General features: G+C 39.7%; 3 protein-coding genes and 5 non-coding genes across 19 annotated transcripts; 2 read left to right on the top strand and 6 right to left on the bottom strand.

Annotated features, from left to right (window-relative positions):
* Positions 1-16524: 16524 nt before the first annotated feature.
* On the bottom strand, positions 16525-16627 carry LOC112446084 (U6 spliceosomal RNA). The gene has a single exon (XR_003034160.1). It is a non-coding gene; the product is annotated as a U6 spliceosomal RNA (small nuclear RNA).
* Positions 16628-84292: 67665 nt separating this feature from the next.
* TRNAW-CCA (transfer RNA tryptophan (anticodon CCA)) lies at positions 84293-84364 on the bottom strand. Its single transcript has one exon. It is a non-coding gene; the product is annotated as a tRNA-Trp (tRNA).
* Positions 84365-95434: 11070 nt separating this feature from the next.
* On the top strand, positions 95435-257486 carry OSBPL9 (oxysterol binding protein like 9). 12 transcript variants are annotated; one of them, XM_024987415.2, is made up of 25 exons: positions 95435-95564; positions 123758-123808; positions 149787-149865; positions 183035-183111; positions 210691-210759; positions 215517-215612; positions 216422-216469; positions 217451-217480; positions 218488-218538; positions 229082-229120; positions 232846-232936; positions 234080-234184; positions 236923-237082; positions 242251-242363; positions 242495-242613; positions 247935-248020; positions 250019-250190; positions 251330-251414; positions 252168-252278; positions 252524-252587; positions 252707-252847; positions 254344-254422; positions 255222-255313; positions 256450-256585; positions 256805-257486. In XM_024987415.2, exons 1-25 carry the CDS (start codon positions 95454-95456, stop codon positions 256877-256879), a joined length of 2280 nt encoding a protein of 759 aa, XP_024843183.1. In that variant the 5' UTR covers positions 95435-95453; the 3' UTR covers positions 256880-257486. The 12 variants fall into 12 exon arrangements, with proteins under 12 accessions (XP_024843183.1, XP_024843188.1, NP_001068973.1 ...); XM_024987420.2 differs by lacking the exon at positions 210691-210759; NM_001075505.2 differs by lacking the exon at positions 229082-229120.
* MIR11991 (microRNA mir-11991) lies at positions 249740-249797 on the top strand. Its single transcript, NR_162300.1, has one exon. It is a non-coding gene; the product is annotated as a microRNA mir-11991 (primary transcript).
* A 221-nt stretch (positions 257487-257707) lies between the features above and the next one.
* Positions 257708-360556, bottom strand: NRDC (nardilysin convertase). Its single transcript, NM_001206991.1, has 33 exons — positions 360051-360556; positions 339474-339798; positions 336750-336883; positions 335744-335813; positions 335506-335587; positions 334528-334681; positions 314009-314082; positions 308595-308690; positions 307556-307678; positions 304950-305007; positions 302970-303043; positions 301513-301582; positions 299904-299981; positions 298490-298610; positions 298350-298408; positions 297790-297844; positions 278166-278270; positions 273810-273933; positions 273172-273258; positions 271387-271506; positions 270215-270266; positions 269037-269187; positions 265862-265989; positions 264188-264350; positions 263402-263433; positions 263024-263162; positions 261759-261806; positions 261413-261465; positions 260897-260980; positions 260285-260375; positions 259673-259789; positions 258577-258666; positions 257708-258424 (listed from the first exon to the last, which is right to left on the bottom strand). Exons 1-33 carry the CDS (start codon positions 360389-360391, stop codon positions 258227-258229), a joined length of 3696 nt encoding a protein of 1231 aa, NP_001193920.1. The 5' UTR covers positions 360392-360556; the 3' UTR covers positions 257708-258226.
* TRNAY-GUA (transfer RNA tyrosine (anticodon GUA)) lies at positions 321710-321781 on the bottom strand. The gene has a single exon. It is a non-coding gene; the product is annotated as a tRNA-Tyr (tRNA).
* Positions 335710-335785, bottom strand: MIR761 (microRNA mir-761). Its single transcript, NR_031377.1, has one exon. It is a non-coding gene; the product is annotated as a microRNA mir-761 (primary transcript).
* Positions 360557-396045: 35489 nt separating the features above from the next.
* On the bottom strand, positions 396046-463988 carry RAB3B (RAB3B, member RAS oncogene family). Its single transcript, NM_174447.4, has 5 exons — positions 463902-463988; positions 451409-451636; positions 417222-417340; positions 414272-414396; positions 396046-396631 (listed from the first exon to the last, which is right to left on the bottom strand). The coding sequence occupies exons 2-5, from the start codon at positions 451634-451636 to the stop codon at positions 396444-396446; spliced, it is 660 nt and encodes a 219-aa protein (NP_776872.1). The 5' UTR covers positions 463902-463988; the 3' UTR covers positions 396046-396443.
* Positions 463989-464554: the final 566 nt, after the last annotated feature.

Below are 464554 nucleotides of genomic sequence, written 5' to 3'. Positions count from 1 at the left end.
TATTGTATGTTAGTCGCTCAGTTGTGTCTGACTCTTTGCAACCCCATGGATTGGGGCCCACCAGGCCCCAATTGTCCTGCAGTCATTGATCTCTCCTAAGAAGACTTCATAAAATGGAGCTTTTGACATGAAAAGCTGAAGATGAGGCTCTGAGTTTAGGAAGATCATCCTAAACTCAGATGATCTTGAAGAGGAGAATTTAGATCATAAACATCTTTGTCATTAGCTTACCTTTCCATCTTTCTATCCAAATTCCCACTCCTCTTCCCCAAACCACCTGGAAGAGAAATTACAGCTACTTTTATTTCTTTGTTTTCCAACTTTGGGAGGTGACTGTCATATCAGCTCTTCATGAACACTGCACATCTGTTATGTCAGCTTTTAGAAATCCAGGATGATTGATCGAAATTATGGGAGAAGAAAAAAAAAACCTGTGAAGGGCTCTCTGAATATACAATAAACCAGATTATTGGCATGAGACTTTGAGAAAGCCCTTCTATATAAATGGTGCTAAGCTACCAAAAAAGAAAAAAATTAAACTACAATTGTAATGGTAATCTGAAGCTCATGCTTCCAAGCTGCTGGTTTCATAAATATAGTCCATTATTGTTCATGTTTGCCCAGGGCAGAAAAAATATGTGAGGCTGCACAATAATAACAATTGTGTTGTACAAATAACTGTCTCTGTGCCAGGGACTGAAAAGAACAAGCAGTAAGAGATTTTTAAATGCCACACACACCCAGGGTGTGATGCGACAGTTCAAAATTGCCATTGCTAATTTTTCAGGGGAACGTTGAATTTAGAACTGGGAAGACCCAACTTGGTTCAACTTCTTAATTTTGTGACCTTGGACAAGTCAAAGAACCATACCAAGCCACAGTTTCCTCTCCTTTAAACTGAAGGTAACAATAGCACCTATCTGATAGTGCTATGATAATGATTAGACAAGGTTTCATGTGAAAGCATTTAGTATGATACCTGGCATACAACAGACACTAGATAAATATTAGCTCCTTTTGCTTCCTCCTGGAGAATAGGGTTTAAGGAGTCAGAAACAAAATAGAAATCATTTTTGAAGATCTTCAATGGGGGTCATTAAAGGGAATGGAACATTGTAAAAAAAGTCTGCCTTAAAATTTTTTTCAGATTACTACATTTGTGACCCCGAAGTTCCACTGTCTTCTAGCAAGCAAGCAAGTACAGTTTTACACTTGCCCTATTTCCTTTTTTTCCTTTCTTTCTTTTTTTGTTCCTTTCCTTATCAAGGGTCCTGCAAGCTATAAGAAACGAAACGAACACCATAGGAAAGAAAATATTTGCACTCAAGGCTGCAGGTCCTTTCATCTGCAGATTTCAAAGCATTGTCTCCATCACTAATTACAAGTCCTGCTTAACATGTGGGAATGCTGAGACACCATCAAATTAAGAAGCTTGCCCTAAATCACAAGGCAAGTCTGCAGATGGACTACAGACAGAACAAAGCTGTCCTGTTTGCCAGCCTTGGGCTCTAAAGTAGGGCACATGAGAGTCAACAGAGGCTTCAATTAATGAGGAGAAAAGTTTGGGGAATTCTGATTCTGTAACTTTGAATTATTGCAGTGACATAAGCATGGGCTTTTAGTAAAATTTGACTTCAAATCTCAGCTCAGCCCCTTACTAAATATGCACCCTCAGTGAAATCATAAATTGTCTTAGTTTCCTTCTCTGTAAAATAGGGATATTAACTCCTACTTCCAAGGATTTGTGGAAACTTTTATGACAACTTTTGCGACAGACCTAGCACAGAATCCTGCACTTCGAAGGTTCATGTATTAATACATGAAGAAAGCTAAGATATCCCAAATGCACACATGAGGATAGACAGACAACTCTTTCAGTCAAAGATGTTCTAAGCCACAATCACAGTTGTGTCTCAGTGTAAAACGATGACTGTGTATTGAACATCTCATAACACAAATAGAAGATGCCTTGTTCAGGCCTTCATCGCTTTTCATCCTTGATTCTGTGCTTTCTTTCATAACCCAAGTCCAAACTATCAGCAAGTTTCGCTGGCTCAACCCTCAGTATATATCTGAAATTCCAATTCTATTTTCAAAATTCCATATCTGACCATTTCTCCCTGTCTTCACTGGGTGTGTCTTCACTTCACCTTTTCCTGGACCACTGCTAAATCTCCTTAATCGCTCCAATTTCATGTTTGCACCTACATCTGTTATCCTTACAGGCAGAGTGATCTTTTTAAAATGTACATTAGATCTTATCATTTCCCTGTTTAAAAATCTCCGGGGACTTCTCATCAAACTCCTGACCATTGGCCGAGAACAAGGCCAGGTTATTCCAGGTGAAAAGTATGTGGCAACAAACACAGAAGAACAAGTATGTTCTGGGTATGTGGAGATGTTTGGTAGGCTGGAGCATGGTGGGAATGGAAGAGGGGGGAACTCGCAGATGAAAATGGAGAAAAGGATGTTAGGAAATACTTGGAGGGAATCATGGCTAGACCAGAATTGGAGTAATGTGTCTGTCTGGAGATTCCCAGAGATGCAAAATCACCAGTGGAAGCAAATGGGACAGTCATTGTTGGGTTTGTTTTTTTTTTTTTTAAGTCTGTATTGAATTTGTTACAATATTGGTTCTTTTTATTATGATTTGGTTTTTTGACTTCCAGGCATGTGGAATCTTAACTCCCCGACTAGAGGTCAAACCTGTACCTCCTGCATTGGGAGGCAAAGTTAATCGCTGTACTGCCAAAGAAGTCTTGACAACTACTGTTTTGTGTTGATCAATATTTTCAAATCTGGTGGCCTTGATTTTTTAAAAACACAATCAGAAACTTATTATATCCTTCCAGAAGGAAGTCAGGTTTATAGGCCAGGAACCCTGACATCAGGCCAGTGGTTAAGAGGATGGACTTTGGAATCAGACAAATTTGAGACTGAATCAAGGTCCTCTGCTAAAATTATAACATCATGGACAAGTTATTTAAAGTCTTCAAGTCTCAGTTTTATGCAAACTGTATTAAGGAAATTAAATAGTTGATGCTTATAAAGCATTTTTCAGTGTCTGGTACATGGACTCTTGTCTGGAAAATCCCATGGGCAGAGGTGCCTGATAGGCTGCAGTCCATGGGGTTGCTGAGTCAGACACGACTGAGCGACTTCATTTTTACTTTTCACTTTCATGCACTAGAGAAGGAAATGGCAATCCACTCCAGTGTTCTTGCCTGAAGAATCCCAAGGGACGGGGGAGGCTGGTGGGCTGTGGTCTATGGAGTCTCACAGAGTCGGACACGACTGAAGTGACTTAGCAGCAGCAGCAGCAGCAGTACATGGGAATGGGAATAAGTGCCTAACAAATGGGAACAATCACATTATGGTTATGATAATGATGATTAAGGATTTGGTTATCTTTATAAGAGTCCCATGTTCATCCCTGACAGAGATCTAAAGCAAGTCTGTCAAATTTTAAAAATCTGAGGAAACTGTCTCAAACCACAGCAATAGTTGGTATTAAAAGATACCAAAAAAGGCACATACTTACACTGGAGACACTATCCACTCTGTCCCCCAGTCCAGAAAATCAAAGTATGTAAATAGAAGGGTAGCATCACGTTTGCATTTAACTGTATATAAACGTAATTATACACTCTCAGTGCTCAATGGGGGTTTTGTTATTTTCAATATTGTCTCTATATTGCAAGCCAAAGATTTCAGCTGATATTCAACCAAAGAAGAAGTATAAGACTTATAATTGAAAACTACAAAACCTCATTGAAAGAAATTAAAGAAAACCTAAATAAATGGAAACACTACTCACATTCACAGATTAGGAAACCTAAGATGGCAATACTCCCCAAACTGATCTATAGATTCAAGGTAATTCCTACCAGAATCCCACCTAACATTTTTGAAGAAACTAACAATTTCTATGGAATAAAATTTCTATGGAATTTCAAGGAAAATTTCAATTTCAATCTTGAAAATGAAGAAAAGAGTTGGAAGGCTCACTTTCTGATTTCAAACTTACAACAAAAGTACAATAATCAAGTTAATGTGGTACTGGCATAAGGAGAGACATATATTGGACTAGAATTGGGACTTCAAAAATAAGCTCATGTATTTATGATCCATTGAATTTTCCACAAGAGTGCCAAGACAATTCAAATAGGGGGAAGAATAATCTTTTCAACAAATGGTACTGGGACAACTGGATGCTAAGTCACTTCAGTCGTGTCCGACTCTGTGCAGCCCCATAGATGGCAGCCCACCAGGCTCCGCCGTCCCTGGGATTCTCCAGGCAAGAACACTGGAGTGGGTTGCCATTTCCTTCTCCAATGCATGCAAGTGAAAAGTGAAAGGGAAGTTGCTCAGCCATGTCCGACTCTTAGCGACCCCATGGACTGCAGCCTACCCGGCTCCTCCATCCATGGGATTTTCCAGGCAAGAGTACTGGAGTAGGGTGCCATTGCCTTCTCCGGGGGCAGCTGGATAGCCACATGCAAAAGAATGAAATACTGATACATGCTGTAACATGGATGAACCTTGAAGACATTACACTTAGTGAAAGAAGCCAGATACAAAAGAACACATAGGACTCCATTTATTTGAAATATCGAGAAAAGGCAAAGCCATGGAGACAGAAAGCATATTAGCAGTTGCCAGGAGCTTGGGGAAGGGGAAAAGGACAGTGACTGCTAATGGATACAGGATTTCTTCCTAGGGTGATGAAAATGTGCTGTAATTAGATAATGGTGATACTTTGGCCACCAAATGCGAAGAACCAACTCATTGGAAAAGACCCTGATGCTGGAAAAGATTGAAGGAGGGAGGAGAAGGGGACAACAGAGGATGAGATGGTTGGATGGCATCACCGATGTAATGGACATGAGTTTGAGTAGGCTCCGGGAGTTGGTGATGGACAGGGAAGCCGGATATGCTGCAGTTCATGGGGTCGCAAAGAGTTGGACATGACTGAGCGACTGAACTGATGGTTGTGCAACTCTATGAGTAGAGTAAAAAACCGTTTAACTGTACACACACACACACACTAAGAAAAGTCACTCTGGCTCTGTGTAAAGGATAGAGCAGTTAGGGTTGGGGGTCATGAAAGCTTTAGAGATCCTGGTAAGAGTTTTTGGAGAGAGGCAGAGGCAGCAGTGATAGACTTAAGAAGATTGATTATAAGGACATAGAGAAGGCAGTTTACCACAGTGGTTAAAGCTGTGGGCTTTATTTATTTATTTATTTGACTGGCCTTACTACATGGTTTGCAGGATCTTAGTGCCCTGACCAGGGATTGAACTTGTGTGGTTGGCAGTGAAAGTACAGAATCCTAACCACTGGTACAGCAGGGAGTTCCCAAGTTATAGTCTTTAAAGGAAAGTGTACCTTAATTTCAACCTCATCTCTGCCACTTCTGAGTTGTATCATTTAAATTAGTCTATCTGAGCCCCAGTTGCCTCATTCATAAAATGGAGGGGATAAAAATAGATCTATCTTGTAGGAATTATCATGATAATTCCTTGATAATCTACCTTGTAGGATTATCATGAGGGTTTGTTCATTTATTTTAAAAAGAGTTATTGAGCCTACTATGTGCTAGGCACTGTTGTAGGTGCTGAGGACCCAACAGTAAACAAAACAGACCAAACTCTGCCTTCATGTAGCTTATATTTCAGTGGGGAAAGAGTGAAAATTATATAAACTATAAATAAAATTATACACAAATAAAAAATACATATTCATAAATTCTAAATCTTTTACAACTAAGACTATAATAAATATAAGGATCTAAAATAGCAGAGTAGAAGGATGTGTGCTCATCTTCTCCTGCATGAACACCAAAATCGCACTAGTTGCTGAACAACCATCAACAGTACAATATTGAATCACACCAAAAGAAGATACCCCCTATCTAAGAGCAAAGGAGTACCTCCAACAAGATGGTACGAGGGGTGCTGTTACATTTAAAGTCAAATCTCAGACCCATCAGAGATGTTCAGAGGGTACAAAAAAAATATTGTGTGCCCCAGAACCCAGGGAAAGAAGCAGTGACTTCCACAAGAGACCGAGCCAGACCTGCCTTTGAGTATTTGAGTGTCTCCTACGGAAGTATGGGACAGCAGTGACCTGCCGCGGGGATAGGGGCTCTGGCTGCAGTAGTAGGCTTCAACAGTACCTGAACTGAGAACTCCCAGATGTTCAAGCTGGATTTAGAAAAGTCAGGGAACCAGAGATCAAACTGCCAACCTCCTCTAGATCATAGAAATAGCAAGAGAATTCCAGAAAAACATCTACTTCTACTTCATTGACTATGCTAAAGTCTTTGACTGTGTGGTTTACAACAAACTATGGAAAATACTTAAAGAGATGGTAATATCAGACCACCTTACCTGCCTCCTGAGAAACCTGTATGCAGGTCAAGAAGCAACAGTTGGAACCGGACATGGAACAGCAGACTGGTTCAAAATTGGGAAAGGAGTATGTCAAGACTGTATATTGTCACCCTGCTTATTTAACACATATGCCAAGTACATTGTGTGAAATGCCAGGCTGGATGAAACACAAGCTGGAATCAAGATTGCCAGGGGAAATATCAATAACCTCAGATATGCAGATGACACCACCCTTATGGCAGAAAGTGAAGAGGAACTAAAAAGCCTCTTGATGAAAGACAAGAGTGAAAAAGCTGCCTTAAAACTCAACATTCAAAAAACTAAGATCATGGCATCCGGTCCCATCATTTCATGGCGAATAGAGGAGGAAACAATGGAAACAGTGACTGACTTTATTTTCTTGGGCTCCAAAATCACTGCAGATGATGACTGCAGCCATGAAATTAAAAGACACTTGCTCCTTGGAAGAAAAGCTATGACAAATCTAGACAGCACATTATAAAGCAGAGACATTACCTTTCCGACAAGGTCCAGCTAGTCATAGCTATGGTTTTAGTAGTCCTGTATGGATGTGAGGGTTGGACCATAAAGAAAGCTGAGCGCCAAAGAATTGATGCTTTTGAACTGTGGTGTTGGAAGCGACTTTTGAGAGTCCCTCGGACCACAAGGAGATCAAACCAGTCAATCCTGAAAGAAATCAACCTGAATATTCATTGGAAGGCCTGAGGCTGAAGCTGAAGCTCCAGTACTTTGGCCACCTGATGCAAAGAGCCAATTCATTAAAAAAGACCTTGATGCTGGGAAAGATTGAAGGCAGGAGGAGATCAGGATGACAGAGGACAAGATGGTTGGATGGCATCACCAACTCAATGGACATGAGTTTGAGCAGGCTCTGGGAGATGGTGAAGGACAGGGAAGCCTGGTGTGCTGCAATCCATGGGGTCGCAAAGAGTTGGACACTACTGAGGTACTGAACAGCAACAACATATAATAAATATAATAAATACTCATATTTATAATAATACATATAATTATAAGTAACAGTGTCTAATTATATATATTCTAAGTATATTAGGGAAAATATATTTATAATTCATAAATCATATATTTTTCTCCTTATCTACTTATGATTATATACTTATATACATATATACAATCACATATATGTATACATTGTATCATATATATGTATACACATGATTATATAAATTTATACCTATATAATCATATGTAGATAAGGAGAAAAATATATTAGGGAAGGAAGAACAACAGATGGGAGTCTATATGAGAAGGGGGAGAGGTTGAGAGTCTAAGGGTGGTCAGAAAAATCCTCACAAATAAGTAAACATTTGAGAAAAGACTTAAAGTTAAGAGAGTGACCAAGAGTATATCTAGAATTGGTAGCAATCAAGGTAAAAAAAAAAAAACCAGCAGATACAAGGCAGGGGTATGCCTGATGGTTTGAGAAACATCAAGGAAGGCAATGTAGCTGGAGTAGAGCAACAGAGGAAGTCCGAGAGGTTACGGTGTCCCGTATCAAGTAGGATATGGTCATTTTAAAGACTTTGCCTTTTACTCTGAATGAGATGGAGAATTTTGAGCAGAGGAAGAATGTGATATAGCTTAGGTTTAAAAAAGATTATTTGGACTACTGTGGGAAACAGTTCATGGATAAACAAGAGAGAAATTGGTTAAAAAAAATGTGAGATTGTTGCAATAATCCAGGTGATGATTGGGGCAGGGTAGTAGCACTGGGGAAAGAGATGGTACGTAGTCAGATATGTATATATTTTGAAGGTAGAAAGTAAAAGTGAAACTCGCATCTGACTCCTTGCGACCCCATGGACTATACAGTCCGTGGAATTCTCCAGGCCAGAATACTGGAGTGGATAGCCTTTCCCTTCTCCAGGGGATCTTCCCAACCCAAGTCTCCCAGGTGTCCCGCATTGCAGGCAGACTCTTTACCAGCTGAGCCACAAGGGAAGCCTGAGAATACTGGAGTGGGTAGCCTATTCCTTCTCCAGTGGATCTTCCCGACCGAGGAATCGAACCAGGGTCTCCTGCATTGTAGGGGGATTCTTTACCAGCTGAACTACATGGGAAGCCCATGAAGGTAGGCCTCACTGGATTTGCTAAAGAATTAACTGTGAGGTATGAGAAGAAGAAAAGAGTCAAAGATGATGTCAGGTTTTTGCCTGAGCATCTGGAGCAAAGGAATTGCCTTTTACTGAGATAGGGAAGATGGTGGAAGAAACCAATTTGGGGAAAACATAAGGAATTTGGTCTTGGAATTGGTTTAAGATACCTTCTAGACATACAAGTTGAAATGTCAAAGATGAAATTGGATTAAGAGTCTGGAGTTCAGGGGAGAAGTCTGAGTTAGAGATATAAATTTGGATGTCATTAGCATGCTGCTGTTGTTCAGTCACACAAGTCATGTCTGACTCTTTGCAACCCCATGGACTTCAGCATGCCAGGCCTCCCCGTCCTTTACCATCTCCTGGAGTCTGCCCAATTTCATGTTCATTGCATCAGTGATGCTGTCCAGCCATCTCATCCTCTGACACCCTCTTCTGCCCTCGATCTTTCCAAGCATCAGGGACTTTTCCAATGAGTTGTCTGTTCACATGAGATAACCAAAATACTGGAGCTTCAGCTTCAGCATCAGTCCTTCCAGTGAATATTCCTTAGCATACAGTGGCATTTAAAGACATGAGATTGAGTGAGACTATCTGTACAATAAATGTCTACAAATTCACAAAGTGCAACTACTGAACCCTGGGTCACTCCAGTGTTACAGAGCAGGAAAGTGAAGAATTAGCAAAGGAGACTGAAAAGGAGCAGCAGTGTGCTTAGAGCAAAACCAGGCGAGTATGGTGTCTACACTGGAGCCAAATCAAGAAAAGTGTTTTATGAAGAAATGAGGAAGGAAAGAGTGACCAGATGTGTCAAACCGGATTCTAGAGCTAGTTAGATGAGGCTCCAGATTAACCTCCAGATTTATCAACACAGAGGTCTTTGGTGCCCTTGGTAAGAAGAGTTCCAGTTAAGGAAAGGGATAAAGCCTGATTAAAGAGGGTTCAAGAGAGAATGAAAGGAGAGGATTTGGTGTCAAGGAATACTAATAATCCTTTAGAGAAGTTTAGTTGAAATGGAGAGCAGAGAAATAGTGTGGTAGCTAGAAGGGGATATGAAGTTAAGAGAGACTTCTTAAAGTGAGACATAACACTTTTTTAAGCTGATGGGTTGATCCTTTGGAAAGTGAAGTATTGGTTATATAGGTAAGAGACAGGGTTGCAAGAACATAGGGGAAAGGATTGGCATTTCGAGTACTGAAGGGAGGACGGAGTATGTGGGCATAGATGCAGGTGGGTGAGCTATTTGGTTAGAGGGAAAAGAAAGAGGAAGGTGTCAAAGTTTGTGGAGAGAAAATGTATGAAATAATCTTTAGAGAAAGTGGATGAACTTTTATTTATTTAATTGAAGAAAAATTGCTTTGCAATATTATGTTGGTTTCTGCCATACATCAATATGAATCAGCCATAAGTATACATACATCGCCTCCCTCTTAAACCTCCCTCCCACCTCCTGCCCCATCATGGAGCACTGTTGTCACAGAGCACCTGTTTGAGCTCTGAGTCATACAGCAAATTCCCACTGCCTATCTTACATATGACAGGATGTATGTTTCCACGCTACTCGCTCCACTTGTCCCACCCTCTCCTTCCCGCCCTGTGTCTGCAAGTCTGTTCTCTATGTCTGCATCTCCACTGCTGCCCTGCAATCGGTTCAAATCTTTCTAGATTCCATATAGATGTGTTAATATACGATACTTGTTTTTCTCTTTCTGACTTACTTCACTCTGTATAATAGGCTCTAGGTTCATCCATCTCATTAGAACTGACTCAAATGTGTTCCTTTTAATGGCTGAGTAATATTCCGTTGTATATATATACCAGCTTCTTTATCCATCTATGTCAGTCAATGGACATCTAGGTTGCTTCCATGTCCTAGCTATTGTAAATACTGATGAATGAACACTAGGGTACTTTTATCTTTTTCAGTTATGGTTTCCTCAGGACATATGCCCAGTAGTGGGATTACTGGGTCATATGGTAGTTTTATTCTTAGTTTTTTAAGGTATCTCCATACTGTTCTCCATAGTGGCTGTATCAGTTTATGTTCCCACCAACAGTGCGAGGGTTCTCTTTTCTCCCCACACCCTCTCCAGCATTTATTGTTTGTATATTTTTGATGATGTCCATTCTGACTGGTGTGAGGTGATATCTCATTATAGTTTTGATTTGCATTTCTCTGGTAATGAGCATCTTTTCATGTGTTTATTAGCCATCTGTATGTCTTCTTTGAAGAAATGTCTGTTTAGGTCTTCTGCCCACTTTTTGATTGGGTTATTTGTTTTTCTGGTATTGAGTTTCACGAGCTGCTTGTATATTTTGGAGATTAATCCTTTGTCAGTTGTTTCATTTGCTATTATTTTCTCCCATTCTGAGGATTGTGGTCTCACCTTGTTTATAGTTTGCTGTGTGAAAGTTTGTAAGTTTAATTAGGTCCCACTTGATTATTTTTGTTTCTATTTGCATTACTCTAGGAGGTGGGTCCGGAGAAGGCAATGGCACCCTCCTCCCGTACTCTTGCCTGGAAAATCCCATGGATGGAGGAGCCTGGTGGGCTGAAGTCCATGGGGTCGTGAAGAGTCGGACACAACTGAGCGACTTCACTTTCACTTTTCACTTTGATGCATTGGAGAAGGAAATGGCAACCCACTCCAGTGTTCTTGTCTGGAGAATCCCAGGGATGGGGGAGCCTGGTGGGCTGCCGTCTATGGGGTTGCACAGAGTCGGACACGACTGAAGTGACTTAGCAGCAGCAGCAGCAGCAGGAGGTGAGTCATAGAGGATCTTGCTGTGATTTACGTCATGTGGATTGACTTTTAAAATAAAATGATTCCCAGGTAGCACTAGCGGCCCACTTGAGGTTAGTGTAAATGAATTTTAAAAGTCTAATTGATGTAGTTGTAAGTTTTTCTTCATCCACTTTCCCAAAGGTGGAGAGTAAGTGAAGAGTTAGATTGTCCAGGATAGGAATTTTATAAGGCAAAATAACAAAGTAAGAGGAGACGGGAGGTACTCAGACATATCAAGGGAGTGATAATAACATTGGGCCTTGCAATTGAAGTGGATAAAAAGAGAACTGAGAGGACATGAAATAGGTAAGAAATGGTGAATAGGTGTTAGAATCATTGGATTGTAGGGCCAAGGTGGGGATCCAAAAATCTGTTGGAGTGAGTGAGTTGGAAAGACTGGAGAGGTACAAGGATAAGAAAGATTATTGGTAGATTATTAATAAATAGAAACAATCCCCGAAATAATAGTACAGTAAGACATCAAAGTGCTCACTATGAAGTGGGGAAGACAAGGCAGAATGAAATGAATGCTAACGACAGTTGCATTCAATAGCTGTAGCCAAAAAGAATTTCAAGTAAGTGTGAGGGTCAGATAAAGGAATGCATGCAAAGAAAAGTGTCATTTGAGATGAGCCTCAAAATTGAGCAAGTGCAGAGCGTAGCCTAATACATCATAGCAGTTGTACCACTGCAGCAAGTGTTCAGGAAACTGGTTGGAGCATGACATGAGAGCTATGGCAAAATATAAGACTGGGGCCAGTTTAGGAGATCTTTGAAATGGCAAGCTAATGCCTGAATGTTTTCTGTAGGTAAATGTGAGCTTAGGGGCCCTTCTATGTAGTTGAGTCCACTTATAGCATGGTATGAAGTCATATTGGTTTCTGTATATTGATCAGTCTAAAGTCTTTCTTCACCATTATATACACAGGTCATATTTAGAGTTTTTACATTTCACCAGGATTTTCTGTTTGTCCTTTTAAGATCACTTCCCCTCAACTGCATTGATACTGCTGTTTCTACCCAAACAATGTACTGCCACATGCCCATTCACTTTCTTTTGAAGAGCCTTCAAATCCACCCCTCAGTGTTAGTAGGAAGGCCTAACGTGATTGCTTATAGGTCTGAAATGGGCTTAATATGATCAGAATTATGCTGTCCAGAGCATTAGGACTGGTTGCAGCTGATAAAGGGCCTTCCCTGGTGGCTCAGACAGTAAAGAATCTGCCTACTATGCGGGATACCTGGGTTAGATCCCTGAGTCTGGAAGATCCCCTGGAGAAGGAAATAGCTACCCACTCCAGTAATCTTACCTAGGAATTCCATGGACAGAGGAGCCTGGTAAGCAACAGTCCACGGGGTCACAAAGAGGTGGACATGACTAAGCAACTAACACTTTTCAGTAGAGTGGAAGGTTAAGTAATCATATTTTCCCAAGTTTAGGAAGATGAAAGGGGCACAACCTCGAAACTGAAGTGTCAGAATATTTTTAGGAGCTCAGTGTCAGTACCAACAATGGGGGTCAGTCTCTTTGCAAACTATATTTATGATATGATTTGAAGAAAACCACAATTTCTGTCTTCACAGACTAACCAGTTAAGTGTTGAAACTATTACCTTCTCTATCTGTCATTGTAACTTTGGCCAAGTCCCTCCTCTCTTCTGGACCCAAGGCGCTGTCTTTAAAAAGGAGGTTGCAGTCAGCCTTCTCTAGGGTCCCTTCCATCTCTGACATGCTCCGATTTTTCTGTTATCATTTATTCACTATTAAACTTATGTGGCAGGCATTTTTCCAAGCATGGGATCCTCTCACCCCTTTGCTCTGCCTGCCAAGCTACTGTTATGAATTGTGTAGTGTTTTTCTTCATGTAACACATTTGAGAGAAAATCATGTAAAAGGCTTTGTTTTGTTCCAGCAGCTGAAAACAATAAAAACCACCAGAATGACACGCAGCATCATTTTGTACTGCCCTCCAGTGGTGGCCCAAATGCCTTTTCCTGGTTGAAGTTTAAGCAATAAAATGAATTTTCAGAGGAGCTCACATTATCTAAAGGTAGGGGAGTCTTAGAGGGCCTAAGGAAAGGATCTAATCAGATCTCTCCTCTTAAAAAGGAGAAGCTGAGGCCCATCATTGTTCTCATCATCATGCAAACCTATTCTAGTTTCTCCTGTCTTAGAAGAGATATTTTAAAACCCTGACTCTCTAGGTCTATTTCTCTACTCCCCTTTACAGCCAAATTTCTCAAAAGAGTTATCTATATACTTTTTCTACTTAATCATCTCCAACTTATTTTTAAACTTTTCACTCGAAAGTAATTCCAAACGTTCAGAAGAGCTGAAAAGAATTCGCATATACTTTTCATCCAGGGACGCCAAGAGTTAGTCTTTTGCCAGTCTCTTTATCTGTCTGTGTGTTTATGTGTACACATGCACACATAACTATATAGAATACGTTCTATATATAGAGGGGGGAGTTCTGAACCATTTTAATTGTAGCCTTCATACCTAACATTCTAAATACTTTAGTGTGTATTTTCGAAGAACAAGGTCATTATCTCACATACCTACATACCTTTCTCCCTACTCCCAACCCCAGTATGATGGTTAAATTCAGGAAATTTAACACTGATATAATCCTTATTTATAGTTCACATTCAAAGTTAACTTACTGGCCCAGTAATATCCTATCTAGCAGTCATCCCTCCAATACAGGTTCTGATCCAGTCTTGATCCCTAATCATGTACTGTGTTTAACTCTCATGAGTCTTTAGTTTCTTTTAACCTAAAATAGATTGCTATTCATGATACTGACTTTTTTTTTAAGTATAGGCCACTCTTTTGTAGAATTTCCCTCTCTCTGGGTTTGTGTCCTATTTCCTTATGATGAGATTTATATTTTTCTTCTTTTTGGAGTGGGCAGGAATGCTGCTTGTAGGATGCTGTGTGCTTAGTGTGTCACATGAGGAGAAATATGGTGCTACCTCATCCCATTATTGATGATATTCATTTTGATCAGTGGTATCTGCTAGGTCTTCACTGTAAAGTTAGCAATTTTTTTCCTACATAAATAATGAGTAATCTGTGGAGAGGTACTCTGAGACTAAGATCATGGCATCTGGTCCCATCACTTCATAGTAAATAAATGGGAAAAAAGTGGAAACTGTGGCAGCTTTTATTTTCTTGGGCTTTAAAATCACTGCAGATGGTGACTGCAGTCACAAAATTAAAAGATGCTTGCTCCTAGGGGGAAAAGCTATGACAAGCCTAAATAGCGTATTAAAAAAGCAGAGACATCATTTTGCCGACAAAGATCCCTGTAGTCAAAGCTATGGTTTTTCCGGTACTCAAGTTGGATGTGAGAGCGGGACCATAAAGAAGGCTGTCGACGAATTGATGCTTTCAAATTGTGGTGCTGGAGAAAACCCTTGAGAGTCCCTTGGACTGCAGGGAGATCAAACCAGTCAATCCTAAAGGAAATCAACCCTGAATATTCATTGGAAGGATTGATGCTGAAGCTAAAGCTCCAGTACTTTGGCCACCTGATGTGAAGACCCAACTCATTGGAAAAGACCCTAATGCTGGGAAAGATAGAAGGCAGGAGGAGAAGTGGGTGATAGAGGATGAGATGGTTGGATGGCATCACTAACTCAATGGACATGAGTTTAAGCAAACTCCGGGAGATAGTGAAGGACAGGGAAGGCTGGCATGGGGTTGAAAATAGTCGAACACAACTAAGTGACTGAACAACATCTCTGAGACTGTGTAAATATCTTGTTCCTCTTCAAAACTTGTGCCAGAGGTTTCAACACTCACTGATAATTCTTGCCTGAATCAATTACTGTGATAGTTGCAAAATGGTGATTCTAGGGAATTCCCTGGTGGTCCAGTGGTAAGAACTACATGCTTTCATTGTCCTGGGCCAGGGAACTAAGATCCACAAACTACTCAGCAAAAAAAAAAAAAAAAGATTCTATAACTCCATTAGTTCATCTTCATTTTTTCAGTTAGCATTCTACTGTAAGCAAGATCTTTCCCTTATCTCTTATTTATTTATATATTATGATTAGTTAAAAAAAAACTTCATCAATTCTTATTTTATTTAATAAGTTATTGTTATTTTATTTAATCCATTATTGTCATTGTTCATTTTATTGTTCAACTTGTCCTAGATTTGGCTGTTGAGACCCCCTTTAAGCTAGCTTCTGTGTCTTTTTGACACATGCTCATTTTTTTGCTTTTTAGCTTTTCCTGCAATGGCACCCCACTCCAGTACTCTTGACTGGAAAATCCCATGGATGGAGGAGCCTGGTAGGCTTCAGTCCATGGGGTCGCTGAGGGTCAGACACGACTGAGTGACTTCACTTTCACTTTTCACTTTCATGCATTGGAGAAGGAAATGGCAACCCACTCCAGTGTTCTTGCCTGGAGAATCCCAGGGGCTGGGGAGCCTGGTGGGCTGCTGTCTATGGGGTCGCACAGAGTCAGACACGACTGAAGCAACTTAGCAGCAGCAGCAGCTTTCTGGTATAATACAGTACAGTGTTCCACATTCATCTTGTATTTTCCCTGTCTAGCCTTGGAAATCATCCCTCTCTCTGAAAGAGCACTGCTTTTAGTGGGGAATGGTATTTAGAAGCCAAGACCTGGGCACCAGATGTATCCATTGCTACTGGGGAGTAATTTCTTCTAGGCCCTCTAAGTTAACAGAGCCAAGGAGGAAAGGCAACCTAAAATAGTTCAACTATTTTGAATCATGAATTCAGTACTGGGTACCTCTAACTCCAGTTCAACACCACAGGGTTCTTTCTCCCATTCCTAATTGCACCTCCCTTTTCCCACAGTTAAGAACTCTGGCTCTCAACAGCACTGATGTCTTTTTTTTCATTTGTTCAGTGTTATGATACACACCAATAGTTTCAGAATTGTTATATTTGTTCCACTAAAGAAAAAACCCCAACAATCTATTAAATATGGCTCAATATTTGTCTGCAGTTTTGTTTTTGTACTAAAGGAATATAGTCAAAATACTGTGTTCAAAAGTTATCTGGATTCGTTTTTTATTTTCCCTCGGAGTGGTTATTTTACTTATTTAAATATAGTTAAGTTTATTTCTATCTGTTTATGTTCAGTTTTAGGATCCCTTTCATCCTTGTGGATTCAATTTTCTTTTTTGAATATGTGAAAGCTGACATTGTCCAAAAGTCAAATCCAAACACAGAACACTTCACGAATTTGTGTGTCATCTGAATGTAGGAGTTATACTAATTTTCTCTGTATTGTTCCAGTCTTACTATACATGCTATCAAAGCAGGAACACCTCCAATTTATTTTTCAACCTATTTGATGCTATTGAAGTGTGACCCCCTTCACCCACACACACATCCTTCACTGAAACTGCTCTCGTCAAAGTCATCAGTGACTAATATTTTTCTGTTCTCATCTTAGTGGACGTTCCACACTCTAAGTAAACCTCTCCAATATTCTTGAAACAGTCTCTTCTCTTGGTTTTTGTTATCCTACTCTTCTGGCTTTCCTTTCATTCCATAAGCCTCTCCTCATTCCCGTTGTCTATTCAACCACCCTAAATAAAATGTGTTACCCTTCAGTCCTCTTGGCTCCCTTCACTTCCCTCTGTGTTCTCTCTCCCTAGCTGATCTCAGTCGTTACTAAACCTTCAAATGCTGATTATGCTAATGACTTCTAAATTCATATTTTCATCCCAGACCTCTCTCCTGGTCTCCAAGCTTATAACCAACTGCCTAATTGACACCTACTTGGATATCTCACTGACATCTTCAGTTTAACAAGTCTAAAATAGAACTCCTCATTTCCTGGCCAAACCTGCTTCCCCCAGGCTCCTCCCTTTCAGCAGATATCACTTCCATCTGTTGGCTGCTCTAGCCAGAAACTTAGGAGTCATTCTGATTTCTTTATTTTCCTCAACCACAGTGTCCAAGCTATCTACAATATATGAAAATTTTACCTCCAAAAATATGTTGAATTCGTCCATTTTTCTTTCTGTACTTCAACCACTTCACTCATCTCTCACTCGGACTCTTCAACTATCTCATAATTGGCCTCTCTTTTGTCCCCCACACATTCATTCTCCATTTAGTAGCTGCTGCTGCTGCTAAGTCACTTCAGTCATGTCTGACTCTGTGTGACCCCATAGACGGCAGCCTACCAGGCTCCCCCATCCCTGGGATTCTCCAGGCAAGAACACTGGAGTGGGTTGCCATTTCCTTCTCCAATGCATGAAAGTTAAAAATGAAAGAGAAATTGCTTAGTCGTGTCTGACTCTTCGAGAGCCCATGGACTGCAGCCTACCAGGCTCCTCTGTCCATGGGATTCTCCAGGCAAGAGTACTGGAGTAGGGTGCCATTGCCTTCTCCGATTTAGTAGCTACCATGATATTTTTCAACCAGTATGAAAAGGCAAAATGATAGGATACTGAAAGAGAAACTCCCCAGGTCAGTAGGTGCCCAATATGCTATTGGAGATCAGTGGAGAAATAACTCCAGAATGAAGGGAGGGAGCCAAAGCAAAAAGAATACCCAGCTGTGGATGTGACTGGTGATAGAAGCAAGGTCTGATGCTGTAAAGAGCATTATTGCATAGGAACCTGGAATGTCAAGTCCATGAATCAAGGCAAATTGAAAGTGGTCAAACAAGAGATGGGAAGAGTGAATGTCGACATTCTAGGAATCAGCGAACTGAAATGGACTGGAATGGGTGAATTTAACTCAGATGACCATTATATCTACTGGAGATCAGCCCTGGGATTTCTTTGGAAGGAATGATGCTAAAGCTGAAACTCCAGTACTTTGGTCACCTCATGTGAAGAGTTGACTCATTGGAAAAGACTCTGATGCTGGGAGGGATTGGGGGCAAGAGGAGAAGGGGACGACAGAGGATGAGATGGCTGGATGGCATCACTGACTTGATGGACGTGAGTCTCAGTGAACTCTGGGAGTTGGTGATGGACAGGGAGGCCTGGCATGCTGCGATTCATGGGGTCGCAAAGAGTCGGACACGACTGAGCGACTGATCTGATCTGATCTGATGATGTTTTTCACAACCCAGATAATCATGATGGTGTAATCACTCACCTAGAGCCAGACATCCTGGAATGTGAAGTCAAGTGGGCCTTAGAAAGCATCACTACGAACAAAGCTGGTGGAGGTGATGAAATTGCAGTTGAGCTATTTCAAATCCTGAAAGATGATGCTGTGAAAGTGCTGCACTCAATATGCCAGAACATTTGGAAAACTCAGCAGTGGCTGCAGGACTGGAAAAGGTCAGTTTTCATTCCAATCCCAAAGAAAGGCAATGCCGAGGAATGCTCAAACTACCACACAATTGCACTCATCTCACACACTAGTAAAGTAATGCTCAAAATTCTCCAAGCCAGGCTTCAGCAATACATGAACCGTGAACTTCCAAATGTTCAAGCTGGTTTTAGAAAAGGAGGAACCAGAGATCAAATTGCCAACATCCACTGGATCATTGAAAAGGCAAGAGAGTTCCAGAAAAACATCTATTTCTGCTTTCTTGACTATGCCAAAGCCTTTGACTGTGTGGATCACAACAAACCGTGGAAAATTCTTTAAGAGATGGGAATACCAGACCACCTGACCTGCATCTTGAGAAACCTATTTGCAAGCCAGGAAGCAACAGTTAGAACTGGACATGGAACAACAGACTGGTTCCAAATAGGAAAAGGAGTACGTCAAGGCTGTATATTGTCATCCTGCTTATTTAACTTATATGCAGAGTACATCATGAGAAACGCTGGGCTGGAAGAAGCACAAGCTGGAATCAAGATTGCCGGGAGAAATATCAATAACCTCAGATATGCAGATGACACCACCCTTATGGCAGAAAGTGAAGAGGAACTAAAAAGCTTCTTGATGAAAGTGAAAGAGGAGAGTGAAAAAGTTGGCTTAATGCTCAACATTCAGAAAACTAAGATCATGGCATCTGGTCCCATCACTTCATGGTAGATAGATGGGGAAACAGTGGAAACAGTGTCAGACTTTATTTTGGGGGGCTCCAAAATCATTGCAGATGGTGATTGCATCCATGAAATTAAAAGACACTTACTCCTTGGAAGAAAAGTTATGACCAACCTAGACAGCATATTCAAAAGCAGAGACATTACTTTGCCAACAAAGGTCTGTCTAGTCAAGGCTATGGTTTTCCCAGTGGTCATGTATGGATGTGAGAGTTGGACTGTGAAGAAAGCTGAGCGCCAAAGAATTGATGCTTTTGAACCATGGTGTTGGAGAAGACTCTTGAGATTCCCTTGGACTGCAAGGAGATCCAACCAGTCCATCCTAAAGGAGATCAGTCCTGGGTGTTCATTGGAAGGACTGATGCTGAAGTGAAACTCCAATACTTTGGCCACCTTATGTGAAGAGTTGACTCACTGGAAAAGACCCTGATACTGGGAGAGACTGGGGGCAGGAGGAGAGGGGGACGGTGGAGGATGTGATGGCTGGATGACATCACCGACTCAATGGACTTGAGTCTGGGTAAACTCCAGGAGTTGGTGATGGACAGGGAGGCCTGGCGTGCTGCGATTCATGGGGTTGCAAAGAGTCAGACACGACTGAGTGACTGAACTGAACTGAACTGATGACGTTTTTGAAAAGAAAATAATAGTACAAGCTTACATTTATTAGGTGTTTCTTAAGTGCCAGGAAGTGCTGTAAACACTTTATATATGTTTAGTCCTTACAACCACTCTATAAGATAAGAACCGATTTACCTCAGAACCGATTTACCTCAATTCCATAGGAAAGGAAACTGGAGCCCAGAGAGGTTAATTGCCCAAGGTCACACAGCTGGTAAATGGTAGAACTTAGGCTTGGACTCCGGAGAAGGCAATAGCACCCCACTCCAGTACTCTTGCCTGGAAAATCCCATGGACAGAGGAGCCTGGTAAGCTACAGTCCATGGGGTTGCTAAGAGTCGGGCACGACTGAACGACTTCACTTTCACTTTTCACTTTCATGCACTGGAGAAGGAAATGGCAACCCACTCCAGTGTTCTTGCCTGGAGAATCCCAGGGGCGGGGAAGCCTGGTGGGCTGCCGTCTCTGGGGTCACACAGAGTTGGACATGACTGAAGCGACTTAGCAGCAGCAGCAGCAGCAGGCTTGGACTCAGACTGAATCTCCGGCCTTCATGCTTATCTACCACATTATACTGGATCATGTTACTACCCAGCCTCAAATACTTTCATGGCTTCTCTCTACACAGGGACTAAATACCCAACTCCATTCCAAGGTCCGCTGATCCTGTGCCATGCTTCCTGCTTACCCCTCCAAACTCATCTCAGGCTGCTTCCCTTTCCTTCACTTCCCTCCAGCAACCTGACTTGTTTTGTTGTTTTCCAGCTTCCTTGATCGTAAGCCCTTTCTTACCGACAGGCATTACACATCCTCTGCCTCAAACACTCTTCTCTCTGGCTCCTTCTCATTCTACAGACCTCACTTGAATGATCTGTCCTGAGAGAATTTCCCTCACCATGATATTTCTTAAACAGCTCCTTTCCTGGTATGTTCTATTGAAGCCCCATTCTTGTTTTCTTTTAGCCCTTAAAACAATTTGTAATTAATTATTTATTTGTAAATAAACAAGTTTTGTTTTATTTTGTAAAACAAATTTTGTTTTATTTTGTTTTCTCTCTCTTCCCTACTAAAATTAAGTGCTGTGAAGGCAGAGGCTGTGTCTGGTTGGTAAAAAATTGCTTTTTACCTCACTTTTGTGTACTCAGAACTTACACAGTGCCTAGTTCATAGAAGGAACTCTAGAAAGATTTGTTGAATAGACATACCTTTTTCAACTTCATAGCTTCTGTTTACTTGTATTTTCTGCTTCCTCATCACTTTAGTTTGTCACAGCCAAGGCTCCATTTTCTCCTACACTTACCCTTAACCTCATGACCTCTCTCTTTAGTTATAATTTTTATTGCTGTTAATGGCCTCAATCACTTCATGTTTTCCAACTTGAATCCCTGAGAGAGAAATATTGATTTGTCCAACTCATTTTTTAGAAGCCAGGCAACATTTACAGGCTGTTGGTTGCTTGCCTTTGGGTCAGATTCCCAGTCCTGGTCCAAACAGCTGTGTTGGGCAGGGTGTGGGTGGTCTGCACTGTGCTGCTCCATTTCCTTTCTGGGACTCTTATCTTGAATCATAGCCCAGAAAATTGTCAGGCCAAAGTTTGACTGCCCAGTGAAGTGTTCTAAAGGAGTTTGATGATGATTCAGATTTCCCCTAAGGCAGTACTGTGGGTGAGCTCTATGGGCTCTGGGTTCCCAGGGCACTTACCAAGCAGTGCCTAAAGACTTATGGAGCACTTAGCATGTGCCAGGCACTCCGCTTTACATGTACTCTCTCGTTTCAACCTCACAACATTCAGGTGAGGTCAATAGTATTATAATCTCCCCTTTACAGGTGAGGAAACTGAGATTCAAAGAATTTAGTCCCTGGACCAAAGATCAAGATGTAGTAAATGGCAATTCCCAGATTCTAATTTAGATTTGTCTGACTCCATAGCCCATCCTCCTTACACTACCCTAGACTATTTACCTTCTTATCAACCGTGTCACCTTGGTCAGGTTACCTAATGTATGTGACCTTCTATTTCCTTATCAGCAAAATGAGGATATTAGTACTTAATTCATGGGATTATTATACATTTATAAGCAATAATAATCTATTCCAATAAACATAACAGCCACATTAATATATCCCAGCTTAGTCTGAATCTAAATTTTCATATGTGAAAAGCAGAATTATCAACTTCAGTTGTCCATAAAGAACAGGATCTCCTGTGAGCCTTTATCCTGCTGGCAAGTATTCCTGGTCCAAATTATGAAGACATAGGGCTTTGAGAGAGAAAACAGTCACTCTCTAAGGAAATAGAGCAATTCATTGTACTTTGGAGATGACAAAGTACCTACACTCAACCTAGTCATAATGTAGCAGAGTGGAAATGAGTCAAGTGTTCAATATAGAGATTTGAATCTGTATCTGACAAGGATAAGACTTTCTCCAAGGCCAGAGCATTTTACATTTTGAGTTGGCAAAAAAGTTCACTTGTGTTTTTCTATAGCATCTTACAGAAAAACCCAAACTAACTTTTTGGCCAACCCAACATTATCTTATTTAATCCAACCACAACTTTAAGAGGTTTTCCAGTGGTTAAGTATCTGCCTTGCAATGCAGGGGACTTGGGTTCAATCCCTGGTCAGGGAATGTCCTATATTCTGCAGGACAATCAAGCCCACACACTGCAACTAGAGAGTCCATGCAGACCAACTTAAGATTCTGCATAACACAACAAAGACTCAACATACTGCAACTAAGACCCAATGCAGCCAATAAAAAAAAAAAACTAAATTATAAGATGAGACATCATGAAACTTCTAGAAAAAAACATAGGCAAAACATTCTCTGACATAAATAGTAGCAATATTTTTTATATCAGTCTCTCAAAAGCAATAGAAATGAAAGCAAAAATAAGCCAATGGGATCTAATCAAACTTATAAGCTTTTGCACGGCCAAGGAAACCATTTAAAAAAAGATAAACTACAGCATGGGAGAAAATATTTGCAAACAATGTGATTGACAAGGGCTTAATTTTCAAAATATGCAAACAGCTCATATAACTCAATAACAGAAAAACAACCCAATCAAAAAATGGGCAGAGGACTTAAATAGACATTTCTGCTAAGAAGACACGCTGTGCTATGCTTAGTTCCTCAGTTGTGTCCGACTCTGCGACCCCATGGACTGTAGCATGCCAGGCTTCCCTGTCCATGGGGATTCTCTAGGCAAGAATAATGAAGTGGGTTACCATGCCCTTCTCCAGGGGACCTTCCCTATCCAGGGATCAAACCCAGGTATCCTGTATTGCAGGCAGATTCTTTACCATCTGAGCCACAGAGAAGACCAAAGAGGACATACAGATGGCCAATAAGCACATGAAAAAATGCTCAACATCGTTAATTATTAGAGAAGTACAAATCAAAACCATTTCACATTGTTCAGAATGGCCATCATCAAAAAGTCTACAAATAGTAAATGCTAAAGAGGGTGTGGAGAAAAGGGAACCATCATACACTGTTGGTGGGAATATATATTGGTGAACCAACTATGGAGACAGTATGGAGGTTCCTTAAAAAATTAAAAATAGAGTTACCATGGGAGCCAGCAATCCCACTCCTGGGGAAAACTCTAATTAAAAAAGACACATGCACCCCAGTGTTCACAGAAGCACAACTTACAATATGGAAGCAACCTAAATGTCTATCAACAGATAACTAGGTAATGAAGATGTTATATAATACATATATATGTGTATATATAATACACATATATAAATAATGAAATACTACTCAGCCATAAAAGAGAATGAACTAACGCCATTTGTAGCACCGTGGATGTACTTAGGGATTACCATACTAAGTGAAGAAAGTCAGACAGAGAAAGACAAGTATCATATGATATCATCTATATGTGAAATTCAAAATATGATAAAAATGAACCTATTTACAAAACAGAAATGGACTAACAAACATAGATAAAAAACTTCTGGTTACCAAAGGGGATAGCAGGGGGAGCCATAAATTAGGAGTTTGGGATTAGCAGATACAAAATACTATAATACAAAATAGATAAACAACAAAGTCCTACTTTATAGCACAGGGAACTATATTCAATATCTTATAATAAATTGTAATAAAATGAATATAAAAAATTATATATGTATAATTGAATCACTTTGCTGTATACCAGAAACTAACACGACATTGTAAATTAACTATACTTCAAAAATAAACAAAAACAGAAGTGGAAGTTAAAGATGAAAATGAGTGAATAGCACATTGATGGTAGGAGTGACTGAATATGTAGCAATTACTTTACATGAAAACAAATTAATCTCACTAACTGGATTTTTAAAAATTATATCTAACAATAAATTGGTTATCAGAGACACACACACTTAAAACATAAAGAGATGGAAAGACTAAAAATAAAAAGATCAAAAAATATACACCGGGGAAATATGAACTGGGTTGTGGCTGTAGTATCTGTCAAAGAGGGATTTTAGTTTCAAAAGAGAACAAGTGATGAAGTTATTACATACTCATAGAAGAAACAGTAGGCAAAATGCAATAGGTAAAACACATAGATGCACCTAACTTTACAGTCTTAAAATATGCAAAACTGCAGGGAGGAATATTATAGATAAATGCATAATTGTAGCAGAAGGTTTTAAGATTCCCCTCAGAAATTGATATATCAAGGCTTAAAGTATAACTACCATATTTCATCAATTCTACATTTTATACAAGACTGGCTTGAAGATGGTTAAAGACATAATAAATCTAAAAAGTAAAATTATAAAAGAAAAACATAGACGTCTGTTATAGTTTGTGACTGAGAAGAATGGAAAAGCAAAACCTAAAAAGCGCAAACTGTAAGATAATAATATTAATGAATAATAAAGATTTATATTCACTGAAAGACACTGTAGACAAAGTAACTAGATAAGAGAATGAGAAAAGATATTTGAAATTTTTAATATACAAAATTCCTGCAAATAAATAACAGGGCAGCAACCCCTAGAAAAAAAAATAAGCAAAAAACAAGAACAGAGAGGAAACCCAAAAGTCAAAAGGCTTATAAAGAGATGCTCAAAAAATCAGTGAAATGTTAATTAAAACAGAAATGTACTGTACTTTTACATCTATTAAACTATAAAAAATTGATAATGCCCGCCAGTTGGGTTGTGGGGATGCTGAAACCCTTATCCATGGTGGTGGAAGTATGGACTAGTATAGCCACTGTGGAAAGCAATCTGACACAAATTATGCAAATTAAGAACTCATATTCTATGAGCCTACAGTGGCACTCCTGGGATATATCCCAAAGAAGTTCTTATGCAGACACAGAAACATATTCATTGCCATATTATTTATGATGGTGGTGACTTGATAACCTGGCTGTCTGTCACTGGGAGAGTAGACAGCTAAAATGTGATAAATGTTATATCATGAAATATTATGTAGTAATCATCAGAAATAAATTAGATATGCACACAACCACATGAATGCATTTTATCTTTACAGTGGTGCTAATGGTAAAAAACCCACCTTCCAATGCAGGAGACATATGAGACTTGGGTACAGACCCTGGGCTGGGAAGATCCCCTGGAGAAGGGAATGGCAACACATTACAGTATTCTTGCCTGGAAAATTCCACGAACAGAGGTGCCTGACAGGCTATAGTCCTGCATGTGGCCATGGGGTTGCAGAGTCAGACACAACTGAGTACACAGCACACATACCTGATATACAATATTATAATATTTTCAGTTGTACAACACAGTGATTCAATATTATACTATATTTAAACTTATTACAAAATAAAGGCTACTTATCACCCCTTCTTATCCATTCAATTGTTGATGGACACTTAGATTATTTCCATGTCTTGGCTATTGTAAATAATCCTGCTGTGAACATTGGGGTGCATGTATCTTTTTGAGGTAGTTTTCATTTTCTTCACGTATATACTCAGGAATGGAATTGATGAACCATACAGAGCTCTCTTTTTAGTTTTTGAGAACCCTCCACACTGTTTTCCATAGTGGCTGCACCAATTTTATTCCCACAACATACTACAAAATACTAGAGTTCCCTTTTCTCCACATCCTCACCAACATTTATTATGTGTTCTTTTTGATGATAGTCATTCTGACCAGTGTGAGGTGATTATCACATTGTGGTTTTGATTTGCATTTTTCTTTTTTTTTTGGGGGGGGGGGAGTTAAATAACTGAAATATTTATTTAGCACTGGAGAAGTAAATTCATAGTTGCCCATGGGTGGCCATGTACAACAGAGGATAGCTGACAAAGTCTGCTTAATAAAATATACAACATATTTTTTCTTATGCAAAATCAGCAACAATCTGGGATAATTCAGATTTATTATGGGGTAACTGTCAAAAGTTTTTATCTGTGACAATAACGATGAAAATCAACCCAGAGTCCATTCAGCTTTATCTGGCAGATGGAAGGTACAATCCTAGGGCAACAGAATTTTCAAAAACAGTACAGCTGACAAAGTGTAAAAAGGTTCTAATTACTTAGTGACAACATGAAGTGTTCCATGGAGAACTGTGTCTCCTAAATCTCACATTCTTAATACCTATCACCTTTACCTTTCTAGGTGTCTTTCAGTCTAACACATATCTACCTGCTGATCCTTCAGATACAAAGTGTCTTTACATCCCAAATGTTATCAGTGCTTCCCCGCCACACCCTCCCCCCTGCATTTTTCTAATAATTAGCGATGTTGAACATCTTTTCATGTGTCTGCTGGACATCTAAATCTCTCTGGGAAAATGTCTTTCTTCCCATTTTTTTTCCTTCCCATTTCTTAATCAAGTTGTTTATCTTTTGATATTGAGTTATATAAGAAGTTTATACATTTTGGACATTAATCCCTTATCAGTTATATCATTTGCAAATATTTTCTCCCATTCAATAGGCTGTCTTCCGTTTTGTCATTAGTTTCCTTTGCTATGCAAAAGCTTTTAAGTTTATTTGTTTATTTTTCACTTTGTTTCTTTTGCCTTAGGAGATAGAGCCAAAAAATATTGCTGTGCATGGAACTCTACTCAATGTTATGTGCCAGCCTAGATGGGAGGGGGATGTGGGGGAGAATGGATACCTGTATATGAATGGCTGAGTCCCTTTGTTGTCCACCTAAAACTATCACAACATTGTTAATTGGCTATACTACAATAAAAATTAAAAGTTAAAAAAAAAAGAATAGGCTTCTTGTCTTGTTCCTGATCTTAAGAGGAAATGCTTTCAGTTTTTTACCCTTAAGATGGTATTATCTGTGGGTTTATCATATATGGCCTATATTATGTTGATATATGTTCCCTCAGAGCCACTTGATGAAGATGAAAAGAAGAGTGAAAAAACTGTTTTAAAACTCAGCATTCAAAAAACTAAGAGCATGGCATCTGGTCTTATCACTTAATGGCAAATAGAAGGGGAAAAGTGGAAGCAGTGACAGATTTTATTTTCTTGGTCTCCAAAATCACTGCTGGTCATAACTACAGCCATGAAATTAAAAGATGCTTTCTCCTAGGAAGGAAAGCTATCACCAACCTAGACAGCATATTAAAAAGCGAAAGCATCACTATGCCAATAAAGGTCCATATAGTCAAAGCTATGGTTTTTCCAAATTAGAGATACCAAGGGAACATTTCATGCAAAGATGGGCACAATAAATGACAGAAATGGTATGGACCTAACAGAAGCAGAAGATATTAAGAGGTACCAAGAATACACAGCAGGACTATACAAAAAAGATCTTCATGACCCAGATAACCACAATGGTATGATCACTCACGTAGAGCCAGACATCCTGGAATGTGAAGTCAAGTGGGCCTTAGGAAGCATCACTATGAACAAAGCTGGTGGAGGTGATGGAATTCCAGTTGAGCTATTTCAAATCCTGAAAGATGATGCTGTGAAAGTGCTGCACTCACTATGCCATCAAATTTGGAAAACTCAGCAGTGGCCACAGGACTGGAAAAGGTCAGTTTTCATTCCAATCCCAAAAAAAAGGCAAGGACAAAGAATGTTCAAACTACCACACATTTGCACTCATCTCACATGCTAGCAAAGTAATGCTCAAAATTCTCCAAGCCAGGCTTCAACAGTACATGAATGGTAAACTTCCTGATGTTCAAGCTGGTTTTAGAAAAGGCAGAGGAACCAGAGATCAAATTGCCAACATCTGTTGGATCATGGAAAAAGCGAGAGTTCCAGAAAAATATCTACTTTAGCTTTATTGACTACACCAAAGCCTTTGACTGTGTGGATCACAACAAACTGTGGAAAATTCTTAAAGAGATGGGCATACCAGACCACCTGACCTGCCTCCTGAGAAATCTGTATGCAGGTCAAGAAGCAACATTTAGAACTGGACATGGAACAACAGACTCGTTCCAAATCGGGAAAGGAGTACATCAAGGCTGCATATTGTCACCCTGCTTATTTAACTTATATGCAGAGTACATCATGCGAAATGCTGGGCTGGATGAAGCACAAGCTGGAATCAAGATTGCCAGGAGAAATATCAATAACCTACATAATCGATATGTAGATGACACCACCCTTATGGCAGAAAGTGAAGAAGAACTAAAGAGGCTCTTGATGAAAGTGAAAGAGGAGAGTGAAAAAGTTGGCTTAAAACTCAACATTCAGAAAACTAAGATCATGGCATCTGGTCCCATCACTTCATGGGAAATAGATGGGAAAACAGTGGAAACAGCAACAGACTTTATTATTTTCTGGCTCCAAAATCACTGTAGATAGTCACTGCAGCCATGAAGTAAAAAGACACTTGCTCCTTGGAAGAAAAGCTATGACCAATCTAGACTCCTATTAAAAAGCAGAGACATTACTTTGCCAACAGAGGTCTGTCTAGTCAAAGCTTTTTTTTGTTTTTTCCAGCAGTCATGTATGGATGTGAGAGTTGAACTATAAAGAAAACTGAGCGCCAAAGAATTGATGCTTCTGAACTGTGGTGTTGGAGAAGGCTCTTGAGAGTCCCTTGGACTGCAAGGAGATCCAACCAGTCCATTCTAAAGAAATCAGTCCTGGGTGTTCATTGGAAGGACTGATGCTGAAGGTGAAGCTCCAATACTTTGGCCACCTGATGTGAAGAACTGACTCCTTGGAAAAGACCCTGATGCTGGGAAAGATTGAAGGCAGGAGGAGAAGGGGATGACAGAGGATGAGATGGTTGGATGGCATTACGGACTGGATGGACATGAGTTTGAGTAAGCTCCAGGAGTTGGTGATGGACAGGGAAGCCTGGTGTGCTGCAGTCTATGGGGTTGCAAAGAGTTGGACATGAGTGAATGACTGAACTGAACTGACTGATGGTTTTTCCAGTAGTCACGTATGGATGTGAGAGTTGGGCCATAAAGAAGGCCAAGTGTCGACAAATTGATGCTTTCAAGTTGTGTTGCTGGAGAAGACTCTTGAGAATCCCTTGGACAGCAAGGAGATCAAACCAGTCAATCCTAAAGGAAATCAACACTGAATATTCACTGGAAGCTGAAGCTCCAATCCTTTGGCCACCTGATGCAAAGAGCCAACTCATTGGAAAAGACCCTGAGGCTGGGAAAGATTGAAGGCAGGACAGGAAGCGGGCAGCAGAAGATGAGATGGTTAGATAGCATCACTGACTGAATGGACATGAGTTTGAGCAAACTCCAGGAGACACTGAAGGACACGGAAGCCGGGAGTGCTGCAGTCCAAGGGGTTGCAAACACTCAGACATGACTTAGCAACTGAACAACAAAAACAAATACCAATTTGATGGTAGTTTTTTATCATGAATAGATGTTGAATTCTGTCAAATGTTTTTTCTGTGTTTATTGAGATGATCATATGATTTTTATCTTTCCTTTTGTTAATGAAGTATATCACATTGATTGACATTGAACTATCTTTGCATCCTGGGAATAATCCCACTTGATCACAGTGTATGGTCCTTTTATATATCATTGGATCTGGTTCTCTAATATTTTGTCAAGAATCTTTGCATCCATATTCATCAGAGATGTTGGCTTGTAACTTTCTCTTTCTGTAGTGTCTGTGTCTGGTTTAGGTATCAGGGTAATTGTGGCCTTTTAGAATAAATTTGGGAGTGTTCCAACCCCTTAAGTTTTTTGAAATAGTTTGAGAAGGATAGGTATTAACTCTTCCTTATATGTTTAGTAGAACTCCATATAAAGTTGTCTGGTCCAGGACTTCTTTTTGTCTTCTGGCTGCCCTAGGTCTTCATTTCAGTGCATGGACTTTCTCTAGTTGCACAGCATGGGCTCTAGTGTAAGAGGCTCGGTATTGTGACTTCAGACTTAGTTGCTCCACAGCACGTGAGATCCTAGTTCCCTGACCAGAGATTGAACCCCTGTTCCCTGCATTGAAACATGGATTCTTAACTACCAGACTACCGTGGAAGTCCTCCAGCCCTGGACTTTTTTTTTGCTGGAAGGTTGTTTTTCTTTTTTTTTTTTAATTACAAATTCAATTTCACTGTTAATGATTGGTCTTTTCAAACTCTCTATTTCTAACATTAATGCATTTTATTTATTAGACTGGCAACCCTAAAGCATAGATTCCGTACACCAGCCCCGCAGCCCCGAGACAGTATTCAGACTCAGCACCTGAAGCCTTGCTCTTTTTCATCATGAGAAGACTCTTATGATACAGAAACAGGTGTAAAGATGAAAAGTGCCAGGATATGCTACCCCAAAATATGCCACTTTGGCATAAGGGTTATTTTGAGCTAAAGGGACTTGAAAAACAGAAGATACAAAAGGGACACTTTGATCTCCCCTTTCCTCCTGAACACATGAGATAAAACTCCCACATAGGAGCTGCCCTTCACATACCAGGAGAAAAGAAACAGTCTTATCAAACTGAGACCAAGAGAATTCTACCCAAACTGACATTGTTAAAATAATTCTTATCTTCCTTCAGCCTCCCTGTACATTTTAGTTACTTCTCCACAATTGACTCTCTTTGTTTAACCTGTATTAAAGCATTTAGGTTTTGCCAGTTCTTTGGGTCTTCATTTCCTTATGAGGGCTCCCTTGTCCCATAAAACTTAAATTGAATAAATTTGTATGTTTTTCTCTTGTTCATCTGTCCTTTTATCTTTACCTTGCCCCACCCCACCATCCCCACTCCATGCCTGCAATATCACATGTAATTTCAGTCCATGAAATAGAAGACTCACTTTAGTACAAACTCTATTTCCAAAAAGCTTCTGATATCCTTTGGGGCCACATGTATTTAAACAATTCATACTTATTTGGATTTTAGAAAGATAGCTCTAAATTGATGCTTTTGAACTGTGGTGTTGGAGAAGACTCTTGAGAGCTCCCTTGGACTGCAAGGAGATCAAACCAATCAATCCTAAAGGAAATCAGTCCTGAATATTCACTGGAAGGACTGATACTGAAGCTGAAGCTCCAATACTTTGGCCACCTCGTGCAAAGAACTGACTCATTAGAAAAGACCTGGATGCTGGGCAAGATTGAAGGCAGGAGGAGAAGGGGATGACAGAAGTTGAGATGGTTAGATAGCATCACCAACTCGATGGACAGGAGTTTGAGAAAGCTCTAGGAGTTGGTGATGGACATGGACGGGGAAGCCTGGCATGCTGCAGTCCTGGGGTCAAAAAGAGTTGGACACGACTGAGTGGCTGAACTGAACTGAAGATAGCTCAGCACTTTTCTTTATATACTACAAATAACCCAGCAGGATCTAGAGTATGATCCCATAAGCAATATAGCAGAGGAGTAAGATGTGGAGATCATCTTCCTCCCCACAAATACATTTGCATGTGGAACAACTCCTACTGAAGACCTCAGACTTCATCTGTCTTACATTACATTCTCAGGCTCAGCTGAAGACCCTGAGAGGGAAGAGGTAAAGTTTTGCCTCCCCTGCAAAGACACGTTTCCCAAACCAGAATATTCCAAAGATTCTAAGGCCCAGAAGCTACAGCAGACTCCAACCTACAGGAAAGAAGGAAGAAGTTGTTGCTGCTCCTCTGCGACTTCACCACCCCATTCCTATCATCCAGGTGCCGTGCTTTTTGACACTGAAATTTGATTCATGCGTATCTTTCTCTGGGCTTCCTTGGTGGCTCAGATGGTAAAGAATTTGCCTGCAGTGCAGACAAACCAGGTTCAATCCTTGGGTCAGGAAGATCTAGAGAAGGGAAAGGCTACCCACTCTAGTATTCTTGCCTGGGAAATCCCATGGACAGAGGAGCCTGGCGGGCTATAGTCCATGGGGTTGCAAAGAATTGTACATGACTGAGTGACTAATATTACTGTGTTCCAGACCCAAATGGGTAGCCCTGTGCTATCATATGATAATTGTGTCTGGGCTTGATGCTCCAGCTAGACTAGGATTGGTCATCAGTGTAGTCCTAGTTAAATGAAGGAAGGAGTCAGCATTAATTCTCACAGCTGAGTATGCAAATGTGAAAAATGAGGCCCAGAAAAGTTAGATTACTTGTCCAAGTTACAACAGTTGGTAAGTAAGTAGGGCCAGGAATCAACGATGGTGACCTTGAGTACCTGGCAACCACATTAGTTAGCTTCTTAATATGAAGAGGTTGTCACATGTCACTCAACTGCTTGTTGGTATATTTTTTGAGAAAATTTTTAAAAGAGGAAAATTACCTTAGGATTATTTTCATTAAAAGGGTATTTTTTTCCAATGTGGGCCTTGTCTACTATCTGTATTCAATAGTAATACTCACTCATTCAACAGTCTAATGCAATGGAAGGATAATCTTTGGAACCAGACAAACTTGAATTCAGATACTCGCCCCGTCCCTCACAGGCTGACCTGAGCAAGTGACTTCCCTGCTCTTAGCAATTCCTGTATCTGTAAAAAGGAGATAATAATGGTATCCTCTACAATGGCTTCTCTGAGGGTTAAATGAGCACATTGCAGGAGCTGCTCAAATTGATAGGAAAGTGCTTTGTGATCTGTAAAGAGCTATGTGAATGCGTATAATGATGCTGTGTGCCAGTGGTATAGAAAAGGTAAACATAAAACCAGCAAACCTGCAAACAAGTAGTAATTAATTAAAAAATTAGGGCCTCAAACAGCAGAGAAGCAAAAGGAGTTTCACAAAATATTACTGTTTAAGAGGAAGTCCGATTTTGCTTTTAAGTGCTTGATACACCTGCAAGAAGAACACATCAAATAGCATTGCCCACAAATACAACTATCAGAACTGCTCAGTAAATACCAAATAATATAGACATTAAAATAAAATAAAATCATTGGATATACTGGAATAAATTGAGAGTGAGGCTTGAGTTTATATAGAAGGTCTTTTACTGTCAATTAATTTTATAAATACCATGAAAATGATAGTAGTAATAGCTACTACTGGTTGACTGAATATTTATATCAGGCACTTTATGCTGCTGCTTCTGCTGCTAAGTCACTTCAGTCGTGTCTGACTCTGTGCGACCCCATAGACGGCAGCCCACTAGGCTCCCCCGTCCCTGGGATTCTCCAGGCAAGAACACTGGAGTGGGTTGCCATTTCCTTCTCCAATGCATGAAAGTGAAAAGTGTAAGTGAAGTCACTCAATCGTATCTGACCCTCAGCGACCCCATGGCCTGCAGCCTTCCAGGCTCCTCCGTCCATGGGATTTTCCAGGCAAGAGTACTGGAGTGGGGAGGCACTTTATAGACATCACTAATTTAATCCTTAAAACAACCTCATGAAACAGGAATTATCACTCCCTTTCCATTGACAAGAAAATAGAAGCCCCCAAAGGTGGTGGGACATTCCCAAAGACATATAGAGCAAAGACGATGGGATAGAAATACAAATTCAATGTCATTCAAAAAGAGCAAGTAATTTTGCTTCCTAGATTTTACCAAAACTCCTGAACATTCTTCCTTCTAAGCAGTATCATTTGCCTCTGAGTGGGGACCACCTTTTACCCAGTTATAGTTCATCCTTCTGGTCAACACGGACTTCTACATTTTCACCCAGAAATGCTCTTTCATCATCATCTTCCTTCAGCTGCCTGTCATTTCCTGGTTCCTCAGCAGAATCTTCTTCACTTCCCTCTTCTTCAGTTCCCCAAATGTCATATTCCCTTTCCTCTTTCTTCTTGGCCTCTTCTTCCCATTTTCTTTTTTCCATTTCTTCATACAGTTCTCTCCATTGCTTCTCTACATCTTGTTTAGAGTATGGAATTTCAAAATAGTAATTTACAGATGCTATAAACAAAGTTAAGTCACTTTGGAAACATCTGGCATCTCCCCACACACTTAAAGATTTGTGGTGTGGTGTTTATTTACATACAAATTTTTAGTATGTGTGGAGTGGAAAGAAGTATGTGTGGAGTGGAAAGAAGTATGTGTGTGTGTATAATTTGTTCGTAAATAAAATTGGTTCAGATTCAACAAACATTTACTGAATGCCTACAGCACTGCCAAGCATGGTGTGAGACAATATACACATGCTTTCTATTCCTTACAACAATGTACAAGGTCCCATTTTCTAAGACTATGAGGTTCAGATTGATTAAATGACTTGCCCAAGCTATACAGTTAGTGAGTTGTAGAACTAGAATTAGAAATCAGGTTTTCTGGTTCTGAGTTTGACCCTCTTTCTGCTATATCACTGTAAAACAGTTTTTATGAAGCTCTTTGAATTTGCTTTTGAACTGTAGCAAGTACAAACTTGCAGTCAGAAGTAGAATGTCTGTGATCTCTAATGGGTCATCCAGGTTCTAGAACTTCATCCTTAGAACCATTATAAATTTTACTGCTCGAGGGCCCTTAAAGAAAGGACAGAGTTGGAACTCCTCCAGGTCTTTAATCCTCAACACAGAGAATCTGGGCCAAATAGTCTTTTAGCCAGTCCTGGGAGACAAAGCTAGATTGAGAAACGGCATGCCCTATAGGCTGGGGCCCTTGACGATCCTACTGGGAGGAAATGCTTGACATCTTGTTGTGTTTGCCTCATTATTGTGTTGCGGGGGCATACTCTCTCTTTCAGTCAAGCCTTCTTTTTCTTGTGCCTGGAAAGCACTGGCCACAGTTAACGTCTCTATTTCTTTACTTCCCTCTTACTGCTCTATTCACTGATCTGTTTCTACCCTCCATTCTTTACCAAAGCAGATCTTGCCAAAGGTAACCAAACTCTACCAACTCCTTAAGCCCGCCTGGACCTATAACAAGCCATTGAACCATTTCCTTTTCATTGGACCTCATCCAACTCATACCTTCACTATCCTCCTTTCTGTATTTTTATGTGATTACTCTCTTGCAAACATCCTCAACTTCCTTGCCCTTCCCTCCCTTAGTTGGAAAGTGAAAGTGAAGTCGCTCAGTCGTGTCCGACTCTTTGCGACCCCATGGACTGTAGCCTACCAGGCTTCTCTGTCCATGGGATTCTCCAGGCAAGAATACTGGAGTGGGTTACCATTTCCTTCTCCAGGGGATCTTCCCGACCCAGGGATCGAACCCAGGTCTCCTGCATTGGAGGCAGACGCTTTAACCTCTGAGCCACAGGTCCTCAAATCTGATTAATTCCAGTTTGCCATGCCTCCACCTAAGCAGAGAGAATGACTAGAGAAAATAATGAAAACAAACCGATTCTCCTCATTTTAAATTCATTAAAACTGAACTCAAGTGAGACCTTAGTGCTAACTGGTGAGCCTACCATAGTTCTGTGTTTGATTCATTCTCCTTTTCCCCTGGAGCCATGTCGGGCTAGCAAGGTTTTCTCGGGGCTGCGCTGCATTTGGCTATAATTCCTACCCAACCCTCCTTTCCCTTTCCCCTTTCAGAAGTGCCTATTCCTACACCCTCTAAATTCATGTTACTAAATTCAGTGGTCCATTCTAAGTCCTCATCTTCATCTTCCCCAGGCATTACCTGCAATAAGTCACCTACATTTCTAACACCATCTTGGTGTCTGTCTGCTTCCCAGAGAATCCAACTACATGGACTGTCACCACCATGTCTACCCACCTGCCTGTATTTTTAACACGGTCATTCCTTTTTTCCTGTCATTATGGATGAAATAGCTGTACTCCTATGGGAAGCCAGTGCACCTTGAGCACTAGATCTCATCCACTCTCATAGTCTCAAGTATAGTGCTCTAGCAATTCTCCTCTTTTTCTCCAATATTGTTTTTCTCTTTATTGCATCATTCCCATTAACACAAAAGCAGGCAGATTGGTCAAAAAATCTTGACCAACATTTCCTTTTACCTGCCACCCTGTTCTCTCTACCCTTTTTTTTTTTTTTTTACCACAAAACTCCTCAAAACACTAGTTTATACTTATGTCTCTGGTTCTTCTTTCATTCTTTTTCAAACCCATTTTTTTCCCTGTACCACTTCACTGAAACTGCTCTTGTCAGAGTCACTAATGAACTCCATGTTATTAAATTCAGTGGTCCATTCTAAGTCCTCATCTTCATTGACCATCCAATACAATTGATCCCTCCTTTTCCCCTTAAAATGCTTTCTTCACTTGGTCTACAGAATAGTCTTCTGGTTCTCTTCCTACCTCATTGGCTACTTTTTCTGTCTTCTTAGCTGGTTCCACTTTCTCTTCCTGATCTCTAAATACTGGGGTGCTCCAAAACTCATCGGGATTCCCAGATGGCTCAGGTGGTAAAGAGTCTGCCTGCAATATGGGAGACCCGGGTTTGATCCCCGGGTAGGGAAGATCCTCTGGAGAAGGAAATGGCAACCCACTCCAGTATTCTTGCCTGGAAAATTCCATGGATTTAGAAGCCTGGCGGGCTACAGTCCATGGGGTCGCAGAGTTAGACAAGACTGGGTGACTTCACTTTCTTTCCAAAGCTCATCCTTGAATCTTCCTTCTATACATACCCTCTCCATAGGGGATTTCATCCAGAGTCATGGGTCTTCAAGTATTACCTGTAGGATGATGACTCCCAAATATACTATTATATCTCTTATTCAGGTTGTATCCAGTTGCCTCATTAACATTTAGATTTCTAATCATCATATCTGACTTAACATTTAATAATATGTTATTTGTTTCTGTCCCCACTCCTACACCAAATATGCTCCTTCCTGTTCTTCCCTATCTCAATAACTCCACCCTTCTAATCACTGGAGTCAAAAACTTTGGAGCCATCCCTCTTTACTCCCGCTCATATTTTGTATCTAATCCATCATTCCTGTGAATTTTGCCTTCAAAATGAATCTAGAATCTGAACATTTCTCTGCCTTCGCCACCACCACTCACTTCTGCCTTTATTCTTAGAGTCTTTTGCAACACAGCAGCCAGAGTAACATATTCATCTATGAGCCAGTTCATATTACTCCTTTGCTAAAAATGGCTCCCCATTTTATTCAGAGAAGTGGCGGCAACTACTCTCTTGCACTCAGCTCTAGTTACATTGTCCTTCTTACTCTTTCTTGGACAAGCAAGTTATGCTTCTATTTCAGGGATTTTGCATTTGCTGTTCTCTCTACCAGAAGGCTTTTCTTCCCAAATATCTGTGTGGTTTGCTCCTTATTCCTCCAAGTTACTTAAATGTTGCTTACTCAACAAAGCCTCTCCTGACTGAAGAGCAAAATCCCCATGATGACAGGCCTCTCTCTTGCTTTCTTGTCCTCTGTAGTTTATCTCACCATCTCATCATATATATTTACTTCTTTGTATGTTTCTTATTGGTCTCCCTTGAATGTAAGCCCCATGAGGGTGGAAACTTTTCTGTTTTATTTCACTGGCATATCCCCAACAAATACAATAGTACTTTGAACAGGTACTCAAAATATTTGCCAAGTGAATATACAGGTTAATAATAATAAGTACCATTTATTGAGCAATTACTATATGCCTGTCATCATGGGGATTTTGCTCTTTGGTCAAGAGAGGCTTTGTTGAGTAAGCAACATTTAGAGGCTTCCCTGGTGGCTCAGACGGTAAAGTGTCTGCCTGCAATGCGGGAGACCTGGGTTTGATCCCTGGGTCAGGAAGATCCCCTGGAGAAGGAAATGGCAACCCATTCCAGTACTCTTGCCTGAAAAATTCCACGGACAGAGGAGCCTTGTAGGCTACAGTCCATGGGGTCGGAAAGGGTCAGACACAACTGAGCAATTTCACTTTACTATATGCCAGGGACTTATAAGATAATTGCTGTCGTATTCACAATTCATAGATGAGGAGACTGAAGAGGTTAAATAACTTGCCTAAGATCCTACAGCTAACAAGTAATAGAGCCTGGATTTGAACCTAAGCAATCTAGCACTAAAACTCATGTTCTTAACCAATATGTAATATTACTTCAATAAAACAATGTTAGATGATAACCTCAAAATTAAAAAAAAAACAGACTAAAAAGCGTTAAAATGTCTAACTTTTATTTTTTCTATGGTGACTCTATCACTGCCTCTTTGAAAAGTTTAATTACTAAAGTTCTCTCAAAAATCTCTCTTTGATGCCTGTGCTTTGCTACTGCTCTAAGTATGGGCCTAGTCTCCTTTAGGGCAATCAGGCATTGGTCACAAACCTGCTTCAGTGGCCCTTCCTGCAGAACCAGGAGGTCTGGATGAAGGGCGGCTCCGTTAAGAAGCCATTGTCCCAAGTATCACTCCACCCATAAAATAGTTCTAGGAGACCAGGGAAGCTGGTAGACAGCACAAACCTTGCTTCCTTCTCCAAATCGTCCATCAGAAATGGCTTCGGTGGCTCCCTTCAAGGTCACTATACTGTGAGCAGGGAATGTGACACAGAAGGTGTGTGCATTCTGACTCAACAAGTTAAAGGTTGTGTGTGACCTTGCACAGTTTATATATACTCTCTGAATCTCAATTCCTACATTTGAAAAGTGGGAATAAAAATACCTGCCTTGTGACACATACACTATTGATACTAGGTATGAAACACACAACTAATAAGAATACACGGCAGTAGTATAGAAAACTCTAATGAACTGTGGTGACCTAAATCAGAAGGAAATCTGAAAAGAGGGATATATGTATATGTATCAGTTTGGTTCAGTTGCTCAGTCCTGTCCGACTCTTTGCGACCCTATGGACTATGAGTAGTTGATTAATTCTGCTGTACGGTAGAAACTAACACAACATTATAAAGCAATGCTACTCCCATAAAAATTAAAAACAAACGAACAAACTCTAATGTCTTGCTGGGTTGTTTTAAGGGCTAAGTGGGGAGACTTTTGGAAATGTTCATAGAGTTAGGTACAAGGTTTTAGGTGTCCAGTGAATACAAATTCTTTACCCTGCCTCTCAGGGCCATGTAACCAGCAAATGAGACAATGACTACGAGACTGATTTTTTAAATGCAGAGAACAGTGCACAGCTGAGGAGTCAGACATCTGGAAATCCATATGAGTGAATATCTTACTTTTCTTGTTCCCCAGGTCATATTTCCAACCTCCTCTGCAAACTCTTCATCATTTGTAGGAAGGAAATTGTCAAAGATGCTGCCTGATTTCACCTGATGAAATGGAAATGATAGGATTATTAGAACTAAGTCGACCAGCTTAAAAAATATCAACGGGAAGCTTTGCAAAATGCATATTCCCAGGCCAGGAGCCCAGAGATTTTAATCAATAACTGAGGTGGAGTGAGGGAATACAACAGTGATTAAGAATAGAAAAGCTCCAGAATGCTGTACCACCTTAGCTGATCTGCTCTAGAAATAAGTTACGTTACTGTTTCTCAAGATGCTATGTCCCCCAAGCCTCTGACAACTCTTTCAGAGGGTTGTGAAGAAATCTCCGTCACTCTGTCAGGCTCCAAATTGCTGCCCAGTGGCTCTCGCCCCAGTTCAGATTGACAGCATCTACCTCTGCTATCACTTATACATGCCTTTTTAAGGTTCTCTCCTCAATATAGTCAGAAAAACTAAAAGAATACAAGGAAAAGAAAAGGTTTGACAAGAAGTGTGAGCACAGTTCTCTACCATATTTCTCTATTTTCTTAAAATAATATACTTAATATTTACAATTACAGAAAAAGATGAATTAGTCAATGGTGTATAATAATTTCAGTGTTCATTGGACTTCCCTGGTGGTCCAGTGGTTAAGAACCCAAAATTCCATTGCAGGAGGCACTGGTTTGATCCCTAGTCAGGGAACTAAGATCCCACATGTCATAAGGAGTAGCTGAAAAAAGTACTTTCAGCATTTATCAATGATAAAGAAATAGAATAGAAAGAGCAGAGGTCATGGAGTCAGACCAGCTCAACCACATACTATCTGTGTGACTTTGGGGATGTTACTCAACTCCTCTGAGCCTATTCCCTCATAGTTCAGTTCAGCTGTTTAGTCGTGTCCAACTCTTTGCAACCCCATGGACCGCAGCATGCCAGGCTGTAGTCCCTGTCCATCACCGACTCCTGGAACTTACTCAAACTCATGTCCATCGAGTCAGTGATGCCATCCAACCGTCTCATCCTCTGTCATCCCCTTCTCCTGCCTTCAATCTTGCCCAGCATCAGGGTCTTTTCCAAGAAGTCAGTTCTTCACATCAGGTGGCCAAAGTATTGGAGCTTCAGCTTCAGCATCAGTCCTTCCAATGAGTATTCAGGACTGATTTCCTTTAGAATGGATTGGTTGGATCTCCTTGCAGTCCAAGGGACTCTCAAGAGTCTTCTCCAACACCACACTTCAAAAGCATCAATTCTTTGCTGCTCAACTTTCTTTATGGTCCAACTCTCATAATCGTATATGACTACTGGAAAAACCATAGCTTTGACTAGACAGACCTTTATCAACAAAGTATGTCTCTGCTTTTTAATATGCTGCCTAGCTTTGTCATAGCTTTTCTTCCAAGGAGTAAGCGTCTTTTAATTTCATGGCTGCAGTCACCATCTGCAGTGATTTTAGAGCCCAAGAAAATAAAGTCTGTCACTGTTTCCATTGTTTCCCCATCTATTTATTCCCTCACAAGTGAAGTATTAAAAATAACTCCCTTGCAGTGTTGTCATGAGCATTAGAAATAATACAGTGTTTATAAGTCATAAAACACAGTGTTTATAATAGTCATTTGATAAATTGTAAGTTATTATCATAATTTTTCAGTATCTGCATATGTTTCAAAAGAAACACAGGGGGGTCATTCTGGATTTTTAAACTTCAGCACTATGTTAAATAAATCAGCAAATTAATTGTGTGAGAGCAGTTGTGTGACCAGGAGAAAGTTTGCAGCATGTGTTATCCCCATAGCCTCCCTCTGAAGGTTTGAAAAAGTTTTGTTTTGCTTTTTTAAATAAGAAAGAAGTTTATTTGGCTTACATCATCTCACCAAACCTGCCTTCAGCAGAAAAATAAATGACAAAATAGCCACTTTGGATCAATCAGATCAGATTTGGATAGAGATTGTTAATTTCCTCTGAGCAATTTGAAAAATCTGTTTTAATAATTTTTTATGAAACTTTACAATTTTTTTCTTTGGGATTGTTTTTTTCTTTTTTGAGTTGGATGTTTTGTTTTTCTTTTTTGAGTTGTTAGAGTTGTTTGAGTTGGTTAGAGAACTGCTCATTTTTTGGCTCTTCCATTTTTCCTACTCCACAAGAAATGTTTCCAATCTCCCCTGTTCTCTTTGGTGCTCCTTTTCCTCCAGCCCCCTTACACTAAACTCTGCCTCCAGCTGAGAATCAGGACATGACGGCCAGTCCTGCTGGATAAACCTCACTACTGGAGGGACCTCAGTCTACTCTATCCTCTCTGTGTCTCCATGTTTTTATCTGGACAATGAAAGAAAATATAACTTCCATGTTTCCTTCACACACTTCTCAGGAGAGAACTTGTGAGAAAGACTTTCGTGAGACTATAAAGCCTAAAAAATTAATTCACTGAAAGTTACCTAGTTTCCTTGGTGTCCCACTTGAATCATAAAATGGAAAAAGTATAGATTTAGCCACTTACTAGCTATGAGATCTTGACAAGTCATATCACCTCTCTAAGGCCTCCACTTCTTGGTCGATAAAATGAAGATGATAAACCCTACCTTCAAGCCCTATAGGGCTGTGACACAGACCATATGACCTAAGGAATGTCAACGTGCTCTTCATTATGACTGCTAGGCTGTACTCCTTCAAAGATCATAAGGAGTCCCAAAACTAAGAGAAAGTGTTTTCTTTGTTCACTACCATCTCCTCGAGCCTCTGTCCCAGTGAAAGATGGCAGTATCTTCCGCCTAAGAGGAAAGAAAAGGAATTTTGTATGGAAGAGAGCAGGCTGGGTCGGGAACTAAGCAGAAAGGTTAAGAAAGTTACTAGGCTAGGACCTGATGCAGAGGGTGATGGGTTCACAGAGCATTTGGAAACCCAGGCTGGAGTAGAGCCAGTGAGCGAATCCCGCCCATTTCCACGCTGAGAGTCACTAGGCTTTCCAGTGAGATGCAGGGACCCTGTGGTGAGCTGGATGTGCTGGGTTGGCTAAGTGAGTAGGGTGGAGTAGGACTTGGGAGTGCCAGACCCAACTGGAAGTTAACAGGATGCCTGCAAGGGTGATGTCAGCATTGTGCAGAACTGTGTTACAAGAGGAAAAATAGATAAAGAGATCTTGCTGGAGTTTCAGAAATGTTGTCTCTCAAGATTCATCCCAGACCTGCTGGATCAGAATCTGCACTTTATTAAGATCTGAATGATTCATATGCATATGACAGTTTGAGAAACACTCCTTCAGCACGGTTTAAATTCTCAAATAGGAAGTTTTGCCTATTGGGGGAGGAAGATAGAACTCAGAGCAATTACTGCCAAATAATTTTAAAATTTTGTAGATGAACAAAGATACTGTTTAGTGTGTGCCTTAATGTTTTCTATGGGAAAAAAACCCAACACATTTTAAGGAAACAATCAGATTAGGCATGTTAACATGACCACATATTTTTACAAGATGTAGAAAGTTCCTATTATTAAAAAGGGACAACTGAAAAAAAAGAGGTAATGGGAACTTGTAGAGAGTGTATCCATATTCTTCAGATAAGAAAGCAAAGAAAGAAGAACATATGTCCCTCTGCTCTTTCTTCTTTCCGTCTCTCCTGAACCCCTACTGTGTACCTGGTAATTTACCTACCTCATCTCCTTACACTTGTATGCTGACGTCACTGAATCAGGAAACCAATAAAGTTGAAATAAATAATCCAAGAAAACGTCAAATAGTGGGTGTCTGTTCAAGAGACCTTTAGCAGCCCTGAAGTGTAGAAATCACTGGTCGGAGACAGAGATTTCCCTGGCCCTGAAACATTCCAGAATACACCCAATAACCAGTGGCTTCACTTTCTAGAGGCTCCATTGTACACTGGATGTAGTCAGTAAAGGACTTAGGCTGACAGGTATTTGAATCCTGTCTCTCCCATACACTACCTGTGTGCTCTTGGGCACATCACGTGACACTTCTGATTCTTAATTCCCTCAAATATAACATGGGGTAATAATAAGCCGATAGTAATATTTACTTTTCCTTCCTCTCCAAAGGAATTCCAATACTACATAGATTGTAGTTTCCAAGAGGTCTCCTGGGCTAAAGTTTTCCCTCTGGGGCATGCATTTGAGGTACTGTGTTTCTCTCGAGCTGGGGAAGAATCATAACAGGTCTCGTTGGAAGAAAACAACAATCCGACAGCCTGAGTTTCTGAGCCCCCCTCTTTCCCTTCCAGTCAGAGCCAGGAAGGGGGAGGTGAGGTCAGGATTTGTCATCATGGCTGGGACAATCAGCCCCAACATCTCTCTGCGGATTTTAGCATTTCAGAGTTTTACCACATCTCTGATTCCCTTTTATCTCCAGAACAACCCCCCAAGATTTATATAGGACCAGACTAGCAATGCAAACTATTAGAACACTGAATCTAGCCTCAGAAAGGCCTGTACTCAAATCCCAGCTTCTCTGCTTACCAGATGTGTCTTCGGGCAAATTAGCTAACTTTTCTGAATGTCAGTTTCCACATTTAGGTACAGGGGATTTCATAGTGAGAATTAAATGGCATTTGCAGAGTCCCTGAAATAGAGCTTGGTATAGGGTAGAGACTCAGTAAATTTTAGCCATTATAATTATCAGGATAAATATAACTAGCCCCATTTTAAAGATGAACAGTTTGAAATTTAGAAAGAATAAGACTCATTCAGTTCTTGTAATTTCCAGACTGGAGTTCTCTTCACTTTGTGCAAACTTCAGAGGGACTGTTGTTCAATGGCTCTGAGCCCAGAGAGCTTTACCTGCCAAAGGTCCAGGCCAAGGACACTGATGTTGTAATAGTGGCAAATGTTGGGGTCAGGCTTATATTCAGGATTGTCTATTTCTGGATGAATCCACTCCCCCTGGTACTTGGAATTGTCAATGATCCGAGGTTTCCATTTCCCCTAAGCAAAGAACCAAAGAGTGAACGTGGCATTAGTATTTTTCCATTCTTCTCATGCAATTAGAAAGACTAATCAGTTTAGAAAGACTAATCAGTTTATAAAGACAATTGTGGATTAGGCATAAGGATTCAGAGCAGGCTTCCTGGAGCTTCTTTCCTTTTCTTTGAGCTAACTCACAAGACCCTTCCAGGTTCCCCTTTCTCCCCAGAGGGATCTGAACAAGGTGGCAGAGACCCATTATGAGCCTGGTCCCAGCTCTCTGTGCAAGTTTGATTATGGGGTTAAGAAACGTAGCTTCATAGGGAACACCATCTACGGACTCTGGACTTGGGGCCATTCTCTTCGTGGTGTGCAGCACAGGAAACTGGGGCCAAATAAAACAATACTTACTTCAGTCAGTCCTATCTCTGGACCATTTGATAGTTGATTCCTTTAGTTCCGGACTTGGCCCTTAAAAAGAAGCCCCCCTACCCCAGCATGTTTGGCTATTCATGTCCTACTCTTCCCCTTTCTGGACCACTTCTGAGACTTCTGGTCCCTGACCCCAGACCCATTTCCTGTTTTGATCATGTTCCTTTGGCTGTTATCCACCACTTGGGACAAACTCCTTGCTTAGGGCTCCCTGGACCTCTGCTTCCCAGCATCGACCTTGACCAGCCCGCCTGCTCCCAGCCAGACACAGCCGTGAGTACAGGGCCCAGATGAAGCTACAAACTCATGGAGGGAAACAGGGCAGGGGGCAATGGGGAAGCAGGAAGATGATCACAGCATCTTAGTGTTTCTGTTCTGTAAATTAAAGTTTACACCATCTCTTCTGTCTTATTTCTCACACTGATTGGAAGGAGAGACCCCCTCCCTTCCCCCCACACTGCCGCTCACCTTATACTTCACGTTTGGTATCAGGGGCCCTTCCCACTCCCCATCCATTGCCTCATTCCAGTCGTCTGGCTTCTCGGCTTCTGGGTCAGGGATGTATTCAAAGTCTTCCCAGTCCTAAAATAAAACGTTCCTCCATGAAGACAGATGGGTGGGCCAGAATGAAACTGGGGTCCTGAGTACGTCAAGTGGACCTGGTGCCTTGCACCTGCTGCTCTCCTGTCCTCATCCCTATGAAAGCCCAGCTCAAGACTCTGCAAACAAATCCAATACATGCGGCAGAGAAAAAGCCTTTAAGCAATCCAGCCTCTCCTCAGATTCTCCATCCTTCTGACCCTGACAACTTTAAGCTCAAAGAAGCTGGGAGTTTTCCTTATCCTGGCCCTCTCCCTTCCACAGTCATATGCCCCATCATTAGAACAAATCTTCTAGCCTGGGTCCCTCTTCGTAAAGACCTGTTTTAGTGACCTGGCACTTGGAAGGTCATGCTCTCAGATCTGTATCAGTCCTCCTTTGTACCCCAGGTCCCTTCTATTTCCTAAGACAACTCCAAGTTACAGCTTGTCCTAACTTTCATATTTCTTCTGCTCTGGAGCCTCTAAAGTTCTGCTCTATCTACCTGGCAGTTCACCTTGGTACTGACCATTTCTCAGACTTAAATGCTTTGATGCTAACTGCACTAGGCTCACAGTCTTTCACCAGCATAAAGTTCCCTGGTTCCTGGGCTCTCTCAGCTGCTTTGTGGTTCTGAAATATTAACAGTCAGCATCTCATCCTGGGGTCTATAGACTTGATATATCCAGCCTACCTAAGTAGTGGCTACCTTCTCTAGGTCCACTCAAACAGGGAGCATAGAGGCCTGAGTCTCTTCCCTCTACCCCAGGCCTAGATCCATCCCTGACTACATCAGGTGTGTGGTCCACACCAGGAGGAAGGGTCTATGGTTAGTCTTGCTGCTTTGACCCTGCCTGCTGGGTCTGGAACTAACCCAGCCCCTAATTTTCCCAGGGTACTGAAGGTCTAGACACTGCTTGATCATCTGCCTTAATTACCTGACCATACCTCCTTCCTCCTAGATTTGGAGCCCATTGAGTCTCCTTACACACGGCTGGGGCTTGCCCACTTCTCTAGGCCTCTCCTTAGGGAATGAATTCCAGTTGCTGGGTGCCATGCTGCTCCTCACTTAACCCTGAGCATCTCGTCCTCATGAAGCTGAATCTGCTCTGCCCTAAGGAGCAGCAGCCCAGCAGGTGAGGCCCTCTATGACCTGGCTCCAACAGACCGTTCCAACTCATCTCCCACTTAATCACCACCTTGAACTTTATCTTCCCAAAATACTAAACTACAGCTTTCAGTTCTTCGCATAACCATGTCACTTTCTGCTTAACTGATGTGTCTTCGTACCTGCTGTGGGTCTGGAATATCTTCCCTTCAACTCAATTTTCCTTGCTCTAGTGAATTTGCTCTTTGAAATTCAGTACATGATTAATATATAAATGCCATGTATTAAGGACTTATTATGTACCAGGCACTAAATTATGTATATTAGCTCATTTAATCTTTACAACAGCTTTCACATATAGATATTATAAAAACCCTATTTGTGAAATTTCACAGCAGGTAAGTTCCTTGCCCAAAGTCTGTTTATAGGTGGGATGTTATAGTTAGTAAATGGTGGTACTCCGATACAAACCCATATCTGTCTGACCCCAGAGTCCCAACATCACCTACACCCCAACTCAACCTGAATTAGGAACCTACTCATGGCTCCCACAGGATTTGGCTTCCCTGACTCTCACCATTAATTACACAGTGTGACCTGCATCTGTGTACCTGCCTGCATCCCTCACTAGATTCTGAAACCCAAGAGGATTCACAGTCCCTGAATTGTTCTATTCATTCCTGTATCCAGTATGGCTTTCCAGTGACTAATAATGAATCAGTCCGTATATTCCACACATTTCCCATTTCAGTAACTTTGGTATGAAAGATATCCAGATTCAAATGTTGGTTCTAATGTATGTGAGCTTGGGCAAGTCACTTCATTTTTAAGTGTCAGTTTCCTTATCCTCATTGAGGCTGCTAGCAGGATCAATAGATCCTGAACAAATGTGAGGTGCTTTCCTCTTCCCTCCATGCTTCTTTGGATACCAGTATTTAGCTGGAAACCTCCTTGAGGGACTGTTGTCTCTGGTTTGTGCTCCATTGTTTCCAGCCTCCTTTGCCCATCCCCACAGCTAAGATCCCCTGTTGCTTCCTAGGAAACACCTTCTGACCTCAGGTTTCTTATCTTCACCATCTTCTATTTGCAGCTGTTCATCCCATTTTCTTGGTTTCTGGGCATAGGGGTTTTTTATCTTCTGGGAGGCAAGAAGGTCCAGTCGTCCTCCAATTCCCCAGCTTCTACTTGCTTATTGTCGATTTTGACTTCATAAGTAGCACTGGGGTGAATAATGAGAGTGTACGGGTGAGTGTCTTTATTGATCTAGAAAGGGAAAGAGGAATATTTCAGTCCCCTGTTGGACCTCAAGCATTAAATGCACCATCTAAAACAGACCCTCAGTTCCTGAATGCCACCTCCCACATAGTCACAAACACACTTTATCATATTCCTCATCCTATTTCTCTGGTTAACCCAAAAGAGTCTTTGGGTCTCATTCTCCTAAGTACACACTCCTCTGGTCTCCCTTAGTTCCCATCCTTCCCTTCATCATAACTCTGGTCATCCTTTTTTCTTTTCTGGTTTTCTGTCTGTCCCACTAGACTCTAATCTTCTCAATAGCAAGGATCGGGTCTGACTCATCTGCTATATCTACATGTTTCAGAACAAGGCCTACCCTGAGCAGGATCCCAGGGAGTCCCTGTATGTACAGCTCCTGTACCGTCCTGGTAGGGAAGGACTTTGCCCTGAAAACAAGTTTTCCAAAGGCCCAGGTTCTAGGGGCTGCTCTGGACTCGGTCTCTGCCTCTCCCCTGTGCTCTGGTTGGGCTGAACTTCTTCAGTGCTACTCTTTCTCAAGCCTCCTTAACTTTTCTCATATGATTACCTCTTCTAGTAGCTCAATCCTTCCAAAAATTGTCACCTTCCTTTACAAGGCCCATTCGTGCTCATCATTCAAAGTTCAGCACAGGGGAAACCTTTTCTAAGAAGCATTTCCGAAGACACCAGGTCAGGTGGGGGGGGGTCTCCTCCATGCTCTCATAGACCCCTATTACACGAAATAGTCATTCTCCTTTGTTTGACTCTTACCTTTACTAGACTCTGAGTTCTGTGAGAACAGAGGTCACACCTGACTCACTCTATCCCCAGTCCAAGGCCTAATACAGAGTTGACATTCAGTGACTTCCTGTTGAGTTGCTGATGAAATCCAGCTCTTACCCACCAGCCAACCTAGATCTCTCTAGCCAAGATGTTCCTAAGGTAAACTCACCACCTATTTCTAAGTTCAGCACTCCCCACATCCCCCATCTCTTCCAGTATCTAGCAGTGGGGAATGGGAACTTGCTGACCCTTGTTCCAAGGTACAACTTTATATGACTTCTTGTCTTTCAGATCAGTTTCTTCTGTGTGAACTCCTATAATTTATACCACTTTCTATTTTCTAATCTGCAAAATGGAGATGATAATACTTAATTCAGAGGGGTGTTATAAACATTAAATCAGATAACATATTCAAAATGCTTGCCCTTCTCCCAAGGCTAATGACCAGCCCACACACTCACCCTGCACTTGATGGTCTTGTTGTTCTCATGATATTTCCCTTGATAATGAAGGATGACTTGTACTTTGTTGTTGCCAAAGCCACAGATGTCAGGGCCTGGAAATTAAATCCCAATACATGATTTTACATCACTTTTAGGCAGTTTGCCTGTTCTGTGGCCAAAACAGACATGGTCTGTGTAATCATCAGGGTCCCAGCAGGAAATAGATAGCACACACAAATTTAGGATTATTTCAGAAGAACTTAATAAAGGGACTATGGAGAAAATATAAGGAATGATGCTATATTCCAGGCTAGCAACAGTAGGGCTATTCCCATCCCTAGGCTTGAAGTGGGGAGGAGAAGAGGTGGTTCTCAGAGCCCAGGAAAAAAAAAAAAAAAGAGTTCAGTAGAGAGGGCAGCCTGGAGAGAAGCTGTGACTTTCAATCAAGGGACACAACTCTCTTCCCTCCCTGTGATCTTCTGCCAGGGCTCCCACTGACCAAACCCAACTGGACGCCCCTCCTGTGCCAGGCACGTCATAGCATGTCATTTCATTCTCACAAGTAGGTATTACTATTGCAACTTTTAGTTGGGAAAATTGTGGCCCATAAAAGTTAAGCAACTTGCACAAGGTCAAACAGCAAATAAGTAGCATTGCCAAGATTTAAACCCAAGCTTAACTAGAAACAGAGCCTGGGGCTCTTCCTGCTTTGTGAAAACTTTAGAGGAAACTGTTGGTTGGTGGTTCTGAGCCCATAAAACTTGGACAAAGGTCCAAGAATAGGTTTTAATCTAGTTTTTCAACCTAATTTCTCATGATATTGCTCTCTGACTATCCTAAGCATGTGTCTGCATACACAACAGACACACACACACCTCCCCCCACACACACACAGAGGGTGCTCTAGCCACACTGTTGTTGTTCAGTCGCTCAGTTATGTTTGGCTCTTTGCAACACCATGGACTGCAGCATGCCAGGCTTCTCTGTCCTTCACCATCTCCTGGAGCTTGTTCAAACTCATGTCCATCGAGTTGGTAATGCCATCCAACTATCTTGTCCTCTGTTGTCCCCTTCTCCTCCTACCTTCAATCTTGCCCAGCATCAGGGTCTTTTCTAATGAGTTGGCTCTTTGCATCAGGTGGCCAAAGTATTGGAGCTTCAGCTTCAGGATCAGTCCTTCCAATGAATATTCAGGATTGGTTTCAAGATTGACTGGTCTGATCTCCTTGGAGTCCAAGGGACTCTCAAGAGTCTTCTCCAACACTGCAGTTCAAAAGCATTGGTCTTATTGTTTTTCTGCTTGCATTTGCAATTTCATGCCCCTGAGCTTTTGTATACACAGTTTCCTACGGCTGAATTACATGTCCTCTATTTTCTTTTCTGCTTATTAAAATCTAACCCATTCTTCAAAGAGTAATTAATATCTTCTCCCAAAAGCCCCCCGTTGGACAGAGTCATGCCATCTTTTGCAATTTCATGGCACCTCATCAACAGCTTTTTAAAAGTATGTCTTTCATTCTGTCTTTTAAAACATGACTCATATGCCTGTGTCCCCACCAAACAGAATACAAAAGGGTAGAGTAGGAAAAAGCCCAGACTTTACAGCCAGACAAATTGGGTTCAAAATCTGACTTTCCACTTATTTACCTTGGGCAAATTTCTTGCCTTTATTTTCCCATTTATAAAATGGAGATGATGATAGCCCAAAAAAACTTGTTGGGTTTTTTGAGCATCAAATAAATAATATTAATTTGAAAAAAATCACCTTAAAAGAAACCTATTTCCAATTTCCCTACTACAACCACCATGTACATCTTCAAATATAAGTTCCTTGTGAGAAGGGGGGATTCTGGAAAAAGTAGAGGTGGAAGACACACACTTTAGAGCTCCAGAATGCTGTATTGGTGTACCTAAGAAAAGGATTAAAAAATAAGAAAGACATTGAAATATAAGAAAGAAGGAGAGTAGTGCTTGCTTCGGTAGCACATATACTAAAGAAAAAAGGAGAGTTGAGGAGGAAGTGATGCAGAGAGGAAGCAGCTGAAGAAGAGGATTTGGGCCCTTGCCAGAGAGAGAGATGGAGTTCGTTGGGAATAGAAAAAAATAACTAGAGAGAATTTTAAGGAAATGGTGATGTATGATGTGTAGTTTAACATTTTCCTCTGAATTTGTGCAAAAACATTCAGTAAAATCCACATTCTTCATCAGTGATTTAGGAGTGGGATTAGTTGCTCTCATTTCTTTATTTTTAAATATCAACAACATTGAAACTGGTCTAAGGGTAGGAGCTAAGTAAGAGCTGGACTGCCCCAAAGAGGCCCAGTATACTGAAGTTGCTTACTGGATGCACCACAGATGTTGGATAAAGGCAATTTCCCTGACCTTCTGTGTCTTTCTCAATCTCCTTCAGACCACAAAGCCTTATTGTATTACATATGTACATTTGAGGGTGTCTACATAGTTTCTTGTCCCTTTCTCCTATTCTTAGACCTGGAGAATGTCTCATTGTACTATAGACTTATTAATACCATGTGACTCTCCACCTCTTTGATCTGTTTATATTACCATTTAGGTTTAGAGTTGCTTTTCTCAGGTCTTTGAAGAGTCTTACCGCAGAGAGAGGTGGAGCTATCACATTAGAAACTTCCTGCTTCAAAGAATGTGAAAAAGAATGTGTGTGTGTATAACTGGATATTTTATACATATATATATATATATGTATATATATATCTGATTCATTTTGCTATAAACAGAAATTAAGACAACACTGTAGATTAACTATACTTCAATATAATAGATTTTAAAAAAGAAACTTCCTGTTCCAGGTCCATCTGAGCCTTTTCTAGAACTACAGTAGCTGTCATTAAGATCTCATAGGACTAGGACTTCCCGGGTGGTCCAGTGTCTAAGATTCTGGGCTCCCAATGCAGGGGGACCAGGGTTTGATGCCTGATCAGGGGACCATGCTGCAACTAAAGATTGTGCATGCCACAACTGAAAAAGAAAAAAAAAGATGGATGATGTACAAGCTGGAATCAAGATTGCCAGGAGAAATATCAATAACCTCAGATATGCAGATGACACCACCCTTATGGCAGAAAGCAAAGAGGAACTGAAGAGCCCCTTGATGAAAGTGAAAGAGGAGAGTGAAAAGTTGGCTTAAAACTCAACATTCAAAAAACTAAGATCATGGCATCCGGTCCCATCACCTCGTGGCAAATAGATGGGGAAACAATGGAAACAGTGACAGACTATTTTCTTGGGCTCCAAAAATCACTGCAGATGGTGACTGCAGCCATGAAATTAAAGACGCTTGCTCCTTGGAAGAAAGGCTATGACCAACCCAGACAGTGTATTAAAAAGCAGAGACATTACTTTGCCAACAAAGGTCTGTCTAGTCAAAGCTACGATTTTTCCAGTAGTCATGTATGGATGTGAGAGTTGGACTATAAAGAAAGCCGTGCACCGAAGAATTGATGCTTTTGAACTGTGGTGTTGGAGAAGACTCTTGAGAGTCCCTTGGACTGCAAGGAGATCCAACCAGTCCATTATAAAGGAAATCAGTCCTGAATATTCATTGGAAGGACTGATGCTGAAGCTGAAGCTCCAAAACTTTGACCACCTGGTGTGAAGAACTGACTTCTTGGAAAAGACCCTGATGCTAGGCAAGATTGAAGGCAGGAGGAGAAGGGGATGACAAAGGATGAGATGGTTGGATGGCATCACCGACTGGATGGACATGAGTTTGAGTGAACCCCAGGAGTTGGTGATGTGTGACAGGGAAGCCTGACGTGCTGCAGCCCATGGGGTGAAAAAGAGTCAGACACGACTGAGCGACTGAACTGAACTGAATGCCATGCATGCAACAACTAAAAGAACCTGCGTCTCAAAACAAAGATTGTGCCACAAGTAAGACCAGGCACAGCTGAAAAAAAAAAAAGAGGACCCCACGTAGCTGACAGTGACTGCTATCAGAGCGCTTACCAAACATGATGTAATACTCCAATTCTGAATGCATATCCTCCTGGTTCATGGTGTCAGGAAAGAGTTTCATATACCCACCACCACAGTCAACACCTTGCTTATGTTTCACGGAAAACTGAACCACCAAGGTCTCGTTCTCATTGCTGAATGGCTTAAATCTGGTTGAGAGGGCATAAAACTTGGCATCTTCACTGCTCTGGAGACCTAAGAGCAGAGAGCACAGAATCTTTAGACTTCAATACCCTAAGAGCAGCCACAGAAACCACGCACTTGGTCTTACCAATTTCTGGTACTTTCTTACACACCTGCTGCATGCCAAGTACAGTCGTGGATGCTTTACACACATTATTTTATTCAAGCCTCAGAGCACTTCTGCAAAACAGGTACTATCTTCACTTTTACAAATTAGGAGTCTGAGTCATGGGAAGGTGAAGTGAGCTGCCTAGGACCAGATAGCGAGTAAGGAACTAAACTGGGATTTTTAAGCCATGTTTGACTGATTCATTCTTTCTCATACCATACTGCCTCTGATTTACAAGAGATACTTAAATACTGTTCTGAAGTTTTACAAAACATGGGGTTTCTACAGAGACCCCATGGGTGGCCAGAATCAGGCTTTGCCGTGCACAACTGCTGTGGTAAAAAGAGGCCCAACGTGGCCTCTTAGAGTAAATAGTAATCATTGCTAACACCTATTGAACACTTCCTCATTACTATGCAGTATGTTTCATTCATGTGTGTTACCACTCATAATCCTCACAAAAACTCTATGAGGTGGGCCTTACTAATATCTCTACCTTATTATGAAATCACTGAAGCTATTTTATTTATCCAAAATCATACAATCAGTCTACTTAATTTCAGAGCCCCTAACCCAAGACTTTATCTCCCCTTCCAGACAATACTGGAGCTGTAAGGGGTATTAGAGCCTTGGTAGTCTAACTACATTGCTTTATAGATGAGAAAGCCAAGCACCAGAGAGGGAAAGTTCCTAATCTAAGATCATATAGTCACAAGTAACATACACATAAGCCAATATCCAGACCTCCAAGCTAGAGGTCTTTTCATTATTCCAAGCTGCTGCTCAGCTTTCTGGTTATGACTCTGTCTCTTTAACTTTCTGAGCTTCAGCTTCCTCATCAGCAAAATGTGGATAATTAATCATACTCCAGAGGGTTCTCTTGAAAGTCAAATGGGTAAGAGAAGAAAGAAGCACTTTGTAAATTATCAATGTAAAATGCAAGGGACTATCATTATTCGTGCCTGATGAGGGTCCTTCCTTTATGATCCCACAACTCTTGATATCTCCCTGGATCACATTATGTTGCAGTTAAGCTTATTTCAGTCTCTTTGAATAATTTTTAAGCTCCTGAATTGCAGAGGCCTCTTTAACATAAAGATCTAGGACAAGGTCCGGCATAGAGGAAATGCTCAATAAATAATGGGTTAAATTGCACAGAAGGATCACAGGTCCTGATTCAGGTGTCTCTTGAGCATTTGTACACTAGGCTCTGTGCTAAGCACTTTCATGTCTGATATTGCATTGCTGCTGCTAAGTTGCTTCAGTCGTGTCTGACTCTGTGTGACCCCATAGACACCAACCCACCAGGCTCCCCTGACCCTGGGATTCTCCAGGCAAGAACACTGGAGTGGGTTGCCATTCCTTTCTCCAATGCATGAAAGTGAAAAGTGAAAGTGAAGTCACTCAGTCGTGTCCAACACTTAGCAACCCCATGGACTGCAGCCTACCAGGCTCCTCCACTCATGGGATTTTCCAGGCAAGAGTACTGGAGTGGGTTGCCATTGCCTTCTCCGGATATTGCATTAGGAGCTGTCTATATTTTAAAGCATATGCTTATACTTAAGACTTCACCTGTGGTCCAGTAATTAAGAATCCACACCCCCCTTCCAAAAGAAGAATCTGCCTCCCAATGCAGGGGTCACAGGTTCAATCCCTGGTCTTGGAACTAAGATCCCACATGCTGCAGGGCAACTAGGCCTGTGTGCCACAACTGGAGAGCCCTCATCCTGCAACAAGAGAAACAACTAGAGAAATGTATGCCGCAACCAGAGAAAGCCCACCAGCCGCAATGAAGAGCCTGCATGCTGTAACAAAAACCCAACGCAGCCAAAAAAAAAGTGAAGTGTATGCTTATTTCCCCAAAGACCTCAGGAAGGCCAGAGTAGACAGAGAAGGCTTCATGGAGGAGGCATGGGCACAAAGGAAAGAATACTAAACCCATGGGCAGAAGACCAAGCCTTGAATCTGCACTCTACCCAATGTAGCTGTGTAGCCATGTGATTTCCCCCAACTCCAAGCCTCGTTTGTATCCAGAACCCTTTTAGACAACCAGGGGGCACCTAATGAACCTGAATAGGATGAGATATGGGGCAACAACCAAGAAATCAAGCTGAGAGAAGGTGGGTGGCTGTGCTCACTGCCTCAAGAGCCCCTCGGAGAGTCTCTCGGTTCTCTCTCTGGAAACAATTTTCCAGAGTGGATTTAAATTAGATTTTAAAATGTACAAGCCAATTCGTAATTCTCTCCTTTAATAAACATGAAAATGAGATTCATAGTAGTATCCAGGAGAGAGAAGATGGGAAATCACTCCAGAGGACAATCAATGGATTCTATTTATAGGACAAAAGCTTTCTCAGACACATACAAAAAAAGACTTTGCCTAGTGTCCCCCTTCCCTCATAATGTTATTTGGTTCTTACAGCAGCCCTGCCTAATGAACATGGTAGATGATGATTAGTATCTCCATCTAATATCAAAGCTCAGAGAAGTGAAAAGACTTGCCCAAATTATGCAGCCAGCAAGTCATGGCCCTAGGTCTGTCTGCTTAGTTCTCCATCGTAGCAAGCAGCTCTGGGGAAGAGCAGTATTGGGGGCTTATATAGTGCTGTCCCCTGTTTCAAGTGCAAAGTGTTAAATTTAAAAAAGCTTAGGATTGCGGAAAGCAGTATAGTCCTGGGTAATGAACAGAGTCTGGTGTCAGATTTAGAATCAAGTCTCAGCTTCACCTCTTGCCAGCTGTGAATATAGCCTTGGGCAAATTGCTCAACCTCTCTGAGGGCCTCTGCAAAACTGGGAACCTAACAATAACCTTCTCAATTGAGTTGTTAGGAAGATTACTGGGGTAATGTGTCTAACGACTTAGTTTTAAATAAGTTATTCAATAAATACAACATTATTTTTGTAGAGACTTTTCTCCACCTACTACTTCTTTTTATACTAAGAAAAAGAAGTAAGTTGATAATCATGAATAAAAACAGTTGTATAAAAGTCAGAACTTTCCCAATGAATTAGTATATTTCTGGATTCTTGTAATTACCTTTATCCTTTTCTTTGTCTCCATAAAACTTTCCTCCAGTGAGCTGAAATTTGCCATAATTGACCCATGTTTAGATACCACCCATCGTTTTTTCCATCCATCTATGGGATTAAAGAAGAAAAAAAGCAGCATATAGAAATGGTTTGTGTATTTTAAAGACAATGAAATGCAGCCAAAGTTGATCAAGTCTTATGAAGACAGTAAGGGGATATCAGAAGGTAACTCCAATATTCCTGTAAACCCCCTCACTATCTGATGCCTGAACCCACTATTCATGTACTATTATGTAGTTAGTGCTCCATTAATTCTCTAGCCCACCCTCCCCTATGAAAGTTAAATTCTGAAAATCATTACGGGAATGTTTGGTAAAGTGCCTTTATGGTTGAGGGACTGAGTGCTTATACATATTTATGTCTAGTAAAATAATAAAATTAGCTTACCAAGTAAAGAGATTAGCAATGTCATTTTATACTTCTTGAATTAGTAATGATGATATTGAACAATCAATTTCCCTTTACCTTTTTTATTGCTTAAACTTTTTAGACTCTCCTCTGCAGTTTCAAAGAGATGCTGATAAATTTGTTTTGCTTTGGCATAGATGGCATACAGACAAAGAAGCATTCTTTTGGGACCCGGCACTCCTTCCAAACATTCAGTGCCTGTCTGATTTTATGCCTCAGAATTGCTGACTCCCACTTCTTGGACCCACCACGGTCTCAGAGTCATGGGGCAATTTGGCAGCTTAAGATGAAAGAGGCCTTGAGGGTAGCTTTCATTTCATCTCCTTCCTGCAGCTGAGTCAGTCTTTCTCAGATACCACTACCTGATATCCAGGATTATTGCCTTAGCTCTGCCCATGAAAACCCCATTTCAACATACATCCAATAATACCACCACCCTGAGTGGCTCTTTTGGCTCCTATTACTCAAATCTAAAAACAAACTGCCTCAGTAGTAAGGAATCCGTCTGCCAATGCAGAAGTTGCACTGAGACATGGGTTCAATTCCTGGGTCAGGAAGGTCCCCTGAAGGAGGACATGGCAACCCATTCCAGTATTGTTGCCTGGAGAATCCCATGGACAGGGGAGCCTGGCGGGATACAGTCCATGGGGTGGCTCAGAGTTGGACATGACTGAGCACATACACAGCAACGTCCCTTCTTGAGGCCTAGGGGCTTGCTTTCTCTCCTGTCTTCCCTTGTTGCTCCTAAGATCTCAGTGTTAGGCCAGAAAATGTCAGTGACCACCTCACCCATCAATCCAAGGAAGGGACTCCCGAAGATTCTTTCTGCCTCAAGTTGCTGTGGCTTGAAAGAAGCAGGTCCTGCTTCCTTGACCATGGTTGACCCAATGAAGGATTAGAATTGATGTCAAAGTCAAAAGATTTGTTATTATGTGTTAGACCTTTACGTGGCTCACTAAAAATTTCTCCTCATATACTCCCATGGATGATATTTTAAGATACATATTATTAGTTCCTTTTTGCATTTAGTAAGTAGTGGACCTGAGATTTGAACCTAAATCTGTCTGATTTCAAACCTCTCCTCTTTTCTAGAAGGAGAGGGAGATGTAGGGAAAAGTGCTATGAAGAGAAAAAACTTGTATAATCATAATAATAGCTACTGTTTAGTAACTACATGTCAAGCATTGTACAGAGGGCCTTACATGCATTATCTCATTGTAGTCTCATAACTGGGGCTTCCCTGGTGGCTCAGATGGTAAAGAATCCACCTGCAATGCAGGAGACACAAGTTCAAGATGTGAGTTCAATCCTTGGGTGGGGAAGATCCCATGGAGAAGGAAATGGCAACCCACTCCAGTCTTCTTGCCTGGAAAATCCCACAGACAGAGGACACTGGTGGGCTACAGCCCATGGGATCACAAGAGTCAGGCACAACTTAGTGACTAAATCACCACCACAGTCTCATAATAGCTCTGTGACAAATGTTCTATTTTTTCCCCAATTCAAAAGATGAAAAGAGTGAAGCTCAGAAATTTGTCCAAGAACCAAGTCTGTAAGTTAAGTGTGGTAAGCAGGGTTTGACCCAGGCCTTTGTAACATCAAAATCTGTACTTTTTGGACTTCCCTGGTGGTCCAGTGACCAAGGCTCTGTGCTCCCAATGCAGGGGCCCTGGGTTCCATCCTTGATCAAGGAACTAGATCCCACATATTGTGACTAAGAGTTCACATGCCACAACTAAAGATCCTGCATGCTGCAATAAAGATCAAAGATCCAGGGTGCCACAACTAAGAGCTGGTGTCACCAAATAAATAAAAATTTTTTAATTGGTACTTTTAATTGCTATACTCTATGACTTTCATGAGCTCATGTATATGAAAAGCCTTCTACAACCTAAAGAGTATGCAGAAAATATGAGTCAATCATAGTACTCTACAGTTCCTAAGTAATAAAGCTATTTGTGTATAATTTGAATATTGTCTATCTTGTCCACTGGACTGATAAGTTTCATAATAATTTTACAAACTCTTGTGTCCCAGTATCTAGCACAGAGTAATTACCAAAAACATTTTTTTGAATGACTGAATGGATGCATGGTCCTGCCTTTTGCCTATGCCATGACATTCTCAGCCTTACAATTGGATTGATCCATTTACTAATCCATTTGACAAATGTTAAGTGAGCCTGGCATTCATTCATGTTGAAACAGTTCACAGCTTTGACCTTGAACTTCATAATTGAAGCGGTGAGAACAGAACTCAGGACTTTTTATCACTGATTATTTTTCTGGATAAACAATACTGATATAAATCAAACTTGCTACAGTTTAGGATGTCATCAAATAAGGAGTCTTTCTTGTTAGAAAAATAATGTCATAGGGTCAATTAAGATCCCATTTTAATGTTTTATTAAATTTAATTAAATATTAAATTTAATATTTTATTTAATTTCCTCTTAGCATCATAACATCTTAACATCATAAAAGGCTCAAGCCAGAATGATCCTTGGTGGTCATTTAATCTGACCTCCTCATATTGTGTATAGGGAAAGTGAAGCCCAGAGAAGGAATGACCTGCTCATGGACCCAGTTGCCAGTTACAGAGCTGAGACTAAAGCCCAGTTTTCTGTGCTCTCGTCGCAGATTCATTATTCTTTCATTCAACAAATATTCCTCAAGCATCCATTTTGTGCAAGGCACCAGCGGTACAAACTTGAGTCTTACAAAGTTCCTCCAGGGACCTATGAGCTTCAGGGAGCTTATAGTCTGAAGAAACAGACAAGTAAACAATTACAATGCAGTGCGGGAAGGGCAGTGATAGAGGGAAGCACAGGACCATGAAATTCAGAAAAGCACTGACTGCTCCCCAGAGTCAGGTAGATTTCAGAGAAGCCATGACTGAAGAAGAACTGAAAAGGCAGAAAAGAGGAAGAGCAAGTGTTCCAAACAGAATGACTTGCACGTGTAAAGAAAGGCCTTGAGGCATGAAACAGCACCATATTTCACGGGAAATGCAAGCAGTACTGTATGGTTCTGCAGGCCAGAGGAGCCGGATCAAGGAGAAATCATTAACTGAGAACAGAAGAACAGTGTATTTACCAAGGTTGGATGTTCCCATCTGGTTTCCTTGCCAAATCTTTCATTCAAATTGTTCAAATATCTGTACGTACCCGGAAATCCATCCAACGAAAAATAACAGGTGTTTGGGAGCAGGCACATCAAGCTGATAAATGCACATAATCACAGCCAAGTCTGTAGAGATGCAGAACCAAGGAGGCCAAATAACTATGATTCTTCTACCAAATGAACTTATTTCCTTAATGCACTCCCCCCCAGGGTGCCTGGCTTGCAAGGTAGTTCAATTCAAAAGACTGGACTTGGCATTTGCCTGGTGGTCCAGTGGTTAAGAATAGCCATGCAAAGCAGGGGACCCTGGTTCAATCCCTGATCAGGGAATTAAGATCCCACATGTGCAGAACAACTAAGCCCACTCGCTACAGCTAGAGAGCCCGAGCTCTGCGACTACTGAAGCCAGTGCTTTCTGGGACCTGTGTGCTGTAACCAAAGAGTCCATGAGCCACAAAGAAAGATCCCACATGATGCAATGAAGATCCCACATGCTGCAACTAAGAGTCAATGCAACCAAATAAATAAATACATAAAAATTTAGAAAAGACTGAGCTAGAGACTCATTTCAGCAGTATCTTTACCTCTTTGAGATTCAGTTTATTCAGCTACAGAAAGGGTTTACCTAACTCATAGTTTCTGGGAGAATTAAATGAAATAGCATGCAACACAGCATTAGGCACATCGTAAATGCTCAGTAAATACTACTTGAAACAGTATCTGTATATATGTGTATGTGTTTACAAAGATATACATATCAAAGGTAGAGAGAGAAATATTTTCAGCCTTGAGAATAAAAGTTGTACCCTCCCCAGCACCTAATCCTAAGCCTGGAACAATAGGCCCTTCAGAAAATGCTTGCATAATTAGATAAAAATACACATTTGCTGCATTTATTCAACATTGTGAGATTATATTTTGCAGAAGAGAATTTGCTAGATGAACTAAAGAATATCTCTTCAGGGGCCAAAATTTTTTCTACCACTTTCAATGGAAAAGTTTTATAGACATTTGTAAAAGACTCTGATCCCTTATGTAGAGAATCCTAAACAAAACTTGAAGTTTCTTGAAGACTCATGCTCTGTACGAAACTGTAATGTGCAGTGGAAGTATGGGTTTGTTTTGAAAATTTTCTGTCTCCACTGTTCCTATTTAGCACTTCTCCCTGAGGTCAGTGTGTTTGCGTCTAGCAATCAATCTACCCAGCTGTTATGAAACCAGTGGACCTACGTCCCACTTACTTGCCTGCCATCTTACCTGTTCAATTCCTTTCTTTTCTTTCTGTCTGCCAGTCTATCTGCATGTCTGCCAAATAGACCATAGTCACAGATATTTATCAACTAGTAAAAAGCCTTATAGGGTGGTAAGTAGCACTGGATAAGAATCTTGGGTCCGTCATTTTTCTGAATCTGTGTATATTTAAATTCTTTAAGGAAAGAAACACTGTGCACATAGTAGGTGTTCAATGAAAGTTTGCTGAACGGTAGACCGGCATGAGGACCAGGTAGCACAGTGCTAAAGTGTCTGCCTGCCAATGCAGGAGACACAAGAGACATGGGTTCAATCCCTGGGTTGGGAAGATCTCCTGAGTAGGAAATGGCAACCCACTCCAGTATTCTTGCCTGCAAAATTCCATGGACTGAGAAGCCTGGTGAGCTACAGTCCATGGGGTTGCAAAAAGTCAGACACGACTGAGCGTGCACACACACACACACACTAATTATTATTAACTAATATCATGATTATGATTAGTAAAACCATTAAAATTATTATTTTTGCTGTCATTGAATGGGTTCTTGTAGTGGGTCCCTCATTTATTTTGTAGGTTTCCATTTCTAATCAAGTATACCCTAAGAAGCACATAGTCAAGTTTGACAAGAAAGTGAGCATTAAACAATAGCCTATACATTTGAAGTAGGATAGAATACAAGCCCTTCATTTAAATATTTGCAGGGAACCAATACTGTGCCAGTGTGAGTGCTAGACGCCAGGCTACAAACAAGACGTAATCCCTCAAAGAGCTCAGGGTCTAATTAGAAAGACAAGAAAATAAAGCATCTGCTTTTCTTATTTTATTGTTCTTGAATTTTCAAAGTAAATACTGTAGAAATTGTAGAAAACCCAGAGGAAGCAAATAAGCAGTAAAAACTGCATCTATGATCTACCTCCCAAAGATGACCACTGTCCAGATTTTTATATATTTCCCTCCAGCCTATTTTTTCCTGTATGTGAACAATGACTCCTGCTCTCGCTTCCACATCCCTGCTGCCCCTGGAGAGATCCTTGCCATCAGTTTGTACTTGAGACCTGGAAAGGCCAGCTGGATCAGGCCTCTTGGGTTTGGGCATCTGTCCAGAGCGATTCTTCCTCAGGCCCAGCATGTCTAAGTATCCACGATCTACAGATGGTCCCAGTAGCTTACCAAGCAGAGGCCTGAGCAGCAGGCTGTTCCTCAGCCCTGCTGGGCTGTTCTCAGAAAGTCTGAGCCAGCTGGACACAGAGGTCCTTTGTCTCAGGATGTCTTTCCAGCCAAGTTTTCATGGTCAAGTCTGAGAGCTGATAGAATTAACATTCACTTGTCGTGCACACACACACACACACACACACACACACACACACACACACACACATCTCTTGTGACTTCTGCACCATTCAGTGACTTCTGTACCTCATGTGAATTCCAGTTTCTTTCTGTCTGATTTTGTACTTTGACAATGGCCATTGCTGTTACCATTAGCCCTCTTGTCACCTGTCACATCTGTTTGTATCACTAATTCAATGATTCCCCAATTCAATCAACCACAATTCCTGCACATTTTAATGTGTCCCTTTTTAACGCAAAGCCTGAGATTTCAAAAGTTTGTGTGGTCCCTGGGGCCACTGGTATTATTACCTGCTGACCTACTGACACTTGACCCCCTGCAGCAAGGGCCAGTACGTCCTTTATGCAGGCAAGAGACCTCGGTTCAAAAAACATCTCTGCCACTGACTCACTGTGTGACTTTGGGAAAACTACTTCTTTTCTCTGGGTCTCAGTTTCCCTATCTGTAGAATGAGAGGGTTGAATTCTAAATGCCCTTTACTTGATGAGGCCTGGAATAGTCTGGAGAAAGAGCAGAAAGAAAGGAGCATGAGTCAAACTTTGCCATAGTTCATAACTGGCCCTGGCATGTTATATCCTCTCTCTGGACCTCAGTTTTCCCATCTGTCAATGAGAAACAGGAAACCGTTTGGAGCTAGATGAGTATTCAGGGCCCTTTCAGTTCAGACATTCAAAGGATCTAAGCTTTACTTTCCTGGGGTTGCTATGCACTACTTAAAATGTGAGCTAGAAGACCTTCCACTTACTAGGTTCATGGGAGGCAGTGGGGTGGGGAATAGGAGTAACACAAGAATAATCAGTTTTGATATCACACAATCCAAGTTCAAATCCTGACTTTGCCACTTACTAGCTGTGTGACCTCAGACAAATTATGCAACTTTTCTGAGCTTCAGTTATATCATCTGTAGACTGGGAAAATAAAAACTACTTTACAAGTGGAGGTGAGAGTTGGAGTGTGTAAACTATCATGCCTAGTGAGTAAAATCGGGCTTAATAAAGGTTACTTAAGGCATCAGATACTATTAGCTATAAAAACAAGAGTTCAAAAGGTGGAAATTCAGTTCCATAAAGAAATGAAAAGACAGAACAATTCTCTTAATTTTTAATAGTTTTTAATTAAAAGAGTAACACAAGTCATTATAGAAAGTAAAAAAAATTAAAGTCATCTGAAATTCCATTATTTACCATTTATATTTTTGGTGTATTTTTGTCTAATCCTTTCTTCTGTGCATGAATATATTTTACACAGTGACCACATACGCCTTATATGTAATTGTGTACTTTTACAACTAAGCTTAGATCTTAAACATTTCCCATGACATTAAAAACTTTCCAAACATTCTATGAATGTAGCATATTTCACTTCATTGTGCCCCTACTGTTGGATATTTAGGTTTCTTCAAATGTTTCCAATTGTTAATAACACACCCTGTCTCCACTGACCTTCACATCCATTCTTTAGCCATCTGCCCCTACATTCACATCTTGGACCTTATTGTGACCAGAAACTACTCCATCTCTGAGCTCTCAAGCCCAGACTCCCCGCTCTGTGACTGCGGCTTCCTATCCTCCAATTCTCACATTCTGTTACTTAAAGTACACCTGTTCTTTGATCCCCTGCATTTTTTTTTCAGTCAACTGGCTCCTTCCTAATTCTCATGATCCATCCTTCCTCCCTCCCTCCTCCCTTCTTTTATGAGCCAGGCACTGTACCAAGTGCAGGGGTTGTAAAGTTGTAGGTGTGAATCCATCAACTTGCCGACTCCCTTGCCCATTGCCTTTCTGCAAAAGCTCCATCTGTGTGGTACAAACCTTTCACCGTCACTTTCACTTTGCATCCCAAATTACCTTCTTGAGCCTTACACAACTTCCTCTCTCAGCCACAGCTCTCCAAAACATAGCTCATGACTGTCCTTTTCATTTCCCAGGTCTTCATCCACCCCTCAACCTACCATAGCAGCCTTCCACCCCCAGCACTCCTCTAAGTCATGAAATTGGTCTCCAAACTACAAAATACAATGAATGCTTTCCAGAGTTTGCCTTATTTGGCCTCCAAACCACTTTTGACACTAACTGTGTAACCTTGGGAGAGTCACTCAACCTCTTTGAACTTCAGTTTCCTCACTAGTGAAACAGAGATAATAGCATCTTTCTGATTGAACTGTTGAGAGAGTCAATAAAATAAGACATAAAGAAAAAAAAAAATCCACTGCTATACAGTAGACATCAAACAAAAATTAAGTTCTGACATAGCGTTGTCTCCTTGGTCCCTGACAATCAGAAAAGGTTTGTCTTGGCTAGTATAAGCATTCTCTTCTCTTGAAAAGGATAATTTCCCTGTACAATTCATTCACTCATTCAAAAAAAAATTTTTTGAGCACCTGCTATGTGCTTGTTCTAGGGGTTACAGATACAGCAATGAACGTAACAGAGAAGCACTGTGTGTTCTCAGGAAGCAAATCTAATGGTGAGGAGAGGAAGAGAGACAATGAATAAACACATAAACAAGAAATGAAGCAACACTGAAAAGTATTATAAAACATTCAGCATGCAAAAGTTCATGACGGAACCTTTAGGGGTGATGAAAATATTCTATGTATTAATTGTGGTGGTGGTCACAGAGGTGTATATATATATTTCAAAATCCAATGAATAATACAATTCAGATGAGTATTTTATGTGTATAAATGATACCTCAAAAAGGTTGATTAAAAAAAAAAAAAAGGTTGATTTAAAAAATTAAATCAGGACTTCCTTGGCAGTACAGAGCTTAAGACCCTGCCCTCCCGCTGTAGGGGAACTAAGATCCCACATGCCATGTGGCATGGCCAAAAAAAAAAAAAAAAATTAAATCAAATCATACAAAAGGATAGATATATATGTGTGTGTGTGTGTGTGTGTGTTTAAGTTCAGTTCGACCATTCAATAATTCTTTAGTAGGCACTTGTCTAAGTCAGGCACTGATTTTGACACTGGAAACAGAGGAGAATCAGGTAAATAGACAACCATAGTCTGTTTACTGACTAACACAAAGGAAGCGCAGAGGTTAAGGGACTTAGTGGAGGCCAAGGCAAGGCTTCCTGGAGAAGGTGACAGCAGGCAGAGCAGACTTTTCTACAGATAAGGTATTGAATTTTATTCATGATTAACTGTCTTAGGGTTTGAGACTTGGAGCCCCTTTTTCTTTGATTCCAAGGATTATTTCAGCTGACTCATTGGAAAAGACCCTGATGCTGGGAAAGATTGAGGGCAGGAAGAGAAGAGGACAACAAAGGAAGAGATGGCTGGATGCCATCACCGACTCAATGGACATGAGTTTGATTAAGCTCCAGGAGATGGTGAAGGACAGGGAAGCCTGGTGTGCAGCAGTCCATGGGGTCGCAAAGAGTTAGACATGACTGAGCGACTGAATAACATTTCAGAAATATCTGTTGATAACATCCTTCAGGATTTTACTCTTGCCACACAGGGCAAGGAGAGTTCAGTCCTTGGGGAGGTGACTGCCCATCTGGGCATATTCTCCATTTCCAACACGAGAAATTGTGGTATGGGTAAAGCCATCCCAGGCAGGCAGGGTGGGGATGGGGGAGATTAACAGTCAGAAGCTCAGCCTCTCAGGATATCTACAACAAAGGATAGCTGAGGTCAGTCAGAAAATGGGGGACCACCAACCTGCACTTGGAAGGGGCTTATGCCTTGTCAAAAGGTGCCCCCCACAGCACGTCAGTGAAGCTGAGGGTTTCATGCAGCTCATCCTTCAGCCAACTCCTAAACATATCTCCTGTATGCCCCTTCCCCTATCTCTCCATGACCCTCTCCGCAAAGCAGGCCTCTCCACTTTTCACCAAGATAACTATAGCCTCCCAGATGGCTCTGTTTTTACTTTGTTTTGGGAGTATTTTTGTCTCCAATCTCAACTTTGGTCAGTTTCATAGTACATTCTCCACATTTTTTGCTGAAGTGCTCTTTCTAATACCAGGGCCAGATCTTGCTTCTCCCTTTTGTGTTCTTCTCTGGCTCCCCCTGCTTACAGCCAAAGGCCAGGTTCCTTAGTCCCTGCCTGCTTCCCAGCCTCCCTTTAACCACTCTCCCCTTCACACTTTCCAGTTTCCTGAAGATGCCACTGCTGACTGTGTCATAATTGGGAACCTGTGTTGTAGTTGTTCTTGCCTCGAACACCCTTCTCTCCATCCCCACCCATCTGATAAATTCTTGAAAACCCTACTTCGGTTTTACCTTCTCCCTGATCCTTTCCTGTCCAGTCTGCTTGTCTGGGCTTATTCATTCTTTCCTCTGCACCATCTCTGCGGCTTATTCTCAATACAACGTTACTTGTATCACATATTAGGGAATTGAATATTAGAAAGAGGAAAGGGCTTATGAACGCTTTCAAGGTGGAATGTAGTATTCAAATCCTGATTCCCAGATGAGAGCCCTATCCACTGCACCCTCAAAGAATTAATCATATTTTACACACGCGCACACACACACAGAATACTTTGTGGACTAAAAACAGTACCATTGGACATCTATCCTTAGGTAAATAAGCTCTGCCATGATTCTCTGATGTTCCTGAGACATTCCAGGGAGGAGAAGGAGAACTCCCAGATCCTCTGAGCTCTGTTATTCCATGAAACACACAAAATTTTACTATCACAATTAGTGCTCACATTTTCCCTCCTGAGTTCACTAGTGTTTTTAGGATGACAGGAAGGGAACAAGCATTTATTGCATATCTTCTATATACAAGGGGCAATGCTTTACTTGCGTTATCTCACTGAATTCTCAGAACAATTTTTGCAAGATGTCTTTTGCTGTCCTCATTTCATAGGCAAGGAAATTAATTTGTAGACAGAGTGAACTACTAACCCAGGGTCACAGAGCCAAGGGAGGAAGGAGCTGAGATTTGAACTGTTCAAGGCTGGGGCAGGTGATTGAGGTCTACCTTCACCCCCTGCCCCCACGCCTTCCCACTCGGTGGAGCCTCTTACCCTGGTCTAGGAGCGCCTCGCACAGGTAGATCTGGCGTTGCACCCGCGCCCCCTGCACGCAGGTGGCCAGCAGCAGTGGCCTCTTGACAGCCCTTTCATCTTGCAGAGGTTGGTGTCCTCATGCCCAGACTTGGAGAGCTGCAGTCCTACCCAGGTATTCTGTGCTGTTACAGCCTCTTCCTGGGCCCTGGGGCGATGGCTGAGATCACCTGCACCCCGCACCTGACTTGTCTCTCGTTTGCGGCCTTGGGGATGATAGTGACCGCAGCCAATGGTTAGGGACCACGCACTGTGAGTGCTGGAGGACGGACATGCGGGGAGGCGACTAAGTGTTGAGGGAGCTAGAAGGCAGGGTCCCTAAGGAGTGGGGGCATGGAGGAGCAGCTGAGGCTGGCCTCTGGGACCCCGAGAGCCTGCTCACTGTTGGTGCAGCCGGTTTCAAAGTGCTCTCACACGTCCTTCCATCACCCTTCTGACGGTCCATCCTTCTACCCCCTTTCCCTTTATTCATGTATCCTTCCTCCCGTCTACCCATCTATCCACTGGGCTTATGCCGGAACAATAACAGTATGATATATGTCTAACAGAAACACCCAGGGAGGAAGGGTGCCCAGAAGAAGCTATAAATCGGCATGAGATCTTAAGGAAGGCTTTCTGAAATGCGTGACAAGGTGAGCCAGGGAGGAAGAAATGGGGAGAGAGGAGCAAAAGGAATACTATGTGCAAAGGCCCAGAAGAGAGAGAGACTTGTCACTTAATATCACTTCTATCATAACCCAATACCATGTAATCGGTGTCATTTCACTTGTTGTGAGGCTAGTGAAGCTCAAAGAGGGGAAAAAAGCACCAATATTAGTTGATCATCCTATTGTGTGCTAAGCACTGTGCCAAGAACTTACCACGTATTATACCATCTGATCCTCATACTAAATGTATAAGGTGGGTGTTATCTTGTGAGACTTACTTTGTGGACTCTGAGAAACAAAGTGACTTTCCAAGGTTACAGAGATGGGACAAGGACTAGAACTTAAGCCTTCTCATTCCAGTGCCTTCTCTGCACCTTTATTCAACTATTCAGCTAGTCAGTATCTATTTTTTTTTAATGTATTTATTTTAATTGGAGGCTAGTTACTTTACAATATTGTATTGGTTTTGCCATACATCTATTTTTTAAGGTCCTACTATGTTCCAGGCACTGGGCTAGGTGCTGAAGATACAGTGGAGAATAAGGCTGACAATTCTCCTGCTCTCCTGGGGCTCACTTTCTAGTTGGGGAGACAAAATCATTAAGGAAGCAAACAAATATCAATAATGATAGGTATTTGAAAAAGTAACACAAGGTTATGACTTAGAGAGTTGGAGAGAGATGGCAGGAGGCTGATAGGATGGGAGAGGGGAGGGAAGTCCTCCTCAAGAGGCGTTACTGGTTGAGATATGAATGAAAAGCCTTGTACTAATTTGGAGACAAGTGTTCCAGGCAGAAACAATGTCAAAGGTAATGGCTCAGCGAAGGGGAATGAGGGTGTCTTATTGCAACATTGGAAAGACAACCAATGTGGCTTGAGCAGAGTGAGCAAAGGGGACAATGTCAGGAGATGAGAAATCAAGGCTTGTAGGTCATGGGAAGAATTTATAAATGGTGCAATGGGAAACCCTTAAAGGGAGTGACATTACTGGATTTATATTTTCAAAAGGTCACTTTGGTTGCTGTGGGCTAAGTTGAAGATGTCAACATGAAATCAATTAAGGTTATCGAGTTCTCAGTTAAAATTTCTAAATCTGGAGTTCATAGAAGAGATCCTAGCTATAAATATAAGTTTGGGGGTCATATAAGTGGCATTTTAGCCCATGTAGATAGATGAGTTTTTTTTCTAAGACGGAGAGGAGATTGGCCAAGAATCATGCAAGTACCCCAGGCCTGGAGAATTGCAACTCTGAGAGGTGGGCAGAGAAAGTGGAGGCAGAACAGTGGAAATTTGCTGTGTGACACAGGGAGCACAGTCTAGTGCTCTGTGATGACCTGGAGGGGTAGGATGGGGTGGCAAATTGGAGGGAGGTTCACGAGGGACGGGACATACACGTACCCATGGCTGATTTATGTTGATGTATGGCAGAAACCAACAACACTGTAAAGCAATTATCTTCCAACTAAAAAGTAAAAAAAAATTTTTTTTTAATCAAAGCATTAATCAGAATAGCAACTTGCACAGATTTAGGGTATTTGTTGGCTAAAAAAAAAAAAAAGAAAGAAGGTGGAGGCAGCAAAGGAAACAATGACTGGCTCTTAAAGAGCTTCAAAGAGATTCCCTTAGAATTCTAGGTTTGTTACCCATTGGCAGGGCAGTCTTCTCTTAAAGGTAGTGCCATAAATGCAATTCAGCTAACATTTCCTGATTATCTACTGTGGACAGGATGCTGTGCCAAGTTTTGGCGAGACAAAGCCAGCTAGGACCTAATTCCTGGCCTCCAGGAATTGTTGAGCCACCTGGAGAGACAGATCTTTAGACAAATAACTTGGGAACTTGGAGGCCCGAATTTGGTTCCCTAAAAAAGACAAGAATGGGAATTTCCTGACAGTACAGTGGTTAGGACTTCATGCCCTCACTGCTAGGGATCTTGGGTTTAATCCCTGGTCAGGGAACTAAGATCCCATAAGCCATGTACAGTGGCCACACACACACACAAAACCAAAACAACAACAAAACAAAAAACGAAAAAAAATGAGACGAGAGCAGCAGGAGCACAGAGTCATAAAGATGTGACAAACAGTGTCCAGTGGCTTCACTTACATCATCTTATGCCATCCTTGTAATCTCCACTTCACAGAAGGAACTGAATCTTAAGGATAGTGGTAACTTGCCCAAGGATACACAGTTGACTGATTCTAAAGCCAGGTCTGTCTCACTTTAGAGCCCAGTGCTTAATCATTCTTTAAAATTCTGCGACTCTCTGATAGGGCTGGAGCATTCCTGGGAAGATGGAGGGCCCAGAGAACAAGGTACAAGGAGATAAAATGAAAAGGTGGGAAGGGCCAAATTCAAGGTCCAGGCCTTGAATGCCAGCAGGAATTTGGATTTGGTTCTTCTGGCCAGGGTTTTTCAACCTCAATGCTGTTGACATTTGAGGCCAGATAATTCTTTTTCGTATTGGGGAAGGGGGGTTATCTCCTTTGTGTTGTAGGATATTTAGCAGTTTTTAGTCATTAGATACTGCATAATGACAACCCACTCCAGTACTCTTGCCTGGAAAATCCCATGAACAGAGGACTCTGGTGGGCTGCAGTCCATGGGGTCACTAAGAGTCGGACATGACTGAGGGACATCACTTTCACTTTTCACTTTCATGCATTGGAGAAGGAAATGCAACCCACTCCAGTGTTCTTGCCTGGAGAATCCCAGGGACGGGGGAGCCTGGTGGGCTGCCGTCCGTGGGGTCGCACAGAGTCAGACACAAGTGAAGCGACTTAGCAGCAGCAGCAGCACTTTTTTCTCCCTCCCCTACAGATGTGACAATTTAAAATATCTCCGTGCATGCTTAATTGTGTCTGACTCTGCAACCCATGGACTGTAGCCCACTAGGCTCCTCTGTCCAGGGGATTCCCCAGGCAAGAATATTGGAGTGAGTAGCCATTCCCTTCTCCAGGGGATCTTCCTGACCCAAGGATCGAACCTGCAACTCCTTCATTGCAGGCAGATTCTTTACCATCTGAGCTAGCAGACATTGCCATATGTCCCTGTGGGGATTGTATGCAGAACTGGTCTCCAGTTGAGAATTGCTGCTCTAGGCACTGGTGGGGTTCAGAGTTTTGAAAGGAATGTGAGATGATAATTACTAGGAGTGCACCCTTAATGCTAATAACCTATACCATTATTATACTCAAAATCAATACCATTATTATACTTCCCTGGTCCAGGAAGCTCCCACATGTGAGAAATTATATTATGTTTCACTTCTGATAAATTGGAACCATCTGTATTACTTTGGTAACATTCCTGCAAACTCTGTTCTTTTTTTGTGAAACAAGTAGATTAAGTTAAACATGTGTTTCTCAAAGGCACTGTGCCTTCTTTGTTTGTATATTCTCAGTGCCTAACAGACTGAATGTTAAATGAATGGATGTATTTTAAATTTTTATTATTTACATAATTGCATTTATCTTTAGGACATCATGCTGACATCAGAGATTTGGCAGAGGTCTGATATACCCAGTATAAGATAAGCATCTTTGCAAGGAAAGAAAAATGTCTTTTAATCTTTGACCCTAAAATTCTACAAATTGATAAAATTCATAGACTTCGTTTACAGGTTTATTTTCCAGATGAGTAGGCCCACATGATTTTTCTGTGGCATTCACAGAGTTTTCTTCAATCTATAAGAATCTGGGACTTCCCTGGTGGTGCAGTGGTTAAGAACCCGCCTGCCAGTGTGGGGGACACGGGTTCCATCCCTGGTCCAGGAAGATCCCACACACCGTGGGGCAACTAAGCCTGTGCCACAACTACTGAGCCTGTGCTGTAGAGCCCATGAGTCACAACCACTGAGCCTGTGTGCCACAACTGCTGAAGTCCATGCACCCTAGAGCCTGTGCCCCACAAGAGAAGCCACCTCAGTGAGAAGCCTGTGCACTGCAACAAGAGAGTAGTTCCAGCTTCCTGCAACTACAGAAAGCCAGGGCACAGCGACAGAGACCCAGCACGGCCAAAAAAAATAAATACATAAAAAATCTGTAAGAATATGCTGTTCATTGTTCACTGTATAAAGCAATTTGGGGTGACAATATAATTTAATTCAACATTTACTGAGCTATCCCTAGGAATTAGATACCAGGAGAGGAATGAAGGCACAGTTTCTGCCCTCCAGATGCACCTAATCAAACGGGATGTCAGGCTCACCAGGGCCTGCCTGACCTTGTTCTGTCCCTTACCTGCAGTATGACCTTGGGCCAGTCAGGGCCATATTAAGACTTTTGTAGGCCCTAGGCACTTACACCTTCATGGGCCCCAACCTCCATTAAAAAAAAAAAGTATTTAAATATATATTTTTCTCTGCATGGCATAAAGACAAATGTAATTTAGGCTGGATTCATTATTATATACTCATTTTAAAATTCTGATTTAAAAAGAAATTAATGTTAAAACATTTTCTTGGGCCCTAAACACTGTCTGCTGTGCCTAATGTATAAGTTGGCTCTGGGGCCAATTACTGACCTCACCTAGTTCTCATTACCTTCACTTTAAAATTTTAATTTTGAAGGGTTGTTATAAGGTTTACTTGAGATACTTAGAAGCTGCATGAGGGCAGGAACCAAGTCTTATTTGTTCTCCACTGCATACCTAGAGCACTTAACGAAGAGTAAGCGTTCAGTAATATGAACAGGAAATTATCCTCAAAGTGCCAGAATACAGTAAACACTTGACAATTATCAGATTTCTTCCAACAGATGTCCTAGAAAACAGTTCAGAGCATATATAATAAGTATCAGAAAGCTGGAATCTATGGTACAAACTCTGTAACAGAAATTTGGATCAAGAAGGATGGTATGGGACCATCAGTTCACATACTTTTTAATCTTTTATTTGTCAGTTTAGACATGTCCTGGGTCCACTTAATTGCCCTCATAACACAATCTGTCATTAGCTACATAGATAGGGGAGTGTTGAAAACCATCAATTTTCCTCTTAAGGAGTTGCACCAGTACTGCTGTGCTTATCTCCAAATCCTCTGCAGATTTAATTACAAAGCTACAAAGTGAATGCATAAATTATGCACCAAGGCCCATGTTTTGGAAATCACTGTGTAGCCTTGGGAATTAGATAGGAGGTTATATCTTTGTAATTGATATGCTTCCACTCAAGGGCTGGAATGCTGTGGACCTGTGAGAACTTTTTTCTAAAGACAGTGTGTCTGCAATTCTGCAATGCTAGCTGGATGTTTAAACTCTAAACAATAGATATCAGAAGGAAAAGAACTTTAAACAATATTTAATCTGGCCCAGGTCTCCCTGTCTAGCCTCATCTCCCACCATGGGTTCACTGGTTTTTTACCTTACCCTACCCCATCTGGAAGGATGAACCATTCCCCAAATGTGCATAGTCTCAAAACACTGTCTTTACTATACTGTTCTCTTTGCTTGGAATATTCTTCCTCTCTTCATTCTGGAGTAGGAGATGACAACCCACCCAGTATTCCTGCCTGGAGAATCTCATGGACAGAGGAACCTGGCAGGCTACAGTCCATGGAGTTGCAAAGAGCCAGACACGACTGAGCAACTAACACTGGATTCTGGGAAACCCCAGAGAGACTGCCTTATTCCTAGTAGCTACTCTACTGTGTTAGTTTCTCCTCCCTGAGCAAGAAAGCAAAGTTTTCACGTTGGTAAATTTGGCTCAAATGCTATTTCTTGTGGAAGCCTTTGCTACCAACCTTAGAAAGAAAGGATAAAAAGGAGGGCACCTGGGCATTAGACACCAGTTATATATTTATTATCTTATTTAATCCTCAGGGTAATTTTGTGTGGGAGGTATTCTTATTCTCAGTTCCCAGCTCAATAATCTGAGGTCTAAAGTTTAAGTATCTTGGCCAGAGTTCCATGCCAGTCAAGGGCGGAGGTGGCACTGGAATTCAGTTCAGTCACTGTCTTTCTCAGGCAAATAATTTCATAATTGGAGATTTCAAAGCCTTCCATCATACCCCTCACCTGACACTTTTCATTGTATGATAATTCATTTATATACCATCAAAATCTATCTCCTTCGCTAAACTCTTAAATGAGGGACTAAATCTTACTTCTCTCTGTACCCTGAATGGGTGGCACAATGACTGGCATACAGTGGGTGCTCAAAACATATTGATGAAATGAGGTGAACAATAACAAAACACTCTGCAAACCATTTTCAAAAATATGAATTCATTTAACTATAAATAAGCATAATATAAAGCCCTTGTCCTTGGAAGCTAGCAATATAAATGAGAAAAGTCATATGCAGGTGAAAAAGATAATGAACAAAACAATATTAAGAATAACAACATTGCATGACGATATGAAAAATAAGTCAGCTGAGGCTAAGGAGAATGAGAACTCGGAAAGCGATTTTGGACTTGGAGAGAAAACCATCTTAGAGCTCCATTTGGGGTTCTTGCTGAAACATTTTAAGTACCTTGTCTTATTTCATCTTCACAAAAACCCAGTGAAGTAATACTGCCTCTATTTCCCAGAAAGAGAACAAAGTCTCTTTGTCTGAGAGGTTACATGTTTTGTTCAAGGTCACACAGCTGGTTTATAGCAGAGGCTATTCTATTATGGTCCTGTCTCTGAGTCCTCTTCTTTTTTATTTTCTTTTTTTTTTCCCTGTTATGATAGCTGGATTATTCTGTCAATATTTTAGGGGATACCACTAATTTCTATGTTACTTTTACAGGTAACAGAAACATATTACTAAAGGTCTACTTACTATCTTGGTGTAGTGGAATGTTTAGTTGTGGTAGTATGTTTCTTGGTTTCAGTTGGAATGCAAGTAACTTATTTAGGATGTGATGTCTGGAAACTGGGGTGGGAGTAGGGCGGTGAGACAGGAGGGCGAACGAAGCCAAAAATGTATACAGTATCAAGCTAGTTACCATGGTAGCCAACTGGAGCTCAGTTATGCTGGGGAACTCTGGGAGCCAATGTATAGGACACATTCAGGGTGTCTCAGTGGAGGGGTGAGGAGCCTGGGCTATTATCTACCAACTCACCATCCATACTGAGTTCAGGCAGCTTCTTGTGACATTAAACCTCTGAAATGTTTAGCTTGCTTTGCCCACAGGCCAAGTATGTTCTCTGGACAGGGAGAAAAAAAATTAAAGCCTTCAGGCAAAGAACTGTAAGTATTCCCTGTAAGTGGCTTCAGTGTACAGAAGTGAATGCCAATAAAAAAAAATGGACAGCAAGCCATTAGCATCTACTACAGAATGTAATGGGATACAAATCTTGCCTCCACCACTTCATTCTACATTCAAAAGAAATTCATTAAGTCTATCACACGTTAGGTCAGGGATCAGCAAACTATGGTTCAAAGGCAAATCTATCCCACTACTTATTTTATAAGTATTGTTGTAACACAGCCATGTCCATTCATTTATGGTTTTACCGTACAATGGCAGGGTTAAGTAGTTGTGATAGAGAAGTCTGCAAAGCCTGAAATATTTAGTATCTGGCACTTTACAGAAAGTGTTTGCCAACTCCTGGGCTAGGTACTTGGGATACTAAGATGAACACAAATTTTAAATCTGCCTTTAGAGAGTTTATAATCTAATGAAAAAGACAGATGTGTAAATCAAAGGTTACAAGTGCTATAGTAGGCATTCAAATGAGGGAATGTTAATCTAACTAGTTGGAGGGAGAAATCAAGAAAATCATAGATGGAGGGAGTGGGGCAGTCTAAAAAAAAACAAAAAGAAAATTTTCATGAAAGACACGACAAACATTCAAGTAGAACCCCTAAAGACGAGTGGTATTTTTTATACAAACATAGAGGAGGAAAGACATTTGACACAGAGGTGGGAGAAGTAGCAAAGATGTAACATAGATCAACAATGAAATGAATTTAGGAAACTAGTGTCATATTTGGATATGGGGAAAGGAGTGACACAAAAAGGAAGACTGAAAAGTAAGGAATTAAATTTTATCTTTTCTTTAGAAATATGAATGGCTCCCATAGTCACTGTGGAGGCCCAGGCTGAAGGGAGCAATAGTGGAACTGATAGCTCCAAGCTATGATAGAAGCCCAAGCATGAAATGTGCCGGCTTGAGTCAAAGTGCTAGTGTGGATATGAAAAGGAGAGAAAGGCTATTTTTAGTGCAGAAGGATACCCTCCACCCCTTCAATAGACTGGCTTAGGTGCCTTCCCTGTGCTCCCTTAGCAGCCTTCTTTACCACTGGTGTAGCACGGATTGTCCTGGTGGCAATGTATTGCATTCCTTGATGACAGGAACCATCCATGACTGATTTTTGTCCTCAGTGCTTGGTCCAGGGCTTGACACAGAACTGCTGCTAGTGAGGGCTACTTCCTGAAAACAGTAAATGAATGTACTGCAAAATTTTGGCTGCAGTAACTTGTCTCCAAGTTTGCAAAGTGGACTTGCAGTGTCAGCTCACATGGAGACCTAGACAAATACAGAATGAGGAACAAGGCATAGGAAATCTGCAGGGTTCCTGACTGGGGCAGACGTCTGTTCTGGCAGGATCTGATAAGCTATCTATGCTTGAACTGTGATGCTGGCTTATCCCAGTTCCTTAAGTAGGCAGGCATGTTATGATTATAGATGACAAATACCTGGAAAATTCTGAGCTGGCGTAGTTACCTTGTGGTGTTTTTCTACTGTATTCTTTTTTTAAATTCCTTCACAAATGGCATTTTTTTTCTTATTATAAATACAATGTCTGTTACTTGTCAACATTTGGAAAAGACTGAAGAATTATAAAGAAAAAAGTAAAATCAACCACAATCCCACAAATGGACTACAGATGTTTTTCTACATAGCTTTATAGTCTTCTGGGAAGATGTGCACATTTTTAATAAAATTAGAATCATACTACATATGTAATTTTTAGCCATTTCATATGTATGTATAATTTTATATTATACTTTTTTTCATTTATCATTATGTCTCAAACCATCTTCAGTGACTTCACCTCAGTCCATCATACAGATCTACTACAACATATTTAACCTTTTCCATTTTGCTGGGGTTATAGGTTGTTTCCAGGGTTTCAGTACTACAAACAAGATCCTGGCACATAAATCTCTAATTATTTCCTTACTGACCAATTCTCAGAAGTTCCTGATGCTATTTTGTTGCAGCAACTGGAGAAACTCCATCCTGGTCCTGTGAAGGGATATCATATTGATAGATAACTGATATCCACAAATAATTTCTAAACTCAACTTAGCCTCTCTAGTCTTTTGCTTAGTCCCCTGGAAAGGTTTGGGAATCACAGAAGAATCTCCTTTTGTCGTTTTGTCACTGAGCAACTTCTTTCGTTAAAGTTGTGTCACCTGTCCCACAGCTTTCCTCTCAACTTCAATCCCTGCCATCAAGTGGGTAATTTCAAATTCCACGTAAATGAACTTTCCAGCACAGTGGCTTCACAGTTCCTTGACTTCTATACCTCTTCACACACTTCAACCCTTACCTTTCCATCACTTGGAACTGTTCTGCCCCTGAAATCTGAAGCTCCTCTGATTATAACCTTCTACCACCAGGCTCTCAATCTCTTAAACCTCAGAGGGGAGCCTCTTGACTCTTTTCTCCTATTCTATCCTCCTTTCCTGTCCTTTCACTCTTCTGCTACAGTCAACCTACATCTCATGATCTCTCTCACCTCAGTCAGCACTCTCAACTCCTTTCTTCCCAGTCCGCTTGCCACCTCTACTCTCTAAATTCCCTTGCACGTGTGTGTGCTAAGTCACTTCAGTTGCTAAATCCTCTTGAGAAAGAGAAAGTGAAGTTGCTTATGGACCGTAGCCTACCAGGCTCCTCCATCCAAGGAGTTTTCCAGGCATGAACACTGGAGTGGGTAGCCATTTCCTTCTCCAGGGGATCTTCCCAACCCAGGGATGGAACCTGGGTATTCCGCATTGTAGGCAGACGCTTTACCATCTGAGCCACCAGGGAAGCCCATCTTGGATAATTCCAATTATGTGTTTTCTCTGTTCCTACAGTCAAGTTACTAAGAATTGCTGGGGGGAAAAATTTCCACAACCAGACAACCTGTGCTACAAATAAACTCAACTAGACTAGACTTTCATTACTACTTGGAAATTCTTTCTTCATTTCACAGAGTCCCTCCCTCTCACCTTTCATTTTTCATCTTCCCAAAGTTCACTTTCTAGTCTATTCCCTGTCTCCCTACCTCATTTTTGCCTCTGATTATCTGCCAATAACCTTATAAACAGAGTTCACAGGGGAGGAGGTTGCTTCATTTCTTGCATAAGACCTTGACATATTCTCCCTCAGTCTTGGCTTCCCCAAACTCTCTATTCTTTCTCTAGTCTAATTGTTCATTTTCAGTCTTTTTCTTGATTTCTCTCTCTTTCTTTCTTTCCCCCTTTTTAAAATGTTGCTGTCCTCCAGGATTCCTTCCTGAACCATACCCTCTGTTCACATTCGCTGGTGATTTCAGAGCCTTCTATGCCTTCAGTTACCATCTCTGGATTAGAACTCTTGAACTTGTAGTTGTCACTCAGATTTATTTCCTGAGCTTCTAATTCTATCCACTTGCCTGCTGAACACCTATTTTTACCCAGCTGTGCCACATATGTAAAATTCAGTATGTCCAACATTACATTTATTAGAGTTCCCCAAACCCAACCTTTGCCTTTGTTCTTAAGCTAGAAATCTGGAGTCCCCCTTGATTCCTTTCTTTTCCTAATCACTTAACATTTCTCCTCCTCCTCATCTTCTGTTTTCTTGACCACGGGCTTCTTGAATCCAGCATGACATCTATCCTGGTCCCAGTAGATAGATTTGTCTTCCTAACATGTCCTGACAATGTTGTATACATGATCACAATGCATTGTGTATATGAACTCATTAAGGGTGTGGTGAGATCATTGCTATCTGCTTAGAGGAGTGTGTAATCTGCTGCGGGACATAGCAAAAGGTAAAATTAGTTTTACCTGGTTATTGGCATAGTGGGGCTGTTTGAAGAAGCCCTCAAACAGGAATAGACATTTGAAGTGGGACTTGCATGATCAGTAAAAAGTTTCCCAGGCAGAGGATATGGAAAGCTCATTCCAAGAAAAGGGAACACAGGTGGCCTTTGAACAACATGGGTTTGAACTGTGCAGGTCCACTTATACTTGGATTTTTTTCTATAGAATACCATGGTACTATCCAAACTATGGTTGGTTGAACTTGTGGATGGGGAGATGTGGAGAGAGAGTGCCAACTCTAAAATTACACGAGGATTTTCCACTCTGCTAAGAGTGGGTACCCCTAGCCCTGCATGGTTCAAGGGTCAACAGTAACAGGAGAAAAGTGTTAGTCTCTGAGTCACATCCAAGTCTTTGTGACCCATGGTCTTTGGCCCTCCGGGCACCTCTATTCACAGGATTCTCCAGGCAAGAATACTGGAGTGGGTAGCCATTTCCTTCTCCAGGAGATCTTCCTGACCCAGGGATTGAACCTGGGTCTCCTGCATTCCAGGCAGATTCTTTACTGTCTGAGCCACAAAGGAAGTCAATAGGAGAAAAGCAAGGAGCTAAATTCAAATCAGTTTCACAAGCATTCAGTGGGGGCTGCTGTGTCCCACGCAGTGTTCTCACACTGGGGATATACAGGCGAATAAGTCACTGACCTCAAGGAGATTACAGTCTTGAGAAGCTACTTTTTCCTTGACATTTACTAGGAAAGGCGGCTCAAGAGATTAAGCCCCTTAATTTCTATTAACTCCTCTAAATCCATCCAAATAAAGCAAAATAAATTTAAGTGAAAACTATTTCTAGCAAACCAGCTCCCCTTGCCTCCCCTCACCTTTTATCCTGATTGCCTGGTGCTGCTGCTAAGTTGCTTCCACTGTTTCCTTATTGTCTGTATCAGGCACTGAGCTAAGGTGAGGATGTATATATGACCAAGTCCTCAAATAACCCACTGTCAAGGGGAGCTTTCAGCCTCTGTGAACCACATGATAATTAAGGCAATTAGGTGTCTCAGACTCTGTCAGAAATTTGCTCAGAGAATAGGTGGGGCACAAGAGAATGAGGGGTCAATTCCATCTGAGGGTTGGGTGGGGGGATGTTTGTGAAATGTTTAAAGCCCAGGGTAGCTGGAATGTGCAGATATCTCCAAGGGGACTTTAGAAGGGGAGGTCAAAAGATAAGTGCATTCCTTTTTTTCTCTCCTTAAAACAGAGGGTCTAGACTTTCTAAAGTGTTTTCTCTCCCTTCCCCCGCTCCCTTCTGCCTCAAAATCTAAGCTGCTTTTCCTAAACTTGACATTTCACTTTCTTGCTCTCTAGCTGGAGGAAAGGGTGGGAAAGAATGGGGATTTGTTTGTGGGCAAAAGAGACTGTGTCTTATTTTGCTTTTCCTATATTTAAACTCGATCTTTTGTTTCCTCCACACTCAGCAAAGGATAGTCAAATTTTTGTAGGTGTCTGTGTTTTCCCTTAAGGAGGCAGCATTTTGTAAATGTCATTTGATTTGATGCCCAACAACGGCCAATTGAGAAACATGACAACAACAGCAATAACAAAAAGCAGTTGGTGGGAAGTTTAGGAAGAGAAGGCAACAAACTAGCAACAACAGAATGCATTTTGAAGCAATTTGCACCTACAAATCTTGGCTTTGGAAAGTTGGAAGTACTTTTTCCTGGAAACTTAAAAAAAATATATCACATTTCTAAACAGCTGTGTAAAGGAAGGAAACTTCCTATTGAGAAATACAAGCTGTTTTTGTTCTTCCTTAAAAAAAAAAAAAAAAAAGAAACTTGACTACTTAAATACTTAGTTGTGCAAGTTTGAAACTTTGGTCTTACCTCTCCCTCCCTTTATTCCCTCTTCTCTAATTCCATTGTTTAGTGAGTTTTAAAATCTTATTTCCAAAACATTTTTCAATAACTCTGCAGTACAGTATCTTTCCCATTCTCTATCCCTGCCGTCATTATTCTCATTGTTCACGTTTAGACTATTGCTACTACTTGCTTGGCTTTTTAAAAGTCTCTTAGTTTGTCTCCTTGCTACCAGTCTTGCCCATCTCAGATTTGTTCTCAGTTTTACAACCAAAATGATCTTTTTAAAAATCACATCTTTAACATTTATTCTAAGTGGCAGGGTGAATTAGTCCCAGTTCCTGTCCTTGGTGAGCTTACAATGTTTAGTGGTAAACTCGTCTCTATCTTCTGATTCTGAGCCCGATCCTAGCTTTCTGCTCTGCTTCAGCTGCCATCTCATTCAACGAGACGCCAGTCCCTGAGGAATGTGGGAATGAGAGCTGATGTGTCTCCACCATGTTTAATTTTAGCTGATGATCTAAAGCATGTAGCTTGATACTTGGTACAGAATGTAGAAAAAGTGCTGTGCAATTGGACATGGTCTTAGGAGTCAAGAACTGCCCTCGCTCCTGGCTCATCCTGATGACTTATGTTTTGACATTTGAAGTTAAGTAGAGCCTGCTACTAAAGTAATGCTCAAAATTCTCCAAGCCAGGCTTCAGCAATACGTGAACCATGAACTTCCAGATGTTCAAGCTGGTTTTAGAAAAGGCAGAGGAACCAAAGACCAAATTGCCAACATCCGCTGGATCATCAAAAAAGCAAGAGAGTTCCAGAAAAACATCTATTTCTTCTTTCTTGACTATGCCAAAGCCTTTGACTGTGTGGATTACAATAAACTGTGGAAAATTCTCAAAGAGATGGGAATACCAGACCACCTGACCTGCCTCTTGAGAAATTTGTATGCAGGTCAGGAAGCAACAGTTAGAACTGGACATGGAACAACAGACTGGTTCCAAATAGGAAAAGGAGTATGTCAAGGCTGTATATTGTCACCCTGTTTATTTAACTTATATGCAGAGTACATCATGAGAAATGCTGGGCTGGAAGAAGCACAAGCTGGAATCAAGATTGCCAGGAGAAATATCAATAACCTCAGATATGCAGATGACACCACCCTTATGGCAGAAAGTGAAGAGGAACTAAAAAGCCTCTTGATGAAGGTGAAAGAGGAGAAAGAAAAAGTTGGCTTAAAACTCAACATTCAAAAAAAAAAACACTCAACATTCAGAAAACTAAGATCATGGCATCTGGTCCCATCATTTCATGGGAAATAGATGGGGAAACAGTGGAAACAGTGTCAGACTTTATTTTTGGGGCTCCAAAATCACTGCAGATGGTGACTGCAGCCATGAAATTAAAAGACGCTTACTCCTTGGAAGGAAAGTTATGACCAACCTAGACAGCATATTGAAAAGCAGAGACATTACTTTGCCAACAAAGGTCCGTCTAGTCAAGGCTATGGTTTTTCCAGTGGCCATGTATGGATGCGAGAGTTGGACTGTGAAGAAAGCTGAGCGCCGAAGAATTGATGCTTTTGAACTTGGTGTCGGAGAAGACTCTTGAGAGTCCCTTGGACTGCAAGGAGATCCAACCAGTCCATTCTGAAGGAGATCAGCCCTGGGATTTCTTTGGAAGGAATGATGCTAAAGCTGAAACTCCAGTACTTTGGCCATCTCATTCGAAGAGTTGACTCATTGGAAAAGACTCTGATATTGGGAGGGATTGGGGGCAGGAGGAGAAGGGGACGACAGAGGATGAGATGGCTGGATGGCATCACTGACTCAATGGATGTGGGTCTGAGTGAACTCCGGGATTGGTGGTGAACAGGGAGGCCTGGCGTGCTGCGATTCATGGGGTCGCAAAGAGTCGGACATGACTCAGCGACTGGACTGAACTGAACTGAACTGAACTGAAGAGCCTGCTGAGGGCTTCCCAGGTGGTTCAGTGGGTAAAGAAACTGCCTGAAATGCAGGAGACCCAGGAGATATGGATTTGATTCCTGCGTTGGGAAGATCCCCTGGAGGAGGGCAGGACAACCCACTCCAGTATTCTTGCCTGGAGAATCCCATGGACAGAGGAGCCTGGTGGGCTACAGTCCATAGAGCATGCATGCACAGATTATGCTGATACCTGCGTGAGCCTGATAAAAGTTAAAACTGATAAAGAAGTTGATGATGCTGCCTGTGTCAGGTCCAAGACCTTTATTTACACATCAGATCAGATCAGATCAGATCAGTCGCTCAGTCGTGTCCGACTCTTTGCGACCCCATGAATTGCAGCACGCCAGGCCTCCCTGTCCATGACCAACTCCCGGAGTTCACCCAGACTCATGTCCATCGAGTCAGTGATGCCATCCAGCCATCTCATCCTCTGTTGTCCCCTTCTCCTCCTGCCCCCAATCCCTCCCAGCATCAGAGTCTTTTCCAATGAGTCAACTCTTCGCATGAGGTGGCCAAAGTACTGGATTTTCAGCTTTAGCATCATTCCTTCCAAAGAAATCCGCTTGCAGCTGGGGTGAAATGACTGTGGGGTGAAAAAAAATCCTAGATTCTAATTCTGGTTCTGCTGTTTGCTAGCTGTATAATCTTGGGCAAGCCATTCAATAACTACATGTCCCAATGTCCTCATCTGTAAAATCGGTGTGATAATACGAGTCTTAAAGGATTGATGTAGGAATTAAAGGAGAAAATGTAGGTGATGTTTCTTAGCACAGAACTTGGAACTTAGTTTTTGGTGTTTGCTTTGTTGTTGTTATTGTTGTTTGTTTGGCTATTGGGCCAGTGCAGCACTGGAAGCATGGAGTCCTAACTGTAGTGTAAGGGGGTTAGAGAAGGCGAGGTTCAGAAAAAGAATAAGAGCAGCATTTTACAGGAACAGATCACCTTTAATGAGGCAAGAAGGGGCAGCTGTCAGATTAGTGAGCTGCTGCACTAATCCAAGAAAAGAGTAAGTATATATAGGCATATATGTGGAAATCTACTCTCTTAAGGGGGCCTGTTCTTCTTCTCCAAGGTTGTTCAGAGTAGTTATCTCTTAAACTGCTGGGGCAAGGAATTCTGGAGATTGGCCAGAGGCTAGGACCAGCTGGGAGCTAGGCGGGTGAGAGAGTTCTTTGTTTTGCATTGATTGGTGGGGAGGACCCAGAAGGGAGTTTTAACTCCAGGCTATTTTGAGCTGTGTAACCTTCCTTCACTAACCACTGAACCCCCAGGGAAATCCCAGTAAGTCCGTTTTAATAGAGCACATGAAAGTGAAAGGGAAGTCGCTCAGTCGTGTCCAACTCTTTGCGAGCTGTAGCCCACCAGTCTCCTCCGTCCATGGGATTCTCCAGGCAAGAATACTGGAATGGGTTGCCATTTCCTTCTCCAGGGGATCCTCCCAACCCAGGGATTGAACCTGGGTCTCCCGCATTGGAGGCAGACGCTTTAACCTCTGAGCCACCAGGGAAGCCACATGCTGCTGCTGCTGCTGCTGCTAAGTTGCTTCAGTCGTGTCCGACTCTGTGCGACCCCATAGATGGCAGCCCACCAGGCTCTGCCGTCCCTGGGATTCTCCAGGCAAGAACACTGGAGTGGGTTGCCATTTCCTTCTCCAATGCATGAAAGTGAAAAGTGAAAGGGAAGTTGCTCAGTCGTGTCCGACCCTTAGCGACCTCATGGACTGCAACCTACCAGGCTCCTCCGTCCATGGGATTTTCCAGGAACCACATAATTGAGGTCAAATAACAATTTTTAAGTATCTCTGTGTGCCAGGCGTTGGGCTAGTTGAGCCACAGAGATGAATATGATCTGATTGGTGCTCTTAAGAAGCCAATGGAAAAGTAGTAATTGACACATTGTAAAGCTTTTAACTCAGTCTGAAACATGTTTCAAGATCCCAACACTGTTTATGTCAAAAGACATCAGCAACATGAGGTTTTCTGCTGAATAAATGCTCTTAGAATTTTAAGTTTTCTATATGAAGTGTGTAGTGTCTTTCGGTGAGGCTATGTAGCATAATGAAAAGACAGACGTGTTTACATTGGACTTAGAGGCGTGTGTGCTAAGTTGCTTCAGTCATGTCCAATTCTGAGACCCAACGGACTATAGCCCACCAGACTCCTCTGTCCATGGGGTCCTCCGGGCAACAACGTTGGAGTGAGTTGCCACGCCCTCCTCCAGGGGATCTTCCTGACCCAGGGATCAAACCCACATCTCTTATGTCTCCTACATTGGCAGGCAGGTTCTTTACCTCTTGTGCCACTTGGAAAGCCCTTTAAATACTCACCAATTAATACTTATAGGTACCTGGGTAAGTTGGTTAATTTCTTTGAACCTCATTTTCCTTATTTGTAAAATATGGAGACAAACACATTCATAGGGTTATTGGGATAGGGTTAAATGTGATAAGGTACATACTTTTGTTACAGTTCATGGCACAGTCCCTGGCACAGGGTAGAAAATAAATGGTGGAATTAGTGAGAAAAGCATATGTATATCCAGAGTAGCTTTGTATTATACTCGGTTGCACGGATGTTTCATGCCCGTGATTACCTACTGGATAGGAACTAGCTCTTCATCTTTGTTGAAGGTGCTAAACATGTGTCTTATTCTTAACAAACTGTTGAATTGTTATTTAAGAAAGAGGATATCCCAAAGAAAGGAAGGAAGGGGGAAACTGGAAAGTGATTTTATTGGCTGCTATCTCTTTTAGATATGTTCTTTCTTACTACTTAAATTAGATAGAGATTTACCTTCATATTTACAGAAGAGAAATTTCAGTCCTACACAGGCTTACCCAATGTCCCACAGCCAAAATAGCAGATCCAGGACACTTCATGCTCATCTCTTTAATTCTAAGGTCAAGTTCTTTTTATTCCATTTTGCTGCTATTTACAGAAAAGTATAGAAAAGTCAGTAAACAGGGATATAGAAAATATTCCTTGTGTATATTGCTATCTGTGGCATTCCTTAAAGAAGACAAATTATAGTTTGTAAGGAATAGTATGAAGAACTCGAATTGCAATAAACAAAGTGACTTGTGTGTAGGAAACATCTTATGTAATATGGTTTCAATAATTATGAGAATGGCTTTTCCTAATAAGCACTTCTGCTGCTTGAACATCAATTTCTATTCCTTGACCAGGTTTCTTCTTTCTATGATTTCCAGTTGCATTTTCTTTGCACCTCTTTCATTTTCCTCTGACTTTCATGTGTGGCCCATCCTTCCCTTAGCTTAGAAGCTCCCTGAGGGCAGGGACTATATCCACATATCATTGAACCAATGTCTTTCATGCCATATGATTTTAATACATTAAACTGATGAATCAAACTAGATCAGAAGCTCTTTGCAAGAGAAGGAAACAACCATGTTTCAGGTTCTGCTTTGGTTGCTGCAGATACAGTTGTAAGCAAGTGAGACAAAATCTCTACTCTCATGGAGACTACATTTAAATGGAAGAGAAACAATACATAGTTATATACCTTCTAGCTTCTTCCATAATATCTTTTGTTTGGTGTGTATGGGGGGCTTCTAAATTAAATGTTTATATATCTAGGAATTGTGAAAGTGAATTCAGTGGAGAAGTGTTAGATTGAAGGAAGAAGTGTAAAGTACTCATCACTCTGTCTTGTCATTGTCTGTTTATATATTGTTTCTGTTTCAGACCCCTCATGTTTAGGGGAAGGATCTTACTCTTTTTAGTAATAGCAATATCTAGCCTAGTGCCTGATACATAGGAAACACTCAATAATTCTGTGGTGAATTACAGCTTTGCTATTTAATAGTAGTAACTCTGTGAACTTGTAGTCTCTTGGGTTCGTTTTTTATCAACTAAAAGGGGTGTTACTGTCTATCCCACAGGGTGGTTAATACTAAATGTTCCCTCTGCTGCCTCTAAACCATTTTCCCTCCTTCATAAACCTTAGCTTCTTTGAGACCTTGCCACTGTACTTCATCCCCTGCTATTCTGCTTTGTTGCTGTCATCTACCCATCCTCTGGGCATTAGTCCTCATTCAATGGTGATTTTAGCCCTGAGCTCTCACTTTTTTTACACTACTGTTCTTGTCATTATTCTCAGCATGTCCTAGGACAATGCTTTAAATGCTTTTACTTCTAGTTCCTGGACCTCCTCATCCTCAAATCTGTTCTTCTACTTGACCTCAGTCATCCATGGCTGTGGTGGTATCTCATCATGATGTGGTCTTTGCCCTCATCAGTAACTGTTTCACTTCCAAAATCTTGACTTCAGGTGTCCCATCATCTTTCAATCACCACTTCTTACCCTTCCAGGTTACCTATTCCTACTCCAGGGCTTCCTTGACCTTAGTAAGATTTGTAGTTTTATCCTTCTTTCATCTCCTATTCTCACTTCCTTCCTTCCTTAAACTAGGTTTTATAATCATATTCACAGCCCTGGATATCACTGTAAACTCAATTGTCCTTTCCTGTCACTTGGCTCGCTTGGATAAATTCATCTCTCTACACACTCTGAGCTTACCCCGTTGCTCTTTATTCTTCAACATGACATTGCTGAAAAAAAGCTGATATCCCTGTTGACTGGTCTCACTTTAAATTCATGACCATAAATCTTAAATGGGCATGCAACACTGCCCAGCAATCCTACTCTACTTCTATTGCTTTCTCATTCTCTGAAATGACCTTTTCAAACCTTCCCCTCTTTTCTTAATTTATTTAAGGATAATTGCTTTACAGAATTTTGTTATTTTCTGTCAAACCTCAACATGAATCAGCCATGGGTATACATATATCCCCTCCCATTTGAACCTCCCTCCCATCTCCTGCCCCATTCCACCCCTCTTAATAGATACAGAGCCCCTGTTTGAGTTTCCTGAGCCTTACAGCAAATTCCTGTTGGATATCTACTTTACATATGGTAATATAAGTTTCCATGTTACTCTTTCCATGCATCTCACCCTCTCCTCCCCTCTCCCCATGTCTATAAGTCTATTCTCTATGTCTGTTTCTCCACTGCTGCCCTGTAAATAAATTCTTCAGTACCATTTTTCTAGATTCCTTATATGTGTATTGCTGCTGCTTAGTCGCTTCAGTTGTGTCTGATTCTGTGCGACCCTATGGACTGCAGCCTTCCAGGCTTCTCTGTCCATGGGATTCTCTAGGCAAGAGTACTAGAGTGGGTTGCCATGCCCTTTTCCAAGGGATCTTCCTGACCCAGGGATCGAACCCAAGTCTTCTGCATTGCAGGCATATTTTTTTTTACCACTAAGCCACCAGGGAAGTCTTTGTATATATGCATCTACAGTAAAACATGAAGCTTGTTAGTTTTCATTTTGTTTTTGATGTGGGCCATTTTTAAAGTCTTTATTGAATCTGTTACAGTATTGTTTCTGGTTCATATTTCAGTTTTTTGGCCTTGAAGCATGTGGAGTCTTGCTTCCCCTGCCAGGGATGGAACCCACACTTCCTACATTGGGAGGGGAAGTCTTAATCACTGGACCACCAGGGAAATCCCAGTTTACATTTTTTAAACCAAGTTGGCTCTGCTATCACTTCCTAGAGGCACTCCTGAGCCAGACCACGTCTCCTCCCATGCTGTCCCATGCGACGTGCCCCCAGGGGTGGCCGTTCAGGCACCTGAAAAGTCATAATACAAGTGACACAGACTCAAATTCTCTCTGTGGATGTGTTTGCAACCTTGTTTCAATGACAGATCATGAAGCATCTTCTCCTACCAAATGGCAGAAGCATGAATGTAAATCACAGTCTTCTGGGAAGTGCTTTGTACTCACAGACGTGGTGCATTGTCAAGGTTTAAAAACCTGACTCTATTATTGAATAAATATGGGAAGATAACGGACTTCCTTCCCAAATAGCCCATCTTGACGACGAAAATGTTTTCTTCTCCGATTGACCAAGTTCTTTAGAGAGGAATTCAGAGACAGACTTGTCCTTGCATCCATTGTTCCCATTCCAACAGTGACGTCTGCCTCACCCCCTGCTCTGCCCCGCAAGGTGTGAGCATGCACCATCCCTCTGGCAGTGTGGCCAGCAGCTGCACTGGGTCCTACACCTGGGAGTGGGGAGTGCAGACTCCTCCGTGGCACATGCTCTGATGAAGATGCACCACCCTGGCACCCACCCCCCCAGGACCCCCTGGCACTTACTGCTAACAGACAGTGCTTGGCCCTTCCACTGTCAACACAGTCTCTCCACTGTCTAGTCAGAGGGCAACCAACTTCCTCTGCAAGGGCCTCATATTCAATAGCAAGTTAGGCTTCCAGGGACACAGAGAGTCTCTCACCCTCAACGTTCTCCTTGCCCTATTTATCTTTCTCTTTCTGACTCACTTCACTCTGTATAATAGGTTCTAGGTTCATTCATCCACCTCATCAGAACTGACTCAAATGCGTTCCTTTTTATGGCTGAGTAATATTCCATTGTGTTTATGTACCACAACTTCTTTATCCATTCATCTTTCGATGGACATCTAGGTTGCTTCCATATTCTAGCTATTGTAAATAATGCTACAATGAACAATGGGATATATGTGTCTTTTTCAATTTGGTTTCCTCTGGGTATATGCCTAGGAGTGGGATTGCTGGGTCATATGATGGTTTTATTCCTAGTTTTTAAAGGAATCTCCATATAGTCTTCCATAGTGGCTATATTAATTTACATTCCCACTAACAGTGCAAGAGGATTTCTCTTTTCTCCACACCCTCTCCAGCATTTATTGTTTGTAGACTTTTTGATGAAGGCCATTCTGACCGGTGTGAGGTGATAGCTCATTATAGTTTTGATTTGCATTTCTCTAATAATGAGTGTTGTTGAGCATCTTTTCACATGTTTGTTAGCCGTCTGTGTGTCTTCTTTGGAGAACTGTCTATTTAGGTCTTTTTCCCGCTTTTTGATTGGGTTGTTTGTTTTCCTGGCATTGAGTTGTATGAGCTGCTTGTATATTTTGGAAATTAATCCTTTGCCAGTTGTTTCATTTGCTATTATGTTTTTCCATTCTGAGGGTTGTCTTTCAAACCTTCCCCTCTTATATTTCGTAACACATTTCTTTCAGAAAAATTTAAGAACTAGAATATATACATATTGAGTGCTTAGTATTATTGTTCTAAGGTCTTCACATTTATGAGCTCATTTAATCCTGAAGGCAACCTTTTATAATCCACATTTTAAAGATGGAGAAACAGAGGCACAGAGAAGTGAGAAAACTTGCCTAATGTCATGTAGCTATTAACTGATGGGTCTGAGGATTCAAACCTAGGTTGTGTGGCATCAGAGTCCACATTCTTAACCACTAAGCTTTGAGCTCAACTAAAAGCAGATGGATGCTTATTCATCTCTCTACCACTAAACTACAAATCCATGGCATTTGAATCCATACTCTCTACTCTTCCTTTTGTTGCTATGGATGAAGTATCCCTGTTCCTGATTTTACTGGTGAATTTCACCAAACATTCAAAGAAAAATTAATGCCAATATTTCTTAACCCTTCAAAAAGAACTGAACAGAAGGGAATACTCCAAGACTCATTTTACAAGGCCAGCATTATATTATTAAAACCAAAGCCAGAACCACAACAAGAAAACAAAAAAAAAAACACTACAGGCCAAGATCCCCCTGAATATAGACACAAAAATTCTCAACAAAATACTAGCAGATCAAATTCAACTGTATGATTCAAATAATCATACACAGTAATCTGGTGAGATTTATTTCTGGGATGCAAGGATGGTTCAACATGCAAATTAATAAGCATGACATATTACATTAATACAATGAAAAATAAAAATTATAAGATCATCACAATAAGTGCTTTTTTCATAAAACATTTGACAAAGCTTAATATCCATTCATGATAAGAACTCTCAACAAATTCGGTATAGAAGGAATATACTGAAACATAGTAGAGGACATGTATGAGAAACCCACAGCTAACATCATACCACATGGTGAAAACTTGAAAGGTTTTACTCAAAGGTTAGGAACAAGACAAGGCTACCCAATCTCACCACTCCTATGCAACATAGTACTGGAAGTCTTAGCCAGAGAAATCAGGCAAGTAAAAGGCACCCAAATCAGAGAAGAAGAAGTAAAAATTTCTCTTCGCAGGGGACATGATTTTATATACAGAAAATCCTAAAGACTCCACAAAAAAAGTTAGATCTTATCACCAAAGTCAGTAAAATTACAGGATACAAATAAATATTAAAAAATCAGTAATGTTTCTATTTGTTGTTGCTTTTAGGCACTAAGTCATGTCTGACTCTTTGCAACCCCATGGACTGTAGCCCGCCAGGCATCTCTGTCCATGGGATTTTCCAGGCAAGAAAACTGGAATGGGTTGCCATTTCCTTCTCCAGGGGATCTTCCTGACCCAGGGATAGTACCTACGTCTCCTGCACTTAAGCAGATTCTTTACTTCTGAGCCATCGGGGAAGCCCCAGTGTTTCTCTACACTAACAATACATTATATGCAAAAAAGACAATCCCATTTACAATAGTGTTACCAAATGAGGTTTGTTTGCCTGACTGAAAGCTAAAGTAAAACACAAAGCTTTGCAGTAAAGAAAGAGTTTGTTCACAAGGCAGCCAAGCAAGGAGACAGGAGAACAAATTTCAGATCTGTCTCCCTGAAGGGGACAGGTCTGTGATGTTTATGGGATAAAGAAGCAGGGTGATTTTAGGTGTGAGGAAATGTAATTGGAGGTAAGGAAAAGGTGAGGTAATCAGTGTTTTGAGCAGGCCCAGTTTTAGGGTCGGTGGTCCCCACTAGTCTTAGCCAGAAGGAACCGGGCAAAAACCAACTCCAGATTTCTGGAAAACAACTTAATCTCCTGTTACCATAGTGATCCATATGTCAGAACTGTTATCTATAGGAGTGTTAAGAAGTGTGTGGTGGGACTTCCCTGGTGGTCCAGTGGTAAAGAATCCACCTGCCAATGCAGGAGACATGGTTCAGTCCCTGATCTGGGAAGAGTCCACCTGCCTCTGGGCAACTAAGCTTGTGCACCACAACTACTGAGCCCATGAGCTGCAACTACTGGGTCTGCACACTGAAGCCGGTGCACTCTGGAGCCCATGATCTGCAACAAGAGAAGCCACCACAATGAGAAGCCCACACACCGCAAATAGAGAAACCCCATAGGCAGCAACAAAGACCCAGCACAGTCATAAATAAACAAAAATGTTTTAAAAAGAGAAGAAGTGTGGTGATATATTACCTAGGCTATGTTAAGCTTGGAGGGTATGAAATTAGAGAAAGGGAAAAATAAATCAAACAAACTGAAAGCAGACCTGATCAGCGAAGGCAGGTTATAAACTGTTGTTCTGTAAGACACACTCAAGGTCTTCTGTTTAGGCTCCAGCTTCTGTTAACCTTATGGGACATCATTTTAGTAGCAACAAAAACAATAAAATACTTAAAAATAAATCTAACCAAGGAGGTAAAAGATCTGTATACTGCAATTTATAAAACATTAATGAAAGAAACTGGAAAAGGAATGGATAAATAGGAAGATGTTTTGTGTTCATGAATTGGAAGAATTAATGCTGTTAAAATGTTCATATATCCAAAGCCTCTTATAGATTCAGTGAAATTCCTCTCAAGATTCCAGTGGCATTTTTTACAAAGATAGACAAAAAAAAAAAAAAAATCCTAAAATTCATTTGGAACCACAAAAGAATCTGAAAAACCAAAGCAATCCTGAGAAAGAATAACATGGCTGGAGGCATCCCACATCCTGGTTTCAAACTATATTACAAAGCTATAGTAATCAAAACAGTTTATGACACTGCCATAAAAACAGATACACAGGCCAATGGAACAGAATCAAGAGTACAGAAATAAACCCATGTATATACAATCAACTAATATTTGACATGAGAGCCAAGAATGCTCATTCATTAGGAAAAAGGTAGTCTTTGCAAATTCATATGAAGAAAATTAAAACTAGACCCTTATTTTAAACCATTCACAACAATTAACTCAAGATCAGTTAGAGACTTAATTGTAAGACCTGAAACCATAAAACTCCTAGAAGAAAACATACAGGAAAGCTTCTTGAAATCAGCCTGGGGAATGATTTTTTTTTGGATATGACACCTAAAGCACAAAGCAGCAAAAGCAAAAATAAGCAAGAGGGACTACATGAAACTAAAAGTTGGTCAAAAGGCTAAAAGTTCTAGTTATGAGATAAATAAATTCTAGGAATGTAGTGTGAAGCATGGTTACTATAGTTATAATACTGTATTACATATGAGAGTTGCTAAGAGAGTAGATGAACTAAAAAGCCTCTTGATGAAAGTGAAAGTGGAGAGTGAAAAAGTTGGCTGAAAGCTCAACATTCAGAAAACTAAGATCATGGCATCTGGTCCCATCACTTCATGGGAAATAGATGGGGAAACAGTGGAAACAGTGTCAGACTTTATTTTTTGGGCTCCAAAATCACTGCAGATGGTGACTGCAGCCATGAAATTAAAAGATGCTTACTCCTTGGAAGGAAAGTTATGATTAACCTAGATAGCATATTGAAAAGCAGAGACATTACTTTGCCAACAAAGGTCCATCTAGTCAAGGCTATGGTTGTTCCTGTGGTCATGTATGGATGTGAGAGTTGGACTGTGAAGAAGGCTGAGCGCCGAAGAATTGATGCTTTTGAACTGTGGTGTCGGAGAAGACTCTTGAGAGTCCCTTGGACTGCAAGGAGATCCAACCAGTCCATTCTGAAGGAGATCAGCCCTGGGATTTCTTTGGAGGGAATGATGCTGAAGCTGAAACTCCAGTACTTTGGCCACCTCATGCGAAGAGTTGACTCATTGGAAAAGATTCTGATGCTGGGAGGGATTGGGGGCAGGAGGAGAAGGGGACGACAGAGGATGAGATGTCTGGATGGCATCACTGATTCGATGGACGTGAGTCTGAGTGAACTCCAGGAGTTGGTGATGGACAGAGAGGCCTGGCATGCTGCAATTCATGGGGTCGCAAAGAGTCAGACAGGACTGAACGACTGAACTGAACTGAACTGAAGAGAGTAGATCTTAAAAATTCTTATCACAAGAAAGAAAATTTTGAGGTGAGGTGATGAGTTAACTAAATGTAATGTAGTAATCATTTCACAATACACACATGCATATCTTTGGGGTTTTTCTTGGGCACACTACACGGCACATGGGATCTTAGCTCCCCTTCCTGGGATCCTAGAACTCAGGCCACCTGCATTGGGAGAGTGGCATTAACCACCAGGGAAATTCCCAAATCATGCACATCTTAAATTCATACAATGCTGTATGTCAATTACATCTCAATGAAATAAAAAAGGTACCAGCGTAAATAATTTGATCTTTAGATCTTCACCCAACTTGATTAGCTAGTAAATAGGTTCTCTTTGTCTAGCTCCTTCAGTGATATTCTCTTTTCCTAGAGCTTCTGTTATCAGCAAATTGAGATTCACAGCACAGTACCTGAATAAACAAAACACCTTTAAACCCCTAAAATAAAAAAGTTAAAAATTAAAGACAAAGAAAACCTCTCCCTTGACTTCACAGCCACTTCTAGCCAATGCCCTGCTTCTTAGTTCCCTTTTTCTTATCCTTCACGTCTCAATGCCTTTTCCTGGGATGCCTTACACAATCACTCAATTATATACTTTATAAGTAGCTACCCATTGGCTTCCTATTACATCCACTTACTTAAATTCTACACAAGACATTCATCACTATTAGATATTTTTCATGTTTATTTGTTTTGTGTTTGCTTTCCATCACAGAATTTAAGCTCTTATCTCTCAACAAGGAATCTGTTTGTCTCCTTCAGTGTTGCATTGCCAGGACCTCAAACATTGTCTCAATATTCTAGGACAATACTTCCATTGTCTTTATAGGCTCTAAGAAATCTGCTCTTACTTCTCTGACCTTATCTCCAACTACCTCCTCCCTGGCTCACTACTCTACTTACAAAGAACAATTTGCTGTTTCTTTGCCAGCCTCCCTCTTTCTTCAGGTCTTTGCTCAAAAGTTACCTTCTCACTCAGGCTTTCTCAATTTGGGAACTTAAAATTGCAGCCCCTTACCCTTTGCCTCTTTACTTGCTTAATTTGTTTCCAAATTACCAAATTGTAATATACAATATTTTTTTATTGCCTGTTCGCCTCATGAAGGCTTTGCTGAACCCCCAAGCCTACAGCACAAAACAAAAAATGTTTATTAAATGAATGGGTTTGTGAAATAATTGCTTAAATGAATATCAGATGTGAAATTATTTGCATGTGTAAGGTATCATTATGAGCAGTAAAATTATCTATGTTAATAAGTAATCTTAACTTCAGTATTCATGCTTTAATTCTTCACATTTCGGGCATGGAGTCCTACACACGACAGACTCCCAAAGAAAATCGTTTTTTTGAATTTTATAGCTGGAGGCGTGGGTCCGCGAGTCTAGCAAGGCGGGAAGCAGTTGCTGGCCCCACCCGGGGCCCGCCCCTGTCGGCGATGACCACGCCCACCGAATGTTGAAAGCCTTATAGGCGAGTGACGTCAGGCCGTTTGTTGTCATTGGCGGCTCCCAAGATGGCGTCCATCATGGAGGGGCCGCTGAGTAAATGGACTAACGTAATGAAGGGCTGGCAGTACCGTTGGTTCGTGCTGGACTACAATGCAGGGTTGCTGTCCTACTACACAGTAAGTCTTTGGAGGCAAATCCCCGGCTGCCTTGGGAGTCGGGATTCCTCGGTGGAGGTGGGGAACAGGCTTTTTGGTAGCCCGGTAGAGGTTGCTAGGATGGGGGTGCCGCCGTACGGGAGGGTTCCTTCGTAGGGGAGGGTTTTGCGCCCCGGATAGCCAATGAGGGTGAAGGAGATGCTCGCGCGGCCAATAAATAGGCACCGGTTGTATGATTTATGGGGTGGGGGCGAGCCGTGTTCTTTTCTTAGGGTCCTGTATTTGTTGGGGAGTAAACAGGGGGGCGCGTTGTAGGTAGGTAGATGGTTGTAGTCGTGGCTTGAAGGGTTCGGTCTCGGGATCTGTGCAGTTTCCACATGTTATCATGGACTTGACAGTGTCCCCCACCAGGCCCTGTAGACGGCCGCGCCCCTTAGCTTCCCTCCAGGGATTGAGGAGCGCTGCTTTCTTAGAGCAGTGGTCTGACGAGCTTGGCCAGGTCCTGGAAGTGACTGGGCGTTGCTCAACATGAAGGATTCTGAAATACCTCCAGTCTGCCCAAGTTGAGTGTGTCTTTCACAGGACTCTCCTCCATTCAGCGGGGGGCGAGCGTAACCGACGCCTTAACTTTTGAGAGCGGAGGATTTCCTACACAGCAAGTCTCTTGTTAGCGAAGAGAGACTGCATAGTGCGATGTCTCCTGAAAGTTATATTCTGGGAAGAGCTAAGTTAAGGGCTTCAGTGTCGTTAAACACACATCAGTGACTGCGGGAAAGGTCCATGAATTGCTGAGAATCTTATGTTCTGTCGCTCCACCCCCGACGCGTTAGAAATGGAAGGTGGGTGGAATTAGAGAAATTACTTCCAAAGGTATTGTCTCTGAATGGTGTCTAGTTAATAATAGCCAATGAGAGGGAGGAAGCCTCTTCAAACGACAAAACAGAATGTCCTGAAGTCTTTAGAAAATAATAGAAGGGAAAAAATTGTGATTATGGAAGAAGGATTAATGTCAACGAGAGGAATGGGGACACTAGTATTGATATTTTTTCGTTAATTTAAATATTTATTGAGCGCCCACTATGTGTTAATTATTATTGCTTTAGGCTAGGTGTGTGTGGATGTGTGTGCTCATGCCTGTGCATGTGAGCGAGAATCAACAAAGTTCAAGATATTCTTTTCTTGAATCAACAAAGTTCAAGATATCCTTTTTTCTGGAGCTTATATTCTAATAAGGTGGTTCCCTTGATTCTTTTTACTTGCAATAACTGCAGAATAAAGTATTCATTATCCCCATTTTACAGTTTGGAATCTGAGGCTCCAGGCTTTTCAGCGATTTGCTCAAGGTCACAGAGCTAGCAGTAAGCAGTGTTATCAGGAGTCTAAGTAACATGGCTTTCTTTTTCCTTTCACTTTCACTACAGAAATGAGAAAAATGCAATCTTTGAGTTACTAAAGACAAACCTACAGGAGTAAAAAGTAAAAACTTTCACACCAACTTCCTTTCTTTACATAATTTTGAAGGGGGAAAAGACTGAACAAACCTGAATGAAATTTAAATACATTGTTCAAGATTAGCTAGCTATGAAAGAGAGGCAAATGAACATTATATCCTGAAAACTCTGAAATTATGAAATCTCATAGTTCAGATAGATGAAGAGTAATAATAAGTTTCAGTAGAAGTGATAATCAGAAAATCCCATGGACCCTTTCCAGCCCATTCAAAATAATTTCAGTGGCACTATGGAATGAAGTTACTCTACAGATCCCAAATTTGTGTGGGTCTGAATTTAGGGCCACACTGGAGGGGCCCCAAGCTGGGGTTCTTGGGAACTCCTCTCCCAGACAGAATCTTCTTTTTTTCCTGTTTTTCTCACTTTGGCATATCTTTTTTCTGCCTCCTTGCCCTTTAGTTTCTGAGTATCTTGACAAATTTCTCCTTGTCTTTGGCTAAACATGGCTTTTTAAATTATGCTTCTTTCTTCTCCCTCCCATTACTTATCCTCCCTACTGAGATTAAACTATAAAACATCATCCTTGCCAGTAGAAGGAGGTATCATATTTCTCACTAATGGATGTTTAGAAATTTTCTTTTCTTTTTTTTTCCTTGTTTTTTTTTGGTGTTAAAGTATTTGTTTGCAGAGAAACAACAGAGAAATATTGTAAAATAAAATGATTTTGTGAAAATAAGATGATACTCAATGCCAAATTAAAGGAGGTCCAGTAAAGATGAGAAAAGGATAGGTATTCACTTAAAGAGAAAGTAGGAGACACATTGAATATTGGCAGTGAATTCTGTACACTTCAACATTGTTTCATTACATTAGGATTTGGAAGGATGAAGGTACATCTTAATGATCTGCATGCTGCTGATAACTTGGAGCTGCATCTTCCAGGAAGATTATCTGAATAGTTGCACAGCATTTTAAGCAGAGCAGTAAATAGCAAGTCACTCTAATCACTTGCACTCTGGTCTGGCTCTGTAGTTGGAGGTCTGTCTATTCTAGGGTGGCCATGGAAACCCTGAACGAAACTAGATTGACCTTGCTTTAGAGTTGGCCTATACCAAAAATTGATATTGAGATAATCTCAGGGTTTTGGGAAAGATCACGGGAATTGCTGTGAACTAAATAGTTTCACCCAAACCTCACCTTCACCTGAACTTTTGGTCCTGGGCCCAGACCCTTACCTGTCCTCTGGGAATGAATAGTTTTTTTACTTTACATTTCTTTTATTTTCATTTTATGTAAATTTTCAGTTCTTGAAAAACCATTTAGTAGATATTCTGTTTAATACAGGAACAGAAAAATTGATTACCTTCTTTAGAAAATAGATTTAGGCAACCTTTTCAGGTCACGCTCCTGTCTTTTAATTATTAGAAACAGTGGTTTATTCAGGAAACATTTATTTGGGACTTTTTAATAGGCACTTTATATATGGACTTCCCTCATAGCTCAGTTGGTAAAGACTCTGCCTGGAATGCAGGAGATCCCCATTTGATTCCTGGGTCAGGAAGATCCGCTGGAGAAGGGAAAGGTTACCCACTCCAGTATTCTGGCCTGAAGAATTCCATGGAGCGTATAGTCCATGGGGTTGCAAATAGTCAGACACAACTGAGCGACTTTCATTTTCACTTTACTATGTATGCCGGAGATAAAAGCATGAAGGAGAGAGTCCCTTCCATCTAGGAACTCAAAATCTTGCAGAATAGACACCTAAACATAATTTCAAAAAAGTGTGATAAATTCTACAATAGAAGTAAGAATAGACTGCTGTGGGAACTTTGCCTAAAAAAAGGCTAGAGAGACGTTTGAGCCGAGACTTAAAGGTAGAAGAGAAGAAGGGCATTTCAGGCAGTGGGAAATATGCACAAATTGGGAAACTTGGGAACATAAAGTCCGTTAAGAAGATAGTGAGAATTTCTGAGCTTCTTTAATGTAAAGGCATGTAGGGAGATAACAGGAGATTGAATCCAGAAGGTATTTGGAGCCATAGGTCAGGCCTGGAGATGAAGATCTGTTAGATTATAGCATAGAATTTGTTAGTTGAATTTGAGGGTGAGCTGTACTGAGTCTTCCTTGTGGCACATGGGTTCTTTGTTGTTGCTCATGGGCTTTTCTCTAATTGCGGTGTGTGGGCTTCTCGTTGTGGTGGCTTCACAGGTTGCGTACACAGGCTGTAGGGCGCAAGGCCTTCAGTGGTTGTGGCCCATGAACTTGGTTGCCCCCTGGCTGTGGAATCTTAGTTTCTGGACCAGGTAGCAAACCAGTGTCCCTTGCATTGGCAGGCAGATTCTTAACCATCGGACCATCAGGAAAGTCCCCTGTTAGTTGAATATTTATTGAGAGGGATAAGGATATAAATTTGGGAACACTGTTTAAACAGCTAACCATTTATGTGAATCATGATCACAGAGAAAGACGAGAAAGGAAAGAAAATTGAAGGAGATATAGATATATGTGAGGAGTTGTTAGACTAGAAAGCAGGTGTTCATACCTTTTGATTATCAAATGTTTATTGAGGATGTACTATGTGCTAGGCACTATGCTGGGAAGAGGGGTTAAAATGGTAAATAAGATGGGAATAGTCCATGTTCTCATGATGCCTAGAGTCTGCCGGGGTGTACATCAAGTAAGAGCTGTGATGGAGAAGAGTAGGATGTTGGGAGGTACACAGGTGGGCAGCTTGCCTCTGTCTTGGAAAAGATTTCCTTGAAGAGGTAGGTTTGCTTTGACCTGAGTGGTGAGTAGAGATTAGCCATGTAAGCAGAGAGGGAAAACTGCTTGAGATAGAGGGAATAGATGTTTTTGAAAGAGACACGAGTAAGGAGCTTGTTAGTCCTGGAATTTAGGCTGTGAGGTGGACAATAGTGCGATGAGAGGGAGAGAGAAGCAGGGGCCAGTTAATGAAAGACTTTCTTGGTAAACTGAGGTAAGGAATTTAAACTTTTCACTCAGGGCAGTGGAAAGTCACTTAAGTGTTGTAAGCACTTTTTGTTGTGGAAAAAACTTTCATAATACAAAATTTGTTTGAAACATATGCGAAAGATGATAGTAAAATGAATTCCTGTCACCCAGCTTGTGCAGCTATCAATATATGGCTAATCTTGTCTTATTAATACTCCCAAAGCTCCTTCCTACCCCACTGGATTACTTTAAAGCAGATCCCAAATCTCTTATTATTTCATTTGTGAATATTTCAATATGTTTTACTGTGTTTAAGTTCCTTGATTTTTCTCAAACATTCCTTGATTTTCTCAAACCCTCACCAGTTGGTTTATTTGAGTCAGAATTCCAAACAAGAGACACACGTAAAACTGAGTCTCTTTTACTCTGTAGGCCTTCCCTCCCTCTTTTTCTTTGCCATTCATTTGTTGAAGAAAGCAAATTATTCTCTAGATTTTCCACATTCTAGATTTTGCTGAGAGTATTCTTGTGGTGTATTTAAACATGTTCCTTTATCCTCCATGTTTCCTATAAACTGATACTTAAAGCTAGAAGCTTAATTAAATTCAGCTTTTTCCCCCCACTTTGGGCAGCAATACTTTGTAGGTGGAACATATTACAAGTATCTCCACTTTCTGATAGTTTGCTTTACTCTACTTCTTTTTTAGAAAAGACCTATTTTCCTGTTTTTGCTAACCAAAAGAAATCCAAAGAGGATTTTTGCTTTTGTGGAAAATACACAAAAAGTGAAAATGGCATTCAGAGTTTTTGTTTTTGTTTTTCCACAGCGAGCTGCTATAGAGTCAGTGAGCACCCTAAGCAGCAAGAGTGACACCAGCAAGTTCCTTCCCTGGGATCTATGGGCTTCCCAGGTGGCACTAGTGGTAAAGAACCCACCTGCCAATGCAGGAGACATAAGAGATACAGGTTCGATCCCTGAGTTGGGAGGATCCCAAGGAGAAGGGTATAGCAACCCACTCCAGTATTCTTGTCTGGAGAATCCCATGGACAGAGGAGCCTGGAGGTCTGTAGGGTCACTAAGAGTCAGATGCAACTGAAGCGACTCAGCTTGCATGCATGCTGGGAACTATTAATACATAGTAGCAAGCTGCTGTAGTTTTGAACTGTGTTTGTGAGCATCTTTACTTTATCTCAGTTTATTTTGTGCATCTGTTAGCAAGGTGTATCCTAAGGCAATTGCGTCATTGCTTTATGCCATTTTGGCTTAGGGAAGGTTTCTTAGGAACAGAGGGAACCTGTACATCAAGTGGCCCATGATGTCTGGTTGTCTCTCTGTGATTTTTAAAATTAAACAATAGGTTCAGGTAAAGTTTGTATTTGGATTATGGAGAAATAGTGAAGTCCTATTGACAGGATTTCAGTGATTGGATGTGAGTGAAGGGGAAGGAGGAGTTTGATGAAATCCAGGTTTTTAGATTTAGTTGAATGAATGATGATAGGGAAGATAAGTATAGGTTGGGTGGAGAATGGTAGTTGCTTTGGGGCATGTTGAAATTGTAGTAAAGATATTGCATAGTCTGGAACTTAAGAAAAAAATCTGGGCTACAGATAAATATTAGCTTTACACATATGGAGAGATGAGAGAGTGAATGAGTGGGAATAATAGAGAGCTTTAGATAGAACACTGAGAAACACCATTGGATTAGGTATCTATTGCTTTATAACAAATTGGCCATAATGATTTTAGCTGCTTAAAACAATAAACATTTATTATCTGTGACTCAGAACTTTGGACTCAAGGTCTCTCATGAAGTTGCAGTCAAGACATTGGCTATGTCTGCAGTCATTTGAAAGACTTGACTGGAGCTGGAGGATTTGCTTCCAAGATGACTCACTCTCATGTCTGTTGGCAGAAAGCCTTAGTCCTTACTGGCTCCTGGAAGGTGGCCTCAGTTCCTCACCAGCTAACCTCTCTGTTGGGCTACATGAGAGTCATTGTGACAGGGCATCTATCTGGCTTCACCCAGAAGGAGTAATCCAAGTGAGAGCAAGGAGAAAGCTGAAGTGCCTATTTGACCTGGTCTGAGAACATCACTTTTGCCTTCTTCCATTCATTAGAAATGAATCATTAAGTTCAGTTCATGCTACAGGGGATGGGAATTTTAGGCATGGGAAAGAGAATTAGCCTCTGCCTTTTGAAAGGAGTGTCAATTTATGGAGGGATTTTAAGCCATCACAGTCGTTTCTAAGGGATTTGGGTAGAGAAAAGAGCCTGCACAGAAGAGTGAAAAGGGACAGCCAGAGATAGCCAAGAAAAACCAGAATGTGGAGTCAAGGCAGGAACTGGCTTGAATACTGTTGAGACAATTGAATAGATGAAATCTTAAAAATACTCATTGGATTGATCAAGTTGGACATCACTGATGCCCTGAAAAAGAGAAGTTCCCATGGAGTCAGAAGTTTGGAAGTCAGAGTGGTTTGAAGAGTAAATAGGAGGCAAGAAGTAGAGAAGATGAGTTTAGATTGCTCAAGGTGTTTCATTATGAAAGAGGAACAAAGGAATATGGAACTGAGAGGAAAGAGCTTCTAAGGTAGGAGTATGCTTAAATGTTTTAGGGATGGGAAGCAGGGTATTTATTGAAGATGAGAGTAGAGTTAAGATTTAAGGAATGTAGTAAAGATTTAGATTAGTGGCCATGGGAAGTGGAAAAAGGAATAACTTGGGTCACATTCTGAGAAGGCAATGGCAACCCACTCCAGTACTCTTGCCTGGAAAATCCCATGGATGGAGGAGCCTGCTAGGCTGCAGACGATGGGGTCGCTAAGAGTCCGGCATGACTGAGCGACTTCACTTTCACTTTTCACTTTCATGCATTGGAGAAGGAAATGGCAACCCACTCCAGTATTCTTGCCTGGAGAATCCCAGGGACAGAGGATCCTAGTGGGCTGCTGTCTATGGGGTCGCACAGAGTTGGACACAACGACTTATCAGCAGCAGGGTCACTTTGAAATTAACCAGGTTGTAAGAGGAGCCTCTTGAGAAGCCTATATGCAGGTCAGGAAGCAAGTTAGAACTGGACATGGAACAACAGACTTGTTCCAAATAGGAAAAGGAGTACGTCAAGGCTGTATATTGTCACCCTGCTTATTTAACTTCTATGCAGAGTACATCATGAGAAACGCTGGGCTGGAAGAAGCACCAGCTGGAATCAAGATTGCTGGGAGAAATCTCAATAACCTCAGATACGCAGATGACACCACCCTTATGGCAGAAAGTGAGGAGGAACTAAAAAGCCTCCTGATGAAAGTGAAAGTGGAGAGTGAAAAAGTTGGCTTAAAGCTCAACATTCAGAAAACGAAGATCATGGCATCTGGTCCCATGACTTAATGGGAAATAGATGGGGAAACAGTGGAAACAGTGTCAGACTTTATTTTTTGGGGCTCCAAAATCACTGCAGATGGTGATTGCAGCCATGAAATTAAAAGGCGCTTACTCCTTAGAAGGAAAGTTATGACCAAGCTAGATAGCATATTGAAAAGCAGAGACATTACTTTGCCAACAAAGGTTCGTCTAGTCAAGGCTATGGTTTTTCCAGTGGTCATGTATGGATGTGAGAGTTGGACTGTGAAGAAAGCTGAGCGCCGAAGAATTGATGCTTTTGAACTGTGGTGTACTCATGATGTACTCTGAGTATAAGTTAAATAAGCAGGGTGACAATATACAGCCTTGATGTACTCCTTTTCCTATTTGGAACAAGTCTGTTGTTCCATATCCAGTTCTAACTTGCTTCCCGACCTGCATATAGGCTTCTCAAGAGTCTTCTCCTCTTGAGAGTCCCTTGGACTGCCAGGAGGTCCAACCAGTCCGTTCTGAAGGAGATCAGCCCTGGGTGTTCTTTGGAAGGAATGATGCTAAAGCTGAAATTCCAGTACTTTGGCCACCTCATGCGAAGAGTTGACTCATTGGAAAAGACCCTGATGCTGGGAGGGATTGGGGGCAGGAGGAGAAGGAGACGACAGAGGATGAGATGGCTGGATGGCATCACCGACTTGATGGACGTGAGTCTCAGTGAACTCCGGGAGTTGGGGATGGACAGGGAGGCCTGGTGTGCTATGATTCATGGGGTCTCAAAGAGTCAGACACAACTGAGCAACTAAACTGAACTGAAGAGGAGCTAGTTGAGATTATAAAATATGATTTGTTTAGTCATGAACTGTAAGTATTTAACACTCTTTCTTGTTTTGTATTGTCTTTATGACATTTCAGAGAGAAAAGTTAGAAATAGTGAGTTAGTAAGTCGTCAGGGTCACTCAAGGTTTTCTTTAAAAGGAATCATTGGAGAAATGATGTGTTTTGCTGTTAACATGCTAGCTGGAAGAGAGTCATAGTGACTTTGCATTTCAAAAACACTGGTAATCTGAACACATTTAAATATTACTTGACAGTCCTTAGCAATGTCTGGAAGGTGATAAAATCTCTCATCTAATTCTTGGATTTTAGGTTTTTGAAGAGCTTAAATATATGTGTTTTTCTTGAAAAGATGTAAAAGAGGGAATCTCAGATTCTCCTAGAAATGTATCAGCACCACTCCCATCAAGCATTTAAAAGTGAATTTATACTTTTGTAAATAAACTTCTTGGTTATATCAAATGTTTTTTATTAAGCTTACATGGTACATATTAATAATCCAAATTAATAAAATAGCTTTAGAATTGCAAAAGGAACACAAGAAAAATTGTACCTAATCTAAATGCCCTGAAAAGAAGTATGTGGAAATTTTATGTCTTGTGGTTTCTTGAATACCCTAGTCAGCCTTAGTTTTTCTCTTTTTTGATTTTTTTTTTTGTTTGGCTGTGCTGTGCATGGCATGTAGGATCTTAGTTCTCCAACCAGGGATGGAACTTGCACCCTCTAAAGTGTAAAGTGTGGCGTTTTAACCACTGGACCGCCAGGGAAGTCTCTATTGCATTCTTTATCTGTACAGCAAGCTTGTAAACTCCTTGATAGTACTACTAGCATGATAATTTTCAAGCCCTATAAATATAGTACATCATTCTCATAGTGAATGGAATGTCCAAGGCCCTTTAAGAGATGTGATGTAGAAGATTGTTTTGGAATCATTGCTTATACAGCCTTGTAAATTTTGCAAAATATACTGATAACAAATGTGCTTATGGCTTATGTAAAACCTGATTAAGCTTGTATTAATAACAATGGCTTTGTTTTAATCATCCTTACCCTGTAGAACTGTGTGGGATCTTTTGGTTAGTGTGGTACATCAGACAAGCAGTCAGTTCTTGCTTTATTGCAGGCAGTTTTGTTGATGATAGTAATTTGTAGAAGGATAGAAAGCAGAGCATATTCTTAAATATGCCACTGTTATATGTGGCAGTTGTTATAGGATTAGATTTTCAACTAGTTGTATAATGTCAGTCAAAGCTAGCTAGAACAATGCTCAAGAGAGTTAGATTAAGGACCTATTTCCTTTTACTGCTTATAGAGAAAAACAAATGGCCAGCTGAGTCTTTTTCTTCTCATTTACTATATTGTAAAGGATAATCATCTTAGACTAATTTAAACTAAAAAATTTTACTTTTTTGGTACGTGATACATGGAATCATATAAATGAAATCATATTTGGGGAAAGTATTTTGAGGTATTCAAAATTATTTTTTTCCCATTCACATGACAAAGATTATTATGAATGTTAATATTCTGATTCCTGGAGTTTTTTCACATTGAGCCTTCATGCTAAATTGTCTACTTATTTAATTGAATGTATTTTATTTTAGCATTACTCTTATGGCACAGGTGGACAAATGAAATATTGGATGAATATTTGGTTTGTCATTCTGGCAGCTGCCTCTAGTCTCTTGATCTTCCTCTTTCCTCCGTCTCTCATAAATGATACCATGCTTCCCAGAGACAATAGAGTTCATTTGGTGGGAACACTCTCAACTCCTTGTACTGCCACCTATTGGTATAACTATTTTCCTGCCTATCCTTCCCTGCGTCCCTGACATAATGGAAGAGGTAATCCTTGGGTGGGCTTTCCTGGTGGCTCAGTACTAAAGAATCCCCCTGGCAATGCAAGAGATGCAGGTTCAGTCCCTGGGTTTAGAAGACCCCCTGGAGAAGGAAATGACAACCCACTGTAGTATTTTTGCCTGGAAAATCCCATGGACAGAGGAGCCTGCCAAGCTACAGTCCATGGGTTGCAAAAAGAGTTGGACACAACTTAGCAATTAAGCAACACCACCAATCCTTGGGTATTCTGGATTCCATCTACTCACGAATTTTTAGAGAATCTCAGTCTATAGGTTTTTCTCCTTTTTCTGCTTTCTCCTTCCTCTCGCCCATTGCCTTCTACTTCTTTCTATGTACAGACTTTTGTTGTTTAAGAATATTTTGCAATATAACAACTAAACATCATAGTTGTAACAATTTCATATGGAAAATTTTAATACGTTTTGGGATTGCCTGTTGCTTTTCATTTTTTTGGTACAGTTACTTTTGAAATTGGAAAGTGTAAGCCCTTCAGCTTTGTTCTTTCTCAAGATTGTTTTGGCTATTCTGGGTTCGTTGAATTTCTGTATGAATTTTAGGATATACTGACTTTTTCATTAACAAATAAACTTGGGCTATATCTCTCTCCAGTTGAAAAATATCTTTGCTAATTCTGTGTCCCCCTGGAAAAACCATCTTCACCTCTCTTCTTCAAGTTAGATAAACCTATTGAAAGAGTCTTCTACATTGTCTGTCTTTATTCATGCATTTACTGTACAGCAATCTGTTTTTACCTCCAAATTTCACTGAATATCCTAGCAAAAGTCTCCAGTGAAAGCTTTGTTGCTGAACCCAGTGGGTGCTTTTAACTTTTCATTTTAATAGCACTGTCTCTGCAGAATTTGACATTATTACTCTTTATTTTAAATTTCAAAAAGATAGTTTCATTGCTCTTGAAGAGATGCAATATATCCTTAATTTAAAAAAAATTGAAAAAGCATATAAAATAGAAAGAAGCAAAGTACTACCTGAAATCCTACTATCTGTGTTTTGGAGAATAGCTTTCCTAACAACTCTTTATGCTTAAATACACATTTATGTATATTTTATATAAATGGAATCATTATATATATATAATAATCTACAACCCAGAAGCATTTTATTAAAAAATTTTCTATAGATATGTTGTACCATTTTGTATTGTATTTCTTCAACTAGCAAAATGAGCAAAGGATATCTTTTTTCCTTCATCCTTACTTAATGAGATCTCAGTCATCTGGCTTTGGGAGATTAAGATTCCTATGCTGTCTGTGATGCAGGAAGACAATGTACAATAATCTGTATTATCTCCCATAGTTCTGCTCAGCTGGATAGTACCCAGGCTACTTGATTAAGGGCAGTTCAAAAACCCACCCACAAACAGAAGACTCTACTTCTTAATGAGGGAGTGACAAAGTTCTAAAAGAGCTTGTAGGATGAGAAATACCATTATAGGCCATTTTTGGAAAATGCAGTGTGCCATAAGCCTCTACTATATTAATCATTGTTGTAGGTATTTTCTAGTGTCAAATATATCGCTTCATTAAGCCTCATAACCTCTTCCATTTTTCCTTGCTACCACTATAGCATATAAACCACCCGGGTCTGGTGCAAAAACTTCGTAAGTGTTCTCTTTGTTTCCTTTTTGCTCTCTAAACTCCATTTTTTTATCAGTAGCCCAAGTGATCTTTTAAAAAAAGGAAAAAGGAAGATCATATTTTTCCCCCGCTTAAAATTCTCTAGTGGCTATAGGAAAAAAAAATTCAAACTCTTTACTATGACTTACCACCTTGTAAGCACTGAAGAATTGATGCTTTTGAACTGTGGCGTTGGAGAAGACTCTTGAGAGTCCCTTGCACTGCAAGGAGACCCAACCAGTCCATCATAAAGGAGATCAGTCCTGAGTGTTCATTGGAAGGACTGATGTTGAGGCTGAAACTCCAGTACTTTGGCCACCTCATGTGAAGAGCTGACTCATTTGAAAAGACTCTGATGCTGGGAATGATTGAGGGCAGTAGGAGAAGGGGACGACAGAGGATGAGATGGTTGGATGGCATCACCGACTCAATGGACATGAGCTTGGGTAAACTCCGGGAGTTGGTGATGGACAGGGAAGCCTGGCATGCTGCGGTCCATGGGGTCACAGAGTCGTACGCGACTGAGTGACTGAACTGAATTGAACGGATGGCCTTGTGATCTTTCTCCACTTAACTTTCTACAGTAAACCTTTTGCTCACCACTATATCCACTGTAGCTTTTTTTTCCCTCCTGTTCCTTGGACACCTCAAGCTTGTTCCTATCTCAGGGTCTTTGTGTATATTTTCTGGCTTCTTGGACTGATACTCTCCCATGACTGTAGCATGCCTGATTCCCTTCTTGTTATGCAGGTGTTCATTTAGGCATCACTGCTCAGAGAAGCCTTTCCTTAACAACCTGTCTAAAGTACACCTCACTATCAGTCACTAGCACTAGCACACTGGTCTTTTTTTTTTTTTTCACTTGATGGTTTAGAATATAAGCTTATTTTATTTTATTTAAAAAATTAATTTATTTTAATTGGAGGCTAATTACTTTACAATATTGTAGTGGTTTTTGCCATATATCGACATGAATCAGCCACAGGCACACATGTGTTTCCCATCCAGAACCCCCCTCCCACCTCCCTCCCCATCCCATCCCCCGGGGTCATCCCAGTGCACCAGCCCTGAGCACCCTGTCTCATGCATCGAGCCTGGACCAGCGGTCTGCTTCACATATGATAATATGCACGTTTCAACGCTACCCTCTGAAATCATCCCACCCTTGCCTTCTCCCACAGAGTCCAAAAGACTGTTCTTTATATCTGTGTCTCTTTTGCTGTCTTGCATATAGAGTCATCGTTATCATCTTTCTAAATTCCATATATATGCATTAGTATACTGTACTGGTGTTTTTCTTTCTGACTTACTTCACTCTGTATAATAGGCTCCAGTTTCATCGACCTCATTAGAACCGATTAAAATGCATTCTTTTTAATGGCTGAGTAATATTCCATTTGTATATGTACCACATTTTTCTTATCCATTCATCTGCCAATGGACATCTAGGCTGCTTCCATGGCCTGGCTATTGTAAACAGTGCTATGATGAACATTGGGGTACATGTGTCTCTTTCAATTCTGGTTTCCTTGGTGTAGCACACTGGTCTTGATGTATTTTTTCATAGCATTTATTGTTAGCTGCTAAACTTACTTTGTTTTTCCTGTTTAGTGTCTGTTTCCCTCCTCTGGAATGTAAGTACTGTGAGAACAGAGACTTACCTTCATCATTTTACCTTTAGCATCTAGAGCAATGCTTGGCATTTAGTGAATATTCAGTAAATATTTATGGAATGAGCAACAGGTGAAGTAGTTTATATATTACTTCCTTTACACATGAAGAAATTGAGACTTAAAAACTCACACAGTAGTTTCTCTGTATGTGATTAAGTCTTCTAACTCCAGATAGAATGTTCTCTCACTGAATTGTGCTAGTGTTGATATTTTAAAATGACAAACCCAAGTTATCACTACTCTGCTTATAGGTGATAACTGAGTTACATCATTATCACAATGAAATAAACTTTCTGCATGCTGCTGCTGCTAAGTAGCTTCAGTCATGTCCGACTCTGTGCAACCTCATAGATGGCAGCCCACCAGGCTCCTCTGTCCACGGGATTCTCTAGGCAAGAACACTGGAGTGGGTTGCCATTTCCTTCTCCCAAACCTTCTGCATAGGCTATTATTCTAAGGTACAGACTGCATTGATGAATCATTAAAGAGTACTGAGTCCTTTTACATCTAAGTTGAAACACCGAGGATGAATGAAAAACTCTCTTTCCATTCCAGTAAAGAGAAAGCCTCCTAGAGAAGGGAAAGGAGGAGCAGATACTAAGTCTTAGAATTTGTTGAGTAATGAGTTTTTTATATTCACAAAACATGACCACAGAAAGATAGTGGCACATTCTTGAACATAATTCTTTGAAATTTTCATCACCCAGAAGAGGATGAAATGTACATTTCAGATAGATGATACGTTGTGTGACCAACCCTCTGTTCTGTGCTTGCGTGTCAGCTCTTCTGCTTTCGTTTTTTTTTTTTTTTTTAACCCATTGCAAAGAGTCGGACACTACTGAGCAACGGAACAGCAACAGCAATTCTGAAGTAAAATTAGACCTAATAAAGAATGAGTGTTTTTATTCTTTAAAGTTTTATTTACTACTGAATTATAGTTGATTTACAATATTGTGCCCGTCTCTACTGTACACCAAAGTGATTCAGTTATACATATATATACACTTTTTAAAATATTCTTTTCCATTATGGTTTATCACAGGATATTGAATATAGCCCCCTGTGCTATACAGTAGGATTTTGTTGTTTATCCATTCTGTATATCATAGTTTGCATCTGCTAACCCCAAATTCCCAAGCCATCCCCCCCCATCCCCTCTCCCCCTTGGCAATCACAAGTCTGTTTAGAATGAGTGTTTTTAAATTGCCTTTTTAAAAAGTGTTTCTCCCTCCCCCGCTCACCCTGTTTATAAAAGTAAAATGTTTATCATAGATCATTAACTAATCAAGTCCTCCACAGTCTCCTAAGCCCTTTGGCACAGTTCTTGAATTCTTGACCTACTTCCTTATTCTTCCTTGTAGTCTTTTTTTGTTTTTTTTTTCCTTGTAGTCTTGCTTTCCCTTAAGCAACAACATCTAAAAGAAATGCTTTAAGAAAATAGTTTCTTGGGCAGTATTTGAATTTATAACAACTTTCCCCCTATCTTTTGATCACATGCTGTATTTTGAGTGCTTTTCCTAGCTAATCTGGGGACCATTTTCAACAATTTATTCGCAAGAATGTGTTCTCAGTTCTAAATTCCAAATCAGAACAAGGAGCTTTTGTAGCATAACCTTATTCTAAATTGAGGCATGTAGGATGAGTCTTAGAATTAGGACTGAGAGTTCAGATATCTGTGGTTCTGGCTATTGTTCTTGCTAACCAGATTATTTTAGGTGTTGTACAAATTTTCCCGTCTTTAAATTTTTCTAGTGCTGTTCTTGTTTTTCATCTTTTCATGATCTTACTGTCTTGGGCCCTGACTTAGTCTTTTCCAAATAAGGAGAAACACTCTTGGGCAATTTTTGATGAAAAAGTGAAGTTGAATGATAATAATGGATTATTACTGTACAGTTTGGTGGGAAAAGTACTAAATAACATAAACTTCCTGGAGTTTAACACACCCCTATCATTTCCTTCAGTCATTTTTTGTGAAATAACATTAATCACTATTTAGTATTTGGGCAGTATAAAATTCAGATTTAAATTTGAAGAAAGTAGGGAGAACCACTAGACCATTCATGCGTGACCTAAATCAAATCCTTTAGGATTCTACAGTGGAAGTGACAAATAGATTCAAGGGATTAGATCTGATAGAGTGCTTGAAGAACTATGAACAGAGGTTCGTGACACTGTACAGGAGGCAGTGATCAGGACTATCCCCAAGAAACAGAAATGCAAAAAGGCAAAATGGTTGTCTGAGGAGGCCTTCCAAATGGCTGAGAAAAGAAGAGAAGCAAAAAGCAAAGGAGAAAAGAAAACATACCTATCTGAATGCGGAGTTGCAAAGAATAGCAAGGAGAGATAAGAAAGCCTTCCTCAGTGATCAATGCAAAGAAATAGAGGAAAACAATAGAATGGGAAAGACTAGAGATCTCTTCAAAAAAATTAAGAGATTCCAAGGGAACATTTCACACAAAGATGGGTACAATAAAGGACAGAAATGGTATGGACCTAACAAAAGCAGAAGATATTAAGAAGAGGTGGCAAGAATACACAGAAGAACTATACAAAAAAAATCTTCATGACCCAGACAATCATGGTGGCGTGATCACTCACCGAGAGCCGACATCCTGGAGTCTGAAGTCAAGTGGGCCTTAGCAACCGTCACTATGAACAAAGCTAGTGGAGGTAATGGAATTCCAGCTGAGCTATTTCAAGTCCTAAAAGAAGATGCTGTTAAAGTGCTGCACTCAATATACCAGCAAATTTGGAAAACTCAGCAGTGGCCACAGGACTGGAAAAGGTCAGATTTCATTCCAATCCCAAAGAAAGACAATGCCAAAAAGTGTTCAAACTACCTAAAAATTGCACTCATTTCACATCCTAGCAAAGTAATGCTCAAAATTCTCCAAGCTAGGCTTCAGCAGTATGTGAACCGTGAACTTCCAGATGTTCAAGCTGGATTTAGAAAAGGCAGAGGAACCAGAGATCAAATTGCCAACAACAGTTGGATCATAGAAAAAGGAAGACAATTCCAGAAAAACATCTACTTCAGCTTTCTTGACTACACCAAAGCTTTTGTGTGGATCACAATAAACTGGAAAATTCTTAAAGAATTCTTAAAGGCAGACCATCTTACCTTCCACCTGAGAAATCTGTATGCAAATCAAGAAACAACAGTTAGAACTGGACATGGAATAATAGACTGGTTCTAAATTGGGCAAGGAGTATGACAAGGCCTATGTGGTTGGATGGCTTCACCAACTTGATGGACATGAGTTTGAGCAAATTCTGAGAGTTGATGATAGACAGGGAAGCCTGGCATGCTGCAGTCCATGGGATCACAAAGAGTTGGACACGACTAAGTGACTGAACTGAACTGATTTTGAGGAACAAAACAAAAATAGAAACTATACATTGAGGTTCAGTATATATTGACATGCTAAGTAATTTGCAGTACTTAGGTTACTATTTAGTATTTTATGTTATGGTTAACTTTTCTTTTCTTTTTTTTTTTTTATGGTTAACTTTTCTTGGAAAGGATCCAGAAACCCCCATCATCAGAGTTGTGCTTAATTAAACCCTGTGAAATGGTTCTTGTCACTCATCTGTTGACCTGAGTTTTTGACTTAAAGATAAAATTATCCTTTTTAAGAAACAGTAAAAGACCTGGGACTTTACAATTTAAGAGATCACAGATCAAAATACGAGTCTCCAGTCCTTTACCTGTAGTTCAGAAATCCCTGAGTCTCTGAATTCCAGAAGTTTTTTTTCCTAAATGTGTTATATTCTCATTTGGAAGTAAAGCCTGCCTTGAACTGTGTGGTTAATTATAATCTCCATTATGTTTAATATAAATGCATGTTGTACTACCAAAATATTAGTATGCTTGATTGTGAAATTAATTAAATGCTTAATAATCCAGACTCTGTTGCAGGTGTGTGACAGTTTATGTACTATTTGTATGGTACTTTTTGAAAATTCTGAATTTTAAAGCACATTTGAACCAAAAATCTCAGATAAGTGATGTGGACCTCTATCTGGTCTAATGACCTAGGGTTTATATGCTGGCAGTAGTTCAGAAGGCAGAGGGGGTACCACCCTCTGAAGCACTGCTGCAGTGCTTTGTGGGGTGATATTTGCGCTGATGAATTCAGAGGATCGCTGATTTGACACACAGCCTTTGTGGCTCGGAGAAACTTTGAAAGGAGACTTAAGTTAACCAGATCTGTAGTAACTGTGGTAGAAATGCATAACCTTTAGAGTCAGACCTGGATTGGAATTCTCTCTGCTGCTGCTGCTGCTAAGTCACTTCAGTCGTGTCCGACTCTGTGCGACCCCATAGACGGCAGCCCACCAGGCTCCTCCGTCCCTGGGATTCTCCAGACAAGAACACTGGAGTGGGTTGCCATTTCCTTCTCCAATGCATGAAAGTGAAAAGTGAAAGTGAAGTCGCTTAGTCATGTCTGACTCTTTGCGACCCTATGGACTACAGCCTACCAGGCTCCTCCATCCATGGGATTTTCCAGGCAAGAGTACTGGAGTTGGGTGCCAGTGCCTTCTCTGGAATCCTCTCTATCTACCTGTTATCTGTGAATCCATGGGCAAGTAACTTACGCCTTTCTGAGCCTTTATTTTCTCAATTATAAAATGGGTATAATAAAAGAACCTATATCATAAGATTGGTATGAGAAGTAAATAAAATTGTATTTAATTGTGTTTAAAGCACTGCCCCAGGATTATAAGAGTTCAGTTCAGTTCAGTCACTCAGTCGTATCTGACTCTTTGCCACCCCATGAACCTGCAGCACACCAGGCCTCACTATCCATCACCAACTCCCGGAGTTTACCCAAACTCATGTCCATTGAGTTGGTGATGCCATCCAACCATCTCATCCTCTGTCGTCCCCTTCTCCTCCTGCCCTCAATCTTTCCCAGCATCAGGGTCTTTTCAAAAGAGTGAGCTCTTCACATCAGGTGGCCAAAGTTTTGGAATTTCAGCTTCAACATCAGTCCTTCCAATGAACACCCAGGAGTGATCTCCTGTAGGATGGACTGGTTGGGTCTCCTTGCAGTGCAAGGGACTCTCAAGAGTCTTCTCCAACACAACATTTGAAAAGCATCGATTCTTTGGCGCTCAGCTTTCTTTATAGTCCAACTCTCACATCCATACATGACTACTGGAAAAACCATAGCCTTGACTAGACGGACCTTTGTTGACAAAGCATACTTCTTTTTAGTATGCTATCTAGGTTGGTCATAACTTTCCTTCCAAGGAGTAAGCGCTTTTAATTTCATGGCAGCAATCACCATCTGCAGTGATTTTGGAGCCCAAAAAAATAAAGTCTGACACTGTTTCCCCATCTATTTGCCATGAAGTGATGGGACTGGATACCATGATCTTAGTTTTTGGAATGTTGAGCTCTAAGCCAACTTTTTCACTCTCCTCTTTCACTTTTATCAAGAGGCTCTTTAGTTCTTCTTCACTTTCTGCCATAAGGGTGGTGTCATCTGCATATCTGAGGTTATTGATATTTCTCCCGGCAGTCTTGATTCCAGCTGGTGCTTCTTCCAGCCCAGTGTTTCTCATGATGTATTCTGCATATAAGTTAAATAAGCAGGGTGACAATATACAGCCTTGAGGTACTCCTTTTTCTATTTGGAACCAGTCTGTTGTTCCATGTCCAGTTCTAACTGTTGCTTCCTGACCTGCATACAGGTTTCTCAAGAGAAAGGTCAAGTGGTCTGGTAGTCCCATCTCTTTCAGAATTTACCACAGTTTGTGGTGATCCACACAGTCAAAGGCTTTGGCATAGTCAAGAAAGCAGAAATAGGTGTTTTTCTGGAACTCTCTTCCTTTTTCGATGATCCGGAGGATGTTGGCAATTTGATCTCTGGTTCCTCTGCCTTTTCTAAAACTAGCCTGAACATCTGGAAGTTCACAGTGCATGTATTGCTGAAACCTGGCTTGGAAAATTTTGAACATTACTTTACTAGCGTGTGAGATGAGTACAGTTGTGTGGTAGTTTGAGCATTCTTTGGCATTGCCTTTCTTTGGGATTGGAATGAAAACTGACCTTTTCCAGTCCTGTGGCCACTGCTGAGTTTTCCAAATTTGCTAGCATAGTGAGTGCAGCACTTTAACAGCATCATCTTTTAGGATGTGAAATAGCTCAACTGGAATTCCATCACCTCCACTAGCTTTGTTCGTAGTGATGCTTCCTAAGGCCCACTTGACTTCACATTCCAGGGTGTTTGGGTCTAGGTGAGTGATCACACCATCATGATATCTGGGTCATGAAGATCTTTTTTGTAGAGTTCTTCTGTGTATTCTTGCCACCTCTTCTTAATATCTTCTGCTTCTGTTAGGTCCATACCATTTCTGTCCTTTATTGAGCCCATCTTTGCATATAATGTTTCCTTGGTGTCTCTAATTTTCTTGATGAGATCTCTAGTCTTTCCCATTCTGTTGTTTTCCTCTATTTCTTTGCATTGATTGCTAAGGAAGGCTTTCTTATCTCTCCTTGCTATTCTTTGGAACTCTGCATTCAAATGAGTACATTTTTCCTTGTCTCCTTTGCTTTTCGCTTCTCTTCTTTTCACAGCTATTTGTAAAGCCTCCTCAGACAGCCATTTTGCTTTTTTGCATTTCTTTTCCATGGGGATAGTCTTGATCCCTATCTCCTGTACGATGTCACGAACCTCTGTCCATAGTTCATCAGGTACTCTGTCTATCAAATCTAAGAGTTCAGTACATGTTAACAAAAAAATAAAGTTTATTAGTGTTTAACATGTAATAATATTCATTAAGTGTATTTACATTGTGGTCACTATTGCATAAACTAATATTCAAATTTGTTAATTCATAACAAGAAATATAATTGTTAAGGAGACTGCATATTTAGGCTATCTGATTCATACATTAATACAGTCTCTGTAAGCAAGCTATATGGGATGCCAAATTTATATGCAGAAGCAGGCCAAAGAGAGCTATAGATATTTAAAGGCATCAGGCTTTGGTATCAAGATGCAATATCTCTGTGTTAGATACGTAACCTATTACAAGAACAGATCTAATCTCTTGGTCAGCAAAACATCTGACTTTCTGGTTCTAGTTCTGACCTTCCTACTGTAGTTCTTTTACTATTAATACTTTCTATACTTAGTATAATATCATAATTAGTATAATTACCTCCAGGCTGTTCCAGCTCTTAACGATGTTCTTATATATATCTCTGTTCTGTGTCTGTTTTCTTTAAAGGAAGGCAGTCATCTTCCAGGATCTTGGAAAGACCCCAGACATCATTGTCCCCTTGTATACTGATTCTGTATATTTCCCTAAAGCTCTATCCACCTGATGTGAAGAGCCTACTCATTGGAAAAGACCCTGATGCTGGGAAAGATTGAGGGCAGGAGGAGAAGGGGGCGGCAGAGGATAGTTAGATAGCATCACCGACTAAATGGACATGAATCTGAGCAAACCCCGGGAGATAATGAAGAGCAGGGGAGAAGGACAGACGTACTGCAGTCCAGAGTCAGACAGAACTTAGTGACTAAACAACAACAAAGTCTCTATCTGTAGTATGTGCGTGTATGTGTGCTAAGTTGCTTCAGTCGTGTCTGACTCTTTGTGACCCTAGGGACTGTAATCCACCAGGCTCCTCTATCCATGGGGATTCTCCAGGCAGAAATACTGGAGTGGGTTGCCATGCCTTCCTGCAGGGGATCTTCCCAACCCAGGGATCAAACCTGCGTCTCTTACTTCTCCTGCATTGGCAGGCGGGTTCTTTACCACTAGTGCCACCTGCTACTGCTCAACTGAGGCCTTTCTATAATGTGGAGTGGGAGATGCGGGAGTTATCTGTAGTGTAAAACTTGAGGGATGAATGATGGGGAATATTCCTCAACAATCAATAATGAATATTGATTTTCATTCATCTGAAGTATTTTCAAATTTCCCTTGTTATTTTTTCTTTGAGCCATTAGTTGTTTAGGAGTATCATTTAACTTCTACCTGTTTGTGGATTTCCCAAATTTCCTTCTGTTATTGAGCGTGCCTTTTAATCTGTTTTGGTCAAAGAACATACTTTGTTTTATTTATGTTCTTTTAAATTTATTGAGGCTTGTTTTATGGCTTTAACGTATGTCAGTCCCAGAGCTTCCCTGGTGGCTCAGATGGTAGAGAATCTGCCTGCAATGCAGGAGACCTGGGTCTGATCCCTGGGTTGGGAAGATCCCCTGGAGAAGGGAATGGCTGCCTACTCCAGTATTTACTCTCTCTCTCTTTTTTTTTTTTAACATTTTATTTTATTTTCCTGTAATCCAGTATTCTTACTTGGAGAATTCCATGGACAGAGGAACCTGGCCCGGGCCACAGCCCATGAGGTCACAAAGAGTGGGACACAACTGAGTGACTAACACTTTTACTTTTCATGATCAGTCTTGGATAATGTTCGATTACATTTGCAAATAACTTCTTTTCAAGAAGTTTCTTTTGAAAGGCACAAAAGAAACATTGCACATTGCTTCTGTTCACAGCCCACTGGCCTATACCTAGATACAGCATATAGCTAGCTGCAAGAGGCTTGAAATGTAATAGTTAGCAGGGGAGCCATGTGTTCAGTTAAAATTTGGGGTTCAGTTCAGTTGCTCAGTCATGTTTGACTCTGCAACCTCATGGACTGCGGCATGCCAGAGTTCCCTGTCCATCACCAACTCCTGAAGCTTGCTCAAATTCATGTCCATTGAGCTTGCTCAAATTCATGATGCCATCCAACTATCTCATCCTCCGTCGTCCCCTTCTCCTCCTGCCTTCAGTCTTTCCCAGCTTCAGAGTCTTTTCTAAGGAGTCAGTTCTTTGCATCAGGTGGCCAAAGTATTGGAGTTTCAGCTTCAGCATCAGTCCTTCCAATGAGTATTGAGGACTGATTTCCATTAGGATTAATTGGTTTGGTCTCCTTACAGTACAAGGGACTCTCAAGAGACTTCTCTAACACCACAGTTCAAAAGCATCCATTCTTCGGCGCTCAGATTTCTTTATGGTCCAACTCTCACATCCATACATGACTACTGGAAAAACCAAAACTTTAACTAGACAGATCTTTGTTGGCAAAGTAATGTCTCTGCTTTTTAATATGCTGTCTAGGTTAATCATAGCTTTTCTTCCAAGGAGAAAGCATCTTTTAATTTCATGGCTGCAGTCACCATCTGCAGTGATTTTGAAGCCCCCCAAAATAAAGTCTCTCACTGTTTCCATTGTTTCCCCATCTATTTGCCATGAAGTGATGGGACCAGATGCCATGATCTTAGTTTTCTGAATGTTGAGCTTTAAGCCAACTTTTTCACTCTCCTCTTTCACTTTCATCAAGTGGCTCTTTAGTTCTTCACTTTGTGCCATAAGGGTGGTGTCATCTGCATATCTGAGGTTATTGATGTTTCTCCTGGCAATCTTGATTCCAGCTTGTGCTTCGTCCAGCCCGGCTTTTTGCATGATGTACTCTCCATGTAAGTTAAAATTTGGGGTGGAGGATGTTAATACTGAAAGGAAGAAGAGGAGAATGGATTTTGGGGGACAGGCATGTGATAGGCAGCGTTATATTGTATTTGTGGTAATTTACTTTGAAATTTTAATACAAATTGTAATCTGAATCAATAGCTTGGGGTTATCATAAGGATTAATATAAATTATTTCTTTGGGGGTGCTGAGTCTTAGTGTGGAATGTGGGGTCATTGATCTCTGTTGAGGCATGTGGGATCTTTCAGATGCAGCATGTGGGATCTAGTTTCCTGACCAGGAATTGAACCCAGGCCCCCTGCATTGGGAGTCCAGAGTCTTAGTCACTGGGCCACCAGCAAAGTCAAAAAAGTGATTTTTGATTGCGTGGCTTGTTATATCAGAATCCACTGCCCTTGCATTAGTAAGATATAAGAAACCAGCAAATCCAGCCACCAAATCCAACAATCTTTGTTAGTCCTGGAGCCTCTTAGAAGTAGAACACATCACCCCTGTATCTTTCTGCTTCATGGGGGATTCTGTTTTCTTAAATCGCTGAAAAGATTTTAGTGTCTGTTTTCTGAGTACCTCTCAAGGTGCTGAGCCTTGTGGCTTGGAGGCATGTTTGTGCTAACTTGCTAAAAAATACTTTTGTTACTAAGTTTGAGAACATTGTTAGCATAGCACCCGGTAGGAAGATCACCGGAGTTGGGGTTATGTTTGTTGGCTCTACCTTTCTCTCATCAGTACTTGTATTTGTAAAAAAAACCCAAAGAGACAATAAGAGCATCAAAAACAAAAACAGTGCCCGCTGCCAAACTTCCAAAACAAAACCCCCTGCTCTTCAGTGAATAGCATTTGCAGGTTTGCTTCAGATCAGAGGATAGCTGGACATCACTTGCAGCTAGAACCTTCTGCCTCTCCCCTCTCCTTCTCTCAGCGTGTATGCTTAGTTATTGCTTCCTTCATGTAGAGGGCACAAGACCTGTGGCAACTGTTCCTTAAGCTTCAAGAACATATAGGAAGGAACTCTTCTCTCAACGCCAGTAGAAAAACTCCTGTGAAAGGAGTCCATCCTGCCTTGTCCCTGAGGTCATAGGTCCTGTGATTGGCCAGCTTGATCAGATAACCACCCCTCAGCACTCACTGTGCCTAGGGGGACTTAGTCATACCAGCTTCTTTTTGGCTACACATTGGAGTTGAGTGGCAAGAAAATGAGGGAGAGGGCTCTGTGTCATTGTGGAGAAGGAGCAGGATTCAAGGGTATCAGCACAGATATGATGTGGGAGAATGATTGGCAGGGCAGCCATTCCAAACTGTGTCGGCCGTATCAAACTGCTATATTTTACACATGTAATTTAATTGGGTAATTTACTTGATCTCCCTGATGTCACCTTCATTTATGTGGATAACTCTTACCAATGCAAGGTCTTGTGAGGTTTACTGTGTATAAAGTGCATAGCACATGGAGGTCATCAATGAGTGAGAGTCTGCTGCTACTGTTGATGCTGCTACTGCTTTTGCTGTATCGTTAATGTCACCATCATCCCTTTTCCCCAAGTTCTCATATTTAACTTCTTTTTTTTTTTTTCTTATCAACCGTAACTTTATCTTAAGGTGCACTGCAAAATTATGGGGCAAACTATTTGAATTACAGCAGATGAAAATGGAAAAATCAGGATGACCTATTCTGAAAGATGCTGAATTATTTATTTTTATATTTATGAGTTTTCTATTAGTATGTATTTATTACTAATATAAAATAACACTAAAATACGTTTTCTTTTATCCTGTGAAGTTTAACCTGATACACTTGCTAATGAAAGAATATGTGTATGAAAGAATACACTTAAATGAAGGAATATAAACTAAATGAGATCCTTAGATCATATTTAACTTCTGTTTTTCTATAACACACCCTTGAGAATGTTCATAAACCTTTAGCTCTCCATTAACTATTGAAGTTTAATTTCCTTAACTACTCACTGTTTCTTTCAGATCCCCCCAGGACCTGGTCCCCACATCTCCTTTTCAGCTTCATCTCTCCACCTCTCTCCACCTCCCTCTTCACACTCTGTGCTTGGGCTATAAGTCTGCACTTCTGAGAAGACCTCATGTGTGAAGTTTTCCGTACCTGTTCCTTTGCTGATGTTGTTACCTTGCTTGGAATACCTCTTTTGCCTACCTTCTCTCTCTAGAATTCTGTTTGTTTGTTTTTTTTAAAGTCCCAGGTTAAAGCTTGAGACCTGATCCCTTCTCTGTTGCTTTCCCTAATCTTTTTCAATGGCAGGGAGCATTCTGTAGTTCACAGTACTTTGTGCCTGTATGCACATAATTTATTTTTGCTCCTTTTAATTTAATTTATTTTTACAATTGTTTATGTGCTAGTCTTTTTTTTTTTTTTTACATTTAAAAATAGTACAGGCCAATTATTTTATAGGATGTCCCACAGTCTGAATTTGTCTGATTGTTTCCTAGTTCTGTTTGTTGTAATTATTTATTACCCCGTCTTGCCCTTTGTTTATCTACTATAATCTGATTTTTAAAAATGGAAGAGAACCAAGGATGTTTGTTACCTTGTTTGAGTTGCATTCTAACTCTCATTGGGTATTTTCAAACCTAATTATTATTTTTGTGTTTTGCCATGACACTTTTGGAGAGAAGATAAATATAGGGTACAGTAAAAGGGCTATTAAATGCTTAGGGAATGTTTTTGTCAACTGTGTTTTTGCCAGCTATTTTGTTAGTAAAGAACTCATTTTTAACCCTGTTTATTTATTTATTTATTTATTTTTAAGTTTTAAAATTCTGAAATATTTTTTTCCTTCATTTTTTTAAATTTAATTTAATTTAATTTTTAAACTTTACAATATTATATTGGTTTTGCTAAATATCGAAATGAATCTGCCACAGGTATACATGTGTTCCCCATCCTGAACCCTCCTCCCTCCTCCCTCCCTATACCATCCCTCTGGGTCGTCCCAGTACACCAGCCCCAAGCATCCAATATCGTGCATTGAACTGGACTGGCGACTCGTTCATACATGATATTATACGTGTTTCATGCCATTCTCCCAAATCTTCCCACCCTCTCCCTCTCCCACAGAGTCCATAAGGCTGTTCTGTACATCAGTGTCTCTTTTGCTGTCTCGTATACAGGGTCATTTTTAACACTGTTTAATGTTGAGAATTTTTAATAAAATGTATGAATCATGGTTATACTTGCAAGAAGACTCTCTACAGTATTTCAGTAATTTCTGAACATTAATTTCTATAGCTCACTACTGTGCTTTTTTGTTTCATTTTTTTTAGTTTTGAAGAAAGTTTGCTTTGATTTATTGTAATGTTGTTACACTGATAAGCTTACAGTCAGTGAAAGCAATGGCATAGATGTGTTAACAGCATGTTGCAGTGAGAAGGATAAGGCAGATCTTTGTGTGTAGGCAGGCAAATCTCTCTGAGAAATGATTAAATTTACTTTTTCAGCTTTATTGAGGTATAATTGACATGTAACATTATTTAAGGTGTACAATGTGATGATTTGGTATACATATATATTGTGAAGTGATTACTACAATAAGATTGAACAACACAACCACTATCACCTCTTATAGCTACCTTTTGTTTTGTAGTGAGAAATTTTAAGAGCTACTCATTTAGCCATTTTCAAATATTCAATATGTATTATTGACTATAGTCATTATGCTGTACATGAAATCCTCAAGGTATAGATAGCTATCTTATGGCTGGAAGTTTGCCTGTGGCTCAGTACAATGGATGTAGGGCATCTGTGGTTTAAAGTGGGACAGTTTTCTTCAAAAACGTAACTCCATGATATTGACTTGTTTTACTTCTTTGTCACATAGTGGAAAAAATACCAGTTGTTGAGGTATTAAATATTTTTAAAGCTTTAGTTGTTTGAGGTTTTACTTTATTTTTTACACATGACTAAGTTAATTCTAGGAATATTTAGTGGATGTCAACATGGGGCTTATTGTTCAGAACACAGTCTTTGCTTAGCTCAATCTAGCATCAGAAACAAAGGATAAAAATGTTTTATCAGTAAATATTTTTTGAGCACCTACTCTGTGCCAGACACTGTTCTGAAGCATAAGTCAGATACAGTTTCTACCCCCTAAGGAATTTGCAGCCTTGTGGGTGAGTCAAACAAGTAACCAGCCACTATAGCACAAGGTGCCAGGGTCGGGAAACATACAAGAGACTCTAGGAGTCCAGGGGTGGGAATTCTAATTAGAGGTAGGGCACTTGATGAGTGATAATCCAAGGCAGAAAATCAGAGTCAAGGATATTCTAAACTGAGAAACATTGGATGAGAAATCTCAGAGGCAAAAAAAAAAATGTGACCCATCTAGGGAGTTGCAGAGACAAAGTTAAAGCAGTTTTTCTCAAGATGTGTCCTCTGTTTGCTTGAGTCAGAATCATCTGGGAATGATTCTTAAACCCACAGATTCAGGTGACTCTCAAACTCACTGAAATGTGAGAAACATATTTTAGTTGAAAGTTAAAGGATATGAAGGAAAAATGAAAATATAGTGTAATATATGCCATGTTTAAGGTACACATAAAATTCTGTGATTAGCTTTATTTGTATAAACTACTTCCTGGTGTCTCAGAATCTGCATGCAGTGCGGGAGACCTGGGTTTGATCCCTGGGTTGGGAAGATCCTCTGGAGGAGGGCATGGCAGCCCACTCCAGTATTCTTGCCTGGAGGAACGTGGACAGAGGAACCTGGTTGGCTACAGTGCATGGGGTTGCAGAATCGGACGTGACTGAGTGACCAGGCACAGCACAAAACATTTTAAATTTGCTAATTCCTGTCTTTAAGTGATGGCTGGGTAGAGTGGGACAGGGATGGGGAAAAGGGAGGAATATTACTATAAAATGTATCTCTTTACCCCTAGATGATTCTAAAAAGTCTGTTTATCTTTTATTCATTTAATGTTTTTGTTTTTCTTTTAGTCCAAGGACAAAATGATGAGAGGCTCTCGCAGAGGATGTGTTAGACTCAGAGTGAGTATTTATTCATTTTTATGAAAACCAATTTTGACAGAAAGAAAACTATTTTGACAGATTCATGGGAATCTAAATTTAGTTTAGCTCCCTTACTTAATTGGTGGGGCAGACAAGTTTAAGGCTCAGAGGAAAAACGACTTCTCCAGGGTAACTCCAGAACCAGGGCTAGAGTTCAGTTCTTTTGGCCCATTAATTTAATGTTGTATCCATGACTTGATGCGCCTACTGATTTTTTAAATCTGTTTTGTATCCAGGGACAGGGGCTGGAAATTAAATAAGTTGTAGTGTTGGCAATAGAGTAAGCAGTAGGAAAAAACTCTGAGAAATCCCCACTTTCAGCTGCTTAATTCTTTCTGTTCAACACTATTTAATAATGGATGTTGCAGCAGTTATGTCCCTTAGAAATATAAAGCGAGCAACATATATAATTTAAAATTTTTGTTGTGTCACATTGAAAAAGCAGGTGAAATTAATTTTAATGATATATTTTGTTTATGCCAGTATATCCAGAATATTATTTGAACATGCAATCAATAAAAAAATTATTGCGATACTTTACATTCTTTTTTTTCATACTACGTCTTTGGAATCTACTATGTCTTTTGTACTTATGGCACATCGTGGTTCAGATCAGCTGCATTTCAGGTGCCCTATAGCCTCATGTGACTCAGGGCTACCTATTGGACAGTACAGGCCTATAGCTTCAAACTGTTTTTTATTTCCTGTTCAGTTTCCGCCATTGTCTGAATAGCTAAAGACAAGGAGGAATGCAGGGTTGAGGATATAGTTTCTAGTACTCAACTGTATCTAAAGAAGGGCCTCTGTCGTAAGTATTAATAGGTAAATGAGCTTCTAGTGGCATTTTCTTCTTTTGGATTCCTGTTGCTTTCTTTCTGCCGTCTTTTTTTCTGTACCCTTTTGAAGATGTAAATGTATTTCATAAATATATGATTGCCTTTATTAGCAGTAGGTTATTGGTAGAAATGGGAGATAATTCTGAGAAAGAAATCAAATTCTAATGGAAAAATTTTGACACTGAGATAGGAGTTAAGTATGGTGAATTTGCAGGATGGAAATGAGACAGGCTTGTTTTGAACAGATGGTGTATATATGACAGCATAAAGATTTTTGAAAATTCAGCTTATTGTGCTCTTGGCTATTTTCCCCCTTTCCTTTGGTTTTTGCTTTTGCCTTCTTGGTTTAATTGCTTTTCTAAGCACTTGTTATTGACCTCAGTCACCGCTCAGTCTGGTATTAACTGCTTTCTTGGCTTGAGATAGACTCAGTCAGTAGTGAGACTTTGGCAGAGCTGTAGTGAGACAGCTCTTCAGTTGAATTCAATCTGGATTGTTACATTTAATGCACATTTTTTTTCTTTTAAATATAGCTTAATTATTTATTAAACCTCGTGACTACCTTGTAGGTTAAGAAGTAGGATTTGGCCCAGTTACTGTGGAAGCCTGTCTGTGTGTCCCATTCAAATTGCATCTGCCTCCCTGTCTCCTAAAGTAACCACTCTGTTTTATAGGAACCACTTCTTAGATTTGCCTTCCTAAATTCTACATTTTATCTTGCCCATTTAAAAAATTTGATATCTTTTGTTTGCAATTTATCTGTTGAAGACTCCAGACCCTTTGACCTGTAGGAGTTTTCCGTAGTGTAAGTTTTATGGATTGTGTACTGGTGCAGTTCAGCATGTTCCTGTCTCTGCTTTTCCTACATATTAGCAGCTGATCCAGAGACTGAGTCAGACTTAGGTTTGATCCCTTTGGCAAGACTTTAGGCTGTGTTGTGTTCTTTTATTAGGAGGCAGTGTCTGGTTTTCGCTCTTCATTGGTATTAGCAACTTTGTTTTTGGCTGCAGGATGTCAATTTCCTAACCAGGGATAAAATTTGGGTCACGACACTGAAAGTTGCTGAGTCCTAACCACTGGACCACCAGGGAACTCCCAAATATTACCAACTGTTGATGCAGTACCTAGATCCATTTGCAAAATTATATTTTATCATTTTGTTTAAGTTTTTATCAGAAATAATCATATAAGGAAACACTTCATCAGTTATTTGGTTTCCCAGTGCTACAATTCAAATAGGATAAATAAATGCTTGATTATTTCCTTTTACTTACTCAATGTTCATAATAATGGACTTAAAACAACACTCATATATATATATATAAATATATATAAATGTCTGTATATACCCAAAAGAATTGAAAGCACAGCCTTGAGTGGATATTTGTATACATAGGTGCTGTTTGCAAAAGCAGCAGCACCTATTGTGAGCAACTATTGTTACTCACAATAGTCTAGACATGGAAGCAGCCCTAGTGTCCATTTGATGGATGAATGGCTAAACAAATGTGAAATATCCATAACAATGCAATAGTGTCTTAAAAAGAAAGGAAATTCTGACCCATGCTACAACATGGATGAACTTTAAGGGCATTTGCTACATGAATTAAGTCAGTCACAAAATGACAAATACTGTTTGATTCTACTTATATGAGGTACCTAGAGTTGTCAAATTCATGGAAACAGAAAATAGAATGGTGGCTTCCAGGGGTTGAAGCTAGGAGGATTAGAGATTTCTTGTTTAATGGATACAGAGTTCCAGTTTGAGAAGATGAAAAAGTTCTGGAAATGGACGGTTAGGATGGTTGTACAACAATGTAAATGTTCTTAAAAATATAAAAATGGTAAATTTTATGTTATGTGTACTTTACCACAATTAAAAAAAAACATTTTTTTAATCTACAGTTTTTTAATCTACAGTTCTATAGATCAAACACCTTGGAAAGGTTCTCTCCTTGTTGAAATCATGTTAGCCAAGCCGGGCTCTCATCTGGAGGCTCTGAGGGACTACAAGGGAAGAGTCTGCTTCCAGGTTCATTCAGGTTGTTGGAAGAATTCATTTCTTTGTGATGAAAGGACCAAGGTCCTCATTTTCTTGCCGGCTGTCAGCTTGAGATCTGTGCTTAACTTCTAGAGGCTATGCATACTCCTTGTCCTGTGGCCCCTCCATCTTCAAGTCAGCATGGTGCATGGAATTCTTTTAGTGCTTTAAGCCTCTCTGACTTCTCCTTTCTGTTACCAGCTGCAGAAAACACTCTGCTTTTAAAAAGTCTTATATTATTAGAATAGGTTATACCCACCAGATAATCTCCCTTTTGCCATGTAATCACTTCAGTGATTAATCTTCCTATAACATAATCCCTACAGTAACTTCTCATCATATTTGCAGTTTCCACTCACATTCAAAAGGGAAGAGAGAAAACAGGGACGGGGTCATTGGGCGGGGTGGTATTTTAGAATTCTACCACACAGCATGACCGAGAAGAGCTTGCTGTACCTGTGTCTGAATCTTATTTTTGCTCTTTGCTTTGTTGACTGGAAGAGGGAAGCAATCGGTAATTCTCCAGACCTTAGGTTTTCTCTTCTTTTAAGTGGGGATTATAATATCCTTGCAGAATTTTGTGAGGATTACTCAATTAGGCTTTTAATTAGTTGTGTGTGTGTGTGTGTGTGTGTGTGCTGCTGTGTATGTGTGTTTTAATAGGCTTTGTGTTATTTTCAAGAAGCTGAACTACCATTTGGCTTTCTATTTAGGAAACATCTGGAGAGTTTGTTTGCAATATAGATTTCCAAGTTCCACTCTAGTGATATACTGTTTTAGAACTGGGTCTGGAACCTTTTATTTTTAAACAGTTTCTCCAGGTGATTGTTTTGTACAACCAAGTTTGGGACCACTGGTGTGGTAGAATCAGAGAGACCTGGAGCTGAATATCATTTAGCTACACCCCTTACTGACTCTGTGCCTTTGAGCAAATTTCTTAACTTCTATGAAGATAACATCTAACTTGTAAGATTGTGAGGTTTAGCACTTACGTATGTACAGAGTTTGGCACATCGTACACATGCAGTGATAACTGCTGTGAACCATGATGGTAGTGGTGGTGGTGATGATGCACCTATCATCGAGATTCAGAGGAACGTGACAAGCTCTCACGGATCTCTTCCTGCCTATTCATCCATCCTATCCTATGTTCTAACCACACCACACTTTGTTTCTTCAACCTGGTATCATATATTTTTCTATGTCAGGAGTATTCTGTGCCCTTATCTGGTGAGCTCATCCTTTTTTTTTTTTTTTTTAAGTTTAATAGTACAATCATGAGGCAGGACAGGACAGTTCACAGGCAGCTTCCCAAAGACAGGCCAGGTCTTCTCCCCAGACCAGTGCACTGCCCCACAGAGCACCCAGGCAGATGGGCAGGGAGGCCCACCCTCGGTCCAGCTTCTCCAGCACAGAGAGCACGTACACTCGGCTAAGCTCGCTGCCAGAGTTGTAAGCAATGGTAGTGTTGTTCAGCAACAGGATCTGGCAGGCCAGCTGGGCCTCAGTCTTCTTCCCCAGGTAGACTGACTGTATAACAGGTCCCCATGGTTTAGATCTATCCGTAAAGCAAGCACAGCCTGGCCGCTGGTCACCAGCAGGTTGTCTGAAATGACACTCAAGCTTGCACCACAACCCAGGTCTTGCTGAGTGGAGTAGAGCTTGATGCCTGTGCTGCAGTCCCAGATCCTGATGAGGTCATCTAGACCACGGCTGGTGGCGCAGGGGGTGGTGTAGGGGAGGGAGGTGACATCTCCACGGTGAGTGAACGTGTGGCTGACCTGGCTGCCAGTCAACATGTCCCACAGGTGCATGGCCCCATCTTACCTTGCACTGACTAGCACTGTGGTCTGGTCAGTGTACACAGTCGTGATGGCCTCTGAGTGGCTTTGCAGAGTGAAGAGGCAGCCTGAGTCCTCCAGACCGATCACCCTCAGTGTGTGGCCCTGGCTCCCAGTCACACAGTGCCTGGCCTCTGCCTCCAGGCTGTGATGGGCTTCTGGTGTGCACAGGGCACTGTGGGTCAGTGCTGCTGTGTCCCTGCTGCTGTACGTGGGGAATTTGGGGGACTGCCCTGCCTTGGGGCCCCTCGGAACTGCAGGAAGCTGAGGGCAGGTGTGAGTCTCCAAGGAGAAGTCAAGGAAACTATTGAGCCAGGCAGCCAGTCCTTTTGTCTCCGTGTTGCCGGAGGAGACCTCCTTGCTGCTGCAGTGCAGAGTGCCCTCGATGGCCTCCCACACCTCCAGCCGACCATTGCTGCACCCACCATGATGGGATTGCCCTGAGCTCCAGGCTCCACATAGAGCCGTCTGTGCTGGGGGACCAGATGAGGAAAGGGAAGCTCTGAGAGGAGTGCCTCCCTCATCCTCAGGGCCCTGGGGCAGGGTGGGTGCAGGGCTGGTGTGTGGACAGGAGCCATTCCGAATCTCTTCCTAGGACACTGGCTGCACCAGGTGGCTGACATCATTGCCTGGGGAGTCCTGAGCAGGGTGGCAGCCCACCCAGTGCTAGGACTCAGGCTGAGTTAGCTCTGGGAGCTGCAGCTATGCTGAGAAGTTGGTGTTGATCAAACAGGTGAGGTCTGACAGATCCCCAAAGAAGGGAGGCAGCGGAGGGCCCTGTGATGGTGCTGTAATGGAGGACTGTCCCCGGGCCACTCTGGCCACCCTTCCTGCTGTCTGACAGCCGTTCCCAGCTCTCTTGAGCCTCCAACACACTGCCAACACCACTGTCATGGTGCTGCCTGCCTGGGCGCCAGATGCTGGTGAGGTCATTTCCGATGTGTGCATCCCATACACACATGTGGCCTGCCAAGCAACAGCTCACCAGGAGCATCCCATTGCTGGCCAGAGACTCGATGTCCATGAGGTGCCCATGCAGCACCAGGGGCACGATCTCCGTCTCAGGTGGCCTGTAGCTGTAGTCACTGCAGGCCAGCACCCCATACCATGGGTTTGCCAGGGTCGTGCACCAGGCTACTTATAGTTACTCGGGCAGAGCATGCGGTACAGGCAGAGCAGCAGCAGCACAATGATGCCTGAGGCCTTGCTGAGCCCCACCACCTTGTACGGGGTGATGTCTCTGTGTGCATGCACCATGTCTGGCCCCTGAGGCTGGCCTCCCAGAGCCCATTCTGCCCAGACCATAGTGGAAGCCAGGGGTTGTGGGTATCCTGAGGGTGCCACCCCTCCAGAGGCCTCCGTTAGGTTTGGGGCGGGGGATGACAGGCAGCAGGTTGACGTACCTCTGGGCCAGTGTGATGATGTAGTAGCTGAAGAGTGTTGGCTAGTGGCCGAAGGACAGTTTCCTCCAATGTTCCTCATCCTCAGGCCCCCAGGTTACTCTGGGGCTGGGCTGTCTTGGACACCCTCAGATGGACCATTGGGCCTGGGCAGCTCCCCTGGCCATGTCTGGTTCTTGGGTGACTTAGAGGTGTCAAGTGGGAAGATGGAGAAGGTGGAATCTGGGTAGCTGGAGGGCACCACATCACTAGGTACAGGCAGGGGAGCCAGGGTGCTCTCACCCAGAGAACCCTGTTCTGTCACCTGGGCAGCTAGGTCTTTGTACACCAGGATACCAGTCACAATAGTGCCGGCTGGGGTAGGTGCTGTGTTAGGCGGGTTCAGGCCAGGAAGCAGACTGCATGCAGCCTCTTGGGGAACTGCAGGTTTTGGAAGGAGAATGGTTGTAGCATGATGGTGTAGGGTGTGGACAACTGCCGCTCAAGGCGTGTTGGCCATGCCACTGGCTTAGCAGGGGGCAATCAAGCCTCAGGGGGCAGCCACTTGTTCATATCTGCCAGCTTTGTCCAGCAAATGTCAATGAACAGTGCTGAAAAACAGCATTTGAAGGAAGAAGTCAGACACCGGCCCACAATGGCAAAGCAATAAAAACTCCTGAGTGGCAGGCATGAGGGTGAAGTAGCCAACGAGGATGATGCCCAGCTCTGTGACCATGGTTTTCATGATGGACCAGCTCTCTCTGCTTAGGCCTTGGGCAATGCACAGCTTCCTTTTGAGATCCACTGGGGTGGAGACCACTGACTTGGTGAGCACCAACACATTCTCTAGCCCAGTGATCACCACAAGGTAGGGGAAAACCTCACCACTGTTGAGGGTGGGCATCAGGCCAGAGAGTGTGCAGAGCCCCACAGATGTGAGCAGTGATCCGAGTACTGTGACCATGGTGGGCAGAGCCAGCCCCCGTTTGGGCTTGGCTCTGTGTATCTTGCACGTGAAGGAGAGGTAGGCCTGATGTAGGTAGGCACAGGACGATGAGCTCAGCAATGCCAGTCTCCTCCTTGAAGTGCACGTGGACCAGGCTCTCTGCCCAGTTGGGACTGGGGTGCAGGAGCATCAGGGAGGCCCGCAGACTGCCCAGAAACTTGAATGGTAGTGCTGGAAGACCAGGATGATGGTGCACGAGACCACTCTCTTCCTGGTGTAGAGGCTATACTCACGGAACAGCCCATGGTTGTAGCAGGTCTGAGATGCCTCTCATGCAGCCTTTCAGTCAGGGTCATCCTCAGCCAAAGTCACCTTGCTTCCTTCCTGGGAAGTGACCATGGATCAGCCTGGCACACACTGGACAGCCCTGACAGTGGACACTGTCTGCACACACGAGCCTGAAGCAAGTTCTCGAAGTAGTATCCCACCGTATGTGGCAGATGGCAGGCAGGACATGGTGACCAAGCTCATCTTTTAAGAGACTTTTCAAATGGTGATTCTTCATGAAGCATTCCTGACCCACACCCTTCTAACAGATTTGATCCTCTTCCGTTTGTGACTTAAAACCATGAAAGGACTTTTACATGATATTACATGTTAAGTAGTCTGTTTTCTCTGCCCACTAGTGAGTTCACACCTAGTGTCACAAATGCATGGTACATTGTAAGTAAGTACTCAAAAAATACTTCTTGTTGATTTCATGTAATTATAAAAATAAGGAATACATTTTAGGGAATTTACCTTTACTATAGTTTATAGACAAAAGAAGTGAAACACAGTGGCATGGATGTGTTTTTTTAAAAAGAAAAGAAAAAAGCACAACACCCACGTGGTTTTAGGCCACATGAAAGAATAGGGAAAGGAACCAGTAGTTACTGAGGAAGCTCTGGATCAGTCACTGTGTTGCCAGATTTTCATTGATATCCCCATGATAATCCTCTCGGGTCAGTGGTGGTATTTTGTTTTACAAATGAGAAGATGGAGACTCACAACTTTTAGTAGCTTACCAAAGTCACATAGTAAATGGTGAATCTGGGGTTGAACTTGGGTCTGTATCATTCCAAAGCCCTGTTCAGCCCTTAATGTTACCAGGCTCCTGTTCTTCTTGACTACAAGAGTCAATAATGCAGATGCTCCAAGATGATGCCCAGAAGTGAAAAACTAGTGGAGGAAGATGGAAGTTTGGAAAACCATTTCCTTCCCATCTTTCTTTGACTGTGTTAATGTTAGAGTGTGGCCACTAGATGGTGCCCTTGCCTTGATGGAGAAGTACAATAGTCGAGTCCTGGGGTCTGATTTTTTTTTTCCCCCTTCTGGGACTCAACCACAAGCAAAGCATTAATATTTCCAGGTAACATGAAAAGTGGAGAAGTGTTAGTATTAAAGAGGCAGTGTGGGGATAGAGACAAGAACAGGTAAAAAATGAAATTGAATTCAAATCCAGATTTGTCACTTACTAGCTTTGTGACTTCAGGGAACTCATTTATTCAGTTCTGAGTCCTATTTCCTTTACCTCTGGAATGGCCTTGTGTCATTTACTCATGTAATTATGAATATCACATTAACTGATACATTAGAAAGTATCCAAACAACATTTGGGACTTCAGTTCTTAATGAATGATAGTTACTATTGTTACTAATTACTATTGGTGAGATGAATATCAGATTCTGAGGAATTCTGCAGGGCCTTAGGAATAACCAAAGTAATCACTAAATGTATTGTGACTTTTTTTTTTTGGTATTGTGACTTTTTGAAAACTGTTAATCCATATGTGACTTTTTTTTTTTTTTTTTACCAATCCAGTGAAACTGAGTACTTCATTTATTTATTGTGCTTATCATCAGAGTTGATTGATTCCCTGAGGAAGGAGTCTCATATTCTCTTAGTCCATCACAAGAGAGTACAGCACTGTCCTGTGATGGGTTAAAAGTTTTAGCACTAATTTCTTTCAGTGCCTTATTTTAGTGATTCTACATTATTTTTGCATACATTAACATCTCTGGCATTGGAATGCATTTTATAATCACTGATATCTTAGCATGGATACAATTAGATAGATTAATGTATCTGGAGAAGGCAATGGCATCCCACTCCAGTACTCTTGCCTGGAAAGTCCCATGGACGGAGGAGCCTGGTGGCTGCTGTCTGTGGGGTTGCTAAGAGTCGGACACGACTGAGCGACTTCACTTTCACTTTTCACTTTCATGCATTGGAGAAGGAAATGGCAACCCACTCCAGTGTTCTTGCCTGGAGAATTCCAGGAACGGGGGAACCTGATGGGCTGCGGTCTATGGGGTTGCGCAGAGTCGGACACGACTGAAGCGACTTAGCAGCAGCAGCAGCAGCAGATTAATGTATAACCCGTAAGAGTGTCCTTCTCCCCTGTCCTCTTAGATCTACATCCTGTCTGCATCATCCTGTCAGTTGTTTTCTCATTTCATTATGAAAAATTACTCTATTGATTTATGTCCTTTTTTGTTAATTCACTAGCTTTTTTGCAGGCATCATCTCTTCTCTGTGAATTTGACATTAAGAATCTCTCTCTGACTTTCTTGTACAAGATGTCCATCTATTTAATCATCTTGTACAAGATGTACATCTATTTAATCTCTTGTGATTAGTACATAGATGTCATTAATGCTATTTTCCGAATGTTTATCATATTTTATGGCTATAAATTTAAAAATAAGGTGATGAAAAAGGATGTTCCGGGAAAATAGCAAAAGAAAGCTAGGAAATAGTATTATTAATAGTATCAGAAATAATAGACTTTAAGGCTTGCCTGGATTGATTTCAGGAAGTAAATCTAAGTTTGATTCTAGGAATTATATAACCTTAATCTTCAGCTTTTAAATTAAAATTCCTGGGAATCTAATAATGAACTATTGGTGGTAAAATAAATAAATAATAGACTTTAAGAAAATGATTAGAATTGTATGGGAAAAGAGGGTACTCAAAACTCAGTGTCATATACATAACATTCTTTGACAATGGTAGAATAAATTAGAAACTCCTTAACAAAACAGTAGCCACGTGCCACCTCACATGGATACTTCTAAATAATTCATTGGTGAAGGTTGAAATTATAATGGAAATTATGAAATATTTAAACCTGAGTGACAATGAAGGGACCACATGTTAAAGCTGCATCTAAGGCAGTCTGATTTATAACCTTAAATGAATATATTATAAAATAGAGATTGAAAGTTAATGAGATAAGCATTATAGTCAAAAAATTAAAAAAGAAAAAATTAATGATAAAGTAGAAAGAGGAACAATCAAGGAAATTTTTAGGCCAGAGTCACTTATTAATATAAATGTTAAAATCATGAACAAAAAGCAGCAAACCATACCCAATAATATATAAACAAAAAGGGTTATGACCAAAGGGTTATGACCAAACAGTTTATTTTGGGAATACTATTAATAGGATTCTAATTTTGTAATTAAGATAATTTAACATATTAACTAATTAAAAAGGGAAATTACATGACCATCTGAATAAATGGAAAAGAAGCAGTGAATAAAATGAAACATGCATTCAAGATCAGTGCCAGCTAGGAATAGGAAGAGAACATTCTTAACCCAATAAGGAGTATATACTAAAATGTTCCAGTGTGCTTAACAGCGAAATAGTAGAAGCATCTACTTTAGAATCAGCAATGAGACAAAGGTGCTTGATTTTTCTGTTTTTGTTTTTTTGAACTGTAGTGCAGTTGATTCACAATATTATGTTAGTTTCAGGTGTACACTGTAGTGATTCAGTATTTTTGCAGATTGTATTCCATTATAGGTTATTTCAAGATAATGGCTGTAATATTCTGTGCTCTGTACTGTATCTTTGTTGCTTGTGTATTTTATACATAGTAGTTTGTGTCTGTTAATCCCATACCCCTAATTTGTCTTTCCTTCATTCTCCTCCTTGATAACCACAAGTTTTCTATATTGGTGAGTCTGTTTCTGTTTTACATATACATTTATTTGAAATATTTTTAGATTCCACATGTAAGCAATGTCATACAGTATTTGTCTTTCTCTGTCTGACTTATTTCTCTAAGCATAACCCTGAGTCCATCCACTTTGCTGCAAATGGTAGTATTTTGTTCTTTTTTATGGCTGAGTAGTATTTCATTCTATATGTATATGCATATATATATATACATCTATATGTATATATATTGTGTGTGTGTTTATACACACACACACACATTGTCCACATCTTCTTAATCCAGCTGTCTGTTGACTGCACTTGAGTTGCTTCCATGTCTTGGCTGTTGTAGATAATGCTGCTGTGAATATTTATGTATCGTTTCAAATTAGTATTTCTGTGTTTTTTTTTTTTTTTTTCTGGATATATACCTTGGAGTGGAATTGCTGTATTGTATAGTAGTTCTGTTTTTAGTTTTTTGAGGAGCCTCCATAACCTTCTTACTGTTTTCCATAGTGGCTGCACCAATTTATATTTTCATCAGCAGTGTACAAAGGTTTCTTTTTCTCTGCATCCTCTCCAGCATTTGTTATTTGCAGACTTTTTTGATAGCCATTTTGACAAGTGTGAGGTGCTATCTCATTGTGGGTTAGATTTGCATTTCTCTAATGATTAGCAACACTGAGTATCTTTTCATGTGCGTGTTAGCCATCTGTCTTGTTTGGGAAAAAAATCTGTTCAAGTCTTCTTTGATTGGCTTGTTTTTTTGAGTTGTATATAGAGTTGTATAATCTGTTTGTATATTTTGGGTATTAACCCCTTGTTGGTTGCATGATTTGCAAATGCTTTATCCCATTCTGTAGGTTGTCTTTTAGTTTTGTTGGCCATTTCCTTTGCTGTGCAAAAGCTTTTAATTAGGTCCCATATGGGTTTTTGGCATTTATTTATTTTGCTTTGGAAAAGTGATTCAAGAAAATACTGCTATGATTTGTTTCAAAGAGTATTCAGCCTGTGTTCTCTTCTAGGAGTTTTATGGTTTTCAGTCTTATGTTGAGGTCTTTAAACCATTTTGATTTTATTTTATTTTTTATATGCTGTGAGGGAACGTTATAATCTCACTGCTTTACATGTCTGTCTTTACTGTCTGCTGTCCAGTTTTTTCAGCTTCACTTCTTGAAGAGACTGTCTTTTCTGCATTGTGTATTCTTGCGTTCTTTGTCATTGAGTAACTGACCACAGGTTTGTGTGTCTATTTCTGGCTGTCTCTTCTGTTCCATTGGTTAATGATTCTGTTCTTATGCCAATACCTTCTGTTTTGATTACTGTGGCTATATAGTATAGTCTGAAGTGTGGGAGGTTTATACCTCCAGCTTTTTTTCTTTTTTCTCAAGATTGCTGTTGTAGTTCTGGCTTGTTGTGGTTCCATGTGAATTTTAGGATTATTTCTTCTAGTTCTTAAAAATGTCATGGATATTTTGGTAGAGATTGCTACTTCTTTATATATGGTATTCTGGAGGTCCTTGGGAATGCAATAAGATACAAAAGATGTAAGCTTTGGGAAGATGAATCAAAATTAGTGTTTGCAGATGATGTTTCTGTAACTATACTAGAAGTCCTGGCAAACACAAGAATAAGAAACAAAAGAAATCAAAGAAAAAGGATGGAAGTGAAGAATAAACATTATTGATATTTGCAGATGATATGATTTTCTACTTTTAAAAAATCCACAAAAATTTACATAAATACTGTTTAAATGTCTCGCCTTTGGGAAAGGTTTTGGATTTGAAATCAATATACAGAAAATAGTGTTCTTCTATGCAACCCACAATTTTAAAAAAGGGATTCTAATAGTAACACAAATTCTAAGTTACATAAGAATATATTTTACAAATAAATATATTCCTTTGATGGAAAAAAAAGTAAACATCATTGAAAGACTAAAGGAAGATCTGAACAGCTATCTCATCTTCCTGCTTATTAGACTAAGTATTATCTGTATGTTTGCTTTCCTTAAATTAATCTATAAATACATGTAATTTCAGTCAAAAATCTTAATCAGGCTTAACAAAGAAGTTGACAAGATGATTCTAAAAGTCATTTAAAATGGTAAAGAGGCAAGAAGAATTTGAAGAATAAGGGGTTAGGGGACTTGCCTTTCCAGATGTTAAAACTTTTTAAATAAAACTATGGTAAATTAAAGTAAGTATGGTATTGGTATAAGGGGAAATAAATAGATCAGTGGCATGGAAGAGAAAGCTTAGGAATATTTACATCTATGTAAATTTAGTGTATAACAGCATTACAAACCAGACACTATCACTCAGTAAATGAAGTTGGATCAACTGGCTGCCCATATGGAGAAAATAAAATTGTTCCCTAACTCATGCTATACACAGAAATTAAAGGTATAAAATGAAATTTTATACTCATAAGAATGTATAGAAGAATGTCTCTATGATATCAGGATAAAGGAAGATGTCTTAAAAAGCAAACAATGATAGAAATGATTGTTAGATTTGACAACATTCAAATTTTAAAACCTTTCAACAGCAATAACAAAAGACTCTACAGTCAGAGAGAAGCACGCCTTGGACAGCAGAGAAAATATTTATAGTGCATACAGTTGACAGAGGTTTAACAGACAAAAAAGAAAACCCAAAGAACACATACAAATCAGTAGAAAAGTCAAAAGAATGCCCAAAAAGAAAATGTCAAAGGATACACTCAATTCACGTAAAAGAAATAAGAATAGCAATAAAAGTGACTTGATTCTTATTCTCAGTGATTGTCAGATTCTGAATTAAAAGTTCAGTAAGATAGTATTTTGATCAGATTGCCAAGGTCTTATAAAGTCTGATTTTATCTAGTGTTGGCCAGCAATTGGGGATATAGGAACTTTTTTCTCCAGTGCTGGTGAGGGTATTAATTGGGACAACTGCTTAGGGGAGCAGTTTTATGGTCTGAGGGCTTCCCTGGTGTCTCAGATGGTGTGGGAGAACCAGGTTGGATCCCTGGATCAGGAAGATCCCCTGGGGAAGGGAATGGCTACCCACTGTAGTGTTCCTGCCTGGAGAATTCCATGGACAGGATCCTAGAGAGCTACGTATAGTCCATGGGATCTCAAAGAGTTGGACACAACTGAGCAACTAACACTTTGTAATCTTTAGTAAGATTGAAGATGTGTCTGATTCTACATAAAAATGGAACTGTCTGCCATTTCAGAGTGTTTGCTTAATATTCTCTTGCAGAAATGTTAGCAGGAAACATATACAGTGATGATTATTGTTGCATTATTTGGATAGGAAAAATTAAAAGTAACCTAAATGTTCTACACAGGGAAATTAGACATTGTGGTATACTTATATAATAGGATACTATATAACAGATAACAGTTACATGCATATTCTCAACATGGATAGCGTTTGTGTGTATATGTATTCATATGTACATACACATATATTTCTGTTCTTGACATGAAAAGTATGTATTTATTTACTCAATATGAACAAACCTCAAAATAGTATTGAGTGAAGAAAGGAAAGCAAATTGTTCACCACCCTATTGCTTTCACCAGAAAACTCAATAAATGCTTATTGAATTACTGAATGATGTTGATGCATCATTTCTTTTTTATGCAGCAGTGGCCTTGATGAGCATGCTGGACCTCCAGCTTTCCTGCTTCCCTCTGTGTTGTTGACTTTTCTCTCTCCTCTCTGAACTATGTGCTCATGTGCTGTTACAGTGCAGAGATATATCTTATTCCTATTTATATCCCCTGGCTGTTAATTGCTCCTGGCCCAGAATAGGGATTTAGTAAGTATGTTGAATTAATGAATATTGCTTATTATACCTATGCCCTATTAAGAATGAACTTTGGCTCAGGAGTTGGAAGACCTGAATTCTCCTGTCTTTTAGTTGTCAGACCTTAGGCAATATTTTTTTTAACATACTCTGAGTCTTGGTTTTCTAATTTCTAAAGAAGAGTAATACCTGTTCTGCCCAAATCTGAGAGATCATATTTATGTGTTATATTCATCTGAGATCATATAATGTGAGAATGTGAAAACGATACACGAATGTAAGACTTGAATATTTCAGCAGTGAGGGAAAATGTGCAGTTGTAGAGTCGCAGTGGGAGTAGCTGTGCTGTATATTCTTAGCACAGTCAACATTCCTTTTAGGAGCCATGTGAGCGATCTGTGTCCCAGAGGAGTCATCATTTCTTTTTTATTTTCTTTGGAGCCAGTTTACCATTCTACTTTTCTCTTTTCGACGAAGGGAGATTGGCCCTGAAATAGCCAGCGTTCTGTTTTTTCCCAAGACATGAGAGCAAAACTATCTTCCTGTCTTTGGTACCAGAACTATGATTATGTCTGAAATATGTTTGTGGATTTGGAGAAAAGAGAAGAGATGAAGTCAGGAAACTCAACTGATTTCATAACTCCATCTCCCATTACCTTCTGGAACCTGGATAGTGTGACCTGGAGCAGCAGGCACCATGGTGAGCCCAAATCCTGGCAGAACCTGAAAGGTTGATCATCTGAAACCTTCAGAAGAAAAATCATGGAAAGTCATTGAAAGATATATATGTTTATTATGTTGGCACAATGAGTCATAAAAGCAGGGATGAAGTAAAAACTTCGAAATTTTGATGAGTGAGCATAACAAAGAACTTTGCTTAATGATATTATTTCATATATGGATTAGAAAAGGGAATTTTGCTTTACCAGATATAAAGATAAATAGTATAAACCCAGATTAGGGGAGAGGAAGGATGTTTGGTGGAAGACAGCTTGGGGAAATTGGTAAACCTCAAACTGCCCAAGTATAGAATTTGATGAGAGATGAGAGGTAGGTGTGGAGCAAATCACTGAGGGAGGGTCTTTGGGCTAGGCCATGATAGACTGACCATATCCCCTAAAGCAGGACACTCCTCTAAGAATAAAAAGGGGTTCTATTCATCATTATACTAGGATAACAGGAATAAAAAAATAGCTCCAATGCTTTGGCCACCTGGTGTGAAGAGCCGACTCATTGGAAAAGACCCTGATGCTGGGAAAGATTGAGGGCGGGAAGAGAAGCAGGCAACAGAGAATGGGGTTGTTGGATGGGCATCACTGACTCGATGGACATGAGTTTGAGCAAACTCCAGGAGATAGTGAAGGATAGGTGGGGAAGCCTGGCGTGCTGTAGTCATGGGGACTCAAAGAGTCAGACATGACTTAGCAACTGAACAACAGCAAACAACAATAGGAATAATCTGAAACTGTCTCAGATAAACCGGATCATACAGCACCTTATTTCAATGTAAAGAAGAGCTACTGATACGATTACAAGGAGTGGGAGGTTAAAATAAATTTTAGGCAGGAGACTTGGACAAGTCTGAATAATAATCTTGGTTGGAACAGAGAGAGAGAGGTGGGCCATTTGCTAGATGAGGATGTATAATGGAGAAAGATTGTTGGTATTGTTTTTGTTGTTAAAGAGTGTAAAGTCTTCTCATATGTAAATGAAGTTGAGAAGGAGCCAGTAGAAAGGAAGAGGAGCTGAAGATTAGAGTCAGAGACCTGACAAAGGTAATAGGCACTTTTTCAATTACGACAAGTGAAAAGAAGCAAGACTGGGTATGGATGCAGATGAATCTTCAGGTAGGAGGGCATAATAGGTGTAGAGTTCCTACCTTATGACTTTTTAGGTTATTGAGGGTTCAAGGAAAGTAGAGAAGATTTTAAATAGCTACAGTGGACAATGGAAGAGAGACCAATCACAAGACAAGGATGCCCCCTACTCTCCTTGTGTTCAACATTGCCTACCACTCTAGGGTCAATCTGAAACCAGGCAGTCCTAGCCAATGAATAAAACAAGAAAAATAAATACAAAGTCTGAGGATTGGAGTAGAAGAAATAAAATTGTTATTATTCATGGCAGCTTTAATTGAACATATAGAGAATCCAAAAGAATCTGCAGATAAACTAAAGAATTGAAAAGTGAATTTAGCAAGGTTATGACTATGCCAAAGCCTTTGACTGTGTGGATCACAATAAACTGTGGAAAATTCTGAAAGAGATGGGACTACCAGACCACCTGATCTGCCTCTTGAGAAATTTGTATGCAGGTCAGGAAGCAATAGTTAGAACTGGACATGGAACAACAGACTGGTTCCAAATAGGAAAAGGAGTTCATCAAGGCTGTATATTGTCACCCTGTTTATTTAACTTATGTGCAGAGTACATCATGAGAAATGCTGGACTGGAAGAAACACAAGCTGGAATCAAGATTGCCGGGAGAAATCTCAATGACCCCAGATATGCAGATGACACCACCCTTATGGTAGAAAGTGAAGAGGAATTCAAAAGCCTCTTGATGAAAGTGAAAGTGGAGAGTGAAAAAGTTGGCTTAAAGCTCAACATTCAGAAAACAAAGATCATGGCATCCGGTCCTATCAGTTCATGGGAAATAGATTGGGAAACAGTGGAAACGGTGTCAGACTTTATTTTTCTGGGCTCCAAAATCACTATAGATGGTGACTGTAGCCATGAAATTAAAAGACACTTACTCCTTGGAAGGAAAGTTATGACCAACCTAGAGAGCATATTCAAAAGCAGAGACATTACTTTGCCAACAAAGGTCCATCTAGTCAAGGCTATGGTTTTTCCTGTGGTCATGTATGGATGTGAGAGTTGGACTGTGAAGAAGGCTGAGTGCTGAAGAATTGATGCTTTTGAACTGTGGTATTGGAGAAGACTCTTGAGAGTCCCTTGGACTGCAAGGAGATCCAACCAGTCCATTCTGAAGGCGATCAGCCCTGGGATTTCTTTGGAAGGAATGATGCTAAAACTGAAAGTCCAGTACTTTGGCCACCTCCTGTGAAGAGTTGACTCATTCGAAAAGACTCTGATGCTGGGAGGGATTGGGGGCAGGAGGAGAAGGGGACAACAGAGGATGAGATGGCTGGATGGCATCACTGACTCGATGGACGTGAGTCTGAGTGAACTCTGGGAGTTGGTGCTGGACAGGGAGGCCTGGTGTGGTGCGATTCATGGGGTCGCAAAGAGTCGGACACGACTGAGCGACTGATCTGATCTGAGGAGATCCAAGGACACTATACAAAAATAAACTATTTTAATATATCAACAACTTGTAATTAGAAAATAAATTTTTAAAAACAAGAACATTTACCATAGCATCAAAACATTAATTACTTAGGAATAAATATTAACAATAGGCTGATAAGACCTTTACTCAGAAAACTACAAACACTGAAGTTATATGTATACCCATGGCTGACTCATGTTGATATATGACAGAAACCAACACAACATTGTAAAGAAGTTGTCTTCTAATTAAAAATAAATATTAAAAAAAGACCTAAATAAATGGCAGTCCCAGTTTGTTCCCAATCAGTATCCTAATAAGTGAGTATGTGTGTGTAAAACTTGTTCAACTGCTGACTGTAAAGCTTATAAAGGGCCAAGAATATTCACTTTTGATTCCTGTCTTAGTCAACGAAGAGACCCCAGTAGATATAGCAACTTCTCTCACCTGCCATTCTAGGGAGAACTGGCTATGACCGTGGTCGTGATGTTGATTTACAGTTAGTTTATAAAGGCCAAAAGACAAATGTTGGGGGACTTATTCCACTTGATTATTGTTGCTGTTCAGGTGCCAAGTCATGTCCGACTCTTCACGGCCCCACGTCCTGTAGCATGCCAGGCTTCCCTGTCCCTCACCATCTTGTAGAGTTTGCCCAAGTTCATGTCCATTGAATTGGTGATGCTATCCAACCATCTCCTTCTCTGTCGCCCTCTTCTTCTGCCTTCAGTCTTTCCCAGCATCAGGGTCTTTTCCAGTGAGTCAGCTGTTCGCATCACTTGAAACCCAAATGTAGAGACTTCCGGATGATAACATGGGAGAATACTTTCATGGCGTTAGGATTGGTAAAGATTTCTTAAAGAAGATACAGAAAGCACAACCATAGATGTAAAACCAATACATTTTACTATGTTAAGGTTAACTCTTCATGAAAAGACATCATTGCTGCTGCTGCTGCTAAGTCGTCTCAGTCGTGTCCGACTGTGCGACCCCACAGACGGCAGCCCACCAGGCTCCTCCGTCCCTGGGATTCTCCAGGCAAGAACACTGGAATGGGTTGCCATTTCCTTCTCCAATGCATGAAAGTGAAAAGTGAAAGTGAAGTCGCTCAGTCATGTCTGACTCTTAGCGACCCCATGGACCACAGCCCACCAGGCTCCCCCGTCCATGGGATTTTCCTGGCAAGAGTACTGGAGTGGGTTGCCATTGCCTTCTCCAAAGACATCATTATGAGAGTATAAAGGCTGGCACAAGGGTGGGAGAATATATTTCCCTAATTCATAACTAATGAAAGATTCATGTCCAGGATATATTTTAAAAAAACCTCCTACAAATAATTAGAAAATGATAGTCTAGTCTATTCAATAGACAAGAAACTTGAACTATTTCACAAAAGTCTCGCCAAATGGTCACGAACATAAAAAGATACTGAACTTTGTTGTTTTCAGGGGAATATAATTAGGACCACTATGAGCTACTAGTACTCACCTGCCAGAATGACTAATGTAAAAAAAGTGTTAGTGAAGATGTAGAACAATCGAAACTTCCATACACCATAGTTTGGAGTATTTTTGGCTCAGTGAGTACGTCAAGGGTATATCTTGTCACCCTGCTTATTTAACTTATATGCAGAGTACATCATGAGAAATGCCAGACTAGATGAAGCACAAGCTGGAATCAAGATTGCTGGGAAAAATGTCAATAATCTCACATATGCAGATGATACCACCTTTATGGCAGAAAGCAAAGAAGAACTAAAGAGGCTCTTGATGAAAGTGAAAGAGGAGAGTAAAAATGTTGGCTTAAAACTCAACATTCAGAAAACGAAGATCATGGCATCTGGTCCCATCACTTCATGGCAAATAGATGGGGAAACAATGAAAACAGTGACAGACTTTATTTTTTGGGCTCCAAAATCAGTACAGATGGTGACTGCAGCCATGAAATTAAAAGACACTTGCTCTTTGGAAGAAAAGCTATGACCAACCTAGACAGCGTATTAAAGAGCTGAGACATTACTTTGTTGAAAAAGGTCTGTCTAGTCAAAGCTATGGTTTCTCCAGTAGTTATGTATGAATGTGAGAGTTGGACTATAAAAAAAGTTGAACACCGAAGGATTAATGCTTTTAAACTGTGGTGTTGAAGAAGACTCTTGAGAGTCCCTTGGGCTGCAAGGAATTCCAACCAGTCAGTCCTAAAGGAAATCAGTCCTGAATATTCATTGGAAGGACTGTTGCTGAAGCTGAAACTCTAATGCTTTGGCCACCTAATCAGGTCATCTGAAAAGACCCTGATGCTGAGAAAGATTGAAGGCAGGAAGAGAAGGGGATGACAGAGGATGAAATGGTTGGATGGCATCACCAACTCAATGGACATGAATTTGAGCAAGCTCCAGGAGTTGGTGATGGACAGGGAAGCCTGGCGTGCTGCAGTCTTGGGGTTGCAAAGAGTTGGACACGACTGAGCAACTGAAGTGAACTGAGAACTGTTTGACAGTGTCTATTAAAATTGGAGTGTGCATACCATAAGACTTAGCGAATTCATTCCTACACTGTATTTACTAGAAATATAAACATATGTGTGTATATATATATATATATATAACACAAAAGATATGAATGACAATGTCATAGCAGCATGATTCTAATAACCTAAGACTGGAAAACAACATGAATGTCCATCTGTAATGAAATTGATAAATTGTGGATATTCCTACAAAAGAATACTATATATAGCAATAGAAATGAACAAACCATTGCTACATGTAGCCTCTTGGATGAATTTCACAAACATGTTGAGTGAAAGAAGCCAGACACAAAGGAAAATATGTGATATGAGTCCATTTGTATGAAGACGGACAAAACTACTTTTAATGTTAGAAGTAGGGATACTGTTTGACTTTGGGATGGAGGACAAGGGTAATGATTAGGAAAGGATACAAGGAGAGTGTTTCTTTATTGAGCTTGTACAGTTAAGACTTGTGTATATGTTTGTTGTTCAGTCGCTAAGTTGTGTCTGGCTCTTTGCCATCCCATGGACTATGGCACACCAGGCTTCCCTGTCCTTCACGATCTCCCAGAGTTTGTTCATATTCATGTCCAGGGAAGCACGCCAGGCTTCCCTTGTGGCTTAGTTGGTAAAGAATCTGCCTGCACTGAAGGAGACCTGGGTTCGATCTCTGGGTTGGGAAGATCCCCTAGAGAAGGGAAAGGCCACCCACTCCAGTATTCTGGCCCCTGGAGAATTCCATGGACTGCATAGTCCATGGGGTTGCAAAGAGTTAGACACTACTGAGCGACTTTCATTTTCATGTCCATTCAGTTGATCGTGCTATCTAACCATCTCATCCTCTGCCTCCCTCTTTTCCTCCTGCCCTCAATCTTTCCCAGCATCTAGGTCATTTCCAGTGAGTCAGCTCTTCATATCAGGTGGCCAAAGTATTCCAGCATCAATCCTTCCAATGAATATTCAGAGTAGATTTCCTTTAGAATCAACTGGTTTGGTCTTATTGCAGTCCAACGGACTCTCAAGAGTCTTCTCCAGCACCATGATTCATCAGTTCTTCGGTGCTCAGCCTTCTTTATGGTCCAACTCTCACATCTGTACATGACTGCTTACCTTTCAGTATAACGTTATTTTCAAGTGATGTATGTAAAATGCTTATCATAGTGGCTGGTTTATTACTGCCAGTTCACTAACTGACAGTGTTAACTTTTTTACTATGGTTCAGTTCTCTGTAATGACTAGGTCAAGGAAAATGCTGTCCAGTAGAATTTACTGCAATTATTAAAAGTTCTGTATCTACAGTGTCTAGTCTCATAGCCTCTAGTCACATGGGGCTATTGAGTATTTGAAATATGACCGAAGAACTTATTTAAAGTTTTACTTAATTTTACTCAATTATAATTAAAATTTAAATACCTTTATGTGACTAATAGCTATCGTATTGGATATGGTAAGATATCCAGGTCTAAGGAATTGCCATGGGAATGAGTCAATGAAGGAGAATGACAATGAAGTTTATTTTAGTTGAATAATCAAGAAACTGAGAGGCCAGAGTGTCAGATGAATTGTGCATCTGTACACTGAAGAATGCTCAGGGCAATGGCAAGACTGGGTTGGCATTGGAGGTGGTTAGGTAGGTTCCAGAGTCTTCAAAGAAGCATTTGGATAGAGGAGGGGAAAAGTGTAATGGACCAAGAAAGAATGCTCTTTCCCCTATGGGTTGCCAAAGATACTTGGATAGAAATGTTTCTGAAGCACAACTTAAGTAATTAAGAGTCCTTGAAAGAACAAGTTTAAAAAGGAAGTGGTTAGGAGCAGTAGCAGTGCTTCAGAGCGGTGTTCTATGACAAAACTCTAATGTAGTAAAGAGGTATTGAAGAGCTGTGAGAGTAAAACTTGGTGCAGAGGTGGGAAGGGAAGCTAATTGCCAGGAGTAGGTGAAAGGTTAAGGTGTGGGCAGTTTTCAAAAAGCTCCTCCTGGTGAAAGCTGTAAGAAAGGAGGTGGTTGCTAGTGGGAGTGTGGGGTTTTGCTTTTGTTTAGCAAATGGTAGGAATTGAACTTGAGGAAGGACATGAAAAAGTGAAATTGCTTGGTGTTTTCTTTCAGTGCATAGAAGAAATCTTGAGGCTGAGTACCTACAGGGTCTCTGTGAGGTGAGGAAGAAGTGGCTGTAGAAATGTTGATTGGGCCAGATTTTGAACCATCTTGAATGGCATTATGAAGAATTGTTGGCTTTATCTCATAGTTCATGGAGAGCCAAGGAAAGTTTTAAATATCTGAGGCTCCTATAAGAGCTTGTGCTTTATAAATACTATTCTGGCAATATCAAGGACTGTGGACTAAAGGTAGCCAGACTGAAGACAGATTGCTTCATCAAGCAAGAAGTGATGAAAACCTGAAATAGGGCAATAACAGTTCATAGAATGAAGAAGAGTTGGGAGAATTTGACATTATAGTTTGGAAGTGGAATGAGCACAACTTGTGGTGATGGAATAAGGGAGAATAAGTGTTAGAACCTAGAGGTTTCTGAGTTGACTAGTAAACTGATGAATTTATATGAAGGGGCTAAAAAGAAAGAACCCAAGTTTGGGATGGTGGTCAGTTATTATATCTCAACAGTTGAGATATAATTCACCCATTTAAAGTAGACATTTCAGTGTTTTTGGTGCAACTACCATTACAATTTCAATTTTAGAATTTTTTTTTTTTGTCACCCTATAATGAAACTCAAACTTATTAGCAATTACTCCTCATTTTACCCCACCTCATTCTCCTACCTCCCAGCCCTGGGCAACCACTAACCTATTCTTGGTCTCTATGAATTTGCCTGTTTTTTCATATAAATGGAATCATACAGTATGTCCTTTGTGACAAGCTTCTTATTCAGCGTGTTTTCAAAGTTCATCCAAGTAGAGGTCTCTTTTTGCCTTGTTTTATGTATATTCATCTCTTTACATGTTTTGGCTCCTCTACTGGAGGCACTATTGTTATGTATTCTAAGCCTATATCTATTAACAGTATATATGCTGTATTTAGTTATGACTTAGCACATATTTGCTGCATCATAAACTTAGAAGGTTAACTCCACTAACCATGAAATTAACCTGAATGAGTTGCTCCCACACACGCTTACCCACCAAGATGTGTCTTTTTTTGCTGTCATAGAATAAGTAGGTACCATGCCAAATGGTTCTGGTTCTGCCATTAACTCTGTATGACCTGGGTAAGTCATTATATTCTGGATACACTTTCTGTATCTGAAAATAGTTATAAAAATCCCTAGTCTATGTAGTACAGAGGAATAGCTAAGGTAATGCAGGTTGATGGGATTTGGATAGAATTGGGGTTCATCCAGACAGTCTCTGAGAAGAAATGAACACAGGTTTCCTCTCCTATCTAAAAGACGAGTATTCTTATGAAACTTTTTGTAAGGCAAAATGGCGAAAGCAGAAAAGCAATACCTTAGGATGCTGCTTCCTAACATATACACAAAACAAATAGAGATAAAGCCCAGATGCTCATTGATACAGTTCAAAGCTGACAACTTGATGCTGAGATGCCAAGTGTAGTTCCTGAGCGGGGAGCTTGGCGGTTCTACTCTTATTGTTTGTGGTGTGCGCTGCCTCTGTAATGGCTTAGGGCAAAACAAATGCTGAATGCTATTTTTGCTTTTCACCTATTTTCTGGAAAATTTCCAGATTTATTTTGGTAAGTGAAAACAGGTACAGCCTTACAGTGGGGTTACATACAGTAAACCTATTGTAAGTCAAAAATGGATTTAATTCACCTAATGTACTGAATACCATGGCTTAGGCTCACCTGCCTTAAACATGTTCAGAACACTTATGTGAGCCTATAGTTGGGCAAAATCATCTCACACAAAGCCTGTTTTATAATATAGTATTGAATAGCCCCAGTATTCTTGCCTGGAGAATCCCATGGACAGAGGAGCCTGGCGGGCTACAGCTCATGGAGTTGCAGAGTCGAACGTGACCAACACACACACACATTGAATAGCTCATGTAATTTATTGAATACCGTACTAAAAACCAGAATGGTTAATTGGATACAGGAATGGTTGTCACTGTTTGTTGTGCACCCTTGTGATCACATGGCTGACTGGGAGCTGCTGCCCAGCATCATGGGAGAGTATCACCATGGGAGAGTATTGCTCGCTTGGGGAAAGACCCAAATTCAAAATTCAGAGTATGCTTTCTGCTGAGTATTTATGGCTTTCATACTTGTAAAGTTGAAAAGTTCTAAGTCAAACTATCATAAGTTGGGACGAGCTATACTAATGTAGGTCTTGTGCAAAAGTAAAGTGGCATGGGTGACCTGTAAATATTGGACTCTGTTACCTGAAACTCCTGGGATAGGAGTATCCTTTTTTCACAAGATTTGGAATTTTGGCCCCTTAAGTCCTTTCAGTCCCATTTTACCAGGTCCTGGTTTTGTCAGTGGTAAACTGCTTCTTAGTCACCAACGTGGGGCGTTGTACTTGTGTCATGTTCTCTAGCTATTCTGTTTGGAATACTTAAGACCCTTATTTCTTAAGGACACTGACCAGTAGGCTCCCTGTTTTTCATAGCTTTATATTGTTTTAATATGGCTGCATATAGTTGAATACAAAAAAAAAAAGATAAAGTTTAAAACCCACTCTATCCACCTGCCTGAAACAAGCAACTTATAACTGCAGGCCTACCTTAGCCCTCTCGTTTGGAGAATTGTTCATGCTTTTATTTAAAAAAACATATACTGAGTGTGTACTTGAATGCCATGTCTCAAAATAAATTAGTCCTTAGATCTCATAGCAATTCAATGGGAGAAGGCAGACATAGATGATCACAGTATGATATGGAAGTACAGTAGCAGCACACACCTGGAAGAAGCCACTGGGACAGGGTTTTGAAGCAATTGTCACCTGGTGTTTCTTTACTAATAAATATAACACAAAAGCAGCCTAATGAAAAGCACTAGTGTTCTTTAAGCCTCAGAATAACTGAGGTGACTCCCATTTTAGAGAGCAGTCAAAAACTCAGAAAGGGTCAATGGCTGGGTTTTAAATAGGTTCTAGACTTAGATTCTATGTTTATCCCCTCGTCCTCACCATATCCATGCCCCTAAGCAAGAGTAGAAAGTACCCTTGCAGACTCCAACAGAGCTCTGCCACCCCCCTCTGTAAGCAAAGCTGGAGTCTCAGGTTCCCTTTTCTGTGTCTAGCCTGCTTCCAGTGTCGTCGGTGCATTGAGCATTCCAGGGCTGTAGCAGTAGCGAATATTGCTGATGTCATTGTTTGCCTTATTGGGATTTTGCTCTTTGTTTCACAGGGAGCTGTGATTGGTATAGACGATGAGGACGACAGCACCTTCACAATAACTGTTGATCAGAAAACCTTCCATTTCCAGGGTGAGCTGAAAGAAGAGATTTTTTTCTCTTCACAGTCCCAACTGCTTCTTTCCTTCTCCTTTGGGTTGTTTGCTGGATGACTAGAATGGTTTTTACAACTGATCCTGTATGAACGAGTACACAGGACCGTTCTGGATGAAGTGGTACTGCAGGTTAGGCAGGGATTTAATCGTATCTGCATCGGATACAGATCTCTTTGAAACATCTGTGGATCTGGCTGCAGTTGGAGATTAAAAATTTAAACGATAAAAATCAGTGAAGGGAGAGAGTAATGGGCTGCTGCTGCTGCTGCTGCTGCTGTTGCTCCTGGCTTGTGTTTACAGAAGGTTGCTGATCTTCTTTATCGAGGAGTATGGCTCTCCTTCTGCATGAAGAGTCTAAAGACTGATTGTGAAGGTTGCAGTGTTTTTCCCTGTAAAACTCAAAATATAAATTAAATTGAAGCTAGTGGCAGCCTTTGGCTTAAGGTTTTGCTTTGCTTCAAGAACTACAAGTTTGCATTCATTTCATCTGCATTCTGTGTCTTGTCTGCCAGCCATCATTTCTCTGCTATTATCCTTTTTATAGTTAATAACACCAAATGCCATCTGCCACTGCTATGTTTCGGCATTGCATGCTCTGGTTCACCGGTAGAAAGGGTAAGGTACTGGATGATCATTCTCATTTCATCTTGCTTTGAAAACTCTAAACCAGCAAATAAAAGTCAGTTTTAATGATCCTGTCCTAATGTACTCTCATCTGTTAGGAGTGTCTATTAGCTTTGATACTAATGTTTTTGCTATTTTTGTCTATTGAGAGTAACCTCTATTTTATATTTAAAGCAGTCCAAGAAACTTAGAAATTGAGAATATTTGCACTTTTTCTGAACTACAAGTGACAGTGCACTGTGATAGATGCTAGGTATACCAGGATAAAAAAAAATAGTAAATCAATTTATTGTTTAAAAATGTTTTGGTTATGAAGTCTAACAGTGACCAGATATGTGAGATGTTTAGACAGCTATTGTCCTTCTGTATTAGGATAGTATATTGCAGTAATTTTTCTTCATTGTCTTGTTGGCACATAGAAATGAAAGATGCAGCTTATATATAATAAAGACAAGCCAATGTACTCACTTGTGATATCTCTAATGCTTTTAGGAAAAAGCATTCTTAGAGTATTTATTACGTTTGGTCATATTCTTTACTCAGAACTGCTTTTAACTAATACTCTCTTGAAATTTTCTACTACATTTAATTTCATAAAACATTTAAAATCTTAGTTTAAGAAAGTCCGTGGCCTTTATTTTTAGGTTAAATATGTAATGCTGCTTATCAGTGAAACCAGATAATACCCACACTGTGGAACTCTTTACTTGAATGAACTTGAATACTTCAACGTATTTTAAGTAGTAGCTGCTAGATACAGGTAAAGACTGCAGTATGAAATTCCTCTGCAGTTACTAAGAAGACATCTTCTTTGGACTTCAGAAGCTGTATTGTTTGCCTGTTTAAAGGAGAGGAGACTCAGGCCTCTAGAGTAAAGTCACCTCTCCCTTCTCTAATTTAAATTATTTATGTTAAACTGATCTTCCCTTTAACACTTCTGTATTTATGTTGTTTGCTTGTAAAACAAGTGATTCCTTTAATGAATCATTTAAATGACAAGGATAAATAAGTGTTATATGTATTTTTTAAATGGATACTTAGTTCTGAGACTGTTGGATTCATTAGTTTATTTTCTACTGTAATAGTTTTGGAAGTCTCAGACAACATGAGATTATTTGGTTTTTGTAAAGAACTCTAATATTCTTTATATTCTTGGACATAATAAGAATTATTTTGCCTTCATAGGTCCTTGCTCATAAGTTTGCTGAAAAATTGATGAAATTTTCCATGTCTAAGGTCTTATATTCTTGATTAGAATTGAAAGCAAGTTAAGATGGATATACATTAGCATGTGTGTAAATGTGTTGACTTTTTAAAGTTTAATATAACAGAATTTTTTGAAGCAAGTGAAAAGTATCAATTGAGACATCAAGTATCAATTGAGACATCTATAAAACAAATTCTGCTTACTTTCAACTCTTAAAGGGAAAGCTAGAATTTGTTTAGATCCACTAATTTGTTCAACATCTATTTTAGATATTATTTTAAGTTCTGGGGATACAGTAGTGAACAAAATATAAAATTCATCCCCTCTGTAGCATCTAATCTGGTAGAGGAGAAAGCCAATAAATAAGATAAATTGGTAAAATATAAGGAAATAAGACAGTGCCAAGTCCTGGCAAGAAAAAAAAAAATGCAGGAAAGAAGAAAATGAAATAGAAGTGTGTGTATATTTGTAGGGGGTGGCTTAAAATTTTAGATGGCTAGGGAGACTCATTGGGATGATGCCTTTCGGTGAAAGACCTGAAGGAAGTGAGGGAACAAGCTTATATGGCTTTGTTGGGGATGGGTGAAGAGTAAATCACTCCAGGCAAAGAAAACAGTAAGTGCAAAAGGGTGTGCCTGCCGTATTTGAAGACCTGCAAGGAGGCCCGCTCTGGTTGGAGTGCGGATAATCATGGGGAGGGTAGTGTGAGATGATGTCTAAGAGGTAACATTGTATGAGGCCTTACATGGCACAGTAAGGATATTGAATTATACTGAGATAAGCCATTATAGATGATTTTAAGCAGAGGAGTGACATGATGTGATTTTTAAACAGTTATCACTCTGGGCACTGTTTTGAGAATAAAATGCAAGAGGCAGGAACAGAGCAGAGAAACTAATTAGGAGGCTAGAGTAATCCAGAAGAGAGATGATGGCGGCTCCCACGTGGTAGCAGTGGGAGTAGAGAGGTAGTGAGTTGAGGCAGAGGCCTACATCTAATATGAAAGGGTTTTATTTTTATCCTGAGGTCTGGTAGGAGCCAATGAAGCAGAGTTTTAAGCAGAGATTAGATAGAGTAAGACATGGTTCTCTAGATAAAGAGCCTTGATTTTTAAGGCCCTGAGTGGATTAAAGCCATTGGTAATGGGAAAAGAGAAGAGGAAAACAGACTTGAGATTTTTTTAGTAAGTAAATCTTTAGGAATTGTTGGTTGCTTGGGAAATGGGAGCTGAGAGAATGAGAGTAGTAAAGGTGTAAGAAGGATGTGGCTTACTATTTTGTTTGGATGTTATCAACATCTGAAGTAGAGAATCTAGAACAGAGATGGTGTGGGACTTCTTAAATTTGAGGTGTCTTTGGGACATACAGGTGTTGATGGTGATGCCAGTTGGGTCTAAGTCTGGGCTTCCTGGGTGGTGCAGTGGTAAAGAATCTGTTGGCCAGTGCAGGAGACACAGGAGACATAGGTTCCGTCCCTGGGTTGGAAAGATCCTGTGGAGAAGGAAATGGCAACTTGCTCCAGTATTCTTGCCTGGAAAAGTCCATGAACAGAGGAGCCTAGTTGGCTACAGTCTTTGGGGTCACAAAGAGTCAGACACAACTGAACATGCATGCCTTCCTTCCTGGGCTGAAGATGGAGATTAGTGGTTATCAACATATTACTGGAAGGTAGAATTATTAATAGAATTTAGAAAATTGAATGCTTCAGGGCTAGGCAGATATGTAAAGGAGTGAAGAGTAAAGCTGACTGAAAACTAGGGATTTGGAGAGCTTATGCCCTGTTTGAAGGGGTAGCTGGTACTTAATTCCAGACAGTTGTAGACTTTTGGTAATGCTTGTCCAATGTTTTCAAGAGAAAACTGTCCAGTTTTTCAAGAGAAGCCAGAAATCCAGATTTTTTTTGTATGTGCAAGAGTTTGAATATATGCATATTAAATCTTCCAGTTTTAAAAAACAATTACGTAGACCAATGCAATGCATCTATGAGCTAGCTAAAACCTAAATATTTTAGTCTGTGGTTAAAACTATGGTAGTGGTGGTTATGAACCTTCTGGCAGATGTGAATGAGAAGAGAGCCTCCAAACCTGGCAGTATACTAGGGTGGGACCATCAACAGGCTCAAAGAAATGATCAGAGAGGTTGAGGTGAAAGCTACTAGCTTCAACCATATGAAAGTACATACTGTTTTTAATCATTCAAAAGTAGTTACATATTGGCAGTTCATATGTGACAACTTAATAAAAGACTAAATAGACCATAATTCGTACTAATTAGAAAGATATCCAGTTATTTGAATTTTACCTTCAAAAATTATATTTATATAATGCTTTTATATACGTATATAATGATTTATAATGTTACTGATAGTGTATTGGAATAATGGTAATGATAGCTACATTTATCAAAGGTTTATTTTATACTATTCAGAGTTTTACGTAGTTTAACCCTTTCAGTTTTTATGACCTTATGAAGTAGGTACTATTATTTTTATTTTACGGGTAAGGAAACTGGGGGCCACGTACATGTAGGTAACATTAGGCAGAAATGGAATTTGAACACCAACAGTTGTGCTCTAGAGGCATTCTCTTAGATGCTACAAAAAAGTTATAGAAATTTGTCAACTAGTTTATAATTAACTTTTATAATTTTATCTAGAAAGGAATTGGTGTAAAATATAAGGAACTTCAAATTACAGTGCTGCTGCTGCTGCTAAGTCACTTCAGTCGTGTCCGACTCTGTGTGACCCCATAGACGGCAGCCCACCAGGCTCCCCCGTCCAGGGGATTCTCCAGGCAAGAACACTGGAGTGGGTTGCCATTTCCTTCTCCAATGCATGAAAGTGAAAAGTGAAAGTGAAGTCGCTCAGTCGTGTCTGACCCTCAGCGACCCCATGGACTGCAGCCTACCAGGCTCCTCTGTCCATGGGATTTTCCAGGTAAGAAGTGGGGTGCCATTGCATTGGCAATTACATTGCCAATTTTAATGCAATTAAAATTTTTTGTGGTGTTCTACATATTCCGTTGCTTAGTAGAAATAGCAGTAGTGGCAGTAACAGCTACTACTAAATATGTCTTATAAACTAGGCACTCTGTTTAACAGGCAATGTACATTACTTCCATAATTCCTAAACTCCCCAATGAGGTAGTTATATTTCCAGTTTTAGAATCAGAAAAACTGAGTTTCAGAGAAGCTAAACGCCCAGGATTAGTAGATTGTGCCTACGTCTGTCTAGATCAGTAGCTCTTAAAGTGCAGTCCCAGGCTAACCTAACTGGCATCACCTGGGAACTTGTTGAGACCACAGAATATCAGGCTGAGCCCCAGACTTGCTGAATCAGAAACTCTGGGAATGAGTCCTCTAGTGATTCTGACACACACTGAAGTTTGGTAATCATTGATCTGGATCCAGGGTTTCGTGTTGTTATTCTGCTTTATTCTCATAACCTTATATACTAGGTGTAAGTATCCCCAAGTTATATGTGTGAGAAGACACAGAAAATCAGGGGTCCTGGCCTTGATCTTAGATTGTTTTTTACTATGTTGGACACGACTGAGCGACTTCACTTTCACTTTTCACTTTCATGCATTGGAGAAGGAAATGGCAACCCACTCCAGTGTTCTTGCCTGGAGAAATCAAGGGATGGCGGAGCCTGGTGGGCTGCCGTCTATGGGGTCGCACAGGGTCGGACATGACTGAAGTGACTTAGCAGCAACCTACATAAACCCTGGAGGAGGGCATGTCAACCCACTCAAATATTCTTGCTTGGAGAATCCTCAGGGATGGAGGAGCCTGGCAGGCTGCAGTCTATGGCATCGCAAAGAGTCGAACACAACTGAGCGACTGAGCACAGCACAGGAACCTACATTAAGGGCTTCCCTGGTGGCTCAGTCATATAAGAATCCACCTGCCAATGCTGGAGACTAGGGTTTGATCCCTGGGTCAGGAAGATCCCATGGAGAAGGAAATGGCAACCCACTCCAGTATTCTTGCCTGGGAAATCCCATGGACAGAGCAGCCTGGCAGGCTACAATCCATGGGGTTACAAAAGAGTTGGAGAATTTAGCAACCAAACAACAGCAACAACCTACGTAGAAGGAGTCTCTTGCCTTAAGTAAACCTGGTGTGTGGAAAAAAAATCTAAATTTTTATAAGGTGAAAATTAGCAATATGTGATATTCTTTCATTATAAAATAATCCTTTACTTTCAAAGGATTTTAATAAAGGCATTCTTTAATCAGTGTGTTTTCAAAGTGATTTAAATATGAAATTTGTTTGCAGATTTATTTGGGTATACCTTTAAAGCAATACAATTTGCATAAGACAAAATTTAACAGTCTTAAACAATAAAAAGTGTTTAAATTAGAAGAACCTTTAGGACCTGTGTAAGTCTAGCAGAGTCATCTGTTGCACTGATCACTGACCTTTTCAGCTCAGTCCATTAGAGCTTGCTTATTTATTAAAATGCAAAATTACTATAAATCAGCCCAGTGGTGAAGGAAACTGTTTAATTTAGAAATGTTATATTGATCAAGGATATTAGGGCAACCCTTACTGCATTAACATCAATCAACATGGCATGACACATCTGTATCATTAATCATTTAGAAGAAAAGACTTAACTCATAGTTGCAGGCTTGTGCTTTAAAAATAAGTTAAAGTCTTTTGCTTTAAAAATAACCATCTCAGCATTATCATTAGTAAACAGATTCCATTATTCTATTGATTACAGACTTAAAAAACTTTATTTCTGTGGTTCTAGTTTTTATTTTTATGTGATAACCCCTCCTCAAAACAAAATAACCACTTGTAGATTTCATTTAAGGGAAATAAATCCCCTATAACTAATTCTCTAGTTAGATGTTATAATTTCACTAGGCATCAGGAGGGGAAATGCTACTGAATTCATGTATTGGGAGTTTGTTACATTACTGTAGGAGAATTGGATCTCAGTGGTGTACCATTCTTCTTAATTTGCTTTCTGTTTGTGATCCTCCCTGAATTTCTGAAATTATATTTTATCAAAATTTAACCAATTGTGGACTATTTGGCTTACTGAATAGCCAGGATTAGTTGATATATAATTTTTTTTTCTTAATTATTCACATTTTATCCCACCATTTCCTTTTTCATCATTTTTGAGTAGTAAAATTAATAACTGCTCACTGTAGAAATTTGGGGAAATAGAGTAGTATACAGCTGATACTAATAATCGCCCATAATCATACCAGAAGATAATTATCAGTAACATGCTTATGGATTCCTTTCTGATATTTCAGTTTTTGTGTGAGAGTATATGTTTGTATGTGTGAATTTTACAAAATTGAGTCATTCCGTGTAAATAAATTTCCATACTCAATTTTAAATATTATATTATGAAAAATTTCCCATGACACTGAATGATCTAAGAAAATGTGATTTCTAATAGTTTGTGTTATATGATTTAATAAATAATCATACTTAACCATTCATCTGTATTGTACAGATTTTTCTCTATATTAAATAATACTGTGTTGAATATCCTCATACATAAGTCTTCAGCCAAATCTCTATTTAGCTTAGGATAGATAGATTCATAAAATAACTTGTCAGAACAAAAAACATAAATATTTTAATATTCCTGAAATACTTTATTCCTTATATAAACCTTCCCCTGTAGCTTTCAAGGGAGATTGTCAATTTATATTTCCCTTCTGCTTCATCACACCATCAGCATTTGGCATTTTAATTTTAAAAGAATACCAACCCAGTGTCCTCAAGAATAAAATGTGTTTATTTCTTGTTTGGTCAATTACTCATTCTTCTGTCCTTGTTTTTGTTGGTGGTGGTATGCTCATGCTTTTCTTATACTCTCCTTTTTGAAAGGGTAGACTCATTCATTATATCTTGCTAAGTAATCTTTTTATCTAATTTGGAACACGTTGCTGGTAGGTAGTATTGTGCAGAGTAAATGAAGATATATAAAGAAGAGCATTTCCCTGCTTTAATGTATAATGTATAACTGAAAATGTGCATGGAAGGAAACTGAGTTGAACAGACTTGCAGGGTGTAAAGAGGGTGCATTCTCACCACATACTATGAAGTCCTTATGACACCTTGACTTTTAGACATAACATTTATTCATAAAACATATTCATACATTTTGTACCTTTCTTTTAAAAATGAACGTATAGGCAATGGACTAAAATCTTAGGGGCTAAAGTCTAAGGAGTGTCCTATTGATGATCAAGATTTACTGCTTTTAGCATGCCTAATGATTTCTCAGTTGATTTCTCCATTATGTTTATAAAGTTTATATTAATTGTCACCCCTATTGGCACTTTAATTTTTCTCTTTTTCTACTAATTAAAAGAATGGTGAAATAAATGTGAAATATATTAAAATAGTTGCATGAGCAGTGCTCTTCCAGTGGAGGTGGTGACGCTATAAGAACTAATTGTTGCCTGGCAGGCTTTTGCAACACACTTTTGCACTGTGTGTTGGCGCAAAATGTCCACTTGTTGCTTGATGTAAGAAAATTAAAACTTTCTTTGAGGAGTCGGTGTATAAGAAAGTACAGGTTATATGGAAGGTTGAATAGGCCAGCACTGCTTATGTAAAATGTAGTCTCATTCCTCAGGAGACTTTGGGGACTCAAAACTGACTTAGCCCTCCTCCAGGGGATTTTCCTGACCCAGGGATTGAACTCATGTCTTTTATGTCTCCTGCATTGGCAGGCAGGTTCTTCACTACTTGCTCCACCTGGGAAGCCCCATGACTTAGGGCATAGTGAGCATTAAATTATATACACTTATAAGTATAACAGGAATTCAGAGAAGGAAATTACAATGATAGTTAGATTTTCTCTGTTTTTCAAACTTTTAATAAAAGCATTTTACATGTGCAACCTTATTTAGAAGCCTAGATGTGAGACTGAAAAAGGTATAGTTGCTCTGGTAAAAGTCAAAGGGTTGAGGGCCTACATCTGTGCCCTAGGAACTTTGAGAAAATACCAGTGTTCAATTTATTGCAGCCATTCTTTCTTTTTATTCATCCATTCATTTATTTTCATTGTCAACAAATAATTGAATGCTTATTGTATACCAGGCACTAGGCTGTTTCCTGAGCGTACAGTAGTGAGCAAAGCTAAGCCCCTATCCTTAAGGGTCTCACATTTTGAAAATCATTATTCTAGAGGAATCTTCCTGCTTGCACACTTTCAGGTAGTTCTCTGACTCCAGGTTAAATATCCAAGAGTTAAAGCGGTATCTTTTAATAGTGTTTAGACTGCAGTCACCTTTTAGCTAACTCGATGGTGAACTCCCTAAGAAAATACTTACTTCTGCCAAGGTTATCTTTGGCCTTTCAACCTCCTTCACTAACACTGCATGTAGTTTATGAACTACATGTAGTTTATGAACATTCTCATGATTGTGGTGGCTTTAATCAGTGTACTCCACATGTAACATTGTTTCAGCATATAAATTCAGGTTATGTTTCACCATTGCATTTTGTTAATATTAAACTTGGAGAACCCTAAGACAATTTGACTCATACCTCTGGAAAAATAATTAGAATTCAGGTAAACTATAAAGAAGCTGCATCTTTGCTGGGTTGGTGACTTTAATGAGGATATATCTGCTTTGGATGGGACTGCCTAGTGGGTGGAATTAGTGGATCATATAAAAAAGATTTAAGCTAAGCCCTTGTATATGGATGATTTAAGTCAAGTGGGGATGAGTGTCAATGGGATTTTTTTTTTTTAAATCTTGGAGAGAGTGATTGACTAGAAATCTTTTCTGGAGGTGATTCTATTCTAGAAGTGAGCCTCTGATGAATAAAAGAAGGGAATGGAGTGGAAAGGAGCAAACATTTAGAGTGCAGTTAATGTGATGCTAGGCACCATAATCCTCATATGTACCCCCACATATCTTTGTGAGATAGGTATTTTTATTCCCATTTTATAGAAAAGAAAACTGAGGCTTGGAGAAGTTTTTATCCAAGGTACCACATATGGGAGGTTGCTGAGCCTGAATTCAGGCCCATGCTATCTTCATTATACAGTGCTACTTCTCCACAACTCTTTTCCCTTTTTACTCTTAGTCGCACTGACTTCTCTTTTCACCATGCCTTAACCTCCCTGCAGCTCTTAACTTCTGGCTTCCCTGGTGGCTCAGTGGTGAAGAATCTGCCTGCTAATATAGGAGATGCAGGTTCAATCCCTGGGTCAGAAAGATCGCCTGGAGGAAGAAATGGCAACCCACTCCAGTATTCTTGCCTGGGAAATCCTTCTGTCAAAGGAGCCTGGCAGCCTACAGTCCACAGGATCACAAAGAGTTAGGCGTGACTTAGCAACTAAACAACAATGCTATGACTTCAGTTCTGTTTTCTCTTCTGAATAATCCAACATTCCTACTCTGACGGTAGTTAGGGTTTTCATGCTACCGGTGGTTTGGTTGGCATAGTTTCTCCTGTGCTCAGTGTGTATACAAGTTGCTAGTTGTCAGTTGTCATTGGCACTGGCCCAACTGAAGCAAGGGAACTGGGATATTGGTCGAAATAGACTAGTGTGAAGCATGAGGTGAGCAGTCTGTCACCAAGTGTGAGGGAGGCTTGGAAGTGTGGCTGAAGAGAGTCTCAGGAATGTCTCTGTATGGATTTAAAGGCAGCATATCAAACACACATTGACCTGTACCCTGTTTAATTTTACTTCTATTCTGATTGCAGAGTTCTCATAATATGTCAACTGAGATAGCATGCTCAAGTTATTGAGGAAAATAGGCCAATATATCTTACAATATTTATTCCTCCTTTGCAGAGGAAGTCCTGCCTCCCTGAGAAACCTAAATGTGGAGCAGGGGGTCATCAGTAAAAGGAGGATGGTAATACCAAGCTCCAGAATTGTACTGTTAGAGAAAATGTATATAAATACTCAATATGGTGCCTGATAAATAGCAGTGCTCAAAAAATAGTAGCTGTTGTTATTATTGTTTTTTATTTTATGAAGTTGCTGATGATCATTCTGCTGCTGTTTTTGGTTTTCCCTTTTCTCCTTTTTCTAGCTAAGGGTTTGGGTTAGAGGTAACCCAAATTAGGTTTTTGAAAGTGCCACAGGCAAGAGCACGATATGAGGGATAGAAAGCTGATTCCCTGCTAGTCAGGGAGCTCTCAGTTTAGTAGGAGGAAGGACTATGGGAATATTTACTAGAAAGATGACAATGAGGATAGCAGCTTGAGCTTAACATGTGTTTTCTCATTTCCCTCTTTTAACAACCCTAAGAAATAGTTTTGAGGAAACTGAGGCAGAAAGTGCTAAATCACTTATCCAAGCGATTTAGTTTGAAACAGCTAGTTACAGTGCAATGTAAAAGTGATAGAGATGTACTGAGATGTAGAAAAGAGAACTGATGGAGGCAGGAAGACGTCACAGAAGAGATGGTTTTGATACGGATTTTGAAGGATGGAAAATACTTCAAATGAGATGTAGTCAGGCAGGAAGAGAAGTGAAAAGAAAGAACATTTACCAAACTTCACAGAAAGAAAGGAGAAGCACGTTCCAGATAAAGGGAAAGTATGTGTACAAGCTTGGAAGGATGAAAAAGAAATGTAGGAAGTGCAGTACATTTGAGAATACATTGGAGGTGAGGAAAAGGAGCTTGAGTTCTGTTTGGAACTAGATAGATCATCAAAGGTCTCATATACCAGAATGATAAACTAAAGCCCCTTTTCTATAAGTTAGAGAGAAACATCAGTTATTTTAGTCATGGAAATGTCATGATCCCTTTTGTGGCTTAGAAGGAACACTGGGAGCTGTTTGTGGAATGCTTTGAAGAGAAGTGAGATTGGAGGCAGGATGCCTGGTTTGGAGCTTACTGCAGAGGTTCTGGTAGGAGGTGATGGGGTCTTGAACAAAGGCAATAAGAGTGCCCCAGAGAGGATAAACACAGAAAAATGGATATGACAGGCAGATTTTGGTGACCGTTTCTAAGAAGATAGGGGGAAAGGAGTGCAGAATTATCCCAGGCTTTCTGACAGAGTAATGGGAGGATGGCAGCACTGTTCTTTCAGATGTATTAAGGACTGTGTCTTTTTCACTGCAGTGTCCCCAGTGCCTACCTGCTGTGGACACATGCCCTCAATGCACACACATATATATATATATATATATATTTTTTTTTTTTAATAAAAACGTAATTTTGGACTATGTCAGGGTAAATGCAATTGTTTAAGAAAAACAGGTGATATTTTCCCACTGAAGGAAGCCTCAGGGCTTCAGATCCCTGAGAAAAATAGTCTTCAATTAAGAAGTATCAGAAGGTCAGCAACTTAGGCTTGGAAAGAAGTGCTCACACCTGGGGATCAATATCTGACTTATACTAGAACACAGTGTACTCTGATTTGTTAATGGGAAGACCACGAGTAGAATACGACTGAAGTATATAAATTAATTCTTGACCATGTTCTCTGTGTGGAAGTTTCTAGCCATCTTGCAGCACTTTTGAATGTGAACTAACTGGAGTCCTTTCCTTTCAGGAATCTAAATTTTTAGGCTAGTGAAATAAGTCAGGGTAGTGCCATAAATGTAATATTTTACTAATATGAACAGGTTAGTTCATGGTAGACAGAGAGAAGCAAATCTGAATTATAGGCTATCTGAAAAGAAATGCCCTTTTCTAGCTTTATCTGTGGACACTAGAATTAAGCTAACATTGTTGTATGATGTATTTTTTTAGCATGTTTCTCATCATTAAGAATTTCTTCTATTGTTATTTACACTTTGTACTTAGTGAGTCGGTTTAAGCATAGTGATTTGGTATAAATCATTTAAGTCCTAAATTGTAGGTAGGGCTGAATCAATGACATGTTACTATATCTAGACTGTGTTTTGTCAGCGTTAAATCATGTGAGATGCACTGAGGTTATGCAAGTTTATATTGCAGTCTTGGTCTGGAAATATATACTTTCCTAAAGAAAGGTCAGGATATTATATTAAGAGCTTACAGCTAAATATAGAGAAGGAAGGAAGTAACTTATTGATAGCTTTGTGCCTTGAGCAGATTTCCTTGGAGAGTTACTGGGGACAAAGAGTGAAGCCTTCAGAAAGGTTGTTCACTGGGAATATTTTGAAGATTATAATGCAGCAGTGTTTCTACTGTACTTTATGTACTGAAGACCTATTTGCATATATATTACATTTTTTTCTTTTGGCCACGCTGTGCAGCCTGCAGGATCTTAGTTCCCCATCCAGGGATTGAACTCACGTCCTCAGCAGTGAAAGTGCAGAGTCTTGACCCCTGGACCTCCAGGGAATTCCCTATATATTTTGTTTAAGTCTAAAGGGTCTCCCTATCCTCTCTGTATAAGGAATAATACCTGTCTTCAGAAAACTCTCTTTAAAGTAGCATAATCATATAAACATAATAAAATAACATAAAGTAACATAATAGTTTCTTCTTAGATTGATTCTGTCACTTTGTTAGGCTACACCTATTTTGGCCTTGTTTACCCCATGGACAGAGGTACCTGGCAGGCTACAGTCCATGGGGTTGCAAAGAGTTGGACACGACTGAGTGACTCAGCACAGCACTTTGGAAGTAGACAAAAGAATTAGGTAGCAAATTCTCTTTTATTATATATATATATATTTTTTACTTGCCCTACTTTCATTTTCTTCCTGAATTTTCTAACATGTATTAACTTTCCCTCTCTCTTTCCTTTCATTGCCTAATTCAAAAGTTGAGTGATTCTGTAACAGCATTCTTTTTTTCTGAATAACTCTTAACTTTGGTAGTCAGTGAAAGTATTTTTGACATTCTTTCCAGTTGACCCTTGAACAAGATATGGGGTAGGTGTCCTGGTCCACTGAGCAGTTGAAAATCTACCTACAATTTCTAGCCAACCCTCTGTATCTGTGGTTCCTCTATATCTGTCCTCCCAAATCTGGATTTAAACAGCCATGATTTGTGTAGTACTACAGTATTTACTGTTTAAAAATTCATGTAGAAGTAGACCCATGCAGTTCAAACCCATATTATTTAAGAGTCAAACTGTATTTATCCTCATGAACTAGTAGTTGGCTTCAACTTCTCAAAATTGCCTCCTTCCATCCCTCTCTGAAAGTGCTGCATTCAGTATATCAACAAATTTGGAAAACTCAGAAGGGGCCACAGGACTGGAAAAAGTCAGTTTTCATTCCAGTCCTAAAGAAAGGCAATGCCAATGAATGCTCAAACTACTGCGCAATCACAGTCATCTCACACGCTAGAAAAGTAATGCTCAGAATTCTCCAAATCAGGCTTCAACAATAGGTGAACAATACGTGAACCGTGAGCTTCCAGATGTTCAAGCTGGTTTTAGAAAAGGCAGAGGAACCAGAGATCAAATTGCCAACATCCGCTGGATCATCAAAAAAGCAAGAGAGTTCCAGAAAAACATCTATTTCTGCTTTATTGACTATTCCAAAGCCTTTGACTGTGTGGATCACAATAAGCTGTGGAAAATTCTAAAAGAGATGAGAATACCAGATCACCTGACATGCCTCTTGAGAAACTTGTATGCAGGTCAGGAAGCAACAGTTAGAACTGGACATGGAACAACAGACTGGTTCCAAATAGGAAAAGGCGTATGTCAAGGCTGTATGTTGTCACCCTGCTTATTTAACTTCTATGCAGAGTACATCATGAGAAACGCTGGGCTGGAAGAAGCACAAGCTGGAATCAAGATTGCTGGGAGAAATATCAATAATCTCAGATATGTACACAACCCCACCCTTATGGCAGAAAGTGAAGAAGAACTAAAGAGCCTCTTGATGAAAGTGAAAGTGGAGAGTGAAAAAGTTGGCTTAAAGCTCTACATTCAGAAAACTAAGATCATGGCATCTGGTCCCATCACTTCATGGCAAATAGATGGGGAAACAGTGACAGACTTTATTTTAGGGGGCTCCAAAATCACTGCAGATGATGACTGCAGCCTTGAAATTAAAAGATGCTTACTCCTTGGAAGAAAAGTTATGACCAACCTAGACAGCATGTTAAAAAGCAGAAACATTACTTTGCCAACAAAGGTCCATCTAGTCAAGGCTGTGGTTTTTCCAGTAGTCATGTATGGATGTGAGAGTTGGACCATAAAGAAAGCTGCTGCTGCTGCTGCTGCTGTTAAGTCACTTCAGTCATGTCTGACTCTGTGTGACCCCATAGACGGCAGCCCACCAGGCTCCTCTGTCCACAGGACTCTCTAGGCAAGACTACTGGAGTGGGTTGTCATTTCCTTCTCCAATAAAGAGAGCTGAGCATCAAAGAATTGCTGCTTTTGAGCTGTGGCATTGGAGAAGACTCTTGAGAGTCCCTTGGACTTCCAGGATATCCAGTCAGTCCATCCTAAAGGAAATCAGTCCTAAATATTCATTGGAAGGACTGATGTTGAAGATGAAACTCCAATACTTTGGCCACCTGATGCAAAGAGCTGACTCATTTGAAAAGACCCTGATCCTGGGAAAGATTGAGGGCAGGAGGAGAAGGGGACGACAGAGGATGAGATGGTTGGATAGCATCACTGACTCAATGGATATGAGTTTGAGTAAACTCTGGGAGTTGGTGATGGACAGGGAGTCCTGGCATGCTGTAGTCCATGGGGTCACAAAGAGTCGGACACGACTGAGCAACTGAACTGATCCCTCTCTCCCTTCTCTTCCCCAGAATGCATTAAAGATGTACTCTACTCTTTGGCTTCTCCTGGAGAGGGAGTATTTTCTAGCAATATATATACTAACAGTAAAAATGAATGAATTCTGTAAAACTTAAATAAGATTTTTCAGATCAGGTTTACCAAATTTCAGGATTCATTGAATCTAGGTCTCTTCAAACCCAAAATAATATTTTACAACCCGCCGTTCGCAAACTGTTTTTCTTTCTGTATTCCTTATGTTGTGGAATAGCACTTTCATTTACCCAGTTAGCCAAATTCGAAGACTTCTCTTTCTCTACATCTGCATCTACCACATTTTCCATGTATCTCTTGAGTAACCATGGCCATTGGCTTCTACCCTTTTTCTATTTCCTAAGTCACTTGCATAGTCCAGGTCTTTATCACTTCTTTCAGTATCTATATGGATCCTCTTTAGTTTCCTTCTCTCCTTTTTCTCTAGTCTTTTTTTCTGCCAAATCTCCCTCTTTATTGATGTCTGGGTGAGGTCTCTAAAACCAACCTATTTCTAACGTTTTTTTTTCCTCCCCTCCTTAGTATTGTCTTTTTTGTGTGTGGGAATGGCTTAAAACAACACAGATTTATTATCTCTAGGTTTTGTAGGTAGGGACTGGTTCCTCCAGCTCTGCCGATTTCTCTGTTCCAGGTCTAACAAGTTTAAAATCAAAGTGCTAACTGGACTCTTATTGGCATACTCTGGGAAGAATCAGGTTCCATGCTCATTCAAGTTGTTGGCAGAATCTTGTTCCTTATCTTTATAGCACTGAGGTTCCATTTCCTTGTTAACTGTCAGCTGGGGGTGCCTTTAACTCCTAGAAGGCTCTCCCTGGTTCTTGCATATGAACCCCTGTACCTCCGAGCCAGCAGTGGTGCATCCGACCTTTCTCAGGCTTGGAATCTGTTTTTGTTTCTCTTCTGCTACAGCTTTTCTCCTCTAGTATTGTAAGTCTTAAAGATTGAAAACTCAAATCTTAATTTTTCTTAAATTTATGATTAAGGAATAGTGACCCCTTTACCAAAAGCTGGAGTTGAAGTAGTTAGGGCACATCTTCTGCAGCAGCTAAAATTCTTAGGCTATATTTACATATGGTGAAGATTTTTATTTACTGGGAATAACTTGACTTGGAAGCCTCTGGTTGTAGAATGAATTGAAAATAACCCATTTTCACTGTCTACTTTGACTGAATCAAAGATATCCAGTTGCCCAATGCAGTGCTGACTCTGTCCAGGAGAAGCACAGTATTGCTTCAGATAGTCAAAGCAGAAGTTGTGGGGGAGAACACTTTTGTAAATATTTGCTTGTGTTTTATTCAGCAGTTTGGAGACTTTAGCTAAAACTGTTCATAAATCTTTGAGGGAGCAGCTTTAAAGGATGCTAAGCAAAAATAATGATTTCTTAGGAAATCCAACCTATTTTTAGATTCCAAATATAAAACATTAGGTAAACCATACACCGAATAGTGCAATCATTATTCCTCATTCAACAAATATTTATTGAACACTTGTTTGCCTGGCATAATTCTAGGGACTTGGGATACATAAATAAATGAAATGAATCAAGATGCCAGCCTTTGTGGAGCTTACATTTCTTTTTTTTTTTTTTGAGCTTACATTTCTGTGATAGGAGACAGATAATAAATAATAAGCATACATAAATATATATAAACTGCTGCTGCTGCTAAGTCGCTTCAGTTGTGTCCGACTCTGTGCAACCCCATAGAGGGGCAGCCCACCAGGCTCCGCCGTCCCTGGGATTCTCCAGGCAAGAACCCTGGAGTGGGTTGCCATTTCCTTCTCCAATGCATGAAAGTGAAAAGTGAAAGTGAAGTCGCTCAGTTGTGTCTGACTCTTAGCGACCCCATGGACTACAGCCTACCAGGCTCCTCCATCCCTGGGATTTTCCAGGCAAGAGTACTGGAGTGGGGTGCCATTACTTTCTCCAAATATATATATATGTGTGTATATATATAAAAAATATATATATACACACATACACACACATATATAAAAGAAGCGATAAGTACAATGAAGAAAAGAAGAGGTACAGCAAGATATGGGGAATAGGAAATGCTTGGTTGGGGAGTCAAGTTTTAGCATACACCTCATGAAGAAGTATCATTTGAGAAAATGATAGATTATTATTTGATAATTATGAGTATCATTTAGTTGCTAAGGACATGTAGGTTTTTGAAAATTAAGAAAATAGGTATCATATATATGGAATCTAGGAAAATTATATAGATGAACCTATTTGCAGGGTACAAATAGAGACATAGACATGGAGAAGAGACACTGAACACCACGGTGGTTGGTGGTGGGGTGAATTGGGAGATTGGGACATATATACACTAACATGTATCAAATAGGTAACTAGTGGGAACCTGCTGTATGGCACAGGAAGCTCAGCTTGGTGCTCTGTGATGACCTAGATGGGTGGCATGGAGGGGGATGGGAGAAATATCCTAGAGAGAGGGGATATATGTATACAAAGAATCTACCTGCAACGCAGGAGATCCCGGTTCAATTCCTGGGTAGGAAAGACCCATGGAGAAGGGATAGGTTATCCACTCCAGTGGGCTTCCCTTGTGGCTCAACTGGTAAAGATCTGCCTGCAGTGTGGGAGACCTGGGTTTGATCCCTGTATTGGGAAGATCCCCTGGAGAAGGGAAAGGCTACCCACTCCAGTTTTCTGGCCTGGAGAATTCCATGGACTGTATAGTCAATGGGGTGGCAAAGAGTTGGACATGACTGAGCGACTTTCACTTTCATAGCTGATTTACTTCGTTGTACAGCAGAAATCAACACAATATTGTAAAGCAACTATACTCCAATAAAAAATAAAAAGGACTTGGGGTTTATAAAAAAAGAGTATATTCATCAGATTGGGAAAATAGCCATTTTCCCAAATGAAAAAAAATTAGTGAGAAGAAACATTGTTTTACATTTTTGAAAAATTTTTAAATGTCTGGCTTAATAGAAGATGGCAGTGTTCTTATACCTGTTTCTGCATTCAGTCTTTGTGATATGTTGTTTTGGTTGAAGTATATGAAGAAAATATAGTCTCATACAGATACATAGTTAGAAAAAGGAGTCCTTTAATAACCTTTTCAGATAATTGTGAATATTCTTCTTTGATAATTGACCCAAACTCAACAAGTGATAAATTTCTTAAAGATTAGTTGCAGTGTGGAATTTAACTATAACAATTAAATTTATATATGAAAATATTACATTTAAATCCATTGGTCTGTCTGGTATTTTGAATGGATCTTTATGTATCATTTTGCAACATCATGCATTGGTCATATGCAGATCTTCCATACTGATACATTTCAGCATACCACATAAAAAATTATATTTGTTGATATTGTCCCAAACTCATCCAGAAAGGCTTTAAGTATTGAGACTCTGTCAGAGTCATGGTGCCTGGTGAATATAGCTTTTCTAAAATGCTAATGTTTGCTTTGAAACCTCAGTTTTATAATTGGCAGCAAATACTGTCAAATGACAGGTTATTTTCAAGGAAATGTCTGCAAAATACCCCAGTGTGAATAATATGGTTTGTCAGTATTGTTCTTTCAAGTAAAAATGATTTTCCATGAGAAAAGAAGAGGCTTCCCCAGTGGCTCAGCAGGTAAAGAATCATTTGGAATGCAGGAGACACAGGAGATGCAGGTTTGACCGCTGGGTCTGGAAGATCCCCTGGAGAAGGAAATGGCAACCCACTCCATCTAGTATTCTTGCCTGGGAAATCCCATGGACAGAGAAGCCTGGTGGGCTACAGTCCAAGGGGTAGCAAAGAGGCAGACACTATTGAGCACACAAACACATGAGAAAAAAGCCACTTGATTCACAACTCAGACAATTGCACAAGTGCTTTGGCTTGAGATAGTCATTATACTTTGATGTAGCAGCAGTGTATTTCCCACACAGATTATTTCAGAAACATACATTGAAGGATCAAGATGTCATCATATTTACTATTTCTTCAAGGGCATTCTTGACTAAAACAGGGGTTTTTGTTTTTTTTTCTTGTTCATGGTGGTGAAGAATATAATGACAACAAGTTTAGTTCGATGCCATGGGCTCTACTGGTGCTGATGTATTGAGTTTCACCACCATTGCTCTTGCACCATTGTTGCAAATGTCAACATAGTGAAAAACACAGATAGCTTGTTAATGTTGTCATGAAAAGAGGTTTGCCCTAAGGATACCTGTACCCTAAACGTTGTCATATATCTTATTATCCACTTTTTACTGTAGACCTTTGAGCTGGTTGGTGATGTTAAAACCCCTTCTTGAAATTTGTGTGTATATATATCTCTGTTATTAAGTACTTCCCTCCTGAGGTCACACAAAATTAGTGACACTGCGACCTGAATACAGGTTTTCTGATTAGAGTTTTGAGCTCTTGTTTTTTTCTATTTCATATACTATTTCCAAGGCAGAAAAGTTTATATTGTTATCTTTTGAGGAGGACTTTGCCTAGTAAGAAGGGCATGGAATGAGGCTTATTTAACAGAGGTAGGGTTACTTGAAACCTAGAGACTTAATTTTTGCTGTCTCCTTTCTTGGTGGTATGTGAACGTCGCTCAGTTGTGTCTCTCTTTGTGACCCCATGGACTATACAGTCCGTGGAATTCTCCAGGCCAGAATTCTGGAGTGGGTAGCTGTTCCCTTCTCCAGGGGATCTTCCCAACCCAGGGACTGAACCCAGGTCTCCTACATTTCAGGCAGATTCTTTACCAGCTGAGCCACCAGGAAAGCCCTTCTTGGTGGTATACCATTGCAAAATACCAAACTTTTCTATTTCTCTATTCTGGAAAATAAGGATAATAATAATACCTGTCTCATGTAGTTGTTGTGAGGATTTAATTAGTTAATATGCATTTAGACAAAGGTGTCAGACAGTGCTGACACAAATTAAGTGCTCAATAGAGTTAGCTTGTATTATTTACACAGACAGAGGCAAGTCTTTGGCATTTCAGTGGAAGGAACAACTTGAGCAAAAGCTGAGAATTGTGAGTACAGTAAGTACAGTGTAACTGAAATGTACTGGTTTGTGGAGGAGTGTATTGGGAGGATAGAAAAGGTAGGTTTGGATCTGATTATTGCTGGACTAGATCTGTAAACTCAAAATTGTACCCCTAATGCCTAAGACAGTGACTAGTGCAACATATATTCATATACTACCTGAGTGTGGGAACATTTGAATAAATTTAAAGAAGGAAAGAGCAGATCCCTTTATCATGAGCAACATATAGGGAGAAAGTGACATTTTAATGTAGCTCACAAGAATGACTAGGATGCTAATAAGCATGTATTAGAATGGGTGGAGATACTTAAAACAATACACTATTCAACCAAATGGTTACACTTTCCAAGAGACTAAGTTGCTTGAGATTATGGATTGTTTTATCTTTGCCTGTGCTTCCCTGGTAGCACAGCTGGTAAAGAATCCGCCTGCAACACAGGAGACTCCAGTTCAATTCCTGGGTCAGGACAATCCCCTGGAGAAGGAATAGGCTACCCACTCCAGTACTCATGGGCTTCCCTCATGGCTCAGACAGCAAAGAATCCACTTGCCATGTGGGAGACCTAGTGACTTAGACAGTACAGAATCTGCCTGCAATGCCAGAGACCTGGGTTTGATTCCTGTGTTGGGAAGATCCCCCTGGAAAAGGGAATGGCAACCTACTCCAGTATTCTTGCCTGGAAAATTCCATGGACAGAGGAACCTGGTGGGCTACAGTTCATGGGATTGTAAAGAGTCAGACACGACTGAGTGACTAACACTATCTTTGCCTGTAACGCCAAGATAGTACCTGATGCATAATGGGGCTCAGTAGATATTTGAGGAGTGTCTCAGCATTTGATCTTGTAAATATGATTTTTTTGTAATGTTTTCATTTCACAACAACTTTCAGAGAAAAAGAGAACTTCCTAATTATAGAGGCTATTTCTTCTTTTTACTTCAGTTACAGAACAGGGAAATAACCACTTCCTTCTGCAAACAAGCAGTAGTTTATTCATAGATAAGAAAATATGACAAGGAGGACAGATTCCTAAATAGTGGATCAGGAATGGTAAGGTATCAGAGTTTTGGAAACTTGTCTAAAAATGTATTTTAAATGTGTATAATGGAGGAAATGTGAATAGATATGTAATTAAAAATCCTGTAAATAGAAGTATTTTACTTACTGGATGAATACTGTTTCTCTTTCTGTGTACCATATATTGTTTCTATATAAGCCAGGCACTGGGAATTAGAAGTTACCAATAATCTCCTCCTAACTCATTTTCTGTAACTAATCATCTATTAGATTATTAGTAGAACTTGTTTTCTCTTAAGGCTGTGTGTGATAAGAATAGCATATATTTTTAAACTTTATTGAAGTATAGTTGATGTGCAGTGTTGTGTTAATTTCTGCTATATAGCCAAGGGATTCAGTTATATATATTCTGCTTTGTTATGATTTATCACAGGATGTTGAATGTAGTTCCCTGTGCTATACCATAGGATTTTATTGTTTATCCATCCTGTGTATAATGGTTTGCATCTGCTAATCCCAGATTCCCGATCCTTTCCTCCTCCACTCTGCCTCACCCTTGGCAACCACAAATCTGTTCTCTTTATCTGTGAATTTACCATATTGATGTTTAAGTTTATGTTAGATACTGTGGTAAATATTGTATGGATTAATTATCTCATTTAAACCTCACAAAAACGTTATGTGGTCTAGTTATGAGCTGTCTGTATATTTTGAAAATTAAGCCCTTGTGAGTTGCATCATTCACAAGTATTTTCTCCCATTCTGTAGGTTGTCTTTTCGTTTGCTCTGCAAAAGCTTTTGTTTGATTAGGTCCCATTTATTTATTTTTGCTTTTATTCCTATTGCCTTGGGAGTCAGATTTTTTTTTAAAATTGATACAATTTATGTCAGAGAATGTTTTGCTTATGTTCTCTTCTAGGAGTTTTATGGTGTCTTTTCTTATATTTAAGTCTTTAGCCATTTAGCTTCCCTCATTGCTCATTTGGTAAAGAATCCACCTGCGATGCAGGAGACCCCAGTTCCTGGGTTGAGAAGATTCCCCTGGAAAAGGGAAAGGTTACCCACTCCAGTATTCTGGCCTGGTGGCAAAGAGTTGGACATGGCTGAGTGACTTTCACTTTTACTTTAGCCATTTAGAGTTTATTTTTGTGGATGGTGTGAGGGTGTATTCTAACTTCATTGATTTACATGTGGTTGTCTAGTTATCCCGACCCCACATGCTGAAGAGACAGTTTTTTTCCATGGTATATTCTTACCTCATTTTTTGAAGATTAATTGACTGTAGGTGTGTGGGTTTATTTCTTGGTTCTCTGTTCCATTCTGTTGATCCATTTATCTGTTTTTATCCCCCCAACCATGCTGTTTTGATTACTGTAACTTTGTAATGTTGTCTGAAGTCTGGTAGGGTTGTGTCTCCAGCTTTGTTCTTTTTGCTCAGGATTGATTTGGCAACTTGGGGTCTTTTACGGCTCCATATGAATCTTAAGATTATTTGTAGATTGTTTGTTCTAGTTCTGTGAAAAATGTCATGAGTAGTTTGGTAGCCATCACATTAAATCTGTAGAATGCTTTGAGTAGTATGGCCAAATTAACAATATTAATTCTTACAATCCAAGAGCATGGGATATTTTTCCATTTATTTGAATCATTTTCAGTTTCCTTTATCAATATTTTATAGTTCTCAGCATCTAAATCTTTTACTTCCTTGGTCATGTTTTGTACCTAACCATTTTATCTTTTTGATGGGATTTTAAAAGGGATTTTTAAAAAACTTTGCCTTTCTGATACTTCATTGATGGTGTAAATAAATGCAACAGATTTCTGCAAGTTAATATGATATCCTGCTACCTTGTTGAATTCGTTTATCAGTTCTAATAGTTTTTGTGTGGAGTCTTTATAGAATTTTCTGTGTATGGTATCATGTCATTTGCATATAAAGACAGTTTTGCCTCTTCCAAACTGGGTACTTTTTATTTCTTTTTCTTGTTTGAGTGCTGTTCTTTGCCCATTTAAAAATTTTGTTGTTGTTGTTGTTGAGTTGTAGAAGTCCTTCATGTATTTTGGATATTAACTCCTTATCATATACATGATTTACAGTTATTTTCCCCATAGGGGAAAATATTTCTCTATTTCTCTGTTGATTGTTTCCTTCGATGCACAGAAATTTTTAAGTTTGTTGTACATTAGTCCCCCCTTTATCACAGGGATATACTCCAAGGCACCCAGTGGATGCCTGAAACTGCACATAGTACTGAACTCTATATATACCTAATGTTTTTTTCTATACATACATACCTATCATTAGGTATAATTTATGCATTAGCCATAGTAAGGGATTAACAATAACTAACAGTAACATAAAACGATTGTAGTATACGATAGTAAAAGTTATGTGAATGTGACTTCTTTCAAAGTATCTTATTGTATGATGTGAGATGATAAAATGACTAGTGATGAGATGAAGTGAGGTGAATGATATAGGCCTTGGGAAGTATTATTAGGCCACCATTGACATAATGATGCACTGGAAGGAGGATCATCTGCTTAGTGTGGATCATGGAGCCATGACAATATTGATTGTTGGCTGTAAGGAGCACATTATGTTAATGGTTGGGGATCCCGGACAGGACAAAGCAGGATGATGTGAGATTTCATCATGTTCCTCAGAATGATACACAGTTTAAAACTTATAAATTGTTTATTTCCATTTAATATTTTAGCATCTGGTTAACTGGAGGGGTAACTGAAACTCTGGAAAGCAAAACTGTGGATAAAGGGGTTCTTTTATAGTTCTGTTTGTCTATTTTTAAATTTCATTGCCTATGCTTTTGATATCATATTGAACAAATCCTTGCCAATTCCAATGTTCTAAAGATTTCCCCATGTGTTTTCTTCTAGGAGTTTAATAGTTTTAGGTCTCACATATAAGTCTTTAAAACATTTTTGGGGAGTTCCCTGGCAGTTCAGCAGTTAGGACTCCATGCTTTTACTGCTATGGGCCCAGGTTCAGTCTCTGGTCAGGGAACTAATATCCTGCAAGATGCATAGCATGACCATAAATAAATAAAAATAAATACATTTTCAGCCAGATTTTGGATGTTAAGAGTCCCCCTTCATTCTTTTGAATTGTGGATATCCACTTTCCCCAGTAGCATTTATTGAAAAGACTGTCTTTTCCCCATTGTATAGTCTTGGCACCCTTGTCAAAAATCATTTTGGCATACATACATACAAAAATCATTTTGGCCTCTCCTCTGTTTCATTGGTCTGTCTTTGTGCCAGTAAACCTGTAAGCCATGTGGTGTTAGACTAGAATTGGAGGTATCAATATGAACGCGTGGTTTCAGAGAGAGAGAGAGAATGAAAAAGAATGGGGGCATGTCAAAAGGAGAAGTAGAACTTGTTCTGAGGCACATGGGGCTTAGAGATGGGAAGGAGGGTAGAGTCAGCGTTAAGATTCAAGGAGGGAGAAAGTATGCCATCAACAGGAAAATAGTTCATTTAGAGTGTTTAGGGGCCTATGAGAAGATGGTTTAGGTCATATAAAAGAGGCATGAAATAAAAGATGTGGAGGGCCTTTTCTGTTACTCAGGAAGGTTAGGTAAATCTAGTATGGTATTAGAGAATGTTGAGGTTTTTGATGGAAACAGCCTTGAAATGTAAGCTCAAATATGCATGAGGTGTGCAGGCTGCGCTGACCCTAGCAGAGGTTAGCACATGTACATCTTTTGTGATGATGTTTTGTTTACAGGCATGAGACTATATGAGTGCTTGAACAAGCATGTTGTCAGTAGAGATGGAAAGAAAGGCTGGAGAGAGGGACTGTATCAAGGAAGAATCAGGTGATTGTGAGGATGTGGCAGGTTTAAAGGTGCTTGCTGTTTAGTGCCCTGATGGCTGTGAGAATGGCACTTCATGTCATGTCCCAGACATTTCTCAGTTCAGGCCTCACCCTCACAACCACTTCCTGACTGGCATACCACCTCTATTTTTGCCCCAGATTGATATTTTAAACATGCAAATTAGGCCATGTCACTCTTAGGCTTGAAACTCTTCAGGGGCTTCCCATTGTCATAAAGTCCATCCACACTCCTTGGGATAGGATCCTAAACTTTTGCCATTTCCTTCTCGCCCATCAGCCCACTGTTCTACACACATTTAAACCAGTTTTCTAATTTGTACTCTTTTCATGCTTCAGTGTCTTTCGTTAATGTCTTTCCACTTTCAGGATATCCTTATCTTTCTCAGCTTCACAAACTGATTCTTACTCTTTGAGATCTAAACTCCTTAAGGAGGTCTTCCCTGATTTTTCATTTACACCCTTTAGTGGTGATGTTGTTGTTGTTTAATCAGTAAGTCCTTTGCAACTCTTGTGACCCCAAGGACTGCAGCCCACCAGGCTCCTCTATCCATGGGATTTGTCAGGCATGGTGGTGACATAAGCCATGTATTTATGCAACTAAGTACAAATCTGTCTTCTTACTAAATTTTTGAGTTCCTTGGGGTCAGGGATAAGTCATAATAAATGCTCAACAGTAATGATAATAATAATTATACCATTTACCTGTCCAAGTGTTATATTTGGACTAACTCATTTTACCTTTGTAATAATCTTATAGATACCATTATTGTCCTCCTTCTATAGATAAGAACACTGAGGCTTAGAAAGGTTAAGTAACTTGTTGAAAGTCATATGGTTAATAGACAGCAAAGTTCAGAGTTGAACGGGATGTTCTGGCTCTGAAGTCCTTGTTCTTTGACTTCATATGTCACAGTGGCTTACCATGATATTCTTTAAGTGGTGTATTTTGATGAACTCAAATTGTTAAGTTTGTACTTTGATTTTTTTTTAATTGGAGGATAATTGCTTTACAATGTTGTGTTGGTTTCTACCATACAATGATGTGAATCAGCCATAATTATACATATGTCCCCTCCCTCTTGAATCTCCCTCCCACTGCCCATCCCAAACCACCCCCCTAGGTTGTCACAGAGCACCAGTTGAGCTTCCTGTGTTATACAGCAACTTTCCACTAGGTATCTCTTTCACTTGTGGTAATGTATATATTTCAGTGCTACTCTCAAATTGATGTAGTTAGATTTATCAGTTGTTGTCTTTATATCTTGCTTAAGTTTTGTACCCTAAGAAGCTTTTTTCTGTCCCAAAGTTAAGGTGATATTCTCCTGTTTTACCTTCTGGAAGATGTGTTGTTTTTCTTTCACATTTAAGAATTAAGAAATCACCTGGATTTTACTTTTGTGTATAGTATAAGGTAGGTTCAGGTTTCATTTTTTTTTTTCACCCATATTATCCTAGCACCATTTATTGAAAGATTGTTCCTTACTGCTCTTCAGAGCCATACTTAGCACTAACCAAGTGTCTGTATTTATGGGTGGGTCTGTTTCTGGTCTATGTTCTGCTTCATTGGTTTATTATTTATCCTTGTTCCAGTATCACCTTTTCTTAATTATTATAGCTTTATAAGACTTTATATGTAATAGACTAAACCCTCTAAAATGCTTCTGTCTTTTCAAGGACTTTGCTATTCTTTAACTTTTGTACCATTTTTCTTTTTTTTTTTGGCCAAGTCAGGCAGCTTGCAGGATCTTTGGTTCCCCATCCAGGGACTGAACCGATTCCCCTGCAGTGGAAGCACTGAATCCTAAGCACTGGCCCACCAGGGAGTTCCCTGATTTATATTTTAGAATCAGTTTGACTGATTTCCCAAAGTGCCTTTGGAATTTTAATTTGCATTGCATTTAATCTGTAGATCCATTTGAATATTCTAATTCATAAAATGGTTTTTCCATTTATTTATGTCTTCTTTATCATAATAATGTTTTTAAAGTATAATTTAAGAATTTCAAATAATCTTGCATTTACAATAAGGTTGCAAATACAGTACAAAGAACTTTGCCCTCCCAAAACTGTTTGAAGGTTGTTGTTAACTGGAAGTCCCATCGCCCCTGAATGTTTTTTTATTATATATTTATTTCCTGCAAACAAGGAAATTTTCTTGTAAGCACACTATGCAACCATTAAAATCAGGAAATTAACACTGATGCATTAAAACCATCTACTCCTTCGAGTCTATTCAGGTTTTGCCAGTTGTTCCAATAATGTCCTTTATAGCAGGAGGATCTGGTTCAGAATCACAGTTTGCATTTAGTTGTCACATTTAATAGTCTCCTTTAGTCTGGAACAGCTACTCAGTCTTTCCTTGAGTTTTATGACTTTGACACTTTAAAAGATTAGAGGCTAATTATTTTGTAGACTGTCCCTCTGTTTTCTCCTAATGTTTCTTCATGGTGCAGATTACATATCTGGCCTGAAGATCACAGAAGTGATTCTTTGTTCTTTTCACAGGATTTCAGTTTGTTCCATAACTAATGACATTTACTTTGATCACATGATTGAGGTGGTATTTTATCTTTTTCCTTTCTTGATATTTTGTGGGGGTATTTTGAAGCTATGCAAAATCCCATTTCTGAGCAAACCTTCAATATATATGTATCAGTGCTAACTCATGGTTTCCTGTTTTACTCAATGGATTATAATTCTTTGCTATCATTATTTTAATGCTCAAAGTGTCCTTAATTTGGCCAGTAGGATTTTTTTTTTAAGCTGACCTCTGTGTTCTGTTGACATGTTCCTATCATTCTCTGAGTATTTTCTTCTTTAACTTTCAGGCACAAAAAAGATGTTCCAGGCGAGTTTTCTATCTTCCCTGTCCCAGTCCTGGAATCAACCATTTTTCCAAGGAGCCCTAGTTCCTTGTAATGGAGAAAGATATTTAGAAATCAGTACCTGATGCTAGGTGTACTTATTGCTGATGGCTCTCATGGTGCCCAGGCCCTCTCAGAGCTAAGAAACATATGAATGTTATATACATGTGTACATACATGTGTATTCATGTACATATTTCCATATGTATTTATTTACATAAATATTAAAAACTATTAGTTCATACTGATACCTGTATTTCCAGCCTAACATTGCAGAAATCATTCTGGTTTTCTCCCTTACCGTTTTTGTAACTATCCAACAACCAGAAACCCTTTATCCTTGTTATATTTACTCATTTGATCAATCCCTCTGTATGCAGTTAGTTTCCCATCATCACCCACTTCCTTGTGTGGATGTCCCCTCATTCCACTTGTACCAGCCTGACCCAATCCCCCTGCCCAGCATAGACTCCATCTTGGGCTCTGACTCCCCATGCTGGACTTTTCCATTGTGTAATTTTCCTTTTCATCCTGCTGGCTTTGTTACCCAATGCCAGGTTGTTTCTTGGTTTGATGTATGCCCTCCTTGTCCTTTTCAGACTCTGATGTCCTGAGCTGAATCTTCTACCCATTTGGTACAATACTTTTAACTAAAGCACAGAGCACATGTGATTTTCCCCTTTTAATGCCCCTTTCTGTTCCAGGGTACAATCTCAGATCCCATATTGCCTTTAGTTATGACAGTTCCTTACTCCTCTTGTCTTTCGTGACTTTGACATTTTTGGTGAGTTTTAGTTATTTTGTAGAATGCCTCTCAGTTTGGGTTTATCTGATGTTTTCTCATGATTAGAGTGAGATTATGTGTTTTTGGTAAGAATACTACAGAAGTGATGCTGTTTCCTTGTCAGTGGGTCATATCGAGAGAGTGGTATATAACATCAAGAAATTTGTTACTGGTGATATTAATCTTGATCACTGGATTAAGGTGGTGTCTGCCAGACTTGTCCATTATAAAATTACTGATTTTCCCTTCATAGTTAATAAATATATTGGGAGAGATACTTTGAGACTCTGCTAATACCTTCTTTCTCCTCAAACTTTTGCCCACTGTTTTTAGCTATTAGTATGCCATTGGCCAGTCCTACCTTCAGTAATTATTAATGTTGTATTTGTCTACAGGTGATTTAAACATTTCTTTCATTCATGCTATACTTATGAATTGTAATTCTTCTGAAGAAAGAACTGTGCCTTCTTCCCCATCTATTTATTCAAGTAATTTATATCAATAGTGTACTCTTAGATATTTATTTTATTCTTTGGATTATAATTCAATACTATCAGTTATTATACTACTCACATTCTTTAGGCTTTGGTTTTTGGAACTTCTTCAGTTTGGCTCCTTTTTCCTTTTGACATGCCCCCATTCTTTTTCATGCACTTCCTGTCTTTCTGTCTCCCTATCTAGAACCCTGAGTTCATAGTGATACCTCCTTTTCTATTCTTAATACCATATCGCTCATTCTATCCTTCTCACTTTCCTCATTTGTAATTTTTTTCCCTCAGACACTGAGAAACCAGGGTTGGCATTATCTACAATATATTCACTTGTTTGTAGTTACAGAATTGCTCAACTGTACTCCTGTGAAAACCAGATTTATAGTACTTGTGCAATTTTTGTACAGTATTTGTGTGTGGTTCTGTTTCGGTTTAGCCTTGCATTGTCTAGTTAGAATACTGTTTTCAAAGTTAGTTGGGCTTAATTTTTTCTTTTTTATTCCTCGTACCCTTCAGTGTGGTTGTCTTATTCATTTGTAATACAGTTAGGTTAAGTTATTACTGTTGATATTATATTTTCCCAGGTAGCTCAGTGGTAAGGAATCTGCCTGCCAATATAGGAGATGCAGGAGACGTGGGCTGAATCCCTGGGTTGGGGAGATCCCCTGGAGAGGAAAATTGCAACCCACTCCAGTATTCTTGCCTGAATAATCCCATGGACAGAGGAGCCTGGCGGGCTATTGTCCATGAAGATCCCAAAGAGTTGGACATGACTGAACACATACACAGAATTACATTGTATTTTGGGTACCCTCTCCCCATCCTGGTTGATTTAAATTATTTATCTGAGGGGAGAATGTGAAATATTACTGTGGCTTTAAAGAGTCTAAGTATATACAAAATGATAAATTCAGAGAAGTATTGCTGCCTCTGAACCCCTACTAACTCATTCCTGTTTTTCCTGATTTCCATACTTTCCCACTGTGCTTTGCAGGTAACCAATCTCATTAGTTTATAGTTCATCCTCCTTGTATTTATTTTGCACAAACCAGTACATGTGAGTATATTTTCTTATATCCCCTTCTTTCTTTCTTCTTTGTTTTCATCGAATAATATATCTGAAAAATCACTCCAAATCACTCAAAAGTGATCCTCCTTGTTCTCTTTTTTACACTTGCACTGTACTCCATGGTTTATTCAAGCATCTTCCTCTATCTAAGCATTTAGGTTGTTTTATAGTATTTTGTAATTATAAACAATGCTACAGTGATTAACCTTATTCATATGTATTTTTATCTTGTTTGATGTTGCTTGATTTTTTTCCATATTCAACCAACCTTGTATTTCTGGAATAAACTCAACTTCAATTTGACATACTAAGTTTTATAAAGAATTTTTGCATATCCTTTTTGCATTAGAGTTGCCTTAAATTTTTTTCTCTTATGATAGTCTTGTCAGGTTAATATCAAAGTTATTCTGACCTTAAAAGAGTTGGGGAGTGTTCTTCTTTTTCTTTTCTCTGGAATATTTTGTGTTTTATTGGCATTCTTTCTTCATAAATGTCTGACAGAGTGCTCTGGTAAAACTTTCTGGGTCTGGAGTTTCCTTAATGGGATGACTTTTCCATTATTTTAATATAGAATATTTTTGATCTACCAAAAGTACACTTTTTCTGTGACCTCACCTAATAGTTACAAAACTGTTTAGATCTCACCCCCAGCTATTTTAAAAATATTTCCTCTGTCTTTGGTTTGTAGTACATTTTGGCTGGGATGGGTCTAGCTGTGGATTTTCTTTGATTCAGCCTGCTTAGAATTCTTGTGTGTGTTAGTCACTCAGTCATATCTGACTCTTTGTGACCCTATGGACTGTAGCCCTCCAGGCTCTTCTGTCCATGGAATTCTCCAGGCCAGAATACTGGAGTGGGTTGCCATACCCTTCTCCAGGGAATCTTCTCCATCTAGGGATCAAACCCGGGTCTCCTACATTACAGGCAGATTTTTTTACTGTCTGAGCCACCAGGGAAGCCTGGGCTTCTGAAATCCGTGGCTTAATGTCTTTCATCTTGTTTTGAAAAATTCTTCATCAGGTAGTGCTTCTAGTCCCTTCTCTCTTTTGTCTTCTTTTGGTATTTCAATCACATGCATATTACACCCTCTTACTGTCTGTGTTGCTCTCCCTTTCTTCTATATTTTCTCTTTTTGACTCGTCTTTTGTTCTGATGAGTTTCTTCTGGTCTCTTCTCCAGTTCTCTCATTGTCTCTTTAGCCGATTTAATCTGCTGTCAGACTCATTCACTGAGTTCTTAATTTTGCTTATTATGTTGTTTTAATTTTGTAATTTATATTTAATTATTTAAAGAACCCGTATAATTTATAAAATAGTTTCTAAGGCTCTGTCAAAGTTTCCAGTCTTTTATTGAATGAATTAAAACATAGTTACTTTTCAGTTGTGGGACTGTTTGTTCAAATATCTGGAGCTCTTATTGATCTGTTTCTATCATTTGATTTCTCATTTATGTGTGGTTTTGTCTCCTTGTATACCTTTGGTTATCTTTGGTTATGTGCTAGTCATTGTATTTAAAAATTGTTTATAAAAATAATTTGGAAGCTGATATGATGTTATCTTTCTATAGAAAATATATTCATTTGCTTTTGCTAGCTGGATGTTTAGAGTCAGTAACAACTTGGGGTAGTTTTAATTTCTTTCAGGCATCAGGATTTTTCTGGATGATCCACATGACTGAGCAACGGTTTTAATTCTGTTTTAGTCTTTTTTTTTTTGATGTGGACCATGTTTAAAGTCTGTATCGAATTTGTTACAATATTGCTTCTGTTTTATGTAGTCTCCAGGCATGTGGGATCTTAGCTCTCTAACCAGGGGTTGAACCCACACACCTTGGCATTAGAAGGTGAAGTCTTAACCATTGGACTGCCAGGGAAGTCCCTGTTTTATTCTTAATCCCAAGGTGCAGCCCTTTGAGGTCCCAATCAAAACCTGAGCTGTTTGCCAGAGCCACCACTGTTGGTCGGCCTTGCTCTCCTAATTTTTGGCCTGACAAACATCCAACAGATGTTTTTAGAGTAGTTTTAGGTTCCCAGAAAAATTGAGCAGAAAGTACATGGAGTCCCCGTATATATGTCCCCTGCTCATACATAATAACAAGTCTTTTAAGAAGTTGCTCAGTCTATAACTCCTCTTTTGAAATATACAATGCCTCTAGGAGGACAGTGGCCCTTAAATACCAGGCTGGATGTTTCTCTTTTCCTAGATTTTGGCCCGTTAATTCTTTACTATCTTGCTGTTTTCTGAAGCTTTCAAAACAGTTATTTTAAATTATTTTAACTTTTCTAATTATTCCCAGTGGGAAGGTAGCCTGCAATTGTTGAACATATTTATTCTCTTCGTTATAAATTGCTGCAATTAGGTTGCATATTTGAGAAGAATAGAAAGATAAAACCTGTTAAGGAAATGGCACAACCAAAAACCTTTTCTATTTAGAATCATGATTTAAAATTTTTGCTTCCAATTATGGAGCTGTATTGTAGGTATTAAGGTTTTGCTTTTTATAAACTTTTATTCCAGCTCGTGATGCTGATGAGCGAGAGAAGTGGATCCATGCCTTAGAAGAAACTATTCTTCGACATACTCTTCAGCTTCAAGTAAGAATCTTTACATGGCTTCTGGATAGTTCACTAGGTTTTTTTGTTTGTTTTCTGTGTTTTTTTTTTTTAAATAGCTAATAGGATGTAATGGAAACTTTTAATTTCCGAGTTGTTTATTTTTGCCTTTACAGTGTTATAATATATATAAAGTTATAGTCATTTTCTTCTGCTTAAAATACTGATTTTTGTCTAGAAACAAAACATTACAAGGCAATGTTGAAACTGAAATGCTGTGTTAAAATTAAAATGTGCCAGGCTCATTTTTTTAAATTTAATATGTAAGTTGGTTATTGGTATAGCCAAATTATATAATAATGCATGATAATAGATAAAGCGCTGAGAAGTTGACCTACTTTTCTTTTTGTAGGATTTGGCAGTTACTGTTGTGGGTAGTACTCTTAGGGGTGAAAGTGAAAGAAAAAAATCCAAACTTGGTTTAAGGAAAAAACACATTTAACTTGGGTGTGGTTTGAAGTAGGCATTTAAATAATGTCATGAGGACCCAGATCCCCATCTGTTTCTCCGTCTAAGTTATTCTGGGTTGACTTTATTTTTAGATAGATTCTCCCTTTGTGGTAGTAAAATGGAAGCAGCAATTTCAGCCTCCCGTCGGTGGAACTCCAGATCCATAGGAGGCTGTTGTTCTTTCTGGATTAAGAGTATTAGTGCTGATACCTTAGCTTCAGTCACTTTCCCAGTCCTAACCAGTCATAATTTCACAGTCATATGTTCCACCTCTTGGTAATAGGATTTACCTCTACATCAGAAACATGTAGCAGTTAGGGGAGAAGGTGGTCCTCGCTGTCCCCAGGCAGAGTCAGAATGGGGGAAAAAGATGCTAGGTGACAAAAACAATAAATGTCTAATCTACCATACTAAAGATAGTTTTCTGTGTTTGTTCTCCATTGAAAGAGCTTATCTTGTGATATATATAGAGGATTTTGTTTTGATTATTTGGATTTACAGGACTGAATCATAGAAAACTGATGTTTTGTAATCCTTTGTCTACTTAATTTGTCCTATATCAGGAATGGGGGCTTCCCAGGGGGTGCTGGTGGTAAAGAACCCACCTACCAATGCAGGATATATAAGAGACATGGGTTTGATCCCTGGGTTGGGAAGATCCCCTAGAGGAGGGCACGGCAATCCACTCCAGTATTCTTGCCTGGAGAATCCCATGGACAGAGGAGCATGGAGGGCTGCGGTCCATGGGGTTGCAAAGAGTCAGACATGACAGAAGCAACTTAAGCATGCATGCACATACCAGGAATTGGCTTACTTAGACCAGTTAGTTTAGGAAATCCCAGGTCCTACAAGACAGCGAACTCCCCATCACTTTGAAAGTTGTTCAAATAGATTATTTAAAATAATATGTGAGGATATGGCTATTAAGAAACTGTAGGAAATGAATATGGAGTTGAAATCAGAGATCTCTAAAGTTACTCTGTGAGCGAGCTGTACTTTTTAAAAGCAACTTTATAAGCATATCTGGCTTGGGTGTACTATGAAGAAATTCTATGAGTTCCTTCATAAATTTCTTTTCAAGTTCAGTTCAGTTTAGTTCAGTCCTCAGTTGTGTCCGACTCTTTGTGAACCCATGAACTGCAGCATGCCGGGCCTCCCTGTCCATCACCAACAGAAGAGTTCATCCAAACTCATGTCCATTGAGTTGGTGATGCCATCCAACCATCTCATCCTCTGTCATCCCCTTCTCCTCACGCCCTCAATATTTCCCAGCATCAGGGTCTTTCAAATGAGTCAGTTCTTTGCATCCGGTGGCCAAAGTATTGGAGTTTCAGCTTCAACATCAGACCTTTGAATGAACACCCATGACTGATTTCCTTTAGGATGGACTGGATGGATCTCCTTGCTTTTCAAGGGACTCTCAAGAGTCTTCTGCAATACCACAGTTCAAAAGCATCAATTCTTCAGCGCTCAGCTTTCTTTATAGTCCAACTATCACATCCATACATGACTACTGGAGAAACCGTAGCCTCGACTAGACGGATCTTTGTTGGCAAAGTAATATCTCTGCTTTTGAATATGCTGTCTAGCTTGGTCATAACTTTCCTTCCAATGAGTAAGCATCTTTTAATTTCATGGCTGCAGTCACCATCTGCAGTGATTTTGGAGCCCCAAAGAATAAAGGCAGCCACTGTTTTCATTTCTTCCCCATCTGTTTCCCATGAAGTGATGGGATCAGATGCCATGATCTTAGTTTTCCGAATGTAGAGCTTTAAGCCAACTTTTTCACTCTCCTCTTTCACTTTCATCAAGTGGCTCTTTAGTTCTTCTTCACTTTCTGCCATAAGGGTGGTGTCACCTGCATATCTGAGGTTATTGATATTTCTCCCAGCAACCTTGATTCCAGCTTGTGCTTCTTCCAGCCCAGCATTTCTCATGATGTACTCTGCATATAAGTTAAATAAGCAGGGTGACAATGTACAGCCTTGAGGTACTCCTTTTCTTACTTGGAACCAGTCTGTTGTTCCATGTCCAATTCTAACTGTTGCTTCCTGAGCTGCATACAGGTTTCTCAAGAGGCAGGTCAGGTGGTCTGGTATTCCCATCTCTTTCAGAATTTTCCACAGTTTATTGTGATCCACACAGTCAAAGGCTTGGGCATAGTCAATAAAGCAGAAATAGATGTTTTTCTGGAACTCTCTTGCTTTTTCGATGATCCAGAGTATGTTGGCAATTTGATCTCTGGTTCCTCTGCCTTTTCTAAAACCAGCTTGAACACCTGGAAGTTCATGGTTCGTGTATTGCTGAAGCCTGGCTTGGAGAATTTCAAGCATTACTTTCCTAGCGTGTGAGATGAGTGCAATTGTGTGGTAGTTTGAGCATTCTTTGGCATTGCCTTTTTTGGGATTGGAATGAAACCTGACCTTTTCCAGTCCTGTGGCCACTGCTGCATTTTTCAAATTTGCTGGCATATTGAGTGCAGCACTTTCACAACATCATCTTTTAGGATTTGAAATACCTCAGTTGGAATTCTATCACCTCCACTAGCTTTGTTCGTAGTGATGCTTCCTAAGGCCCACTTGACTTCACATTCCAGGATGTCTGGCTCAAGGTGAGTGATCACACCATTGTGATTATCTGGGTTGTGAAGCTCTTTTTTCGTACAGTTCCTCTGTGTATTCTTGCCACCTCGTCTTAATATCTTCTGCTTCTGTTAGGTCCGTACCATTTCTGTCCTTTATTGAGTCCATCTTTGCATGTAATGTTCCTTTGGGATCTCCTATTTTCTGGAAGAGATCTCTAGACTTTCCCATTCTGTTGTTTTCCTCTATTTATTTGCATTGATTGCTGAGGAAGGCTTTCTTATCTCTCCTTGTTATTCTTTGGAACTCTGCATTCAAATGGGTATATCTTTGCTTTTCTTCTTTGCTTTTCTCTTCTTTTCACAGCTATTTGTAAGGCCTTCTCAGACAGCCATTTTGCCTTTTTACACTTCTTTTTCTTGGGGATGGTCTTGATCCCTATCTCCTGTACAGTGTCACGAACCTCTGTCCATAGTTCATCAGGCACTCTATCAGATGTAGTCCCTTAAATCTATTTATCACTTCCATTGTATAATCATAAGGGATTCGATTTAGGTCATACCTGAATGGTCTAGTGTTTTCCCTACTTTCTTCAATTTAAGTCTGAATTTGGCAATAAGGAGTTCATGATCTGAGCCACAGTCAGCTCCTGGTCTTGTTTTTGCTGACTGTATAGAGCTTCTCCATCATTGACTGCAAAGAATATAATCAATCTAATTTCGGTATTGACCATCTGGTGATGTCCATGTGTAGAGTCTTCTCTTGTGTTGTGGAAGAGGGTGTTTGCTATGATCAGTGTGTTCTCTTGGCAAAACTCTGTTAGCCTTTGCCCTGCTTCATTCTGTCCTCCAAGGCCAAATTTGCCTGTTACTCCAGGTGTTTCTTGACTTTCTACTTTTGCATTCCAGTCCCCTGTAATGAAAAGGACATCTTTTTGGGGTGTTAGTTCTAAAAGGTCTTGTAGGTCTTTATAGAACAGTTCAAGTTCAGCTTCTTCAGCTTTACTGGTCGGGGCATAGACTTGAATTACTGTGATATTGAATGGTTTGCCTTGGAAACAAACAGAGATCATTCTGTCGTTTTTGAGATTGCATCTAAGTACTGCATTTCAGACTCTTTTGTTGACTATGATGGCTACTCCATTTCTTCTGAAGTACTCCTGCCCACAGTAGTAGATATAATGGTCATCTGAGTTTTCAATTTAGGCAGTTGTGTAAATGAGTAGCATCGTTTTAGGAAATTTATGATCCAATAAGGAGACAAGTATTTTAGGAATCAGATTAGACTGTAAGTGGCAGATAATATTCCCTCCACAGTTGGTTAGACTGATATTCAAGTCTCTGTGTGATCTATTTTCTTCTAGACATTTCTATAAACCTACTAGAGTGCTGCCTCTACATAAATCTACTAAAGTGCTGCTGCTTACTTGCTTTCCTCTGAACCCATCTTTTCATTTCTGATCTCTGCATTCCTATATGTGATATTCTGTCTGCCTGTAATACCATCTCCCTCCACTCTGCCTTTGTGTTCTGCCTCTTTCTTCAAAGTCCAGTTCAGAACTGACCCCTTCTGTGGAGCCTCTCCCAACCAACCCCTCCTCCCTCAGCCACCAAACTCAGTGATCTCTTCTTTGAATGTCATACTTGTTGCGCAGTTTACTGAGTTCTTATAATATTCTTCTTGTTATCCTTTAAGTATATATAATTCCCACCTCATCAGATATGATGCAGACTTCTTAAGGTACCTACTTTTATCCAATTTTGGAATACATGAGCTTTTACTAAGAAGAGCGCTTACCTGTCTTTTGGAATAACAAAATGAAAGGGATAACTTTGGGAAGTCTTAAATACTGATAGCTTTGATATTTTAAAATACATGAATGTAATTTATTTATATATTTTTTCTAAAGTTAATACACACAGGAAATAGGACATTTAGAGATATGTAATTAAATGTTAATTATTCTGGCAAAAAAGGTAAAGAGATTTTTTCCAAAGATGGTGAAGTATGGTGAAAGACTTGATTTTGGAGGCATAATGACTTGGTTTCTGCATCACTCTGAGTTCCAGTGTCCTCATGTATAAAAAGAGGATAATAAAACCTATTCTTCAGTGCTGTTTTGATGATTAAATGAGCTAAATGCAAATTTATTGAAATAATGCCTGGCTATAGTAAGAAGTTGGTAAAAAACAAAAACAAAAAAACTTCCCACGTGGCTTAGTGGTAAAGAATCCGCCAGCCAATGTAAGAGATGCAGGTTCGATCCCTGGGTCAGGAAGATCCCCTGAAGAAGGAACTGGCAACCCACTCCAGTATTCTTGCCTGGGAAATCCCATGGACAGAGGAACTTCGTGGGCCACAGTCCATGGGGTTGTAAAAAAGTTGGACACAACTTAGTGACTAAAAAATAATAACAAATTTTAAGCGATTACTAATACTCAACTTTCAAACCTCAACAGCTCAGACTATAATGCTGTCATTAACAGAAACAGAAAAACTGGATGAAGACATGGGTTTGAGGAGAAAGAGTTGATAAGCAATTTTAGTCTTGCCAAGGTTGAATTTCAGGGAGACATCCAACTGTCAAAATCCACAAGGAAAGAATATAGGACAAAAGCTACAGCTACTTTTACCATTCCTACCCCCAGTACTTGGCATTCTAAATGGTGCTTGATAAATGTTAATTAAAGAAAGAATTGATGAAGGAATTAATGAATAAACACATGATGTATAGACTGCTTTTACATTGCTGTGTATCATATTCTTTGAGATGTCTAACATATTGTTACACATCCATGAATAGATACTCATGAAGTGCTCATCCAAATGGGTGTTGGAGAAAGTATTTATATGTCTTCCTTTTTCAGTGAACTTTAATTTAGCCATTAAATTATACTGCTGTGGCCTTGTCATTACTAAAAGCTTCACTATCTCCAAAATACTGAATTTAAAAGTGTTTTCTATTTGACCACAGTTTTCTTACTTCATCTTCCTCTAGCACTTTACTTCTTCTGGACTTTTCTTCTCTCATTTTGGTCTGAGCTCTACTTCTCCATTTTTTTCCTGGCCATTTCACACCTTCCTAGTTTTGCTTATCTCACTCCCCCGTGTAGATATGATGGTCTGTTTCTTCAACATAGATTTTGGAATCACCCTTAAAATTTCTTGTCCCTGGATATTTTGCACTGTTAAAATAGCTGTGAAAAAAAGAGAAGCGAAAGGCAAAGGAGAAAAGGAAAGACATACCCATTTGAATGCAGAGTTCCAAAGAATAGCAAGGAGAGATAAGAAAGGCTTCCTCAGTGATCAATGAAAAGAAATAGAGGAAAACAATAGAATGGGAAACACTAGAGATCTCTTCAAGAAAATTAGAGATATCAAGGGAACATTTCATGCAGAGGGGCACAATAAAGAACAGAAATGATATGGACCTAACAGAAGCAGAAGAGATTAAGAAGAGGTGGCAGGAATACATGGAAGAAGTGGACAAAAAAAGATCTTCATGACCCAGATAATCATGATGGTGTGATCACTCACCTAGAGCCAAACATCCTGGAATGTGAAGTCAAGTGGGCCTTAGGAAACATCACCACAGACAAAGCTCGTGGAGGTGATGGAATTCCAACTGAGCTATTTCAAATCCTAAAAGATGATGTTGTGAAAGTGCTGCACTCAATATGCCAGCAAATTTGGAAAACTCAGCAGTGCCCATATGACTGGAAAAGGTCAGTTTTCTTTCCAATCCCAAAGAAAGGCAATGCCAAAGAATGCTCAAACTACTGCACAATTGCACTCATCTTACATGCTAGCAAACTAATGCTCAAAATTCTCCAAGCCAGGCTTCAGCAATAAGTGAACCGTGAACCTCCAGATGTTCCAGCTGTATTTAGAAAAGGCAGAGGAACCAGAGATCAAATTGCCAACATCCGTTGGATCATCGAAAAAGCGAGAGTTCCAGAAAAACATCTATTTCTGCTTTCTTGACTATGCCCAAGCCTTTGACTGTGTGGATCACAACAAACTGTGGAAAATTCTGAAAGAGATGGGAATACCAGACCACTTGACCTCCCTCCTGAGAAATCTGTATGCAGGTCAGGAAGCAACAGGACATGGAACAATAGACTGGTTCCAAATAGGAAAAGGAGTACGTCAAGGCTGTATATTGTCACCCTGCTTATTTAACTTATATGCAGAGTACATCATGAGAAATGCTGGGCTGAATGAAACATAAGGTGGAATCAAGATTGCTGGGAGTAATATCAGTAACCTCAGATATGCAGATGACACCACCCTTATGGCAGAAAAGTGAAGAAGAGAAGAGCCTTCTTCATGAAGGCTCTTGATGAAAGTGCCTTCAAAGAGCCTCTTGATGAAGTGAAAGAGGAGAGTGAAAAAGTAGGCTTAAAGCACAACATTGAGAAAACTAAGATCATGGCATCCGGTCCCATCACTTCATGGCAAATAGAGGGGGAAACAATGGAAACAGTGACATTTTATTTTGGGGGCCTCCAAACTTACTGCAGATGGTGACTGCAGCAGTGAAATTTTAAAAGACGCTTGCTCCTTGGAAGAATAGTTACGACCAACCTAGATAGCATATTAAAAAGCAGAGACATTACTTTGCCAACAATAGTCAAAGCTATGGTTTTTCCAGTAGTCATGTATGGATTTGAGAGTTGGACTATAAAGAAAACCGAGCACCGAAGAATTGATGCTTTTGAACTGTGGTGTTGGAGAATACTCTTGGAGAATCCCTTGGACTGCAAGGAGATCTAACCAGTCCATCCTAAGGGAAATCAGTCCTGAATATTCATTGGAAGGACTGATGCAGAAGCTGAAACTCCAGTACTTTGGCCACCTGATGCGAAGAACTGACCTATTTCAGTAGACCCTGATGCTGGGAAAGATGGAGGGCAGGAGGAGAAGGGGACGACAGAGGATGAGATGGTTGGATGGCATCACCAATTGGATGGACATGAGTTTGAGTAAACTCCAGGAGTTGGTGATGAGCAGGGAGCCCAGTCATACTGTAGTACATGGGGTCGCAAAGAGTCGAAGACGATTGAGCGACTAAACTGAAGTGATGCCATTCTAATTTCTATTCCCCAGTGCCCCCAGCTGTTATATTTCTCTGCTTCTATTTGGAGGTCACAAAATCAAGATGGCTTTATCTGTCACTTTAAATTTTGTCTAACTTTAATCAAATTTCTGTAAATATTTGTCTTCTTAATTGATTTCTTTTTGATTGCCAGTTAAATTCCCACAGTGGGTCTTTTTAAAATTACTATTTAGTATCTAATATAGTCCACTCCCTTGTTATAGAAAAGATCTCACTACTTCTTCAATAGTTATAAGTGACTGCACCTAATTTTTTCTTTCTATGCTTTGCATATTTCAAAGCAAAAAAATATTCTCTTTCAAGTTAATAATACCCCCATAATCTTGACTACATGATATTTCCTTTAGACTATGACCTTATTTACCCTTCAGCAGTCCCCACTATTTCCATGAATTCAGTTGAAACTTTTGTGTAGATGACTTTCTTCCCTTCCCCCATCTTTATATCTCTTTTGCTATTTAGCTTCTCCCTTAAGTCCTCAATTCTTTCCTCGTGGATTTTGCCTAGTAGATATCTTCTGAAATTCAACCTCAACAAGGCTAAAAGTGTCTTATCAGCTCTTTTCTCCTCAAATCCATCTCTTTATCCATTTTTTATGTTTCTTAATATTATAGTCTGATCCATTGAGGTTTGAAAGTTGAGGTTTTTTCAGGTAATAACTTCTAACTTGCCAAGCCTGGGGACTTCTTTTCTTCTTTTTTTCCTCTCCTCTCTTTTTAATAGAATTACTTACACTCCTGTGCTCACGTTGACTATCATTTTTCTTATATCTGACTAACTCTGTTTCTAGTGCCCTCCTAATATTCCTGAACCTATTCCTTTCTTCGTCCTATGAACTGAACATCTGTAATTAATGATCTTAAGGCCTCCGTAACTGTGAGAAACCTTTAGTGGTTTGCATTTGCCTGTAGAATGAAATGAAAATTCTTTTTAAGAGATTTCACTATCTGTTCGATTATATCCCACCCTAAATTTCTACCGCCTGTCCCTGCATGCACTTGATGCTCTACGTAGATATCATTCCTGGTTCCATTCTGTGTAATCAGTCTTTTAAACCTCTTTTAAACTACCTGATCTTTAGAAAGTGAAAGTCTCTCAATTGTGTCAGACTCTTTGGGCCCATGGACTGTACAATCTGTGGAATTCTCCAGGCCAGAATACTGGAGTGAGTATCTTTTCCCTTCTCCTTAAAGGTATATATAAAACCTTAATAAAGTAGTTGTGCTAAGGTATTATCATATCTCCAACATATTATTACTTTTGAGATGGTGGAGTGGGTTGCCATTGCCTTCTCCAATGCGTGAAAGTGAAAAGTAAAAGTGAAGTCGCTCAGTCGTGTCCAACTCCTAGCGACCCCATGGACTGCAGCCCACCAGGCTCCTCCGTCCATGGGATTTGCCAAGCAAGAGTGTGTTGCCATTGCCTTCTCTTTTGAGATGGAAGGTATTCATAAATATTTATTCTGTTTTTCCTTCCATTCTGATTAATGAAGCTTCTCCCTTTCCTTCTATCTTTCCTTTATTCTTTTCTTTTAGTATTGTTCCTGTTGTTTGGTGGGTAACTGTGAATTACAATTAGGATAGTCTGAGGATGGAAGAAGACAACTGAAGCCTCTCTCCTTTCGACACCTATGTTGAATTTCCAGTAGTTACTCTAAACTTGTATTTAGGTTGTGGTATCTTTTCATGAATTTGCAGCCAACTTCACTCCTTGAGAGAGGCCAGAGGGGCTGCTAAGCTTCTTAATTCCCTCTTTTTAGCCTGTAAGAGGCATTTAGTAGATATCTGATGACACTAATTAATGAAATCAAGCATTTCAATTCTTTATTTACCCTTGTAAGCTTTAGTACTGACTAAATGCTGAGAGATTCCTAAGCAAATGATTGATCATGTAATAAGATTTAGGATGTTTTATCTTGTATGTTTTGCAGTATCTATCCTAATTTATGTAATGTATTATGAATTATAGCAACAGGTCTGGATATCATACAGTTATAAAAGTTTTACTTGAGTAAATGGACCCATTTAAAAAAAAAAAACAAAACTTTTGCAAGAAAAAACTCTTGAACCCCAGTGTTTAAAATAAAATATCATAGTGTTATTTAATGTGGGCAAATGTAAATCTATATCAACTTCTTAAGTTTAAAATCTTACAGAAGTAACCATACATTTAAATGAAAATTGCAAGTTAAATACAAATAAAACAGAAAGCAATAAAATCTAAATTAATGTTAATGTGCTGAATGGTACTGCCTTGCTTAAAGTGGTTCACTACTTTGAACATGAATATGATACTGTAAGGAATAGATTCTTTTTCAATTTGACATGCATACACTATTGTGTGGAATGTGGTAACTGTAATCTCTCCACATTTCTGTGTTCTGACTACTGGAAAACCTTCATTTGCACAGCATGTGTCATGAGGTCTTTGACTTTGACTTCACACTTATATCATTTTCATGGTCAAGGCTCTTCTATGGCAAATGATAGTTTTTGGTACCAACTTGATGATAAACAACTTGGGCAATGAAGTAACTTGTTAGCACTTGAATTTGATGTTGTTACTGCTGATTCAGTGTGTGGTTATACTAATTTTTATAGGTTATCAGAAACTAAAACACAGAAGATTGAGATATAGAGACTTGTTTAGACCCCAATTTGAATACACTAATGTAGATGTTTGAATAGTATAGACCTGTATAGGTTTTCTGGTGGCTCATTGGTAAAGAATCCCTGCAATGCAGGAGACCTGGGTTTGATCCCTGGGTCAGGAAGATCTCCTGGAAAAGGGAATGGCTACCCACTTCATTATTCTTGCTTGGAGAATTTAGTGGACAGAGGAACCTGGTGGGCTACAGTTCGTGGCGTGACAAAGAGTTGGACATGACTGAGCGACTTAACACTTTTAATTTTTCATAGATCTTTAAGTTTTTGGCTTCTATGCTATAAATGAGTTGATATTTTAAAAATTTTTATACTGAATGGTTTCTGTGATTATAATTTGAGTCATGAAATTGGCTATACTTGTCCTTGTCTGTGTAAGTTTCTGTAGGCCACTGTAGACTGTATCTTAGGTGGTTATCAAATTGGAATTTCATTGCTACTGACTTGTAATCTTTTAATTTTGCCCTTTCCTATTTGTTCACTATATATTGGCTTTGATCTCAAGCCTGTAGAGAGATAGGACATGATATCTATAAGAATATGGCTGAGGGGAATAGTGAGGGCTGGTAGAAATCTCACCAGAAATGCTATTGAATCTGTAAGTAAAACATCATTATATATAAAAGAGATGTGATAGAATTCAGATTTCAATTTGTTATTGAGGCCAGAAAAACAATAGAACCATTCTGAAGCATTTTTTCAAACCTAGATACTTTGGTATGATAATTATATACATACATGCTAATTTAGTATTTAAGATGCAGTTTAGGATAGTTGAACTAATTATTAGTATTAGTTAGCTTGAGTCTACCCTCTTTTCTATAATAGCTATGTGTCTAGTTGGGTAGTTAAGATTAGTAGAAATCTCCTCAGTATTTTTCTTTTTTAAAATATTAAAAAAATTTTCTATTTATTATCTTTGACTGTGCTGGTCTTCATTGCTGCACAGGCTTTTCTCTAGTTGCAACAATTGGGGGCTGCTTTCTAGTTGCAGTGTTCGGGCTTTTCATTGTGGTGGCTTCTCTTATTATGGAGCGCTGGCTCTAGAGCGTATGGGCTTCAGTAGTTGTGGCTCGAGAGCATAGGCTCAATAACTGTGGCACATGGGCTAAGTTCTGTGACCTCTGGGATCCTCCTGGACCAGGGATCAAACCCATGTCTCCTGCATTGGCAGGCAGATTCTTTACCACTGGCCACCAGGGAAGCCCTTGTATATTTTTCTTGAATGTTAAGCTATTTTACTGAAGATTAGCTTTTGGAACATCTATTTCAATTTCTTAGTATAAAATACTGACCACATAAACATAATAACTATCACTGTATCATTTCACTTGGCCTCATTAGATTTTATTTTTGTGTCATGTAGAAAAAATACATCTGTTTTGTTTTTTTCCCTTGAAGCCCTTTGTTTCCCAAAGGAAATGATTGCAATATAGATGTGTCACTTTTTCCACAGGTAAAATGGTATGTAGAGGTAGCCAGGTACTTGGGGCTCCTACAACAAAGGAAAATTCCTCTAAGGAATGTTGCCAACATTGTTGCTGTTACTGAGGGTAGAGGAATTTCTGGCTCCTAAATTGGAATTTAGGATTCAAGGATTCATTTTTTAATAATAAATTTTGTTGTAATAGTGGTGGCCCATCTTATCTTGAACTCTTGGGAAACAACTAAAAACAAATGGTCCAGTTTTGTAGATGCTAAAGATTGTTCCTTTAAGTGCCAGAAATTTAATTGTGGTTTTATGGAAATCTTTTAGAACTTATATTTTACTGCCTTCTCTTTATAGAAATAAAGTTTAAAAATTAAAAAAAAAAAAGCTCAATTCAGAACATACAGAGAATACAGAAAAGTTATTTATTTTATAAATATTTATCAGACAATGTGTTCAGTGCATTGTATTAGTTGTGGAGGATGTAATTGTGAATAAATGACATACTGTCCTTGTCTTTACTGAGCTCAGTCTGGTATAAAAAAGAAAATATAAATCATGAGAATTGAATTTTTAAAAAACTATAATAATGTCATAAGTCATGCTTCCAAAAATGTTTTAGCTTATATATTAATAGAAGTATGTAAAATAAAAGCAATAGTTTTTCTTACACCCTTTCTTTAGAGAAAAAACACGGAGTTCCAACTTGTTAATGTCCTAATTCTCATGTAAAGTTAGTGTGCCTAAAAGCCTGGAGCATTTAAAGTGAAGAGCAATCACAGAATACAAGACATTTTATCCATCTTGTGGCAGGAAGCTCTGTACTTTTAACCAATTTTGGCAACTCACATGGTTTTAGTGGAATCAGAACTTTCAGAAAAGTTAAGTGGCCAGTGTAGAATTTAGCTATAAAAATAGGGGCAATAGCACCTTTCTCCTATAATTTAAAAATTGAATGGTACTAAAAGGCTCATATAGAAAAACATTGTCCTTCTATTGCAGGAAGGGGGATCCCTTCCAGGGCCCGAAACTGGTCTCTTGTCTAACACTCGGAAATGAATTGTCCAGGGAGACACATTTGCTGACAAAGCAAGAGATTTTATTGGGAAGGGGCACCTGGGTGGAGAGCAGTAGGGTAAGGGAACCCAGGAGAACAGCTCTGTCACATGGCTTGCAGTCTTGGGTTTTATGGTGATGGTAGTTTCCGGGTTGTCTTTAGCCAATCATTCTGACTCAGAGGCCTTCCTGGTGGCGCATGCCTTGTTCAGCCAAGATGTATGCCAGAGAGAAGGATTCTGGGAAGTGGTCAGACTTGTGGTTTCTCCTTTTGACCTTTCCTGAACTCTTCCAGTTGGTGGAGGCTTATTAGTTCCCTGTTCCTTACCAGGACCTCCTGTTGTAAAACAACTCATGCAAATGGTTACTATGGTGCCTGGGCAGTTTCAGTGTGCTTCTCCTAACACTTCTGCCCCTCTGCTTTCTCTGTTCTGCTTGTTAGACTACCCATTTTCAACCTTTTTTGCTGTTTATACTGCTATTTTTGTAATGTACCTAGCATTTCATTCATTCAGTAGACATTTATTAAGCAACTAGTACATGCCAGTCTCTGTGTGAGGAGATACTAAAGATACAGGGATGATTAGGGCAGTATACTATCAAGAGCCACTGTGGGGTTGTTTAGAGGGTATTCATTCCTAAATCTGAACCAAAGATTTTTTTGTTTGATGATGCATTGAGACCATCTTATCTGTCTCCTATGAAACCTATATGTGGGTCTAAGAAGCAACAGTTAGAATCCTGTATGGAACAACTGACTGGTTCAGGATTGAGAAAGGAGTACAACAAGGCTGTTTATTGTCGCCCGGTTTATTTAACTTATTTGCAGAGTATATCATATGAAATGCCAGACTTGATTAGTTATAAATTGGAATCAAGATTGCGGATATCAACAACCTCAGATAATGTGGATGATACCACTCTAATAGCAGAAAGTGAAAAGGAACTAGAGAGCCTCTTGATGAGGGGTGAAGGAGGAAAGTGAAAAAGCTGGCTTAAAACTCAATATAGAAAAACTAAGATCATGGCATCCGGTCCCATCACTTCGCAAATAGAAGGGGAAAAGGTGGCAGCAGTGACAGATTTCATTTTCTTGGTCTCTAAAATCTCTGTGGATGGTGACAGCAACCATGAAATTAGAGGATGATTGCTTCTTGGCAAGAAAGCTATGACAAACCTAGACAGTGTGCTAAAAAGCAAAGACATCACCTTACTTACAAAAGTCCATATAGTCAAAGCTATGGTCTTTCCAGTTGTCATGTACGGATGTGAGAACTGGACAAATAAAGAAGGCAGAGTGCCGAAGAATTAATGCTTTAAAACTGTGGTGCTGGAGAAGACTATTGAGAGTCCCTTGGACAGCAAGGAGATCAAACTAGTGAATCTTAAAGGAGATCAGCCCTGAATACTCTTTGGAAAGACTGATGCTAAAGCTGAAGCTCCAGTACTTTGGCCACCTGATGCTAACAGCTGACTCATTGGAAAAGACCCTGATGCTGGGAAAGATTGAAGGCAGAAGAGGGTGACAGAGGATGATGATGGCTGGATAGCATCACTGATTCAGTGGATATGAACTTGGGCAAACTCCAGAAGATGGTGAGGGACAGGGTAGCCTGGCATGTTACAGTTCGTGGGGTGGTTGAAACATCAGACATGACTTGGCGACTGAACAACAGCATTGCCACTATACCAGTCTTAGACACTGAAGTCTATCAAAAATAAACCCAATTTATAATTGGGTCCACTAAATTTATACTAGGATTTAATTTTTACACTACACTGTCAAAAATGATAGTGCCTTAGATTTTGAAGCTCTTGACCCCTGATGTTGATAATGGTGGTGGTGGTGGTGATAGAAGATTTGGAGGACACAGACACGATCCTGATACTTTGGTATATACTGTTAAATGCAAAGTCTTTAATGACCCTATGGATCTTTCTGTCTTGTTGGGGAGATAATAAGAACACATGAAAAGCACATGAAAGAACTGGTAAGCAAGAATTACAAAATTAATAGTTTGTCTCTTATAGAGTCAAATAGTGTAATTTATAAACAGATTTAGAGATATAGGCTTTTTTTCCGCCTTGACCTGGAGAACTGTTTGATCAGCCAGTACTGAATTAAAGTCCTTTGAGCTTCTCTGGCACAAAATTAACTGCTAGAAAAGCAGATATGAAAGGAAAAAAATGTAAAGGGTATTAGTGAAGGTTGTTAGACACTGACCTTAACCTTGTCCATCTGGCAAAATTAATGTATTTTTATCCATCACTGCTTATAGTTTTATTGATGTTTAGCATAGAATTGATGTTTCTTTTCAGACTGTTAACAGAGGAACTTCATTATTGTACACCCAATATGTGCCAGGCATTTGGCAAAATAGTGAGGCTATGATGAACAAAATCGGATAGATCCTTACCTCTTTACCTCTTACAGTCTAGTGATGAACGTAAACATTAAATAAAGAATTATGCAAATAGAAAACAGAGCCATGGTTGGCAGGATTGACTGCTTGAGGGGCACAAGGGAAATTTTGGGATAATGGAAATGTTCTATGTCTTAATTGTGGTGGCTGCATTTGTGCATATGTTTATCAAAATACATTGAACTCTGTACATCTAAAAAGGATACATTTAATGTTATATAAATTATAACAGTATGTTTGTTTAAAAAATACTCAAATACATGTAAAATTATAGCCGTAATAAGTTTTACAAAGGAGTGTTGCATGGGCTATGAGAACGTAAAATAGAATTCACGTAGGCAGGGAGGAAATGATGAATAGAAGTAAATGAAGGATGGGGATTGGTTTCATGGGGACAGTGTAAAAGGCAGAAATAACCACAAGGCCCACGTGCCAAGTCCCTGAGGTTAGAAGATCCATGGCAAATTGAAAGAACTTGAAAAAGGCCATTACGTGGAGTGCAGAAAATGAGGGGGTAGGTGTAAGACGGAGTTATGGACAGGTAGGGCTAAACCTTGCACACCATTGATGAATACTCCGTTGTATCCTAAGCACAAGGGTAAGCAGTTGAAGTTCTTTAATGGGGTCAGGTTGGGAATGCTGGGCCGGAGGAAGCACAAGCTGGAATCAAGGTTCCCGGGAGAAATATCGATAACTTCAGATATGCAGATAACACCACCCTTATGGTAGAAAGTGAAGAACTAAAGAGCCTCTTGATGAAAGTGAAAGAGGAGAGTGAAAAAGTTGGCTTAAAGCGCAACATTCAGAAAACGAAGATCATGGCATCTGGTCCCATCCACTTCATGGCAAATAGATGGGGAAACAGTGGCAGACTTTATTTTGGGGGCTCCAGAATCACTGCAGATAGTGACTGCAGCCATGAAATTAAGATGCTTACTCCTTGGAAGAAAAGCTATGACCAACCTAGACAGCATATTCAAAACCAGAGACATTACTTTGCCAACAAAGGTCCGTCTAGTCAAATCTATGGTTTTTGCAGTAGTCATGTATGGACGTGAGAGTTGGAATATAAAGAAAGCTGAGCGCCAAAGAATGGATGCTTTTGAACTGTGGTGTTGGAGAAGACTCTTGAGAGTCCCTTGGACTGCATGGAGATCAAACCAGTCAATCCTAAAGGAAATCAGTCCTCAACAGTCATTGGAAGGACTGATGCTGAAGCTCCAGTACTTTGGCCACCTTATGCGAAGAACTGATTTGCTGGGAAAGACTGAAGGCCAGAGGAGAAAGGGATGACAGAGGATGAGATGGTTGGATGGCATCACTGACTGGATGGACATGAGTTTGAGTAAGCTCTAGGAGTTGGTGATGGGCAGGGAATCCTGGCGTGCTGAAGTCCATGGAGTCGCAGAATCGGACAGGACTGAGCACCGGAACTGAAATAACCATCATGAAAAAATAGTAAGAGCAGAAGGCAGTTGCCCTCCAGATCAGTAACTCAGTAATTTATTCGTGTCTGTGATTTCCTGGTTTGGATGAATTTTTGTTCAGTTCCCCTAAGCCCAAGAAGTTATGTCATTTGGATTCCCAAAGTATTTTCACAAACCACCTACATTCCTTATGGAGCTGTGGCACAACAGCAAGCCCATGTTTCCCTGGATTAATAAAACAGGCACCGCTGCTATTGTTTATTGATATAGTATCCCCCCTCCCCTCACGCCCTTCCCCGCCTCGCGACACAAACAACTTTCCGGAAGTAAGAAAAAGCAGTCATCCAGATGAAATTTGGCTCCACAGCTGCCAAAATAGTGGATGTCGAGCTAGACGCGAGTGGGTTTAGGTGTTTGCGTCTGTGACCGGGTCTTTCCCAGTCGCCACCCTATGGGAACCTTCGGGACCGAAGCCCCGAAGCCTAGCTGAGCTCCCTTGAGCCTCGAGCTCCCTTTCCTGGGGGCAGCCAGGAATTGGCGTGGTGGGGCAGCCGCGAGTCCCGAGGAATAGGTCCGGGCGCGGCAGACGGCCAGAGCCCCGAGGTGAGCCCTGGGCTGCGCGAGGCGGTGGGAGGGCTGGGGAGCCGGGCGGTCCAGATGCCCGGCCGCCGCGGCCGGCCCCTCCCGCCTCTTCACCCCAAAATTGGCCTAACCGCCAATCTTCGGCCGCTCACCTCCTTTACCGCAGGTGACCCATGGCCAATCGCCAGGGGTCTCTTTGCCAGGAGTCGTCAGAGTCAGCCAATCGGTGCGGTCCCTCGGTCGGGGCGGGGCAGGGGTAGCGAGTGAGGGGCTGTCCCGCGGGAAAGGCAGAACCTGAAGAGACCAACTGCACCGCATCGGTGATTCGGCGGAGGGGGGCGAAGAGGGGTGCTCGGAAGCGGCCCTCGGCTCCCTCCCCTGGAGGCACAGAGGGCGGGGGCCTTGGCGAATGGCTTTCTTGGTGGCCACTTGCGGAGTGAGTAGACCCGGAGGGTCTGGGAGAGGGGCCGGCTTCCACCCCTGAGTTCCCAGGGACCCTGCTGCTTGCCCAGGCCGTGGGCGCGAGTGTGATTCTCTCCCTGCCTCCATCCCGTCGCCCCCTGGGGTGAGTAGGACGATGTGGCCGTCCGGGCCCTCTCTTCCGTGAGACTCTCCTCACTTCCTGGCCGAGATGGTTGGAGGCTGGGACTAGGGGCCTTCTGAAACCCGGAGAGGTCATTCGCCTCCAACCAAACCAGTCTGGAGAGAATCGCTTCCCCCTTTTCGATTCATTTTTGTGAAACTCTAGTCTTATTTCGGAAGCTATCTCAAGATATTGAACACAAAAGTTAGACTTTCTCTTAATGTGAAAGTTTAATTTTGACCAGTTGCCCAATAATAGAATTTCCTGTTGCTGGCCAAGCATTTTTTGTTGTTTTATTTTTGGCTGTGTTCTTGCCTTGGCCAATATTTTTGTGTGTAATGATTATGGGTGCTGTTATTTGTGAGTATGTGTGTGTTGGGAAGGGGAGGTGGTTTTATGTTTTGGGGGTAGTTTGTGGAAAAAATAGTGAAAACTTTGGAATAGTTTTATGGGGTTCACTTAAAAACTGGAGGGAAAGTTTAGGTTCTCAGTATGCTTGGTTATGGAAAGTTGACTGTAAGCAATGGACTAGGAAGCATGTATAAATCATGCATTTATTGCATCATTCCTACTATATTTAAGTTTTTGATATGAAAGAGTAAGAAATGTATTAAGAAAATGTCTGCCGATTTGAAGTAACATTTGGCTTTACTTGTTGATTAAACTGTGTACTTTTAGCTGTATTCAGGAAATCAAAAACAAATCAAGGAATTATTTCTCCTAGTATTGAGTTAAGAAAGTGGGAGAGATCTTAGAATAGTAGTTGCAGTTTTAAGAATTCTTGTAGTGAACTTTAAGTTGGGAATTCTCATCCACCGTGAATCATCTCTCAGAACATTGCCTTTATTGAACTGAGTTTGTGATAAAGCCCTTTAATAAATAATGTTAACATCTTTCATTTACTTTTAATTTTTTTTTTAATTTCACTTTTTATGTACCCCAGCACCTTAAAATACCATGTTACCTTTCCTATTCTAGGAAAGATAAAAACCACTAAAAATCAGACTTTCAGTCTGGAGAGCTTACCTGGGAAATTAGAAAGATAACAGAGAAGCTGGATCTATTTTCAAAATGTTCTGAGTTTGATTTTTACAAAGATGCCATTTTACTTGAAGTACCCCTCAATAAACACTAGGTTGCAATGGCTGTTGGTCACATTGATTTTGATATTTCCAAAGTCTTAGGTGGTGGTCTTTTTTCCTTTAGTGTGGAAAGATTGGTAATAATCTAACCACTGATCCATCCCCAGTTGTTAAGTTTGGTTCAGGCCGTAAAGAGCATTGTGATACAACCATATTCTGCTGATTGGAAAATCAGGCAGTTGCATAGTTTGTAGTTTCTTGCTTGAGAAAGAGGATATCAGGCTTTTATTTTAAAAAGGAAATTCTGAGATGTCCCCTGGGATATGTTGAGTTCTGTCAGTATCTGAGAACTGATGTTTATTGGGATTCTATAGAAAAAGACAGTTTTTTATGGATACTGTAATGTACTTGGACTAAGATTATATTTGTACTATTTGTACTAAAGCTTCCCTTGTAGCTCAGTCGGTAAACAATCTGCCTACAATGCAGGAGACACAGGTTTGATTCCTGGGTCAGGAAGATCCCTTGGAGAAGGAAATGGCAACCCACTCCAGTATCCTTACCTGGAGAATCCATGGACAGAGGAGCCTGGCAGGCCACAGCCCATGGGATCGGAAGAGTTGGACATGACTTAGCGACTAAACCACCACGAGATTATATTTAGGAAGATTTTCCAGTAGATGTTTAAGCAAAGATTATGTTTGAAAGAATAATTCTTAGGTTGAAAATGTGTTTAAGCCAAGTACCTCTCCCTAAGTATTTTAGTTAATTGAAGTTCCACCACACACAGGCAATTAGTCATTTAAAGCCATTTTTCATCTCCCTTATTTTCCACGTCCAGTTAGTTACTAGATCCTGTTTAATCTGCTTTAGAAATAGCTCTTGGGTTTATCCTTTTTTCCTCCCACATAACTGTTTTAATTCAGGCCCTCATCATCTCTCACCTAAACTTTAACAAAACTTAACTAGTCTCCCTGTCACTAGACTCCCTCTACCCATATTCTTTTCCACAGTTAGATCCCACTGAGTCACAGCTGTGCTTAAAAGTCTATTTTGGCTCCCCCTTGCCCAAGCCCAGCTGCTGAGAATGTTCTTTAAGGCCCTTCACAACTTGGTGATAATTATCACTCTTGGTGTGGACTCAGCTGCAGGCATCCTACTCAGGGCATCTACTGTAGCATTATGAACTCTTACCTGTTTGGAACATTGCATAGCCTCTCATAGCTCTTTGCACAGTCACTGCCTTTCCTTCTTGATTAAAATTACAGTTGCTTAGAATTCAGTCCAGTGCTATATCACTACTACTTTTGACATACAATTTTTGTGTTACTTTTTCTTTGATGTCTTCCTTCCTTCAGGCAAAGCAAGTTAAGATTACTGTTGTCCTTCACATGTTACTACAGCACTTTGTTCATACCTCTATGCTATAGATCTTTGTGCACGTATTTGGTTCTTGGATTAGACTCTAACCTTCTTTATTTCTGTAGGGCCTTTGTCCCTAGTCTAGTGCTTGGCACATGATCAAAATACTTGACTTAATCATGTCGTTAAGTGTACAAACCTTTGACTCATTGTACTGAAGCTTGGTTTATCCGTGTGAGTTAGAAAAATATTCCAAGTCAACAAGCTCCCTAATTGCGGACACACCTGAGAGACAGGACTGCAGAAAACGTTAGAAACAACGTTACAAATGGTAAGTGGATTTCCAGGCAAAGGCCTACTTTTCCAAACTATGCGGCCTCTAATACAGTTGAAAGAATACTAGTAGTGGTACCAGTACAAGTTGGTTTTGTAGTAGTTAGCATCACAGGAAGAACAGCATGTTGCTGGCTAGAGAAGTCAGGGAGACTGCTTGGAAAGGGTGAAATCTGATCTCATTCCAGAAGATTAGGTAATGATTAATTGTATTTGCTATGTTATCTGTATTGTCCTTAACGAAGTCCTTTGAAGACATTGATAGCACCTGGCACATAACAGATCTTCAGTGAATATTTGTATTGCAGAGGAATGTTAATGGTTGCTGTGTGTGTTTTGGAGGGCAGGGGAGTTATTAATACTATAGGAGTTCATTTATTTCTAGAAACACCTTTAAGAACTTTGCTTCTTTGCTATATTGACAGAGCAGCTAATTTTGTTTTTTCTGAAATGTGCCATTTCAACCAAGGTATTCTGCTTACTCGGTTGTTTCTTTGCATTCTCTGCATTCCAGAGCATGTTTTTTAATCCGGTTACATTAATCTTCCTCACTCAGTTTCAAGGTTACACTAAATTTTTGCTTGTGTTTTGACTTTTTTTTTATCCTATGGTAGAGGATCCAACTGCAGTTAGAACCTTTAAGTTTTTATTGTCTTTGTTTAAATGAAGTTACCTTTTTTTTTAAAGCCAGTAAATGGACCCTTGGTTTTTCCAGTATGGTGAGCTGTTCACTCACCTGATGAATATGGTTATTTACTTGGAGATACTGGCTTCACAGACTCTTAGAACTGGAAAGGATCTTAAAGTTTTAATTCAGCCTCTATGTATTTATAAAATGGAGAAAACAGTTTCAGAGGAGCCAGGTGACTTGCCCAAGTTCACGCAGTTAGAGACTAGACTAACAGGACTACCATCTGTGGTTTTTGCTCTTCTGTTAGCTCTAGAGAGAACTGGGGTGCTGCTCTGATACTTGTGTTCATTCATTGCTCGCCTCAATCTCCTAAGTCCCAGTAATTTTTCCAATTCAGACACTGATTTTGCACTTTCAGTTCAGCATCTGCATCTGAAAAATATCTTACATCTCCAAGAGAATATTGTTCGTTATTTCACCTCCTTGTGCTTTTCAGCCTCTCTTTGTGCTTATACTTGCTCCTAAGTCTGGAAAGATGGCTTTTCTGGTTACTCTCCAGTTTCCTGCAAATTCATTCTCTTTGCTTCTTTCTCTGCCCCAGGAGGCTGACCTTCACAGCCTGTGTTACCTAGAGTCCTTTTTACCTTCTGGCTTCTCGTAGGGTTTAGACAATGGAAGGACAGAAGATGGAAGGAAAAAAAGAACCTTTGGGGGTATTTATTCCTCTTGCTCTCTCTCTGCTTTGATGAATTTGTGGCAGTGGCTGTGTCCTACAGCTGGTGTCCCTTGAGCCTGCTCGGAGCTACATTGTTTCCCTCCTTGTTCCTTCAATCTTGGCTGCTGATCCTGATTCCTGGGTACCTTAGCATCCCTTGCTAGTTTACTTAACCCTGCCCTCATTTCTCTCCTAAAGAAAAGTTCACACATCCCATCTATTTATAATGTTTCCCACCCTTACTCACTGCTGTTAATAATTTCCCCCTCCTCATCTTTGTCCAAATCAAAATGCTACCTCTGTGACACTTTTCTGACCCCCTTAACTTTCTCTTTTGAATTGTTTAGTACCTTTCTCATAATAATTTATCATGCTTGAAGCAGTTATTTGTAGACAGATGTTTATCTCCTACTACAGATTTGAAACTGTTAGGTATTGCAGAGTGGTTATTTGTAGTTAGATGCTTATCTCCTACTACAGATTTCAAGCTACATCTGCTTCATCTTGGGATGTCCAGAGCATCCAGCGCAGTGTCATAGTCATAAACACCCAGTGAATAAATCATTATTGTAATGCTGAATTCCAAACCCAGAGTAGTATGTATGAAACTATGTTCATGAGACTTGGCATGAGAGAATGAAGTTTTAGAAGTTTGTTTTAGTTATTATCATCTGGTCTTGCTTCTTGAACTCCCTGGGTGGTGTCTTTCCTATTTAATTTCTCTTCTCTTAAAAACTTTCAGTTACTCTTAAAAGTTTTCAGCATCCATACTTATAATAAATTGTTTAGAAAGTTAGATGTTATTTGTGATTTTTTTAATGAGTACTCTGATTTATAATCTGCAAGAACATCTTTGATTGCTTTTTATGTTTAAATCCGAACAGGTTGACGCATTTCAGAATTCCTTAATTCATTAATTTACAAAAATTTTATTGAGCACTTGCTACAAACCAAGCACTATCCTGGGGGTACAGTGGAGAATAAAAAGAGTCTTGTCGTGTCAAACATATATTTTAGTCATATTTTAGACTTTTTTGATAGATTTCTGACAACAGGGTAATCAGGGTAATTTTGTATTGCACATTTAACAGCCTTAGTGAAAACAACTTATTTCCTTCTGTTTGATGTTCACTGGCAGCTAAATCAGATATACAAAAACTGCTTCGGCATATGTAATTTTAAAGGAATTATCACCAAGCCAGTTACAGAATCTATTCATTCCAATTCAGGGTTATTTTTGTTCTATTTTGTTTGCTTGTTTTGTGTGAGAAATAAGCCATTTAGTACTGATTGCCTATTGGCCTGACTAGTTTATCTTTTAACTTCCCTTGGTGGTTTTATTTCAGTTTGTTGTATTTTGCCATACAGAGAGATCAGTTTTGTTAAAGGAATACATTAGATTTTGTAGAAACATTTCATAATCACATTTCAACAAGTAATATGAATGATTATGAGAATTCTGTAGTTATTTGAAAACTTGAACTACTAAAGCATTCAGTTTTAAGAATTCATGTGTTGAACATGAATTTTTCCTCATTATATGTAGAGCAGATTTCCAGGAGACTTTCTGAAACTTCCATTTTTGGTGGGCCCTTGAAAATCATGAGAATTTGCTTTCCAAAATTCTGTGAAGCTCAGTGACAGGCAGTCATATGAAGTTGGAAAGGGGAAGAATGTATTTTTTGCATCCCATCCTAGTAAGCAACTCAGAGCTTATTTAAGATCCTGGAATGACTTAACCTATGACTTTTAATTTTAAGAAAGATATTGTCAGTAGCCTGACCAGCGATTAACGTGTGAAAAATAAAGCTTTGACTAATTGCCAGCACCACATGGTCAAACAGTGCTTCATTAAGTGGACTTATATAGTAGATATTTTTGTTTTTTATGAGTTTACTTTCTTTAGTGTTGACTCATAATCATGGAATTGGCAGGAAGGATGTGGGAAAAAATTATGTATTCTGCTTTGTTTTACTGGCCATTTTTCTTGTTAGCGTGCGTGTGCGTGCGTGGGTGCTAGTTTATACTTTATCTGTAAATAATGTTATACATTTGTTATGCTTTATTTTATTTGGCTTGAAAAGATGTATCTGAGCAGCTTTAGTGTTACCAAGTTTACTCTCTCAAGACATTTTAGGGTTTGATAATTTTAAAATAATAATGCTGATGATTTTGCAAGCTAAAAGAGTTATAAAATTTTTGAAACATTTATAACCGGTACAGTTTCTGAATACTTTTTACATAAAATTTTTGAGTTTACTAATTTTTTAAAAATCAGGCACCATGAATATATAAAGTAAAAATTAAGAAGTCTTTGTCTCAAATGCACCTCTTTCTCAATCTCACTTCGTAGGTGTAACATCTGCTTCTTGTGTGTTTTATTTCAGACCTGTGTGTGTGTGAGAATAAAATAACTTTTCAAAAATATAACATCTTATTATTCATGTCTCTGTCTAGAATAAGGTAATCACTCAGCCAGTATTAATTGGCCTGAATTTTGATGTCTATTTTATTTTTGTAATTTGCTTTCTACATTCAGAAGCTGTAAACTCATATTTCATTTAAACATTTTTTAAAGTAATTTGCTGCATTCTGAAATCTTGAGGCAATCTGTATGCCTCCCAGACATTTATATCTCTATAATGCTAGTTACAACCTTTATAGAGAGGGAGAACATATTATTGTCCCAACTGGAGCACTTGGAGAGTGAAAGAGGCTGCTAATAATTTTGTTCAGACAACAGGCATAAAAAGAGACTCTCCCAGACAAACTGGGATAGTGCTCACCCTGTTTATAAACTCCAGGTTTTTGTGTGTTCTATTTACTTTTGGCAGTAAGTTCACATATGACTTTATTGAATAAATTGGGAGAGTCATTTGGAAAGACAAGGTATCAGTGATTTAAATAGAGGAAAATGGTACAAACCCAAACCTTTCTTCTGCAGTTGTTTGAGTAATCAAATAAATCACTTTATGGAATCAATATTAGTATTTTGTTCTGTAAGTCAAAATGTTACATAACAGTGGTGGTATTAGATGAAGAGAGATCATGAAGAGTAAGCAGTTGTGCTAAGAGTTATGATAAAGCTAAGGAATTTTGACAAAGGTGTAGGTACCTGATTCCTATTTGACAAAGCAGCTCTTTTCTGTCCCAAGTATATGAGCAATTTAGACTTGCTGTGTTTGTTTTTTTTTTAAGAGAAGTTATTTTCTTTATAAATTTAAAGATAAAAATGTTTTTATTTTTCAAAGAACTAATGTATTTTCAAAATCTTTTTATTTTATGGAAAAGAGTGATTCTTTATATTGTTTGACTCTTTGTTACCAAGGTAATAATTGAGCACAATTTACCTTTTGTGGTTCAGGCATAATACCTGATACTTTTCTGAACATCTCATGTGGAATTTTGTTTCTGATCTGTTTTCCAAGACTGTATTTTAGCACTAGTTTTGTCTATTTCTCATACCTTTTTTATTACTACGATGTTTTCTTCAGAGTTCATCAGCTTACTGTTTATTTTCCTTTTTTTCAAGGAATGTTAAATACAGTTTAAGTTATGCTGGTATCCTTTTCTCGATTATACTTCTCTATTAGAGTTGCATATGTTTTGTATATTACCTAGTTGTTAATTTATTTTGTTCTTAATCCATCAAATATTTGTTGAGAAACTTTTCTGTATGTTAGGCCTAGTTTAGGGTCTGGGAAACTGCTGAATCCTGGTTATTTTCAGCTCCACATTATGAAGAAGAAATAGAACACTAACTATTTTGTTACTTTATGTATATTCTTTCATCTCTCCAACAACCTTGAGAGGTTTATTTTTGTGTCCTTCCCTGGTAAGAAAATGGAGGTAGAGAAAGTACCTTGGCCAGATCATGTAGGTAATTAGGGAATCCCAGATTCAGGATTTAAAACTAGATCAGTCTGACTTTAAAGCTTGTGTTCATTTTGGGTACACTAGGCTCCTGCAGACATTTTTAGATTAAATTTTAGTCTAATATGCTATGAGTTCTTTTCAAATATCATTGTGATTTAATAGAAAAATGTAATGGGTTTGAAATCAAAGGACTGGGTTGAAATCTCAAAAACCCATCTGGATGATTTGGGTAAGCACTTATAAAATAGGGTTAATATCTATCTATTTTACTATGTTATAATAATGAAACAAGAAATGACGTACAGTAAAGTATCTAGCCAGAGGATCTAGTACTCTGAAAAAAACTTCCTGTACTGTATTGTGCATCCCTGGTGAATCTGTGCTGCTGCTGAGTCGCTTCAGTCGTGTCCGACTCTGTGCGACCCCATAGACGGCAGCCCACCAGGCTCCCCCGTCCTTGGGATTCTCCAGGCAAGCTGTGGTGCTAGTACTGTTCGTTTAAAACTATGGGAAAAGGCTTTACCGTTCAGGGCATTCTTGGGGCACTGAGCAGTTGTTGATAAAATAGCTATAACTATCATGTTGATAAAAGAGAACCTAATTTGGAATCTTAGACTATCAGAACATTGACTTAGATGGAAAATGCTGTTCTGAAGTTACACTGGAGGAAAGAATTTAATAATAGGCTCAATTTTATGGATATTTTTGAATTGGAAATCTTTACTCCAAACAAATTGGTATATGAGTATTTTTTAGGGTTAAAAATTCATATTCTCAGAACTTCTCTATACCTCTAAATTCTGTTTTCCTTTAGCTGAAGAGGGTAAACTACAGAAATGGCAGATTATAAATGTTTCCAAATTTTTAATAAACCAAGGAAGGCACTGATTAGTATACCCCACATAAAATCTTACTAATATTTGGTCTTACTAATATTTCTGGTTTCTTTAATATACTTTTTTCATCATTAAAGCAACTTTTGAGTAACTTGGTAAGGAAACAAAGTGGTGTCATTTTTCCAAAAACTTAATTTTCTAATTTCTAAGGAACAGAAAAGCCATTAAAATTTTTGGCGTAATTTTTAAATTTAATTATTTTTTAACTTGCCACTTGCTACTCATGTACCTATTGATACTTTTCCTCTGTACAGTTACAGATTTTTCTCTTATTATTCCTTTAATTAATTACTCATGTCACACGCACAGCATAGTAACTTTCTATTCTCTCTTTTCCTTACCTTTTTGGAAGATCAGTACCACACTTGCTTTTTTCCAGTCTTCTGGTATCTCTCCAGTTCTTGAATTTTCAAAAATAATTGTAAGTGATGCAATTGTAAGTATGCCCTATACTTCTTTCATTGGCTGAAAGCGTATCTGTGATGCATGTCATCTCAAATTGCTAACTGTGAACATAAACTTTCCAAATACTCATATTTAATCAAAACAACATTTCTGCAAAGTTTTTATTATTTTATTTAAGGACTGTTATGCTAATTTTCCTTTAAAAATCACCTACTTTTGTCTGTATTTATGCCATTTGTTTTTCATTAGGTGTCTTGTTTTCTTTGGTGTTTTTCCTTTGTTAAATTTTTAAGCTGTTATTCCTTTTACAGTTCTGCTACTGATCACTTATTTTGTTTTCTTGTTACTCTGAACTCTGAGACTCACATGGAATAATTTCGGTGTTTCTCGTTTCACAACATATTATATAAGAGAAAGCACTGAGCATAAGGTACTTAGTCCTTTAAGTTTTTGCTGTGAAATAAGATTTGATATGAAAATAATTACTCATTTGTGAATTTCTTTTTAGAGTGTTATTCAGTCATAGCCCTTCCTGTTCTTCATTATTCTTCTCAGTTCCTTAAATTACTCATAACTTTCTTATTTCCTGATTCTGACCTCAAGAAGACCTTAAACCACCTTTCCCCACCTTTACCTCCACTATTTATTACTCTTCCTCTGTCAGCAGGAATTACTTTAAAAGCTTTTACTCTTTGCCTCAAAAATTGCCTCTTGTACTATTTTAGTAAGTGTCTCTCCAAAGCAGCTACATAAGAAGTACAATTCCTGTGTACTTCAGAAAGTATTAAAGCCGTCCTTTATAATACTCTTCTTTCTAATGGCAGTGAAGTATTCAGTTATGTATATGTATAAAGTACAATGTTTAATGTCCCTATTAGAGTTATTAATAGAAATTTAATTTTGCTAACGTGTTAGAAGTACCTTCTGAGAAAAGTGATGATATTCAACATCAGTATTAGAAAGATAGTAGGGAGGTACTTACATACAATTTTGAGGCAGTTTAATATTCTTCTGTCATTTTAAATATTATTTTTGAAATTCCCCTTAAATTGGGCCAGATGTCTGCCTTTATATATTTTTAATCTGGACACATAGACCTTGGTTGATAGAGAATTATGTGTTACTGTTAACTTTATACATGTACTTTAGCTTTCTTTAATTAGCAAGTTACTCTTGAAGACTAGGGACTTTTTTTTTTTTTAAACCACGTTTGCCACATAAGTGGGTTTTTTTTCTTTACATAGATAATGGTTAGATTTAGGTATAATTTCTATTGAGTTTCTTCTAGTTTAGCTTATTTTATATTACAAACCATTTTGTCTCTGTTTCTCTGTAATAGTTTTATTTTAAACTTTAAATGAATTCATACAGAAATCATCTTTAGAACTATGGCTCATCAATGTGGTAAATTAAGGAGCAGCCACCTCTTTTGGTCCTGACTGCCAAAAATGCAGTATAACCACTTACTACTGAAGGAAAAAAGAGAAGGAAAGAAAGACGTGAAGAAAAGGACTGAGGGAGGAGAAGGAGAAAGAAAACCAAAGCAGGGGAGATCTAGGAATCCGTGCGTGGAGAAGACTGGCATAACGGCATCAGCATTGCCGGAAGCTGCCATCAGCGCATACACGTGTTCGCTCGACAGTGTGCTAGTGCGCTAGCCTGGTGTTGGTGTGGGGGTGGAGCGGTACAGTGCTGAATGAACGGTAGTTTCTGCCCTAGTGGAGTTTAGAATCCTTCAGGGAAATCAGTCAAGTAAATATTTAGATATGATAAAATGTGATAAGTGTTAGATTAAAAGGTAAGTACAGAGTCTGTTTGACTCCCAACCTGCTTGTTCCCAAGAGCTAAGATGTCACTGTAGGAAGTATGAAGTCATAGTGTTTTAAATGGTCTGCCTGTTCTGAGTTCTATTCAAAAGAAGACAGACCACTCTCGACATGGTAAAGGACTATATTCTATTTTTATGACCTTTTTAAAAACACAAGTCCCTTAAAAAGGATATGAATAAGTGTAATACCTTATGTTTTAAATGTTGAATGAAAAGAATAATAAAGGGATTTTATGAAATCGTTTATGTATGTTAGAAGGTAATAAGTTCCTTTTCTCTTAAGATACTCTAAGACTAGATGACTTTCAAGAACATTATAAAAGTAACTGCTGTTGAGTGGGAGGTTGGACTGCATGGCTTTAATTCCATGTCCTGAATCACAGTATGTGGTGAAAACATATATTTTCCTCTAGCACATAATTCTTAAAAGATTTGAGAAAACAGCTTAATTACTAGCATTGCTTATCCACTTTAAATCAGTGTGTACATGTTATTTTATTGATTGCAGATGGGAAATTCTATATGTAGATTTTATTTTAAGGTATACCAAAGATTTATGAATTTACTATGCAAGAGAGTTTAGGCCAGTTCTGGGATTTTAAGCTAATAACTATTGTTACAAACTTCCTATTATACAGTACATAGAGAAAAGTGGACTGTTGAGTAGATCTTTGACTTGGATGTTACGATGTTGGGGGTTTTAAGGGTAAAGGAATGTTGTAGAAGACTGTCTAGGGAGAGGCAGGTCTGAGAAAAGAGCCACAGTGAGGTTCGCATGATTATATTAATAGTAAAATCAAAGAGTTGTTTTTAAGACTTAATTTAGGTAGCTTTCAGATCATAGTAATTTAAATCTAAGTTTTTCCATTTACTTATTGGGGGATTTTTAATCAAATAGTGATTTGTCTAGAAGGTTATGTTAATTAGATTTTTATAGTGGTGGTTCTAAATGGATTCAGAAGAGGGAAAATTCTTGAAGATCACTTTTTCTCATTTAGATCCTTCACCTTTTTATTTATGAGCATGCCATTGACTTTTTAAATATTTAGCAAGAATAATGTATTTAACTGATTTTAATGAGGTTTATAGTTAAGTTATTGATAATTATATCGCTTTTGAAACAAAAAGTAAGCCAAGCAGTCCTTCCTATATTCCTGTGGTGTAGTTACATTGAAAGGAATCACTCCCTACTTTCTTAGTACAATACTGTAGTATCTCTGGAATGTGATGGATTTATCCTTTCTTTCCCACATCTTTTATTATATTCTGCATAGGAAGGAAGTGTTTCTAAAACAGTGTCTTAGGGGTTATCTTTAAAAATGAAGGTGTTTACAATTTTTATAAATATATCTGGATTTTACATACATTGCTTAGTATTTTTCTTTCTTAAACTTTTTTTTACATGACATCTCTTATTTTCAGTCCTCATTTCAAGTAGTTTCTCAGTGTGTATGTAAGAAAAAAAGTAGGCAGTTTTTGTTGCCTTTGAATTTGAAAAAGAAAATGAATTACAAGATTAGTTGTTTTTCCCATGATCTTAATAAGAGTTAGGTTTTTAATGCTTTGTTTATGAATTTAAATTTTAGTTTGGGAAGAACAGCAGTAGTAACAGTAGTTATTGATAGTAATTATAGTCTTTAGTAGAAGTCATAGCTGCCACATTAATAATAGTAGGAGGAGGAGCCTGTATTTGGAGGTAAGAAAATAGCTTAGAGAAACACAGTATCTTGTTAGTGGCTGAGCTGTAACTAGAAACCAGGTCTGCCAACCCATTGTTGTTTCCATAATGCTATATACTGTGTCAATCTGATGTTTGAGATCATGGTGGAAAAAATGCTTTGCTAATGACAGTGTTAGGTAAGGTGAGGTGTTGGTTTAATATAAAATGAACTCTGGCCTCAACTGACTAAAATGGAGAGTGTGAAATGATAAGCAGTTTTTTGGCAAAACGGAGGGGAACAAAAAACATTGAAGGTCAAGTATGTTATATTGGAGCAGTGTGTCTCAGCCTTTTAGTGCAGGGTTTTGTGGTTGGGTTGGGATTGTGACTTTATTGGTTCCTGACCCTTATTTCCCTGTTTAACTGCATGACTTCTAGTCATGCAAATATGGCAAGATGATAGCCTTTTTTGATCTCAGACTGTTTTGTCTTTTACAACCAAGATTAATGTATTTTTCAGTCAAAGATGATAAACTCAAAACTTTCTTTTGAGTAGAGTTAAAGCATAGGAATCCTATACTCTTAGAGCTTAAAATTTTTAGTGTACAAAAAGTAGGACATGCACATTCTGAATTGTAAAACTGAGAAATAAGTGGGCCCTCTAAATAAATAAACATTTAAACTATGTCGAGAGTGTAATGTTCATGCCAAGGGGGAAGATGAGTAGGGAAGGTAAGACAGAAGTGTTGTCACTTTCACTTAGGGAGGGCCCTCTTAGAAGAGGTGAGAATTTTGTTTTCCTTCTTTTTTTAAATAAGGGAGGAGGAGGAGGAAAACATCTGAGCTAATGGGGTAATTTAGGGAATAGGAGAACAATGAGAATATAAAGTTGAGATTAGGGGACTGGAGGAGGATTGAACTGAACAAAAAATAGGGGGGAAATAAGAGGGTAATCTAGGTTTTGTGCATGTTCCTTTAGCTAAATTATTGTTGCTCTGGAGCCCAGTATGGGGCTTTTGGGAGAGAAGAAAATTATTCTGAAAAAGCAGGATAAATCCTAATTTGAACAGCAGCACATGTAATTGATGAGAAGGGAATAGTGCTAGAAGTTCATGAAGGAGATTGATGTACCAACTATTCTTGGAGAATTTAGATAATTTAAATAGACCTATTATTTATGTAAAAGACTATTTTTAATTTAGAAAAGTGAAGTGTCACATATGAAGGATGATCTTTTGTACTATTAGACATTGCTGGGATTTATTGCAATTTTTTCCCCCTCTAGGGTTTGGATTCAGGATTTGTTCCTAGTGTCCAGGACTTTGATAAGAAACTTACAGAGGCTGATGCATACCTACAAATCTTGATAGAACAGTTGAAGGTATGGTATTCGATTATATATTGAATTGATATAAAGTAGTAAATGTTCCAGAGCTTGATTTTGAGTAAAAACAATTACTTAATGTTACCGGCTCGATGGACATGAGTTTGAGCAAGTTCCAGGAGTCGGTGATGGATAGGGAAGCCTGGTGTGCTGCAGTCCATGGGGTCACAAAGAGTCGGACACGACTGAGCAGCAACTGAACTGAATGTTACTTTACAACGCTTACTAGTCCTTCAGCAATTTTAAAAACTAACCTAAACATAATTAGAAGGAAATAAAACAAGGTTAGTTTCATATTTTGTTTAAAAGTTCTCTGAAACTGGTAAATTTTAAGTGGTTTAGTTTTTAAGGGCTTTTCTTATTTGGGTGAGTTAGGAGTTTGGAAGAGTTTATTTCTTTACATCCTTTATCATTACTAAAATTGTCTCCTTCAATTCCCACTTTAAAATTAATTACTAGCAAAGGTCCTGGAGAGAAAAAGAAATGTTGATAAAGTTGAAAGACAAGGCAGAAAAAAACAGATTCGAACTGACATTTAAAGTTCTTAAAGTCATATATTTTCTTTCGCTTTGTAATGCTACCAGAGTAATTGATCTTGACTGTTTAAGATAGTTTAGTAGAATTTGACTTGATAACAGTGCCTTGGAAAAATACATGTTATCTTGTATTTTAAGAAAGATTATACTTTTAATCCATGTATAAATCATCCCTGGAAGAAATATGGTTGTTTTTCTTTGTTTAGTAAACATATACAATGTAGTAAAATAGCTTGATACTATAATCTTTTCTTTTTTTTAATCCTGTAGCTTTTTGATGACAAACTTCAAAACTGCAAAGATGATGAACAGAGAAAGGTAACTTCCATAATCATGATTTTGACTTAAAAAATTTTTAAACCAGGAGCCTTTTGGAGAAGTAATAGAAGGACCTCAGTGTTTTGACTACTTTACTGTTCACCTCTTATAATGTGCCATATAGGTTTTAAGGGGAGTTTTCTGGTGCATTTCTGGTGTGGTTTCATAATTGAACAAAAGAATAACTGAAATTTTTATTATGATACCCTTTGTGTAAGTATCACTTTCCTAGGAATAAGTTCTTTCTGTTGAGGGATCATACGTTGAAGGTAAAAATTTATTAAATTTACATGTGGTCACTTCAGATATTAATAAGGCAACTGGTAAAATTTTCAAAATAAACCAGAAGCCACAGATGAGGACACAAAATGAATGTTGCTTTAATTATAGTTCCTCCCTTTGGGTTTTTGCCAACCACTTTGTAGTTTGAATATTATTTTCTTTGTTCAATTAATGTTTTTCTTTTCCTTGACTAGATTTCCTGATGCACCATCATTTATGTTTTTGCATTTCTATTAATCATAGCCTTGCATTTGGCTCTTTTACACTTGGTAATAGTAGTGAGTCATGTTTAGCTCACCTTCTTAGTTTTGGAATTTAGTTTCATGTCATTTTTAAGCAGCTTTGCAAAGTTTAAAGTGATTCTAAAATAAGCATTTTAAAATCACATAACGTATCCTATAGAAAAGACAAAACTTGCTTTCAGGTAAGGAGTAAGAATGTTTTATATTATTCTTACAAATCTTGAATTGAACCACATGAATTTTATTTGAGGATGTAATCCATAAAGTGTTTGAATTTTTTATTTAAATGTTTGATTTAAATTAAGAAGTACAACTAAAAGCACTCTGCAACCTGCCTGAACTCACTTAGAGTAATGAGTACATTTTTAGTCAAAATTCTTTAAATGACTAACCAGTAAAAAACAGCAATGATATCTCCTTGTGTTTCTGACAATTTATTTAAACTTATTTTTCACAGAAAATTGAAACCCTCAAAGAGACAACAAATGTAAGTTATATGTTTGAGTAACTCTGGCTTTGCATTAGAAAGTGCTTTAAAATGTTTCTGTTTTAAGCTGCTACTATTAATAAGAGCAATTGAGATTTTAATTTTTATGAATTTTTACAAGAGTTTAAGAGCTGTGTTATTTTCTAAAGGAATTTAAATGAATAGAATAATCCTTTGAATTGAATTGACTTCAGATGCCATTTTATGTTTCTGGTCTTGTCTTTTTGAGATCGTTGGATAAAAAGTGTTATCCACACACAATGTACATTTGAGTTTTCTGATATACTGGCCTTCTGACATTATGTACTGGACTGCTAATAAAACTTCTATTTTGATAAAAGCATTTTATATACAGATATAGTAGTATTATAGGTTCACCAGTATTTTGATAGGATCCTTTATTCTCCATAATTCCATGAAAGTCTTGAATGACATTTTGAGAATTTGCATTGAGATAGCCTGCTGTTGATCTAAGAATTTGGAAGTTAATCAGATTCATATCCCATTCAGAATCTTCTGATCCATAGTCAGACGCATTATCCATTACACCACCGGTCCCGTACTTAGATATTATTCAGTGTAAATTAACAATTTTTTGGCATTCCCAAATGATTCATAGAATTGCTAATAATAATTTCATTTGCCACTATCAGCATATTTCCTGGTGTCTCAGACAGTGAAGAATCTGCCTGCAACACAGGAGACCTGTGTTGGATCCCTGAGTCCAAAAGAGCCCCTGGAGAAGGAAACAGCAACCCACTCCAATATTCTTCCCTAGAGAATCCCATGGCTAGAGGCTACAGTCCAGGGGGTCGCAAAGAGTTAGATGGACACAGGCGCGCACACACACATATATTAGAACCCACTCGAAATCCAGAGAGGGTATTTCTTATGTAGAGAAGACTTAAAATCCTGTGTATTTGAACTGATTTTTATATTTTAAGCTTTCACATTACATGGCCGTTTTATTGGGGGCAAGATCTAAAATCAGCATTTTGTTTTTATAGAGCATGGTAGAGTCAATTAAACACTGCATTGTGTTGCTGCAGATCGCTAAAGTAAGTAAAGTTTATTTTTGATTATTTTCATTTAATGGGATTTAAATGTAATGGCATTTTTCTCTAGTAACCAAAATACTCAGTTCTAAAATATAGTACCTTTCTACAGTAAATTTAAGTTCTATTTTGGGGTTCCTGTTACTGTTGAAAAACTGTTGTGTTTGGATGTTACTTGCCAGCCTGTGCCTGTTTTTGATGAAGTCATTTGTGATGGTGGCTGGGAAGGAAGGGAGCACATTTGAATGACTCACCCTTTCCATTATCACTGCTTGAAACACAGACATATTTTGCAAAATCTTTCACAAAAAAGATTTTCTTAGGAAAAAAGGAATTGAATTTTAGCAGAATTATTTTTGTTCATCCACAATGAAGAGTATAATGGAGATAAAATTGTTTTTTACACATTTTTTCTAGTACTGAATTACATTAATAAACTGCTATTCCTTATTCATAGAATAAATATTTTTGGTTATTGTGACTGGGTAACAATTTCATGGATATTGCCTGCGTTTCTAAAAAATTTTGGTGTATTCAACCTAAAAATGTACTTTTGAGAAATAAAAATTTTAGTATTTGAAAATAAGTATTAAAAAAAGTTGTGTTTTTTTTTTTTTTTTTTTTTTTACCATTGACTGCACCTCTGTTTCTGGCCAGTGGCTAAAAGCAGGTGGGCAGCCAATTCAGCAACCAGGTTTGGAAATGTTTAAGTTTTTAATTATGTGGCCTATTTTACGTATTCAGTTGTATATACGTGTTTGCCTAATAATGAACACTATTTTCCTAGCATTGTTAATGACACAATAGTATAGAAAAATGCATTTCTGCTTAGATAGTATGGCTATTAAGTTTGTAAGTGTAGGGCTGAGGGGAAGTATCATTTTCTTTTGAGGCTATTAAAGTGTCAGAATTTAAGGACTCGTGTTCATTTTCTAGGTATTTTTGATGACTATGCCTGATTTTCTATATATGTTTCTAAATTTCCCATCTATTTTTGTGGATCAGAATGTATTATAAAGGGAAAATAGGGTTGGAGGCATAAATGGGGGTAAGGTTTTTATTTTGTGTTTTCTTTTCTGTGAAATTACATGAGTGGGTTGGGGCACCTACAATCACCCAAAAGCTTATATACAGATAACCAGTAAAAAACGTTAAGCTCAGTGTGAGTAGATAGGTATTTTAGGGAATGTCTTCTCTAGAAAATTGAGGAAGAACTGATAGTGTTTAGACTAATTTGGATCATCTCTGCAAATCATGGAATTCTCCAGGCAAGAATACTGGAGTGGGTTGCCATTCCCTTCTCCAGGGTATCTTCCTGACCCAGGGATCAAACCTGGGTCTTCTTCATTGCCGGCAGATTCTTTACAGTCTGAGCCACCAGGGAAGCCCATTCAGTACTTGAGATAGCTGCTCTTTGTAAAACAGAGCGGCCTAGCCTCTTTCAGTAGCTCACCATTTAGCTACCCAAGAAGAACATTTTTGATGCTCTGTCTTTTGAATGAGTTACAATTCAAATTAGAAAAACTTTATTCTAGAAATTTATACAATTACGTCAGTACTTGCTACCTGTTTGTTGTAGCCCAGCTTAATGGACCTGCATTTCAGTTTAGAATGGATAACATGGATCAAGTAAATGAAGTTTGGCTTTTTAATTTTTTCCAGAAAGAATTTCACTGTTCAAGCTTTTTATGTACAGATATAGCCCTCAAATTATTTATGTACCATATGTGAACTCTATGTATTTTTAAACAATTTAAGTGTAAATCAGGCCGTGTCACTTGCCTGCTCAAATCCTCTTAATGGTTTCCCACTTCCCTGGAATGGAATTTAAATAACTAAGGATAACTTAATGGCGTTTGAGCCGTCACTACTCCCTCACTTCATTTTGCTTGATTACACTGTTATGACAACATTGGCCTGTTTTCTTTTTCTCAGGCCAAGCATTTTCTGCTTCAGGGATTTGTATTTGCTTTCCCCTCTGCCTAGAAGGTATTTCTTCCAGACTTTGGGGTTTGCTTCTTTACTTTTTTTCAAATTTCCATGCACATGAACTCTCTTTGGAGAGACCTTACTGACCACTCTATCTAAAATAATCTTACCCTCCCATTAGTTTTCTTTTTCTTCTTGGCCTTGCATCATTAGCCAGATTTACATGGTATCTTGTTTATTGTCTGTCTATACCTGACTATAATCTCCGTGAATACTTTGTCTTATTTACTACTTGTATTAGAATGCTTGCACTGCCATAACAAAAATACCACAGACTGGGTGACTTCAACACCAGAAATATATTTTCTCACAGTTTTGAAGGCTAGAAGTCCAAGATCAAGGTTCCTATGGATATGGTTTCTGGCGAGGACTCTTCCTGGTTTGTAGGCAGCCACCCTCTCAATCCTTACAGGGCCTTCCCTTGGTATGTACACATTGAAAGTGAGCATGAATGAGAACTCTCATATCTCTTCTTAAGAGGACACTTAATGGATTGGGGCCCCATCCTGAAGACCTTATTTAACCTTAATTTACTTCCCTTACTCCAAATACAGCCCCACTAAGGTTAGGGCTTCATTGTTTGAATTGGGGGGTGGTGCATAGACATTTACTCCATAACAGTGATGTATCCTGTGTCTAGAACGTTGCCTGCCACATAGCAGGGACCTGATAATAACTGTGAGTTTTGAATGCATTTTTTAATACATAATTTGTAATAGTTCATGGTTTAGTATTTCCAGTATATGTATGATTTTTTAGTTAGCCATGTGACTCATCATCCTTGTAAATTAATCTTTGGCTAATCAGTCAATCTATGATTAAGTTATTAGTTTTTAAATAATAATGAGAGGCAACATTACCTTATATTTAAGAGCATGGACTTCAGAGCCAGACTGAGTTTGCATCTTTGCTCCACCGTTTGAGCAAGTTTATTTACCCTCTCTTTGCTTTGGTTTTCTCCTATATAAAATGGGATAATAATAGTATCTGTACTCTTACTGGTAGTGTGAAGCTTAAATGAATTAGTGTTTGTGGTGCTCTTAGTACCAAGCATTAATTAGTCCTAAATAATTGTTAAGTTTAAAAAAAAAAAAAAAAAACTTCTCCAGGAGGGCATAAATTTTAAAGCCACCAAATGGCATGTTGGTATAATTTTGAGAACTGATGGAAATATAAATTGTTATAGTTACTTTGGGGGATTATTCTGCCCTGGTGGGTTAATAAAATTTTGGGATCAGCTACTCTGGAAAAGGTACGTTCATCTGAGGCTCCAAATAGACATGGCCAAAAAAAGAATATAGATAATTCGATACCTTTGTTGTTTGGGGTTTGATTTAGCATGCAAAGGTTGGGTTTTAATCTTCTTCCAGTTTTCCAAGTCTTTCCTTTTAATTCTCACTCCCTAAAGCTTCCCACCTGCCTGAATGATTAGTGCATTGGTTCCCAAACTTTGCTTGCACATTAGAACCACCAGGGGGGCCTTTAACAATTCTGATGCATGCTTCCCACCCCCAGACATTCTTGTAGTTGCTGTGGTGTGTCAGCCTAGGCACTGGATTTTGCAGTTCCCAAGTTGATTCTAATGTGCAGCAAAGTTTGGGCATTCCTTGGTTATTGGGATTTTCGGTTAAGTTGTGTTAGCTTATATAACTTCATTCTTCCTTTGACCCATAGGTAGAGACAGCAGTGTTCCATTCATGGGGAACTGCAGAGGAAGTAAGGAGTGAGGGGAGGGAGCAGAGTGAACATAATCTGGGAGACCCCTACAGCAGAGGACTTGATCAGTTCATCAAGATTAGGTGATATGACCAAAAGTCACAACTCATACAAGCAAGGGAAATTAATAATGTATTTTATTTAACTAATTATACCCAAAATAATAGCATTTCAACATGTAGTCAATATAAAAATTCATTCACTGATGAAATATTTCATTTTCTCTCTCCTTCTCCCTTAGCACTAAGTCATCACTATCCTGGGTATGTTTTATACTTTGAACTAGCCACATTCAGCTGCTGAATAGCTACATGTGACTAGTGGCTTCCAGACTGGACTTCACAACTCTGGATTATAATTTTAGAACTGAGTTGTCTGACCATGTTGTGTACTGTGTGCTCAGTTGTGTCAGACTCTGCGATCCCATGGACTGTAGCCTGCCAGGCTCCTCTATCCATGGAATTTTCCAGACAAAAATACTGAAATGGGTTGCCATTTCCTACTCTAGGGGATCTTCCCAACCTCGGGATCAAACCCACATCTCTTGCATCTCCTGTATCAGCAGACATTCTTTACCACTATGCCACCTAGATACTTTTAAAGTAGATGTGTCTTTTAAGTTATCCTCGGATCCCAGATTCTCTCCTTAGAATATTTTTCTTTGTAGACTTTTTCTTTACATCTCAGCATTCATTAATTTCTCATCAGACTTTTCTTAAAATGAGATTTTCTTGTTCAGTCACTAAGTCATGTCCGACTCTTTGCGACCCCATGGACTGCAGTACGTCAGGCTTTCCTGTCCTTCTGCATCTCCCTGAGTTTGCTCAAACCCATGTCCATTGAGTTGGTGATGCCATCCAACCATCCTCTGTCGTCCACTTCTCCTCCTGCCCTCAATCTTTCCCAGCATCAGGGTCTTTTCCAATGAGTCAGTTCTTCGCATCAGGTGGCCAAAGTATTGGAGTTTCAGCTTCAACATCAGTCCTTCCAGTGAACACTCAGGACTGATCTCCTTGCAGTGCAAGGGACTCTCCAACACCACAGTTCAAAAGCATGAATTCTTCGGCACTCAGCCTTCTTTATGTCCAACTCTCACACACATCATAAAATTCGTTCATTTAAAGTTTATGCTTTAATGGTTTTTGGTATATTTACAAAGTTGTACAGCCATCACTATAATCTAATTTAGCACATTTTATCACCACCCCCCAATAAAGAAACATGAGACCTATGAAGAGTTCAGTCCCTATACCTCTTTCCCTCACTCACCCTTGCTCCTGCCTCTCCTCTAATTTCCTGGCAACTACTAATCTATTTTCTGTCTTAAACTTGCCTATAGGGCTTCCCAAGTGGTACAGTGGTAAAGAATGCACTTGCCAATTCAGGAGAGATGGGTTCGACCTCTTGGTTGGGAACATTGCCTGCAGTAGGATATAGCAACCCATTCCATTACTTTTGCCTAGAAAATTCCATGGACAGAGGAGCCTGGCAGGCTACCATCCATGGGGTCACAGAGTCGAACATGACTTGAGTACACACGCCACAGCACAGACTTGCCTATTCTGGACATTTTATATATTTAGGATCATATAGTACGTGGTATTTTGTGACAGGCTTCTTTCACTTAGTATAATGTTTTCAAGGTTGATCATGTTGTAGCATGAATCAGGACCAAATTCCTTTTAATTGCTGAATAATATTCTTTTGAATGATACACTACATTTTGTTTATAATATACAACATTTGGCTTGTTTTTGGTTTTTGACCATTATGAATAATGCCTCTCTGAACATTTGTGTATGATGTTTTTGTGTGGATGCTTATTTTCATTTCTATTAAGTACATACCTAGGAGTGGAGTTACTGGGTTAGGGTAACTCTCTGTTTAACTTTTTGAGAAACTGCTAGACTACTTTTCAAAGCAGCCACACCATTTTATATTCTCTTCGTAATGCGTAAATGTTCTATTTGCCCCACGTCCTCACCAACATTTGTGATTATCTTTTTGATTATAGCCATTCTAGTGGTGTCTCATAGTGATTTTCATTTGCATTTCTGGAAAAGTGTTCACATTCTTTGCCCATTTTTTTAGATGGCTATTTTAATCTTATTATTTAGTTGTAAGGGTGGTTTTATGTCTTCTGGATACAACTTATCAGATATATGACTTAGAAATTTTTCTTCAAGTCTGTGGGTTGTCCTTTTACGTTCTTTATAGTGTCCTGAGAAGCATGCGAATTTTAAATTTTATGAAATCCAATTTATCAGTCTTCTGTGGCTTTTGGCTTTGGTGACTTTTCTGAGAAATCATTGCCTAAGCCTCAATTACAAAGATTTATTCCTGTGTTTTCTTTTGAGTCTTATAGTTTTAGCTCTTACATTTAAGTCTATGTATAATCTACTTTGAGTTAATCTTTGTGGTATGAGGTATGGATCCAAGTTCTTTTTTTTTTTTTTAATGTGGATATCCAGTTGTCCTAGTCCCATTGTTGAATGTCATCAAACTGAATTGGAAATTTTCTTTCATCTCCATAGCACATTTATTTTTTAATTTATGTAATAAGCACATGTATAGGCCCATAATTAAGAGAGCTTTCATTAGACTCCATTTCCTTATTAGAAAGATGGGAACATATTTCATAAATTTTGTCAGTAGGCATGGTTTTAAAATACTAGAGTCTATCAGTTCAGTTCAATTCAGTTCAGTCGCTCAGTCGTGTCCGACTCTTTGCGACCCCATGAATCGCAGCACGCCAGGCCTCCCTGTCCATCACCAACTCCCGGAGTTCACTCAGACTCACGTCCATCGAGTCAGTGATGCCATCCAGCCATCTCATCCTCTGTCGTCCCCTTCTCCTCCTGCTTCCAATCCCTCCCAGCATCAGAGTCTTTTCCAGTGAGTCAACTCTTCACATGAGGTGGCCAAAGTACTGGAGTTTCAGCTTTAGCATCATTCCTTCCAAAGAAATCTCAGGGCCGATCTCCTTCAGAATGGACTGGTTGGATCTCCTTGCAGCCCAAGGGACTCTCAAGAGTCTTCTCCAACACCACAGTTCAAAAGCACCAATTCTTCGGCACTCAGCCTTCTTCACAGTCCAACTCTCACATCCATACATGACCACAGGAAAAACCATAGCCTTGACTGGACAGAGTTTTGTTGGCCAAGTAATGTCTCTGCTTTTGAATATGCTCTCTAGGTTGGTCATAACTTTCCTTCCAAGGAGTAAGCGTCTTTTAATTTCATGGCTGCAGTCACCATCTGGAGTCTATAATTCTGGTCAAAAGTCTTCCCAAATTATATTGTGCTGGTGTTTTTGTTATGACCATATTTCCAGATCTCAGTCATGTTGGTTTGTTTGAAGAAGAGAATATCCATTGTGTTAAGGAATGAGGGATGTAAAATCAGATAAACATATTTATAATCTAAGTGGGAAGTAGCATTAGATCCTTTCTTTGTTTAATTAACATAATTCACATTGATTTCAATTGAATCTCTGGTTCGGTAGTACTTGAAATTGAGCTTTAGCTGACCCTGATAAAAGGCAACTTGTGGTTTACATACAAAACAAGAACAATAAAATTTTTAAAAAGAAAGGTAGGGTGGGGGTGGGAATGAGTGTTATAAACCCTTTAAAATAGTAGAACAAAATTCCTTAAGTTCATGATGGGAATGGATTGGTACTAAGGTGTTTAATAGTCTGTAGGTTCATCTAGATTTGACTCTGCCTTGAAAGATAAAGCAAAACAGTAACAAAAATAGTAAACCCTGCCTTAAAATACCCTGTAGATAGCGTTTATTATTGAGAACACTTTGAGGGAAAAATTGTCAGATATTTATTTTTTTTCTTCCAGTTTTATTGAGATACAGGAGACTGCACTGTGTAAGTTATGGGTGTGATTGACTTTACTATTAATACATCATAAAAGTTTATCACAGTCTGTTTAGTGAGCATCCATTATGTCATTTAGATACAAAATCAGAGAAATAGAAAAAAATTTTTGTGTGATAAGAACTCTTAAGGTTACTTTCTTAGCCACTTTCATATATAACATACAGCAGTGTTAGTTACATGTATCATGTTGTACATTACATTCCTAGTACTTATTTATCTTAAAACTGGATATTTAAGTTTATTTAAATTACACCAGAAGTAAAAGTGGTGGTTTTCTAAGATAATATGATACACTATATTAATAATGTGTTGCTATATATCAAACCCGATCTGTCTTAAAATAGCTGTCATTTATCTTGCTCACAAATCTGGGGGTAATCTGGGTAGGCCCCATGACCTGTTTCTGTTTCACACAGTGCCTGTTGTTGGCCTAACTGCAGGGGGAGTACCAGAGGATGCACTTTCAAGATGACTGACTCACGTGCTTGGGAAATTGAGCTGCAGCTGAGGTTCTCCTCCACATAGTTCTTTTTACAATTGTTTGGCCTTTCTCACAGTGTGGTGATTGGGTTCCAAGAAGACAAGGCATTTCTGTGACCTGGTCTCAGAAGTTGTAGTCACTTCTGTTATGTTTATTGGTAGAGACAATCACAAAGTTTTGAGGATAGGGGCCATGAACTCTACCTCTTGTTGGGACCATTTTTGGAAATTTTAATCTACCCCATGTGTTTGTTTCCACTTTATTGCCGCTTACATGTATTTCTGAGAAATTCTTTGGAAAAAATCAATTTAATGTTTAGAAGTTAGTAGAAAACTAAAAGTAAAATAAAATAACATCTGAGCAAGAAACTTTAAAATTTTCCTTTCTCTGTAGTTCTCAAGATTTTATTTTCAACTGCCTCTATTAAGAATTACTGAAACTTCGGATATTGTAAATATATAGTTAATTTACTTGTGCAAATCCCAGCATGGATTACGTACTTATCAACATGCTTTTATTCTCAAGGATATACAAAGAAAGTATGCATTGTGTTGGCAGTTTATAAGGCCACCCCTGGGTTTGGTGATGTTCTTGGAGGGCACAGCATGTAGCTGTCCTCACAGATACAGTTTATTACAGCAGAGGAGCCAAAGCAAAATCAGCAAAGGAAAAAGGCACATGGGGCCAAATTCAGAGGAAACTAGGCCCAGACTTCCAAGAGTCTTCTCTCAGTGCGGTCATACAAGGGGTGTGCTTAATTCCTCCAGCAACAGATTGTGACAACATATGTGAAATGTCTGCCAGGGAAGCTTATTAAAGACTCGGTGCCCAAAGGTTTTATTGGGGTCTTGTCCTGTAAGCACCCTTTACCTTGCACTTAACAAATTCCAGAGTCCCCAAAGGAAAGCAGGTGTTCAGCATAAATCAACCGTTTGGGTTGCTTAAGCAGTTCAGGCACAGTGAGGTACCCTTATGATAGTTAGGTGCTGGGAACCCTCCTAAAATCCAAGTTCCCAGACACCAGCCAAAGGTCAACTTTGTAGGCAGGCTTTTCTAAGGATAGCTCTTTCAGGCCTGCTGTGTTAATGCTTTTTTTAAAAAAAATTATCCCCTAATCTTTAAATTGTTCTTGATTGACCCTTCAATGTTGTAAATTCTGAGTAAACTCCATAGTTAAAGAGTTGAACATAAATGAGATGTAACTTGGCTGTTAACTTTAAAACCAAAACCAAATATCAATTTCTGTTAAAACTTGAAAGCTTCCTGATAGTATGGATTTGAGACATTAACAGTTTTAAGCTAAATATATTGTCTGTGTATTACTAATAGATGGATTATAGTTACAGGAACAAATATGTTCAATAACTTTCCACCAACTTCTTAAGTACATCCTTGGAGAGGAGAGACGAGTCTTAAGGAGCATAAGTTCTGGAACTAAACTATATGTCTTGGAGTCCTGGCTTCTCACACTTTCTCAGTTTTCTCATCTATCCAAGGGGGATGATAATAGTACCTACTTGATAGAGTTATAGGTGGAATAGGTGAATTAATACACACACATATCTTGCTTTGTTGCATTTTGCAGATACTACCTTTTACAAATTGAAGGTTTGTGGCAGCCTTGTGTCGAGCAAGTCTATTGGCATCATTTTTGCAGCAGCATTTGCTCACTTTGTGGTCTGTCACATTTTGGTAATTCTCACAATATTTCAGACTTTTTCATTATTACTGTATTTGTTATGGCTACCTGTGATCAGTGGTCTTTGATATTACTACTGCAACTCACTGAAGGCTCAGATGATGGTTAGCATTTTTTAGCAATAAAGTATTTAAAATTAAGGTATGGACATTGTTTTTTAAGACATAATGCTGCTGCACACTTGATAAGCTAGCAGGATAGTTAAATACAACTTTTATGTGCACTGGGAAACCAAAAAATTTGTGTCAGTTGCTTTATTGTGATATTTGTTTTATTGTGGTGGACTGGAATATCTCTGAGGTCTATGGCTGTATGTAAAATATCTGCCAGGTAGTATGTGTTAACCCCTATATCATCATTCTGTGGTTATAGTAATTATGATTGTCATAACTTTAAAGTACAGTAAGAGATTGGGGTGTGGAGAGTTGGAATAATTTGCTATAAAGTTAAACCCAGAAGTATTTAGGACCTTTAATCCTCAATTAATGTATCTACTTTAATCATTGGTATCAATGTGACTGTATAGTTCAATAGGATATTTCTACAAATAATTAAATGCCTGTGTAGAAAAATAATTTCCATGTTTTTGGTTAGAATTCTGTTTGGCTAGGAATGGACAAGTGAAATTATCTTAAGTGGAAACAGATTAGTAGTTTTCTAACATTGTTGCTTACACAGTAAAATAAGCTTTCTTACTAGGGAAGAGAGTACACAAGGTGTTAATTTAAATGAAAGAATGAAGTTAATATTTTTAACATTTCTCCTTAAGGACCAGTGTATTGCGGAGAATCACGCAGATGGAATTATAGTAAGTTTAATCTAATCTTTATTCCACTTTACTTCTGCAGAGCATTAATAACCAGTTATGTCAGGAGAAGCCTGAATTTCCACTTATTTTTCAACACAAATCCCTCTTTTTACCCACTCACTGCTGTCTATTGTTGATTCTTGCAATTTTCCTTGAGCTCTTACAGTTGGCCATCTTTCAGCAATCATTTGGAGGGGAAATTTAGATCTTAAAATTAAGTATTGGTTCTCATTGAATCACCTTGCATGTGTTAATTTGACGGGTTAATCATGGTGTAAAAATGCGGCTTTTATGACTAAATACTGCATAACTCACAATGCTACATTTCTTGGCAAACTGTTTCTAATGAAAGTAGGGGGCACAGTACTGAAACATATCTTAATCTAATTATATGTTTATAGGTTTCTTTTTTTTTTTTTTTCTTTTTAGATTTTGTGTATTGTGTTAGCTGTCACTGCCGCTGTGGTGTATACTGCTTTTTTGTAGCAGCAGGTTGCAATGTGAATTTTTTCACATATAGCCATTTTCTCTTCTTTCCTCCCCTTGGTGTTTTAGTCTTCCCTTATATTCAACTTGCCCACTAAAAAGAAAATTTTATTGGAAATAAAAGTTAGAGTTTGAAGGTTTGCAGTTTAAGCTTCCCTGATTTTATGATAAATGTGTGACTTGTGTTCAGACTATATTTTTGAAGCATGAGGCAACCTCTTTTTTTAGTCTTGAGGCTTTACAAATGCCAGAGGTCTGCAAACTCATTTTGTAAATCTTCAAAACCATCTTATGATTATACTTGAAAGGATGAGTATGTTATCTTTTTATTTGCTTTAAAATGAATAACAAGTTAGATGTCTATGTTGTTTACATATTTCTTGAGAAAACAGAGAGAAACATTTTAAAAATTTGAATTAAACACATTGAAATTTTTGTTTCTCTTCATAGCATGAATTCAGGGTTTGAGCCCTGGTGATTTAATAGAACTATGTGATATAAACACAATACAGTATAATATACCTCTTCCTGAGATAGCAGTTAAGGTTATAAGCCTCATGGAAAAAGACTATGTAAGTTGTCTAGAATTTCATGGTTCCCTAACACCTTAAGGACAATGAATGATGGCAGTTATTTTTATCTCTTTTCCCTCCAAGCAAATCAATTACTTTTTATTATGTTAAACAAGTTTTATAAAGCATACCAAAAATGTTTGATTATTTGCAGTTTAAAAACATCTAGAAAGTTTATACTCAGAAAATCTAAACTTATAGAAAACAGACATATTTGAATCATTTGATTAGGGACCATAGCATTTTTCCTTAAGGGTTTTTTTTTTGTTTTGTTGTGTTTTTTTTAAAGAGGAGTTGTTTATGGTTTAGGCCTTGAACCCAGGCTGCTAGGACGTAGCCCTTCCACTTACTAGCTGTGACTACAGGCAAGTTACTTAACCTTTGAGTCTTCTTTTCCTCATCTACAAAGAAAAATGACTTCTACCTCAGAGGGTTGTTGTAAGATAGTATGCACATAGTACTCAATAAATGTTAGCTGTATATACATGTATGTATAGATAATTAATCCTGGAGAAGGAAATGGCAATCCACTCCAGTACTGTTGCCTGGAAAATCCCATGGACAGAGGAGCTTGGCAGGCTACAGTCCATGGGGTCACAAAGAGCTGGACACGACTGAGCGACTTCACTTTCGACTTCACTTATATAATTAATATATTTTGTATTGAATCGCATGAACTTTATTAACATTAACAACAGATTAGGGCTCGGGATTGTCATTTGTTTGCACTTCTCAAGCTCTTCACGTTCTTTTTTAAAGCAAAGCATAGAATATTATTTGACATATTTTGGCCTGAAGTTGATCGATCACAGATGGTTAGATATGTGTAGAATAGTTGTATTTTCTGTTAACAACAGCAGCAAGAAATATTTGGTACCTTTAACATACATCTTAAAAAGTCTAAAAGTGTTCTGTGGGATTGACAAGCCTAATCTTAGGCTTTTGAAAAACGGGACATTGCATTCAAAAGATAGAATTCTGGTCCATTTTTCCAAAGTTATTTTATTTCTTAGTGTCTTTATAAATTTTACTTACATTAATGTAATAGGTGGGAATAAGGAGGCAGCATGTTCTTGTTCCTGTGGCTCAAAGTATTAGAAGTGGGATTTTGCCTTTGTTAAACCACCTGGGTCCCTTTAGAGAAAAATTACTATGTAAAAATAAGAAATATATTCTAAGGACAGTTGCAGGATTGTTGAGACACTTGTTTAGTTATTATGGCCCAGCCTGGTATCTGAAAAAAGAGTCCTAAAGTAATAACTAGAAAGCCCTTAGAGACCATAGCATCCAGATATGTCTTCATTTTATACACTGGGAAGGTGAGGCCCACAGCAGATTAGACTTGCCAGGTCACTGGTAGAGCAAGGATTCTAGGAATTAAAGTTCTAAGTCTCTGTTTCTGTGCTTTTCCTAATGCTTTGGAACTTTCCCCACTTTACAAATTATTAAGTATTTTCAGAGTTTCTTCTCTGTGTCCTTTATTTTTTAGGCCTAGAATATTTATGGTAGGTAGACTGTTGTGACAGAATTCTTGTGTTTAAATTACTTAATTTAAGAGATCTGATTTAGTGATTTTTCTATATACAGAGAGGGGATTTAAGAAAAAAAATTAACATAGGTATTAAATAAGAATGCTATAAGAAACTTGCCCATTATCTCAATTTCCATTGTTAGGTGCTTTTAAATTTTCACAAATGCTTTTGAAGCTCATTCATCAGTGAAAATACATCTTTTCTAATTCTATTTTAGTATTTTCTGTTACAAGCTCTACCTAATATATATTTGAAGTTTAGTTTTCCAGATCAAGGAAAGCTGAAGAATTTAAGTTTTTATTTCTTGGGTTTTATCTAATGTAGTCTTCTAAATGGTGGATTTAAACTTTACTTTGACAAAGACCTTGGTTTAAAATCTCACCCTCCTCCAAATAAAAAAAAATCACGAAGCTGTGGAGTCTTGTTTTTAAAATACCATTATGCTGGCAAAATAGTTTCTTGGCTTGGAATCAGAAAACCTAGACTTTTTTTCTCTCTCTCTCTCTCTCAAATGTAACTACATATTTGAGTATTTTTTTTCCTTCTAAATCCTCAAGAAAAAAAAAGCTTTCTTCCCCGCAACAACCGATGAGGAGACATGTTTCTTTGCCTTTAGTTACTGTAGAACTAGATGCCTGTACAGTGCGATACACACTGATGGAAGGTGGCAACAGTATGGGGTGTAAAGATAAGGTTATAGTGGTGCAAGTGTATTAGCGCGTCGTAGGTATAATGCTCATTAATAACAATGAAAGAGCCTTTCTCCCCACTTTGATATTTGTGTTGAATTAAAAATTTGAGAAGCACTGAGCTGAATTGAGAATTTATTGTTTTGGCTTCCTGAAATCATTCTACAACTCTTTCCATGTGTTTTCATTTGGCTTCACCTTTCTATGTGACAGAGTGATTCATTTTTCCTCCTTACTATGCTTTTTGAGAAATTTTTTTATAAGAAACTCTTAGCCTGCTGTATAGTAAAGTTGTTTTATTTCCTCTTTGAAATTTGACCAACATGTCTGTATAGCTGCTCCCAGGACTTTGCTGTCAGAAATGTGGGCATTTCATACATTTGGGAAGGTCAACACCAGAAGGGTAATTACAATAAAAATAACTATACTATGTTTCTTTACCTCAGAGTACTATTAATCCTGTGGATGCAATATATCAACCTAGTCCCTTGGAACCTGTGGTCAACACAATGCCTTCCCAGACTGTCTTACCTCCAGGTATAGTATAGTATTTGGAAAATTGTTTCACAGATTCATTAATGACAAAAAAAATCTTTTTTTTTTTAATGGCAGTTGTAGTAATCTTGAAGAGCTCTTTAAAAAAAAAAAAAAAAAAAGTAAAAGGAATCTCACACACAAATACAGCCAAAAATGAACTGGAAAAAATGATACTATTTTGGGGATTGGAGCTTTTTAAATACAATTCAAAAGGTTTTGGTTTTCAAAGTGAGATGGAAGACGAACATGATTACTTGGATTAGCTGATAGGACTGAATCCTATGACCTAGGATTCATGGCTACCAAGGAAAACATAATATACCTTGATCTACTTGAAATGTTCTATTTTTGTGTATTCTTTATAACTCTGAATTATACAAGTGTACTTTTTTGTGGCATCCAACATTTCAGTTGTTGGGTGAAATGTTCTCATTGGTGATGAAGTTAAGTCAGAAATTTTACTGGGGAAAAAAAATTCTTTTTAAAATTACTTACAAGTATGTGAGGTCTTTTTAGGAATTTTTTCTCCTTAGGAGAAAATTAGGAGCATAATATCTCATGAGACTAAAGAGAAAGTACTGTGCCACATTTTAGATTTTACATGTGGTTTAATCCTCGGGTGCATGCTGTGTGCCTGTTAAGTTGCTCAGTCGTGTCCAACTCTTTGCAACCTATGGACCAGTCTCCTCTGTCTATGGGATTCTCCAGACAAGAGTACTGGAGTGGGTTTCTATACCCTCTTTCAGAGGATCTTCCCAACCTGGGTATCAAACCCAAATTTCTTAGGTCTGATGCATTGGCAAACAGATTCCTTACCTCTGATCCAGTTGGGAAGCCCATCCTCGGGCAGGAAACAGTTTATCATCAGAAGCATTTGCTGGCTGTACAGAGCAATTGTGCTAAGATATTGGCCTATCTTGACTAGTCTTTGATATCCCACCTAGTGTCTCAGTACTCGGTAGCCTACCATCATTGAGTTTAAAGAGGATAGGGCATCGGAAAGGAGTGGCAGCATGACAAGTGACTTATTGGAATATAGTCTCAAAAGTTACTGGTCTTTTAAGATTTTGAATTCCACAGAGTTGTAGTTAAAAGTTGTGTTTGGCTTTTTCTCTCACTTATTTCACGTCTTAAATCTCCTAGAACCTACTCAGTTGTGTAAGTCAGAGCAGCGTCCATCTTCTCTACCAGTTGGACCTGTATTAGCAACCTTGGGGCATCATCAGACTCCAACACCAAATAGTACAGGTACAGATTGTGTGATTCCTTTACTTCTCATAACTGCCCATTAACACTTGAGATTTGTTTTTGATTACTGATGGGAAAAGATTGAAGAAAGGTGGTATATTTTGCGTTGGAGATACCTTAGTTTTACTTTTATAGTTCCATCCATGAAGTGGTTAGCTTTGTGATTGAACCAAAAGTTTAATAATAATTATAAAGACTCTGATGCTGGGAGGGATTGGGGGCAGGAGGAAATGGGGACGACAGAGGATGAGATGGCTGGATGGCATCACTGACTTGATGGACGTGAGTTTGAGTGAACTCCAGGAGTTGGTGATGGACAGGGAGGCCTGGCGTGCTACAATTCATGGGTCGCAAAGAGTCAGACACGACTGAGCGACTGAACTGAACTGATAATTTATATGAAATAAATTATTGCAGAATTTTGTATATTTATTGAGATTTATTTTGAAGATATGTATTGACTTTTTTAAAAAATTGCTCAGTTTAGATTTATATACTTTCTTATTGTAAAGGAATCAAATAATACAGAAGTATGAGAACAAAAGCTGTAAATCTCCTTTACTGTTTGTTGTTTGCATACATGTATGTACATGTCTACCTGTATTGCATACTTTTATTACTGTTTTTGTTCTAACCTAAATGAGATCATATGGTTCTGTGACTTTCTCAATTTTCATTTAACCGAGAACCATTTAGAGAACTTTCTGTGTTTATACACTTAGGTCTGCAACATACTTTTTACAGCTGCTCAAGCTGTTTTCCTGCTGATGGACATTTAGGTTGATTACAGTAATTTCCTGTTATAAGCAGTATTTCAGGGAATACTCTTGAACAGCAGCTTGGGCACATAAAGTATTTTTATGGATAGATTTATAGGTCACATTTTTCACCAATTTTATAAGCATAAAAGGATACTTGATTTAATTTGCATTTTCTTGTTTCACCAATTTTAAATAAGCATAAAAGGATACTTGATTTAATTTGCATTTTCTTAATTTGTTTAGATTCCTGGTCTTTATTTTTTTCTCTGATTCACAAGGATACTATCAATGTTAGTATAGATTTATTCCTTATTTTAAAACTAAGCAGGTTGATGTTGAGTTATCAGTTGAACCAAACTCAAGGGAGCACTTGGTTTTTGTCCCTATTACACCTGGAGGCCAAAATCAAAACCACATGAAGGACATGGGAGATGAGCTCCTGCTGTTGCTCCACAGATTCTTTCCTGGGTGGGAATTTCCTGTGTAATAATGAAAAGCTACCTTGTGATTTTTAGCCCAGTGTGAAATTTGAATCAGTAAAGATGCTGATGCTGTTACTTTGGATTTTTAGTATTTAACAGCCTGAACCATATGTCTTCTTAATTTTGGGAAAAAGCAAGCAACAAGAAGAGCTCTCTTATTTGAAACTGTAAAGTGATGATAAGCAATTTGAATAATAAGGTTGAGATGTTTGGCTGACTTTTTTGTGTATATCATTACACTTTGCCATTTAAAAAATGGTATCTGTGTTTCTTTTTTTATAAAGAGGAATTATGTTAGAATTTTGAAATAGCCAAAATATATCCATTTGGAAATATAAAATACTAGTCAGTTACAAACTTTGAAAAAGTTTGCATTTTTTATGTACATGAAGTTTAGAGTCATTAATTAGTTATAAATAATGATAAATAATTTAGGATAAATTATTCCAGGAGGCATTATAAAAATATAACATTTTAGAGTAGGTGGATTTAAAGAAATCTTTTCTGGTTTATGTCTTGTTTGATTTTTCAGCCTAAATTTTCATCTTTCTTTCCTTCATCTCTGTCACTAATACATAAAAAGTTTTTTCTCATAAGGAAAACTCAGTTCTCTGGATTGCAGTTCCCATTCTAACTCATTTTCTTCTTGAATACATTTTCAGTTTTGTGTGGTTGCCAGGACTATTTGCATATTACTTAATCATTTGTATTTCCTGGTCTCTTTCTTCCTTTCTCTGTGATTCCCCCCGCCCCCCCTTATTTCAATAAGGGAAAATTTATTTCCCATCTTATTGCTGGTATGGAGCAGGGCAGGTGGGTGAGGAAAGATTTTACAGTCATTTGCTAAGATGAACTATCTCTGGCATTCACATAATAAGCTTTGCCTATTTAGGCAGCAAACTTTCTATGTTTATGTTTTAAAAATATCTTTGTGAACATGGTAACTGAGTGTGGCAGGTGGATGTGCTCTCTCATAACTGTTGAAGCGTAGACCGTGGAATGGGCTAAAAATCCATGGGTGGCTCTGGATTCATTTTTATTGCTGCTGTTCTTATTTCTTCTAGAAGTGTGGCATTGGTTTTTAGATTGTCAGCAGTGACTTTACTCTCCACCAGACATTGGTAGCAGTTTGGCATAAATTGCCTGAGAGTCCTTAGATGCTCAATAAATACTTTTTAAATTGCTCTCAATACTTCACTATTCTGTTTGATACTTTCATTGTTATTTTTTATTATGAAACAATGAACCCCAGATGATTACCAAAGAGACATCACATTTTTTCATTTATTTAGAAGGCTGTGTCCCATTGTATAATGTGATTTGCCTTTTTCTTTGTCTAGTTTAAATGTTGATTTTCTTTACAAATAGTCTAGGGACTTCTGCCAACTTAACTCTTTGCTTGATTTTAATAAGTCTGCTTTGACCCCATCTTCCTAATATCTTCCTTTCTATTACCAACATTGTCTCTTAATTTAAAACTCTTTTAACTTTCTAGGCAGTGGCCACTCACCCCCTAGTAGCAGTCTGACTTCTCCAAGCCATGTCAACTTGTCTCCAAACACAGTCCCAGAGTTCTCTTACTCTAGCAGTGAAGATGAATTCTATGATGCAGATGAATTTCATCAGAGTGGCTCATCACCAAAGCGCTTAATAGAGTGAGTAGGTGAACTAACTGTATTGAAATGAGTCTCCTGATTTTTAAAAATGTGATTTGATTTTGAAATGTGTTAAACAAGTTCCTTTAAAAATTATTTGGAAAAAATGGAAAAGACAGCTTATTTTCACTTGACTTACTGAGCAAGGCTAGTTCTGTGAGAATGTTGATTTTACTCCCGATTTAATTCAAATAGAATAAGTTAGCATCAGTTGTGATAACATGCCAGTATTGCTCATTGAACTTTGGGCCTTATTTCTATAGAACCAACATTAGGAGAGGGTCAAATGAAAGTGAGGATGCTAGGAATTATTCATATAAGAGGAGGTTACTACTACTTGTTTTGTATTAGAGTGAAGGTATTCAGGTACCTATAAGTAAGGCTCTGTACTAGCCAGGTAGAGGAATGATGTGTTCAGGACTTTGGACCCCATGGACTGTAGCCTGCCAGGCTCCTCTGTCCATGGATTTTTCCAGGCAATAATATTGGAGCAGGTTGCCATGTCCTCCTCCAGGGGCTCTTTCAGACCCAGGAATCGAACCCATGTCTCTTGTGTCTCCTTCATTGGCAGGTGGATTCTTTATCACTAGCGCCACCTTATACAGAAGTGAAACAAGAGCCAATCCTTCCCCTCAGGAACTTACAGTCTTTTGTGGGGAAAACGGACATTTTATAATTCAGTGTGAAATATGCTGTGGAAGAATAAGCCCAGGAAGAATTGGGAGCATTTTGAAGTCCTGAGAAGAAAGGATTCACAGAGGATGGAGGGAATGTGATCCTAAGATGAGACATGGATGAGAGAGAAGGGTCATGGGGATGAGAAGAGGAGGGGGAAATGGAAAATGTTGTTCTCATGGAGCTGGAACCCTAATAAGAAAGGCCTGGGGGCAGCAGGGGCTTGGTTTCTTTGAGAAGCTATAAGCTAGTGAGCGTGGCTGAGTGTGGTTATAAGTTGAGGAGAGTGGTTAAGAAGATACAGGATACAGGAGAGGTTGACAAGGGCCACGTCATGAAGGGAGTCCTTTTAGCCTTTGATGAATTTTGAACATTTTCTCGCAAGTGATGGCATCTGCTGGTCAGGTCTACCTTTTAGAAAAATAGATAAGAAAAATATGTCTAAATTGTACAGAATTGAGTGCAGTGGGAATGCATTATGTGTAGGAAGACCAGCCAAAACTGGGTAGGAAATTGAGAAATGTTGATAACCTGAGCTAAGGTCATAGCATAGGAATGGAGGGAAGCATGTGGACTCCAGAGATACAAAGTAGGCAGATTTTGGCAGATAGTGATGGTAGATTTTCTTTTATTAGGTGACATTTGACCTATTTTACACTGTCAGATCAAAGCTAGGTATGTTCTATTGTACAGAAAAGGCCTTTCTTTACACATGAAGTCACTTACATAATAGTTAAAGAAAGTGAAAGTCACTCAGTTGTGTTTGACTCTTAGTGACCCCATGAACTATACAATCCGTGGAATTCTCCAGGACAGAATACTGGAGTGGATAACCCTTCCCTTCTCCAGGAGATCTTCCCAACCCAGGGATCAAACTCTAATTTCCTGCATTGCAGGCGGATTCTTTACCAGCTGAGCCACAAGGGAAGCCCAAGAATACTGGAGTGGGTAGCCTATCCCTTCACCAGGGGATCTTCCTGACCCAGGAATCGAACCGGGGTCTCCTGCAGTGCAGGCGGATTCTTTACCAGTTGAGCTATCAGAGAAGCCCACTTACATGATAGCCAGTCAGCAAAGTCCTTTTTATCCCTGCTAGTATATAGTTGCTGTGATTAGACTTTGGATTCTGGAATCTTAGAAAGAAATAATAGGTTCTAAATCTGTTTTGCTTTAAAGGTGTGTGATCTAGGTTAAGTTATTTAACCTGTGTAATCCTCAGTTTCCTTGTTGGTAAAATGAGGATGATAATAGTTTCAAATTCAAGGAGTCGTCGTGAACATGTAGATGACAGTAATGTCAATCAAGTGCTTACAGTAATGTCTGGCATGTATAATAAGTATGCAGTAAGCGATAGCTGTTATAGAAAGCAAATTAACATTTATTTGCTTTAGTGTTCCTATATTTGTTGTAGATGTAACCGGCTTACTTTTTGTTGGGTATTTTTTCCAACTGTCCTGCATCTCAAAGAGTAAGTGCTATCGTTGCAGTTTTGGGTTTGCTTTGAAATACAATACAGATTTGGAATTTGGTCACAGATTATATGTGAATTTGCAAGCTGAGTACCATCAGCCAAACTTAGACCTTGAACCTTGGTTTCTTTTAATAAGGAATCTTGTGTAGCACTTCAGTTCTCTTAAGTTTGCACATGAACTGAGAAATACAGTATCATATGTAATTGTACCATAACTGTTCAGAATCTCAAAATTTGTGAGGAAAAATGACTATATTAATTCGGGAAGTTTTATTACATAGTAGATCAAATTCAACATTTGAATGTGAGAAACGTAAAATGTATGCCATTAGGTGAATACATAGTTACGAACATGAGAGGAAGAGAGATTTGGGCCCACAATTCAAGAAGACTAGTTTAGCAGAAAGAGTTAGGTTTAGCATGTTGGTTTCTTAATGTTTGTATGTGCGGCAGTAAACTATTACAAGACCATTATTAACAGTTTGCCAATGGAAATTTCACTTTAATTTTGAAAAATAATTTTTATAATAGGTTAAAAGAAAACAGGCATTTGGGAGCATATTCCAAAATAAAGATTATTATTGATTTTTGAAGTGTTAAATCATTGTTTCCTTAAAAATAATTAAAGAAGGTCTCGTTCATGGGACGTTAGCTATTACTTGAAACATAGAACAAATTAAGTATCAAAATGAATCATCTATCCTCAGGAAACCTAACTATATTTATTGAAAGCTTGATGATGATATGGTTAGCCTCCTTACTACATCACTTATAGTCAGTCTCTGGCCCCAGTTTTAGGGGTACTCCTTAAATTTTAAGTGCTTGCTTACCTGTTGGACCTGTAATAGGCATGTTTACAAAGTTACCTGTAGGCTCATAGGCATTTTTTTCTTCTCCTTAGAAACTTCCTTCTCTGTGCTCTCCCAGTACCCACCTCATAACAAACATATGATCTATGAACCTTCATGCTTTCTTATATGCCTTAATCTAGATTCCAAAACTAGTAGGGACTATAGGTATTTAACTTGGCCAGCACAGTGTTTGTTGACTTTTTTTTTTTTTTTAATAATGGGAGTGTAAATCCCTTCAAATTGACTATGCTGGCTCTAGGTCTCCATTGTCTTATGGAATGGGGAGTGTTCAGTCGTGTCTGACTCTTTGAGACACCATGGACTATACCCCGCCAGGCTCTGTCAAATTTCCAGGCAAGAATACCAGAGTGGGTTGTCATTTCCTCCTCCAGGGGATCTTCCCAACCCAGGGATTGAACCTGGTCTCCTGCATTGCAGGCAGATTCTTTTACTGCTGGGAAGCCCACCTGACCCTATTCACATATTTAGGCTTCCCTGGTTGGTCAGCGATAAAGAATCTGCCTGCAATTCAGGAGACCACCTTCAATGTAAGAGACACTGGTTCTATCCCTAGGTCAGAAAGATACCCTTGAGAAGGAAATGGCAGCCCACTCCAGTATTCTTACCTGGGAAATCCCGTGGACAGAGGAGCCTGGGAGGCTACAGTCCATGGGGTCTCAAGAGTCAGACTCAACTTAGCAATTACGCCACCATCACCACCATTCTCACATTGATGCTCTCTGTCTTGTGTCTGTAGGCATTGAGCTTGTGTGCCACCTGCTGGTCATCAGCTGCTATCACTAGCTTTCTAGCTCTCCAGTCAAGTTTCTATCTACTATTTCTCTCCCTGAAGGAAGAGAATTTGAAAGCTTAAGTCCTTCCACCATTCAGTTTCTAAAGACCTGTCGTAATGATAACTTCTCTGTGAACTAATGTTCTAATATAGGCAGAGCACAGAAGATTTTTAGGGTAATGAAACTATCCTCTGCAATAACTACAATGATGGACACTTATCAACATCCTTTTGTCAAAATCCATAGAATGTACAAGACCAAGCATGAACCCTACTGTAAACTGTGGACTTTCAGTGGTAATGCCATGTCATGTAGGTTAATCACTTGCTACAAATGTACTACCAAGTGCAGTACATAGTGGGGAAGTTGTGCATTTGGGAATTCTGTACTTTCTGCTCAGTTTTGCTCTGAACCTAAAATTGCTCTTTAAAAATATCACGCTTACCATTAAATAAGATATCAAAAGAAAGTAATCAAGGCAAACTATGTTTAAATTAGAATATATAATGTGTTTTGCTGGAGAAGGAAATGATATTTTACTTCAATATTCTTGCCTAGAAAATCCCACGGACAGAGTGGCCTATCTGGTGGGCTGTAGTATATGGAGTTCACAAAAGAGTCGAACATAACTTAGCAACTGAAGAACAGTGGTGTTTTACATCTATAAATTTGCAATAAAAGACTTTAATGTGTGTACCATTTTATAAATAATACCTGCAGTATGAGAAATTTGGTTTCTATTTTTACCCTTAATAAGTAAACTTAGATTATTCTTTTATTAATGTACAAATACTAGTCCTGGGTAGGTTATGATCAGAGCTGTATAACAGAGGGAGCTTTCTTTAGACCCTGTTAATCAGCTCATAATACCACTTACCATAAATTTACTTGTAAAAGTTAATATACTTGTTTATTTTTTTAATTTCAAATATGGTTTTTTATTGACTAGGAAAGATGTTATTACCCGTGTAGGCTTTTTCAAAGGATCTCAAAAATACATCTTTCTGAGACTAATTAATAGATTTATCATTTTTGAGGTTCTGGAAATTGTTGCCAAGAATTACGACATACTTACATTTATGCAAGGAAACAAATTTGGAAAATGAATTCAAGTTTTAAACTTACATGAAGAGGCAAAATCTTACTAATTTTTCATGGCCTTTCAACATGTGAGCATACACCATGCAAAAAACAGGAAGCTGATGGGGAGAGAATCAAGCATATATATATGTATATAACCAGCTAACTTTAAAGGTATAGTTTGTTTCTGTCAGTTATCTGCATATACTGGTTTCAAGTAGCTTTATAGGTTAACGTCTTACTGTGATTTTAAATTGCTTCCTTAAAAAGCTTAAGAAGGTGATTAATATTTTTTAGTTCCTCTGGATCTGCCTCAGTCTTGACACACAGCAGTTCGGGAAATAGTCTAAAGCGTCCAGATACCACAGAATCACTTAATTCTTCTATGTCCAATGGAACAAGCGATGCTGGTAAGCAGCCTTTGAGAGTTTTAACTTTTTTTCCTTAAAAATATTTGTTTGAAAAAAATCATTTATAATACTGGTACCAGCACAGATTGGCCCAGTGTAACACCACTCTAAGAAGATGTGTTTTATTTTAGACCTTTTCGATTCACATGATGATAGAGATGACGAAGGGGAGGCAGGGTCGGTGGAAGAGCACAAGAGTGTTATCATGCATCTGTTGTCACAGGTTAGACTTGGAATGGATCTTACGAAGGTAAGACTCACATTTGGTTTTGCTGTTACTGTATATATGTAGATTCGCAATGATCGTATGGTGAGTGTATCTGCACACGTAGTGTAATGACGTAATTTCTGTTTATACTGTTGTTTTTTTATATATGTACCTGAGTAAACTAAGAATTTTATAAAGGATAACATAAGTAAACTAGGGTAATTTCATAGGGATAGTATGTATAGATTATGATTTGGATGTTATTGGGAGAAAGCGTGGAGTAGTATTGGGCTTGGTTAGTAGTTGGACAAAACCCAAAGCAGTGTAGTATATGCATAGAATCAAAATGAGCAGAGTTCTGATCTCGGGGTCAGAGGGTCTGTGCTTACATCCTACTTTTGCTGTTACCAAACTCTGACCTTGAGCAAGTTCCTTCCTCTATAACCTTTGGGTTTTGCATATACAAAATGGATATTGGAACAGGTAATGAGTGGGAAATTATATGATATACATTGAGCCATAAAATTATTATGGTTCTGGATTTGAATTTGAATTTAAACTTGGTGCTCTAAACAGAATGCCTGATTGATACAGGAGACTGGTGTATAGGTGCCTGTGTATATCCCTGCCACTCTGCTAAAAGCCTTCTCCTTTCACCTAATTCTCACCATAGCACTGCAAAGTTGGTGATGGTTGTTAACTTCATTTTATAGATGAGAAATTGAAGCTCACAGAGATTAAGTAATTTGGCTAAGTCCTTCCTATTAAGTGGCAGAACTGAGATTCTAATCTGGTCGTAGATTTCAAAAATCTATAAACTAAACCATAATACTTTCTAGTAAGTGTGTATAATAAAAATTTTTACCCCAAATCTAAGAACAGAAGCACAAGGATAGCATTCATTTGTGCAACAAACATACTTGCTGGGGAAGTTCTAGGTAAGAGAATATTTGCAGGAGCTTGCCTCCAGAATTTTTTCATTGATCGTTAGATTGATTGCATAATTGCTGGAGCAGAATTGTCACTTCAAATTTGAGAAATACAGCTTCATTTTAGATAATGATGTTTATATTTCTTTTCTACACCTTCTACCTTGGTTGGGTTTGGTCTCCAATAATGGAAGAGCCACCTAATAGTATCTTGAACAATACTAGGTTTACTATCTCAGGAAATGAGAAGTCCAGAAATAGAGTAGTTCCAGGATCCATGAGTTCATAGTGGGCCAACAATGTGAGAAACGACCTAGGTCCCTTCATCTCTCTGCTCTGCTATCCTCTGCATGCTGACGTTCACACTCAGACCCGTCTTCCCACCATTGCAAAATGACTGCCACACTTCCAGTTAATCACATCCTTACGCAGGTATGTCAAAAGGCAGGAAAAATAATTCTCTTCATGAATTTTATTGTTGATATAGGGAGAACATCCTTTTCCACAGTGGCCTGTCAGACTTCCAGTTGAATCCCATTGACCCAAGCTCAGCCAGTGTGCAAGCATAAGCCAGTCACTGGCAAAGGAGGTTAATAGATTGGCTTAGATTAATCTACATTCACCCCTTGGGGTGTGGGAGGGCCTTGTGACTCATAGCAACCTATAGCCTATACCTGAACTGAATCAGATTTCTTTCGGTAGGGATATGCATAGGCAGCCGGAAGGATGTGCTGCAGTCAAGTGTCTGCAAGTGTAGTTCTTGCCTCTCATAGCTTCCTCTGCTGTATGCTCCATGTTTGGGTTTTGTAGCCACTAAAAGTTTGTTAATTTTTGCTAACTTACTCGATATTTTAGAAATCTTCATTGGCATACATGGTTGTGGTTGTCAGCAGATTGTGAAATCTTGATTCCCTTGTGCATTTCAAAGTATTATTACAATAATATCTTATGTCACTTTCCTACTTATAATAATGTCTTCTCACCTCAAATATTTTCTAAAAAGAGTTATTCTCCAAATACATCATAGTGTTTGGAAACATTACTACAGTCACATCCGGTTTACCTCACTTGGTCTTCAAAACAGTCCTGAGACTTAGCAGGGCATATAATTATCCTCCTTTTACAGAAACTTTCAGATGTTGAGTACATTTTCTATGGCCTCCTCACACCAAAATAAGTATTTGAACCCAGGTTAAAGACAGCTTAGTCCAGCTCACTTATATCAGTGTTTCAGCAACTTGACATAATGGCATGTACCCAGATAGTGCTAAAAACAAGGAAGATCTGTTCAATGAGAGATCTTAAGAAAAATTTTAAATAGGGAGGGAAAAATTTTTTTTTGATTACACATCAAATCAAACTTATGGTCTGTGGCCATGTCTTCTTTTTCAAATTGCATGTTCTGTTCTTTTGTTCATTTTTCTGCTGGCAGTAGTAGTCTTTTTCTTGTTGATTTGCAAGAGCTGTTTATATATTGAGATATTTAGCCCTGTCTGTTCTTTGGCAGTCTTACTTACTAATGTACAATCTCTGTGTTCTCCAAGAGTGGTAGAAAATTACAACAAGCTTACTCACCAGTTTAAGCATACGTATACTATGAATATAGGTGTTCTGAGGAACATTTAAACTCAGGAGTCTAATAATAAAATGCTAAGTATTAGAGCCATAGGGGTTCTTTCCAGGTTCTTGCGTTCTGTCATTCCTCTTTATATATAGCAGCAATACCGGTCCACTGGTCAGTCCCTGTCACACTCATTTTCTGCCGCCCTCCCTCCCCTTGTCCCCCACCACCATCTCCATGTCTCCATGTTTCCCTCTATTAGAGCCTACTCTCTAAGGCTTTTCTCTAGCACCACCTCAACATGTTGTTTCTCAGCTTTGCCCTCATTCTGGTTTCCCAAACAGAGCATGATCTTTTGCCTCTCCTGAATTTCCAGAGTACATTGAACATCTCCTGGATGCTCCTCTGTTCATGGAATTCTCCAGGCAAGAATATTGGAGTGGATAGCCATTCCCTTCTCCAGGGGATCTTCCCAACCCAGGGATCAAACCCAGGCCTCCCACATTACAGGCAGATTCTTTTCCATCTGAGCTACCAGGGAAGCCTGATATTTATCACATTCTACCTAAAAGTTAAATGCTGGTATTATTCTCTCAATTAACCTTTGCTGCTTCCATAGCATTTACCACAGGTGCTTGAATATTGCAGTAATTACTACATTTAAAGGAATCTTTGGTTACTGTGGTGCTCAACTGCCATAATGAATAATGTCTAATCTGATACAGACTTCAAAAACTCTTCCTCTATTTGTAATGAAATTCTTCTTTTCTTAATTGATTAATCTTAATCTTTCTTATTCTTTTTTCCCATATTTCTTCTTCTTTTAAGTTTTTATCTTGTATTTATTTTTGGCTGCACTGGATCTTTGATGCTGTGTGCATGGACTCTTCTCTAGTCACGGCGAGTGGGGCCTACTCTTCAGTTGCGGTGCACAGGCTTCTCATTGCGGCAGCTTCTCTTGTTGAGGAACACAGGCCGTTGAGCACACTGGCTTCAATAGTTGTGGCACATAGGCTTAGTTGCCCTGCAGCATTGTGGAATCTTACCTTCTTGGACCAGGGAGGGAACCCTTGTCTTCTGCATTGGCAAATGGATTCTTAACCACTGTCCCGCCAGGGAAGTCCTCCAACTTCTTTCCTTTACTTTCTCCTCTGCCACTTTCCCAGGCCCTCAGCATTTTTCTTCATGGGCCCAGCCTCCTGAAGAAAGAGTTGGTAGAATCCCATCTTTATTGTCTTCTTCATTTTGTTTATTCCCTCAGTTACTTACTAAAAATTTCTTAGTTTGTAATAGTAGCTGAAATGCAAGTACAAATAAAGTATGGTTCTTGCATTCTAGAAGCTCATTGTTTACTTGAGGACACAGATCCTTAAGTACACAGATCCAGTAGATAAATTTCCTTAGGCACTTAAACGATGATAGAGAAGCAATGGTAGAGAGGAATGTGTGTAGACCCCACCCCCCAAAGTCAAACAGAGCCAATTTTGGATTCCACTTAACAACAGAGCAGTGAGAAAATTTCTCACCCATTTGAGCTTCATTTTTCTCCACTAGTTCTGAATAGGAAAAGGAGTGCAATCAAGGCGATATATTGTCACCCTGCTTATTTAACTTAGATGCAGAGTACATCATGAGAAATGCTGGGCTGGAGGAAGCACAAGCTGGAATCAAGATTGCAGGGAGAAATATCAAATAACCTTTAACCTCAGATATTCAGATGACACCACCCTTATGGCAGAAAGTGAAAAAGAACTAAATAGCCTCTTGATGAAAGTGAAAGAGGAGAGTGAAAAAGTTGGCTTAAAGCTCAACATTCAGAAAACTAAGATCATGGCATCTGGTCCCATCACTTCATGGCAAATAGATGGGGAAACAGTGGCTGACTTTATTTTTTGGGGCTCCAAAATCACTGCAGATGGTGATTGCAGCCATGAAATTAAAAGATGCTTACTTCTTGAAAGGAAAGTTAGGACCAACCTAGACAGCATATTAAAAAGCAGAGACATTACTTTGCCAACAAAGGTCCATCTAGTCAAGGCTATGGTTTTTCCAGTAGTCATGTATGGATGTGAGAGTTGAACTACTGAAGAATTGATGCTTTTGACCTATGTTGTTGGAGAAGACTCCTGAGCGTCCCTTGGACTACACGGAGATCCAACCAGTCAATCCTAAAGGAAATCAGTCCTGAATATTTATTGGAAGGACTGATGTTGAAACTGAAACTCCAATACTTTGGCCATCTGATGCAAAGAGCTGATTAATTTGAAAAGACCCTGATACTGGGAAAGATCAGTGGGAGGAGAAGGGGATGGCAGAGAAGGAGATGGTTGGATGGCATCACTGATTCAATGGACATGAGTTTGAGTAAACTCCGGGAATTGGTGATGGACAGGGAGGCCTGGCGTGCTGCAGTTCATGGGGTCACAAAGAGTCAGACACGACTGAGCAACTGAACTGAACTTTCTCCAGTGTAAAATGATGATAATTTCTTCTTAATGAGATGGTTGTAAGGTTTAATAAGATAATGTGTGTGTGATGCTCCAGAAAGTCAAAAGATATCAAAGGGTTGCTACTGCATAGTTGTTATTGCTAAAACTTTGATTATTGACTTAGGGAGCCAAAGAGAGGTTGCTCAGAGAAAGGGACATTTGAACATTCAGAATCTCTTGTCTTTCATCCCTTGGGCAGGTTAAGAACAGTTTGAGAAGTAGGTATCAAAAGCATGCCTGGGCAGTACTTGGTGGATGTTACTGTGATTGGAATCAGTTTTTTTTGTTTTCATTTACGTGTTTTTCTTTTTAAATGCAGCTTAGCGGTCTTATATATCTGTAGTGGAATTTGATTCTCAAGGGTCAAATATTTATGTTTTTCAGGTAGTTCTTCCAACATTTATTCTTGAAAGAAGATCTCTTTTAGAAATGTATGCAGACTTTTTTGCTCATCCGGACCTGTTTGTGAGGTATTTGACTTGATACAGTAGCTTCACTTTTTAAAAGATGTTACTCATTACCTTTCTGCCTTTGCAGGATAGATTCCTTTGCCTTTCAAATGTTTCTGAGGAAAAAAGGTGTTGAATATTTTGTTTGTATTAGATGCCGCTGTTGCTGATACTGTTAGGCAACCAAGTTGAACACCTTAAAAAATCTTGAACACCTGTTAATAAGGTAGCCAGTATTTAGAGAGCTTTTTTTGATCTAGGAATTGGTAATCACTGTCAAATTATTGATACTACATTCTGATGAAGTTCAGTTATTTGAGTTTAACAAACTTTTCTAAAACACTTGTTTTTTGTCAACACTTTATTATAAGCTGGAAAGGGAAAGAGTTGCAGTGTCTGCATTTGAGGAGTTTATAGTCCAGTGTCCAGATTACAGATTGATTCATAAATTTTAAATACAAAGATTGCAGTATTCAATATATGTATAAAGGACAGGAGTAATCTAAAGGTGAGATTGATTTATGAGGAGGTGAGTGAGTTCACATTGCTTTTCACTGGTAGCAGGAGCATTTTCTTTGTAACAGGATGTTCTAATCCATCCTCTCTGATTGCATTCCTTGGCCTTGGACTGTGATTTACTAGAGCCAGATACAGATCACCGAAGTTTCACAGTGGGTGGGCACATTGGATGACACTGATATGTAACTTCTTAATGAGGATTTTAGAGACTCATTTAACCAGTTCCCAAAGGGCAGAAATTAAATATGGCATTATTTAAATTCATTAAATTCATTAAAAAGTACAGAAATACAGCTAAAACACCAATAGATATGATTAAGTGTAATTCTAAAAATTCTCACTCTCCCACAGAGGAGGAAAGGAAATATAATAGAACAAAGAATAAAAGGGCCAAGTAGAAAACAAATGCCATGATGATAGAGTTAAACTCAGCTATATATTCATAGTACATTAAATGTGAATATCATATATACTCCATTTAAGAGAATAGTGATTTTAAGACTGGATTAAAAAAAAAAAGCAAGATTCATCTGTACTCTATTTGCAAGATTTAAGTATGTAAAGACATTGATTGGTTAAAAGTAAAAGGATGGACAAAGACATACCATGCAAAACACTAAGCATAACAAAGCTGGTGCTGCTGTGTTAGTATCAGACAAAAAATACTTTTTAAGGTAAGAAATATTACCAGAGACAAGTAGGGATATTTCATATGATAAGGGTCAATTTATCAAGAATAAATAATCCTAAATATGTAAAGCAGCTTCAAACTATATGTAGCAAAAATTGACTGAAGGAAGAAATAGACAAATACACAATCATGGTTGGAAATTCCTCCCTCTCCCCACCCCCCTGAGAATCAGTGGGACTATGGAAGATCTAGTTAACCTTTCTAAAACATTACCAAACACTATAACAGTCTTTCTAAGTGCCGTGGAACATTCATCAAGATGTACCATATACTAGGAAGACTTAATAAATTTAAAATAATTGGAACCATATGGAATATATCCACTGATCTTTGAAGAATTAAATTAGATATCAGTAACACAGATAAATCCAGAAAATCTCCAACTGTTTTGCAATTAAACAGTGCACTAACAAGTATGAAGTTATGGAAAAAGCAAAACTAATAGTACTGGAAACCAGAAACAGTGTTTGCCTCAGGGTTAAGGGGTGGGGATTGCTTGGAAAGAATGGGGAAACCTGGGGGTAATGGAAATGTTCTGTATCTTGATTGTATGTCATTATTTAAGTACAATCAAGATATAGAACATTTCCATTACACCCAAGATTAATTAAATGGATATATGCATTTTTCCGATTCATGAAACCAAACAATTAAGGCTGGTATGTTTGATTATGTATATTATACTTCAGTTTTAAAAAGGAGCTGAGGTAGTTACTGGTCCTAGGTCCTCTCAGCCTGGCTTAGGGGGTGGACCATGCTGAGGGGTACTGTCAAAAAACGATGTTAAATTTTGTCTTTCTTCCTTGCAGTATTAGTGACCAGAAGGATGCCAGAGACCGAATGGTTCAGGTTGTGAAATGGTATCTCTCAGCCTTTCACGCAGGAAGGAAAGGATCGGTTGCCAAAAAGCCATACAACCCCATTTTGGGCGAAATCTTTCAGTGTCACTGGACATTACCAAATGATACTGAAGAGAATGTGGTGAGTTCTCCACTGATGTTTTTAATTATCTTAGTACTTAGTTCTTAATGTACTGATTCAAGATTTCATTTTATTTAGGGGCAGATGATAGTGGTAAAGGCACTGATTAAAAGATGTTTACCACCATAGAAGAACAATGTTGTTGGGTCAGCATATTTTGAATATAGTGAGCAAGGGAAAAAGAGTGGTGCAAGATGAGGATAGAAATTGAGAAACAATATCATGCAAGTCCTCATGGACCATAAGGATAATTTTATGGCTTATCAAGAACTCATTTTTGTAATGAAAAGGTTATTATGATTATTTTGTGGCAAGTGAATTGAAAAGGGGCAAAAATAGAAGCAAGGAAACCATTGAGGAGACTCTGGCACTATTCCAGGACAGTAGTTGATTCAAGTTGTATTTTGGAGGCAGAGCTGTTAGATTGGGGGAGGTAAGTTCGAGATGAATCCTTGCATGGTGGGCTGGTGCTATTTACTACAAAGGGAAAGATTGGATTTGGGGAGGGAAAAGTCTACAACTCCAATTCGAAATATAATGTATGGGGAGTCTCTTAGACATGTAAGTGGACTGTCATAATAGGGAGTTAGAATTTTAAGAGTCTGGAGTTCAAGGGATGAAAAAATAAGCCCATAGCCCACAGTGGTTGGCACATAGTGTAACCCGCGAATTTTTCCTTTGCTGAATGATGCATTACATGTAGTCCTGCTTCCCAGGCAGCCTCTGGAGAAGGAAATGGCACCCCACTCCAGTATTCTTCCCTGGGAAATCCCATGGACAGAGGAGCCTGACAGGCTACAATCCATGGGGCCACAAAAAGTCACACACACTAAAGACACAAGCTGTATGTTTCTGTTCTTAATCATATTACAGACCTGGATAAGTACCTGTTCTGTGCCAGGCTTGGCCCTAAGTTCGGGACATGATCCTTGCTTTCATGCATGTCTTAGAGAGACTTACACAAAGCAGTCATTCCAATAGTGTAATTAAGTGCTGTGAGGAAAGTATATATGAGATGCTTTGTGAGTGTAGAGGAGAGAGCATTTAACCACCTTATGAGGCAGAGACTCCAGTTATTAGATTGTCTGCATATTGTTTGTTTCCACATCAAAAGAAAATGATGTTCTGTTTGCTTGCAGGAGCTAGTTTCAGAAGGACCAGTTCCCTGGGTTTCCAAGAATAGTGTAACATTTGTGGCTGAGCAGGTTTCTCATCATCCACCCAGTAAGTGACAGAGTTCCTCAGCTACATCCACTTTCAAACTATTGTCTAAAGAGGGTCATAGAAAGCTCCATAACTGAGGTCTCTGCACTGTCCTCATGTTTAATGGCTACTTGTGTCTTCCCAGTCCTGTGAAGATTGGTTCCTCATATCTGTTCCTGGTATAAGTTCCAAAGACTCTATTAGCTTCACTGATTAATAAATATAAAAATAAGGGATTTGGGAAGGCAATTTTTAATGCTTCTAAAGTCATCTTTCACATCATGAGCTGTGCTGTAGCGATCTCAGCACCTCTGAAGACAGTTCATATAAAACAGATGTAGTTTCAGTATGGTGCGGTTCCTGGCCCAATGGAAGGAATGCATGTCTTCCCCTGTTACTTGCTGGATGCCATGTTAAGACTGATTATACTGTATGGGTTCAGGTTTGGGCTGGGGCAGCAACATGCTTGCTGATCAGAACAGACCGACCCTTTGTTTTTAAGCCCTGGGATTGGCCTCACGGTTCAGGAAGTTCCTCCCCATGTGGTCCTGAACAGTGGCTTGCACTGGGGGAGACAGGGTGTAAAGGGCAGGTGGGTAATTTCTGACCACATTCAAGGATGTTCTTTGAAAGGTAAAGGATTTCCCCCATGCAGCCAGTTGTTTCTCTGGGTTAAGGGAGTTGGGGGTGGGAGGCATGTATGTTTATGGTGTGTGTGTGTTTATAAATAAAATGAGGCTATATAGTGCACTAACTGAAACAGTTTCTCTTCAGTTTCAGCTTTTTATGCTGAGTGTTTTAATAAGAAGATACAATTCAATGCTCATATCTGGACCAAATCAAAATTCCTTGGGATGTCAATTGGGGTGCACAACATAGGGCAGGGTAAGTCTGTGGGCTTTGGGTGGACTACAAGTGTTAATGGGAGAACTCTATGTCATTCTTATATGTGCCGGTCATCTGTCTAGTAAGAGGAAATGACCCCAGAAAGTCAGGCTGGATGTCATTGTGTGCAGGGAAGCAAGTGTGTTGGGGGTGAGAGCCAGGTTGAGATGCAAGAGTGATTATCCCTAAACTGAATGGAGATTCCATCAGCTGCTTATGTGAGATTCCATCCCTTCTCTCCACAGGTTGTGTCTCCTGTCTAGAGCATGACGAACATTACATTCTCACATTCCCCAATGGTTACGGCAGGCAAGTAGAGCTGGTCCATTCCTCTGCTGTGCAGGCAGTAGGCCCTGCTATTCTTTAAGTTGTGCCCCTCCTTTCTTTCCTCTGAACTGTCAGCCTTACTGACACTTTTGATTTTGCAGGTCTATCCTCACAGTGCCCTGGGTGGAACTAGGCGGAGAATGCAATATTAACTGTTCCAAAACTGGCTATAGTGCAAATATCGTCTTCCACACTAAACCTTTCTATGGGGGCAAGAAGCACAGAATTACTGCTGAGATTTTGTAGGTATTTTGTTTTTCTGCTTTGATGCTCCTTCTGCATCTCTAAAAGTTTTCCTTTTGTCTTGAACTATAACTTCCATCAAGAATTGACCATTTTAATGGTCCTGTCTTTGTAAACTTATTTTATATTGCTGTGTTTCATGTCTCTTCCTAAAATCCCATCTCAGAAGGAGACCTAAGAACAATCTGAGGTCACTGGTGGGATTTCCTTCCTAGGAACCTGACTTGCAAATAGGAAACTTAAGGAGTCTTCCTGGATCTTGTAGAAATAGGAAACTTAAGGAGTCTTCCTGGATCTTGTAGCCAGCCCAGATTATGTATGCCTAACTCATTATTGCTGGATTGGACCATGAGCTTGTCCATACAGTAGACCCTATGATGCCCACTGTAGTGTCTCAAAGCCCTTATTGTCCTTGTTTTTTTTGTGTGCCTTTGCTGGGGAAAAACAGTAACCATTGTATCTTTGTTTGGTTCTGTTTGACACTCCAGGATTAGATGAAGACGTCTGCTGTCCAAGTCAGTCAGTTGGGTTCAGAGCCTGCCTAGACAAGGAGACCCTGAAGGGATTTCTCTGTCCTCAGAGGCCTCACTGGGAGCAGTGTTGCAGATGGCAGACACAGGATTGGCTAACCAGTTTTTTGTGGAGATAATTTAATTTTGATGATAGAATCAAAATCCAGAAAATTCTTGGAAGGAAGGAAGGAGGAAGGGACCATGAACAAAAGATGAAGTTTACTAAGGAACACTGTAAAATCCAAAATATTACTGCAGTCAGAAAATAGGGGCAGAGCTTAGGGAGCAGCACAAGTCACCACTATAATGTGACTGCCCCCCTCAGACAGGCAGGCGGGGGGAAAAAGGATGTCCAGAACAAAGACATGGGTGGGCCTGCTTCTCAGAGTTTCTTAAAGCAACCAGCACCAATAGGAACTGCTAGCGGATTTTTTGGCCAGTCACAGTAATTTATAATAAACTGCCTTCTGAAAGAGTGCATGGTGGGCTTCTCAGATAACATCTTAATATTATGGCCCAGCCTGAAGATGAAAGTATGGTCTCCATCATTGTATCCTTAAGCAAAGCCTTCCCTGACCCTCATCGTAGCAGTGTTGCCCTTGATCTCCCGTGGTTGCCTGGACATAAGAGCAGTTGTCACCCAGAATTTCAGTGGTAGTGTCTCCCCACTAGACTGTGAAGAGCTCGAGTTTGTCGTCTGCTGTGGTCCCAGCACCTAACATATCTCATACCCAGTTTCTGGGATCTTGAATCCATTAGCAGCATCTTTAGGGCATTAATTCTTATAGTTGGCTCTGAGAAAACCAGTTTTATTAATCTGCATTCACAAATAAAACCAGTTTTATTAATCTACCTTTACAGTTGCTCTTCTGTGTTTTGCTCTGGGTAGGTAGGCCACAACTGACAAGATTCTTTGGTAGAGAAATAGCAATTTGAGACTGACACATACGTGTTTTAATGTTTGTTTTTTGTTTTTAATGTAGTTCTCCAAACGACAAGAAGTCTTTCTGCTCAATTGAAGGGGAGTGGAATGGTGTAATGTATGCAAAATACTCAACAGGGGTAAGAACATCTGTTTTGCCACTTGTTTCAGGCTTCATTGAATCGTAGCTTGTCCCTTACTCTGGCTTTCTTCATCTGGAAATTTTAACCACCAAGATGAGCTCTAATGCCATCTCTTCAAGCCAGGCCTTTTCCTTCTTCCACCTTTCCCCAGCAGTACAGGTAGTAAAATGATTTTTACTTTCCTGTCCCCTTAAAATACTCAAGAATAATATATGGCAAAAAGTGCTCAGAGTACTTAACATTAGGATTCGTTGTTTAGCTAGTCCAAGAGATTACATCCCAACCATATTACATCCCAACACATAGCCACATTGAAAATATCTATTTTTACCAAGAGCCTTTGCTGCTGCTGCTGCTAAGTCGCTTCAGTCGTGTCCGACTCTGTGCGACCCCATAGACGGCAGCCCACCAGGCTCCCCCATCCCTGGGATTCTCCAGGCAAGAACACTGGAGTGGGTTGCCACTTCCTTCTCCAATGCATCAAAGTGAAAAGTCAAAGTGAAGTCGCTGAGTCGTCTCCGACTCTTAGCGACCCCATGGACTGCAGCCTACCAGGCTTCTCCGTCCATGGATTTTCCAGGCAAGAGTATTGGAGTGGGGTGCCATTGCCTTCTCTGACCAAGAGCCTTTACCAAGACTTAAATAATTTAGGCTTTAGATTGCATATGGAATTCATTGTCTACATCACTAACACATTGTGGGATTTCATTATGAAATCTGTTAATGGGAAGAGTTGACTTTTTCTCTTAGAACAGTGTGAACAATAAAACATCTACCCACCTTTTCTGTTTTCTAGGAAAATGTAGTTTTTATAGATACCAAGAAGTTGCCTATAATTAAGAAGAAAGTAAGGAAGTTGGAAGATCAGAATGAGTACGAATCCCGCTGGTAAGGAGACAACATAACTATCGAGTTGTTGCAGCAATGCTCTTGCTATTGGCCAGGCATAGGTGCAGGGCCAGGTGGCAGTCTGTATAGCAGGGTGTAACAGAGCACAGGTGGAGTCCGAATGCCTGGGTTCATACGGTGCTCCACCTCCTGCACTGTAACCCTGACTGTAAGCTAACCTGTCTTTGCATTCTTTCCTGAAATGGGAACCACCTCAGCTTTGCTATGAGAACTAAATGAGATTATACATGGAGCCTGTGTATGATGCTTGACAAGTGGATGTTGGCTTCTCATCATCTTTGTAGACTCTCTGTATATATGGATATAGATAGATCTCAGAACATCTTTAGGTCTTAACTTAAAAACTTGAAAGAATAAACAGTCTTATTTGCCTGGACTGCCTGTTCATAGTTGTAAGTGGAAATCTATAAACCTTTATGCTCTGCTGCTCACACGAGGGGATCTTAGGATGCCTACTTTTTAATCCCTACGCGTCCTCACTTACAAAGCATTGTTTGGACCAGACTTGTCTAGCTATCATCTTCCAGGCCTTGAGAAGAAGCCAGATCTCCTCCCCCACCCCCAACCTTAAGCCTCTGCAATGCTTCTCTTGACCTTTATTCTCTATAGTCAGACTGCTTCTCCCAGATTCATTAATTCCAGGGGAGTCTTTATGAAATGGAATGTCTCAGCTCCTCTCGTCTCCCATTTAGTTTATTTAATATAAACCGCTGTTCCTTGAGCTTAATATAAGGGACACTGACGCCCTAGAGAGATGAACTGACAGCCCCAAGGTTATATCACTAGAGGTACAGCTAAAAGTAGCCTGTCTCAGTTGATCTTTCTCCTCTGTTGTCCCAGCCATATATACAGCTTTCTGCATATGCTTTATTTCCTCCTCTGACAACTAGCGGTGCAATCTTTTGAGTTTGTTTCTGTTTTTCACTCCTGTGCCAGCCTAAGGAGATTTAGTCTGTGAACTACATTTAAAAATTACTTGTATGTAATTTAGTCTGTGAACTACATTAAAAATTACTTGTACTGTAATTATGTTCTAGATGGCTCTAGCCTTTCATTTTTAAATTGCTAACTCCTCTCTCCACCAAGTACTCAGCACCTTCACTTCTTTTCTTTAGCCTTTGGAAGGATGTCACTTTCAACTTAAAAATCAGAGACATTGATGCAGCAACTGAAGCCAAGCATAGACTTGAAGAAAGACAAAGAGCAGAAGCCCGAGAAAGGAAGGAAAAGGAAATTCAATGGGAGACAAGGGTAAGTTTGTTTTGGGGAGCCTGCCTAGATCTGCTAGCTGCTGTTCCCTGAGCTGTCATTCATTCATTTCAAGTGAATACTGAAGTACCAAATAAGCATGGTGATAAATGAGATGAACGTTCATTTCACTGTTGAGGGGGGAGCACATCAAATAATTAAAAGTATGATACAGAAGTACAAAACAAGTGTGTAACTGAATTTCCCCCCTTTCTCTAACAGTTGTTTCATGAAGATGGAGAATGCTGGGTTTATGATGAACCATTACTGAAGCGTCTCGGTGCTGCCAAGCATTAGGTTGGGAAACACAAAGTTTGCTCCTGGTTCCAGGGCAGGATGCATAATTAAGCAACAATCTTCCTTTGGGAGAACCTATTCACTCCCTTCTTATTGCAGTGGTTCCTATCTCAGGGATACTGGACTTTCTGATGCAGATGAACAATTAAAGCGAGCAAAGCTCCCCTTTTTCCTGTCTGTGGCAGTTACAACGTTGATTTTGGTCTTGAGAAAAACTTCAGGTTTTGAAAACAAGATGTCTGCTCCTTTTCCAAATCCCACGGTATAAATCCCAGTCTTAAACTCTGCATTCTAGTACTGCTGTTGAGATATACAATACATGTTTCCTAGTTCATATAATCTTGGGTTCTATATATACATATATATAATATAGCTGATGCCAGATTTTTCATAAATACTGCATTTACTGTAAATATCAGTTCCTCTGAGTTGTTTTAGAAAATTTAGTGTAATGTATTAAAATCACGTGTTAGGAAATTTCATGGTCTCACCTACAATAACTTTTACTTTGGAATTGAACTATTATTAAATTGTATCTAACTCTGGACTGTGGTTTAATTACACTCAATGCTTCTTAAGGCTTCATAAAGTAATTTTTCCAACCTTTTTTTTTAATGTGCTGATTATTTTTATGATTAGACTTGGACCTAGTTACTTAGCAACTTTGAATACAAAGGCTGGCTTTTTATAGGGACTCTTCAAATAATGAAGGGGGTCCATCCATCCTGTCCCTTCCTTATACTCCTCTGTTCTGTCTATAGCCCCCACCATGCTATTCTTGTTTTAACTGAACTCTCAAATAGTACACATAGGGCTACCAACCTTTTATGCAAAAATATTTTATTGCCTTAGAGAATTTGTGAAGAATGCTTATTTTTAGATCCCCACCCCACATTGAAACAAAATATAATAAAAGGAATGTCACAGCAGCAAATGGCTCATTCTGAAGGGCAATACAGAATTATCTTTATTTTTAAATACATTAAAAACAACAACACAGGTATTAGCACCTGGCATTTAGGTACTAAGAAGACACTAGTTACATAGGGCCTCTCAAGGCAGTCATACAGAACTGGATTCTCAATCTGAGAAGACCAGGACAGGCCAGGGCATCTCAAGACTGCTCCGGCAAGCTTTTTGGTTACATTTGGCCCACCCTGCTCGTTTCTCTCTGCAGCTGCTATAGTAACGCTCGGTCTGTTAATCACAACGGAAGGGGAAGGGTAGTAAATCAAATTCTATGATGCCAGTGCAAAAATTCAATGGAAGCCCTAAGGCAGGAGTAGTGTAACTTCATAAAATTCAAACACTTCAATGCACAGTGCTTCAGGCCAAGGAGACTGCAGTTTATTTGACTATTTTATGGTAGGGGAGAAGGTTAAGTCTTGATGTGAAACCCCTGATATCAACAATGGGGACGGTACAGTCTACCAGCAGAGGAGAAGCTGGCAGGTAAGTCAGCTGCATCACGTCACAAGAAGAGTTTGAATCCTCACCGGAAGGGGTACCATCCTCTTCCAGCTCGTACTTCCCAAATCCAACAACCTGAAAAAGGCCAAAGACTTGAGGTGAGAGAGAATGCTGACCATGTTTGGGCAAAGACCTAGTAGGATCTAGGACACCAACCCAAACTCAGTAAATGGGTGAGACGACAAGCCTGCAAAGGACAGAGCTACAGCTTAGGTAACGATACTCACATGAACACTGAGCATTTTACTTCCTGGTCCTCTGTGGGCCTTGAACCAGTTGACTAGGTCTGATTTTGAGAATGACTTCAGTGCTTCAATCTTAATGGGAGAAGGGAAGATATGAAAGAAGGCTATAAAAAACTAGCAATATATTTATGCAAAGATAGATAGTACTTAAAACACAACACCCTAGCCAGACCTCCTTGGTCCTGCTTATTATAAGCACACTGTTTTATTTTAACATGTTTCAGCTGGCTCCCAACCTTCCAGATAAGGATACAAATGAGCCTGATACACCTTCATGTTTCTTCGCACTGACTGACTGGCCGATAATAAGCAGGAGAGGGTAGCAGATGCTGTAACTACAGCTAAGTACCGTACATGGAGTCAAACCCATTACACCTTAGTGTCACCTCTCAGATACATGGTAAGTATTTACCCTCTGGCTTCTAACAGGAAAACTGCAGAACCTCAAGAGTTGGGCTGAATGAAGCCTCTTTGTTAAATACCTGCTCTGCTTCAATATCCTTTGGTAGGGTTATAGTATCAGAGCACTGGACTGGAGGACCCAGAGCTCCTTTAAATGGGATTTATTACTTGAGGCTAGAAGTTGTCACAAAGACCTACACATAGAATCCTTAAATCTGGAGAAGGAACTTCAAGTTCGCAATTTTCTTTAAGGAGCAGAACCTGTTTTTCTCCCAAACCTTGTAGTGAATCTGAATATATAATACAAAAACGAAAAGGAAAAACATTATATATATATATATAAAACTGAATCACTTTGCAACAGAAATTAACACTGTAAATCAACCGTATTTCAATTTTTTAAAAAGTAGATCTGACTGAAATTGGGGGAGCAAGAGTAAGAAGAGTAAGAATACCCAGCATCCTGCTCACTTGGCCACCTGAGACACTACAGTAGCCAGTCTGGAAACAAGATGTAATTTAATAACATCAAGAAATAGGCAAGTAAATAATAACCAACCCAAGATGAGTGCCCCCGGTCTCTCCTCCACACAATATCAATTTGCTTAGAACCGTGTCTCCTGTTAAATCAAGAGTCCCTGTCAGAGCTGTCTTACTCTGAAAACCATGTTACTACCTCATGGGCAAGGCGGTCAAAGAGATACTGCCGAGTCACCACTTCATTCCAGTTCCTGTCCACTTCCTCCCCAAGGTGGGTGTCCTCGCACTCCTTCAGCTTGATCAGAGCTGTGACCTGTTACCGTCAAAGAAACACTCAGGCATGGCATCACCCAAGCATCCTCAGCACACTGAACCCTGTCTGGTCTGATTTGTGATGGACCTGCCAGCATGACGACGAGGGATGGAGCTAGGAAGACGTGGTCAGATTAAGGTGGGCTACAGAGCTCAAGAACCCAGCACACAGTACTGTTAAGACTAGTGTCGAGGGCTTATGCTATGCTGAGTCACTTCAGTCGTGTCTGACTCTGTGCGACCCCATAGACGGCAGCCCAACAGGCTCCCCTGTCCCTGGGATTCTCCAGGCAAGAACATTGGAGTGGGCTGCCATTTCCTTCCCCAGTGCATGAAAGTGAAGTCACTCAGTTGTGTCCGACTCCCAGCGACCCCATGGACTGCAGGCTCCTCCGTCCATGGGATTTCCAAGCAAGAGTACTGGAGTGGGGTGCCAATACCTTCTCCGATCGAGGGCCTTGGGTGACCCAACAAAAGACCAAGCCAGCACAATCACCTGGGTGTTGAATGCATCCTCAGTGAGGTTCTCAATCTTCTCCTCAAAGCTTGAAAGGAACTCTTCTATCTTCTTATCAACAACTTCAGAGCTAAAATAAAACATCTTCCATTAAGTCATCACTGACCAGGTCTCAAGCAGAAGGCAAAGGAGAGAACTGGGTCTAAGGCATATTTCCAGGAAAGGCTGAAGTGATCTCCCCTAAGCTGCAGGAGGTAAGTGAACAGTGAAGAACCCCCACCCCTACTCCACTTCTAGCCCAATTCCCTGGTATCCTCGTAGGAAGCAGTAGACAGCCATGCTGACCATTTCAAAGCTGAGGACCAACACGGCCTAGTACCTTGCTTGCAGCCCGAATGCTAGGTCAGGCATCTGCCTTTCTTGTCTTCAGATATGCCTGAAGAGAGGAAGCAGTAGCAAGCCCTGCACAGTCACCATAGGACTTGAGTCAAACCTACAAACCCACTGGTAAGTCCTGGACCAGGCCATGTATGAGCCACCTGCTGCAGCTGTGACTAAATGGGAAGCAAATGGTCAGGGCAAGGATGCAGCCCCTATTCTCTATGCCAAGAAAAACGATAGCTGGGCCCATCATCTCACTTGTTTACTCACTTGTATTTGGTTGCCTGAGTCCCCACGGTGACAGAGAAGCCTAGAATCCCAGATGTGTTCCTACAGGTAGGGTAGACATGGTACCTATGGCCAGAGTGAAAAGTTCTATGAGCTCGGGTACTCACCTGCACCCTGTCCTTGGAGGTACTAGAGAGCAGTGGGAACGGTTTCTGCCCATCCTTACTAGACCCTACAGGTCCTGGAAGAGGATCCATAGATGTTTACTCTTGGGTTAGGGTATCCACCCCTCTTCTGAACTGAGGACCACAAGGCCAGCCTCTTCTCTTGCTAATCTTGAAACTTGACCAAACTGACAGACTGATCATAGTCCAAGATGCAAATTGCAAAAGTTTTGACAGTATGACTCTACCGAGTGTGACTTGGTAGGTATGACTCTTAAGGCCTGGAAGGGCCAAAGAGTGCTGAGACTGTTCAGTCAGTCCAGCTGATCGACTTAAGCCTGCAAAGTAAGCCCCAGATCTTACTTGAGGTCAGTGCTCTTGCCAGCAGACTTACCCAAGGGTCTGCTTGGTTCGAAGGAAGTCAAAACAAGGCTCTTCCATATGCATCTGTAATTCAACATACTACCTATCAGCTCAACTCCTCCCAGCAGAGAAACCTCCATTTCTTCCCCCCAAAGTGTTAACATGTGACCCCCGAGTCCAGCCTCCCTTACTGCCTTCTTAAATAGCCCAGGCCCATTATCCTGGCTAATACTAGGTGAGAAATGCTCAACAACCAGCTCACTTACAAACCACAGATCTCTGACCACTCCCAGGTCCCCAGCCCCCAGGTAGATAGGCCAGTCCTCACAGTTGGCCAGGGGCTCCCGAGTATAGGGACTCTCCTTTATGCAACTTACCACAAGCAGCTCCATAAGAGTGTATTCTTTCAGACTCCTGGCACCTGACTGAGAGGAGAAGCTGATCAGACCAACTGAAAATCCAATGGCTTACAGGGCTTTTTAAAAATATAGCTCTTCTTGACAACCATTTATTCAGGATACTACCCTACTCTTCTCCCCCGCCCCCGCCGCCCCACCCCATACCCTCTACTGTTATACTTCCTGCCTTCCCACAAAACAGGAGGTGTGTGCAGACTGGAATCATGCATGATGATCTGTATTCCCAGCCCTAGCTCAGAACTGCAGGTGGACATGGAATTGAGTTCAGTAATCCCTGACCTGCCAGCTCCTGCCCAAAACACACCAAGGACACAACCTAAAGTCAAGGACTTGCAGAGGAAGATAGGCTCTACAGACAAGGCAAAGATTCAGCACCAGAAACTCAAGAAAAGGACAAGGTGACAAGTGAGGCCGTGGAGCCCTGCCCAAAGTCCAGGCCAGGGATCTTTACGAGGTCAGACAGAGAAGTGATTTCCTCATGTAGAAAACCCAGGACCAAAGCAGCAGATAAAGAGCCCCAGTGTTTGGGAAGTCTGAGATCAGTCTAAACAGACACAGGTCCCCACTGTCCTAAAAGTGAGTGGGACCAAACACAGGCTAGTCTATGGACCAATTGAGATCAGTGCAAAGCTCTTTCTTATTTTAAGCACCATCCCATATCTCCAGAATGCTGTGGAAAACACATAGGATTTGAAGACAGAAAGTATAAATTTGAACTCCAGCTGGTATGACCTCAGGTAAGTGAAGGACCTCAGATTTATCATACATAAAATAGAGGTGATAAATCCTCTCTCTCAGGTGCTTTGAAAATACTCATTATGACTCTGGAAGCCATTCTATTTATTGTATGTTGGTTGACTATGTTTGCTTTTGTCGTATTTTAAAACTGTCCTTTTAACAAATGTCTTCTTGCTCCCTGGAGTTCTGACTGGTGAATATGTAGGGACTTCCAGCCATACTTCAGTTCTGTCCCTCTGGACTAGTGGCTGGGTGATTAATAAAGCACTGTGATTGAAAAAGGATCCACTTCACTGACAGGAGCAGTTTTTAAATGTAATTGCTTCAAGAGGACATATGACCCCAAGCATAAAACCACAGAGTAACCGCAAACAGGCCTTGAAGAGCATAGGATCACTTCCCCGAGACACTGTGGTCCTTCCACCAGTCTTTAGTGTCTAAAAGACACAGCCATGAAGACAGCTGTGTGCAAAGGGGCCACTGACCTGGTAATATACAGTGACTTCAGAGTTGGCGTCACCCCTGTTCAGAGCTCTCACTTTGCACAGGTGGTGGCCACTGGGTAGCTCCACCACCTGGAACTGCACAGGCATCTCCTGCTCCAGAGGCATGAAGTTCAACTTGCTGCAAAACAATCAGTATGGGTCATCGAGGCTGTGCCTTTATCCTCCTATTCCTGCCCCCAAAATTGAGTCAGGCCTTCTACACTGCCTTCTGAATTGCTTTGTTTATATAACTAACCTCCAATAAACCTACAAGAAGCATCTCCATTACAGATTTAGTAACAACTGAATTTTGGTCTCAAGGTCCTCTTGCTATTAAGAACACATAACTCCTAAAGAGAAAATTCAACTAATACTCACTCAACAACATATTTCAGGAAATCTGTAGATTCCTAGGAGGTGAAAGAGAAGAAAATAGCTATATCAGACTCTACTGTCTTTAATTTCACCCCAAACCAACTAATACCAATGTTCTAAGTGCATGGGAAGCCCTGGAATGCATCAGAAAGCAGATACAGTCTGTCACCCAAAATGCTGATCATTCATTCACTGGGTTTATCACTCATTAACTGGGATTATCATTCACTGATTCAATATTGATTATGTTTGTTGAATACTAAGTGGCTCTCAACTGAAGTGGCTCCTTTTCTGTTCTCCCTTGGTGCTGTTTACTGTCCACTGTGAAACTTTCTCCACTGGGGGATCAAACTTAGTTGTCCGGTTTACCCCATTAGGCTGTGTTTTAGAAACCTGGATCTATTAATACAGAGCCTGGCATAGAGCGAGCAACAGAATACACTTGATACGAAGTGAATGATGTATATATATATACATCCCTCAGCCCTCCCCAGCTCCCACTTTAATCTCTAAATTAAACTGTTTCTAGTTTCCACAATTGTCAACAAATGTAAGAGTACCATGTATTTACCAAACCCACTTAACTCAAAATGCGGTCCAATACCAGTAGTCTCTTTCATAAGAAAGTCTTGTCCAGCACTGAAAGGGCCAAGTTCCCTTCTAAACAGACTGTGACGATGCTGGCCTGCCAAAATTACAGAGCTTCCCCTTTAGGGAAGAACTAATAGAATTCCAGAGCGCAGAACAGCATTCATACCTGGTCTGTACCAACAGAACCCTGACACTCACTGTGCTTGTGACATTTCCTTGTACCAGGCCCTCAACAAAGAGCTGGGCTTTGAATTCTCTGACGAAGCTCAGCAGAGACTCAAGGGAAAGGCCATCCATCAAAGCGCGATACTTATCAATCATAGACCAACGGGAATACTCCAGGATTAAAAGCCGAACATCTCTACAGAGAGCAGGAAAAAAAAAGTCTTATTGTAAGAAATGAATCGTAAGGGTATAGGATTGGGTTAAGTTTCTATAGATGATGTGTTTCTTTAAAGTGACAATTTCTATCACTACTTAAGATAGGGAAACAATGTCATAAGCAGCAAAAAGCATTTAAAACTGCATATATAGACTATTACATAGATTATTAGCTCATTGGTAAAACTTATGTTTCAATTGCAAAATAAAACATTTCACACAAGCTGCCAAATGAGTCACAAACCAATATTACTATTTTGATTTCAAATCTCACTAGCATTTATTCATTACTGGAAGTGACCATCATGTATATCTACAATGACAATACAGCATAACTGGCTCTAGGCAAGAATCAGACTAACCCCCTCCCACACAGTAAGCTATTTATTTATTTTTCTTAGTAAGCTGTTTAAATATGGCCAAGTTACCTAACATTTGTGGCTCAATTTCATTTGTAAAACAAGGGAAATAAAAACGCCATACTATTATCAGTTTTGGTGAGAATTAAATAAATACACTTAAAGTTCTTAGATCTAACACATACCAAATCTTCAATAAACAAGTACTATTACTCTACCACATTTTAACAAAGTAGTATTCAGGAGTTATAGGATATATGGGGCTATTTTTAATTATATCAATAGTTCCAGACAACTCTCCTTTCCCATTTATATTTGGTTATTAGTTTTTATAACTTTTTGTGATCAGATTATCAGTTATTACATGTCTGATTCTTAACTACTCCCTCCCCTGCTTTCGAATTTTGGCCATTTATGGTCTCATTATAACTATGTCTAATGCAGGGTATTTACAGATGCCCAGCAAACAGGTCAAGTAGGGGCTCGCAAGCCATGTGCATAAAGGGCTATATCTGCTCAGAGGGGACTTTTTCCCCCCTCCCACAAAGGCTCTACCTGCTGACAGAGCCTTTTTATCCTCAAGAGTGTACTTTTTTCTGATTCACACAAAGGTACCCTATAAGCTACCGCTGGCCCTAGATTAAAGAACAGGCTCTGGTGAAAGGCCCAAGATGACTGCCTATTAGCAGAGGGCATACAGACTGTCCAGAAGCGTTTCTGCTCTCTTCTGCAACCTGACTGAATTCTGGATAGCTGCAGTTGTCAGATAAATGACCTGTTAGGCAATTTAACTCAGCTACTTATCATAACATCCAATACACTAAGCAATTTTGAGCTACAACAAAGTCAGCACTTTTTGAACTATTTTTTACTTAGAAACTAGGAAAAAACACTCTTTTAACCTTTAGCCTCTAATTAAGTATAGTAGACTGTCTGCAGTCCTCCTCACTGATAACTACTTACACTGAGTTTAGGAACTCTCTAACTCTATGGGCTAGTTTCCTAAAACACAGCACAATTCTATCACATCTGAATTAGCACTGAAACAACAGCCTCACTCCCCACACTTAATTCCAAGGAAGGCATATAGTTTTAGGCCTTCAAAATATAAGCTGATCCCATGTATACCCACTTGGCCAGAGTTTCAGGCTTGATGAGGATGTTAAAGTAGGTCTTCTTCAATTGCTCAGTTATCATTGTAAACACAGCTGGTGTGGAACTGAACTCCGCTAAGTAGTCAATAATAAGCTGAAACAGTAGCTAAGAAGAAAAGAAAGAAACACCGTAAGTGGAGAAACATGTAAATCCACTGATTTTTAGGGGGAAAATGTTTCCCATTGGTTGCTACCAGGGGTTCAATATGATAAAATAGGCATTGTGTGGGACATAAGTACTAATGACTCAAAGAATCTTTTTTTTTTTTTTTTCCCCTTAACCCATGGCTACACCACCTAGCTATTTTTTTTTCCAGTAATTCATTTATTTATTTTTGGCTGTGCTGGATCTTCACTGCTATGTAGGCTTTTCTATAGTTGCAGTGAGTGGGGACTGCTCTCTAGTTATTGTGATCAGCTTCTCACTGCGGTGGTCTCTCTCGTTGTGGAGCAGAGTCTAGGCTGCACGGGCTTCAGTAGTTGCAGCATGTGGGCTCTGCAGGTGCGTCTCCCGGGCTCTAAGCACTGGCTCAACAGTTGTAGCACACGAGCTCCGGGACATGTGGGATCTTCCCAGATCAAGGATTGAACTGGTGTTTCCTGCATTGGCAGGTAGATTCTTTACCACTGAACCACCAGGGAAGCCCCTCCCTCAAAGAATTTTTAGGAGCTAAAGTTCTCAATAATTATAAAATCTGAAGGAATAAAAATTTTCTTTTTCATAATTTTCAGAGGTATTTTAAAACATTTTTTCCTTCCCATTAAACTTAAAAATAATTTTATTGAGCATCTCCACTGCCCCAAAATTTGATTTTAACTGGGAGGAGATAATTTAGGAAATAATGACTTTGTATCAACCTGTGCTATCCAGAAACATGTGGAGTCTTCCCCCTTAAAGTCTTTTATATGCTTCAAAAAGATTTATAGCTTTCTTTAGATAGGTTCTATACTTTTCTTCTTTATTCTTACATATTTGATTATTTTTCTCAATATTATAGTGACATATTTTTTCCCAATCCATTTCTAAGTGGTTATTACACTACAGGAAAATGAGCCATTGATATACTGGTCTTATGATGAGTCATATCACAAATTATTTTTTAAATTCTAATAGTATTTTGCAAAGAAAAATGCTTTTTCTCTTCCAGGTGTTTTTATTTTTTCACTTTAATACAGTAGCCAGAAATTCTAAAAATAATGTCGACTAATAGAAGTGATCGTGGGTATCCTCGGCTTGTTCCTAATTTTAATGTTCAGGATTTCATCAGTTAGTATAACATCTGTTATTGTACATTTAATTAAGATTTTTATTGTGGTTGAGTAACCTCCCTTTATTCCTACTTATTAGGAATGACAGCTCAAATTTATCAAATAATTTTGGGGGCATTAATCACTATATTCATATAGTATTTCTCAACTGACTTTGATATAATGATTTATGTTCATTATCACTATATTCACACAGTGTTTCTTAACTGACTTGTGTTATAATGATTTATAACAGCTTCATAAAACTGAACAACCAACTCTTTGCTTTGCTGGCACTGGTCATGGTCAATTATTCTTCTTGTTATATTTGAACTTAACTTTCAAGTTTTTAGAATGCTTGACTCTGTATTTCATAGGTGTAAATGATCTCTAGTTTTACATATGTATTTATAGTATTTATATAAAGTTTTAATGTTACAGTAGGGAAGCTTCATAAAATGAAGAACCTCAAATACTATGGTTTGTATTTCTAAAAAGCTCTCCAGGTAATTCCAAAACATACCTACCAAATGACAACTACTGTATTTGGCTTTAATATGTCTGGATTTTAAGCTACATTATATTTACTCTTTTGAAGGTTACTAAAATATTCCATGTGTCTCCTCCTAAGAATAATTTTTGTTCCCAGGGGAGACTGACAAGTAAGAGGGTATAAAGAAGAAAACTACTCTTCTCTAGGGTTTTTGCTAAGATATGGAGGCTATCACCTCTTAGCACAGGTCTAATTACTTCCAGGTCCTCTCCTCCAGAATTTTTCTTAGATAAACCCAATTCCCCAAATGTTAATATATGTTCTACCCAAAAAACCAACATATAAAATTTATTGCTGGGTACATTATTTTACCTGGTTCTTGGTATTTCTTCCTTTACTTATGAAGTACTGACAGATGACATTGAAACATATTCTTTACCAAAAGATAAATCACTAACAAGATATAAACTCTGTTTCTTAAGAGTCATAAACTTAGAAGGGAACAAGACACACACACTTGAAACAATGGAAAAGACTGTGAGAAGACAAAGAAAGAACACAGACATCTAAGTTCTACTCTTCGTCAGGGTATCAGGGAACATGTCAGGTGTTTTAAATCTGTCCTTGCACTATGGCATGAAATTACACTCAAAAAAGAAAACAAAGAAAGAGCTAGTCACTCAGTCGTGTCCAACTCTTTGTGACCCCATGGACTGTAGCCCACCAGGCTCCTCTGTCCATGGAATTCTCCAGGCCAGAATACTGGAGTGGGTAGCGTTTTCCTTCTCCAGGGGATCTCCCCAACCCAGGAATAGAATCTAGGTCTCCCACATTGCAGGCAGACTCTCTACTGTCTGAGCCACAAGGGCAGCCCAATTACACTCAAACAAGTCCTAAATACCAGTGTTGGCTGCAGAGAAACTGACAGTAAAGAGAAGTATAATCAAGTCTGAAGCACAGGCTGTGCTATATCTATTACTAATGTATACAACACTAATAAATGTAATTAATTGAAGAATATATGTTGCTCTTATATGTGGCCAAAGTCAGAATACCTGCCATCAGCCAAAAAAACCATAATGATCTCCAGGCCAGAATATTGGAGTGGGTAGCTGTTCCCTTCTCTAAGGAATCTGTCCCACCCAGGAATCGAACCAGGGTTTCCTGCATTGCAGGCTGAGCTACCAGGGAAGCCCAATAAATACAATTAATTAAGAATATATGTTGCTCTTATATGTGGCCAAAGTTGGAATACCTGCCTCAGTCAAAAAAACCTAATGATCTATATTAATACATATTTCTTTTCATATACAGCACCTTATGCACAAACCTCTATGCTTGGTGCTATAGGCACAACAAACAAATAGGAAATTTTAAAGTTGTCTGCAAAGAAATCAGAGCACTGTACTTACAGGTAGTTTATGGTTGAATCCTTTCACTCGAATAATTAAACCATGTTCTCCAGCGACCAGCTTATACTCCAGCTGTGCCACATCTGCTTCATAAGCTGGTTCCGCAAGGTTATGGGTAAGGATATTGACAAAGATATCAAAGAGGACCACACTAAGAGTATAAAAATGCAAACAGCATCATTAACTGACAAGAAATAGACAAATTTCCTTCAACTTAGAGTAAGAAACTTCACTTTTATAAAGATGTTAATTCACTACTCCAGAATGTAAACTCTATATACTAACTGAGCTCAAAGGTAAATACAGCTTACTAGGGCTCGGGTTCACCAGGGCATTACAGAACTCCCACCTTCAGCAGTGCTCCCCTAATCTTTTTCATGTCATGCACAAATAGAATATGATAATATTTATGTTGCACAATGGGATAAGTGTAAAATACATGAAAAGCAACTGGCCCAAATGCTCTGGCTATCCCTGTGGCCTAGGTTTTCTGGCCAACAAATTAAAAATCTGAGGGAAGAGAGTAGGGTCATGTTTTTTTGTGTTTTTTTTTTGGCCATGTGGCATGTGGAATCTTAGTTTCCCAACTAGGAATCGAACCAGAGACTGATGCATTGGAAATGCATAGTCTTAACCACTGGATGGCCAGGGAAGTCCTGTAATGCACTTTTTAGACTGGATATTAATAATGTTAGTGCTATTTGTCAGTTTAAGGCTGGATTTTACAGGTTAAGGGGCAAAAGAAAGGAAGAAATGTAGTAACATTTCCTGAGCACCTCCTATGATTCAGGTACATTTTAGGCTCTCTGACCTCCCACAATACAGCTATCTATATAAACGTGTAAATAATTTGCTAAGAATGAAGTAAAATCAGACTCCTTGGCAGTCTCAAAATACAGGTCAACAGATTCACACTAGTCCTCATTATATACTGGAGGCTAACCCAAGCTTATCTTTAAGGAACTTTCTCAATCCAGTACAAATAAGTGCTGGAGACGGAGCAGCCACAATTCCATCTTAGTGATTCACACAGATAATTTGTTTTGGGCACATAGAAAACACATACATGAGGAGCACAGCTCAAGTACTGACAAAGAGAATGATACAATGATTCAGAAATAAAAGTCTTTCAATAATTAAAATATATATATCTTCCAGAAAAGAGGACAATTTCTTACTTTGCTGCAGACTTCTGTATCAAAGGTGAGATCAGATGGAAACGTATATATGCTGAAAGAAAAAGACCCTAAATAAGAAACTAATGGCCAGAGGCCTCAAATATTTAGTACATCTGTTATTTTCCCCCAATATGATGATGTTTTAAAAATTCTGAAATAAACCACTAATCCTTAAATCCTCATTACATTTTTATCCTTAAGCGTCCTTAATAAGTATATTTACCATTCCAAATAGTGTCCAGAAGGCATACTTTAATCTATAGGAAAATCACATATATAGACAGATATGCAGAGAGGCCTATGAATACTCTTACTATCAATAGCCTTGGTCAGGAAAAATGCATATAGAGGTATACATGTCAAGAACATTAAGGGAAAAATACCAATGCTCACAGAAAGTTGTATCAGTCCTGTTCCAAGGAAGCGGAATAAATGTTAAGAACATTTTTAGAAACTCATAATCTATCCAAGAAAAACTGAGTAAACACCTTCCCAGTGAACTCAAGAATCCCTTAGAACTATAGTACAGTTGTGTCAAGGCTACGGATATGGGCTAGATGGCAAACAAGAGCACCTACCCTTTGATTCCAAGTTGCTTCAGTAAGTTCCTATGCTATGCACAAGAACACAAAATTTAAAAAGCAACACAGTTTGGGCTACCATGTTGAAGATAAGAGCTTCAGAGTCTGGTTAACTGTATATACAACACTTCCTTTAGGCTGAGAAACAAAGAGTACAGGGAGACAGATGGAGGATATTTCACATTTGTAATGCTGGACTTGGCTATCTATCACGTCTAAGAATAATTCCTTTCAGCATACTCTTACTCTTGATTCTCTTTTTAACAATAATGTTCAAAAAACACCACCTGCTGCCTGAGACAGCCAAACACCTGGCTCTGCTTTCATTTAACTGAGAAAAAAAAATCAAAAAATAATTTCATTTTATGCTTGAATCCTTATTTATTCCCTGGAATCTGTAGTGTACATAAGAATTTCTGTGACAGCACAGGAGCATAGTATGGATCCGACAGGTAAGCCTGGAAAAGGTCTTCAAGTAGAAGGAAAAGAGGAAAGGAAGAGATGTGACAGACAAGAGGTAAAAGGTTGTGAGAAACTGGAGAAAGTTTGGTTATACTTATTTCACTAGTTTTAAGGAGGTAAACATTTTACCTTTGGGGATTTTGAATTTGTTGTCTTTCTTATACCACAGGCAACCTTGTGGAGTATTCACAATTTTAACAGGGTATTCTGTCTCTGGACAATCAAAAGCCTTCAACATGAAATCCGTGGCTAACAAAAGCAAAAGGTAATAAATCACTCAGTTATCACAACAGAATTTCCATCAATCTGTTCTTGGTTTCAGAACTCTAGGTAACTCTTTTTTGAAGCAAAAACATGTCAAATTCAAATGTTAGAGTACAATAAATTAGTAGAACAATACTAAAAAGAAAGTCCTCTTGGCCTTGCTGCTGCTGCTCCTAAGTCGCTTCAGTAGTGTCCAACCCTGTGCGACCCCATAGACGGCAGCCCACCAGGCTCCCCCGTCTCTGGGATTCTCAGGGCAAGAACACTGGAGTGGGTTGCCATTTCCTTCTCCAATGCATGAAAGTGAAAAGTGAAAGTGAAGTCACTCAGTCGTGTCCGACTCTTAGCAACCCCATGGACTGCAGTTTACCAGGCTCCTCCGTCCATGGGATTTTCCAGGCAAGAGTACTGGAGTAGGGTGCCACGGCCTTCTCCGCTCTTGACCTTAAACTACATGAACTCTGAAAATCTGTAATTTCCCAAGAGCTGACTAATCTTAACTGTGAGAGGGACCTTTGGTCAAAATAATTGTATAGACCAATTTATGAATGCATTCTTGAATGAGAATGTCATTTACCAATTTACATATTCAAAATTTACATATTTTTGAAAGTTAACAAATAAAACCATTTTAAAGTGAACAATTCAGGGGAATTAAGTATATTCACAATGGTGTGCAACTACCACTTCTTTCTAGCTGCAAAACATTTTTATCAACCCAAAAGGAAACCCCTAAGCACTAAGGAGCACTAAGCAGTTGCTCCCCATTACCCATTCCCCCCTGCCACTGGCGACCATCAACCTGAGTTCTGTGTCTCTATGGATTTACCTATTCTGGGTATTTCAGGTGAAAAGAATCATACATGTAAACCCCTTTTGTCTGTCTTCTTTCATTTACCATGTTTTCAAGATTCATCCATACTGAAGCATATATATCAGTACGTCATTTCTTTTTATGACAGAATAATCCATCATTGTATGTATATGCCATAGTTTGTTTATCCATTTATTCATTATGAACACTAGTTGTTTCCACCTTTTGCCTTTCGTGAATAATGCTGCTATCAACATGCATGCACATGCATTTGTTTGAATATCTGTTTTCTTTTGGGTATATACCTAGGAATAGAATTGCTGGAAAAATGAAATTCTGAGTAAATTATATTTGTCCTAGACCAGTGACTTCCTCACAGTTAGAATTATTTTCTGTTGTAAGCTAGTAGACAGGTTAACACACACATATACCTACCGGGAACAAAACTTCTGAAAATAATACCCTTTCTTTATTTAATGAAACATTTTGCTATTTTCCACTCTGATTTTTTTTAATGCTTTCACAGTTCATTACACTGGGAGGCAAGCTGTAGTTTGAAAACCTCTAGAATAATCAGACAAGATAATGGCAACACCTAGAGGGACTGACGTGAAAGCATCAGCTATCATTGACCAGAAAAAGTCCCAGGATCTATGCTTACGTCCGGTTTCCTGCAATCACCAACTGAACAGTCCAGGACAAGTCATTTGGCTTTTTTGAGCTTCAGTTTTATCATTTGGAAAAGTAAGAAAACTATAATGCTCATCCCAGAGATCAGGTGTTATTTAATATAAGTACATGGATGGATTATGTATAATGATTGATATTTCACTGACCTATGTACTTGTTTTCAGCTGGAAGATGAAGATCTGGATTCAATTCAAAATCACTCTTCCACAGTTCAGCCCAAGAGTTTTCAATATCTGTAGAGATAAAAGACAAACTGATCCAATAAAGAATGCAGTGTTCAGAATTCTCATAGTAACAAACCAGTCAACAACTGGTCTTCACTAACCAATTCTTTTTTCTCAGGAAAACTGTAAGTGACATAACCTGAGTTTCCAAACTCTTGCTACTCAATGGGTGGTTTCATCAGCCTTGTTATCACCTAGAAAGTTTGTTAGAAACACAGAATCACAAGCTCAACTCTAGAGCTACTGAATCACAATCCATATTTTAATAAGACCTCCAGGTGATATGCACACTGAAGTCTGGGGGGCACTTTTCTAAAATACAGCCAAAAATATCCCCAGGCTCCCAAAGACAACAGGATTTTCTCACTAGCTAATACAGATATAAGCACTGCAGAAAACAATTTCCAGGAAAGTAATATAAATCATTTTCATTTCAAAGTAAACATCTTAAAAAAAAATATATCATTTTCCCCACAGGAACTACCAGACAAACTATTAAGGAATAAAACTTCCCAGGTGAATCATATACCTAAATGTAGGACAATTTTAAAATATTTTACCTTCCATACTATATTGAGTCCCAAACCATTTCTCCTTGAGGTCACATTTTCCCTCATTAGCACCAGACAGTAGAACAAGATTTGCCTTTTGAGGAACTAGCTGATTAAGGGCTTCAGCAATGACCTAATTGGGGACAGGGGGAAAGTGGAGGGGGGAGACACATATACAACAATTATAACTTCACTCTAATACATCTCCGTTAAAAAGGCAAAGCCACAATATGTTAGACACCCTCAAGATCCTAGCACCTTAATGCTCATGAAACTGTCTATAGTCCATGACCACCCTAATTGACAAAACTTCATTAGTCTATCAGCAGCTTCAAATATCTTTCTTCAGAATGCTCCAATAGTTCTCATCTCAAATTCTACATAAGAGGACTAGCAGTGAAAAGAGCTATCATTTACTAAGCTTTTACTATGTGCCAGGTAGTATTTCATTTAATCCTAACAATAACCTTAAGGTATACCCATTTTCCCTGGTTCGGGAAGGTCCCCTGGAGAAGGGAATGGATACTCATTCCAGTATTCTTGCCTGGAGAATTCCATGGACAGAGAAGCCAAGTGGGCTACAGTCTACGGGGTCACAAAGAGTCAGACACGATTGAGCAATTAATAGTTTCACTTTACTTTTCATACCTATTTTATAGAAAGCACTCAGCCTCAGAGGTTAAAGTTTAAGTAATTTGCACAGATTAAAGATTCTATAATCTGCACAGAACAACACACCTAGAAGTGACAAGTGGAGTTCTAACCAAGTTTGTACATAATTTCAAAAACTATGCTCTTAACTATTATGTATTATACTACTTCAAACACAAGAATCAGTAAAATGATTCAATGTAGAGCCTCCTGTAATAATCCTTCAGCTATGACAAGAACTAAGCATAAGATTTTTATGGGTTAGATTTGAAACCCTAACTACTACTTAAAAACATTTCTTTGAGAAAAAAACAACAAACAGTGGTTCAGAAAAAAATACTTGGACCCCTGGGCACAATCATCCTAGGGAAATGACAAGACTATGTGGTTACTGCTTCCTCCTTTCCCTTTCCCTATCTTCTTTAAAATTAGTAGTTTTACAATACCTACCATCATCACAGTCTCTCACCTCAGCACTATTAACATTTTGGGCCAGATAATTTCTAGTTGTAGAGTGCCATCTCCTGCATTGTAAAATGTTCAGCAATAACTCTGGCTTCTACCCACTAGATGCCAAGATCACTCTCCAGCTGTGACAACTGAAATGTACCCTTTGTTGCTGTTATTCAGTCACTAAGTCGTGTCCAACTCCTTGCAACCCCATGGACTGCAGCACACCAGGCTTCTTTGTCCTCCACTATCTTCTGGACTTTGCTCCAACTCATTCCATTGAGGCTGTGATGCTACCTGACCATCTCATCTTCTGCCAACCCTTTCTCCTCTTGCCTTCAATCTTTCCCAGCATCAGGGTCTTTTCCAATGAGTCAGTTCTTCATATCAGGTGGCCAAAGTACTAGAGCTTCAGCTTCAGCATGAGTACTTCCAATGAATATTCAGGGTTGATTTCCTTTAGGATTGACTGGTTTGATCTCCTTGATGTCCAAGTGGCTTTCAAGAGTCTTTTCCAGCACCACAATTCAAAAACATAAATTCTTCAGCAATCAGCCTTCTTGATGGTCCAACTCTCACATCCACACGTGACTACTGGAAAAAACATAGCTTTGACTATACAGACCTTTGTTGACAAAGTGATGTCTGCTTTTTAATATATTGTCTAGGTTTGTCATAGTTTTCCTTCCAAGAAGCAAGCATCTTTTAATTTTATGGCTGCAATCACCATCTGCAGTGATTTTGGAGCCCAAGAAAATAAAATCTGTCACTGTTTCCACTTTTATCCCTTCTGTTTGCCATGAAATGATGGGACTGGATGCCATGATCTTAATTTTTTTGAATGTTGAGTTTTAAGCCAGGTTTTTCACTCCTCTTTCACCCTAATCAAGAGGATCTTTGATTCCTCTTTGTTTTCTGCCATTAGAGTGGTATTATCTGCATATCTGAAGTTGCCAATATTTCTTCTGGCAATCCTGATTTCAGCTTGTGATTTCCCCCAGCCCAGCATTTCACATGATGTAGAAATTAAATAAGCAAGGACAGTATACAGCCTAGTCATACTCATGTCCCAATTTTAAACCAGTCAGTTTTTTTTATGTCTGGTTCTAACTGTTGCTTCTTGACCCGCATACAGGTTTCTCAGGAGACAGGTAAGGTGGTCTGATATTCCCATCTCTTTAAGAATTTTCTACTGTTTGTTGTGATCCCCACAAAGGCTTTATTAACACAGTCTTCATGAAGCAGAAGGAGATGTTTTTCTATACTTCCCTTGCTTTCTCCATGATCTAATGAACGTTGGCAATTTGATTTCCGATTCCTCTGCCTTTTCTAAACCTAGTATGTACATCGGTAAGTTCTCAGTTAATGTACAGCTGAAGCCTAGCTTGAAAGATTTTGAGCATTACTTTGCTAGCATGTGAAATGAGCAACTGTACGGTAGTTTGAATATTCTTTGACACTGCCCTTCTTTGGGACTGGAATGAAAACTGACCTTTTCCAGTCCTGTGGCCACTGCTGAGTTTTCCAAATTTGCTGGTATACTGTGTGTAGCACTTTCACAGCATCATCTTTTAGGATTTGAAATAGCTCAGCTGGAATTTCATCACCTCCACTAGCTTTTTCGTAGTGATGCTTCGTAAGGCCCACTTGACTTCCCTCTCCAAGGATGTCTGACTCTAGATGAGTGACCACACCATCTTGGTTATCCAGGTCATTAAGACACATTTTGTAAAGTTCTTCTGTATATTCTTGCCACCTCTTCTTAATCTCTTCCGCTTCTTTCAGGTCCTTAATATTTCTGTCCTTTATCCTGCCTCTTCTTACATGAAATGTTGCACTGGTATCTCCAATTTTCTTGAAGTGATCTCTAGTCTTATTCATCCTATAGTTTTCTTCTATTCCTTTGCACTGTTCATTTAAGAAGGTTTATTCTCTCCTTGTTGTTCTCCAGAACTCTGCATTCATTTTGGGTGCATTTTTCCCTTTTTCCCTTGTCTTTCACTTCTCTTTCCTCAGCTCTTTGTAAAGCCTTTTCAGACAACCACTTTACCTTTCTGAATTTTTTTTCTTTTTCTTTGGCATGGTTTTGGTCACTGCCTCCTATACCATGTTATGAACCTCCATCCATATTCCTTCAGTCACTCTGTCTACCAGATCTAGTCCCTTGAATCTATTAGTTACCTCCACCATATAATCATAAGGGATTTGATTTATGTCAAACCTGAATGGCCTGGCAGTTTTCCCTACTTTCTTCAATTAAAGCTGAATTTTGCAATAAGAAGCTCATGATTTGAGCCACAGTCAGCTCCAGGTCTTGTTTTTACTAACTACAGCTTCTCCATCTTTAGCTGCAAAGAACATAAATCAATATGATTTTGGTACTGACCAATCTGGTGATATCCACGTGCAGAATAGTCTTTGGGTTGTTGCAAAGGGTGTTTGCAATGACCAGTGTGCTTTCTTGACAAAACTTTGTTAGCCTTTGCCTTACTTCATTTTGTACTTCAAGGACAAACTTTTCTGTTATTCTGGGTATCTCTTGACTCCCTACTTTTGCATTCCAATCTCCTATGATGAAAAGGACATCTCTGGTGCTAATTTTAGAAGTGTTGTAGGTTTTCACAGAACTGGTCAACTTCAGCTTCTTCGGCATCAGTGGTTGGAGCACAGACTGGGATTACTGTGATGCTGAATGGTTTTCCTTGTACCCAGGCAGTGACAAATATCCCATGGGGACAAAATCACCCCTGGTTGAGAACCTCTACCCCATATGGAGTGAAATGATTTATTTACCAGGACTAGTGAAAGAAAGACCTTGACCAACTATTTATGTGTAATATTTATTACACATAAGTCATATATTTTGAAATCAAGGATTCTTGTATTTCTCTTGTATATATTCTCAAAATGATTAAAATTGTACAGAGTCTCCAATAGAATTAAAAGGCAAGCTAAGCAAGTATGTTTATCACCTAAAGCACATAATTCTTAGAAATGACTTTAATAGATGTTTCAACACTTGAAAAATAGAAAGAACGTACCTAAGGAGAGGACTTGATTTTCTCGTCATATTAAAGCATGGTCATATACAAGAATCATGAAAAATTATCCACAAAACTACTGATATTTCTTCAGTTAAAACAAACAAAAACCTGACTAAACATAACCTAATTTTCTCCATTCTCATGTTCTTATGTACCTTTCTGCACTTTCTCACCCTCCTCTTTCTCTAAAAGTAAGGTTTAGAGATGGAAACCTCCTTACTTCTGGCTTGTATTCAAAAAGAAGCTGATCTCCAGTGAGAAAGTCCTGTAGTGGGTACAGCTGCATGTTTTCACACATGTTTTCCACATACTCAACTGGATCTGTCTGTAAAGAGGTAAAATTATTTCACACCAGAAATTCCTCATTACTATCCTTAATTTCCCACAAACTATAAATACTTAGCTCTTTTTTTTTAAATGAAACCAAAAGTTTCCCACAGATACAACCAAATAAAATGGCAGCTTAAGGATCTGGTGCTCAGAATTCTAACATAAATTAGCCAGAGAACTACTTTAAGTAGCTTATCCTAACACCCCACCAATCCCCCATCCTGAGCCCTACAACACACAAGGCTCTAATCAGGTCACAGCATCTTCATGGGAGAAATTTTAACAATGGCCCAAATTTTAACAATGGGCACTGTGAAGTGCCCAAAGACAGAGTCTTCATCATTTAATCACTACAGCACTATAACCTAAAAACTATTTGTAAGCATCAATCAAAATCAAGGTAGAAATCAAATTTTGTCATTAAAGCCTTGATATAAATGGTAAAATTAACTAGTATATTATCTCAATTTAAAACTGAACTAATGAGGGCAGTCCCTAAGATGGCAGAGGAACAGGACAAGGAGACCACTTTCTCCCCTACAAATTTATCAAAAGATCATTTGAACACTGAGCAAATACCACAAAACAACTTCTAAATGCTGGCAGAGGACACCAGGCACCCAGAAAGGCAGCCAATTGTCTTTGAAAGGAGGTAAGACAAAATATAAAAGATAAAAAGAGAGACAAAAGAGTTAGGGACGGAGACCCATCCCAGGAGGGAGTCATAAAAGAGAAGAAGTTTCCAAACACCAGGAAACCCTCTCATTGGCAGGTCTGTGGGGAGTTTTGGAATCTCAGAGGGCAACATAACCGGGAGGAAAAAATAAATAAAACCCACAGATTACGCGCTAAACTGCAGCTCCCAGTAGCCCAGATGCTTGCGTCTGCCACCAGCAAGTGGGGGCTGAACAGGGAGGTGCAGGCTGCAGTGCTTAGGGTAAGGACTGGGCCTGAATGCCATAAGGGCAATCTGAGGGAGCTAACGTGAGATAGCAACCCAAACCAGGGGATAGCCAGAGAGAGGGAAAAAAAATGAGGAAAGAGAGAGAGAACTTCCACAAAAAGGTCTAACCTAAGGCACTGCTGGGCTGCTCACAGAACAAAGGACTGAGCCAATACCAAAGGAGAGATAGCCAGCAGCACACTGGCCCATCCCCTGCCAGAGGCAGGGAGGCAGGCATGCAACGGCCAGAGCCATAAGGCAAAGGGAAAACTCGGCCCCAGGGATGGCATCCTCTACCAAACTGCAAGCAGACTCCCAGTTGCTAACCAAGTCTTCCTGGGATCCTGGACTCACTACCGGATACTTCATTGCACTCCAGAGAGAAAAGATCCAGCTCCACCCATCAGAACACTGATGGAAGCTTCCCTAACCAGGAAACCTTGACAAGCCACTCATCCAACCCCACCCACAGGGAGGAACCTCCACAATAAAGAGGAACCACAAACTACCAGAATTCGGAAAGGCCACCTCAAACACAGCAACCTAAACAAGATGAAAAGGCAGAGAAATATTCAGCAGGTAAAGGAACATGATAAAAGCCCACCAAACCAAACAAAAGAGGAGGAGATAGGGAGTCTACCTGAAAAAGAATTCAGAATAATGACAGTAAAAATGATCAAAAATCTTGAAACCAAAATGGAGTTACAGATAAATAGTCTGGAGACAAGGATTGAGAAGATGCAAGAAAAGTTTAACAAGGACCTAGAAGAAATAAAAAAGAGTCAATCAATAATGAATAATGCAATAACTGAAATCAAAAGCACTCTGGAGGGAACCAACAGTAGAATAACTGAGGCAGAAGATAGGATAAGTGAGGTGGAAGATAGAGTGGTGGAAATAAATGAAGCAGAGAGAAAAAAAGAAAAAAGAATTAAAAGAAGTGAGGACAACCTCAGAAACCTCTGGGACAATGTTAAATGCCCCAACATTCAAATCATAGGAGTCCCAGAAGAAGACAAAAAGAAAGGGCATGAGAAAATACTTGAGGAGATAATAGTTGAAAACTTTCCTAAAATGGGGAAGGAGATAGCCACCCAAATCCAAGAAACCCAGAAAGTCCCAAACAGGATAAACCCAAGGTGAAACACCCCAAGACACATATTAATCAAATTAACAAAGATCAAACACAAAGAACAAACATTAAAAGCAGCAAGGGAAAAACAATAAATAACTCACAAGGGGATTCCCATAAGGATAACAGCTGATCTCGCAATAGAAACTCTTCAGGCCAGAAGGGAACGGCAGGACATACTTAAGTGATGAAAGAGAAAAACCTACAACCCAGATTACTGGATCCAGCAAGGATCTCATTCAAATATGAAGGAGAAATCAAAAGCTGTACAGACAAGCAAAAGCTCAGAGAATTCAGCACCACCAAACCAGCTCTTCAACAAATGCTAAAGGATGTTCTCTAGACAGGAAACACAAAAAAGGTGTATAAACTCTAACCCAAAACAACAAAGTAAATGGCAATGGGATCATACTTATCAATAACTACCTTAAATGTAAATAGGTTGAATGCCCCAAACAAAAGACAAAGACTGGCTGAATGGATATAAAAACAAGACCCCTATATATGCTGTCTACAAGAGACCCACCTCAAACCTAGGGACACATACAGACTGAAAGTGAAGGGCTGGAAAAAGATATTTCACACAAATGGAGACCAAAAGAAAGCAGGAGTAGAAATACTCATATCAGATAAAACAGACTTTGAAATAAAGGCTGTGAAAAGAGACAAAGGAGGACACTACATAATGATCAAAGGATCAATCCAAGAAGAAGATATAACAGTGATAAAAATATATGCACCCAACAAAGGAGCACCACAATATGTAAGGCAAATGCTAACAAGTATGAAAGGGGAAATTAACAATAACACAATAATAGTGGGAGACTTTAATACCCCACTCACACCTATGGGTAGATATACAATGGACCGGTTAGATCTAATTGATATCTGTAGGACATCTCACCCTAAAACAATGAATTTCACCTTTTTCTCAAGTGTACATAGAACTTCTCCAGGACAGATCACCACCCAGGCCATAAATCTAGCCTTGGTAAATTCAAAAAAACTGAAATCATCTCAAGCATCTTTTCTGATAACAATGCAGTAAGATTAGATGTCAACTACAGGAAAAAACTATTAAAAATACAAACATATGAATGCTAAACAACACACTTCTGAATAACCAACAAATCACAGAAGAAATCAAACCATGCATAGAAACAAATGTAAATGAAAACACAACAACCCAAAACCTATGGGATTCAGTAAAAGCAGTGCTAAGGGGAAGGTTCATAGCAATACAAGCCTACCTCAAGAAACAGGAGAGAAATCAAGTAAATAACCTAACTCTGCACCTAAAGCAACTAGAAAAAGAAGAAATGAAGCATCCCAGTGTTACTAGAAGGAAAGAAATCATAAAAATTAGGGCAGAAATAAATACAAAAGAAACAAAGGAGACCATAGCCAAAATCAACAAAGCTAAAAGCTGGTTTTTTGAGAAGATAAATAAAAGAGACAAACCATTAGCCAGACTCATGAAGAAAAAAAGGGAGAAGAATCAAATCAACAAAATTAGAAATGAAAATGGAGAAATCACAACAGACAACACAGAAATACAAAGGATCCTAAGAGACTACTATCAGCAACTATATGCCAAAAAAAATGGACAACTTGGAAGAAACAACTTCTTAGAAAAGTATAACTTTCCAAAACTGAACCAGGAAGAAATAGAAAATCTTAACAGACGCATCACAAGCACAGAAATTGAAACTGTAATTAGAAGTCTTCCAACAAACAAAAGCCCAGGACCAGATGGCTTCACAGCTGAATTCTACCAAAAATTTAGAAAAGAGTTAACACCTATCCTACTCAAACTCTTCCAGAAAATTGCAAAGGAAGGTAAACTGCCAAACTCATTCTATGAGGCCACCATCACCCTAATACCAAAACCAGACAAAGATGCCACAAAAAAAGAAAACTATAGGCCAATATCACTGATGAACATAGATGCAAAAATCCTTAACAAAATTCTAGTAAAAAGAATCCAACAACATATTAAAAAGATCATACATCATGACCAAGTGGGCTTTATCCCAGGGATGCAACGATTCTCCAATATTTGCAAATCAATCAATGTGATACCCCACATCAACAAATTTAAAGATAAAAACCGCATGATTATCTCAATAGATGTAGAGAAAGCCTTTGACAAAATTCAACATCCATTTATGACAAAAACCCTCCAGAAAGCAGGAATAGAAGGAACATACCTCAACATAATAAAAGCCATATATGATTAACCCACAGCAAACATTATCCTCAATGGTGAAAAATTGAAAGCATTTCTGCTAAAAACAGGAATAAGACAAGGGTGCCAGTCTTACCACTATTATTCAACATAGTTTTGGAAGTTTTAGCCACAGCAATCAGAGCAGAAAAAGAAATAAAAGGAATCCAGATTGGAAAAGAAGAAGTAAAACTCTCATTGTTTGCAGATGACATGATCTTCTACATAGAAAATCCTAAAGACTCCACCAGAAAATTACCAGAGCTAATCAATGAATATAGTAAAGTTGCAGGATGTAAAATTAATACATAGAAATCCCTTGCATTCCTATACACTAACAATAAGAAAACAGAAAGAGAAATTAAGGAAACAATTCCATTCACCATTGCAACGAAAAGAATAAAATACTTAGGAATAAATCTACCTAAAGAAACAAAAGATCTATATATAGAAAACTATAAAACAATGGTGAAAGGAATAAGATGACACAAATAGATGAAGAAATATACCACGTTCATGGATCAGAAGAATCAATACAGTGAAAATGAGTATACTACCCAAAGCAATCTATAGATTCAACGCAATCCCTATCAAGCTACCAATGGTATTTTTCAGAGAACTAGAACAAATAATTTCACAATTTGTATGGAAATACAAAAAAACATCAAATAGCCAAAGCAATCTTGAGAAAGAAGAATGGAACTGAAGGAATCAACCTGCCTGACTTCAGGCTATACTACAAAGCCACAGTCATCAAGACAGTATGGTACTGGCACAAAGACAGAAACATAGATCAATGGAACAAAATACAAAGCCCAGAGATAAATCCACACACCTACAGACACCTTATCTTTGACAAAGGAGGCAAGACTATATACAATGGAGAAAAGACAATCTCTTTAACAAGTGGTGCTGGGAAAACTGGTCAGCTGCTTGTAAAAGAATGAAACTAGGACACTTTCCCGGAGAAGGCAATGGCACCCCACTCCAGTACTCTTGCCTGGAAAATCCCATGGACAGAGAAGCCTAGTAGGCTGCAGTCCATGAAGTCACTAAGAATCGGACACGACTGAACGACTTCACTTTCACTTTTCACCTTCATGCATTGGAGAAGGAAATGGCAACACACTCCGTGGTGTTCTTGCCTGGAGAATCCCAAGGACGGAGGAGCCTGGTAGGCTGCCGTCTATGGGGTCGCACAGGGTCGGACACAACTGAAGCGACTTAGCAGCAACAGCAGGACACTCTAACACCATACACAAAAATAAACTCAAAATGGATTAAAGATCTAAATGTAAGACCAGAAACTATAAAACTCCTAGAGGAAAACATAGGAAAAACACTCTCTGATGTAAATCATAGCAGGATCCTCCATGACCCACCCTCCCAGAGTAATGGAAATAAAGCAAAAATAAACAAATGGGACCTAATTAAACTTAAAAGCTTTTGCACAACGAAGGAAACTATAAGCAAAATGAAAACACAGCCTTCAGAATGGGAGAATAATAATAGCAAATGAAGCAACTGACAAAGAATTAATCTCAAAAATATACAAGCAGCTCAATGCCAGAAAAATAAGTGACCCAGTCAAAAAGTGGGCCAAAGAACTAAATGGACATTTCTCCAAAGAAGACATACAGATGGCTAACAAACACATGAAAAGATGATCAACATCACTCATTATCAGAGAAATGCAAATCAAAACCACAATGAGGTACCATCTCACACCTGTCAGAATGGCTGCTATCCAAGTCTATAAACAATAAATGCTGGAGACGGTGCAGAGAAAAAGGAACCCTCTTACACTGTTGGTGGGAACGCAAACTAGTACAGCCACTATGGACAACACTGTAGAGATTCCTTAAAAAACTGGAAACAGAACTGCCATACAACCCAGCAATCCCACTCCTGGGTATACACATGGAGGAACCGAGAACTGAAAGAGACACATGTACGCCAACGTTCATTGCAGCACTGTTTACAATAGCCAGGACATGAAAGCAACTTAATGCCCATTGGCAGACAAATGGATAAGAAAGCTGTGGTACATATACACAATGGAATATCCAGTTCAGTTCAGTCACTCAGTCGTGTCCGACTCTTTGCTACCCCATGAATCGCAGCACGCCAGGCCTCCCTGTCCATCACCAACTCCCGGAGTTCACTCAGACTCACGTCCATCGAGTCAGTGATGCCATCCAGCCATCTCATCCTCTGTCGTCCCCTTCTCCTCCTGCCCCCAATCCCTCCCAACATCAGAGTCTTTTCCAATGAGTCAACTCTTTGCATGAGGTGGCCAAAGTACTGGGGTTTCAGCTTTAGCATCAGTCCTTCCAAAGAAATCCAGGGCTGATCTCCTTCAGAATGGACTGGTTGGATCTCCTTGCAGTCCAAGGGACTCTCAAGAGCCTTCTCCAACACCACAGTTCAAAAGCATCAATTCTTCGGCATTCAGCTTTCTTCACAGTCCAACTCTCACATCCATACGTGACCACAGGAAAAACCATAGCCTTGACTAAACAGACCTTTGTTGGCAAAGTAATGTCTCTGCTTTTGAATATGCTATCTAGGTTGGACATAACTTTCCTTCCAAGGAGTAAGCGTCTTTTAATTTCATGGCTGCAGTCACCATCTGTAGTGATTTTGGAGCCCCAAAAAATAAAGTCTGACACTGTTTCCACTGTTTCTGCATCTATTTCCCATGAAGTGATGGGACCAGATGCCATGATCTTCGTTTTCTGAATGCTGAGCTTTAAGGCAACTTTTTCACTCTCCTCTTTCACTTTCATCAAGAAGCTTTTTAGTTCCTCTTCACTTTCTGCCATAAGGGTGGTGTCATCTGCATATCTGAGGTTATTGAGATTTCTCCCGGCAATCTTGATTCCAGCTTGTGCTTCATCTAGCCTAGCATTTCTCATGATGTACTGTGCATAGAAGTTAAATAAGCAGGGTGACAATATACAGCCTTGACATACTCCTTTTCCTATTTGGAGCCAGTCTGTTGTTTCATGTCCAGTTCTAACTGTTGCTTCCTGACCTGCATACAGATTTCTCAAGAGGCAGGTCAGGTGGTCTGGTATTTCCATCTCTTTCAGAATTTTCCACAGTTTATTGTGATCCACACAGTCAAAGGCTTTGGCATAGTCAGTAAAGCAGAAATAGATGTTTGTCTGGAACTCTCTTGCTTTTTCCATGATCCAGCGGATGTTGGCAATTTGATCTCTGGTTCCTCTGCCTTTTCTAAAACCAGCTTGAACATCAGGAAGTTCACAGTTCACGTACTGATGAAGTCTGGCCTGGAGAATTTTGAGCATTACTTTACTAGAGTGTGAGATGAGTGCAATTGTGCGGTAGTTTGAGCATTCTCTGGCACACTGCCTTTCTTTGGGATTGGAATGAAAACTGACCTTTTCCAGTCCTGTGGCCACTGCTGAGGTTTCCAAATTTGCTGGCATATTGAGTGCAGCATTTTCACAGCATCATCTTTCAGGATTTGAAATAGCTCAACTGGAATGCCATCACCTCCACTAGCTTTGTTTGTAGTGATGCTTCCTAAGGCCCACTTCACTTCACATTCCAGGATGCCTGGCTCTAGGTCAGTGATCACATCATTGTGATTACCTGGGTCGTGAAGATCTTTTTTGTACAGTTCTTCTGTGCATCTTGCCACCTCTTCTTAATATCTTCTGCTTCTGTTAGGTCCATACCATTTCTGTCCTTTATTGAGCCCATCTTTGCATGAAATGTTCCCTTGGTATCTCCTATTTTCTTAAAGAGATCTCTAGTCTTGCCCATTCTGTTGTTTTCCTCTATTTCTTTGCATTGATCACTGAGGAAGGCTTTCTTATCTCTTCTTGCTATTCTTTGGAACTCTGCATTCAGATGCTTATATCCTTCCTTTTCTCCTTTGCTTTTCGCTTCTCTTCTTTTCACAGCTATTTGTAAGGCCTCCCCAGACAGCCATTTTGCTTTTTTGCATTTCTTTTCCATGGGGATGGTCTTGGTCCCTGTCTCCTGTACAATGTCACGAACCTCATTCCATAGTTCATCAGGCACTCTATCTATCATATCTAGGCCCTTAAATCTATTTCTCACTTCCACTGTATAATCATAAGCTATCCCACTTTGAAGGTCAGGAAGGGCGACGGTGAGGAGATACCCCTCGTTGAAGGTAAGGAGCAGCTGCTACACTTTGCTGGAGCAGCCATGAAGAGATACCCCACGCCCAAGGTAAGAGAAACCCAAATAAGATGGTAGGTGTTGCAAGAGGGCATCAGAGGGCAGACACACTGAAACCATACTCACAGGAAACTAGTCCATCTAATCACACTAGGACCACAGCCTTGTCTAAATCAATGAAACTAAGCCACGCCTGTGGGGCAACTCAAGACGAGCAGGTCATGGTGGAGGGATCTGACAGAATGTGGTCCACTGGAGAAGGGAATGGCAAACCACTTCAGTATTCTTGCCTTGAGAACCCCATGAACAGTATGAAAAGGCAAAATGATAGGATAATGAAAGAGGAACTCCCCAGGTCAGTAGGTGCCCAATATGCTACTGGAGATCAGTGGAGAAATAACTCCAGAAAGAATGAAGGGATGGAGCCAAAGCAAAAACAATACCCAGCTGTGGATGTGACTGGTGATAGAATCAAGGTCTGATGCTGTAAAGAGCAATATTGCACAGGAACCTGGAATGTCAGGTCCATGAATCAAGGCAAATTGGAAGTGGTCAGACAAGAGATGGCAAGAGTGAATGCTGACATTCTAGGAATCAGCGAACTCAAATGGACTGGAATGGGTGAATTTAACTCAGATGACCATTATATCTATTACTGCAGGCAGGAATCCCTCAGAAGAAATGGAGTAGCCATCATGGATAACAAAAGAGTCTGAAATGCAGTACTTGGATGCAAAACGACAGAATGATCTCTGTTCGTTTCCAAGGCAAACCATTCAATATCATAGTAATCCAATTCTATGCCCCAACCAGTAACGCTGAAGAAGCTGAAGTTGAACGGTTCTATGAAGACCTACAAGACCTTTTAGAACTAACACCCAAAAAAGATGTCCTTTTCATTATAGGGGACTGGAATGCAAAAGTAGGAAGTTAAGAAACACCTGGAGTAACAGGCAAATTTGGCCTTGGAATATGGAATGAAGCAGGGCAAAGACTAATAGAGTTTTGCCAAGAAAATGCACTGGTCATAGCCAACACCCTCTTCCAACAACACAAGAGAAGACTACACATGGACATCACCAGATGGTCAACGCCGGAATCAGACTGATTATATTCTTTGCAGCCAAAGATGGAGCTCTATACAGTCAACAAAAAACAAGACTGGGAGCTGACTGTGGCTCAGATCATGAACTCCTTATTACCAAATTCAGACTTAAATGAAGAAAGTAGGGAAAACCACTAGACCATTCAGGTATGACCTAAATCAATGGAATATTACTCAGCTATTATAAAGAATGCATTTGAATCAGTTCTAATGAGGTGGATGAAACTGGAGCCTATTATACAGAGCGAAGTACGTCAGAAAGAAAAGCACCAGTATAGTATACTAATGCATATACGGAATTTAGAAAGATGGTAATGATGACCCTATATGTAAGACAGCAAAAGAGACACAGATGTAAAGAACAGACTTTTGGACTCTGTGGGAGAAGACGAGGGTGGGATGATTTGAGAGAATAGGTTGAAACATGTATATTATTATATGTGAAATAGATCGCCAGTCCAGGTTCGATGCATGAGACAGGGTGCTCAGGGCTGGTGGACTGGGATGACCCTGAGGGATGGGATGGGGAGGAGGGTGGGAGGGAAAGTTGGGGATGGGGAACACATGTACACCCATGGCTGACTCTCGTGAATGTATGGCAAAAACCATCACAAATTGTAAAGTAATTAGCCTCCAATTAAAATAAATTTTAAAAAAAGAATAACAACAACAAAAAAGAATTTGAAAAAAAAAATTTTTTAATTAAAAAAATGTATACATAAAACTGAACTAATGACTAAAAGTTCTACAACCTATGAAATGGAAATACTTTTGCAGAGGAAATCAACCAATTCAAGTATTTTCTGAGCACCCAAATGCATGGAATCTTAAAAAGTGACATGTCCTTTAGATACCAAGTGGCTCTATTCCTACATTTTACAATGAGGAAATTACTCAGATTAATTAGGTGACTTGCTCCAGAGCACACAATAAGTGACAGGCAGAATAAACACTACAGCTCAGGCCTCTTAACACAACAGTGAAAATACTACACTGCCCAGTCCTTTCATAGACAATCTGGTTGTTCTCTCATGGAACAGAAGACAGAAAGAGAAATAAAGCTTGCAACATTCATGGAGGAGAAATGAGACATGAATGTATCAAATCAGAAATCATAGGTATATGCTAACTACTACATTATTGCATTAAAATAGAATATGGAAAAAGTATGGGGAAAAAAGTATTGTTAGCCTTTTTTGCCTCTCCTGAATCATATGTTGATAAGTACTAATAATATGTGTGTGTGTGTGTGTTTAAGTTAAGGTACTTTTTTCCCCTGAAGTATAACTGATATATAATATTAGTTTCAGGAGTCTGACATAGCGAGTCCATATTTTCATATACTACAAAATGATCACCAGAGTAAGTCTAGTTACCATCTGTCACCCTACAAAGTTACTATAACGTTACTGACTATATTCCCTATGCTGTACATTACATCCCCATGACTTATGTACTTTATAGCTGAAAGTCTGCATGTCTTCATCTCCTTTGCCTATTTCACTTAGCTCCCACACCTTCAAGTGCTATTACTATTTAAAATTACTCCCTTGATAGACGAACTGTGGCTCCTGAGGCATGCGGGATACAGAGAAACTGAAAATGTAGTCGATCAGATTTTGGAAATAACTACAACAGGAGGTCTGAAAAACAAAGAGGTCATTTTCATCTCATCAGTCCTAGATGAAGAGATCAAGTCCTGAGCCTTTGGAGTGGGAGCACTGACTCCAAGACCCTAGGCTACCAGAGAATTAACCCTAGGGAATATCAATTAGTGAGAACTCACACAAAGGAAACCAGCTAAATACAAAACCCAGCATCAGCCAACCACAAGTAGCACCCTGTACAGGATGCCTCATCTAAACAACAAACAAAACAAAAATACAAACCCAATCAGCAGCAGCCAGGATTACCACCTCACTCAGCCTTGCCCATGGGGGTGGGGGAGGGGGGAAACTCAGCACAATTCTCACCCAATATGAAGCTTACACAAATCCCTGGACCAACCTTAGGAGGGCAGAAACCAAAAGGAAGAAAGAATTTAACCCTGAAGCCTGGGAAAAGGAGACCTGAAACACAATAAGTTAAAAAATAATAATAATAATGAAAAGGCAGAGAAATACTACACAAATGAAGGAACAAACTAGAAACACAGAAGTCCAAATAAATCAAGAGGGAATAGGCAAACTACCTGAAAAAGAATTCTGAATAATGACAGTAGAGATGATCAAAAACCTTGAAAACAGAACAGAGAAAATGTAAAAATCAATTAACAAAGACCCAGAAGAATTAAAAAATAAACATAGAGACAAACAACATAATTATTGAAATTAAAAATATTCTACAAGGAATCAATAGCAAAATATTTGAAACAGAAGAACAAATCAGTGAGCTGGAAGATAAAATGGTGGAAGTAACTTCTGAAGAGCAGAATAAAGTAAAAAGAATGAAAAGAACTGAGGATAATCCCAGAGACCTCTGGGACAATATCAAACGCACCAACATTCGAATTATAGAGGTCCCAGAAGAAGAAGAGAAAAAGAAAGGGTATGAGAAAATTTTTGAAGAGATTATTGTTGAAAATTTCTGCAACATGGAAAAGGAAATAGTCAATCAAGTCCAAGAGGCGCAGAGTCCCATACAGGATAAACCCAAGGAGAAACATGCCAAGACACATACTAATCAAACTAACAAGGACTAAAACACAAAGAAAGAATATTAAAATCAGCAAGAAAAAAGCAACAAGTAACATACAAGGGAAACCCCATATGTTTAACAACTGTTCTTTCAGCAGAAACTCAGCAGGCCAGAAGGGAATGGCAGGACATATTTAAAGTACTGAAAGGGAAAAATCTACAACCAAGATTACTGTACCCAGCAAGGATCTCATTCAAAATTGATGGAGAAATAAAAAGCTTTTCAGAAAAGCAAAAGTTAAGAGAATTCAGTACCACCAAATCAGCTTTACAACAATGTTAAAAGGACTTACATAGTCAAGAAATACAAGAGAAGAAAAAGATCTACAAAATAAACCCCCAAAATTTAAAAAATGGCAATAGGAACATTTATCAATAATTACTTTAAATGTAAATGGATTAAATGCTCCAACCAAAAGACAAAGACTGGCTGAATGGATACAAAAACAAGACCTATATATATGCTGTCTGAAGAAACCCACTTCACACATAAAGACACATATAGACTGAAAGTGAGAGGATGGAAAAATGTATTCCATGCAAATGGGAAGCAAAAGAAAACTGGAGTAGCAATTCTCATATCAGGCAAAACAGACCTTAAAATAAAGAAGATTACAAGAGATAAGGAAGGACACTACATAATGATCAAGGGATTAATCCAAGAGGAAGACATAACAGCTGTAAATATCTATGTACCCAACACAAGAGCACCTCAATACACAAGACAAACACTAACAGACATAAAAGGAGAAATTGACAGTAACACAATAATAGGAGACTTTAACACCCCACTCACACCAATGGACAGATCATCAAAACAGAAAATTAATAAGGAAACACAAGTCTTAAATGATACATTAGATGAGATAGGTCTCATTGATATCTTCAGGACATTCCATCCAAATGCAGAAGAATATACCTTCTTCTCAAGTGCACATGGAACATTCTCCTGGGTCACAAATCAAACCTCAGTAAATTTAAGAAAACTGAAATTTTATCAAGCATCATCTCCAACCACAACGCTATAAGACTAGAAATCAATTACAAGAAAAAACACAAACACGTGGAGATTAAACAACAGGATTAATAACCTAAAGAGACTAAATAATCAACAGATTATTGAAAAAAATCAAAAGGGAAATCAAAAAATTTCTAGAAACAACTGACAATAAAAACACGACAACTCAAAACCTATGGGATACAGCAAAAGCAGTTCTAAGGGGGAAGTTTATAGCAGTACAATCCTACCTCAAGAAACAAGAAAAACATCAAATAGACAATCTAACTTTACACCTAAAACAACTTGAAAAGAACAGCAACAAAAAAAAACCCCAAAATTAGTAGAAGGAAAGGAATCATAAAGATCTGAGCAGAAATAAATGAAAAAAGAAATGAAAGAAACAATAGTAAAGATTAATAAAACTAAAAGCTGGTTCTTTGAGACGATAAACAAAATTGACACTCCTTTAGCAAGACTCATCAAGAAAAAGAGAGAAGAATCAGATCAACAAAATTAGAAATGAAAAAGAAGAGGTTAAAACAGACAATCAGAAATACAAAGGATTATAAGAGAGTATTATGAACAACTATATGGCAAGAAAATGGATAACCTGGAAGAAATGGACAGTCTTCTTCCAAGACTGAAACAGGAAGAAATAGAAATTATGAACAACACAATTACAGGCACTGAAATTGAAGCTGTAATCAAAAATCTCCCAAAAGACAAAAGCCCAGGACCAGATGGCTTCACAGGAGAATTCTATCAAGCAATTAGAGAGACCTAAGGCCTATCCTTCTAAAACTCTTTCAAAGATGCTCAACATCACTCATTATCAGAGAAATGCAAATCAAAACCACTATGAGGTACCATTTCACGCCAGTCAGAATGGCTGCGATCCACAAGCAATAAATGCTGGAGAGGGTGTGGAGAGAAGGGAACCCTCTTACACTGTTGGTGGGAATGCAAACTAGTACAGCCACTATGGAGAACAGTGTGGAAATTCCTTAAAAAACTGGAAGTAGAACTGCCTTATGATCCAGCAATCCCACTGCTGGGCATACACACTGAGGAAACCAGAACTGAAAGAGACACGTGTACCCCAATGTTCATCGCAGCACTATTTATAATAGCCAGGACATGGAGGCAACCTAGATGTCCATCAGCAGATGAATGGATAAGAAAGCTGTGGTACATATACACAATGGAGTATTACTTAGCCATTAAAAAGAATTCATTTGAATCAGTTCTAATGAGATGGATGAAACTGGAGCCTATTATACAGAGTGAAGTAAGCCAGAAAGAAAAACACCAATACAGTATACTAACACATATATATGGAATTTAGAAAGATGGTAACAATAACCCTGTATACGAGACAGCAAAAGAGACACTGATGTATAGAACAGTCTTATGGACTCTGTGGGAGAGGGAGAGGGTGGGAAGATTTGGGAGAATGGCATTGAAACATGTATACTATCATGTATGAAACGAGTCACCAGTCTAGGTTCGATGCATGATACTGGATGCTTGGGGCTGGTGCACTGGGACGACCCAGAGGGATGGTATGGGGAGGGAGGAGGGAGGAGGGTTCAGGATGGGGAACACATGTATACCTGTGGTGGATTCATTTCGATATTTGGCAAAACCAATACAATATTGTAAAGTTTAAAAATAAAATTAAATTAAAAAAAAAAAAGAAAAATAAATAAACAAATAAAACTCTTTCAAAAAATTGGAGAGGAAGGAACACTTCCAACTCATTCTATGAAGCCACCATCACGGATACCAAAACCAGACAAAGACAACACAAAAAGAGAAAACTACAGGCCAATATCACTGATGAACATAGATGTAAAAATTCTCAACAAAATTTTAGCAAATAAGATTCAGCAACACATCAAAAAGATCATACACCATGATCAAGCTGGGTTTATTCCAGAGATGCAAGGATTCTTCAATATATGCAAATCAATCAATGTGATACACCATATTAACAAATCAAAAGATAAAAACCATATGATAATCTCAACAGATGCAGAAAAAGCCTTTGACAAAATTCAGCACCCATTTATGATTAAAACTCTTCTAAAAACGGGCATAGAAGGAACCTACCTCAACAAAGTAATGGCCATATGTGATAAGCCTTACAGCAAACATTATTCTCAATGGTGAAAAACTGAAAGCATTCCCCCTAAGATTAGGAACAAGACAAGGGTATCCACTTTCATCACCATTATTAAACATAGTCTTGGAAGTCCTAGCTATAGCAATCAGAGAAGAAAAAGAAATAAAATGATTCCCTCCACTGTGTTCTGAAATTTTTAACCAGTTATTTTCACCAGCCACTTATTTATAAGTTAACTTTATAAGTTAACAATCAGAATGTTACTAAATTGAGTGACTCAAATATTTCCTATGCAAAAACAGGACCCTGGTTAAAAGTAGATCTTTAGTGCCAAGGCAGTGCAGAAAGTACTAGAAGAAAACACTTGAATGCTATCCTTTATTTTTTTTTAAGATAAAATTCACATACCATAAAATTTACTTTTAAGGTATATAACTAAAAATAAAGTATATAACTCAGTGGGTTTTGGTATATTCATAAAGTTGTATAATCATCATTTATATCTGTTGATAGTTCTAGATTCAGAATATTTTCATCAGTCCAAACAGAAACTTCCATATCCACTAAGCAGTTGCTCCCAGTTACTCATAACCCCTAGCTACTGAAAACCATCAGTCTGTATTCTGGCTCTACAATTTACCTTTTCTGGTTATTTCATATGAAGTGAATCATATAACACGTGACCTGTGGTGTCTGGCTTCCTTCACCTAGCATAATGTTTTCAAAGTTCATGCATGTTGTAGAATGAATTAGTACTTAATTCCTTTTTATGCTGAATAATGTTCCACAGTATGAAAATTCTACATTTTGTTTAGCCATTCATTCAGTGAAGGACATTTGGTTTCTACAATTTGCTTATAATCAATAATGCTGCTGTGAACATAAGTGTACATGTATTTATGTGGACATACATTTTCAATTCTCTTGGGTATATACCTGTAAGCCAGTAACTGCTGGCTTGTAAGGTATCTCTATGCAAAACTTTTTAAGGTCATTGTTTTCTAAAGCTACTGCACCATTTTACACTCCTAACTGTATTACACATTATATATATTTATATATCGTGAGTCCAAGTTCCCATGTGAAATAAAAATTATTTTTAAATTTCTCAGTTATAAAAGACTGGTTTAAACATTCTGAAAGAGCATTTCTATTTGTCTTTACTGGTGAAAACAAGAAAAATGTCTGAAGAGAAGATAGGTTAACTTTGTTAGTAAAACAGAAATATATAAAAGCTGAAATAAGCTGAGCTACTTGAGTTAAAATTTAGCAGTTCAGAGATATGAACCATTCACATTTGTTCTTTGTTCTGATTAGGGTTTGATCTAAAATCTTTTCGATTCATGTTTTAAAATTAAGACAAGCATTCAGTAGCACTGCACTAAAGGTAAAAAAAATGAGCTACAAAATGGGAGCTACAGAAAAGGTATCTTGAAATGTCTTGCTAAGAAGGAACTAGAGCAGCAGAAAGAAAATGTTACTCAACTAATGCTAAAAATCCAATACCTAAAAAAGAAATAAGGGCATTACTTATGGCAGGCCCATAATTCTTACTCCCACTCTTTCCCTAACACAGTTCTAGCCCACATGCTGCCACAACAGCTGACAAGAACACCAAAAAAAAACCAGATTTTTTTCCATCAACTGCTAAGGTTGATAGAAGGACCTGTGGGTTATAGGCGTATCAATCTATACAGAGATTGTCTAGAGGACCATCAAATGGCCAATACAAATCACAACAGCTCTCTGTTTTCATAGAATAAGATTTCTATTTTAAATGACTTCAATCATATAGAGCAGACTGCAGAGGAATCAACAACAACTGGAAGCTTATAGCTTTTACAACCTTGTCCTCATGTACTTAAGTCTTTTTGACTTGTAGTAGATACACAGGGAATTGTTTCCAATGATGATCCAAAAAGGCAGATTTCAAGATGTTCTATGAACTGGTTCTAAATTAGGGCTCTTAATCAAGGGTCCACAGATACCTTCCACAAGATATCAGTGGACAAAATCAGGGAGAGTGGGAAGCATGAAGTTGACTGGGAAGAAATTACGTATTTTCATTAAACTATAACTTAGCATTTTTACTCATTTATGAGTATATAGGCAAAAAATCATAGTAATATTATCAGCTTCTAGGACTACAATCGATAGAAATCACAATACAGTTCAAAATTGCACACTCACTGCTACTTAAAGTTGTAATAATTATTAGATCTGCCATTAGATCTTGTTATTTAATAATATATCAATAGAGACCCATATTACTAATTCTTACTATTTTGAGTACTTTATTTCCATATTCCTTTGCAACCTACTGCATTTTATCTTATGCATTTAAAAACAGTATTCTATAAAAAGGAACCCTCCTACCCTACTGCTGGGAATGTAAAGAGGTGCAACCATTATAGAAACTGATGGAGGTTCCTTTAAAACCTAAAAATTGAGCTACCACATAATCCAGCAATCCCTCTCCTGAGCCATTTATCTGGAAAAGATGAATACCCCAATTTAAAAGATGAATGCACCCCAATGTTCATAGTAACATCATTTATAATAGCCAAGACAGAAACAACCCAAGTGCCCATTAACAGATGACTGGTTTAAGATGTGATACACACACACATATACTGGAATATCACAGCCATTAAAAAGAATGAAATACTGCCATCTACAACTCTGTGGATTGACCTAAAGGTATCATACTAAGTGAAGTAAGTCAGATAGAGAAGAACAAATATTGTATATCATTTATATGTGCAATCTAAACACAAGTGAATCTACATACAAAACAAAAACAGATTCGAAAACATAGAAAACAAACTTATAGTTACCAAAGGCAAAAGAGATGGGCGGGGTTGGGGGGTGGGATAAATTAGGAGTATAGATACAGATACAAATTACTATATATAAAAGAGATAAGCAGCAAGGACTTACTGTATAGCACAATGAACTATATTCAATATTTTATAATCTACAATGGAAAATAATCTGATATATACAATATATAGATACACATATATCACTGAATCACTTTGCTGCACATCTGAAACTACCATATAATAATACAGAACAACTATACTTAAATTCTATGGTCTGTATAATATTTAACAGTATTGTTTCAATGTTAAATTTTCTGAGCATCACAATTTTAGTGAGGTTATATAAGAATATGTTTTTAAGTAGCAGATTCATGGTAAGAGGTATCATGATGTCTGTAATTATGAAACCTCCCAAAAATACATACATATACACATAAATAAGAGGCATGAGAGAGAAAAGAGAAAGAAAATATGGCAACATATTAAGAACCAGTAAATCTAGGATGAGGGATATACCAGTGATCATTGTACTACTTGGGAGATATTTCTGAGAGTTTAAAAAAATGAAGAGATAAGAGAATGTTCTGAGGAGGGGTCCAAAGGATTAAAGAGATTCCAAAGGGATCCAAGATACAAAATGGGTTTTTTAAAAACCCTGCTTTAAACTTATTACCTTTCATCCTTTCATATACCTTATGCTATTGACATGAAAAGACCATTTCCTTTTTCACAGTACCCCAGAGTTCCTCACTTATGTGCTTCCTAATACTTAGAATGTGTCTAAACCTTAACTAATTTTTAATACTGAATTCAATTCAAATTTATTATACCCATAAAGCCTTCCTTGTCCTATTCCAATCAAGACAAATGCTTTCCTTACCCTGAAAGCACAAAACACACTATTTCTAACACTACAAATAGTAATCACTTCACATTACCCTGTAAAATATATTCACAATATTTGAATTCCCAAAATATAAGCTCTCATGAATGTTTATCAAAGGGATCAAAAAGATCCACAGATGAAATGACTACACAAATGAACGACTGCCACACAACAAATGACCTGTGTCAATCTGCCTAATTGTCTCTCTGTTACTCAATATAAATGCTCAAAAACACAAGAGTTAATTTTCAGATAGCCTCAAGGCCATCTTGAGACTCACATGACAGAGAGTGGCAGAATTAAAACTCCAGGGACACTTCCAAAAAGAGGAACAATGTCCACATCAGTTTCAACTTGGTCACAGACAATATTTAAAAAGAATTTGACTTCTAGTACCTGTTCTTGGTAATGAAATTCATTATCTTCAATTTTCTGAATCTCTTCAAAAATTCTGTGAAAGAACAAAATTATAATTAGAAGACATATTTAAACTTCTCATTAGAATCATCTAAAAATAAACAGAATGCCCACATAACCTGTATATTTAACATACATTCACATGTAGAATAATAAGGGTATGGAACCAGTAACAGAAACTTAAAAGTAAAAAGTATTAGTCACTCAGTCGTGTCTGACTCTTTGCGACCCCATGGACTGTAGGCTACCTGGCTCCTCTGTCCATAGGGTTCTCTAGGCAAGAATACAGGAGTAGGCTGCGATTCCCTTCTCCAGGGGATCTTCCTGACCTGGGATGGAACCTGGGTCTCCTGCACTGCAGGCAGATTCTTTGCCATCTGAGCCACCAGGGAAGTCCCTAGTAAGTGGAGTTTAAGCAAGAAATGCCTGGAACACCATCAAGGTAGGCCTAATCCATGTCTATTGGCAGCCTGAAGGCTAAAACATACTAGGATTGACCCCTGGCCTAATTCTAATAAGTATATGTATATAAATATTACCTTTTCTCTGGGCCAAGCTTTTGCAGCATTTTTAAATACTGGAAGACAGTATGAGCAACCTAAAAACAAAGCATCTAATTATACTGTTGCATAAAGTGATATCTATATAACTTAAAAACCCCTCCATTTTAAGTCTTTACCTCATAGAAATGTTCATAACCCTCATCAGTCAATGTAATAGAAATGCTGAACACTGAGTAAGTAGAATTTTGCTCGAATCCTGTCTCACCATTTCCACCAAAGAGTGCAAGAGCCCAGCACCTAAAGTCAGGAGAAAAAATTATTCCAATCAGTATCTTGGGATTGACAGTCCACAAATGCTTCAAATTAACAAAATAGGTAGGCTTTCTATGTAAAATTTGGGAAGCCCAGACTTTGAAGCAGTAAGTACTTTCCAACAGTAAGTTTAAAAGTACAATTTTTTTACAAAGTACAAAGCTTCCCAAGGAATTGTAGTGCATACAGAAATGACCAGAAGGAAATAATAGCTGTATTTACTCCTTCAATGGAAACCCTAATATTACAACATAGTAAAACATTAACAGTTTCATGAAGCTGCAATAATTTTTTGTTGAAGAGAGCAGCACAAAATATTAGAAGCATGTTTTCTGGAAAGCATTTCTCTCTCTCTCTCTCTCTTTTGGCCATACTGCTCAGCTTGCAGGATCTTGGTTCCCCAACCAGGGACTGAATCAGGGCCCTTGGCAGTTAAAGCATGGGGTCCTAACCACTGGACCACCAGGGAATTCCCCTAGGAGGCATTTCTCACATCTCATTTTGAATGATCTCCCAGAAGAAGCCTTAAACAACACTTCAGATACATCCCTACTTAGAATGTTAAGTAAGCTCTTTGAAACCATCAGCTAACCTGACTGCACAGGTTATGTAGGAAAGAATCAGTAAGACTGTATTTTTTCTAACTAGAATAATCCTGAAAGTCTAAAATAAGAAAAGAGGAAGGCAGAATGAAAAATTTGAAATCCTAATAAAGTACAGCAAGATTAAAAGGTTATATAAATCTAAAATCATATAACATTATATAAAGAATATATTTAATTTCATTCACTTTTTCTAGTAACCCTGACCCCTCAGCTTTCTTTAAATAATTTAGTACACATCAATGTTTTAAAGTCTTTAAATTTCTTTAAATCCACCTTCCATTCTTGAATAGTGTATGGAAAAGTCAAGCAAGGAATTACTTTAATGTGTTTTGGTCCTGATTCTAAAGTTATATTTCTATTATTTGACTAGGCAACTTAAACATGTGCTTAAATGCTTTAGGAGACATTCTGGCTATTTTCTAAAACACACGGCTGTTCACAGTCCCACATATTTCTATAATTTATCCACCCAATGAAGTTTTCATTAAAGTCCACCTTCTGGAGTGAGAAAGGCTGGAGATCCACAGCATTTAAAATTGACTTTATTATTGTTCAAATACAAATTCTTGATTAGAGCTAACCTTTTATGTAATTCAGGACTCATGGTTCTATAAAACTGTTGTCTATTATTTTTCAGAGATTGCTACACTGAAAATATTTATTAAATACTTGCTTTTTTCTAAGGTAAGAAAGAATGCTGCCTTTGCCTTCATGTCCAACCAGCCAAGAGATATAATGAAGCGGTTTCACCCTTAAAAAAAAAAGTTAAGATCAGAAATTTTAAAATATTAAGGTATAAATACCTTAATCTTACTTTAGAAAATCTTCTGAGACTGATATTTGAGAATGTGGTTATAAACTTATTTTCACATAAATTCCATTAATATGAAATTATAATTAATTTGATAGCAGCAAGACAAAACCACTTGCTTCTTTGTAAAAATAAACTGTTCCCCACAAAAGCTAATTTACTGGAAGTTCATATATCTGGAATAAACATTAGGTTAAAACAAATACACAGTCCATTAAAGCAACTGGATCAAAACATACAGAAATGGTACAGTCTTTGGAAAACAGAATCATGGATGACTTTTTTCTACTTTTTCGTAGTTCTCAAGATTTCTACAATGAATTACTTTAGTAACCAGGCAGAGGATGAACAAGGCTTTGCTAATTAAGAAAACAGAGTAAGAAAATGCAAAAAAGAGGAAGAATGGTATATATAGTATAATTCCATTTCCATAAAAAGATATGTTTTATATTTATTATTTTAATGTTAGGCATACTTGTGAGGACAAAGGAGATGCAGAGTTTTACTTTTTATTTAATATTCTTTGTCCTTAATATTACGTAAGCATACTATTTTTCTAATCAAAATTTAAAACAAATGGAATAAACTTTTAAATATGCATATGACCATTTTAACATTTTTGGGATACTCTAACACACAATCAATGAATATTACTACTGCCTATATTATCCCTACACTAAAAAAAAACAAATGGACAATATACATGTTCTCTACTTTCTGAATGGAGGCATACTGATCTTGTTTGTTAACTTCAAGGAACTAGATTGTTAAAAGCATTTTTTACTGAACTGAGCTTAAGCAATACACATTACTTTTCTTTCCTTCTGCTTGTGTGTCTTCTTGGGTTTGTTTTGTTGGTAATAGTTTCAGAAACTTAAGTTAACTTTTTATCAGTTCATTAGCATTTATTTCTAATGAGAGAAGCCTTTGTACCCACTTAATGATCCTAACCTTTAAAGAACTTCTTAGCTCAAGTCTATGGCTCCTGTAAGATAATTACAAGAATAAACTGAAATGTTTTCCTAACTTCCAAAAATCTGACCTAACTCATTCCCAACTCAAGTAAGTTCTTGAGATTTATGCTGTAGTTGTATGCCAGGCTCAAAATGACTTCATTTTACTTTTCACAAGATCAAACTAAATGATCACCACTAACAAATAAATCATAAGCTAATATGTATTTATACTCAAAGTACTAAAGAAATTATTACAAAAGTTAGCATTCACACTGAGATACTTAATTTCAAACACTCAGGAAAAGCAACTAATCCTAAGAAAACTCTAGCTTTTATATCCAGGAAGATATTAAAACATATACCAAAGGCAAAAATCCTCAAGTAGTGGTGTCCCAGTTTATCATTGTACTTGCGTTTATAAATCTGGAGTGCCCAAATTTAAACCACTCAGTATACTTTTAAAATATGATTCTCAGTCAGTATCTAATGGAGTAAATTGGCCTTTGAACTCTTACCTGTAATGCTGCTGTTGAGGGGGAAGTGCCCATGTGATGGTCAGAGCATGGATTTTTCTAATTGGAACAACTGAACAAAAATATTTTTCAGAAGAGCAGACATAAGTGTTTCTCCACAACTTATATATACTGTTACATGAAATTTTTAATAAATTGTATATATTTCATCCTCTAATAAGCAGGGGAAAGTTAAACACAATGTAATTATTATTTCAAGTTGCCAATTTTCCACTTTGAATAGTGCAATTTTGAAATTTCTTTTTAATTCGGTTTCACAGATAGAGAAGGCATGGATAAAAGAACTATGAAAATATGAACACCCCTAAGGGTGGATCCCTTTTTGCAAGAACAGGTACATGACTAGGAATAAGGAGACCCATGGCTGAAATCTAGCCCTACTACTATCTTGCTATGTGAGTTTACAGGACTTGGAGAAAATAAACTGCATTTAACTCTTTCTGAATCGGTTATGGCATGATGAGTTGGGGTAAATTAAAGTAACTCTAAGATTCTTCCCAGTGCTACTATTCTACAATTCTTTGGAGAGAAAATCTACAGTCAGAAAAAAATACAACCAAAAATAAGTTGTTTCTGGGAAGAGTCAGCTTAGTTAGAATGGAGGCAGCAGCATAAACAGTGTGACAAAAGTCACTGGTCAGAGGAAACAAAGAGGAAAGAGACTGGCAACTGGGGTGAAGGAGAAGGAGAAGGGAATAATTAGCCAATTAGGAGAAACAAAAATATTTGCCATGATAAAAAAAGTAAAGAAAGAGAAATGGTGAATTAGGAATGCTTTTGCAATATTTAGTATAGGCAAATTGTTAAGTAAACTATAGCATAACCAGGTAATGGCTCATTGGGCGGTTATTACAAACATAATATTAAATGAAAAAAGCAAGAGACAGAAGTGCATATACTTTATAATCTCAACTATGTTATAAAAATATACATACAGACTCAAAAGAAAATTTGCCAAAACCACTTCTCTGGATGGTAAGATTTACAGGTGACTCCCCTCACCCATTTTTTTTTAAACACTAAATTTGTCTCATTTAATAAAAATTAGTTTTATAGTGAAGATAAATGGAAGTTATTTCCAAAGTGTTTTCCCATTCTCTATTTTTGTCTTTAAAAGGCAAAAAAGAGCAGAATATAGATAAAACAAAATAGGAAAGAAAAAAAAAAAAAAACACCAAGAACAAAAGGAAATGAGAGAAAAATAGGAAGAAAGCACGAAACAGTCAAGCAGCATCAAGGTACCAGACCCATGAATCTGCTACTAGTTAGTGGACTGCTATCTGTCACTAGTTGGATTTCCATTGTCTGTCTACTTCCTTTCCAATCTAGCTGTACTTTCTGTTGTATTCTCATTTTCAAAGAAAATTGGCAGCCCCGATTAAGTTTTAGAGAATGTGCTAAAGTTATTTCAAATAGTTTTAAACCTTTGGTTCACGAACCTCTATAAAGTTTGTTAAATGCTGGTGTGTCAAATGGATCCGTTAAATGGCCAAAGTTTGGTTTGGGTAACCCACTGAAAATAAAACAAATACATTAAAATTTAATTGGCAAAAGCCTTTATAAGCAGTATCTTTAGGGATACCTAAACTGATAGGTATTTATAATCTATTCTATGCGCCCCTGGTTGAGAATCATCCTAGGCATAAGCGAATAGATGGCAAGAAAGCCACAAAATCCTGAACTACACAAACTATTCTTAACTTCAGCCCCAATAACTCAAATACTTTTAAAACTCACGAGAGACAGAAAACAATGAATTGAAGGGACCTCCCTTCCCAATATTTACTGTCTCTATCAGTCCCATTCAACTTTAGTTCTCGTCTTAATAGAAAGCCATTTCAGAGAAAAAATTTATACTAGAGATATTTTTTGATACAACAAATACACATTGAGTGATTCTTAGGAATAAAGCATGGTATTAATAAGCACTGTGGTATTTAAAAAACTTGGATTCTTCCTTCTAAAGGCTTTGCACACAGTTGAATATACTGTTAACTAATATTTCTCCTAAACACGGTCAATATGAAATCAGTATTAATTACCCATAAGACTTTTTAACCTGTCTAATTAAGGAAACAAAGTTCTTAATGAATAATATTTAAAAGATTTTTTAAATTTAAAATTCTTATCAGGGATTGACCAACAAGACCTAGTGACTCCTTCTATTCTATATGTGCTGTGCTTAGTTGCTCACTCTTACCTAACTCTTTGTGACCTCATGGACAGTAGCCCACCAGGCTCCTCTGTCCATGGGGATTCTCCAGGCAAGAATACTGGAGTGGGAGGCCATGCCCTCCTCCAGGGGTCTTCCCACCCCAGGGATCGAACCCAGGTCTTGCGCATTGCAAGCAGATTCTTTACCACCTGAGCCACCAGGGAAGCCCCTCTGTTCAATATACTTATGATTTTATTAGTAGAGTTTCACAGTGAAACACATTTCAATCTGTCACTTGACACTTAAGAAGCTAATATTCATTTCTTATCAAAACAAACAAAACAACCCCATAACATTGGCATGGCTTTCATTATCTTTCCTTGTTAGTATCAATGGAAATTTACATTAAGCAAGATAATAATAACCAATCAGTTGTTATTACAAATTATTCTAACATTTTTAAAACTAATTTCTCTTTCATAAATTTAAAACAAATTGTCTTGGAATGAAGAACTGGAAAAAGTCTAGCTTACTCACCTGATACAAGAAAAAAACAATCTGATTTCATTTAGTTTACTAAAATGCAAACTGCTAAGAGTGAGAAGAGAAACTTATTTGCTTAAGAATTAAATTTTTTGTATTCTCTGTAACAAAAAACATAACAATAAAGTATCTTTTAAATATGTGTATTATTTTTATGAATTTGAAGTGGACCAAAAAATAGTAGCTTTCTGAGCTGGAACTCCATATCCAATTTCTAATAAAAGGCAATTTGATTTGAATATATGCAACAGGCTTTTCAGGTAATATGTAAAGTCAATTATCATCTACAAGATTATTCTTTTGTGAGGGAAAAGCATTCCAAGTTCCAAACCACTGACTTAAAAAACAAACCTTCAGAACATAATTTGTTCTGAGGCAAGGGATACATCTAAGTATATGTATATTCTACCTGTCAATGCAATAATACAGTTTCAAGCACTGGACACAGTAACAGAAAAGCTCTGAAGAAACACAAAATGAGGCATAAATTCTTCAGAGTTACTGCTTACTGTAAGTTTACAAGCTTGGAATTTTGAACTACAGAAACTATGGAAACTTGGGTATTCAAGTCAGTTTTCCCTCTCAAAGCCTGTGTTATCTTGCTGTGTTATCTAAACTACTTTAGGTCTTAATTTAATTACCCATTTAAAAAATAAACCAAAAGCAAAAAACGGCCTCCTTAACTCCATAGGTGTATGATTTATGAAAATAAATGTCTTACTTGTTTGGTATCTGAGAGAAGATTTCAGTCACCCACTTTTCCAAAGTATCCAGAGTTTCTTTGTGGAGAAGGCAGGAAGGAGACAGAGAAAGGCAATGTTGTTATTAAAAGCAGAAATGCAAATAGATTTCTCATAATCTTTAGCTATAAAACAAAGGAATACTTTAATTTGGGCATCACTTGCCACTCCTTAACCAGTAATCACTAACATGAAAAATAACTATTTAAGAAAATCTTGAGATACATATAATTTAATTTTGTTGAGATTCCTTTATTCTTTCTTCCTAGTGAATTTAGAGAAAGCACACAAGTAGAAAAAAAGGTTTTGCTAGGCAAGAGATGAGAATACATCAATCACCATTCCAAAACTTACGGTTTCTTTTAACTAACCTTGCTAGGACCAAGAGATGAGAATACATCAATCACCATTCCAAAACTTACGATTTCTCTTAACTAACCTACACTACACTGACCGTTCTCAGCAGCTCATCAGTACTATTATATTCCATTTGTTTTACATCAATATACACTTGCTGAGGTCTTCTTAGGTTGATATGATTTCTATCTTCTCTCAATTCTTTTTCTTATATTTCATAAGAAATTCTTTTGAAATTTCTAGTAAAACAGGAGTTCTAAATGAAAAAGGAAATCTTTTAGTCTTATCCCAGTGATTTGTTACCATCACCATCACTGGATATTACTTGTTAGTTTCAACAGACACATGAGTTTCACTAACTCAAAAAGTGATGCCCCAGGATATACAAAATAAGATGCAAATCAGTAATCAAGTTCTGAATTTACTCCATACTATTTATATTGATATTTAACTTGTAAATGATACAATAAATGCTGACACTCCAAACTGACTCTAGATTGGACAAAGTTCTCTTATCAAATATGTGGGACTTATTTTAGAAATTTGCAAGAAGCATTAATATATTTGCTATCACTGAAGAAAAGAATGCAAAAGAATCAATACCCAGTTGAAAAAAAATGCATGTTCATGAAAGATTTGGAAACAAAAATTAGTTTTAAATTGCAAATTAACATTACATACTAAATATAGAATTGCCTATTTTAATAAATGTTGTAAAAGGAATGGAGATGCACATTTGCAGTCTAAATGCCATACCTTATGTTCATGCCAACTTTAGTGCACTAATTTTGATTCTAAATATAAAAATGTTTTATAATTAAGTGCCAAGTCATCTCTGATCTTAATTTTGACAATGAGAGAGCAAAATCTTATACAATGGAGAATTACATTAGGGTGAGAAAATTTGTTTTTCAAAAAGAAATATACAAACTGAGGTATATCAAATGTGTATCAAATATACAAATATGAGGTATATCAAAATGTATAGTTCAGCAAATGACTGCCTTGGAAAAGTAACCTAAGGAGAATAAAATATAAAGAAAACAAAAGAAAGATACTATGATTTCTTTAATGAGAAAAGTTGATACAACATTATCTTCACTAAAGATAAAAGAAGGAAAAGTGTAGAGGTACTGACCAATATTTTTACATTTAAGATACTTCTGCTAGCATCACCATGATAGGCTTCAATTAATCATGCCATTTTACTGGACCCTATGTAATAATGAAAAGACAAACACTGTGGAAATAGATGGGGAAACAGTGGAAACAGTGTCAGACTTTATTTTTCTGGGCTCCAAAATCACTGCAGATGGTGATTGCAGCCATGAAATTAAAAGATGCTTACTCCTTGGAAGGAAAGTTATGACCAACCTAGATAGCATATTCAAAAGCAGAGACATTACTTTGCCAACAAAGGTTCATCTAGTCAAGGCTTATGGTTTTTCCTGTGGTCATGTATGGATGTGAGAATTGGACTGTGAAGAAGGCTGAGCGCCGAAGAATTGATGCTTTTGAACTGTGGTGTTGGAGAAGACTCTTGAGAGTCCCTTGGACTGCAAGGAGATCCAACCAGTCCATTCTGAAGGAGATCAGCCCTGGGATCTCTTTGGAAGGAATGATGCTAAAGCTGAAACTCCAGTACTTTGGCCACCTCATGCGAAGAGCTGACTCATTGGAAAAGACTGATGCTGGGAGGGACTGGGGGCAAGAGGAGAAGGGGACGACAGAGGATGAGATGGCTGGATGGCATCACTGACTCGATAGACGTGAGTCTGAGTGAACTCCGGGAGCTGGTGATGGACAGGGAGGCCTGGCGTGCTGCGATTCATGGGGTCGCAAAGAGTCAGACACGACTGAGCGACCGATCTGATCTGATCTGTGCCCTCTAAGAGTTTATGATTAACACAAATTAAATGCAAAAGCAGAGATGATAAAGGCAGCAGCCAAATGTTGCTCAAAAGACCAATTCACAATCTACTGGTACATTAATACACTAACACTAGCCAAGAGATAAGACTTATGTCTATAAGAGAAAAACATTTGCCTGAGAATCAGATGATCTTGTGTGTCCCTGAGCTTTGCCTCTTCAAATTCTGATTTCCTTTAGTTCATATTAGGATCAACCACTAAAGTAAGTTAACAGTGCACAGTAACACTGATATGACAGACAAATCCTAAAAAAGCACTACTTTCAAGTAATTCTAAGGGCCATAGTAGACAATATTACCTTTGGATTGAACCACTAAAGTCATGTAATGAGCAGAATAATAACGCAGCCAGAATTCTCTCAATCTAGCATGTGTATCAGTATTATTTCTTTTGGGCTCATGTTTGAGAGTTTCAGCATTTCCTATAAAAAAATGAAAAAGATTATAGATATGACTAAGTTTACGGTATTAAAAGTCTCTACACTGACAGTGCATCCTCTGCTACTATATACAACTAAGGAAATAACCCAGGTGACTCAAAATACTGAAACAGTTTATAAAAATAAGACAAAAATTTACAAGAAACAATTTCAAGGTATATTTTAACACTTAAGGAATTAATCTCTAGTTAGCAATACCTCAACAACAGTATTTGCCTTACTCTTCCTTTCTTAATAATTAGTCTATTAGGTTTTATCTATGAATTATTTTAGTAATATTCTGCATAATTCTTAAATATAAACCACATATAGCCAGGATGCCATATACAACTGTATATACAACTGTACAAACAAGCAAACAAGCAAATCATCCTTTGAATGATTGGTCTAAATGCCATTAGGCCAACTCATTCCAGATTCTACTCTGTAGTCAAGTGGATTAATATAAGGCTATAATAACTGAATTCTAACACTAAGAAACAGCCATTATGAAAAACAGACACCATTTAAACAGTTTACCAATTAAACAAAATTAGGTCACAGCTCAAAAACTACTAGAGAAATCACCACTCAATCTCTGTTGATAAAGGCAAATTCAGGTTGGGGTAGAGCACATATTTTATAACACACTTTTATAAATTCACACTGTGGTAGTAGAACATCTGGTACTCAAAAAACATTTTCTAAATAGTAGGTGCTATTCCTCATATATCCAACATTAGGGAACTAAAACATAGGCATACTTAACTGCTTTCTATTTGAAAAGCTACCTACCTACCTACCCCAAAATGTAAAAAGTACCTAACTACCTTACCTTTCCATTCTTTATAAACCCTTCATGCTCTCAATCTTTCTTTACTAGAAAATATGAAACACGATGAAATATTTAGTCTCTTACCCCAAAAAAATTTTCCCATAGGATGTCCAGGTCTAGCAAGGCTTCCAAACAACATTTCCTTTCTGTTTGCATCAGAGGGTCTTGCAAGCTGATATTCTGTCAATTTTAAAGAAATATTTTTAATAAAATGAAATTCAATATCTTGATTTACTATCTGGAAATTCAGGCTAAACAACTGAAAGTAAGGAAGTAATAAAAATTAATTTTATGAATCATGTATAGTAAGACTGAAGTGGGAAATTCAATGATCTAGGACAAGTTCTATGACTTAATATATTCTGTAATTTTGGGTAGTCAATTCACTTTTCTAGAGATTTTCCTTTATTTTCAAATGAAACAGGTAGTTAATGACCTGAAAGTTTCAAGTCTAGAATATGAGAACCAAAATATTGCCTGCCAATCAGTAAACAAAGGATGTTATAGACATCAAGCCATCACATTACAGCCGCAGGGACAGTGTGCCCTAAGGCAACTCAGCATGAGAAAACACAGGATACTGGCCCCAGATAGCTGAGATGCTATCAAAGGAATGATTTCAGTGAGTCCAGACTTGCATCTTCCCATACATAGAAAAGCACTAAATTCCTTACTTTGAGATATCTCATTTTCTTTTATTAACAGTAATCTTTTGATGTTCCAACTACCTGGTCTCCTGTTGCAAAAAACTCCTATATATCCTGGCTCCCTGATCCCCCTTGCCACTTTGGAACAGTTTTCTCAGCATTATCTGAGATGCTGTGTCCCAGGCTTGAAGTCCTCAGAGAACCCGTCAAGTAAAACATAACTCTCAACTTTTAGGCTGTGCATTTTTATTCAGTCAACAGATGCTATGTCTAAGATTTTATTAATGAAGGTGCTAATAAAATGTTAAATCAAATTCCTTATTATCTGAGAACTTTGCCATATATATTATTTAAATTTCCTCCAAAGCCAACTATGTAGGTAATAAAGTACTAATGGTTAAAAACAATCACTTTGAAGCCAGAAATATCTTGGCTAGAATCCAAGTTCTGCAATTACTAAGCTGCATAACATTGAGGAAGTTATCTAACTTCCTAGATTCTATTTTTCGTCTAGAGTATGGAGTTACTAGTATCAAGCTCATAGGATTTTTTAAAATAAGAATTAAATAAGATACATTCCTACACTGAACATCTACTATGCACCAGGTACTACTAAACTAGTTGCTGGAGGTAGAAAGTTCAGAATCAAAGCAGAGTCAAGATATCAGGCTGAAGAGATAAGGAAGAAACAATTTTTGAAAGAGCCCTTCTAAGCCTCAGTTTCACTGCATGTCAAGTAAGGATAATGGAGGTAAATAATCATAATAAGCTCAATAAATATTAGCTATTATTACTTATAGGAATAATGGTAAGACATTACCAATGTTTAATAAGGAGAGTAACATTATTATTATCATAGATCTAGACTTCAGTAAGTTCATTCTGGTTGTAAAAGTAGAGACAGGAAAACTGATGAGGAGCCATCACTGTTATACTTGGAAAGAGAGCAGAAACCAAAGTGGTGACGGAAGAGATGGAAAGTAGTAGAAACATATATGAAATAACATATTTCAGTTACGTCATGAAGTCTAAATCAAAGGTGAGACAGTAAAAAAAAAAAAAACAATTTCCATATCTAGAAAGCATACATAGTAAAAAGTATATATACATAGCTTCAACAGAGCAAATTTTTAAAATCTCTGTAAAAACATGAAGATATGGTGGCTATAACACAGAAGAAACAATTCCATTATTAAGTGTGAAAGACTGAACAATGGCCCCCAAAGATGGCCATATCTTAATCTCCAAAACCTGTGAATGTGTTACCTTATATGGTAAAAGGAACTTTGCACTGTGATTAAATTAATGATCTTGCGAAGCGGAGACTCTACTAGATTATCTGGGTGGTCCCAATGTAATCAGAGGGTCCTTAAAAGAGAGAGGTAAGAGGATCAAGGTCAGAAGATGTTAAGACAAAAGCAGGGTCAGATAGCAAAGGAGATTCCACACCAATGGCTCTTAAGATAATGAAAGGAGCCACAGTCTAGGAAAGTAGGTGGTATCTAGAAGGTAGAAAAGGAAACAGATTCTCCCTTGGGGCCGCCAACAGAAATGCAGTCCTGAGGAAATATTTTAGATTTCTGACCTTCAAAAGTTTAAGAAAATAAATCTGTTATTTTAAGCTTTCTGGTAATTTGTTACAGCAGCAACAGGAAACCATAACAGAGTAGACATATAAACATATCTACAAAAAGTAATTTAGAATTCCCCTACAACTGATAAAAATAGAGTATAAATACTGAACACTTAAAGAACACACTCAACTACTTGATTATATTAAAAAAAGTTTTGGTCATATCCCCAATCACAATTACTAAGGTACAATATGTAGGCAATTACACATGATTATGTAGAGTATGAATAATTGTTAAAGAGCTAATCATTAAGAATAATATTTTCTCTACAATCTTATTTTAGCAATAAGTCAATCTGATTTTAAGATCTATTCTGTGTACATTTGTAGCTTCTGTGATTAAATGTATTCAAGAAAATTATAAAACACTGAACAGACCTATCTGCATTGTGCAAACAAATTCTTATAAATTTATGTGTATAACCACTCCATTGCAAAATCAGACCAAAAACAGACTGCATGGTAATGAAGGTACAACAAGTGATAAATTTAAAACCTAGCAAAGAATCTCTTCCATAAGCAGGAGGAGAAGGAAAAGGAAAATGAAAAGATGAATCTACCATGACAGTTGAATTTCAACTCCTCTCACACTGCATGGGTTATTAAAGCATGCAGGCAACTAAAAACATGCAAATGAGGTGAGAATGATAAATAAAGATTATTACATCTGAATAAAAGAAAATAACATTCAATTGTGAAGCTTTCAAAAGTGCTTAATAGACCTCATTATTTGTAGATACTGATTCTGGAAAAAGAAAGGCTAAGATGTGTGACTACAATACTGACTTAGACCTGGCCTAGAGCTGTTAACTCTTAATGGCCTGCATATGATATGTGTTAACATGTGACACTATTCAATTATAAATGTTTTGTGGCTTTAGCCAAGATAAATTTATGCTGTGTTCATAATAAATATCAGTATCTACCAATGTGTAAATACTGAGTCCCCAAATGCTCGTATGTTCAATGTTCATAGAACCTAAACTTAAGCTCATCTTAAATTTTCTGATGTATTATAAATACAAATAAGAGAATAATATATCATAAACAACATGCTAAAAAACAACTACTTAATGAATACTAGTTTGTTACACCAAAATTTAAGACCTCTCCCATCTCCTTGCATACAAGGCATGCTCAGTCACTTCAGTTGTGTCCGACTCTCTATGACCTCATGGACCACGGCCTGCCAGGCTTCTCTGTCCATGGGATTCTCCAGGCAAAAATACTGGAGTGGCTTGCCATGCGCTCCTCCAAGGGATCATGCCAACCCATGGATCGAACCTGCATCTCTTGCACTGCAGGTGGGCTCTTTATCGCTGAGCCACTGGGGAGGCTCCTTTCATCTCTCTAATCTCAAGTAAATCCTTTATACTTAGAAGGTTAAATAACTAATGATATATACCTAGCTATTTGTATCAGATTACAAATTGAAACCTAGGTCTCCTATCATCGGAAACAAAAAAAACAGAGCCTTTAGCCTAAGTTCATTTTAAACCAAAACTAATTATTGTGAGTGTGTGAGTACATATCATATAACACATATTCAAAATATAATATATTCTGAATTAAACTTATAAAATTAAATCAGATGTTTAATCTTTTTTGGGGGGGCCTTACCACACAGCTAGCAAACTTAGTCTGCCAACCAAAGATTGAGCCCGGGCTCTGGCAGTACAATTTCTGAGTCCTATCATTGGACCATCAGGGTCCTTTTAACGTTTTAAATGGCAATTTCAACCCACTCTTGAAACTATACAAATAAAAACATACTTGAAATAATTAAAGACAAAGAATATAGTTCCTAGGTTCCCAAAAGCAGGGAAAGCTTTTATAGTTTTCCTTATTTATTTTAGTTTTCATACATTCAACAAAGTTATCTGGGCCTATGAAAAAAGTTGTGGGTAAGTAAATAACAAAAATGAAGAAAATAAATCTTTGATTATAAGAAGCGATTAGAACTAGGAGGAATCTAACTCCATTCTACCCTCTTCTACTAATAAATTGACGGCCACAATTAGTGACATTTCTATAAGTAAAACACAGTTTGCTGGCTTGAAAACAAATAGTTCTTTCCAGTCATCTGCAGTTTATTTTGCCTAGTGAAGGCTCCTGCTGCTGCTGCCAAATTGCTTCAGTCGCGTCCGACTCTGTGCGACCCCATAGACGGCAGCCCACCAGGCTCCTCCATCCCTGGGATTCTCCAGGTAAGGACACTGGAGTGGGTTGCCATGTCCTTCTCCAATGCATGAAAGTGAAACGTGAAAGTGAAGTCACTCAGTCGTGTCCGACTCTTAGCGACCCCATGGACTGCAGCCTACCAGACTCCTCCATCCATGGGATTTTCCAGGCAAAAGTACTGGAGTGGGGTGCCATTGCCTTCTCCGCTTGAAGGCAGTAAATGTTTATCAGAAATAGATACACAATCAAACCAAAGGGAAAATGTTACAAAAGGAAGAACTACTACAAAGACCTGGCCTCTTCAGTGATGCAAGCCAAGCCTAACCTATATGAACTGGAAGTCCCCCCCAGTGTACTATTACATGTTTCTAATGCTAAAATAAGGAAGAAGGGTTAATCTGCAGTGATATTATTTATTGATACCCTGTAACTGAGGGATATCTGTAGCACGGTTCTCTAATGAATCCTCACCCTATACAGACACACAGTTTTCCTTATGGTCTTCAATCTTTAAAACACAAAGATAAGAAAGACCATCAAAAAGTAAAATTAAAAGGTATCCTGCTCAGGAGTTTAGTTTCTTCATCTATAAACATATCAAAATTATTTTCAGAACTACAGAAGCTAAACCCACAAAGTAACAGAAGTTACTGACACACAGAAGTAACAAAAAATAAGCTATTTTAATATCCGGATGGTGCATAAAGTAAAGCCTCAGAGGAAATATTTCTTCATGCAAAAAGAGTATGTGAACTTCTAAAGTTTGAATACCCAGTATTAGTCTTAAGAATTAAGAATTATGGTTAAGAGGTCAGTCACTGTGGTTAAACCCTCAAAAAAAGCAAAGGCTGAAAAATCAAAAATCCACACTCCTTTATTTCAAATCTATACTGAATAGACATTTAATGGCTTCAGTAATAAACATGACATTTCTGTTTTAATTTAGCCCTTTATGACATAAAGAGTGATAAAGGATGATAAATGTGCTAAATAACTAGATCAATGAAGGAATAAGCAGTAAGACATAAAGCACTTACCACTATCAACAGCTTCAACTTCTCGGTCAATTGCATCTCTGATCATTAGTGGATGGATGAAAAACTGGGCCCATCTTAAGACAAAAAAAAAAAAAAAAACCTGTCTGGTAAAAGCTTTTCACTAGTCAACGTCTATTTTTTTAAAGTAAGAAACTTTACTAAGTTGGAGATTTAATTCATTATCGTGCGTATAAAACCTAAACAATTTACAGCATTTCTAGATTTTGAAGTCTACAAACCACTTTTTCTCTATTATGAAATATAATACCCATTACAGAAAAATACATAAAACATGAGCATACAGACTATAAGGCAAATGCCGAAGTGGCAACTACTCAGTTCAAGAAATAGAACACTGTCAAAACTCTAGAAGCACCCAGCACCCATCTCAGAAGTTACATAAATGTTACAGTAATCACTTCTCTGCTTTTCTTGGTAGTTTTAACACATATACATGTATTTCTAGACTGGTGTTTCTTGATTTTTTTTTTTCCCGTTATCAACCCTAAGGAGCCTTTTCAGAAATCTTATTCCAATCACTACCCTATGAAATTTCTGCACACATATAAAGCCTGTTTACATACTGTATGTGTACCTGATTTCATAAGTAAAAAGTATCTGAGGACTCCTCTTTTTTAACTTTTTAAGTTAAAATATTAAAGGTTATTCGTATTTCACTTAATTGTATAACTATATTTGTAAACTTTAACATATTTCTTATGTAGGTTGTGGTACATCAAATTACATATGCAAAATATCCATTTAAATAATAACAGCAATACAATCAAGTTTTTAAAAAATTACTATTTATTTTTCCAGCAAGATGTTAAAAAAATTAATTTCCTACAATATTTAATAAACTTTGAACTTCTGCTTGCTCTGAGAAGAAACTTTTAACTTAATTAGCTACTAGTACTCATTAAGGGAGAAGGCAATGGCACCCCACTCTAGTACTCTTGCCTGGAAAATCCCATGGACGGAGGAGCCTGGTAGGCTGCAGTCCATGAGGTCACTAAGAGTCGGACACGACTGAGCTACTTCACTTTCACTTTTCACTTTCATGCATTGGAGAAGGAAATGGCTACCCACTCCAGTGTTCTTGCCTGGAAAATCCCAGGGCTAGGGGAGCCTGGTGGGCTGCCGTCTATGGGTCACACAGAGTCATACGCGACTGAAGCGACTTAGCAGCAGCAGCAGCAATAGCAGCAGTAGCAGTACTCGTTAAAATATTACTGACATTTTTTTCTTTTCAGTACTTGTTACAATGATGAGCTAAATAATTTTTATTGAATTAAGTAATAAAACAGAATATTATATTTAATTCTAAAAATCAAAGTCACACACAAAAGGAGGGTCAAACATAAACATCCACAAGGCAGCTAATGACAACCAACTGACACATGCAGACTACCTCTAGTGATGATTTCAAGATTAAACAATCATTTGAAAGTCCTCCAACCATCTATCACCACAATTTTGTAGCCCAGACCTTGCATACATTCTGCATCTCTTCCATGAACTCAGTGTCAGTGTAAATGGTGCTCATGTGATACTTGAGAAAATTCAGAAAGAAATTAATACTAAGTGAAGATTTTCCAGGTAGGGTTAAGCTTTGGAGGGCCACAAACCATTATAATATCAAACATTTTTTTACCTCCAAGAACCAATTTCTGCTACCAAAAGAAACAATATGAACCCTGCCAAGAATGCATGTTCTAGACAATAAAGTTTAATTTTTGAACTTCATATAAATGGATATATAGTTTATATACCCTTTACATGATTTATTTAACTCAACACTTTTAATGGTCATTCACGATGTTACACGTGACTGTGGCTGATTTATTTTCACTGCAGTAGAATATTTCACTGTATGAATTTACTCATCCATTCTACGGCTGATGGACATTTGTGCTGGTTCCGGATGTGAACCATTACAAACAATGCTATCAAAAACATTCTTATAAATATGTACCATAGCACATGTGCACAAGTTTGTCTAAATATCTAACTAAGAAAGAACTCCTAGGTAATAGCATATGCATCATACGTTCTACATCACCAGGTCAATACCAAACCTTTCCAAAAGTGATTGTGCCAGTTTACCCTTGCATCGGAGCATTCCTCCAATCCTCTACAACCTCACCCTCACTTGGTACTGTCAGACGTTAAAATTTTCTGTAACTTTTAGAAGGATACTTAAATTTCATAATGATTTGAATTTACATTTTCCTGATAGAACATCTTATATTTTTAGTAATAATTTTAATTTCTTATTTTATAATATGCCTGTTTAAGGGCTTTTTCTATTGGGTTGTACTTTTCTTATTGATTCTAAGAGTATATATATATTTTATTATCCATTGTGGCTCAGACAGTAAAACGTCTGCCTACAATGCAGGAGACCTGGGTTCGATTCCTGGGTCAGGAAGATCCCCTGGAGAAGGAAATGGCTACCCACTCCACTACTCTTGCCTGGAAAATCCCATGGATGGAGGATCCTGGTAGGCTGCAGTTCATGCGGTCACAAAGAGTCGGACACAACTGAGCAACTTCACTTCACTTATATAATATGTAATAGCATATATAATCATATGTAAACATAGGTAATCTAATAATTAAAACTCAATGGTAGTTATTCTAAATATAAGTCCTTTGTTAGTTACATGTGTTACAAATATATTCTTCCACTTTATACTTGCTTTTTCCACTCTCTTTATGTTACCTTTACATGAACCGAATGAACTATCATCTCTCCTTTTTGTTTTTCCATCTTGATAACCCTTATCTAAGGTTAAAGTCCCACTTTTCCATAAAACTTTTAATGGCACTTTTCACTTTTTGTTCTATAATCCACATAAATTGATTTTTTTGTGTATGTTGTGAGATAGGGACTCAATTTTGTTTTTGCCATTATACTGTCTTGGTATCTTTTTAAAGCCCTTGACCACCGCTTCATAATGTTCCTATCAAAAATCAAGTGTCCACATATGTGTTGGTCTATTTCCATTCCAAGAAACATTCTGTTTCACCGTCTCTTTGTCTAGCAAAACAAATCTTGATATCTAGTAGGTCAAGTTCTACGACCTTGTTATTTTTCCAATTCAAAAGTATCCTGGCTATACTTAGCTCTCTGTATTTCTTTATAAATCTTAGTTAGATTGTCTATTTAAGACTAAGTAAATCTTCTAAGATTATGGTTGTGATATCATAATCACATGATATGAATCATTCATATAAAATGATGCCATCTAAGGTAGTTTTACTATTTTCCCAATCTGCATGCCTTCTTTTTTATGTCTAATTGTTCTAGCTAAAACCTCCACTACAATGTCAAATAGAGATGGACAGAGCTGATGTCTTGATCCTCATATTTGGGAAAATGTTTTCAATCTTCCACCATTAAAAAAGATGTTAGTTGTGGGTTATTCAAAGTTACTCTTTATGACGTTGAAGAAGTTCCCTTTTCAGTTCAGTTCAGTTCAGTAGCTCGGTCGTGTGCGACTCTTTGTGACCCCATGAATTGCAGCACGCCAGGCCTCCCTGTCCATCACCAACTCCCGGAGTTCACTCAGACTCACGTCCATCAAGTCAGTGATGCCATCCAGCCATCTCATCCTCTGTCGTCCCCTTCTCCTCTTGCCCCCAATCCCTCCCAGCATCAGACTCTGCCAATGAGTCAACGCTTCGCATGAGATGACCAAAGTACTGGAGTTTCAGCTTTAGCATCATTCCTTCAAAAGAGATCCCAGGGCTGATCTCCTTCAGAATGGACTGGTTGGATCTCCTTGCAGTCCAAGGGACTCTCAAGAGTCTTCTCCAATACCACAGTTCAAAACCATCAATTCTTCAGCACTCGGCTTTCTTCACAGTCCAACTCTTGTATCCATACATGACCACAGGAAAAACCATAGCCTTGACTAGACAGACCTTTGTTGGAAAAGTAATGTCTCTGCTTCTCAATATGCTATCTAGGTTGGTCATAACTTTCCTTCCAAGGAGTAAGCATCTTCTAATTTCATGGCTGCAGTCACCATCTGCAGTGATTCTGGAGCCCAGAAAAATAAAGTCTGAACTTTCCACTGTTTCCCCATCTATTTCCCATGAAGTGATGGGACCGGATGCCATGATCTTCATTTTCTAAATGTTGAGCTTGAAGCCAACTTTTTCACTCTCCACTTTCACTTTCATCAAGAGGCTTTTGAGTTCCTCTTCACTTTCTGCCATAAGGGTGGTGTCATCTGCATATCTGAGGTTATTGAGATTTCTCCCGGCAATCTTGATTCCAACTTGTGTTTCTTCCAGTCCAGCATTTCTCATGATGTATTCTGCATAGAAGTTAAATAAGCAGGGTGACAATATACAGCCTTGACATACTCCTTTTCCTATTTGGAGCCAGTCTGTTGTTCCATGTCCAGTTCTAACTGTTGCTTCCTGACCTGCATACAGATTTCTCAAGAGGCAGGTCAGGTGGTCTGGTATTCCCATCTCTTTCAGAATTTTCCACAGTTTATTGTGATCCACACAGTCAAAGGCTTTGGCATAGTCAATAAAGCAGAAATAGATGTTTTTCTCGAACTCTCTTGCTTTTTCCATGATCCAGCGGATGTTGGCAATTTGATCTCTGGTTCTTCTGCCTTTTCTAAAACCAGCTTGAACATCAGGAAGTTCACAGTTCACATATTGCTGAAGCCTGGCTTGGAGAATTTTGAGCATTACTTTACTAGCGTGTGAGATGAGTGCAATTGTGCAGTAGTTTGAGCATTCTTTGGCATTGCCTTTCTTTGGGATTGGAATGAAAACTGACCTTTTCCAGTCCTGTGGCCACTGCTGAGTTTTCCAAATTTGCTGGCATATTGAGTGCAGCACTTTCACAGCATCATCTTTCAGGATTTGAAATAGCTCAACTGGAATGCCATCACCTCCAATAGCTTTGTTCGTAGTGATGCTTTCTAAGGCCCACTTGACTTCACATTCCAGGATGTCTGGCTCTAGGTCAGTGATCACACCATCATGATGGGTCGTGAAGATCTTCTTTGTACAGTTCTTCTGTGTATTCTTGCCACCTCTTCTTAATATCTTCTGCTTCTGTTAGGTCCATACCATTTCTGTCCTTTATCGAGCCCATCTTTGCATGAAATGTTCCCTTGGTATCTCTAATTTTCTTGAAGAGTTCTCTAGTCTTTCCCATTCTGTTGTTTTCCTCTATTTCTTTGCATTGGTCGCTGAAGAAGGCTTTCTTATCTCTTCTTGCTATTCTTTGGAACTCTGCATCTGACAGAATGTGGTCTACTGGAGATGGGAATGGCAAAGCACTTCAGTATTCTTGCCTTGAGAACACCATGAACAGTATGAAAAGGCAAAATGATAGGATACTGAAAGAGGAACTCCCCAGGTCAGTAGGGGCCCAATATGCTACTGGAGATCAGTGGAGAAATAACTCCAGAAAGAATGAAGGGATGGAGCCAAAGCAAAAACAATACCCAGCTGTGGATGTGACTGGTGATAGAAGCAAGGTCCGATGCTGTAAAGAGCAATATTGCATAGGAACCTGGAATGTCAGGTCCATGAATCAAGGCAAATTGGAAGTGGTCAAACAAGAGATGGCAAGAGTGAATGTCGATATTCTAGGAATCAGCGAATTCAAATGGACTGGAATGGGTGGATTTAACTCAGATGACCATTATATCTATTACTGCAGGCAGGAATCCCTCAGAAGAAATGGAGTAGCCATCATGGTCAACAAGAGTCTGAAATGCAGTACTTGGATGCAATCTCAAAAATGACAGAATGATCTCTGTTCGTTTCCAAGGCAAACCATTCAATATCATAGTAATCCAAGTCTATGCCCCAACCAGTAACGCTGAAGAAGCTGAAGTTGAACGGTTCTATGAAGACCTACAAGACTTTTTAGAACTAACACCCAAAAAAGATGTCCTTTTCATTATAGAGGACTGGAATGCAAAAGTAGGAAGTCAAGAAACACCTGGAGTAACAGGCAAATTTGGCCGTGGAATACGGAATGAAGCAGGGCAAAGACTGATAGAGTTTTGCCAAGAAAATGCACTGGTCACAGCCAACAACCTCTTCCAACAACACAAGAGAAGACTCTACACATGGACATCACCAGATGGTCAACACCAAAACCAGATTCATTATATTCTTTGCAGTCAAAGATGGAGAAGCTCTATACAGTCAGCAAAAACAAGACCAGGAGCTGACTGTGGCTCAGATCATGAACTCCTTATAGCCAAATTCAGACTTAAATGAAGAAAGTAGGGAAAACCACTAGACCATTTAGATATGACCTAAATCAAATCCCTTATGATTATACAGTGGAAGTGAGAAATAAATTTAAGGGCCTAGATCTGAGAGAGTGCCTGATGAACTATGGAATGAGGTTTGTGATACTGTACAGGAGACAGGGATCAAGACCATCGCCATGGAAAAGAAATGCAAAAAATAAAAATGGCTGTCTGGGGAGGCCTTACAAATAGCTTTGAAAAGAAGAGAAGCAAAAAGCAAAGTTCCCTTTTATTCATGATTTATTACATGTTTTATCATGAAAGGGTGCTGAATTAAATGCCTTTTCTGTTTATACTGAAATAATTTTTGAAATGTGTTTGTCCTTCTATTGAATTGGCATATTATGTTCACTGATTTTTGTATGGTGAACAACCCTTGCAGTTCTGGGATAAATCCCACCTGAATGGTGCATAATCCTTTTTATATGTTGCTGATTCAGTTTTGTAGTATTTTGTTGAAGATTTTTGCATCTATATTCTACTACTTGGAGAAGGAAATGGCAACCCACTCCAGTACTCTTGCCTGGAAAATACCATGGATGGAGGAGCCTGGTAGGCTACAGTCCATGGGGTCGCAGAGTCAGACACGACTGAGTGACTTCACTTTCTTTCTTTCTATAGTTCCTTTTGAAGAAGGAAATGGCAACCCACTCCAGTGTTCTTGCCTGGAGAATCCCATGGATGGAGGGGCCTGGTGGACTACAGTCTATGAGGTTGCAAAGTGTCGGACACGACTAAGCAACTAACACACACACACATTCTACTACTGGTCTGTAGTTTTCCTGTACAATCATTGTCTAGTTTTAATATCAGAGCAATACCAGCTTCATAGAATGACTTAGAAGTGTCCCTCTTCTATATTTCAGAAGAGTTTATGAAGCATTAGTTTTAATCCTTTAAATGTTTGGTAGAATTCACCAGTAAAGTCATATGGACCTATACTCTTCTTTTGGTAAGTTCTTGATTACTAATCCCATCTCTCATGATAGGTCTATTCAGATTTTCTGTGTTGAGTCAGTTTCAATAGCTTTGTGTCTTTCTACAAATTTGTCCATTTCATCTTGGCTATCTACTTGTTGGCATACAATAGTTGACAATTGTATTATAATTTTAAAATTTTGGTTAATATCATACTAATGTCCACTCTTTCATTTCTTTTTCTTGGTCAGTTTAGCTGAAGGTTTGTCAATTTTGTTCACATTTTCAAATAACCAAATTCTGATTTTGTTTACTTTCTATAGTTTTTCTATTCCCTATTTCATTTATTTCCACTCAAATATTTATTATGTCCTTCCTTCTGCTTACCTGGGTTTAGATTGCTCTTCTTTGCCTTGCTAATTAAGATGCAAGTTTAGGTTCATTTGAGATCTTACTTTTATAATGGAGGGGTTCGATCTTCCCGACCCAGGGATCAAACCTGGGTCTCCTGCATTACAGGCAGACGCTTTACCGTCTGAGCCACCAGGGAAGCCATGGAGGGGTTTACAGCTATAAATTTCCCTCTGATGCATCTAAATTTCCCTTTTGATGCATCTCATAATTTTTTGTATGTTTTTTTCATTTTCACTAGTGTCTAAGTATTTTTTAATTTCCCTTGTGATTTCTTTTTTGATCCACTGATTATTTAAGGGTAGGCTGTTAAATTTATACAGATTCATGAAAGTCCCTAAATTTCCTTGTTACTACTGATTACTAATTCCATTCCATTCCACCTAGAGAACATACTCTGTATAATTTTATTCTTTCAAATATACTGGAAATAAATTTATTTTATGACCTAATATATATCAATGCTGGAGAAAAGTACATGCAGTACTTGAGAAGAATGTGTATTTTGCTGATTTGGGGTGAAGTGCTCTGTTAAAAGTTTACATGCTTGTTCATGTCTTCTATTTCTTGTTGATCTACCCAGTTGTTCTCTGCCTTATTGAAAGTAGAATATTTACATTTGCAACTATTACTACTGAATCGTGTGTTTCTGCCTTCAATTCCGTCGGTTTTTGCTTTATGTTTTTTGAGGTTCCTTTGAAAGATGAACGTGTTTATAACTGTTACACCTTCTGAAGAACTGACCCTTATATCATTATAAAATTCCCTTGTCTCCAGTAACAAGTTTCTCTTAAAGTCTATTTTGTCTGATATTAGTTCAGCCACTATAGTTCCCTTTTAATCACTATGTGTATATACTTTTTCATCCTTTTATTGCCAATCCATTGGTGTATATTTAAGGCTTCCCTGGTGGCCCAGTGATAAAGAACTTGCCTGCCAATGCAGGACACATATCATCCTTTTGCTGCCAATCTACTGGTATATTTTAATCTAAAGTGTGTCTCTCACATGTACACAATGTTCATTGTAGCACTATTTACAATAGCTAGAACACGCAAGCAACCTCTATGCCCATCAACAGAGTGAATGGATAAGGAAGATGTGGTACATTTATACAATGGAATATTACCTGGCCATAAAAAGAAACACATTTGAGTCATTCTAATGAGGTAGATGAATCTAGAAACTATTATACAAAGTGAAGTCAAAAAGAGAAAGATAAATATCATATACTAATGCATGTATATGGAATCTAGAAAGATGGTACCAATGAATTTATTTGCAGGGCAGCAAGGAAGAAACACACATAGAGAACAGACTTACGGACATGGGGGGTGAGGTGGGATGGGAAGGGGCGGGTGAGATGGAGAGAGTAACATGGAAACTTAACATCAGTCACTCAGTTGTGTCCGACTCTTTGCGACCCCATGAATCGCAGCATGCCAGGCCTCCCTGTCCATCACCAACTCCCGGAGTTCACTCAGACCAACGTCCATCGAGTCAGTGATGCCATCCAGCCATCTCATCCTCTGTCGTCCCCTTCTCCTCTTGCCCCCAATCCCTCCCAGCATCAGAGTCTTTGCCAATGAGTCAACTCTTCGCATGAGGTGGCCAAAGTACTGGAGTTTCAGCTTCAGCATCATTCCTTCCAAAGAAATCCCAGGGCTGATCTTCAGAATGGACTGGTTGGATCTCCTTGCAGTCCAAGGGACTCTCAAGAGTCTTCTCCAACACCACAGTTCAAAAGCATCAATTCTTCAGCACTCAGCCTTCTTCACAGTCCAACTCTCACATCCATACATGACCACAGGAAAAACCATAGCCTTGACTAGATGGACCTTTGTTGGCAAAGTAATGTCTCTGCTTTTGAACATGCTATCTAGGTTGGTCATAACTTTCCTTCCAAGGAGTAAGCGTCTTTTAATTTCATGGCTGCAGTCACCATCTGTAGTGATTTTGGAGCCCAGAAAAATAAAGTCTGACACTGTTTCCACTGTTTCCCCATCTATTTCCCATGAAGTGATGGGACCGGATGCCATGATCTTCATTTTCTGAATGTTGAGCTTGAAGCCAACTTTTTCACTCTCCACTTTCACTTTCATCAAGAGGCTTTTGAGTTCCTCTTCACTTTCTGCCATAAGGGTGGTGTCACCTGCATATCTGAGGTTACTGATATTTCTCCTGGCAATCTTGATTCCAGCTTGTGTTTCTTCCAGTCCAGCATTTCTCATGATGTATTCTGCATAGAAGTTAAATAAGCAGGGTGACAATATACAGCCTTGACGTACCCCTTTTCCTATTTGGAACCAGTCTGTTGTTCCATGTCCAGTTCTAACTGTTGCTTCCTGACCTGCATACAAATTTCTCAAGAGGCAGGTCAGGTGGTCTGGTATTCCCATCTCTTTCAGAATTTTCCACAGTTTATTGTGATCCACACAGTCAAAGGCTTTGGCATAGTCAATAAAGCAGAAATAGATGTTTTTCTCGAACTCTCTTGCTTTTTCAATGATCCATCAAATGTTGGCAATTTGATCTCTGGTTCCTCTGCCTTTTCTAAAACCAGCTTGAACATCAGGAAGTTCACGGTTTCACATATTGCCTGGCTTGGAGAATTTTGAGCATTACTTTACTAGCGTGTGAGATGAGTGCAATTGTGCGGTAGTTTGAGCATTCTTCGGCATTGCCTTTCTTTGGGATTGGAATGAAAACTGACCTTTTCCAGTCCTGTGGCCACTGCTGAGCTTTCCAAATTTGCTGGCATATTGAGTGCAGCACTTTCACAGCATCATCTTTCAGGATTTGAAATAGCTCAACTGGAATTCTATCACCTCTACTAGCTTTGTTCGTAGCGATGCTTTCTAAGGCCCATTTGACTTCACATTCCAGGACGTCTGGCTCTAGGTCAGTGATCACATCATCGTGATTATCTGGGTCGTGAAGATCTTTTTTGTACAGTTCTGTGTATTCTTGCCACCTCTTCTTAATATCTTCTGCTTCTGTTAGGTCCATACCATTTCTGTCCTTTATCGAGCCCATCTTTGCATGAAATGTTCCTTTGGTATCTCTGATTTTCTTGAAGAGATCTCTAGTCTTTCGCATTCTGTTGTTTTCCTCTATTTCTTTGCATTGGTCGCTGAAGAAGGCTTTCTTATCTCTTCTTGCTATTCTTTGGAACTCTGCATTCAGATGTTTATATCTTTCCTTTTCTCCTTTGCTTTTCACTTCTCGTCTTTTCACACAACAATATGTAAAATAGAAAGCCAATGGGAATTTGCTGTACGACTCAGGGAACCCAAACAGGGGCTCTGTATCAACCTAGATGCGTGGGATGGTGAGGGAGGGAGGGAGGAAGGAGATTCAAGAGGGAGGGGACATATGTATACCTATGGCTGATTCATGTAGATGTTTTACAGAAAACAACAAAATTCTGTAAAGCAATTATATCAATTAAAAAATAAAGTGTATCTCTTATAGGTAGCATATTATATAGCTGACTCATGTTTCTTTGCCCAGTCTGCCAATGTCTTATCTTTTAATTGAAATGCTTAATCCATTTACATTTAATTACTGATAAGACAGGATTTATATCTGTCTTTGCGATCTACTGCAAGTCCTATGCCTTTTTTCCCCTCTATTCCTCAACTGCTGACTTCTTTTTGTTAAAATAGGTATTTTCTAGAGTACCATTCAAATTCCCTTGCCATTTCTTTTACTATATTTTTGAGTTATTTTCCTAACTAATAACAATCCATTTTGAATTAATACCAACTTAACTTCAGTATTTGGAGAAGGAAATGGCAACCCACTCCAATATTCTTGCCTGAAGAATCCCATGGATGGAGGAGCTTGGTGGGCTACAGTCCACAGGTCGCAGAGTCGGACACGACTGAGCGACTTCACTTTCACTTCACTAACTTCAGTATTACACGAAAGCGTCACTTCTATATACCTGTTCTCTTTTTTGTGCTATTATTGCCATACAAATGATATCGTTATACATTATATGCCTATGAACACATTTATAATTTTTTCTTTATACAGCTATCTTTTAAATCAGATAGGAAAAAAACTACAAAAACTGTATCTTTTATATTTATATAGGTAAACAAAGACAGTATAAATTATATAAGTTATCTTTTTAAGTGTGCTTTATTTCTTCATGTGGAATTGAGTGTCCTTTCATTTCAGTCTGAAGGACTCCTTCCATCCATGTCGTACAGAGATTTGCTAATGACAATTTTAATTTACCTGAGAATGTCTTAATTTCTCCATTTAGAAGGATATTTTTGATGGATAAAAAATACTTGGTTTGCATTCTTTCAGTACTTTGAATGCATCATACCATTGTCTTCTTGCTTCCATGATTTCTCAAAGCACCCGTTTACCCTATTGAGACTAACCTTTATGAAAAAAGCTGCTCCTCTCTTGCTACTTTCAATATTCTTTTTACATTTAGTTTTTAATGGCTTGATTATAACAAGTCTTAATGTGAAAGTCATTGTGAATATCACTGTGTTTATTCTTCTGGAAATCTGCTGAGTTGCTTGAATGTGTAGATGTTTGTCTTTTACCAATTTGGAAAGAGTTTGGCTATTATGTCTTCAAGAATATTTCTATGTTTTTCTCATTTCCTCTTGGAACTCCTATAAAACACATGCTAGTATGCTTGATCGTATCTCGTAGATCTCTGAAGCTCTGTTTTATTTTTCTTCATCACTTTTCTTTATTTCTGTTCCTCAGACTGGAAAATCCCAATTAATCTTTCTTCTAGTTTATTCTTTCCTCAGCTAGCTCAAATCTTCTGTTAAGCTCTTCTAGTTAATTTTTCAAGTTGTACTTTTCAACTCTAGAATTTCTATTTGGTTCTTTTAATAATTTGTATCTGTTGAGGGGTGTTAGAAGGAAGGTTCAAGAGGGATGGGATATATGTACACACATAACTGACTCACTCTGTTGTACAGCAGAAACTAACACAGAATTGTACAGCAATGGTACTCCAATTTAAAAAAAAAAAGTAAAAATAAAGCAACTATTTATCTGGGAAAAAAATAATTTGTATCTCTTTACTGATGTTCTCTGTTTAGTAAGACATCATTCTTGTGTTCTCCTGTAGTTCTTAGACATAGTTTTCTTTAGCTCTTTGAACATAATTAAAATAGGTTATCTAAAGTTTCTGTCAGGTTAACTCCAGAATCTAGACTTTCTTAGGAACAGTATCTATTGACTACTGTTTTTCCATTGTATCAGTCATACTTTTCTGCATCCCTCATAATTTTGTTGAAAAAAAATTTTTAGTAATATAATGTAGCAACTCTATAAATCAAGCCTCTCCTCCCTCATCCGGGTTTGTTGTTATTGCTGTTTCTTGTTGTTACTATTTACATATTTAGTGCCCTTCTGATTTCCCTAGTGGCTCAGACAGTAAAGATATGGTCCACAATGAGATCTGGGTTCAATTCCTGGTTTAAGAAGATGCCCTGGCGAAGGCAATGGCTACACACTTCAGTATTCTTGCCTGGAGAATTCCATGGACAGAGGAGCCTGTGACCATGGGGTTGCAAACAGTCAGACATGAACGAGCAACTCACACGTACCTTAAACTAATCCTGTGAAGTCTGTATTCTTTGATGGCTTGGTTAGCTTGCGATAATCTCTGGTTGCAGAGAGATTTCCTTAAATGCCTTGCCAAGGGGTTCTCTATGCATATTGGGGGATGCTTTCAACATACAGTCAGGCAGTTTACAACTCTACATTAGCCATCACATCCTGCTTGCACAGAGACTCAACACCAGCCATGACAAGAGTGTAAGGCCTTAAGTCTTTCTTGAGCATGCATACAGCCCTGGACATGACACAGCTTTATACACATATGTGACCTTCAAAATTCCCAGGAATATCCTGGAGCTTTCCAAAGCCCCTTAGGATCTATTCTGCAGTTTTTCCTTTTAAGCTTTGTTTGCTCCAACTTTTATCCACTGCCTCAGATGGTCACAAAGTTAAACTACTGCCATCTAAATGCTATAGACAAATGTCTCCAGAGAAAAAGATTTTTGTAAATACGTGAGCTCCCAGTCAGGCCAAATCATGAAAGTTCATGAATGGTGGTTCCCAGGGAACTGCTAGACAGGTCAAATAATGAAGATTCTCCAGAACAATGTTTTTAGAGATCTATAAATCCATCCAGCCCCTTTCAGTGGCTGCTGGACTCCTGTTTTCACTAAGACTGTGGGACCTTTTCGTTTTTAAGACTACTGTAGAGTTGGGTAGAGGGGAATGGAAACAGGGCAAATTAAAATGTCACAAAGCAAACTGTTCTTACTAAGATTTAGTCACTTGCCTGAATAAACTCCTTGGATTGTTGCAAGCTTTGGCTTATTTCCAGAGTTCTGAAAAAGTTGATTTTGACAATTTTTGGCAAGGTTCTCATTGCTTTTACAGAGGAGGGGCTTTCAGAGGTCCTTATTTACTATTCCTGCTGAGGTCAATCTGCTCTTTATTTCATTTATCTTCACCTTTTCTTTCTTCTTTCTTTGGGCATACTTTGCTAGTCTTACTCAGACTTCCTGAGATTGACCAGCTCATTAATTTTAAACTCTTCTTTTCTAAAATATACATTTGGTGGTGGTTTAGTTGCTAAGTCGTGTCTGATTCTTTGGATCCCATGGACTATACCCTGCCAGGCTCCTCTGTCCACTGGATGTCCCCGGCAAGAATACTGGAGTGGGTTGCCATTTCCTCATCCAGGGGATCTTTCCAACCCAGGGATCGAACCCAGGTCTACTATATAGCAGGCAGTCTCCTGCACTGCAGGCAGATTCTTAAACAACTGAGTCATGAGGGAAGCTGACAGAATACACACTTAAAAGTATATATTTCCCTCTAAGTACAATTATAGCTGCATCCCACAACTTTTATTCTATAATATTTTTATAATTCAATACAAAATATTTTCTAATTTCTGATATGCTTTCCTCTTTACCCAGGATTTCCTTAGAAATGTATTTAATTTCCAAACATAAGGCAATATTCTAGCTGTCTCTCTGTTATTGATTTCTGGCTAAAATTTAACTGTACATACAGTGTGATTAGAAAACAAAATCATTAATAATATGGTTTCAATGCTTTGAAATTTGAGACTGAATTTGTGGCTTAAAATATGATCAAATGAAAGAATTTTGTAGCTGGAAGGTGTTGATTAAGGATTCAAGTGGTAATCTTTTTGTCCTAATCTTCAGTGTCCTTACTGATTTTATGGTTATTCTATCAAATACTGAGAAAGGGGTGTTAAATCTCCCACTGCAGTTGCTTACTGATTCATTGTTCTTTACATTTGATTTGCTTTGAGGCTATGCTATTAGATGAGTTCAAACTGGAAACAATTATGTCTTCCTAGTTAAGTTTTATCAGTATGACATGAGCTTCTTGAGCAGTATTTTTTTTCCCAAGACTTACTACGTGTACTAGTCGATCAGTCATGTCCGACTCTTTGTAACCCCATGGACTGTGGCTTGCCAGACTTCTCTGTCCACAGAATTTTCCATGCAAGACTGCTGGAGTGGGTTGCCATTCCATTTTCCAGGGGATCTGCCCAACCCAGGCAAATCCAGGTCTTCTATATTGCAGGAAGATTCTTTTACCATCTGAGCTGCCAGGGAACCCCTCCCAAGCCTTAGATATCTAAGTCTTAAAAACTATTTGATTAGGCTTTTTAAATCCAGTCTGTTTATCTTTTAAACGGAAGTTAATCCACTCATATTTAATAAGAATTACTGTTACATATGGATCTACATCTACCTCCTAGAACAACAGACTGGTTCCAAATAGGAAAAGGAGTATGTCAAGGCTGTATATTGTCGCCCTGCTTATTTAACTTCTATGCAGAGTACATCATGAGAAACGCTGGACTGGAAGAAACACAAGCTGGAATCAAGATTGCCGGGAGAAATATCAATAACCTCAGATATGCAGATGACACCACGCTTATAGCAGAAAGTGAAGAAGAACTAAAGAGCCTCTTGATGAAAGTGAAAGAGGAGAGTGAAAAAGTTGGCTTCAAGCTCAACATTCAGAAAACGAAGATCATGGCATCTGGTCCCATCACTACATGGGAAATAGATGGGGAAACAGTGGGAAGTTCAGACTTTATTTTTCTGGGCTCCAGAATCACTGCAGATGGTGACTGCAGCCATGAAATTAAAAGACGCTTACTCCTTGGAAGAAAAGTTATGACCAACATAGATAGCATATTCAAAAGCAGAGACATTACTTTGCCAACAAAGGTCCATGTAGTCAAGGCTATGGCTTTTCTAGTGGTCATGTATGGATACGAGAGTTGGACTGTGAAGAAAGCTGAGCAACGAAGAATGGATGCTTTTGAACTGTGGTGTTGGAGAAGACTCTTGAGAGTCCCTTGGACTGCAAGGAGATCCAACCAGTCCATTCTAAAGGAGATCAGCCCTGGGTGTTCTTTGGAAGGAATGATGCTGAAGCTGTAACTCCAGTACTTTGGCCGCCTCATGTGAAGAGCTGATTCACTGGAAAAGACTCTGATGCTGGGAGGGATTGGGGGCAGGAGGAGAAGAGGACGACAGAGGATAAGATGGCTGGATGGCATCACTGACTCGATGGACGTGAGTCTGAGTGAACTCCGGGAGTTGGTGATGGACAGGGAGGCCTGGCGTGCTGCGATTCATGGGGTCGCAGAGAGTCAGACATGACTGAGCGATTGAACTGAACTGACATCTACCTGCATTCTCCTTTGTCCTGCTTGTCCCACTTGTTCTATCCCTCCTACTACAGTTTTCTTCTTTGAATTTATTTGAGAGACTTATTCCAAGTGTTTTCCTTGTACTGGTTTGGAATTTTTATGCCCAATTGTGTTTTTTCAGCAGTTACCCTTAAAAATATTACATGTATCCTTTTAACTTATCAAAGTCTAGTATTAATCTTATAAAAATATCTTTTTCTCCATTTAGCATTACTCCTGATACATTGTTGTTGTTAACTCTGTATACTTTTAAGTTTCATAATTACTGTTTTAAGTAATCAATGCTCATGTATATGATTCATATAAAATGCTCCACTTCATTTGGAGCATTTCAAATGCTCCATTTCATTGCTCCACTATTGTTTTTGCAGCTCTGATCTGTATTCTCCTTCTGCCTGAAATATATTCTTTAGAATTTCCTTTGGTAAGCTGATGGCATGCACACTCAACTGTGTGTCTAAGGGTGTATTCTACCATCACTCTTACAAGATATTTTTTGCTTGGTGTAGAATTTGTAGTTGGTGGTTATTTTCTTTCAGGCTGTTACAAGTATTCTATTGTCAATGAGCTTCCACTGCTGCTGAAAAGTCATCCATCAGACTAACTAATATGACTTTAAAGAACTTTTGCCCTTTTATCTGGCAAAGATTTTCTATATTTGGTTTTCTGTAGTCACTATAATTTTCTACGTGTGGATTTCTTTTAATATATACTTTTGGAATTTGTTAAGACTTCTTTACCCTCTGATTTGACGCTCTAGAAATTTTCCAGTGATCAACCCTTCAAATATTTTGTCTGTATTACTTTTCTCTCTTTTCCCTCTAGTTCTCTAGGTGTGTGTATATATATATAATTTATATATATAATATATAAATTTATATATAAATATATAATATATATATTCATATTTATAATAAAATATATATAATTTATATATATATCTCAGACATTTTCACTCTATTCTCTATGCTACTTTTCCTTTTTTCTGTATCTTTCATTTTTTCTCTCTTCACACTGTATTTGGGATTTCTCTTGGTCTATCTTTCAATTCACAAATTCTAACATCATCTATATGTATTCCTTTCTTAAATCTATCCATTGGTTTAAATTTCAATTATCATGTCTCAATTCACAATGCTCTTTCTTAATTTTTATACTTCAAATCTCATAGGTCACATTTTATAGTTTCCTATGACTTACAACTGTATTCAAACTTGTCCCTTATTTCTGTAAAAACAATAACTGTACGTAACCATGCCAATCTCTAAGATTTCTAAGGCATTAAGTCTTTTCCTGTTTCCTGTTCTCATTCACCTTGTCTTATTTTGTTGCATGTCTGCTTATGTTTGACTGAATGCTGGTCACTCTACTTGAGAGTAAATAAAACAAAGGCATTTTATTTTTGAGAGGGTTTGTTTTTGCTTCTCCTGGGCATCAGAGAACACTACCAGTTCTGGACCATGTTAAACTATATTCAAGGCTTAAGGTTCACTAGACAACATAGACATTTTTCAAAGCAGTCTGTAACTCCCCAGGATGGCTAATCCATTTCCTCAACCTAAGGGTGATGCTTTCTGAAGTTGCAGTTTATCATGAGAAGAGTTTTCTATTAAATATCCCACTTTGTGAACATCCTGGACTTTGATCAGTCTTCTTCTTGCCCTGAAATACTGATAAAGTTCAAATTTACTGAAATTAGCAAAGGCTGCCAAGGTAAAATCAGCTTTCATTCTCATTTACTTAACAGAGTAAAAATTCCGTTATTTCCTCAACTTTTTACTTAAATGATTCAAGATACTGAACAATATGACCTGTGAGGAAACTGGATTTTACTGACCTATTAAAAAATAGACAAACTTAATCCATGCTATGTAAGAGTCTTTTGCAAATTATCCAAAGACATTTTATTGCATATTAACTGTGAAAAAGTGAAAGTGAAGTCACTCAGTCGTGTCCGACTCTTTGTGACCCGATGGACGTAGCCTCCAAGGCTCCTCCGTCCATGAGATTTTCCAGGCAAGAATACTGGAGTGGGTTGCCATTTCCTTCTCCAGGAGATCTTCCTAATCCAGGGATTGAACTCAGGTCTCCCACAGTATAGGCAGACACTTTACTGTCTGAGCCACCAGAGAAGTCATATTAACTGTAGAAGTATAATAATTATCATATTTATTATAGAATATGCAATGCTTAATGCTCTACCACTGTCTACCATTTATGGCATAAATTCATGGCCTGATATTCTTAATAATTTCTATTAGGCAGTAGCATTCTTCTTATTAATTCTGAGTTTTTTAAGTAGAAATAATCTGTAATAAATGTGCAAATATCTTTGGATTTCCTGAAGTACTCCTAAGATTAAAAATGTATAGAATTTCTTAAGAAGAAATGAAACAAGTTCCTTAACTAGACTTTATATCAAATTTCATCATCTCTGAGGTGGTTGTAATTTTTTCAACATATCCTTTGCCTATTCTTTTTTTCCAATGAAATGTGTTTATTCATGAGTATTCAATTTGTCTACTGCTTAAGTTTTCTTAACATGCTGTAAAACTTGGGAGTTGAAAACTCTGAAATCAAAGCTAACACACAGTCACCCTAAAGAGTATTCCTGATTTTCTATGTTTATAAAAAAGATAAATTTGGGCCTCATTTGCACTGTTTGATTAACTTCTTTTATCTCTATTCTTTTGTTTGTTATTTTGGAATTAAATGCTTAATTAGATAAACACTGATATCAAATATATGCACTGTGAGCATATCCTTAAGTATGGGATTAAAAAGACTTATAAACTATTTCACTGAATACAAAATAGACAGCCATATTTCAGATTAAAGAAAAAAACCACTATGTTGTATCCTACTATAAACACTGTCATCAAAGTAATTATGTCAATTTTAATGGCATTTTGGCATTGTTTTAGTGGAAAAGCTGTTAACTTGGGGGTTCAAGAACAGACAAATATTTATTTCCTTGAAAATAATGGCATATGCTTTCAACTTACAGGAACTTACCCAGAAGTTTTCTCAGGGTCGAATTAATTCTTAAGGGATGAGACAATTTAAGAAAACCTGACCACTGTCATGTTTTGAGAATTTTTTTTTGTCATTTGTGTTTTGATTTTATGGCATTTTTTTATATTAAAAAAAATTTGAATTAATTCATTCAAGACATCTCAAATAAGTATCTGCCAAATTCTTGATACTAGAAATAACCAACAAAAAATGGACCAAAAACTGCCATCAGACCTTACATTATACTGGTCAAACTCGATTATTTCTTTCTTTCTTAGTATTTCAATCTTATATTTATCTAGATTTTGGTATAAAGTGACTTCTTTTTACTACTGTATGCTTTGCCTTACAACCTTGCTATATCAAAGCTCTATTAATGCCCTGACAAACTTTTGAGAAGATAATTTTGAGTATCAAAAGCTCTTTTTAAAAAAGTTTTAAAAATATTCATGCAAATACACTCAGAAATTTCACTCCTTAGAACTTAGCAAAAGGAAATGATTAACGATGTACACAAACTCTAGAATATTCACTACAGCATCATAGTACCAGAAAACTAAAAATAATTCAACTGTCCAATAATACATGAATGGTTAAACAGATACACAATTACTTAGTCATGTTTTATAAATTATAAAACTGTATACAAACGTGATAAACCTTGTTTTTAAAATATGAAAAGATATGAATAAGCTGATCCCATATATGTTACAAGTATAGATGGCTACATTCCAAAATATCAATCATGGTTATCTCTAGATTATGAAATTGAGAGCAATCTTACCTCTTTTTCCCTTCTGTTTTCCATATTTTCTACTAAATTAGAAAATAATAATTGCAATAATGAGTCAATAGAGACTACATTATTTACAAAATTCAAAAGATATTTAAATGGTTTCAGTTTAATCTTTAATACAAAGACTAAGTATTACAGAATAAGAGCCAAGGTATATTTACAATTTGCTCTGTTCTCCAAATATTGTTGATAATCCTACAGAACTAGAGTACTGCTGGAAAAAAAATACCACAGAACAATGCCCAACATTGCCAGTTGTAAGATGGCACCAGACAATCAAAATAAAAATATATTTTGGGTTAGTTACCTATCCAGGGCTTCTTTGAAGTACTTCCTCTGGACATCAAACTGAAAGACTGTACGTTCACAATCAGTTGAAGCATTATCACTGCCCCCATGTTTCTTCAGGAAGGCATCAAATCCATTTTCATCTGGATATTTCAAGCTACCCATGAATACCACTAAGTGAAAAGAATTCAAAGTCACAGAACACAAAGATACAGAAAATGCTTTTATTAACAAGGATGAAATTTCAAAACAAACTGGTAGAAAATATGCCAACAGTGATTACATCTGGATAATACTTATTTTCTTCATTGTACTTCTGTTTTTTTAACTTTCTATAATGCTCATATATTATTTTTAAATTAAAAAACTAAATATTTTTAATGAAATACGTAATTTATTTGTAAAAGGTTAAAATGTAAACTGACATATATGCAAATTAATTTCTACTATAAAAACTCATAAGGTAAGAAATTCACCCTTGAGTACCTTAGAAAACTAGCATACAAAGAAGTAGTAATTCAAGAGTTCATAACTGAATAGCATTCACAAAGGTTTTACTTGGGTACATAAATAATTACACTGAAAATTTACTGTTTTGCTTTGATATTAATCGTGCCTTTTTATTTTTTGTATTTCTAATGCTTTGACATCTTGAGGCCTTGCCAGTCCTGGAAGGAACTGCCCCTCCCAAGATGATAGTCTAAACTCCTAAAGATCAGCAATTTCCTCCTGATTGGTTGGCCTTACTGTACCTGAATAATAAGACTTACATTTTAAAATAGTTTTCTAAGCAGTTTCACGCTAATCCTCAAAACAAATACACTCAAGATTAAAATTAAGTCTTTCCCCTATGATATTCACTAAGATTTTTTTCTTAGTTTTTCTCTTATTAAACATTATCACAATCCTATCAAACCAGTTACTTATCTGTGAAATCAATTCTTACAAATTTGGAGGAAAAATCACACCCGGCAATGGTATTTTACAAAGATCTTACTGTGCTCCAAAAAGTGTGCCAGCCCGGGCAGGTCATCTGGATCAGCAAAACTCCCAACTCCAACACAAAGAGCCGCTGCAGACTGGAGTAAGTAGAACACATACAAATAGTGAGTCAATCCTACAGGAATAATAATGTCATCTCATTTTAAGGATTCACTTGGAGATGGACCTTATCCAACAGAAAGCAAGAGAATTCTTTCCCTGAGAATCTGGAGGAGCAGCAAAGTGAAACTCACCAGAACTGTGTCAGTTTCACCCTGCTGCTCCTCCTCTTGCCATCCTGCAAAATGCTGAACAGGTGCAGACCTAAGGGAAAAAGCAGAAACAGACAGGAAAAAAAGCCAAAGGGGACTGGCCAGCCCACCCAAGTATCATTTTGTGTCAGCATTTCAAAGTTCTGAACCAAGTTTGTTTCCTGATTAACCAGATTTCAGAAATCTGCAGAAGTAATATATCTGAGATTTTCTCTAAAGATCTCTAAACAATTAAAGGCTCTGTGTTCATTAATTCAAGTTACTAGATGGAAACTTCTCAATATGTCACTCAGAAAATATTGTTTTTATTAAAACAGGGCATAAGATAACAACTCAAGAAAACATCTAACAAAGATAATAAATTAATGGTTATTAAAAATCTTAAGCCATTAAAGAACTACAGAACTAAACTTTAAAGAGGCTTTTTAGTTCTTCACTTCTTATATAAAGGTATAAAAAATACATTACTTATTGGTTCACATTTTCCAAGTACTTTGGGAAAATCAATTTGCAACAAAATAGATAGTCAGGAGGTATGCCAAATTCTGCATTTAAAATGATCAGGGCAACCATTATATCAAAGTAAGTTAAAGGACATAAAAAAAGGAGAGAAAAATAGTCAATTTGAATCCTAAAGGATAGAAAGCTGAATTATTAACTTTCCCAAATTTTACAAATGTCAATTTTAAAGGGCTAACACATTTGATGACACAGATTATTCTGATAAATAGTTATCCTCTTAGAAGGCTTTAAAAAAAAAATAGTGTACACCTGGTATAAAGTCTAACCATGTGTTGGCGGGGCGGGGCGGGGGGGGGTGGGCAGGCGGGAGGTGTACGTTTTTGGAAGAACCAAACAGCCTCACGTGATACTCATAAATCCCTTATTTAAGACGTAGACACATAAACTCAGTTAAAACATGACGGAATATCCACTTCTTCAAAGCACAGTCTAATGGGTTCTGTGATGTGTTTAATAGATGCCTAACCTGCTTTCAGCTCCAACTACCCCATTAAGATTTCTTGTCTTGAACAGCTGGGTTGAAGACATTTTTGTATAAGTTGACTTAAACCACAGTTTATCAGTCAGCTTTGACCACAGCAAAAACAGGCTCTGCAATTGCTAGAAAAGAAATTCATACTTGAGAATTATCTATCCAAAAAATTCATACTTGAGAAATTCATACTTGAGACTTGATTTAAGAAAGCCTTGAACAAATCATAATTCAGCATATATCATACTTAAATTCCAATCTTGTTAATTTATCAACTTTAAGATCAAGAACTTTAAAGATCTAAAACTTTAAGATCAAGAACAACTTCCCTCTGGGAGGAAGAAAGTGGAAGAGGGTAAAAATGATGATTAAAAGAGTAGCCAACTTCCTAATTGGGTAAATGTTCTCCAAAAACCTCAGAAAACTTTCTTCCTACTATCCTTACAAATTCACATATTCATCTTAAACACAGTTCACATTTTTCAAATAAAAAATCATAAAACCACTGCAAAATCCTATACTACTCTTAAGCCATCTCTTATCTAGACTATCTATTTTATTTACCTTTTGTAGGCATTTATTCATTCAGTGAATATAAATAATTTTCCATGACTACAATCATGGGATCTTTCCTTTCACTAGTGTACCCACAGCATAAAACAATTTGATCTCGTCTTCAAACTGCACTAACCTCTTCCATTCCTTTCTAAAATCCAGAAAATCAGCTATCAGTATCTTATGAGGGAATATATCATACCAAGTTCTCAGAAAAGACAGGCAGCATCTAAGCCATTGTTTAAATGATCACTAGATTCTGACCCTGCTGCTTCTAGACAAGGTAACATTTAGAGTTTGATGTATGTAATAAGCAAAATAAAAAGGGGTACCCAAAATACTGGATGCACATCTTCTTTTGTCAAACAGGTTCACAATTGCTATATAAACCTAAAATATTTTATTACATCTTGACAATAAAATTGGCTGTCAAAAAATTTTTTAACTTAATCCTAGAGTTTTGCTTATCAGTTGATAGAGGGTATGAAGAAGTCCAAATACAGGAAAAGCTATTAATAGAGATACAGGAAGAAGTTTATAAACCAGGAATATTCAGTTATGAAGTTATAACACAGTAAGTCTGGAGCGAAAATGGACTTCAAAATTTATGTAACCTAATTCTCTTGTTTTAGAAATGAGGGGAAAAAATGAGAAAATGAAAAGGTCTAAGATCCTTTGTAAAGATAATGACAGTCTCAGAATTAGAATTCAGGTTTCCTAACTATCACTATTCTTCCCACTTGACTTATTTCTTCCCTTCTATTATTTCTCTATTTGGAATTATAAGATCTATTTTAAATTAAAAGTGAGTTGATTAACTCCTAATTTATTTATAAAGACTTTAGTATAGACTATAAAGACAACAGACTATCTACATATATATAATTTTTTCCCTGGTGTTTTGGTTTTTATCCCCAAAGCCTTCCAAGCTAAAATCACTTGGCCTATCTTGCTCTGCCAAAACAGGCATCAATTATAATCTGAATAGCAAGAGGGAACAGTTTCTTTAAACATGACTCAACCCCTTCAACACCTAAGTGAAACAACAGGCACAATCTTCTTTAAAAAAAATTTTTTTTTCCAGAAGAGTACCTATCAATTTATCTAAGACATATCTACTACTTACATTTCAAACTGTCACATTTTGAGGGCTGATTTTATAGTGTTATACATGTGATCTTTTAGATTTTAGTGTTAATAATCTGAACTTTAATTCATTTTTTTGAGAATGATACCATGTTGAATATATTACCAATATTTAAGATACTAGCTTTAACAAACATTTGCTGGTCAATTCCACTATAATGGCTCCAGAATATTATACTCCAATATTGGTATTTTCTACTTCAAAATGGAAGCATTCTTCAAAAAATATCCAGAGAGGAATATTATTTCTATCAACCAGTACTTATCTATTCACCTACTGTTATTAATATGTTTCACTAACTAAGCTCAACTCCCCATTTCTATTTCAATTCTTCCAAATTACTTATTAATTATTTGGACCACTGATGCTTCCCCATAAAAATACAAATCACATTCAGTTACTTACATAGAAATCACCCATGAGGATTCTCAGAAACACAGGCCTATGTAAGAATTCTACACTACACTTGTTCTTCTCTTATGCTTTTTCCAGTCTCTCCAAGGATAACGCATTCTCTTATTCCTCTATCCCACGCTAAGAACTTTGCAGATTCACAGCTCCAGGCATTTGTTTTTAAAATATGTTGTCAAATACACCCAGTGATTATCTCTGAGAGTTATGGTTATGGGCAACTTTTATATTTTTGTTTTTATTTTCCATTAGCTTCTATAATGAGCATTTGTCACTTTTACAATACAGCAAAAATAAGCTTTTTTTCCCTAAATTTTTTGGCCACACATTCTAGCATGAGGGATCTTAATTCCCCGACCAGGGATCAAACCCAGGCTCCCAGCATTTGAAACAGAGTCTTAACCACTGCTAACCACTGAACCACCAAGGAAGTCCCTAGAGGAAAATATTTTTTTAAATGTAATCTTTACATAGAATAAATATTCTCTTACTGAAGATCAACAGATATATACTTCCTATTTGCCAGTAAGAGACAAAACATAAGTTTGGAACTTATTACAAAGAATTCCCAAATTAGAAAAAGATGTAACAGACATGACTCACACCTGTTTTTCAGTGGTTTTCTTTCTAGCTTCTGCCCTCTCTTCTAATTCTTCCAACTCATTATCCTCAGCGTCAAGATCATCATCATGTTCATCATCATCATCTTCAAATTCATCTTCATCATCAAAACCTTCTTCATCATCATCTTCTATTTCTGCTCCAGAATCTTCATCATCATCATCGTCATCATCGTCATCATCATCATCATCATCTTCTTCTTCCTCCTCTTCTTCCTCTTCATCATCTGTTGCATCACCCATTTTACCTTCCATATTACTTAGGTCTGAAATCAAAAGTGCCTGCAAGCCATTTCGTAATTTGATGTACCTAAAAAATAAAAAATGAAAAAAAAAAAAAAATCACAAAACATTCAAGTCAGCTCTTCATTACACTATGACACTGAAAGATGAACTCCCCAGGTTGGTAGGTGCCCAATATGCTACTGGAGAACAGTGGAGAAATAACTCCAGAAAGAAAGACAAGACGCAGCCAAAGTGAAAACAACGCCCAGTTGTGGATGTGACTAGTGATGGAAGTCAAGTTCGATGCTGTAAAGTGCAATATTGCATAGGAACCTGGAATGTTAGGTCCGTGAATCAAGATAAATTGAAAGTGGTCAAACAGGAGACGGCAAGAGTGAAGATCGACATTTTAGGAATCAGTGAACTAAAATGGACTGGAATGGGTGAATTTAATTCAGATGACCATTATATCTACTACTGTGGGCAAGAATCTCTTAGAAGAAATGGAGTAGCCCTCATGTCAACAAAAAGTCCAAAATGCAGTATTTGGGTGCAATCTCAAAAATGATAGAATGATCTCTGTTTGTTTCCAAGGCAAACCATTCAATATCACAGTAATCCAAGTCTATGCCCCAAGCAGTAATGCTGAAGAAGCTGAAGTTGAACAGTTCTATGAAGACCTACAAGATCTTCTAGAATTAACACCCCAAAGCAATGTCCTTTTCATCATAGGGGACTGGAATGCAAAAGTAGGAAGTCAAGAGATACCTGGAATAACAGGCAAATTTGACCTTGGGGCACAAAATGAAGCAGGGCAAAGGCTATCAGAGTTTGCCAAGAGAACACCCTCTTCCAACAACACAAGTACACATGGACATCACCAGATGGTCAATACCGAAATCAGACTGATTGTACTCCTTGCAGCCAAAGATGGAGAAGCTCTATACAGTCAGCAAAAACAAGACCAGGAGCTGACTGCGGCTCAGATCATGAACTCCTTATTGCCAGATTCAGACTTAAATTGAAGAAAGTAGGGAAAACCACTAGACCATTCAGGTATGACCTAAATCAAATCCCTTATGATTATACAGTGGAAGTGACAAACAGATTCAAGGGATTAGATCTGATAGAGGGCCTGAAGAACTATGGATGGAGGTTCGTGGCATTGTACAGGAGGCAGTGATGAACACCATCCCCAAGAAACAGAAATGCAAAAAGGCAAAATGGTTGTCTGAGGAGGCCTTACAAATAGCTGAGAAAAGAAGATAACCTAAAGACAAAGGAGAAAAAAAAAAAAACATCTGAATGCAGAGTTCCAAAGAATAACAAGAAGAGATAAAGTCTTCCTCAGTGATCAATGCAAAGAAACAGAGGAAAACAACAGAATGGGAAAGATTAGAGATCTATCTCTTCAAGAAGATCAGAGATACCAAGGGAATATTTCATGCAAAGATGGGCACAATAAAAAAAGAAAGGTATGGACCTAACAGAAGCAGGAGAGATTAAGAGGAGGTGGCAAGAATACACAGAAGAACTACAGAAAAAAGATCTTCATGACCCAGATAACCACAATGGTGTGATCACTCACCTAGAGCCAGACAACCTGGAGTGCAAAGTCAAGTGGGACTTACGAAGCATCACTACAAACAAAGCTAGTGGAGGTGATGGAATTCCAGTTGAGCTATTTCAAATCCTAAAAGATGATGCTTTTAAAGAGCTGAACTCAATATGCCAGCAAATGTGGAAAACTCAGCAGTGGCCACAGGACTGGAAAGGGTCAGTTTTCATTCCAATCCCAAAGCAAGGCAATGCCAAAGAATGTTCAAACTATCGCACCATTGCACGCATTTCACATGCTAGCAAGGTGATGCTCAAAATCCTTCAAGCTAGGTTTCAACAGTATGTGAACCAAGAACTTCCAGATGTACAAACTGGATTTAGAAAGGGCAGAGGAACCAGAGATCAAACTGCCAACATCCACTGGATCATAGGAAAAGCAAGGGAATTCCAGGAAAACATCTGCTTCACTGTCTACACTAAAGCCTTTGACTGTGTGGATCATAACAAACTGGAAAATGGAATACCAGATAACTTCACCTGTCTCTTGAGAAATCCGGATGCAGGACAAAAAGCAATAGTTAGAACCTTACATGGGAACAACAGACTAGTTCAAAACTGGGAAAGGAGTACAACAAGGCTGTATATTATCACTTTGTTTACTTAACTTATATGCAGAGTATACCATGCAAAATGCTGGGTTGGATGACTCACAAGCTGGAATTAAGATTGCTGGGAGAAATATCAACAACCTCGGATATTCAGATGACACCACTGTGACAGCAGAAAGCAAAGAGGAACTACAGAGCCTCTCGATAAGGGTGAAAGAGGAGTGAAAAAGCTGGCTTAAAGCTCAACATTCAAAAAACGAAGGTCATGGCATCCAGTCCCATCACTTCACAGCAAACAGATGTGGGAAAAGTGGAAACAGTGACAGATTTTATTTTCTTGTACTCCAAAATCACTGTGGATGGTGACTGCAACTACAAAATTAAAAGAAACTTGCTCCTTGGAAGAAAAGCAATGACAAACTTAGCATATTAAAAGGCAGAGAAATCACTTTGCTGAAAAAGGTCTGCATAGTCAAAACGATGATTTTTCCAGTAGCCATATACGGATACAAGAGGTGGACCACAAGTCTGAGTGCCAAAAAATTGATGCTTTCAAACTGTGGTGTTAGAGAGACTCTTAAGAGTCCCTTGGACTGTAAGATCAAATCAGTCCATCCTAAAGGCAATCAACCCTGAATATTCATTGGAAGGACTGATGCTGAAGTTGAAGCTCAATACTTTGGTCACCTGATACAAAGAGCTGATTCACTGGAAAAGATCCTAATGCTGGAAAAGATCCAAGGTAAGAGAAGGGGGCGACAGTGAATGAGATGGTTAGATGGCATCATCAACACAATGGACATGAATTGGAGCAAACTCAGGGAGATAGTGAAGGACAGGGAAACCTGGCGAGCTGCAGTTCATGGGGTCAAAAAGAGTCAGACAGGACTTAGCGACTGAACAACAATCCCTATCCTCTTTTATACTGTTTTAACTTTTTTTCACATCATTTATCATGCTTTTTTCTGGTTTGGGTTTTGTTTCATTTTTAAATTTTCTGTCTGCACCTTTAGAAAGTTAGCTCTGAGGACAGGCTTTTCTTTTTCTTCATAGCTATATTTCTAGCACCTAAGTCATTGCCTGGCACTTAGGAAACATTTAAGAAACATTTGCTGAATGAGCAGAATGCCAATGCCCAAAGGGGGCCTGATATATAATAGGTATTTAATGTGCCAAGTGAAACAAAATATCAGGTAGTTCTATAAAATAAATAAAACTATGTGTACACACATACACAAAAATGTACACAAATATACATTAAATGTACATAAGTGAAGTGAGTGAAAGTCGCTCCGTCATGTCCAACTTTTTGCGACCCCATGGACTATCCAGTCCATGGAATTCTCCAGGCCAGAATACTGGAGTGGGTAGCCTTTCCCTTCTCCAGGGGATCTTCTCTACCCAGGGATCTAACCCACGTCTCCCGCACTGCAGGCAGATCTTCACCAGCTGAGCCACAAGGGAAGCCCAAGCATACTAGAGTGGGTAGCCTTTCCTTTCTCCAGGGGATCTTCCCGACCCAGGAATCAAACCCGGGTTTCCTGCACTGCAGGCGGATTCTTTACCAATTGAGCTATGAAAGCGAAAGTGAAGTCACTCAGTCGTGTTCGACTCTTTGCAATTCCATGGACTGTAGGCTTCTCTGTCCATGGGATTTTCCAGGCAAGAGTACTGGAGTAGGTTGCCATTGCCTTCTCCAGGGGATCGTCCCAATTCAGGGATCGAACCCGGGTCTCCCACATTGTAGGCAGACGCTTTTACCATCTGAGCCACCAAGGAAGTCGGTAAAAGCCCTAAATGTACATAAAGGTGTAGCAAAAGAACTAAAAGGACACAAACCAAATGTAACAGTAATATATATACATATATATATATATATGGAGAGAAAATAAAATTAGAACAAGATACAAGAACTTTAATGCTTTACACTATAGTTTCTACATATTTTTCAATCTTTTGTAATAATAAAACACATTGTTTGTATAATAAAAAATGACAATCCAAAACCCACTCCTTAACAAATTAAGTACACACACAAACACATACAACCCTTAGCTTGAATTAACTTCTAAGGGTTAAATTCAAGAGAGAATTGACTTCTATAAATCAAACATCAAATCTATTTAAAGACAGTCATGGACAAAATGCTCTTCATCATCACTTATTCAACACTGTATTAGAAGTGCTAGCAAATGAAAACAAATCCACAATATAAATAAACAAGAAAGAACTATAAGGCCAAAATATTGAAAGCTAAAACAATTCACTGCAAAAGTATATGATTAACTACAGAATGCAAAAGAATTTTTAAAAAATGAGTAAAAAAAGTGTTCAGCAAAGCATCCAAAATCAAGAACCATAAAAAAAAAAATCACAAATTTCCTATAGACCAAAGCTAATCAATTAAAATGAGATTTAAGTAAAAGATTCTATTCACAAAAGCAAAAGAAACTATAGTACATCCAATAACCACTCACATTTTATGTAATAACTTATATATCTTAATCCATTTAATCTTTATAATAACCCTAATGAGTTGTTATTCCCAATTTACGGATGAGGAAACTAAAGCACACAAAAAAAGGATTTTTATTTGCCTAAGTTTAGCAGGGATTGAGCCCAAGTAGCATGGCACCAGAAGCCAATCTGTTCCTCATCCAACAACAGAAAACTAGAAAACTTTACATGAGAAGATAACAGACTTGACTAGTCATACCATGCAGCTGGAATGGGAACACCAAGTATTACAAAGATATAAATTATTCCCCCAAATTAGCCTATAAATTCAAGGCAATTCCAATTTTAAAAGCCCAATAAGTTTGTATTTGTGTGTGTGTGTGTGTGTGTGTGTAACTAGCTGTCGAGACTGCGCTATGCTCTGTTGTGTCTGACTCTTTGCAGTCCCATGGGCTATAGCCCCCCACAGGCTCTTCTGTCCATGGAATTTTCCAGACAAGAATACAGAAACAGGTTGCCACTCCCTATTCCAGGGCATCTCCCCAACCCAGGGATTGAACCTGCATCTCTTGTACCTCCTGCATTGCATATGGATTTTTACCACTGCACTACCTGGGTAACTTGGCATAATGATTCTAAAATTCATATGGACAAAAAAAAAAATACGCCAAGAACTTTTTCAAAAGGGAAAACATGACGGGAACTGCCTTACTAATTATGAAATATAATCTTTTAAAGCAATTAAAATTAAAGAGTATACTAGAACAAGAATACCGACAGATCAATTTAAGAAAACAGGTTCTAGAAACAGAGCACTGCTTATAATATCATTGTAACACTGTTTACTATGATTCAATAAATGATTTTGAAACAACAGGTAATTCTTTAGGGAGATAAAATAGCCATTTCTACCTTACACCTAACACATATAAATTGAATAGCTTATAGAGCAAAAGAAAAAAAGTCTTAAAAGTAATTATGAGAAAATACTGTTATAATATTGGGGTGAAGAAAATTTATGCTAAATAAGATACAAAATTATTGTTTTGGGGGAGATTTCACTATATTCTAACTTAAAATTCTTCTAAAACAAAACATCATAAACTAAATCTAACAGAAAACTGTATACTTAGAGAAGAGAATAACAATATACAAAAGAAGTGTCAGTCCCTCAGTCGTGTCAGACACCCTTTGTGACCCCATGCACTGTAGCCCACCAGGCTCCTATGTACATGGGATTTCCCAGGCAAGAATACTGGAGTGAGTTGCCATTCCCTTCTCCAGGGGATCTTTCCAACCCAGGGATCGAACCCAAGTCTCCTGAATTGCAGGCAGATTCTTTACCATCTGAGCCACCAGGGAAGCCTGTAACAAGATATGAGTTCCTTCAAATCAATAAGAGCATAAAACAAAAACAAATAAAAATAAGTTTAAAAATATATACAAACAGGGTATTCTCACGTGCTTGCTTATGAATCTCAGTGGGTATAGTATTTTTGTAGTATATGGCAAACCTATTTTCTTAACAATGATAACTCTGTATACCTTTTACCCCAGTGATTACATTTCTAGATGTCTCACAGAAATAGTCACACACATGCACAAAGATATGTAACAATGTTCACTGCAGCAACATTCGTGATAGAGAAAAGTTGGAAATCATCCAAATTTCCACATAGAGAAAAACATGCAAATAAATTATCTCCTGGCCGTACCATAGTATATTATATAACTTTGAAGACCTCATTTTCATATACACAGATAAAATAATTAGCCACTCAGGTTCTAGTCTTACATTGCTATTTCTAGACCTAGATAGTGCTAAATCATTACAGGTCAAAAATGGTACTTGGGAAGATAACCATGAAATATATAACTTGTCATTACCTCCCAACTAAACCATGTAGTCTCTATTTATGTGTGTGTGTGTTGACTGTGTATAAATTTTTGGAGGAGTAAGGCTCTTCTAAGATGTCTAAGAAAACCTCTCTCCCTTTAACTTATTCAACCTGTCTACCTCAATTTGGTTTCACCCTCTCATGGTTCCCGTACTGACTATAAAGACTGAAGTAGGAACTTCCCCAGCAGTTCAGTGGTTAAGAATTGGTGCTTTCACTGTCAGACTCAGGTTAGATTTCTGGTTGGGGAACTAAGATCCCCCAAATCCTGCAGTATGACCAAAAAAAGAAAAAGAATTAAAAGACTGAAGTAGGTCTTTTTCACTCTTCTTTTTCACTTTCATCAAGAGGCTTTTTAGTTCCTCTTCACTTTCTGCCATAAGGGTGGTGTCATCTGCATATCTGAGGTTATTGATATTTCTCCCGGCAGTCTTGATTCCAGCTTGTGCTTCTTCCAACCCAGCGTTTCTCACGATGAACTCTGCATATAAGTTAAATAAGCAGGGTGACAATATACAGCCTTGACGTACTTTTCCTATTTGGAACCAGTCTGTTGTTCCATGTCCAGTTCTAACTGTTGCTTCCTGACCTGCATATAGGTTTCTCAAGAGGCAGGTCAGGTGGTCTGGTATTCCCATCTCTTTCAGAATTTTCCACAGTTTATTGTGATCCACACAGTCAAAGGCTTTGGCATAGTCAATAAAGCAGAAATAGATGCTTTTCTGGAACTCTCTTGCTTTTTCCATGATCCAGAAGATGTTGGCAATTTGATCTCTGGTTCCTCTGCCTTTTCTAAAACCAGCTTGAACATCAGGGAGTTCACGGTTCACGTATTGCTGAAGCCTGGCTTGGAGAATTTTGAGCATTACTTTACTAGCGTGTGAGATGAGTGCAATTGTGCCGTAGTTTGAGCATTCTTTGGCATTGCCTTTCTTTGGGATTGGAATGAAAACTGACCTTTTCCAGTCCTGTGGCCACTGCTGAGCTTTCCAAATTTGCTGGCATATTGAGTTGCAGCACTTTCACAGCATCATCTTTCAGGATTTGAAATAGCTCAACTGGAATGCCATCATCTCCACTAGCTTTGTTCATAGTGATGCTTCCTAAGGCCCACTTCACTTCACATTCCAGGATGCCTGGCTCTAGGTGAGTGATCACACCATCGGGATTATCTGGGTCGTGAAGATCTTCTTTGTACAGTTCTTCTGTGTATTCCTGCCATCTCTTCTTAATATCTTCTGCTTCTGATAGGTCCATACCATTTCTGTCCTTTATTGAGCCCATCTTTGCATGAAATGTTCCCTTGGCATCTCTAATTTTCTTGAAGAGATCTCTAGTCTTTCGCATTCTGTTGTTTTCCTCTATTTCTTTGCATTGATCACTGAGGAAGGCTTTCTTATTTCTTCTTGCTATTCTTTGGAACTCTGCATTCAGATGCTTATATCTTTCCTTTTCTCCCTTGCTTTTCGCTTCTCTTCTTTTCACACCTATTTATAAGGCCTCCTCAGACAGCCATTTTGCTTTTTTGCATTTCTTTTCCATGGGGATGGTCTTGATCCCTGTCTCCTGTACAATGTCACAAACCTCTGTCCATAGTTCATCAGGCACTCTATCAGATCCAGTCCCTTAAATCTATTTCTCACTTCCACTGTATAATCATAAGGGATTTGATTTAGGTCATACCTGAATGGTCTAATGGTTTTCCTTACTTTCTTCAATTTAAGTCTGAATTTGGCAATAAGGAGTTCATGATCTGAGCCACAGTCAGCTTTTCTTAGAAGGAACCAAATGAGAGAATACAATTCATTTATAGTCTAGTCAGTGCTCAGTACTTGCTCAGTAGCATATTTTTAGAATAGGGTTACTATAAAGATTAAATGAGATATTATATAAATTTTTTAGTACCTAGTAAGAATCCAACAAATACCAGTTATTATTAGGAGAATTAAGATCATTGGTGGTGGTGGTAATGAAAATATAAAACTTCTATAAACACATCTCTAGTGTACCAGGTGAACTTTTCAAACTACAATCAATTTCCAACCTTTCTGCAAATTAATTCCAGTCCAACCATATAACTAAGCCCATCATCCCTGCCACAAAAAAAAAAAAAAGAGAGAGAGAGAGAAATACACACACACTAGAAAGGGATTATAATCTACTCAGTTTCCTTTGAGTTGGATAGGCTTAATGACTGACTTCATTCTAGGAACCAGTATGAATATAAGACCTATGTCAGAGTGGAAGTCCCAGAACAAACCATCTTCTTGTCTGCCAGTTCTCCCGATTAAAGAATATCCCAGAAAAAAAGCCAGATCACCAAGAGTTATCCTACATATCTATCAAATCCATTATGATTGAGTCTACACCAAAGGATTCAGTTGAGAATAAACAGATTTCTAAGTTAAAATCTGACAATCTAAACTATAAAATGCTAATGATTAAATTATGATATATCTATACCTTGAACTTCTAACTACACAAAACATTGAAAAGCACAACAAAAAAATGTTCACACATTTGTTAAATATAGTATTATACCATTTTAAAACTATAAATTACAACTGCATAGCAAAAAAGAAATAAGGTTATAAAAAACATTGCCAGTGGTTAGTGCTGGATGGAATAATTGTAGGAAATTAAAATTTTTTCTTATCTAAATTTCCTTCAAGAAACAAATAATACTTTGTCTATTGATCAATCTTTTTTAATTACTAAAAAGTAAACAACTCAAGTCAAATCTCTACTTTTCTCTAGAAATGAGCTTGCTTAATATCATTTCTGTGCATATCTAAACACAGAAAATTATATTTTAGGTAAATATATAATGTGAAGTGTTGTTTTCCAGGGTATTTTTCTTTCTAAAAATGGAATTGTACAATATATTTTGGTTTGCAACTGGCTTTTTTCATTCAACAGTAAACCATGGGACATTTCTCCATATTGATATATAAAACCATCTATTCTTATAGCTATATACTGTTTTCACTGTAGAATGGTGTAACAATTTTTAGCCAAAGAATGGACTATAAAGTTATTGCCAATTTTTTTGCTATTACAGTGCTGTAAATATCATTTAATAACTGTGAACATATTAAAAGAATAATGGCTAATATCTGAATGCTTATTATATGCCAACTGCCACAAGCTTTTATATGAATTAAACATACTACAATATCACTATTCATATTATTATTATTATTTGTACAACACATTTTTTTCTCTGTAACCTGCCTATTCATACTTGTTTCCTCTGAAAATTGAGTTCTTTTTTTAAAAAATTGGCCAGGATACAAATTTGATTTTAAAAGTTTCCAGCAGACTATTCCCAGGAGTTCTGTGAAAATGTCTGGCATATGGGCATTTATACATTCCACAAATACTATCTGAGAAGCTGTGAGTGAGCAAAACAGACTTGAACTCTGGATTCTAAACTTTCAGCCTAGCAAACACTGGGTTAATAAGAGGAAAGCAAAAAAGAGTGAACAGGGGAACACATCAATTAGAGAAACACTACACCAGTCAATACACAATTATAATTACCTCTTAAAACAGTCTTGCCTCATCCTGTGATCTTAGCTACTACTGATTAAGCTGCTGCTGCTGCTGCTGCTGCTGCAGCTGCTAAGTCACGTCAGTCGTGTCTGACTCCGTGCAACCCTATAGATGGCAGCCCACCAGGCTCCCCATCCCTGGGATTCTCCAGGCAAGAACACTGGAGTGGGTTGCCATTTCCTTTTCCAATGCATGAAAGTGAAAAGTGAAAGTGAAGTCGCTCAGTTGTGTCCGTCTCCTAGCGACCCCTTGGACTGCAGCCCACCAGGCTCCTTCGTCCATGGGATTCTCCAGGCAAGAGTACTGGAGTGGGGCGCCATTGCTACTACTAGCTTAATCTTATGGAGAAGGAAATGGCAACCCACTCCAGTGTTCTTGCCTAGAGAACCCCAGGGACGGGGGAGCCTGGCGGGCTGCCGTCTATGGGGTCGACCGCACAGAGTCGGACACCACTGAAGCAACTTAGCAGCAGCAGCTGCTTAATCTTAAAACAATGCTTTACTTACACAATTTTCATGCTCAAGAACTCATAACTTCTCTCTTTAGTATTTCTTAAGTATACCTAAATCATTCTCTACACTATTTCAAACCTTTACTACTAAAGGCTTTCCTTATGTTTCCCACTTCTTCCCCTACAACTTCTTGGAGGACCACTTAGGTAGACCTCAGTGCTTACTTCACAGGAAAAACAAAAGTCCCTAATCCTTCCAGAAGAGAAGGAAATCAACACTTATCAAGCATTTATACAGATCACTTAAAAAAAAGCAGAAGAAATTTCCTGGAGATATGATTAACATTTCAAAAAAGCTTAAAACAAATTACACAGAGAAGTACAATTCCACAGGCTATTATGTGAACCGTGAACTTCCTGATGTTCAAGCTGGTTTTAGAAAAGGCAGAGAAACCAGAGATCAAATTGCCAACATCTGCTGGATCATGGAAAAAGCAAGAGAGTTCCAGAAAAACATCTATTTCTGCTTTATTGACTATGCCAAAGCCTTTGACTGTGTGGATCACAATAAACTGTGGAAAATTCTTCAAGAGATGGGAATACCAGACCACCTGATCTGCCTCTTGAGAAATTTGTATGCAGGTCAGGAAGCAACAGTTAGAACTGGACATGGAACAACAGACTGGTTCCAAATAGGAAAAGGAGTTCATCAAGGCTGTATATTGTCACCCTGTTTATTTAACTTATATGCAGAATACATCATGAGAAACGCTGGACTAGAAGAAACACAAGCTGGAATCAAGATTGCAGGGAGAAATATCAATAACCTCAGATATGCAGATGACACCACCCTTATGGCAGAAAGTGAAGAGGAACTCAAAAGCCTCTTGATGAAATTGAAAGTGGAGAGTGAAAAAGTTGGCTTAAAGCTCAACATTCAGAAAACGAAGATCATGGCATCCGGTCCCACCACTTCATGGGAAATAGATGGGGAAATAGTGAAACAGTGTCAGACTTCATTTTTATGGGCTCCAAAATCACTACAAAAAAAACCAAAAAAACAAAATCACTACAGATGGTGACTGCAGCCATGAAATTAAAAGACGCTTACTCCTTGGAAGGAAAGTTATGACCAACCTAGATAGCATATTCAAAAGCAGAGACATTACTTTGCCAACAAAGGTCCATCTAGTCAAGGCTATGGTTTTTCCTGTGGTCATGTTTGGATGTGAGAGTTGGACTGTGAAGAAGGCTGAGCGCCGAAGAATTGATGCTTTTGAACTGTGGTGTTGGAGAAGACTCTTGAGAGTCCCTTGGACTGCAAGGAGATCCAACCAGTCCATTCTGAAGGAGATCAGCCCTGGGATTTCTTTGGAAGGAATGATGCTGAAGCTGAAACTCCAGTACTTTGGCCACCCCATGCGAAGAGTTGACTCATTGGAAAAGACTCTGATGCTGGGAGGGATTGGGGGCAGGAGGAGAAGGGGACGACAGAGGATGAGATGGCTGGATGGCATCACTGATTCGATGGACGTGAGTCTGAGTGAACTCCGGGAGTTGGTGATGGACAGGGAAGCCTGGCATGCTGCGATTCATGGGTTCGCAAAGAGTCGCACACGACTGAGCGACTGATCTGATCTGATCTGATTACTTAATGCAGATTGGTAAACAATTATTTCAAGGTGTTATTTTCAACAAAATATTCTAATCAAGTCCACATCTGGTACTTAATCACACATTCAAAAGATAAATTATTATACGATGGATGTGAACTATAATGGATCATGTTTAAAATCCCAGTGAAATACACTGAAAGGCAGGATTAATTCCGTCTGGAAAGGCTTCACAGAGATAATATTTGAGCAGGTCCTGGAAGGATAATTCAGCTCTTCTGCTGCACATACCTCCTGTCTACTTCTGGTTACAAAATTCAGAGAATTTAACTTTGGGATGGGTAAATCTTTAAAAACCATCTAGTATCTAGGTTTCCCAACTTTATTTTAAAGTAACAAAATCTTTCCTTTAAAAGTCTAACTGAAAACTTTAGTATATAGAACAGATAAACGTGGACCTGCTCTTTTGAAAGAAGAAGTTATTGGAAAACATTGCTAGTCTTAACCCCCTTCACTTTAAAATAAGAAAACTGAGACACTAAGAAGGACAGTGATTTGACAAAAGACCACAAAAATGTAATAAAAAAAAAAGACCACAAAAATGTAGAACTGCCACAACTACTCAAAGAATACCTTTTAAGCATTATCTTCTCTTTGAAGTCTTTTACTAACTTTCTCCCCAGGTTGAGTTTTACTTCTCACTTTATTCCTTGCTATACCCAGCACATGCTTCTATTATGGTTTCTATAAAACTCTGGTGCTCTAATTATATCGTTCTAATGTGTCTATGTCCCTCTACTATACTGCAAACTCCCTGAAGGCAGGGACTGTCTTAATCATCTTTATATACCCAGTACCCAGAATAAGACTCTTGAGAGTCCCTTGGACTGCAAGGAGATCCAACCAGTCCATTCTGAAGATCAGCCCTGGGATTTCTTTGGAAAGAATGATGCTAAAGCTGAAACTCCAGTACTTTGGCCACCTCATGCGAAGAGTTGACTCACTGGAAAAGACTGATGCTGGGAGGGATTGGGGGCAGGAGGAGAAGGGGACGACAGAAGATGAGATGGCTGGATGGCATCACTGACTCGATGGACGTGAGTCTGAGTGAACTCCGGGAGCTGGTGATGGACAGGGAGGCCTGGGGTGCTGCGATTCATGGGGTCACAAAGAGTTGGACACAACTGAGCGACTGAACTGACTGACTGACCCAGAATAAAATATCATTTATTAAGTTATATTCAACCACGTTTCAGAAAAGATTTAAAGATATCTCAATGCATAGCACACTGTAAGACTTTAGCATTTTTCAAACGAATTTGCCAAAAATGAGGTCATTAAATGAATATATTGAAAGCAATTAGAACAATATCTGACACACAGAGTACTTTCTATAAACATTACCTAATATTATGTAAGTTTATATAGAAAAAAAAAAAAAACAAAACCTGAAGCTATTATTTAATCTGGATAGCAAAAACTAAATAACTTTTCTCAAAGTTTCAACTAGCTCTAATATAACCACATTTTTGATGAGAAGGAAGGAAAATCTGGTCTATTCATAAAGACCTATCGCCTGGGAAAAACAGTATAAAGAGCTGTGTTCTGTTAATCTCTAGACTTAGACTGAAGGAAGAAATTAGGCCTATCTTCAATTTAGGGCTTAAAACACTTCTTTCTCTACTTTAGTTTCAGTCACCTATATGCTGGGGGTGATGGGGAGTGAAAAAGATTATCTCTAAGGTTCTTTCCGGCTCTAACAATGTAGGGGCATAAAACAAATTAAAAATCAGAGTGCTTCAGCTTCCAACTTAATATGAATAAAAACTTAATAAAAACCAGTAAATGGTGCATTGGATTTGGTGTCAGATAGACAGGGTGTTCATATCAACTCTATAATTATTTAGGTGTGTAATTTTAAGAAAGAAGCAAACTCTCTGGATCTCAGTTTCCTCAACCTTTAAAATAAAGTTGGACAATATAATCTCTCTTTAAAATACATTATAAAAGGAGAAATTAACAATAACACAATAATAGTGGGAGACTTTAATACCCCACTTACACCTATGGATAGATCAACTAAACAGAAAATTAACAAGGAAACACAAACTTTAACCGATACAATAGACCAGTTAGACCTAATTGATACCTATAGGACATTTCATCCCAAAACAATGAATTTCACCTTTTTCTCAAGCGCACATGGAACCTTCTCCAGGATAGATCACATCCTGGGCCATAAAGCTAGCCTTGGTAAGTTCAAAAAAATAGAAATCATTCCAAGCATTTTTTCTGACCACAATGCAGTAAGAGTAGATCTCAATTACAGGAGAAAAACTATTAAAAATTCCAACATATGGAGGCTGAACAATACACTGCTGAATAACCAACAAATCACAGAAGAAATCAAAAAAGAAATCAAAATTTGCATAGAAACGAATGAAAATGAAAACACAACAACCCAAAACCTGTGGGACACGGTAAAAGCAGTCCTAAGGGGAAAGTTCATAGCAATACAGGCACACCTCAAGAAACAAGAAAAAAGTCAAATAAATAACCTAACTCTACACCTAAAGCAACTAGAAAAGGAAGAAATGAAGAACCCCAGGGTTAGTAGAAGGAAAGAAATCTTAAAAATTAGAGCAGAAATAAATGCAAAAGAAACAAAAGAGACCATAGCAAAAATCAACAAAACCAAAAGCTGGTTCTTTGAAAGGATAAATAAAATTGACAAACCATTAGCCAGACTCATCAAGAAACAAAGGGAGAAAAATCAAATCAACAAAATTAGAAACGAAAATGGAGAGATCACAACAGACAACACAGAAATACAAAGGATCATAAGAGACTACTATCAACAATTATATGCCAATAAAATGGACAACGTGGAAGAAATGGACAAATTCTTAGAAAAGTACAACTTTCCAAAACTGGACCAGGAAGAAATAGAAAATCTTAACAGACCCATCACAAGCACGGAAATTGAAACTGTAATCAAAAATCTTCCAGCAAACAAAAGCCCCGGTCCAGACGGCTTCACAGCTGAATTCTACCAAAAATTTAGAGAAAAACTAACACCTATCCTGCTCAAACTCTTCCAGAAAATTGCAGAGGAAGGTAAACTTCCAAACTCATTCTATGAGGCCACCATCACCCTAATACCAAAACCTGACAAAGATGCCACAAAAAAAGAAAACTACAGGCCAATATCACTGATGAACATAGATGCAAAAATCCTTAACAAAATTCTAGCAATCAGAATCCAACAACACATTAAAAAGATCATACACCATGATCAAGTGGGCTTTATCCCAGGGATGCAAGGATTCTTCAATATCCGCAAATCAATCAATGTAATACACCACATTAACAAATTGAAAAATAAAAACCATATGATTATCTCAATAGATGTAGAGAAAGCCTTTGACAAAATTCAACATCCATTTATGATAAAAACTCTCCAGAAAGCAGGAATAGAAGGAACATACCTCAACATAATAAAAGCTATATATGACAAACCCACAGCAAACATTATCCTCAATGGTGAAAAATTGAAAGCATTTCCTCTAAAGTCAGGAACAAGACAAGGGTGCCCACTTTCACCATTACTATTCAACATAGTTTTGGAAGTTTTGGCCACAGCAATCAGAGCAGAAAAAGAAATAAAAGGAATCCAAATTGGAAAAGAAGAAGTAAAACTCTCACTATTTGCAGATGACATGATCCTCTACATAGAAAACCCTAAAAATTCCACCAGAAAATTACTAGAAATAATCAATGACTATAGTAAAGTTGCAGGATATAAAATCAACACACAGAAATCCCTTGCATTCCTATACACTAATAATGAGAAAACAGAAAGAGAAATTAAGGAAACAATTCCATTCACCATTGCAACGGAAAGAATAAAATACTTAGGAATATATCTACCTAAAGAAACTAAAGACCTATATATAGAAAACTATAAAACACTGGTGAAAGAAATCAAAGAGGACACTAATAGATGGAGAAATATACCATGTTCATGGATTGGAAGAATCAATATAGTGAAAATGAGTATACTACCCAAAGCAATTTATAGATTCAACGCAATCCCTATCAAGCTACCAACAGTATTCTTCACAGAGCTAGAACAAATAATTTCACAATTTGTATGGAAATACAAAAAACCTCGAATAGCCAAAGCGATCTTGAGAAAGAAGAATGGAACTGGAGGAATCAACCTACCTGACTTCAGGCTCTACTACAAAGCCACAGTTATCAAGACAGTATGGTACTGGCACAAAGACAGAAATATTGATCAATGGAATAAAATAGAAAGCCCAGAGATAAATCCACGCACATATGGACACCTTATCTTTGACAAAGGAGGCAAGAATATACAATGGATTAAAGACAATCTCTTTAACAAGTGGTGCTGGGAAATCTGGTCAACCACTTGTAAAAGAATGAAACTGGACCACTTTCTAACACCATACACAAAAATAAACTCAAAATGGATTAAAGATCTAAACGTAAGACCAGAAACTATAAAACTCCTAGAGGAGAACATAGGCAAAACACTCTCCGACATACATCACAGCAGGATCCTCTATGACCCACCTCCCAGAATATTGGAAATAAAAGCAAAAATAAACAAATGGGACCTAATTAAACTTAAAAGCTTCTGCACATCAAAGGAAACTATTAGCAAGGTGAAAAGACAGCCTTCAGAATGGGAGAAAATAATAGCAAATGAAGCAACCGACAAACAACTAATCTCAAAAATATACAAGCAACTCCTACAGCTCAACTCCAGAAAAATAAACGACCCAATCAAAAAATGGGCCAAAGAACTAAATAGACATTTCTCCAAAGAAGACATACAGATGGCTAACAAACACATGAAAAGATGCTCAACATCACTCATTATCAGAGAAATGCAAATCAAAACCACTATGAGGTACCATTTCACACCAGTCAGAATGGCTGCGATCCAGAAGTCTACAAATAATAAATGCTGGAGAGGGTGTGGAGAAAAGGGAACCCTCTTACACTGTTGGTGGGAACGCAAACTAGTACAGCCACTATGGAGAACAGTGTGGAGATTCCTTAAAAAACTGGAAATAGAACTGCCTTATGATCCAGCAACCCCACTGCTGGGCATACACACTGAGGAAACCAGAAGGGAAAGAGACACGTGTACCCCAATGTTCATCGCAGCACTGTTTATAATAGCCAAGACATGGAAGCAACCTAGATGTCCATCAGCAGATGAATGGATAAGAAAGCTGTGGTACATATACACAATGGAGTATTACTCAGCCATTAAAAAGAATACATTTGAATCAGTTCTAATGAGGTGGATGAAACTGGAGCCTATTATACAGAGTGAAGTAAGCCAGAAGGAAAAACGTAAATACAGTATACTAACGCATATATATGGAATTTAGAAAGATGGTAACAATAACCCGGTGTACGAGACAGCAAAAGAGACACTGATGTATAGAACAGTCTTATGGACTCTGTGGGAGAGGGAGAGGGTGGGAAGATTTGGGAGAATGGCAATGAAACATGTAAAATATCATGTAGGAAACGAGTTGCCAGTCCAGGTTCGATGCACGATGCTGGATGCTTGGGGCTGGTGCACTGGGACGGCCCAGAGGGATGGTATGGGGAGGGAGGAGGGAGGAGGGTTCGGGATGGGGAACACATGTATACCTGTGGCAGATTCATTTTGATATTTGGCAAAACTAATACAATTATGTAAAGTTTAAAAATAAAATAAAATTAGAAAAAAAAAATTTTTTTAGGGTAAAACAAAGACCTTTGTTTAAGGAATGTGGTTATATGCTACACTTAGATGGGCTGAAAATAGACCTCATATGTTATTTAGGCAGGGATGATGCTCTGTTTGGGGATTCCCAGGTGGCTCAGTGGTAGAGAATACGCCTGCAATGCAGGAGACTTGGGTTTGATCCCAGGGTTGGGAACATCGCTTGTAGAAGAAAATGGCAACCCACTCCAGTATTGTTGTCTGGGAAGTCCCATGGACAGAGAAGCCTGGCGGGCTACGGTCACAGGGTCTCAAAGAGTCGGACATCAACATAGCCACTGAGCATGCACACACACGCACAGTGCTCTACTGAAAATATCACAAAGTGTTTTGGGGTGAAAGGATACCCAGAAAACACTCTAAACCATTATCCAAATCAGTTGATGATAAAAAATAAATTCTTTATAGAGAAAACAATATCTCTGATATTTCAGTGGCAGCCGCATTCTGTGAACTGCTGTTTATATTTCTTTAAATAGCAGTATTATTAGGAGATAGAAATTATAAATCACCTCTGCCATTTTACAGTTATTGGAGTATACACAATATCCATACATGTAAAAAAGAAAAGGGTACTACAAAAGTATTAATGCACAGGGTCAGGATTAAAGGTAGCAACCTCTTGTGATCGATATTGTTAACTTTTGTCCTTTAAAAAATTGTGGTAGAAATATATACAACAGAATATGTACTCTTTCAACCATGGTAAGTGTACAATTCAGTGTGAATACATTCACAGTGTTTGATGTTGTTACATTTTTAAAATTAAAACTTTGGAACTAATTGCTTTCAAATCAAAATTTTGTGTTCCTATCTACTGGCTGAAGGAAAGGATGGAAAAACAAGATTAAAAAAGTGGATATGAGATTGAGGAATAAACAAAGTTGATTACAATTTTAAAAAAATAAATAAATAAATAAAATACATTATAGTCATGGCATTCTATGGAATAAGTTACATGTGAAGAAAATATTTAGGTGGGGATTGTTATTACAGATGTTTAGAGGATTATGGTATAAACCAAAAATTGGAAAATTCAGGATTGGGAGAAATCTTACAAGTCTTCTCTGACTCACCCAAATGAGACTCAAGATCTCTCTAATACATTCTTAGAAGAGGGCACCCAACCATTCTTAGCAATGAGAAACAACCCATGGAAATAAGTTACCTCATCTTAGGCCAACTCTAATACCTAAGTTCTTTTAGTGAAACTACATGATCCTTTAGTAACTTCCAGCCATTAGTTTTACCCCTTTCAATTACAGGCACCTCAAGCCATGTAAGGGGTCGCACAGAGTCAGACACGACTGAAGCGACTTAGCAGCAGCAGCAGCAAGTAGTTGTGGATAGTGACACTATGCCCCTTACGTATCCTCTTCAGAATTAAAATCCCCAGCTCCTTCAACCTTTCCTCAAATATAATACCAAGTGTCCCTGACCATCCAGCCTGCCTTCCTCAGAAAAACCCCATTCTTGAATAGGATGGAAGAAAAAAGTAAAAACAGAGCTACCATATGACCCTACAATCCCACTCCTGGGCATATATCCAGAGAAAAACATGGTCTGAAAAGATACTTGCACTTCCAGTGTTCACTGCAACACCGTTTACAACAGCCAAGACACAGAAGCAACCTAAATGTCCATGGACAGAGGAATGCATAAAAGACGTAGTACACACACACAATGGAATATTACTCAACCATTAAAAAGAGTGAAATAATGGACCTAGAGAGTGTCATACTGAGTGAAGTCAGAGAAGGAGAAATACCATATGATAGCCCTCATATACGGAATCTTAAAAAAAAAAAAAATACAAATGAACTTAAAAAACCTGAAACTCATAGGCTTAGAAAACGAATTTATGGCTGACTGGTGGAAAAAGGGAATTTGGGAAAGTCAGGTACATACTGCTATAGTTAAAATGGATAACCAACAAGATATTGGATAGCACATGGAACTCTGCTCAACATTATGTGGCAGCCTGGATAAGTGAGCGTTTTGGAGGAGAACGGATACATGCATTTGTATGGCTGAATTCCTTGTTTGTTCACTTGAAACTACTACAACACTGTTAATCCGCTATACCCCAATACAAAATAAGAAGTTTAAAAAAAAAAAGGAAAGAAAAACCTCCATTCTTGCCTGAGAGAATGTCAAAACTACTCGAACAAACCCTCCCCATTCTAACTTCCTGATTCCCGGTGGAACCCAACATCTCCCCCTCTTAGAGCTGACACCACATAGATGCCCCTAACTGCCCTTGCCACCTCCATCCAAGCAAGTTTTTGGCGTGGGAAATAGTGCCCCTGATGCTCCTTCGGAAGATTAGGATAAAAGAAGTGACCACAGCGGGAACAGAGACGCCCGCCTCCTCCCTTACCGGTATTGCTTGGGGTCGCTGGGAGACTTAATGATCTCAGGGTCTCCGGCATTATTGACAGGCCCCCTCCGTCCCTCCTCCTCAGATTCATCGGCTCCCAGACGGGCAACCCGGCCGCTCTCGCCCAAATCTTGTCCATTGGGCTGCAGGTCAGGGCAGCTGCAGGTGGACTTCGCCTTGTTCCTTCCAGGCATGGTCAGTGTAGGAAAGTGTCTGGCAGCCGCCGAGTCTTCACACCGACCCCGCGCTTCTATTCTCGAAAGCGCCGCGAGCTCCCGCCCGGCCTCACACAACTTCCTCCCGGTGGCACAGACTGCAGCAACCGCGACTCTCCTCAGCATTCACTACCAAGACGGAACGCTGGGCATGCCGTTCCCTAGGGTCCACCTCCTCCTCCTACTCCTCCAGCCGCTCCTCCTCCTCCGCGTTCCAGAGGCGGTGGCCGCCGGCGCTGTTGCTGCCGCAGCCGCTGAGGTGGACAGGCCTGAACCCCTCCCCCAATCCGGTCTCCCTCAAGCCAACTTCCCTCATCCCCCCCACCCTCCTGACCGTCGATGACGCAACTGATATTAGCCAATCATAAGGCAAGAGAGCAGTCACGCGCAAGTAACCAACCAATAGGAACAGGGAATAAAAAAAGGAGCCAGAGACCGGGCCGGATTCTCAAAGCACCCAGCGAGCTTTTCGAAACCAGAGGTAGGAGGGGCGAAGAAGAAGAGGCGGAGAGAGCGGCGCGTTGGCCGACGGGAGAAGGGCGCAGGACTGCTGCGCAGCGTTTATGACGTAAGCGTGGAGGGGGTTTGAGGTAGCAACTGAGTGGGCTCTGTGGCTCAGAGGAAAATATTCCCCTGAGGCGAAAACTGGTAAGCGAGTGGAGAAAATCCCCCAGCCTTTCCCCCACCATTTATGTCATATTTTGTGCATCCTGCTTCTCAAACCTGGGGTGGAGACTTTGGCAGTGACTCAGCACGTTAAAAGCAGAACGCCGGAAGTATTTTTCTGCCGCCGGATGGCAGCGGCATCTGGAGCTGAGCTGAACGATAGAAATAGTCATTTTGAGTCTCCTTTTTTGTAGCCTGCCAGACATTAGTGCTGCTCGCCTTCAAGGCCTAGAAAGTGCTTAAAAGACAGGTGTAGATGTGTTCACTCTATTGTGCGAAAACATTTTTTAGCTCCCTCGCAGATGAGAGTTCACAGCGTTCAGTTCAGTTCAGTCGCTCAGTCCTGTCCGACTCTGCGACCCCATGAACCGCAGCACGCCAGGCCTCCCCTGTCCATCACCAACTCCCGGAGTCCACCCAAACCCATGTCCATCGAGTTGGTGATGCCATCCAGCCATCTCATCCTCTGTCGCCCCCTTCTCCTCCTGCCCTCAATCTTTTCCAGCATCAGGGTCTTTTCAGATGAGTCAGCTCTTCATATCAGGTGGTCAAAGTATTGGAGTTTCAGCTTCAACATCAGTCCTTCCAATGAGTATTCAGGCTGATTTCCTTTAGGACGGACTGGTTGGATCTCCTTGCAGTCCAAGGGACTCTCAAGAGTCTTCTCCAACACCACAGTTCAAAAGCATCAATTCTTCCGTGCTCAGCTTTCTTTATAGTCCAACTCTCACAGTCGTACATGACCACTGGAAAAACTATAGCCTTGACCTTTGTTGGCAAAGTAATGTCTCTGCTTTTTGACATGCTGTCTAGGTTGGTCATAACTTTCCTTCCAATGAGTAAGCGTCTTTTAATTTCATGGCTGCACTCACCATCTCCAGTGATTTTTGGAGCCCGGAAAAATAAAGTCAGCCACTGTTTCCACTGTTTCCCCATCTATTTCCCATGAAGTGATGGGACCGGATGCCATGACCTCAGTTTTCTGAATGTTGAGCTTTAAGCCAACTTTTTCACTCATCAAGAGGCTTTTTAGTTCTTCTTACCTTTCTGCCATAAGGGTGGTGTCATCTGCATATCTGAGGTTATTGATATTTCTTCTGGCAATCTTGATTCCAGCTTGTGCTTCCTCCAGCCCACCGTTTCTCATGATGTACTCTGCATATAAGTTAAATAAGCAGGGTGACAATATACAGCCTGACGTACTCCTTTTTCTATTTGGAGCCAGTCTGTTGTTCGATGTCCAGTTCCAACTGTTGTTTCCTGACCTGCATACAGGTTTCTCAAGAGGCAAGTCAGGTGGTCTGGTATTCACATCTCTTTCAGAATTTTCCACAGTTTATTGTGATCCACACAGTCAAAGTTGTTAAATTAACCAACTTTTACTGAGCCTCCATCTCGTGTCAGGCTACTACCCTCAAGTCCTTTTTCCCAAAGGTTTTTCTGCTTTCAACAGCTTTTGGTAGGCAAAATGTAATTGAGACCGACATACTGGAAAATGCAACTGCCATACAATATATTAACTATGATATATGGATTCCTAGCACACCAAAGGAATAAATATGAATGAATGGAGAAACACATGAAGCAAGGAGATTTATTGACGATTGTTGTAAGTCTCTAAATTTTTCTAGGTGTCCGCAACTCCAGGCACAGGGAATACAGTCATAAACAAAACAAAAATCTTTGCCTTCTTGGAGCTTGAATTCAAAGGGGGAGAAACATAAAATCGATTTTTTTTTTAAGTGAAAGCTATGACAATGCAGGTTAAATAAAAAGTTTGGAAGGAGAAGTGCAAAGATCCTACTTGAGTAGGAGATTATGAAACAACTAGGGCAGCAGATGAGATAAATTAATTGAAAAATATTGCTCGAATTTCCAGTTTATTTTCAAGAACCTATCATTTTTATAGTAAGTAACTCCACTAGATTGCCCTCCTTCAAAGCAGTGTTTTCCTTTCCCTTTATTACCAATTCCTAGCACAGCTTCCCAGCACATTGTAGTAAAATAGTCAGTGATATTTGTTGTTGAATAAATACCTGAAGTGACATGTCTCTTTAGAGGTACTGTGTTTTTTAAATTCTCCAAAGCAGTAACACATTACAAGTAATGATTCCCAAAACTGGGTTTGCCTCTTGGCAGTAGTTGTTCAGTCACTAAGTCTTGTGCAACTTTTTGAGACCAGGTGGACTTGCAGCACACCAGGCTTCTCTGTTCTTTATCTCTGGGAGTTTGTGCAAATTCATGTCCATTGAGTCGGTGATGCTATCTAACCATCTTATCCTCTGCCATCCCCTTCTCCTGCCCTCAATCTTTCCCAGCATCTTCCAGTAAGCAGGCTCTTTGCATCAGGTAGCCAAAGTATTAGAGCTTTAGCATCAATCCTTCCAATGAATATTCAGCGTTGATTTCCTTTAGGATTGACTGGTGTGATCTCCTTGTTGTCGAAGGGACTCGGGAGTCTTCTCCAGCACCACAACTCTAAAGCATCAGTTCTTTAGCGCTCAGCCTTCTTTATGGTCCAACTCTCACAGAGAAGCCTGGCATGCTGCAGTTTCATGAAGTTGCAAAGAGTCAGAGGTGACTGAACAAGGACAACAAATGTCAAAAAACTGTATCTGGTTCTTTTCTTCAGGTTCTTTTACTCCAAGGACTCCTTGCCCTATATATATATATATATATATATATATATTACAGTAGGGAAGCTTCAAATTCAGACAATAATTGGAATTTTCTGACTAGAATCAAAGACCACATCCTAAAGTGTGACCTGTTTTTCCTTTTATAAAGAGACCTCTGAATCTTGCAGGTCACCAGACTATTACTATATATGTGTAGTAACAGGCTATTACTATATTACTATTGAAATATAGTAACAGTCTGTAATTAGGCATTCATTTATTCATTTAGCCAACAAAGTGAGCTCTAACATGTACCAAACACTGGGAATAGTAATGAACAAGAAGTTTTCTTGTTCTCTTGAAGCTTACAAGAGGATAAATTGGAAATGTGGAATGTTGATTCTAAGTTGAGTAAGAGTGCAGAGTTATCTATTTTACTTTAGTGTCTAAAATTTCCCTATTAATGATGCAGCATTGTCTTTACAACTCCTAACTGCCAGTAATATCCTTGAGAGAAATTTAAGCACCATTTTGTGAATGGATTTGTTCTGATTTCCCCCTCTTTGAATCACCCCATGGCCAACTTGAGATCACCATAAACCTGGGGTGGATGAAGACATTGCTAAATGTGGGAGGAAAGGCACAGAAAGAGGAAATAGGTAAAAAACATATTTACAGTTAAGTCCTGGGCCCACACTCTAGGCAATTATGCCTTTAGAGCTTTAGTTATTAATGTCCTACCCACTCCACGTTTGGTAGCCTTGTATCTAGGTCAGGAAGTAGGCATATTCTTGTAGAATCTTCTGTTGTGAGACTAAATATATGCAAAACATACCAAGGAATTTGTGTGACTATAAAAATAGTTTTCTCCTGTACTGTAAGCATACTTCTAGGAATAATTTGGTGTTCAAACTTCAAAATAAGTTAAGAGTAACTCTAAAACATATGTGAACTGCTCGTGCTCCTGTGTGTGTTTCAGTCATGCCTGACTCTGTAATCCCATGGACTGTAGCTGCCAGGCTCTCTGTGCATGGAGTTTTCCAGGCAAGAATACTAGAGTGGGTTGCCATTTTCTCCTTCAGGGTCTCTTCCCGTGCCAGAGATGAAACCCTTGTCTCTTGCATCTCCTGCATTGACAGGTGGATTCTTTACCACAAGTTGTGTGCGTGCATGCTTAGACATGTCAGTTGTGTCCAACTCTTTGCATCCCTATGGACTGTAGCCCTCCAGGCTCTTCTACCCATGGGATTCTCTGGGCAAGAATACTGGAATGGGTTGCCTTGCCCTCCTCCAAAGGATCTTCCTGACCCAGGGATTGAACCCACATTTCTTGCATGGCAGGTAGATTCTTTACCCACTGAGCCAACTGGGAAGCCCATTTATCACTAGTTTTTCTGTTACAAATACTCCTCATTTGTAAGAGATCCTCATTTCTGATCTAAAGAGACAGATTTTGAGATTCAGCCTGTAAGGGAAAATGTGAAGATATAAAATGACACTTAAAATATATGAATCAGAAATGAGATCATATTACTCCCCTTTTTAAGACCTATCAGTGACTTATCACTTTGAATAAAATCTAGCTGTTTGTCATAGCCTATAAGACTCATACATGATTTCTGTTCTTCCTCTGTGTTTACAGTCTCCTCTACCATTCTGCCCTTTGCTCCATTCATATTGGCTTTCTTAATGTCTTCCAAAATACAAGGGTTTTTCTTGCCTTAGGATCATTATGTCTGTTCCTTTGCTTGGACTGTTCTTCCTTTACATTTTGCATCACTGTTTCCTTCTCACCATACTATGTCAGCTCAAATGTCACCTCTTAAGAGAGGCCTTCTCTTACCATTCTATCTAAAATAAGGGCTTCCCTGGTGGCTCAGGCAGTCAGAATGTGCCTGCAATGCAGGAGACCTGGGTTTGACCCCTGGTTCCGGAAGATCCCTTGGAGAAGGGAATGGTTACCCACTACAGTATATTTGCCTGGAGAATTTCATACAGAGGAGCCTGGTGGGCTACAGCCCATGGGGTCACAAAGAGTCAGACACTACTGAGCGACTTACACCACACATACACACACACACACACACACATTATCTGAATTTATTTTACACACACTTATTATCTGAAATTATATTATTTGCCCATTAGCTTATTGTCTATGTATGTTCTCTATTTTATAAGGTCCATTGGAGAATTGGTACTTTGTCTTTTCTCCCCCCATATACCCAACATCAACAATAGCATCTGATATATAGGGGATATTCAATAAATACTTGTTGAATTAAAAAATGAACAATACAGGAAAAAGGAGGGAAAACTGAAGTTTCAAGAGACCTAGGGATTCAGAAGAGAGGTGGTGGTGGTAGCGGTGGTGGTTTTATCACTGAGTCATGTCTAACTCTTTCAACCTCATTGAATGTAGCCCCCAGATTACATTAAGATTAACATATACAGGGCTTCCTTGGTGGCTCAGTGGTGTGTGTGTGTATATATATATACACACACACATACACACACACACATATATATATATGTATATGTATATATGTGTGTGTTGTTGTTGTTCAGTTCACTAAGTCATGTCCTACTCTGTAATGCAGCACAAAAGAATTCCCTGTCCTCCGTTGTCTCCCAGAGTTTGCTCAAGTTCAGCTATGCATATATAGCTGAATCACTTTGCTGTGAACCTAAAACTAACACAACTTTATGAATCAATTATACTTCAATTTAAAAAAGAAAGTGTCTGGTTTTCCATCAGTCTTCTTCCCTTCCTTTCTGAATAATTATGTCTAATTATTATTAGCATAAGTTATTATGCACTTAGCATAATAACTATTAGCATAAGTGGGGCTAATCAAGATAGAAACCTGCACCCAGATATGCAAGAGCTGCCTGAAGAGAAGTGTTAGAGCATGAGCCATATGAAGAGGGTGAATACGTGGGCTGAGGGTGCAATGTATCAGAGTCCTAGCAGAATAAGGAGGGTGAGGAGAGAGGGCAGTGGTAGTAATGGAGATTGGTTACATACAGGAGTGATTTATCAGATTAGTAAATATACTGAAGATAATGGGAGTCAGTTTCCTCACTGTGTGAGAAGGGAGTTACAGATATGAAAAGATAGGAATCAGAATGAAATCTGTGGTATTGGCCTAGAATTGTGGGTGTCACATGTGAGCCGACAACTTTTAATTGATAGATGTAAATATAGAGGTAGATGTTCATGTACACATGCATATGTGAGTATATATATGCATAACATATTTTCAAGCCATGTTCTCTGAGAGGGCCTGGGAGCAGTGACACCCCAAAAGCAATGAGCATATCTAATACCTCCAACTTTGTTTCTAAATGCTGCTCTCCACTAAAAGGCAATTTTCCACTGAAAGGAACCAGGGCTTGTTGGAGAAATGGCTGATTTCAAGGCTCTAGGGCAGGGAAGGTACAAGATGAATCTGAAACATCTTGTATGCCAAAAAATAAGGAAATATTCAGAGAATGATGAAGACCTGTGAAAACAACACAGAGATTAGCTTGAAGAGGCTCTTATTCTCCCCACAGGAGCAGAATAGGACGACTTGAAAAAAATCAAAATAAATAATGATGGTGAATGATTATAGTCCATTGTATAGAATAGGAATGCATGCGTCTGAACTGATATGAAGAAACAAATAGGGAGAAAAGAAAACTTTGTTTCAGTGGCATTCTGCAATAATGAATGTTGGAATTCCATTCATGATGGAATTATAAAATCATTTGATGATCGTAACAATAATAATCAACCAAGAAACATCTATGCGTGCTAACTTGGTGAAAATTTGATGAAGAATGGGAAATTTGCATGGTCTCAAAGTAACTCCCTGCAAAACTCTTAGTAGTTAAGGAGAAAAGAACAATTTCACAAAGAGAAAGCCTGGCAAGTACCATTTAATCAGTGAACACAGCATCAGTAATGAACAAATTGAACTGTACAAAAAAGATTTTCATGACCCAGATAATCATGATGGTGTGATCACTCACTGAGAGCTAAACAGCCTGGAATGTGAAGTCAAGTGGACCTTAAGAAGCATTACTATGAACAAAGCTAGTGGAGGTGATGGAAGCCCAGTTGAGCTATTTCAAATCCTAAAAGATGATGTTGTGAAAGTGCTGCACTCAGTATGCCAGCAAATTTGGAAAACTCAGCAGTGGCCACAGGACTGGAAAAGGTCAGTTTTCATTCCAATCCCAAAGAAAGGCAGTGCCAAAGAATGCTCAAACTGCCACACAATTGCACTCATCTCACATGCTAGTAAAGTAATGCTCAAAATTCTCCAAGCCAGGCTTCAACAATACATGAACTGTGAACTTCCAGATGTTCAGGCTGGTTTTAGAAAAGGCAGAGGAACCAGAGATCCAATTGCCAACATCTTCTGGATCATGGAAAAAGCAAGAGAGTTCCAGAAAAACATCTATTTCTGCTTTATTGACTATGCCAAAGCCTTTGACTGTGTGGATCACAATAAACTGTGGAAAATTCTGAAAGAGATGGGATTACCAGACCACCTGACTTGCCTCTTGAGAAATCTGTATGCAGGTCAGGAAGCAACAGTTAGAACTGGACATGGAACAACAGACTGGTTCCAAATAGGAAAAGGAGTATGTCAAGGCTGTATATTGTCACCCAGCTTATTTAACTTATATGCAGAGTACATCATGAGAAATGCTAGGCTAGATGAAGCACAAGCTGGAATCAAGATTGCAGGGAAAAATATCAATAACCTCAGATATGCAGATGACACCACCCTTATGGCAGAAAGTGAAGAAGAACTAAAGAGCCTCTTGATGAAAGTGAAAGAGGAGAGTGAAAAAGTTGGCTTAAAGCTCAACATTCGGAAAACTAAGATCATGGCATCTGGTCCCATCACTTCATAGCAAGTAGATGAGGAAACAGTGGCAGACTTTAATTTTTTGGGCTCCAAAATCACTGCAGATAGTGATTTTCATGCAGCCATGAAACTAAAAGATGCTTACTCCTTGGAAGAAAAGTTGTGACCAACCTAGACAGCATATTAAAAAGCAGAGACATTACTTTGCCAACAAAGATCTGTCTAGTCAAGGCTATGGTTTTCCAGTAGTCATGTATGGATGTGAGAGCTGGACTATAAAGAAAGCTGAGTGCCAAAGAATTGTTGCTTTTGAACTGTGATGTTGGAGCAGACTCTTGAGAGTCCCTTGGACAGCAAGGAGATCCAACCAGTCCATCCTAAAGAGCAGTCCCGAGTGTTCATTGGAAGGAATGATGTTGAAGCTGAAACTCCAGTACTTTGGCCACCTGATGTGAAGAGCTGACTCATTTGAAAAGACCCTGATGCTGGGAAAGATTGAAAGTGGGAGGAGAAGGGGACAACAGAGGATGAGATGATTGAATGGCATCACTGACTTAATGGACATGAGTTTGGGTGAACTCCGGGAGTTGGTGATAGACAGGGAAGCTTGGCGTGCTGCAGTGCATGGGATCAGAAAGAATCTGACACAGCTGAGCGGCTGAACTGAACTGAGTGGTATGCAATGAGGGAAAAACCCAGCATACTTCTGTGCTATCCCTGCTGAAAATGTAAAACCTGAATCTAATTAAAAAGAAACATCATAAATACAGATTGGGAGAAATATTCTGTAAAATAATTTACATGATCTTTAAAAGGGAATGGTTACAAAAATCAAAGGTTCAGGAACTGTTTTGCTTTAAGATTAATGAGATTTGAAAATTAAATGCATCACTATAAAGGACATTATTGGGACAGTTTGATAAACTTGAATGGAATCTGTGGATTAGACAATAGTAATGCATAGATGTTAATTTCCTGACAATGGATGTATAAGTGTAAAAAACTATAAAGCATTCTATATATAAACAGAATTATTATTATTTGCAGTGCCTAATACATAACTGATATGCAAGAAATATTTGCAAAATGGGATGTGGAAACATGCTAAATACTTGGAGGAGAACAGGAGATCATATGTGATATCTGCTCTGAATTGTTTACGGCATATAATTATGGAGATAATATATTCAAAAGAAGATTTAAACTAACTCAAAGTTTATATAAGACAATAACATAAGAGAAGTCACAAGGTTATATATGATAATTGATATAATGTTATCATAATGTTATATACCACTGAGCCACCAGGGAAGCCCTATATAATTGATAATTTGGGGGTGGTGAGGCATCATATGGATAACTTATTCTAAAAGTTTCAGGGGTGGGGAAGGCCTCCTTTGTACCGTTCTTACAAATTTTCTGTAAGTTTGAAATTTTTAAAAAAGGAAAAAACATTACCAAGGAGATCAAAAAGAATACCATTTGAAACACTGGAACTGCATGCAAGTGTCCTAAATGTAAAATATGATTCCAGGAATTGTGTGTAGAAAAACAGTGCTTTGTAGGTATAATGGTAGCAATTGTTCTCCATCTGATCACACTCTCCAAGATCCTGTTCAAGACCTTCTTCCTGCTGCAATCCTTCTGTGAGTCTTTCATCCCACACTTACCATCCATTCCATAGTTGAACTCAGGATACATATTTGTTTTGTATCACTTCTTTGTTGCTTAATCATATGTAACCTTGTGACTTCTCTTGTGTTATTATCTTATGTAAATTTTGAGTTACGGTTTAAGTCTTCTTCTGAATATGTTATCTCCATAATTATATGTTGTAATCAACTTAAGAGGGCTTCCCTGGTGGCTCAGCAGCAAAGAATCCACCTGCCAATGCAGGAGACTTGGGTTTGATCCCTGGGTCAGGAAGATTCCCTGGAGAAGGAAATGGCAACCCACTCCAGTATTCTTCCCTGGAAAATCCCAGGAACAGAGAAGCTTAGTGGGCTCTAGTCCATGGGGTTGCAAAGAGTGGGATACAATTTAGTGACTAAACAGCAACAACAAAACTTAAGAGCAGGTATCAGATATGATCTCTTGTTCTCCCAAGTACCTGGCAATCAAGTTTCCACATCCCACTTTGCAAGTATTTCTTGCATATCAACTATGTATTAGGCACTGTAAATAATAATTCCTGTCATATATAGAATGCTTTATAGTTTTTACAGCACCTACACATCCATTATCTCGCTTCCTGTACATAACAACTCTGTGAGGTAGGCGCCAGGACATGATAAACATGCTTAGAGAGGAACTGTGATTTACTGGAAGTCACACAGCTATTTAAAAGCAGAACTGAGATACTTAGTCTTTAGATTCCAAGTCCAGTGCCTTTTCCACACCAGCATAGGAAACAGGTAAGAAGTCTGGACACACTGATGGTCATAGATACTGTATGTTTTCTATTGCTCCTATAACAAATTGCCACAAACTTAGTGGCTAACACAACACAGATATATTATCTTACAATTCTGTAGGACAAAACCCTGACCCAGGTATCACTGGGCTAAAATTAAAGAGTCAGCAGAGTTGCATTTCTTTCTAAAGGTTCTAGAAGAGAATCTATTTCATTGCTCTTTCTAGCTTCCGGAAGCTGCTCACATTTTTTTGCTCATGTCCCTCTTTCTCCATCTTCAAAACAAGCTACAGTGCATCTCTCAATGCCTTTCCTCTACAATTACATCTTCCTTTGACTCTCCCATTTATTAAAAATCCCTTATGATTAAGTTGGACCCACCCAGATAATCCAAGATAATCTCCCTATTTTAGGGTCAGTTGATTTAGCAATCTTAATACCTTCTGCAACCTTAGTTCCCCTTTGCTGTGTGTCTGAACATGTTCCTAGATTCCAGAGATTAAGATGTGGACATCTTTTGGGTGGGGGGACTATTCTATTATGTGTATGTTCTTAAAGTTTCACTTCTCAAAGATGCACTGAGCATTTTAACAACTCATCATGTGACCAATTTTTCCACCTACTAAAAATCAATCACCACATTCCAACAGGATTCTTTGTTTACTGATACGTTAACTTTTAGAAATTAGTTTCTATGAAAAGTAAGCCAGAGTTTGATTTACAAAAATTAGCATTATTTGAGTCCATTGGTTCTTAATTCACTTAAGGGACCTGAGGCCAGTGACCTTAAGTAACTTGCCCAAGGCCACACAGCTATTAAGGGGTAGAGCAGGTATTCAAACTAGCAAATCTCTTGGCTTTTCCAATATACCATTTTATCACCAAGATCAGCCTGATTCTAGGGCCTAATGCTCTAATCTAATGCCTGTCATTTAAACATTAATTTGTTGCTTTGGATCATCCATTTCTTATGGAGTGCCTTGAAAATGCAAATCCGTGCAATAGAGGATTAAATAAGATATGTGTTTACATGTGTGTTGGAAAAAAATGTATGTGATGTATGTATGCCTTAGTTTATAAGCAGACAGTTGTGATTGAAAAGAAAAGCCTAGAAATGGTTGGTTTAAGTCCTAACTGCCACCCGTATGATTTTTTTCTGGCCAAGCCATGTGGCTTGCAAGATCCAGGGCTCCTGCAGTGGAAGCAGAGTCCTAACCATTGAACCACCAGGGAATTAATTCCCTGCGTGTATGATCTTTGAAAAGGGCTCAACTCTGGTAAGGGGCTTCCCTCGTGGCTCAGGGATAAAGAATCTGCTGCAATGCAGAAGACGCAGGTTTGATCTCTGGGTTGGGAAGATCCCCTGAAGGAGAGCACAGCAACCCTCTTAAGTTTTCTTTCCTGGAGAATCCCACGGACTGAGGTGGCCCGTAAATAGGCCACAATCCGTAGGGTCAAAAAGAGTCGGACATGACAAACTCTGGTAACTCTCAACAATGGTTTTCCATCTATAAAATACATCTTTCATAGTGTTGTTTAAATGCCATAGTTTAAATGCCATAGGTTTAAATGCCATAGTTCTTGAATATCATGTACACAGACCTGGCCTAAAGTATTAATTAATATGTTATCAGGAACTGTTGGCAAGTATTGACTATAAAGATCCTGATGACTACTTAACTCCCCAGTTGATGGGAAGTAGGTGATTTCTTGATTAATCACAAGGTGGAGCTAGAGCCATGGGAATGTATGTCCTGTTCTTGAACAAGAATTTTGGATTTTAGGTGGGGGGAAAGAAAAGCCTTTCTATTTGAGTTCTGTTTGTTTATTTTTGGCTGTGTTGGGTCTTCGTTGCTGTGTGTGGGCTTTCTGTAGTTGAAGTGAGCTGGGACTACTCTCAGGTTGCAGCGCACGGGCTTCGGATTGTGGTGGCTTCTCTTGTTGCAGGGAGCATGGGCTCTAGGGCTCCTGGGCTCAGTAGATGTGACGCATGGGCTTAGTTGCCCCAAGGTATGTGCAATCTTCTCAGATCAGGGATCAAACTCGTGTCTCCTGCATTGGCAGGAAGATTCTTAATCACCAAACAATCAGAGAAGTCTATTTTTTTTAATTGAAGTATAATTGCTTTACAACGTTGTGTTGGTTTCTGCTGTACAACAACATGAATCAGCTATAAATATATAATATTCCCTCCCTCTTGAGCCTCCTTCCCACTCTGTTTTAGTCTTGACAAAATAAATCCTGTCTCCATTTAAGCCACTGCTGATATTACTCCATTGCGAGAGCTCAGGGGTTTTTGTTTGGCTGGTTGGTTTTTGTTTTACAAAACGAGCCAGATGGACAGAGGAGATTTCAATAGGTATTCCTTAATAATGTAAATTTCACTTCTACTTGGAGAAGACTATACAGTTATGAGAGAAAATCTTTAATTCACTTTATTTTCTTTACCTTCTTCAGTCCGGAGAACAGAGGCAGTTCTTGTCTACACCCCTTGCTCCAAAAGGCATATTTATCATTTTTCCCAAGGAGCCCATTGGGTACCCATACAAATAGGACTCCTGGAAGTCTACTTAGCATCCCAAGATTCTAAGGATGTAGATTAGGCTTCTGTTGTTCTCAAAGGATCACTTTGAATGTTTGTTTTTTTAAGCTTGTTAAAAACTTAACTCTGAAGAGGGTGTGGAGAAAAGAACCCTAGTACAGCGTTGATAAGAATGTAGTCACTATGGAATTGGTGCAGTCACTATGGAAGACAGTATGGAGATTCCTCAAAAAATTAAAAATGGAACTATCATATGATTCAGCAATTCCATTCCTGGGCATACATCCAGAAAAGACAAAATCACTAACTTGAAAAGATATCTGCACCTCCATGTTCATAGCAACACTATTTACAATAGCCAAGACATGGAAGCAACCTAAATACCCATTGACAGATGAATGGATAAAGGAGATGTGGCATATATATGTATATACTGGCGTGCTGCAGTCCATGAGGTCACAAAGGGTCGAGCATGTCTTAGCAACTGAAAAACAAATATACTTTACTCAGCCATAAAAAAGAATGAAATAATGCTATTTGCAGCAACATGGATGGACCTAGAGATTATCATACTAAGTGGAATAATTCAAAGACAGATATCACATGACATTACTTATATGTGAAATCTGAAAAAAAAAATACAAATTTATGATTACATAAGGAGAAGGGAATGATAAATTAGGAGTTTAGGATTAACAGATATATACTACTATGTATAAAATAGATAAACAATAGGGACTTACTGCATTGCACAAGGAAGTATACTCAATATCTTCTAATAACCTATAATGAGAAAGAATCTAGAAAAGAATATATACATATATATGTATATATGGGCTTCCCAGGTGGCACTAGTGGTAAAGAACCCGTCTGCCAGTGCAGGGGAGATCAGAGACAAGGGTTTAATCTCTAGGTCAGGAAGATACCCTGGAGGAAGGCATGGCAACCCACTCCAGTGTTCTTGCCTGGAGAATCCCATGGACAGAAGAGCCTGGCAGGCTGCAGTCCACAGGGTCACAAAGAGTTGGACACAACTGAAGTGACTTAGCATGCATGCATGCATATGTATATATACATATAACTGAATTACTTCACTGTACACCTGAAACTAATACAACATTGTAAATCACCTACACTTTAATTCACAAAAGAAATCTTGATTTTCAATACATTCAGGCTTGATCTTGTAGACTATATATCTATTTAGAACAACGAAAGATTCTAAATAGCCAAAACAATCTTGAGAAAGAACAAAGCTGGAGGCATCACACATCTTGATTTCAAACTATATTGCAAAGCTATGGTAATCAAAACAGTATGATACTGGAATAAAAACACACAGATCAATGAAACAGAGTAGAGGCCAGAATTAAACCCATGCATATATGATCAATTAACTTAGAGCAGAGGTATCAAGAATATATAATAGGGAAAGGACAATCTCTTCAATAAATGTTGGGAAAACTGGACATCCATATGCAAAAGAATGAAGCTCTTATCTTACACCTTACACAAAAATCAACTCAAAATGGATCAAAGTCTTAAACTTAGACACCAAACCACAAAACTCCTAGAAGAAAACATAAGGAGTAATTTCCTTAACATTGATTGGTCTAACCATGATTTTTGGAGAATTTGGCACTAAAAGCAAAGGCAACAAAAATAAAAATAAACAAGTGAAATTATATCAAACTAAAAAGCTTCTGCACAGCAAAGGAAACAATTCATAAAATGAAACGCAGCCTACAGAATGGGAGGAAATACTTGCAAATCATATATTTGATAAGGGGTTAATATACAAAATACACAAAGAACTCATGACTCAATAGTAAAAAGGCAAAGAATCTCATTTTAAAAAGGAAAGAGGTCCTGTATAGACATTATTCCAAAGAAGACATACAGATGGCAAAAAGGTACATGAAACGGTGCTCAGCATCACCAATCATCAGGGAAATGCAAATCAAAACCGCACAAATCATTGCACAACTGTTAAAATGGCTATTATAAAAATAAAAGACACAAAATAACAAGTGTTGGCAGGGATGTGAAAAAAATAGAACCCTGTACATACACATACACACACATATATATAGGGCTTCCCTGGTGGCTCAGTGGTAAAGACTGTCTGCCAATGCAGGAGATTAAGGTTCGATCCCTGGATCAGGAAGATACTCTGGAGAAGGAAATGGCAACCCATTCCAATATTCTTGCCTGAGAAATGCCATGGACAGAGGAGTCTGGCAGGCTACAGTACATGGGATCACAAAAGAGCTAGACACAAGTTAGCAACTAAGTGTGTGTGTGTGTGTGTGTGTGTGTGTGTGTGGAGAGAGAGAGAGAGACAGCTGGTTCTCAAGGTCATTAATTTGGTAACATATATTCTGATTCTCGAAAAGGACAATGTAACATGCAGCATTTCCCAAACTTGCTTGACTATAGGACACCCTGTGCTTCTCTTTTTTTTAATTTTTATTTTTTGGCAATGAATATTCTACTCTGTGAGAAAAAAATTGAAAGAGGCTGATTTATAGTTTTGTTTTTCTTACGCTGATCTGCCTGTTCTTAGCTATCCCATTACCCACTATCAGGGCATGTTAAATAAGGCTTCCCTGGTGGATCAGATAGTGAAGAATCTTCCTGCAATGCAACAGACCAAGGTTCAGTCCCTGAGTCAAGAAGATACCCCAGAGAAGGGAATAGCTACCCACTCCAGTATTCTTGCCTGGAAAATTCCATGGACAGAGGAGCCTGGTAGGGTACAGTCCTTGGGGTCACAAAGAGTCAGATAGGACTGAGCGACTAACACTTTCACTTTCAAATGAATAACTCCTAGAATGAGAAATGATGCTCCCTGGAAGTCCTCAGAGAAGCAAGTTGTTCACTGTCATTCCACCAAGCTCGTTCCTCCAAGGACCAACCCAGAGTGGGTTGTAATGACCAAACCCACAGGAAGAATAGTCAAAAAGAAAGGGCTAAAACCTAACCTGACTTCCTACAAGGAATTCAAGTCACAGCCAGGGAACCAAGACTTTTATATATAAATATTTCTTGTTTTGTATTCCTGTTCTGTTCCCCCAAAATGGTTGGTAATAAAATCCTTTAAACAAAATGACTCTTTGAATTTGTGGTCTAAGGAGAAAGAAAGATGAAGAGAGGGTATATTTAATTCTGGAATTGGATTGAGAGAAGGATGGGGTGGAGAGGGAATAGAATAACCCAAAACAGAATTACTGAGTCACCTGGGAGTCCCAAGTGTGCAGGTACAGTTCATTCATATTCAGTTCTGCATGACAGCCCGTTGTATGAATCTACCATGATATACTTATCCATTCTATAGATCTTTGGTAGTCACCAAGAAGAGAGGGAAAGAGACAGAGTCTGTGGAATATGTAAAAAGGAAGACAGAACAAGGAAAGCTCTTCCTAGCTTGTACAGTGGGATTCAGAGTTTTAAAAAATTCCTTGACTCCCTATCATGGATGGGGAGGTCCTAGGCCAAAGTTGGATATCCATTAAGTTGTTCAAACACATATTTTTGTACTTTCTAGTGTCAACATCATTCTAGCAAAAAAAAAAAAGAAAAATCTCTGTCCTCACAATCTTTCATTCTAGTGGGAGTTTATTATATTTTATTTTAATTTTTACTGTAAGATATATCACACATACAAAAGGTTATCTACAACATATTAAAGAATAATTATATTAAAGAGTAATCATAAAGCAAATACACATCTACAAACAGCCTAGTTTAAGAAATAGAATGTTACCAGTACATGAGTCCCCCATGTGGCTCTTTTGTATCATATTTCCCTCCCCCATAGAGGTAATAACTGTATTGAATTTTATGTTAATAATTCCCTTGCTTTTCCTTGTAAATTTTACCACAGTGTCTCTGTATCCCCAAACAATATTGTATCAGTTAGGGTCCTGGCAGGAAACAGATGGCACACTCAAATTAGTATAATTTGAGGAGAGTTTATTAAAGGAATTATTTACAAAGGTGCAGGCAGGATACAGAAGAATACAACAACAGGATATTATCTTTAGGCTAGTAACAGTGCTCTTTATCACCATAGGCTTCAAGCAAGAGTAGTGGAGGTGGTTTCAGGAAGCCAGACAGAGAGAGCCTCCTGATAGGAGCTGAGACCTTCATTGGAGGGAATCCAGCTTCCCTATAGCAACCCATAGCAAGGGTACCAGAGAATAAACACAACCCCACTTGCTTCTACCTCTCCAGTCTTCTGCTGGTGCCTCCCATCAGCCAAATCTAAGCAGAAGCTACAAGTCATAAAGGGCCCATAGATTGGGTCCACTCAGTGCAGCCTCCTGGAAATAGAAGTGTGGAAAGTGAATCTGGAGGGTCAAACTGAAGTTATCTGGGCAAAATATATTGCTTAGATTTCCCTGTTTAAGTTTACATAAATGGAACCATTTAGTATGTTATTCTTCTGTTACTTACCTTTATTGTTTATTCATTAAAATAGTTCAGTTGTATAGCTACGTGTGTGTGTGCTCAGTCACTGTGTCCAACTCTTTGCAACCCCATGGACTATAGTCCGCCAGGCTCCTCTAGCTATGGAATTTTCCAGGCAAGAATACTGGAGTGGGTTGCCATTTCCTCCTCCAGGGGATCTTCCTGACCCAGGGGTTGAACCCATGTCTCTTGCATCTCCTGCATTGGCCTGCAAATTTTTTACAACTGAGTCACCTGGGAGTTCCAAGTGCGCAGGTACAGTTCATTCATATTCAATTCTGCATGATAGCCCATTGTATGAATCTACCATGATATACTTATCCATTCTATAGTTGACAGACATTTGGACTGTTTCTGGCTTTTTGCTTTAGAATTCTTATGTATATCTCTTGCTATGCAAGCACAAGAATGCATATACATATGCAGTTGCTAGATCATGCAATGTGTGCAAGTTAAATATGTAATACCAAACTATTTTCCAAAGTCCTACTAATTTAAACTCCAACTAGCATTAAATGAGGGTTCCTGTCACCCTACAGTTTCACCATAACCTGGTTATGAGTTTCTAATTTTTGTCAGTCTGGTCAGTGAGAAATAGTGATTTGTGATTTTAATTTTCACCTTCTTGTTTCTAACAAAGTTGAGCATCTTTTCACATGCTTTTTGGCCTTAATACAATGGTATTTTTCATTTTGCTCATTTTACTGTTGAGTTTTTCTCTCTTTCTTTTGTCAGTCGTATGTTATCAATATCCTCTCCCCTTTAGATTTGTTTTTTCACTCAGAATAAGGTTATGTTAAATTAGACTTTTTTTCCTTCATGGCTTGCACTTTTAGTTCCCATTTAAAAAAATCCTTCTCTATCCTGAAGTCATAAAAATATTTTCCTATTTTGTCTTCTGAAAGTTCTATTGTTTTACATTATGCTTTGAGATTTAAGTCTTAAATCTAGCTAGTACTGATATTTGTATATAGTATAAGTTAGGGATCAGATTTTTTTTTCCATATAGATAACCAGTTAGTGAATAGTCCATCTTTTCCCAACTGATCTGTAAATGCTTTCTGTGACAAAAAAAAAAAAAAACACTAATTGTTTCCGTGTATGTATTAATCTTTTCCTGGATTCTCAGTGTATTCTGCTGACCTGCCACAGAGCTTGAGAATCTACCCTTAAGGACTTCAGTGTTCCTGAAGGCTCTTATTTGATATTAGTTCCCCTGGAGAAAATATATTTTAATCCATTACTTCTCAGATCATCTCAATGGGAGAATAATTTATTATCACCTAGCATACATCAGGACTGAGAATGTGGTTATTTTAATGTTGGGAGAAGAATGGGGGAAAGAAGGCTCTAAGATAGCATGAAGACACTTGTTACATCAAAGGTGGTTGCCTTTGCAAAGGGGAACAGATTAAGGAAGATGACCTTGATCCTAGCATCCAAGGGATATTTATGCAGATCTAATCAGCTGAGGCGGAGAAGGCAATGGCACCCCACTCCAGTACTCTTGCCTGGAAAATCCCATGGGCGGAGGAGGCTGGTGGGCTGCAGTCCATGGGGTCGAGAAGAGTCGGACACGACTGAGCGACTTGACTTTCACTTTTCACTTGCATGCATTGGAGAAGGAAATGGCAACCCACTCCAGTGTTCTTGCCTGGAGAATCCCAGGGACAGGGAAGCCTGGTTGGCTGCCGTCTATGGGGTCGCACAGAGTCAGACACGACTGAAGCGACTTAGCAGCAGCAGCAGCAGCAATCAGCTGAGGGCAAGCATGTGTATGGAGCAGAAGTATTTCTAGAATCATTTTTTCATATGATGTGAAGAAATCTGCTTATGTAATGAGTAAAATATATACATATACAATAACATAGATGAAAAAATAGGTACTTTTATTTTTAGCTGCTGTTTTAAAGAGTCACTTTATTGAGTCATGCACAGACAACCTAAGTATTTAATTTAGACAATTACCAGCTGATTCCCAGGTATTTTGTATATACACTATGAAAGGCAGAAAGACACCAATACGGAAGGTAGAGACTTCTGTTTCCATAGGCACAACTGTGATCTAGGCAGTTTTTGTAAGAACTGGGAGCTGGGAAAAACAGCTCCCTATAAGTGCCTGGTGGTGGACGCTGGATACTGCTGCCAGCTTATGCTTAAAGAAGAACAGGGAAAAAAAGATTCTTCAACTTAAGCAGACTCCGGAGGTTTGAGGGAAGGATTTTTAAAAGGCCTTTGGCCATGAAGTGCTTTAAATTTACGCCCACCGGTACAAACCATTATTTCTTTTTTATGGCTTCCTCCAGAACTAGCTTGATTGTGATCTCTTCATCCTCTCAACACCCTTCCAAAATGCCATCGCCATTGCCACCTTTCAGTTAAAAATCTAAGATAGCAGCTGCCTTGTCTAGGCATCATCCCATCTGCTGATCAAGAGCATTCAATTCTCTTCATTCAGCAAATAGCCACTGAGCACCCTTAAAGTGCTGTAATCTGTGAAGGACTTGGGATTTGAGATAGAAGTAAAACTCTCTTCCCTGGCCTTCCGTAACTCACTTTCTAGTGGTGGTAAAGGCAAACGGTTGGGTCTCATAGCAGTTTATTTCTTAAAGAATGCCCTAGGAGGGTCCTATAAAGCACTGGTGCAGCTGTCAAAGCCAGAGAGGGGTCTGAAACATGGGCAGTCGAGAGAAGAGAGATCCTCTCCTCTTCTGTCAACTGCTGGAGTGAGTTGCTTTGGGTATGTTTCATGGGATGAGATGGCTGGGTCTCCAGCACCGGTCCCTGCTCTTGCCACTGGGAGAATCCCTCACCAGGGAATCTTAGGATGTGAAGAAGGACAGCATCCCATCCCAGTGCTACACTCAGTCAAGAATTGCATTACTCCTTACTACTTTATAAGTTAACCCTCACAGCCATTTCCCCAGGTACAAGATTGACCAGGGAAACCCCTACAGAAAGATAAAATAGCTGAAAATTCAGTATCACTGCCTCACAGACTCCCAACCACTATTCTCTTTCAATACTTGTCTTGATTTTTGAACTAGTTCAGTGGTTCTATCTTTCTTCATTCTCTTGGTGATTTTGTTCATTTGAAAGGATTTATATTAGGAGTCATCACACTGTCATGGTGAAGCACTGGGACTCTGAGGTTTCAATGCCTGCTCTGCATTTACCAGCTGTGTGGTCTTAGATAAATTAAATAACTTCTCTGTTTCCTTATCTACAAGATGGGAATCTTATAAGATTGTTTTGACGATTAAACTGATGTAGTGTCCTCCTCAGTAACCATGAAGGATCAGTTCTAACACTTCTGAGGATACCAAGATCTGTGGATGCTCAAGTCCCTTATATAAAATGACTTAATATTTGTACATGGCCAGTGCACATCCTCCAGTGTACATCAAATAATCTCTAGATTACTTACAATACTTAATACAATGTAAATAGTTGTCAAACGTGACAAATTAAAGTTTTGCTCTTTGGAATTTTCTGGATTTTTTTTTCTGACTGTTTTCAACCTGCTATTCATTGCATCTGTGGATACAGAACCCACATATATGGAGGGCCAATTGTATATGTAAAGTGCTTAGACTAGTACCTAGAACATAGTAAGCACAATATAAATGCTACCTAGTATCAGTTATCAACTATGTGCCAGGCATTGGTCTAAACTCTTATGTTAATGCATTTAATCCTCACAATAACCCTAAGAGGTTGGCATGATTTACAAATGAGAGGTTTAAGGAAAACAGAGGTTAAGTAACTTGCCCAAGGCTCTGAGGGTATAGCAGTGAACAAAACAGGCAAGATCCCCACTGTCTTGAAACTTGCATCAAACAAATAAAATAATTTCATGATGATTAATGAAAATTTATTTTCATAATGAAAATAAAACAAGTTGAGGGGTATGATAGAGTCAGGGTACACTTCTCTGAGGAATGACATTCCAGGGACTCCCCACCCTTCCCCATCATTGACCTGTGTTCATAGCTACCCTGGTTTACCAAGGTAAAACATTTCAATAACTCTGAATCTTGTTAGTGAAACTATTGGAGTCTCATTTCCTTCATTTAAGTAGGTCTCCAGACTCCTGCACATTTGCCTAGTTCTTGCCTGGTTTATTTCACAGGAAAAAAAAAAATTGTGTTCAGTGTCATTGGACAATCTATTCCCACAAGTACTCAGAAAATTACAATATGGCACAGTAAGTTCTATGGCAAAGGAAAACGGGGATATGGTTTCTCAGAGGAGGCACATAAGTGAGCTTGGAAGACAGAAAGAAAGAACAGCAGATGCAGAGGCTCCAGTCTAACATGTGCCCCACTCATCTCAAACCAAGAAAAGGTTGTCACTTGTTTTATTGGCAGTCCTCTCTGAACTACTACAGTTTGAAAATACTGTTTACTTGCTGTGTGAAGGTGGCATAACAGGCACTTCCAGTACACTCTTGGGTAGTAGTACTTATGAGGAGGCCCAACTACTTCTGCTGGGATCTCTTGAGCCCCTGAGTTTTCTATACCTTCTACCAGGACATGAGGGTAGAGGAGAACATTACTCTTGAGGCTGCTGCTAGCCTGTATAGTACCTGTGTTAATCTCCTACGGGTGCCATAACAAAGTACCACAAACACAAAAGAAATTTATTCCCTTACAGCTCTGAGGCAGGAAGTCCAAAATCAGGGCGTTGGCAGCATTGATTTCTTCTGAAGGTTTTGAGGAGGAATGTTTCGTACCTGTTTCCTAGCTTCAGGTGGTTACCAGTAATCCTTTGCATTCCTTGGCCTGTAGCTGCATCACTCCAATTGCCACCTCCACCATCACATAGTCTTCCCTGTGTCTGTTCTGTGTCTCTGCGTCCAAATCTCCCTCTTCTTGTAAGACACCAGTCATTGGATTTAGTGCTACACTTATCCATAGTATGGCCTCATCTTAACTTGATGACTTCTGCCGAGACCCTATATCCAAATAAGGTCCCATTTGTAGGTACCAGGAGTTAGGACTGAATATGATGTCTACCAAAGTTCTTGGCCTTCCCCAATCAATAGGAATTGATCAGAGGCCAGACAAATACAGGCGAGGCTTTATTGGGGCCCCTGCTGCAGCAGCAGGGAATAAGAACAAACAACAGTTTCCCTTGCTTGCACCTTGCCACTCCATGAGTGGGCGCAAGCTTATTCCTTTCAGGACGTGAGGGTAGACGTATGTCCAGGGGTCTGGTGGAAGGGTGGCTTAGGCATGTTGCTTGCCCCTTAGGTGGTGGTGTGTGTGGCGGGTGTGCTCAGTTCTCTTGCTTTTGTTCCTGACCCCCTGATTTTGCTCCAGGCTCTTCAAAAGTGGCATTTGGATTTTTTGGTCTCTTTATATCTTTTGTCCATAATTTTGCTCTAACTGTACCATGCACACAGTTATTTTTAGTCCCGTATAATTTCTTTGTATTTGGTTGCTTGAGGAGAGGTGTGTTCAGGTGCAAGCACTGTACCAGTGCACCAAAGGGTCCCAGGTCCCAGCCTATCTCAAATGTATCTTTTAGGGGGATGCAATTCAACCCACTACAGCATCTTTGTGCAAATTGGAAGCAGGTATTCCCTTGGGATGGATGTTGCCCCTCTACTCACAGTTTGGTGAGCAGATAGCACCTTTGGGTGAATTATACAAAGGACCCTTCCTCCTGGTAGAGGCAGCCCCACACTAGGACACAAAACTCAGCACCTGGAGCCCAGGCTGCATTTCAACCGCCATTCAGTTCACACAGGCCCTCTTTGCAGGACACAGCCTATTCAATCATTTCAATCATATTCATCCTGCTGGCTCTGCACTCAGCTGGCTGCCTCGGGTCTCCACAAACCCTCATCCCTTGCTATCCTTGCCTGCATTGTTCTTCCATTTCCATACTCAAGACTGAGTAGAACTCAATCTTGTTCTCCTATGTCCAGTCTTTATGTGTCTTTTGTGAAATGATCTGATTCTGTATCTCCTATGAATAGGTGGTATTTATGCCTGGTCAGCACCCATTCTCTTCTCATCTGAAAGCAGCACCCGAATTTTCCTTAGGGGCCATCACTCCTCTCCCACTTGGAGTTCATCTGGTTTCAGTGGGACTAATTCCGTTTTCCAAATGCAGAGATGGGCACGAGGTGCAGGTTCAGCCAATCAGAACGCTTGCCTCCTGGTATAATAATTGATCCTAAAACAGGTACATGACCCAAGACTTTTGCTAAAACTATTGAAGTATCCATCGACAGATAAATGAATAAAGATGTCACGTATGTATACAATGAAATAACTACTCAGCCATAAAAAAGAATGAAATAGTGCCATTTCCAGCAACCTAGATGGACCTAAAGATTATTCTAAGCAAAGTAAGTCAGAAAGAGAAAGACAAATACCATATTATGTCACTTATATGGGGAGTCTCAAATATGACACAAATGAACCTATCTACAAAACAGAAAAAAACTCAACAGACATGAGAGAAGAGACTTGTGGTTGCCAAGGGGGAGGGGTGGGAGGGAGGGGTTAGAAGAAACTAACTGGGAGTTTAGGATTACAAGATGTGAACAGAGAATGGATAAACAAGGTCCTACTGTAAGTACAGAGAACGATATTCAATATTCTGTGATAAACCATAGTGGAAAAGAATGTAAAAAAAAAATGTATGTATAACTGAATCACTTTGCTATACAGTGGAAATTAACACAACATTGTAAATCAGTTTTTTTAAAAAGAAAGCTATTGAAGCAACCTCACTCTCTTTTTGTAAAGACGGCTACATGGTAAGATAAACTTGAAGCAACCTGAGAATGAAGCCAACCCAGAGGAGAGTAAAACTGAGAGATAAATGGAATCCTGATAATATAAATCAATCACCTGGTTCTAGGTGAGCCTGAAGCTAGATACACTCCTGGACTTTGCAGTAACATGAGCTAACAAATTCCCCTTCCACCATGATCTCTTTTTTCCCCCTTGTGATTATTAAATGTGGGTATGTGTCACAAAATCAAAAGAATCCTCACTAATGCTGTATCTAACACTTCCATCACTTCTGCTCTGTTTCCAAAGCTTCACATCATCTCTGGCTCACCAGGGTCTTGGTGCCTGTGTCCTTACAGATGAATAAGAGTTAACCAGGCTAGAGAAAAGGAAAGGGCTTCCCATCACACCATGGTGGGGATGAGTGAAGAACGATGTTATACTTTTGGGAAGTTGGTAAGTGGGGAGTAGGTTCTGCCCCTTTGGGAAGCTGCCATTTCTGTCTATACTTTTTCATTTTCCTGTGGGCTGAGCACTCTCTCCAGCTCAGCCATGTATTGAGCAGCTCTCTTGCTCCTCAGTGCTCCAGCAGTATATCCTAACCCATTGTTGGGCATCAATACTGAGCCATGCTCCTTGGAGACACACACTGATCCTTGTAATTCTCTGCATCCTCTGCATCATCCAGCACAGAACTGGGACCAAGAGGATCTTCATAAGTACAGCCTTCCTCCTCCAATAAGCCTTCCCTGTTATAGTCTGCCCTGATATCCCCCTTTTCTGAGTCATTCATGAACTGTTATCTTGTCTTGTGGCTTTTATTGCATCGGTGCTGGAACTGTCTCCCTAGTTCCTAAGATCTCAGATGGCAGGAGTCTTTCCCCAAAGCTCTTGGCACAAACTCAAGGAAGAGTCATGCATAAATGATGCATACTTCAGATGAACTTTAATGCACATCCCAACACTGCCACCATGACGAGGGTAAAGCTATATTAAGAAAAGCCAATTTATATCAATACGACGTATCAATACAGAACAAGGAGACACCACAGATATTTGCAAATGGGATCTTTCCTTTTGTTACTGTGTATGCCCTGGTATTTCTTTATATTTGTACAAACTCACAACACTACATGACATTTCATATTTCATATGTCACTGAGAAGGGGTGTCAGTAAGCAGAAAATAAAAAAAAGCAGGAAAACATCTGTTTAGCTAGAATCTGATGGAGGGGTGGGGACATGAGAGTTATGATCCTTCTCTCTGCTCAGTCTTAAGAGAGCAACAACTCCGATTTTTGCTACTTGCTTCTCTGGAGGAATTCTTCTCAGCCTGTTGTAGTACATCTGCTAGGCTGGCATGAGATAGCTTGGTCCCTGATTGAATAAATTAAGAGTCATTGGGAGAATTGAAGATGTTGTGCAAACTGAGTAAGGTGACATTTCGCTGTGTGACTCGGGAGAGCATCTGCCCCTGTGATGGGAGGAAAGCCTTTGCTGCTCAACCCTGCTCCAGGGTTTCATTTTACTGAGGGTGTGGGTGCCATGAGGAATGTGTGTTCCTTGCTTCCTTCCTTCCCACAAGCAGAGAAGAAGACAGATGTAGATACAACGGATGCTCAGGTTTTTTCTTCAGCTTGTCCTCCCCCTGCCCACAATACACAGGGTTCAGGACCAAGACTGCCCACTCCTGGGGGTAGACCCTACCCGGTTCTGAAATCAACCAAGCCATTTGCTGCTTTCTCTATGTAGTCTTGGCTTGGTTGCTTCTCAGATGCAGGCCTCAGTTTTCCCCATCTGAGTACTGGAAATTCTAAAACCCACATTACAGGGTTGTATCAAAGATCATTAGGGCTTCAGTAAGAAAGTGTTTTGGGAACTGTAAAGTGCCAAACACGTGACTAGACATTTTTGTTATGCTATTCTAATCACAGTGCATATGGACTCCACTGTCTGCCCCTCCTGGGTCCCCACCCAGTCTCAGTTCACTGCTCTGCTCATTCAGTCCCACATGCACTGGTTAATTCCTTTCAGTGCTCTTAGCCTCTGGAAGTTTCTCTGAAGTCAACCAAACCTCTGGGTGTAGGGCATGCTGGCTCTGATATTTCCACGTGAGGTTAGGTGACTGGGACCTAATGTGGGGGAAGGGGAAAGGAGGTGGAGGGAGGAGGGGATCCTTGGAAATGGCTCTGGGAGGGGTATGCTCAGTTTCATTCTATGATGAATGCCATCTGTTGCCTACCCCAGCCCTTCCCAGTGGTTCCATCTTATATGCCCCCAATTCCTAAAATGTACTTTCATTTGACTGTCACAGGTATTTTGTGAAGTAGATACAATTATTAATCTCATGTTACAATGAACACATGTTTGTCCAAGGGCTTCCAGGCAGTGCTAGTGGTGAAGAACCCACCTGCCAATGCAGGAGATGTAAGAGACGTGGGTTTGATCCCCTGGGTCGGGAAGATCCTCTAGTGGAAGGTATGGCTACCCACTCCAGTATTCTTGCCTGAAGAATCCCATGGACAGAGGAGCCTGGCAGGCTACAGTCCAGAAGATTGTAAAGAGTTGGACATGACTGAAGTGACTTAGCACACACACACGCACACATATTTGCCAAAGGTCACACTATTTGTATATTTCAAAGGCAGGACTCAAACCCAGGTCTCCAGGATCCTGGTTTCCTGTACATTGGAGGAAATCTCTAACAGAGGCTCCAGAACACTATAAATCTCATTTTTGGCTTATTCTTCACTTCTGGAGGCTGGTTTCTACATTCTGTCAGGTGTCTGGGGGCAGCCAGCCCAACAAGGTCATGCAACAGAACTGTTCAAAGCCATTTTCTTGGATTCCCTTCCCTTATTCCCAATGAGATTCTTTCTCCATCCACTTTCCAAGTCCAGGCTCCATCTCCTCCTTACAGGCCCTGTCCCACCCCCATTGCTCTGTTGCTCATAGTGTTTACACAGGGTCTTTCCTGTATCTGCTCCAAGAGCCCTTACAAAGATCCTAGGTTGGATTTTCGCCCTGCTCTGCCCGACTGGGATGACCTTCTGCAGCACAACTGCCAACACCACACATTTGGCACTTACTATTTGTGTTAGGCCCTGCACTAAAAACTTTATTTATACTATTCTCACATTTAATCCTCTCAACAATTTCTTGAGGTGAGAATTACTTTTCCATTTACTTATGAAATAATTGAGGCTCTGAGAGAGAGTAATTTGCTCCAAGTCACACAACTAGTTAATGATGAAGAACCAAATTGAACCTGGGTCCGTTGAACTACAAGCCGTCTTCTTAAGACCACTCACTGCACTGCATATTTGGTCCTCATTCTGTGGTCTGAAGTTTAGAGGGATTGGAAGATAATTCAGCACATGCAAATCTCTCAACCCTTTAGTTTCCAGGATCCCAGCTGCATGATAGAGACTGCCCTCAGAAAGATCTTACCCAGCTGAGCCTGGCATCCACTTAGTGCTCTATAAATTAGTCCTCCTTGAATTGGAATGCATTTATGGCTCTTAAACATTGGCAGCCCTAGTATTTCTTCTCAAATGCATGAGTCTGTGCTGCGTTCTTAATAAGTCTCCCTAGAGATTCTTGTTTCTTCTCTTCCTCTTGTGACCCTTTAGGAAACTCTGACTTGGGACAGGGAGTCAGGGACCATCCAGATGCACTTAATTGTTAAGATGCTTTCTGACAGCCTCCAAAACAAGAGTCACAAACCTGGTTGTGTGATGAGAGGGGTCACATAGCCTTGGCTGTTTTAATTATACCCAAGTAGAGAAGAGGCTTTCATAGTGAACATTTCCCTGCCAAAATCTTGTTTGCCACTTGCAGCTCTTACAGAAAATGGGCATAAAATCATAGAGCATTAGTGCCAAAAGCGCCTGAAGAAACCATCTGCTGTAAGCTCCTGAAGCTCAGAGATAGGGAGTGACTTAACTAAGGTTGCACAACCTGTTAACTTTATCCCAGTCCATTGGTGAACCACAAGAAGAGATGCAATTCTAATTACATTCCTCAGAGACTTACTGACTTATTTTGCATTTCTATTCCACAATTTTACATCAAGCAAAGGAAACTCTTTTAATCAAGTCTCTTTTCAAGAGACTTCCTATTTGGATATTTGCTGTTTGGTCACTTCAAGATGAAAGAAGAGAAGCAGGTGAAGGCACATCCCATACAACTCAGTCCATTCAACTGTGTTCTCTCAAGACGGTGGCTGTCACTAAGTTGGCACAGAAATAGGAACAGATATGAACTCGCAGCAGTGGTGTTAGATGTTTTGTGTAGTTTCTGGGTACTTGGGAAGCCAGACACTGTGTGGATCAGTGACTTAACCATAGGAACTTTTACCTGTGCTATCATCAGGAGACATCATGGAGAACTGCTTTTTACTTTGCAAAATCCCTCTTCCTCATGCATTCAGGTATAAGAAATCAGGTATAGGAAATGGATTCAGAAAATCCCATTTCTATGGGATTGTCTTGGTGTTTAAAAATTTGGAGCAGTAAGAAAACTGAGAACCAAAGAGGAAAGACTGTAGTTTGGTTGCAAGTGATAATAACCTAACTCCAATGAGCAAAGCTCAATAGGGACTTTATTGAAACTAGTGAGGTGTCTAGCAGAATCAAAGAATGTGGTGACCAGTCAAGCCTCAAGAAGCCAGAATCAATAAGGAATCCACAAGACACACTCTCTTACCTATATCTATGCTTCTCTCTGCATGAGGAGATTGTTTTCTTTTACTACAGAGTGGTATTCTACATCTGGGGTGAGGATACACCATCAGTTTTAGAGCACACATCCCTGTATATTTGCCATTCAAAAGGAAAGAAAATTGCTCCAGTTAAAAAAATTCCTAAGGAAGGATTCTGACTGGCCCCACTTGATCACATGCCCCCTTTACTGACAATCTTCACTTGTGATTCTCAAATCACAAGTGAGTAGATGAGGCTTCAAGGAAGAAAGTATATCTAGAGCAGAGGGTTCAACTGTCTTTTAGTCATCTCTTTTGCATCTACTGAATCCTTCTGCTGGGCTTCCAGCTAGGAACTTCAGAAAGAATCACCTGGTTTGGATGAGGAAGTAGTAGTACAACAAAAGAAGAAGTTGCCATTTTCTGAAGAAATGAGGGGAGACATGATAGCTGGCTATCAAAAGAAATGATTTACCAGAGATCCTGCAGCAAGTGAACAGATTCAGGGCTAGAACGAGAATCAACAAAATATTAATCATAATGGAAGTCTCTAGATTCTTTTCATGTCTGGCATTGAAGTAGACTTCAGTGTTACTGAATGCTGATTAATTTATATTTTTAAAAAATTGCTATTGTGTGGAGGGTAGACTGTAAGTGAGCAAGCATGGAGTAGGGAAAGTGGCTATAAGCTCTGTGTTAGCTCCTAGGTATGGGAGAAACAATGGTACCTTGGACCAACGTCATGGCCATGAAAGTGAAAATGGCTCAGTCATATCCAACTCTTTGTGACCCCATGATCTATACAGTCCATGGAATTCTCCAGGCCAGAATACTGGAGTGGGTAGCCTTTCCCTTCTCCAGGGGATCTTCCCAACCCAGGGATCGAACCCAGGTCTCCCACATTGCAGGTGGATTTTTTACCAGCTGAGCTACAAGGGATGCCCAAGAATACGGGAGTGGGTAGCCTATGCTTTCTCCAGCGAATCTTCCCGACCCAGAAATTGAACTGGTGTCTCCTGCATTGCACGTGGATTCTTGACCAACTGAGCTATCAGGGAAGCCTTACTTCCAAAAGTGGGAAGACTTGAGATAGACTTTAGAAGGAGAATCACAGGACTTGTTGGATTAGATGTCGATGCTAAGAAAAAGAAAAACAAGGAATTAGGAATTATACCAAGATTTCTGTGAAAACTAGAGTTAAAATAAATTTGGAGCAGAATCAAGAGTTCCTGACATGGTAAGTTTGAGACAAGGAGATGTATAGTAGGCAGTTGTTTATACATGTCATCACCAAAGATGTGGCACCTAAAGCCTCAGGAGTAAATGAGGCTTCAAGGAAGAAAGTACATCTAGAGCAGAGGGCTCAACTGTTCTTTTAGTCATCTCTTTTGCATATACTGAATCCTTCTGCTGGACTTCCAGCCAGGAACTTCAGATGAGAATCACAATCATTATTACAGTGAATCCCATGGAATGAGAAGCCAGACTCATCCCTCAGTGGGGAGCTAAGAACTAACCAAATGAACTGTTAAACAAGCATCTAAACTCCATGAGATGTGTTGATTGCTCCAAAGTATACCCTTTGGACAACTAAACAAATGATGAGAAACAGGCCTGTTGTAAACCACTGTGTCATTTCCCTTGGTTATCTTCAGAGCCAGGTTTTAGGACCCAGGAAAATTTATCCAACTTAGTTTCAGATGACTTAGAGTTGCTTCCTTTGGTAGGCTGAAAAATGGCCATAAGTTTCTGCAGCTTTTGTCAAGAGATGGCATCTATTCTTCCACCTCTTAAAATTAGGCTTGGCCGTATGACTTGTTAGTCAGTTGGACATGAGCAAACATGATACAAACAGAGGCTTGAAAAATGCTTTTGCATTGGAGCTTGCCCTCTCATGCTGCTGGGAAAACTTCTGCCACCATGTGAACAACTTTGGGTTGCTTTCTGGAGAATGAAAACATGGAGAGAGAAGATCCCACCACCTTAGTCATCTCAGCCTGGACTCCAGACACATGAATGAAGCCCCTCTAGACCATCCAGCCTTGGCCAGAGGAGCCATCCACCCATCTCTATCCAATGATGAGAAATAATGTTTATTGTTTTCAATTACTAAATTTTGGAGTGGTTTGTTATGTGTCTCAGAGGACAGTTAACTCTGAACCAGGTGGTCTACAGATGTTTCACAAGTACAGATATTCTTTATCTCACTTTTTTTTTTTTTGGCTACACTACCATGTGGCTTGTGGGATCTCAGTTCTTTGACCAGGGACTGAAGTTGGAGTCCTAACCACAGGACCTCCAGGGAATTCCTTCTTACTCCTTTTGGAGGATTTGTGTTCAATCAGGTTTCATCAAAGGTTTAAACTAAAAGATGAAAGCTTAATTGAGAACTGTAGAGTGATAGCCAGGGGCAGTGGGGTCTTCCTGAGGTCCCTGAAATAGCTCCACAAAGGTGACTCAGATTTCACAGTTATGTGTTCTCATAGAATGATGTAGCTTTCCTTCACTGTGCTTTGTAATTATATTTTGGTGATTATTTTACAGTGTCTAGACTAAACAACACGCTGTTAGACTATAAGCTTAATGAAGGCAAGGATTGTGTCTAGTTTACCAGTGATTGTATCCTGGCACATACTAGACACTAATTTGTTGAAAGAATATATTTCAATTGTGCCTACTTCATATAAGGGATCCAGGCCTTCAAAAACATCACTTAACAGTATTTGTATCCAATGGACATGTCTCTCACAGGCACTCCCAGTCACAGGCTGTTGCTTGATTCTTTAGCAGTAGCAGGTAAAGTGTAGGTTTGGGATGGGGAATCTGAAATCAATGAAATATCAGGACACTCACCACTATAATTCCTTCTACTTATACCAAATGGTTGGCAAACGAATTCAAATAAACATTACTCAAGACACTGTAAGAAACTTGATACATAAGCAAGGAGCTTGGGGCAAGAGCAGGTGGTATAACTGGGAAAGTAATGTCCGGAGAATGTTCATATCATTCTGTGGACATTATAAGGCTGCAGTCACAAAGCAATTGTGAAACAAATACCCCAAGTGAGGCTGTAAACTCTGACAATCCTTGGAAATCTGTTACTACCAATATCCCAAATACACAATCTGAAGAGGAAAACTGAAAGAGCAAGAGTCAGACAGAGGTGGGTTCTATTAGTAAATGAATGACTTTGGCATGTTAACCTTCTCAAGGGTATGTTTCCTTGCCTGTCATTGGGGATAATAATATTTCAAAAAAAAGCACCTCCATTAGACTATCAGATCAGATCAGATCAGATCAGTCGCTCAGTCGTGTCTGACTCTTTGCGACCCCATGAATCGCAGCACGCCAGGCCTCCCTGTCCATCACCAACTCCCGAAGTTCACTCAGACTCACGTCCATCGAGTCAGTGATGCCGTCCAGCTATCTCATCCTCTGTCGTCCCATTAGACTATAGGTACCTGCAATCAGGGACCATTTGTTTTCATGTATATTTTCCAGTGTTTAATAGTGCCAGACCTATAGTAGGTACAGAAGTGAATTTCTTCCTAGAGGTGATCCAAGACCTAGTCCTGGCTCCATCACAATCCACTGAGAGTGACCTTAGGAAATTTCCTCCCCCTCCCTGGGCCTCCCCTTCCTTTTTGTAGCAAGAGGAGCCTAGACATTTCCTCTAAGCTCCCTTCCAAATACAATATTTAATGAGTCTGTGACCATTTGGTGCAATCTACTGCATTACTGCGCCTAGAAGTTAATAATGCTACAGACTGAGAAGACAGTATTGTCACCAATCACTTTGTATTTACAGATACACATGCATTTAAACCAGATCCTGTAAATAGCTACGATACGGTATTGCACTTTGGGCCTACTTTTGCATTTTTAGAGGTCAAGAGGTTTTTTTAAATCTCCTTTTATTTGGAATGTTAAGCGAAATGAAAACTGGGGACAAGTTGCCATAACACATATTATGCAGCTTGAACCTAATTGCACTATTACCATGATTGATGAACATTCACCACAATCAGCTGGAAGCTGCTGCCTTCATTCTGCAGAAACGAGGTCACAGAGCAGGGTTGAGGAATTGCCATCTAACAAGCAGATCTGTCTGTTGCCTGGTAGAAGAGTTTGCCATTATTACATTTAACTGTTGATTCTGTCTATTGTGAAGACACTTGTTCCCTTGAATTGGCTCCTGAGTTTTCAGGATTTTGACAATCTTCAGGTGAAAAATTCAATTTTTGCCTGGATACTCAGTAGGAGAGAAAGGATTATTGGATACACGTACTAACATACCCAGGGGTCATGAGGAGCTTGGTCTGACCGGGGTAGAAGGGTGTGACTGCCCAGAAAAATAATAATTATTCCTGACCTGTATAGGAATTTACAGTGTAAAAAGCTCATCCAGAAACACTGCCCTGGGAAGGGACCACATTCTTCCTTGGTCAGAGAATTGTATCAAGTTACAACTCCCAAAATGACCCACTGCTGACGCAGGCAGGCTACTCACTGCACTGCTTCAGAGCTTGATAAAAATTTCCTGACAGAGGCAGATACAAGGAATGCCAGCGCCTAAGCCTCAGAAACACTGAGCAGTTTTTGCTCAGGCCCATGGGACCTGGGCTTCCTCAGAGACTCCTTTCCAGAAGTGTTAGACAGCTGTCACCTCAGATTAGTCTGAGTAGTTGAACAATTTATTAACAAATTAGAGATATGTCTTTTCTTCAGTGGACTTGGAATCTGATGGCCTCAGGGCTGAATTCTACTGTGGCTCTAACACTTGCTAGTTGTATGATCTTGGCCAAGTCTCTTAACTTCTTCTGATCACAGTTTATCTATAAAAATGTACTATAGAATGTGGTGAGGAGCACAGACTTTGGAGCCTACTTTCTGGGTTTGAACCCCAGCTCTACCATTTACTCATTAGGTGACCTTAGACAAGCTAAAGAACCTATCTGTTCCTTAATTTGTTTTTAAACGAGATGGATTATAGTGCCTCCCTCACAAAGATGTCGGAAAGATAAATGAGTTAATACACATTCAGTGCTTGGAGCAACACCTCGTATTGAGTAAGCATCACTTGCTTACTTATATCAGTGTTGGCTACAGTGATATTGGGGTGATAATCCTTATCTCTTGGGTTTATTTTGCAGATCAACTGAAATATTGAAGGTGAAAATTAGGCTCTCAGAGTTATTAGTGCCAGAAGAGACTGAAAAGATTTCCCAGATGGCTTCCCTCATTTTATAAGTGGGAAATCAAGACTCACTGATGGGGAGGAACTGGTCCAGAATCTCAGGACAGAGTTTTTAAGTCTCCTGATTTCAGGGCAGAGCCTGAGTCCCCTGATTCCAAGTTCAAAACACTATCCTCTGTACTGAATCACAGAAGGCAACCTCTCCACAGAGCTGACCCTGAAGGGTTATTTAATGCACTTTCCTAGGACAATAAGCTGTGTTCAGAATGGAGAGAAAATCTGGGAGAGACTCTCCCGCCTCCTCCACTGACTTCTGAAGCAGAGTGTTAGTACAGAAGGAAACCAGGGATTAAGGCCAGGGCTGGATGAAAGATTTTCAGGAATCATTGCTAGCTCCATGTCATTGTTGCAGTAACAAACCAAACGTGTGCCTTGTGTCCAGACAAGCTAGAAGCATGAGCTAATGCATTAGGTTCGTTTCCAGTACCAGAGGGCTCTTCTGGTTTTGTTTTCTTCAGGTGTTTAATGAAGTAGTAGTTTCACATTAGCTCTTGGGTAGAAACCAAAGTTTCACTCTCAGGAGAATGAGGGACCTCTGAGTTCACTTTTCCCAATTTTTTTTCAGGGTTGTGCCCACTTAGATTTATTCTGCTTTGAATCAGATTTCTCAGCCAGAGTACTCAAGAGTGATAGAAAGACGGGTTGGAGGAAAGGGCAGGATGGGGAGAGAACCTAAGAAGAACAGCAGATGGGATGAGAACTATTGACTTGGAGAAAGGGCAGATTCCAGGGGTCATGGTATCTGCTCTCAAATCACCTAAGTGGGTCACATGGCAGGGGGAGCAGAGACTGAAGTCTCTGACAACAGAGATACCACAGATGGGGTGGGAAGAGGAAGAAGAATTTCTAGGAGGCAGATTTCAGCTTAAAGCAAGGAAAACTTTCTGATTATGAGAGCTACCGAAAGGTGTGGAAACTGAGCTCCCATCCCTCCCTAGGAAGTATGCTTTAGAAGAGATTTGGCTGTGAGGCTTGACAGCCACTTGTCAGATATATGAAGATTGGAATTGACTAGTGAGACTTGGTAAAATTTGAGATCCCACCAACTGTAAATTTTTTAGATTCTGGGAACCTAAGAACCAATGACCAATGTCATGGAGTTCCCACAGTGAAGAACCCACTGGAAAGCAGCAAAATCAGACATTTGTGACCTATTTCTTGATTTTGCCTGTGTTTGTCTTTTTGTCTTCCTCGAGCACATGCATTTGCTCTTCTATATAGCAGGAACCTTTGACATTTTGCAGGGGATAATCTTTTTCTTTTAAGTGTGTTTCCTGACTCAGCCTTTGCTCTTTCAGCATCATTTAGAGAGGCTGAGCTCTCTGGAGATTAGCTCTGGCCTGTCACCACAGCAACTGCCCAAGCCCTCTGGGCATCCGTGGTAACAGACGAGGGCTTTGAGAAACAAGGCTTATCTAGTGGTGAGAGGAAGCCCCACAGGGAGCCTGATATGAAACAAGCTGGCTGTGTAAGGAGAGGGGTTTTTTTTCTTTTTTTTCCGCAAAAGATTAGCTATGCAGGTGTGTCTCACTTTACACAGTTAGCCAGGCCCTGAAAAGTGTGCATGGGTGTGTCAAATTTTGGTCAAGGGAGGGAATCTTATTTTAAAGGCAGAGAAGAGACTTGCTTTTCCAAGTCCCTGTAGTGAATCACCTTCGTAAAGTGGAGTCAACTTTTGTAAAATGAATCTCCGCCCACATTGTGACCTAGTTAGTCTAGTGCTGAGTGTATGTGAGTGGGGCCACCTGTAGAGAACCCCAGGGTCATGCTTCCACCTCCACTGCAGGCAAGAAACAGCAGCAGCTCAGCTTGGGGTGGACAGAGTGTAACAGGGAAGCAGAGTGGGAGTAGGGCCACAATGAAGGGAGATCGGGATGGTGGGCCTTGCCTAGCACGAGCAGTTCTGCTGCAGCAGAGGTGGGGTGTCTGAGAGACGGGTGTTCTTGGAGGTGCCCAGCAAGGAGGGGTCTGTGTCCAGCGTATCAGACATCTTGTCGCAAATGGCATCCACCAGGCGCTCGAAGGCCTGCCTCACGCTGATGTTCTCCTTGGCACTGGCTTCAAAGAAGTCAAACCCTGAAGATAGAAGAGAGATTGGGATTGACATATATTATGTATAAAATAGATCACTAATGAATAGCTACTGAATAGCACAGAGAACTCTACTGAATGCTCTGTGGTGATCTAAATGGGAAGGAAATCCAAAAAAGGAGCTACATGTATGTGTGTGTTAGTCACTCAGTCATGTCTGACTCTTTGCAACCCCATGGACTATAGCCCACTGGGCTTTTCCATCCCTGAGATTCTCCAGGAAAGATTACTGGAATGGGTAGCCATTCTCTTCTCCAGGGGATCTTCCCGACCCAGGGATTGAACCTGGGTCTCCTGCATTGCAGGCAGATTCTTTACTGTCTGAGCCACAGGGAAGCTGTACATGTATAGGTACAGCTGATTCACTTTGCTGTACAGTGTACACTAACACATTATTGTAAAGCAACTATACTTTATAGTATACTATATAGTTGTAAAGCAACTATATAAAATTTTTAAAAATAGAAGAGAGATAGTAGTAAGGATTTTTCCCTTCCCTTTCATGCCCCCTTGATAGAACACTCTGTATTAATATAGCCAGTGCTCAGGCTTTGAAGCAAGGAGGGCTTGCTGCTTCAAGGAGGTTTCTTCTTGAAGGAGATGGTTCAGTGACCCAGGATCCTGAGCCAGATTGATCCTGGTTCTATCATGGACCAGCTGTGTAATCCCCAGCAAGTCATTATTTTCTTTATGAATCAATTCCCTGGTTTGTAAATTGGGATAATCTTACCTATCTCATAGATTTATTTCAAGGATTAAACAAGAGAATGCAGGTAAAGTGTACACTTCTGTACCTGATGGGGTGAGACAGCGTGAGAGTAATAATTAGATGTTTTTTGAGAGTTACTACGTGACTATGTATATACAACACTTCCGTTTCCAAAGCATTGATTGAATGTCTTACTTCATTTGATCCTCATGTCACCCCTGGGGGATGGAGTGTCCAGGCAGACCTTCTCCATTTCACTAACACTCACTCTGTGGCTCCAAGAAAAAAGCTGACCTGCCCAAGGTCATCAGTATAAGAAGCCTAAGCTTGTCCTTTTTTGACCAGTGCTTTTGTTCCTCTTTCCCCTGGTCCCCCGCTTACCCCAGCCTGGCCAGCTCTAGTCTAGACTCTGGGAGGCACCCCAAGATCTTCACCAAATAAGTAAAGCTTCATTTGCTCTTTCTACCCACAGACACACTGGCTTATCTCCCCTCTGAGGGCTTTCTCTTCCCTGAATTCCCAGGAATTACTCTGGATCTCTCCTGCCTCACAAGATCCTTACAAATGGCCCAGGAAAAACTGCATCTGAAGCGTGAGACTTTCTTATGTGTTTTGCACCTTAAGACCCTTAAAGATACTTCCTGTGACAATGCACAGAACCTGGTTGTCCCAGGAGACAAGAGAAAGGTCCTCCTGATTCAGATAAAGCGGCCAACTGAGGAGTCCTTCCCAACTCCTTCCCAACTGAAGAGTCTTAGCCAGGTTGGTGGCAGTCCTTAGACGCATGAACCTGTTTTCTCTGTTTCGTCCCTGCACCAGCCTATTTCCTCCTCTTTTGTCCATCCACCTTCCTCTTTCCCTTCCTTCCAAGTCCATCTTTTATTTCTCCTCAAAAACTTCCCTCTTTGCTTTTACCCATTTTAGCTCTTTCTTTTTCTCTTCTGTTCCTCATATTCCTTGGGATCCTTAATATTTGTTGAGTACCTACTGTATGCCAGATGCTATGCTAGGAGCTTTACAAATATTGTCTTAATCCTCATAATAGCCTGTGAGATAAATATAATCATCTCCAATTTATAAAAGAAAGATGAAGGCTCCAAGAGATTACATAACTCACACGAGGTCACGTGACTGTGTTAGTGGAAACTGGGTTTAGATCTGGGTTTGGCTGGCTTCCATGTCCATACACAGCCCTGCCTCTCCTCATTTCTTCATCTTTCTCCCTTTCACTTTCCTTTTTTCTTTTTTTCTGCTCATATCTTTTTCTTACTTTACAAGTCTCTTTGGCCTCCTTTGCTTTTATCTGACTACCACAGTATCTAAATCTAGGCAAGTCACTTTATCTTTCTGAATCACTTAACCTCTCTGAGCCTCAGACTCCTCATTTGTCAAATAGGAATAATCACAGCACCTTCCTGCTGAGAGCAGTTGGGAGGATGAAGCCAGACGATGGATAAATTGCTGTACAAAGTTGCTTGTTACAATGACAGCTTCTTTCTGCTCTTCTTTTATCTGCTCCTTTTACCTCCACTTCACCGCTTTCTCCCTCTTATCATCTTCTCATACACACAGGAGGGGGGTCTTTTTCCTCCTCCCTCTTTCTCCCTAATATCTCATTGTCCACAGAGAGGGCTGAAGCCCCCAGGCACAAACAGGGGTCCTCTTGCCCAGGCCATCCAGCCTGAAGGCACTCACAATTACACTAGCTCACCTCTGGTGGACAGCCTCTTCTGGGGCCCACTTCCCGACCTGAGAAAGGCAAGCTGTAGAAGTTCCTGCTAATTGTGGACGAGATAAAGAAGGAAGTGGCCGCTGGCTTGTTATCCACAGGCTGTTGAAACTCAGCCGGCTTTAGAGACTCTTCAGCATGTAGCCTGTCCTTAATGGATATCATAAAAATTGACTTTCTGGCCTTTGACTGGTTTGTTACAAGTGATACTGTTTAGGGAAGCAGGCAGTGTATGTTGCTTGCCTAGGAAAGGGGGAAATAGGTAAAGAAGTAAATAGGCTTAAATCATCAATGTGGATGAAGATGGGGACACAGGTCAAGGCCAGGGGCACTGATCCCTTCTGAGGAATTGGCACCAAGGGGAGGACATGCTCACTGCACAAGAGGGCAGTGGGTAAGAAAGCCAGGAGTCAGAAAGCCTGGGTTTGAACAGTCTCTGTCAGCCACCAGCTGTGTGACCTCAGGCAAGTTGCCTAATTTCTCCCAGCCTCTGTTTCTTCATCTGTGGAATAGGTAAATATGACCTGCCTCATAGAGTGGGAATAAGGTTTAAATGCACAAAAGGATGTGAAGTGATTGGCACGTGAAATCCATGGCAATTCCCTTTCTCTTATCTTCCTAGCCCATCTGAGTCCTAGCTTCCCTGCCCCTCCATCATTCACCAGGGCCTTTGGAGGAAAGCCTCTTTTTTCTTCATCATTTAGGGCTGATCGACAAACCAGGTCTTTACTGAACATTGACTTTGTGCCATGTCTTGCACTGAGTGCCAGGGACAAAAGAAGACCAAATCTAATTACGGAGAAAAGACACACTAATCAGAGTATCAGTCCCTCACGTGTGCATAGTCCTTAATGATTCACAAATACAAATTTTAAAAAACTTTGTGATGGAAGTGGGGCAAGGCAAGGGTTATCATTTGTAATTTACAGATAGGAAAACTGAGGCTCAGGGACAGAGCATAAGCCAGGGCTCTTATTGCTTATCCCCCTTTGTCTCACTCTCGGTTGGGACAGTGACAAACACATTATAACCCAGGTAGAGCAAACTAGAGGTTGTGCAGGAATGCATCTGAGGGAGAGAACAGAAGGGGAGGAGATGGGGAATAAGGTTCCAAAAGTTAAGAGAGAGGGGAGACTTAAAGGTCAGAACCGAACAAAACTTATGCTTTGAACTTATGCTAATGAACTTATGCTTTAAGCCTTAGCTTGGATATGGCTTCTTCATCCTCTGTGCTTCTTCTGCCACAGCACAACTTACCCTGCACAGTGGAAGTCCATCTGACAAGGAGCTCCCCAAGCAGGGATCACGTCATTTATCCGAGCTCCAGCACTAGCCAGAGGAGTACGGGCTTGCTAAGTGTTAACTGAATGAATGGACAGATGGATGAAGGGGACAGGAATGAGCATGGAGGGTGTGGCTAGGGGGCTGTGGATGGTGAAGGTCATGAGAACTCATCTCAACAAACAGGACAAATCCTGTGCTGGGCACTGGGGACACTGATGTGAATCAAATGCAGTTCCCACTGTTGAGGAGCTCCTAGTCTAGTGTGGAAGATAGACATATAGACAGTGTTGGAAAGGCAGGTAGTGAGGGCACTGTCAGGAGCACAGGAGGCACCTATCTAAGCCTGGGGCCCAAGGAAAGCTTCTTGGAAAAGCTGATTCCTAAGCATATATCAGCTACATAAAGCTATGTGGTGGTAGCGGGGTGGGGGGGTGCTTCCCTGGTGGTCCAGTGGTTAATAATCCTCCTGCCAATGCAGGGGACATGGGTTCCATCCCTGGTCTGGGAAGATTCCACATGCCTCAGAGCAGCTAAGCCCATGGGCCACAACTACTGAGCCAGCGTTCTAGAGCCTGTGCTCTGCAAAAAGAGAAGCCACGGCAATGAGAAGCCACGCACCACAATGAAGAGCAGACCCAGTTCAGCAATGAAGACCCAGCACAGCCAAAAATAAAGAAATAAATCTTAAAAAAAAAAAAAAAGACACATAGTATGAGTGTAAGTGTGAGCACACACACACATATAGAACACTAGGCCCAGGAAACAGCATAAACACATATAAGGGGGCAGAAAACAGCCTTTATTATCCCAGAATGCCCAGAGCAGTTTATCATTAGAGCAGAAAGCTCAGATTGGTGAGATAAGAGGCCGTAAGCAACCAAACACAGAGAGTATGTATGTCATGCCAAAGAGCTGTCATCACTGTCCTCTCAAAGGTGCCCAAGGTAGGAGACCTCTGATTCAAGTAAGCGGCACATCACCCTAGCCAGCTCGTGGGTCTCTTTTGCTATCAGAACAACCCCAAATGCACCTCCAACCAATTACTGTCAGACTACTGGAAGGCTCTTCATTAGTAGGCCAAGATGGTAACCTTTTCCTCAGGTTCATTAGTGAGGAGTCTCAGGAGCTGAGAATCTGCAGAGCTCAGGAAGATGACAACCAATTAATCAGACTAGCCCCCAGTCCTTTCCTCCCTCTAATTGGCTTCAGAACAATGGAATTTCTGCTGCCTTTAACAGGGCCCAATTCTTAACTGAGTCTGAGAAAATTCCCACCCCCAAAATGCTCCTGTTTACCCATCCTGTCCAAAGGCATCTGTCATAGCCCCACAAGCTCCACTGACTCTGGCCACATTGCCTGCTTCTGAGTGTGACCTCAGAATTCTTTTCAGAAACTCACAATAAACTAAACTCACCTCTCCTCATCGTGACACTGCCGCAGAACATTTCTCCCCTACTTTTACATTCAAATCCCTTCTCTAGCCGGCTCTGGTACCTCCTCATCTCCATCTTGTATTATATTAATCTGCAACTCAAGCCCCTCTAGTCACTGATGACTTTGGCAAATGACTCGTCGTCTTCCTTTCCACCCAGGCATGTACTCACTGTCACGAACGTAGGCTTTCAGGTGCACAATCCACCCCAATACCCTGGCTGTTAATTTCTTAACCATCTCATTTCCAACAAAATTATCTTCCGTTTTGCTTATGCTATGTCACTGTCCTTATAACTTGAGCTATTTTGAATTAGATTTGTGTGCTAAGTCATGTCCAAATCTTTGTGACCCCATGGACTGCAGGCAGGTCAGGAAGCAACAGTTAGAACTGGACATGGAACAACAGACTGGTTCCAAATAGGAAAAGGAGTACATCAAGGCTGTATATTGTCACCCTGCTTATTTAACTTATATGCAGAGTACATCATGAGAAACGCTGGGCTGGAAGAAGCACAAGCTGGAATCAAGATTGCTGGGAGAAATATCAATAACCTCAGATATGCAGATGACACCACCCTTATGGCAGAAAGTGAAGAGGAACTAAAAAGCCTCTTGATGAAAGGGAAAGAGGAGAGTGAAAAAGTTTGCTTAAAGCTCAACATTCAGAAAACTAAGATCATGGCATATGGTCCCATCGCTTCATGGGAAATAGATGGGGAAACAGTGGAAACAGTGTCAGACTTTATTTTGGGGGGCTCCAAAATCACTGCAGATGGTGATTGCACCCATGAAATTAAAAGACACTTACTCCTTGGAAGGAAAGTTATGATCAACCTAGATGGCATATTCAAAAGCAGAGACATTACTTTGCCAACAAAGGTCCATCTAGTCAAGGCTATGGTTTTTCCAGTGGTCATGTATGGATGTGAGAGTTGGACTGTGAAGAAAGCTGAGCACCGAAGAATTGATGCTTTTGAACTGTGGTGTTGGAGAAGACTCTTGAGAGTCCCTTGGACTGCAAGGAGATCCAACCAGTCCATTCTAAAGGATATCAGTCCTGGGTGTTCTTTGGAAGGACTGATGCTAAAGCTGAAACTCCAGTACCTTGGCCACCTCATGTGAAGAGTTGACTCATTGGAAAAGACTCTGTTGCTGGGAGGGATTGGGGGCAGGAGGACAAGGGGACAACAGAGGATGAGATGGCTGGATGGCATCACCGACTCGATGGACATGAGTTTGAGTGAACTCCAGGAGTAGGTGATGGACAGGGAGGCCTGCTGCAATTCATGGGGTCGCAAAGAATCAGACATGACTGAGCGACTGATCTGAACTGGACTGCAGCATGCCAGGTCTCCTTCTCTCACCATGTCCCAGAGTTTGCCCTAGTTCATGTCCATTGGATTGGTGATGCTATGCAAACATCTCATCCTCTGCCGCCTTCTCCTCCTTTTGCCTTCAATCCTTCCCAGCATCAGGGTCTTTTCTAATGAGTCAGTTCTTTGCATCAGGTGGCCAAAGTACTGGAGCTTCAGCTTCAGCATCAGTCCTTCCAAAGAGTATTCAGGGTTGATTTCCTTTAGGATTGACTGACTTGATCTCCTTGGTGTCCAAAGGACTTTGAAGAGTCTTGTCAAGAACCACAATTCGAAAACATCAATTCCTCAGCGTTCAGTCCAACTCTCACATCTGTACGTGACTATTGGAAAGGCCATAGCTCTGACTATACAGACATTTGTTGGCAAAGTGATGTCTTTGCTTTTCTATACACTGTTTAGGTTTGTCTAGATTTGTGTTACTAGAGCTCAGAGAGGTCTAATTAATCCAATATCCACCCTTCACCTTATTAGGTTAACACCCAAGATTCTGCATGGCTCAGCCTCTGCCCACTTCCTCAGCCTCATCTCCCTGACTCACACCATGCTCCAGAAACAACACTTTCTTATTTGGTGCTGTTACTCATGCTACTACTTTCTAGCTCTTACTCCTGATCCTCTTTATTACTCATGTGTGGAATCCCTGATTCCAAAGAGCCTTTCCTTTCTCTTCCCACCCCATCTCCACCACTGGGAACTCAGGACATACAATGTATTTTTCCCCTAGACCCCCATGGCACCTGACATGATTGTTTCAGTCAGATTCCCTCAGGAAAATATGAACTATTTTCAACATTTAAACAGAGGGAAATGGTTATATGGATGACAGAAGAACTAAGAGGCCAAACAGAATAGTGAAGAAACCCAGATATTATCAACAGTTGGGGCGGGGTTGAGGGGAGGGATCTATTAATGGGACCAAAGGAAGTTAAAACCATGGGAGCAGGAGTCGGAGAAGAAGAGCAGCCCCTCCTGGAGGAGCCAGGCAAAGGGTACGGGAGACACACATGTAGGTTTTTCCCCTTTTCAACATGCCAATTACTTGCCTGTGTCTCTCCTTGGTTAAACCAAGCCAGAAGCCACTATCAAAGGAGCCTGGAAAACACAGCCTTTGGGCAGTTTCAAGAGAGAGAGACAGAGAAGAAGGGTGAGGAACGACAGCAATCAAGCTAAGGACTGGCACAGGATGTTGAGTGTATCTCTCTACTATTTGGTTTCCCTGATCAATGAGCACCTTGAGGGCAGGAAACCTATCCACCTCTATGTCACCAGGGTCCATCATATGTTCAGTGATGGTGGCAGACTGTTCAATGTCCTCCCTATAGAAGATTTTAGTTTCCCACCCACTGCCAAGCGGCTTGCAGTGCCTCCTTGTGGGAGGAATGTATTTCCTTCATCCATCAACATCAGATTTCATCATGTAACTTGCTTTGGACAATGAATGTGGGTATTCTGAGTGCCAGTGGAAGCTTTGAACGTCTTTGTGTGGCGTGGGCCTCCCAGATTGGATCTCAGAGTTGCATGACATGGACAGAGTTGCAGCTGACTTGCAACTGGCATATAATGTGAGTGGGAAATCAACTTTTATTATCTAAGCTCCTGACTTGGGTTGTTACCACATACCATTATGTTGTCATAATCTAAAGAATTCTCACCAACATTATGACTGAGGGTGGAAATACCAAGAGAAACTATGTCAGGCTTTTGCAAAAACACCACTGGGTGATGATACAATGGGAGCATTAGGATTTTGACTCTGAAGGCTAAGTTTTGAGTATTGGACCTGCCACCTATGACCTGTATGGCTTAGAAAAGTTACATAATCTTCAAGTTAAAATTTAAAAAAAGACATGGAGGTGTGGCACAGCTCATTGTGTGCAAGAAAACATAAGTGGTCAGCTTCTTTAGTGTAATGGAGTTGAATACAATGCTGCCTCCCAGGCTAGGGGTGAGGGTAAGAGTCACAAGAGACTTGCTGTGAAAACACATTGTGAATCACAAGTCATTACACCAAAGTTAGTTGTTCTCAGTATCAAGTAGGTCTTTCTCTGCAACCAGGCTGAGTGATGCAAGGTTTCAGTTCATCCCAATCCAAAAAACATTTATTGAGCACCTAAAACTGAAAGAGGCCATCTTGATGCATATAATATAAAGGTAGACAAAATAACATAATACACCCTGATGCATCTATCACTCAAATTTAATACATACCAATATTTCCTCCAAAAAGGGGCCATGTACAAGGGTCTGTGGGCACTGAGTGATGAGTCAGGAATTGTGTGAATTGAAATCATGGAATCAGAGGGATAGAGCTGAACAGATCTTTCCACTCAGTTAATCCAAATCCACTGTTTTTCAAAAGGGCAAACTGAGATCCAGAAACAGGAAATAAGATGCTCAAGGTCACACAGTAAACTAGTGGCAGAAGCAGGATAAAACCCTCAGTCTCCAAACACGTAGGCTAGTACTTTTCCCTCCACGCTTCACTACAGTGAGCATTTATACGTATGTTTCAAAACCACATTTTGAACAGATGTTGCAGTGAAAAAGAAAAAAAGAAGAATGGGTTTTTCATTTGCCTTTCCTGAGAACAAAGAAGATAAAAAAAAAACAGTGGGCAGGCCTGAACATTCCTAGGTTTTTACTTTAACTGCTCCTAACTCTACAACACAAGAGAAGACTCTACACATGGACATCACCAGATGGTCAACACTGAAATCAGATTCATTATATTCTTTGCAGCCAAAGATGGAGAAGCTTTATACAGTCAGCAAAACCAAGACCAGGAGCTGACTGTGGCTCAGATCATGAACTCCTTATTGCCAAATTCAGACTTAAATTGAAGAAGGTAGGGAAAACCACTAGACCATTCAGGTATAACCTAAATCAAATCCCTTACAATTATACAGTGGAAATGAGAAACAGATTTAAGGGACTAGATCTGATAGACAGATTGCATGATGAACTATGGACAGAGGTTTGTGACACTGTACAGGAGACAGGGTGCAAGACCATCCCCATGGAAAAGAAATGCAAAAAAGCAAAATGGCTGTCTGAGGAAGCCTTACAAATAGCTGTGAAAAGGAGAGAAGCGAAAAGCAAAGGAGAAAAGGAAAGATATACCCATTTGAAGGCAGAGTTCCAAAGAACAGCAAGGAGATATAAGAAAGCATATTGATAGCATATTCAATATAGATAGCATATTCAAAAGTGCAAAGAAATAGAGGAAAACAATAGAATGAGAAAGACTGGAGATCTCTTCAAGAAAATTAGAGATACCAAGGGAACATTTCATGCAAAGATGGGCACAATAAAGGACAGAAATGGTATGGACCTAACAGAAGCAGAAGATATTAAGAAAAGGTGGCAAGAATACACAGAAGAACTGTACAAAAAAGATCTTCATGACCCAGATAATCCCAATGGTGTGATCTCACCTAGAGCCAGATAACCTGGAATGTGAAGTCAAGTGGGCCTTAGGAAGCATCACTACGAACAAAGCTAGGAGGCAATGGAATTCCAGTTGAGCTATTTCAAATCCTAAAAGATGATGCTGTGAAAGTGCTGCACTCAATATGCCAGCAAATTTGGAAAACTCAGCAGTGGCCACAGGACTGGAAAAGGTCAGTTTTCATTCCAATCCCAAAGAAAGGCAATGCCAAAGAATGCTCAAACTACCACACAATTGCACTCATCTTACATGCTAGCAAAGTAATGCTCAAAATTCTCCAAGCCAGGCTTCAACAGTACGTGAACTGTGAACTTCCAGATGTTCAAGCTGGTTTTAAAAAAGGCAGAGGAATCAGAGATCAAATTGCCTACATCCGCTGGATCATTAAAAAAAGCAAGAGAGTTCCAGAAAAACATCTATTTCTGCTTTATTGACTATGCCAAAGCTGTTGACTGTGTGGGTCACAACAAACTCTCGAAAATTCTGAAAGAGATGGAAATACCAGACCACCTGACCTGCCTCCTGAGAAATCTGTATGCAGGTCAGGAAGCAACAGTTAGAACTGGACATGGAACAACAGACTGGTTCCAGATAGGAAAAGGAGTTCATCAAGGCTGTATATTGTCACCCTGCTTATTTAACTTATATGCAGAGTACATCATGAGAAACACTGGACTGGAAGAAACACAAGCTGGAATCAAGATTGCAGGGAGAAATCTCAATAACCTCAGATATGCAGATGACACCACCCTTATGGCAGAAAGTGAAGAGGAACTAAAAAGCCTCTTGATGAACATGAAAGAAGAGAGTGAAAAAGTTGGCTTAAAACTCAACATTCAGAAAACTAAGATCATGGCATCTGGTCCCATCACTTCATGGTAAATAGAGGGGGAAACAATGGAAACAGTGAGAGACTTTATTTGGGGGGGCTTCAAAATCATTGCAGATGGTGACTACAGCCATGAAATTAAAAGATGCTTGCTCCTTGGAAGAAGAGTTTGACCAATCTAGACAGCATATTCAAAAGCAGAGACATTACTTTGCCAACAAAGGTCCATCTAGTCAAGGCTATGGTTTTCCAGTAGTCATGTATGGATGTGAGAGTTGGACTATAAAGAAAGCTGAACGGTGAAGAATTGATGCTTTTGAACTGTGGTATTGGAGAAGACTCTTGAGAGTCTCTTGGACAGCAAGGCGATCCAACCAGTCCATCCTAAAGGAAATCAGTCCTAAATATTCATTGGAAGGACTGATGCTGAAACTGAAATTCCAATACTTTGACCACCTGATACGAAGAACTGACTCATTTGAAAAGACCCTGATGCTGGGAAAGATTGAAGGCGGGAGGAGAAGGGGATGGACGACAGAGGATGAGATGGACATGTATTTGAGTAGACTCCAGGAATTGGACAGGGAGGCCTGGCATGCTGTACTCCATGGGGTCGCAAAGAGCTGGACACAACTGAGTGACTGAACTGAACTGACTTATGGTCCATCAATAGAGAATCCACCTGCCAATGCAGGGGACACTAGTTCGAACCCAGAAAGATCCCACATGCCTTGGGGCAACTAAGCCCATGTTCCACAACTACTGAGCCAGCTCTCTAGAGCCTGCGCTCCACTGTAAGAGAAGCCACTGCAATTAGAAGCCCATAAACAGCAACAAAGGGTTATTTACCCCCCTCTCATTGCAACTAGAGAAAGCTCACATGCAGCAATGAAGACCCAGCACAGTCAAAAATAAAAATTAAAAGACGCTTACTCCTTGGAAGGAAAGTTATGACCAACCTAGATAGCATATTCAAAAGCAGAGACAATACTTCGCCAACAAAGGTTCGTCTAGTCAAGGCTATTTCCTGTGGTCATGTACGGATGTGAGAGTTGGACTGTGAAGAAGGCTGAGCGCTGAAGAATTGATGCTTTTGAACTGTGGTGTTGGAGAAGACTCTTGAGAGTCCCTTGGACTGCAAGGAGATCCAACCAGTCCATTCTGAAGGAGATCAGCCCTGGGATTTCTTTGGAAGGAATGATGCTAAAGCTGAAACTCCAGTACTTTGGCCACCTCATGCGAAGAGTTGACTCATTGGAAAAGTCAATGACTTTGGGAGGGATCGGGGGCAGGAGGACAAGGGGACGACGGAGGATGAGATGGCTGGATGGTATCACTGACTCGATGGACGTGAGTCTGGGTGAACTCCGGGAGTTGGTGATGGACAGGGAGGCCTGGCGTGCTGCGATTCATGGGTTCGCAAAGAGTCGGACACGACTGAGCGACTGAACTGAAACTACATTAGGGCTGGTCTTGGTGTGGAACACTCCTCTCCCAATCTCCCAGCCCCCCAACTCTTTGCCTAACTAATATTTTTCTGATCCTTTTGTTCTCAGCTTAAGTGTTACTTTCTCAGAAGACTTTGACTCTCCAGTCTAAAATTAGGTCTCTCTTTTTAACTTTCTTCATATCACTTGTGGTGGACTTACCTTACTTTTAGTGGAAGCCCATAGCTCAGTTGGTAAAGAATCCGCCTGCAATGCAGGAGACCCCGGTTGATTCTTGGGTCGGAAAGATCCCTTGGAGAAGGGATAGGCTACCCACTCCAGTATTCTGGCCTGAAGAATTCCAAGGACTATACAGACTACAGGGTTGCAAAGAGTCGGACACGACTGAGCAACTTTCACTTCACTACCTTACTTTTATCTGTCCACCATTCCTTCTTTTATGGAACTGCTACTTTAAACAACTGTGGTGGAACTATAGGTTATAATACTTGCCTCCCCCAGCCACTGAAACAGGCATGTGACTCACAGGTGTCCAATCATAGTCTTCCCTGAGATTGATATATGGTGGTTGGGAGCAAGAATCCTCTTTTGCAGAAGTTGGAGGATATAAATCTGGAGCTGCCATCATTTATCTTATTCCCCATTCAGAGTCTGGCTACAGAAAGAGGCTGAAGGGATGTGCAAAGCTGAGAAATACAGACCCAGTTGAGTCCTGTGACTAGTGGACTTCCCAGCTACATAAGCTAATACATTCTTTTTTAAAATTAAAGCTAGGTTGATTTGAGATTTTATCACTTGCCATAATGAGAGTCCTAAGTCATACAGAACATATCACAGTTTTAAACAGTATTATTGAGATATAATTTCCATACCATACAATTTACCCATTTACAAATTTTTAATTATATATTTACTTGTATGATTATTTGTTTAATGTCTCTTTTCCCCATTAGTTCCATGATAGTAAGAATCACACCTAAGTGCCAAGATACAACCTGTCTCAGAGTATATGCTCATTAAGTATTTTTCAATGTATAAATGTATGAGTGAATGAGTATCCTGTGCTGGATGGTTGGGATAATGAAAACAATTAGACGTAACCCCGACTACTGCTGAGGTGTAGTGTGAAACAGACATGTAAATAGCTGAGTTCTGGTAAGCAGTAGAGAAAAGCTCAGGAAGTTCAGTAGGACTGAGATGGGTTACCTTGACCTACGCAAATCTAACCAATTCATTAATGCCCTCTTTAAGTGTCTTCCTAAACTCTGTACTAAGAATTAATCTCACTTCTGTCTTTCTACATAAATTAGATAGATCTTTATTGGCTCTGTTTGTGTGTGTATATATATGTGTGTACGCGTGTGCACTAAATCACTTAAGTTGTATCCGATTCTTTGTGACCCCATGGACTGATTGTAGCCTGCCAGGTTCTGCTGTCCATGGGATTTCCCAGGCAAGAATACTGGAGTGGGTTGCCATTTCCTCCTCCAGAAGATCTTCCTGACCCAGGGATCAAACTGGCGTCTCCTGCATCGCAGGCGAATTCTTTGTTGCTGAACCACCGGGGAAGCCCCTTTATTGGCTCTGCTGCTGCTAAGTCAGGTCAGAAATGCATAATCTTAAGCAAGAACTTCATGAACCTATGCTGAACTTGACCTATCTTGAAGAGTTATGTTGAGAATTAAAAGAGATAATTAACACAAAGCATTTCATAGACTGCCTGGCTCAATATATATTATCTATTATTATAATATTTGCTGTATAGTGAGGTTAAGTGGTCAAAAGTGCTGCTCTGGAGCCAGAATTCTGACTCTACCTGTTACTAGCTATGTGATCTTAAACAAGTTACTCAACTTTTCTGTGCCTCAGTTTTCTCATCTCTACAAGAAATGTACCTAAATTAAATTAGGTACTTTTAAATTAAATGAGTATTACTTTAAAACACTTAGAATAGGGCCTGGCACATGGTAAATACCTAATAAATGTTTAACAAACTCACCTTTTAAAAACATTAGTCATAATGACTTGGTATGCTGGCTATATTTTTTCCTAATATAAAATTAACTCACCTTTTAAAAACAGTCTTGTTTAACCTTAAAGGGCTTGAGATGCTAATTATATTTTTTCCTAATATACACCAAAATATATACATAAAATCATCTTGAACACCCAGTGACATGAATCTCTTAATTGGGGAAGTGCTAATCTAGACTCACACAACCCAATGAATTTTGGTTCCCTAAATACACAGGGCTGTTCCTCGCCTTTGCCAGTGTTATTCCCCCTGCCTGGATTGTCCTTGCCTTTCTTCCTCACTTGACTGCTCCTAATTATCTCCAAGGCCTAATTTGGAGTCAGGGAGCCTGACTCCTCCAGCTCTGTTTTCCTTGCAAATCAGGGACTTCCCTGGTGGTCCAGTGGTTAAGAATCCACTAGCCAATGCAGGGGACAGGGATTCAATTCATGCTTCAGGAATATTCCACGTGCTGCAGGGCAACTAAGCCTGTGCACCACAGCTACTGAGCCCAAGCACCCCAGAGCCCATGCTCAGCAGCAAGAGAAGCCATCACAATGAGAAGCTCAGCATCACAACTAGAGAAAGCCCAAGCACAGCAACAAAGACCCAGTGCAGCCAAAAATAAAATAAATTTAAAAAATATTTTAAAGACTTTCAAAGCAGAAATAGAGACATAGAAGTAGAGAACAAATGCATGGATACCAAGGGGGAAGGGAAGGTAGTAGGAAGAACTGGGAGATAAAGATTGACACATATACACTATTGATGTTGTTCAGTCGCTAAGTCGTGTCTGACTCTTTTCGACCTCATGGACTGCAGCATGCCACACTTCCCCGTTCTTCACTATTTCCCGGAGTTTGCTCAAATTCATCTAACCATCTGCTGCCCTCTTCTCCTTTTGCCTTCACTATTTCACAGCATCAGGGTCTTTTTCAATGAGTTATCTCTTGATACGACACATAAAATGGATAACTAATGAGGACATACTGTATAGCACAAGGAACTTCCTTGTAATGTACTGTGGTGACCTGAATGGGAAGGAAATTCAAAAGGGAGGAGACAATATGTGTATGTATGGCAGATTCATTTTGCTGTACAGTAGAAAATAGCACAACATTGTAAAGCAAACTGTACTCAAATCAATATTAATTAAAAAAAAGACTCAGCATGGGCTTCACATTCTCTGACCCAAACTGAATAGATGCCTCCTCTGTGTCCACAGCCCCTGGCGCATCCTTCTATCACAGCACTGATCACCTGGCTTATCACAGTTTCTGTCTCAGACCAGGGGACATAGCCTATTTTGCAGCACAGTACTTGGCATGGAGTAGGAGCTCAGAAAGTCATAATTAGAATGAAGTAAAATGAAGTAGCCAAATACTTGACTCCATAAAATTTTAATCAAAATATATTTTTAGTGTTTACTCACTGCCAGACCATATGCCAGGCACTATGGGTATAAAGATAAACAAGACAGATAAGGAAACAAGTGCACCCAAGGGAGATGGGTACTGTGACTGTTGCATGCATAGGGTACTCTAAGTGGGGGAACCAAGAAAAGAGCTGGGGTAGGTGTGTTTTGAAAGTTGAGTGAGGGTTCAACAGCTAGATAAGAGTGGGAGATGGGGGATAAAAAAGAGCCTTTCAAACAGAAATGGCAATGTTGGTCCAGGGAAAGTGCAGGGCATCTCACAGACAGCAGGCTGAAGGCATAAGATAGCCAGAGGTCACCCATGTGTGGGCTTCGCCACGTGCTTACTGTCCTGTGAACCATGGGAATGGGTATAGACACATTCTATGGGCCCTGAGGACACCTGTGATGGGGTAAGAACCATCAAGAGCCAAATGGCCCACCCTCCCTATTTATTAAGCACCTTCAGTGTGCTGATTTCTATTCCAGGCCACACTGGAGAATAGGAGAGGGAAGAAAGAAGTATACAACGCTCCGCTATACATGTCCTCGTAATATACATAATACAAATATATACAACACAAATTCACACTTGTATATTACACAATTTATCCACCTACCAGCCCAAATATCTGAACTTCAAAAACTGGCAGAGAATATAACTTTAAACTCCCTTCTCCTTAATACTTACAGCACTGAGGTTGTGAGAAATACTTAGGGAGACGGCTAAAAGCTAAGCAGTACATGTATTCTTCTAAAAGAAGACTTATCTAAGGTGATCCTATATTAAACCCCAATAGGGAAAAGAAAAGAAAAGCTTCTCTTTTAAGCAGGTGTAGGTAGGTGTCCCACTGTGTGGCCACTAAGACACACCTGAGACACCTGGGTGTCAATGGAGCACAAGGATCAAGGTGCATTAACCTTGCAAAAAGAGCATCATTGAGCAGCATGTTTAATCTACATTGTCTCGTGACTTCATACAGTCACCTTTGCTGTGAATTGTATTTTGGTGACAAAACATCAGTTTACACTGACAGAAACTGTAAGACACAGCCTACGATATACAGTGTTGTAGTTGCTATACAGGATGCTTAATATTAAGAACATCATCACACTCAACATATAGAGTCTGTTCTACAGTTGCCAGGCTTCCCAAGTGGTTCAGTGGTAAAGAATCTGCCTGCCAATGCAAGAGACACAAGAGACGTGGTTCAATCCCTGGGTTGGGAAGATCCCCTGGAGAAGGAAATGGCAACCCACTCCAGTATTCTTGCCTGGAAAATTCCATGGAGAGAGGAGCCTGGCAGGCTACGGTCCATGGGATCACAAAGAGTCAGATACAATTGAGCATACACACACTCAGTCTACAGTTGTCAGTGGAGAGCAGTGCTTCTCTGGAATAATGGGTTTGTTTTTATCTTAAAGACCATCTCTGAACCATGTAACTGATTATGTTTCCCTCTTTGCAATGGTTGCTAGGAAGCTCAAAGTGACTATTTCAGTCCAGCTCTTGCACATGCCCCAAACTTACAAAATATAGTTATCTCACCCCTGGCCTTCTCTTATGTTCTCCTACCCTTGCCTTCTTTCCCTTTGCTCCAATTGTCTCATTTTTTGGTTGACATACTATGACAATGTTATAAGATACCTCAAATACTTTGTGGAAGGAACTGGTTTAAAAAAAGATTTCATATATTTAAATTTTATTTATACATCCAGTGTAACAAAATATACATGTATCATAAATAATGCATTGCCTAGAATTCATTAGCATGAAGCCCACATGTATATGCCCTAAATATGAAACAACACACAGAGCACATATGCACATAATTCAGGGTCACAGCACATCCTTAATGTCCCAAATACAAACACACACTTATTCCCTCCATTTGCCCCACTCCAGTGCACACATGCACCCACATGTGTCATGCACATACCAAGCTGCTCTGCGAGGAGCCGGCCCTTCTCAGTGGGAACAACCCTCTCTTCCTCCATATCACACTTGTTCCCCACCAGGATGACCTGGGCATTGTCCCAGGAGTAGGTCTTTATCTGAGTAGCCCTAAAGAGAGACAGGAAGAGGACTGTGTTACCGACACCCTCCTAGGCCAGAAAGGACCCCAAGAAGCTCACAGAAGCCCCTTCAACAAGGTTGCAATCCCACAAGCCATATGTTCAGGCCAATAAAAAAACCTTTTCTCGACAAGTTTTTGAAAGTGAGCATGTATTATTTCTATAATGAGAAATAAACTTTTAAATAGAGGAAATAAAACCAGACCTTTATATAGAGCATACATTTTTTGGGAAGCAGTCCCAAACACCTCAACACCTCACAGGTAGGAACAGTTACCCCCTCTTTGGTTTCCCTACACCTTTACTGTGGCATCTGTTATTACATTTGGCTGGATTTATCTGTCTCTCCTTGAGGGCAGAGATAGGTTTATTCTTTTGTATATATAATTTTATTTAGGTATTTATTTTTTATTCTTGGCTGTACTGGGTCTTTGTTGCTATGCCAGCTTGTCTCTAGTTGCAGCGAGTGGGGGCTACTCTTCAGTCCCCTGCACAGGTGTCTCGTCGTGACTTCTCTTGTTGCAGAGCACAGGCTCTAGAGAGTGCAGGCTTCAGGAGTTGCAGCACATGGGCTCAGTAGTTGTAGCTCCCGGGCTCTAGAGCACAGGTTCAGTATGGGGCATGAGCTTTGTTGCTCCACAGCATGTAGGATCTTCCCAGACCCGGGATCAAACCCATGTCTCCTGCAATGGCAGGCGGATTCTTCTGCACTGAGCCACCAGGGAAGCCCCATCTTTGTAGTACCAGCCCCCCGAGCATAGAGCACAGAGAAGTCAGTGAATGTCTGATGAAGGAAGAAGCCAGCAAATAGTTAATCCTGAAGCAGATCTAAATAAACTCTGATCCTATCCTGATACTGACATTCAATCTAACTCAACCTTAACTGCAGACTGGACCAACTACCAACCCTGCTCCTCAAGCTGATTTCACTACCCATCTTCTCTTTAAGGGTGAAAAGCCACTTCATCAATGGATGGAATTCACTCAACCACCATTTGTGCTGAAACTACAGAGAGCCAGGTTCTGTGCTGGGCACTGAGGTTTAGATGGCAGATGGGTGCTAGGCTGGGACCAAGTTTCCCAGAGGCAAAACTGAAGGTCAGAGCTTGGAAAAGACAGATAGTCTTTAGCCTCAAGGCAGGGACCTGAAGCCAACTCCCTGTGCCTTCTGTGCCACTCTTCTGTCATCTTCCTCCCTCCTCCCACCTCCATCCACTCTCAGCTCCTAGATTAGCAACTTAGGTTATTCTTGGAGGAATCGTCACCAGGTGTTAAAGTCACTGTGTTCCTGAGGCAGGATGAACAGGGACTGATGGAGAAAGGGAAGGAGGTCAAGGCTGGCAGGGAATGGGCAGTGTGGAGATACTTAAAGAAAGAGCTAATCTCTTCATGATGGGAGGTGAGGATGGAAGGAGATAGAGAGAAGGCAGAAGGGAGGAGGAGGGAAAAGTCATGACTGGAGGGAAGGGAGAGAATAAGAAAGGGGAAAAAACAGAAGGAAAAAGGTATAATGAGAGAGGAAGAGAAAAAAGAGGGAGGAAAGGAGAAAAAAAGGAAGGCGGAGAAAAGGAGTTGTTAAAAGGAAACAGGGAGAAAGGAGGAAGAAGGGGATGACCAAGAGGCTGAGAAGGAGAACACATGTGTGACAGGCATGTGGGTGGCACCCTAGACTGCTGTTCAGAACTGGGAAGTGGGGGTAGGCAGCCTGAAAGGTCACTCCCAGCTCAAGGCTCCAAGGAACCAATGGCGCCTCACATAGTCATGGCAACTGTTCCTTGGCAGAAGCGAAGTCTTCAAAGGGTAGCTGTTGGGCAAAAAAGAGCAGAAGACAAGCTTGGCACTGGCCAGCACTGCTGAGCTGTGCCCAGCCTGCTCTGCCTCTCTGACTGTGAATAAGAACCAGGCACAGATTCTCCATCTTCCACATTCTTATCCTCTCCACTGAATAGGGACACCCAGTCCTGGCCTTCCCTCTTCACCTCTCCTTCTCTTCATGCTCCCTTCTCCTTGTGAGTAATTTTCCAGGGAGAAAGAAGTAAATCAGCAGTCTCCAACCTTTTTGGCACCAGAGACTGGTTTGATGGAGGCAGTTTTTCCAGGATCGGGGTTAGGGGGGTTTAGTTCAGGCAGTAAGGCAAGAGATGGGGATGTGGCCTAGGGGGTTGGGGGCCCCTGATATAAGTTGCTCAGAGGCTATACCTCTAGGGAATTGTGTCAGATTCTATTGTATATTGAACTGTTATGAACTTGACCCCCACCCCCCAGCCAAGGGATACACTTTATAGGAAAACAATATGTGGATTCATTTAGTACTCTGTCCAGAATGATTTTTCCTAAAACACTAATCTGAACCTGTTGTTTCCCAGTTCAAATGTCCTCACTTACAAATAAAATCCAAATTCCCTACCCCAGCACATAAAATCCTTCATGACCTCTGTTCTTCTTACCCTCTCACCTACCTTCTTGCCTTTGCACATCTGTACTCTTTTTCTGCAACATTCTTATCCATTTGTCCCTCTGGCTAATTCTTGTCCATCTTCAAACTGTAGTATGTATGTCAGCAATTCCAGGACACATTCCCTAGCTCCCCAAGCTAGGTTTCTACGGCCCGGGTACCACTCTCATCACTGCACCTGTCCCAGGATACTGTCAGTGCCTGCTCACTGATCTATCCTCTCTGCTCATCTGTGAACGTTGTGAAGACAGGAGCCACATCTTATTCATCTGGTTTTCCCTAACACATAGTGTAGGGCTTAGCACATGCTAGAGTTTCATGAACAATCTGATGAATGGATGAATGAATGACTCTCATACCAGTCTTGGACAGCATTGAAAGATTCCTCATTGGTGATGTCATACATCAGAATGAAGCCCATGGCTCCTCGGTAATAGGCTGTGGTGATGGTCCGGTATCGCTCCTGCCCAGCTGTGTCCTAGGTGGGAAAAGGAAGGAGTCAGCCTCACAGAAAGTCTGTTTTTGTTTCTAAAAAGTCCCTAGGACAATTAACTAATAATCCAAAGTATACTTAAGGAGCATCTATTATTTATCTTGTATTTGGTGACTATAATAAAATGGTTTTTGCAACATCATAGAAATGAGTAAGAAAATAATTAAAATCCCAGTAGAAAAATGAGCAGGAGGAAAGAACATTTCACAAAAGAACTGTAAATAGATAATTATTATATTAAAAGATTTTTCTTTGTTTTTAATTATAATTCCTGTTACAGACAAGGATGTAGTAAGATGTACAACCTTACACCTTGTTTCTGGGAATGGAACTTGGTTCAGTCTTTCTGGAAATCAATTTGGAAGTCCCAAGAGTATTAAAAATATTTGTACCCTTTGGCCTGGAAATTTTTCCTTCTAAAAACTTTTTTACAAAAATAGAAAATCAGACTAACAATATTTATGCACAAAAATTTTGGTTACAACTCTATTTAAACAGTGTAAAACTATCATTAACATATATCCAACTTTAGAATGGTTATGTGTTTATTTATATAAGATGGAACAATGCTTGTATGTGCAATGTAATGTCAGTTTCATAACGATATTTGCAGAGAAGAAAACTGGAAAGAAACACATCAGAAGGTTAATAGTGACTATCTCTGTAAGAAAGATAAGAATTATCAGGATTTTCATTTTCTTCAGGTATTTTTATTGTCTCTAATGCTAAACATGTATTATTTATACAAGGAGAAACAAACATTTTCACTAAAAAAAAATATGACTAAGACAATTCTTTATCTCAAGCAGCTCACAGTCTAGTTGCAAAGACAAACACAAACAAGCTAAGCCAAACCCCACAATAAAGCGTTAATGGAATACGCTGGGGTGCTTCACAATGTCCACGGAGTCCTTGTGTCAGGGACCAATCAGTCTTCTCTGTATCATTATAGTTTTAGATGTGTGATCCTGGAGCACATATAAAAGATTTCTTCATATATTACCTCATTTAAATTTTATAAAAAGTCTCTCAGAGGTAAGGATCAGTATTTACATTTTATAGTTGAGAATGCAAAACTGCAGAGAGGGTAAGTGACTTTCCAAGGACACAAAGCTGGTTTAAAAAAAAAAAGCTATGTCTTAAATCTAGGGATTCTGATTCCAAGTCTGATGCACATATCATTATACCTCAGTCAATGAAACGTTTATCCACAGGCATTTACTGAACACTACCCGTAATGATATTAAAAACAAATAATGGGAACAAAAGAATTATAACATGCCATATTAGTACATATGTTGCATCTATTATCCACAAACTTTAGAAAAACCCTGTAAGGTACATATTATTACTCCCACTTTACAGTTGAGAAAACTGAGGTTCACAGAGATTGTCCATCAAATGTAAGAATCGGGATTCAAAACAAGTCTGTCTGTCTGATTCCTACACCTATTTCAGTATGTCACCTTGGCTATGAATCATAATTTGTGTGATACAGAAATGGAACAAGCATCACCCTTGCCCTCAGGAAAGCTCAGCAAAAGTATAGAGGTGGCTAAGACATACCACCAAACTCATAATTAGCAATGTCATCACTATCAAATAAGTGGTATAAAGAAAATGTGTCACACCATTCAGATAAAGTAGAAATATGGTGATTTAGGGTAGTTATGAAAGATGTCAAAGCAGAGATAGTGCACCAGTTAGGATAGACTGGGTTACCCAATAATAAGCAATCTCAAAATCTCAGCAGCTTCAATAACAAGGTTTTATCTTTCACTATTTTTACATATCCATTAAGAGTTGGCTGGGTGCTCTGCTCTTTGTCTGCTTCATTCCAGGATAACGACTGACAGAGCAGCTATGAGAAGGAAAGAAAGTATCTGAGTCATGTTTTGGCTCTTCCATTTTTCTTGTTCACTGACCAAAGCAAGTCACACGCCCACACCCAAGAAAGCACAATCCTATAAAACGCCCAGGAGGAGAATGGGAAATGTGGTAGATGGCACAACCACTCCCACGGATGGGATCTCTACAAGTCCGGCAGCATTACCTAAAGATGCGGTTACTTGGTAATAGAAGGAAGACAACAGGGATTTTCCTAAATAAGAATTTTCCAAGCAGAGAAGTGAAGGAAAGGTATTTTTGCGTAAGGAAGAGTTTTTTCCCATGACTACTCCAGAAGAACTTAAGAAATTGTGGGAAATGAGTAGGCAATGAAACTAGAAAGAGCTTTGAAGGCATGCTACAGAATTTGAATTTGATCTTTTTAGGATCAAAGATTTTGAGGTACGATATTAACATGATTTTATCTGAACTTTAGAAAGATCGCTTTGACTGTGATGTGGAGAACAAACTGGAGGAAGTAGACACGGGAAGCAGGCAGGCTGGTTGGTGAGATCTTTGCAATGGCTCTGTTCAGTTCAGTTCAGTTGCTCAGTCGTGTCCGACTCGCTCAGGTGAGACCTAAGAAGTATTTGAACTAGAGTGGTAGCAGTGGGGATGCAGTAGAAATAGATTCAACAAGTATTTAAGGGGTGACTTACAGACATGGCAAACAAATCAGTTATTTTTCTGGCAGGGCTCAGCTTCTTCATGTCCTGTGCAATTCAGCTCTGACCCAGACTTGCACATTACTCAGCAAAACAAAGTCTGCATTTAACACATCCACCATCCTTGAAGAGCATTTGAGTCACCATCTCCTGTTTGTTGAGCATGGTTTGGGGGTGTCTTACTCTTTACTTCAAGCAGCTTATCAGAGTATTGCTTCTGACCACATACAGTACTTCTCCCTAAGAGTTCTGGCAAATAGAATTGTATCCAGCTCATGGATTAGTACTGGAGGAGGAAATGGCAACCCACTCCAGTGTTCTTGCCTGGAGAATCCCAGGGACGGCGGGGCCTGGTGGGCTGCCGTCTATGGGGTCGCACAGAGTCGGACACGACTGAAGCGACTTAGCAGCAGCATGGATTAGTAGTGTAGAATGAATGAGTAGATGGGTGTAATGAATGAGTAGTGTAGAATGGGTGAGTAGATAAATGAATTAAAAAATGAATGAAGAGATAGATGAGTGAGTGTGCATGAGTGAGGGTGAGTGAGTAAACATCTAACACAGGAATCTTAGGCACTAATATTAGAGAGATACTCCTGTTATATCTACACAAAAGCTCTGTGCGTGGGTACCTATGAACCACTGCAGCAGCTCTTACCTCTACTTCCTGAACTCCTCAGAGCCAACGAGACAGATGAGACTCTTTCTACCAGTGTACAGGCTCAGGCCCCAAATCTTGTTCTATAGGGTTTAGAACTAAGCCACCTGTCCAGACTAGGGATCTAAAGGCCCAAGCAGGATTTTTGAGCACTGCCAGCAGGTCTCATTTCTCCTCACCCCACCTGCATTATACCACTTCTTTGTGACAGTTTCCAGTCTCCCATCTGTACCTGGAGTCTGGACCTGTGCTCCATCTCTTTGACAAAGAATCCTGCTACTCAACTGATGCCCAGTTAATTGGAAATCCTGGTATAGAATAATAAATAAGCTTGGACAAGGAATTAGTTTTACCTCTACACTCTCAGTGCCTTGGACTATGCACACATTAGGGATTCAATCACCACTTGCTAAACAAAAAGGCCATATAGTTTTGAGGTTAAGAGCGTGGTCTTTCGAGTTAGACTTCCGGGTGTAAACCCCTATTCTAGCACTTACTAACTTTGTGACAATGGTAGGCAGCCTCTAAAATAATTCACAGTGATTCCTGTGTTCTAGTATTCACGCTTTTGGATAATTCTCTCCTGGGGCAATTTTCCTTTTGGGGCCTTAGTTTCTTCATCTATAAAGTAGTCTATAACAACAGACTTATAACATCTATAACAATACCTATTTCACAAAGCTACCACAAAGATTAAGAAAGTTATTATATCCAAAATGTTTGGAACAGTTCCTTATACAGCATGAGTGCCACTTAGGCATTGTTTTTGTACTTCCACAGTCAGCCCTAGGAGCAGGGCCAGCTTCCCAGGGTCTGCTCAGCAGGACTGAACAAGTCTCATGCCATGGGCCACCCTGCTCTCATTCAGACCTGCTCAGGGCAGCATCCATTCAGGGTCTAAATATGATTTGTCATTGTTTAGTTGCTTAGTGTGTCTAACTCTTTTGCGACCCCATGGTCTGTAGCCTACCAGGCTCCTCTGTCCATGGGATTTTCCAGGCAAGAATACTGGTGTGGCTTGTCATTTCCTTCTCCAGGGGATCCTCCCAACCCAGGGATCAAACCCGCATCTCCTGCATTGGCAGGTTGGTTCTTTACCACTGAGCCACTTGGGAGGCCCCTCAATATGAAGCTTCCCTCAAAGAGCAGAAAATGGACAGACAGAAAGGGAATGGATGAATTAAGAGTTGAGCAGGCTTTGGTCTGACTCATAGTTTTTCCTATCATTAACTGTGTGATTTTGGATGGCTTTGTTTTTTCATCTCTCTGAAGCTCAGTTTCTTCACAATTTGAATGAAAATAATAATACCTACTTTGTAGGGTGTTTAAGTAAGATTTTTTTAAATGTCTAGCTCATACTAGGTACTCAAGTATAGGAGTATTTGTCCCTTGTATTATTATTTAACTTTTCTAAGGCTTAATTTCCTCATTAATAAAGTGGTGACAATAATATTAGTCCTTTTCTTTAATTTTTTTTTATTGTGGTAAAAGTCACATAATATAAAACATACTATTTTAACCATATTTAACTCTCTAGTTCAGTGGCACTAAGTACATTCACATTGTTGGCCAACTCTCACCATCACCCTTCCCCTGAATTTTTCATCTTCCTAAACTGAAACTCTGTCCCCATTAAACATGAATTCCCCATTCCCCCTCCCCAAACCCCCGCCCCTGACCCCTGGCATCTACCAATGTACCTTCTGACTCTATGAATTTGACTATTCTAGGTATCTCCTATAAGTGAAATCAAATAGTATTTGTCTGCAAAATAATAATACCAGTCCTGAAGTGGTTGTGTGAGGATTAGAGATAATGTATTCATAGAGCTTGGGAGAGTGCCAGGCACATAGTAGGTGTGTAATAAAGCTTATAGTAGCTGTGCTTATTACTGTCAATGTTGTTTTTCACCTAAAGAAAAGCAAGGTTGGAAACAACCGTCCAGCTCTCACTATCCTGTGCTCAATGGAAAGGAGCCCAGAGAATCGCTCCTGAAACTCCCTCTCTCTTTTATTTTTAAAAATCACTTTGATGAACATTGATTCCCCTCCCACTGATGAGAGTCAGAAATAGAACCAAAGAGGAGACAGGAAGGAGGGGAAAAAAAAGAGGCATGACTCACTGTCTACTTGAAGAAGGAGATCGTGTCATCAAGAGCAATTGATTCACTTCTACAAAGCAGACATTCATTGAGCTCTTCATATGGGCAGAGCACGATGCCAGAGACTGGACACAACGATACGCAAGCCACTGGCCTGACAGACACGGGGGCCAGGGAGAAGGGAGATAACATCAACTGAACACCTACTATGTGCCAGGCACTTCAATAAGTGCTTCAAAAAAAAAAAATTGCTTCATATATGGGATCTTATTATTGTACTAACCAAAAAAAACCTGCTAAGTGCCAGGCACTATGCTAAGCACTTTTCCTATTTTACTTAATTTTCAAAACAGTCTTGAAATACTGTTATCTGTACTTACAGATAAGGAAAATTTAAATAACTTGCTTAGGATCTTATAACCAGTTCATGGCAGACTGAGATTCAAACCTAGGTCTTATTCCAAAGCCTGTGCTCTTCCCAGAAGGCCTTTGCTGTAGGTTATTCCTCTTAACTATTACATCAGCCTGAAGCAGGACAAGTTTGAGTCCCCATTTTATATATGAATTAACTGAGGGTCACAGAGTTTAAGTAACTTGCTAGAGTCACAAACTACAAGGAAGTAGAGTCAGGATTCAAATTCTGTGTTTTGACAAAAGTTTGTGTATTGTCTACACAGCTTATAGCCTAACCATACTGTATATTCTGAATTCTTCTCCGCTCCTCAGGATAGGACCCAGCCCACTTCCAGACAGGAGAACCTCCAACCATTTCTAAGGTTCCCTAAGGCCAACATCGCTCTGCCACCATAGAAAAGGGCTGGAAATCACCCACAAAGCTTAAATGGAGTCACGTGTCTGGCACACAGGTGTTCAACCAATATTAGTTATCTTCTTTATCTTCCACTGAATCATTGACCCAACACAGATCCATCATTTCTGAAATTTCCATATTGTCACCCACACATGCAATACTCATTTCTGCTCCATATGTCTCTTCATGTACTCTCTTGGCCACATATGCCCTCTCCCAGCTCCTCCACGTGTCTTAACTATCAGACTGTTGAATTCTAAAATTAAAAGTAAATCTTAGAAGTTACTCAATCCACCCACTCACTTAAAAAACGAATTCCTTCTATAGCATACTTGCATTAAGTGTTCCCAGTGTTAGATGCCTACCACCTCAAAAGGCAGCCACTCCACTGATGGACAGTTCTGAGTATTACAACATTGCTTCCTTCTGTTGAACTGAAAGCTGCATGTGGTAATTTCTATCCATTGATTTAATTCTGTTCTCTGGAGACCCAAAGAATAAATCTAATTTTTCACTCATGTGGCAGCCCTCCAAATATTTAAGTCCTATGTTTGTTTAGCTCTTAGAGTTTACAAAGTATTTTTTTCTTATTATCTCAGATGGTTCCCAAAGAAATCCTATGAGAGAAGAACCAATATATCCATTCCATATTAAAAAAAAAACAAACCTGAGACTTGTAGAGATGAATGATGAAAAGAGGCTTAAATAAAACCAGGTCTTCTGGCTCCAAGAGACAAATGTTCTTGGCACTGGACCCCATCCCTGCTGTTTCAAATCACCTGTCACAGGAGCCACAATCAAATGGAATGACCAGAAAGAACAGTGACAGGAACTTGAAACAGTGTCATGGGAAGAGCAGCTGAAGCAAGAAAGAAGCTCTGAGGAAGGGTACTGCCATCTCCAAATATCTAAAGTGCCTAAAGGATTTTCATTCTTTTCCTTTCTTTTTTTTCCGAATCTTCACTGGGCACTGATTATGTGGTAAGTGTTGGTTAGATCCTGAGGATATAAGGTTGAATATTATACATACCTGCTTAAACTCTATAGTGTCTGTTTACTGTAAAGAGAAACATGTATCGAATGGGGACTTTAAAGCAGGAGAGGCCATTCCCACAGAGCCTTCTAGCACCTTTCCCTGAGGCAACACTCTTCCTCTGGAGCTCGACTCAACTCAGCAGAGAAGCTGCCCTGACCATCCTGGCAATGTCAAATGCTACAATTACATCCTCTGCTGGCACCATGTACTTCTCCTTTGTAGCACTATAATTTTGCATTTATTTGTGTAATTATTTGATTAAAGACTGTCTCCCCTGCCAAACTGCAAGGGCCATAAGAACAAGGTGTCTGGTTTTGCTTATTCTTTGGTCTTCAGTGCCTGGCATAGCACTGGCACAGGGGGCAGGGAGATTTCCAATAAATATTTGAAAAGGACTGAAAGGGTGAACTTTGGGAGTGACTGCAACATTTCTGATAGAGCACAATGAATGTCAGATGGGTCTTTTCTAAATCTCGTCTTCTAAATCTCATCTCTTTTGGTCTAAATCCCTCCCTTTACTTCCCACTGGCCACCTCATAGGCTACAAGCATCTCAGTAGAAAGCAGACTCTTCAGGATTGATTCAGGCTTCCCTTCCAGTTCCTTCCCTCCCATTCCTCCACTGAACTAGTTGAGTTTCAGATTTGCCTAACTACTTGTGGTTTTCCAAACACTGCTCCTTCACACCCCTGGACCTTAATCTGATACGCTGATCTTTGCCTGAAATCCCCTTTCTCCTTTATGATTCACAACTTTATTCAAGGTCACATCCTCTGAACTGTCCTTGACCTCCTCTCCCCTGACAAAGTAACTTCTTTCTCCATCCTCTTTAGTTTGGCATTAGATCACTGCATGTATCACGCTTATTAGAGTTACTGGGTTATTCATCTGTCTCCTCTGAGACCCAATATTTATTTAGCTAAATTAAATCCCAGGTCCTCAATTATAGCACCCAGCACATAGTAGGCACTTAATAAGAATGCTGGTGAATGAAACTCAAAGGCTGATTCTGTGCTAAGGACAGAAAACTCATTTAGAAACTCAGGATTGGTAGGAAAATCACCTGTGAGAAAAGGGTCCCCTCTTCTTTCTGATTCCTTTCCAAGTTATTAGACAAAAGAGGAAGACCCAGAGCAGTGACAGACTTAAGAAGTCACACAACTAGGAAGAGGTTATATCTGGGGCCTCTGTCCTTGCTTGGATTCCTGCCCTATTATATACATGCTTGCCAGTCAAACTTCTCCCTGCCCCTCTTTAGCTCATTCCCTCCAGGCAAGGTTGCCGGGGTGGGGGTGGGGGGATGATGAGAACCAGGAAGACAGGTAATAAGAGCTGAGCTGGTTCTCCCCTCATCCTACACCCTGACCTGCAGCTGCCAAACTCCAAGCCCTTTGTATTCTGTAGCACCTGGGAGCCGAGGCATCGTGTCCCATAGGAATGGGAGGAAAGCAGGAGAGAGCTTTTCAGGGACATTCAGTGGAGCCAAGGAGAAGCAAGGGATTGAGGAAAGGAAAGAGTGTCCCCTTAAAGCTGGCTTGGTGTTATACCCTCTGTCCTCAGTAGTATAGACCACACTCGGAGCACCCTACAGTTTATAAGCATTTTTGTTGCATCATCTCATTGGATTCTAACAATGACCTTGTGATACAAACTTTTGAGAGTCAGAAGGAAAATCAGTCTTTGAGCTCACCCCACTCCAGTACTCTTGCCTAGAAAATCCCATGGATGGAGGAGCCTGGTAGGCTGCAGTCCATGGCGTCTCGAAGAGTTGGACACGACTGAGCGACTTCACTTTCACTTTTCACTTTCACGCATTGGAGAAGGAAATGGCAACCCACTCCAGTGTTCTTGCCTGGAGAATCTCAGGGATGGGGGAGCCTGGTGGGCTGCCGTCTATGGGGTCGCACAGAGTCGGACACGACTGAAGTGACTTAGCAGCAGCAGCAGCAGCAGCAGTCTTGATTGCTTTATTTTGCATGTAGCGAAATTGGGACTCAGAGGTAAAGTAACTTTCCTAAGATGTTACAGCTACTTATATTTTTGACTAGGCTGGGACTCAAATGCAAATATTCTGACTCCACCTCCAGTATTCTTTCAGCACACCATGAATTGCTGTCACTACTGATTTACAGATAAGAAGATTGGAGTCTAAGGAGTTCAGTCACAGGTAGTGATCCTTGAGGACAGCGGGCAGGAAAAGAGGTCACTGGAACCCAGGATTGGGTATTGGAAAGCACTTCCCTGCCCACGCAACTCCTATCTAACCTTTGAGGTCCAGGTCAAAGGGCACCTATTCTGGGAAATTCTTGGGGATCCAATATCAAAATTCATTTTTTTGGACCGTCACAGAATATACCTGAGCCTTATTTTAGTGATAGCAGAACACAGAACCTTCAAGTTAGAAAGCCCTTGTGGAATTGATTACATATGTGAGAGTAATCAATTCCACAAACATTTACTGAGCCTACACTGTGCCGGTGAATAAGACCCACATGATTTCTGCCCTCAGAATTCTCAGTCTAGCAGGGAAACTACCTCACATGTGGCAAATCCTTTGAGAAGTTATAGGATGATACATATGATACCTATAGGGTCTCCCTCATTTTACAGGTGAGAAGTCCAGCTCCAGAGAGGTGAATACCCTGCATTCTTATTTTTGGCATTGATCTCACACAAAACCTGCAAAGCCTCTCACAGATACGAATGATTTCCACTAAGATACAGGCACTACATTTTACTTCACACAGATAAACTAAAGATAGAGTGGTTCCTTTCATTGTTCCTCAGTGAACCTGGCACAGCTTAGGTTTTCAATATTTATTTATTTATTTATTTTTGGCAGTGCTGGGCTGGCTTTCTCTAGTTGCAGTGAGTGGGAACTACTCTCTAGCTGCCGTACACAGGCTTCTCGTTGTGGAGATTTCTCCTGCTGTGGAGCAGGGGCTCTAGTACGAGGCGGCCTCGGTAGTTGTGGCGCATGGGCTTAGTTGCTCCACTGCGTGTGGGATCTTCCTGGACGAGCAATTGAATGGTGTCTTCTGCACTGGCAGGTGGATTCGTAACTGCTGAACCATCAGGGCAGTCCCTTCAATAACTATTCTTGAATGAATGGATCATAGATTCTACATCAGGGATTTGTTTCAACTCCCATCTACATCTCATCTAGGCTGTGGACTCAGGGCCGTGCCTTTCATTTCTATAGCCTCAGCAACAACCTAGAGCAAGGCATGGCACCTGGCAGGTATTCCAAAAATACTGAATGAACAAAGGAACGAATAAATGAGAGAAAGCTGGGTAATATTATCTCTCTGTTGCCTCAAATAACAAAGATGACATGCCCCATACTTGTTCCTCTTCTCAAAACCCCTCCTTACCTCAGTTTCTATGAAACCTTACTTTACCAGCGCTTCCCCTGCACCTCCTCCTGCTCCTGTCTCCTAAACTGGCTCTTCATCCGCTGGGCCCTTTTCTTCCAAGTTTCAGATGCAAATTTCCAACTGTCTGCCGGACGTCTCCATTTAGTCTGAATGCCTTAGACATGTACATAGTTGACTATTAAGTAAGACCTACTTCATTTGTGTCTTCTCCAGTTACTAAGCCCTCATCAGTACCCAGGACAGATCTGGGCACATAGCAGGTATTTTAAAGATGCCTGCTGAAAGAACAATCATCCCTGACACCCCAGTGCTTTTGCATGGACAAATTTAGCATCAGAGTTGCCAATCCATTTCCTCTTCAGTCTTTTTGCCTCCCAATTGACATCAGCACTATTCAGAGCAGTCTGAGGAGTCTCCCTAGGGAATCTGCTTAATTTGCCACCTGCTGTATCCTTTCAGTGACTCACCCAACTCCCCTTCAAGACAGGAAGAAATGGGAGAAGAAGTGATGTGGGAGAGGGCCAGGAGAAAAAAGAGAAGCTTGAAACAAGATTATACTTAATATATCCCCAGGTAACAGCGAGCAAAAGGAAATGATTGTTAGGTTTTATATTAAGAAATGGCTGGTGATAAAAATAGGACCCTTGTCAGACAATTTGAAGAAAACAAATGGTTAATAAATGTATAGATGATTGTTCAATAAGTAATCAGAGAAATGCCATTTGAAATAATGAGATACCATTTTACGCTATTAAATTAGCTAAACTTAAACTAAGATAATATTCGATGCTGGCAAAGGTAGAGTATAATGGGAATCTCACTAGTGAAGTCTATGCAAAGGATATAATCTGAAACTGAGGAAGAGTTTTATATACAAAGATGATCACTGATCACTGCAATGTGATCCATAACAGCCCCAAGTTGGAAAGTAGTTAAATGTTCAAACAATGGAGAACAACTAAACTTCGAGAGGCCAGAACTTATACCTCATTGTTTTGCCGCTGTTCAGAGTGACCAAAATATGGTAAATGCAACAAATACTGTTAGTGAATAAATTAATGAATAGATATGGTACATTTTCCTTGTAAAATGCTATGAAGTCATTAACATATTTTAAAAGATTTTCTAACAACTTTAGCTGTATTCATGTCATAGCTTTACATTAAAAAAGACAAGATAGAAAATTGAATATACATCATGATCTCAATTATGTTGAAAATTCATAGAAAAGAAACCAACCACAGTGTCAGTAAAATTTTCTTCTTTATGTTTGTATATAATCTCTAAGTGTTTTTTAATGAGTGTATATTACTTTTATAATTAAGAAAAACTAAACTCATAATGAACACTGGCAGTTGCTATTATTATGAATAGTCCAGGGAGAAGGAAACATGGGAAAAAATAAGGAAGACAAATCATAAGTTGATCATTGTTGTAGATGGATGATGGTACTCAAGTACTCCTTAGTCTTCCTACTTGAGTGTATGTTTGAAATTTTCCATTATAAACAGCTAAAAAGAAAAAAAATAGTAAGGCCCAAAACAGCATGGCATCTGGGGAAAGTATAAGCAGTTCCATTTTCACTGAAGTGTAAAGTACAATATTATATGGATTCTAAGATGCCCTTTTTTGTTTCACATTTTAACATCTCTGAAATAAGGATATACCTTACAATTGATAGCGTTTTCAATTTTTGAAACACAGTACTTAAGATAGGAAGTGAGGCTGGAACTAGATCGTGGAGGTCTTGAATGCCAGGCACTTGGACACCATCCAGAAGAGAACAGGGAACCACTGAGGGATTTAGTGGTACCCACCCAACACAGGGGGCTGCTAGGTGGCGCTAGTGGTAAAGAACCCACTTGCCAATGTAGGAGATGGAAGAGACACATCTTACATCTAAGATATAAGGTTCTATCCCTGGGTTGGGAAGATTCCCTACAGGAGGGCATGGCAACCCACTCCAGTATTCTTGCCTGGAGAATCCCATGGACAGAGGAGTCTGGTGGGCTACAGTCCATAGGGTTGCAAGAGTCAGACACAACTGAAGTGACTTAACAGGTACGCACCCAACCTGTTGTGTAGGGGACATTCATTAAGTGTGTGCTAAATGGTGAGGCTTTTGAGGATGGGGAAACTGCTGCTCATGCCAAGGGCCAGGGGACACCGGGACACTGACTTTTATAGGAGATGAATTTGAGGCCTTGCTGTCTCCTCCTCATCATCTCATGAGTCCCATTTCTCTCCAGTTCGGCAGGGTAAAACCATCAGGTTGTCTTGATAAAGGCTTTCTCTCTCCAAATCCTCAATTACTTCCATTTTCCTGATAGTAAGAAGTATTTTCCCAGAACCTGAGCCAACAAAAGCTAAACAAATGTAAATGTCCACAAGCCTGGGTTCCATGGTACATTCTGACATGACATTCTAAAACCTTTTTAGCCAAAAACAAAACCTTGGGCTAAAGCCTGGCCCAGGGACCCACTTATGAACTCATTTCTAAACAGAGACATAGGGAGTTAATATATAGAGGGCAGCTAATAGGCTAGAGTGAACTCCCTAGCACTTCTGGGACTTAACTTAGAAAGACAGTCCAGGATCTCCATCCTGCCCTGGGCTGGGCTTTCCCTTTGGTCTCATAGCTACTTTCTCTTGGGAGTTGGCTCGAGTCACCATAGCAGACAAGTCCCCTGAGGATCATTTGCATACAGGTGCCACAGTGTTCTAAAAATAGAATAAACACTCAGCTCCACAAAGCAAATGCCTTGAAATTTATTTACAAGGGAGGGGAGACAATCATGTAAAGAGGGAGGAGGGACCTGTCAGAGGCAGCCTGACAATAAGGGAACCACATGGTGCAGGCTGGGAGTCAGGAGGCCTGGGTATGATTCAATTCTACCACTAACTTGCTTTGTGGGTTTATGAATACCAGCTTCCCCACCACACCCCCCACACTCTGGGCCTTGGGTTTTCCATCTTTAGATGATTTTTAGGGCCCCTTCTAGCTCTGTAAATAACAAGAGTAGTAGTAATAACAATAGCAAGAGTAATAATAATTGCTAGCATGAATTGAATACCTACTAAGTGTTAGGCAGTGTGACAAGCATTTTTTTTCTTGCATTATTCATCAACCCTCACAATCAGCTCTTTGAGGCAGGTAGGAAAGAAACTGAGGCACAACATGTGTTAGTACTTGCCCAAACTAACGAATATTGGAGGTAGGAGTTTAACCCCTGTGCTAGAGTGACTTCCAGAATACTAAAATGTTACACTTATTCCTGATTTTTTTAATCTAACAGTTTCACTGCCTTAAGCTCATGCCATCTCTTACATTCCTTCTCCGCAGGTTCTAACCACCCTAGGCTGTTCCCCAGGTCCCAAACATTGTGTTCTTCAAAGTCTCCTTGCTTTTCTCACGCTGGTCCTTCTGACTGGAACAGCCTGATCCCCTGCCCTGCTGAACTTGTCACCACTTACCAATCAGAATTCAGTTCAAATGCTTCCTTCCCAATTCATTTTCTCCAATACCCACTGGCAGAAGTGATGACTGATTGCCATTTGTTGAGAATAAGAGTATGCCAGGTACTATGCTAATTCTTACAACGTTTTAAGAGAGGTTCTATTATCACAACCATTTTACAGATGAAGTTCCTGAGGTTAAATACTTGCCTTAGGTCATATAGCTAGATAAAAATCTGAATCAGACAATCTGACCTCACAGCCTTCCTAAGCCCTTTTCCACCCTCTCTCTAATGAAATCACGTATGAATTGCCAAGGTGACTGTCTCCTCCACCAGACTACAAACTCTTCTAGTTCTTCTTCCTTTTTTTTTTTTTTTGCTTTGCTTTTTGTTTTATAGGATTAACTGAATTGCTGGAAAGTAATTTGGAGCAGCATAGAAAAGATGAAAGACTAAGTTCTTCATTCTGTCTGATCTTTCTCTGCCATTTAAATCCCTTTGGGAGGGGCTTCCCTGGTGGTCCAGTGGCTAAGAATTCATGCTCCCAGTGTAGAGGGACTGGGTTTGGTCTCTCGTCAGGGAACTAGATCCCATTTGCTGCAACTAAAAGTTCGCCTGCCACAACTAAAGATCCCAAATATCTGCATGCTTCAATGAAGACTGGAGATCCCACATGCCGCAACTAAGACCCAACAAGGCCAAATAAATAAATAAAAATAGTTTTTAAAAATCCCTTTGGGAGTAAGTATATATATTTAATTATATACCTTGGCACCATTTTAGTTTCCATCTCAGGAGTGTGGGTGAACCACCTCCTCCAAGAAGCCACTTCAAATCCTCATTCTCATCATCCCATTAATTTTAGTGTCCTTCAGCATTTATACTTCATTTAATTAAACACAGTAAGTATTAATGAGTGGGTTCTGTGAGGGGCGGTGGTTAAGAGTCTAGATTTGGGGGTTAAGGACACCTGAGTTCAAATTCCAGTTCTGCCACTTTCTGGCACCTGACCTTGAACCAGATCTAACTCAGAGCCAACTAGTTAGCTGCAAAGCGAATATCCTTTCTTTGGTGGTGTTGGGAAGATAAAATGAGATGAATGTTGTGATAGTGCTTGGGCAGCTGTAAAGTTCTGAATAAACATTAGTCACAATCATTTAATTGACAGTTTGCTCTTATAATCTGTGGTTCTTGCCCTGGTGTCATATGCAGGACAGGCCTTGGATTCCCGGAGAGCTGGAGCTGTAGGAAAGTGTGAAGAGCGAGGAATCCAAGAAAGCAGGGATGCTAACTGCCTGAGCAAACTTCCCTGGAAGGAAATTAAAGGTCTAATTATGCCTCTGCTGGTGGTGAATTTCCAGGCCAGCCTTGGGCTCAATCAGTTAACACAGCAACACAGCAGTGGGGGAGGACAGTAGCCAGAGAGAACATTTTCTCTCCCCACAAAATGGCATCTCATGGGAGCCTGGACACAAAGTCCAACCTTAGAATCACCTCTGATTTTCTCCAATCACTCTTTCTCTTCTTATTTCCCTTATTTCTTCCTCCCCAGGTCCCAGCAGAGAAAACTGAAAGCTTCAGCCAGTTTATGGCACTGTGGGTTCAACCTGGAGCCCTATTAGTACCATCCCTGCAGAAAAGGCTGGGGTGTCCTGGAATGGCTCATGGCAGCACTTAACTGTTGCTGTGGTTAGGTCTCAATATTTATATGCAGAAATCGTGTGGTCCAGTGGGAAGAGCCCTGGCTTGGAGGTGAGTCATGAAAGCTGGGGTTCGAGTCTCAGGTAATCGAGCTATGTGACCTCTGATAAAGCACAGATGCTTTACTTCTCTGGGCCTCAGTGTCCTCATGTATATAATGAGGATGACAAGACCTCTCAGAATCAAATGAGATCAGATATACCAGATGATCTGACCAGACTAGTGTCCAGAGGGCAACGAGAGGACAGCAAGTAAGAAAGCAGCATGTCCATTCCGGACAGGCCAACCCGAGAGAAAGCCCAGGCCTCCCAGCCACTGATGGGCAGAACTGTCCAGAGGAAGTTCCCTGCGGGGAGGTAAAACTTAATCTAGGGCCAAGGGAAGGGTTGGGCATGTGAGGTGCACAGAGAATGCTGGCCTTGACTTTGAGAGGTATAAAGTACAACCTGAGAACTCAATTTCATTTTGACAACTTCTACTGAATGCCTACTCCTTGCCAGGCCCTGTGCTGTGTGATGGAACTGTGGATCTGTATCAGACTTGGCCCTTGCCCTCAGGGAGCTTGCAACCTGAGAGGAAGACAGACAAGTTCTAGATACATGCAATGCAGCTGGTAAGTATGAGAACTAAAGGAGGAGCCCTAAACCCAGGCTCCGGGAGAGGTGGGTCAGGAAAAGAGACCCAGAGAAACTTAGACTTGAACTGAGTCTTTAAGTCAAATGGAAGTTTGCTGGTGGGAAATGAGGAGGAGAGGTCAGGCTCCCCCGTCCCTGGGATTCTCCAGGCAAGAATACTGGAGTGGGTTGCCATTTCCCTCTCCAATGCATGAAAGTGAAAAGAGAAAGTGAAGTCGCTCAGTCGTGTCCGACTCTTAGCGACCCCATGGACTTCAGCCTACCAGGCTCCTCCATCCATGGGATTTTCCAGGCAAGAGTACTGGAGTGGGGTGCCATTGCCTTCTCCGGAGAAGAGGAAGGAAGTAGCAAAAACTTGTATCCTAACTCTCACAGCCAAGAGGCGCCTAAGTAGACATGACAATTAAGTGTAATATGGCATCCTGGATGGGATCCTGGAACAGAAAGGGGATATTAGATAAAAAACTAAGGAAATATGAATAAATTGTGGATGTCAGTTCATAATAAGATATCAATATTGGTTAATTAGCACAAATGTACCATACTAGTGTAATAAGGTAAAAGGAGAAACTGGGGATGGGGTAAATGGGAACTCTCTGCAATACTGTTTGCAGATTTTCTGCAAATCTAAAACTATCCTAAAAAATAAACTTTGGGTTTTTTTTTAAAGCACATCCTATGTTTGGATTGGCAGTTTGGAGAACACAAGGGTGCAGTGTGGACTGACTGAAGGGTGAGTCACCGAAGATGGACCTGGGAAGGTAAGGAAGGGCCTGGAATGCCAGGCAAAGCAGTTTCCTGGGTATGGATGGGCAGCCCTCCCTGGTTTAAAGCCGTGCAGTGACAGTGATCAGAGAGCATGTGAAGGAAGCAAGGCTGAGGGCAGGGAGATCCATTCAGCTCCAGATACAGTCCAAGGAGAAGAGAACAAGAATCTGAGACAGGAAGGGGGCAGAGGGACAGGCAGGCTCAGATTGCCCTGGTTAATATTTAGGGGACAGAACTGAGGAGGGGATGCATACAAGAGAAATTTGGAGGGTAGAACTGATAGTTTTTATGAACAACTGGATGAGTAGGACCAGAACTGAGAATAAAGGGGGACCCTCAGTTTTAAGCTGGGGGCAGTGGTTGGGGTGCTCAAGAGAGGGAGCATAGACACCCCCTTGGACTTGACCCCCCCATCATCTCCCTCCCCATCACCCCCTGGGCCTGAGCTCAAAGTCTCTGCGTCATTAACACAGAGTCGACAGACTTCACAGAGGAAGGTGAGAAGCACAGGCGTAGAGAGAGGATAAGAGTTTCCAGCTGTCACCTGGCAACCCAAGGTGTGGGGCAGTGGTGTTGGGCCATGATGTGGGGGAAGGGGGAGCCTGCAGAAGGAAGGAATGATAAATCCTTAGTTGAGTGGCCTCCCTGACACCTCCCCCTGCCCTTAGCAACCCATCAGGCAAGACCCCAGGAAGCGAGGAGAATGTCCTGCCTTTGAAGGCATCCAGGCATCTTCAGGGGCAGAGCACTGCTGCTCTCTCCAGCCCCCATTGAAAATGGGAGTAAAAGGTCCACAGCTCACATCTGATTTCTCTGCTGATGAACTCCACCCTGTACACACCATGGCTCCAATCTTAAAAATGGCAGCAACCAAGACTAGTCACACAGTACAGCACAATAGAGCACTCATGAACTTATCCTGCTCCACCATTCTCTGAGTGACTGTGGGCAAATTTACTGACCACCTAATATGTTACAGGCACCATGCTAAGTCCTTTCCTTTTATTCTCTCGTTTGCTGCGCTACTAAAGTAGCCGTTAATGTTATCCCCATTTTACAGCTGAGGAAACAGGTTCAGGGACGTCGTTATTTGTCACACTGCTGGGGCCATGTTTTCACTCTACCTCTACCACAACTAACGAAGCCCCCACCCATCCTCTCATACTGCCAGAATGTGCTCCTCACCGGGCGCTGCATTAAGTGCTGAACCACTTAATTACATACCTGTTTATCAGTGATGCCCATTAGAATCACCTGTGAAGCTGTAGAGGGTGGAGAGAGACAGGGCTGGTAGAAAGGGAGAGAAGCTGGAAAGCTAACGGGGGATAGTTTGAAACAGATAACCCATCCCTTTCTGAGAGTGTTTCCTTGGAGACGCAGCTCCAATTTTCAGCTATGACACTGACTCTCAACCACCTGTGAGTTCTTGGGGTATCACAGGGCAACGGGAAGAGTGGTGAAGGCAGTTGGCTGTAAAAAGAGCACAAGTTCTGAACCCCTATTGTGCCATTTACTAACTTTGATGATATTTGTTCAAGTCTCTTAACTTCTGAGTCTGGCAGTTTTGTCATCTGTTCTGTGCTCCATCATTGTGATGATTTTCTTTTAAAGGCATGTAAAGTACCTGTACAATCTATAGTTGTTGCTCAATAAATTAGAACTCAACAATATTTTCACCATCTATTGAGTGCTTTCTGAGCACCCAAGTTGTTACATATGTAATGATATAACAAGGAGGGTGGGGTACAGGGCATCATACATGGGTTTTGAAGCCCAGTGTACATGCGTGCTAAGTCGCTTCAGTCATGTCCAACTCTGTGCAACCCTATGCACTGTAGCCTGCCAGGCTCCTCTGTCTGTGGGATCTCCAGGAAAGAATACTGGAGTGGATTGCCATGCCTGCCTCCAGGGGATCGTCCCGATCCAGGGATCGAACCCTGATCTCTTATGTATCCTACACTGGCAGGCAGGTTCTTCACCATTATCACCACCCGGGAAGCCCCTAAAGTCAGAAAAACCTGGATTAAAATCTGGAGTCTAGAGACTTCCTGGTTCCAGTGGTTGGGACTTCGCTTTCCAATGCAGGAGGTGTGGGTTCGATCCCTGATGGGGGAGCTAAGATCCCACATGCCTTGGGGCCAAAAAACCAAAACATAAAACAGAAACGATATTGTAGCAAAGTCAATAAAGACTTTAAAAATACTCCACATCAAAATAAAAATCTTAAAAAAAATAATCTGGACTCTACCACTTACTATTTTAGTGAACTTAAGCAAGCTACCTAACTTCTCTGGACCTCAGTTTTGTTGTTCTTGTTTAGTTACTAAGTCATGTCCAACTCTTAAAGACCCCATGGACTATAGCCTGTCAGGCTCCTCTATCCATGGTATTTCCCAGGCAGGAATACTGGAATGAGTTGCCATTTCCTTCTCCAGGGGATCTTCCCAACCCAGGAATCGAACCTGTGTCTCTTTCATTGCAGGTGGATTCTTTACTGCTGAGCCACCGGGGAAATCTGGACCTCAGTTTACTTATCTATAAAATAGGGATAATAACAATACCTACCTAGTCACAGGATTGCTGTGAGAACAACATGAGTTGCTAAAAGCACTGAGCACAGTGCTGGCCATTAGGCAGTGCCATTGTCAGCTCACATCAACTCTGCCGGAGGTATTATTAGCCCCATTTTGCAGGTGAAGATATTTTACATAAATGGTGGTTGCTGTTTATTGCCACAATAACTATTGATGTGTGAAATGGAGAGGGAGGCCTTCTGAGTAAGAAAGCAAAATCCTCTAGCCTCCGGGCCTCTAAAACCAGGGATCAAGAGGAAGCAAAACCCATATCCGTCCCCTGTGGCCCCCACACAACCACTGTCTGTAGCCTTTATTCCTCTATTCATGTCAGTCATGGCAAGAAGCCCCAGTCTTCCAGGCCATTCCTAATTACTGGGCTTTGATTCCCATACAGCTGTGTATATCATCTTTTCTAACCCTATTTTCTCCTCTCCCCCTTGAAGGCTTTCCCTGGGCCTTCTGAAACCCACAGGTGGTCATCAGAAAAATCTCATTTTCCTCCACCTCTGGTCTGGATGTTTTCCTCACCTTCCTGCTGTGATTGAAAGCTGATTCTCCTTGAGGGCATGGCTTCTCCCAAATTGATGGCTGCTCCTCTCTCACCACCTCTGAATCTCTGGGCCAGAAAGTAGGACACATGTTATTGCTTTCCACCCCTGCCTGCAGATCATTCTCTTTCCCTCCTTCAAAAAACAATATGCCCTCCAGCTTTGGGTCTCACATTATGAGATTATGCCACCCACTCATCCCTCTGCTGACCAGTGAGCAGTTCTTGCTTCATGTTACTCTCTCCATAATTCTTGGTGATTTCATAGCCACAGAAGTGAGCCTTCCCACATCTTCCCTCAAGTTCCTCTTCTCCCGTCATGCTGATCTCCATCCCTACCTCAGCCACTCACAATTATGCCCTGCACCTTGTTGGTACCAATAGGAATTTCAACCTCCTATTCTCAGATAGCTATGATCTTTCTAGCTCATTCCTTCTAGATTCCCAGCTGCAAGTCTTCAACCTCTACCATCTTTTCACTGCCTTTACATCATCACCTCCTTCTCTGTCCAGCTTGAATTCTAGGGCCTGTTATGACTCTGGCTTCTCACACACACCTCAGACTCCACTGGTCCTCTATTCCTTCGTCATACCCATTCAGCAAAACAACACTTTCATTAGAGCCAGCTCTCTGCCTCTTCTATGACTGCATCCACAGAGTAAATAACATGGTCGGAGAAAACACACAACTATGCTCTGAATTCATGAATTTAAATTTATGATCACTAATTTCAAGTGGAGCCCTAATGCTAATCAGCAATCAAATTACATTTCCCTAGTCTATTCCCTCTCCCACCTTCTGAGACGACTTTCTCCTCTGTTCTTGAATCTCTGCCAAGAATCTCTGCTCTTGAAACTCTCAGCTGACGACCTTGCTTCCTACTCCACCAAAAAAGTATCCAAGAGAATTCCCACCAGCACATGTAGCCCCTAGCTGCGTGTGTGTGTGTGAAGTCACTTCAGTCATGTCTGACTCTGCGATGCTATGTCTGTAGCCTGCCAGGCTCCTCTGTCCGTGAGATTCTCCAGGCAATCTGGAGTGAATTGTCATACCCTCCTCCAGGGGATCTTTCTGACTTAGGGAGGATGCTGATCGAATTTGCATCACTTTATGTCTCCTGTATCGGCAGGTGGGTACTCTACCACTAGCGCCACCTGGGAACCCAGCCCCTGGCTGCACGTGTGCCCATTCCTTCCCGCTCTGCCATGTTAATATGGACGCACAGTCTGTGCTCCTAGCAAGGACTTGCTGTGTGTGTCATCCCATTCTCTCTCATCAACTCAAGGACACTGTCCTAGAAGCTCTCCTCTGCCTCCCACGATGTCAGTTTTGTTTTCTTTCTTTGTTGGTTGCTTGATTTGTTGATCTCTATTGAATTGTTCCACCGGCACACGAACATGATGCCACTTCTCTCATCTTAGAAAACAAAAATCAGAAACATTTTCCGACTAACATTCCCCTTCATCTTCAGCTACCCGAAATCCTTAGAAGTGTTATGTACGCCTGGTCTCTCTAGTTTCTCTTCTCTCACTCTTAGCAGGCTCTCATCGCCACTACTCCACCAAAACAGCTAGCGTCAAGGTTACCAATAAAATTCCTGCTGCTAGATCCAGTGGTCAATCCTCAGTCCTCATACAGACTGAGCAGCAGCACTGGACACAGCTTCTCTCTTCTCCCTCAAAAAATTCTGTTTGGCTGCAAAGACCCCACATTTTCCCTTTTCAGTTGTTCTTTTTCAGTATCCCTTGTGATTCTTATCTTCCCAACATCTTCATGTTGGAATATCTCTGGTCTTTACTCCTTAGAATGTTCCTATTCTTCTATCTTCACACCTTTCCTTTTTATCTTGTTTGGCTTCTTGGTTTTAAATACCTTCTCTATGCTAATGACTTGCTAATTTATATCTCCAGGCAGGGCCTCTGGCCTGACCAGCAGATTCATTTATCCAACAGCCTATTCTATATCTCCACTTGGTTATCTAACAGGCATCTCAAATTTAACATAACCAAAACTCAGTACCCAATTGTCTCCCCAAATCCTGATGTCCCCGAAGTCTTCCAGATCTAAGTCAGAGGCATCATTAACCTTCCAGCTGCTCAGTCCAAACACTTGGGATCATCCCTGACTCCTCTCCTTCCTTCTCTCCCACATCCAATTTAACAAGAGACCCTGTCAACAATATTTTCAAACTGTACACACTCTGACTACCATAGCTGACCACTTTTACTACCACTACTCCTACCCCTCTACTTCAAACCACAGTCATTCCCAGCCTGGATTATTACAACTCCTAACCAATCTTCCCACTTCTGCCTGTTGTTGGTTTATAATTTATTCTTGAAACAGACATACCCTGCCTCAGAGCAATCCTGTTAAATATTAAAGTGCAAGACACTTAAATATTCTGGAATTAGTAGTGATGGTTGAACAATTTTGTGAATACTAAAAATCACTGAACTGTAAAACTTAAAAAGGTGAATTTTATGATATAAGAATTATATCTCAATTCTTAAAAGTTATTAAGTGCAGCATGGATTGGATCCCGAAGTAGTAAAAGAACATTAGTTGAAAAACTAGTGAAATTCAATTAAAGTCTATTTAGCTACTAATACTGTATCAATTTTAATTTAGTTTTGGCAAATGCACCATGGTTGTATAGGGAAACTGGGTAAAGGATATATGGGAACTCTGTTCTATCGCTTGAAATTTTCTATAAATCTAAAATTATCAAAAACTAAAGTTTATTTTAAAAAATATAAGTCAGATCATATAATTCCACTGCCCAAAATTCTCCCATCTCATCCAGAGTAAAGCCCAAAGCCTTCAAATATTTTTCTGAGGAAACTCCATATTGCTTTCCATTGCTGCTCCAACAAGGGCTCCTTGTGTACAAGGGCTCCAAGTCTTTGGCAACACTTAATATCTTTTTAACTTTATACTAGCCACCCTAACATGTATGAGAATATATTTCCTGGTATTGATTTGCATTTCCTAGTGCTGCTGAGCATTTTTTTCATATACTTTTTGGACCTTTCTTATGTGTCTTTGGAAAAATGTCTATTCAAGTCCTTTGACAGAGCTACCATATGATCCAGAAATTCTACTTCTGGGTATGTACCCAAAAGAACTGAAATAAGAACCTCAAAGAGATATCTGCAATTCCATGTTTTTTGTTGTTGTTCAGTTGCTAAGTCATGTCTGACTCTCTGCGACCCCATGGACTGTAGCACACCAGGACTCCCTGTCCCTCACTATCTCCTGGAGTTTGCCCAAGTTCATGTCCATTGAATCAGTGATACTATTCAACCATCTCATCCTCTGTTTCCCTCTTCTCCTTCTGCCCTCATTCTTTCCCAGAATTAAGGTCATTTCCAATGAGTCAGCTGTTTGCATCAGGTGATCAAAGTATTGGAGCTTCAGCTTCAGCATCAGTCCTTCCAACGAGTATTCAGTGTTGATTTCCTCTACGACTGACTGGTTTGATCTCCTTACTGTCCAAGGGACTCTCGAGAATCTTCTCAGCTTCTCTGGTGGCTCAGACAATAAAGAACCTGCCTGCAATGCGGGAGACCCCAGTTTGATCCCTAAGTTGGGAAGACCCCCTGGAGAAGGGAATGGCTACCCACTCCAGTATTCTTGCCTGGAGAATTGCATGGACAGAGGAGCTGGGCCAGGCTACAGTCCATGGGGTCGAAAAGAGTCAGATACAACTGAGCAACTAATATCTGAATCCCATGTTTACTGCAGCATTATTCACATCAACCAAGATATGGAAACAACCCAAATCTCCATTGATTTAGACAGATGAAGAGAAAGTGGTATAAACATGTAGTGGAATATTATTCAGCCTTAAAAAAGGAGATTTTGCCATTTGTAACAACATGGGATGATGAATCTGGAAGACATTATCCTAAGTGAAATAAGCCAATAACATTACTGCACAATTCTATTTATATGAGATATCTAAAATAGTCAAATAAAAGCAGAAAATACAACAGTGGTTTCCAGGGGCTGAGGGGAGAGGAAAGGAGGACTTGATGAATTTGCTATAATGTTTCAGTTATACAAGGTGCAAGTTCTAGAGATCTGCTGTAAAACATAATACCTGTAAGTGAGCAGAACTGTAGTATTTACTTAAAATTTTTAAGAGGGCAAACCTTATGTTAACTGCTCTTACTATTGAAAAAAAGGGAGGGGGTAAGAGTGCACAAGGAAACTTTGGAGTTGAATAAGTCTACCATCTTGATTGTGCTGATGGTTTCAGAGGTATTTGCATGTGTCCAAACCCATCGAATTATAGACATTAAATATGTACAGGTTTTTGTATAACAATTACATCTTTTGGGTTAAAAAAAAAAACCCAAAGACTTATAAGGCCTCCAAGGCCCAACACAATCTAGCCCTCCCACTAACTCCAGCTTCATCTCTGACCACTCTCCCGCTCAGTCCCACTGGCCTTCTACTATCCCTGGAATGTGCCAAGCATACCCCTGCCTCGGGGTTTCTGCACTTGCCTTCCCTTCTGCCTGGGATCCTCTTCCTCCAAATACCCTATACCTCCTTTAGAATTTTACTGAAAAGTGCCCTGTTCAGTGAAGTTCACCCTGACCACCTTGATTAAATTTATAAACAGCCCACCTATCCTAGCCTATCCCCCTTACCTGCTTCATATTCCTCTGGAGTACTTACCATCACAGGACATACTGCATATTTACTTATTGCCAGTCTCCCTCCTTAAATCTAGGGGAATGTGGGAAAGGGGATTCCATTTCTTACTTTCACTGCTGTGTCTGTAGCACCTGAAACAATGCTTGGTGCACACAATGTAAATATTGCTGAATGAATGAATGAGTAAATAAACGAACAAACGTATAGAAGTTTGTTGTGGCTGGAAAGGATACAGCAAGAGGGAGGCGGAGCAGAGGCAAGAGCTGTGACTGGGAGATGTGGGAGGATTTCAGTCACCTCACAGAAAGAACATCCTACAAAGCACATGGCAACTGACCCTATCTCTTAATATCTGCCCTCATTTCAGCTTATGAGAGCCGCCTCTTTCTTGGACTATCTCTATTACACCCTCTCCTCCTGCCGTACCCTGCAATGCCCCCCACCTTCCTCCCAGAGGTCTTTCTTACCCACTTTATGTACTGAACTCTCCCTTTCCTACATGCCACTGCATACACTCAGCACCACAGTTTATTTTATTAATATTAAAATGTTGCGGGTTACCAATTGTATTGATACAACTGAAAAGCAAAAGAGAGCAAGCACTTAAATACGATTTATGGTAACAGAAAAGAATACTGCAGAGAGTTGTTTAAAAACCACATCAAGCTGTCCACATCACTAATTCCCAGTGTTTCACAATTTGTAAAATACATAGCAGCGGCTCAGTGGTAAAGAATCTGCCGCCAATGCAGGTTTGATCCCTGGGTTGGGAAGATCCCCTGGAGAAGGAAATGGCAACCCACTCCAGTATTCTTGCCTGAAAAACCCCACAGACAGAGAAGACTGGCAGGGGGTCCATGGGGTTGCAAACAGTCAGACATGACTCAGTGACTAAAACAAATAAAAACAAACAAAATATATAGCTACATATCCCTGTAAGACACAAATAACTTCTCCCCGAGTTAGGGCAGTAACACAAAGCTGCTGACCCAAAAGTTCAAGCGTGTGCAGCAAATGTCTTGGCTACTTCTTTCCTACAGCTATACAATTAAAAATATACAAGGAACTGTGTGGTTAGGGGAGGAAAACCAAAATAGTATTGTGCTCATTAAATAAAGAAAAGTCCTGAGGAAAAATTATCAGCAACACACATTTTAGCGCTTAATGGTCTTCTGAATTGTTTTCTCTTCCCAACTAAACTGCATGTGCCATTAGGGCAGGGCTCTGACAAAACAGTCAGCCATCACCACCACTCAGCTTGAGAGTCAGAGAAAGCATTCAGGTAGATGTTCCTCAACTCCTAAAAAGGATGCAGAATCAGCTCAGATCACATTCAGACTTTCAGTTGCCACAAATCAATCCTTGAGAGTAACAGAGTTAATAAGAACAAGGCTACCAACTAAGGATCATTTACTATGTACCAGCCACTAGGCTAAGCATTATCTCATATTATTCTCTCAACAACACAAAGCAGTTGTTACTAAAATTATCCGTATTTTAGAAAGAGGAAAGTGGAGTACAGGGAAATAATGGGACTTGAACTAGGTGACGGCAGCAGAAGTGGTTTTGGAGCACAGGTTGCTCCATCCAAAGGCTGTGCCCCTGATCACATGCTGGGCTGCTTCTTGAACAAGTAAATCAATGCAGGGATCTCAGCATGCAGCCGCAGAGTCAAAAACTGAGGTTAGCCTGGACCACAGAGGGAATGAAAGAGACGGAGAGCCCTGCCTCTGAGGATGTTATTATATGCTAGAGCCAACTTTCATTACCATAAAGCCACCTCTTCCATGGAGCCCTCTCTGATGCTCTCAAGTTTAGAAGGAGCACTCCCTCTCTGAACTCTCAAAACTTTCTGTACCTCTCTCAAGGCATCATTAATATTTGCAGCATCGTCGCTATTTGTGTACGTTATACCTCTCTTCACACCCGAGCACCACCCTCTCCTTCGAAGGAGGGATACTGTCTCACCAATCCCTGCAGAGCCTACCAGAGCCAGACACACAATATGGGTCCTTGAAAGCAATCGTGATTTTGCACACATCTTTCGCTTGTAAAGATCTTCGCCAACACTAACCTGAAAACCTCTTAACTCAATTGCCAACACCCAGTACAAATGGCCCCTTTTTGTGAAGCCTAAAATAGCTTTCCCAGGCAGAGGTAGTAGCTCCTTTCCTGTGTTCCCGCAGCACTTTCTTCATCTCTTTATATCATTTATTTTGTATTGTAGCTGTTTATTTGCCCTGTTATGACAGTGCCTGGCACATAATAGGCACACATGTTTATTGAATGAGTGAATGTGCAAATGGCTTATGGGTTACTTCTTTTCCTCCCACGCCAATTTGGGTGGCAGGAAGGCAGTGGTGGGCCCAAAATGTGCAGGCCCCTAGAAGAGCTGATCAGGATTGCTGGTTCACTCTTTTGCAAATTACAAAAGCAGACTATGCTTGCAATTCTGATTTGACCTCCCGTAGTCTTTGTTGTGATTTTAAAAATCAGATTAAACTTCCCTAGCAGCTGGTTCCTACCGGCTTTGGGAAGATGAAAGTGTCAACATGTCTCTGCAGCCACACCAGGAAATTTGCTGCCTAGAAAAGTCGATTCTGAATATCATAAGAGCTAAGTAGGGAATGTTGTACTCAGCAATGTCTCCATATTCCTGAAGCCACAGGGACCTGTCACAGCCCTCATGTTCCTACTCAGCCTCCAGCCTCTTCTGTGCTGCCCATCGGTCTCTCTATGGGTCTGCATTATGTTCTGGTGGCCAGATTTCAACTTCCTGAAGGTGGCATTAAGGACCCTGCAATGGGCCCTTAGTAAAGTCCTCTCTCTCTGGATCTCAGCCTCCTCGTGTCTAAACTGAGACTGAGATGTGATAAGCTCCGAGCTCACAGGCTTGTCGGCACCAAACAAGATGGCAGGCGTTCTCAGCAGGAAGTCTGAGCCTAAGCCACAGACAGGACCTGTTTCAGGGAGTTAGCAGAGGGGGCTCTCATTAGAGACGAGGGAACCCGAGTCAGAGCCCTAAAAAAAGGGGAGGATTTATAATATGTCTTTTCCATGTTATTAATAGATGCTGTAGTAGTCAGAATAATGGTCCCCGAAAGATACCCATGTCTTAATCCCCAGAACCTGTGAATATATTACCTTGCATGGGAAAAGGGACTTAGAAAATGTGATTAAGGTTTTAAAATGGGAAAGATTATCTCAATCATTCAGGTGAGCCCAAGGTAATCATATGGGTCATTATAAGAGAAAGGCAGGAAGTCAGAGAGAGAGACAGAGGTTGACAAAATTTACACAGCTGGCTAAAAGACGGAGGAAGGGATTGTGTGGCACAGTGCCCCTTCCCCCAAAGTCACCACCAACACAACAAAACAACTTGAATAACGGAGGTATACACAAGCACCTCAGTGACTGAGGATTTCAGAGGCGGGAGGTCAGAGAAAGCAAAAGAGGGTGGAGAACAGCAATTCCAGGACAAGCCCGGGAGTGAGGACAGTGATCTTTAAATCCTTCACAAGACACAGAATTCTTGAACTCTCGACAGAAAAATGCTGGGCCAGCCAGTCCATTTCTCAGTCTCTAAACAAGTAATCCCAGACACAAGAGACACACCTATTTTTAAGTCTTCCTGACAAGAAGGTCACCAAAAAAAAAAGCCTCGCTAGTGGGAGTGAGAAAGAGGACATCCTGGCCTTCCACAGTGGAGGACCCTTCCATTGCATCCCCTGACAGAGACCAGGCCTGGAGTGAGCCTTTTAAATTGTGAATAGAATTGAGCCTGAGCCCCAGTTGCAAGCTGGGGACGAGACCCAAGTCACAGTTTAGTGATTCCTGAGCTCAGCACCTCAGTGCTAGAGTTTGAAATAAGTTGATTTTTTTTTTTCCTCATGGCCCTTATCACAGATGAAATTAGATATTTTTCATTCATATACTTAGAGTCTACTTTGGCCACCTGATGCAGAGTTGACTCACTGGAAAAGACCCTGATGCTGGGAAAGATTGAAGGTAGGAGGAGAAGGGGACGATAAAGGATGAGATGGTTGAATGGCATCACCGACTCGATGGACATGAGTTTGAGCAAGCTCCGGGAGTTGGTGATGTACACAGAAGCCTGACATGCTGCAATCCACGGGGTTGCAAAGAGTCAGACAGGACTGAGCGACTGAACAATGATACTTAGTGTCTATCTCCCCTACTTCAATGAAAACTCCAAGAGAGTAGAAAGAGTATTTCCCCACAGCTAGCACAGTGCCTAGCACAGAGGGAGTACCAGATAAATGTCTACTGAATGGATAAAAGAATGGAGTTTACTGTTTGGCTCTGCACAAGTAATTTGACATCTCTGGGCTCAACCACCTATATTGGTGGGGTATATATATATACATCCCTGGTGGCTCAGACAGTAAAGAATATGCCTGCAATGCAGGAGACCTGGGTTCGATCCCTGGGTTGGGAAGATCCCCTGGCGGAGGGCGTGGCAAGCCACTTCAGTATTCTTGCCTGGAGAATCCCATGGACAGAGGAGCCTGGCCGGCTAAAGTTCATGGGATCGCCAAGAGTCAGACAAGACTGAGCAACTAAGCATAGATACATATAATTTGATTTCTTTTTGGCTGTGCTGGGTCTTTATTGCTGCATGGGCTGTTGTGATGAACAGGGGCTACTCTAGTTGTGGTGCATGGGCTCCTCACTGCAGCAGCTTCTTTTGTGGCAGAGCAGAGGCTGTAGGGCGTGTGGGCTTCAGCATTTGCGGCTCGCAGGCTCTCGGGCATAGGTTCAGTAGTTGTGGTGCACAGGCTTAGTTACCCTGTAGCTTGTGAGATCTTCCCGGATCAGAGATCAAACCCATATCTTCCTGCCCTGGCAGGTGGATTCTTTATCACTGAGCCACCAGAAAAGCCCAACCACCCATTCTTTAAGGAGATAACTACCTCCTTGGGTCAGAGGGAAGATGTGAAGACACAAAGAATGATTCAAAGCACATACAGGGAGAATTCACATGGCTGACAATATCCATAATCCCAGTCTACTCAAAGCGTCACAATTCTCCTTGGACTTTACTTTCTATGTCTTCCCTTGAACTTCACAACATCCCATGAGGCAAGAAGAGAGAGGATTATTTTCTCCTTTTGATCTTTGGGGACACAGGCCCATGGAGGGGAAGAGTTACTCCAGATCACACAATGACCACACTGCAGGGCAGAGCCAGGACTAAAACCCAGGATTCCTGGGTTGGCGCCATCATGTCACAGACCCCCAGATTCTTCCCTTCCCTCAGACCCAATAACCCTCACAATGGGCTCTACATGGAGGCAGTGGAAGGCCAACTTCCACCCTTCTCTTCCCACAGGTCCCCAGGGGTTGCTTGGCAACTAGCACCTGAGCAGTAAGTGGCCTCTAGTCGGGTCTGTTGCTGTGCAGTTACCAATTCTCCCTCCTCCCTCCACACCTGTGCATGCTCTCACTCTCTATTAATGAGATTTCTCCCCTACCCTTACCTCCTCAGTCAGATTATCTTCTCTAGTCCGCAATAATTAACCTTTCCGGACACAGAAGAGGCTCTCAAGGACTTATATGGTAAGGGACGCTGGGAAACAAGGCACCACCAGTACCCTCACGATCCCCCAGAGGTGGTAGAAACTCCTTTTGTGAATGGTCCTGCTCAGCAATATTAACCTCCTCTTCTTCCCTCTCCACCTTCCACCCTGACAATGGCTTTTTGAAATCCCCTGGGAGAGACTGAATGAGCTTGAGAAATTTAATTGAACGCTTCATACAGTGCTAATGAATCCCTGGATGCCGTTCCAGCACTTCTGGAACCACAGGTGGGAAACCTTGGGAGGGAAGTCAGTCATTGTCTGCATGAGCGGCAGGAGCAGAGAGAGGACAGAACCTAACTTTTACTGTATTCTTAGTATGTGCCAGGCACAATACTATGTTATCACGTATAGCTTCCCCTCAACAAACCTGTGAGACCTTTACAGTTGAGGATATTATCTACTCATAGAAGTGGAGTGACTTGCCAAAGCCTATATATCTGCCTGCTTCAATACACAAAAGATATTAAAATACATTACAATGACAAAGGCAATATTCAAATGCTTACATTTTAATGCATTTATGAACAGTACAGAAATGTTTATTTTCTGCTACAGAAAGTACATATGCATACAAACATACACACACAAAAAAATCTTTGCTAATTTTTTTTTAGCAAAAGCAATGTGCTTATGTCAGATCATATTTGATTGTCATTGATTTTACCTCAAAACGTGGCTAACATTGAACTTGTGCTAGGTGTTGGGGAAACATGTCTAGCCATTTTCTGTGCTCACTTGCTGCTGCTGCTGCTGCTAAGTCGCTTCAGTCGTGTCCGACTCTGTGCGACCCCATGGATGGCACCCCACTAGTCTTCCCTGTCCCTGGGATTCTCCAGGCAAGAACACTGGAGTGGGTTGCCATTTCCCTCTCCAATGCATGAAAGTGAAAAGTGCTCACTTAGGCTCACTATAATTAGTATAGTCCTCAATCAGAAGCTTCTTTGTGGGTTTCTTTTAAAGCTACATATATATCATGGGGGTTCATTTCATTAAAAATAGATAGTACAATCAATAAACCCACTTAATGAGGCACAGGAAAACTGCAAAAGCTCATAATGGGCTGAAAATGAATAAAAGAGTGAGGGAGCCGCCACTGCCAATCCCTTAGAAGGACAGACTTGTCTCCTTCCACCTGAAGAGTGTTTGAGTGTAGAATATAGACTGTCTCCTTCTACCTGAAGAGTATTTGAGTGTAGGATATACGATCATCTAATGTGGAGATCAAATGAAGACATCTGTGTCAATCCATATAGCAAATATTAGTATACACTGATTTTGTATTCAAAGATAATAAACTCCAGTAAGTTTCTTCAGCTCCCTAAGGAATAATCAGGCATGTAGCCTCTGACCCATGTCAAGAACCTTTTATTTGTTGTCTAAGGTCTCTCTACAGAGAAGCAATGGCACCCCACTCCAGTACTCTTGCCTGGAAAACCCCATGGACGGAGGAGCCTGGTAGGCTGCAGTCCATGGGGTCGAAAAGAGTCGGACACGACTGTGTGACTTCACTTTCACTTTTCACTTTCATGCATTGGAGAAGGAAATGACAACCCACTCCAGTGTTCTTGCCTGGAGAATCCCAGGGACGGAGGAGCCTGGTGGGCTGCCGTCTGTGGGGTCGCACAGAGTCAGACACAACTGGAGCAACTTAGCAGCAGCAGCATTAAGATCTCTCTAACCCCCAAACTGCCACCCGACAGCCTCTCCAGCAAATTTCTCTTGGCATCCCCTCCCGGCACTTTCTCGGCCTTGCTCCATTTTCACTGGATTGCTCGCCATGCCCCAAATATCCTGTGCTTTCAGCCCCCTCTGTGCACCGGCTGCAGGGAGGACGTCAGGCTACACAAATGGAAGCACCGGCACATAATAGGCACTTAATAAATGCTGATTGATCCTTACCATGAGGTAGTTAAACTAGATCAGTGGTTCTTCAATTTTAGCCTACCTCAAAACACCCGGATGGTTTGTTATAGCACATTATTCGGCTATACCCTAGAGTTCCTGATTTTCTGGCTGTGAGGAGGGACCTGAGATTCTGCATCTCTAACAAATTCCTAATGGTGCTGATGCTGTTGATCTGGACACCACACTTCTAGAACCAATGAACTAAATGGCCTGCATAGTTTCTCCCATTTCCAATGGTTTATGATTCCTTGATGCTTTTAATAGAGAATAAACAAGCAAAATAAAGTTTTATCTGTATATAAATTAATACTTAATATGACCACAAATGGAAACATGGGCTCTATAATACTTAATGGACACAGTGTAGAGAAAAAAAAACTCATACTTTAAAATCAGAAGACCTGCGTTGGAATCTCACTTTGTAGCTGTGTGGTCAACTTAAAGTAAATTAATTATGCTCTGAATATCTGTCCCATGGGGTTGTGAGATACTATTAATACATGGGAAAAATTGTAAAACAAAAAGCACTATACGGATTATACTAATAACATATATGTACAATGTATTAATGTTGAGTGGACTGATAATAAATAATACATTTTGAATACTTTAAATCACAGATTTTTTAAATTTCCAATCTCAATGCTAATTCATTATCAAAAAGTATATGATGTACATGCTGCTATTATCATCTCAAATATGTATATATTTTATTAGTACACTGGTAAATACCAATAATAGTAGCTGTGGTAGCCAGTTTCCAAGATGGTCCCCAATAATCCTCACCTCCCAGGATTCATACTTTTGTATAGGTTCCTTCTACACTGAATTAGTGACCAATAGCATACTCTAATTAGAGACATCACCACTTTCGATTTGGTTTCTTGGATCTCTCCCCCTAGGACAAGCTAGCTCCATGTCATTAAGACATTGTATGAAGAGAGCCATGTAGGAAGGAACAAAGGTCTCCTACTAAAGCCCAGTGCCAGACACATGAGTAAGCCACCTTGGAAAGGAATCTTCCAGGTCCACTCAAGCCTTCAGATGACTGCAACCCAAACCAACATCTGCCAGCAACCTCATAATAGATTGCAAGCCAGAAACCAAGCCACTCCCAAATATTCAATCCATAGAACTGTGTGTTAATGAATTATTGTTTTAAGCCATCAAGTTTTAAGGTGATTACACAGTGATAGATTATGGACACAGTAACTAACATTTACTGTACATTTATTATGTTCCAGGAACTATGCTAAGCACTCACCAACCCTATGATATAGATGTCATTATAATCCCCGAAGAGGAAAGCCTGGCCTAGAGAGGTTAAGTAACTTAGTCCAGGTTCCATGACTAGTAATTGGCAAAACTTAAATCTGAATCCAGGCCTATAACTCCAAAGCCCAGACTCTTGGTCGCTTATCTGTATAATCCAGGATAAAACCTCTTGGACAGTTAAGCAGCAGAAGCAACTGAGTCCCCAAATGAGAGCAAACGTATAAAATCAGCAAGGGACAGTCCAGGGGCCAGACATGCAATAGCACTGGGGCCTAACGTCATAAACCCCAGCAAAGTTCTAAACTGGCCCCACTGCCCAGCCGTTGTACTAGCAAGCGAGTCAGCTCTCGGGACACTTCTGCCCAAGATGCCCAGGACTCACCCAAATCTGCAGCTTCACTCGCTTCTCGTGGCGGTAGACTGTCTTCACCTTAAAGTCGATGCCCACGGTGCTGACGAAGGCTGGGGTGAAGGTGTCATCGGCATAGCGGAAGAGGAAGGAAGTTTTGCCGACACTGCTGTTGCCAATGATGAGCAGTTTGAACATGTAGTCAAAATTCTGGTCAGAAGCATCTTTGACTCCGGCTTTACCATCGGTCACTGAAGCCATCTGCAGGAGAGACCTGTGGTCACTCAGGAACACATCTCCAGTGTCACTCTGAGTCACCTAACTTTTAATGGTCACACACCCATTCACACACTCACTCCCCACCCCAGCATCACTGAGGAAATACACTACTCAGAATCACCCCCGCACTGAACCTGCCCCAAATGTTATCTCAGGATTGGGGTGGAACCCAGGATTGGGGTGGAACCAGCTCCTCCCAAATATTCCTTCAGCAAACATTTACTGAGCACACTGTTCTGAGTCAAGTACTGTGCTGGGCACAAAGAATACAAATATGAATCAGACATGGTGTCTGACCTCTGAGTGGCCGCAGATTAGAGTAAAAACTCAAACACAAAGTAACAAAGCAGAGGATAAGTGATAAGACAGAGGGAAGCCTTGGCTGAGGAAGCTCATCAGAAGCACCTAACCTTCTGAAGACATGGTGGTCAAGGAGAGGTTCCTGTAGGAGACAGCTCCTAAGCTGAGTTTTGGAGTGGCTAGAGGGAGGAAGGTCAAGACAGCAAATGTTTGAACATTCCAGGAAAAGCCAACACAGGGCTCTCATTCTCCTGTTTCAAAAACATTTATGGCTCCCTATAGTTCTAAAGATCAAGCCCAAACTTTTCAACTTGACAAAGAACCAACCAACCAAAGAATAAATTCTCTAAATTTTACCTTCCCCTAAGGCTTCTCCCTACCAACCTGTGCTACTTTTTATAGAATTATGCTGTTGTTGTGGTGGTTTAGTTGCTAAATCATGTCTAACTCTTTTGCAACCCCACAGACTGTAGCCCACCAGGCTCCTCTGTCCATGGGATTTCCCAGGCAAGAATACTGGAGTGGATTGTCATTTACTTCTCCAGGGGATCTTCCCAACCCAGAGATCAAACCCGTGTTTCCTGCATTAGCAGGTGGATTCTTTATCACTGAGCCACCAGGGAAGCCCATACCAAATTATACTCCACTCCAAATACGCTGTTATTTCTTGCTTCTGTCCCTTTAGCTCTGTATTCTTTCTGCCCACAATACTCTTCTGCTTCAAATAAACTCCTGTTCAACCTCGCAGATCCATGTGAAGGTTCACCTCCCCTGGGCAGGGCAGAGGATGCACTCCTGGCCCTAGGCTCCCAGTGCGCTCCAATAGCACTTGTATCATTTCAGAACTGTTTACTATTCCAGCTTCACCTTTAGACCAAGCATCTTGGACCTAATGTATTTCATTTCTTAATGTATTTCTCTAGTTTCAGCACAAGTCCTAGTATGTAATCAGCACTCAGTAAATGTATACTGAATTAATAAAAGTCACATCACCACTCTGGGGCCCAATCTCATAATCTGGAAAATGGGGAGAACAATTTCTGCCCTGCTTTTCTCACAGGGCTATTACAGGACTCAAATGAGAAAACAAGGAGTAAGATCTTCATAAGCTGGTAAATCCCAACAGGTGTGAATATAAGTTATTATTATTCCAAATCCTTCAAAGCCTAGTTCCTTCATTTATTTACCTGTTCATTTGTTCATTCATTCCTCTGACAAGTATTTATTACATGCCAGACCTTCCCTGAGACCTCAGCACTCACAGTCCCGCCACTATCCTCTCCTTTTCTAGAATGATTTGAGTCTGAAAGCCATCCATAATCGAGCACTTGGTCCCATAGTCTTACTTGCTTTTTTATTTCTTTTTCTGCAGGGACCCTACTTCTTCACCTGCCATCACTCCTTCTGCTTAACACTGGGTACTCAGGCGGGTGGGGTGTGTAGTCAAGAGGAGGGCGGAAGGACAGCCCTGACATAAGATGTCCAGAGTGTCATCCTCTTTAGGAATTCCTGCCTTTTCCTCAAAAGAAAAGAAAGAGAGATGGATTTATCTCTCTGGGCCTCTCAGGTGAGCTATAAAGATAAGAAGCTGACAAATGCAGAAGGTGAAAAGCTCTCTTGAAGAAAAGCCAGATGAATATGTATGATTATTAGCAGCCCTTAGTAATACTTCCTTAAATAGGCCACCACAAACCTTCAGTGGCCTCTTCTCTTCCTTCTCTTTTTCTCCTAGCTCTCAAGGCTTTATTGGGACCTACACGCCCACCACTGTATCAGTCTGCCCCTTGGTAAGGCTCACTAGGCAGGTGTGGAACATGCCCAGGACACTTGGGGACTCAGACATAGCATTTACACGAAAGAAAAAGGTGAGATCGGAGGGGAACAATTGGCCTGATCCAACTGGAGAAGGAAATGGCAACCCACTCCAGTGTTCTTGCCTGGAGAATCCCAGGGACGGGGGAGCCTGGTGGGCTGCCGTCTATGGGGTTGCAGAGTCGGATAGGGACTGGAGCGACTTAGCAGCAACTGTCTCATAGCCCGAACTTTTCAGTTTTTCATTGCACAAGATGCAGAGCTCATTTCTAGAACTGGCAAGTCAAAGGAATTATGCTTTTTTTCTATCCAAGACAAGGGAAGCAATCACGACCTCACACCATCCTCCGCTCTGCTACCGGTCATCTTTGTTTGTTTCCAAGAGAAAATTTCACCTTTGAAAGTATATATCCATTATTAAATGTTAGGGAAAAACACAAGACTATAAAAAAGAAAAATTTTAAATTACTAGATACCCCATCCTCTCAGAAACTGCCATCGTTAATATTTGAAGTACATTTCCTCCTTTATTTTTTCACACACCAGAATATCATCTATTTTGAAATTATATCCTATTATTTAACTTAAACAGTATATATATTGTGGTATACCTGGCCTTAATATCAGTAAATACTTGTTAAGTACTCGTTATTTTCCATGAGGGACATGGTGGTGACAATAACCATGTAACAGTTACCATTTATTGAGTGCTGCTGCTGCTGCTGCTAAGTCACTTCAGTCGTGTCCAACTCTGTGCGACCCCAGAGACAGCAGCCCACCAGGCTCCCCCGTCCCTGGGATTCTCCAGGCAAGAACATTGGAGTGGGTTGCCATTTCCTTCTCCAATGCATGAAAGTGAAAAGTGAAAGTGAAGTCGCTCAGTTGTGTCCGACTCTTAGCGACCCCATGGACTGCAGCCCACCAGGCTTCTTCATCCATAGGATTTTCCAGGCAAGAATACTGGAGTTGGGTGCCATCACCTTCTCTGATTTATTGAGTACTGTGATATAATACAAGATATGTATTTGGTCTGGGTACCTGGTTCCAGGCAGAGCTCCTAAAGCCTTTGGAATCTCTGGAAGTGCAAGTGATTAAGTGTCTTGTTGTATGCTAATGAGATGACTGGTGACTGGGACTCCAGGACAACCTCAGAGTAGGGGCTTGTTGCCAGAGGAACCAACCACACAGTTAGAGGATTGGAACTTTCAGCATCACCTGCTAACCTCTGGCGAGGGTAGAAGGGATGGAGATCAAGCTGATGACTAAAGGCCAATAACTTAATCAATCATGCCTGCAGGAACGAAGTCTTCGTAAACAACCCTATCCAAATGGGGTGGACATCTTCCAGGCTGGTGATGACATTGATGTGTTGGAAGGGTGGCACACCTGGAGAGGCCATGGAAGCTCCAAGACCTCCCTTTCCCCATACCCTGCCCTATGCATCTCTTCCACCTGGCTGTTCCTAAGTCATATCCTTTTACACTTTTGTAATAAACCAATGTATGCATTACTCTTTATATATATATATAAATAATATATATTGAAAACATTTATATTACACTAAAAATAATTCAAACTTTACAGTTTGCAAGTTATCATATAGTAAAATTACTATTATTTTATCACCATTTGTCATTTGCATTATTTTCTTAACTTTCAACATAAAAAGTAAGTAATATGGAACCTAAAGGTTTACAGTGAAAAGTAAGTCTTGCTTCCACCCCTGCTCCCAATCTCTAGTTCCTCTCCCCAGAGGCAAACATGTTAACAATTTATGTATCCTTCAAAGATAGTCTTTGCATATATAAACATAGAAGTCTATTCATACTTCATATATATATATATATATAAATAAATGACAGCATACCATACTCTCGAGTCTATATCTTCCATGTGTATTTTAGTAGCTGAGATCTTTAGTTTTGTATCCTACTCCTTTTCACTTAACATTATATCATAAACATCTTACTGAGACTTTAAAAATTCTTGTAAATATCATTTCAATTGACTACACCTTATTTAGCCCTATGGTTGTATCACATGACCAATTCTTTAAAGTTGTATATTTATTTTTCTGTTCTCGATTATTATAAATTAAGTTAGAGTGACCATTTCTTTACATAAATATTTGTTCTCTTTCCTATTTACTTCTTTATTATGCCCATCCTTGCATGAAATGTTCCCTTGATATCTTGAATTTTCTTGAGGAGATCTCTAGTCTTTCCCATTGTATCATTCTCCTCTTATTTCTCAGCAATGTTTATTGAAAAGTTATACTCTGCTATACTCTGGAACTCTGCACTCAGTTGGGCATATCTTTCCTTTTCTCCTTTGCCTTCCACTTCTCTTCTTTCCTCAGCTATTAGTAAAGCATCTTCAGACAACCACTGTGCCTATTTGCATTTCTTTTTCTTTGAGATGGTTTTGGTCACTGTTACAAGAAGAGGTGGCAAGAGTACATGGAAGAACTATACAAGAAAGGTCTTAATGACCCAGATAACCATGATGGTGTGGTTATCACTCACTTAGATCCAGACATCCTGAAATGTGAAGTGAAGTGTGTCTTAAGAAGCATTACTATGAGCAAAGTTAGTGGAGGTACTGGAATTCAAGCTGAGCTTTTTAAAGTCCTAAATGATGATGCTGTTACAGTGCTGTACTCAATATGTCAGCAAATTTGGAAAACTCAGCAGTGGCCCCAGTACTGGAAAAAGTCAGTTTTCATTCCAATCCCAAAGAAAGGCAATGCCAAAGAATGTTTAAACTACCATATAATTACTCTCATTTCACATGCTAGCAAGGTTATGCTCAAAATCCTTCAAGATAGGCTTCAGCACTACATGCATGGAGAACTTCCAGATGTACAAGTTGGGTTTCAAAGAGGCAGAGGAACCAGAGATCAAATTCCCAACATTCATTGCATCATGGAGAAAGCACAGGAATTCCAGAAAAACATCTACTTCTGCTTCATTAAGACTGTGCTAAAGCCTTTGACTGTGTGGATCACAACAAACTATGGAAAATTCTTAGAGATGGGAATACCAGACCACCTTATCTGCCTCCTGAGAAACTTGTATGTGGGTCAAGAAACAGTTCGGACCAGACATGGAAATACTGACTCGTTCAAAATTGAGAAAGGAGTACAGTAAGGCTATATATTGTTACCCTGCTTATTTAACTTATATACAGAGTACATCATGCAAAATGCTGGGTTGGATGAATCACAAGCTAGAATCAAGATTGCCAGGAGAAACAGCAACAACCTCATATATGCACATGATACCACTCTAATGGCAGAAAGTGAAAAGGAACTAAAGAGCCTTTTGATGCGGGTGAAAGAGGAAAGTGAAAAAGCTGTCTTAAAACTCAACATTCAAAAAACTATCCAGTTCCAACACTTCATGGCAAATAGAAGGGGGAAAAGTAGAAGCAGTGACAGATTTTATTTTTTTGGACTCCAAAATCACTGCAGACAGTGATTACAGGATGAAATTAAGAGATGTTTGCTCCTTGGAAAGAAAGCTACAATAAAACTAGATAGTATATTAAAAAGCAGAGACATCACTTTATCAACAAAAGTCTGTATAGTCAAAGTTATGATTTTTTCATTAGTCATGTACAGATGTGAGAATTAGACCATAAAGAAGGCTTGCTGCTGCTACTGCTGCTGCTAAGTCGCTTCAGTCGTGTCTGACTCTGTGCGACCCCATAGACGGCAGCCCACCAGGCTTCCCGTCCCTGGGATTCCCCAGGCAAGAACACTGGAGTGGGTTGCCATTTCCTTCTCCAATGGATGAAAGTGAAAAGTGAAAGTGAAGTCGCTCAGTCGTATCTGACTCTTAGCGACCCCATGGACTGCAGCCTACCAGGCTCCTCTGTCCATGGGATTTTCTAGGCAAAAGTACTGGAGTAGGGTGCCATTGCCTTCTCCAAAAGAAGGTTTAGCACCAAAGAATTGATGCTTTTGAACTGTTGTGCTGGAAAAGACTCTTGAGAGTCACTTGGACAGCAAGGAGATCAAGCCAGTCAATCCTAAAGGAAATCAAGCCTGAATATTCACTGGAAGGACTGATGCTGAAGCTGAAGCTCTGATACTTTGGCCTCCTAATGGGAAGAGCTGACTCACTGGAAAAGATTCTGATGCTGGGAAAGATTTAAGGCAAAAGCAGAAGGGGATGACAGAGGATGAAATGGTTAGATAGTACCACCAACTCAACAGACATGAATTTAAGCAAACTCTGGGAGATAGTAGGGGACAGAGGAGCCTGGTGTGCTGCAGTCCACGAGGCAGCAGAGAGTCGGACATGACTTAGCAACTGAACAACACAACAATTTATTTCCTTAGGAGAGATCTCCAGAAGTGAGAAGAGAGAGATCTCCTGGTCAAAAAATAACTTTACTAAAACACAGATTTAATCCTTACCCATTTCCTTGATCTTATTTTACCCTATAAATAGACCTGGAAGATTAAATTGGAAGGGCAGTGATTACTATTCCCATTGGAGCAAGAAAGGAACTAAGAGCCAGAAGTTACGAGGATCTGCCCAGGACTCATAGCTAACAGCTGAGATTAACTTAGTACCATGCTATAATAAGGACTTCCCTGGTGGCTCAGATGGTAAAGTGCCTGCCTACAATGTGGGAGACCTTGGTTCAATCCCTGGGTCGGGAAGATCTCCTGGAGATGGAAATGGCAACCCACTCCAGTATTCTTGCCTGGAAAATCCCATGGATGAAGGAACCTGGTAGGCTACAGTCCATGGGGTCACAAAGAGTCAGACACGACTGAGCAACTTCACTTTATGCTGTAATAAGGGAAAAGTAAAAATCCCTGCTCTATTCCTTGGCTGAATTCTTGGGTGAGTTATATCAGCTTTCTAAGCCACAGTATTTTTACCTTGAAACCAAGAAAATACCACCTACTTCACTAAGTGATAGTACCAACAGAGTGAACATTTATCATATGTAAATAAGCTGGTGTGGTTTCTTGACCTATGGGAGGTACTCAATAAATATTAATCCACTGGTTTCTTTAATTCACTTCTGTAGTCAAGTGCCCCCTCCCTGATCTGGGCTCCATAATTTGAGCTTATTTGACAATTAACTGTCTATCCCTCCTTCTGGATTCATCTGAGTTTTATTTATCCTTACACCCTGTCAACACTGAACCTAGATTAAATCCTTGGGCATGTTACTCTTTTCTGTAAATGTTTATTGAGCATTTGCCGTGTGCCAAACTTTGATGTAAATGTTGTATTATTGGTCTTCATTTTTTGCAAGTGCAGCTGCTTGCACTCTTAGATTTCTGGAATTAGAAGAGATTTTAGAGTGGCAGCTTTATCATAACAAAAAAGTCTGGATCTTGGTCCCAAGCTTTTGCAGTAACTCAGTGTATGAAATTGGACAAGTAACCTAAACTCTGAGCTTCAGTGTCCTCATCTATGATGTGATCACATTACCTACTGCAGAAGGCTGCTATGATTTTTCAATAAGAAAACGTGTGTAAGGGTGCTTCATACGTACAGTGTACGGAAAAAACTATACTGGCCTTGTGTAGAATTAGTAGGTAAAGTGCTTGCCTTTATTAAGCTATGTCTGCCATAGGTGTGAGCCAAGAGTAAAAAAAACAGTTTCAGTTCCTGGTCTGATACACTCCCCTCATTTTCAGGGGAAAAAATAATCAAGGCTCCACAAAGAAAACTGATTTGTCAAAGGTCACCCAGCAAGTCAGTTGGAGCATCATTACTAGAACTTCTGTCATCTGATGACTTTCAGATTGGACTGGGCTTAAAGAAAATAAAAACCACATCAATTTTAGTGCATACATGCTCAGTTGTGTCCGACTCTTTGTGACCTCATGAACTGTAGCCTGCCAGGCTCCTCTGTCCATGAGGTTTTTTCCCTGGCAAGAATACTGGAATGGGTTGCCATGCCCTCCTCCAGGGGATCTTCCTGACCCATGGATCGAACCTGTGTCTCCTGTGACTCCTGCATTGCAGGCGGATTCTTTATCACTGAGCCACTGGGAAAGCCCACAACAATTTTAGGGTGAATAGAAAAGCATCCCCAGTGTGGCAGAAATCAAAACCAGTCTTGTAAAGCCATCATCAATCAATTAAAAATAAACAGACATAATTTAAAAAGAAAAGAAGAACATCCCCAGCACCTGAGATCTCTTTCCTAGCATTTGCCATACTCTACTGTCAACCTCTGCTCATGCGCACTCAGTGCAGCTTTCCCAGAAGATGGTGTGAGAACAGGGAGAGGCAGAGAGCTGAGTTCAATTGGAAGATAGATTCAGATGGGAGCCCCCAAGGAGATCTTTTCAAAAGGAAGGCAGGGGCTACACAGACATTCAAAAGAGAGGTAAAAACCACCCCAGCAGGCAGCTGCCAGAGGCAGATCTGAGCAGACAGGTCAATGCAGACTGCATTTGTCAGATAAGCATCAGTCAGATCTTCCCTCTCTTTTGTGACAGTCACATAAATGATAGAGCTCTTGCTCTTCGTGACAAGCAATACAGATGAAGGCCCAGGGACCATCCAGGAAGTCATCTCTGGTTCCAGGCTGGGGGGAAGAAGGAAATGGCTCCTAGGAGAACTGGTGTGAAAAATAACACTTTGAGTCTGATCAACTAAGGAAGAGGCCTACTTCAGCCATGAAAGGGGGAAGGAGAGGAGACAGCCCTAAAATGCAGCAAGAGATCAACTGAATACATATAATGGAGAGGTACACAAAGGAAATTCCCTTTGATGGAAAGAGCACAGGATTAAGTCAGAGACACCTGGACTGAGCCCTGGCTCTCTAAGCAATTGTGTAACCTCAGGCAGATCACACCCTGGGTCTCAGTTTCCTTATCTATAAAATGAGTTAATAAAATGACTTCTGGGCAAACTACCGGAAGAATTAAAACTAGTATATGACAGTGCTTTATAACTCCTTTCCAAAAAAATTTTTTGTCTGTATGCTTCATGTTTTCTTCTACCAAGTCATCCCGGGTAGTGGAAATTGCTTGGGATTCCAAACAAACAGGTTAGATTCAGTTTCCAGGCCCAGCATTTATTAGCTATGAGACCTTGGCAAGAAACTTTGCATGAGTAAGACAGTTTCCTCATTTGTAAAATAACCATTGTTGGGAGGATTACAGTCAATCTTGGTGGCTCAGAGGGTAAAGAATCTGCCTGCAATGGGGGAGACCCAGGTTCAATCCCTGGGTTGGGAAGATCTCCTGGAGAAGGGAATGGCTACCCAGTTCAGTACTCTTTCCTGGAGAATTCCATGGACAGAGGAGCCTGGCAGGCTACAGTCCATAGGTTGCAAAGAGTCCAACACGACTGAGCAACTAACACTTTCAGTTCACTCACAATGTTGGTAAGGCATACAGATATGCTGCCATTTGACACATAGCGGGTGCTCAGTAAATGTAATTCTGTCTTCCTATTGGGAGTTAGACAATTGAACATCACCCTGCTATACACAATCTCCTCCCTAAAGCCATACTCCACTCACTTATCTGATTCAACCTTTCTTGAAACCATTCCCCACCGCCAGCCCAGCCCAGCCCACCTCCTCATTGTTTCCCTTCATCTCTTAGAGCCACAGAAACAATATTGTAATAGCTATCATTTAGTGAGCACCTAAATGCTAGGCACTCTACCAAGCGTTTTCATTGTATTCCGCCTTGCATACAATAGATGTTTGATAAATGTTCACTTCCTTCTCCAGGCTGGAAAGAGCGGTTGATATGACCACTATCATAATGTAGGCTGCCGCTACTGCTGCTAAGTCACTTCAGTCGTGTCCGACTCTGTGCGACCCCATAGACGGCAGCCCACCGGGCTCCCCTGTCCCTGGGATTCTCCAGGCAAGAACGCTGGAGTGGGTTGCCATTTCCTTCTCCAATGCATGAAAGTGAAAAGTGAAAGTGAAGTCACTCAGTCGTGTCCGACTCTTCATGACCCCATGGACTGCAGCCTACCAGGCTCCTCCATCCATGGGATTTTCCTGGCAAGAGTACTGGAATGGGGTGCCATTGCCTTCTCCGATAATGTAGGCAAACCTGCATAATAACGTCAGTGCCCTCTCTCTTCTATACAGTACTTTACAGTTTGTGAAGCTCTTTCACCCAAATTATATTTGATTCTCACAACAATTCTTGGGAGTAGGTGAGGAAATAGAGGCAAGAGCAAAACCACAGCTCAGTTATTCATTCAGTCAACATTCATTGAGCACCTACTGTGTGCCATCTCCGCTGTGCTCTGGGGAGATGAAGAGAAACCATAGGAATTCCAGCTTAAAGGGAAAACCTTTTCAAACATCCTCTACAGGTTACTGGTGCCTCCCTTCACATCATAATCCATAAGAAACTGGAGATTTATTTCTTGGGTTGGAGATCATTTTCAATTTTTGCCTTCTTCCATACTGTTTCCTCTGATTGGAACATACTTTCCTCCTGCTAGCTAAATCCTTCATGACCTCAAAGTCTTCCCTGACCCACCATCCTCCAGCAGAATGTCTTTGCTCCCGCAAACAAGCACCAGGGGCTTCCCCGGTGGCTCAGTGGTAAAGAATCCACCTGCCAATGCAGAGACATGGGTTCCATCCCTGGGTTGGGAAGATCCCCTGGAGGAGGAAATGGCAACCCACTCCAGTATTCTTGCATGGGAAATCTCATGGACAGAGGAACTTGGCAGGCTGCAGTTCACAGGGTCACAAAGAATCCAACCCAAGTGAGCAACTAAACAGCAACAACACAGCACCAGGGCTTCCTTATACCATAGGCGGCTTTTCCCAGACTTCCATCGTCTTCTTCCGTTTATATGAGTAGAACAGGTGGGCACACACCTGTGCACACAAACACATCCAGCTCTTTTTACTATCCCGTACCCTTTTCCATCTGGATTCCATGCAGTTGAGATGGATGTCCCTGTCCCTCTCTCACTCCCCTCCTCACCTCTACTAGCTGCCGGAGGCTGCCACCTTGCCCTCCCTAAAAATCTCTTCCTACACTTGGACTCTAGAACAAGAGTCCGCCTGTAGATGAATTTCCCTGTCAATGATTCTCTTCTTGTCTCTGATTCCAGGTAGCAGTGTAATAGGCTCCAGTGCTTGCACCACCTCCTTAGCTTGTGAGGAGCTAAGACAGGGCTAGCATCCGGATGCTGTTGGACTCCACTCTGGGCCCCCATCATCTTCCCACTCTCACACCACAACCCATACGTGGCTTTCTCTGCACCATGACCCAGCCCATCCACCACCCTAAACTCTCCAAGTTCCAGGACAGTTCCCCCAACCCCCTGCTAAACTGCAGTGCTTCTCCACAGCCCACCTCTAGCCAGAACTCAGGCTCCCACAGCCCATATCCAAGGCCAGGACTCTCCCTTCATCAGCTCCCCACCCGCTTTCTCTGCAGCCTGGATAGACCTAGCCTTGTCTCCCACCTTCTCATTCTTCCTAGCTTCCCTCCTCCAAGCCCCCACTCCAATTACCCACCTTGCCCATACCCAGCTGGGCTCCGCTCCACACCACACTCAGATTACCCTCTCCCCGCCCAGCACCCCTCTCCCGCCCAGCTCGCCTTCCCCTCCTCGTCTCACTCCTCCATCTCAAAACGACCCCCACCACCCAGTCCCCTCCCCTTAGCTCTTCACTTCCACACCTCCCCTCCTTCGCTCTCCTTAATCTCTTCGCTTCAACACCCCTTTCCCAGGCCCTCGGCTGCTCGGTACCCTCTGCCCGCACGGCCCCTCTCAGCTCCCTTCTTACATCTCCCCCGCCTCCATCCCCCTCCCCCCAGTTTCCCCCTCAACCAGCCTTCGCTGCGCTCCAGTTGGCGCTCAGCCTTCTCCCCGGCCCCGGCGCCCTCTTTCTTGTTCCTCCGATCCCGCTGCCCCTGCCTCTGGGGCTCCCCTCGCCGCCCTCAAAGCCCGGGTAGATGCTCCCCAGGGCCCCTCCCCGCGCTACGTGCCCCTTCACTGCCGCGGTACCCTTCCTTAGTGGCCTCCCCTGGCCCCTTCTAGGTGCCCCTTCCGCTGCCCTGTGCTCCTTCTCAATGCCTGCTCACTGTGCCCCGCGCCCCGCTCCGGGGATCGGTCCCAGATCCGCCCCAGGCGGGCTGCCGGGCCGCGCCCCTTACCTGGGACTCCGGGTGAGGACGAGCGGCTCGCTCCCTGGCAGCGCCGCGGAACCGCTGGACCTGGCGGCGGGAGGCAGAAGGCGCAGCGGGTTCGCGGAGCAGGGAGGTGGGGGGTGGGGCGGGGCGGGTCCGGTCCCCTCCGCGGCGACTTCGGGCAGAGGCTCGGGCTGCAGCTGGGCTGGGTTACGGCCGCTTCCAGGCCCCACCCATGCCCCGCCCAGGGGCAGAGCCCGCTATCGCGGGGCCCTCGGCTCCCGGCAGGTGTAGGGAATACGAGGTTTCTTGGGGACCCGAAGATCCCCAGTACCTGCTTGACTATCGTGATTTATCTTAATTCTCACGCCTCGTTCCATAGACTGAACTTAGTAGGGTAATCAAAGGGCTTTGATGATAAAGTAGATGATGATGGGTTTGTAGCTCTGCCATTTCTGAAGCTCTTGCCTGTGTATTTATCACTTCGTACTCAAAGAAGCCCACGGAGAGAGGCAAGATCTGGATGGCTGTCTACGTGGAAGCAAAGCCAGAAATCTGGGCATTGTTGTATACCCTATGCACTCCTTCACACCCTACATCCCATCAGCCTGGTAATAACGCCTCCATAAGGAGAAGGCAATGGCACCCCACTCCAGTACTCTTGCCTGGAAAATCCCATG

Source organism: Bos taurus, chromosome 3 (assembly GCF_002263795.3).
Source record: "Bos taurus isolate L1 Dominette 01449 registration number 42190680 breed Hereford chromosome 3, ARS-UCD2.0, whole genome shotgun sequence".
NCBI lineage: Eukaryota > Metazoa > Chordata > Mammalia > Artiodactyla > Bovidae > Bos > Bos taurus.
This window is presented reverse-complemented; position numbering and strand designations above follow the sequence as displayed.

Coding starts and splice junctions, on each gene's coding strand:
- OSBPL9 (XM_024987415.2), top strand. CDS start 95,454: ATGGCGTCCATCATGGAGGGGCCGCTGAGTAAATGGACTAACGTAATG. Junction 229,121..232,845: donor ATCACGCAGATGGAATTATA/GTAAGTTTAATC, acceptor TCTTTACCTCAG/AGTACTATTAATCCTGTGGA. Junction 242,364..242,494: donor CAATGGAACAAGCGATGCTG/GTAAGCAGCCTT, acceptor GTTTTATTTTAG/ACCTTTTCGATTCACATGAT.
- NRDC (NM_001206991.1), bottom strand. CDS start 360,391: ATGCTGAGGAGAGTCGCGGTTGCTGCAGTCTGTGCCACCGGGAGGAAG. Junction 339,799..360,050: donor AGCGACCCCAAGCAATACCG/GTAAGGGAGGAG, acceptor TTTATTTTTTAG/GTACATCAAATTACGAAATG. Junction 336,884..339,473: donor AGAAAACCACTGAAAAACAG/GTGTGAGTCATG, acceptor TTTCTTTTCTAG/CAATTGCAGAGCCTGTTTTT.
- RAB3B (NM_174447.4), bottom strand. CDS start 451,636: ATGGCTTCAGTGACCGATGGTAAAGCCGGAGTCAAAGATGCTTCTGAC. Junction 414,397..417,221: donor TTCAATGCTGTCCAAGACTG/GTATGAGAGTCA, acceptor GTCTCTCTTTAG/GGCTACTCAGATAAAGACCT. Junction 396,632..414,271: donor GCTCCTCGCAGAGCAGCTTG/GTATGTGCATGA, acceptor TTCTATCTTCAG/GGTTTGACTTCTTTGAAGCC.